Below are 459,138 nucleotides of genomic sequence, written 5' to 3' on the forward strand. Positions count from 1 at the left end.
TGAGATGCAGTAAGCTAGCCTTGGATCTGAAGTGCATTTAGCTTCCTAAAAGAGTAAGTGATAAGAATTGTTACGGTTTGAAAATGGATCTTGGGAAATTTTTACAGTGGCAGTGTAATCAATCAGAGAGCATCTGTGTACAGCATTGCTTTGCAGGGTTATGCATGGTTATGCATTCATAGTTATAAATGTAAAAGAAAACAAGAAGAACTCTCCTATAACATTGGGTATGTGTATATCTGTCTATCTCTCTATCTAATCTCTGTCTAAATCCACACATTCGTACATATGCATATATGAAGATACATAAAATCATATAATCACCTTTATTTTACTGACTACTGATTGATACTGTTGTCCCACTAAAAACTCATTATTACTATAGCTCAGCTTTTAAGACAGAAGATGCATGTTTTGTATACATCCTGTCAGTTGCTTTCATCCAACTGAATACTTTATTAAATAGCTGAAGGCTTACAAGTAGTCCTATGAAGAGCCCAAACAGACTGTCCCAGCGTTCAGTGGATGAGTTATGACATTCAGTCCTATGCCTGAAACTAAGCCATGAGGAGAAAAGTGCATTTAATTTCTGCAAAGTGAAGTCAGTTGTTAAGTATCTGCTGAAAAAATTTAATTTAAAGCTTATACAAAGATAAAAGTAGTATTGTCAGGAAAGACTGATAAAGTATCATGAATTTATTCTTTCTCATTCCTTCCTCTCATTTTTTTCTCTTGCCCCTTCTGTTTCAGTTTTTCTTCATTTTCCAGCACCCCAGGATCTGTGCATGGAGCTTGATGTAGTTAGAACAATTGGACTGTAAATCAACAGTCACTTGTTCCTTCATTGTTTGTATGTTACATCTAATAAAAAAAGGAAAAAAAGAAAAATTGAATTATAAAAACTTCACATTGGTACATGGTGATTTAAGTTCATTGCCATAGTGACTACTGCTTATTTCTCAAGCTTAGTCTTTCTACAATAACAAAGCTATCACCCACACATCTCTCTGCTTATTCTTCCTCAAATAAACACTCTAATACACATAGTACCAGAGAATAAGTACAGTAGATACTGTACTTTGGTATTTTTGTGAAAAATCGCAGGAAAGAATGTGACCTCTGTGTGTGGTGAGAACTAATGTGGAAAAATGTACAAAGATAGGAGTTAATTTACTGACAAGAGAAATACCAGTTGCAAGGGATTAATGAATTTCTCCAGTATTCATCTTATGTTTTTAAAAAGTGAAGATATATGACTTCTGTTCTGTTTTTTCTGAAGTCATACTGATCTTAGGCAATTTGCAAACTTACTTTTTAAAGCAAGAAGCATTATTACAGTTTCTAAAATGAATCTGGTCTACAAGTTATGTTCCCAAGCTTCCCTACTATTTTTCCTTTGCAGTGCCTCCAGTTATGCAGTTTTTCACTTGTGTTACTACCTCTTTAGGAAGAGAAGGTAAAAAGTTGTTACATACACTCCATATCCTTTTCTAATCCTCCAGTCCCATTCTCTATAGAATTATTGTAAAGGGACCTTAGAAAATTATGGAAGAAGACAAATGGTTTTCAATTACATTAAAAGGGTTGTAATTTATTGTGAAGTCACATGGAACATCTAGGATGTTATGAGTGTGGAAGAACTGGGGAAGTTCTATCAGTGGTACTTTACCAAATACCAAAACCCCCAAAAATGTCATATATTTGGAACCATGTAATTAATAAATTTTTACTTCTTTCAGCCAACATGGGGTTTTCTTCCAGAGGGGAGGAGAGGATTTTAGATGCCTCTTAGTGCTTAATTTCATAGTCTTATCAAAATGTTACATTTTATTAGAAGAAAAAGCTGAATCTAATAATTTTGAACATTTAATGGCAGTATGTAATTTTCTTATCTCACAATAGAATTTCACAGCTAATTTTATCAAGATTATGAGAAAAAATATTTTAAAACTTTTTATAAATTTGAACAGTATACTTTTTTTTTTGCAAAGTCCAAAACTGGTGTTCACATATAACCCAAACCATGTATTTCCTTGAATTAACTTTTCTTTTTTATCTTGAAAAAAAAATAAATATGCTATTATTTCAACTCCAATTTCAGTGTTCAGTGAAGCTATCACACATTTTCCTGATCCATTCACCACACTGGAACTTTACCAAAGCATTTGCAAGCTTTGTTGCCTCCCTTAGCAATCTGGTGCCTGGAAGGGAGATAGCTGCAAATGTTGTTTCTCTCTCTAACCCACAGTCAAAAAGAACATTGGCACTAAATCAGTAACTTTGTTGCCAAAGCTACTTTTTTTATCCCCAGTTCTCTACCAGCTTCTTACTGTTTTTCACCTTCATTGACTTTTGATTTTCTTTTGCCTTCTTTTGGACAGAACTGTTGTAATGGGACTTCATTACAAGCACTTGCCCTAGCAGATTGACCTTACTTGGATATAGAAGTATTTCTTTCAGGTTCATGAAGAAAGATTTTCCAAAAGAGCAGGTTCATGAAGAAAGATTTTCAGGTTCATGAAGAAAGATTTTCTTTCAAAGGCAGACTGTCTGTGTAGATACCCTGTCCCTTGGAGAACAGTCCACAACATTCTGTCCTTTACATCACACACATATATATATATATAAGATTCTTCAAGTTAGAAAGACCTATAAGTCTCTTAAGCAGCTTTTTAATCAGCTGGAATTATTGCTTATATTTCTCAGCGGATTAAACCCTCCCAGCCTCCCAGTTCTGTCTAGGGGAAGGCAGCTGAAGATTTTTTCCAAAACCCTGAATCCAGGAATCTACAGGGCTGTGCACTAATTGTCATTGAAAAGGGGTAGCAAAATTCTGAGCAGGCTTTCTAAAATAATCAGGATACAAGAACATGCATAGCTGATATGTAGCAACTCCATGAATGTTCAATGCAGTAAAGAATGCACATATTATATTGCAATGAATGTTTTTTCCTATGGATTTCTGTAGGCTTCACAGCAGGGCCCTGATATTTAATACTGAGTCGATCAAATGTAACCTTGTATTACATTTAAAACTCCAAGCATCACAAATTAGAAATTCAAAGCTATTCTAACAAGCTGCTAAAGGGGATCAGCAGGGAAAAACCTAAGATTGTGATATGAATGGCTAGTGATGACAATCAATTTCTACTGTTAAAAAGTTATAGTATGTTGGGTTTATTTCATATACTCTATGATTCAGACACAGTTACCTTCCATGATTGTAACAAGAATCTTAGATTTTAGAAAACTGGCCATCAAATTCTTTTCATGTTTTAAGTGAGAGAGCTAGTAAGATCATCTGAAAGGCTGGGCAGAAAGAGTAATATATTTTTTAAAAAGGAACAGAGCAGAAGGAAAATCATGAAACAAAACTCCACAGAATAAAATGAGAACACCCAGGAGTATGCCAGTGTTAGCAAAATACCAATAGGCCTGGAACACAAAGGAAAATCAGCACCTCCTACTACCCTTTCCTCTGGCAAACTTCATAGTGAACCCAGAGAGGAACTCCATCCTTATGTCCCAGATTTTATATCCATATTATGAAAGCAAACTTACTGAGGAAAAGGCTGAGTTGTCAGGTCACATGTGAGGGGAGAGGCAGAGGAAACACAAACCACTCAACCCAATGTCTGCGTGGCTCAGAGAGCTTTTCTTTCCCAAGACCTCCATTATATAGGGCATTTGAAAGTCCCGGTCTGGATGCTTTCATTGGCTTGAACCCCACAGCCCTTCAGGTCCTGACCAGTGAGGTGGCTGCAGCTTTGGGAGATATTTGGTTGGCCAACACCCTTGTCAGTCACTGTAACAATTAGTCAAAATACCAGGCTATAGCCATTTCTTTTTAGAAATGTGACAGAATACACTATATCAAAGTCAAGTTATATTTTACTGTGAAAGTTTGGAAAAGTCAAGAAGTTACTGTATTCTAAAAACCTCTAGATTTTTAATTCAGTCACTTTATTCAAAGTAATCTTTCCAGTATGTCTAACAAATGGGTTTATATGCATTTATTACACATTTATATGCAAATGTTGTAATGTGGAAACCAGAAATACATTTGCTAATACATTCAGTTAAAAGATCTCCAGACTGGATATTAATATAAAGTGCACATCTATACCTTAGGGAGTCAGTTAAAACCTTGGTTAAAACAATTTCACATTTCACATCTTAGTTATTATTTCTTTCTTTCAAAAAATGCTGCTGTTCAAATTTAAATATTTGATGCAAATGCGCTTCAGTGAATGCAGTAAATAAGCTCTCTCATTTTATGAGTATCAAATATCAGTCTCTGAGCTCTTTACATGGGAGCATACAGGCTGAGTCATATATGATTTCATAAGTCAAGTTTAGCTGAATGAAGGCAATTCCTTCTAAGTTCAAACTTTGAAAGTGAATTGAAAATTAAAGTTCACAGTGATTCAACACAGTAATTGCTGGTAAAAGTGATTGATTTTAGCAAGACAGTTTGAACCTCCTGGCATGCCAGAATATGCTTGGAGAAAGCTCATGTATAAGGGCTAGTGACATTGCTTAGCCTAGTCATAGAAACATAGAATCAATGGAATCTTGACCACAGCAGTTTCTTGAATTCAGTTTTCACTCAATTGCACAAACCTTTCTTTTTTCATTGGATGCAGCCCTGCAACAATCTGTCTTCCACACATTTTCCAGGTGAAGAGAACAAAAAAAGAAACCCCACAGAAAGACCAGGTTTTGGAATCCAGAGACTCACACTGCAAATCACTGCACTTGGGTCTAGAGTTTTCTAGAAAATGCATATTCCATTATTGTTATTTTTCTTGCAAAAGAGCTAACAGCCTCTAAGCACAGTGTGCATTAAAGGTGTTTCTATATGGAAAAGCAAAAATGGTTGTCAGAATGCAAAGCTTAAATCCTAAGACAAGAGAAGGCTCCTTTAAAGGGCAAGTACTCAGGATCTAGACAAAGTCCAACCAAGCCTTTTTGTTTGGCAGAACCAGTGGCTCACAAATGGGGACCACCCAAAATAGTTGACCTCATAGCAGGTCAGAGCTAACACCGATGGATTAAGAAGTATTTTCCTTATTAAAAAGTTAGGATGCAGTTTGACTAATATATTTACATGGCCATGCCAGCCCAAGCACTGTGCATTCCCATCTTTAGACATTCACTCATTCCTCCCACCAACCTCTGCCTTCACACCAGAACAAGTGTTTGTGTAACCAGCTGACAAATGGGACAAATTCCCCCATTCAAATCCCTTCTTTATTGTTAGGTTTATTGTTCTTAAGCTGGATCTATGCCACAGCTCAGTTTACCTTTTAGTCTGACAAGTGCTGGTGATGCATAGGCGTGGGAAGAGAGAAAGGTGGGGAGAGGGATTGCTTAATGCTGTACCATACCTACAGGAGGTCTGTGTCATTGCCACTCCAGGGGTCCCAGCAGTGGCTGCTTGCAATGAGAATACAGAGGGTCAGTGTAAAGAGCTGCAAACAGAGCTCTTAAAGGAAGCAGAGATTGAGCTTCTCAAACCCAGGCTCGCTTGGAACTTGTCTTCCTGTTGTACTGGAAACAGCACTGTAGAAAAGGTGTTTTTAAATAGCATTGCATAAAGAACATGTTTATCTCAGCTTCTGTAGAATCAAAGCAGCTTCATATGATCTTGAATTCTGACTAACTATAGGGCACAGTAGCAGAATACTCTGAAGTATAATTAAGTACTCCTCTTAGCAGGGATCTGCTTCCAGAGAGCACTGAAAAATCAGCATAGCTTTCAGATTGGGTCAGTAACAGCAGAAGTCTTCAGTGAGATTTTTAAGGCATCAAAACTCTCCCTGTGCTACCCTGAACGAAAAACACAGGTTGGAGTGGTGTTTGAAGGAGAGGATATGGTTTAAGAAATCATATAAAAATATATGTTCTGAGCAGAGAGATTTTGTCTGGCTCTTTTTTTTTTTTTTGCCTAACTGTAATCATGGTCATTGTACAAACAGCACCGCATTTCTAAGAAAGCCATCCAAGAAATCAAAGGGCAGTATCTTGTGTGACAGGGTTAGCACCAATTTTTAATTAAAATGTATGATTAACACTTGTGTTTTTAATTTTAAACTAGTAACATGGCATAAATCATCATCAGAATCATTGCTTCATCTGTAGCTTTTTAAAAAAAATGTATCGTACCTAGTAAGCAAAGCATTTTAGAGCAATCAGAACTCTTTCAAATTCATCCAGCTCTTAGAGTGGCAAAAGAATAATTTGTACTATCAGCACTTCAATAACAAGTTATGTATCTAACACAGGAATCATGCTAAACTGGATTTTACTATTCAAATAATTCTGTTTTATTTAAAAAATAAAAATGCTCCAAACACAAACTTTGACAAACACATGTACTAAAGCTTAGCCTAGGAACTGATAATTGTCCTACATTTCCTACTACAGGTTATTCAAAATACCAAAATTATTAACATTCAGATTCCATGTCTCCATGGCCTCTTCTTGGCCAGCAAATTTGCCTCAACTCTCCCCTCTTATTTCCATAGAGACTAAAACTGCATTACCACAGCTCTTGGTTGTGCTCCATAACTGTTGAGCCATGCTGCACTGCCTAGCTCAGACATAAGAGCATGCTTGATGCCCTATCTATTGATAACGTGCCTGGGTGGCTGCTGCCAAATGTAGCAGGCAAGTGTGGCTCTTCCATTCTTTTCCCTACTGAGTATTGATAAAAATGCTTTTACCTGCATAGATCCCAAATCTCCCCCAAACTTGTAAGAGTACAAGTGCACCAAGCTACTGCTACATTCAGTGCTTTTCTAACAGTATAACTCGAATACAGTTTAAAAGGTCTGTCTAAAAGCTTACTACACCAAATTTGGTCAATAGAGTGAAGTAAATGGCAGTTCTTCTATATGAAAGGTTACTTGGATCTTCCTTAATGGGGTTAATAAAAGCAACACATGACAGTGTGCCAGCATTGAAACATTTGCAAAGTAAAAAGGCTTTTTCAGAGAATGGGGCTGCTGTTCAAACTTAAATATGCACTTACTGAAGTCAAGGTAGACAATATCCACTGCTCTCCCCTCATCTACCTTGCTTGTAGTTTGCTTGGTAAAATAATCATCTTCATAGAAGGCTATCAGGTTGGTTAAGTATGACTTCCCATTTAAGAACCCATGCTGACTACTCCTGATCACTTTCCTGTCCTTCATGAACCTGGAAATGGTTTTCAGGATCAATGGTTTTCAGGATCAGCATTCCTTCACAGTTCAAGAACTGTGAAGGAATGCTGCATCCAGATCCAATGGATTTATTTATGTCAAGTAATTTAAGTATTCCCTAACTTGATCCTTTACTACAAAGGGTATGCCTTCCTTGTTCTTTCTTTTCCCTCTCGTCTCCAGGTCCTGGGATTTCTGAGGGTTGGTCATACTAATGAAGACAAAGAAAAGAAAGAATTCAGTACCTCCGCCTCTTCAATGTCCTGTGACACTAGGCCCCTATCCCACTTAGTAGCTTTGCTCTTCCTAATCCTATCATTGCATCCTCAAGAATTGTTTCTATGTTCCCCTTCTGATACCTATAACTTTTCCCCCCTTCTGTATGCTTGCTTTTCATGGTCGAGTGCTCCTAGGAGCTCCTTGCTCATCCACACAGGCCTTGTGGTATCCTTGCTTAACTTCCTGCTCATTGGGATGGACTGTTCTTGAGCTTTGAAGAGATAATCCTTGAATATCAAACAGCCAGCCTGGTCCCCTCTTCCCTCCATAGCCTTATCCTATGGGAACTCTTTCAGGCAGATCCATGAAGAGGCCAAAATCTGCTCTCCTAATGTTCAGGGCTGTGATCTTGCTGTTTGCTTTGCTCTGTTCTTTTAGGAGTCTAAACTCCACTGTCACTGAAGCCAATACTGCCTTCAGTTGTCACATCCCTGATAAGCTCTTCCTTATTTGCAAGTGTGATGTACATCAGATCTTCTCACTGATTTCTCTGTCATCTCTATCAGGATTTTCATCAGTTCTTTTCAGGAACTTCCTGGATTTCTAAATGCCTGGCATTTTTATCAGGGTGGTTAAAGTCCACCACAAGGATCAGGACCTGTCTGTGAACATGAGGCTTCTTCTGGCATCATCTACTGCTTCCCTGAGCAGGCAGCCTGTAGCAGACACTCCCTACAATGTCATCCATGCTGGTTTGGTGTTTAATCCTTTGAAAGTTCTTAGCAGGCTCCTCATCCATCTTCAGAAGGGCTCCATATACTCTAACTGCTCTCTCCCAAAATGGAACTCTAAAGCAACTCCAGCTCTTTGTCTTCCTATCCTGTCCTTCCTAAAGGGCCTGTATCCCTCGACTGCATTACTGCAGTAATGGGAGCCATCCCACTACATTGCCATGATCCCAACAAGACCATAGCCCTGCAATCCCATGCATTTCTCTGCTTACTCACATTTATTCCCCATTCTGCACACATTTGTGTACAGGCACTTCAGAGACACTTGGACCTGTCATTTCCCAGAAAGGATTGGGAAATTTTTCCCAATTTGGGGTCTTGTAGGCACTTCCTTGCTTCCTGAAAATGCTTAAGGTCATTGAAGCTCTTTATTATGGTTGTGTTTGCCTTCACTCACACCATCTAGGCCCTCTGCTAGACAGCTCTGTGCCTCACTCCCTCACAGGCTGCTTCATGGTCTTCATTTCACATCCCTCCCTGTTTAAAGCCCTTCTTTGGAAGTCAGAGACCCTGCTGGCAAATTTACCTTTGTCTCACTTAGTGAGTTATGACCCATGTCTCCCATGCAGGTGCTGATCCTCAGGCAGGGTCCCAGGGGCAGAGAAACCAAAACCCTCTTGCTAGAACAAATTCCACAGTCAGCACCGCTTGGTTTGTTTATTCTACCAGCATGGTCTAAACATAAGAACTGCTAAAGGTTAAAGGTTTCATGTAAAATGATAAAATTCACTTGAAGTCAGAACTTTAATGTGCTTCTATAAATGATAGTAAACATATATATCTATATTCTACTGTGTAGAATTTAAGACTTCAGATACTAACACCTATAATGTGTATGTCCTGCTTAAAAGAACAACCTTATTTAAATAACAGGTACTCAGCTTAGCCAATACCATTTCACTCTCAGAAAGCTTCAGCAAATCTGTCAGGACTGAGAGAAAATCATCAAGGAATTCAAAAGCCAAGGTATTTAATTTCCTTATGTTACTCTAAACCTAGGCAAGATAAAATCTATGAGGTTAAAAAACAATCTGTAGCTTCAGAGACTGATCTCATCTACCTGGCTCATCCACTCCATAAACTTCTGAACAATATCAGAGATGTTTCTGCAACATTTGACTAATATGAATGAGACCAGGCTCAGGCTTTATAATTTCATGAAGTCACTTGGTTATCTGAAAGTATAAATTCCACTACAAAAATAATTAATATTTGAATTCAAGTTTCTGTATGTTGACTTAAATGTGCCCTTGTCTAATTCTGAAGATATTTGTTTATAAGCAATGTCTTGCAGTGGTTTTATTCATGACTCCTTAAGTTCCTGCTTAAGGTGCACCTCTACCAGGTAAATGCACAGCCTGTGCTACAGGCTGAGATTCCTTACTGGCTGAAGTGAATTTCAAATGTAAAATAACCTATACTGTCAGGTTGTTAGTGATCTTTTTTGGGTTTCTTTTTTTTTTTTTTTTATTAGGTGAAAAAAGCAGCAGTAGTAGTAATCATCATCATCATCATCATCATCATCAAAAAAAAAGCCCACACTTTTGCTAGTGATGAATTGCTAGTACCCTTTTCAATTTTCTGTGTAGCAAATTGGTTTAAATCAGTAAGCCAGGCAGCCCAGTGGACACATTTAACTTGTAATTGTGTCAAGAAAATACATCAGAGTAAAACTCACAGAAGAACTTAATAGGATAACCATACTATAAGAAGCAGCTGAAGATGACTTTTTAATTTGTCCCTTGGAAAAATGCAGATGTTCAGACATGCATTGCACCTTAGTATCACTTAAAAGTACTTTCACCCAAAGCTGATTTAAGTCAATGGGAGGCTTTTCATTAACCCTCCATTTTAAGGCTTTTACTTCAGCACCTGCCTAACTACAGGCATATCAGCAATGGTGACTGACATCCAGGTGACAACCACTGTGCCCAAACTGATAATAAGTCAAAGCTTAATTGAAGAGCCTTGAACTTTACAGTCATAATAATAATGGAAATAAAAATCAGAGACGGTAATCCAGTCCCATCTCTTAAATCTCTTAATTATACAACTTTTACTAGTCTTCAAGGGAAAGAAGTGAAAACTTTTCCATATATGTCTTCAAGTGTAGTACAAATAATGAGAAGCTTATAGGCAAGTGAGAGGCCGTAAGGCTAAGTAAGGATACAAAGTGTGTCACCCAGTGTCTCCTCTTGCTGAACGTCTGTGGTGGCTGATCACCAAGAGAGAGTTTCCTCTAGATGTGTAAGCTAAGCTGACATTTAGATTACATGAATTAATATTATAAAAACAGTTTTAAATGAAAAGGGCTGATTAACAGTATGCAACAACTACATTTTCAACTTCTCTATTGCCTGAAACATCTTCACATTGTCAGTCACATTTCTACAAGCTCTGTATGGCCTCTCACCCATATGTTCAAGCACACATTGAATGGGATCTTTCAAGGACACGTTTTCACAGACAGCTTTTATTAAGAAACAACATAAACAGCATAATAAAAACTTGGGAGAGTTTCATAGCTTGGGAGAGGCTGGGGCAGGGGGAAGATTACAAAGGGAAAAGTAGCAGCACAGTCTCAGTGTGGATATGAGCCAAGAGAGACAAGGAGGGCTTTGTTGATCAGGTTACTCCTCCTGCCATAAACAAACCTTCTCCATCTTGTGAAGAAGAAGCAAATGGACTCATGTGCAGTAGGTGGGTGCAATGAAAAGCTGTTATTTTTCAATTGTGCCAAACCCAATTCATTTCCTTTTTTTTTCAAAAAGCAATTTAGATTAATCCAAGCTAAAGAGTATTAAAAAAATATGTTTTCAGAGTCATTTATAAATGTCCATATTATTTTTCTGGAAGTGGGAGCAGAGAACTTGTTTGTCATATATACTTCTTTGACCACCACTTTGCTCAAAAAAAACATTTACCTGTCAGTCTGTTGGCCCCCCAAAATAAATAAATATTTGATTCTCCCTTTGCATCTTTTTGTGTCTGACAGAAGGCATCAAGACTTCATCTAGTTGTTCTGCTTTTTGTCTCTCTTTCAAACTCTATTTCCCGGTATATCTGAATGTTGCATAATTTGTAGCAAGCTAGTTAACCATGCAGAGTATCTCCTGTGCAGCACTTTCAAACATCTTTTCATCTGGGGCAAATTCTTGCAACTAAGCCTGACCTATGATAAATAACCAGATCATCAATTCAGCTGTTTGGAAAACACAAGACAGTGTGTGCTGGCAGTTTTGCTGCAATGAGCTGGATGTTCTGTATGGACATACTTTCTACATAGGCTTTGTAAATTATATACTTCTAAATTTTGAGAAACTTGCCTATTAAACACATGCCGGAAGATAATTTTAATGAAAGAAACTATTTAAAGCACTGTCCTGAATAGAACTGAATTTTATCATATACTCAGGCACTTTACAAAATCAGAGTACAAATTTCTACTTCCTCAGAAATCTTCCTCAGAAAGCAGCTAGCAAGGGGATGAAACACAAAGTGAGAGCAGAAGCTCCATGGAAGATGGAGGAAGGGAGGCAGTAGTCACCAGGCCCAGTGCTGCCCTGGAAGATGGCAGTCCTGCCACTTAGCAGCTGTATAGACAGCTGAGGGAAAGACATTTTGGTAATGCATAGTACCAGAGTAGTGTAGGGGTGAGTGCCTCAGAGACTGGGAAAGAAAGCTGAAGTTAGTCCTTGTGAATGCACTCCCGAATATTTGAAATATCGACTTCAATCAGACCATTAACACTGTTATGCATGGGCAGAAATACTGAATAGAAGTGATTTCTGACCACAGGTTAATTAAAGTGTAAGAGCCAAAGCTGATCACATTTTTTCATCTTGTATGTTATACTCAAGCATTTGAAATTCTGCAAAACCGGTATAGAAGAATTTTCTTTCACATCAACTTTAGTAATGGCTTGGCTAATTAGTAATAACTTGGGGAAGCAGGTACCACATATTAAATAACACAAGAATGAAGAAGGCATGGTAGATCTTGGAGCTGTATATATCCTTCAACTGAGAAATGACTGTCAACAAAATTTATCATTTGGTTATAATTACTATTCCTCTTCCCTTTCCACTCAACTGAATTAATTTAATCTGTTGCATACAGAGATGTTATTTAAGCTCATGTTTCCTACTGTTTTGTATGCTTTAAAGAAGAGGAAGTAGAAAATCTCCTTATTGTCTTCATTCTCTATGCACTGCTTTGGTAAGTTCTTTGATACAAAGAAGTAGGAAGGAAAGCATTAAACTGAAGCATTATGAGGCCCAGAAAAAAAAAAAAAACAGAGAAGGATCCAGAAAAAAGCAAACAAACAAACAACTATGTGTCATTCACTTATTTCTTTAAGAAGCTAATACCCAAAATCTTATTTTTAGGGAAGAGTATAAGCTTCCAGCCAGCAATGCAGTATTATTTAGTAGTAACCATTTAGGCAAATGGTCAACTTTAAGTTCTCAGTTTCATTGATCTGAGAACATTACTCTGAGGTCAAAATGAGAATTTGATATGCAGGCCTGAATTGAAACATATACTGATTTACAGTCTGGATATGAATCAGCAAAAAATTTTCCCTTTGGGATCCATTAATAATAGCTGGTACTGTAGTGCAAGACCACAGAGTCAGAATATATGAGCCCTTAGCCATTCACACCTTCATCAGTGATAAGATGCAGTCAGCGTCAGCTCAAGTCCCTTGGGGGGTTCTGTCATGTTGATTTCTTTTCCTGCTTTAAATCTTTTCTCTTTATGTGGTCATAATGACATGGTAGATTATATGCATATAGATTTTTAACTTTCCAGTCCTCTCTTAGCCTACCAAAGGCAGGTTTTATTGTCAATTAATCACTTCCTTTCTTATTATCCTTTTTTAATGTTGATGTGAAAGTTGTGAATTACTGTACATAGTAACAATGACGCAACCATTTTTGGGGGAACAAAAGCAAAATGGGAACACAGACATATTTACTAACATGGTATACAAATATGCTGGTTTATTTAGATTATGCAGAAATGTTTGTGGTCAATCAAAGTGACGTTTAAGATGCTAAAATAACTGACAAATGAAGCAAATACTGATGCTTATTAAATAGTTATATTTGTCATTTAAGGCTGGAAATTTGACATGAAATGTATGACACATAAATAATAAGATACATTATAGATCACTCACTGTTCTGTTTTTCTGTCAGTAAAACTTTTCTACAAGTCTGAAAGAATAAAAGGGATCTTCAGGCTTTTGAGACAGGAATCAACATGTGCTGAAGTGTGGGACGTTTGACATAACAGCACGTAGAAGAAATAAATATCAATCCAGAATGATTGAAAAATTATAGTGAAACATGAAACCTGTCACCTTATCCTGTAAAGAAATTTAGCATATAGAGGAGAAGCCATGCTGAAGCTCTGAAAATGAAAAAGAGGATCAGTATTGTAGCTGGCTGTTGGCAGGGGAAAGCTTTGGAGAACTCCAGCATCAAGTCATGAAACCAAAGACAAAAATACTGCTCTCAGTAGATCTGAGCTACACCCTGCAGATGTTAGGTCAGCACCTCAGAGAGATGACTTTTATCTCTGTCCTCATAACAAATTCTTCAGAAGAGCCATAATTTTGCCTCTGAAATTCTCCAAATGCATTTTCCTGCAGAACAGTCCTTACATTGTGTTCATTTCCACTGTCATTACAGGGAGTTTGCCCTGTGCTATTTGTGTGACAAAGCACTAACCTGTGTGTTCAGCAGAGGCTCAGAAAGGCTTCTTGCAGGGAAGTCAGGAAACATGAGAAGCCTGATCCCAGGACAGCAGTGCACAGGCAAAATGACTCCTGAGCTCAACAAGGATGAGCAGGAAGAATGCTCCCATTTACAGTTCACCCTGTTGATCAGGTGCTGGGGCAAAAAACACCTGACATGCATTCTCAGGAGATAGTATGGCACACTGCCAGGTGGGCTGCATGATTTAAGGCTGTACCTCATGCAGGAGAAATGTTGGCATAGGAAGAATTAGGTTGCTATCCCATTGGAGACCTCTAAATCTTAGGACACACACACATCTGGTTTGAAGCAGGTGAAGCAGAGAGCACCAGCAGGCTCCTCTAAAGTTCCTCTACACCTACTCTGTATAAGCACCTAATTCAGCTTGATCAACAATTTGCAGCAAAGTAACTGGAAAATTTCTCAACTGAGTGAATTTTCTTTTTGCACTACATTGAAAGAAAGGGCTTTAAAAAAAAAAAAAAAAAGGAGGAAAAAAGCCATAAAATTCACGGTGACTTTTTGTAATGGGAAAAACGCACTGTGACAATCTTAATAAAAAAAACCCCATGGCTGTTTTTGTACATTGTATCTCATTGGGAAAATACACATCCTTTGAAATATGAAAATTGTTGCAACGTGAGAGAGAAATAATTTCGGGAAACCCCTGTCAAGTTATTAACAACACATTCCATGGACAAGCACAAAAAAAGGGAAATCTCATAAAATACAAAAGGCCAAAGCTCTGAAAGAACCTTCTGTCTTATAATTAATTTTCTACATTCTGCCTCTGTTCTCAAGCACAGAAAACTCTTTCTAAATTAAATTATCTTCCAGTAGAGAAATACATGGAATTTTAATGCACAAGAACACATTGCTACTTTAATATTCTACACTATTTATAAGACAGCACAAGGCACGGTGTTTCACTTTTAAATACTGGCAAGCCAAATAATTTTAATTTCTTAGGCATTTATCTATGCCAAATTTAGAACATATGAAATTCACCATAACATCCTGAGATATTTTTGCTTAGAAATATATCACATCAGATTTCCATTTATGTTGCATTTACATTTATATCCATTTTAAAGACCCCCTTGTCTGCCAGAATGATTTAAATTGACCTTGCTGAAGGAAAGTAGGGTTTATATTGTATTTTTAAAAGCCGATTATTCAAAAAGACATTGATAATATAGCAAAGTACACTGTATGACACAGAACCTCAGCTGGCTGATATTATTGTAATTTCATTTACAGCAGTCCATTTATATGGTTTCCCTCAACTGGGATCTAGCCACGAATATTTTGTTTAATAAGAGGATATATATTTTAAGCAGTAACAGAGGTCTATTGTGTATATTTGGCAAATGTTTCCACACTTCAGCCAACTGTGGGAACTGTGAGTTTGGAAGCTAAACATAACAATTACACCCAACCTATATTCATACCCTTCTTTTAAATTTTGCAGGTCTTGATTAAACCATCCTTTGCCTTTGGAGATTGTCCAGGTTTATGCAATTGCACCTGAACACAAAGTATTATGAGGCTGTACATAATTTATAGAGATCAACACTAATTACTATGAAAAGATTCAGGTGGCTCAATCTTACTTTTTTAATACCAGACCTGAATTTCTCTGTCACCTGTGAGGATGGAATTGCACCTTGCCCAGACAGCAAGCAGTCCTATCTCCCTCTAGATTCTGGACGTAGGTCTCAAGGAGAATTTACATGGTTCACAGGCTCAGAACAGATGGTGCATTTCATCCCAGTAACAGTAACTCCTCTCACTGACGCCAGATAAAAATGGGGTTTGGATTTTTTAAATTAAAAAGCCTGCGTTATTAAAACCAGCTGTAATCATTTGGGACTGAATCGCCATTTATGTTTTCATTTGCTGTGCTGAAGCATCAGTTATCCCATTGTGCTCTGTGGAATTACTGTAGGGTTTTATTCTTGTAAATGAGAACAGAATTTCTTTCTTAATCCTGTCTTTGAAACTAAGTGATTACAGCCCAAATTGCCTCTTTGAATCAGACAACTGTATGCCCCCATATAAACATACTCTATAGGTTTCACATTATTCTTTTTTGCAAACCTACACTGATTTTACAGGATTTTAATGTTGATCAAAAATGAATTTTAAAAAAAAAGTCCTCTTCGAATCAAAATTCCCTAATTTTATTCTTTGGTGGATATTGTCTGTAATGACAGTGCCCCTGTGGTTCATATTGTTTCTAATGGTCTTAAATGGACACTCCTCAAAACTACTTCTTTGAAAAAAAATCAATAAGTAAACCTTTGTGCTGAAGCACAGAACTGTACAAAGAAAACAGAACAAAAACAGCTGATGAAAACCATAGGTAGTAGCAGATCTGACTATATCTTAAAATAAAATTCAGATATAACTTCTGTGAACATTAAAGCTGTAAAAGGGGCAAAATTCACAGCGCATAATTTCAAAGTGACAACAATCAAAGTTCCTTGGAAAAGAAAGAAAAACATTACTCTTTTTGTTCTTGTTATGTAATTGTGCTTGTCCTTGGACACACTTCACCTGCAATCACACTTCTTGCAGTTTGGTGTAGAATTTCTATTACTTCTTTATATTTTTTCATCGTCATCACTATTTATTTTTTTAAATGTGATGGGGCTTGCCTGCCTTAAAGAGGTTTTTGAAACATCAGTGTGCATGGTGGACATGGCTATAGTCTCATAATCCTCCTCACGGGAGTGGAAGTGACAAAAATGAAAAAAAAACTGCAGGTCCCTTTGGAAGTTCTTATTGAGAAATCCGTAGAAGATGGGATTCACACAGGTGGAGATCATGGCAGTGAGGTGGCAAATCAGGAACAACAGGTTGTGGCTGCAGGTAGCAACAGGCAGAATTTCATGATTCCAATCAAACACGATATTGAAGATGGTGAGAGGCAGCCAGCAAACTGCAAATGCGACCACTATTGATATCAGCATGATGTTGATCCTTTTGGTTTCAGAGGATCTGTACTTACTGTCTCTCATCTTGTCCATCATGTTGTTCCTTTTTTTTAACCGTATGTATATCTGCAGGAAATTCAACAAAGAGAAACACATGGGATAAATTAACCTACCACTGTCATCTTTGCAAGAATAAACAAGCATCAGGTAGAATGAAGTACATATTGCAAGAGCATTCTATCTTACCTTCAGGTAGCAAATAAATATAAAACAAAGTGGTCCAAAGTACTGAATCACCAAAAGCGTTGTTGTATAAGAAAGCCTGGCAGTGTCCCAGGGGAACAGGTCCAAGCACACATATTTGTCCTTATATTCATCAAATGTTACATTTCTGAAGGGCTCATCTGTCAATACGTGGTAGATCAGGAAAGGCAAGGAGGAAGCTGTGGCTAAAATCCATATGGCAGCAATCCCCATGTAGGCATGTCTGTTGTTGGGCCTCCAGCCACGGGGATTGATGATCAGCTGATGGCGCTCAATGGCAATGAGGACTAAAGAAAAGACCGAGACAGTGATGGAGGCACATTGTACAAAAGGGTTCAGCTTGCACATGGCCTCCCCAAAAATCCAGTGGTCCATTAAAGTGTACACAAAGGTAAAGGGAAGACACATGATGGTCACTAGGAGGTCAGAAAACGACAGGTTGACAATGAGGATGTTGGTAACATTGCGCATCTCCTTTTGTTTTAAAATAATGACAATCAAGGCCAGATTCCCAGAGACCCCCAGAATTATCACAGTCCCATAAGCCAAGGCCAAAGTGAAGACCATGGCCAAAGGCACGTGGCAATCTTCGTCCTCAAACTGCAAGATCTGTGAGTTCATCTCCGAAAAATTCAGGTGACCGGAAATATTTCCCAGTGGGGAGAGAAGCGAGGTATTCATGTTGTTTCCAACTCGCCGCCGACCTTCGCCGCCGCGTTCATCCAGAGCGCTCCGAGCTCAGGACGCGCCCGCCGGCCCCGCAGCGGAGCCTGGGCCGAGCCCGCTCCTCAGTCTCAGCGCCGCATCTCCCTCGCCGCACCTGGGGAGAAGGGAAGCAGCGGGGCCGGTCACCGCCGGGCACAGCGCCTGCCCCGGGCCGAGAGCGGCGCTCCCGTGTCCCGCGGCAGCGCAGCCGCCCGCGCCCGCCGCTCCCCGCGCTCCGCGCCCGGCTCCCTCCGCGGGGCTGCGCAGAGGCGGCGGGCAGGAGCGAGGAGCGGGACGGCCAGCGGGGACACGAGCCACGACCCTGCCCGGCCGTTCCCGCCGGCACGAGTCGCACGAGAGAGCCAGCCGGGAAGCAATTTCAGCCTTCCCACCAGCGCAGCCTCCACTTTATGTTTTACATCTCCTTTTCACAAGTTTAATCTGCAAACGTCTGCTTTCTTAAACTGCTCTAAATGAAATTATATCCAGGCGTCACATGAGGAGGAGGGGAAAGCCCATCTGACTAATGTGACGGGTGGAAAAATGACTCAATTGCTGCTTTTTTTTGCTTTTTTTTTTTTTTTCCGAAATACATATACTTGATGTTGAGTGGCCAAGTGCCCTCAGCAGCGCTGGCACTGAGTCAAAGGTAAATTAGGAACTCTGAACACCTTAATCTTAGCTAGCAGGGTTGTGCAGCAAAGAAAGAAGAATACAGGACAAAAGACAAAACTCGGCAAATTTTAAACAGAAAATTTCTTTAGCCATGCAAGGGAAATAAGCATGCTTAAATAACCACCCCTTTGCAAGGCCTTGGCTTTTAAAAATCTGAAAATCAAGCATATGTGTTCAGAAGGCAAATAAAAAATTAAATCAAATTAATTGATACACAATTAAAAATCAATTAATTGATAACCTGACACAACCTTACTTCAACTTGCCATTAGTGCCACTGACTCTGGGCATCACTAGTGACTCTGCATTCCACATTGGGTCTGGAACTTTCTCTCTGCCCACTCCTGTGAGCTAAATTTATTGCTCACTTAACCTTAGGTTATGGTAATGGAAGTAATGCCACTTAAAATTCACACAAGTGGGTTTCAAATGTGACTTCATGTGGCATTTATCAGAAAAGCTGTAAAAACATTGCCCACTAAAACGTACTTCAATAGAAGTTACCCTGAATAGGTGAGCTTTTGTTCTTAAATGATACTCGATATAAATCTCTGTGCTGTGTAAGTCTCTGGAGAAGAGCTGTCTTTGTCTCTTACTGGTGGCAGACACCCTTTTAACAGCCTCATGCTGGGCACCAGAGCTGGGGCTGCCTCCTCCCTAGGGCAGAGGGTGAGGGCTGGGCTTGCAGCTGCAGCTCCTCCTGAGGGTCAGCCAAAGGATGGCCAAGCCAATGCCTTGTCGCTGCTGTCAGGAGCTAACCCCTGCTGGCTCTTCTGGCTCTTTCAATCAGCACAAGGCTACATGAAACTGTGACAGGCAATGGAGCTTGCCTCTGAGTGGCATTTTACTGTGAGAGTTAACAGCAGTGATTTCAGACAAAAGGCTTCTCTGTCTGACTACTCTGATTTTCAAGCTATCTAGGTATGCACCTGAGTATTACCTCTCAGACATTCTGCTAACTAAATTTATCAGATCTCCTAGTCCAACAAATCTGTTTTAAGGTCTAATAAAGAAATTTCTACCCCAAGATTCCTTGAAGCATCACTTCTGTCACAGCCAGAAGTGCTTTACCCAAATGTAAAGTGTGTGGCTCATGTGGACAGCCAGGGCTCCTCAATTCCCACAGTGTAACTTTATCATAGTCTGAAAATCAACACCTGGATTTAATGATGAACCCCACCACCACTTGTATGGCACAAGGTGGGCACTCCAGCCCTGTGACTTGATAGAATGATGGTAAGAGCCATGAAGAATGAAGGCAAGGAGCCATGTCCTGCAAGGAGGGAACTGGGCAGGTTCTTTCACCAGCCAGGACCAAACTGCCCCCAGCACTAAGGTGTCCAGGGTTTCATGCTCTTGGTTTTTCTACTCCCTTAGCCAAGCTCTACTCTTGCTTATTTATTAAATATCAAACTCAAAACCAGAACATGCTACTGTTCCTTCTCCCCTCATTTTTCCCTTAGCAGAGATGCAACCTCTCTGATGTGTGCAAGAGTGTATCTAGGAGGCAGCCCACCACTGCCAAGTGATGAGGAGTCCTTCTTTCCTGTTCTTCTGCAAAATGGACCAGACAACAGAGGGACATAAAGTTCAATCTCCCAGACAGCTGCACTGTTCCTTGTCTCCTAAGTCAGGAAGGTGATCCCTCCCCACTCTGAGTGATGGCTTGGCATGGGGAAAACCCATAGCCCTGCAGACCCCTCTGGGTGATTGCAGTCACACACAAGCACACCCTCCCGACTCTCCGTGAGAGATTTTGGGCAAAAGTTTAGCACCAGCAGACAAAAAGGGTGAAATAATGTGGTGTGAGGTGAATGGAAATGTACAGCAAAACTATCGGAGCTGTTCAAAAGCAAGAGCAAAATGCTATCAGCCCAAGCTGAAGGTTCACCCAGCTGCTCAGAAGTTCTACCTGGAACCTAATCCTCCCTTGGATATTGTCACTTGCACCTAAGACAGCAAGCAAACACCAGCCTTACTGGCACACAAGCACCCAGAGTCATGGAAAAGCAACCACGGGGGAAACTCACCTTGCAACTGCTCTGCCCGTCTTTGGTCTGCTCAGGGGCTGGCCCAGGAGGCTGGATGGAGAAGGAGCAGGGAAAGGAGAAGGATCCTTTGGTATTTCTCCAGTCAGATCCTAAAGATTGGTGAGGAAGGCTGGAGACTCCCCCTTAAAGCTGAACTCCACCTTACCCCAGTATCACATGATGGTGCTCTACGGAGTAGATCCTGAAAACCACATTGCAAGCACATCACCTTTAAACTGCACATCTGGGGGTGGGTTGCCTAGTAATTCCGAAAGAAATGCAATTAAATATTGAAACAAAAGAGGGGGGCTGGGGGCAGAGCGCTGGGAAAAGCTCAGGAAGGGAGACAGTTTCAAATCGGTCTGCCTGTTTCATTTTTTCTGCAAGTTATTGCCATCTTGTGGCCAAACTAAAGATGGAAATAGAAACTCCTATTAGAAGTCCTGTTAGAAAGGAGACGAGGAAGCAATTTTCAGCATAAGGAGCAAGTTACAAAGTTTGGGTTTGGTTTTTTAAACCAGTACAGCTAACTTCTACTCTGCATTTATCATGAATAGCAATGACTGGACGAATAAGAAATGTCAAGTTCCTGAAACATCTTGCTGTCTCGCTCACAAAAAGCACTGCCCTGATCCTCTTCAATGGGCATAAAAGACACAGTAAATTGGGAAGTCTGTGAGAAGTTACCCAGACGAATGTAAGAAACACTTTGAAAATGCCTTGACAAAAACTGCAGACTGTAACAGGATTTTGTATTTATTGGAAAACAGAAGTTCCCTAATTTGTCCAAGGTCCCAGATTGAATTTTCCTGTGTAAGGAGTTGCATGCTCTCACATTCTTACCCACAGGCATGCATCTATTATATGGCAACACTGTTGTGTCATGAATAACTCTCAACTGAGAAACCAGCCTAATTATAGTTTAAAAAATTAGTTGCACAGAATCATTGATTGTTACAATTTTTTGTAGAAGAAGCCACACAGGAAGATTTCAGAACCCAGCATAAGGCTGATGTTTGCACTGTATTTACAGGCACTTGGCTCAACTGCATTGTAAGTGCAGTCCTAGATGAAAGAAAGACAACTGCAGGCACACTGCAAGGCTGCTATAAGCCAGTAGCTGTGGTGCTGCTGGCATTTTAAGAGCAGCAGCCAGAAGGAAAGTGCAGGCTGTATACAATGCCTCTCAAGAACTCCAGTCCTATGTAGGTCATTAGCATATGTGCCTTTGAGCAGAGCAAAAGTGGGTACGCTCAGGCAGGGATCCAAGCTGAAGGTCTCATAAAGAGCATATTTCTGTCTGAAGCAGTGACACTCTTGGACATGTACAACTGAGACTTCTCATTGCTTTGGATGTGGAATGATATATCCACACTGTCCTATAAAGATATTTTTAAGGGCAATAGATGTATTGCTAGGCAGAGTAAAAGCTTTGTTGTTTGGGTTTTTTTTAACGCCAGAATGTTCTCACTACTTCCTTGTAATGTTCTTACCCATATGGTCAAGGCAGCTATTTAAAAATTATAATGGGCATTATGTGATACAAAATTGTTGTGCTCTGCTAACAGGTATCCAAGGCAGAGATACCTTTTTAAGACCAGTTCAGAATAAGAGACCTGAGTTTACATGGCAAGCTGGAGAGCTGCAGGGGTGGCTTTTGTGAAAAGAGTACACCCACGTTGACCCGAATCATTTTCATCTGACTCCAAAATGCACCCACTGCTGGCCAGAGCAGAGATTCCTCCCCGCCACAGCCTGTGGTGAGAACCTTGGTGATGAAAGTTGCTCCCTGACAGCTCATGCAGGATCATGGTAGGAGCAGATATCCATGCTGTGGTCCACAGAGGAGCCACACAGGAACAGTCTGTTCCTGAAGGACTGAAACCCATGGGAAGAACCCGTGATGGAGCAGGGGAACATCATGACAAGAGAGGAGAGGCAGAGAAAAAGGGTGATGAACTGACCAGAACTCCCATTCCCTGTCCCCCTGCACCACTCAGAGAGGTGGGAATATAGAGCAGTTGGGAGACAAGAGTGATGTTGAGCTTGGGAAGACAGAGATGTAGAGAGTTTTGAATTTTGCCTTTGTTTCTCACCATCCTATTCTAGATTTAGATTTAAATGATGTACCACAGAGCCATTCATTTACTAAATGCCAATTTTTCAGAAATGTCTGAATTTTCAGATACATATGATCTTTCTTCTCCATTTTGTCGTTAGTCATGAGGATCTCCATTTCAGCAGCAAATTAAGTGATTCATAATACTTCACTTTTTAATGGTCAATACATATAGGAATTTCAAACATTGCATAAACATGGGCAAAGCAAACCTCACAATGCCTCTGTTATACCATGCAAATATAATAATTACCTACAAAAGATCAAAAATAGAGCCTACATATCACTCAGTGACCTGAACTCACAGTGATAACAACAAATATCCATGGGATTACTCACACTGCAGACAGATGGAAGGAAAGCACTGCCTTGGTCCCTGAGTCTCTCAAACACATGTTCCATACAAGTGTATTTACTTAAATACACACACACACACATATATATGTATATATATATATATATATATATGTGCACAGACACTATAACCCCAGCCTTGCTACAAGCTTTCTGCTTCATCATAACTGTTGTGTGTTCACCTCAGATAACTAAATCAGTTGGAGCTATATCAGTCTTCTCTGAAGCATTTCACATATATGTGAGCACTAATACATGTGAACAGTAAAAAATAATCACTCTAAATTAATAAACAGATGCTGATTCTTTTCAAACTTTCCATTATTCCATTGTGAATAAAATACATTTTGTGCATCGGATATGCTCCGTGGGAAAATCTGGCATTAGCAGGTCCTGGCTATTCTGTGCATCTCCAGTCTCAACACCAAGCTGATGGTCTCCATCTGGAGCCCCAAGCTCACAAAGATGTCAAATAATTCCTCACAACTCTTATTTTATTGATGATGACTCTCAGGACATGAGAACACTGGAGTAGCAAGATAACCATTGTGTTAAAGATTATCCTCTTCCAGGGAATAAATTTTTCAGTACATCAAAGGCACCCTGGATTGGATGACTTTGTTTGTATGCATGTTTGTTTGTGTGAAGGCATGACATTGCAAAAAGAGAATAAGTACAATAAACAGAACACAAGGATTTCAATTAAGGAAATAGAACAGCTCGAGTAAAAGAATACAGAAATGCTTTGAAGCAAAACCATTGAGAAGGGAATGAGATGTTTTTTAAAAAACATATAGAAAAAATAGACTAAGATTTAAATCCATTAAAATTTTTTCTCACTGCAAAACTCAGAAAACATTTCATAAAATGAGGCTGTTGTTTTTATTGTAATGTATCTTTGTGTGTTCAGCCAATGCAATCCCTCCATAAAATTTAAAATCCAGTAAGTGAAAGAACACCAGGAGGATCATTTGTCTCTTCTGTTCTGTATAAAACAAACTGAAGTCACCACTATGGAAATAAATGGAAACACTCTCTGAAGGGTTTTTTTAACTTTATTTTTTATTGGTTTTATATTTTAATAATGAACATCAGTGCCATTGAAATAATTTCATTTCACACTACTCTGTTCAAAGATAAGGGAACTCATGGTCCTTGGGGCAAAAGTCTGTCATCAGTAGACTAAATAGGCCTTTTGCTGTTGAGTGTAATTTGAATTGCAGCAAATTCTCTCTTTGGCTAAGAACATGTTTATTCTGACATAACTGCATCTGACACCAAACATAACAATACTTCATTTGACTGCTAATGTCACAAACCCAAAACAGCTGCATGAATGATTATGTGGTTCATCTCTGCTGACAGTCTTGCTGCTACAGTTCCATTTTCAACAATACAGCCAAGCTGACTAATGAAAATCTATCCTGATCACATGAAGTATTGCTTAAAGGCTGCTTGAGCTATAACCTAAATTATGCCCACCTGGCTAAAATACTTAGTCATGTTTTCTGCTATGGGCACCCCATGGTGTCTATTCAGGATTCAAACTCCTATACACTCATACAAAAGCTCTCACCTGGCTTCAGATGAAGCAGAAATAGGCCCCACATGTGAACATTCAGACAGGTCAATGTTTATAACACCAGCCAAAAAATGTGATGGCACGTTAGGAAGCAAAACTTATTAATTACAGGCTCAGTCTTGGAAGTATTTTATTAGCTAGCCCTCGGGTGTCCTGCCTTTCATTGCACAGACATCTCAACCACTGCCACCTTCTCGGAAGTCCAAGGCTTGCTGCTTTATGCAAGCTAAGAATCTGTGGAAGGGATGGACCTTACAGAAGCGAGACATTGGTGGTATTTTTCCTAGTGTTTTATTAGAATTTTTCTGGGCATGAAGTGGTTGGGTGAAGAATTTTAACCAACACAAATGCTTTATATGTATCTCACAAAATCTCTCAAATTCTGTAGCAGCTATGTCCGACCGCTTAAACTGTTTTGCCTATGGATTGGTAGCAGACTTTACAATAACATTAGACTTTGTCTCATGACAAACTTTGACTTTTATGATTGACTGCATGCTGAGGAACTGGATATTAGGTGCTTTAGACCTTTGGTTTTGAGGCATTTATCAGTTCTCACGGATTTCCATTAGGGATTTGAGTCTTCATATCTTCCACAGTTTGCCTTTAGAGGCAAAATTTTCTAGGATATTGGAATGATTCCCCCAAAAGAAAGATACACTTGGGACTGCAGTAAGAAACATGACAAAACTAATTTGAATTCATATAGACACAGAGTTTTCTCTTGTATGCTTCTGACTCAGGAATCCCAGCCTTCTCTCTCTGAGGCACCATTTTTTCCCCAGCTCCCCCAGAGGAGGTACCTTTCATCATCACCATCTCTTACTTCCTCGAGGACTCCTTTGTGGTTTCAACAATGATATGGTAGCTGGTCTCTAGGGAACCTGTACTGTGATCTGCTGTCACTCCTGACATTTGATATCTCTAATGGCCATACCTTTTCTATCTCTAGATTATTGATTTCATTATTCAGTAGTATTACTGACAAGACAGAGGTACACAAACAGTGGAAAAGGAAAAATTATAATGATCTGGATAGCAGTTGTCTCTGATGTGTGCAAGTATCAGGGATGAAATGTACAGACACAGTTGAGGAAAATGTGGTGTTATTTACAGGTCTGTGGGGAATAAAACAAATAATCTCACACCTGTACAATACATTACAGGCTGATGAATCCTTTTAAAATAAGACAATAAACAAAAAAAAAGTAGAATATTTTCTTCTTAGAGAGAATTGCTTTGAGGAGGGAATACTTGTCTTACTGACTACTCCTGCTAAGATGCATAAATTTTCTGGAGGCTCCTTGGGAAACTGTACTAGGTGACCTTAGAAATGGCTTAGCACGATGGTAGGCTGTTTGCACCTTTATGAAGGTACAATGGCATCCCACATAAATCACACTTGTGCAATATAAGAAACTTTAATTTCCCACTGGGCTCTGCCAGCAAATTTAGACTACTTGTAAAACACACTATCAGTCTGCTGTAGCCAGCAGTTTCCATAGAAAGATGTAGTGTCTTTAAAACTTCACTTTTTCCAGGAGAGACCTTTCACTTCAAGCAGTGGGGCCAGCAATGTTGGAAGCTCTCCTGGAACAAGAGAAATAGGGAACGTGTTCATGTGGCCATCATGTGTTAGAGCCATAGTGGGTTTCTATCTATAGGTCAAAAATTCGCGTGAAAGGCTTCAAAGCCATCAGTGTTAGGTGGGAAGATGGTCAAAAATGCTAAGAACAGCTACTCAGGCCTAAAAAGGATTAATTCTGTTCTCCATTGTGACGAACAGGAGGGTTGTGTTAATACCATGAGATGGATTGGCACGTCACTTCCACCTGGCAGCTCCCTGTGCTCCCCTTGCACATGCAGTGATTCACCAGCAGTGGGTGGTGAATTATGCAGAAGCAGGCAAAAGAAGATGGGATGAAATCTTCAAAAGAAGAGAGGATGAAATCTTCTTTACCATCCTGAGCTCATCTCCTGAAGATGAAGATTATTTGTTCCTGGATGGTTCAATGAGTATTTTCACAATACCCAAGTTAAATAAGGAACCTACCTGGACTTTTCAAAGGTTATTTTACAATATGATTAATCCAGTTGTTTTGTCTTTATGTGGTACAGTCTTTCACAGCCTAATTATAGGGACAGCTTTTCTGCAGTGCTGTGTTAATGTCAACTGTCAAAGTAGCACCTTAGCAAACGGGAAAGTCATTACATTTCTGTGTCAGATTCTGCCACTTGTGGTCCCAGGGACCCGCATGTCACTGAGTTCTGCTGTAGCTCTGTAATAGGACTATGATCAATGATTCTTCTTGTGCTAGAAGATAACAGCTGGTGAGAGTAGCAGAGTTTGTCTTTTCATGCTTTGTACTATGACATACCCAACAGCTTTTAGGCTTTAAAATATTGCTCACATAAGAAAATGCCCTGCTTTCTCACTGATTGTTCAGATAAAATTAAAACCACCCTTCAGATATTTTGCTCTGTAAAAACCGAACTCAGCTCAGCGAGGAAAACTGTTTGGGGGAAAACCATTGCCTTCCACCTGTTCTAAAATAAACATTAAAGGGTACTTGAGTAGCAGGGATAAAATCCTGCGGAGCCCTGCTCCAGTCGAAGCGAGGGGAGCTCTGACCAGCTCTCTGCGATTGCCTGTCTGTGCTCGCGCCTCGCTGTGTCCCGATACTCGCAGCGCGTTTCACCTCCGCAAAACGCCGTGTCCTGAGTGCCGGGTGAGGCACTGAGAGCATCCCCTCAGCACCGGCGAGCGCGAGGTGTATTTACCGTCTCGCTGCATTTCCATGGAAACTCTGATTGTCACACCGCGCGGCGCTGAAATACCGGGCTCCAGGGCTGCCTGCAGCGGCCTCCCGAAATGCACCCCCGCTGCAGCCCCAGCCCCAGCTCAGCCGAGCGGGCGGCGGGCGCGGCACGGACGGCGGCATCCCCAGCCCCGGGACCCGACCCCGTAAGATGCGCCGCCAGCCCTGGGGGCTGCGCGCCTCCCTCCGCTTCCTCGGAGCCGCGCTCCACCCGCCCGTGCCGGAGCCGTGAGCGCGGACCGGAGCCGTGAGCGCGGACCGGAGCCGTGAGTGCGGACCGGAGCCGCCGCCTCGCCGCACCCGCGCCGCCCCCGCGGCCCCTCCTCGCCGCGGGGCGCCCGCAGCGGGACACGCGCGCAGGTAACGAAGGGCGGGCGCGGAGCCGCCACGGTGGGCTCGTTCGGCTCAGCTCGCCTCGGCTCGGCTCAGGTCGGTTCTGCTCAGCTCAGCGCAGCTCAGCTCCCCTCCCCTCGCCGGGCGGCCGCGCAAGTTTGCGCGGGGCCCCGCCCTGGCACCAAGTGCGCGGGGATGAGGGAGCGCACCAGCCCTGCCGCGGGTGGCGGTGTCGCGGGGATGAGGGAGCGCACCAGCCCTGCCGCGGACGGCGGTGTCGCGGGGATGAGGGAGCGCACCAGCCCTGCCGCGGGTGGCGGTGTCGCGGGGATGAGGGAGCGCACCAGCCCTGCCGCGGGTGGCGGTGTCGCGGGGATGAGGGAGCGCACCAGCCCTGCCGCGGACGGCGGTGTCGCGGGGATGAGGGAGCGCACCAGCCCTGCCGCGGGTGGCGGTGTCGCGGCGGCCGCGGGGCGCCCGGGGATCGGGCTGAGAAGGGGCGCGCGGTTTCGGACGCGGAGCGGTGCAGAGTGATTCCCAAGGGAGGCGTGGAAGGGCAAAAATATTAGTCGTTCCCGTTTTGGGGTGGTTTGGTGATTTGCGAGCCAGGAGTTGCTGTGCTCCCTGGAAAAAAATGTAGCCAGGCGTTTCAAGTTTTCTGTTCTGGCCAGCGAATAGCCCATTATGTTCCATAGCATTTCCTTGGAGCTGGACATACAATCTTATTAGTTGGCTTTGGCGTAATTTGGGAAGTTGTATTCTTGTTTTCCGGGATAATGTTGTAGTTCTTTTGTTGATCCAGAGAAAAATGCATACCATTAATGTGTGGAAAAATCGGGGTTTTTTTTAACTTCTGAAGTAATTTCAATCTGTTGAATTCTTCCAGGTTCTCGGGCTAGTTTTTGCTGTTGCACATTATGAACTAGAACATGAGAATCAGCAGCTTTTTATCCTTAGCTTGTGTAGTGAACGCAACACTTGAGCGGTTTCAGATTTTGTCTCAGATGTTATCTCAGTCTGTATTGATGTGAGGGTATTATTTCTCAGGATGTAACAACACAGCTCAGTGCTTTCCTAAAGCTTTGGTGGTCATGCAGTAACGGCCACTCATATTAACTATTTACATCTGTGTGGATGCTTAAAAACCTTCACTGACTTCTTCTGTGCAGTCTTGATATTTCTCCAGTATTATGAGGGCAGAAAAGTTGTACTTACAAATTTACACAATGTGCTTCCTCCCTGTATGTTTTCATCATGGAGTTCAGGGGGGGTTGTTTCTGGGATTTTTTGCAGGGTTTTTTTGGTTGTTTTTTTTTTTTTCTTCTTTGAACATAGAGAAAGGTCATCCAAGACTGTAAATTGTTCACAGCTATAAAGGTTAATTGCCCTGTTGCAGGGATTAAACTGACTGGACTGTACAAGGGCCAGCCAGTCAGAGATAACTTAATAGGTATTAATATTGTGGGATATAAGCTCTTATCCATGAATAAACCTTAATATAAGTATCTCATCTAATTGAAAGAACATTTCTGGAAAAAACAATTGCCTTTAGAGGATGATGGTTGCCTGCCTAACTTTTGTGCTCTTGAAAATTTCCCTTTAAATATATAGAGAAATAGAAATATCCAGCCTATTAACTGTCCTAAATTATGATTTAGGGAATTTGTAATTTAAGCAACAGCTTTAAGTGAAAAAATGATGTTAAGTATAAGATGTTAATCATTTTAAAATAGCACAGATTATCTGGTGCCTCTAACTCAGCTAAATGCTAACTGCAATCATTTGACTCTTACAGTAAATATTCGAATCCACCTTGGATCCTGTCACAAAACTGCAGTTTCTACTTCCTTGAGCAGCCTAGCCTCCTGCCTCAAGCATTCCAGTGAAACTACAGGAGACCTGGGCAAGCCCATGCAGAGCTTCCACAGGTGTAGCTGAGCACAGTCAGGAATGTGCGATGTCCAGACCAGCATTACAGAACGGAGACCTCGTTTGCTTGACTGATAGATGCAGGAGGTGAAAGTGATCCAACATTTGGAGCTGACAGCTAGAAAACCTCCAGCAGGTACCTTCAGATTAACTAAATCTGAGTTTTGAAAACAGGTGCAAGCCACCCTGGCGCTATCGCGCATTTAGTTTAGAAATACACTTCAAATATGAGGCGAAGGTTTTGAAAAGGGGCTGTATTACTTAATTCTGTTTTCCACAATGGGATTTCCGGGAATTTCCATTTCCCTGAGAGTTACAGCCACGTGCTGCACCAGGATTGACCAACCAACATAAGGGAGGGTGAGCCAATCTCTGAGAACAGGAACAGCTGTTAAAACAAAGCAGGAAGATGAATGCCAATAAGTGCACATAGCCCTGTGAAATCGGTGGCATGCTAAGATGAGTTTGGGGACTAGGGATCAATGATACGGGAGGAAAACTTCTGTTTGCATCTTTACTGCTGCTGGCACTCAGACTGACAACAACTGGTTTCTTTTTGAGCAGGAGAAAAACCCCAGAGAGCAAGAGATCTACTTAGCATATTTTGAAATTAGGGGGGAAAGCCTGCTTTCTTTTTACACATCCAAAATTAAAATAAAATTCTCTTTGGGCATTTTGCAAAGGGAACCTGTGTCAGCACAGCAGTTGTCTGTTGAAACCAGTAGATTATACTGTTATTCCTCCCCTCTCTGTTTTGCTGTCACTCTGAAACTGTGACTACAGGAAGATGGTGTATAAGGGGTTTCTATGCTCCACAGACATTTTTGGTGCCCTAGGTGTCCAGCCAGGGTTTGAAGAGATCATGTTGTGACTTCTTCCAGTGCTCCTTCCTCATGGAAATGAAGACATGTGGTAGGGAAGAGTTTGTCTGTCACCTGAGTTAGAGGGCAGCCATAGCACAGAAGGAATAGAGCTGGTAAGCCCATGATGGACTTCCTCAGTACTGATGCATCCCAACAAAATATGTCTGCTTCAGAAAACCACCATATTTGCTTTTTGTTTTTAAAGACACAATTTGTATTAAAAACACAATGAACCCTTCTGCTAAATCCATACTGCAAGAGCTTTATGTGGAGGTGTAAAAATCCACAGAAACTGGAAACAATCTTTCACTTAAACCTTCAAGAAGAATTTAGTAAACATTAATTTATTAAACACGTTACAACATAACACTACATAAAATTTTGTTCCTTGGTCTTATTCATAGCATTATTTTACTTTATCCAGGGCAGAAAAAGTTATGTAGCAGAAATTTCAGCAGATTTGGAAAGTCACTGTGGTGCACATACCATTTTCAGTTAGTTAGTAGCAACTCAGAAATTAGCTCAGAAAAATTAAATAAAAAACTATTTACTTAATGAGCTTAGAGTTGTATAAAGAGAAATCAAAATTAAAACTTCTGATTGTATCAATGTAGAAATAGAGAGATTAGATCACTTACCAAATCTCTAGTCTGCTCCTTTCAAGTTGGTCTAGAGGCAAATGTAGACTCAGATATCACTACTTGTCTGTTATATGGTTTTCCACCATATCATTAAAGACTAGAAGAAACTGAACAGAAATAATATGCATTAATACCTCTCTGCTCATATACACAGAATTGTAATATTTTGGTTATCTAATTTCATGTATTCATTTCTTAATTCAGTTTTAGCTGTTAAAAAGCACTTTAACATTGAGGCAAATTGGGAAGGCTGACTTCTTTTCACCTCTTTCCAACATATTACCTGCAAGATCTTTTCATATATATATTTCTACTCTTACTTGGAGGACCTTCACATCACAATACAGTGAGTGAACGTTCTCAGGTTGTTTTAAGGTTTGAGCTGCCCTTTGGCTCAAACCATAATGATAGGAACACACATGATGTGAAGGAAGGAGCACATCTGCATGTGTCGAGGGAGCCAAATAATATTATTGCACTTTGAAAATGTCAGCATGGTAGAGCTCACTAAGGAATGCTACAGTCTTGAAGAGCCCTGCCTTTTTCAGGTGACAGATACAGCCTTCTGCTGTATTGACATATGCTTTGGGTTTGTAGACCTTTTTTGTTTTCTCTTATGCAAGATTTCTAAACATTAAGCAGTTTTGTACAGGACGTTGGCACTCTGGGGAATTTTGACTTTGAAACTCTGTACATGCAAGTGTTTAAGATAAATGGAGGTTTGAACTGAATTCTCATGTCTTTCTCTTTGTTCTAAAATGAAGACTAATATGTGAAGATTCAGTAGGCAGAATAACTTTGTGCTGAGCTAGGTTTAACACTAGATGATTCTGTGCTGAATAAGTAGCAGTTCACTGAATTTTCAAATGGCTGTGTGGAGTTTGCTTTCAGTTAACACTGTCCTCTCTATATTACAACCAATTACTTTAGGTGTTTTTTAATTTTCCTTTCTGCTTGAGCACAGTTAAACTATATTCAGCACTTAGTAGAAGATGTTTTCTACACACATCACATCAGGAATTCCATCTTGGATTACTGACAGTGGATTTCCTGATCCTTTTTGAAAGCTCTCACCTATTTTGTGTTAGTTGTCTACTAGCAAGGTAAGAAGTACTACTGCAGTTGTTAGCATATGCATTTTCAGGTACCTTCTTTATAATTTGCAATGATATAATGATTAGCCATCTGCCCAGATGGTGACTGTAATTTCCTTACTCATATCAATGGGCTGTTATTCACATGAGTAATCTCACCGACTCGAGGTGTATTGCTTTTGTAGCTAACTGTTCCCTCGTGGAAAGCCTGACAATATGTTCTGCAGCAGAACACAGTTAAAAGGCAGCATCATAATGCAGACCTGTAAACTGTCATTCTCCCACGTGAGCATCTAGGTAGGAGGCCTAGCAGTGCTGAACACCAAATGATAAAACCTACTTAGTTAATTCATATTGACCTGAAATTATCTGCCTCACAGTAGACTAACATCAATAGTAATTTATTTGCATTGAGGTAAAAGGTACATTTATGTATTTTTACATTCTGATTAACAGCAATATCATAATTTCTTCAGATGCTAATTAATGCCTTTCTCGTTCCAAGCAGGACTGTAAAATGGATTTAGAATTCAAAGACCGTAACAACAGCACACGTAGCAAGAACACTTCTGCTGCAACAAAGAATTTTTCTGCCTGGGAAGACTATAAGAGTAGCGTTGATGACATGCAGTACTTTCTCATTGGGCTGTACACACTTATAAGTCTGGCTGGCTTTGTGGGAAATCTACTTATACTAATGGCCCTACTAAAGTGCAAGCAGAAGACAGTAATAAACATTCTCATTGGAAACTTGGCCTTTTCTGACATCTTGGTTGTGCTGTTTTGTTCACCTTTCACACTGACATCTGTCCTGCTTGACCAATGGATGTTTGGCACTGTCATGTGCCATGTAATGCCCTTCCTCCAGTGTGCCTCAGTCCTAGTTTCAACTTTGATGTTAATATCTATTGCTGCAGTCAGGTACCGTATGATAAAGTATCCCCTCTCCAGCAATCTCACAGCAAAACAAGGCTATTTCTTAATAGTGATCATTTGGGCCTTTGGCTTCACAATTTGCTCCCCTCTGCCAGTTTTCCATAAAACCGTGGACCTCAGCAAAACTCTGAATTTAGAGGGACTGGAGAACAGGCTGCTGTGCATCGAGTCCTGGCCTTCTGATTCCTACAGGATCGCCTTCACGATAGCCTTGCTGTTCATGCAGTACATCCTGCCGCTGGCGTGCCTGACCGCCAGCCACACCAGCGTCTGCAGGAGCATAGGTGCTAGGCTGTCAAACAAGGAAAACAAGTTTGAAGAAAAGGAGATGATAAACCTAACTCTTCATCCCTCTAAGAGTGCTGGCACACAGGTTCAACCCTCCAGATATTCCAGGTGGAGCTGTGCCTTTGGCAGAAGGCACCACAGAAGATACAGTAGAAAGACTTCAAGTGTGATGCCAGCTATTTCAAGGCATCATCAGGATACTCATTCCAGAGATCTCCCAGAAACCTCTGACACAGAAAAAAGCCAGCTTTTTTCCTCCAGTAAATTCATCCCTGGGATCCCTATCTGTTTTGAAATGAAACCAGAAGAAAACACAGAGATCCAGAACATGATTACAGTATCCCAATCCATCATCAGAATTAAGACAAGATCAAGGAGGGTTTTCTGCAGACTGACAGTGCTAATACTAGTTTTTGGCTTCAGCTGGATGCCTCTTCACCTTTTCCACATTGTCACAGATTTTAATGCCACTCTCATTTCCAACAGGCACTTTAAATTAGTATATTGCATATGCCATTTGTTGGGTATGATGTCCTGCTGCTTGAATCCCATTCTCTATGGGTTTCTTAACAACAGCATAAAAGCTGATTTAATGTCCCTTATTTCATGCTGCCAAATACCATGATTTTATGTGCCCTAAGATAAAGTAAAACAAACAAGTATGGCTTTCAAGCCTAGTGGTGTGCATAGCTGTAAAAGCTCAATTAGTTTAGTTTAGTTAGTGTGAGTTGGTTGTGATTAGTAGCATTTTTTTGTGGATGGATAGTTCTATGGCTGCACATATTTCTTGCATTGGGCAGAAATATATGCATATGTTATAATATTATTTTATCTGTTACATCAAGGAAATCATGCTCAGTGTACAAAACCAGAATACCATTTTCATTACCCAAATTGTTGGCAACCTGTACTTTGGAATTATACAGAATATATAATGAGTAATAAATGTGAGACAGACTACTTAGACATATCAGTATTAACTGTCATAAAACTATAATAAAATACATAACATTTACTAAATAATTATTGTTGAGATTATTTCAGTGCCAGCTTTGACTGCTTTCTAATATAATTAAATCTCTCTGGGTGTTATTAGGAAAATATTTTTCCTTAGCTCTTTGACTCATAGTTTGCAATATCTTTGCAAGATGCTTTGCTGCTTATTCCTTGGTTGCCTTATTCCCTGGAATGGGTTTGAGGGTCATTGTTCTTGCCTTGACTGTTTCCATCTCACTGTATTTATCCAATACAACCTACCTCTGATTTCCTCAGACAATTTTCACTCTGGCTTGTCATTTTATGTCATTTTCATCCAGCCTGAATTTATCTATAGTTATGTCTTTATTCTTACAGTGATGACACCCCTGAAAATACAACACATTTCTGATCAGAGTAAGCCTTCATTATCTAAGCAAATGATAGAGGAAAGAAAAAGGAAATGGAAAGACATCGGGAATTTTTCTCTTCCTTTACCAAAATGCAAAACTCACTACACTTCATTATAACTAACCCACTTGCTTTGGAAAGGTATAACAGCTTTCAAATAAACATGTGCATGTGTGCCTTGACAGATGGACGGGGAGGGGCAGAGTGGATTACTTTTAAATTCATCAAAGGCAAGTGTAGGGTCCTGCCCCTGGGGAGAAATAACCTGTCCCTGCACCAGGACAGGCTGGGGGTGACCTGCTGAAAGCAGCTCTGCAGAGAGGGGCCTGGGAATCCTGGTGGACACCAAGCTGTCCATGAGCCAACAGTGTCCTTGTGGCCAAGAGGCCAACAGTGTCCTGGGGTGCATTAGGAAGAACATTCCAGCTGCTCCTCTGCTCAGCTCTGGTGAGGCCACATCTGGAGTGCTGTGTCCAGTTCTGGGCTCCTCAAGACAAAGAGAGATGGAGCTTGTGGAATGGATCCAGTGGAGCACAACAAAAATGATGACCAGACTGGAGCATCTCTTTTACAAGGACAGGCTGAGGGAGCTGGGACTGTTCAGTCTCAAAAAGAGACAACTGAGATAGGAACTCATCAATGTCTGTCAGTGTCTAAAAGGAGGGTGCTGCAGGGATGTTTCCAGGCTCTGCTTGGTGGTGCTGAACAATAGGACAAGAGGCAGTGGGCAGAAACTGATGCACAGAAAGTTCTACCTGAACGTGAGGAAGAACTTCTTTACTGTGTGGGTGAGCACACCCTGGAGCAGGTTGCCCAGAGAGGCTGTGGAGTCTCCCTCACTGGAGATATTCAAGAACTGTCTGGATGCAATCCTGTGCCTTGTGCTCTGGGATGGCCCTGCTTGAGCAGGGACGCTGGACCAGATGTGACCCGCTGTGGTCCCTTCCAACCTTCCCATTCTGTCATTCTATGTGTGCAAACACACAAATACACACATACACACACACGTTTTCTGCATCTCCTCTCTCTCCTTTTCACCAGACTAGTATGTTTGCTTCCAAATTTAAATCACAGGTACCTTCCTTAAGTCATATTGTATTTCACAGCACAAATGCAAAGTCTATATTTATATATAATTACCTGTCCCAGATTAATTTAATAATCCATCTCTGCCCTCAGGATTCAGTAAATATACAAAGCCTTTGCTTTGAGTTTTAAGCTGTAACACCTCTCCCCAGTTGTAGCTGCTGATTATTTCCTTTTCTCCACTAAGATTTTTCATCCAGTAGGCTTTTGTATATAGCTTCTACAGACTGAGAAACAAAGTTATTATTTTTATAAATGGGTGTTTGGAAACAGTCATTGTGCATTTTTTTCCCTCAAGATATGTCCTTTCCAGACAGTCTTTAAAGTGAAAGCAGTTCTTGTTTTGAAGAACCATCAGCTTATTTTTTACCACAGTGTTATAATTCTGAGACCTTTCCTCCCCAAGACATTATCTGCTAAGGAGTTTATTACATGCCAGTGGGTAATAGCTTCTCTCCTTAAAGAATTTTTCTAACCTCTAGTTCCCATTAACCCATTGTTCTTTGTTTTCAGTAGTGATATACTTTAATAATTTCTTCCTGGGCAGTGACTATTGCATTTTGCAGATTATTATCTTCTAAAACCCTATAATATGTCACTTAATAGAGTATAAAGGGTAAAGAATAGATACTGCTGGAACAATAGATATTAAAATACCTTTTTAAATGTTTTAAGTACTTTAAAAATTTAGGAAAAAGTTAAATCTACAGTCAGAACACAATTATGTCATCCTAAAGAAGCTACTGCAGCTTTTGCCCTCTTTCTGTCCACAAATTTTTGCATCATTGTAAGATTTAATTTTATTTATATCATGTGATATAGCCAAATAGTATAAAAGGAAAAGAAAGCAGTCACATTGTTTCAGTTTGAAATATTCCTCCTAGCTTAATTTTTTTTTCAATTTATTATCTTCCTTCCGACTTGCTGTTTATTTTCTATTCCTTCCATTCTTTCAGAATTTTAACTATATTTAACTCCTACATTGCCAATTGTTATTTATATATAAATTAAATATTTATTCAGTAATTATTCTTTCCAGAGCAAATTCTACTCACTCTGTATGGCAAACAGAATCATGCTAGGACTGTAACAAGGTCTAGTTTCTGAGTTGCACAAAGATTAGTCTGTACACTGGAGATTTTAGATTTATATCTATTTGCCTGTATGAAGTCAATAATTGTGCTCCCTGCTCTTTACACTGATCAAAGCACAACAAATTGTAATTTGGCAACAGAGAATTAAATCAAGACAGCTATTGAACTTCTTTTTTTTAAAGCAATAGTGGGAGAATGTGTGTTTTCTTTTTATTTATAAAGCAATCATTAGCATTCTATTTGGAAATTTCCAAAATATCCCTCTCTTTCCTCTGAAATATTAAATAAAATTAAAACAACTTTTCTACTTTTTCTACTTCAACAGACAGTGTAGCTTGATCCCAGTAGCAGCAAGGAATACCTATGAAGCAGACAGGAGCAGTAGCAAGTGAAACCAGGCATTAGGCAATTCCCAAAGGAGTGACTTCCATGAAAGGGATAAGAAACAACTGAACCATCCATTTAATATTTTCCCAGTCTTGAACATTAAAAAAAATATTCTAAACACAAGGATATTTACCCCTTGCTTCTTTACTAGGCCTCACCTGGCTGCAGTGAATGCTCCTGGAGCTTCACACCCAGCAGTGATGGGCACTGTGATGTTGTTTCCAATAAATGTTGGGAAAATGTTATCTCACCACAATATCCAATGACATTTTATCATTCTTATATGTAGACAGGTACATGTGCAGGTACAGATATAGATAATGCACGCTTCCTAGAAAACAAAGCACATTAAAATGGATTTTCAAGTAGCATATATAACCAAGTCCTTTGGTTAGCTAAAGTCTACTCCTTCTGTAACTAAAAATCTAAATAAATGGGAAGATAGGACTTTGTTCTGATAGCATCCACTAAATGCAATCAGGAAACAGCAGCTGCAGAGCTATGTATCCATTGGAGTTAGAAGAATGGATTCTAATGGTAGAGTAATGCCTCTCGATTAATAAAAAAAAGAAAAAAAAGGCTTTCAGACAGATGGTCTTTGTGTATGATGAATGTTAATTCTTAGGAAGACTCATATAACAAATTGGGTTTTCTAGTTCTACAAAATATCATTTACAAAGTTGACTTTTTGCAAATGTCAAAGATTAAAACTCAGCTTTGCCCCTTCTCTTTCAGCAGAGAAGAACCAGATGCCCTGGCACGTACAGGTCACTCCTGAGCCAGCCAGGGCAGTGACCATGGCTGAGAGGAGGTCTGCACGGGCTGACACTGGAGTCTATTTAGTGAGGTTGTGGTGAAGGGGTTGGAGCCCCTGTGGTTGCCCACAATGCCATGGCAACAGAGTCTGGGAGAGCTGGGCATGGCCTGCCATGGGCCTGGAGCAGCTGCAGCCCCAGCAGGCAGCATAGAATCCTTCTGGGGGCAACTCTGTCCCAGGCAGGTCAGTGGGACAGGAAAACCACAGCAGCTGGTTGTCCTGTTCCTAAAGCCTGGAAGTTCTCACGACCAAATTTTTCCTTCTCTGAATTATGAACGCCTGGGAAAAGGGGAAAAATAATCCATTGATCTGCAGGTGTGTAAGAACCAAGGAGAGGAGCATAGGCAGGAAGAAAAGTGCTCACTTCCAATCATGCTGAGTTAGGATCCAGTTCTGCTGTGAAAATAATAACAAATTAAAAAAAACCAAACTTCTGCTATCCACTATCCATAGGGGTCTGTCAGCTATTATTGCACTTTTGGAAAAAAAAACATATACATCAATAGATTTTCACAGTAGTCCCAATATCCCTCTGCAGCATAAAAGACAAACAGTATTAAACATCACAGTCTCCAGAAAGTTGGCTTTCATAAATACAGTTGGGTTCAGGAATTTAACCTTTTATTCTGCTGAAAGCTAAATTATGCCTATACTATTTGCATTTATAAGTCCTCTCCAGAAAATACATTTGTACAGTCTGGAACTGCCTTGGGGCAGTGGCAGGACTCTTGTCCTGGACATGTCACTCCCTTTTTGCCCCCACATGACTGGAATAATGGTGTAAAATCATGAACCTCATGATTTTAAAGACAATTAAGTAAATTTTTGAACTGTTTTTGACCATATGTGGTCTCTGAGGTCAGGTTTCTTGTTCTTTTATTTCATGGGGTTTTTTTCATATACAGTTTAATACAAATCTCCCATATTCTTTTTTTCCTAGAGCTTTTTACATGCAATATGTAATGAAGACTCCTGCAGTTGCTTTGTTTTGATCCAAAAATATATACACCTTTCTCGAAGGTATATTGCTTGAAGGTCGCCCTTACACTGAGAGTAGGTAGAGCTGTTAATGTTCATATTCAGCTGAAGTAACTTTTCCAGAAAGATAAACAAAAGAGAGAAAGAGAACTAAAAGCAGATCCACACTAACACTACTTACCCACATTCTGCCAATTGACAAAGGAATGCATCAAAGCCAGACCCTTCTCAAGCACCTGTCATGAACAGTTAGTGTGTGGCAGTAGCACTGAACATTACTAATCCCACAGGTGACCCAGAAGCCTATTGTAAATTCTTGAGTCTCAGGAAGTAACAACTAATAAGTGAGTATGGGTTTAAATGCCTTCAAAATTACCCCTCTCAAAATTTTCCTTTAACACAAAACCATTTTCCTCCCAACCATTTGATAAAGATAGGTTTGCTGAGATCACTCAGAGTGCATCATGCTGTGCCATTAAGACAATCTGTGTCATCATACTAGAGCATACACTTGGGCCAGTGAATCTTACCACAGCATCTATTTTTAAATCTCTCAAGCCCAGGGATACTAGAAATATGTGCTCTACCAGGTTATCATGATTTCCTGTCCCCTTATTAAACTCCATCTCAGTTAAAAGAAAAAAAAAAAAAAGAAAAAAAAAAAGCCTGATACCCTGATACAGCTTGTCCTGGGTAACAAGTCTTAAATTCTGATTTCCTCAGAAAGACTATAACTGCAGATGTGGTCACATTGTGTTTTTAAGAGCTGAGCAATGAATTAAGATCACAAGTGGCACCATTGTGATGAAACTAATAGGACTGCAAAAGTAAGACTTTTATTAAGCTTGTTTCCGTTTGAAGAGAAAATATTGTAAACATTTTTAAAGTAATAAAATTACTTCATTACATGCTAATCTTAGGAAATATCGTAAAACAAAATATTGCTACAATCCAAATTCAGCTCATTTGAACAAGTATGAATGCTTCATTTTGCCCTTGTAGTCACATTAAGATGATCCTTTTAATAATAAGACTTAAAAGTAATCCTCTGGGAAGTTTTTAGAATAGAGATTTGACATTTGAGACTAAAGTAAGTTGGTCCTGCTCTTACATCCAGTTCATCAAATACTTCCTTTGTCTTAGCAGGAAAAGGATCATATCTGTATCACTTGGAGATTAATTGGACATTTTTCGAGCAGGAAACATTTATTACTGTCCCTGTGAACAAAATTATTTTAAAGACACTTCTGGTGCAAAGTTTCCCCAGAGAAGTAACTTTGTAATACTCAAGCAGTTGTTCATCTCTTCAGACTCAGCTGGAACCACAAAGACAGAAAACCCATTTTATGACAGACCACAAGACTGTTAATTATAAGTTTAACTATAAATCTATTTTTTGTTGTTGTTGAGAGAAAAACATATAAACTAGGAGATAAATAAAATCATCCCTACTACAAGTAATTTTAGTGCCTCTTTCTACCAGATTTTCATCCAGATTTTCTTACGTTGAAGAAGGTGGTAATCATACTCTGTTTTAACTGCTAGTAATTTCCTTGGATGTATGAGGCTTTCCACCAAATTGGGGTTCATTTAGCATTCATAAGGATTTTGACTTCTTGGCCAAAGGATTAAGAAGCTGCACAAGAGGTCAGAATATAAGCTAAACGTTTACTTTCTGCTGGTTTTGTGTTGGTTTTTGTTCTGTTTTGTTTTTCCCTTTCTTTTTTGTGATGTTAGCACAACTAGGAGAAGTGCAAGTTGTTTACTGCAGAAAAATGAAACTTATTTTTATGTAACTACTGGGACCAAAACCAGGCAAAACAATTATGTATTTTTTAAGACTCCATCAGTTCCAAGGCACATCTCATAAAGGTAATTGTCTGAAGCCTCAATGATACATTCTCTCAATTAATATCCTGGAGTATGAGAACACATTTCAGACAGCATAGCCTCATCTGATCCACACTGCACATCACAACGGGTGAAATTCAGAACCTCATTCCTTCTGCAGAATTAAATTGCAATATGCTCTACTTGAGATTGCTCCTTAAAACCATTCAGGGACTGAAGCTTATTCAGGGCACAGCTTGTATCTTACTGGTTTTGTGGGGTTCTGTTCTTCAGAAAAGCTGCTGCAAGGCCCTTTATGTCAGAAAAAATTAGTTATTTCCCCAGAGCTCTCAGGAGCATGTAACACCAATCTCCCCCTCGAACATCATCACACCTGCAGTCAGCAGGGGCCCTCAAATGTTGTTCCTTTCACAGAAGAGATGGATGAAAAAAGCAGTGAATGAGACTGAAAACTCTGTGGTACTTGTTTTTCCTCTTGATCTGAAATAGTCTAAAACTGGAGACCTTCCAGAAAGTTGTGGAAGACACCTGTGTGAGACTGCTAGAGAGGGAACAAGGAATCACTTCACAGAGATGAAGTGGAATGAAAAAATCTGTCTATGCAGGACTAGATAATTACTTCAACACATCCAGGATCATGGAGTCTTACTAATTGTATGGGAAAATAATAAACAAGTAGATATTTGGATATGCAGTTTTGATTATTTTAAGATAAATTTATTGTAAGTCCTTAGAGTCTTATATTTCATACATACCTGATATGTGCTCTGACCGAAGCAACTTCACCTTGTAACACAGCTCCAGCACCAAACTACCCTTTGTTTTTAAGCTATTCACTCCATTTTTATTGTTCCCTGCAGAAGTTTAACCCCAGCCAGCAGCCAAGAGTCACACAGCTGCTGCTCACTCCCACACCAGTGAACCTGGGGAGAAAATCAGAAGGGTAAAAGGTAGGAAACTCACAGACAGAGACGAAGACCTTTTAATAGGGAAAACAAAAGCCATATACACAAGCAAAGCAAATGAAGGAATTAATTCACTGCTACCCATGGCAGGCAGGTGGTCAGCCATCTCCAGAAGAGCAGGGCCCCATCACATGTATTGGTGATTTGGAAGAACAAGCAGCATCACTCCAAATGCTCCCCCCAGTTTGTACACTGACCATGATGTCATTTGGTCTGAAATATCCCTTGGGTCAGTTGGGGTCACCTGTCCTGGCTGTGTCCCCTCCCAGCCTCCCATGCACCCCCAGTCTCCTCCCCAGCATGGCACTATGAAAAGCAGAAATGGCCTTGGCTCTGTGCAATCCCTGCTCAGCAATCTCTGTGTTATCAACTCTGTTGAGCACAAATCCAAAACACAGCCCCATACCAGCCACTGGGAAGAAAATTGACTCTACCCCAGCCAAAATCAGCACATCCCATTACATAGCACAACAAGTCTGATCCCGATTAATGATTCTGTTGAATTACTACCATGAAAATGTTTCAAGAGAACAGAAACAGAAAAAAATTCTTTACATCTGTCAAAATGAGAGGTTGATTAGATCAAGATATCCCTAAAAGCTATAGGAATATAGGAATACTGCATCTTATTGGCACTTGTTCAAATACTTGAAAGGTAAAGGTTTTTTTCCATGCTTTGGTGGTTGTTTGCTGAAATACAACTTCCAGTCTGTGGCCTTAAGAAGGGACATCGACAAAAGACAAGGTTATACTAGGAATTTAATGACCAACAAAAACAAGACACAAAAAAAGCCCCAAACAAAAACAAACAAACAAACAAACATACCAAAAAAAAACCCCAAAAAACCCAGAAATACCCCAAACAACCTAGAATGGAAAAGGCTTTCATGTAAATAACGCAAAACAAATTGATAATGGTTTATTTTCTTTGGTTATAATACTTCAAGCACTATAGCAAACTGATTTCTCCTTTCCTTGCATGGATTTCATGAGAATGCTTACAGCAAACCCATAATTTACGATGGTAAACAAGAACTAAAAAGCAGAGTTCATTCAACTATTGCTAGAAATGCAAATAACCTTGCTGTTGCTTGCTTACAACAGAAATAAAGACAGCATCTGTGTTATTCTGTTTATGCAACAGCATTCATATAAAGATTTTATACATTCATTTTTAACAAATAGGAGGTATAGTAAGAGGAGAGACAGCCAGGCTGATTCTATGTTTGTATCACTATAAATTTACTCTTCATGATACATAATGTTATTTGAAGGATGGCAAAAAACAAATAAACAATATAAAAAAAATCCTTTTTCCTCTCTGAAACATTAACTCCTGCTTTCATAACAGTGTTTAAACCCCACTAAGCATCCCAACAGGAAGGGTCCCACACATTAGTGGGATTTTCTTGGCAAAGCCAATAGTAGTGTTAATCTGCATGTTGGTGGTGCTGTACAGAAAGTTGATTTCTATAATATTTTAGTGCTGTTTAACCACAGCCATACAAAGGAAGAAATAGAGCTAAGCTGCAACAGCATCCTTATTTGTCTTTTTTTTTTTTTAATAAAAGCACAAGTATAACCCTCATTATTTATTTAAAATTAACATTTATAGTATCTGTAGCACACTGGTGGACATAACGTGATTTAAGCAGGTCTTGCATGACTTTTTCTGTAGCTTCACCTTCTGGTCTTTCTGCTCCCAAGTTCAGTAATAACAGAAGACTGTGAGAGCCCTCTTCTGGTGAACAAATTTTATCTCCCTCTAGCTGCTGCTTGCCAACCAGAGATTCTGAGACAGATGCTCCAGCTGTAAAAGATAACACTTATAATGTACACTTAAGGTTTTTATTTATTAATACTTTTCTTAAGTTAAAAAAGTCACAAAACAAAGACTTTATTTTCCAAATACCACCTTATAAAGTGAAGCAGAAAGTCAAGGAAAATACTTCTCAAAAAACTTCTATCTAACTTCTATGAAAAGAAATACTACCATCAATATACTTTCGCATCAGTACAAATTTTGCATGGCTAAGGCTGACACCCGTCTGGAATGTTTTAAATGAAACTTTAAAGATTTGTTTGTTAGTGATAGGTTTTGAGAAGGTTGTGTGCACAGAGTCACTCCCCAGACAGGGAATGAATGAGTGAGAAAAGTCTGAAGACCCGGAGGCACCTAAAGGGAGCCCTGGGATCCTCTGAGATGGGAGTGGAGAGGAAGGCTCTAGGCAAGAGCATATTTCTTTTCTCCTGTGTAATCAACCAGAGACAGCCCCTGCCGGGTGCACAAGTTATTCTTTCATGCTACCACAACTGAATCTTTTTCTAGGCATTCCCCTTCATTCCTAGCACCTGAATGAGGTAGCCTGCCCACATTATTCAGAAAAGGGAGGAGCATATATTAAACACAATATCCCTTCCGTGTCTGTAGTTGCTGGTATTAAATTTTGTACTTTCCTTAATACCTATACTCGTAACATGAATTTGGCTTGCAGTGCTCTCCCCTTTCCCTGTCACAAGCACTCAGGTTGAAACACTGTCTCTCTCACTTGCACTTCTGCTTACCTTAGTCTGATTTACTGTATCAATTTTAAGAAGGTTGTGTATCTCTATTCCCATGACTTTTGAGGCCTGAGGAGAATTTTGAGTTCAAAATATTTTAAATTCAAATCAGACTAGGTCAAGGAACTACCAGACATGCTTGGGTTCAGCTTACTGTCTAAATAGCATCTCAGTAGGCTGCAAAGGCAGTTTAAGTAATCTTGACATAATAAGAATGCATACACATACTTAAAGCAAAGCTTAGGAGCTTTGAGACCTTCAAGCTTCAGAATACACAGAGGCAACAAACACCCTTCCATTGCTGTGGCACTGAAGCATTAGACCTGTGATCACACCCCCATGCCTTGGGGAGCAGAGGACTCCACACACCATGTTCACAAGGGTTTTTCTGGGGAGCAATGATGGCCCAGACAGCCTAAAATGAGCTCACTGATTATTTGCATCAAAGTAATCTCAGCTGAAAGCCAAGCTTTATCCAGATTGAAAGCAACCCACAGAGGTTGATGGGTGCACTAGCATAAATTGTGTTGCCTTATTTGAAGAGTTTGCATAGAGATGGCAGAGGTTGGCTGTGTAGCAACTGCTAGTGGAAGAAATGTTCAGAAAACAAGGAGTTTAATATATGTACTTTGCTCTTAATGTTGACACATGGCTGGTTTAGGTGTGGTGTGTAGTCAGTGTAGTGAGTCAGAAAAGCCGTATACACTGAAACTGTTACACACTGGATAACTTTTATGATAGGCAATTTTCAATCAGTTATAAAAAAAAGCATTTGACAAGGTAAATTTTTCTGCTCGAAAAGGGGAGTTCTAATTTTTAGCTAGTACACAGTTGTTTTCCTTAGCAAGAAGGAAAACATGAGCAGTGAGTTATTATGTGGAAGAGCCTTCCATGACTTCAGAGACAAACACTCCCAGTTCAGCCTGCACTAGCCCTGCTATCTCTTGTAGATGTCAAAGAGCTGAAATACAGTAAGGCCTCCTTATTAAAAGGACATACTTTTATATACATATGTAGCTTGGGTTCCCATTTCAGATGATCTAATACAAGATCTCATCTCCTCTGTTTCTTTTAGAGCAACAAAGCACATTAACCCTGCTATTTCTAGCTTCAGCTACAAGCTAGAATCCACTGTAGCAACAAGACATAAGTGTCAACTGGGAGAAGTAATGTTTGAAGGCAGACTAGTGCTGGCCAATTTGATTCCTAGGCTGCTATGGCTGAAACGTGCTGTAAAGATTCAAACTGACAGCTAGGAAAACACTTTTGTATGAAATGACTTTAAGATTACTTTTAAGATTGCCTTTTTTTTTTTTCATTTTTCAATGCCCTTTTTAAATTTTTTTCTCTACCCTAGTCTTTTCCTTAAATAAACAAATATATTTTGGTCTCTGAAATTCTGCGTTATTAAGGGTAAGGTCAAATGACACCAGTAGGCAGAGGGCTCATTGCTTGTCTGGAACTGAATAATTACAGTGAAATGCTGTACAAAGCAAACCACCTCAGAGCATTTGTACTCTAAAATGGAAATTGGGACATGTATTGTGCAAAGCTAAAAAGATCAGTCTGAGGATTTATATCACTATGTGAGAGAACTCAAGAACTTGCTCTCAGCCATTGATCGGCTTTGCTGTATCAAAAAAGTAATAGATCACTGATAATACTGAATAATTCCCAAATTATCATAGGAGCTACGAGGACCCTAAATCAATACACCTCAGTTGGGGCAAGTTTTCAGAAGTGCTAAATGCTCTGCAGACACCCCTGTAATCAGGGGCAAAATAAGCCATAGAAAGACCTGAAAGAGCAAACATGTTTCTTGCTGGCCTCCATCAAGGAGTTGAGAAGAAACAGAAGGGCTCTGCCGGCTGCCACTTGCTTTTTTGGAGCTGCTCTTACACTCTTGACTCACATGCTTCACAAGCAGGTAAAGCAGAGTGCACATGTTAACTTCCATTTTTCCATGTTTTTGAGGCACTGGAGAAGTTGTGTCCCTCTTTCTCTCTGTTGCTGTACTACATCCAAGCAGAAATACCTGGGAGCACTTCCCAGGTATGAGCTCACCTTCTTGTCATGTCCCCACACCAGACTGCAAGAGCAAGGCATGGAAGGTGATACAGGATATCAGAGAACAAGACACAGCTCCTCAGATACCTAATGCAAAATTTCTAAGTACAGCCAAGAAACCTGGTTCCATTCCAGTTAATTTAATCTAGTAAAATTATTTTGGGTAAGCCAGTGGGAGTACCAGCTCACCTAGATAGCAAGTAAAAAAGAAAAAAAAAAAAGAGGAAGTGACTTAGTTATGAGTTTGCTGAATTAGAGAAGGAACTATCTCATTCAGTAAACTAATGAGGTGTGCTGTTTTAGAAGGGATTATATGAGATGATTATTTTTAATCATTTAGGGTGTGGCAAATATTGTGCCAAGTGGTCCTTTAAATTAATGGTATGCTTTCATCTACAGTCACATGAATCATGCCGATCATCTGCATTTATACAGAGTAGAAGAGAAAATTATCTCTAATTAATAAATACATTTCTAGCAAAAAAAGGTAAGTTGGTGAACTGCATAAAAAGACAGTGTTCCTGAAAAGTTAGTAGAAACCCCTAGTTATTCCTTTGAATGAAACTTATAGAAATGGGCTCTCACATAAACAGAAACTGCAGACTGTAAAGGGACACTATTAATACAAAGCATAATTAATCTGTAAATTTATTGTCAAAAGTATTGCAAAGGTCAAAATCTTTGTGAACTGCATCACTTAATGACAACACAAAACCACTTTTACACAAAGCCCTTTTTACACCTGCTAAGTGATAAGTACTTAATCATGAGATCACAGGCTCAGTTGTAAATTAGTTGAAAAAAACCCAATGCATGAATTAAACATTCTCTGACTGCCACTTGGAGGTTCTAAGCCACACCGGTCCCTGGTCTGATCCATTTATAAATGACTATAAAATGCCACCTGAAACAGCTGAAGTTTTAAGACAACACATGTTACAAAAATCCCCCACCAAGTCTAATACTTTCTGATACAATGTTTACCGAAGGCTAATGACAAATGATCAAAACAAAAACTGTAGTGGTGATAACAAATTATTTTTGTGTGCATTTACCAGTTCAGTTCCTCTGAACCAATTAACTGAAGATAACAATTAGGCAGATACTGTCATAAACAAACAGCTATGCTGCTCATGGTACCTGCCTAACAAGGTCTCCCAAGGATTTAAAATTTAACTCACTAAAATAATTCTTGTTCTAAAGTAAAAATAGGGCACAAAAGTATATCATTAAGAGCATCTTTTTCTTGTAGAAACTGGTATAACTGGATGCCAATGCAAGAACTGGCTAAAGAAATTTATAAAAAATTCTCATTTCTATCATCAATCTATTTCTGCATTAGATTGAGGTATTGCCTTTCTAATATAAAATATTTGAAGTTTGATGTCCAGTAATTCTATTTTAGGAAGCATTAGGCACTGCAAGCCAGGCTTTAAAATAGGGATTATACGAATAGATCTCTTGGATATTTTTGAAGAAGTTTTAGATCTATCACTAACCATTAAAAATCTTAAACTACCTAAAGATACATGGAAGTGGAGAGGAAAAAAATCTTTATCAAAGAACCTGCTAAAACATAGTTTTGAAAGTTCACACAAAAAGCAATCAAGTGTGTATGAGACAAGACAGCTCAATGTTTCTACAAAATTGCTTCATTACAGAAGAAAAATAGCACAAATGGTTTTTCAAAGAGTGAGCCTCTTGCAGGAGACGATGGTTTTTCTTTATACCAAGACCTTCACTTCCCAGTGGACAGGCATTTCTAACTGATTCTTCCAATTACTGTACCCCAGTGTAAAGCATCAAGTAACATCAGGGAGAGCTTCAGCTTGTCTCCCCATTCCCCTCAAAGAAATGCATCTTCCTGGGTAGCAATGCATCTGTCTAACTAAATTGCTCAACAGAGCATCAAGAACAAAGCTGAAGCATGCCATAGTGGGCATGGAAATGCCTTTTCATTTAAAATTTATTGTGACAGGTATTTCTTGGTGATTTAAGGAAGCCGTAAATCTCTCCTGCCTCCTTGCACTCACCCGTATGCTGCAACACCAACCTTGGCCCAAATGCCCATTCAGGTTACATATGGCAATGCTACCCCCCTCCCATGTTCCTAGTTAGGCCAGTACTCATTTTATTATGGACTTGCAGACTTCCCCTCTACCACCTCTGATTTTGGCCATATTCTAATTGTTCAAAATCTGTTTGCTATTAGTTCACAAAAATTGCAACCGTAAAATGTGGCTCATAGCATGCTTTAAAGCTTTTCTTATAAAGTGTCTACTTTTTCCCCATCCTTAGGTAACCCTTCTTAAATTTTTCTTTTGAAATAGTGGATGGTAATAGCTGTGGATAAATGGGTTATTATTTGAAGTATCATCAGATGAATGGGAAGAAAAATTTCATAATGAAAGCAGCAAATGCCCGCAAAATAGAAAACTGCTTTTCAAAACATCAGACTTTTCCAAATTAAACCAGTTCTTCTTGATAGAAATTGTCACATTTAGGAAGAGACTTTCTTTGTGAAGTCTGAAAATGAAAACATTGTGATCTATCAAAGATGATAAAACCAACACCTTCTCAAATATCCTTATTTTTGCACTATAGATTTTTGAAAGAAGATAAAATATGAAAAACCAAAAAACTATTAGACAATTATTGAACTTGCATAACATTGTGTGAAACATTAGAGAAATTCTTTTCTAAGATGGTAAAGTTATGTTTTCTCTCTATTTAGAGTAAAACACCTGCAATACTTTTATGCTCATTATTATCAGCAGAAACTCCTGAAATTATGCTGGTAAGTTGTTTCAACAGAATTTTATTTAACAGATGCAACAAAATATGACCAGCTTCCCCTGCCAAATAGGGCAAAACTTCTCTTTTAACTTATTTAGCCTCGGTTTTTAAAGAATATTCCTCTGTTATAAAAAAAAAGCTTTTGTCTATCTCCTTCTAACAGCTCTGCCTGCAGAGATGTCACCTCCCTGTTTTCTAAGAAACATGATTCTCATGATGTAAGAAAATGCTTCTCCTGACCATCTGCTAGAAAAATATAAGCATAAATACCTTTTTCAGTAATATAAATACAAAATCTAATGATCACTATGACCATGGGAGCTAAATGCAGAGAATAGCCTCCCTGAGCACTTGCTATTGGCCGTTGTGCCTCTTCAAAAGCCAGGAGCCACACGAAGTCACAAAGCCCACAAGACATTCTGCTGACATGTGTACAACAAACAGCAATGTTCATGCACTTCAGCATGAGTCCTCTGTATTGATTATGCCTACTCAGCAGCTGCTAAGTTAGGAGTAGCTGAAGGTGACAGCAGAATCAAGTTGAAAGCCTAACAAGGAGAGCTAATTCCTTGGTGAAGCCATGCTGGATGCCTCCAATCACCTCCCTGTCTTCCATGGGCATAAGCAGAGCTTCTAGAAGTATCTGTTCCATGACCCTCTCAGGCACAGAGAAGTAAAATGCATGCAATGGGATTTAACACCAAAGCCTCAGAAAGCAAAGAAATGCTCCTCTTGAAGTCACTCAAGTTCTATGGTGTTGTAATTTTTTAAAAAAACCTTTAGAAACAAGAATATCAGTTAATCTAGCTCCTAGATTTCACATGATGTCATGCAATGAAACTGTATCTTCCTGCTCTGGCATTGTTTCACTATAAACTAATTGAGACTGCAGAATGGCACATGTCATTTTGAAACTCTTCCAATTATCTCTGGGGAAAAAAAATTGAAAAAAAAATCAGATTAACTGTTTTTCTTCTTGTTTTTTGTGATACCAAATGTACAGTCTGACTAATTTATCTGGTTTGCTTTTCTGCCTATACAAATGAAATTATTTCCAGAAGCCCATTAGGAGTAATAGCTCCTAATGGAATAGTAACAGGAGGGAAGGGTCAGCCAAGGTAACTGGCCATACTAATCAGGGCAAAAAAAAAAAAAGTGAAATTCGAATTCATCTATGTATGTCTATACTTGCCCACACAACTCATTATTTAACAACAATATTTAATAATTGTTGTGACTTGAGTAGATTGTGCACTTCATCTACCTAAGCAGACACGGAACGCTGAGTCAAACTACCAGATCTGGTTGTTTTATTGAAAAATCACCAAGAAATATACAATTAATATGTTTCACAAAAAACTTTGCGTTCGGGAGACATTCAGACACACAAGGCAGATTTCACAATAAATGCTTCTTTCTCAGGAGCTCTGAATTTTATTCTGAACACAGTGTAAACTGATGCTGTGAATAATTGAAGACTACTGCCTCTGTTCTTTTGTCAGTAAAGCAAATAAAATGATGATGCCCAGCATGATGAAGTACTTCAGGATTTCTTGGGGACAAGAGTACAGCTTGAGAGTACAAGAGTACACATATACACCTCAGTCATTGAATGGAGGGCACTCCAAGACGGGTATGTTGTTCACAACCTTGGGATGAATTTCAAAGCTGACAAAGTTTCAAGCCAGACTTGTCCTACAGCTCTAACTTACATAATTGTTATGCATAACAGTCCAGCTAGATTTATGGGAGTCAAGGTTATATTTCTTTCCTATATGTGAAAAATAGAAAGTAAATATAGTTTGAAGATACGTGGTCTTCTGTTTTCTTGACACACCAGGAATCAAACAGACAATGTAGTTTCAAAAAAGTGATTTTGTAAACAAATAACAAATTTCAGCTACAAGTTCCTAGGCATGAATTTAGTTGCAAGACTCAAACATCATTTGCAGGGAGTTACAAGATTATTTGCAAATCTCCTGGCAAATTTACTGTAGGGCCTTTCTGTGGATTGTTTGTACCTGACAGCAGCAGACCCTCAAAACCTTGGGTAAATTGCCAGCACTTCCATATACTTCCAGTAAAGTCTCCCATAGTTGCCTGATGTAAGGAGACTTACAGACAATAAAGGATAGTGCCTATGGACCCTTTCCTATGGGTTATATTTCAACCTCATGAAGACACACAGTCATATCTAAAATAGATTACAGATTACCTATCACCATGGGGGACATTAAGATTTCTGAATGGGATAAACTTCACTCTTTCAGTTCCCTATAGCCCTCTATTTGTTGTGATCTTATTGCAAAAATTCCATACCTTCCCAGTGATTGCTCATGGGCAGCCCCTCACAGCACTAACTCCTTCACAGCACAGCCAACAAACTCCAGCTCTCTCCTCACCCAGCTAACCCACTCTTTTGTGGCACTCGTCTTCTTATTGGACACAGCTGTGGCCTATTAAGGGCAGGGCTGTTCCTAATCTTTGGTGATTGGTACAGCTGCAACTCCTCAGGGGTCAGACTGCCTTCTGCACTATTCTCTTACATTCTATCCCTCCACATCTATTTCCATGCATGTTGTTACTGGACAGTATTCTGTCAGCCATACAAACCAGCCCTCTGTGATCCAAACACTGGGAAACACCTATAGATGAATGGGTTTTAAATATGGTTGGGGGCAGGATTTTTGTATGGGGAGGAATAAGAGTTTTGTCAAAGGTGGCTCCAGATTCAGCACTACATAATCGCTTGTAACTTCCACTTGTAGCACACCATGATACAATGCAGCAATTGTCAGTAACATTTTTGCACAGCTCCAGAAGACATCATTCAATTGCCAAAATTCACATCAGAGTGACCCAGAAGAAAAATGAATTTTGGTGCAACTGCACAAGCACGGCAGGGTTGGAACCAGAACTGGCTTCAGTATGCAGCAATCCACCAGCACACACCAGCTTTTCTGCCCTGAAATATTGTAATGGAGGATGGAACTCAAAGTCATGGACTGAACCAAGTCAATCAACTTTTATAGGGATGGTCCATAGACTAAGGGCATGATATCTGTATATATTTCTATATATGTAGAGGATAGATAGATAGATTAGATAGATTAGATGGACAGATAGATAGATAGATATCTCAAATAACCAGAAAGATGATGGTGGTTAACTGGGATGTATTGGGAAGTGTAGGATATAGGCATGATGTAAATGGTTTGGAATAAGGAGTAGATACTGTCCTGGATTTGTCAAGGATAAGAGCTCATTTTCTTCCTAGTTGCTGGTACAGTCTGTGTTTTATATTTCCTATGAGAAGAATATTGAGGACACACTGGTGTTTTAGTTGTTGCTAAGTAATGCTTACTTTAGGTCAAGGACTTTTCAGTTTCCTGTGCTCTCCCAGTGACTGTGACATGCAAAAATGGTTCTGTACTCTAGACATATAAGTGCCTTCATATTATTTCAGTTATGGTAACTTCAGTTAATGTTGTTTTAGTTGTTTCTTAACCCCAGTTTTCATTATTTTTCCCTCTCCTCTCATTCAAAAGCAAAAGGCAAGGTAGAGAAACTAGCATCTTGAAACCATAATTATATTCCCTAAGGAAATACTGTCACCAGTAGCTGCCTTTAGTTTGTTTAAAACTCAAGACATTTTGGATTACTAGAAAATGCAGAAATTATTTAGTTATTTCTGTACAGTTTTATGCAGAGGTACTTTATTTAAAAAATAATGGTGCTTTTCATTTTGCTTTAGCCCAATCAGGAGAATTATGTTTCCCATGCATGCCATATTACATGACAAATAATAAAGACCTGAATCCTCAAGAGCTGTAACTTGAAATACTGGCTTCAATGAATGCTGTCCCTAAGGAAAAGTAATGTTAAATCTTATTTCACACACAGAAGTACCAGCTTATAAAAGCTGAAAGTCTGGCTGGAGAGCCTTTTGGAGCAGACTTTCTGTTGCAAAGTTTTGCCTTTCTCCCACCAGGGACAAACCAAGAGCTTCTGGGTTCCTAGTCTGGCCATACAGATTAGAGTTGGGATACTGTGGAATTCAATACCAACATGAATGCATCTGAGCTTGCAGCCTGGAAGGCCATTTAGCCACCAAAAATAAACAACAAGCCACCAAATACATAACCTTTTACTTACCATGGCAGGAAATAAAGCTGGAGACACAATTGCTCATGAGCACTACAACAGGGACTCTGGGACAGGGAACATGGTTTTTCCAGAGTCCCTCCAAAATAGCTTCCAAGTCTCTGCAGCAGTGAGCAAGAAGACACAGAGGCCCAATTTGTGTGACAAGTATCAGAATCTGATTTTCTAGAATGTAATGTTATTTAATATAAAGACATTCTGTGAGTTAAAATGATCTTAAATTATTTAAAATTGTTTTTATAAATAAGATCCTTTATTTTGTAAAGAATTATCTTTTCCTACTTTTTATTCCAGAAACTTTTTGTTTTGGTTTGAGATTCATAATTTCATAATTAGTTTCATTCAGGGAAGGGAAATAATGATTAATAACAACACCAAAGATCAGAGCCATAGCCTATTAGGCATATCATTCAGTACACCTGTATTGTAATACTGGGGAAGTGTTTATATTCAAATATAATTTATTTTTTTCCTGTTTTAAATACCAGAAGCTACACAACAATTTTAAGTCCACTGAGGTTTTTTTCCCAAGTTAATTCTTAATATCCAAAGAGTACGGTAGCCACCTTGCAAAAGATGTCATCACATTTGCTGTGTCAGGTCATAGCCAGTGGGAAAATTGCCTTTGCTGGATGGGTGCAGTTATACCACTTCAGAGCTACTCAGGAACAGCTCTGAACATGGAAGCAGAGTTTTACAGGACTTCATCACCATGATTCCAAGCTATTGAATTACAGAGAGGTCACTGAAGGTCTTTGCCTTGAGACAATTTCAGTTTCACACAACAGAATTTCATTACACAGCAGTCACTATGGCACACAGTGATGGCTTTTACACTAATAACATTCAGTAATGATTTATCTCTCACTAATTGTTAAGTCTGTGCTCCCAGTGTTTCTTACAATATAATCAATAATAATATGATATTTTTTTATTTTCTAAATATTATTAATAAGGAGCTACTAATCCCCCATTTACATGATTGAGGCTCCTCTGCCAAAAGAAATGTTACTATTCAGTAGGATATGATTTTTTCAAGGAATAAACACACTATTGAATATGGGTTGAGGTACTTCTCAGTCTAAGTGGTTTTAGAGATTTTTTACAGTTTGCAGGGGATGAAATGATCCAAACTCTACCAATTACATACACCAAAAGCTGAAAACAATCCAAGCTCATCTTTATTTTCCTCTTTTTCCTAAAGGTTAATTCCTTTAAATAGGCACTAATGAAATCATAGGAAGAAAAACAGAAAACATTAAAGGCACTAAGGAGATAATTGGAATTATTAGGATTGTAGAAGGTTTACAAGGAGAAGTTATATTTATTTAATGAGGAAAGCTAGGCAATCAGCCAAAAAAGTCAAACCAAATCTAAAATAATGTAGTTTCAGATACAGGTATATAGCAGTAAACTTGAACATGCTTATCTAGACTATGCCCAGATCACTCTTGCAGACTTGGTTTGAAATTCAGAAGTATGCAGAATATCTACAGAAAAAAACACAAAAACATTGTAGGAGAGGCAAAATGTGCTATGTTGCTGCAGAATTTATGGGGATTGCATGCTTTTAAACTGAATATATCAGAGAGTTGAATTCATGTACATTTGAAGTTTGCATAACACTGTGACGTTTTGCCAGCAGTAATGAGAGAGTCTATTCCGAGTTTGAAAAAAACAGGAATTAAAAATTAGTATGAACAACAAAATCAGAAATTATTTGTAGCCTCGCCTGATTATTTGTAGGCACCTGACAACACAATATGCCTGCTAGAGGAGCTGAGGAAAACCTCCTGAGACCTGATGAAATCCCAGACAAGATTGAATTTCTGGAGTCAGCTCATCTAAAATATTATACAACATGTTCATGTAATAGCCTCAACTGCTGCAGCCACAGGGCCTGAAGATTGAAAAGGACAAGAAGGAAAGAGACCACTCAAATGAGACAGATAGATTAAAAAATTATACACTGTCACTCAAATTTTAATGAAAGCATTGAGATTTCAATCTTTTCATGTTTTTCTGTTTCACACAGTACCAGGATTTTTTTTAGGCTAACTCAGTAACCATCTTTGTATTGTCAGAGAATTTCATCCTTATTTTTCCATTCTTAGTGTATGTATAATGAAAATATCCTGATATATCAAGGATGGGTCTGATGAATTTACCAGAGATTACATTCAATTCATTATTGAAGAAAAAAGTTGTAATAAAGTCTCACAAGAATAAAATCGTGAATTTTGGTTGCAACTTCACAAATGGGTATATTTGAATGGTTATAAGGAGAAATTCTTCAAATGGATGCCCAGACAGGTAAACAAAAGTCTAGGCAGGGACAGAAAAATTTATTCCCTAAGCTTGAGGCATGTTGCCCAGACACAGCCACCCCACACTGAACTTTTGATCATTTTATCTGAGCATTATCTACTGAGCAAACCACAGGCTCAAGGAAACTGTGGGTTCCAGAGAATCTGTTGAAAATTTTTGTGTATTGACACACTTGGATGCACCCTGACTGGAATAATTTGGTCCAGAAAGGTGTCTGCAAAACAGAGCATTTAATGGATCTAGTACAAAAGATTTTCTTTTCTTTGCTGAAGGTGCCATGCTACACAGTGACAGCATGTTATACTGCTACTCTGTAGGCCCATTTCTCGTTCTTTTCTCCAGAAATTCTTAAAGGTAGATACTTCTGCAGTTGATATCTTGAAGCTGGAAACTTGCAGAGTATGCTACACAGCTCCTGTGTTACCACGGACTTGCAAAAGGTGAAGCATTGTAAGAGAGCCTCTGCAAAATCAAAACAAATGAAGCAGACAGAGCTCTCATTTAAAAAGGTTAAAGAGATGGATAAAAGAGGCTCTGTCAAAAGGACTAAGTGGTCTTCTGATATTCTGATTAGCAGCAGGAATCCATTAGGAAGAGCTTAAGTGTAATTAGAATGGAGAGATTAAAAGAAATACAATAATAGAAGCATTTAGAAAAAACAGAAAGTGCAGAAATAGGCAACCTGCAACATAAGCAGAGGAGCATCTAGTAGGTGTTTTTAGTAGTTTCTTGTGCAATATAGATTAGAAATTATTGTAAACCATGTAGGAAAAAGTGAGTTATAAAAATAGGTACTTCTATCACACGTTTTCTTAGTTTGTCAGCAGAAAAATTAAGATATCAGTGCAAAATGCATCAGTATCAATAGCATAAGTAAACCCAAATCTACTGAATATAAGAAATGTAAGGAAAATTTCAGACAAATGCTAGAAAGTCGGGAGCACAGGTTTTAAAACTTGGCTTTATTTAAAGCTTTCTTGAGTAGTTTAATTTGTAATTATAGAAATATTACCTCAGCCACTCATATTCACAGTCTGTAAACTGTGGACATAAACAATGGCATTGAATTGATGGGAATTTAACATCAAAGCATAAGCCTGACTAAATTAAAAGCAAATGGCATTCTATTTATGAACTCAGGATACAGCATATATTAGGGTCTGTCTTTAAACCAATGAATGCATCCTCAGATTTGCTGAAGCTCAGGCAGTCACCTAACTGTGACAACAATGAGCTCAATTGTCAGCTGAATTATTCTCCTAAAGGCTGATTTAAAAATAACACAGGTCATGTATAATTTTCAGTACTTTATAATTCTTACCCAATTTATTTATATTTAAACAATACAGTTTCCTTCATATCATTATTACTTGAGAAGATCTGACCTCTGCATATGTAGAAAGAGACTAGAATTCCTAGGAACATATAATTAATGAGGAAGTTTGCAATAAATATACATTAAGTGAACCAGGGTTCTATATCCTGTATCCATTAAGATAATAGCACATGCAAAAATCACCTAAGAGATATTAGCTTAAAAAATACACTAAACAATTGCAAGCATAACTGCAATTTTCTATTTCTACTCTACTGCTAGGTCTTATTGCTAACATGTAATATACTCAAGAAACTCTACATATGTCTCTCCACTAAAGCCCTACTACAAATGCATTCAGACTTTGGCAGAGGGTGAGACTGACTGCCCACCATCCCCTCACTGATAGTTTTCCTTGCTCATTACTTGTTTCTAAATACAGCTGTTAATTGCTTTAACCTTTAGCTGATTCCCTTGAACTCAGGAAATTTGTATTTTATTACAACTAAGCTAAACACAATTTTAAATTCCATTCTTATTAATGCAGTTATAAAACTGTAAATGAGATTTTAAAGAATATTCAGAAATCAGTCTAAGTCCTATGCCAATTGGTCCAATTCATGACATGGAAATGTCAGAATTTCTGAAAAGCTGACACATGCTATTGTCATTATAATGGAGCCTCCTTCTTAGAATTCTATGTCTACTGTATCCTAAGTACCACACTGTAGTCACTGCTTTATAATATTTAACATAATAATATTTAGTAATAACTAGAATTTAATAGCAAATCAGTTCAGGGGTGAAAGAATTAAACTGTATTTGATAAACCTACTTTATTTTGCAACTTTATTGTTTATTACTGAACACTGTAAGAAAGACTACTCTCACAGCCAGATATCCCTTTATTTTCATTAATGCATTTGTAATAGCATCAGTAAAATTAATGCAAAAAATGCAAATTAAGATCCAGTTATTAACATGCCAAATTTGGATTCTTCTGTCTGTATCTACTCCTCCCCCACAGGATAAATACATGACTTAGGAGAACTTACACAGCAATTACTCCTCACAGCTGTCAAGACATTTTGCAAAAGATCCTTTGTAGACGGATTCAGTGAAGTACTAAAAAGCAAGAAAAAGATTTTCCAGATTACAAGCTATTTAAAGAACAATACCAGACTAGAAAGCAATGCACATTTATATGGAACACTTTTTGGTTTGTAGCTAGGTGATCAGATTAAATGCATCATCACCTAGAGGTCTCATTACAGTCAGTGGCAGAAGACCAGCTGAAAGGCCCCTCAGAGCTGCCCATTAAATTTAAGTGTCTACAGAGTCTATGTTTCTTTCTTACAGTTCCCATTAAAAACTTACTGTGGGTGTCTTTCAGCTCCAACTTCTGCCCCAACCATGTCCTGCAGCTCAGAAGTGAAGCCACTTGTACATCTGCTTCCCACCCAGCATTTCTCTGTGAAATGAAAGCTAGATGGAGACCACAGCAGTTTCTCTGTGGGATTTTGATGGGAGGGCCATGCCTATTGACATTCCCTGGCATGCATGCTCCAAAGCCTCCAAGCTGTTCATCTAAATGAAGAAAGAATCTACAAGTTACTTTTTTCATCTTCCATTTGTATTCATGAGTGGGCCCCATAGTCAAATTATTTTCACAGCCATTTTACCTTATTGCCTGACTTCCTTTGGCATCCCTCAGTTAAATATGAGCTGCTGGTCCCCAGCAGATTTGAACAGTATTAAAACAGAGCTATTCCCCAGTTTGCAACTATGATTCCTGTGCTGTTTGACAGTATAACTCTAAATCTATTTACTTGAATGGACTATTTAAAATTCCATGCTCAGTTTCCTGTCTGTGACTGCTACATCCTAAATTATCAGATTAAAATCCAAAATTGCTACTCTCACTGCCATCTGTAGCACTCCTGTAGATCTTTGAAACAGTTTTATTGCAAGTGCACAAACAGCCAATGTTCCAATATAAGCTGAATGAAGACTTTGCTTTAGATAATCCCACTTTCCTTATATATATGTATTTTAGTAAAATATTTGTGTGCTTGCTGTTTAGGACGATCTTTAAAATTAATATGCTTCTTTATATAGTATAAGATTCATCAGCATCTGAAGAGCAAGAAGTACTAAGACCTAAAGATAGTGTCTCCTTTGAGCCTGGCATGCTGGAGCTGAACAGTCACAAGTGCTTTTTTATAGGCCCCTGGTGTAGGTGCTGATCTGCTTGGAGGTGCCACAGGAGCATTGCTGCCAGAGATGAGGCTCTTTTTCTGTTTTGGTGATGTCTGTGAGTTACACTCTCTGGTAACTTTAAGTTTTGATTTTGGACATTCCAGAGGTTGTTTCTTTCCCTCACCAAGGGAGAGCCTGGTTTCCTCACACAGGATGCTCACTTTGTTCCGTTTTCTTCAGCTCAGCAAGGATCTTTCTTTGCATTGGCAAAGTTGTGGAATTCCAGTTCTGGAATTTCTCCATCATAATGATCACCAGGTTCTTGCACTACTTCTACTTTTTCTTTTATCTCAACCTCACGGGCACCAGCAGCCCCATTAATTTCAGCTACCAACAGCCGCGGAACGGCCGCCGCGCCGGCCGCGCGCCCGCCCGGAACGCTGAGGCTGCTGCACCGCGGCGCCGGAAGGAGGCTCGCTCGCCATGGTGCGTGTGCCGGGCTGGGAATGGAAATAGGGTCGGGAACAGGGACAGTGATAGGAATAGGGGTTGGGGTAGGGGTACGGCTCCCGCAGCCTGCGTTTCTGGGGACGCGGTGTTCCTGGCCCCTTCATTCCCTCCGGAAGCGGCTCCGCCGCGTCCCTGGGGAGGCGAGCCCGCTGGTGTGCTGGCCCTGTGGGCCGGTACCGGCGGTGAGCCGACCCTGCACATAAAAACTGCTGCATTGGCTCCGGGGTGGGGTTCGCGACCTTCTGAGCCGGTACCGGCGGTGAACCGACCTTGCACATAGAAACTGCTGCGTTTCCTCCCGGGGGGTTCGCGTCCTTCTGGGCCCCCCTGGCAGGCCGGGGAGAGGCGCGGTCCGCCTGTGGAGCAGGTGGGAGGTGCCGCCGCCTGAGAATTCCCGAGGTGTTCGAAGTAGCCGTGTCTTTAGCCATGTCTTTCACAACATCTTTTTTTTTTCGCAGCCCTAAGCACTGATGTTATCGCAGAGAATTGGATGTACTATAGTCTGCGTTTACTGATGCCCATTTATTGTGATGTAGGAAAGCCCCCTTGCTTTAAGGTGTTTCTTTTGGGTGCAGTTAACTAGCACATTATTTCATAAAGCCATTCGGTTCTGTTCAAACATTTTCTTACCAGAAAGTAGCATAATTTAGAGCAGTATTACCATACTCTGGAACTTTGTGAGCTGTATTCCCTCTCTGTGCAGTATGAAGGGGTACAGAAGGGAAGCCTCTGGCAGCTCCCTGGTGTGAAGCATTCCAATGATCTCTGGGGAGGAACAAGAAAATCGCTTTTATTACATTGTACAAATTACACGAGGCTCTTGTCAGAAACCCAGATAAGAGCTTGAATGGGGACATTTTTCTGCAAAGGTACAGCTAATATTAGTTTCCTAGCTGCAGAGTTCTACAAAGTAAGTATTCTGACAGTAGTCACTAGGTACGATTTCTTACAGCATTTCCTGTGCTCTAGTGGTTTTGTTACAGCATGTACTGGCTTCAAGTAATTTTGTTATTGAAGTGGGTGAAATTGATAACATGTTACTGAAAGTTAAGGGCTTTCTTAGATACCAGTGCATGACCTTTTCAGTCTTTACCATGGTGTGTACTTCTTCCCCTTTGATGTTTTACTCAGCCTTATTAGTGTGTAGTATCTTTGATGTCTTTTCAGCCAAAGTTAAGAAAACCTCAAGGAGGGAAGCAAGAGAAAAAAGTTATCCATCCCTACAGCAGAAAAGCTGCACAGCTTGCAAGGGAAGTACACAAACAGGAAAAGAAAGAAAAGTAAGTTGACTGCAAAACCTCTGTACAGATCAAAGAATAACATCACAAATGATACTTTTTATTTGTGGTAGTGGACATGGACTGTTAGGCTGATATAACCACAAGAAAAAAGAAAGGCCTGTATAACTTGCCACTGCTGCTGGGCCATGTGAAGTGACAGGTTTACATCCATTAAATCAGGTTATACCAAGTGTGTAGTTCTGCTGCTTTACTTTGAGTGCTGTCCTTACAAGTTAGATTTCTTGCCTTTGATAATCTGAATAGCATGATGCTGGTGATTTCACATGAAGGTGAGTCACCTAGTTTGGCTTTACTTCAAGTTCAGTAAGGATCCTGCTTGGGGTCTAGCTGCTTCTGCTAAAATGCTGAGTTAATAGAAAGGAAAACCCAGAAACCTTCCTGCAGAAGACAGACTTCTGAATAAAACTGTATAGTTAACTCCTCTTTGGTGGTTTTGTGCTGTTCCATGCTTTTAAGCTTTACCTCCCCCTCTCACAGAGAGAAAAGACAGCTGGTGAATGCTGGCCTTTAAATTACATTGTCTAAGCTTGCTTGTTGTTATGCATAAATATGTTTATTTAGGAAGTTACTAAGCTAGCTTAAAGCATTTTCAGTCTAAGTATAATATAGCACTACATAAACTAGATAATGCTGTATAAATTGTAGCGTCTGGATGGACCATGTGAGCTGAGCCCAAATACTCATTTGTCTGAAGCTGTTAAATTGGAACCTCCTGGTCCAGGGACTGTGCAGTTTTATTGTTGGGACTGATGTACAACCTTATCCATAGCAGTTGCACCGTTCTTTCCCTAGGAGGGGGGCCTTTGCTGCCACAGTGGGGTCATGTAGCCTCCAGCAGGGCTGCTGCAAGAATTCACAAGCAGCATGTGTTGATTGGGCAGATTCTTAATGTGAGAGAGGTTTTCCCTGCTGTTTTGTATTTTTTTCTGTGCTCTCTGACTATTGATAGTAATTTTTTATTGCAGATTATTTTTCTACTGCTAAATTGACCACTTTGTCCCTTAGCTCTCTCGCCTTGTGTCATAAAAAATGCTCACAGTTCTTAGTCACAAAAGATGACTTCATCTTACTTGATTCTTAGTGCGTGCATTCGTGACTTCACCATACAGAAAAACATGCACAAGAAAACTTAGTGAGGGAGCAATACTTACTGGTTATTCATTGTGACGTGGCACACTGAGTCTTTTAGTGACAGTCTGGTGTGGTTACGCTGATAGGGACAACAGTGTGATGTTTCTTCTTGGAGTGCTACATTTTCTTCCTCTTTCCTCTTGCAACAGCAAAACATTCAAAGGCCGTGCTGAAATTGAGATAGACAATATCCACTGCTTTCCCCTCATCCATTCAGGCTGTTGTTTCATCATAGAAGGCTATCAGGTTGGTCAAACATGACTTGCCTTTAGTAAATCCATGCTGACTACTCCTGATCACCTCCCTGTTGTGCATGTGGATAGAGATGGCCTCCAGAATGAGGTGCTCTGTCGCCTTTGCAGTGGTTTAGGTGGGGCTGACTGGCCAGTAGTTCCCTGGGTTCTCCTTCTTGCCATCTTGGAAGACCAGGGTGACATTTGTTTTCTTCCAGTCCTCAGGCTCCTCTCGTCATCTCCACAACCTTTCAAAGATAATTGTGAGTGGTTTAGCCATGGTGTCTGCCAGCTTCCTTGGCACTCATGGATGCATCCCTCAGGGCCCATGGCTTTGTGGATGTCAAGCTTTCCTGGGTGTTCTCTAGCCCAATCCTCCTTGGCCAAGGGAAAGTCTTCCCTTCTGACATTCCTAAGCCCTGGTCAGAGATTCCTGAGGGCTGCTCTTGGCAGTCAAGCCCCGTGCAAAGAAGGCGTTTGGTATTTCTGCCTCGTGTCTCCTCTGTTGCCAGGGTGCCCCTCAATTCAGTAAGAGCCCTACATTAGCTTTAGTTTTCCTTCGGTCACTGATGTGTTTGAAGAAGCCCTATCCTTGCTATTTCAATCTAGGCTGATTGTAAAAGATGTAACCTTTCATTTTGCATAGGAAAACCATTCCACCAAGAATAGTGTGTCAGTTTTGACCATCCACAGCATATTGTGATAGCAAAATGATCTTATATTTTGTATCTTTATATCTTATAAATAAGATTTCTACATCTTACACTTCTGGGGCCTGAACAGTTAACTAACATTCTGTATTTTGTAGATAGATCACTTTTGTTGTGGTTTCTACAAATCAGTTGCACTAAAAACATCCTCCAATTCTCTATGTTCTATTTTTGTATTGTCTTGGCTTGAAGAGCAATTTAATTTGAAAGACATGAAAATGATTTTTTTTCCCCCTTAGTGTTTTTAAAAGACTTATTAAGACTTCCAATTTCTTTTGAATCTCTATTTTTACTATCAGCTTGGTAAGTTCTCAGGATTTTTTTTAAATATTGGGAATTAAACACGTGTTGAACTTTTTTGTTGTAATTACTTAGCTTTCAGTTTCTGTAATATAATGGTGAGGCTTGGATTTTGCATAGCTCTGAAAAAGACAAGACAAATTTCTGATGCTGTGAATGGAGGAAAGCTTTCCACTCCTACACTCTAGGGAAAAAGAAATAGCTCACACCAGTTTTATTCTTCTGCATTGCTTCTGCAGGTCTATTAAATGTCTTTAAACAATTTTCCAAATTGCTTCTATTGAATGACAGCCCTGTTCTCTGGTGGAAGGTTAGTACATCATTTGGTGGTAAATAGAAGCTGCCTTGTAATCTCTACAGAATTTTCTTCCTTAGTCCAGTCTACAAATCTGGCATTTTTTTGACCATGCTTGTTATTGTGTAAAGTTGTCTGAAGTATGAATAGGACACAAAACTAGAAATGGAGTTCTCAATGTGATCTCACTAGATCTGAGTAAGGAGGATAATTGCTCTGTACAGGCTAGTGCACTTCTGCAGAATGGAAAAACGGGATTAGAGTATTCAGTGAATGTAGGAAGTCCATAGAGGTCATCTGTACTATTTTATTAAGCTGTGGATTTCCTTGCCAGAGGATGCTTTAATTGTGGCTGGCTAAATTTGTGCAGTAATATCTTTTCGAACATATGTACATTTTATCTGTTAATTACTATTTAACACAAAGGTGTAGGGTGTAGGAAACCCTTGAGTGGTGTGTTACTGGAGGGTGAGAATATCTTTTATAGAAGTCAATGTTTTTGGGTTTGTGTGGTTTATTTTGTTTTGCTTGTTTTGGTTTGGTTGGGTTTTGTTGGTTTTTTTTCCCTTTGGTGCTTGTCTGGAGACAGTTTAGGCTTCTATTTGCTTATTAACTTTCCTATAGGATGGAGGGAAGGAAATAACTACTGTGATTGTTCCTGTTTATTTTATAAAGAAAGGAAAATTGCATTAAGTTGTGAGATGCATATTGCAGTATCTTTTGCCGAAATGAGATAGTAAAAAGGGTAGACATTATCCACAAGGAATTTGAAAATTTAAAATGCAGCATTGGGAAAAATGAGGGAGAAATTCTGCATTAAGTTGCAGAAGTCTTTTGTGGGCTCCATTGTCCACTCTTCACTGCAAGCATTCATAAGGAAATATGACAGCAGTTATAAGCTTACTGTCCAGAAACTGTGACTGTACTACAAAAGACTATACTTAACCATAATAAGAGGAGACAAACCAATTGCTTTTAGAAAATTGGCTACAATCTTAAATCATCTTGTTCACTTCAATTACACTTTTTCCTTGCCTGCGTCCATCTCCTCTGAATTCTCTTCAAGGTCTAATGAGCAGCGACAACTGCCAGTGTATTACTACCAGTTTATTCTCTCTTAATCTACATGTGAATTCTTATTCCTTTAGGCAGCTTGTTTGCTCTGTTAAATTATTACATGGATGTTTTTATGAGACAGCAATAGCTGCTTCACTGGCAGTAGTAGAACACTAACTTTTCTACACTTTAGGAAACCTGACCATAGTGAGAAATTAATGAAACTTTGGTAGTAGTCATGTACTAACAGCAGTCAGGTATTTCTGCAGTTGCAGGAAAACATATCTGGTTTTGGTAGCTAAAGCTAATGTAGCTGCACTTTTTTTTTATTCCTGTTGTTTTCCCTCCTGAGTCAAAATGGACCCTTTCTATTGAGCATGCATGATCAATTTCTTAGTAGTCAGTGCATTTTCATTACAGATAAGCCAGTCTAATACTGACATGCTCTGAAATATGACATCTAAGGAGTTTTTACAGTGATGGGGCGTGAAGTGACCCTTTGGGAGTAAGCAATCTTAAAATGTTTTCTGGTAGAACACTGTGTGTGCTTTTTCTGAAGTTTTCCCCTAACTTCCTAATCTCTCTTGATCCACTGTGCTTCTACTTGCATTGCTTGTGGCAGTGATGCTTTGTGACATACTCTTGCAGATTCCTTATGAGGACCTGATAGACTGTTAGCGTTTAAAATTATTTATTCTGAAAAGCCTATCTTTTTTTCAGACCCATAGATGGCATTTGCACTTACGGATATTATCAGGGAAAAATACTGAGTTCATAATCTCATTTGGAAAATACTTATTCATTGTTAGTATTTAGAGAAAAACAGTTGAATAAAATATCTGAGATAAAGAGCTGCTAAAGGAACATGTAGAATTGACTTTTAAAGTACTTAGTAAACATCAAGAAAACAACTAATCATTCTTATTAATAATCATTGCCTAAGCAGAGGATTTCTGGAAGGTGGGTGAAGAAGAAAATCATCAAGAAACAACTGCCTGCCACAAGACTGCATCCCTGACCTTACCTCTCCTTCCTGAGCAAAAGCTATTACTCATTGTGTCGAGGGAGAGGAGAGGAAGTTTCTTTGACTCACCTGATTTGATTAGCCTCCTTGCTAATGCTATTGTCTTCTAGCAGCCACTGAGGTGAGGTTTTTATAAAAAGTACAGTACGCCAACATCCAAGCCGATCATTCATTATTTCTCATACTGAAATTAGTTGTGTGCACCAGGAGACTGAAGGTTTTTGATCCAGAAGAAATGGTGGTTCTGTACTTCACTGCTTTGATAAATGATTTAGTGGCCCTTAGCAGGTGCAGATGGCAGTTTCTAGTGTTTTAGAATGTAGATGTGTGAAATGATCCTGTTTAGGCAGCTTTCTTAGATGCCGTTGTTATTTGCTCCATGGCAAAGCTCTGCAGACAGACTCGTCTGGCAGCGTTGCCTTGCAGGGTTCCCAGCAGGGATTGATGGTGTGGAGTTCCACTAAGGGAAGTATGCATCCTTTTCTTGGATGCTGTTAGCATCCAAAGCTCCCTGCTGTAAGTCCTCTGAGGATAAAAGCCTGCCCAGCTTTTATTGAAGGCTTCTTCTACACATGCTGGGGTATCTATAGAAGTAGAAATTTCTTTAATGTATTAGTGTGTTGTCATCTTACTGCAAGGGTTCCATACTGTTGTCTCCTTATCACAAAAGTTCCATACCTTCTTGGTGTTTCCCTCATGGGCTGCTTCTCCAAGCACTGACTCTTTCTTCTTCACAGCACAGCCAACTGACTCCAGTTCCCTTCCCACCCAGCCACCCCACTCTTTTATAGCACTCTTCTTCTCATTGGTTACAGCTGTGGCCTGTTAAAGTCAGGCCTGTTCCTAATCTTTGATAATTGGCCCAGCTGCAACTCCTTAGGGGTGAGATTACTTCCTGCACTATCTTTATTTTCTTATATTCTATCCCACTACATTAGTGGAATTCTTAGCAGTTCATACATGCTGTGCATTTGCTTGTACATGGCTTTTAGGGAGTCTTCAAAGGATGAAATGCTTCTTGAAAAATTGAATTGTTATTTAATAATGTAGGTTTGTGGACAAGTGATGCAAGTATGTTTGTCTCTGGAAAAGTAAGGGTTTATCTTTTGATTCCAGTTTTTGTGGTAGGTGACAGACTTCTGTGCTCTCAGTTACTTCAGTTAGCTCTAAAATGCTCATTAAATTTTACAGAGTAAAAGGAATTTAATAAAGGAGCACAATAGCTTTGAACTGTGATGAATTTTAGCATTATTTATTATTTGTCAATTATAGCCTTTATGATTTACTTAATCCATTACCAATTTTTCTATTTAATAAGAAGAAGTCAATTTATCAGATATCCTTGAATATATACACTGAATATTCATGGCTGGGATATATTTTCCAGTGAAAAATTTCATACTTACCCCAATAATGTCTTGTTTTCCTTTCTGGATACAACAGAACATTGCAAGATCCTTTGATGCAGATTGAATCTGACACCTTCAGGACAAAAGAGTATGAGGCTTAGGCATTCCTGCTAGAGAACGTCTCTTTTTTGAGAACTCCTAATTAGGACGAAAATTAATCCCAAATAGAACCGTATACCCACACCTCATAGAGTACAGAAGGCTTTTGAGTATCCTGCCAGAGATTCAAGTGGACTTAAAAGTACTGTGAGACAGAGCTGGGGAGTTCCTTAATGAAGTTGTTAATTTTGGTTTCTTAACATATTAATTTACTGTTCACTAAGCACAAACTTTAATTATTACAAGCTTTAGGGTAACAGAATGGTATTTTTCACATTGCATGCTTGATTTGCAAGAATGCAGTGCAGTGAAATCTGCCAACTCATTAAACATACCACAAGAATATCAGAAATACTTAAGGAAATTGTGACAATGCAGCTCTTTGGTGTAATTCCTTTTGTTGTGCTCTGAGAAAAATAGTGCATCTTTTTTTCTTCCAAGAAACTTTTTAGCTTAATAGGTAAACTGGACAAATTTCAGCTAGTAATTTTACCAGAAAGTAGATCTTTTGGATGAAACAGAAAAAAATTTACATTATTTGGAAGTTGTCAAATATTTCTATTTGAAATTATACCTTGACTTTCATTGTGACTGAAAAAAACCCAACTTTTTGAGAATAAAATGAAGGTCATTGTTTATATGGGACTCATTCCTGGCTAACGCATCTGGTTTTTCTCTGCTAGGTTGAAGACTGACAAAGCTTTGCGTTTAAGTATTATCGGTAAGCAGAAACTTCTATTACTGAGTACAGTATTCAGTTTCTTAGTAGAGATTCTGAGTTTTATCAACTTTTTAGACATCCAGTTAGAGCTTCTTTTTCTATAATCTGATTCTGCAATCATCAATTAGACTTGGTTGAAATACTGAAATAACTGACATGTCCACTTAATATATACAGGATTTAATTTGGGGCTCAGTCAATGTATACAACAGCAGGGCAATATAGACCAAAGGAGTGTTTTGTACATCTGTACACAAATTTATTGTTTTTGGTCTCCAAGCTTTTTACAATTGCTTGTAGAAGAAGATGATATATGTAGCTTAAAAGACACATTGTGTTAGCAAATAAATTCAAAACTTGGAGACACATCCTGAAATATTTTTCTCTTCCATATGATTGATCCTGCAGCTTTTCAGTTTAATCTGTTTAAAAACAGATGTGACAACCAGAACTCTTACTCAGCCACTGTGTTGGTTTTTTCCCCCTTTCTAAGTTTCCTTCCTACGTAATTGATATAGAGATATTTTAGTTAATTTCCAGTAAAAAAAAGTCTAACTTTTTTTTTTTTTCATGTAAGGGAGGTTTAAAATAATTCTGAAATGATGTGGAAATGTTTCTATTACAGCTGCCTTCATACTTGGTACCCACAGTATCAGAGTCTCTGATACCATTCAAAATCTTGAAAAATGGCGGGGGTGGGGGGGGCTTAAAAAACTTTGAGAAACTTTAATATGTGTTGATGCTACAGTGGTGGTGTAACCATTAATGTTCAGTTTATTCTTGTAGGAGAAAAACTGCAATGGTTTCAAAGTCACCTTGATCCCAGTAAAATCGAGTACACAAAGAAGGAAGCTGGTGAACTAATTGAAAAGTAAGACTGGTGTTAAAAACAAGATTAAAAAGCTTGACTTTTCTTTAAAAATAATGTGATGATGACTCAGAGGAGGACTTTTATATATTGCTAATTATAATATTAAGTAGTTGATTTTGTTGCCAGTGACAAATATTGAGAGATGTATATAGTCATACAAGAATTACTCAAATAAGTCGTTTTGTAGTTTCTTTTTTTTTTAATTATTTAAGTATATCCCTAGTTTTGTAGTGCGTAGAGGACTTGAAATTATTTGGACAGTAGTAATCACATGCATTGGCTTGTTGGGTTATTCTGTGACACCTGAACATGCAGATTTCATACTACTTACTCCTTGAGGCTCCAATAAATAAAATAAATTAGAAAATAAATACAATTAGTAAAATAATTTATCAGAGTAATTATGTTTTGCAATTTTTTTGTATGACTGCATCTAGCTTTTATGGATTTTATTTCTTTCAGTTATATGTGTCGATTCAATGCTGAATTGGAGCAGATTGAATTACAAAACAGTATTAAAGGCAGACAAGGAAGACAGCATGGTTCACGGGAAACTGTCATCAAGCAGACAATAGAACGTGAAAGACAACTGTATGAGGGCTATGGAATAGGTATGTAAAAGTATCAGAAAGAATTCAGTCCTCACACCTGCTCACAAGGCCAGAATCTAAGCAAACTTTCTAGGCATTGTCCTTATTTTTCTCTTCAAAGAAATTCCTAAGTGCTAGGTGCTTGTGCCTTACAGAGTTATTTGGGAGGAGGGCCACGGTAAAGAAAAGGAGAAAAAAAGATGGTGGAGATCTGACTCACATATTCTACTTTTGCCTTTCTTTCTGCATATTTGTTGGTACTGTCTTTTCAGTCCAGGCATATATAGCCTATTTTTCAAACTAAAGTGAGCTTTTAATGCACCTGCCTTGAATTCTGTACAGCAGCTGGTTTGACCTTCATTTGATGGCTGGAACTAGGCTGAAGTGAAGCAGCAATAGTTTGGTGAAATAAGAAAGAAAAAGGGATCATGAAAGTGCAAGAAGAAAAGAGTTGTTTGGGGATAGTCAAGCAGTGTTTGTATTTTGCTTTAACCAATAATGTACAGGTTGAAGTTGAGTGGTAAACTTGGCTTTAATGCTAAATTATTATCCAGACATAATTGATCCTTCTAATAGTAAAATAATTTGTGGAAAACATGAAAAATCTACATTATCCTGTAGTTAGGGTTCAAAGCACAGCAAGGTTTGGGTTGTGTGTCATATTCCCTGGTCAGCTGTCCCAGCTGTGTTCCCTCCCAGCTCCTTGTGCACCCTCAGCCTCCTCACTGGTGGGCTGGGCTGAGGAGCAGAAAGAGTCTTATCTGTGCAAGCCCAGCTCAGGAATAATGAAAACATCCTGTTTTCATCAACACCATTTCCAGCTAATCTAAAATGCAGCCCTGTGCTAACTACTGTGAAGAAAATTAACTCTACCCTGGCCAAAATCAGCACACCCTGATATGTATTGTACAAATCAAGAAAATTAATGACTTTAAAATTTTGCCAGTGCAGAGGCAGAGGAATTTAAGAATATCTGTATGACCACATGCATCATCTTTGATGTCTTAGAAGGAGAGGGAAAAAGTAATAGGAAAATAGATTCTGTGATTGTCATCAAACAGCTTAATTGTAGAATGTGTTCTTTTTGTTTTTTTGCTTTTAAATTTTAGTTCTTTTTGTCCTTAGTGCTTAGTGGAAAGCTGACAAAAAAAGGCAGTAAGGCTAGAGAAAAAGATGTCAAATACACAACCACAACATAAAAATCATGAATAAGCTAGAAATATTGTAGGCAAAATTTGAGGTTATTATAGAATTAGTAAGTAAAGCATTCAGAGAGCACAGTGCAACTTCACATATTAAATACACTTTAAAATCATTCATTATTTGTTATCGCAGCTGTTGCAGGTTTTGCTCTCTGTCTAGGACAGTGTTCATTCAGAGAAAATAGTTGCTGCTAAGTACTATAGCAACTAAATACTGTAATTAGAGATTGGGCATAAATGGAAATCAGCTGGAAACAGTGCTTTTATGCCTCTAGCTCATTATTAATCCTAGAAGCTTTAGTGAGTGGAGCTATTACAACTGACTTAGATTTGTTGGGTTTTTCCCCCCCCCCATTCTTGAACCCAGTTATTTCTTGTATGCATGTGCATTTGCTATGAAGAGACTGCATAGTATGTATTCTTTTCATTTAGGGAAGTCTACTAACCTTTGATGCAGTCTGTTTATATCATAGAATCAATTAAGTTGGAAAAGACTTCCAGGATCATTAAATCCAACCTTTGACCAAACACTACCATGTCAACTAGACCATAGCACTAAGTGCCACATCCAGTCATTTCTTGGACACTTCCCGGGCTGCTGATTCCTCCATCACTTCCTTGGGCAGCTCATTCCAATGCTTAACCATCCTTTAAGTGAAAAAACATCTGTCCTAACATCCAACATGAACCTTCCCTGGGTGTAGCTTGAGGACATTTCCTCTTGTCCTGTCAAGGATATATGTAAATGAAAAACTAACCCTTTACAAAATATAAGAATTTGTTTACAAAAGTGGTAGACATCCTGAAATATAATAAATTGTAGTCTTTTTTTAAACAGTAGCTATAGAGGGAACAGTATCAGTGATGTTGTTGAGGTTTAGCAGCTCCTTGTCACTTACTCCTTAAATACATCTACAGTAGTTTTACTGCAGTTTTCTTCCTCTTCTTTTCATTTTTGTGTATTTGGGTTTTCTGTTTAATCTGGTATTACATGTTTATAGCAAAGCTATTGAAAGGCAATGCTAGATACTTATTTATTTATTTGTAATCCAGAGTTAGTATGCTTTCAGTGGAAAAGCATCATAATTATTTCATTCGAACACCATCCACTTTTGATAATTTGCTTCTAATTACCTTACATGTTCTATCATGCATAATACTTATCTTGGGGGAAAGTGGCTTTTAAAACTAAATACACTAGTTTTATTAATTAGTTCTGCAGGCTTCACATTACAGGGAAATCAATTTAATTCAGATGAAGACTGTATCATTTCCATTTATCTGCTAATGTAACTTCTGTACTATTTGTTAGCTGCTGTTTTCCGTAGTGATCATTATTGTATAACTGAATAATTTTTTGCCTAAAGAGCATCTACAGTTTCCTTCTTTTTAACAGGCTGTTTGTTCATCCTCACAAGAGAGAAAAGTAAAACTATCTGAAAGGGTCAGAAACATTAGAAAATGTTTGCTTACCATCTTTCACTGCTGTTTTGCTAAATGCATAAATTGTTGAATACTTTGTCTTAGAAATGCCAGACAATAATCTACTCCCCAAAATACTGTCTTCATTTCTTTCCTACTAATTCTTGTTCTGTATTTCTCTCTTACATTTTTTTTCTGTCTTTAGTTCAGAAAAACATGCTCCTATGACTTAACATTTTAAAGCAAATGAAGAAGTTCACAAGCAGCAGCAAAAACCATGACATTGGTGCATGCTAAGGAGATGCAGCTGAGTTAGACAAGTGTTACTAATAGAGCATAATTTAGAAAATCAGTTACTGTGCAGTATATAATTTATTTCTATATGCAGCACTATTCTTAATCTTGCAACTCAGTAGTTTTTATTGTGTAACATATTGTAAACACACATGTAACTGTAGCTTAAAAATTTTGCCACTGCCAAAGCAACAAAGATGAATTCAGTGCCAAATCTTGGTTTGTCACAGAATTTCCTCTGAGTGCCTGCTTTCTCATGATGTTGGTGAGCCCTGAATGATAGGCTAGATAAGACTGTTAGAATATTCTCTTTGGAAAAGGTCTGCATAACTTAAACCTATTATATGTTTTCCAAAAAAAAGGAAAACAAATGAAAGGACTTAATTTGAAACTCTTGTCACGTAGTCCTGGTTTCTCTGACAAGAACACTGAACGGTATGTTGAATCAGTGCTTTTATCAAAGGAAAAAATACAAATCTCAGCATGGTGCCACTTCTGCCAAACTCACTGTTTACATCACTACATGCACTACTAGGGGCAAATGGATTAGCACTGATTGCCCCTTGTAAAATACCTGGGAGAAGGGAAGAACTTCTTTCCCTTGTGGGAGCTGGGATGTTCCAGCATTTGCCACTGTGCTGCCATGACTGCAGTTCAGAAAGCACTAGGTAAATGTTTCTTTGTGTTGGCTTGCTCAGCTGTGAGCAGTATCACCTCATCTGTTTACTGAGGAACAGTCTGCAGAAATCACTGTAATTGTTATCAAAACATTTCACATATATTATTGTTCTTCAGTTGGTAACTTCATGACCAAGTATGAAAGGAAGGAGTAGTTTTCTGCACTGTCTGGCCACAAAGATAAACGGCACAGGTATCATCATCCTCTGTTTTGTAGTAGCAAAATCATCCATAGTCCTGCATTGATAGCATGATTTTATTTATTACACTAAAACTTGAGGAAATTGATCGATGAACAAAAGTAAAACTGTTTGCTCAAGGACAATATAAAAGTTGCCGAAATGTCACAATTTTAAGAGCTAAAATAAAGCGGATTTAATGTTAGAAAGGTAGAAAACATCTGTCTTGGTGAGAAGCTTGCTGGCTGTGAAATCTGTACAATTCATAGACAGTAATGAGGTGTTTTATACTGTGGGAAGATGTCAAGGCTCCTAAGGTATCAATCTCCATAAATTAGTGGTGATGTTAACAGGCTGCTTGTAACACTCCAGGACTGACCAAGAAAAGAAGGACAGAGAAGGGAGGCAAAAGAGCTTTGGCATCCTATGTAAAAATCTGCCTAAATTTATAAATTACACTTTAGTAGGAAGATTTTAGCTACTCTGGAAGGAAGAAAGCAAAATGGTCTGTTCCACAGGTCCCAATACAAAATATTTGCCTTCCTTTTTACTAGCAAAGGTAATACAGATATGTATCATTGCTTTAGTTATTTGTATTATTATTTTTATTTATTATTTGTATATATGTATGGCAGGTTTCTTTTAGAACAGTTTGGTTGCAATGGAAGGGAGGTATGTAGCCATTTTGGTTAGAGGCCATTTAGCTCACATTTCTCCCTTTGAAATGAGACTCACTTGAATAATGTAACACATCTAACAGAATTTAATTTCTTTCCCATTAGAAATCCCAGACATTATGAACAGAAAGCATCTTAAATTTTTCAGGTAGGTTTTTTATTATTACTAATAATCTGTTTATGCAAAATAGTGTTTCTGAAGTTCACCTGTTGTAAGTAATTTTTCATAAAAAAAGGAACTTACGCAAAACTGCCAAGGAATTTGTCATTTGAAAGAGCAGAGTAGGTATGGTACTGCTATTTTGGCATTTCTTAGTTGTTACAAGCTGACCACCTGTGCCAGTTATTAATTAGAACATTGGAAGTTTTAGATTCGACAGTTAGAATGCCATTTCTGTAACTTAAGTAACTTTTTTTTCTCAATATTATTTGACTCAGATAATATTTGACCAAAAATTAATAATAATAATAACTTGACCAATACTTAATAATAATATTGACTCAGATAATATTTGACCAAAAATTTTGACTTCAGCTGTTCACAGTAGTGTTGGTATGTGTGTATAAACTAGTTAAAAATCTTAAATGAATTTACAACTTGCATCCAGTTAAAAGATCTGGGAGCTGTGAAACTTGCTGCTGGCTCATCTGGGCCAGCATGTTGGTATGTCCTGATAGTAGATGGAGCGAGCATTTTTGCTGACAGCTCTATCAAGTGAAATACTTTAAAGGAAGAAAAAAAAAAAACTTAGGAATGCTTATGTTGCAAGGAATGCTATATCACTGACTCGCAGAGATGTTATGTAGCCAGAAGTCATATTTACAGGATGTTGGAATAAAGCCAGAAATTCCAAAGAGAAACTGCTGTATTTATAAATATGCAATTGACTTCTTAAACAGGGACATCAGATAGAAGTATTGTTGTATTGCCTTAGTAAAGGAAAAACATATCATATAATTGGCAAATACTGTCTCTGCCCTTGAGAAAAATTATCCATGAAGTGCACTTACTATAATCAAGAAAGCATTCTATTAAGTGAGTACTGGGTTTGACTTATATTTAAAGCAACCCATTCTCCTTCATGCAGCCTTTTGCAATAATACACTCACCATATGATTTAATGTTACTAACCTTTTGTGTTCTCTTGAAGTCAGTCATAAAACAAGTTAACATTTACCATAAATCACCAGGGACTTATGTACATGTGATGTCACATATGCAAATCAAGCCTCCAGATGAAGAAACTCTTCTGACCTGTTTTTCTGTTGCTTACCAGACTGCAAATTGAATGAGACAAACCTAAAAGCAGGTGGCCAAAAGTGACTGAGGGTAGAGTTAATCTTTGGGAATAAAGTGAATCATATATTTTTGTTTCAGAATATCACATCTGAAAGTACTTATTTCTTCATAGAGAAATTACAGCTTCTGTAGTGTACAAAATCAGGTGAAATCTTTGTTGCTCATTCATACCACAGTGGGACAGAAGATAACTTAGAAAAGCAGCCTCACTTGAGTTAGCATCTTCTGAGGAAATGTGAATTAACTCTGCCATTCCTTCCTTTCTGTTGGCAACTGGTTTTCATTACCTATTTTTTCTCTTTAAGAGAATGGGATGGTGATCTGAGGAAACTGCCAAACATCAAAATGAAAAAGCTTTCTGCTAGGGATGCTGCCTGCAGTCACCCCGAGGTGACAGACGCAGAAGCAAAAGAAGACTTGAATGAAGAAGAAGAGGTGGGCCCTGATGAGCACCAGCTGATCCAAGAGCTGAAATAGTGAAGGGAATTATAAGAAATATATTTTAATTTTCACTGCAAACAAAAATAAAATTTAACTATATTTCTAAAGGCTTTGTTAGTTGCTTTTTTTTATCTGTTTACCTACAGTAAAGAGTATACAATGTTACTGGGTAAAGCTTTATATTACTGGATACAATTTTTTGACTATAAATAAATACTTATAGCCTTAATCATGTAAGTTTATGTTTTGAAATCCCCCAACTAGCCAAGTACCTTTTCTGTCTAGGTTCAGACTGTAATATTTTGTGGTCAGAATCCTTACCTTTTTGTGGTAATTGCAATAATCTGTTAAACATGAGGAACTCTTCTCTTTGTACCTTTTCTTTGAGAATCTCTGTCAGGATCATAGAGATCTGGAAATGCTTCAATAAGATACTGAGTATTTTATGTTTTGTCAAGAGAATTTTAAAGAGTTACTGTCCTCAGCAATCTGTATTGCAGAATTCAGATAAAGCCAAAGTCCCTGAAGTCTGTATTTAAATATATCTTAGTCCACATTTTTTCTCTAACCCTTTTGTTGAGAGTTGAATTGAAGCCACTCAGGACTTTTCAACAGTAGGCTTGCTTTATGAAGCAACTCTTTAGATGCTTTTAAATGTGTCTTTCAGGAATGTTCTTAGCAGATTATCACTTTAAAAGCTGTAAAATGAATAAAAGAAGGCAAAAGGGCAAGGGCAGAACTCGGGATAATATCACAGCAGGCATTAAGTAGGAGATCTCAGTGCATGTTAGGTTGTCTGGGCACAGAAGTCACAGTTCAGCTGAACTGTTTGTACACATGGTAGTAGGCACAGCTCAAAGGCCTGTTGATTATGTGGAAATAATTATTCCCGGTGGATGATTTTTCTAGTACATGATCCCTAGTACTCTTCTGTGTGCTAAACAATCAAGTCTTTGTCATAGTAAATAGTTATGTGAATTTCCTAGAGTTCTTTTAAAGACATCCAGGTGTGTATTTTCATAGCTGTGCAGCAAGAGTTACTGATGAGTGTTAAATCTGTTAATGTGTACATTAAGTTCTGCCCTCTTTACAAATAGTCTTGTGCTATCCTTTCATGTTATAGGAAACCAATCTGTTTATGTTATATAGAACTAACAGCTGTCCTCCTTAAATGATTCTAAAGAAGAAATTTGACTAACTTTTAACAGACTTGGAGCATGGGTGGGTAATGTAATTCATCTTCAGGTGAACTGCAAGTCTTAAACCTGCCTAGAGGTCTTGGACTCTGACACCAGCCACATCTCCAGGCCATCACATCACTGCTTTGTGTTTGAGAGATCAGTGTGCTGAAATTCATGGCAGGCCTTTGGTATTTTTATATCTTTGTTAAATTGAGCTGTGTGGTGGAATTTATCTTGTTTTGATTTATAAAACTGTGGTAGAAGCTGAGCCAGAGTAATTGGATTGAACTAAACTTGTCTATGTGGTTGTTTCAGTACTTTGACAGATTTTGCCTTTTGGAAATTAATTGTGAATTTTTGCTTGTATACAAAGTCTGAGGTTTGAAAGTTGCAAGTAGAAACATTGAGTCACTTTCCCATGACACTGTAAAATATGGAAGGAAAATGAGCAGGTAACTCGATAACTGGGAGGTGTCATAGTAATTACAGTATATTAGTCTGCCATCCTGGTGAGTGCTTCAAAAAGACTTTCATGCAGTTATGAAGAATGAGATGTTCTATATTCCTGGAAACAATTCAGTAATAAGACATTATAAAAATCTGGTTAATGTGTGAAATTAAGTCTTTTTTTAAACACTTTTCATTTAGACTACAACATGATTGTAGATCAGATCTTACTGACTTTTTGAATTTTCTTCCTTGAACTCCATATAGTAATTGCTTGTTTAGCTGGCTTTTAAACTGTCTTGTTAAACTACTGCACAAGTAATGAAAAAAGAACAGTGTCTGCATGTGAACTTTTTACATTGAATTATCAGAAAAAATCATACGTAGCTGTCAGGTATTCATATTTAAATTTAAAATAATCCAGGCCTAAACTGATGATGTACAAGACCAATTCATCAGATGAGTTGTTGCATAATATTAACATGGCAGGGGGAACAAAAACCCCCAAAGCCATGTATTTATTTATTTATAATTTTTGTGCTGAGAGTTTTTTGTCCTGACAGGCCTGGAGTGGGGGCAGGGGGGATGTAGAGAGAGTTTTTTGCCTCACATGTGTTACTGAGACAATCTGGAATCTCTTCAGTTAATTTCATAATCCAATCATGCATTATAACCAGCTATTAGAGTGTTGTATGTTAATGAGTTTCCTACAGGTGAGAAAAAGACTAATGCTCTCAGAAGTTCTAAATTGTTATTCTTTTTCTTTAAAATTTAGAAAGTAGATGCTGGTAACACTGATGTTCTCTGTTCTTACAAACTTGCTGTGGAGAATACCTTGAAATTGTTCTTTTGTAGCCAAGGACTTCAGATTTTAATGCTAAATCATCTGTTCATATTCTCTGTAATTTACAGGGCATTTTTCCGGTAAAGGATTAATTTTAAGGAAGATTTCTTTCATTCTAATTTGTTGAGTACTGTTTTGCAATGTTCCTGTGTTTTTTTAGTTTTCAACTCAAAGCTGTAATAGTTAAAATTATTATTTCATTAAGTATCATGGCTCAAAGATACAACATTTCAAACAAAAAAGTAATATTTTTACACATAAAGCCACTTTCATATAAGAACTTTGGGGTTTTTTAGTGTACTTTCCAGTTTGTTGCAATGTTCTTACTACGTTATACTTTTACTTCATCCAGCATTGGAGAGCTAAGGTTTCTCTGAGGAAGTGGCTGAATTACATTCAGACTGTGAGTAGCAGCTGACTTGTTAGTTGTGAAACATACCCTATTGATGGTCTCAGCTGGAAAGAACCAGCTGATTTTACGTCCAGTAGAAATGATTTTTTTTCTTTTCATGTTAACAAAGCAAATGTTATTTTAAAAAAAGAAAAATCAAAACCAAACAGAAGATAGTGACATTCTCAAAGCTGCTTGTATACAGTAAATGTAAATTAATTTACAATTCCTTAGTATTGGAAACAAATTAAGCCATTTGTAAGGGGATATACTTATAGAGTATAATGATTCTTTGTTTGTTAGTTTGCCTTTCAATGCAATAACATATTTACTCATCTCTGTGATGACGCTGCCACATGTGAGGACAAAGTCTGGGACCAAAAATGTGTATATTGGAGTTTAACATTTTTTAAAACTAGGGTTTGCTAGACACCTGGCAGATATGAAAGGGTAGCACAAAAACCCCTTTCTTTTTCTTAGCAGAAAAAGTTCTGTGCTTAAGGAACCTTCTAGGTTAGTTTTCTAATGAAGGGCAATAAAATGCTTGCAGTGCAGAATTACATCAAATTGGCTTGTTTGGTCAGTCTCAGCATGATACAATGCATAAATTATCTATCTTCTAGCTCTTTCAAGAGCAAAATTCATTATAGCTGATTTCCAGACTTCCCCAAAAGAAGTTTCATGAAGGTCAGAGACTTTGCTAATGAGGTGTTGTGATTTATGCTCTGCAGTTTAAGCTGCTGTCTTAAAATCACCTGCCATGGTCCTGTGCAGAGTTCCTCTAATGAAACTGAAAATAAGCTGATGGTGAGACACCATAATGGTGCTGTAATCAAGTTCCCTAAGCCTTGACTGTCCACTTTTATTAAAATGGAGGGTTTAATATGTAACTAGTTACCTGTTACAAAGGAAAAATAAAACGAATCAAGTTATTAGACTAAAATGACAGCATTACTTTAAAAACAGAATTGCTAAATAATAAATTTAGTGATAACAATATTGCTAAATAAAAAAGGAAGGATCCTACTAATATCAGCTCTTATTCAAGTTAACACAATTAACCAAGACAGTACCATGCTGATTTGGAAACTGATAAAGGGATGATGCCCATTGCTAAGATACGAAGTGCTCAAAAAAATCTCATCCACACTTTTTAATGAAATATTCTTTTTCCCCAGCTCTCAAAATTTGGTAGCAAACCTAGAGGTAAGTGGCACTTGAAGATTCATTAAAGCCTTTGCCTTAACTTCCAGACTGATTTGTTCTTTTGGCTGTATCTTCTGAGCTCCTCTAAGTAGCAGTCTTTCTTCTGTGAGCCATTAACACTGGGGTTTGTCCTTATCTGATTTAAGACCCCATCTTAATCCTGCTACTTCACTTTTCACTTCTATGCTGTTTGTGAGCCATTTTTAAAATATTTTGACTGTGTCATTCACCATGTTCCCAGGCATTTACACACACATGTAATGGTCCATGTTTCATTATAGAAGTATCTCCTCAAATTATTAGTGATTTACTTAACACACTTAAAAATTACTGTGACCTATCTTCTTTATTTCAAATAGTGCTGATTACTTTATTTTCATATATATTATCTTCTATGTGTTAAAAAAAAGTCCTGTAATTCAATTACTACCAGTTAAAGGTATTTGCAAGTAGCAAAAGTGCATGTTTGTCCTAGGGTCCACATTCTCCAGCAGTCTGGAATCATTCTGCTATCAGTCAAGGTTCTTTTCTGAGCTCTGTGTCATAGGTACTGGAAATGTGTACATCAATGTTTTTGCCAAGTTCTTTGATAATTTCTTTGACTTTTAGGAAAGCTCATGCAGAACAGCCTTAATATTTTATTGGGTGGGAAGTGTGTATATAGACATCAAACTAAACAGAACCCTGCTTCATGTTCTGATGGTGCCTTTCATCAAGAGATTCAAACTCTTGTGTGCAAAGCAAAAAGGTTAGGGACCTATACCTCTACTCTCTTAATTATGAAACCAAAATTGGTTCCACTTTTCCATATGCTAATAAATGAAAATTAATATATCTTTACTACAGTAACTTCTTTTTTTATGCTGTTTCTTCTGTATCTTGCAGGGATTTGTGAAATCCATTTGGATTTACATAGTGAGCTAGTTAGAGCAGCTTTAAGAAAGTGAACAAGTGGCTAGCCTTGGATGTACAGAATGAAATTTGTAGAACATTACTTCTGTGTTTTGAACATATATTCTTCCCAATCATCAGCCCTGTGATTCCAGCTAGAATTGTGGTATTTTGAAACTTAGCTCACTCTCTCCACAGCTGACCATCTACAAGAAAGATATGGAGTAGGTAGAACTGTAGAAAACTAAATTTGGACCTTGGTTGGAACATTCTGTTTTAATCAAGGTAATATTTTTTTTTTGTTTGGTTTTATACTTCACAAAATGCACAGGCTTTTTTTATAATGTAAACATGCAATATTCCTTTTCATTAAGAAAATGTCTTTAGGGTTTTCAAAAAGGAGAAAACCCCACCAAATCAAAGTATAAAATAATACAAAAAAGGAACAGGATCCATGCTGATAATCTGAGCTGGGATTAGCTTTAAAGTATTTAACTGTCCAGTCCATATTTAAAGCTTTCATGTGTTGGACATTACAAAATCAGTGTAACAGTTTGTACCAAGACATTGCTTTCTTTAGGCAAGTTTTGTCCTTTTACCTCCCTGGAGTTGAAACCCAGTACTAGTTGTCCATTACTCTATGGATGCAAAACCAGTTGCTTTCTAGGCTTCTTTATAGGGCTAAAGCCTGCAAGTTAAGCAACTATAAGTCTTTTCAAGTGTTTTTGCACTATGAAGTATTTTCCTGAGCATTCTGCCAAGGTGGGGTACCCAGAAGTAGCCCCTTGCATCTTAGCAGGTTTATCAGTACTAAGTAAGCAACTGAGTTATATTTTTCACCTTTCTTGCAAGAGTGTGGTCTTGCCAATCCATGTTCAGCATTGCCAATCCATGTTCAGCATGTGATGCTCTAGGTAACAAGGTGACAAATGTAGAATACTGCAGTACTTTGAGTAATTTGTTTAATACAAATACATTTTTTCACAACATTAAGCAGATACATTACTTTTGTTTCCCTTACCTTCTGTCTTCCAGTACACATTCACCCACAAAAACATACACTTTTTCTTTTGCAAAAGAGAGGGAGTTAAACAAATAACACAAACTTGTAGTTCCGAATATTATACACAGTAAAATACTTTCATCAGAGTAAGTTTCATTGCATTATTGGAAATTATAAACTGTTTGTTCTGGAGATGGACAATTATTTTTTCTACACAACAAAAATAAACACTACCTTCAGATAGAGCAGTGTGTGAATGGCACAACTGGACTAGTCAAGAATCTTTGTAATGCTACTGATAGTCAAAAGTGGTATGTTTATGCCAGTTTGAAATAAACATTATAATGCTTGTAACTTAAATACAGGAAAAGAAATGTGCATGTTCACAGGAGTGAATACAGGATTATCTTGATCAAACTTCCAGATCTGACCTGACACCAAATTACTTCTACCTACCTTTATTAAAACTTAGGTTGAACAAGCTGTTCTTGCTAATGGCAGCTCAGAGCCAGGTTCTACCCTTGTGGGTTTAGCCAGGCCAAATTCTATTGTCAGCATATTTGCCAGAGCTGCACTGTGGCGGCTACACAGGAGTTTGATATGGTTCTTTATTTGAGATGGTATCTTCATTAAAAAGTCTTTAGACTTCATCTTAAAACCTTCAGTATACTGTTCTGTTTAGTTGTGTGGTTTTGGTGAGTTTTTTTTCCAGGATAGAATATTGTGGTTAATAAATTAATACAGAAAATTGTACTTTGTTTGGGAATGAAAAAGCATTGGTTGATAAGGATCTGTCTAGTTTCTCTGTCCATGTACTTTCCTTATTACCAAAGACCAGAATCCAAGGCATGGTGGTGTGAATAGCTCCTTGCCCTCTTGAAGAGGTTGCACCCTGCTTCAGAAACTAATTCCAATCCTGCATGAAATTCCTGAAAGCTCTAGAAAATCCAGTGCATCTAAGAAGAGAAAGGGATGCACAGGTTAACACAGTAATGCTTTAAAAGGTTAAAGGCTGCTTCAAGCCAGCTGAAATCTCTCTTGCTGGTGACTTGTCTCATTGTCCATCTCAGCAGACAGTGTCCCATTTTATTCCTTTTCCTGCTGTCCACATTCAGTATTTCCAAGGGAGAGGAGGAATTTCAACTGAAGTCTTTCTGCTTTCTTTTATTTAATTTACTGTAAACTCAGTTGCATATATGGTTGAGTGCCAGAACAGTGTTGAAGTTGAAGGCATTGGTATAAAAGTTTTCACATTGTCTTTTCTGTTGCTGACTCTTCAGTGTGTTTTTAAAAATGTAAAATCTTGTTGGATGCTACAGTTCTGCTTTCAGAATCTTCAGGTATTCTCTTCTTCTAGGTGAATTTTATACTTCTTCAAGGAAAAAAACCCAATGCAAATTATTCCCCAGTAAGCTGACAAAATAGAGGATAAAGTACTTTCAATGGGTCATGATGCAACCGCAGTCAAAGAACAAGCTGGCTAAAGAAGCAGGGTTACTTTCACTTAGTAAGAAACTATTATTTCAGAAAGCTCTTAATTATCTTTCATAATAATGTTCCTTGTCAGTAAATGTTGCTGAGGTTTATTGTAAACATCCTTCCAAACATTCAGATGCAGTTGGTAATTTTATGTGTCTGACATCAGAAATCATGAGAGTTACCTTTTAACGAGTAGCTTTTGAAAACCATGCCATTGCAGACTATCTTAAGCATGTGCAGTTACTAGACATTCCTTAGTCATGTCATCATGCTCTGAAGACCTTCTGAAATCTCCTCCACAATTTTAAATGGAGAAATGATTTGGTTCTCTTGTATGTCGTTTCAAATAAGAAGCTGCTACAATTGGAAGTTGCAGTTGTATAGTTGGGAAATTATTTTATATAAAAAGTGTGTGTCACATTACATGAAAAAACTTCAACATTAATCCAACTCACCTGGAGTAACTGACAGCAAATATTGACATATATTAAGGACCCATTAAAGCACCAAGGTTTTGTATCCTGTCTAGCCAGATAACCATCACTTAGTCACAGCCAAATTACAAGAGCAATTCCAGTACAAAATAATATAATGATCTGATTAAAGACACATTTCTTGCTAACACTGCTAGTATTCCCTGAGCCTTAAGCCAGTAAACATTCACAAAGGAATACCTAGTATATAAATTCCAATACATCTTAGGCCCTAAAGCCTGGGTATTTGTAAGAATGGCATGAGTCTGTTATTTCACTGTAAATATTTGAGTGTACAAAGAGAAAATTTACCAGTAGAAACTTCAAGGCTTCTGTAGAACTCCAGTTCACTTGTAATTGTGGCAGATACCCCTCCTTTAAGTGAATCTCTACTCTCCTGTCCTCATTACTCTGGTTCTTTATTTCCTTTTTTGCTTTTCCTCCTTTACTAAATACAAGATTAAAAAAAGAACTTTCAACTTCTTTTTAAAATACACATTATGTTCAGGCCCCAGACTTGTGCACACCAGTACATAACTACTCTGAGTCAATACTTGCTCTTATGTCCTTATAGTAAACACCACAGTTTTGCAAAGTGAATCACAAAATTGGTTCCTTATACATAATTCATCCTGTTGGACACAGGATTATATCTACATTCATTTATCTATTGCACCTTTTAATGCTATTCACACTTCATTTTTATATGCCAGTGCTCAAAACATGAAATTAACAACTTAACTGTCGAATCTCTAACACTTTAAGTTTACCTGTACAGAAGGAAACCATTGATCTGTTTTTTTTTCAGTCAGGAAGATAAAAACTAGCTTTTTAGAACAAGGAGATAAAAACTAATCTTCTCCTAAGATATGTAGGTAGGTATGGTCTATTACATCTACCTTTCTGTACCATGAATCTTAAAAAATAAAACCAAAAGTAGCTTCCATCTTCAGAATGTCATCCTTTTTCAGACCTTTGATAACAGACAATTTACTTCTGTGTAATTCTGCATTAAACTGCTTTTTTTTCACTTACAATTCTGCCTCAATACCTTGTGTATCCAATTTATGCCTAATTCACTCCTATAAAGTAAAATAAACAGCGGAGCTGCTCTTCTAAATGCATATCTACATATTATCTCCTTCCTTACTTCCTTGACATTTAAAAAAAACTATCTGCAGCTTATGGAGATGTGAGTTTATATTGGTTAGAACTGCTTACTTTTCAAAAATCCAGCCATAGTTAAAAACAACTGGTTCAAATATCCATAGTTGACACAGCTGCCCAAACATTCAGGCTCCACTACAGTCACATGAAGGTGTTACTGTACGAGGCTTAGAGAGGGAGTGCTGCAATACAGCTCTCTGTACTTTGATTCTCTTAATGCATATTACTTGGATTGGTACCCTTTGAAGTGTAACTTTGAAAAGATACAACTTCTAGTAGTAAACAGATGAAAGGTTTTGTGTCTTCTGTAAACAAAATCATTGTATCACTTCTGTTTCCTACTTTCCCAGCCAGCCCAGTTAGGAAAAAAACCAAAAGTACATTTGTTACATAAGTTTGGCATTGTCTGTTAAACCTGTTCTCTATTGCACTTTCTACACTTCCACTTTCACTACACTTGCTGACTAGTTGCGAAATTACATCACGAACGGTCACATTCCTTACAGTATACAAGTTGCTTTGCTGGATCCATTTTTCTTGTATGGTTTTGGTTTTTGTATGGGGTATTTTTTTTTGTCGTTCGGTTGGGGTCTTCTTCAACTGAAAAAATGCAGTAATTTCTACTTTCTTATAGCATTTGTAGTGTAGCAGACACTACGGCTCACTCTGCGAGGAAGAAGCAGTGCTGTCCGTGTCAAACTGGCATGACCTCCGACGTCGCCTCTTCCGCCGCCGGCTGAGAGTTTGTACCTGTCTGTGCTACTGGCACCACCACCGCGTCCTTTAGCTCCGAGGGCTGAGTGCATGGAGAGCTTTTCTCCTCCAGTTTTTTGATGGTGTCTGGGCAGTTCTGAACAAAGATCACTCTGTTGTAGGCTTTCAACCTGCGCCACAGCTGGACGTAAACCTTACACTGCACATACATGAAGACCAGGCCTCCTGTGAATCCAATGGCCACCACAACGAGTTTTGTCCAGAAGGGCCATTCGAGGACACCTTTGAAATAGAAAGTTTATGTTATACATTTAATATCAAACATTGTTTCAGTAATGTATACTGAAAAGAAGCCACTGGCTAAGAATGCCCAGGTATGTGCATGCTATTGCAGCAGTTGTGGCACTGGAAAATAGATGCGCTGGCCAAAAAACTGCCCATGGAATAGGAAACTGCTTCCTACTTTTAACTGATTGGACCACCATTTGGTTAAATAAATCAATGCCATTCTTAAAATCTTTTTTCAGGATTTTTTTCACCTTTTAACATTAAATATAGGCTGCTGCTGCTTCTGCAGTAATACAGGGAGCATCTTTTTTTATTAACTGGTAGGGGACAAAGAGTATATAATTTTGTATATCATTTTTTTCCAAGATTGCCATGTTTTCAGACCTGAGCTTTACTAGTAGAAACATCCGCTGAATCTAGACCTGTTTATTCAAGCAGAATAAATTTATGTGCAATTTGATTCCCTACCACTGGTGCCATATAAATTTTACAATATTTTAAATATATTTTAAATTCGCTTTTCTATAAACCAGTGTCAGGTTTAGCAATTAAAGGGTTTGCATCATATACTTTGCTAAAGAGAAGAAAACTCCCAACCTCTTAAATAATTTGAGACATCCATATTTTAAATAGGATTTTTAAAATAGAATATTAACAAACAATACTAGTATTATTCAGGGTTTCAATTTTTCTCCATCTCAAAATATGTTTATAAAGTGTTTTTTCTCCAGTGCTTACTTGTCTTTGTCTTGGCAGTTCCCATTTAACGAGAGAAAATGGGGAAGAAAGCAAACTACATATATGTCCTTCTTATTCCCCACAAATACATGTTCGCTTTTGTAAAAGTACTCTCCCCTGCAACAAGCAAATTTTGGAGCAAAAGCATCCTCTTCACACCTCTTCGTGTTTTAAGTAGCTCCAGGGCATATCTTTGTCCATTTTTTTAGTGTAAAGAATCAACCATTACATTTGGCTAATACTGAATGCTATACAAATTGTAAATACTTTTTAAGCCTACCAGGAATAATTAACACGATTCTTATGCATTGTGTGTAACAACAAAAATCCCTGTTAGCTGTTTTGTTATGTAAATTCACCTAATCTACAGAAATAGCTTCCCCCTTGTAATGAGTAGGGTGATGTAGTTGTATTCATAAACAGAAATTCAAAGCCATCCCTAGTCCTGTCCTCTGGGCCAGGTTTTTTGAGATAAAAAGCAAGGTTACCCATTTCAAAAGAAAGCAAAACAAGACTTTGTAGTGTGTATTCATCTGTGACTTACTGAGGCTTGTTCCTTATTTTCCTCTAAGGAAAGAAAGGCAAGCATCAGGAATATCATCAAATATTTATCTAACTAGCAAGGCATAATGCTCCACCTGTTTTGTTTTCCATGTTAACTTTGGAATATAACAAAAAGCTGGAGACCTTTGTTCCTCTAGGGTGCTTAAATTCAATTCAGATCAAAACTCAAAAGCTTTTTATCATTATGATCACATTTAAGACTGAATTTAAGAGCAAACTTAGATTTGTAATGGAAAACAGTAGTTAAATTTAGGATATATTTTCCATATATGCTAAGTATGGATCCTACTGACATTAAGCATGCATTTTGTTACACATGTCCAGTTGGATTTTCAGTATCTCAGTAGAGGGAGACTCCATGACTTCTCTGTTCCAGTGCATAACCAATAAATACAGCTGGAACATGGACATTGACAGTGAAATTTGAAAGGATACAGGAATGGCTTTCCATGCTACTAAAATCCCACATGAAGGACTAACACAACTGGAAAACAGTCTCTTGGAAGTTCGTATTAGGAAGGTTGTTAATGAAGAAGCTCTATCATACTTTACTTCCTATCAAGGTTCAAGGGATTAATATAAATAAATTGCTATTTAAGGACATGAACTTGCACTGAGCTGTTTGAACTTGACTCATCTTTTTGCCTGAGCTTTAGAATTACCTAGATAATGGGAGATTAACCCAGGAGATTAACTGGCAGGCCAGTTAAGCTGTTGTAATGATTACACGACGTAGAGTTCTCTCTGCTGGGGCATAAGGTAAGATTTTCATACTGATGCATTCAGAACTTCTGCATTAAAGCCTCTGGTGTAGGCATGTGAGCTCTTATTTAAGAACAGAATGTGACTGGTTACAGAGCTGCCTTTCAAAGGCAGGCACTGCATTATCAGCAGCACTGAAGAAGATAAAAGATACTTACCATTGTCATTGCCTTGTTTAATTTCTTCAGCAGTTCTGTCAATTAAAACATACAATGACCAAACAACACAGGTAATTGCAATTATATGGAATGTGACTGAACACACAATTTTTCTCCTCTCACTTGTTGTCATCTGTAATTTCTCCCACTGAAATTAAAAAAAAAAGTAATTAAAACAATCTGACTAGTAAAATTTTACATCAAACTGATTAGGCCATTGTGGCTCTTTCTAACAAAACCACAAGCAGTAATAAAATTAACAAATCCTTTAGTTTTGGTAATATGCATTACAGGAGCGTGTGCATTGTCCCTGTTAAATTCACAATGATCTCATTTTCATAGATTCAGAGGAATGAAGAATACTGTTTTGTTTCTGTCTGCTTGTGAATGTTATCTTAAGTAATTTCATTACAGTACAGCCATAACATGTTAATAGACAGGTAAAAAGATTAATATTTACTTTAAATTTGCATTTCTGGTGGTGAGAGAAGAAAAAGCCCAAACATCTGTTTGTAATATGTATTAAAATTATAGGAATGCAACTATGTAACAGTCTTGCTATAAAATAAAAGCACAGGAAATTCAACTGCATTGAGGATTAAGTTCAATAAACTTGAAAAGAGGATTACATGGAAATGACCATATACATTAGCAGCCAAATAACCTCAGTAATGCAAGGGGAATCTTTCAGGCACGTGTTTCTGAATTATGGTGCTAAATCCTGGCTTAAGTTAAGGCTATTTTAAGATGAGATAGGCTATTCTCTGCAATTGAACAATGCAGCTCTTGAGGTGATTTTTTTATCTCACTTGTGACATGGGCTTTTTTCACAGCACGTCCTCAAAACAAAACCCTTCTCCCCTAAAATATTTGCCTTTGACAACAGATGAAAGAATAGAGCACTTAAAAGCAAAATGCCTCAATTCTGATGGATAATCTTGGAGCCAGTACAGGCAGCTGGGGAAGGAAAGCAGTACAAAGCATGAGACGCGAGTGCCACCTCCCTGTGGCTCTGTGAACACCGGAGCGAGCTGCACTCAGCTCGGTGCCACAGCACTGCTGCCACCTGCTCCGGCTAGGACAGCAACCACAGCCTCTGCAGAGCACTGCCATGCTGCATATTTACTGCCAAGCTCTGAGTTTGTCTTGGTTTTCCTTGTTTAGGTTTTTGGATTGTTTTGGTTTTATTAGCTGTTTTCACTATTCGGGATTTTTAAAAATTTTGTTTCCAGGCAATTAAATTTTTTTCTAAATTCCTTAAGGCTGGACATGCCATCCAAGCTAGATGTTTAGCCTTTAACCTGAACCAACATAGCCATTCAACTGTGAATGCTCTCTGCAGTCACATTACATTTTGAAGGATCACAACAGCATTAAAACCTCACGAGGGTCAGTGCTGTGTCACCAAGGGGAATAACTCTCAGAAATACTTCTTCCTGCTTGTAGAGCAGGACATACCAGGCCAAACAAGCTTCAGTCTTTAATGGCAGTTAAGTCTTGCATGTTTCAGAGCTGTTGCTTCAGAACACAATCTCTAGACCATTTTCTAGCCCTTGCTAACAATTCTATGAATCATAGAATATTTTGAGTTGGAAGGAACCGTAAGGCTCATCCTGTCCAACCCCCCTGCAATGAGCAGGCACATCTGCAATTAGACCAGCCTGCTCAGAGCCCTATCCAGCCTGACCATAATGTTTCCCAGGATGGGGCACCTACCACTTCCCTGGGCAATCTGTTCCACTGTTTCACCATTCTCATCATGAGCAGTTTCTTCTAAATGTAGTCTAGAGACACCCTTTTTTTTGTTTAAAATCATTACCCCTTGTACTACTGTTAAGAAGCCCTGCTAAAAAGTTTGCTCCATCTTTCTTACAGGCCCCATTTAGGTACTGCAAGGCCACAACAAGGTCTCAAGGCCTTCTTTTCTCCAGGCTGAACAACCTCAACTGTTAGCTATTCCTCATAGGAGAGGTGCTCCAGCCCTCTGATCATTTTGTGTGGCCTCTTCTGGGCTCTCTCCAACATGACCTCAGTGGGCACCCCAGAGCTGGATGCAGCAGTCCCGGTGGGGTCTCTCAAGAATCACTTCTCCCATGCTTCATGAACACAAAGCATAAATAATTGTTTAGAAAGATGTAAACATTTCCTGAGTAATATACAAAGAGTCAGAGCCATCGGCTTATTTATTAGCTGAGACCTCGTTTCAGTTTCTGATATATGTACTTTTGAGTGAAAGCAAAGCTTACTGGGTTTTGTATGGCAAAAAGGGGAGATTTAAAAAAAGATTTGTTTTGGTTTTCTTTTAAATAACAATCCCCCAAACTTTATACTCATTATAGTTCGTGTAGCTAATACTCAGTGGTCAGACCGGACAGTATGTGGCATTATCAGACTCTTATATCATTACAGCCACCAGGTTACACAGCCTTTGACCTGGAGATTTTCATTTTTGTGCAGTGAAAATTCAAGTCTTCTAACAGACTTTCTTTCCAAAGAAAGAACCCTTGTCTTTGTCCAGATGGAAGAAAGGGTTTTACCTTAACCCTTCACTTACCTGTGGACGCTTTGTGAGAGATAACATAGAACACAACGAAGAACGATTTGTTCTTAAACAGATTTTGTCTGTTATCTCAACTTTGATGCTACACTATTTGGTCTGTTGGAGAGAAGACTCTCTGCAAAGTTTTCATTGTCATTGACTATATACATGCAGTCTCTTCATAGCCATTTTACTCTCTAACACACTCAAAATGCTTTGTGTTCATCTGAATGCCCAGCCAAAGACAAATGCTGGTCCCATTAGTCTAAATTTAAACATTTTGTAGGTGGGAAAAACCCAGCCAAAATCAACCAACCAACAGGCAGGATAGGTAAATAAAGGTTCCAGCTCACAGAGTTCTGCTGAGATTTACAAGAAAAGTAGAGAGGAAGCCAGCAGAAATTGGCTGAAGTAGGCCTTTTTGGTAACATCTCATCAAATCCAGCCAGAAGGCAAGCCAAGGCCTATTGGACTCTGCTTCCTCCAGCTGCCCCCTTTTCTTCTCCCACAAGACTGCCTGCCTTGCCTGTCTGTCTATTCTATCCACACACATTACCCCACCAGACAGAAGGTGGCTGCCAAGACACTGGAGAGGTCACCAGGGCATAGGTGATTAAGGGACTAGGAGACTGCAGAATATCTGCAGTTTGGGATACAGGAAAGGAATAAGATCCAAGGAGAGACTCTGTCTGTCATGGACAGATACCTGGGAACATTTTACAGCTCTTAGTGTGCTCCAAAGCTGCTCTTTTGTTTTGCCCTGCCCTTGCTGGAGTCATAATTCTCTCAACTATGGTGATGATAAGCTGAACTCAAAAGAAAAAAAGCCATTAAACTTTGTGCTGTACTTCTGGTGATCCCAGTGGCAGCTGATGTAACTTCCCCATCCTACTCACGTATTTTAGGTTGGCTGAACAGAGAGTACTTTGTGACTAGATGAGTCATGCTCTACTAGATGAGTGATGTTAGTAGCCAGCAATTTATGTTGTCCTGGAGCAGAAAAGTGCAATTCCCAATTTTAGGATTTTTGCAATAGGCTTCTATCAAAAAATTAACTGTTAGCTTTAGCATAGACTTGCTTGGACAAAAGCACAGTTATGTGAAATAAAAATTGCTTGAAAATCTGTAACAAAGGACGAGACAACAATGTAATGAGCAATGAAAGCATCAGCCCCTTTTACTTGTGCTTTATAGTCCAGGACTTGATACAGCCTAAAGTCATGTGGGGAATTTGGCAGGCGCTACCTTTCATGTCACACAGAGCATTAATGTCTCCTTAACCTCTGATAAATTCATCCCTGCTGTGTTTTGAAGCTCCTGCAGTTTTCATGGCTTTCCACATTCATAATAGAAAGATAAAAATAAATTGTGTCATGTTTTATTATCTTCATCAGTGATCTCCAAGAAAATACAGCAATCAGGTTGATGACACTGCAACATGCAATGGATAGAATATCAGATGCTACCAAGAACAGAAAAACAGCACAAAATCAAGTACACAGATGCAATTTTCTTTGGAAATTTAGATCTTAATGCTCCTAAGGTGCTTTAGATTCTGTAATGACAGAAATAAATGGTAACAACTAGAGGAGACATTTATAATGGCTTGCAAATTATTGTGTCACTAAATTAATAGAAAAACTGTAGCTTTTGCCCAGCCCCACACAAAACAACCCTTCACCGTTGTACAGCCAATTGTCACACCCACAGGTTCTGTAATCCTGGCAGCAATACAAACACAGAGTGGAAATCATCACAAATGCAGATGGTTTAATGTCCTGCAAATGCAAGCAACCACAGGAATAGCATAATGCTTCACAGAACAGGTGTGCTAGAACACTTTGTAACATCTAACCGGAACCAAAAGCTCTTTTAAACAAGTCACCAAATAAATCCAAAGTGTACCAAAAATCCAAATGTGTCCCCAGCAGAAAGCTTGGAATATCCCCAGCCCCCTTTTTATTCTCTGAATAAACTTTCCGAGCGTGTCCTTGCACTGTGCTCTGAAAACCACTGGAGGGTGGTAAGAGACTGCCTGACTCACAGAATCCCACCAAGAACGGGAAGAAGCTGGGCTGTGAATGTGATCAGAAACACTCGTCCCACCCCAGCTACTACTTACAGCTGCTTCTTAGACACAACGTTCATCTCAGTTGGAATTCCTATACTTTACTGCCTGAGAAGTTTGGAATAATCTTTAAAGTGGCAGCTGTAAAACTGTACCCTGTTCTAGGCTTCTACCTCATGTATTGCTTTTGTTTCCTAAAGAAAATTTCACTCAGAAACTTCAAGAGAGTGGTTACTGATTTCAAATCCCACTCTTGTAATTACAAAATGTAGTCATGAGTCTTCTGGGGAAATAAAAAAAAAAGAATTTAAAAAACCCACCAAACCCTAAAACATACAGGGAACTTTAAATCATGTGTAGCCAACCACTTCCCTTTCCTGTAAAGTAGTTTGAGAAAATCTCTCATATTTATTTTAAAGGACAAAAAAAATCTGCCTCCCTGCATGCCACTTCTAATAAAAGCTTGATTAATCAATATTGCAACAAGCAATTACAGATATTTTCTTTAGTATCTTCTGAAAACACTCCTTGTGGGTGTGGGAATGCTGCTTCATGTCCTACATACCAACACAGCCTCTCAGCTAAAGAGAAGCAAATCTGCAATGCTAATTCCCTCCCATACATTACGATTTTTGCAAAGCGGTTTCATGATGGCCAATGCAGAACCGAAAGCTCCACACTGCTCACACAAAAGCTGTCTCCACAGCTCTCAATGGCACTTAGCAAACTCTGCTGCCTGTGTTTCCTTTCCCCACCTCTGCATTGTAGATTTGCTGCCCGCCTGCTCCCACCCACTACTCTGTGCCCACGTGTTGCCTCCTGTCCAGGGTAATATTCTGTCACACTGGCTACAGATTTTTGTCTACACCGATGTCCTGAGGCAACTGCAGCTCTGCTGCAGGTTTGCAGACTCACACCTCTACAGCTGAAGGTCTCTCTGCTGCAGGGGCTCAGCACCGAGGATGCCAAATATTGAAGGTGAAGTTAATGGGCTGCTTCGCAACATATGATGAATGCCTGGACTTTTTAACCCCCGGGTATTTTCAAGAACCCTGTTTTAAAAATTGCATGTAAGGAGGTCTGACAGGGGAAGCTGGTATGGGGGGAATATTGCTAATATTAAACATTTTTGTGACATTTTTCTCCCTATCCATTATTTAGCGGAAAAAAATGCCTATGTATAATGTAAGCAACAACCACAGCTGGAAGGATTTCTGCTCTCACCTAGAGCTAAAGTCATGATGCAATATTTTCTGAATTCTTTCTACAGTCTAAAAAAGTACTTTCAGTCAACCTTTATCTTAAAGTAATTTTGCCTGCAAAATAGAGGCTAAAATTACTTACTAGAGCTGTTGTAGAAACTGCACTCTGCACACAGACTAAAAAACCTACAGAAAAAGGTCTTTCTTATCTGAAAATCAACCCAAAGGATTTAGCCAGCACTTTTGAAAAAGAACTGGTGTGGTGTATGCTGAAGTGAGCCGAGCAGTGAAGATATGTCAACAGTGTGAACGTGTAGCTCCGAGTTATTTATGTTAGGGAGAGTTTTCTGGTCACTTGTTGCAGTACTAAGTGGCTCAGGCTCCACAGTGAGCTGCTCACTGCTATCAACCTACCAGCTGGAGGAAAGCAGCTGCCATGGTAGTTTGTGGAATGGAATTTGTGCAGTGGGTGGAAGAGGAAGAAATAATAGTAATAAAGGACAACAGGGCTCCACTCATGTTGGGAGAACAAAATAGCCCTGGAGAAATTGGAAGTGTTCGTAAGAGATGAGACTTCAAACCTTGTTATTTGAATAAAAGCATTCTGGGCCTCTCTGTGCCATCCAAACAACATGTGGTTGCAGCCTGTACCGTGGGGATGGTGTCTTAAAGGACAAGGCATGTGTCCTCACATCCTGCTCCAACATGAGAAGTGCCCCTCAGACAGTCCAAGAGAATGAGCCAGGTCTGATGGCTGACAAGAGAAAGGTTCGGACCAGGAAAACACCTACACTGTGTTCTTTTCCCCAAATACATCCAGAGAGTAGGAAGAACTGAGCAGGATCACAGAAAATACAGAAAACATATTTGTCATTGCCTTTTTTCAAAAGATGTATCCCAGAGAAGAAACTCTTGTAAAGATAAAGACTAGAAGACCATAATTAGACCCCTGCTATGTTAATTGCTGAACAGGGAAATGAAATGAATTTTTAAAATCCCATGTCACCTGGTGGATCATATGTCCCTGTCTATGCACAACTTTACCTCCATCTCGTTATCTCATTAGGTGTTCCAGCAGAGATTATTGTCTGGCAAATCTGTCTGAAGTTTGCTCAAAATCTATTTCTGTCCCTAAGAGATACTAAACAAACCTGTCTGGAATTCAAAAGAATGTCTGTAGTATATTTAAAACACCTATTAAAAATTTTAAACTGAACCAGAAATGGGTACATTTCTAAAAACAAACATACTTACTTCATTTTTGTATGATATGCATACCTAGAGTAATAAAAGAAATACCTAATGAAAAACCTCACTTTGATGAACACCTTAAGACTATTATCTGCAAAGAACTAATAATTCAGTTTTATCATAACCAAGATGGCACCTTATTTCTTTTTTGTGACAATTAGAACAGACTTAAGTGATATAATCAGTATGCACTCTTCACAAGCTTATGCAATGTTTTGCTGTGTATGACATCAATTAGCAAACCCTTAAAAAATGTAAAAGAGAAGCGTAGAAATTAAGCAATTCAAGAATATAATTTCTAAAATGAAGTAGCTGTTTTTGCAATGTGAAAGTGGTATTGAGAATACTTTTCATTTACCAGCTAAAAGAACTTCAGTACCTGCATCCTAAACATCCCAACACAGACTAACAAAAAACACCCAATAAAAACATAAAAACACCAAACCAAACCAAACAAAAAAACCCAAAAAACAACAACAACAACAAAAAACAAAACAAACCCAAAAAAACCACAAAACAAAACACAACACCTATGCTTTGGAAATACAGGACCTCATGTCCCTCTCATCCAGTGCTCTGTCTCGGATAGAGGCCAACACCAGACGCTTTGGAGAGATGTGCAAGAAATCCCATGGGAAGTAATTACAGAATAATCTCTCCATATTGGGAGCCTCTTTCTAGCTCCCATCTGCTGGAATTTGCTTTACATCAATATATAGAACACAGAAGTACGTGACCAAGTGTTTACTTTCCAAGCATCTTCTTTGAAGGCTGAAAAGACATTAACCCATCTTGTGTTCAATACAGCCTTCAGTGCTATCATGAACTCCTCATTCACAATTACTTTTTCTTTTCTTGCTTTGTAAGAGCTGTAATAAAAAGATCACTATCTCCATGCACAGTACACTTCAGCTACCTTATCTAAAAAATAATCCTGGAAGAGAAACTGCAGGTAAAACATTAAACCACTGATCAGGAGTGAACTACCACCCTACTGTAAAACTATGGGGAGTATCTGGTACTACAAACAAGAGGCACACATCTACAACTCTAGAAAATATTTACTTCAGGTATCTGGGCTTTAACATGACTTTATTACTCAAAAAAACAAAAAAGAAGCTATATGTTGGTAACCCATAAAGGAACAGGGATAAAAGGGGTAGAATCTATGTCTCCATTAACTTTTATCACAGTTAGTCAAGAACAGAAACAGATGCTACTGTTGTCTGCTCTCCCTATGGTATTTCCATGATCATTCTATCAAAAGGATCTCGTCTGCCACTTTTGTTCTCTTTGCAGTTGTCAACTCCTGCCTCTGCCTACTCTGTATTTCCAAAAGAGCAGCATATCTAATTGAAGGCATGATATTTGCTCCAGTCACTAAGTAGCAAATACCTTTAAATCACAGTCCAGCCCTCAAACAACTTAGACACATACACATACAAAAAAAAAACATAAAAAAAATCAGTCAAACTGCCACACTACAAGAGCACAGACCATAATTTTCCTGCAACACCAGTTACGCTGAAATTTCCCTTTCTGACCAAAGCAGGTAGGGCTGCTGCATTTTGCGGTGTGTATTCTAGGGGCAGTATAAAAGCAGCCATGACATAGGCTCAGTGGTGGATTTGAGATGGATTCTGTTGGGGTCAAAGCAGCCACAAGTCCTTTCTCCACTACAGGAGCCACAACAAACCATCTCCCAGCAGACTGTGCCTGAGTCTCTGTCTTTGAATATCAAGTAGGATTTTTTTGCACATCTGAGTGCTTATAGTGGGATGGACATGGACAGAAGGCTCTAATAGCATGGTAGAAATTGGAAAAGGAGAAAAATTAGAAAAACTGATATAGCAACATGCTGGAGACCAACATCCTATTACATGGTTTTGTAACCCTCTCTACTTCCTTTAGTTCTTCAGTCATGTCCAATTGCAGGAAATTTCTCTAAAGATCTGTTGCTTTAGGAACCTAAAACAAGTTGTAGAATATGATTACAGTTTTGCGAGTCTTTACTTCAATTGCATTCTCTCCAGTATTCATCAGTGCTTAATTTCCTCTATTTCAAATTGCACAGCCTGCTGAGAATCAGTTACAATTGTTCAAACTTCAGACAAACCCAAAGATGTGGTTTGGTTTAAATTTCTTCACTTGCCAAAACCCTGGTATTTTTAAATACATTGTTGTTTAAACATACCTGGACATATCCTTTTTTTGCGGGTGTCTACACATATGTCTGAATTTCCACATAACAAAGATTAAAAAAAGGAGCTGATGCTTTTAATTATCAATAAATACGGCTTTAGGAAGAATACTGACTTTCCAATGAATAGCTACAGTTGCCTTCTCTGTCCTTTAATTTTCCCACAAGAGAGATTCTTTTGATCCAATTAAATAAAAATAAAATAGAGGAAAGTTGTGCTGATGAAAGCTATAGTAATTAAAATAAAACTACAGCATAGTGCTCTAGTAAAGAGCTGAGGGGAGCTATTAATTCTGAAAAAAACACGAAACTCTATTTTTTCCCCAATAATTTTAATAAAATGCTACAGGAATAAAATTAAATTAACAAAATCCACCAAACCTGAGTAAAGTAAAAGTTATCCCATTTGGTCATAATTTAGATCCACTACTGGAATTTCTGTGTTCTAAAGAACATCAAATCATAATTTTTCAAAAGAAAACCCATTTTTAGTATGCATTCCACCAACAAGCAAGCATCAACCTGTGAACAGATCATTCTCACATCAATAGGTCCCAGGAAAAACAAATTTGAGGCAGGCAACAACTGTAAAATTGTACGTGTTAATTATGTGACAGATAACCTGCATTAATCAGATCATGAATAGCAACCCTCTCCCATGGGAGCTGGTAAAGTGCCTAACTTAAAAATTAAACAGTAAAAATAGCATTTTCAAAAAACTCAGTGAAAGACAATGACTGGTTTAGGTCAACGCTTGGGTTGACTATGCTCTTTAATTTCATATTACTAGCTATACATTTACATTCCATTTACACTTTCTTTATTTGTAAAGCAAGAGATTCTCTTAATTATTTTCAATGCTTCAACCTCCCAGTCCTTCCTTGGTTATAACTATTGATGAGGTTAAGCTGTAAAACAAAACACTGAAAGGCCTGAAATAAAAAAAAATAAAAGAAGGCCCCAAGTTCTTAAAAAATACGAGAGAGACTGATGAACTGCAGGATTGAGTAGGGCTCTCTAAATAAAATGGGAATTGAATCTTTTGATGCAAGTTGCATCTGTAAAACAACTCAGATCAAACTGTTTATTTCAGCCTCAGAAAGCACAGAAGATTTGTACCTCCCAGAGCTCATGTTCATGGGTCTGTGCAATAGTGGATAACACTACTAATACCCAGAGCTGAACAACCTCCAAAATTCCCTTTGCTTTTGCAAATGCTGCTGAGCAGCAAAGTAGCCAATTTGGTTACTGGCATTTAATTAGCAGAGGACTACGTTTTCATTTAATTTTCTATTACAATATTTTCCATTTGCTTCTTAAAAGAATGCAAGTTCAAAGCAATAACTGTACAAACATCTTGCTCTACCTCCAGGAAGGATGCTGCACATGGGGGTGTCCCAGCAAAGTATCACAGCAAGATGGCTTTTAGCAAGTCTAGGGGTATGTTATGATGGTTTCAAGGCAAGATGCACAAAAATCTTCTGTGAGAAGTCTGTGGGAACTGGGATAGCTCTGTGAATAAAGCTGTGTTCTGAATGGAAGAGAAAGACATATGGGAATGGCAGGCTAGCACAAATTCTACCACCATAAGAAAGCTAAGCTCTAGTTTGTTCTTGTGGCAGAAAATGCAAGACAGCATTATTCTATGAAGCCCAGCATGCTGTCTATATACAGATAAATTAGCAGTAATGCTCTATTATCCTCAAAAATTAGGAATACAACTGTCTGAATAAAGCAGTCCCTTGCATCCCCAAGGCATCACAATAGGATATAAATGCTATAGAATCATTTTTACTTTACAAAGCTTTAATATACACATTGTCCCTTGAGCCCAAAGTTATTTGCTATAATGACATGATAGCCAACAAGAAAGTAATAGCTTTGTGCCTTTGTGCATACTGGTGAAGTGTCTGACCCTACATATTGCAGGCAATTATTTGAGGCTACTGATGGTTTGAGACAGTTCACTGGAAGAAAGATAACAGTGGAGCAGGTTGCCTTGACGACACTATGTAGCTGCAGCAGAAATCAAAGAAAAACGCAGGAGCTCCTTTGTGTTGAGGACTGCAAAATATTCATCCAATTGGGTGAAAAGGGAACTAGTCCCACAGCAAGTCCTGTGCAATTTGATACCATTTCTTATCACGAGCATTATTAGAAAACCACCGACAAAGGCAAGTGGTTCATACCTCACAGCACAGGGCAGTAAGAATTGAACAGCAAGCAGTGTGGCAATGACTGCCCAAAAGTTTGGGGCTTTTTCTTGTGAGGCTCTTCTGGTCATATCTGGACCTGAGAGTTTACTCTGGCAAAAGTAGTTTCTAACAGCCAGAACTTTTGATTTCAGAGCAGAATATCACAGAAATTTCACTGCAGGTTCTATGACTTTTGGCAGCGATCACCATACTCTTAAAAAAGAAATGTAAATATGAATTCCCAGGCTACTATTGAATCAAAAGTAAAAAACACCCTTAACATATTTTGCCATCAGTAAATGTTTTAGGCATGCTATGAGTTTTTTTTATATCAGCATATAAGCAAATTCAGAATACAAGAGAGATAAACACTTAGAAGATATATGTGCACATTCAAAATAAATAAGATCAAGTTTATTTCATGATCAGCATTTACTTTGCTTCTGTTTAATTTAATAGAAACATATCACTCTGTACTAAAAGAACATTCTGAGTGCTCTATTTTTAAAAAGGCATAAATTCAGATACTCTTTCTATCAGAAAGAAAATTAACCTCAGCTGCTACATAAAGCTTCTGTAAACAAAAAAATTGACTTGCGCTTCCCTAATGACCAAGAGCAACCACACAGTAACAATGAGAAATATTGCTCATGCCTCACATAAATAAGACTTTATTTGTAAATCATTTCAAAAATACAACTGGGAGAGAAAATAGACATCTCTGACAATACACAATAACCTGTTGAGATGATGCATCAAATAAGACATCTCATCAGATACTAGACATCTTAAATAGATAGCAAAATTTAAATATGAAAAGTATTCTGAAGTATAGCAAGGCACTGTTGAGAATCTCCATTTAAAGACATTTTTGTGTTTAAAGCTCCTTTTAATTTGACCCTTTAATCCATTTCATTCTCACTGTATTTTCATTCAATTCCTGTTTCTACTAGTCTTCAAACACTAAATTCAAGAGATATGAAATGCAGGTGTTAATATCTAGGATTGCATCTTTTTTAAAGAAGAAGTGTTGATCTCCAGTTTAACCTATTACCTGATAGAACTCAATAAGGAACTCATGAAAGCTTCTTACCACTCCCTAATTCCCTCTGTGATAAAGTCACCTTTTAAATTCTGCATCATGGATTGCAGATGCTGAGAGGCATCTACAAATGTAACTGTATTATTTATAATGACAGACAGATGTAACAGAGACCATGAGAAATAAACCAGAAACACTAAGCAATGCTTAATATTTAATCTCTATATTTATCTTGAGCTGAAGTAATTAGACCTGTCCAAATATATGGAACACTTGCAATGTCTGTTGATCAATGCTTAAAAGGATTACCTCAATGCAAAGACTCACTAAAATGATTAAACTGAGTTTTATTTGATGTCTGATGCTTTCAGGGATTCTCTAATTAAATAACTGTCACACATTGGCATAAACTTTTTGATTTAATACTGACTATGTTAATTTATGTTAACTTTGTATATTCTACATTGTCACTAATGGGTGCTAACAGATATGGCATGATATTCCAAAATGATTGTGCTATAAAACCTTAGACTTTGACAAAAAAATCTGTTATGAAACATTGAAGGTGCATGAAGGGCTGAGGTATAAATAAAGATGGTAATTAATTTTTGAATTAAATAGTTTGTTTTATATTTAAATCATGCTTTTGTGATTCTGCAAAATGCAAAACTATAGATTGCTGTAATTAAGTTTGATAGTCTGTAATTTTTTTCCCCTTCAGGAGGCCAGCAGTAGGAATTTTACAAAGACATTATGACAAAATTCATCATAATGAAACAATGCACAGACAGGAACCAAATTTTAAAATGTTGTATAATAAGTGATGAGAGAGATTAAAAAACAAAAAGTCAGAACTGGTAAGAAGATGTGACCCTTCCACTTGTAGAACGTCACTTCAAATCCAGGTTTAATGGCCATGGAAATTGCATCATCTGAAGCTGGACAGAAACTCACTTTAGGAAAAATAATTTCCTTTTTTTTTTTAAGAAATTAGTCTCTTATGGAATTAAATAGGCACTCCTTTTTGAAACAAAATATATGCTCTTCTGTCTAGGAAGCATGGAAAAGTAATCTGTTTTCAGAATTCCTCAAAGCTTATTAGCAAAATTAATAACTTTTTTGGGGTGAATTTTGCTGTTCCAGTCGGCATCCAACAAAGTTGACAAGAATTGTGTTGTTTTCAGATACATAATGTCCCTGTCATCATGCCAAGAGGATTCCAGAAATTCGGAAATTTTGATTCACTGCTGACAGGCCAGACTTAGGGGACTGAAGGTTCTTGAGGTCTAGTACAGAACCAAGCTTTAGCAAAACCCAAAGCTTTCAAGGTCTGGAAATCCCAGAGCCAATAGTGTTTTTCAGATCCTGCATCAAGGAGACAGGATTGTGCCGAGCTTTAGTGTTAGGAGCTGCCTGTCCCACAGTACTTTGGTCACCACTCTCTGTGCCAGTCTTTTGAAAACATGGGCTCCCCAAGGAACACCCCAAAACTGAGATTCTGGGCATCATAAAAGCTGCCAAGAAATTTGACAGTCTTTAATTGGGACTTTCCACTTCTGCAAAATATATAAGTTCTGACAAAAACAATCCTAAACAAAACAGTTTCAGTGATTTTTATAAAGGACGTTTGGGTGGAAATTTGCAAGTCAGCTCTACTCATATGGCAGGTCTCATGATCACTTTTTCCTCCCTTACCTTGGCTTTGCTACAGCTGTCAAAACACTTGGTTTCCAAAACAGGTTCTCATAAACTGTTAAGTGTTTCATAAATTTGTGAACAATGGTGATGATAGTGCTCACACTTAGTAAGGATCACATGTTTAATTAAATGTAACACATAAAGGGTGTCACAGTTGAATGCTATAAGTGCCAAAGGACAACTAATTTTAACTTTGAAATCTTTGGGAGCTTTGGTTTCTGAAAAGGATTAATAGTTAGAAGCTGGGTCCATTCTACACAAACAAATATTTGTTAGCATTGCATTTGAAGGCAGGAACGTTGCCAGCACAGACTGCCAGGCAGATAAACTACTTTTGAGTAGTGCTTTGAGCAGAAACAAAAATATCCTGCCTGAAAGAAGAGGTGAATCTTTTCTATGCAGAAATCTAAACCATACCTGAGAACCAATGATAAGCTGAATAAGGTGACAATCATTCAATTAAGAAATTGCAGACTTGTAGGAATTACATTACCACTCTAAAAGGGGGAGGAGATGTGGCGCTGACCACACAGAGTTAAAAGTGCCTACATCTGATATCAAGTTATGCACATTTTTCACTCCTTTTCTCCTTGGTTGCGACAAATTTTGTTTCCCTTTTATAAAAGATGCTGTATTATCTAACAAAACCAGGAAAATACTTTTGTTAAAAATACCAATATCTGTATATTCTCTCTAGAAAAGTAACTGTTGTGAGAGTACTTGTTAGATATTAAAACAATTTGGTTTGAAAATAGAAACATATAAACTGAAAAAAACCCCAAAGATATGCAACAGGCAGGGGGTTTATACACAATTATCTCATCCTGTCACATTAGTTAAAATCTACATGTGATTACTAAAACTGGAGTCAATATAATTGAGTTTTTAGCCATCTTTTTTTTTGTTTCAATTTCTAGTGTACATGGCCAGATCTACTTGGCATTTGAGAACTGTCTTTCCCTATTACAAGCTTTGCTTTCCAAATTACCCCGAATTCTCTCTTCAGAAGTGGTTTATCACCAGGGACTTAATAGAAAATTCCTCTGAATGGGAAGTGTGAAGTAATTCCATTGATTCTCCTTTCTCTGAACTACTGCTACCTGTGTAAGGCCAACAAAAACAAAATGTCGTTTGCCTTTAGAACACTACTATATAGGCATATGCTACTCCAAAGCACTAGTTGGTACATGTTTTTCATGTAGAAATTTATTTTAAATCAAAACTTGCCCAGCTCCAGATTGACTCAAACTTCAAAGATTCAACAAGACTCCAGAAGGATAAGAACATTTTAAAATACAAATTCAAAGAGAAACTATCCACTCCAAAGAAAACAAAACCCACATATGTTTAATAAATTCTTCACCTTCCCTATACTGACAATCTGTGTAGCATTTTATTGATTTATCTTAGAAAACAGATGAGTGCAGATAACACACATTTGACATTCAGGATGCAAAGTCACCCTGTCTTTTCAATTCCATTAACTAATTTTAAAGCAGAAGTGATTAATTTGCCCATGAGTGTCACAGCTACAACAGATGCAGCTAAATTGACTGTGTTACTTCATAACTGCTGTCTCCACATGGGTATAAGCATCATTCTCAACCAGAAGTTATGGGCTTCATGTAAAAATTGCTGGGTGAACTGGACTGTGTTAATCAGGAGCAAAATATGAAAATATTTCTTTCTGGCTTAAAAATACGCAGATGAATTCATTACAAAAAGCTGACGATAGAAAATCTAAACCAAAAGACTATTATTTGTGCATTTATATGTATGTGTGAAGAAAGCGAGTCTTTAGTCAAATTCCCTGCTGCTGAAAATTAACCAGTTTATATGTAAGAATAAAATCACCGTGACTGATTTCCAGCAGCAAATACAAAGCCATTCTGGACAGATGTTTCTTTAACTGTGCTGGCAATTTGCACAGCTATCCTGGAGCTCTGACCCCTGAGGATAATCAAACTCCAGAGCAGCCTACCTTGCGGAGGGGCTTGAGCTTGGTCTCCATGATGAAGTCGTACTTGCAGAGCTCGCAGCAGCGCGTGTCCGAGCTCTTGATCCACTGGTGCAGGCAGGCCTGGTGAACAAAGCGCAGGGTGCCCGTGCAGCGGCACGGCGTGATGAGGGGGCTTTCATCATCTCCCTCACAGTGACAGATCCTGACAGGAAGGACAGCAAGAGAGAGTCAGCCAACCTGCCAACCAGCAGTGCAAAGGCACTGGCTTATTTACACTGCTTTCTCATCTTCAGGCTTGACATTCAAAAGGTGCTAGGTATATGACCTTTCAGATGAAGGCCCAGGAACATACTCCTTGTTTCTTTCTGCCATTTAGCAGCTTCTCGTCACTTAGTTATTATTTCTCTTTGAATTTGCTATGTGGTCTGAGGGTGAATCAATAGAAATAACAGCTTTTCCCTTTTATGCATGGCAAAACCTTTAAGACAAATACCAGAGCAGAATAGTTCTCGGTCTGTAAGCAATGCCAATAAATCCCTCAAAGGTAGAGAAATCTAACCCAAGCTGAAAATATCCAGCATGTGAAGTACAAAAAGTTTATGGGATATTTCTCTGAAGTTACACAGTTAAAGAATCAGAGAACTGTTTTGAGTACTCTGGAGTCATGCATATGGCACAGCGTGTACACACACGCACACTTTTTAGGAGACAGGTTTGAAAAGTCACGGTAATTTTTTTTATTCCTCACTGTCTCTCTTAGGCAGACAGCTGCATTATCTGAGAAAACAAAAACTACTCTGTAAGCAGACCCTAAGATAGAGGTTGGCCCAGAACTGTTTTACCTTATGATGGGATACAGAGCTTTTCATGTTACGGTTTTGCATCAAGTGATCAGTGTTCTAACATCATCATCTAAAGGGCTTCTTCTGTGACACATGTCCAGATGTCCTGCTGATTTTCCCCTCTTCTAAACAATCTCATGATCACATCAGGAAAATATTCACCCATCAAAAACAATGTCAGATTTATTGGCAAGCATCTCTTTGAAGGCAGAGAAAGCTTTACAAAGAGCAGAAGGCTTAACCAAACACCTGAAGTTAAGGAGGTTCACCTCAATGAAGAGTAATTCCCTCCCATCCCCCAGCCTAGAAAAACACAACAAAGCACCCAAGGTCTAATGAGTGCATTTAATGTCAAGCTGTCATGCAAGTGAAAAAGAAAAAAAAAGTTAAAAATAAAAATCTGAAGCCTGAGAAATGCTATTTCAAAATAAAGAAGTAGCAGTTGCAGCACAGATCCTGTTGTCACACAAATAAAACTTATTACTTAGGAACGGCACCCTCAGATGGTGCAGATGCAGAAGTGTCTGAACACATCTGCGGAATAACTCACCCTTTTACAGAGAAATCTGTGACTGCACAACACCTCTGGGGTAGGAGAGCTTCAGGATAAGGTTGTCTTCCTACTGGGAAGAGCAGGAGTTCCTGAGGTATGTCAGGAGGCAACCTGACAAAGATATCCCAGGAAAGAATGGCTACTGCACAGCTCTGAGGCTACCAAGACTATAAGGAGGGGAGCAGGGAATTCCAGTGTCTCTACATGAAAGATCTACAGATCAAATCTGGCAACTCCACTATTCTTCTACAGTGCAGCCCAGAGCCATGAGAAAAATCTATCTATGATAATGGGAAATCTGAACAAAGCGGCTTTGCTGGACATACAGAAATAAAGAGACCAAAAAACTCCAACAGATAAATGAAGCTCCAAATACCTGGTCCACAAAAGCCACGTTTCAATTTCTGCAGTGGTGCTTGCACAGGACTGCATGCCCCACAGCAGTGGAGAACCAATTACCCACAACTTCCTTCTTGCACATGTTCATTTTTTGAGACACATTTTACAGGAACTCAATTTACAGTCTTGTCTTTAGTAATCCAGCTGAGTTAGGTGCATCAGTATCTTAGTTCTTAGATGGGAATTGCCTATATGGTGAGCCTCTTAGCTTAAACAGAACTATATTTTCAAAACACTGAATAGTTATTTTTCTAACAAATGCATTCCCAACTGAGAGTTACATAAAAAACATAATTCTCTTTTTAAATTAAAACTATTCCCAAAAGGAAGACCAACATTCTTTGTTCATTTAAATTCCAGCCATACATAATTTATTTTACGGCCTTAGCATTTAAACTATTTAGAAATTAGACAACTAAGCTATGGACCCAATAGCTTTTTTTCTACTACTGCCAAGATTGTTTAAAATTATTTTCAGAGCTAAAATACAAACCTAAAATTCCACTGGGATCTTCAAATAAAGTGACACTGCAAATTTGAAATGAATACAAATAATCCTTAGTAGAAATACTTCTATAGAAAAACTTGATATGCATTATACATTCTATTTGGGCTTTCCTTTTGTACATAAATCACAAGCCAATTGTACAAACAACAGGGTGACACTAAGAACTCACAGTAGGAATAAGCTCAAACTAAATATTCTAATGGCCTCTTCTAGTTTTATAACTATGAAATACGTAATGAGAATTAAAACAAACTTCACTAGGAATTAAAGTCCAGAGAAAATGACCAAAGGCATGGCTTTCATTAGCTTGAATGCTCTTTGGTCTCTTCAGTGCAATTTAACTCTTTGTTATTTGTTTACCCAGAAGAAATTAGCTTAAAAGATGACTGTGTACCTAAACTCATAGTGACAGTCTAAAGATTTTTGGTGCCCAACACCTGTGGTAACAGACTGTTGGCTAAATGCTGAAACATCTTTTAAAGACTTGGAGCAGGTAACTTGCTCTGTCTTCCTCAGCCATTAGAGTTAAACCACAATTTTGTGCCTCTTTTCTCTTTGATGTGTTCATCTCTAATGTACATCATAATTATCACAAAACAGAGAAAGTTAACTGCTAATGATGGCTTTGAGAAGCTTGTTGTGCAAACAGAATGGAAGCAGGGATACAAAGCACAGACATATCTGAACCATGTCTGAACCAAGCTGGAGGTGGAGAACTTTCATTCTAGTTTCCTGTTGTCAATGATCACAACTGTTTGAAACATTCATGCATCAAATTGATTATTTAGCTCACTGAACTTGTTCTGAGAATAAAATTTGTGCACATACTTTAGAAATTAACTCAATGGAAAAAAATCCAAAACTACTCTCTATGATAAAGATAAATATATATAATTTGCTAAATCTATACTGATTTATTTACATTTTGTAGCGCAGCACTGATCATTGTTAATAGCTTCAGTTTTAGCTGGTCAGACACACCTACAGAATTTACATACTCTTCTCAAATTTTTAGTCCTTTAGTAGATAAATTGCCTTTATTATAGAGAAATACCTTTGACTATTTTTTTTCTGACAGCTTAATGCTTTAAGGATTCTTGTCTATGAACAGGACCTTTCTTTTCCAGGGAAAAAATGAGCACAAGAGTCTAGAGGAGCTTTTGCTCTATGAATCATGTGTATACCAGAGATACCTAAGCCATTAGATGATCTTCTGATTGTGATACACAAAATTTTGTGTGTGTATTTGTATGCACCCACAAACATATCTCTACACACTGAGATCCGAGAATATCTATATTTCTTTCAATAAAACTCACTGTGAATCCTTATGAAACAATACTCTGACAGTGCTGTCATCCTTATGCATAAGTTTTTGGTTTATATTATTTTAATTACCCAGCATATATTTTTCTAGCACAAAATTTTTTCTATAACCTTCAGCAAACAGATGTACCACACACAGAAATTAATGCTAACACTGTGCATACATGAGAGGAAAAATGAAAAGCAAAAAAATTCTTTGAAGGATGTCTTTAAACAGCAGGTTCATGTATATAATGCAACAAATTAAGGAAAGTATGTTTCAGAAAAAAATAATAATGTTAAAACTGAAAAAAATCAATATTTGTGAAAGATTTTTCATAATTCATATAAAAACTGTTGCAGAGCTCTTGTATGTTCCTTACAAAACGTATTGCCACCATGTATATATATAAACAAAAGGAATTTCTTATTGGATCAAAATGATGAGATGCAGCTAAAGAAAGCACTCAGAAGTGAGGCATCCTCAGAATTTAGTGTCGTCATACTGTCTTCAATCCCATGACTATTAATTGCTTTCCCATGTTTTCCATGGTCCTATTCATTGCAAAAGATAAAATGCAGAAAGGGAAGTATGAAACCAGTCTACAACTTGCAGGCATTCCTAAGGTCATTGGATTTTGGCTGATTTTCAGAAAATCAGATAGAGTTATCTTGGATGCCTGACCATCATTTGTCATCAAATTAAGACTTGTTGTCTTCCATATAGACAAACATTTCCATTTTCCCTACAGACAAACATAATCTCAGTTTAAAGGGTCTAAAATCAGTATAGAACAAGGAAATCACCTGGAAAGCTTTCAGGTTTTCCCAACAGTTATTTATTCTGGCAAAATGACAGCAATTGAAATTGCAATCTAGATGGTTAGCATCTAAGCTGCTTATTGCAGGAGATACAGGCAGATTCCAACAGATTTGTAGCTTTTTCTTCATGTGCAATTAACAGTTACTCTCATGAAAGAGAATAGCTGCTAATCTCCATCCTCACTGGAAACCCATCAGTTTCCCTAACCTATCATCCACTAATCCACCTGACTCTTTGGAAATTAAGCAAATAGGCTGATCCCTGTGTCTTTGTAGTGAAGTGGAAAACACACTTATTCTGCAGGAGTCCTGTGGGATTTAGTGCTCCACTCCTACCCTGCCAGCAAGTGCTCCTCTGGGACAGCACAGCATCTACCCAGCTGATTCCCATGGATGACTACTGCCAAAGGAAAGTGATGAAGAGTAAGAATCATTCAGCAAGTCCCTTCTTCTGCTGCAAGCCACATTGAGAACCTTGTCACCAGGAGCAGTGCTGGAGGGAAAGTGTTTACAGTAATTCTGCATCACCAGAACTCTCTGTGGATCCCATATTTGCAATTGCCCTCCCTACCTCAGTACCTGGTAAAACTGTTAACGTTGTTTTTGGCCATTGAACATAGACCAAGGGTTTAGCTACAGAAGCTTTTACAGACTTCCTTGAAAATACACAAGGTCAAATTTTACCCTCATTAACAAATGTAAAATGTAGGGGAACGCCTCTGAGCTTTAAAAAATAGAAATATATATGGGGGCATGGGCATACTGATAATGATGTGCAATAATGTTTAAGGGCTATAAATTATGTAATTATGTAAAACTTGTATTGTTCCATAATTTTCTGGGAGCTGTACAGCTATGTCCAGCAAGCATTACAGTGAAATTGTAACAAATCTCTTTTAAAAAAGTAGCTAGTGCTAAAACCTGGGGTATCTACACCAGACTCATCCTGGTGGTGCTCCTTTCATTTGAAACTGATTTTAGACTGGACCGGGAATACACTCTGAGACAAATTCTCAGTGTGGTCCAAGCCATGGCAAAAGTAAGGTTGATCAGATGTGCCTCAAAAGCAGGCTCCTTATCTGAACTAATGGAGGCCCCTTCACTCACCAAATTAGGAGGAGCTACAGCCTGGTGACTGTGGCATGTTTACACCAGCTGTGATGCAATTTATAGGCAAACTGAACTAAACACAGATGCCTAATAACCACACTGTCATTTTTTTTGAAGATGGAAGAACACCGGTACAAAAGAAATAATTTGGAACTTTTAACACATTTCCTTAATAAAAGAGAGAAATATTTTCTCCATATAAATATGCTCAAGAAAGATAATACCTATTCCAGAAATATTTTTTTTGTGAGATATTATTGAAAATCTTGCCCTTCACTGGAAAGCACATATGAACTCATAATGGTTAGGCAAAGAAAAATTTTTACTCTGTTTGATGGGTACATCTCATCACTGTATCTCACTGTTGCTAAAGAGAGCTTGGTCAGGAAGAAACAGCAGAGCTGAAAAATGTTGGAGCAAGTGAATCCCTGGATTTGATTTTTGGCTGTGGGGATTATTAGCTGCCAGCATGAAATGCCATGAGCTCCTAGGTTATCTTAATTGGACCAAAAGGATCCAATTTCCAAGAATTGCAAAAGGATGCACAAAATTGCTGTCACTACTGTTTAATTTTTTCTTAGGAAAACTATTCTGTCCAAAAAAGGTCATTTTCTCTTTTGCCAATTTATAAATTCCTTATAGTACTTTTAGACAGTTAGAATCTAAAATAAAACAGCTTTATGAAGAACTCACAGCAAGTAATTTTCATTCATAAAATCCACAAAAATATGGAACTCTGCTTATGCATGGTTCATCACTTGGGAAAAAAAAAAAAAGGTTAAATTCACGGAATATGTTCACCTTGCAATAAGCTATAGAGTGCCATGTTTCTCTTGCTTTCATTTTACAGGCTTTTCTTTTTTTAAATCTCATTTCCATTCTTTCCACTTTTAAATCACAAAGTAATCTAAATGACAAATTAGTCTTCCTCTCCATTTAAACATGGTGCGAATGAGGCACATTAATTCTCCACAACAAATGTAATCCATTTGTAGGTCTTCTCCCTGTCACTCCTGCCCTTCCATTATGCTATACAGTCAGCTGTCTTTACCTGACTAGAGGAAAAACCATTTTTAAAATGTTGCACCACACTAGTGGAATTTCTTAAGGGCCTAGCTCATAAAGCTTTCTTTTCATTTCTGCAAAAGTGATGAGAATTTGTAAGAGCCCCAAGAGCAAACAACATTAGTGAAAGCACATAAATATTTTATTTTGTGGACATTTCTTGTCTTTCTATTAATCTTTCTTTATAGGTGATAAATAGGATATCTAAAGAGTTACAAGTAATTGCTGCCTCAGATGCATGGTTAGTGCAAGATACATGTCTGACAAGATTTACTGCACTGAACAAGTTCAAAGAACTAGGGACTGCATCTCAAAACAGGATATAGATTTCCTCCCACCCACCTAGTGAAAATCAAGGCTTTAAGGAACTGAACTCCATACAAAAAATATGCAAGCTTTAAGTATTTAATAATGGGACCTTTAAAACCAAGGATAACTTTCTAACAGGAGGCTGTGCCATTTCATTTATTTCCATTAAAAATAATAAGTTCTGAAAGAAACAAGCAGAAAGAAGGACTCAGTTCTCCCCCAGACAAATGAGCCTAATCACAACAAAGACATACTTGCCTTACTTTGGCTCTCCTTGCATCCTTGTGAAGCATGGAGAGCTTCCAAAAGAGACTGCAGAACCAGATGGCTGAAGAGGTGACAGATGGGGATTTGAACCATCAGGCAGATAATAGAATTAACCAGAATTTCATATTGCTCCAAAGACTGATGAACCACCAGACCATCAAGCAGAGGAGGAGATTCCTCAAAAAGCAGGAGATCCCTATCAAAAAGTCACTTTGCAAAAAATAAAGCTCTGAACAGGAAAGTAAGCAGCAGTCACAGGTTTGTGGGTTTGAGAAAGGGGTGAGGAATCTACATGCAGGACAAGATTCAGAGACTTAGCTCCTAACATGCTGAGATCACAAGGTACACACTAATATCCCAGGGAGAAACAGGCTAAAAACTCTCCAGTCAAACACCACAGTCTGGAAGTAGAGCACCTTCCATTTTATGGTGATTTTAGAAGGCTCTGGATGGTACTTCAAGTCTACATGTTCTGCATTACAGTTTCTTAACTGGATCCAACATCAAGGTTTCAGCATAAGTATTTAGAATGAGTGTTAAAATTCAGTGGTAGAATTTGAACCTATATATCTATCTTCAACTTTCTGTTTTTTCTTGCTCAAGGACTTATTTCCTATCAACCCCCTTTCTGTCTTCTGATCTCATGAGCACTCTTCTACCTGAATATTTCAGAATGTAAGTAATTTCATGAAAAACACATTTTTTTTACATGTCCTACAAAATAATACTAAGAAAAGAAAAACCCTGCTGAAACACTTGATTTCACAAGAGAAAACTACATAATCATATTGCCTCTTGTCAGGTGCAGTATATACTATTTCTTCCCATCTATAATTGTGCTAACACAGAAAAATGCCCATATTAGTATTTTCCTAAGTTTTTAATGGCCTTTTAATTAACGCACCAGATTTTAAAAACTGTTTTTTAAAAATTATGCTTGAAATATACTCTGCAGATATCATGAGTCAACCTCATAATCATCTTTACTTCTCCCCTTCCCTACTGTTGTGCCCTACTGCTCAAATGAGAGCCTGCCATTTGAATGACTTTCTGCAGTCAGGTATGAGTTCATTCAACAAAATCAAAATTTGACTTCCAGTAAGCCTCTTTTTTTCAAAGTAAGAAACTCCACTTTATTTAAGTGCATGTGTTTTTGCTGAAATGACTGAATCAGCAGTACAAAAAGATTGTACACCAAAACCCTAACTAGTTAAACAGAAAATATCTTTCAACTATATCATCAATAATAAAAATACCACAAGATATATTCATAATCAATACACAAAGCACTTATGATCCACTATGGTAATATCAACTACTCAATTTTCTTTTCTTAGTGATTTCCATGTGAAAATCCATGGGACCAACTTCTCACAATCCATTCACTTTGTCATACCCCATACACAGCTGTTCCCTTTGGGGAGATTATCCACATGCAGACCAAAGAAAGCTATTTCTGAGGCTGTGCCTCAAGCCATGGCAAATTCCTCGATAAGGTATATATGAAGAAAATCCCAGGAACAGAGCAACTTAGGAAAAGGAGTCTAACTGTATGATTTAGAAAGCCTAACCTGTCAATCTTTAAAAAAAGAAAAAATTAAATTAGGTGCCAAAACAACGCAGCACAGCCAGAACTTTTGTTGTATCTCAGAAGAAGAAACCTTGCCTCCTAATGGACTTCAGGAGAAAACAGTTGTCCAGGGAAGAGACTGTAAAGGTCAGGATTGATGCCATGACATTTTTTCAGCAGTTTGGAAAGAATCAGTGACACTAGAAGGGCAAATAATTCCCTGAAATGACCAAGAGGTTCCCCTTAGACTAGCTGAAGAACATATTGCACAATGGTACTGTACTTTATCTAAAATGTGCTTATACTGGAATTGAGTGTGCACTGTCACATTCCAGCTCATGCTGATAAACGCAGAGTGAAGAAATTGTCAGCAATCCATGAGGAAATGAAGGAAAAAAGTTGCCTACTCAGAAACTGAAAGACAAAATAACTGTTGCCAAGAGACGTTTATGATGCCCGTTCCTCTGCTATTTCCACACAACACCATTTAGGTGAGGACCATTCCTCTCAGCCAGTGCTGTTATATCAACTAAAATATATGAATAGCTAGGATGAAAAGCTTGAAGAAACCCCCCAGGAAAAAAAAATTTCCACATCACAACCAGTGACTATGCTAACCTAGTCTTGGCATAAACAAAACCGCCCTCTTTTTTCTATATCTCATGCAGAAAAATGGGGAGTATATGTGCACATCTACACTGACATACAATTATTTATTTGGGTTTTGTTTCAGATTGGAGGTTGTGAATTTTAAAAAGAAAAAATACCACAGATCACAAATCAATGACGTGCATGGACATGTCCCAAGAAATAGAAACTGCAGAGTGTGCTGAATTGGTAGTAAAAACATACCTTCCTTTTTCTTCAGCTGTCTACAAACTGATTAAGTAAGACAACTTATCAGCTATAAAAAATTAACAGGCTTTTGATTTTGCTGTTTTTCCTAGATGTATTACAGTCATTATGATACATCTGATAATGACAACAACAAAAAAATAGTATTATCCCTGACATAGAAAAATGCGTTTCTGACTGGCTTGAGAAATTTTGCAGAACAGGTCTCATCATCAATCATATTAAGTTTAATGCTGGTTGTTCAAAGAACATCTCCACTGATACTGAGCCTAAGGGCGCAACCTATCAAAATTTTTCAACTTTCCTCAACTAAATAAGAGCCTGGCTGAAAAGTCTGCATGCACATCCAAAACGTCCATCCTTGAACCAAACTCCAAGTCTTGCAAAAAGTGCCTGAAAAATTATAATAAAATTCAGTGGTTTGAGAAGGCAAATAAAAGACTGGGATTCACTTTTCATCTGAAAGCAAATTCTAAGTTTGGCGACTTGGGCAACACATAATCTACATAATGCATTTATAGAACTTTATATAGATACATATACATATATATATAGAGAGAGAGAGAGAGAGATATACACACACATATATATATACACATAGACATATATATATAGAGAGAGATACATATATATATATGATACATATATATATATATATAGTGTGTACGTGTATATCTATATACTCACACACACCTTAATTTATTTATTTGTGTAATTTTTACTACAGTATGATGAAGTCCATTGTGAAGACCCATGCTGAAGTGGCTTTTCTCAGGTTTTGGGTAACTCATACTCTTAACAATTATCAAATGACCTGTTAGGTATGTACTGCGTGTACTACACTGGATCTTCAATATGAGTAGTTCAGAAATAGAAAACAACACTGAAGCTGTTGTAGTTACCTGTGTGCACCTCTGCATCATGCCCTGTAGATAAATTTCAATAACATGGTTTATCACTGTTGCTGTTTCTTTGCATTTCCATATGGCAGAGAGAACCCAACCCTGGTCCTAATACATAAACTCATGCACAAACACAGCTGGACTTTGAAGAACTTTAAATTACTAAGACAGACAATGGATAGACAGTGGAAAAGTGTGGTTTTGCTTGGTAAGTATAAAAAGGAGTGCATAGCCCTAGCTGTGTTAGTCATGGCTTATATCTTCTGCTGCAAAAAAAACCCCACAAAATACCTGCATATTACCTTTTTTCTTTTCAGAAATAAGATCTTTGCAATGTTTCACTAAGTTAAAGCATACTGTGAGACTGTATGATGTGGCATCATGAACTTCCTCATGCTCTGTTTACATTTCCACACAAATTCTTCCCAGCAAAGAAAAGTGAGAAGTTTTGGGTTACCATATGAAGAAACTAAGCTTGATTTCCACTTTGTAGATGAGAGCCAGTGCTGGCTCACAAGCTTGGTGAGGGAGAAAAAAGGAAATACTTGTTTCAGTTCTGTTAGGCTTACGGGATGGTGCATTTTTATTTACCACTGAAGTAAGTAACTCAAGTGTTCCCAGCTGTGTACTCCAGATTTGGATGTTAGCCCAGAAGTGGCTAGCTTCATCTCATTTCCAGGGTAAAACGCTCACCTTCTGGTTGCATGCTTCACACCAGGGCATCAGATTGCCAGAGGCCTGAACTTCTGAACTAAAGAGAACTCTTGGCGTTGCCTTTTCTTTCCCAAAACTTATTTTACTGCTTATTCTGCCCAATCACTCTTTTGTATCATTCCAATCCTTAAGAGTGGTGACTGAACAAACAGCCCATACACATTCACAGTGTGGAAGTGTTTGGCAGTGCAAAATCACAGACAAATCATGCCCCGCTACAGACAATGTTCTCCAGGCACCATCCACTGGCTTCCTGAGGTAATGGCAACTCTAAGACCATAAATTAATTTCTTATAAGTTATTGAAAGATTATATAGGGAGACCAAAGCTGGATTTGAACTGATCACTTAAGGAGGAATAGTTCCATATCCCACTGTATTGAGCTATCTGGCATCCTGCTCCATTCTCCTGCCTCTGGCTGGAGATTTAAAAAACCCAATACTCTGCCAGAGGACAGAGTGGGTCCATCTTCATGGAGCAAAGACAAACATTTGATTCCTTTGTAAGATTACTCTTTTTAAATAAGGGAAGTATCTCTTCACATTGAGATATGCTAACTTCTCTGTAGCAAAGGCTCTGTTATTTCCTGTGGCCCGCCTAGCCTAGTTTATTACTGAGAAATGGTGACAGAAAGCAGTCAAGGGAAAGGCACTCAGACCGTGGCAGGGAGAAACTCCTCTTAAGAATGCTAAATCCTTCTTATTAGGGACTAACCTGCATACTTCTAAATCATCAGACCAGTCATCATACAACACTGGAAGCTTCTGAGCAGCATGAGGCACAGTGGGCCCTGCCCCAGCAGGTGCTCCATGATCTGGGGCTGCCAAAGCATCGCTGCCAGAGCCTGCCTCTGCAAAGGAGTCCTTCGTGTGTCTAAGGAAAGGCGCAGGCTGCCGGTCTCTGTGGGAGCTTTTCCCTTTGCTTTTCCCACATTTTCTTGAGGAAATCTTTGCTTCCTGAGATGATGCTGAAGACTGTGATTCCTTAAGCCTTGAAATCCTTCGGCGGTGATTTAAAGTAGGATTCTCATGGTCAGACACCTCTTGTTTCTCTTTTCCCATTGTCCCCAAGGTGACAAGTTCAACAGCATTACTGTTTGAGGACCCATCCTGGTTACTGCATGATCTATTATTTCTTCTCCCTCTCCTGGCCATCCTGGCCTTTTCTCTTGCTCTCCTCCTAGCTTGAGCCCACTGACTCTCATCCGAAGATGATGATGAATCAGATGCATTCCAGCTGGATCTCGGAGGCTCAGGATGCAATCTACAGTTTCTCCCCTTTCCTTGCTTTTCTGTGTGCTCACCATTGTCTCCAGTCTCTTTTTTCCGCCTAAACCTTCGTTTTATGAGCTTCTTACTACCCGGCTCCCTATTAGGAGGGGCCAGCACCATGACAGGGGTTGCATGCTCAAGCTCATCTTCTGACAAATCATGCAAGGTAGTAGATCTAGACAAAGCAGTAAGCAAAGGAAAGGGATGGAAATGGGAAGGGTGGGTGGAAAGAGAAATCACACAGACAAAAAAAAAGAATGAGAATGAGAACATGAATTTTAATACAAAAACATGAGACTAAAACACAAAAACAAAACCAAAACAGAGCTCAAAAGAAAATTAAAGTCTATGTCAATTATGAATAAAGTTAAGCAGAAGCAAGAGCTACATAGCTACATAATATCTAATAAAAGCAACTAACAAGTATCAGCCAGATGAGAGTATATTTTTCTCAGCACATACCTACAAATGTCCTGAGTGGAGGGGCAGACAGATAACCGAGATTGACTCCTGGGAGCTGTTCCCGTTGTAGGACTGCTTGCCTGTTGAAATAAGTTAGACAGTTTGGAATCTTTGTCCATGAAATACATTGCAGATATTTTACTGCTTTGCCACATGATCACAATATTAAAACAACTATTTCTGCTGTTCATAGTGTGCTGTTGAACACATAGAAGCTGGCAAAATACAGGAAGCTTGAACAAAAGTGAAACCAATTTGTGGAACTAAGTACGACTGAAGTGTCTGAGCTCTTATTCGCTCATGACTACTTTTTGTCACTGTTTGAGGAAGCAGCTTTTAGCATTTGAATTTTCATTTGGCTCTACTGTAAATGTCTGAAGGGAAAATGTCTGGTTTTCTTTTGTGCAGTCAACCAACTATGATAATGCCTTTCCAAATCACGTGAAGTGCATCTGCGATACATTGAGTGAAGAAGAACCCAAAGCTAACTTAGGTTGAGTGGACTGATGAAACAGCAGGAAGAACAGAGTGTGTTTTAAAAGGTTTTGAAGGCAATCAGATCTTCTAGAAGAGCTGAAAATGTTAAAATGAGATGAGCCAGAAAAATTCAAAGTGCAGGCTGCATCTCTACAGAGCTGATCACATTCTCAAACAGCAGAAGAGATATAAAAATGTTTAGCATGTGACATTTTGCTCATAAGGTTGTTGCTACAAATTGCAGATTCAGTTACCCAATACTTTCACTGAAAACATACTATGATGGTGTTAACAGCAAACCATTTCAATATGCCTTGCTATCTACTGACAGCAGAACTGTATGGAATCCAAATGTAAATCCAAGGCATTGTGATTCTTCAGGATCCCTCACAAGACACAGTATTGTGGGAAGTGGGTTCAATACACATCACTCTTAAGGCTGTGACCTTCCTGCAGCTGATCAGGGGTATTGGCTTTTACTGTGCAACCCCATCCAGCCCATTGTGATCACCACTTCCAAATGCAGACAAAATACTACAAGCCTCACAATTCCACAAGATCAAGGACCAGATGCAAGGGAAGGATGACTATTAAGAAAGAGCACAAAGCACAAATCAAATAAAGATGTAAAGCCTGTTATCCAAATGTTTTGTACTAGCAAACCAAACTCAGTCAGATAATTGAAATTATTTCTAGCTCGACTTCCACAGACATTTTTGTGGTGTTAAAAAGGTGTTGGAAAATTAGTAGTACAAGCAAAATAATTATAAACAGCAAGTACCTGCCAACACTTCACTTTTAGCCGAGGTTGTCAATATCCATTCTATTTAATGCATACATCTTTTGGAAACATCAGTCACCCCTATGTGGATTTTTGCTTTCATATGGGTACCAGCTGAGACTTAGGAATAGTGCTTTTGCATGAAAACATTCTTCTAGCTCCTGGAATTCAAGTAACCATTTTTACCTGTTGATTAATATTGCAAAAGTACACCAAAACCACCAACAATATTACTAATTCTTTACTTCTAGTTCCATGAATGAAAATCAGATATACAACAACTAAGCCAAAATGAGCAATTAAATTGATAAATTGACACAATCCTTGTGTTGTAGGTTTTTGCCATGTCTGGATTCACCATCAAAGGAGGAACATTAATGTGTATACATGCAGTGTCATGCTGGAAGAAAAGGACAAGTATCTGTGAGAAAAATTGTATTCCATATCTCCTTTTCTACAAAAGCAGTATTTCAATTATATGCATTGGGACAGAGTATGAGTGTTTCTTACATACATATTGGAAACATATGTTAGATGCATGGTTGGGTATATAATCTCCTTCCATCTCAGCCTCTGCGATTAGCATTAGGTAATTAGGCATGTCTTAAGCTACTTAATGAGGAAAGATGCAGACATCAGCACCAATAACTAATGTTATTGGGTTACATGCTGCTGCTGCATGAAGAAACATCCCTCCAGACTAAGCCCCAGTGGAAAGACTGGTGAAGAAACCCAGCCCCAGAGTTGAGTGAGGAATCCTGGATTCATGCCTCATGATGCGCTCATTTCTTTTTTCCCCCTCACAGCTCCAGGACTGTTAACATTGCTTCTTTTGGGATCTCTGTACTACAGGGGTTTGGCCTGGTCTTAAATGGTGGTCAGGTCAACTCCATGCAGTAAAAGGAATTTTTACATCACCTTGCCACAAGCAATACCCTTTGAAGGGATATGACTAAGCTGGCCCAGCAACCATACAGTAGGTCTGCACAAGTTCAAGAAACTTTCAGCAGCTATTAAAGCAGGAAGCCAGCTAGACAGTTCTTAAGTGAGCTGAAATAAAGCCAAAATGAAACAAGCTCCTTGAAAAGCTTTTACACTTATGATTTGGAACTGCAGACCAGCAGAAATCTAATTATTTTAAAATAAGTTTACATTATCAGCTTGACTACTTAAATCTTACATTTCACTTTCAACTGTCAAGAGGTCTGGACTGTTTCAGCCCTGCTCAGTCAAATTTACTTTCTAGTTACCCTGTGCAGGCATGATGCTATGTTTAGTTGTACATAACTCATAGGAAAGTTTATTTCCTTCAAAACCAATTTACATAAATATCTTTTACAAAGTGAATGCTTTTTGCTTATTTATCTAAGCCCTATTGGAGCAAACATGACAACTGGCAGGCAAAAAGCCAATGCACCATTTAAGTCTTCAAAAACAAAGCATGACATTCAGATTCTTACCTGTGATCAAATATAATTAATTTAATTTCTACAACTTTGTAACACATTTTTTAATCTATATTATTTAAATTGATATGCATTTATCTACCTTTAATTAGCTTTTCATGGTAAAATCATAGATTCATAGAATTCCAGGTTGGATGGAACCTCAAAGATCACCCATTCTAACCTTTCTTGGCAAAAGCACAGTGTGGACAACATGTCCCATCCAGCTGAATCTTAGAAGTGTTTTCATGGAAAAAAAAAATGAACTGATGGAGCAAATTCTAAAACCAAAAAGGTTAATGCTTCTGATGTTAATTTTCTGTTGATTTGTGTCCCTCACAGGAAATGGAGACCCTTATTTTGTAAATAGGTCCAGTCTTTGTAAATTAAATAGGAGTGGAAGGACCTGCTAATGTCAGGTTTGTCCTTGCTACCACATGTTAAATGAATTTAAGAATTCACAGCTAGATGAGCTGTTTTTAAGAACCTGTAAATTTCAACTCAGTTGGATGCCTAGTCCAGACATCTACCCCCAAACCCCTTCACTTTTTCATCCTACCCTGTTCTGACAGCAGTAACTGTATCTGCTTTCTGCTACCAGCACTGCCTCTAGGTTTACCCCAATTCTTTTGGCAATATTCCCTCTTTGCCATCTCTTTTACAAGCCATACATCCCAAACTAATTTTAAAAATTTAAATAATAATATCTCTTAAATTCAGTCTGAGAGCAAAGATATCTAAAGGTGCTTATAGGGTAGTGTGTTTACAGAGAAAATTGTGTATTTTCAAGGCATATCTGACAAACCAGAACATGATAATTTGAATATATTCTGCTCATGTCTTATCAGTCCAGCTCTTTTGGGAATGCATATGCAGCAGATGTTCGAAACAGTCTCAAGCAGACAGATCTTATTGCTGTAATTGCCATCCCATTGCTATTTTGCTATACAGCACACCGAATATTCTGAGATATTGTATTTAGTGAATAGAGGGATCAAAGTGATGCTGAGGACTCCAATTCCACCCAGGAGGCTGAATAACAATTTTTTTTTAATAGTATTCCTTGAATGAATGTCTTCTTCAGACAGGTATATTGTACAGCTCACTGGAATGGGAAAACTAAACAAGCACTGTACTAATTTTATCATAACAAATTACATCAGTAGCAGAATTAAATGTCGTAATTCAAAATAAAGCTGTCTCTCAATTAATTTATAAGCAAGGCAGCTCATTTCTCTATGCCATCAGTACAAGGAAGAGGTCTAAGGGATAATGCCAACTCCAGCTGATCAGGTTTGGCATTTCAAAAAGATTGTTAGGAGAGAGAGATTCCCCAGTCACCACCTTCTGCTGTCTCGGCCAGTTTAGATGAACTCTCTTGTCAAGGATTTGCAATTCAATTAACAGACATGACAGGGCACTCATCCATAATTATTTTTGGTATGTTGGCAGTGTGCTTTTCAAGCAGAATACTGATAAATACAGAGTTTTCAGGATAAGTGAGATGATAATCACCCAACAAAAAGGGACTTCAGTGTCACACACATGTGTCTGTGTTAGAAAACCAGCAAAGACAGAAATGGGGTACAGAAATAAGTACAACTGGTGAAAACAGTAAGAATTTCAAATCAAGGCTACCTTTACTTAAGTGTTCAGGATCTGGTAGAAGTTTCCATAAAATAAAATAAAATAAAAATAAAATTAAAATAAAATTAAAATTAAGGTTAAAATAAAATAAAATGGGGGGAAAAAGGTCCTTAGAGGCCATCTATTGCTTAACCTGCATGTTGAAACTACTGCAAGAACATGAGTCAAGTTGTGCTCTTCCTAAGAACACAGAAGGGATCTGCTTCAGCTTAACAGAAAAGCTGAGTAAAAGCAGATTCCAGAAGTGCAAAGAATCACATACTAAGGGAGTGAAGCTTTAAATTGAAAAACCAGATGATGTAATGGACAGATTATATAAAATGGCCTCACAGCTATCACCAGGAAGGCTAATGAATCCTCTCCTGTCTCTCTTCTGAAGAGAAGCATTTCCAAAAGCTGGTCAACTTACAACAATGCTGAAGAAGAAAGCTGCAGGCAATTGATGGGTGATAGGGCAGACAGGGAACATGTCTAATGCTTTTATTCCCCTGCTGAGTTTTCTCTAGTATCAGTGATGCATCACAGAGTACTCCAGATCCCACCAGCCATTATAGTTAAAAAGCTGAAACTCTATCCTATTTGAAAAACAGCACACAAAGAATGGTTCCTTCAGAAGATCAGAGCAGTTTGTCTGGCTATAAGCTCAGCAGGAGACCCAGTCTGTGTATTTTAATCTGAAAATTTCTGCTTTGTAAACAACATAACATTCTGCAGAAAACATCCACCTTTATGAACTTTTATGTGGACATCTCCTCAGGTCTAAAAAGTTCCAAAACATGATGAAGATGACCCAAGGTGGGTGTTATTTTACAAGCTCAGTCTTGATGGCATCTAAAATGTGTGCATGGGTTTGGGAGAGGGGGTTTCTGCGTTTTGGTTTGTTTGGCTGTTATGTTTTTCTTTTCTTTATTTGTTTCTTCATGATAGAGTTCTTGCTTTGTGCTCAGATTTCAAAGTTGTTTTAATCTGATTGATGTCTTTACAGCAACTGTTACATTAATTGGTAACTGAATTTCTGTTAAATTATCTTTCACAGATTTTCTTTTTCAGTAACTCCTTGCATACCTTTTCTTTCTCTCCTTTCCTCCTTCCCCTCCTTTCACCTGCCTCTGAAGAGAAGGAATTAAGGGAAAAGTAACACACAAGGAAGGAGCAGAAAAATCCTTGGATTCTGCCAAATAACACCATTCAGCACCTCTAAAAGTCAGTATGATTATGTTATAAAGTGGTTTGAAATCTAAAATCAAAATTGTAAATGGCAAATCCGTACTATCATTTAAAAAATGAAGCAAACGAGTAATTACAGCTTTAACTTGTAAATTCAATCATCTTTTTTAAGTTGTTTTATCCTGCCTTACTAATCTATGTTAATCTTGAGTTTCATGGTACAGGTTCAACTAAAAAACCCACTTTTTCTATAGGCATAGAAGCATGGCTAACTAAGCTTTGAATTATCAAATGGATTATAGTATGCAAAAGCCTTTGTATCATAGCCACACAGTATTTTTCATTCATGAGTCTCTTTAAGGATGCATCTTTAAAGTCACTATCACTTTCTTAATAAAAATATTTCATATTTCTTTAAAAAAATATAGGTAATTGGAAGAAAGGATGTGCCAGGTTTTATTCAAAAGGTGCAGAGCCATGAGATCAGCAGCTTTTGACTGTCTAGAGGGAGCTAAATGGAAATTTAGCCTATAGGAAAGGTGAAGCACAAAACCTGCATTTTCTTTGTTACTGGATTTTGCGGCACTTTATTTCTAAAGGTAGGCAGTACTCAGAGAGCCACTTAGAATTTCTATATAGAATTCCCTCTCCAAAGAGGGCATCTGCTTTCACACATCCCTCTATCTGCAAGACTGAAACCCTCAAAACATTCCTATAACCTAAACAGCTTTCACTCAGATGACATTCCTGCCATGCTCGCACAAGTGCATGTGAGTGCACACACCCACCATGTTCCTCCTTGGGTCTGGTGGACTGTGCAGGAGACAGACTGGATAAAATCCCATCTGTGAGGATACCATTCTTATGTTTGAACAACCACATTCTGGTGTGTATTTGATGTCTGTTTATTCCAGCCCTAAGGGAGGAGAGAAGCCTAAATATGCCCAAGCAAAAGAGTTGTAGTAAGAATATTGAAATGACTAAACAAAAGAAGTGAAACCCTGAGAATGCATCATTGTGAAAAACAAGAGATATTGTATTTTTATGAAGAGCAATAAACATAAAACTGCATGACTCCCCTAGTTTTTTACCAGTGTAGAAACAAAGTTTGCTTAACTGAATTTGTTTATGGGACAAATAGGCGAAATGTGCTTCTGAATGCCATGGTGAAAAAACAAATGCCATGCAAAGACTTCCAGAGTATATGTGTACCAGGTATGTTATGAATCATAATTCTATTTATAATTATGGAAATAATTAATTATATATAATAAGCATATGCAGTAACTTGTATACTCCATTTACTAAAAACAAATCAAAGCTGCTTCTGTATGATATTGGCTATCACAGGATAGGATTGAATTCTGTGATAACAGAAATTAAAATTATATATGGGCATTACACACTGAGTGAGCTTTTATAAAAACATAAAAATTGTGGCACAACACATTCCACACATATATGCAGTTTTATCTGGATGTGTCAAGATATGAACTATTTTCTGTTGGTTGTCCCCGTGTATTTAATACTATCATATAAGCATGCAATTTCATTCAGTTCAATTTTCAGGCAGACTTAGGTAAATTCTGCTGCCATGCCTTTTGTTAAGCTTATTGTAAACAAAGAATAAATTGTATGGACAAACCACAAAGTATTCCCTATACATAGAAATCAAACATTCATAGCTACGAGTTTTAAAAAGTGCAGAAACAGCTACTATGCAATGGATCTCCTTCTAGTCTTTGGTTTTCTGCCTCTTTTTTTGTGTTCAAAATGAATTCTGTTCTGATGAAGAAAATCTTTTCACTAACTTGTTTACTTTGCACTGTTGTTTTCAACAAATGAGATCTAAGTGCTAGGTTAGTCTTCAGCTTTCATGAAAATGATTCTGTTTATGAGCAAGAAGAATGATTTGATGACTAATGTAACATTTATACTCATATTTTAATGCCAGTTTTGTATACATCATATTATGTACTGTAAAAGCACTTATGAAGGCTGACATTTTATGCTTTACAAGAGCGAGGACTTTTTTTTTCTTGATTTGTTTTCTTTTCTGAAAGCCCTAAGTTTTCCCTCAGTTACTCACTACAATAATCTAGAACCTACACTTGGAAGGGATGGAGCTTCGTGGTTCCTTGAAAAAAAGCAGCCACCAATCTGGAAGAGAATTTTCACTTGTGATTAGCATGAAATTGGCCAAGAACAGTAAGAACTATGGATCAACTTGGAGCGTTGTAGCTGCCTGTAGCAAAACATAAGGGGTCACGCAACTGGTCTTTAGGATTCAGTCATGAAACAGATTATCTTGGAATGCTGCAATCCTAGTTCTGGCAAACAAAGTCCATGGTAAGAACTTCTTTAAAAAGAACATTGAAATTCCTTTATGTTTTTTTCACCATGAAACTTACCAGGAGATACTATGTGCTCTCTGTTGGTGTCACCGCCTTAGACATGGTGATGTTTGGACATTACAAACACTTACTGTGTGTAATAGTGAGTTCTGCTTCAAGCTGGGCAAACCATCCAAATTGCAACATAGGTCTGTTCATACAATCACCTCATACACAGAGAGGATGAAATAGCTGATAATATCAAAACCCATTTAAAAGATTATTCAATTTTAATGGAAGAGATTAAATGGTAATTTATAACTATTATAAATATTGTATTACTTACTACATTATACTATTACTATTATTATTAGAAATATTATAAATAGTACAGAATTTGATGCCCAGTCTGTGAAATTTCTTTCAAAGTCACAAACTGAGTGATTCAAATCAACAATCAATACATTAGAAACAATAAATTTTTCATCTAGATTGGCATCCTGGTGCCTTTTGGTTTCCATTTGTATCTTATTGGGAGGAACCCCACCTGACAAAAGAAATCAGAAATTGCTAACATAGAGTAAAAACAATTATTTCCTTCTTTCTTTCCCCTATTGCTATTCATATACTAAATTAGACGTGAATATTATCACACAGAATATTCCAAAACAAGCACCTTACTTCCTGATGTAACTCAACACAGTTTTATTAGATGGAAGCTTCAGAGACTTGTAAATAAAAAGTGTTCTAACACCTGCTCCAGGCTTTTGAGAAGTAATTGAGGCAAATCAAAATTCAGGCAATTTGCTCCAAGCCTGATTTTCTCTGCACTGAAAAATAAGCCCAAGGTTCCCATCAGAGAATTTTAGATCTTGCTGCTGAGATAGTATCCTTCTCTAATGAGCTCTTGAATCATAATTAACATACAGAAAGATAATTACAGTGTTTTAGAAACATTTCCTCCAGAAAGCATTTTAACATAACCAAGCTGCCTCAGAAATACGTATAGAGCATAAAGTCTACAGACTGTAACTCAGACACAAAATTTGTTCCACAGGTTCCCCACAACAGAAAACAATGAATCCACCAGATCCTTCCCTGACTACCCTTCCTCTTAAATTATACATCTATTTAGGAAGACATAAGAATTTTAATCAAAGAAGTTACATTGCACAGAAAACTAAGCAATGGCAAATAGGTAATGATCAAGGTCAAGTTTTTAATTTACTTAGATTTTAAACACATGCAGATAGGATAATAGCAACTCTGAAATCCAGAACATTGCACAATACTATCTCCTACAAAGAATAATTAAGTTCCTTCTGCTGCCAGCAACAGAAGAAATAGGTGGGAAAAAAAGCCTAATGCTTAAAAATATAGTAATAATTTAAAATCTTGACAGCTGGTTCATAACTCACATTTCCAAGTGTTTCCTATTTTTCTTTATGTGTATAGGTTTCTTTATGTAGATAGGTTTTGAAAGCCATAACTACTAAGTAGGGCAACACTTTGTCAATACAAGATAATGTGAAATACTGATGAGTCCAAAATATGAGTTAATAATCTAGTTATTAAATTACTAATCATATCTAATTAAGTGCTAGCAGGGCAGAACACAAAAAGATTATTTATTTATTGATTGCACAGGAAAAATCTAGGTTATTACCAGAAGTGCAGCAAAAATTAGGCACTGATACATTTTCCTAATTGTCTCTGATTGGGAAACTATCAGATACAGTTGCTTTTGGAGTTTCAAGGCAGTTTTCTTGACATAAATAAATAAAAAGCTGAGGTGAATGAACAAATTCTTAGGTTGCTGTTCACTGAAGAGAGCCACAGCTGTCAGTCAAATATTTCAAGTTCTGTTCTTCCATTTGCCTTAAATAGTCTGTCACTGAAATCCTTGACAGAAAATTACATGCAATAAGAAAAGTCCTTTCAAAATGCTAAACTTCTACACTCTCAACAGACTGCAAAAGTGATTGATAAAATTTAGGTGTTGATTTCCACATACACACACATCCACCTGTCTTGGGAATGTTTGATTGTAAAATCTCTTGACTGAATAGATATATACTAACCAGTATCTGTAAAATACCAAATCAAAACCATTTCTTCTCATTATAACTAGATAAGACATCTTCAGTGTTCAACAATTCAGTTTAATCTGTAATACCACAAAATTCAGACTTAAAATTCATGTACCTAGCATGCAAAATTGCCCAAGCATACACTGCAAACCTCAGGTGTCCTCTCCAAATAAACAATTTAAGAGCATTATGAAATATGAATCTGCATTTACAGAATCTATGCTGTATTTCATTTCACAAAGAGGTTAGTACAAAATCCAGTGGTATCTGTTCTGGGGCAGGAGCTCTACATCCAGCTAAGGGTGGAATACACAAATTAAAATGTAATTCCATTTGATCCTTTTTAACTTACATATACAGGCAAACGAGAACAGTCAAAGACAGTGTCTTGATGACACTAATTTATAGCTTTACATAAAGACTATCTAATTTTTCTGCCCATTGAAATTTTTGTTGTGTGCAAGATCTGACATTGCACAGAACTCAGATCTTGCCTTTGGCATGCAGTTTATCTGGCTTAGAAGCTTTCAATCTTGTTCTGAGGTATAGTATTTTTTACTATCACTTTCTGCCATGCAATATTAACCTGCAAAGTCAGATGTTTGCTTTTCTATGTATACACACATATATAAAAACCTGTTTTAGAAAAAAGCATTCTAAGTGATACAACAAACAAAACTGGAATTCCAATCAAATGTCTTTCAGCATTTGAATAACTTCACTGGCAGGCAGCTTCAGAAAAAAAATTGATTCAAAACAATGCATGATGCTATACATCAGAAAAAGATAAAGTGCATGACTGAAAAATTGGGATATTAGCTTGCAACTAAAACCAGTGCAAATATCCCTCTCTAATAAGCAACTATACTGATTTCTGCAGAAATCACTTCAAAACAAATGTTAGTAACCAGCACGTTTCTCATGTCAGTGAAAGTATTTATGCTTTGTCACAGTGCAACCCAGGCAGCTGTCTTCAAAAAAAGCAGAGAAAGTAATATCAATTCATAATAGATTTACAGTAACTATTGCTAGATACATGCATTTAAAAATAGTAATTAAAATAATTAATACAATTCCTGGTGATCAAGTTTGTAAGCATATAGCTATATGATTTCTAAGGATAGGCAGTAAGCCTGGAAGAGTTTCAGCCATATCCTACAGCAGTCTGGATATATTCTACATCTTTTTCCCTTCTAAACATAAACAGAGAAGAACCTAACATGGAACTAGTATTTTAACTTAAAATCGCATTTGGGGTTTATTGTCTTTTTTTGTTTTATGCTCTGAGAAGAAAAAAATTTTACAGTGGGTACCCCAAAGACAAAAATATTTTGTGAAGAGGTTTAAGGATACAGTGCTTGCCCTAAATGCAAAATATTTAAAACCAAACATAATACATGGCAGATGTTTAGGCCTGGATTAAAAAAAAAAAAAAAAAAGTGTTTTATCTTTTGCCTCCTGTACATCCCGGCTTTTTGGCATAAATTTCAGCCACATCTGAACCAAAAAATACAGAAAAAGGGGGCTAAAACCAAAGAACTTCGGTAAAAATCACATTTTGCCTTTTCTAAAGTTTCCCATCTCTTTCCTAAAAAGCAGAAATTATGTAGATGCAAAGCCCTGGCTTCAGTGAACCATATATCTCTGTGAAAGGAATTCAGAATTCAGCCTGAAATGAATACAGATTTATACCTTTGCATATTACACCTGTCATTATTTGGGTAGGGCAGGAGGAGAAAAAGAAAATAGTAATTTTATCTTAAGCTGAAGTGCTAAGGTAACATTAAACACCTGGGGAAAAGAGGTGAAAAAAGTGCATGAATTTATTTTCTTAGTATTGTTATTACATATTTTACAGTAATGACTAATAGTATGATGGAGTTTACAGGGTAACCATAATGTTCAGCAGCAAAACTTAAAATCTGATTTTTATGAATAAATAAAATACTACATAATGAATATAATGGATTAAAGTACTGTTTTATATTTAATTACCTCGTTTTCTTTAAATTCCAGAAAAAGAAAATAGATTTCACATACCTTTGAAATATTACTTGATCGACTTGCGGAACGCCCTGGGGATTTGTCATTCTGGAAAACAAAATTAAAAGATGAAAAAAAGTTATGTAATTTGGATTTTACCTAATCTTTTCTGTGATTGTGAATGCACAGAGGTTCTCTTCCTCTCTTTTTCTTCAGTTTGGCTACTGACTGCACAATGGAAGACAGTTCAAGAAATAAACCATCACAACAGTTTTACAAATTACATGAATAGAAGTTTTTAAAAAGTTCTGTAAGAAATTATTGCTAGCATTTAATTATTGTTGGTTTATTTTGCAGTTTTTCAGAAAAAACATTTTGAGTCAAAGCTTAAGGAAACATCAGAGCTTCTCATGAAAACTGGTACTTCTGTATGAAAACAAATGTTCAATGACAAAAATTTCCCACTTACACTGAACATATGCCTGCTTGAAAAAAAAGTAGAATTTATTCTTTAGGCAAATTAGCAGTACTAGATGACTTCCTGGACAGATATGTTCTGAGAAAAACAAATTGTGACCATGCAAAGATACAGTTCAGTTTAACATCTACTCCTCCATCCCCTTTCACTCCTGCAAACAACACACACACACAAACAACACCACAGGCTCAAGTGCATGAATAAAGTGGATGGCAAAGAGCTACATTTCTACAGCACATGGTTGTTGTGGGGGTTTTTTTAGCAACTCAAAGGAGGGAGTGGAGAAGGGGTTAAAAAATTTCTTCAGTATTTACACTTCCCTGGCAATTGATTCAGCTTCACACTGAAAAGGTAAGATATTTCAGAAACATGGCTCATCCCCTTAGTAAATCCATGTATCTTAAGAGAATCATGAAAATATTTTCTCAGCACTTGAGGGTGTAGGTTCAAACACTCAAGTGAAACATTCACATCATTCATCAAGCCTGATTTTTACCCAGAAGGAGCTGAACTAGGTATCATGTGCGTAAGTCTGTCAGATAATCTGCTTGGAGGATCAGGGTGACAAAACCCAAAGCAGAGCTTTTGCTTCTGCAGCTTTATTTGCAATTCATGCATCATGCAAACACATACATGCACACAAGAGGCTTTCAACTTGACTATGACCCATCTCTCCTCAACATGTGTTCAATTAAACTACAGAAAAATACAAAAGGTGCCAGCTACCAAAGACTAAATTTCCTCCTCAATTAATGCGTGTCTAGTCTAGAAATTAGTACTTCCCCAATACTTTGTGGCACAGAACAGTTTTGTATAGGCAAAAATGACCAAAAAGAAACATCAGGCAACTCATCAGCAAACATCTAGAACAAAAAACTCCACTTTTATTTGTCATTTTTGTAGTAAAAAAATCACTTTGCTCTCAATCCCAGTAAGCACATCCATATGAAAAAATAGTTTTAAAACTATGTGCTTCATATACCTATGTATCTTTCTTCCTCCAGACTTTAGATGGCTTATGTTTTTATTCCATCCCTCAGCACCATCACATTTTTTTGGACTGCAAACATAAATATCCTGAATTATTTCTCTTTCTACTTTATCTTCACTACCACTAAGTAGCACAAATGACATTTGTCATCAAAAGCTATGCTGAGTTCCCTGACCACACAGCACTCTACATTTTATTCTATCATAGAAACTAAATCTCAGGACTTAACAACCTTCAGGTTTGTTTGTTACTCTTTTTATTTTATTTTAAGAACAATTTAGAAAAAATAAATTCTTCAAGTTATGCATTCATTTCTTACATTTTGTCCTTGAGGCTGGGCTCACTTTGACCAAGGATGCAGAGTAGATGATCCTTCCTGACCTGAAGTATCCTGTGATTCAAATATTACTTCTGTGGTATATTATCCACTGTAGCTTTGGTAATAAATTCATAATTGCTTATCCTTTCTCAATGACCTTAAATATATACAGTTCTGAATGTCTGCATTTATGTCCATAGAAAATACACTTTGGATATTCTGGTTACATCATTTAGAGTAGCTCTGCTTTGACCTCAAAAAAATAGAAGTTATGGACCCATGAAATTAGTTCCCATTTTGTGGTTAGAAATTATGAACAGGGATCACAGCTGAGAAACTCTCTACTAAAAGCATGCAGCCATTATTGTCCATCCCTTGGACTAAAAAATACATTGTATTTTCTGACAGCACAGAGAACCCTGGAACTCTAACTTCTTTTCTTTCAACAATCCATCATTCAAGATTGATTTTCAAAATCTGTTTCTTGACTACAACTCTCCAGGCTTTTTACATGATTCATCCTTCTCTCTGGCACATTATCTCCTTCACTTGGGATACAACAAGATTCTGACTCTCCAACTGAAAATTCACAGCATCCACAGTCGGCAAAGTACTGCTCATATACTGAATTTTGGAACAAAAAAGAAATAAATTTAATCATCACTGCTAGGTTCAGGCATTTCAAGGTGATTTATCATGAAAACCACAATATAAATAGAACAAAAAGTGTTGCACTAAATTACAGCACATAAATCAAATACAGAATTCCTCATTGAAGTTCCTATTCAACTTGCACGACTATTCATACAACAAAAGAACAGAATAGGAAAGTTATGGCAAAATCACTTTTGAAATGTGTCATTAAAGAGTGTCTGTGTGCTTCTGTTTTAATGATTTATGTTTACAAAGAACTCACATTTTTAAGAATAATTGATTTCTGTTATAACTTGGTGAAGAGGAAATGCAGAATGCTTTCCCTACAAGCTTGTTAAACAGTAAGATTTTTTTTTTTTTTTGCAGGGATTCAATACTAATTTACATTTTAAGAGTTAACAACGAAACATAGAATATGCTGAGTTGGAAGGGACCCACAAGGATCATCAAGCCCAAGTCCTGGACCTGCACAGGACATCCCAAGAGTCACACCATGAACGTGACAGCATTGTCTAAATGCTTCTTGAACTCTGTCAGGCTGGTGCTGTGACCACTTCCCTGGGGAGCTGTTGCAGTGTCTGATCACCCTCTGGGTGAGGAATCTTTTCCTGATATTGAACCCAAATGTCTCCTGACACAGCATCAGACCATTCCCTCGGGTCCTGTCACCAGTCACCACAGAGGAGAGATCAATGCCTGCCCCTCCTCTTCTTCTCACAAGGAAGCTGTAACTGCAGTGAGGTCTCCCCTCAGTCTCCTCCAGGCTGAACAGATCAAGTGACCTCAGCCACTCCTCATATGGCTTCTCCTCAAGGCCCTTCACCATCCTTGAGGCTCTCCTTTGGACACTCTCTAATGCCTTACTATCTTTTTTATATTGGAGTCCCCAAAACTGCACACAGGACTCTAGGTGAGGCCACAGCACTGCACAGCAGAGGCAAGACATAACCAAAGGTTTTAACCAAAGACATATATATATTCAAATATTTATACATATTTTTGTGCATCAAGGAAATCAGATTCAATTTCCTTAATCTTTGAATCAGATTATTTCAAAGAAAATAGCATTCACCTTTTAGAATTACACATCTCAGCAGGAATTATTTAATGTCTGTAAAGAGAATTTTTCATTTCTGGGACTGAGTTTTCTAAATTCACACACACACACAGTCCTGGCCCTTGAGCAAAGTGAAAACAAGATATTCAGAGATATCTCTCAATAAAATTCTTAAACTGTGTTTTCATCCAGTCAACAAAATAGCAAAACAGCTCCTCCTAAGACTCCTCCTGGACAGGCACCAGCTTTTTGGGTTGTCTTATATATGAATACCACACTGAAATGCCTCTCCTTATTACTAGATGTCCTGTACCACCAATAGCTCATCTCTTCTATCCAAGGCTACAGCCTGCAAACACTTATCAGGTATCTTTTCTAAAATGTTTTGGCATAAAAATAAGGTCCTTGAACTATTCTACTTGGATATCAAGAAAAATCAGTTTGTGTTTGTAAATTTCCTAAGAATTAGGTTTTACCAAGATCACTTCTAAGGAAATAATTGAAAATGTAATTCAGCCTTCAATGTAAATTCTGGCAGGAAGACAAAGGGGAACTAATACCACAAAAGTTCAGATTATGACATGTTCAGGAAAGTGCTTTGGGAGGAATTTTCCATATACCTGTCCCACCATATAAAAACAAAAAAAATCTGTATGCAAATAGTAATTAAAATAATTAAAAATAAGTGCAAAATCTGTTTTTTTACAATAGTAAACTACCTCCCAAAACTTCATTTCAGCCCAAAACTGGGTTTTTGAAGTGACATTATTTTCAGGGACCATCTTAAATCTAAACCCATTAAACTTTCTAATACTTAGATACGGCTTCTTTTTCTTTTTTTTTATTTGCAAATGTGACTTGCGCTGCTTACAAACACATTTTTGTTTTTAAAGTAAGAGAATAAAACCCTGACTGGGCAGAGGAAGAGGTTAGTAATAACAAATTTCTAAAATACTGCTGTGAACAGTTCAGGCTCTCATTATAAAGAGGAAAGTAGGAAATTAGCTAGCTGCTTTCTGGCTCACATATAAATATTCATAGGCATGGTTAACGATTTTAAGTCTTGCTGGGCAGCACAGCACATTTTAAACTAATCCATTTGTCTGCTTTCTCTCCTTAGCTGCCCCTTGTTTTGCTCTGCCTATGAGGATCACTGGGGCTGACCCAAGCACCTTGTCAATGAATTGCACTTCATCTCCCTGAAGTGAGCACAAAAGCATCAAGAATTAAGCAGAATATCTCAGTTCACAAGAGAATCTCAAGCAACTGCTTTTCTCACACAAATAAAACCAACCCACCTCCCAGAAAACTCCTTTTACAAAATATTTTGTCTTAGTTTTATTTTTGTGGACTCTAATCTTTGCATGCCAGCGGTGCCAAGTGCTGCTTCGCATTATCTGTACACAGCCCTTAGCCTTGGAGTTCCACGCATGACTGCAATGACAGATATCCATCATGCCACAACTTGTTACAAAAATAAATGCCTCCTAAATGTAAGTACAACACAGGCCAAACAGTTTTGCTTGCCTGAAGTGCCTTTCCACATGGTAGCCCCTCACTGGATCTGCACAGGAGCCTCTTCTCAGCACCTTTTCACTTCTAGAATTCTGAATAGAAATTGCTTTCCCTTTATGACCTGAGCTATCACATATGTAGATGATCTTAAGTAGGAACATCAGTTGCTGAAAGAGCAGAAGCTGACATTATTAAAACTAATGTACAGACTGGATACAATTATTTCAGTATCTCAACATGAAAATGAAAAGAAAAAATCACAAACCAGGCAACATTTGCTTTAACTGTTAAACAAAAACACAATGCCCATAATTATCTAAGACATAAACACACTGTAATTACTGGGCATCATGCATAATTTTACTGGAACCCAGAATTTTTTCAATATGACAGAACTGCTAGATTCAAAGTGCCAAGCGACAGGAAAAAAAGCTCACTGTGAATATTAAAGACTGTGCCACAGAGGCAACCTTTAATTAAAATAACAAAGTACAGACAACAGTAACTATTAATTAAAATATCAACAAAATACACAGAATATTACCATTTGTATTATTCATATATACTGCATCACATATATATAAATAAAACATCTAAAAAGAAATAACTATCTCTTGATCTATTTGTATAAATTAATGTGTAAATGCAGTTACTGTCTACTAGTTCTCTGCTACTGCAAACAGCCAGAGCCAGGATAACACTGTCTCCTATGGGGTGGCTATTGCTACATTACTAAAAAACTACTTCAGTTTCTCCTGTTGGGGGTCTATGTTTTTAAACCAAATACAAGCATAATACTGTTCCTTTAAAATTATTTATGCCAAGAAGGTAATGGCAATGTTACTACTGACAGAGCATATACCCTGATTCTTGGTCAGCATGGACTTGGACAGCCTTTCTCCATAGGAAGGAGAGGGAGGGAAATCAGCTGCTGGTGATAACATCCTAACAATTTCAGAGTAACTGGCAATTCCTATCCAGGTTTGATGTGGGGAATTTATGTTCTGAAAGGAAGTCAAAGCAGATTTTAGCTCTTAAATAATACTGAGAAAAAAGCCTATCATCAGCTGACAGTTACCTTTTATTTTTAATGCAATTATTCTCTGTGCTGCTACATATTTTAGCTATTTTTTCATATTTTCAAATATTCAACAGTCAGACATATAATTCCTCTTATAAATTAATCCTATCACTAAATCGCCAAGTATAAAATTATTGGTAGTCAAATCTATATTTGAAAATGTAAGAAAATCTATCTCCCTTCTTTGTAAACAAATTACTAGCTTATTCTAAGACATTTTAACTTCACTGAGAAGTTCAACATTAATGTCAAATCACCTACAAAGTCACTAGGGGAAAGGCAGAAGGAGAAAATGAATCTAAACAGACTGAAGGTCTCTGTTGCAAAGCACAACTGTGCAAAACCAGCTAATTATCACAAAAAGGGTTCTGAGGATGCTGAAGCATTTCAAAATTCCACTCTGACTGTCATCTGTGGAAAGAGACTACGTATTCCAGTGTGACATAAAAAAATTAGTTTAATTACCTTAGAAGTTGTATATTGGCCACATTTATATATGGGTAGGAGAGTACATAGCAATGATCAAGGAACCCATCTCTTCATGGCCTACTAGGTAACTTTACTTCAGAATAATGTACAGGTGCTTTACCTCTCTTAGGCCCTGTGCAACTAAGAAAACCCTGCTGCCAGATTTGCAGCACATAAGACCATAAAATGTTTACACTGGTACTTCCACTGTAATAAGGTTTGGAGTGAAACCTTTTAGGAAGTTATCCTCTTTTTCAGCATTTTATCCTCTAAACAAAAATCTACAATGCCACCAACTGCATGGCACAGACATATTGCTGTGTTACTTATGGCTGCTTCTTACTCTGGTATCTCTAGTGTGCTAGATTCCTATCTCCATATCAGTCTCAGTGTGTCAGGGTTTTTTTCAGGGAAAGCTGCTAATGAGCATGATAAATACATCAGAATCTGATCCACCATCTTTTTGAGTTGAAAATGCTAATCACACTTTAATGAGGCTCAGGGCACTTTCCATCACAGGCCAAGTTGAGTCAATACCTGACCTGTTAAGGCTTTCACAGTGATGCTTTTACCTGCAATTACACACAGATCTTCCATGTTTCAGCATTCAGTTACTTTCTCTATGTTGCACAGATATCCAAGGTCAAAGCTGTTTTCAAATGGGAACAAATGCACCATTACAAAAAAAAAGGAAAAACTCAGCATTGAATCAGCCTTGAAACAAAGCACGGGCATGCACAGAATGCAGTCAGAAAACACTATGCTAAACACTCAGCTGATGACAGTGAAATCCCTTTCTCAGATCACAAAAACGGCCAGATTTTAATTTGTTCTGCCACATGTAGCAAAAATGAAAAGTTCCTAGAAATCCTCGCCAAAATTAGAAATTAAATAACCATGAAGCTGGGAATTTGTTCAACACAAATCAGTTAACAGACAATGTGTGTCATGTAGCTGCCCTTGACTGATCATGAGGTAAGAATCTAGTCAGAGGCTTTTATTGGAAAATCATTTTTGGCAAGTCCTACTACAAATGAGAATGAGGTTAGTGCTCATTTTGGCTAGGAAAATTTTCTTCACACTAGCTGGTATGGGACTGTGGTTTGGACTGTGCTGGAAACAGTGTTGATAATTCAAATAGGTTTTGGTGTTCACAGAAACAAGTGCCAACAAGAAGTACCAGTATTTGCACTATTCAATACAGTGCAGCCCAATCTGACTAATGTCTCCACTTAGCTCTACCAGGTGGTGAAACCCTGTGTTGCTAAGGACAGACTTGGGCAATAAGCAGGCAATAGATGGGCACAGTGGATCTTTCTGCTTCCTTGGCCCAGGGCAAGACATCAGACTGAACCCACTGACAGAGAAGTTTGTGGCACTCCTTACTCCAAAACAAACCCGTCTCATACCACCCAGCTTAAATGACACAATCTATCAGAGACTATGGACAACAATATCCTAACCACTTTCTAGGTTAACATACTCTAAAGCCCCCCTAGTTCCACACGATTGTTTTCATTCTCTAAATAGATATTCACTCACTGAATCCATCACTGACTGACAATACTTTAACCTTAAGAAAAATCACAAGTATATAACCCAAGGTTGTTCTCTATGATAAGGCATTCTAAAATACTTAGTATGTAAAAAGACACATCTAAAATAGTATCTGCTCTTGTTGACTCAGGAACCGTGTGGTGAACATCATGCATTAAGCACAGCACTGCATGAAACATCTAGTAAAATTAGCTGCCTGTGCTCTTGAGATTATACCCTAGCTGCCTGTTTTATCCAAAGCTGACCACATAGCTAAAAATTAAAATCTGCAAAGACAGATACTGGACAAGTGAAGCTTACCCTTTTTTTTTATTAACATGTCACAGAGAAAAAGCAACGAAGACTAAAAAAAAAAAAAAATCAATAAACTGCTAGTCAGCGCTCTAATGATGTACCCTGGCATTACCAAGATGTATGGAATACTATTCACAAAGGGTACTATATAAAAAATGCAGAGGGATAATATTAATTACAACTGAAGAAAATATGAAAATAAATAAATTTAGGGAAAAAAAGAAAAAGGCAAATATAAGGGAAAAGAAAGAGAAGGAATGAAAAAATAAACATGGAAAAATGTTTCCCCTGTTTTGTCAAAATATGGAACCCTATAAAGAGTTTTCTCCACTTCTCTTATAAATGTTTTATCTATGCATATAGGCATTTTAAAAAGCTTGCTCTTAAACACAAAAGAGAAACCTACAGGGAGGGTGAGCAATTGCATGAATTCATCACTGTGAAGTTTTTCACCAGAGAACTGTGCACTTACTGACACTCAATACAAGGCTCCAACTTCTCTGACACATAGTGCTTGTAGATTTACTTGTCACATTTAGAAACACAGCTTGGCCTCCAAACTTCTTATGAATGTTTTTCTTTCCCCCTGCTATTTGCCAAGTTACTTCTCTGCAGAAAAAACACAGCACTTTTAATTATTATTGTGTCAATGTCTAACTACATCCTGTTTAATTTCTACCATCTCACTATGTTAATCAGAGCACTTTAGCTAAAACAGGTAAGCCATAGAATTTGAGATAGATTTCTACATGTCAAAACCACCTTCTACTACTTGTTTGCTCATTTTTAAATTACCTGGCAACAACCTGCATGATTGCACAAACACTTGATTTACATTTATATAATACTGGAAACATGCTATGGGGGTTTCATGGTTGGGTGTGGTTAATAAAGATATCTTACCTTGAAAAACTGAAAATGTTTTATATTTCTTTTTCTTGACATTTCTCAGCTATAGAAAATGAAGAGAAACACCATGCCCTCTTTTTTTTTCTCCTGCTAAAACACAAATGCAATTAACAGCCTGCAGGCTTTAATTTGTCAATCCGTTTTTCTTATGTAAGACTAGCAGTCCAGCTTAAGTTTTATTACTTCTGGACAGGTGTGAAGGGTCACTGCATGTCAACCAAGATATGTCACTGTACATATCTTGGTTTCAGACAAGAAATAAATCAACTCCCTAATTTCCTTAATTATCACTTATTTTCACACCATATTACTCTTTTTAAATGGATTTGACATATAGAAGAAAGTGAAATAGAATCCTCCTCACTTTGACATCAAGCTATCATTTTGTCTCTCTCTAGGATGAACAGAAATGCAACACAATAAATTCCACTGTAGCACTCTTAAATCAAATGGGTGTATTATTTACACATTACTAACATTTACAGATGATGTATTTAGGCATTTCCATCCTTAATCAATAAAGATCTGTCTTTTCATATTCTGTCTTTTCAGTGTACTTCAGTACATTGTAATCCCCAATCTGCTCAGTGGATTTAGTAGGAAGTGGTTGGATTTACTGTGGGAATTTTGCAGGAAAAACAACAGCATTCTCAGGAGGTTCAGAACAACTTTTTCTTGCAAACTTTAGACCACTCTGATGGAATAAGACACTTTCCATCTGGTTGTTTTGAGCCAATCAACTGTTCCTCTGGTCTCCTTCAATACACTAGGCACTGTATTTATTTTCCTAACCGCCCAGTACAAGATGCAACTTTGCTCCTCCATAAGATCAGCAAATCTGAAGAGAAGGCTATTCATTGCCATGCTGAACTGATAATATTTGTTCCATTATCAGTGTGAATGCTCCCAAAAATCTAGTCTCTGCAGTTCTCTAGTGTAAGAACACTCCTGGTGGTCATTATAAGTTTCAGCCAAGAGTTTTTAAGTTCTTTACAAGAAAGTAGATGCGGTGCATGGACCATGTAATTTGATTTTATTTCAGAGGAAGGTATGCATTCCAATTTATCTTTGTTAAGCATGAAAATATGCTGATTTTTAAACTGAAAAGACCAACTAATGCATTTCAGAAGCTGGAATTCAGGGATCACTTTGCAGTCTGTGTTTTTGTGACCTCCTGGATTCCAGTCAATTAGAACCAGTGATGAAAGTCTCCGGATGGTCAAGTAGTTTTCTAACAGCCAAGTGTTTATTAAAGGATAAAAGTTTAATTAAATACACAAAGTCAAAGTGCCTCAATTACAACAGAGCTATAAAACATTACTTGATTATGTTCTGTATTTTCAATATCACCCCTTTCATATCTGCTATCTAATTAAAGTTTTATGTCTTTATGTTGCACATTGGTGGCCAGGACTTCCACTTCTGAATGTGGACAAAAAAATCATAAATGTCACCAGCTGAGTAATTTATTTTGTACCAGCAGGCCCTGTAAATCTTGGTGCTATGGGCTTAACATGTCTGAAACCTTACAATCACAACCTGAAAATAAAAAATGTAAGAACATGAGGAAATTTTATGCCAGTTTAATCCAAGATGTACGTAGATTCCATAGATATAATCATTAGCAACTTTCCTATTTCTTCTGGAAATCCCTAAATTCATCTTAATGTGATATCATGTTAATAAATAATTAAGCAGAATTTGGCTTATCATTTAATATAATCAAATTAGTTATTGTGTAGTTTGTAATTTTCAACATAAATGTGAAGATTGCAATTCATGTCTCTTTAACCATCAAAGCAAAATATCAACTTTAGGGCCTGAATAACAAAATTTCTATACAATTATTTTCAACAAAGCTCTACATGAAAGCTCCCAGAGTTATATATATATATTCACAGTAAAAGGTGTAGAAAATTGGAAGAAAGACAGCTTCAAGTTAAAATGAGTCTCTACAGCCACTTCTCTGTTTTAGAACTAACACTGAAGTTAACTCAAATTTTCTATGTACTTCAACCCATCCTTCATAAAACACAGAATCATAGATTTGTTTGAAAAGACCTCTAAATTCACCAAGTTAACCCAGCACTGCCAGATCTACCACTAAATCACATCCACAAGCACCACACCCACGGTACCTTTTAAATAACTCCAGGGATGGCGATTCAAACACTTCCCTGGACAGACTGTCCCAATGCTTGATCCTTGTTATAGCTACCTCTACAATATTTTAGGACAGCATTTTTTTTGCCCCTCTGCTTTCCAAAATATTTATTATATTCATCAATGAAAGGATGCTGTGGAAATTACAACTAAATTGAGTTTATTCTTAGAACTCACAAGCCCTAACTAATACTATATATTTATTTATTCAGTCAGGGGCTGGAAGGAAACTTATACAAAAGATTTTTGCCTCTTTTCCTTTATAGCTACCTTAATGTTTAATTAAAAGGCTGAAAGTTGGTTCTATTTTCCACATAAAATAATGCAAGTAAAAAAAAGTGAGGAACACAGAATACACCTGTTGTTAGCAAACTTGCCAAGTAAGTTATACATATTCATGAGAGAAGGTTTCTACAGACAGACGTGACCTACATTTAGACTCAAAGATGTGTTGAGGGGTGGGCATGTACAGCACAGCATTTACTGACTGCTTCTTAGCAGACTTTGTGTTATAAACAGAAATCTTTTAGATCTAAAGAGGAACACCAAAGGGATACGGAGGAGGAAGGTTTTGAAAACCGGTAATAATGACACTGTCCTGGTGTAGACAAAATGTTACACTAGCAAGAGAAGATTTTAATGTTGAGAGCACAATTTCTGATTTTAGATGTGACAAATGAACAGGGAGAAAAATAACACCAAAATACAAGAAGCAGCTCTGCTTCTAAGATACCTGATTAACTGTAATGCTGAGACTTTGCAGGCAGTTATTAATTCCTCCCAGTCAGATCTTCATGCCTAATAAAAAAGTCCCTGGCACAATTAGGACAGACAATAATTCAAACTTTCCCAGGGTGGCTATAAATAACTACTTACCAGAATATGGAATAGACTACATTTATTTTATTAATATCTGTTAATTACCACACAGAATTTAGACTAATGTGTTGGGAGTAACATCCTGACACTGTAATTGACTTGAGTATTTGCCCACAATATTCCATGCATTTATGTGTGTTTGTCTTCAGGGCTGTAGCTCCTAAAAACGCCACTGAAATTACCCAGTCTCTTATTCATGAAACATTTTAATTACTACCTTATGCTCTTCATTTTTTCCATTACTGCAAGCAATAATGAAACATGCGTGATTTCATTCTATTCTCTTCTGTGCTTTCTCACCAAAGAATCCTGCCTTGCTTAGTCACTACTAAGTGAAATAACATTACAGCCAAATCTCTAGCGTCATTTTCTAAATATAATAATAATAATAATAAATACCATACTTCCTCACATTTCAATAGATCTCACTGTAATAAATGCTCTAAATTTTCAATCTTCAGTACATTTCCAGATTTCCAGCAGTCTATATTCAAGCACAGTTATACCATTTTAAGAAAATACACAGTATTCTGCCACTTCTATCTGAAGCAGGTATTTAACTGCTGACTTACTCAGGGTCAAGCGGAGACTTCTCCACTGAAGATTTGGCTCATTCATCTCAGGTATTGGTCCACAATTTGCAATCTGATGCTCATACAACAACCTCAGCACCATGTAACCTTTCAGATTTTTGGAAACCTCACCTCCCAGTGCTGGCAAACATCGGCTTATACAAATATGAAAATGTAGATGGTATTCAGGTAATTTTCTTTTAGGTTTAAAAAACCATCTTTAGCTCCAAATGAACTTTCTTCCATTGTACAGAAAGAATAATCTTGTCAATTATTACTACAAACAAGCAAAACAAAGCTTTCACAATGTGAGATTCTAGAGAAGAAAGTATTATAGAGAAGAGCCTCAGAGGAAGGATTAAGGATTCAGTTTTACGTCCTGATATTTTTATTAAGCACTTAACTGATTAGAAATGATCAACCAGAAAACAAAGTAAAGGGATTAAATCTATATCTTTTTTCCTTTACTTGCTTCCAGAATTCAGTTTCTTTAAAAATAGCAACAAAACCTAATTCCAAAAAACATGTTTCTGTTTTATCTTAAAAGGGCCATGGAAAACTACAATAATGAGCTGGAAAAGAGGACAGGTTACAGAAAATATCAATAGACAATCAGACAGTTTCAGTATCTTCTTTGCTGTTCCTATTTCATAATAAAGACAAAGCATGAAGATGTACTTTCAATATTCTGTTTTCAGTTTACCTTAGTCCTTTCCAAGCTCAGCTGTGTGCTCCACCACTTCAGTAATAAACCTCTCCTTTTGTCTAATTCAGGACAGTGATAATGTTTCTGGATACCAGTGATCCACTACTCCAATGTGACTCCCAGTAGTATTTAAAACATGCAGCTTCTTGAGTATGCTTCAAATATGTGTCCTAGTTGGAAGGTTAATTAAACTATGATTCTATCTGTTTTTCCAGTTGTAAAGGTCAGTATCCAGATTGAACCTACGTTGAAATGAAATTAACCTTTTGCATTCAAAGAAAATAGATGTGCTAAAACCACTGAACTGTGATACATGCAAGCACTACAGCACATAACTCAGCTTACCCATCTATATTAGAGACAAACTGAGGAGGAAAGATAAGGACAAACTGACAGAACTTCTGAAAATGGTGCCAATTAGCAGGCTGATGAATATAACTTCATACTGTGATTACATGGAGAAACTTCACTAGTGATAAAAGATGAAAATATAATCCCCAATACCAGCTCTGATATAATTTTTCTTTTAAAAGTAATGCACACATGATTTAGTTGGCCAGGACAGTGGAGGCCCCTTCCCATTATTTGCAAAAAGAGAGTCACAAGGACAGTCCCCGTGAATATGAACGTCTCAGCCATTAAATTCTCTCAGCCTGCACTACTCACAGCCAGCATGAAGTGAGATCACCTCCTTCCCTGCATTATGCTTCAGGGAAATTGGATTAAAATGTGCTCAGAAGGCTCAGATAAAAGCAGAAGATTAAGTGTTACACAGGTAAAATATGTTAAGCCTCTGTGATGTAAAGGATCTATAAGGCAAAGAATAACAGCTCTTTGTGTAAGGAGATCCATGTGGGAGAGAAGTTGTGTAAATGTCCCAGCTCTTCTCATACAACAGATAACACCATCCCCCTGGGGTCACTCTCTGACTGTGATATATTCACATGGTTCAACTGCCTCTGCAAGTAACCGGAAAGAAGAAATAGCACAGCTAGATCTTCTTCCCTTCTCAAGGCTGTATTTGAGCTGCTCAGTAAGAATCTCCACAGTGTAAGGAGAGAGCAAGCGAGTTTGGCTCCTACCTGCAGAAATGTTAGGGAATACTTCCAGTAAAAAAAACACTTAACATGGCCTTGCTGTCAGAACCTCAGTGGTGTCACAGCAAAAATTAGCACCAGGAGCCTGAATCAGCTAGAGGATGTGTAAGATCCAAGGAAGAAACCCCCATCCTGCCTGTGAGATGCTCAGTCAGTACCAAGAATCTACTGTTCCACTTTAAACATAAAAAGAACAGATACTTTTATACCACTCCAGATCATTTCTGCAATTCATTCCTGCTCTCTGAGCGCCCTTGTGGATGCAGCTTTGAGTTCATATTTACATCAGCTTCTCAGTTCAGTTTTTACTGTGCACTTCTCCAAGGGCTACAGCTGGTACAAGTTCTTTTGTGGTGCTAAGAATCTGTGACATGGAATCGGAGCAGTGAAGGCAAAGCTGTGTTTTTACAAGTGCTTACTTGAATTTGAGAATAGATAGTGGGATATTAGTAACTTCACCTGCATCCTAAAATAAATGTGTTCCAATACCTGTAACTTATTTACTTATTTAATAGAGTCAAACATTTATTTACCTGATAATCCACTGAGGTGCTCCCTTTACTGGCACTGAATCAGGCTGAGCTGTGCACTGATCTCCATGACAACAAGCTTGTATATTTGGCAACTAAAAAAACTCAAGTAAATTAAGGTCAATTCACCCTCCTCTTTTACTCCTAGGTACTTTAAAAAGCATAAAGAGTAAATAATGACAAATACAAGAAATGGCTCGTGATATTTTTAGCGATGAAAATAACACAAAACAGAACCGCCATTAAAATCTTTTTCAGTTAATTCAATGAATTAATTATAACAAGATTCATATTTATTAAATATACACTTAAAATGTACTGTAGTCTGACAGCTCTGCTGTAACAACTGCTGTACAGAAATTCCACAATACAACATACTTTTTACTTAGAAAAAAAAAACAAGGCAAAAAAAAGGCAAAACAGGTGCTTTCCTCTCAAAGGTTCTCTGCCTTTCCCTTAGTCTTACCTTTGCAAATTCACCTTGGCCACTACGAAAAAACTATTTTCCTGCTTACCATTAACCACCCATTGCCTTTTCCTCTATTATGTTCTAAGCTTCCTGTGAAATAGTTTATCAATTAAGCTAATCAAGAAATCTTAGTTTCATCCTATTCTGAAGAGATTTTTTGTTGTTGTTGTATGAGGTGAGCAAGTTTTTTTTCATCATGGTATGCTTTGAAAAACTTTGCTGAACACCCCAATATAGTTCTGAACTAACATGAATTTAGAGATCACTTCTACATGAGATTAAGGAGAATCATCATCAGAACCTATATCCACTCACTAAGTACCTTGCTAATGGGCAGGATAATCAAGAATAGTAGTTTTCCTTCTCATTCTAATTTAATAGGCCATAGAGAAAACTATTGTGTAGCATACTAGTAAATCCTTCCTTTTTTAATGTCCTTAACTCATCTAACAAAAGTTTCAGAAAAGTTTATTTAAATACTTCAGCTTCTTTTTTAAAAAGCTCTTTGGTGAATTTAGTAAAGATTCCAGATACACTTGATAAATGAAGCCAGATGCTAAATAGCAATGTGGGAATAAAATTTCATATGATGCCAGCGAAGAGGGATGGAGGGGAAAGGGAGAAGAGTTATGATATCCATGCTTCATGTTGTGACTCTGGAGAATAATTATACTGAAAACCCTGCTGAGTGGATTAGTGCTATAAAATTTCATTAGACACTGCACTCAGTATTGTACAGAAAACTAGGAGGAACTGAATGAAAAAGCAAGAAATAAGAACACGATAAAATACAAATAAAAGAAAAAGCTGATCTTTATTAGTCCTAAATACCTCTAATGGTCCTAGAAATTTAATTCATAGCCCCACAAGCCCTTAAGATGAAAAGAGATTTCAGAGGAAACATTTAAGGAAGGACATACAGACTCAGGGACTTTAGGAAAAGAAAGGGAACTATCAACAACATGGACAAATACTAACTGTCTTTGCAGCCTCTTGCCCTCAAGTTTAACTTTGTTTGTGGGAAAGAAAGAGAAGATTAACTCCACATAAAGCATGGAAAGTCCTTCACATTTTGGTACTGACAAAATGATCATTCAGCCCAACCATTAAATTAAATCATGCATTCTATAAAGTACCTCACAACTTGTTCTTCTAGGAACTGAATTATAGCTCATTAGTCAGCTTTCCCTTTCTGGAACCCTAAGTTTTTCCATCCTTACCCCTGATGAGTAGCAACTTGACATTGTTAATCAGATCATAACAGAAAATCCTGCATTATGAGAAAGTTATAATACTTCTAAACCAGTTTGCTATGACATCCAGTATGTGCATGGTCTTTCCTCACTGCTCAGCAATCTATCCTTATCTTTCATTGAGCTGAATGCTATTTCAAATTTTGCTACTTTTTCTTTTTTTTTCTCCCCCCAGGCCTTGAAGATTAGGCTCAAGATTAGGCTCAAACCTCAAAATATAAACTAAATCTTTTTGAGTTGAAATTTCTGAAATCTAGACAAATGTATAGTGTTCCAGAATTTTTGTCCAGGCCTTAATATTGATTTACATAGTCTCATTCCTGTGATTTACTCTCATATTTATCAGTTCTCACATTTATAGTTTCTAAGAATATAGATTTTAATCCTGCAGAAGATTCTCCTGAGGAATGCATAACAGCACACCGACCAACTTTCTGAAAGTGTTTATTTTGGATGCTATAAAACCTATTTTAAATTGCCATCTCTAACTTTCAGTATTTGCAGTGGTAAAACAAAATAAAGAAACAAACAAAAACCTAACTAGCTTTGTAATAGTTTGTTTTTTTTTTTAACTTTTTGTATCACGTAAAGTTTTTTATATCATGTAAAGCTCATGGGAGCTCCTTCCTGAACTTTCAGCTTCACTATCTTCAAAAGCAACTAATTTCTAATTGAAAACTTAAGTTCTTTACTCCCCTGAACAATTCCTTATTTCCAAGAAGAACTCAATTTGCAGCAAGAAACACACATTTTTTAACCCTAGGTATTTTGTAAGAGCATTCTTCAGGAACATGATGCAAAATTACATACTGTATTCAAGATAGAAATCTAGTACTAAATTAAACCTGAGATTAATAGTTATTTCTTTTATAATTTATGATTTCCTGTCCACTGAATAATCCTTTAGGATCAACAGAACTTACCACTTTTTTTAGTTAGCCAGTTTCAAAACAATTAACAAACACATAATCCCTGACTCTGTATCTCCTCAGTGTTTTCAAAACTGCTCAAGAACCTTAATAGCCACAGAAAGGATTTGGGTTTCTCTAATCTGGCATTTCCCCTTGTCCATCCACAGGTTATTCCCATTCATTGTTACCTTTCGTTCTCAAACACATTTCTGACTTTTCATTCTGCCTTTCACACTCTAAACCCTCCAACAAAACTCTATTTGTGAATATCCACTCAAATGAACATTGAGAGTTTAGGTACTTTTTAGCTAAATATTTGTTGCCTTGTACAGAAATTTCCTGTTAAATTTTAAAAGTGATCACTAGTATTTGTAACAAATAGGCATTTTGTCAATTTTTCTTTAGAATAATTGCCAACAAAACTATTCTTATACATATAAACATTTTTATTCAAAATATTCTCTATGCCAACCAATCATTATCCCCAGCTATGACACAACCTTGCAAGATGTTTCCATTAAAATTTTATAACTCTATGAATGCTTGTTTCCCTCTTCTTTTGAAAGTGACAGTTAATTCAATTATTTAAATCTTACTCTCAGAAGCTATTATTAAAAGGTATAAAAGTAAACTAAATTCTGGACTGCTCTTTTTTAAATACCACTATTTGAGTCAATATAGCCAACCAGACTGACTCCCAATGTTTTGTAATGAATTTTACATCTTGCTATTACTTTAATACTTTGAAGGAGCACAAGTTTCAATTCAACCTATAGGAAAAAAATTAGGCAGAAAAACCTCTGTAAAGGAGACTTCACTAGAGCACATTCATTCATTAATAAAAAAGATGTATTTTGTTTATGGGGAAAAGTTTCTTCTTCCCCTGCAGCATTTCTGTACTTCACAGATGATTCCCCAACTGTCAGCCATTTGACATGAAATTATAAACACAAACTGTTCCAGAGTCTGTACCACTTCACAAACAAATTTAATAAACAATGCAAACACCAAAATACATTGGCTTTGATTTTGTAACACCATGTATTTCACTAGTATATTGATAGAAAACATACTAAGTTGCAAGCTATACCATAAACCCTGTGCCTTAAGATACTGGTGAACGTCTAAACTCTCACCTCTGTTTATTCTGTTCAGCTCTGGTAATAGGATATAATATTGGATTTCCTCATTTGATTTGGGTTCAATGTTGAGCACTCAATTAAAAAAATTGAAATCTGCCACGCTGTTAGAACTCTGATTACCCCCAACCTAAACCAGAAATGAAACAAGAAACTCACTTAACTTGTGACACCGGTGCAATGTTATAAGCATCAAAGTTAATTTTACTTTCCAAATCAAACCATGTTTCACAGCACTCCTTTAACCCAGCAGAATTCCAAAATTACAGTCTCTGACAAATAATGAAGTTCACCCAATGACATGTGTTTCAATACTTGCAGCTGATGTGAGACTGCAATGACTCTGCAGTACATGATGAGGTAAGAAATTTAAAAGAAAAACCCAACCATTTTATTCTTCCCTAAATGAAGGGGATCCAGAAAGGCTGATATTTTTCCCTTTTTAAGAGAATCTTGGTTACACACCTGCAGCTCTGGAACTGACTCTGCTGATACACACTGCCTTGCAATGGTGCAGATTGCAATGCAGGACACGTGAAGATTTGTCCATTAGTGCATTATCTCCTCTCTATGCATGGCATTCTGCTTATCTTATCAACCAAGTGCAATGGTGCCACCACTGATTCACTCAGGCTTGATTTATAATACAGAAAATAAGATCTAAAATTTCCTTTCAGTTTGGTAACAACATCAAAGGCTTTAATGCAAATCTACATGTGGAGTGTAAAGCTTCAGTTTGAATGATGTGAATTGCTTATCGTTGGTTTCTTTTATTTCTCTAGTAAACTGAACCCCCACATGGCTAGACAGACACAAAATTGCTGTGAAGCCATTGGAATACTGGAAAGACACATTAGAATAATGTGAATAATAATTAGAATAATAGAAAGTGCCTGATGATACACTCATGCCCCTGGTGAATGCTGCTACCAGTGCTCATAGTGAGTCCTGCACCAGCCCACTGTCAGAAGGCAGGAACACAACCTGAAAACTCTGAGATATATTTTAAAGTCCATTTCTGTTTAAGAAAAAAAAAAAAAATTACTGACTCTGGACATATCCTAATCCCTACCCTAACAGTGCAAGCATGCTTAGAGCTATTAAAGTAAAAATACTAATTTTAAAAGTTAATTTTTATCTTTATATTTTCCTAGCTTTTTTTTTCTTTTGTAAAAGGTTTTGTTTACCTTCATGCAAAACCATAAGTTTTCTTTTTCAAAACTTGCTTTTTTCAAAAATGTACTTAAATCACTCTGCCCTTGAATTCCTGTGCTGACTGAACTTTAAAAAGCATGATATAATACGGCAAAATTATTTCTTTAGCTCATGGATAAATTTGGGAATTTGGGATAGATAATCTTGCTGGTGACATGGGAGAATTGAAAATTTAGCACTACATGTAAGCAATGTAAAATTTGCATCTTAGCTTGTTTTCAACTAATTGAGTAGTGGAAAAGAAAAGCAAAGTATACCCAAGTAGTTTATTTAGGGTGTTATTTTTAAACCACTGAAGTATTACATTAACTTCAAGTATTTGATCATATGGCTGGATGTAGCACTACTTGTAATTCAGTGCTGACATTTTAACATACACAAACAACACAGCATATGTTCATATTTAGCAATCTATCAAGAACTTAGTGTCTTTTTTTTTTAGCTCACTAAATTACTGGAATTAATAGGTTTTTGATAATCTCTTAGCGCATACCTGAAAGAAGTAGTATTATGCTTAACAAGAACCTTGACATCTTAACTTGGAAGTTACGAAACCTGGCACACTTTGCCATAGTAAACATACAACAAAACGATAAAATATAAAAGAATTTATCACAGAAGTATAACATTATTGAAAATCAACTTTTTTTAATTAAGTACTTGCATTTATACATCCTAGTGCCTGTGGGACAGAGAAGAGCAGAAAGCACATTTAATATTCCTCCTAACCTATCAAGACCCAAGCTATTCCAAAAACAGGTTGAACGTTTCAGAAGTGCTTAACACAAAACCCGAACATGTCATTGCTATTATACCACTTAAAACCCTTCGTTTTAAAATATTCTGAGGCTGCTGTTAAAAGATACCAAAATAATATTCACATAATTTATGAAAGGCATAAATAAAAAATATGCTTTTAAGTGCAAGTACTAATTAATGGACTCCACAAGTAAGAAGAGGCAGAAAAAAACAAGATAAAACATGGAATCATTGAAAAACTCTTCCCTGTGATATTATATTAATTGCCTATGCAAGTTTAGCTAACAAGAAAAAAAAATCATGCCTCTAAGTAGGGAATAATTTAGTTTAAAAGTATGTAAACTGAAGAGGTCACCTGCAGCCCTGGATTCAGAAGGAGTCTGACAATACTCTGCTGCTTTCACATAGAGCCTGCATTCAGTCCTTTCTCCCTGCACAGCTGCACATCATGATCACCACCCTTTCAGCTTTTCATCACATTAAAATCACATCAAAAATGTTAATTATTGTTTTCCAGTGAGAGCTTTCAATGACAACACGTGACTCCAGTAAAGCTGTTGAATATAAAGCCTTTTCCATGTTTGCATGGTAAATCACCTGTTTGCCTAAATCATGAAGAAAATTGAAAGACTACTTTCCATATAAATATGTAAGGTATAAAAATAACTACTTTGAAATCAAACTAAGATTTAGATCAGACTTTGGAAAGTTAAACTCCCAGCAACTGTTACAGTGCATGAGTATTGCAGAGAGTCTGTATAAATTATTCTGTCCCATACCAAAATAAAAATTTGACTTCTAGCTAAGTGTTCCAGGCAATGCCAAAGAATCTAGTACTCTGTAAGCAATACACAATGCTGAGGCATCTCAAAATCAGGTTATGTGAGACACATCAATTACTTTTGAAACACATAAGACTATTCTGACTTGCTGAATTTACAGATACAAGATGACAGGATGAGTCTTTAGTGATGCTTTTTGTACACACATATCATAGAAGATCTGTCTTCAAATAGAATCATGAACCTTTTAGTTTCACCTTTGATTATGCCTGATGTGAGAGACTCTACTGCCTGAGTACCAAGAACTAGCCTGGGAACAAAATTATTAATTTAACTTCTTCCTGCATGTGGTTCAGAGAAAGGTTTACAAGAAGTGATAATCAAGGACAAAGACTCCTCCAGAGATTCTAACTCCAAGAACCTTTCTGCCTAAACATTTTCAAAAACCAAAAATTCTTGGTTAAATTTTAATCCAAAATCATTCCCCAAACTCATTCAGTACTTTGATACTAAAAAAAAAAAATAAAGGGAGGGGAAAAAAAAGTCAGCAGTTTTTATTTACACTGAACTTCCACCTCCTTCCTCAAATCCCTCAACCATCAAGTCAGCAGCCCAGGAAAAGCTGCTGTTCTCTTCCCCCTTGGAAAGAATGGTGGAAGTGACACAAGCCCAACCTCTGTGAAGGCCAAACACACACATCTGGGTGGGAATCCCAGATGAGCAATCTGATTATTCATTAATATCCTGGCCTCTCATTCCTGAAGTGACCAGGCACGGCACCAAGGCTGCAGCCAACAGTGGGATCTGCTGAAGGGGAGCAGTTCATGTCACCTCCTACTCTTTCATTCATATGGAATTTCAGCACCAATGAATTTGCTGACAGATTTCCTCCTGCTCTGGTTATTTGGGAATCTGCTGCAGGGAAACATGAAATTAGGAGCAGCATTCTGCTTGAAATTGTTTTGAAGGTATTTCACATTTTTTCCAAAAAAAAAAAACCCAGGTATTTCAAAGACTCTGAGTTTAATTTCTTTAATTTTGACTGTCAAAGGGGTGGAATGCAAAATTTGGAGATAGTATCAGTAAATGACAATGATTTTTTCCTTTGAAAAAATTACACAGCAGTCTCAAAATTGTACAGAAACAGCAAAGACTTGCCAAGCCTCAGGGACTCTTGCAATTTTTTTAATATGGCCTATGAAAGAGGCATAAAGGGCACTCTTTCTAAATCCATGAAAAATTTGATAATTTATTTCAATATGCATCTCAGTAGGAGCCCAGGGATTTCATTAACAATAACAAGCAGCAGTTCTTCACACAATCCAGTAATTAAATCTGGAATTCTGCCAGAGAAATTGGTCAATTTTAAAATTTAATGTTCTATAGATATTAAAGGCATGCAACTGATGAAATTAATGGAAGTAAATACTTTTATCACGGGCTGTTAAATGCCCTGTGTTATCCCCTCTTAAGTTTTGGGAAGCACGTCACAGAAATGTTGACATTTGTATTCTTCTAAAGACATCAGTTGCTTTTGAAGGAGACATGACTATTTTTATGTCCATCTTTTTTGGATGGAGCAAGATCTAAGTGCCCACATTTGAATTTCATTATTGCTTTCTCACTGTTCAACACTTGGACAAAACAGAACAATACACAACAATTCCAATAGCAGCACAATATTTCACTTTTAGGAGCACAGTGAATAATATCAACTTCTGCCATATTGAAGCATCTTTTAATACCAAAATACAATGTATGCCTTATTTTGTATCATACTCAGCCTCATATGAAAATATTATGCTTGTAGCTATAGCAAGAAGTAAACTTAATATGAATTACAAACATATTTGTATGCTACTTCATATTTTATACTCTGATGTGTTTATTTGAAAGCTCCATTAACTACTCAGTATAACAAGAGGTAATGTCATTGCTGTTCAGGAATTGAGTGATAAATGGTGAAGTCTCATGATTTGCATTTTCAAAACAAGGCACCTGAAAAAGATAAATTAAAAACTACACAAGAATAAAATTTCCTGGGGAAAAAAGAAAATAAATTTGAACAACAGAGGAGCAATCTGTTTTGCAGACCTACACTTTTTCTCCTTGCAGATCTCTAAAATACTGATTAGGCCCACGTTGGCTTATCCCACAAGATCTGACAAGATCACAGCTCACAGCAGTATGAAAAGTTAATTTCCTTTGTTAATGTGCTCATTGCTACTGCATGGAGTGAGACAAATGGAATAGAGAAAAGGAATTAAAAAAAAAAAATAAGATTAAAGTACTTCCAGGAAGTCCAAGTATATTTAGCTTTTCTCATCCCTCAGTTCACATGCAGCTTTATATTTTAGAGACACACTTTAAATAACACATGGCAAAGGAGTATTGTTACGAACATGTCTACATACCTTATCCATTGAAAAAGGTGCCCTTCTACAGCACTAAAATGAACATTTGGTTAGATTTCTCATCTCAGCTCACCAAGTATTAATATGATTACCATCTTGTAACCAAGAGGAATACTCAGGTAGAAAGAGTTGGGTGCTCTATCAAAATCAGTCATGCATCTTTCATTACTGAACCTTCTACAGTGGATTTTCAGGCATGAAACTGGTTTTGCCCAAATCTATTCTAATCTGAAAATTAGACAAGATTTTTTAAATCAGAACAAAAATATTTCTAATGTTGAGTATTTAAGCTTTGACTTTAAATTTATTGAAAAATTATACACAGTCGATAAAATGAAAGGTAAAATAGTAGAAAATGGTGTTCAAAACCTTCCCCTCTTCCCACAAAGATATCTGTGCTGTCCTTTGCTGAGGCTTTGAAATTTGAAAACCAAATGCTACAATAATTCCCTCCTAATAGAAAAGACCTTTAGATCTGGAGAAGACAGATGTGCACAGCTGAGCCTGGGTGGGAAATGATGGGATGGGGAACAATGGGAAATCAGGAAGGGCAATGCAGAATATTCTGAATGTGATTTTCAAGTTTGAAGTGTTTGAAAGGTTTTATTTTTTACTATTTCAAAGAAGAGCTTAGAACACAATTCTGAAATCTTAAACCTCGACTTCAACTAAATTTTTTAAAAACTTACCTAAGCAAAGGAACTCAACAATGACTCAACTTCCATTAACAATAAATTTACTTCTTACAACACAAAGCAAAAGCCATGGTTTTGTTCAAAAGGTGAGCTTTACAGAACTCAATACAAAAATATATGTTTCCAAGAAAAAAAGCATTTGCATGAATGTCAAAAACAGCTTCACGATTGTGGAAAGTTTCATCACAGATCTCTGTTGATGGCATAGGTTCTAGTGAGGATTATAAAGCAGTTTCAACTACACTGTTTCCATTAATATAACAATCTCAGGACATCCAAATCCAGAGGCAGTGACTGAAAGGCTATTAGAGAAAACTAATAAGCTTTCTTGAGCAGACATGTTATTCACAGACATCCTGCTGAATCTAATTTTTTAATATTGTTTTAAAGATAACCTACAGGTCAAATGCATGGGAATACATTAAATTTTCACTCTCCGCTTTCTAAATAATGTATTTAAAAGCAGTCATTTCTTAGTCTTGAGTCTTGGGCTTCATTTAATATTGGGTCTGAAGGGGAAAGGAGTGAACATGTAAACCCCCTGGTTTTCAGTATCACATATATAATTCTCCTCGCACAACCCATTTGGAAAAAAACGAGGAAAATGTATTTTCTCTCCTCATTCTTTCTCATGGCACAGAAAACTTAGCAGTAATTTCATTCTCATGTCTGATATGGAAATATTCATCCTTTCCCAAAGTATTTATAAATTTTATATTATTGAAAAAATACTGCAAATATTCTGATTTCTTGTTTTGTGTAAATAATTACAATAGCAATAACAACAGTAATACTAGCAGTAGTAATGTCCTTGAAGCAGCCTGAGGTGGCTAATGCAATAATGTAAACTCAGCCAATAAATCTTAAAGCAATTACCTTTCTTGGTGTCTGCAATCAGTTCAAGGCAAATGGGAGGTTTAGGAAATAACTAAAACAGAAACTGCAAAAATTTACATCATTCATGTGTGCCACAAGTTACTGATTCTTGATTTTCTTGTGTCAAGTTTTTGTTTATATAATTTTTCAGATTTCAAGGGGTCTAAACACTAAACCTGAGATTGTGGTAGTTTGCAGAAAGCCCTAAAGAAGTGCTCAGCTTGTCTGAACAGAGTTGTCTACACCACCACTGAGAATTCTGTGGTAACACAGATGTTATTTTGTAGGTAATGTGTTTGAGTTATTTGGAAAAAAAAAATAAAATACTGTGAATCAAAGTAGACACTCTACCACCTGCAGTGAAAACCAGAAGCTACTAAGCTGCATTGGAGAACTGTCTTGCTTTGTTTTTAGCAATAATGACTTAAAATAAATATATTTTGCTTATTATTATACACACAGCCACAGTAGAGTTTATCCCATGGAGTCTACTCCATTTATCTTTGCCTTTAAACTGCATCTAATAAAATAATGTATAAAAATACTCAAAAGTGCATTGCCTCATTTAATTCAAGTAAATACATTAGGTTTTTAAGAGAAGTTCTAACAGTTTAAGTTAAAAATTATATTTACTTTACCAGAGAGTTATTGCTGCAAGTCTGCAAACATTTCAGAATGCTTTTTACCTCATTTCTCTGCAGGTGGCAATCTGTATTAAAGCAAAATAAAAACTTGTAATCAGAAAAATTCAACCTCTCAATATAGAACATACAGGTCAGGTCTCATCCAACCCACTACACCATTTCAAATGTGAAAAAGTGGACTTGGTCTGATCCCCTATGAGCTAACAGAAAACAAAATTCTCAGATATTCGTCCACCTTTATATATATTTTGATAAAGGAAGAGTTTACCTGCACCATGTAATTAAAAAAAAAAGTAAAATAGAACACAAAACCTCCAGACAATAGCTCCTAGAAACAAAATTCCTAATGCTATGATCTCTAGATGACAAAAAATAAAATATTCAAAAAATGAAAGAGGCTCTTTCCTTGCAGTGATTTTTTTTTACTGTTGTTTAATTCAAGCACATGCTGGACTCCACACCACATTTTAATGCAGACAATTTGCTGGTCACTCTGGAATGCAAGAATGCACAGGTATGCACAGACCCCATTCTGACTGGCCTGTATGTGGTTAATTGCCTCCCAAAAATAAATACAGATAGCCAAACCTTGTAGAATTTTCTCATGTAACAAAACTAAGTTGCTTTCAGTTATTTATTTTTACCTGCAAGAAACCAGTTGCTTTACCAACCACTTTGAATTGAAAATAAATATGCAAAACTGCTACAGAAATTGCACACCTTATGCATCTGATGAGCAGTGCATTTTCCATGTCAGGCACTGACTGACCAAAGCATTAACTTGTGTTACTGCATCCCATACTGTCAAAAGCCTATCTCTTTGCAAATGGTTCTTCAAACTCTGAACACTGAGTTGAAAAATCTTTCATACCTGACCTCACTAAGAAAACTCATGTAAAAAGATGAATTTTTTTTTTCTTTTAAAGAAGAAGAGACCATGCTTTCATGGATGATACTGTAGTTAAAATTTCTTGATTCAACCCTATAAATGAAGATGTATTACTTGAAAACTTGTTGTCTATGTTAAACAAAAAACTTTTAGGCCACTTACAGCATTTAAAGAAAGTTTTAATGTTCCACTTTGCAGAATTCTTTTATTTATTAGTAATTTAATCACTTTTTGCATCCATGGGAAAAAGATTTCCAAAATGCACATTTACTTTAATTATGTCATCCTGTATGTTCTCTAAGTCTCTTTTGAGAAAGAAACATGATCAACATACAAGATTCACGCAGGAAAAATGAATGTTACAATGACTAAAGTAGAGCAAGATCACTGTTTGCGATTCCTGTCAATGATGGTGCATATAAAAACTTTGGTTTGCTTAGAACAGACCTTCAAAAACAACGGATTAGTGATAAATTTCTCAAAAAAACTTTTACACTGTATTTTAAACATACTTGCATGCCAAAAGTGTAGGCACCCATAGAACACGAAAACTGCATTTAGCTGGAAGTGTCGACACAGTGAATATTCAGCTAATTGATATTGCTTACTACAGGAGCCAAGGTGAACTATGAATAGGGTGAGATAAAGCATTGGGAAGAAAACAAACTTTCTAAAAAGAACAAATGAAGTCAGAATTGTATAAGATACTTATCAAAGTGGAGTTGACATCTGTCAGTATTTAAAATACAGTATTCACAATACAGTATTCGCTTTTTTCCCTTTTTTTCCTCTATTATCTTCTTCATTCCATTTTCTCTCTCCTTTAAATAATAATGTTTTTTTTAAATCCTATCTGATTCACCCTCCCATTATTAAAAAAAAAAATTCACTGTAGGACCTTCATATCAGTAACATCAACTCTGAGATGTTCACACATTCTAAACATATAACTTCTACTGGTTCCCTGAAAGGACAACCATTTTTACTGAAATCCCAAAATAATGACTTAAACCCAAAATTTATCTTTACCCATTTGAAAACACCCCTTTTGATTACAGACCAGGATTTTCAGATAGGGAGCACCATTAGGCATTTATGGTTCTGGGACATTAGCATTTCTTTAAAAATCACATGAGTGTCTTGAACTGGCTATTCACAAGATGAGACCTTCAGCATTTCATAATCCCAGTTCTAAACAAAATGGCCTTAACCCACAACAACAAAACTGAAGGGAAATCATACTTAGTCTACATAAAATACTCAACCTATCCCATACTACTTTAGTTCAATGCACATAACTCATGTTTTGACAATTTAGTAATTATTCATGCAATTATAATTTAAATTGATTAATTGAATAGCTCATTTTTCTGCATTTTGTTTTTATCAGTTCTTATTAACATTTCATAAGCACTAGTATTTACAGATTACAAAGATTACATGAAGCAATTAACACATTCTGGAATATTATTACCCAGAGAAAACAAACATCAAACACAATTCAATAAACACAAGTTTCCATAATACAAAAATTAATTCCATTATTTCAGCATCAAATAGGTAAAATATAATATATATAATATAGATACAGTTTTGATGCACCCCACTACTGACAGAGCACCCTGGGAGCTCTCAGAAGCACCTGCACTGCTGTTGCTGTCTTCCTCTACTGTGAGTTTGTAATTAGATGGAGCAGCATCAATGCACCTCTGCTCAATGACCTCATTACCATAAATTTCACTACACCTAAGTTTATTCTGCCTGCCTTCAAATTTACTAAAGCCAGAGCCTGTACTCAAGAGGTTCTCTATGAACTACAAAAGGTAACAAGCCTGCAGATATGTTGGTTTTGGGGGTTTTTGGGGGTTTTGTTTGCTTGTTTGGGAGGTTCTTTCTCCAAGAAGAACACAAGTTCAAATTCATGGCCTGTACAGCAAATGAGCTTTATCTACAACAACTTTTTATCCCACAATATAGCTTTCCTCTTTATTTACATATTTCTGTTACATATTTACTCCAATGGCTATACTAAAAATGCCAATTATGGACTGACAGTAGAGATAGCCCTACAACAGATTCTTCTCTGAGACTTAAGACAATGTGAGGAGCCAAATAATATCCAGGAAGAGTAAAATGGGATTGCATGGAATTAATACAATCTTCTATGTCTTTCAATTTTATTTTTTCTCCCACTATTTTTCCCTTCACATTTTTTATTTTTTTCCTTTCTTTAACACAGGAAAGAAAGGGAGGCAAAATTTCTACAAGCTACCAAATTTCTGTGGAAGGAACAGAAGTTCATAGAAAAATGACATAATCTGTCATTTTCAATTCAAATATTTTATAGCCAACTACCTTTTCAAAAAAGACATTTTAATGTGTTTTTTTCATACACAGTTTAGAATCCTAATCTTAAAACAAACAAAACAAAGTCTTTTCAGGACTCCTGTTTAGTATCCTAGCAAATATTTCCTTTAGAAAGAGGAAAATATTTCCTTTAGAAAAGGAACCTACATGGACAGAAAATCAGAGACAGAAAAAAAGAAAAAAAAAATCATAGCAAATATTTCCATTTCCATTCCATTCCAAATTTCAAGTACCACAGACATGGGATTTATGTAACCCCCAACATAAAATCACACAGCAGCCTAAGTAATGTTATTGCCAAGATTATAGTCTTCACCTTCAGTTTAAATTTCCCCTTCTTAACCTTATCCTATTACTCCCATCTCATACTTTATGCAAGGGCCAGGGGGAGGGAATAACAGATTAACCCCAGAGGTAATTAGCCTAACAAGGTCACAAGCAGTTTTTTCTCAGTCAGCAGAGTCAACGCAAGTGATTATGGTCAGCATTCACATACAGCCATTTCTGACCACATACCCATGTTAATGAAATTGATAGGACTGGCATTTCTAAGACAAATATTTGAACACCTCTGAAATTGCAGCAGGGTGCCTGGTTCATCCAGTAATCTCCATCTCCTGTGGATCAAACACTAAACTGCAGCCTGTCTGTTGATTCATCCTGAGGAAAAAACTAGGTCCTTGCTATATTTTCTCCTCCTTCCTTGTATTAATTATCCAAAGTTATTAAATCCTTCTACTATCAACCAGGATAAGTCTAACCCCTTTGTCTCTAGAGGATTGAAGCACCTTACTATTTTAAGTTAAATTGCATCTCAAGTGTTCATTAGTTCATATTAATGAGGCTGAAATAATATAGTAGAAATTACTTTCACAAAGTTACATGGAAGTTACACATAAGCTAGTGCTTTAACCTACACAATAATCATGATTCCTTTCCTCTCCTGCACTTTCTGTTGCCATTTTTTGTTTAAAGGGAATACCACAATTCCAGCTGCAGTGGCAAGTGTTCAGTGACACTGACAGTACAAAACAGGGACATTCGATTTCAGAGACTTCCCAGACCATATTTTTGGAAGAATCTGCTTATAAAGGTTATATTTAATTTGAAGGTATGATATCTCCCCAGACCCTATTCCACCTCATTTCTCCATCAAAGTCACAAAGAAAGGGAAATCGCACATGTTGCAGATTTCAAGAGGCCCTACTTTATCTTCTATGCTACAGACGCCTCTATGCGATAAAAGGAAGAAGGACGGAGAGCTGCCGTGAGGACTCAGGCTGTGCCTAGCCAGGCTAGGTGCTCACATGACAGCCCTGACATGTGCAGGCTCATGATCTGCAGGAAAGCCAGCCCCCAGCCTGGCTGGAGCACAGTGCTGCTGAATGTGTGCTGACATGGATCCACGAGGCTCTAGCACAGCAGTGCAGTGGGAGCACAGCTGCAGAGATGTGCTGCACTGTGCAGCCTCTAGGACACAAAACCAACACCCAACCAATTCAGTGTTGGGAAGACTTTTACTGAGGAGAGCAAAGCAGAAGAATACATCAGGGATGCATATATGGAGATGCACAGCTCCCTGTAGCTGTGCAACTTTCTTCTTTCACCCCTGTCTGTAACAACACTTACGTACTGGTATGAATGCAGGAAATGGCTTCTAGGTGTGCACGTACAATCCTATTTTCCTCTTAAGAATATATTTTGCAGCAATCATTACTTTGCAAACCACTTCAGAGTGAGAATGAATCCTGTTGCAGAAACTTAAATGATTAGGTAAAATTTAAACTAGTAGGGTTGAAATACACACACACATATATTTACACACTACACAAACTTACACGCACATATTCACATATTTGCAAGCCTGCAAATGGTATCAGTATAGACTATTTAAACAAATTATGCATACATATTTCTGTTTACAGCATTGAGTTACACAAACTGCAGTAGTCAGCACAGTAGAGAGATTATCCTTAAGCTGTTGCTGGATCTTGTAATTCAAGTGGTATGGGACAGCAAAATGTCATAAAAATACTAGGGAACCTGAGGAATGGGAGTATAAATAAACTTGCACTTAAATTAAAGTGTTACCCTGAGATTTTTAACAAGATAAAGTGCATTATCATCTTCCACCACCACCTTTTTTCCTTTTTTTTCCTAACATGATATGCTTTCATAGCTTTCCTGGCTGGTATTACTCTGGCAATAATGGCAATAACTCTGATGCTTCCTATCATCTTGACTTCCCCACTACGGTGTGTGTTCACTTAATGATGGGACTGAAGGCTTCACTGAGCTAGAATGAGAATAACTCAATTTCACCTTATAAAAAACTTAGGTTAATTACTTGGCCCTGTCTGATTTTCTCATTTTCAAGAACTCATTTGCCAGACAGAAACTAAATGATGATCTGGCAATTCCCTCTTGTTTCAGTATCTGTAATACTACACCACATAACCTGAAGTTTTACATACTTGAAATATAAGATTTTTATGAACATATGAAAAACTTCTAGATAAATAATTTATTGGACTTTCAGTCAAAAGTTATGGGAAACAGTCTAATGTAGTCAGACATAGCTCTCATCTTCAAAGCTAAAAAATTAATAGGTGTTAAATTCTACATTAAAATGATGCTCCTTTTCCCTAAGTGAAATATTAATGACAGCTTCAATTATACAAAAAGGAAACAAATTATAAATAATTTACATGAAATAGATTTGAAGCAATTTTGTGAGCACATGTTGCTGTGAGACACTAGATGCATGAAATATTCTGGGGAAAATAAAGAGCTGAATACAACCTATTCAAACAGTTACACAGACATTTAACACATTTTATGTCAATGTCTTTTTATAGTAATTTTATCTAGAGAAAAATATTCTATTGCTAATTTCACTGATGATAAATGCAGAAACCTAATAGCTAAAAAACCTGAAATATAATTTCAGTTATAAAGCCAAATAAAATATAGCAGTATAATAACAATAATATTAATAATGATAATGACAATATTACAACCTTACTGCCTTATTGAATCCAGCATTCAGATAAGCTTTTCTTTTTTCCTCCAATACTAAAGTTATTTTTGTGCATACAAATTCAAAATACTATTAATTTTCTATGTAGCCTCTGGTTTTGGTTAGAGAAGGCAAAATGAAAATTCTTGAAGTAAGGATTGTCATTTTAAGCCTGCCATAGGGGAAGTCTAACTGAAATCACTGGTCAAATACGTAAAAACTTGACCATATCTTTGTCAGTCATAAATAATGAAGTGACAATGGTGGAGACTTACCCAAAAGCTTCTGCCTACATCCACCCTGCTCTAATTGTTTATGAAAGCATAGAAAAGGAGCACAAATGAGCTCTTAACAAATTAACATCCTCACTACCACATTCATGGTGAGAACGTAGAAGGTGATGGTAACCAAGGTTACAACTGCTAATTGGCTTTAAATATAAGGAAAATCAACAAGATTGGCCTGGGGTGGCATGGCTCCTGAGGCCACTGCCAGCTTAGGCTGATCCTGGAAATTGTAAAGCAGTACATTGTTAAAATAAATTGTTAAAACAATTGCCCTGCTGGGCAGCATGCTGCACTGTGCAGAAGGATGTGGAACACCCACAGTACAAGGAGCAGTTTTCTTAACTTTACCATGAACAGATATTTAGGGAAATCATATAATTTATTATACTGGTGAACAATTCTACACCTTTTAAAATTAGATTTCTCTGCATAATCTCTCTTCCCTAGTTTTACTCACATGTACACATTGTTGGGCTATTATATTAATGTTACTACTATATTTTTTAAAATCAGTTTATAGAGACGTTTTTAGGTATGGTATTGTGGATTTCCTAGCTGGTTCTGGAGTCTTAGTCCTAAAATCTACTTAATAGTTATAGAAATAAGATGATAATTCAGAAGAACACAACTCCATATTCTTAGATAATTACTCTTTTCTCACATCTAGTTATTGAGTTTTAAATTACGTGGTTTTCTTATAACAAATTAAAATACAGATCTTAAACATCCCATCACTCCCTGTCAGATTAACAGTTCAAGGCTTGCAGTATAAAAGGAAACTTAGATGTACCCTATTTCAAAGATTTTCAAGGAATTACATTATCTTGATGAAAATCAGGCAGCCAAACACTTCAAACTCAGATGAAGAACTCTTTCTTATTCTAAAATTAAGTTTGGGTGTTTAGATAAAGATCCCAGATATAAAGAATGGTTAGGGTTAGATGGGACCTTTAAAGAACATCTAGTGATAAATCATTCTTACACTATTAGAACTCTCACATAGTTAGCAAAACTTACAGTTAAATCCCAGATACTCACTTTATTATCACTGGAGGAAAACCTGTACTGGTTCTGGCTGGAATAGAGTTAAATTTCATCATCACAGCTCACATGGGGCTATGTTCTCAGTTTTTGCAGGAAACAGTGTTAGTAACTCAGGGTTGTTTCAGTTTTTGCTAAGCAAGGCTTACATCCAAGAACATTCCTGCTCCTTACACCACCCCACCAGCGAGGAGACTGGGGTTGCACAAGGAGTTGGGAGGGGACATAGCCAGGTGGGCTGATCCAAACTGACCAAAGGGATAAATCATGTTCTGTGGTGTCATGATCAGCATATAAATCTGAAAGGAGGAGGAGGAGGAGGAAGCAGAAACATTCAGAGGGGCATTTTTCTTCCCAAGTAACCATTACACATGATGGAGCCTGACTTTCCTGGAGATGGCTGAACATCTGACTGCCCATGGGAAGCAGGGATAGATAAATTCCTTACTTTGCTTTCATGTGTGGCTTTTGCCTTGCCTATTAAACTGTCTTTATCTCAACCCTCTTATCTTTCTCACCTTTCCCCTCTGCTTCTCTTCCCCATCCCATTGATCAAGTGAGAAAGCAGCTGTGGGGGGCTGAGCTGTCTGTCAGGGTGAACAGCAAAAATCCCCCAAAGCCACCCACTTTTCCTTGTCTGTTTAATTATATTTCAGAATGACTATTGTCTACTATTAGCTTGCTTAGTCAAAATCATATGTGGCAACATGGGATCTTCCTATATCAAACAGATCATTCATAATCACATTTTACTTTCTCTTGGAGAAGCAGATGGCATCATTTGCTCGCATAAAAAGAAATCCTGCCTAAGGGTTAAATCAGATGCTTGATTATTTTTCATGACTTCTAAATTTCATTTGCCTATAGAAAAACAAATTACCTAGTTACTCAGCTGACTATAGTTCCACATATATTCACCTATAATTCTGGTTGGGAATACAACAGGGAAAAGCAGTTTATACTAATGGCTACAATTCAGCACTAAGTACATGCTCCTGTGCCATTAAATCCATGTGTTTCACACGATGCACTGAATTAAGGACCAGCCCATGCCCTGTGCAGAAGAGGCTGCAAATAACAAGTGAGAACATAAATTATAATAATGCTCAGATTTTGAACTAGGACCCAGAGAAACACTAGACACTCTGCAAAAACAGTTGGACACAGAACTGCTTCTAGGCCAACTGCTTAATCAATGTTAATACATATTTACACATTCACATCAAAATCATTTGATCCCACCACATATACATATGCTTACAGAATCACAGTATAAATAGATACTGTCAGCACAGAGTGATTAATGAAGAAATAATTTTAAATTTCTTATTATCAATTATATCCATTATCTTTTCAGAAGACAAAAAATACTATTGCACAAAATTATGAGTTTTCAAGATCTAGATTCTTTTCAAATAAAGGAAAAAACATTACTATTCTTTCCCCAATTCTAGAAACATCAGAGAAAGGGAAAAATGAAAAAGGGATGAGTTTGCATATTGCCTGGTGAATAGAAAGGATAGAATAACATTAATAATTTTAATTTATTCAGTTTTCATGTATTATAATTCAACATAGTCTAGAGGTTTCATCTCAAAACTAAAATAATAGCTACAAAAAAGTATCAATAAAGTGATGCTAAATCTATGCAGTATGATAAATGTGCTACTGGACAGGCAATAATGTTACAATTGTTAGGAACAGAAAGCTTAATCTGGAATACTGTGCATAACTGGTCATTCCTGCTCAAACTGGAGCAGGAATAGGCAAGAACTTTTAAGACACTTATGGGGACATGGAAAGTATGACAAAAAGGGAATGTTGTATTACAGGTCTCTCAAAATATGATGAGCATTACAAAGGATGGGTCTTCAAAGTTTAGAAACAATGTATACAGAAACAAACTGATAATAAATTCAGCTTGATAAAGAGATGATCTCTAGCTATCAGAGAAGCAAAGTCAATTCCAAGTTTATATTCTACTACAGCAAGTTAAATGACTATATGAAATTGTTTTAAGTATAAAAAAAAGATTTACTCACTGTGAATCTGAAACTATCAATACAACGCACCAAATCCAATACCTACAATATTAAACAGTATTTTTTGAGAACTTATGCCTCCTTTGATGACAGAATGATTCAAAATTTTCAAGGTGTGCTCAGAACCAAGAAGCTAGAGTGTCATCTAAAACTGAATGCAAGGTTTTAATCTTCAAATAAAGTAGACTAAGGCGATAAAGCTTGGGAGTATTATTATAATTAAGTTGACAACAGTAACAGAAAAATGTTTCCAAGATGCCTTAGTTGAATTCTGCTAAAATATTTCAGAATTTATTTTATTTGGATGAAGCTATAACATCAAATAAAATGAAATGGTGCAACTTCTTTTATTAAACTCTTTAAATACATTCCAGTGTTTTCATAAGCTTAATTCTTCTGTATTTTTTCTCCACTGCTGTGCAGTGTTCCATTTACTTGCTTCATGAAAAAAGCAATTTCTTAATGATCATAACCTGCTTCCCGCTCTGCAAGCTCCCTTCTGTTTTTCACAGAGAGAAAAATATTTCTTTCCATAAAAGTGGACTGGGAAGCCTGCCACACAAGGAAAGGCTGAGAGAACTGGGTTTGTTCAGCCTTGAGAAAGGAAAGCTTAGGAGAGATATACATTATCATCACATTCCAGGATTTCAAGGGTGGCTACAAAGAAGCTGAAGACTCCCTTTTAGAAGGAGTTAGAAGCAAAATACAAGTAATGAGTACAAGTTGGGCAAACTCCGGGCACACTCTGATTAGACACAAGAGGAAAATGTTCTGCAATGAGAATAATAAGCCATTGAAATAATCCCCAAAGGAAAGGTGCTGGATCCCCCAACACAGGATATTTTTAAGACTGAGCAGGACAGGGTGCTGTGCCATCTTGTCTATATGGTGCTTATGCAAGGAAGGCTGGACCAGATGATCCTTGAGATTCCTTCCATCCTGGTATTATAGGATGCTGTGAAAAAATTAATGAGAGTTGCTTGCCATTTTCAGATCATTTTCCTTTGGAAAAGCAGCATTGTGAAATGCCCAGTTTGGGGTTTAGTTTTAAATGGAAAGTACTTTTCAATGCCTTAGCTGAAATTCTGAAATAAAGAAGACATTCTGCTGCATCAGAAGTGTACACAAAAGCATATGGCAGAGGTCAAAAAAAGATGCAGTCTACATTCCACTTTGCTTCCTTCCAAACCCAGACTTGTCACCTACAGAATAAGGAAGCAAAGAGCTGTGTCTTCATAACACAGACTCACATGGGCACAAAACTCACCAAATAAACCCATACTGAGGGAATCAGGTCTACAGAGGAGCTGCAATGCACTGAAAAATGAAGTTTAATTCAGAAAGAATGAGCTTGAATAGCTCATTGGAAGTGGCTTTGTACACTTAGAACGATTTGCTATATTCTTTATTTTCTGCTGTTTCATTATTTTTCAGTTTCTAGTGCTAAACTCTGTATCTTCACTCAAGACAAGCCAGAAAATTTTTCAATATTGAAAAGGTAATGACTACTAAGCAAAATCAAAATTGATTTCAAACAAAATTTCAGATTAAAAATGTTCACAAGTGAAAAAAGGATTTCAGTCAATATCCTGCAAGTTGGAAAGACATTGCCAGCAAAAACTTATACTGAATATGATTTTCTTCATACGTGAGGGATAGAAAAAGTCATGGTTAAGAGAGTGGGAAGCAAAGAAAATGAAAAGGAAAGCTTGGCAGGCCTCAAGAGACATCACTGTTTTATTTCCTGTTGTGAAGATTATTCTTCTACAGCCAATCATGATATTAAAAGACACACAGTATTGTCCCCAGTAATTTATTTTTCTGGTTTTCTCACACACTTCAGTCTACATGCAAGCTTATTTTTGAACAAGTTTTAATATTAATAGGGTTAAAAGATGCTAAGTCTATGGATTCACCAGTTCTGAACTGTATATCCAGTTCATCATTTCTAAATCCCATCTGGTAGATTGGAATGCTTATCTCATGAATATCAAAACAAATTAAGTGTTGAATAGCAGTCAAGCAGAAATCAAAATATGCAAATTTCCACATATCCCAATTCCATAATAGCTAACTCCACTTACTATTAATAGCTAAATAGTAAAAGCAATTAAATAAAATTTAAAAATAAAATAGAAATAGTAATTAAATGTGGGGATAATATACTTGGCATCTTTTTTCATAGAATCATTGATTTTTAATTTCCTTTTATTTCTCTGAAAGTAAAATATTCTAGAGGAAAGTGAGCTATAACAATATTCTACAATATATATATAAAAACTATAAATTTTGCAGCTTTTACTGCTGTCTTTTTGCGTTCTCTTCTATAGCGGAAACTTACATTCTATATCATTTACCACTGAACATGATAATTTTGCCACATTAATTAGGGGTTTTATTTCACCAAAACTTCAACAGCTTTCAAGCAGACCACTGTCTCTTCATTTGGAGTACCACATTTCTTCAGTGGTTAGGAACAATTATTCACCTTTTAGCTTAGATGTCACCCTGTCCATGTTTCAAGAACTGCAGGGCAGTATTTCCTGATCACTCCTGTTTCTTAGGATAGGGAAATATAGTGCCTATTTACCACTCATTAATGAAATTGGAGCAGGCATATTGAACTGGATATGTTTCAAATATTCAGTCTTGCTGTAGCCTGAAAATGTCAGTTGAATTAAAACAAGCAGACAAGTAGACAATTTTTGCTCTTAGAGACAGGGCAGTTAGAAGCCTTTACATACAAATACCAGTTCTTACTCACCTGGCCAGGTCTACTGATGTAAGTGGCTTTATTTCAATGAACAAAAACTGCAGGATTAAAATTCTTATCAATGAGTAACTTTATTCAGTTTCACATGATACATTTGAACTCCACCATGTAAACTGTCAACTTTACATTGCCTGAACATCTACTATCAATAGCTTTACATGCAGAAATTCAACCATCTCTTGGAACAGCCTGTTTAATATATAAAGATAATTTTAAAATCCAGCTGTCTGACACAAGTTTAGACACATGATACTTTGTTCCTGTTACAGGCAGGAACAAGGAGTAAATGAGGTGCCTTTAGATAACGTCCAGATGTTTTCATCAGAGACCAAATGCCATTGCACTGATTAGGATCACAAAGAATATAAGTGACCCATACTCGGTCATCTCCTGCTTAAAGACTTCACCATTCACAAAACATCAACACTGGTTTATAGACACAGCATGCAAGCCAGAATGAACCATGCATTACATAAGAGACAAAAAGAAAGCAAACTGAAAGAGCAAACAGATGTTATATCAAAGGGTTTCGCACACGGAGGAAATGCAAGCAATGGCAAACAGTACAATTTTAAAAATAAATTTAACACCTCTCAAGTTCTGAGCATGCCACTGTCACGAAATGCAACTTTTCACTCACCAAAGTAGAGTTATGTGAAGCATCACCTGAGACCTCGGGTGTTCTTGTGCTGTTTGGAAGTCTGTGAGGGTTACGAGCTATCGCTTGGCACCAGCCCAACATTTTCTCCTTCCACTTATCCCTTCTCAATTTCTGAAATTCTGAAAATAATTTAGATTCCCTGAAACATTGACACTTTGAATTCATTGTGTGCATGTCTCTGGATGCATGCCTTTAAAAACAGCTTTTTAAGTTCTATCTGAACAAGCTAATAAAACATATTTTTAAAAGACCATGTTTTTCTAAATTATTCCCAAGTGCTAAACAATAAAGGTTAGAAAAGAGTCATGCATTTTCAGTGCACCTTACATGCATTAATACTATTTTAGTGTTAGCAATTACAGTGCCTTCTCTCCATGTTAAATCTTCCTCAAGTTGTAACTTTAATTTTAAAAGTTTTATTTTAAAGGGATTTTATTACAGAATACCTCTGAGACTAGCACCATCCCAAAAACTACATAGCATTTGGATACAAACCCCCACATTCAATGAAATAAGGAGAAATAGCCCTAAATCAGCAGCAGATACTAGATACAAATTAGCATTGTGAAAACGCACAAACCTGTATGTACCCATGCCCAGACACTCCAGAATACCTGGCTCATCTTGAAGTGCTATGCTAGGATGTGTTGTAAATAGCAAAAACTAATGCAGGCACACCAGAAATAAATGCTCTGTGCCAACTACACATTGCCTCTGAATTTACTTCTAGTTTGAAACAATAACAAAATACCTTGTAAGTAACACGACCACATTCTGGAAATGCAGCACTAGTGCAGCATGCTATTAAGTGTAAGAAACCTTCATAAGTATGTTCAAAATCTCACAATCTGTTTCTTCCCAAGTGAAGTTGGCAATGGAGGTAATCAGTGCAAAACTTGGCTAATTAATTACAAAAAACAACTTAGAACAATTTCATTCTAAACATCTGAAGCAATTTCTAATCTGGTTGTTTATAACATATTGTAATTTAAAATGTGTTATTCTGTTATTTCTGAATCATGAAACATAATAAACAGGAAGATCAACCTACAAGACTGAATGCCTAATACTCCAAATAAGGGTAGCACTAGACTGAATAAAACTGGAAAATAATGGAAAAAAAATACAATAATGCTGAAGACCTCCCATGGCACTATGCAGTGTCACTGAATATTATGCACTTGTAACTTAAGTTTATTTTTTCTGCAATACATCTCCATGCAGGACACAAATTATGCATGTATTTACAGCAGATTTTATCTTTCCAGGTTCTGAGTCTGACAAAATGCAACCCCTTTCTGAATAATGACAGCTCTACCATTTCCACACTTAACCATTAATAGATAGTTTTCAAAGTATGAAATGCACAAAGCTGAATTCCCCACATAACCTTGTGGAACTGAAAGGAATAAATGGAAATTAGCCTTAGCTTTATTGCACTGGAGATGATTAGGTGAGTGAGACTACAGATTAACTAATTCTTTTTCAATGTTTTGGTCCCTTGGAATCTTAATGTGAGATACAAAATCATGCTCAGTAAGAGATCAATCAATCCTTTCTATACTGCCTGTATCCATGAACACAAGAAATCATTTGAATACAGGTACACTCCTATTCTGGTCTCCTTGGTGTGCAGAACCCTTTGGAAGATTTCCAATTCTTTTTTTGGCCTGAGCAATCCAAATGACTGCCACTGTCCATATCATAACTGAAAGGATTTTGCTTTTGCTCATACACCTGAAGAACCACCACAAATAAATTTCCTGAAAACAATCTTAATTCATCATCTCTAGATTTCTTTAAAAAACAGAAGAATTACTTTATTCATATTTTTAAGGTGAGAAAATTTTTACTTTTAAATTAGCCAAGCAAAGGGACACACAATTATTGTCCATCTTGTACAATATCAATGCTAAAAAAAAAGGGAGGTTAAGGATGAGGTATTAAAAATCAGCCACTTGTTTGAAATAAAAGCATAATATTGCTAAAAAAAATCACAAATATAGCAAGACAAAAGAAATTACATGCTTAATTCAGGAGCATAGTCAGATTCAGGTAACAAAGTTATGATTTTTAGTCCTTACCAGAATCTAACTGCTATCACAGAACAGCAGGAAATTGAACACAAAACACACTGTTCTTTATCTAAGCTAAGTTTTGTTCTCTGTGTTCAAAGATTCCCAACAGTAATCAAAGTGATGGTATTTGTCCAGCTGCATGATTTGGCAGACCATCAAAATATTCCAGGAGCAGAGCTACAGGAATACTGAAATACAAACAGCCTTGACTGCTGAGCTCTGCTAAGATAAATACAGTCACTGTTATTCATTATGTATCTCATGTCTGAGTCTTACCAAGCTGTGACTTCTAATCAATTATTCTAATTTGGATAAAACCATTAATTGAAGGGCTGGATGCAATAGAAATCTCTGACAGTTTCTGTGTCACAAGTAAGCCATTGGCTGTTCTTAACCAGCCAGTTATTATCTTATGACTGCTGTGTTTCACAGAGACAATTCATAACATAACATAGCATATGTTAGCCATAGCATAACAACATAATGACACTAAAACTTTCTACAAATAAGCTCAACCTCAGGTTTTAAAATTACTTCTATATTAAAAAAATTAAATAGATTCTTATTAGAATATATGTGATTGTGTCAACAGCTGCAAAAGTACCGTTTTTCATTTCAGTGCTTTGGTGTAATAACTCAGTGCTGTGGTGATTCACCAGTGGTTCTTTTAATTCAGGGGGAAAAAATTACTTTCCACATTCATATGTGATCATTAGCTGTAAAAATTTATATAATCATAAGTGCTGAGGGACTGCCTCCCCCAAACAGAGGACTAATTTTTTGAGTCCAGCATGGAATTAAAATAGCATGAAAGGCCATCAAGCTAGAGAAGTCTTATTTTCCTGACTGCTACCTGCAGCAACCAACTAACTAAAGTACCTGTATAATACCTAATAAAATACTTAATGTTCTAGCCTCATTAAAAGCAATGCAGAGACCAACAGAAAACAAGCACACATGCACAAGAATCATTAAGTTGACACCTAGAATGATGGCACCAATCAAGACTATAATGGTACCAGCTTTCTTGTATAGCTACTGGATATACAAAATCAGAGACCCCTGCATTAAGTGCATGCAAGATTCTAAATTCAAACATGTCATCTTTATTAATGACTGTTTTCAGAAGTGCTTCTAGGGCACTACTGGAACAGTAAACTCAATTATGCACATCTAAATCCCTTTCCCTACCTGTAAAGACAAAATAGAGCTGTCATTTAACTTAGCTATGCAACTCTTTAAAAACATCACTGCAGAATCAGGACCCCTCTCTAGAGTATTCAACCTTATATTATAACCAAGTTTTCCAGAATAGTTTAAGTTTGCAAACTGCCAAATACAGCATATTCTTAAATTAATACCTATATTATCTAAGCAATTTTCTTTAAAGAAATTACTTTGATGGTCCTGTACCATAATTAACCATATAATTATTTCTAACTAAATCCAGCCTTTGTGGATTTGTTCTTTTCTCTTATACTGCTAATATGTATTTTAAGTTGTCCTTAGTCCTTTAAGACTTTGATTCTTTTTTGTCACAACTAAGGATGCATATTTCACTTATTGATTCCAACAATTCAATCACTGAAAATAAATAAATTTAAGATGACTGGTACAAAAATTATTGCAGCTAATATTGCTTTGTTTAACCACCCCATAACTACTATGTCCAAAGCATGACAAGAAAGCTCTAAATGTTTTCAAAGAACATAGTCTTTTGGGCTACTAATTTAATTTAAAATTTTAATTTACAATTTAAAATTTGTGAGTATGTTTGCCTTCATAGTCCAACTCCTTTTTTTCCCCTACAAGGAAGAGCATCTCTTTTGTAAAGCAGAAAGCAATTTTAAATCACTCAAGGCTCTTTAGAAAAACACCAGTAGGGTTTTTTCCCCATGGTAAATTTTTTTGCATTGTAATTATGCCATTTTGCATTTGTGAAGACTTCAAGAAGAAAATGTTGAGAACTGTATATTTATGGCAACTGATTTAATGTTTAAGAAACCCCCACCTTTTATACATTTAGATACTGCATAAACATCTGGATTTGCTGATGCAGTTTTTGAACTACTTTCATAAGCAACCTCTATTCCATCCTCAAATATGACTTTGCTGTCAATATCACAGCTACTCTTCAAGTGAATGCTTTGCTCATCCAAGGTTAAACATCTCTGTTGAATTTTCCTCAGACCTCCAAAAAGCAATGGAATTGTATTTGCTACTGCTACAGGTGAGCAGTGAAAGGGTGCCTAACCCCTCCCTGAGGACCTCTCCATGTAAATTTCAGATGCATCAGACTCCCAAGCAGGAAGGACAACAGCCTGGATACGAACATGGAGTTGAGAACAAGAACAAAGTACATGTTTTTGCTTTGTGAGTTTGCATATATTTAGCCATACATGACTGCCAAGCAGCTTAAATCAAAGCTTCAAGCAACAATAAAGACATGACTGGTAAATACACCTGATAAACCATATCCAGCACTTGGCAGATGAAAACTCTTCAGGGAAGATACAGAAATAGCAGAAAATGTTAAAATGCAAAAATCCACATGAAGCTAAAGCATTAACCACCTCATGAAGTTATGCATGCAATTATCCAAATGAACAGGCATAAGAAGTTACAGTAAGTCTTTAATGGACTTTATTCTGCTTATGAAAAATTAAAAGTTATTTCTTAAGGTTTCTTCCCATCCTTATGTGATTTATTTACAGAAGAAGAAGGGTATATTTATGCCGTAAAATCAAATCCACTTTGCATCAGGCAGAACTAATGAAGCACAATAAGAAGACAGAGAAGTAACATTTTTTTTAAAATCGCAATAAAGGTTAAATACCTGAAAGACAAAATTTAACCATGAAACACCACTGTATCAAAGGATAGATCATTGAAAGTGAATTTAAGTTAACTTTTAAGAAAAAAGAGAAAATCAGATTTCATTGCAATACCAGATGTATACACACCAAAATGCGCTTAAGACCATGCTTGGTCCACCAGAACTATCTCCCCTTTGTCAGAGTAGCATTTTTAACAGAACTTTTTCTTCAAATACAAAGTTCTGGGCAGCTATAAACAATCTTCTGTGACAGCCCTAAACACAGAAAGCTCTTGCTTGTGAGCAGTCCAGATAGTGCTCCTGTGAGAGGTCAGTCATACAGAACCCACACTAGACAGTGGTAATCACTGCTGGGAAGAAGGGCTTATCCTCTTCCTTAGGTATCATTGCTCTTTGTAACACAATCTGTAACAACTCCAGGGCAGAACAGGCCACTGCACCTTTATCTTGGCTGGTCTCGCCAATTTTTCTTACCTCACTTCATATTGTTTTCAGCACCTCTTTTAGGGTAACTTCAGCCATCATTAGCATTAGACATTTGCTCTCATATTCTACGATATAGTTTTATAAAACCTAATCGTTGAATTGGTTTCTGGTTGCCATTGTTAATAATCAGTGTTTGCAAGAAATTTACTTCTGGTAAGGGTGACAGTCTTCCTGTACCTGAAAGACTACAGGAAAAATGGAGAGGACTTTTTTACAAGTACATGTAGTTACAGGACAAGGGGGAATAGCTTCAAACTGAAGGAGAGGAGGTTTAAATTAGATATTAAGAGGAACTCTTTATTGTGAGGGTGGTGAGGCACTGGAACAGGTTTCCCAGATAAAGTGCAGATACCCCATCCCTGGAAGTGCTGAAGGCCAGGTTGGATGGGGCTCTGAACAACCTAGTCTAGTAAAGGTGTCCCTGCCCATGGGAGTTGGGTTGGATCTTTAAGGGCCCTTCCAACACAAACCATTCTGTGATTAGTGAGAATTGCAGTCATATCCACCAATATGAACCTGGAAGTATTCTCTGACTTACCAATATCATGAAATAGTTAATCTGAATGCTAGTTGGTAGAAAATTCAGGGTCACCTCTGGATACTGAAGTGCAACTATTTTCTTCTAAAAACTAAAGACCTGAATTATAATTAGTAGGAAGGTAAAAATTGATATTCTGTTGGAAGGTATTTAGAACACTTACTGAAGTTGCATGCATTATAATCAAGAATATTCTGCTAAATATTTTGAAGACTTTTGTTGTCATCAAGGGTATACCACTTAACAAGCTGACAGAAGAGCCAAATGTGTCAGGAAAATTTGTGACAGATTTACCAAAGGAGAAGATTTGGAATCCTTTTTAATAAAGATTAAATAAGCCCATTAAATAGCTGTTCACCCCAAAACTAACTGAAATATGCAACTCCCTTCTAGTCGATACTGTGATCATGACTTATGATCTGACCTCTGCTAGTAGAAAGCCATGACAGATGGCCTATTCAGGGTTTCTTCAGGATAAATGGATTTAAGTTATAAATAATTACTGGCCTACTGGCCTAATACTGCAGTTACTGGTAACAGCTTAAATAACTAGTCCCTTACATAAGTAAAGATTACATTAACCTAAAAGCTAATAATTATATGAATAAATATTTGAATAATATTACTTTGATAGTTTTTAACCAAAATTTCCAGAAAACAAATTACAAAAGTAGGACTTAGAAGTGAATGCATGAGACTAAAAGTATGACTCAAATAGCTGAAATGTTTTTTTAAAATGGGGCTCTCATTAGACAATAATAACGGTGGCATAATTATTGTAAACAATTATTCCTGTTGCTCTGGTTGCTGTCAAAAAATAACCTTGACAAATTGAGTAAGGAAAAAAAAAGTTCAAGGATTATCTAGTCCTTCTAGTTTTTATGTTTGTAGTTGGGAAATAAACAGAAAAGTTTTGCTGAATAGATAATAAATCTAGAAAGGTGCAAGAAGATTGGATGAACACCAGCATGGCCCTCTAAACTTAAATTAGTGGGATTCTCAAAAGTGTCTTCCAATAGTTTCAAATTAAGCCTGGACCTAATTTATTACAATTCCAGACCATAATGGTTTACTAATTTTTTTCCATAGAGAAAATTCGGGGGTGCTTCTTTGTGAGATAAAAGCAATGCAGAACGTGCAGTTAAAAGCACAACTCACACAGCTGTCAGTGAGGTAAGATTCACACAGCCCATATGCACATCACAGTTATAATATGCCAGTCCTCACAAACCATTTTTAAAATATTAAAGATGTGGTATTTGTTGTGCTTGCTAATTAAAGTGTAAAACTAGACACAACATTAGTTTCACTCTTCTACTTTTTTATAATATTAAGCACACTTTAGGTATCCAACCTCTTGCAAGTCTTTCCAAAGAACCTTGAAGGAAGATGACATTGGCAAGATTACTGAAATCTTGAAGTGTACAGCAGAAAACAAACACAATGCTTGATTGCAGAGCATTGCTCCCTGGCTCCCTTTAGTGACTGGGTAAACACTAAGATTTCTAACTCTGGGGTCGCTGTGGTGCAGCAGCTCAGGCAACTGAGTCTCATCCTGAAGGTTTGATCTCTACCCCTGACAGCCCTCCCCTGACTTTGCTATCACTCACACTGCTTTCTACTAGGCTACACTGAACCCTGGTGCTGACACTGAGACAGGAGTATGCAGCACAGCACGGCACAGAGATGCCCATGCAGGGGTGCAGTGTGGCCTGGCACAGCTGTGCAGCAGCTGTTCATGCAGTCCCATGCAAAGGTCCTGCTCCAAAACCTGCTCAGCTGCTGCACTGAAGAGCAGCTCCATAGCTAAGCCACGAGCCTTGCCCTCATGACAGCTTCCAATTATTTGTCCCTTCTACAGCAGGGGTAGAACAGAGACAAGTCTCAGCTTTCCTAAGATACCTTACAGCAGTGATAACAATGCAATTGCAACACATAGCTCAGACATGGACACTGGGATTGAGGGCAACCTCAGCAAGTTTGACAACACCACCAAGGTGTGTAGTTGTGTCAACACACAGGAGGGAAGGGATGCCATCCAGAGGGACCTTGTCAGGCTTGAGGTGGGCCCGTGTGAACCTCACATTCAACAAGGTCAAGTGCAAGGTCCTGCACCTTGCACTTGGGAGTGTTGGGACAACCCCAAGCAAAAACAAAGGCTGAGCAGAGAATGGATTGAGAGAAGCCCTAGAGAAAAGGACTTGGGGATGCTGGTGGAGAAAAAGCTCGACACGACCTGGTAAAATGCACTGGCAGTCCAGAAAGCAACCACATCTTGGGCTGTATCTGGATCAGTGTGACCAGCAGGCCAAGGGAGGGGATTCTGCCCCTCTGCCCTGCCCTTGTGAGACCCACCTGGAAGGCTGCGCCCAGCTTGGGAGCCTCCAACACAGGAAAGATGTGAGTCTGTTAGAACAGGCTCAGGTGATCATATGGCTGGAGCACCTCTCCCATGCAGACAGGCTCAGAGAGTTGGGGCAGCTCAGCCTGGAGAAGCCTCAAAGGAGATCTTGGGGCAACCTTCCAGTACCTAATGGGAGCCTATAAGAGAGCTGGAAAGGAACTTTTAAAAAGAGTGTGTACTGATACAATAAACAGTAATGGCCTTAAACTGAAGGAGGGTAAGTTAGATTAGATATTGGAAAAAAAATTCACTGCTGTGGGGATGGTGAGGCACTGGAACCAGATGTCCAGAGAGGTTGTGATGTCCTATACCTGGGAGTGTTGAAGGTCAGCCTGGATGAGGCTGAGTAATCTGGTCCAGAGGAAGATTTTCTGCCTGTGGCAGGGAGGCTGGAAGCAGGTGATCTTTAAGGTCCCTTCCAACCCAAAGCATTCTGGGATTCTGTGACCTGTACTAAATGCCTCCTCAAGGGTAACCATGTTTTTGAATCAACAAGATCTGGAATCAAGGCCTTCCATGGCCTTGATGTAATTCACTGACAGAATTTGCCTTGTGCATAAGTATTTGCCCTGGCTGGCTGTTTTTTCAGCTTCCTCCCCCCGCAGCAGTGCATGATTATTGTCCCTGTTTTCTGAAAATTTCTCTTTTTTCATTTACCAACTCTGGCTTCTTCTGCCTTTGGCACTAATCAATGTGTACTTTTTGTTTAAATCACTTGAATATATAGCACTTCCCCAATATAAAATAGCTTCTTGAGCTGGTACACAGGTTATACCTTCTTTCTTTGGCTTCTCAATTCTTTGAATTCAAAGTTTATTCATTTAGAAATTTAGATGTTTTACATTGAATTCTTATTCAATTACATTTTTATTTCTTTAAGGTCCCATTAAGGTTTGTATTATTTTGACACTTAGCTCTCTGTTATACCATTCATTTTCATATATATGTGTGTCTCTAATCACAGTCTTTTTGCATAAATCTTTCTCATTTTAAGTAAACAAGCAAGTAACCTTCCATTCTAGTGCTTATTTTTTATCCTCTTCAGAAAAATAAATAAACTAGAAATATTTTTTGAAAGAGTTAATAAATAAAAGTTCCACCAATACAATTCTGGCAAGATAGTAGAACCAACACACTTATAAAATTAATTTAGCATTTAGAAAAGCACATCTACAAAATCATACATCTTGAAAGATAATTTTCACTACATTATACAGGGCTTGTTTACAACTTTGAAATAGATGCCATGCAACAAAGCTCAACAAGCTAGCTGGACTTCCCAAAGCCATTCCATTCTCTTGAGATTGAGAACACACACTTAGCAAGCACTAACTCAATGGCTAAGATTTTATTAAGGATTATATATAGCTCCACAGAAAATAAGCATGCTCCAGGAAACACAAAATAATGGAAAACAGAGATGAATGCAAAAGCACATGTAGGTAGTTGGCCTACATTCAACCTTAACACTTAATTAGAAAGCTAAGCAGAGAAAAACTAACTTTTAAAGTAAAAAGTGTATTTAACCGCAGGCCAGCCACCCACAAACCAGGGAGCATTTCAAGAAGTTCTTAAGGGGAAAAGAAATGTACTGGTGAAAATTATTACATACAGACTATTATTGTTGCTACTGAAGTACTCATTTTAAGAGTCTCCAAGCACAAAAGGAAGAGCCCAACCTCCCTCTCAGCTTAGGCAATATCTGGGATATAAGAAATCCAGGTCAGACCCCTGATAATTGGGTAGAAGTTGGTGGGAAGAAGCAAAAGATAAATAGGAAAGTGCAAACAAGATACTCAAACAGTGGGGTCAGACACACTCATCTGTGATGTGAAAACTGGAAACATGAAACATGCGCTGAGCATGCAATAAGGCACCTCAAGAATCTTAGAGCCCAACACGCAATCGGTGAAGGACAGTCTTGTTCATCTCATGTCTGTGCTGAAGCTATGTCACATTTTGAAGCATCAAGATGTCCCCAGACCATCAGAGGAGAGGCACTGGCATGTTTACAACGACAATCCATTTATCTGTGCCAACACAAAGCCACACTACGATATGGTGTGGTCAGGGTGGGGCAGGCTATTCTCAGACACAAAATACATTAATTCCCTGCACAAGCATTTAGTTAAGTCTTTACTGGCAACCCATGGGAGTCCAGTTTGCATAGAGAATTATCAGTTGTTGTTAATACAAATATTATTCATTTTTAATGTCTTAAGTTTCCTCACTGTAACAAAAAATATATTTTCACAAAAAATATACCTCCAGCTGATGTCTAAGATCATAATATCAAGTAAAACATATAGTTTCAATTTTTTGCTTCTCTTTAAAAATGACATTTAAAGATAAGCTCTATCATAAGACAGAAAGAAACACATATTTCTGTTATCATTTATGTAAAATTTCATCCCAAAAAGTTCTTTTTCCCAGCAAGTAAAAGCCCATGACTGCAGTATAGAATGAAGGTGCCAGATCAAAATTGGTTTTCAGCAGAGTTGAAGTTTTACTACAGAAGGATTTCCATACAGTTTTACAGAAAGAAACCTACAGTCCTTAAATTTACAACAGTAACAAAGAAGTCCTGGAACAGAAACAATACTGGGAATTAAAATACATTTTGCTTCATATAAGCTCAGTACAGCTATGAAGAGGCATCAAAAGTGTGAAAATTACACTCTCTTTTTTCATTTGCCACTGCAGTGCTCCCATGCTGGAGTACCAGACTGCACACTTTTCATATTTAGAGATTGGTAAAACCAAACCAAGATTGCCTGCTAGGTGACAAGCAAGATACTAGACCCTTATTCCCAGCAACTGTGCCCCACTTTTTTGCCATTTCTCCATTCTTCTAGTTTGTGACTGTTTAGCTAAAAATAGTAGTTCTTGGAGAGAAATCAATTAGGATCTTTTAGACATTTCTGAGTTACTTACAGCAGTAATACATTGTTATCACTAAAAACCTGTCCAGTAGATATTGCACTGATCATATCACAGAATCACAGATTATACTGAGTTGGAAGGGACCCATAAGGATCATTGAGTCCATCTCCAGCCCCGCACAGGAACTACCCCAACTCACACGATGTGCCTGAGAGTTTTGTCCAAACACTTCTGACACTTCATATCAAGAATTGCTGTTGGAACGTAATTCCAACAAAATAATTATGATAAAAATATTGCATAATGAGTCAACACAGACCTATTGCTGTCACAGATCTATATTTCAGACATATCTGAAGATACAGTATATCTAAATATTTATGTTGCAAAATCTAGTTTTTCACAGGTTTATTGATATTAAGGTACCAATAAACTCTGCTTACTGTCTGTTTTATAATGGGGAATCTCAGATTAACAGAAGATTGGTTTCACTTTGAATATTTGAAATAGTTTTGCTTGACAGTACTGATTACTAATAGCGAGGCATAACTATATTCACAATGAACAGAAGCTACAAGTAAATTTTAATTTATTCTGGCCTATTGCATCATAGGGTTTTGATCAGCTAGAACTCACACAGAGATGAAAGCTGGCCTTGACTCTTTGGCTTCACACAAGAAGTGAAGGTTGCCTAAGCAATTCGTGCTGTCACTACCTTTAGAAAAAACAGCATTGATGGTCTTCAGAATAATTAAGCCAGGCACCTTCTGAATGAGCTAAATCTAAAATGAAACAGATAACCATAAGGTAATAGGGATGTATGGGCAGAATACTAATAAGGTAAATCCTGCTTCTTTGATCCTTTCCAGTTCTTGGTGGAAAGTCAACAGTATAATGAACAAGGAATAGAAATTGGACTCTCAAAGAACTTTAGGTCATACCTTCCTGAAAAAGATATTTAAGTAAGTAATCATAGGCATTATGCAAAGTTCTGTGTCAGACAAAAACGTGTGTCTGTTGAGCAACAATACGTTGAAACAGGAATATAGGAGCTATTTCTGTTGTGAAGAGATGTTCAAGGTTTTACAGTAGGGTTTTCCTGTTTTAAGCATTAGGAATTCTTGCTTGAGGAAAGTTGCTGAGGCTGACAAAGCAAATAATAAGCAGAGAAAAACACCGAAATTATAACAGATTATTATACATGCACCATAATTTCATTGTTATCATATGCTGCTTTTCCTTGCATTACTTCATACTCAAAGTGGAAAATAATCACAGAGAGCAGAAGAAAACCCCATTACATGAAACCATGTTTACTACATTGTCCAGGTCCTTCTTCAAAAGATGAATTTTGATTTCCTCCTTCAGGTTTTAGTATGGCATCAATTAACACTCAGAAGAAAGTCTCCTTTACCCACATGTCCCTCACCATACAGGTTTACAAGTTACTTGTACCTCTGACACAGTCACAGACAGACCCAGCCTGGCTCCAAACACCTACTTTGCTGATGTGTCATGGGACTGCAGACATAGGTCTAAGGCCTGGAAGCAGTTTAGGTGTGAAATGGTTATTAACTAACACCACCCACAAGCTGGCTTCTGAAGAGCCACACGAGCACTGCCCTGTGGTAGTGGTAACTCAGGAGTTACCACACTGTGAAGGAGTTACCACATGTGAAGGCTTGTTAGAAAAACCACAGCAAGAAGATGTGAAGACAGCTGGGGCCACACTGCACCTGAGCAAGACATATCTGAAATTTGAGGCACCAGAAGATTTTGTGAAAGGATGCCCAAGCATTCCTGTATCTGTGTTTTGATTCCAATGAAAAACTGATTGCTTCCTGTCTAAGTTAGCATACCTTAGTTTTAAAACTTCCCAGAAATCATTTAGGTGACAGCTTAGAATTAAGCTTCTCTTATTGTTCTGATTCTTAGGAAATACAGGTGCCTACCTGTACACCTTTTAAGGGAAAATGCTCCTAATAATTACTTTTCAGGATTTATGCTATAAGCAACCTTTACTGGGACTGGATGGAATGAGAATTAGGAAGGAAAATTTCCTCCCTGAAGTATTCTCCCTCTTTGGCTCTTTTACTGGAAAAAAATATACTGACATTTATTCTTTTATGACTTTTTCATTAATGTTAAGCACTCATTTTAAACTTGTGACATCCATAAACTTAATTTGTGAGGTCTTTCATAGATATGTGGCTTTGTTTTTCACCTCTGCAACACATGGTATTTTATATTACAAAGAAGGAGAATAAAAACTGCCTCACAATAACATTCATATCCTTTCCAAGCCTACCATAACCAGTGGCTAAGGCAGTGCTATACATAATTTACAGACCTTAAGAGGGCTGATAGACCTGGAGTTCTATGTGCCAACAGTTTTGCCTTTGCCAATGTACAATGTGCCATTAGAAGATGTGACCCAAGTTGTCAGGAATCCTTCATTCACCAGTATAAATCTAAGGTTTTGTGGCTTTCAAATCCTGTTAGCCCCTCACTCTAGGTGGAAAACTTGGTGACAACCCTTGGTGATAACATTATGCACCTTCCTCAGCTATCTAGTTGCACTAGATCCCTGAATTTTTAACTGTCTTTGTTCTATCTTAACAGTGTTGCACAGAGTAAGGAACATATGGGCTTAATTATTTAAGGATTTCTAAGAGTTTGGAAAAAACAGACATGTCATATTTCACAATTATATTTCACCTAATTAAGCAAAAATAAATTATTTGTTTCAAGAACTGACTCAGTGAAATCTGTCATTCCCTAAATTTCAAGGATTGCATGAGTAGGGCAATTGACTGATAAACCCATGGGAACACAGCTGGTGATTTTACAGCAACTTTTGAAGGAAATGAAAAGTGTAAACTTCATCACCTTTACCACATCCTGCAATTTATGTCTCACATAGAAGACAAACATCTGCTCCAGAAATTAAAAAAGAAAGGAAAAAATCCCCCTACAGTAAAGTTTATCAAGATTTTTCTCAGTTTAGCAGGAGAAATGAAGAAAGTAACAAATCTGAATAATCTTTAGCATCAATAATTTTTAAGACAAGCAATAGGCAATAATTTTTAAGAAAGTTTACTGTTCTGTACTGAAATTTAAAAAAAAATCCCACAGAAGACTTGAAGAAACACTAGTTTCCAGGACAATATATCCATGGTTTAATTTTTTTTTGGTAGTGATCAAATAATAGCATATATTATAATCTTCTGAGAACATCACTTTTTCACAAGCAGACTAATACACCCATATAAATGCACCTTCTCCTGTCATAACACTCAATTTCAGCTCATTTAAAAAAATATGTTTTCAATCACAATCTTTTTAAGGGGAAAGGATTGCATTCATAATTTTGTGTGAATTGGCATTTCTACTAGTGTTTTAGCCATTAATGGGTCAGCTTGATAGCCTCTCATTGGCACACCTTCTTTATTTCAAACGTCAAAAATAGATAATGCTGATTTTTAAAAGTCACTTGGCCTCTCTACCATAATGGCAATTGAGAGTACTTCTATGAGATTTGAAGAATCACAAATTTTAACAAAAAAATAATTGCATTTGTATAATGTATGTTAAAGAATTTGAAGGAACTTGTATCACAAGGGGTCACTAAACTTCTTGCCTGATCACAGTTTTGAGCAAGCAATTTGATATTCTATCTGCTATAACCACAGGACTCAGCAAGTCCAGTTTGCCTGATGCAGGGTAAACCTCTCTTTTAAAAGGACTGGAAGCAAACACGCAGTAGAAGGCATAGCATTCTAAGTATTAGAAGAACCATCAGTCTTACAAGTTGTGATGTTGATTGATAGTCACAGAATCATAAAATCATTTAAGTTGGAAAACCCTCAGAGATCATAAAATCCAACCATTAACCCAGCACTGTCAAGTTTGCCACTAAATCAGGTGCCCAAGCACCACATCTACATGTCCCCTGCTTTAAATACCTCCAGGGAGGGTGACTCGCCCCTTTGCTGGGCAGCCTCTTCCAGTGTTTGATCAGCACTGGAAAGATGTTTTTTTCCTAATATCCAATGTAAACCTCCCCTGGTGCAACTTGAGGCAATTTCCACTGGTTCTGTCGTGCAATACTTGGGAGAGGAGATCAAACTTCACCTCATTGCAGCTTCTTCCCAGGCTCTCCCCAAGCCTCCTTTTCTCCAGACTACACACCCCCTGCTCCCTCAGTTGCTCCTCCCAAAATTTGTGCTCAGACCCTTCACCAGCCCTGTCACCCTTCTCTGGTCATGCTCCAGCCTCTCAATCTCCTTCCTGTAGTGAGGGCCCCAGAACTGGACACAGGATTTGAGGTGTGGCCTCACCAGTGCCAAGCACAGGGGGACAGTCACTGCCGTGGTCCTGCTGGCCACACTATTGCTGACACAGAAATCAACAAACAACCTAAAATATGACACTTGTTGTGGGATAATTCAGACAATATAATAACAAAATTATTAGCTAAAGCTGTGATTCAGAGAGCATTTAATTGTAAACGTCTCTCTTTTTTAAGGTAGTGTTGGTTTTTTGAAACATGAAGCTTTTGAGCTGATACTCAATACCTACCCATCATTCTCTTGAAATCCTTAAACTTAAGTTTTAAACCCCTAAAGTAATGAAATACAGCTCCTTGAGGTACATTTTTTTATAAGTTCAAAACCAGTGGAGCGAGGGTGAGATTCTGCAAGAAAGCACATCTTTGGTGAGGACAAACTTAGATTAGAAATGAAAAACAAGTTGAAATCTGGCCTGTAAAATAAATACTTAGCCAACAGGCCTAGCTGTAAAAGAATGAGGAACCATCAGGAATAATATATATGTAATCAGACCTATTTCTCCCTTTTGCATGAGCTATGTCCTTCCTTACAGTCATGACTATGTCCACATGTATGTTAGGAAGGAAGAAACCAAGTCTTCTGGGTGGGCACAGCACAATGACAAAGGGAAAAAAATGTAACATTTCTGTTGGTGCACAGTGACAGGTAGGAGTTTGAAGTAAGAAAAAAATAACCAGGGCTAAAGAGAACCCTGTTTCCCAGGCACATTTAGCAATAGGATACTCACTTCTGGGAGGCAAATTTTTATAAATACTTGAATTACAAATCCAATTTAGTACTTCAGGGATTTTCAGATGGATAAAATGTTACCAAATATTTTGTAAGGAATGAAGTAATATTAAACTGAGGAGGGAAGCGACAAAACTTGTCCGAAAATGTAGAGGTGTGTGCTTTTCCACTTAGTGTTCAATTTAGTGGATGCCTTCCATGGTGTTCCTCTATCCCTCTCTGCACAGGATTTATTTCATATTTTCTCAGCACTAGATGAAGATTGCTGAAAATAGGATCTGTAACACACTCAAAACTTTCAATCTGGTTTCAAATTTGGCATGCTGACAGCAGCAAGCCAATCCCATAGCGAAAGTGACTTTTCAAAAATCTCATACTTGAGATAGTTCACTATTGAATCCTCCCCTTGAGATAGTTCACTACTGAAAGCATTCAGATGGCAAGTTCCTAGTTACATATCACTAAATAAACACAGCACAAAGTTCAGTTATACTGCAATTTGTTTCTGATTAGAGGAAATAAAAATGGTGCTGCAGGTTCAGCACTTCTTTTTCAGTGTTTGCTATGAAGTATTGAATACTACATAAATTTTCCAAATGCAGATGTTAACAAATCAGCCTAGGCTTTGAAGAGAAATTCCTATCATTTAATGTCTAATCCAAAAATACACAGCATATTACAGAATGCTCTCTCTTCATATCTTTGCAATTCTACTCTTCTCCCCACAGATAAAAGTGTTTGGAATTTAATAAAGAAATATTAATTGCACACTAAAACCAGAATCCAGCCTACTCATTTGTACCATCTCCTGTTTTTTTCTGTGCAATTGAAAGTAATTAGACATGAATAAAAATTAAGTAACTTGGGTCTAAGTGCAAAACTCAGTCCAATTAAAGAACACTTGGAGCTGAAATGAGAGATCTGTGAAATAACAATAAATGATCGTGTGATAGATGATTGCATTATGGGTAATAGGTAGGGGTGAAGTCAAGTACAGACTGGAAAACCTACCAATGCAGTCATCCCTATACATGTAGGAACAACTGCAGGTGAGCTGTGCAGCTGACCTGTGCACCTGTAAAGCTGCTCCTATCCATACTGGCCTCATAGGGAAAGCTAAGCAATTGTCTGAGAGGCACAGCAAGTACTGCAAACTGTTGTACTTGAGTACTATAGCACTTTATTTAGAGTAAAATTTTCACATATTTGTGGAGGTTGTTTTGTATGTTCTCTATTTACAACAGGATAATTCTACATTGCTTCCACACAGTGATGAATGTCAATGGGGGGAATTAAAGATGACAAATATACAGAGATAAAATTATCACCATCACAACTGCTATATAGCTTATTCATCCAAACAAAAAAGCAAAACTTATAGCTGCAAATAAATTCTTCAAAAAGTTATTCAAAATTTTTTTGGATCATATTAGCCTTTCACATAATATTTTCCCCCTCTTCTGAAAATCCAGTTCTCCAGAAATTGTATGGTAAAAGTCTAAGAGATTTGGGATTGTTCAGCCTGGCAAAAAGAAGGCTTCAGGGTGACCTAATTGCAGCCTTCCAGAACCTGAAGGGGGTCTACTGAAGAGATGGAGAGAGATTATTCACTGTGACAAGAGAAAGGGGATTGAAAAAGAGTGGGTTTAGATTAGGTATTAGGAAGAAATTCTTTCCTGTGAGGAGGGTGAAACACTGGGGCACAGGTAACCCAGAGAAGTTGTGGACTCCTCATCCCTGGAGGTGTTCAAGCCCAGGCTGGATGGGTCTCTGAACAACCTGGTCTAGTGGGTGATGTCCCTGCCCATGGCAGGGGGTTGCAACAAGATGATCTCTACAGTCCCTTCCAACCCAGGCCATTCTGTGCTTCTATGCTTATTCTCATTATCTTACTATTATTGAAAACTACCAAAAGTACTGCTTAAATTGCCTAACATATTTTTAACTCCATCCTGCCTTTTATAAAACTCCAAACCTTCAAAAACAGATGCATTGGTGAATGATTTATTTCCTTAAGATCACATCCTATACTGTTTCTGATTTTTTTTTTAACATGTTTTAAAAACAAAGCAAATACTGAAACCAAGGGAAGCAATGCTCACATAAAATCTTAGCATCAGTGCACCAAATGTTTCATTTGGAAGGTCCTCTGAGAGCTGCAACCATACACACAAAAACACAATTGTATTCTGAAGCATTGAATGCAATAGCTCCAAACACAGAAAACTTGATCCACTAATACCTGGATATCTGGTTTGAAAAAAAAAGAAGTGTTATTTTATAAAGCCACAACTTGGAATTCAATACAACATCCAGGGGTCTGTCAAACAAAAGGTCCCACAGACCTTCGACTGAAATTAGACAAACTGAGAAAATATGCAATCCCCTTTGAGGATGATTTTTGTTGACTCACATCATCTTTGGTTAACTCTGGTAGAGCTCTGTGCATGTAAAGAGGACAGACTTTTTGGCAAAGTTAGTGACGTGAAACAATTCTCCTGTAATTTCTAGTACCACCAACAGCTGTTGCTATCACTAGGATATGTCTATAGTATGACCTATCAGGGAAGTTCAGAAAGGCAAGATGGTTTTAGAAGTTCAGTCCAACTCTGCAAGAATTTGCCTACTTCCTAAATAAGCACACACAATCTGTAACAAATGCAAAGCTCAAGATTATCATGGTAAAATCAAGATCTTGGATTTCAGCACTGCTCCCCAGAAGGACCCATGAAGTTTTAAATGCAAAAGTTGCAAAGGCATTAATATTAATGATTTACCTTGTGCCAATCCAGACTGCTCAAAATAACTTCAGCTCACACAGAGCTCAGGAGGGGAGAAAACCTTCTCTAAGAAGAGTAAGTACCTACTGTACCCAACACAAAGGCTGCATGTCCAATAATTGCTTTTCAAATAGATGCCCAAAGCTGGAGTGGAAATAGTGCAAAATGTGTCAACAGAAATTTAGTGCAAATTTAGTGCAAAATGTGTCAACAGAAAACATAGCTTTTTTTTTTTTTTGTTAATGCTTGTTTATTTTTGTTGTTGTGGATTTTGTTGTTGCTGCTTTTTAAATCAAAACTGATTTTATTAGTCAGCCCTCATCAGATCAACACGATTCATCCTAATAGCCTCTTTATCACTATTTTGGCCATTGGCCATATCAGTAAGTGTATACCTTACAGGAAAATATTCAATCTCAAATGCATACAAGAAACAAAGAAATTCTAAACCTGAATGCCAATGTTGGGTATTGGTTTTTATAGTTTTATTTTATACAAGAAATTTAATTCATGATTTGAACATGAAAATAAACCAAAACCCAAGGGAAAAATAACCAAACAAACAAACCAAAACACCTCCTGAAACAGAAGCTTCTAAATAGGTTATATCCTAGCAAGAAAGCTGAAACAAAGGGAGACAGCACTTGCAAAGCCCTTGTGTTTGTCAGATCACTAAAACTGACAGTGTTGAACCACAGAGAAATAAAAATAGAAGAAAAATCTTCCACTGAGCCACTGAAAGATATTTCAAGAAGTTCACACATTTCTGACAGTGTTTCTCCATGCACAGGGGCATGGACAAAATGTTTTCCTTTTTAAAACAACTAGTAAGAGCTGCACTCACAGGATTTAAGGAGGGGTTTCTTGAATCCTAAAACTTAATGGGCTCTTTTATTAATATGTTTACAACAATAACAATATTTATGCTGTTACAATGGTAACATCATACAGAAATTTTGCAATTTGCATGGAACTTTACACATTCAGTACCACTCTCAGGTATATCAGGTTTTGCACAGCATTTCCCCTTCTTTCACAAGCAGAAAAAAAGCATAGAAAATAAGGAATTTCCTCCTCCTACTGCTGATTTCTACCATCAAATCAACCAGGTATCATCCATTGCACAACCCCCTTCCAAGGAAGGGAGAAACACTCAGCTGTTCACAATCACCTTTTTCTTTCCTCTAGAACAAACACACACCCAAGGCCAAGCTTGCTGGAAAATGACAAATGCCCATAATGAGCTATATCCAAAAGAGGACAAGAAAGAAAACCGTATCTCCAGGAACAGTGATATCTCTTGTGTGCCTTAGAGAAAGAGTAGCAAATCTACATATCTCCTATGGTTTACCAGTAGCCTTACTGTGAGATGGTATTAAAACATATATTATGTAAGTACACTAATGGGGATAAGAGGGTTGCCTAACCTCCCAAGATAATTATCTCTAATCTAGTTTCTTGGAAATATACTACCACAGACCAATTAGAGTAGATTTTTGCTGGTTTTCCTGCTTATAAAAAAATCCCTTCAATATACAATCCACATCCTTAACTACTTCTTCAACAAAGAGGCAAATATATTTCAGAGTAACATAGAAATGGAGAACTTAATATCCTTTTAAGCATTACTCTTTCCTTAATTATTCACTCTGTTTACACTTCCTGGTTGTTAAATTCTAGCAAATAGGAAGATAAGTATATCTTGAGCTCTGTTAGACTTGGAGAACTTATCTGCTGAATTCACTTCATTACTTTCTAAAAAGGGAAAGAAAACACAACTACTAAGTCATGCTTTCACATAATAATAGAAGCCTCTCCAAATAATTATCACTATGCCAAACCCACAGATTTTGAAAGGGATTTAGTACCTAAATGCATATCATAGAACTTAAAGGTGTTTTGGCACCACATTAAAATATTTGGCTCATTTGAGCTTAACCCTCATCAGTTCCTGAAAATTAGGTGCAGTGACTTAACTGAGCAATGGACATTGAAATTACACCCTTTCATCTTCACTGCTGCAGGTCCTATTTACTCCTCTTATTTTTGTGTTATTATATTACCTTAACCTGGTTCTAGATTTTGGCATCACATCACATCCTGCATATAAGATGGCAAAATAACTGTCACAACTCTGGCCCAAACTTCAGATTTTCCAAGTCTGGACTTTGGTGATTCTGGTGAGGCCAAAGAAGTTGCATTCTGTACAGGATGGGCAAGCATTTTTCTCCTCTTTTACTTCATTCCATGTGGACTCCATGTTCACACCATCATAAACAGCCATACACTTCATTTTGAGCAGAAAAAATGAGCTGCTTTCACGGGTACATTAGAAGCAACAATGAATAATGAGTACAGTCCCATGAAGGATGAAACATGGGTAAAAGTGCACTTTATAGGCAGGAATGCTCAAGGCACAATAACAAAGCTGTTAAAAATCTGTCATACTTGCTATATTTAATGTAACAGTAACATAGCAATTACTATGTTTTAATCAGTATTTACTGAAGATGAGATATTAATGAGAAAAGAAATTACTGTGTATTAAAACTACTAACTCAAAATGAAAACGAACTAAACCCAAACAGCAGCAACAAAAAAAAAATTAAGAAATGTTTTTTTTCTGATTTCTGCTGATTGCTTACACTGATACTTCAGGAATTACTGAAGATTCCATTCATCTGCTTCACTAAAATGAAATTCCCCTGCTGATCAATAGGGAATGAAGGCATTCCTGCCGCCACTGCTTCCTGAAGATATTGATCAATAAACTTACTCCTTTATGTGTAGGGGAAAAGAAAGGAATCTTGCAAATTGTTTTAGGATTCACCACTTTTCAAAAGAGCTAATTATGATACTGCTTTTATCACAATTACTTCATAACAGGACTTTAACCTTTTGTGAAGAAACATAATATTCTTGAACTTGAAACCATTGCTTTTCTCAGCTGAAACATTATTTTAACAAACAGTGAACTTGTATGATTTTAATCCTTTTAATTAATACAGTAAGTAAGTAACTGAATGTTTTAGCAGCAACATGGCTTGACTTCAACCTTGATGTATAAGAGCATTTGAATTTTTAATAGAAAATAAAACTCCTTATAAAGAACAGGTACAAGAAACAAACTCACTAAGCGTCTATTTAGTAGAAAGACTTTGGATTGTCTTCATATAAATACACATTTACATGTAAGACAAAATAACAGATCTTTCTAAAAGGAAGATATGCAAAATTGCAAAATCGTCCTGCAATAATGGATCCAACTCTCCCTAAATTATTTCTTTATTGTTGTTGCACTGTTTTTTCCCTAATTCTTCATTAATTTCCTCTAAGTTTCTCAGCAAGACCCGTTTATATTTATCTTTGTGTCACTGTAGTTATGAAAAGTGATTATGAAAAAAGGAATACAGAGGAAATGTTTGTAGGATCAGCATTATCATAAGTGCTACTTGAAAAGGACTCAAGGGATCTCAGAAATCATACTCTTTGTGCAGATGAGCAGAAAGTTTATTACGGTCTAGTTTAAAGACTTAAAGCTTTCTAGAGAACTATCAGTTTTGTATTTTTTCAAATAATATTCAAAGGCACTCAAAACTACCCAAACTGTATTCTGTCTTCATTTATTGCAATTCTGATTCATGGTAAGGAACAGCTGTAAGGATTACAGTATTACATTCCTAGTGCGTGACAATAAAAATCTCTATCAGCCTCTCAAATGTGTTGCAGTTTAATAGGGCTGTAAATTTTGCTGGTTTACCTGTCCAACTATAGTTTTATTGTTCACTCTTAAATGGCATCATGGTCTTTTGCATTTTGGAAGCAGATGATGTTGAAAGTCTTCAAATAACAAACTGTGGAGAGCAAGACAGAAGTCTTGCTCAAATTTAAACTCACACAGTATTTCCAAATGACTACTCAAGAATATAAAATACTGTACACTTTTGGGTAAAACAACAGGGTGTCTGCTGAAGCAAAAACAAAACCTGTGCAATGATCTGCACACTCGGAATTTTAATGGACTGGATTTACTACATATTCATCTGATTTTACTAAGGAAAAAAAAAATAAAATGTGTATAACACCAAATGTTAGCTGGCTTTTAGCCTTCTGCTACAGCCTCTTCTAAAAGGAGAAAGGAGACAAAGGATGGGGGAATTAGATACAATTTATGCTAATTCAATATCTTTTATATCTCCCAGATGATAGATGTTTGAAGTACCAACCCTCAAAATTCAATTAAACTAATGCTCTTGTGTTATTTGGTCAGAAAAATTCTAAAACTACTCTGTTTTAGAAACCAGAATTAAACTGTATTATTAGACAAAACAGAAAATGAAGGGCCTCACTGCAGAAACAAAAGCTGTCAAACTACAGTCGGCTATAAGAGCACTTCAAAGGAGAGACCTATGCCAGCAAAGTTACACAAATAATATCTCTCCATAAACCAATTGCAGGTAGATGGGTGTTGCTTTATTAACCACTAATGTATACTTCACACAGTAAATATCAACATTTTGACTTAGCAGCACTACCTGCACTATCAGAATAGCCAATACAGTGAAATTAATTCCAGAACAGCCAATACACTGAAATTAAACCAAGAACTGAACAGATGAACTTTTAGAGACCAAATTTTGGTATGTGACTTATTTCAATTGAATGGGAGGGAAGTGATAGCACATAAATCACTCAACAGTTTGTAGCTCATACAACAATTTAAACAACAGTATTATCTTAACAGCTGTAAGTCACCACATGTCAAACACAACTTATTTCAATGTTAAATTATGGCAAAAAGACAACTACCAAATTTGAATGTTTGATAAAAGAATCAAAAAGACAAATAATGTCAGATGTTGCAGGAATCATACTGGAAAAAAATAAAAGTAAAGAAAATACACCTTGAGTTGTTTACTATGCAAATTCATCTTGCATATTTCCTATTCAGGAAACTTCAAAACACAAGAAAAATCACATTATAATCAACTTCAAAATTAATTTTTTACCACTGTATGATGAAACTAAAAAAAAGTAGAAGTTAAGCCATAATTAGAGTGCATTCTTAAGGTATTCTGAAAGGCAGGGTTTTTTGAAATTAATACTTGCAGAAGGGAAACCAGTAACTTCTTTTTTTCATTGCAGCAATTTTTTGTTGTTATTTTAGCAGGTTTACGTAGCAAATACTATCAACAAAAGGTAAGCAAAGACTAGAAACTTCAATTATGTTTTCATTTTAAATCTTTATCATGATCAAAGTAAGTAATTTTCCTAGTTTTATTCATGGACATTCCTGTTCCATCTCTTCTGAACCTTTTCAACTGAGAGCACAGAGCATTTGGGCCAAAGAGACAAAGTTTAGCAAGACTTTTAGCACAAAAAACACCTCCACAATGAAGTGTTGAACAACATAAACTGAATACTGCCAATTTGTTACCTTAGCAAGCTTCCTGAAGAAACACTTGTACATACATACATATATGAGTGTGTCATGGGGTGAAGCTTACTTGAAGGCGTCATTCAGATAAAAAAGTGTCTGAGCCATAGGTTTGCCCACTAATTAGATGAAAATTCGAAAAAATAAATATAGTTGTCCCTGATGACACATGTAAATGGCATGGGGAAGGCTGAACCAAATCTCTTCCAAATGAGAGGGTCTATCTTGTTTCCCAGCTATGTGAAGAAAGAAAATAAGGCAGACATACAACTTTATGTTGTTTTAATGTCTTTATGGTGAGAGGCCAAAGAGTCATAGAAACCCAGGAAACAACCGCGAATTGCCCTCAGATGCACGGGAAAAACTCAAAGAGATTAGTTGGGGCCATACAACAACGAAACAATTGGCATCTTAATGTGATCACCCACATAAGGAACTAATAAAAATGGAGAAAGGTGCCTGTCAATGAGATGCCCTGTATGGGTGCCACAAACCATGCAGAAGGCTGAGTCTGATGTGGAACAGCTGGCCACTCAAGCCAGCTGCAAGCTAGGACTGAGCACATGGGCCCTTTGGAGCAACTACCCTCTGCCCCCAACCTCTGGTGCCACTCAGCTGGGCCAGAGGGGCAGGAGACTTGGTCAGAGTGTGCATCCTTACAGTACCTGCCAATTTCATAGAAAACAAATCTTAAACAGAAATTGCTGTCAACCCACTACACCATTCTGGTTTGCAATTTAGTATACATTTTTTTACCAAATACTTATATGCCATGCTACACTCTTGTTCTTGCAGGTACCAACCTATATTCCCCTGGGAAAACACTCTTTTTTCCCCTCTAGAAGCTTCTATTTTATGTGCAGAACTTTCTTACTTTAAATCCACAATAATACCACTAAGAAATAACAATTGAATTTGCACTCTGGGGGACCTCAAAATGCAATAACATGTACTTCAAAAATCATTCAGGTTAAATACATTTTGCCATCACCAAATTTTAAATATATTACTGAGAGGTGGGACCTACTGGATCATCAAATAATGTTTTAATTTATTAAATTAAAATAATATGTTTCGTATTTAAAGTTGAGCGAATTAAAACATATCTGACACTGATTAGGTGGCATTTAGTATTAACTGAAAATTCTGCAAACACCTCATGCTGTAATACAGCTCTGCATTTAACAACTACTCCAAAATTTGAAAGCTAAGAAAACAATATGCATCACTAGGCTTCATTTCTAAATGTCATATAAGAAAATAGGTATTGACTTTATGCGATCACGAACAATACTTAAGGAGAATGCACAAAGATTAATTATTGATGCTCAGAAATATTTGAAAACAATTTCCCACTCATCAAATCCACATACACTAGGTAAAAATAATACAGATATTATAAATGCTTGATCATGAACGTCAATATTTTTTTCTGTTTGAAATGGGAGTTTTCAATCCATCTTTAATTATTTAACGAGTTATCGCTTCTTCTTTTATGCATAATTTCAGTCTTTCTTCAATAAAGTTCCCTATTAAAACAAACAATACCCCAAAAAAGTTCAAATGTAATTACAGAAATAGCTTCAGATGCCCTTTACGCCGGGGAAAAGTAATTATGTCAGAGTACTACTATATCCTCTGAGGCATGCCAGGCTCCTGCACACAGAAGTCAGACTAGAGACTTGCAGGCACATACACCTGGCATCTTCCAGTTGCTGACTGCTGCTCTCAGTCATGAAAATTGTACAAATTCATAGTAATAACAGGAGCAGTGTGGCTAGCTTTGTCAAGAGGTACCTTCTACCAGCTGCTCAGCTCTGAGAAGTGGAGATTTTTTGATACCTTCTTTTCCTTTAAACCTGTAGTTCTTACACAGAAAAAAAAAAAAATCCACAAAACTACAGTTGGTATTTGTGCTGCACAGGTCTTTACAGTCCATGTATTTATTTCCTTTTGTGTATATAAATTTTATGGAGCATCTACTCAGTGCACAAAGTGTTTAGAATTGATTTTCCTAGTGACACGCTCTGCAGTTTTTATATCCACAATTTTACATGCATGACAAATAATTGCTATTCAGACATGTATTTTCAGGTGCAGAAGTGAAGACCAATGTTTTATAACTTGGTTTTTGGTGGCCCTAACATCATACCAAATGTAACTGACTTTATGAGGATGCCAGCTAAACGTTCCCTGTTGCTTTGTGCATAAAATAGATGTGTTCTTTACCCTGAAACTACCACACTTCCTCCACCTTTTTCAAAACCAGCCCTTTTCATTAAAAAAGGAGTAAATTTGGGCAAGTCTTTGCCCAAGGTTCAAGTTTTTCAAAACTTGATTCTATGTCAATCACAAGTAAATACTTTTCATGATTATCTTAACAGTACTTTCAGCCCATATCTGATGGCTTCAATTTGTTACAATTTTAGAGAAATTATATCATAGGTAGCTGCATGAGGCATAAAAACCCTCTTTGGAACTGCCATGAAAAACAACACCCTACAAATTGCTGGAAGAGACAGGAAAACAATCCATACACTGGCATAGAACAGATTTACCATTCCTTATAGAACCAATTTTTAAACCAAAATGACTCCTACATACAGTACTCAATAAGCAGAAATAAACAAGCCCATTAGATAAAGCAAAGCTACCAATGATGCAAAACAGCCAAAGCCCATCATGTGAAAAAGAAAAAAAAACTAAAACCAAACCAACCAAAACATACAAACAAAAACCTCCAAACACCACATGACCCCAAAAAATCTTTGTTTAAAAAATGGCTAATTATTGAGATAATATATTGAACATAGCTTCAGCAGCCAACTTAGACCATACAAGACAGCACAATTAACAACTGAGAAGACCCCTGCACATAGACCAACATGTAAAGCAAATAATGAAAGAAAACACACAGATGAATAGTAATAAAAGTTGGTTTCTTCTTCATCATGGGAAGGAGAGCAAGTGAATCTGCTTCTACAAACTACATCTGAAGTGATAGTTCAACATTAAATATTTTAGCAGCAATTCAGGCAGAGTAAAGACCAAAGAAATATCATTGGGTTTTTCTCTCATTAAACTGAAGTAGCATAAAATTAGGAACAGTTATTTGCACTGCAGACGTGAGAACTCAGACATGCTATTATGGCTTAGAATGCCACTTAAACTTAGGTGACACATAATATTACATTATTATTTTCAGTAAAATTTTCATTATCAGTAATGTAAGAAGACATAAAACCTATTTTGCAGTCAAAATTTTTGATTTCAAGGCTTAGTCTACTTTGACTACTAAATAAATAGTATTTATTACTATCAAGTATGTTATTTATTTGTTCTATTTTGAGCAGAGTAATAGTCCACTAGTAGCAGAGGTACAGCATTTGTACCTTTAACATTCTACCCTTCTGATTCTACTCAGTGCCAAACACTATTCTGCCAGAAAGTGAATGCCAAACAGAATATGCTCCTGCACACCAGAGAGTATCAAGTCTTAATGTAGGGTTTCCAAAGGAAAAAAAAAAACAAACAACAACAAAGCAGATGTCACATTGAAGAGCTTAGTTTAACATCAGTCAGACACACTTCACCTGCACTCATCCTATCTGTATGTTACGTTACCACACAGAGACATCTATATTAACTGGGGTAATCATTTCAGCAAAAAACATTATATGAATCAACAACCCAATGATCAGATGTTTAAATTTTTTCCCTAATTCACAATAAATTGTGTTTAGCAAAATGCTGCAGGTTTACCATTTTTCAGAACAGACACAAAAGTGATACCTCAAAGTTTTAAAGAGCAGGTCAGTCACTTGTGTCACAGCAGTGTTGTGAAGTGTGACAGCAGAGTAGCTGTTCCCAGTCATGCCATAATCTATTTGTTTAAGCTTAGCTGTTTGACAATAAAGGTTACATTAGCTTCAGAGAGAAAACTGATTCTGTCATATTTCTCCTAAAACAGCTGGACAGCAGCAATTCAAAAGTAGAGAGTTCTATATTAAGATCTTAAATGAACTCAAAATCTTCTGTCCAGGTTAGCTGGTGGCAGATGCAGAAACCATGAAATCTCTGGAAGTAAAAAAAGAGCAATGCGTTCTTAGAGTTGTATTATTAAGCAAGAATGCCAAATCTCTCTTACAAACCATTGCCTTGCATTTAAGATTGCAGAGAAAAAGTTTGATACTACAGTCTGTGAAAATATGCAAAAGGTATTCTGAACGGTTTGGCTTTTCCTTGCATTTGAAATGTTTTGAAGAAGGCAATTCTGAATGATGATGTTCCAGTTCACCATCTTTTTAAAAGGTTTCTTTTTAACTCCTTGCACATTTGGTATCACCTTTTAACCTTCTCAACTTTATCTACTATTAGTCTTCCAATGTTTTATAATTTATGATTTTTGTTCTTGTGCGTTAATATTCAGAAATTTTAAATGGACAGTGAAACAAGTAGTCCAAATTCTCAACCACACTCAAGACATGCACAAGAGATAAGTGACTAACATTTGTTTTTCAAACAAAGCTTAAAATGGCAAAAACATGGAGTCTCCACATAAGAAATAGGTAGATCCAAACTGTGTCGTATGCACAGAACTTCCATGATTATGTGAGAACAGTAAAAGTGTAAGGGCTTATTGTTTCCATGGAAACTTTTTACCTGCAGGATCCACCCACAGGAAACTACACAACACATCCACATCCCTGAGAAAACGGACTTCACTGGGGGATTTCATAATGTTCTATGAAAGCAGAAGGAGCAGTGCCACACTTCAGAGGAGAAAAATGAAAGCACAGAAAATTACATCTGGAATTAGAACCAAAGTCAGAGCACTGCAAGGTGTCCATCAAATGTAGTCCATCAAATTGTCAAAGAACAGCATTCATAGATAATAAAGGGAGCAGGAAGAAATACAGCAGAAAAACTTCCATCAAAAATTACGCTATTTTCTGCATTAAATGGTTGCCCATGGATCCTGTGAAGAGGACTGTCAGCAAACCAGCATTCAGTGGCTCAGGAGGGCCAAACCTGCACACTACCTGCAGACAGGGGCTACAGCGGCCATTCCTCACTAATGAGACTTGAAACAGATTTCAGGCACAGCATGTGGATAGGCTGAGCTCGCAGCAGCACTGCCCTGTGCATGCTGTGACCTCCTTTCCTCACTGGAGGAGACTGCAGCAGCATTAGAGGGTCTTAACAGGCATTCCTGTCACTGCCCATCTATAACAGTGAGACAGCACTGTCAATTCAGGAAAACCAATTCACATTCCCACCTGTGTCTGAGCTCTTGTATTCAGAGCAGAAGTCTGGAAGTGCTCAGAAAATTGCAGATTCAGTGTCATTCCATGCACACAGTGTTCACAGTTACCCAACTGACTCCTCTCTGGGCCATGTACACTGCCAAACCACAGCACTCTCCAGCTGCACCCAGCATGTGATACAGCATACTCAGACATCCTGGTGCCTACTCACCAGCACTGCAGGGTTCACTGCCAAAAAGCAAACATGTATTTCACCAACACAGGTGAAATTTCACCTACTTTCACAAGGTTTGACCAATTAACCCTTTGCCCTGTGCTAATGTCTTGCCTACCACTGGAAAAGTCAAGTGATTCGAAGGATTTTGTTTCCCTCTCAAAGAAAAAGTGTCTGAAGTAAAAGGGAAGGAATAGCTAAAACTTACAGATACTAACATGGCATTGCTGTGAGACTCTTACCCTCACTTCATTTTGTTCTTGCACTGAATACTTGACATTTGTGTCCTATACTGACATTAAGGTTCCTGATTTCTTGCCCAGAAGCACAGGGAGTACTAAGAGGGGAAGTGTTTGCTGCATCTTTATCCCTCTCACGACAACAAAGCCATTGCAACAGGCTACTGCAGTAATGGTAGAGTACAGGATGGAAAAGCCTCCCTTTAAGCATCTGCAAGCATGATTATTTTAAGAGAAATTACAGTGTGGGGGATTTCTATTTGGGCTGCCACAAGACAACAAATCTCTCTAATAAGACAAGCATTTCTTTAAAATCAGTAAGACATGTCTGTAACTACTTTGAACTTTTCCAGCATGATGGTACTGTAAAATACAGCTATAATCTCAAATATATTTAGTGAGTAAACTAAAAGGGTTTCCTTAGGATCACATGTCAGGGGGTTAAGACATACACCTAATCACTCCAGGAGACAGTTTCCTTATTATTGACACTAAAATAATTCAACCTCCTATATTCACAAAATCCTGTGACTGCATAGCTGAACACACTTGGCTAATAACTGAGATCAGTGAAGGTACAGACATGCTAACTACTGAAAAATTTCATTCCACAACATGGATAGTCCTAAGAAACCTAATCTGAACAAGGAAGTGCTTCCACTGTCTACACATACTGCTCCTGCTGCCACAATTTTAAAAGGCAGCACTGATACAGAAATGAAGTCCTGAATCTCACATATTCAAAGTCCAGGAGAAGAGTTGAAAGATCTACTGATACTTCAAAGTAGGCTGAGAGCCAACCTCCATCTTCTTATCAAAGTCAAATTATTCCACTCTGAAATGTAAACCAGCTGATGTTTGTACTCCCATTAAAAGTAAGGTGACACTGTCAAATTACACTCTCCAATACAAAATCTTGCCTTTTTATTGAAAACAAAACCAAACAAAACAAAAGAGGGGAAAAAAGACAAAGAAGAAAACCTCAAAATCATAAAGTTACAAACGTACATATAAATAGGAGGTAAGAGATGTGTGTATTTTATGAAAATTGTTTCTAGACATAAGAAAAGCCTTTGCAGCAGAGAGAAGGCCAGGGGCTGTGACAAACCCTGGGTGATCTCTGCTGTGGCAGAACAATGCCTTCATCTCTAAGTACAGAATTCAGCAGATCTGCAATAAGCACCTCATTTTAAAGAACAAGAATCAACAAGCCTCCTGCAATTTGAGTAGTTTACACATGTGCACATTTCAACTGTATTTCTAATATGCTTATGATTCTGAAGCCAGGAAGCTTCCAGAGCTGGTGATATGAGCTGAAAGTGTCTCAACTAGACAGAAAATAATCTTTCCCTTTCATGGTAAGATTGATGAACATTCGCAGTGTCTTTGAGAAAGACCCTCAAGTTAGGCAAGTGTTCTCTGCCTTAGAAAAAAAAATCATACCAAACTCAGCATTATTTTGTTCATGGTTATGAAGAAGAACTAAATATTACTGTCAATAAAAGCGATTTTAGTATTACTAGTAATAATTTTATAGAATTCTATATGCCTGAATACACAGGATTTTAAAATTTCTTGTTCAGATAGCTAGATGCAGATGAAACTGGAGGAACCTATTAGGCTAGCATCAGTTTTGCAATGCTGGCAGTTTATTCAAGCAATTTGAGCCTCTATTGTATTGTTTCTTAACTAATCAAATAGTTGCCAACAACCAGATTTCAATGCCTGAGAGTCATCTTTAAACAGAACAAAATATGCTGGGGTGTATGTGACCATGGAAGCTATTTTTAAAAATGCTGACTAAATTCAAAAATACTTCTCTAAAATGAGTCTTGGGACACAGACTCTGCTGACGCCTTCAATAACTTGTACTTGAACTTTATTTGTAACACACCAACCCCCCAGAAGAAAAGCATCTCCACCAGGGCAAACAGCTCACAGAACTGTTCATATTGTGAAAGGTATCTAGAGAAAATAATCTGTTTTTCAGCTTCCTGAACTGTATCCAGTTCCTGGTACCCTATTCAACTACCAGGTTTAGACACTACAACACATTCTGCAAACTGTCTCAGTTACAGACATTGCTTCAAGATAAATCAGGACCCAAGGAAGTCATTAAACTAAAGTATAGAAGCTTACAGCTGAAGACAAAACAACCATCAATTAAAGATGGAAAACTTTTGTGTTCATGGTTTTGGATTCTTGGGGTTTTGCATTTATTTTTAAAAAACACCATTTAGCAGGAAAATTCTACAATTAATTTTAATATGGAAAGTCTTCCTCTGTAAAACGTCAGATTAACTTTAGAGAGAAATCCAAATTAAATAAAATCTGAAGCCTAATATTTTATTCTCAGAGACGTTTTAGACTGGGGGGGGGGGGGGGAACTACACACACAAGCCCAATTCAATTTATTTGAACTGGGAGTTCCAGAGATATAAGGAATTATAAAAGCTTTCTTCATAAAACTTGTAGTCAGACTTCAGCAGCAACAAAAGACACATTCCAGCAGATTGTAAGCACTGGCTACAAACATAAAGAGGCAGAAGGCTACTCCAATATGGAATCTTGAGCTTCAAATCCTTCATCAGTGAAAAGATCAATTTTTAAATCAATATTAATATTGAATGCTTAGTCAATACACAGCAAATTGGAGAAATAGGCTTTTACGGACTTTTCAAAACAAACTTGATCAAAAAAAAAATGACCATGCAGCCAGTAGCCTTTGCGTGATCTTATCAGGAAAAGCAACCTATAAAGAATTGCATTATCCCAAAGCATGCTAATAAAAGCACAGCAAGGAATCTCTTATTTTCTTACTGGTAGCACAGTAATGTTTTTATTCACAGAAATATAAAAAAGAAATAATGTCTCAAAATTATTATAACAAACCCAGCATGTTAACTTTTCCCATTTCTTTCACTGTCATTAAATTGCTTGTCATAAGCCCCACATGGCAGACCAAAAGAGTAACAATTCCCAAACAAGGACGATAAGACTTACTGATAAACAATTTTCTAAAGCATCCTAAAGATAACTAAGCATGCCACAGGCTGATTTATGGGTGTACTTTGGGAGCACTTCAACCATTGATCACAGAAGCAATCTATCACCACAAAAATACAGACAAATTTCACTAGGAAGTCTCTTCAACTGCAGATGCAGTTGGATTTCCATGCAAACATAGCACTGAAGTACAAACAATGGTCATGTCAAGAAAAGAAGAAATACCATATAATATTGATGATAAACAGTATTAGCAATTTTGTCATAAATTGTGTATGACATCATGTTCAACATGAGCTTTACATTAAGAAAAACTATGAAAGGAAAGCAATACATGTCAGAACACATCAGTAATCTGATTCATATGCCAGAGCTTCCCCTCCCCATTCTCCCACCCCCACATTTCTTGCTGAGTTAAAAATCATACCTCCTAACAAGACTGGAATTACATGACTCTTCCCAGTCAGCTGTCATTGAAAAGAAACATCCCTACCCTTCCTGTAGAAAAAAAATCCCAGTGTATTTTAGGTAATGAATGACCATCTCTATCTGTTAAGTTAGAAATTTACCTAAGAAATTTTTAGAATGTGAGATAATCAGCCACCATCTATCTGGCTTATGAATTATTTCACCAATATCTTGCAATTCTAAGACTTTTATTCCTTGCATTATATGCCTTAAGCTATTTTATTAGCACTGGTATAAATGAAATTGTCACATATTAGGAGTTGCCCTATTCTCAACCTTTGATAAAGTGACCAAAGCCACCAACAAATTTAAGTACACTAAAGATTACACTTCCCTATGTAAAGGCAAAATCCCAAAAACAAAACAACCAGACAAAAAAACCCACAACAAAACCCAATACATCACTTGACTTAAGGCTGTAAGACAATAAAACAACATCAATATGTAAGGCCTTTGCCTTTTTTCCTTAATTACAGATGTTTCAAGTATCAATTATCTCAGTATGTACTTCACAACTGCCATGAAAATCTTTTAAAAGAAATGTAAAAGCACTTTCTTTATAGCATGTAAGGAAGTCTAAGCCTTGAAACATATTTTGTCTATCATTACATCTATTTAAAATTAAGTAGGTAATAAGTGAGATAACACAGATAAATGTAAAACAATTAATTCCCATCAATAACATTTAGTTACTGCTTCCTCCTTTAAAAAACCTGTCAATTTCTCCTAAACTACTTACAAGCTTTAAGGCAAACATTAGCAGTTACTCTAGTCTAGTGCTTAAAATAAACATTAGCAGTTACTCACAAGTGCCATTCACAAGACCCCTTAGGTTTCAGTCTCAATTCTGACTTGAAGATCTCCTGACCAAAAAATGCATGCTCTACACAATAAATGAGTGTACATAATTTCAAGCAACATATTCTTTTTTTTTTCCTTTAAGGTACAAACTGTACAGAAAAACCAAGTTCAAATTCAATTTACTATACTCCTTCATAAATGCCAAGTATTTCCCAGGTAGCATTTAAAGCTTCCAAGGTAACAGGTCTTGTTCTGTCTTATTGCTTCTGAGAAGGCAGAATATGAAAACTCTGCTGAAGAACAGAGAGGTCCCAAGTTTCCTTCAAAGCACAGAACTGTGCAGGGTGCAGAACTAAATTTCATGCCAAAGTACAATACACAGTGGAGTGAGGATTCCTCCCTGCAATTTATTGCATTTTGTGAACTTCTGTGAAGGAAACTAATAGTCATCATCACCTCTGCCAGAATATTAAGATCAGAGAAACACAGTAGGCATAAGAAAACCATTTACCAGTTATGAGCAAAAAATCAAAACTAAAAATAAATCAACAATAACATGGCTAATTTGTTACTTGTTAACTACAGACTATCAAACTTTGTAACTTCTTTAGGATATTGGGTTAGGTTTTGGGGCAACAGAGTAAGACTCATCTCTATAACAAGCAAGTTATACTAGCATCTGAATGTGTCCAAAAACCATATTACAAAGGTTATTTGGTTGGGGCTCTTTTATTTAAATCAAAGTTTTGAAAGTAACCGAATCAAGATTGACTGACACCTGCCACTGCATTCTTCATTTAGGTTATTTTCTACTCTGAAATTTTTACCTGCAGGTAACTCATAAATTTTCAGTACCATGTATTGAAAACTGCTCAGGCTGAAGAGGTGCAGTATGTACACATTTAGTTTGGCATCAAGAAATGTCTTCTCTACCACAACATTTTTGACTTTTACATACTTGCTCCTACCACTCTAAGTGTACAACATTCAAGTCTGGCTTTCCACAGTAGTCATGGCAGTTTATCCAATGACCCTTGCAAACTCTTCGTTAGTGTGAGTGTTTTCACTCACTTGGCCTGTCCAGTTTTCTCACTGGATGAAATTTTCTTTCTGTATTTAACTTACTTTAGAATAATTCATGCCTGTACAAAAGCCAATGTAAACTGAGACTACTTTATGAACTTCACAGTGTATATTCACAACAAAATAATAAAATTATGAGCCAGAGTAGGCATTTCCTCAACCATGTTCTTTAGGAAACATATACATTTCTTTTACCTTTTTTATTACAGCAGAGAAAATCAACCAGATGTTCAAAGTAACTGTTGAAATATTACATACATATAAAATGGGGGTCATATGTCACCATGACATTGGTCCCAGGGCACTGAAACCTATGTATTAAAAAAACTAACTAATTTTGGAGTCCTGATGACATAATTTGATCTTTAGGTTACTGATTTAATTCACTTTGAACAACAGTTCTCTTAGTAAACTCTTCTGAAAACAGACACCCAAGGGTTTTTCTCTATCACAGAAACCCAATTCCACACTTCATTATAAACTTAAGATATTTCTCAAATATCGAAGAAAGCTGAATTAACTATTTAATTAAAAAAAAAAAAGCCCACATCATGTTGTGAATGCACTTTATACTTTAGTCTTCATTTCTGCAACAAACTTTTCCAACTGCATTAGTAAAAGAGTAAGAAAGACAGTTTGTACACTTAAATGTTTGGGGCAAAGCCAGTGGCAATAATGACTGGTGAACTTTCCTAAAATCAGAGAAACAAACTAGCAGAAGATTATACCTGTGCATGGAAATATAGTGTACAGCTGCTGCAACAGGTTATTCAACATCTAAGCATCTTCACTGCTTCATTATGGAAAAAAACCTACTTCATCTTTAGGCTACATTTAAAGAGGCTCTATAGCTAAATTTGATGCAAATTCCATTGTTAGCTACAACTTCTGCTAATTATTATTGAGGCAAATCACTGAAGGATTGCAGGAATGGCCTGCACTAAAGTTTTTACTTCCACAAAGGACACCGCAGAGAAAGTCTGCCTGCAAACACTCCCTGTAGGCATTGTTATCACACCTCTACTCCCAATATTGGCCAGAAGTCCACTGTGGGCACTTGGGGCTCTGAAGTGATACTGCACTCAACATCCTTACTGATAGATCAGTGTTAGGCAATCATCTGTAAGTGTGTGCAGACACATATTAAAACTTTCAGATAAAGCATGTGTATGAGCATCCAACAATCACAGAAAAGCATTATAGAATGAGTTTCATCATTAAGAACCTCAGTTGTGCATGACTAAGGCAGATTTACGAATTCACCATGAACTTTGAAACAGTCCACTGCATCCAGCTCTGCAATTAGACAGAAGATGAATTCTTCTTCATAAATTTTAATGCTGTTGTATGAACATAACATAAAATTCTTCAGCAATAACAGGATCTGGCATACAATCCTAACAGTAGTTAACCCTAGCAACTGGAAGACCTTTTGGACATTTCTTTTTTCCATGTCTTCCTGAACCAGCTTGATGCTCTCAGCTAGAAGCCCATTTAACTACTTTACTTAGCTTCCACCTCAAAAAGCCTGCTGATGGAAAGACAGAGGAAGCAGGTACTTGCAGAAACAATATCAGAATACCATGAACCCAGAAGACCCTCATGAATACAAACACTGAGGACCAGCTAGGGGAGTTTCCCTTTGTGAGAACCATACCATGCACGGGTAGACCACCATCTACATACGTTTGAGCAATCTCTGTCTAGACAATAAAAAAGCTGGTTCACTACTCTCAAATTACACCCACAAAACAAACCTGAACATCATCACAATTTACATAAGTACATATTTTAGGGAAAGCAGTTTTCAGTGCTTGGACTACTATCTCCATCAATAGCACTAGGGAGTTTTTACACTGTATGAATTCCAGCCATAAGCCTTATAGGATAAGCAGCAGTTTGAGCAGAATGATTAGGCTCTGACCAGCAGAGAGCAGTTTGGCAAATACATTTCAGTGAGTACAGAGATGTACTTTAAGTTTGGTTTGGAGTTTTGTAGGGTTGGTGTTTGGTACTTTTTCTATTAAGTTTAGAAGAGAACTTTAATGAACTTAGTTATACATGTCATTTTACTCTTTTCTGATACATAACTTCCACAACATTCAAGAAGAAACTGTTTTCTGAGATACTGGAGTCTTGCTGAAATGACCCAGCCCAGCCCTCACAGGGAAAAAAAAAAACAGCAAAGTGCATGAGATGATTCTCACAACTCAGATTCTCTACAATTCCCCCTCCCCACTAAGTCTCACATTTATCTGACTCCTGTATGAATATTGCATGTATTCTTCAGTTAACTGAAGGATCAAATTAAAACAAGAATTCAAGAGGACAATTTAAGCCAGGTAACATGATATATTTTTGCTTTTCACACCCTGAGCCTTAATACACAGAATGGTTTTCACCGAACCTTCACATTGAACCAATTTATGGAAGAAAAAACCAAACCAAAATTTTCCATTTCAGGACAGAAATCCCAAAATATTATGACTCTTATGACTGTGCTACCAGTTAACAACTGGAGACTACTTCCAAGGAAGGATGCTACTTATACCAAAGTGCTTAAACAAAAAAACAGAATAATCATTTTCAGTGAACTTGTCATAGCCAAATATTAAGAAAAAATATTATCTTTAATTTAAAAAATAAAAAATAAAAAAAACCCCAAACAATGCTTGTCCACAGTCTCACAGACCTCTTATGAATATCAACCACCTGTTGAACTTAACAATTTCTGGAAAACTATGCCACACAATCCACCAGAAGAAAGACTTCTTTCAGGGACACAGTTTGTCACAGTCTCTCAGACAATACTTAAAAGACATCGTGTTTGTTTTCCCAATAGTTCCTTGGTTTTCATACAGCAATAGGAAAAGAAAAGCACAGAGATGAGAAACATGTCTGTAAAAAGCAGATGTCTATGTTACATACATTTACTGCTATATCTATCAACAGACTACTTATGTTTTGGGTTTGTAAGGAATGCTTTTTTTTTTGGGCTTGCACAAAGCATACTTAACCTATACAGGGCAAAAGAGATTCCTACAGGTAAAAACACCATTAAAATTGCACAGATTTTCTGTATTTCTTTTTGTACTAACCATTAACGTAATATGAACCTACAGTTTCTTTTTAACTGGGAGATAACAGGATACAGTTTTTACTGATGAAACAACACTTGTGTATGTTTACAAATCAAAGAAAGTCAAGAGATAAAAACAAAACACTGCTGCCTTTTAAATGGTAAAAAGACTAAGCTTATGCCTAATGTGAGTGTCCTTATACCAGGACGCTCACATTAGAAAAACAGGCTTTAGTACGGTATTTTTGTTGGTTTTAAACAAAGACAGGAATTTTACTAAAACTACTTTTCCATCCAACCTATTGTAAAGAAACTGCTACTTGACAGCTTACAGGGAACAATAACTGCCAGTACAAGCAGGCTGCACTCATTTAAATGAAAGCGTTAAAACCCCCAATGCAGTTTGTAACTTCCTTCAGCAATTTATCTGACTTTTGAAGCAGGCTCCCTGTCCCTGTAAGGCTGAGGCGCTGCTCTCACAGCATCCCCTGCAGTGTGCTACAGCTGCACCCCTGAGCGCTCTGCAGCGCTCCAGCCACGCCGCATCCTGCATCCCACATCCAAACCCACTGCCTACCACAGGCACATCACCCTGTCCCAGCAAACTGAAACCTTCCTCTTACCTCCACCTCCTTGCTCTTCTCTTTGTTTGTGCCCATTGAACTTCTCCCATTGCTGGCAGTCTCCCGCGCTGGCACTACAGAAATCTGCTGGAGTGGCATTCTTACAGAGCTGCACGTTGCCAGTACCTGTTTGGATGCCTTATATCTTCACTCCCCCCGAGTAGCCCACCTGTATAATTGTTCATATCCTCTCTTTGCCAAGCTCAGCTCTAAATAAAAAGGGGAAAATATTATTTGAGAAACGGTGAAGCCAGGGTCTTCCATCAAAAGAAAAAAAAAAAATCAACAAAGCAGAGCAAATTGCAAACACAGGCGAGACACAGCAAACAAAGAAGTGAGGCACAACAATCCAGGGAGTTTCACATGCTTAGAGTGATGAGTTGCTGCAAGTCTGTGTCCCTGGAGCACCCCGCCATACCACTATCCCCCAAGAGCACTGTGGGAGACAATTCAATTTCTGTGTTACCTAATAACTGTCATGGAAACCAAGGAAACCCAGGTCTCACAGGCCCTGGTTAGCGATCGCTTCCCGCTAACGGCACCGGCTCCCACATTTGCAGCAGCTGCCACTTCTGCTTTTGTCTCCCATCCGATTCCACAGGAGCCCACTGAGCACCCCCAGACACTGCCTCGTGCCCGCTAGGTGCAGCAGCAGAAGGCTGAAAAGCTTAGTGTCCTATTTTGGAGGCAAAATCTCCTCCTTTAAAAGCACAGGAGAGCTTGCTGTGTCCTTCATGCGTCTACAATAATCTGCTTAGGTCAAGGGATCTGCCTTGAAGTGAGGAGTAGCAGTGAGCAATCGAGGTGTAAAAAGGAAGACAAGACTGGGAAGGATTGCAAATGTGCCTTCCTGAGGTTGATAGTAAAAAGTTAACCCTTTGCTGCGCTCCTCTTTTCCCGAGACTTGCCCAGAAGCCAGCTCTGCAGGATGAGCAGAGGCAGACACACACGTGCCTTTACAGTAGTCACACACACCCTGAGAATGTCACTTATGTGAGCTTCTCCCTCCCAACAGCTTCACTGCTCTCAGTCGCTGTGGAGCAAAACACTCAGGAAAAATGTTTCAGCATTTCCCCTCCCCTTAAAATGCAAAACAGCAGAACAAAGTCACAGGTGTTGTATTACAAAAATGGATTTGAAGAAAGGAAACTCCTGTTGTTTCTACTTCTTAAAATAATTATTATTCTTCATAAGTATTAGGAATGCCAGGAAAACTGGTTTTGATTAAAAACAGTAAAGAAATTATTAGATCAGAAGCCAAGTTCTTAGCTGTATAAATTATTCTGCATAAATAATGCAGGAATAAGAAAAAAAAATCCCCCAACAGGCACCAACAGTGTTTTAATATGCTGTCAATTAAAGAAAAAAAAATATTACCTAAGCCCTGAAATACATCATCTTTATTTCCAGCTGTACAGAACAGCACTTAGAATTCTGACAAGAAATAATAGCATTATAAACAGCCTGGATTCTCTTACAAAGCCAGTGGGGAGGATTTAAAATACTGTTGATTCACTACTCCACTACTTTAGTTACTATTTCTCCGTCTAAGTTAATAGAGCTTACAAGGGACTAGCCTGAGATAAATTGAGATCTGGTTCAGGTTGACATCCTGGTTTTACATCACTGATTTAAACTAAGGTATATTGACAGGCTGTAAGAGAAGAGTTCATCGATGCATTAACAAAGAAATATAATCTGTGCTAGGAGTTTAGAGATGCTGCAAGATTTGAGTATATGTGCACATCTTTATAACATATATATTCTATATATCTATAGTCATGGAACAGATTTACAAAGAGTAAAATTAAGTCTATTGACATTTACACGTTTCCTTTTACACATTTTTTGTTATATTTTACATGGTAATTCCATTTTTAATTTCCAATATTCCAAAATCAGTTTGAATGTAAGTTTAAATAACTTTCCATATACACAGGGAGATTCTGAATATAAAGGAAAAAAAAGACAAGCTCCAGCTCCACCAAGACATTGGTAAACCAAAAATTCATTCCAGAAATATTCAAAGACAAGAAATGTTATATACCAGGCTAGTAAAGTTTTACTTCAATTTTAACTTGATGATAATGCAAAGGAAATTCCTTTTTAGTTCAATAGAATGTTTTAAAGCTACAGAAAAACTCTTCTCCTTCCTCTGAGGCACAACCAGATTAAGAACTCCTAAACCTGACTCTGCTTTGTCATGATAATCACTTACCTCTTTGATAAAAATATTGATAGAAAAGTAGAAGGTTTGTGGTATTAAAATGGAACCTTCCTGTAAATGTGCTTTCATGTCTAGTAAAGCTTAAAAAAGTCAACCTACCTTTTGATACTGTGCCAATAATTCTGCATTTGAAATCATATATACTTGAGATTTAAATCAGAGATTTCTGGGTTAACCAGTAATCTCTTTAATCCCATCTGTTTTAGCCAGAATAAAGACCTTACAGGGCGTGATGTACTCAGTTCTTTCTAAAATGATGCATGGCCCCTTTCTTCCCCCACAGTGAACCTATGACATCAATATGTATATAACAAAACTCCCTAGTTCCAAACAAGGGCTATATTTTAACATTAGGTAGCTCCATGCTTGCATTCTGCTTAACTATTTCACTAATTACATTTCTTAACCATGGGGAGACTTCAAATTCACGTGCAATTGCCTTCCCTGTACATATGCTGAACATGGCTCTTCCCAGCCTAAGTGGCAGAACAACCAAGCCTCATGCTGCTATACCCAGAAATACAGAGATCACCACTGCTCCATAGTAAGGAACCTGTTAGAAAATACAGGACATATCCAGATGCATATTGTAAAAGTCAGTGGTAGAGGTGTGGCTGGGATCATTTTTCATTAGCATTAAGTTCAGTTTTCTGTCTTTGCTTTTTCAAGTTTACTCTGATAGAATTATAAAATATAAAACTTTTGCACAGGTATTAATACACCTATGATCTCAGAACACCAGAGCACATCTTAAACAAAACTATTGATTTCAATTTACAATTGTTTTTAGCTCCCAGAGTCCCTAAGTTATAAACAAAGTAATTTAATATATACACACACAACCCTTCTTGTTAGAAAATGTATCTACTCCCACTCATCCTCCATGGTGAACAGGCTGTGGTGTCCTATTTAAAGAACACTAATTTTGGCAAATGTACCACCCAAAGAGTCGTAATTTCAGAGCCATGCCTCACCTGAAGGACAGTGCGCCAGCTGCTCAGTGAAGTATGAAGCTGCTGTGCAAAGCAGCATGATAGGGTTTCAACCTCAGGAGGGCAACAATAACAAAAGAGAACTGCTCACCTGGAGCAGGCGAAAGTGACATTGGCAGAGAAAAGGAGTATGTGTTGGGTGTCCGTTAGTAATTGATTTTCATTAATATAATTCACAGGTCTTGAAGCAAGTAACTACAGAAAAGAGAACTACCATTCCTCTCTCCTCTTGCTTATTGCTCAAAACCCTACTAATCCCAATTCAGAAAAGCCAAGGAATCCAAATCTTTATTTTCAGTCGCCCAAAACATTCCCCTTGGTACTCAGGACCCATACATTCCCTGCACAAAACATGCCTAGAGCCACTTCCATAACAATCTAACAGCAAAAAGGGATCAGAATTATAACCCCACATACACACACACTATGTTTTTAGTTTAATTTCATAAGGAGCACATCATCTTCTCAGCATACCCATTTACACAAGACCACTGCTTTGAACTATGAAGACAATCCGATCAGCTATGGTTACTGGTTCAGCCATGGTGATGCAAGTGCCAATGAGAGAATGAAAGACAGCAATACAATTATTTTGTAATACAATTGCAAGGAAACAATGTACTAGTGTACCAGAAGCTCACTGGCAGCTTGTATACAATAGCTCTGCTTATATATAATAGCCCTGCCATTGCTTACAGAAAAATTTGTACAAGACTCTTGAATTGAAAAAAACCCTAAGTTTACCTGCATAAATAACACTATCAGAAACAGATAATTCTAGCTCTTTTTTACTCACACAAAATCATGTTTGGATAAGATGTACTTCAGCTTTTATATGATCTTTCAGCAAAAAGCTGTATTGAAGTAATATCGTGGACATAAAATACTTAGAAGGTGGTTGTTTGGACTTCACATTATTTGTAAAAAAGACACACTAACTATGAATACACAATATACGAAAAGGTATAGACAAATAGTCTATAGTCTTGAGATTTAGGAATGGCTTTCACTTTCCCCAAAAATTAAACAGAGTTAGAAACACTGTGCATGGTATGCTCCTTTTACCAACAGGTATTGCTTCTCTCATAATCACATCTTAGGTACAGAGACAAAAGTCTGAACTCTACAGCAGCTCTGGAAGCAGATGGATACTAGGAGGTAATCAACTGGCATGAGTACAGTCACTTCATCCAGCAGAAGCTTCTAACACCTAAATTAAAAGTGCAATGAGCAGTAGTCTAATGCACACCAAATAGGACTGCTGTAAACCAATCCCTTGGGCTTCCAAAGCATCCTGAAGCTGACACTAGAACCAAATAAAGTTTTCAGATAAATGAAAAATTCCTTTAGATTTTCTCTCAAGCCTTAAGCCTACAGGAGTACAAAGTTAGTCATGGAATTAGGGAAATCATGAAACACATCTTTGGCCAAGCACAAATATTCCAAAGCAGCAGATTCCAGACGGGAATGGGAAAACCTGTTGTTCTCTGCTATCTGAATAAGTATGTCTTAAATACTGTTCTGCACTGTGTGCTGGCTTCACATGGAGGAGCATCAGGAATGCAAGTTTTCAGCAGAAGTCATGTTCAAGTAAGTCCTCAGCAGAAGCAAATTTTAAAAGTTATTTTAAAAACTTGAATAGAATTTGCATTCTTCACAAATAAGAATGAATGGCTGTGAGATACCGTATTAGAATTTGCCTTTTAAATGCCCCATGAAGTTGGTACAGACTGGAATGCAGCCATCATGTTACTAGATCCTTAGGGAGGTTTTGGCAGCTTTTTGCCTTGCCTCCTTCAGCTTTGCAATTGACTGAACTGCTGAGAAGTACCACACGATGTAATACGGTGCATTAGAGCAATAGAGGTGTATTAAAGGTATTAAGGAGGCAATCAACTGAAAATTTCAAACTAATATCTTTGGATATTTTTCCTACGTTGCCATTCACAGGATATTGGACGTTATTACACATCATTTCATCAAGAGCATCACTAAGCACAGGTAATCTTCCCCTCCACTGAGAGACTAACAGAAGTCAGTGCAAACACAGAGGAATCTATTTGCCACTTGTATATTCTGTGCAGATATATTACCTAAGTAGAACATCTTAGAATGTTTCTAAAACATCTGAAAATCCAAGGTCATGGAATGGTAAAAGTCAAAAATCGAGTTAAAGATCAAAAAGTAATAGCTGAGACTGAATTAAAATATGACTGGTACCTCAAATAAAAGTTTACCCAGCCAAAACTTAAATTGATCAGTGAGATATGAAACGACAGAATGGTGATAAAACAGATAAAATGTTGCCCCCAGCTATTAAAATCAATTAGCTATGCTATGTCCAAGCAAAGAGAAGTAAAACCAACTGATTTTCACCGCCAAACACAAAGACCTTCACAGATACCTTCAGTGTAATGTTTGCATTAAGCTTACTTTATTTAAATTAAACCAAGCATACTATTCCCTCATCACACTAGAGTGTCCCCATGAAATAGAGAACAAGGGAAGACTTGTAAAGTTCTAAAAACTGCCAGTAACTTGAACAGCTCATTTACAATTTTTGTTTAAATGTAACTAAACTTATAAAAATGATCAGAAAAAGTAAATTACCAACTTTTAGGCAGAATGGGCAGACTATGTATTTAACCAATTTACACAAAAAAGAACTGAAATTATGTTGTTAAAATGTCCACTGAAGAAATTATTTATACTACAGTGACACTTAGCTATTCACTACACAGACAAGACTTCTATTATGTTTATTCTAATTTGCAATACCCAATTTGTGTGAATGCCCACATGTACTAGGAGGTCCTATTACCTCTGTAGTTCAGATGTGAGGAAAATCTACCTTCACAATGAACTTTCAGGCACCCCTCTGCTTACAAATGTTTCTGACTTTTAGCAATGTAAAGACAGTATAATTTCATAACAATATATATTGATATATGTATTTATAATACATAAAATTATGTTCCTGCATTTGTAGTAGAGGAAGTAATCTGCACACCATGCTGCCTAGCTGCTCATTTCCACCAGCACACAAAATTTAAATGGTATTGTCCATGTGCCTCTTCAGAGTAAAAGGTAAATAAAGACACTGCCACACAAAATATTATTTCCCAGTTCTAAAGGACATACACAAAAAAGGGATTTGAATAGCTCTCTAACATAAAGTGGTTCACAGTCTTTATGACAGAAGCATCAAAATTTAGCAAGCAGTGTTCAATTTTGGGTTAAATGCTGCAAACCCGAATCCATTAATCTTAAAGAGTTCCAGCACTACTTAGTAAGAACGGACTCAAGGTCTTGGCCAGCTTCCAAAGCCAGCTGTCTCGGTCCCTCTGCGAGCCTCTCAGGAGCCCTGGGCCAGTCCCGAGTTGGCAGACACCGGGGGGCAGCCCCGACAAGGCCGACAGCGGGGAGACACTGTCTGTGCCCCGAGGGTACTGAGGGCACCTGGGCTGGGGGGAGACACTCTCTGTGTGTGCCCCGAGGGTGCTGAGGGCACCTGGGCTGGCAGGGAGACACTCTCTGTGCCCCGAGGGTGCTGAGGGCACCTGGGCTGGCAGGGAGACACTCTCTGTGTGTGCCCCGAGGGTGCTGAGGGCACCTGGGCTGGCAGCAGGGAGACACTCTCTGTGTGTGCCCCGAGGGTACTGAGGGCACCTGGGCTGGCAGGGAGACACTCTCTGTGCCCTGAGGGTGCTGAGAGCACCTGGGCTGGCAGGGAGACACTCTCTGTGCCCCGAGGGTGCTGAGGGCACCTGGGCTGGGCCCCTGTGCAGCACAAGAGACACCAGAGACATCGGTAGAAGAGAAAGGGCCGACTCTCAGCAGGGGTTAATCCAAGGTTTTATTAGGATCCCAAGGGAGCTCCTGCACCTCAGGGGCCTCCTGCTGAGAGCCCCGGGAGATGTGCCAAGGTCACATTTAAAGGGAGGTGGAAACCAAAAGTAGATAACATTTTACCAACCAATAAGTGACCCTAAGGGATGGATGCTGGGGGTTAGACATATAGGACAGCGTATGGGGCAAGGCTTGGGGGGCTGATTCCCAGCCTCTGGCTAATCACTCGACGACCTGGACCGAAACTTCTGGATGGAGGGGATGGGATGCTGAGTGATTGACAGAGAGCCAGGGTGGGGGTTTGGGGATGATCTCATCCCGGGAGAGGGATAACACAGGTAAAGGGAGGGGGGTACAGTCTGGGATAAACCATTTGGGAAAAATATGGGGATACAAAACAAAACTACTTCAAAGTATTACAAAGTATAAAAACAGCTGTCAGTCAGCACAGGAGGATGGGGGCACAATCCTGGAAGACTTAGACAACCTTCTAGATGAGAGCATGAGAAACAGAATGAAGTTCCACAGTACAAGCAACCCAGTTACAGCACTGGTAGAACAGGAAAAAGAAATTGGGCAGCAGCCAGGAGCACAGACTGATTTAAGGATCAGTCTGGATCAGCATATTCCTTTATGAAAGGATAACTGGAAAATGATAGTTATCATCAGCAAAAACATAAACATCGTCCCAGGGAGCACCAACTAAGTTATTTCCAATTCTTCTTAGTCTTGTACCAAGTACACCAGTAATTTTCCTCAAAAACTAGACCTTTTTTTTTTCATAGTCTGATTACCAACGTCAAAGAGATCCTGAATTTGAACACAGTGGGAAACTGTTCAAAAAAACCTGCATAAAAGAAAATTATTTCCTAACCCACCTGCTCCTGTTACTAGTCACATATAATTATACTGGAAGACCAGGATTGTTTATTTTTAATGCAGATATTCAGGCACACAGTATTATGCGACAAACTCTGTTCTCAACTGTTATTTGACGAAGAAAAAAAGACAGATTAACAATTTGTGATCAAAAAATTAAAAATCCATTTGTGTGAATATTGAAAGTGTACAGACTTTCAATTTAGAGATTTGCCATGCTTGATAAGCCATGCTCAATTATTTGTTCTGTGAATCTCAGCTGCTAGAATGTTTAATATAAAAAAATGTAAGACATAATTTAAACACACAAATATTCAAACCACTTTTTTAAAAATATTTCTTCTCAACTTCCTACAGGTGTCTATTCTTGATTATACTCTATTTTTCCCTTTATTTCACATGGCTATCTGATCTCCTTATAAACATTGCTATATCTCTCCTAATCTCATCTGCTGTGACCCCTTTCTCCTTCTCCAAGCAAAATTTTATCTTTGTCTAAATACTCATATTTCAAAAACTGTAATTTCTGATTTTTGAGTATTTTATTCTGTAACCTGCTTTATTGACAATAACTTAACTTTAAAAAACTTCTATATCGAACAATTATTCAACCTTATGTCCAATTTGCATCTTGTCTGTCTTCAAAACTTCTCTCACTGCTTCAGAGAGAGGAGGTCTCAATGCCAGGATGATAAGGATGTCATTAAATTACAGCAGCATGAAATTAGAAAGTATCTGTAGAAACTAACATTACAGAGGTGGAAAACTCATTTTAAATTTGCTGGTGGTTTTGACCCAGAATTTCCCCTGGCTTCTTAATTTTAAGATGACTATAAAATGTGAGATTATGCTTCTCTATATGGTATGAAATAGCTTAAATGAATTTTGATATCCAGATTCATTTTAAGTCGCAGTTCATCTACAGGATTAACCCACTTTAAAACCACAGATTTCACCTTCTTGGATCATTTTCTTCACAGTATCATAGAATGGAAAGGTTGGAAGGGACCACAGTGGGTCATCTGGTCCAACCTCCATGCTCAGGCAGGCTCATCAACATGAGCCCAGACAGTTCTTGAGTATCTTCAGTGAGGGAGACTCTGCACCTTCTCTGGGCAACCTGTTCTAGTCACTCACACAGTAAAGAAGTTCTTCACTGTGTTCAGTGCATCAGTTTCTGCCCATTGCCTCTTGTCCTGTGGTTCAGCACCACTGAGCAGAGCTTGGCTCCACTCTCTTGGCAACCTCTCTTCAGATACTGACGGACATTGATAAGGTCCACTCTCAACTGTCTTTTGTTGAGGCTTTACAGGTCCAGCTCCCTCAGCTTTTTCTTATAAGACAGATGCTCCAGTCCCTTCACCATCTTTGTTGATTTACCTCTAGTGAATCCACGCTGACTACTCCTGACACCTCCTTTTCCTCCATGTGGGTGGAGATGGCCCCAGGATGAGTGTTCCATCATGTTATCAGGGAATGAGGTGGGGCTGATCGGCCAGTAGTTCCTTGGGTCCTCCTTCTTGCCCTCTAGGAAGACTGGGATGACATGTGTTTTTTTCTAATCCTCAGGCTCCTCTCCTCATCACCAAGACCTTTCAAAGACGATCAAGAGCAGTCTACCTATGCCATCCAGCTCTCTCAGCACTCACAGATGCAACCATCAGGGCCCACGGACTTGTGGATGTCAAGTCTTCACCACTAGGTGTTCTCTATCCCAATCCTCCTTGACTAAGGGAAAATCCTTCTTACAACATGCCTTTATCCCGGTCTCCTGAGTCAGACATTCCAGAGGGCTGGTCTTGCCAGTGAAGGCCCATGGAAAGCTGGAATTCTGTAACTCAGCCTCCTCTGTGTCCTCTGTTACCAGCGCCCCCCATCCATTTAGTAACAGGCCCACATTACCCTTATTTTTTCCTTTTATTATTGATGTATTTGAAGAAGCCCTTTTTGCTTTCCCTGACATCCTTGGCCAGATTTAATTTCAGATGGGCCTTGTCTTTCCTTGTCTCATTTCTACTTCGATAACCTCTCTATATTCATTCAAGCAGCCTGACCCTGTTTCCATGGCTTCTGTGTTCCCTGCTTAGGCTCGGGCCTAAGCTCAAGGAGTTGAATAACAGGAGGTTTTCATCCATACATATCTCTTGCTGCCTATGCCCAACTTTGCTCATTGGGATGCATCATTCTTGAGCCTAGAGGAAGTGATCTTTGAATATCAGCCAAATCTGTCAGACTCCTCTTTCCTGCAGGGCCTGTTCCCATGGGGTTCTTCCAAGAATATCCCTTAAGAGGCCAAAATTTGCTCTCCTGAAGCCCATGTTTGTGATCTTACTTTCTACCCTACTTCCTCCATGCTAATACTAAACTCAACAATTTCATGGTCAAGGTCTAAATATTTTGTTTAATATAACAAAATTTTTCCTAAGTTTAAAAATAAGCACTATTCTAAGTGGGTGACACTGCTAAATTACTGCCATCCACCTATTGTGTGATTTTGACTTAGAAGGAAGTAATTTGGTCGTATTTGCTTACTTTGTTACCCAGTAGCTCTTTATCTATTTTGCTAACGAATTGAACGTCCTGTGCATTTAAATGCTTTGGTTTCATTCTGTAAGGAAATTATTGATGTTTTTCAATTAAAGTGTAAGCCCAGAAGGAACTGATGCCTGACTGATACCTGGGGTCAGCAGCCTTGTTTTCCTGAGTAAACAGCTATGAAGAACAGAACCTCAATGTAAATGAGCCACCAGAGGGAGCTCATCCAGCCTGCTGAGTATAATAGAACTATATTGACATTGGCAAAAGTTAATTAAACATTTTTACAGAGGTCACTGAGTTCAAAACAAAGCACATTCCCTGGCTGAAACTCTACATACCTGAGAAGCTAATGAAATCAGAAAAAGTTATTTCTTTAACAAACATGGAATGTATTTCAGATTAAATAAAGATAATTAAGTTTAGAAATCTGTGATACAGCATTCTTCTAAACAAGCACAAGACTTTTATTCATCCATCTTTGTTTTATCCAGACAAGAACGTCAAAGTCTTATTAAACTAAAGACCAAAAAAAAAAAAAGGACTAACTTTGCAATTGAATCTTAAAATTGTGAAAGTATACCAAAGGCAGAGTCACATAACTAGTTCAAAGATATTAATTTCCAATCAAATACAGTTCGGCATTACGATGCTTACCTACTTCTGTAATCAGTTATTATACTTGGATGGATATTGCCATACTAACTTAGAGTTTATTATCACAATACAGTTTTCTCATTTTAAATTGTAGCAGTTCAGAAAACAAATCCCTCAACTTCCTGTTCTGAAGGATCCAATGCTTACTTTCAAACTTGAGAACATTTTTTGAAAAGCAATACTGAAATAAACTTATTCAGATTTTTGCTTATTGACCAAGGAATCAGGAGAGCAGGAGGTAATTTTGTCTGTTACTTTTCCATGAATCTCAACATCTAAGAGTGGTTAATTAAGCAGGGCACATGCAGGAGAAAAAAGTCAATAAAATTATTTCCTAAAGGAAAAGCACCCTCCAACATAAACTCCCAGGCTTATCATTGCAACTCTCCCTATGTATTTCTGAAGATTATTATAATAATATTCCTTATAAATTAACACACCTCTTCCACAGATTTAATTCTATATTTGTGTTGCTCCCACTACCAGCTTTCTAAACATTGCAAGATTAATTTGATCGTACTTTTATCTTACCTCTGCCTGCATGCCTTGCTTTGGAAGATAAGATTAAATGTAATGTGCTATTTGATTTATCTCTTCTTTCAGGCTTCAATAAAAACCTGAATTTTTACCAATACCACATAAAAGTAGTACTTTTTGGAGTTAAGTCCCAAGAAACGTGAGGATACCATGAAAAGCACTTGTTCTGTAATCACACTCCTACTTAACCACTGGAAGAAAATCCAGCCTAAGAAGATCCAATACCAGTTATAGTTCTTTTAAGTTCCACTAAGCACTTGAGAGTGCCCACCTCCTCCACATAGCTATTTCACCTTTGGTGAGCGTGATTTTTCATCATTTGCCCATAGCAATCAAAAACAATCAGGGAAAAAAGTTACAATTGCTCTCTAGTACACTTTCTGAAGTCATCTTTTCCAGGAATATTTTCAGATATAAGTAACTTTTTTCTTGTTTTTCTCACTGAAAAACTGCATTTTTTAAGAGAGTCAGAAGTAGTTATTAAGAGCCTAAATTAACAAAGGGTCAGATTTGTCAATTTCCTGATGAAAAACATCTAATAAATTCATTTTCAGGATTGAAATAAGATTTACTACCCATCCCCCTTGCACTATAAATAAATGTAGTTTCTTCACATCACATACTGATTAAAAGTTTACTTTGTACTGCTGAGCATCTTACTGATTACCATTACATTATCAATTGTCAGACACATTTTTATAGTGCAACAGTTTAAGACTCCCTGGGAGTGACTTCCAAACACTAGCAACAGCTCCCATGCCATTTATACTCGGCAAAGGAAAACCCAATTTCATAAAGCTCAGCTTCATGAAAGTAAGAGTCTTCATCTCCCATCCTCTAAGCAGCAAAGATATCCCAGATCTGAAAGTCAGGATTATACTGTAACACCTCCAAGATGTGAAACCACTCCCACCTATCTGCTTCTGGGATTTAAAAGCAACCATTAAACACAGGAGCAAAATCACTGCCAGAAAATCTACTATGATCTTATTAAAAAACTATCCTTTTCACTCTAGTGATGAATTTAATCTACACTGAATATCTTTGAAAATTTTCTTGATTTGTCCTTTGTTTCTTCAGAGAGAATTACCAGAAAAAAGATACACTGGATATCAAACATGCTTCATGACATTAACAAATTGGTTTAGATTAAAATAAGAGAAATCTAGAAACAGAAAATATTTTTGAAGCAGAAACTTAGTATTTTCTGAAGTTAGCAGAATCTCCATTTTAGCCAAACATTTTTGGAGGGAGATTTTAAAAATTCCTTTAGGGAATCTTGCAAAGGTACCATTTCCATGGTTCCCAGAAGGATGAGTCTCAAAGCACCTTGAACAAAGTCTGTACCTTAAAATATTCATAAAAATTATTGAGGCCCTTTTTTCTAACATTGTGTATTGATAAACACTTTGTAGATACTAGTATTTTAAGAATAATTTACCTTAGAATAATATTCTATCTCATAAACAGATTGTAGAATTTCCTCCTTCTTGGCTTTTGCTCCCTCCCTCCTATATTCTTCAGCTGCCTGACAAGGTATTTTATCACCTAAATCTCATCCCACTGGACTTTTCCAGCTTAAGCAGTAAACTTAAACCAACTTAATCGAAAACGCAGAGCTTTCTTATCTCAGTGAAATTCTCATTTCAGATAGAAAACGCAGTTAAAAATGACCCCTTGCTAGATGATTTTCCTTTGCTGGCAGTAAGGAAAACTGAAGTGACACAAAACAGAATAAGACCTATAATTACAATACTGTAACGTTCATTTACCAGAAAGACTAAAAAGCTGCTGTCTGTAAGACACAAAGCAATGAATGAAGCAGTTTTGTTCTCTCCTATTACTCAGCTAAGAATGAAATACTTCCCACAGCCCTGAGCTGTTGCAGTCCCACTAGCTTAAAAAAGCTACAAGACTGTGTCAACTAAGCCACAGCTATTAGTGGCACTGGGTCAAGAGTTTCATTGCATTTGTGACGCAAAGGAAAAATTTTCCCTTACTGCTGCACACTGTGCAGCCCACCCTGGATCCAATTAATAGCAGGTACAAATCCCTTTTTAGATCAAGTGCCCTACAGTTGCAATTTTTGGAACTGTTTGCTTTAGAAAAGCGTTGAAATTTCCCATTGTTGCCTGAGCATGAGTCCCTGGTAGCACATGAGTAACAAAAAGCTGAGAGCTGCCCTTCTCTGAATTGCAGAGCCCAGTTTACTCAAGGCAGAGGATGACTACGGGCATGACGCAGGCAGGAGCATCTGCTTTCTATGCTGTCTGCTCAGCTACGGGTGCAATTTCTCCATTTCACCAACACTCCTCTTTTGTTTGTTTTTGTTTGTTTGTTTTAAGTGACTTTCCTTGTCAGCTTCTTGACAGGCAACTTTCAACCAGAAAATAGGGGATAAAGGACAGAACTACTCAGCTGTGTTTAAAGAAAAAAGCTACTACTGTAAAACTCTATTTTCAACCCACATGTTCTTTGTATATTTAGATGTCAGGCACTCCTACAGGAAAAAATATTTCTTTATATGTGTGCCATGTCTAGAAAATTAGAAACCCAGTCTAAATAAAATTAAAACTTTCAGGCTGTATTAACATAAAATTACATTTGTTAAAAACAATAGAAAGGATAAAAATTCTCTTATTTCAAAGAATGATTGCAATCCTTTCCACCTCACACTCCTTGCAATATTACCAGTGCTCAACCTAGGTCTGTAAATACCACCTCTTCTTCCATTCAGGGATAACAATTCTGAAAATATCTAAGCATGGGTATTGGGGTATTTTTCCTGCAACAAACAAAGGAGACTATTGCTATGGCTTATTCTAACATCAAGTAAGAATATATATATACACACACACATATCTACACACATTTATACACTTACATAGGTGCAGCCTAACAATGCTGCAAGGTCATGAACATTCACTATGAGACTCCCACCCAGCAGGTTCACTTAAGCAGTATGAAATCTACAAAATTTCCACCTGCAAAAATATTGATGAAAAAGACAGATCAGCCAGCTGGAGGAGATGAAGGATGAAGAAGAAAAGTGAATAAAGTAATAAAAGATGCACAGAAGAAGTAGGTCAGAAACAGGAAGCAAGACCCTATTAAATGAAATTGTAAGGAATACATTTCATGAATTGTAAAAGGCTGGCATTCTCATAGCCTAAAATCAACCTAAATAATTCAGTTACAGGCTTTAGTTAAAGTCATAATTACATTAAGAATCAGAAGATGCTTAGACACTTTGTTGATGAAATTGTTTATCGTATACATTAGCAAAATACAAATTTAGGTCTCAGATGAGACTTATAAGAGCTAATAAGATAATTTTTAGTTTTTACTGGTTAAGAATACATCTCTCTAGATGAGTTGACATCTGTCTGCTTCAAAGTGTTCAACACACCATCGTTCACTTAATAATAACAATACTAGTAGGAGTAGCATAGCTGTACTTAAATGCATTTCTCAAATAGAACACAATTCTTATTCATGGTGGCATCTTTGAAAACTTATTTATGTGCACAATTAAAAACATTGCGCATCAGAGAAGTCTTCCAGGAAAAAAATAATAATAGCTTCCTTTTATATATTTTTGTCTCATAATTCTGCTTATGCATAGGTCTTCTCTATTTTGTATATTTAGCTCCATTAAAATACAGTATGATTTACTTAGGGGGAAAAAAGAAAAAAAAGGCAACATAATTTAAAAGACACTCAATCTCTTCCAAAACAAAAAAAATCTCAGTCTATGGTCAGAAAAGAATTGCTGTGATTTTGCTTTGCCAAGAGCTGAACATCAGCTTTCAATCTCCCTTTGTGAGCAATGCAGTTAGATTTTGTCAGCTCTCAGGAAATGTCTTCATTATATCACCTCACACAAAGACAGCTCCAGTCTGACACACCAGCACTGCCACTGCCAAGTCAGTACACGTGAGGGCAGAGCCCTCCTCAGCCCCAGCCTTCCAGTGCTACAGCTGGGCTCCTCCACCACAGGAGAAGGCTCAGCTGTTCGTGTGTGAGTAGATGGCAGCCAGCCTGTTACTGAGCTGGAGGAACCAGGAGACACTCCTGATGGGAGCACCCAGGGAACCCAGGCTGTAAGGGTCACTCCAGGATCTTCCTGCCCACTGTCAACTGAGCCAAAGTGAGTCATTATAGATAATTAATCTACTTCATTAACATGCACACTGCTCTCACCTCTTCAAGGGATCATTTCAATATGAAAGCCAAGTTTATTTCAAAATGGAAGTTGTTGCTATCCTGTTTCTTTGATGGATATACACTGGAGAAATAGTGTATATACACAATCTAACCCTTAGCCATATAAAGTGTGTACAGTCTACTTTCCAAAGCAACAACTCTCCTCTGCAAAGCTAGATGTCTGGACAAATTTCATGCTCTGAAATCAACAGAGAAAATTAGTGCTGTCAGTGCTAACAGCCTCAGGAATTAACTTTCTGGACACTTAACACAAATGAGTTTATCAAAGGAAGTTTTCACTTTAGCAGGAATGACTTCTGCAAAACATTCCAGGAATGGTATTTTCCAAATGAATATAACATTAATACTCATCATTCCTCTCTGACTTTTGCAGTGCCAGATGGCTCAGCAGGAAATCCCCACACACATGAGGAATCACACACACCTCTAAGTCCAGCCATGTCTCCAACCTCTAACAAGATGACCAAGACATGTTGCAGGGTGTACCTGCTAAGAAATTATAGCCTTAACTACAGTTGCAACTGTGAGTTTTAGCTATTTATACACAAAAAATACCACCTATCAGGACTATTTTTCCAATTGTATCACTAATAACAAGACAATTGAACATGGAAAGGCCAAGGATTGCAGCAACACCTATGCAATAGTAATGAGAGGTGGCAATAGTGCACAAAACCTTGTTTTCTCAAGATCTTCTAGCCAGCTCTGTATGATGCAAATTATGTACACTGCTGGGCTATTCAACCAAAAAAACCCACAAGCTGCTGATGCCCCCCCAGCTCCTAGACAATAGAAAGCTGCAGATAGCAACACAAGCAGACAAGTTTTGCTTGTTTATTTACTTTTAGAATATAGGCTTTTTCACTGATTGATCACAAAAGCAGAAACACATCAGTATTCCTACTGCCTCCCTGTCTGTTTGACAGTAATTTCTAATGTCACTCTTCAGGTTGTCTTCTGTTAAACAAACCCTCTGCTAATAGTCACAGCCACAAACCAAGAGCTGTACAAAGAGGGTATCTTGAAGACTGGGGGGTACAAAAATCATATAAAATCTAAAACATACAAACAAGCTATCAGAGATTACTGCACAGCTGGAAGTCAATGCTCTCACAATGCACACATGATTTAAAAAAGGAAACAAAAACAGCTCAATCTTGCAGCTACACAGACCTGACATTAATGCTAAACTAGTTAATTGAGGAGCAAAAGCACCTCTTGACATTCTAACTATTTTCTAGCTAGCAATTTCTTATGATTCATGCAGTGTAGGTTTACCTGAAATAGACTACAACAAGAAACTGCAATCAAAGTAATTACAGAAGTATGAATTTGCCTCTCCCATTCAAGTTTAGAGGCAAGAGCTTACACATTTTTTTCCAGGAAACAGTGAATCCTTAACCCATTCTCACATGAATCAGCCCATAAAAACAGAGCTGTCTTTGGTCCATTACATTAATCAATAATTATCCTCTAGCTCCGTGGAAGGCACAAGAAGGCCACAATCATGACAGTCCTTCCAACACTATCAGTGGTCTAAAACAAGAGTAATCCTGCAGAATGACACTTCCTGAGACAATCACCTAAAACCTTGCCTTCAGAGGAGGAAGACACAACACTCAGTGTTGTTGTCATCAATTTTTAGGCAACATGAAGGAAATAAATGGAAGTTGCTTCTCTACCAATGTGAGGTTTCTCAGGAGTGCTCTGCTTTCAGTGGGTCCAAAGGAGCTCCCCAGAAAGAAGTGTGCTTCTATGGGCACTCTGGAGGTCCTGACGCCCCCCTTGCACCTCTGTGACAACACAACTCTTCCACACTGTAAATTATTGGTACTGGAGTTGAGCCTTTTGTCTGCTGGGAAGCTGAATAAAGTTTTCTACTTGAAGCCAGATAATATGAGATGTAGACATACAACATAATACCACATCTCACCTAAAACTGGTGTATTTGTTAAATTTGTTAAAATAAAGAATTTTCTTTGTACTTTTTCTGGTATCATTAAGAATCTCATTCTAAAGTGCATTATTCTTTGCAGGACAATTACTTGCAGACTCAGAAAAAAAAATTTCATGGGCTCTCATTCCCAGGTAACCTTTCCTGTCAAAGGACTAAGTGTGGAGTAATATTCAATGAGTGTAACAAGCAGGCTAAAAATGACAGGCTACACATCAAAGCTCATTCCTTTCCTCCCAAGCTACTTCTGCAGCATGGTCAAGACAGTCAAGAGGAATAGATGCAAATTCAGTCTTGAGAGAGGCTGAGAAGCCAAATCTTATTGCACTATTTGGAAGCATATACTGTACCCACACTGTGCCAAATGAGGGAATCAAAACTTTTATAACTTTACCCATACATTCTCTAAACCTACACATAATTACCCAGAAACTTACTAATGATAAAATATATAGAATTAATATTTATTTGCACAACACTGAAAATAAACTAATAAGTTTCTTCTACTGAATTTGAAAAACTTTAAACCAATCAAAAATAACAACTATTGTTCAGAGGTACTCGCATCTTGTATCATTTTCTTTCTTTCCTCCCCCTGGACCTCAATTTTTTTATTCATTGAAACAGACTATCTTATCTTCCCTTCCTGAGAATTCTTTCCAATATTTTTTTTCTTTTGTTTGTGTTTTTTTCCCCATCAGCTCTTTTTCAACTTTAGCACTGCTTAGGTCATGAGGACCCACCAAACTCTTAATTTTTAAGGCATCTCAGAGAACTCTCCAGCTTTCCTTAAGTTCAGCAGCTAACGAAGCCATGCCTGGTGGACTCCGAATGCTGTCTGTGCACCTGTGTTGATATCTACAGCACCATCTTGCTGTCTACACATGCATTGTGACCTGAGATTTAGGAAGTTTATGCCTAGAGAAAATATTAACTGTATATTGACTGTAAAGAATAAAATATTATGGTTTAGTTTAATCAATGCTCTTTACTGTGTCAACATATTTAACTTACAGGACGCTTTTCCCTGACCACTACTTTCAGTGAATATTAGGTACCACATACTTTTTAAAACAAAGAAACTTCATGGAGCCTGTCCCCTTGTTTCACCTTCAGCAAATCATAGTTAATAGGTCTGATTTTAACAAAGCATGAAATTACACCTCAGCACAGCAAATTAACAAGCAACAACAGGGACAGCTGTCGTATTTCTTGTTGTCATCATTTCAGATATATCTATTTATATTCCTCAGTATACCCCTTATTAAAAAAATCTACATAATAAGTAATGAAGCAAAACATGAAAGACCTTTGCAATAATTCTATTCTCCTTACTCTGCAATTTAGGTTTGTACACACTTATGATCGGGAAGATGCTTATAGTATGCAGAAATGCTACAATTAAAACTTGTATTTCCCTGAATGTAATGACAGAAGCTGACATGAACACATATGCCAGCTAACACCTGATATTAAATTTCAAATCTAAGTTCAGTTCAGAATGACAAGAGGTAGGCATAGGGAGAGCAGGGAAGATTCACTCCCTGGTGATCAGTGAAACCTTAATTAGAGCTGTGCATGACACTCCTTGAAAATTAATGTGCTCTTAAGGTACTGGAATTTTCTACAGCAAAAAAAGCCTGTGTTAGTGTTCACCGGTTTCCATAGACAGTACTTCAATTCTTACTACTGATTTTGGTAGTGTCTTTTGGGGTTTTTTTTAGTCTTTTCTTTTGCTGCACTTTCACTGGACTCTCACCAGGATCTCCATACAATTGACCCAACCTTGTAGCTGTGAATGAAGAGAAGGTATTCCATATGTATTTTTTCCCCCAGAGGGCATGAGAAGAATAGGAGAAAAAGCTAAGTTCTCAAAGATTCCCTTCTCAAAGGGAATTACTCAAAGAAAATGAGGAACACTTGATGCTGTGCATCAACAAACATGCCTTTCCTAAATGGGAATAATTTATTGTGCAAACAGAATATTTCTACTCTTACATTTCTGTCAAGGTGAATGGCTATCATATTAAGAACTTCTGGTTCATATTTAGAACTTCCAGTTCTTCTATAAACATACAGCAGTTGACTTTGTGCTACTCCTTATTTTACACAGAACATATGATGGGTATAATTTTGATCTTTAGGCACGGGACTGAAATATTACTTTGATTGTGACTAGCTGAACATAGAAGAATCCAATTGCGGGGGGAAGGTAGAAAAAGATTCTTATTTATTTGTGGCTTTTCAGTACTTAAAGGGAGCTTATAAAAGAGAGGAAGAGTAACTTTTTACACAAGTGGGAAATAAGACAAGTGGGAAGAGTTTTAAACTAAAAGAGGGGAGATTTTGATTGGATGTTAGGAAGAAATTCTTTCTTCAGAGCTAGGAAGGCACTGGAACAGGTTGCACAGAGAAGCTGTGGCTGCCCCATCCCTGGAGGTGTTCAAGCCCAGGTTGGATGGGGCTCTGAGAAACCTGGTCCAGTGGAAGCTGTCTCTGGCAGGGGAACTGGAATGGGATGATCTTTATGGTCTCTTCCAACCCAAACCATTTTATGATGCTATGATTTGTCAGCCAGCTAATATTAATAGAAATAATACATGGAAACTCCTTTTGAAATTAAAATATAACAATTACAAAACTGTTCATAATTAATTGCTGTCACAATCTACAAATCTCAATGAGTTATGTTGTTGCTTGTCTGTACATCATGACAGCCAATCTTACAACACTAGTTAATTAATTCAGAATACTGGCAGGTTCATTAAATGTATAACAGAGAAGCTTCTAATCCATATAAAAATTAGAAGTATGGAATTATTTCTAGCAAAAAGACAAATAAGTTAGAACTATGTAATGGTTAAAAATGCTAGATTTCTCTGTCTTGTAGCAACCTGTACTCATAAAATAATTATAATAACAACAACAACATCCCTTTCCTCCCTATGTTGTTTTTTTCTGTTTACACCAATACAATGGTTGAGTATATGAATTACAAAATCAATTGCAGTCTACAGTAAGAAATATTATTGGATATTGCCAGCTCTTTAACCAGACTTCAGAATTCTCTATATACAGTAATAGACAATGTTTCAAATATTTTAGATCAGGAAAAAATACATTTTTCTGCTATTTTGTCCTCAAATGCAGTCACACTATTAAAACCAGCATGTTTGCAGCATTTCAAACAATGCATTTTTTGTCTGGGAAGCTGTAAATGTACTTTATTGCTCAGTGTGCAATACAACACTTAGCATTTGCATCCTGTCAGGGACTTTTCTCCATGTTCTCACCTATGATTTTTCAAAGTCACTTCCAAGCACTTTTGTCCCAACTGTTGTCTTATCTTCACTGAATATAAATATCTCTAATGGATACACATCCACCCACATGCACACATATAAAAATAAAATACTAGGATCTCTCAGGGAGATATGAAGAAAATAACAAGAGCAATTAATTGAAAGAGAAGACAAAACTGAAATAATTTAGCCTATTCTACCTCAATCTTATCTCTTATCATTTGTGTTCTTTTAAGGCTACTGTTATGATACTGCAAATCCACCTGACTAATGCTAAGTAATTAAACCTCTCAAATAATACTGAAAATCTGACTAATTCAGTTATTAAGACAGCATTATCAGAGGAGCACTTTTTCTTCTCTCTTCCTTGACTAATTGTAGAAGTCTCCTTGAATTATCCTGAAATAGCCCATCTGGATTCTTCAACAAACCTAAATAAATGCTCCAATGTTGGAGTAATTTTAATGAACTTAGGATAACACAGGTCAATTGCTGAAGCTGCACCAGTACTTTGTGAATATTTACATAATAAAGACATTCTGTTTCTACTTTACAACCCAAAGTGCAGAATTCAGATTTTAATTTCTAACAGATTTGCTTATATTGGTACTTATTTTATGGTTGTCTCAAGTTACATCAGAGTGGTAAAGAGACAAAGAAGCACATTTTGAAGAAAATCAAATAAATATGAGCAGGTTTTCTGAAGCTTCATAAGGAGCTTGAAACGTGGAGGGCTAGTGGTTGCAAGCTTTTATTAGGTTGAAGATTTTATGTCAAACTAAATTACCTATGCTGCCCTTGTACAGGCGTTGCTGCTACTTTAAAATAGAGTGCTAGATAACAAAAATAATCTGAAATTATTACTTTTAAAGGATTAAACCCCTACTTATCAGTTTTGAAACGTTTTTCAGTAGTGCTTTCCCCCTTATAATTTTCAAGAACTTGCTATCTAGGTGATGCATAGTTCAACTATGATAATTACATACAAAAGGGAAAAAATTAACACATTGCTGAAATTGTAGCTTGCAAACTCCCAATCTCCTTCAGGCTATACTTTTTTGGCATATTTACATATTTTCAAATTATATCTTTTGACAGGGACTAAGAACTTCTGTATTCTGTTCTAAGCTCTGACACAACCCACATGAATCTGTCAAAAATCAAGCTTAATGGTTTTGGTTCCTTGTGTAAAATGGATCTTTTAATATTTTTCTTGCAATTTTGCTAGGAGAGCAAGTTCACATCTCCCAATTTAAATATTTTGATGTAGATAATTAGACTCAGGATGAAAGCCACAGTTTAAATTCATAGGTGGAGTTTGTTGTGAAATACATACAAAATTAAATGAGTTCATTTTAGCTTGAAGAAAATTCTTTGCTACAAGTGACACAATTGTAAAGGGCACTATCATATAACTTAATAACTCTGAATCCCAAACATGTCTCAGTCACAGCAGGCACCTGCATATGAAATCTTTGCAAAGAGCTTTTAGCGGTAGTTTCACACTCTCATACAAGTTTGAATAATTTTTACCCTTTACTTTTAAAATAATTTCTGAAAAACAAGTAATTGCAGTTTAGAATGCATCCCAGTGGATGCAAAATCTGTAATGAAACAGCGCGAAAATCTTGCTTGTTGGACTCTAAACCTTAACAGGTTTTACAGAAAATGGGAGATTTAGTTATTTACTTAGAGGAAAATGTTTGTTTGGGCTTTACTAAAATAGAGAAAGTGAATAATAGCACATGTTACCACATAATGCACTTGGAAAGGTTTTCTTCACAATTAAGCTGCAAGTCAAAATGCTAAAATAAAGTCTTTTTTTCCCACCACAGTATAACATTTAACAACAGAAAAGAAGAACTTACAGGTAAAGCAATCTTTTAGAAAGTTTCTGCTATGACAGAGCTTCACATGACCTTTCACATTACTTCCTGGGTTCATTTCCTAGAAGAAATAGAAACAAGACACACATGAAACCAGTTGCAATGTTAAAATAGTGTTTATTTCATTGCCTTAAAACAGGTTACGAAGCAAGGTTTGGGAGAACTTTGTAGGCTGGTGTCTTCCAAAAGGCATAACCTAAAGTAAAAATTCTGGACTTGAAAGGTAATCTTAAATAATTTTCATCAAATCCTGTACCAAATACTGATATCCATTATCTTTCTGTAGACTTTCAGACTGATTTGAGATCACTCCTTGACCTTCCTGAGCACAGGGAAACCACACATGATCTTTCCTCTATTCATCACACTGGTACAAAAAGCCTTTGCATCGCCAGCTAACCCATATGGCATTGGTAGGATAACATTCAAAAATAAACAAAGCTTAATAAAACAAAACAAAAAAAAGCCAAAATGTGTGATTAGTTCTCCAGCAATGTTTTTATACATATTTGTTCACAAAACAAAGAGTAAAATACATAAAACACTTAACTGAAATAGTTTCTCATAAGAATAGCAAATACAAGCGCTGTCCTGCAAGGGACGTTAGCCAGCAAAAGAATGGAGGTGCAGAGACACCTCTGGTGGGCATTTGCAGCAGGAAGCTCCCTGCTGAGGGGAGGTGAATCCCACAGCTGCTGCTTGGGGAGGTTTGCAGCCTGCTGGAGACTCAGGTCAGGACATTGCAAAGGGCTGCTGCAGACTATGATCCTGTGCTGCTCCTCCATACGAGCACCAAAAATTACACCAGAGGCAATGAAGAAAGCACTGAGCATTGATTATGCTGCTGATTATGTGGGGGGGTTGGGGTCAAGTGCATGGAGACTCCAGGCAGTTTTCCCCTCAATCTTTCCAGAAAGGCAGAAGGGTGAAAAAGGAAGTAACAGATCCCATAAGAATTTGTTGCGCAGCTGGTGTGGGCTATGGGGCTTTAGATTTTAAACAATCACGGGATATTCTACAAGGACAGAGGATGGTTGTCCACATAAGTGGAGAAAAACATTTTGACAACAGGCTGGCCAATCCAGTAATGAGAATTCAAACTAGGAATAGCAGGAGTAGGAAAGCATGAGCAGCAATCAAGAGAGGAAGTAAAGTGGCAGGCTGGCAAGCAAAGCGTATGGGGTAATGTCAACAGGAAGAAATTTGTAAGCAAAAAACCAGGGCTGTAGGGGTCCCACCCCAACTGTGTACATGTAGATAGGGAAATGCCTTCCAGGCAGAATTATGGTAAAGGTATTCTATCTTTTCTGGGGAAAAATCATGCTTTTGTGCCTCTTCAAATAGCCTGTTTGCTAATGCACACAGCAGAGCAAACAGGACAAATTAAGAGGTCTGCATGCAGTAGGAGAATTTGAACTTTACTGGGATCACAGACATGGGTAGTTTCAGCTGGTGCTGTGCAGCATAAGGAAGGCTGTGGGCAATGGTCTCCCTGTCACAAGATATAATGAAAAGATATCTCCTGATGGAGACTGTCACAAAAGCTATGAAGAAGGCCAATACACTAAATGCCCTGTTCATCTCACTCTTTACTGATAAAACCATCCCTCAGCTATCTCAGGTCCCTGAAAACCATAGGAAAGCCTAGAGCAAGGCAGATTTCCTCTCAGTGGAGGAGAGACAGGTTAGGAAGCATTTAAACCAAATGGACACGCACAGATCCACGGGCCAAAATGAGACGCACCACACATATTGAGGGTTGGCTGATGTCATTGTGCGAGCACTCAAACACTGAAAGATCAAAAAGGATAACAGAGATCAAGGTGAGGGGAAGAAACTCTGAGAACTGGAAGAGAATAAATATCACCTCCACTTTCAAGAACTTAGTCCCAGCCTCACTTCAACTCCTAGGAAAGGAATGGAGAAAATAAACCTGAAAGCCATTGCAAAACAGAGGAGGGATAAGAATGTATTTGGACATGGTAAGCATGAATACATGGAGGGGAAATTGTGCCTGATCAACCTGATAGCCTTTCACAATGAGAAAGCTGACCCAGTGGACAAGGACAGAACACTGAACATTGCTTATCTTGACTTTAATAATGTTTCTGTCACAGCCTTGCATTGTCTTCTCCCTGAAAAACTGATGAAACACAAAACAGATGAATGGAGAGTAAGGCAAACAGAAAAGTGACTAAATTGCTGGCCAAGAAAGGTTGTGGATCAGCACCACCAAGTTCACTGGAGGACAGTCATCAAAGGCACACACCAAGTGTCAATACAAAAGCCAATACTGCTCAGCAACTCATCAATAACTCACAAGTTGAGACAGAATTCATGGATAATACAAAACTAAGAGTAGCTGATACATGGCAGGTTGTCCTGGCATTCAGAAAAACCTTGACAGGCTGAGGAATGGGCCAACAGTGACCTCATGAACTTCAGTACAGGGAAAAGGTGAAGTGCTGCACTTGGCAGGAATAATCCCATGGATGCTGGCAGAAAAGGACCTGAGGGACAACAAGCTGGCTGTGAGCCAGCAGTGTGCTCTTGCAGCAAAGAAGCTCCACAGCAACCCTCACTGCACGAGGAAGAGCATCACCAGCACACTGAGGGAGAACATCCCTCCCCTCTGCTCAGCACTGCTCAGCCATCCTGAATGCTGCAGTGGCCAGCCCAGAACTGGGCCCAAGAGAGACAAAGAGTTACTGCAGCAAGGCCAGCTAAAGGAGGTAAGTAAAGGATTGGAGCACTTTTTGTATGAGGAGAGGCTGTGAGAGGTGGGGGCCTTGAGAAGAGAAGGCTCAACAGGATCTGTCCTACACTTACAGACACCTATCAGTGGCAGAATAAGGAAGGCAGAACTTTTCTCAGTGGTATCAAGTGAAAGGACAAGAGACAGCAGGCACAAATTAAACACAAGATATCCCATTTAAACATAATGATTTTTTTTTTCTATGGGGGTGGTCAACCAATGGCACAGGATGCCCAAGATGCACCTCCATCCTTGCAGATATTCAAAAGCCCACTGGGCACAGTCCTGGGCAATGTGTGCTAGGTGACCCCGTGACCCTGCTCTGACCAAAGGACTAGCCAGTCTTCAGAGATCTCCCAACCACAACATTTCTATGATTCTGGAAAGCAATTTATTTAACTGGACTCACTTAAAATAAATTGAAAAGAGGTTAAATTAATCACCCATGAAATCTCTTCTCCACAATGCATGGGGGAATAAAAAGCACAATCAGCTAGTGTAAATACACTAGCTGTAGTACAATACTAGTACAATACAGCTAGCATAAAAGGCTTTAAAAGGTTATAGCTGAAAGCTAGAAATACACAGGAACCCTGACGCTAATGAATGTCAACATGTCTTTTGGACTCCTGGATATCGATGGCAAGAGTTTAAAACCATAGATTAAAAGCAACAGGAGAAATTCAGATGCTCTGATCCAATTAATTGTCTCTCTGTCTGCAGATATTCAAAGCCCAGCTGGATGTGTTTCTGTGTAAGCTGCTCTAGCTGACTCTGCCTTGGCACAGGGGTTGGACCAGATGATCTCCAGAGGTCGCTTTCAACCCTAACAATTCTGTGATTCTGTCATTGTGAAAGATAAAATTTTTCCCCAATAATTCCTGCTGCTAACACTCCTAGTTTCCCATGAGAAAGAAGAACATAAATAAACATAGAACTTCAGGTAAGTATTCACATCCAATATTTAAAATTGATTAACAACAAATGCATCAAATATATTTCCTCTCCTAATGGAAAGATATACTGAAAAGTAAACAAACTTTGCTCTGACCACTCAAAATAGTTGGCTAACATGCACTCTAAAAATGTGAATTGCCTGCATGGTGTTCACTGGAATAGAATTTCATGGCATATTATACTAAATGCAAACACCAACACCTACATAAGCATTAATAGATTTATGACAGCATCTCCCAAAGAATTGTTCCACTCATGTGGAGACATCAACCTGTGGAATAAGTTTTATAAGTCATGAAGAACAGAAGCACAAATAGTCTGTAGAAAATCTAAAGAAATACTCTATAATCAACATATTACTCAGAGGGGAAAAAAAACCCTTTGATCAATCATACATCTTCAAGGGATCAGATAAAGCTTTTATTTTTCCATAAGTTTTTTCCTTATGCAAGTTTGAATTTGAGTTGTTGAAAAGATATGATTACTATTTATATTTCAAGTTTTCTAATGACCTATCTATTATTGTTATATATTGGTCGCCAGGCAAAACAAAGAATACAAGTTAAACAGAAATACAGTGTATTTCTGCACACAGGTACTCATAAAAAGGCATGCTATATGTAGACAGTCACATGGGCATCTTTGTGTTCATGTTGCTATGGAAACAAACTTGTGTGTAACCAAACATGATTACAAAGACATTCCAGCTCTTAAACAGAGTATGAGTCTTATATTTTTTATTTCTTAAATCAAGGATAAAAGCTGGTTTATAAGGTTATAGAAGAGCTGCCAGTAGCTTCATGTGAAGCCAACAAAATTATAACATCTTAAATACAAAGATTTTTTCATTTCATAGTGTTTGTGTACTTAAATGCAACTTCAGAGACTAGCCCAAAACAGCAGTAGATTATGGCATAAAGTAAGGACACCACGGATTTCCCATTATACAGAAGATGAGGCAGATAAACCTGGCATTTTCTCTGATTTCTTGGAAACAAAATTTATAGGAAACTTTCATTGTGGAACTACTCATATCAAACAGCATACACATTTAAAAAAGGGCAAATCAAAGAACTATGTTATATAGATTTAAGTTCCTGTTTTCCTATTTTTTCACAGAGCATTAAACAATCTCTATTCAATACCTGTATCTGTTTTATTTATCTTGGTCCATCTGCTATCCAAATGTTCTTGCAAAGCAGTTTCCCATGGCAACACCAAATATCACACAGTCTCAGTCTTCTGTCAAAGCCCTTCTAACTGATCCACTCCTGAATTCAAACAGCATATTTTTCTGCAGTATTTAAGTAAACAATAAATGGAGTACTTCTTCAAGCAAAAAAAAACCCACATGAATGAAATAAGCACCCATGAATAAGCTCCTCTCTTCAGGCATTTATTTTTTATTTTGTTGTTTTAATAATTTCATTTTTCAAGAGCATTACATTTAAATCATCTAAAGCAAGGTGGGAGATACAGGTCATTTAAAAACCCTGTCAATATGATGGTAGTCTTTACTTAATTAAAATTTCAAAATCATTACTTTGCATGTAGCAAAACAAATTGTGCAAAAATTTTAAAAAATAAGGAAATAATATGTTGAAATGTGATTTTGGAATCAAAAAACCACAATGGCTGCTTACTGTGGGACAACTTCTGATAGACATCATCACCTAGAATATATTACTAGCCAGCCCCCTCTAATTTTTACATCCTTATATTTATAATGACCAAAGAAATGTAAATAAAGAGAAAAATTTCTCAATACATTTTCATTCAAGATAAACTAGTAACATCGATTCCATGAAAGTAACTCATATTTTACCTGGGATTCTATCTTGAGAACCTGTTCTCCCTGAATTAAGACATGGAAGAAACATATATTTTTAAGTGATGTTCTTCTGAAAAACTCTCTTAAAGTAACCATCAAAAAATCCCAAACTCTTCAGTAAATATCACCTTAGTCCTGAGCACACTGATTCTGTGTGAAATTGCAACAAAAGTGTTGTTCAAGGTGCACATTAAAGAAGAAATGTTCAGATTAGGAAAACTAGCCTACTGAATTTCTCAGTCTGATATCTTTTATTTTAGATTTGTCTGACCAAAACCAAGATCAGCTAGGTACAAGCCCTGTGGAGATCTGAAAAATAATCAGACATTCTGGATCATTCCTACACCACAACACTTTAGTTTATGGTAGTTTATAGCCTACAGCTACTTCAAGAACTACTACAATTGAGCAATCTCAGATCCACAGTAAAAAAAGGATTAAATTCCCACAATAATTTCCCATCAGCATCCCCTCCTGTCCTGGCTATGGCTGGGATCAAGTTAACAGTGTCCCTAGTAGCTGGCACAGTGCTGTATTCTGGATTCAGTGCAGGGATAATGCTTCTGACACGCTCCTGGTTTTGGTTGCTGCCCAGCAGTGCTCACCCCAAATCAAGGACTTCTCACTGCCTCAGGCTCTGCCAGTGAGGAGGTGGCACATGAAGCTGTGAGGGAGCACAGCTGGGACAGCTGACCCCAAATGGCCAAAGGGATATTCCGTACCCCAGAATGTCACACCCAGCATATAAACTGGGGGAAGCTGGCTGGAAGGGGCTGATCACTGCTTTCAGAAGGGCTGGGCATCCATGAGCAGGGGGTGAGAAGCTGCAGTGCGCATCACTTGTCTCTCTTGGGTTTTCATCATAGAATCAGTCCTCTCCCTCTTTTTCATTACTATCAGTATAATTAGGATTATTTATATATTATTTTGTTTCAATTATTAAACTCACAAACCCTTAATCCATAAACCCTACTTTTTTTTCCTGATTCTCCTCCCCACTGGAGGGTAGTGGCAGGGAGTGGGTGAGTGGCTGCCTGCCACTCAGTTGCCAGCTGGAATGAAATCACTCTACCTTTCCCTATAATTTCCTTGGGTTATTCTTGGGTTTTCCAGGCACACTCATCTGCTCACCTTGGAATTTGGCCCAAACATGTTTTGCAGATTAGCCTAGATTTCTGGTCTCTATGGTGAAATTCTGTACAATGATTCTGCTATTTTTAGTTAGAAAGGCTTCTTTACGTGTTTTAGACACAAATGACACCATGGACTAAGGAAGCAAAATGGCATTTCTACAGAGCACAGGGCAGATCTACAACAGGAGTAGAATTCAGCTGGTCTGTTGCGTATGCACCAAGTCAGTCCACTTCATGAATATATGCAAATATTGCTGGAGGGATAAACCAAAATACAAATAACAAGAGCCCTCTGTCTGCAAATAAGAGCAGATAAATATGCCTTTACAAAACCACCTGTATGCTCAGCTGCTACCTTTCCTGTGGTTTACTATCCAACAGCCAAAGTACATTGCCCACAATTATCCCTGTACTGACATGAACAATAAATGCATTTTATCATTCCACTCTAAAAACTTTTATTCTGCATTTTAACTAGGCCATTGAAATAAGCCTGTGGATTTATGAGTGACACGTTTTTGATTCTCATGCATTTTATTTTCCAAGCAAAGACAGGTAGTAGAACTGATTCCATCAGTCACTAGGGTCATCCTAAAAACTGCTAATTCAATCCTTAATTGTATAAGCCTAACATGAATGTGAAAACACATGAATGTGTTTTATTATTCTTTACTCTACACAAAGTGCTTCTCTTAAATATGTAGGTTGGTTTCCCTGGTTGGTAAGAAAATCAAAGTTAAAAATATTTCAGCCAAACTTACAGTGAAAGCTACAAAAAAAACATTAAGTTTTCATCAAACCACACATATTTGTGTTTACCTGTCCATAGGAGGATTCGATTTTGACTCATTTTAAAATACCACAGTAAAAACATCAGTGATGAAATGACCAGTAATAGTAAATTTCATCACATGCTACAGCCTGTGGTACATGTCTGATGAACTGGCTACAAGCAAAGCATGTTTTGCAAAATATTTTTCAAATATGCTACTTCAAAAGTTATTATTTAGTCTAAAAATAAAGTAAAAATTCTTAGAGGACTAACATCCTGCTTTTTCTGAAAATCTGAAAGGCTATAATAAAGACTTTAAGTTATTACAATCTATTCTGCAAATGGCTAAGCAGCCAGGACCATGTTCATTTATGCTTTGTCCTTTTACGCTTTCAGGGTGCTGTGTAGCCATAGTAACTATGCTTTTTCTCTGCAAAATCCATTAGCTGGTTTCAATCTGGGATTCAATACTACCATAATCAAAGCCAAAGATGAAAAAAAAAATCGTGATTAAGAAAAAGATTGTTGGTGACAAGCATTTCTTTTAAAAGCAATTTCTGCATATCTATGCTTTATACACAACAGCAAAAGAAACCAAAAGATTAAAAGGACATCAAAAGATAAATTCAAAATTAATTTTAAAATTAGGTTACCATCAGGAATTACAAACTATTTCCTCAAACCAGATAGTTCAGAAGACTAGGATAAGCTCTATCCTGCATCCTATTTGTATGTTGTTTTTAGTCACAACAGCACTAAACACCTTCAAATGCCAGCTCAGTCCTGGCACTGGTTACAGATAAACTAAACTAATGTCAATGTCACTGCTTGCTTGAATCCTAATTACAAGAAGGTACACTTGGTAACCAAGAGGAGGCACATTTTCTGCAAGCAATTGGTATATACTCCACAGCTGGATTTTGAAAGTGTTGGAACCTATTCCACTAACCATTAATTTAAAAATAAATTCCTTGAGTCTTTGCACTGGATACCATATTCCTTAACTGAAAATTTTCATTGCCTCCTCAGCTATTTTACTGTTAGTTCATCCTCTGCTGATTGCTCAAATTCCATTTGCTTCTGCATTACATTAGAATCAAACATGATTCAAAGATAAAAATCTGCCATGGCAAGAGTGCATATTTGGGCTGGGGAAGGGGAGGATATCCCCTAATAAGAGAAAATTATCCATAATGGCATTTTATTTCTGCATTCTAGCTTCATATCCTGCCATAGCCCTTCTTGTAACAAGCATCAAGAAAGAATGGCAAGGCTGTGGTTGTATAGGGTAAAGAAAGACTGCAGGATTACTTTTAAGAGATCACAAAAATTGCAAAATGAACTCATACTTGCATTCAATAGAATTTTAAAAAATAAACTTCATGAGTTATGTGAATCTAAACTTTCTGCTTTTTCCCTATATTACACAACTTGTAAAGCCCTGACTTCACTGAAGTTAACAGCACAACTGCCATTTCACTAGAGCAAAGATTTCACCCCATGTATATTTAATGACAAGGACGACACAAGAGAGGATTAAAGGTCATGCTTTCCCTGTCGCTACAGCAGAGGACAAAGTCACATCATCATGGTTCCTACACCTAGCTTGTCCAAGGATTCTGTGATCATCAGCCTAGCCCTGGTCTACATCAGAATGACAGCACTTTCTAGAAGTCACAGCGTAAACAACACTAACAGTTTCCAGGAGTTCAACTCTCAAAGAAAGATGCATAGAATACTTCTTTCCAAGTATTCTTGGTTCTGCCTTTCAAAGAAGAACTGACAGAGGCTCACCTTTACTTCAAAACACTATGAGCATACCGAGAAAGACAGAACATTTTGACAAGAGACTCTTTGTCATTAGCAGTGACTGCACAATTTCATCCAATCAGCTACAGAACAAAGTACTTCTGTGTATATTGGTAGAATACTCTATGAACTGCAATCTTTGGAGAAGATATGCAGGTCCTTTCCTTTTTCCACCCAGTCTTCCTGATGCAAAAACTCATAACAGGAAGCAGCACTGATGGTAAAAATCACAGGAAATCAAATTCAGCCCTGAACAGTATTCAGAAAAATAAAATTACCAAAAGAGCCCCAAAACAAAACCAAAAACCAACCAACCAAAAGCTGCAACCACAATAAATCAGAAAAGCTGGAGATTGCATAGAGCGTAAAGACGTGTAGGTGCTCCCAGCAGACTTGCAAGTGTTGCAGAATCCAATGAAAGCTTTTGCAAGTAACACAGCTTAGAATGCCTTGAAAAACACCAATAATTTTCTGTTCCCACAGGCTTTAAATCAAAATACTGCACAGCATTGTCTGTCTATGTGCCTGTTTAGGTAACTTTAACATTCACCTACAATTACTCCATAAAATTTTTTGTCAAAATTCAAAAGCCATTTTTCCTTCCTTTTCTCATTAAATTAAGAGAGACACCAAAATTTTAGGGTGCATATTTTGATAGCTTTGGTTTTTCCTGGATTTCAAGACCTAAAAATAATCCAGAAGTTTTAAGTTATGAGGAAATACAAGCCAAACCTATCTTTAAAACCTGAAGTACCTATTAAAATAAACTTGGAAGAGAACTGGTCATTGGAAGTTTTATTTTGTTTGGCATTAGAAAACAAAGGAACTTCACACCATAAAAATGCCCATATGTCACCTCCATCTGAGGAGGCTCTCTAAAGATGTTTTCTATGTCCAAGGATATCACTTCTTTCACATAAACCTCCCCGCTTACTCTCCATTCCAGCATCTGTAGTTGCCATAGTTACCATTTTGCATGACCACACTGTGAGTGGTGACCTCACATTCAATAAATCCCCAAAGGCTCAAAGTTTGCAAAATATTTCAAGGTTTGTGCAGAAATTTTGCCATGAATTTTCACTAAAACACTGGCAAGTGCCAAGGCACTTTCAAACAAATCTCTCTTTTTGAAGACTGTATATTGTATTTGCAAACTTTCAGCCACAATGAGAATATAGGAAGTGAATGAAGGTATAGGAACCAGAATCACAGAAAAAGTCATTAAATATATTCTAAGAATTTCAATGTGCAATTTTCATTATGATTCAAAAAGTTTTAAATAAGGAAGGTGACCCAAGTGGAATCAGGTATCCTCTTTCCAAATTCCAAAAATGACAAAGAAAAATCCTTTAAAATTCCTAAACCAGAAGTTAGTAAACAGGACCCGAGTTAAAGCATTTATGGATAAACCTTCCATAGATACTTTCATCACAGCTACCACGAACACAAAAGACACAATCAGAAACCTTTCTCTTGAGCTTGACAGATGGCAAAAACAAACCATGTCATGACCTTAACAGATAAGTCACTTAACTAGTCTCATCATAAACAAAAGCAGATATATTGGATTTCTGCATGAGGTTCCACAGCCCTTAAGGAATAGGAATATAAAGAACTCTTCTTAGAGGAATTCTGTGCTGTGTTTGAAATCTTTAACATGATACAGATTACTGTTGACTGATATATAAAATTCAGGTACAAATTACATCTCTCCAAGAAGCAGACCTTGGACCCTGCTAGAAGCTTCCAAAGAAAAACCTCTTCTCCCCACTTTTCCTGCAGATGAAAAGCACACACATGATTATGGAAACTGTCCTACCTTCCAAATATGGGATTGCCACAATAAATATAAGGTAAAGATTGAATAACTTGCAATACTTTCTTTTAATAAATTATAATAAACTACATCCCATTCAGTTTGTTCTATTCTGTTAGATCAGATGCCTTACATGCCACTCAACTTTTGTGTTTCCTACACCCCAAATCAAAAGAGAACATGATGAGATGAAAAGAACCCATACGGATTACATGAATATGATACTAACAGGGAAAGGGACCTAATGGAATTATGAAAACATCATACCCATCCACTTATTAGCATACATAAAACTTTTAAATCAGAAATTTTTGTCACAGAGCATCTCTAGCTCAACAGTTAACACTAAGGATCAAATGTGAGAGAAGGTTATTTTCATATTCATCCTGTGATCTTTCATATGCAAAGCAGCATCACCCTGTTCCTTATCTCTCAAAACTCCACTCTTCTATGAACACACTTGAAGATTCTGCACTGGCTTTAACCTTAGAATAACAATGACTAAAAGCCATCTGTGACAGCCCAGCACTTTGCCATAGATGCATTTATTTCCCTGCTTGGCATCTTTGGCATCTTTCTCACTTATAATGTCACCAGATTTTTTTAAATTACTCTTCTGCTGACACTAACCCCGCTGATCTCAGGTTTCCCCATGAGCAACTAGAAGAAGGGTTCTTGTCTTTCCACTATGTCCTGACATGAAAACGAGAGGACACTGGAAAATCGGTGGATTATCTTGAGCTGGATGAAGTAGATGTTAATGCTTCCCATGAACCTCAGAAATCAGGAAAACAGATTTCTGTACTTGTTGATTGACTTTTTAGATTAATTATTGGTGTCTGTGCACAGACTACTGCATTTCCATGTATATTTAAAAATCCTTGCTCACACCAACAGCTATTAATCAAATTTTCCATCTAAAATCAAGAGTGATCAACAATGAAAACTGTCCACAGTGTACAGCTCAGAGCACTGTGGATCAGAAGCACCAAGTCCAGCTGTAGGCCAGTCATCAAAGACACACCCCAGGAGTCAACAGGAGAGCCAATATTGTTCAATACCTCCATCAGTAAGTTGCAAGGTGAGACAGAGTGCCCCTTCAGCAAGTTCACAGACAGTGCAAAACCAGAAGCAGTCAATACCTCAGAGGGTTGTGCTGCTATTAAGAGGAACCTTGACAGGCTGAGAAAAGAGCAAAAGACATGAAATGCAACCAAGAGGAAGTGCAAAGTCCTGTTCTTGTGGAGGAACACCAGGCACCAGTATGGGCTGGGGGCCAAATCACAGGGAAGCAGCTTTGCCAAGTGGGACCTGACAGTCCTGGTACACAAGCTGACCATGAGCCAGCAGTGTGCCCTAACATCAAAGATGGCTCAGAGCAACTTGGCCTCTCCAGGAGGTCAAAACTGGTGCTTCTTTCCCTCTGTTCAGTACCAGTGACAAACATCTGGAAGGCTCGCTCCAGCCTCAAGCTCCCTAGTAAAAAAGAGCACAGTGAAGGAAATTCAGTGAAGGGCAACAAAGATGATTAAGGGACAAAATCATCTTTTTTTATGAGAAGCTGACAGAGATAAAGGCACTCAGCATGGTGAAGAGATGTCTCAGGGATGGGACACACAAAAGAAAGAGAGAGACTTGGGTTTGCCAGTGGTGACCAGTCAGTCACAGGACAGAGGGAACAGGACACAAACAAATACAGGAAATTGCAGTGAAACATCAAGAAAGCCTTTCTTATTGTCACATTGGGCAAAGACTGCAAAAATGTCACCAAGGTGGATTGCGGAGTCTTCATTTTTGTATAAACTCAAAATTTGACTTGATACAGCCCTGCAGTCTCTTCCAAACTCAACTATTCTGTGAGTCTCTTAAGAACGAACATTTCTGGTTTTAAAATAGGGGACCCAGGTGAGGCTTCTCACCCACACTGAGAGTTAAGAGTGTCTACACAGTGTTCTGTTATGATCCACACTATGTTCTTGCATAGAGTCAACTGCATGCAGAACTGAACCACTACATTCTCATTATGTCTGTCTGTTGCTTTGAAAGTAATTATTCTCATATTGATCAGCAACATTAGTGCTCAATTATTTGAAAAAATTTAAAAAAAAATCTTAAACTAGGAAAAAGTATTTACAGGAATGAGTGTTCTGTGATTTTTTTTCAATTGCCTTACAGTATTATTTTTTCATAATGTGAACACTTGGATTTCATTGTGCAGATTTTTCAAAGTACCATCTGTTTTTCAAGTCCTCATAGATTTTGCCATTAATAAATCTAAATCCTTGCCATCCTCATTCACCATACAAAATAGGCATTGCATATCAGTCAAAATATGAAAAAAAATTCTCCAAGTTTGAAATTCTCTATGAAGTGAGCTGTATCTCTCATTTTGCATTTCATACTTATCAGACAACTGTTTTACAATTTAAATGTTATGTCAACTCATCCATAACCTTCTTTTATGTTCTATTTCAACACTTTGTGAATAGAATATTAATCTATCATTTAAATTAGTACTTAATTGAAGAAAACAAAGTTCTCTCAGTTCATGAATTTGAGAATTTATAGTACCTAGTTGTCAAGTGATATTCAGCAAGCTGTCATGAGGAAGAAGTACTACACATACCTACCTTCCTGTCCCCAAATGCTGGCTTCTATTACAGACCTTCATTCCTAACACATCTACAGGGAGTCATTTTACCTTGCCCTGAAACAATCTTTCCCACCTACATATCCAGCTAGAATTTTTTCCTAAATTAAAATCATCACTAGCTTATTTTTTTTATGCGGAGTTCATTTAAACCTAAACATCTCCCAAGCTTAGTTAACAGAAGGCTGCTAAGATGACCCTTTTCCTAAAACCAAGGAAGGAAGTAAAAGCAGAAGAAAAAAAAAAGAAGGATTTTTGAGATATTACTGAGTTGCAACTGTTTATGAATCTACATCTGCAGAAACCAAAAGAAAGTATAACACAGGGTGAAAGGTACGCAACCAGTTACAGGGTGCATAAACTTCACTAGGTCACAGAGAATCTGGTACTTGCTTCCTCGTGACAATAAAATATTCTGAGGATGACTTAGAAGTAAGAGAGATGTCATAACACAGCCTTTTGCTTCTGTACTATGATTTCTTTAAAGAGGAAATAAGATTTGCTATCCCAGATGGTGCCACCCTGAAGCAGCATTTAGGACACTGCCTCTCATAGTGTGCCCCTTTGCTAAATTAACAAAGTCTTACTTAACAAGCTAGAGGAAGTACAACCACAGCTCCTGCATATCTAAGATGCAATACAATGAAAATGCTGTCCTGAACTTGGAGCAAAACATTTAAGTTCATGCCTCAGGCAATGCAATTTCTGGAACAGGAGAAACACTCAAGGCACCGTCTGACCGGTACCAGCCTCACTCACTTAACATTTTCAGCCCACAATTCTGGATACTATATTCACAAAATCTCCACTGCATTACCTCTCTTCTCCGCTAGGGAGAGTGCAGTATTATACCCTGACATTAATTAAACCAAACCACAATACTAAAATTGGTCTAGAAAAATTGTGCAAGATACTTTTCCAGACAACATGTATACCCTAAATTCCTAGAGTGAATGGCTAGTGTTAAGAAAAATCTTAATTTAAAAACTGCCACAGGACCAAAAGCATTTTTAGATACAATTGAAAAAGGGTGCTAAGATCTTAAGGAGGGGGATAAAAAAAGATAAGAAAGGCAAGTTCTGTAATTTAAACAGCAGCTGGAATTTGCTTCTGCTTCTTCTGTGAGTTGCTGCACACTGCAACGGTCACTCAAATTTACCAAATCCCAAATGCATTCAGTGGATTTATCTGCACTACTACTTTAGTCATCAACTTAATTCATCAATTACAGTAAATTCTGATAAATTGATGCAGCACCTTTTTCTTGCAAATAAATTTGAATGCAAAATGAAATCTTGGAGTAAGGAATTTGGTTCTAAAGGGTAACCAGAATGAAGTTTTGCACATAGTCATCTCTCCCATCCCTGCACTGCAAGTTTCTGGGTACTAGTCTCAAATCAAGCCTGAAATTCCAGCAGAGTCTGGTTTGTAACAAACTCCAGGCAGTTCTTTTTCAATCCTCCAGAATCTTTCTAACCATCTTTAAAAACCGAACTCGCAGAAGCCAGACTGCTCCTCCAAAGCCCATCTTACTGCCTTTTTTTAGCCTTTCTAGCAGCTGAGTGAGTCTCTGACTCCCTGCTCCACCCAGCCTAACAAAGCCATTCTCCAGGCAAAAATAGGGAGCTGCTTGCTGGCAAGGAACAGTCACCCCTTCATCGCCAAGATTTCTTCAAAAAACATTTCTTAGCATCTGAAGGATGGCAGCCCTCTTCTACCATGCTCCAGCTATGTCCCTTTCAGGAGAAGCAGATACAGAGCAGGTAACAAACTGCAAACAAACTGCACAGAGCAACCATCACACATCTGTGCAGATTCTTAAGTGATCAGGTAGATAACAACTCAACAGATGTACAAATTTGGAATGATTTGAGGTAAAGTTCATATGAGAAACATACTTATGTAGATTCCTTTTTGCCATCAAAACAGCATTTGTTCTCTGCTGCTTATGCATGTTTTTCCAATACATTCTGCCTCATTGAAGCACTACATGCTGGCTAAAATACACTTAAGGATCCCATTTTTTTGTCATTAATTACTTCAGACATCAAGTTCTGCAACTCGAAGCTCATCATCTCAAAACTCAATCACTGTACTGCACTTAGGGAAATATCCCCAAGATACATCATCAAGCATATTTTCCACGTCATCTGTAAAGGCTGAAAACGGTCCTTCTATTACAGTTCACTTAAAATGGAACCAAATTGAGAAAGAAAACTATCATCATCTTCCAGGTCCCTGCTGTGATGTAAAGCCTCAGAGAAAAAACAAATTAGATCCTTCAGAAAAGGAAAAGAAAACCAACAACCAAACCCAGCAAACAAACAAAAAAAAACCTAAAAAACACCCAAAAAACCAAAAAAAAAAAAAAAAAAAACAAAAAAACCACAACATCCTACCTACTAACATAGCTAGCACTAAAGCAAAGCTACCCAGAGTGCCAATCAGAAAGGCCTCTGCAGTCTGTGTACAAAAACATGCTTCTGCCCTCCAAGAGAGAGTCCAATCAACAAGAGCAGGCATGAGCAAGCATGGCAGGGAATCATGTCCTCATGGATGTCTTTTTCATGATCCTTTGGCTGCATCTTACCTAACACCATATATTGGTAGATCTTGTCAAATTAAGAAAATACCTCTAATTCTCAGAGCTGCCACTAGGTGTCTTTTAGTTAACCCTAAATACTTTTCCTCACAGTACCCAACTCTGAAGTCTCTCTCCAACTATTATGAGGAAAATCCTTATTTCACCCAAATTCTTTTCATGTAATCCAGAAAAAGAATGACAGCATGTAACTATTAAACTGCTTTGAATTTGGCAAAGAGTTTAATATAACCACAACTGATGTTCTGGTGGGCCCTTCACAAAACTGCCAATAGCCCCTCACATAAATCACTGCTCAATCAGGAAAGGGAAACCAGAAGATGTAAACCAGGGAAAAAGGTAATAAATACCTTCACATTTGAAAGCCCCAGGTGACCTTCTGACATAAATTCCTACTGCTCTGCTTTCTACTGATTTATTAGTAATTTATATATACATATACAGAATAGAAAACCACTCATAGGCAAGATTCATAGGTGGATTATGGCTATTTACACTAAGGTAAATGATGTCTATAAGGATGAACATTTTGTCTCTTCTGCTCTGCCAGAATACTACTGAGTGCCAGGTTTCAGTCCACAGCTTTAGGCAACCAGTGAGTGGTCTAGCCTAAAGAGAGCTACAAGGCTGTAAAAGAGGCTGGAATAAAAGAACAGAACTACTCCACTCCATAAGTGAAGTAGAACTGCCTCCCCCATGGGATATATTTACTTGTGCAAAACCAAAGTTTTCTAGTTGCAAAAGCCTCTAGCTTCTGACCTACCTAGGCTCATCAGAACTCTCTCAAAGGCATTTAATGAACTTAAACCTTTCCACATAACTGTAGTGCAAAACCAAAACCCAAGTCTTTTCTATCAAGGACAAGAAAAAAAATCCATGCACAAACCTCTTCCTTAAGGAAAGAAAAGGCAATAATTAAACCCCAGACAGATGCTATCCACAGGCAGACTAACATCCCCAGCTACTATAGCGAGGTGCTCACAGAATACAACACACCATCCAATTGCCAACGCAGCTGGAATAGCAAGCACAGGGCTCGAAATCTTGGGAGTCAGAAATGGATGGTGAATGAAAAATTAACCGATTAAAAAAACAAATGGAAGAAATAACAAGTCTGGGTAATGTTGAATCTAACTACTGTTTCTAGGTATTTGCACTACAAATCATTTAAAGCACAAAGGAACACTAATGACAAATTCGTAACACATTTGTCAATGAGAAACAAGACAAATCCAAGGACATGAATTGATATAGACAATATTTATCTTCTTTTAATCTAGACAACAGACTGACTGACCTGCCACAACAAAACCAAAATCTCTGATATAAGACCTGTTGTACCTTGAGAAACCCCTCCCCCAGCAAAAAATTAAATTTGATGCACACTAGTGCAGCAGGTAGCTTGGATTTTATGGCACGGTCCAAGAGTTTATGTCCTTCTACTGCTTCTATTTGCTCCCAAGTTCCTCTCTTTGTGATGAATAGACTTCTTCACAGCAGTATTTTTTTTATTCATTTTTTTATTTCTATTCATTCAGATCCATGTTTTAATTATCACAGAAGCAAGAGCTCCAGTATTGCAATTCTTGCTCCTTTGTGAATAAAAAAATAAAGATAGTATCTATAATTGTTTTTTTCACTGCCTGGTTGATTAGATTCATAAACATACTGTGTGGGGAGCCAAATTCTCCCAGGACTAGTCTAATTAACAAGCCATCAGCCATGCTGATTACAGGCACTCCTCGAGAACTTTAAAATCAATAGTTCTCAAAGTAACTGCAAATCTCATGTGCTGTTTCAGGGAACAGTTATGCTTTTTGGTTTTAATAGAGGGTTACAATGTTCACAGAAGAGTAAAATACTTACACAGAGATTTTTTTTAATTGCTTTCCAAAAGAATGGTGACCTATTACTTTACTCACATATTTACCATTGCACTTATCAACTAAAGAAAAAAAATTTATGCTATGAAATAGTCTCAGTTTGGGGATGTAGATTTTGACTTTACATTTCAGAATAAAAGAAAGTGAAGCTATATGGTTATGTGATCCAATGATTTTGTAACAATCATGTCAAATTGGTTGGAGAGCAACCTGCTGAGGGAGCTTGTTGCTCAGGTTATTAAAGTGCTGAGGGTTGTTTAAAACAAAGGTTCACGGTAAAGGGCTAATTCAGAAAAATAAAATCTGCTTTCTTGCCATAAATAGATAGTTCATGATCCAAGGTTCCTTTAGCCCTACCATTCAGACTTGTACAAAGCACCTAGGCTAGAGGAGACCTCAGCTGTTTTTCAAGTCGTGAAAAAATTTCCCAGAAGACATACAATTATGAAAAAATTCAAGCTTTGCCAGTGAAAAATTCTGCTCTTCCACAAATGCTATTGCACCAGCATCCAAAACCATTGCATGCATGTGATTAGCCCAATGATTCAGGGACAGATTATTACTACTGGAAGTCCACAATCTCAAATTTTTTTTTTTTAACTGTAGTATATTCACGAAGAGAAAATCCTCCTTAAATAGGATACACCTTCCAAAAGCCTTCTATTTCACAACCACAACTTGAAATGCAAGCAGGGTGAATCCAGCACCAAATAACCAACACGTCCAACGTGAGCCCCCAAAAGCAATGATGGTATTTCACTACAGGACCCACATAGTACGTATCTTTAGCTTCTCAGAGTTTCACTAATTAATAAATGAAGCAAGAACTTAGTTCTTTAGTCATCAGAAAACGATAAAAGGAAGTAGCCCAAAAAATCCCCTATCTTAAAGAAGAAAGAGAAATTATTATAGAAGAAAATTATTATTTCCTTCTATACAAAGAAACATGGTGTGTTATTCAGGACATAACAATTATTAGAAATAATAGTCAGAGGTTAGAACAAAGAATAAATGGGATGCCAAAGAAAGCTTTTGTATGTTGATATTTATTAGGCTATAAAAAAACCTGCTAAAAAGTATGTAGCTGAAACAGCGAGGAATTTACAGTGTAACAAACTAGATAAATATACAAGGTACTTTTTTGCCATACTCATGAAAGTGCAAATTACAGCTTACTAAGTGTATTTTATACCTTTGATATCTATTTTTCCATCATTTTTTACTGAAGTAAATATTTGAAAAGAAAATAACCAAAATATTTCCTCATTCCACTAAACAATAAATCAGTATTTAACTCATCAGTATTCAGAAAGTTATGAATAACACCCCTGCCCTGGGAAAATGCAGGAACACTTATCATACTCAAATGCATACTACTTGGGCAGAGTTTTAGCATTTGAAACAGTCCAATAACAGAATGTGATATCCTTTTGAAAATAAAACCATGTAATTATTATAAAAGTAACTATAAAGATTTAAAATACAAAAAATAGAAGTTCCAGCTTTAGTTTTAGCTCTAGAAATTTTTCTTCTGTCTGTACAAGTTTCAGGCGCATCAAACAGATATTCCATAATAGCAGCAGTACCTAACTATACCAGCAGCAAGCCATAACTATAATAGGAGAAATTAGTTGTTCATCATTCTATGACAAGTTTAAACTGTCCAAGTTTCACCATATATCCTTAGATCTTTAACAAATTTTCCCACTCCATGATTATTTGTAATGCCAAAACTTCAGTTTGTTATAACATTTCTGTGAAAACAAGCCTGACTTGCAAGCAATGTCACTGTTCCACACAGAACTTACTGCTGCTTTGTTGCATTCCTTATTCCTAGAATTCTCTTAATCTACTAGGAATAATATACTTTAGAGCTATGAAGTCAAAATTCAGTTATGCAACTACATGGAATAAAAATGTAAATAAAGAAATATATTTAATATTACACAGACTACTGACAAAATTCTGAAATTTCCCTTCCTCCCTCTGTCCCACCTGGTTCTTCTCACTCTAACAAGGGTATTTCCATCTGTGGTTTGCCTACAGTTGGATTATGTTATTATAATCACTTAATAGCTAAATCTCCTTGTTATCAAAACTACTGATAAAGGACCACATAAAAGCCAAGTATTACTGTTTTCATTTATCATATAACAAAGACTCAAAGATCTTATACATAAAATCAGTGTTCCTCTGTCTTATTTTAAGGTTACTTTTCCCCCATGGAAGACAGCAAAACAATTCTACCATTCAATGTGACAACTTATCAGCACAATAAGTAGAATTAGCTGTCTAATTCCAAGTAATATTAATTCAACAGACTTCTTCCTGAATTACGTATTTACTAACCAGCACTTCATAAAACTCATCTACAAATCTAGATGGGAAAAATATTTTTATGATTAAACCTTGTGAATTCCACCAAGGGGAAAAAATATGCCAAAGAGCTGATTTTAATTATAGGTAAAATTCTACCTACATATGAAAGAGGGAAGTTTCTTAGCAAAATAGATTATTTGAATTTCTTTTGCTGTTGCTATAAATACTATCACTTTAAACTGAGGCTAAACAACAAAAGCTATGAAAAGTACCAGGCTCCCAAAAAAAAGTGTTCTATTCCATTACAAAAACCCTATATTGAGAGTCAGTAGCTGACAGCAGAATAATAGCATCATATTCTTAGAACTGTGTAATTTTTTTTATTCAAATAGCTACAATGTAGTACGTATAATCCAGGGGAGAGGTGGTGAAAAATCACCATTGATTATCTGTTCCACAATAAGCAGTTGGACCCAGGAGCTGAATAGTGCAGATTGGCATTAAAATACCAGTCAATTATTACTAACCGTACTACAGCAATCTGAATGGACAACACTCTGAACAAATACATGCAGAGTTAACCAGAGCATGGAGGCCAACAGATGGCTGAATAAAAAGAGCCAGGGATTCCTGTTAATTTCAATTAGTGATGCAATTCACTCTTACCTTGTACACCCTTTGGATATCTGTACTATTCCAGCATCATGATAAAAACCAACAAACACATGATTATAGTAGAGAAGAGCTCTGGAGATGCCCACAGCATGTACATTTTTCCCCACCAAAGCATGAGCTCATATTCAGATAAAGGAATAATCAAGAAGGAATAAGGACACACTTGAAGTATTCTGCAATTATGTCCTGTTCCTGTGAAATGCCAGATCTTGTGGACCAGTTATAAAAGGCTTGGAGCTTGATACATTTGTCTCTCAATGGAAGGACAAAAGGGTATTAGGTAGAATGAAGTGTTCTAAGTAGAAAATCTCAGCACTCAGCTGTCCTCAGTGAGAGTCCAGGGGAGTAGTCTGCCTTTGACCAATTTTTTTATAAGAAAGAGCATTTCAGTGTTCCTGGATTCAAGTTTAAGAGCTCAAGGCAGCTTTGTATTAGCAACTGCCTTCATGGACTGACAGCACTGACCACCAATGATGCACTAAGAGAAATCAGAGAGGCAATGAGGGAAGGAAACACAATTGTAATGGCAGATACCCAGGAGTATCAGGCAAGCACCATACTGGGACACAAGGCAAAGATGAAACTTTCAGCACTACAATAATCATTTCATGGAGAGCTGGTTAGGGAAACCATTAGAGACACAGTCCCAGAGTGTGTGCAGGATCTTGTTCAATTTTTTTCTATTGAAAGGCACACTAATAATGCATTCAGACTCAATACCCCTACAGGTGTTAAAAAAGCCAAAAAATCCACCACAGCTGTACGTGACTTACAAAAGGAAAAGGACATAGAAATGAGGTAGCCTATTAAAAAGAAGATAGAACTGCTAAAAGAATTAAATCCCAGAGACAATCATGTCCCTCACTGAAAGAGACCACACTGAAAACAGTGCCAGCAGACATCACTCCTTAAGAAATAATTTATTAAAAGGTAAAAGGAAACTGAGGTAGAGAAACAGGCTGAGAGCAGCTTTCAGAAACAACAAAACAACAAAAACTTGATTCATTGAAAAGCTAAAGTTAATCCCAGATTAAGGTAGAAAGAATCATACACCTTGGTGGATTAAAAAAATAAAAACAGGTAAAGAAAAAAGTCTGAGTAGTAACTCAGAAATCAAAGGTACACACTAAATACAACCCCATCCAGAGCTTTTTCTTTTAGAAACATATTGCTTGCTCTTTTATCACATTCCTAAATGTTACCTATCAAGACATACAGTAGCATCTGGTGGTTTTACTCTTGAAAACATTTGTCAGCAAAAATTCAGATAGTACCTTGTTTTGCTGAAACACAGAATGTGGAAAAGAAAGAATGGCTGGCAAAGATCTTAGTTCTAAAATCTAATTAAGAAATACGGCAAGCTGTAAAACTGCTTTTATGCAGAAGGTAGAAACAGAGACAAACTGTCTCCATGAAATTTCTGTTTGTTTCAAGGAAAAGCAAATGCAAAATTGGCTGCATTGGTGTATTCCTTCAAAGACTATTGTGCTTGAAAAATGAACGTTTATGTCAGCCTCATGTGGCTGCCAGCTTTCGAGTAATTTTGTCATGGCTTTCTGTTCCTGTTGCAACAAAAACTGGAAAAATTTGACATCTAAGGGCCTAAATTAAATCACACACCTATCTTACCCTTACAGTCAGGTGATATATACTGTCAGATAACAATGTCTCCTGTAGGCAGCTATGTCTTTATTATTTTCCTAGTTACATTCTTCTAATTTGCATTTTTATATAAAAATAACAGTGTTGACCTACACAAAACTGAGGGTTTACTGAATAAATGCTGTAAATGCATTGGTTATGACAACAATACTATGATGTCATCAACTGTGTTCTATTTTTCAATGGCTAACATCTGAATTACCTCTCTCCTATCAGAACTGAGATATGTCAGCAAGGACAGTATCTCAAGAAACCCTGACATAGATGCAATCCTGGTGCTCATAACATGTCTGTCACAAAAAGGTTGCTGATTTCTAAGTGTACAATGAAGTATGTTTTCTGTGCACTTCCTTTATTTGGCTCAGGTTTCCCCCAGTGACAGAGTCAAAAATGGTGAAAAAATAATGAAGAAACAAATGTAGGTTATTACCACATGTACACATAGAAGTGTCTCCCATTGCTATACTGGTTTTGTGTCTGGATATGAGTAACAAAAAGAAATAACTATCAGAGAGGACAAAACACAACAACAAGAAAAAAACCCCAAAAATTACCGACCAAAACTCTCAAAATGAGCACTTCATATAACCAAACAAATTACTTGGGGCCCCAGAAGAAAACAAAACCAAAACAAAGTAAATCAACCAACAAACAAAAAACTCAAACAAAAAAAACCTCAACAAACAAACAAAAAACCACCTCACCAATATCAAGAGCAGTACTAACACTCAAATCTCTGTGTTGGGATATTTTAACAATGTCACAGGTTTTCACCTCCATGCAGGCATTAGGGCCCAGACAACATATTCTGTGCTCATTCTTCCCTAGAAATAGAAACATGATGAGGATTTTTCCAGCTTCACTGATTCAGCTTGTTCAGGACAAGCACACTACAAAAATCTCAGAAAGATTTTCAGGCAGTTTTTTAAGTAAAGCCTAGCATTACTTTCACTCCCCAGAAGAGCTGTTTCTCTGCCAGCACTGCTCTTTACCAGTCCTTTTGCTCAGCTCCCACAGCAACTCAAAAGAAATACTGTGCATTTACAGGCAATTTGTTTTGTTTTGCTCTAAGATCTACTAAAAGAGTTTTTCCAATTATCTCAAACCTTAAATTTATTATATACTCTAACTACTACAATTTCTGATCAAAAAATTAAAAAAAACCAATAAGTACACATGAAAGACATGACAAAAAGATTTGGATCACAGCAGAAAAGCCAGCTGATCCAACACAAGAGCCTGAGGCATGAGAGACAAGTCTCATGAGCACTGGTCCTTCAGTGCTCCAAAGTGAAGTGGAGAGAGAAGATGGGCAGGAGGCTGGTTAGAGTGAAGAGGTAGTTTAGCATGTAGCTCCTTAACTATCTTTTAATCCATTAGTCATCAAATTTCCATTTGTGTTTAGTGTTCACAAAAGCATAAAGCCAGGCGTAACCATACACGTGAGCTTAATGATGCTGACAGAGTAAGTGTGCAAGAAAACTTGGAATTTCTAGGAATGAGTTCAAGGTTAAAAGCTTTGTTACATACCTCCTATTTTGTCTCTCTCATTTATCCATCAATATAGTAAAATATTACACAGTGTGTACTCACAGAAGAAAACTCACATTCTCAAAAGCTACGCTGCAGCTTGAGAGAGGAAATTAAGATAAACATCTCACAACACTTTCTGGGAAACAACATGGGAAGATACACGTTGTCTGAGAACAGGCTTATAAATCAATTCTTTCAGAGTAAAAATAGTCTTCTCACAGGTGATTTTCAGGTCAGGACTTAAGGGAAAGCAGATAATAAGAGCAAGTCCTACACACAGTACGGTTTTTTGGTTTTAAATAAAGTGCATTAAGTAGGAAAAATTATGCCATTATTGTAACTGAACAGCTTCGGTACCAAGTTCACAAAAGAATTTGGGAAGGAAAAGGAACAGCAACAACAGAAGTTTATTGATCTCCCCTATGAAACAATTTTGTCTAACTTAGGAAACACATTTAAGTATTATACTTCAGTGGAAGGGTTTACTCTAACTTAAGGTGGATGTAGTAGAACACTTACTATATTTCTTTATTTATTTCAACCCAAGTCATGTGCCAAATAGCACTGGCAGCATAAATGATAGTAGAGCAGCATGGTTAGCTACACATGTTATCTCAATTTCTTCCCTGTGCTTAAAATGGCTCTTAAAACCAGTCACTCCATAAACATGTAGCATCCTAAACCTGAAAAAAATTTCAGAAAAAACACACTGACAGCTTTGCACATATAAGCTCATAATTACTTACATCACTTCATGAAAGTCAGTGGAATTCAGAAACAAACTCCTAACAGCTAATGAAAAGCTTCTCAGCAAAGAGCTGAAATAAAACATAATTAAATGCAAAAAAGAAAATCAATTTTAAAGTCTAATTACTAGGTGTCTGTCAAAATACATTTCATCTAATTAACTGCACACACTCAAAACTTTCATCTGCTCACTGTCTGCTGTGGCACTACAACAATTTATACTATAATGCCACTGAAGCACTACCATAGAAAAACAAATAAAATGTTTTATAAAGAAGAAAAGTTTGAAGAGACCATTTTTGTTAAGCCAGCTGGTAGCAAGTGAGCCTGCAGAGAAACTTCTGGCCCTGCATCAGAAGAAGAGAACAAATGACAGTGCTTCACTAGAAGAAAAGTGCAGTTAATTTGCAAACATTTAAAGTTACACAGGAACAGAAAATAATAATTCAAGTTTCTGAGGAAGGTAACAATCTATGTAGCTTACACTAGAATTTCAATCGTTTATAACAAAAGTACTTCAATTGGCATCTACTCTGAAGGCATCGCCTTTGTCAAGAAAAGATGTGAAACGCAGGCTTGTTTCACAAGTACTCTGGCAATCAAAAGTTGTACCTCTGGTACACAACTAGCGACTAATTCCCCCCCACTGAGAGCTAAATGCTTCAATGATAGCCAACAGAAAAAGTTCTTTCATTTCAACAATTACAGTGCAAATACATATTGGTTACTTAATTATCCTATTCTGACCATCATAGAATAGCCTCCACTCAGAAATAGGGCTGAAATGTTGAAAAGTTGTATAGATAACTACTTCTTTTCTTGAGTTTTCACAGGTTTAAAATTTAAGCTTGAAAACAAGATTCTCACCTGCATGGTAACTGCTAAATTACCATTACATTGTCAGCTGTAAGTTTTAACACATTTTAATGGAAGAGAACATGAGAACATAATGCTAACTCAAGGGCACCTGACCAAGTTTGAAAAGATTTAACAGACTTCCTATTTCTGAAATGATAAAATAACTTCAACATAATTCTTAATTCATTTACCTCACTCTATTTAAAATATCAAGAGGGGCAGGAGTGCAGTTTTACATCTTAACATCTACAAATAGAGGCCCATTCCTCAAGAGTGCAGCAAGTTGCTTTATGCACCCATGAATCCATACTGTTGAATAGGGGCAACCACTCCCATTTTTAAAACTACTAGAAGACTGAAGACCCTCATTTCATATAACAACTTGGAAGCACAATTTGTCTGACTTGCAAGCGAACACTGAACTGCCTCCTGAACTTGAGAAGACAAGCCCATGTTAATCACATCCTTCATTGTCCTAGTGGACTGTGTTACTCATCAAGCTTCTGGAAATGGTAAGAGTTAAAAAAACATAGGGAAATTGAGGCAGAATAGCAAGAACATGGCTATCTAGACTGGGTAGAGCATAAATCAGAGAAAACAGGACTTAGGGGTGGCTCCGAAGATTAGTGAGCTCTTTGGGACAGATCTCACCAAGGAATACTTTCCCAAGACTTAGTTTGTGTTTCTCTGAAACACAATAAACCATATCAGAACCTATTAATAGGAAACAGGATCTTTAGCATCTTCCCTACAATAAACATTTTCTTAAGCAGACCCAGGCTAATTTTTGAAAAGTTCAGTGTCTGGAAAAAAGTAGTAGCAGCTATTCTCCTGTACACTCAGAAGGCAATCTCAATAGGTCTCATCAAAGTCACACTATATTAATGCTGAAGTTATCTTTTTGCTCTTGCGGGTCTCTTACATCCTTTAAAATCATTGTATAACACTATACACAGATCTGTAAAGGATCTGTAAGACTGTATCCTTAGCAAACCTGTGGATGACACCGAAGCAGAAGAAATGGCTGACATCAGCAGCAGAACTCCAACTGAGAGAAACCTCAGCAAACTTGAGAACTGGGCATCATGTACCTCATGAAATTTAACACAGACAGTACTCAGTTTTACACCTTCAGCACTCTGCAGTGCAGACCAGCAGTCAAGGCCTCAGCACTTACAGAGGACACTGAGGTGAATGACTGAGGAATGGCCAGCAGTACCCTCTTGTCATGAATGAGGCAAACTGCACCCTGAGCATCATTAAACAGGGCCCAAGGAACAATTTATTGCCATCCTGCACTTTGCAGTGATGAGACTGACATCCTACAGAGCTGGTTTATGCAGCCTCACAAGAGCAGTGTGGAGAGGGCCAGCAGAGGATTGTCACAATGGTCAGGGGACCATGACATGAGGAGAGGTTGAGGATGCTGGCCTTATTCAGTGTGGTGATTGGCAGGCTAGAGGGGCAAGCTGATGGGAGGGGGAACCATAAAGACAAGGAAGCCAAATTCTCAGCAGTGGCAGACAGCTGAGAATTTAGCTGAGAATTAAGCAAGGGGAAACAGCCACAAACTGACATTTGAGAGCTTCAGGCTGAATATTACTGAGTCAACATTTCCCTAGAAAAGTAGTGCTGCTCTTGATTTGTTGTTCATGGAGGCTATGGAGTCTCCACATACTTGGAAGCGTCCAAGACCAGAGCCCTGAGAGATCTGACCCAGGGATGGCCATAGCCCCACTCTTTCAGGGGTTTAGGCCACCCCAAGGTTTAGGCTGGATAACCCGAAATCCTTTCCAACAGACTTTGATTTGCTATGATTCAGTAAATGCTCAGCTGAGAACCACTTTCATGCATGCTTCACTCTCAGTTCAGGCTTCTTCCTCCTCATTGTCACAGTCTGTATGATCACACTGATGTCTTTTTACCTTGATCCATATTCTCCAAAAAACAAGTGAAATTAGAAGAAAGAGGCATTAGAATGATTTGAGCACAAGTGAACCATGAATGATATGACCTTAGGAGGAAAACCAAAAGGTTTGAAGACACAGTCCTTCCCCTGGGAGATATTTTTTCCTATAAGCACCAGATCTCTCTTGTGTAAATGCAAAACAGATTTCATTTAATGCTACATGCTTTACTGAGCAAATAAAACCACACTAAGAATAAGAGAATGTAAAAGGTTGCAACGAATACCTGAACCAATTTTTGACCCCTCTTTATATCAATATTTTCATCCTGTCTTTGTTCATTCTTACCTGTCTGTATTTATCAGTTCATCTTTCATTTAGTTTGCAAAGTTTACAGACAGAAAACTTTCTCTGTTCCTGGCTTTATTTTTGTTGTTGCTACTACTGCTCTGGGTTGGTTTCCTATACCTTTTTTTTAAGGTCCTGGCATCATGAAGGCAGAGAAGCCTCAGAAGAAATTCAATTCAAAACCACAAAATGAAATGCCTATGACAAAAAAAAAAATCATATTTGGGTTAAAAAGGCAGGATGTAGACAAGGAAAAATCCTCAGTAAATTGGCTTGCCATTTATGCAGTCTTTAGTCCTTTATTCTAGACCAAAGGCTGTTCCCTAATATTGAGAATTTATCAAGAAATATGCTCATAGCAAGGCAGTCACATGATAAAGCTGTAGAAGGACATAAAAGACTGTCTATTCTGCAGGAAAAGCTGTCATTAAATAAGCAAAGAAAAATAGCACAAAGAATTATAACTTTCCTTGTACCAATTTCTTCAGAATCTTTTATAATCCATTACACTGAAAGACATTATTAAGGCGGTAGTTACATCTCCTTGTTTGGGAAAAATGCTTACAGCAGGAAAAACTTGCAAAGCAATGAAGCGATAAATAATTGGACTTACAAAAAAGGCAGAATATCTGAACAGAACAACCTGTATAAATTTAATTATTGCAAGCTAATAAAAAAAAGATTGGCAACAAAAATCTGAGTTTCCTTTTGGCAAAGAAAATCAGAGTTTCACTTTGTTAAAGAAGGAGAGACTTGATAATTAAGTGAATTACTGAGCAAGAAAATGGCTCCAACATCATACTGCCCAAATGCTTCACTGCAGTACAAAAGGCATGCATTGCACCCCATTATGTGGCTCACCTCTGCTAATCTAAAATTAATTTTAGCTATCTCAGTAAAGATCTCACTCCTTGTGTCCATTCACTTTGCTATCTGGTAGAAGCAACATTTATTATAGCAAAGAACAGAATGAAGCATTTTTGAGAGAATAAACATTCTATAAACAGAAAAAGACCAGTAATGTTAATTGCGAGGTAAGCTGAAAATGCAGACATACTTGTGGATTGTAAAGGGAAGGACAACAACAATACTGAATCCCTACCAAAAGTATTCTCTGGGACTGTATTCTGAAAAGCACATATTAAGAAGAAAGATTAAAAACAATCAAGAAAATGATTAAACCTGAATTTAAAGTTTAGTCTTTAGAACAAAGAAAAGAGTTTTCTGAGAAACAGTTTAGCAGTAGCTTCCCTTTCTGTCTGTCAAATAATTAAAAAAATGCTACTATTAAAAAAACCCCAAACTTGACAACTGTTCTCCCCTACTGCTGATGCCCCCGTGTACAATGTTACCATCACACTGTACATTTCTCAAGAGTCCTATCTGATCTCCCACCTTCACAAGGTAATGACAAAGCAGGGTGACAAAGCAGCATTGCCCTCCAGGATGAGCAGAGCTCACATACGGATCTGCTTGAACTACTCCACATCATGAAAAAAACTCCAAATAAATTAATAACCTTATCAACAACATCACAGATTTTGCTCTATGAAGATTAAAGACCACAACATTTCACATAATTTAGTCATTCACCCACCAACTTTAGGACAATACACAGAACTGCATGAATATCAGCAACAACTCTGAAGGTGCCAACAACTATGGAAAATAATTAACATACAATTTTAAGAATGAATTTGCATAAATCAGACTTAAGTTTTGTCCATACAAAACTCCTGAAGTTCCCCCTGTTCCCCATATATAGAAGAAAAAGTAAATTTGTCAGTGGCTCAAATAATCACTGTTTCAAACTCAGTTACTTTTATTTTTTTTTAATAATTTGAAATTCCCTGATTATCTTCTAGTAACAGTATTGAGAACAAAGCATTTACAAATCACACTAAAAATTAAGTTTTGAGATTTGAAAGTCCTAGTCTGGACTGTATCCCATTGTAATAAAACAAAAACATGGGGTGACACTGAATGTATGTGCTACACAGACACACTTTTTCATAGCTGTCTACTGAATAACTGGACTCAGGATATTTTTGCATTTCCAAAAACACAATATTATTTTTCTTCTGTCAGGAAAGTAATGCATACTGTTCCTATCCCCTTAAAAAAACCCCTAAGCTACATGCAATTTTGAGTATGTGAGTATCTCTTGTGTTCTAATCATAGAATAGATTGGGCATACAAATTAAAATTGATAATTACAAATAGCAGAGACGTCTCCTAGGATTGTCATCCCTTATCAAGTACATTTCTGGATAGAAAGAAGCTCTCCCTTTTGCTGGGGAACTGTCAGTTGACCAAGAGCCACAAGAGATTCAGACCTTACACTTCTGCAATAGAAGAATTTGCTGACCAGCACAAGTCCTCCTGTTTCAAGAAAGAAGAGAAAATCCAAAATGACAGAATTCAGCCTCCCAGAGATTACATGAATTTGGCCAGTAGGTTCAACTAGAAGTTTTTATGAAATTGGAATTGCTGTTATAGCTCAGTATTTGCAAAAGTGTTATGAAGTTCCTCCCAGGAAAGGAAGGTTGTTTGATTTAACTACTGTGTATTCACAACTTTAGCACTTAATCTGCTCAGAGACAAGCTATCACCCAAGTGCATGAGGCAAAATACAAGATTATGGTAAATAAAACCAGCTGGAACTCCATAACTTAATTAAAAGAACTTCATTTCACTCTTGAATAAACACCTTTGCCGTCTTTCTATAAATGTTCTATCCCTTATTTACTTGTCTCATAGAACCAAATACCTTTTGAAAACTCCTTATAATGTTATCCATGAAAGTCAGGCTGATGTATGCCTCCCTAAAGTTAAAAAAAAAAAAAAAGAAAATAAACCACATAAGACTAATGTTATAATGTTCATACTCCAAAGCATTTTTAAAGGAGTAAGTCAAAACATTACTCTAAATCTGTTGCATGATAATAAGAGCAAAAAATTACATGCATTACCATAAAAACATAATCTTATCACAATTGTGTTTTATAATGGAGTCCAATTTTCTACAAATTGAGATGCTCTGCTGACTAAATTGAAGTTTAAATCAGATGACAGATTATTTCTGATACACATGCACAATAAGAGAGAGTATGCCACCCACTAGCAATTTTCATGTTTGAAACATAACAAACAGCTTGTGAATATGAATCAAGAAACATTCTTCACAAAAAAAAATAGAAAATGTTATTAGAGAGACGATAATGTCCTATTCCTGCTAGCCATGGATTGCCACCTTCTCAGAACTGAGGGCTGATATAATTATATTACACAGAACTAATCAGAAACACTAGAAGCACCAAGACTTCTCAACATGTTAAAAACTGAAGTAGAAGATGAACAATCTACTGATAATCCAGCATACATTTTTATGGGGAAAGATGAAACTCCTCCTTCCAAAACACATAATTCTGTCAGAAAACTGTGCAAGTCACAGGACCACAGAATGGGTAATGCTGGAAGCAAGCACAGGGCATCACTTTGTTTGAATGCCCTGCTCATGCAGGGTCATCCCACAGCACAAGGCACAGGATTGCATCCAGACAGTTCTTGAATATCTCCAGTGAGGGAGACTCCACAGCCTATTTAGACAACCTGTTCCAGTGCTTGGTCACTCCACAGTAAAGAAGTTCTTCCTCATGTTCAGGAGGAATTTCCTGGGCATCAGTTTCTGCCCATTGCTTCTTTTCCTATTGCTCAGCACCACTGAGCAGAGCCTGGAAATATCCCCTTGTCAACCTCACTTCAGATACTGACAGACATAAGCTTATCAAATACTGAAAAACCTCTTAAGAGTATTCCTATTGTTGTATATACTCTAAGTAGGAACATCAATCAAAAAAACTAACAACATGCACACTTAAAAATAGAAAATATTAGGAAAATGTTCTGAGTCAGATTTGATAAAAAATTAGTTTAAATAACCTCAAGTTATTTTTTTTAGTTATCAGTTTCATATGGAAAGGAAATTTACCATTTTAAAAAGGTTTTATATGTAGGCAATTCATGGCAGAATGGGACTTTTCATCTCCATTATTTTTAAACATATTTCTTGTTGACCTCTTGTTCAAAGGTCATATTTACACGTAAATCAAATTGGAATGCTTGAGTAATGGTCAAGATTTAAATGTTTTATCCAGCTTTCTAGCTTTTACAGCATTCCATACACTGGTACAGCTATGAGGGACTTTAGGAAAGTCCCCTCTTAGATAAAGACTGCATGGCCCCAAAATCTGCTTTTCTTCTTTGTTCAGGTCCTGTTTCATCCTGCACATAGCCTGGGAACCACACAGAGATAAAAATTACAGCGAGCGGGTGGTCAGAAGCTTTAATTCACAGCCCTGCTGTGACTGCTATGGCTGTCAGTTCTCCTGGGACCAAATGACAAATGGAGGCAGTGTCACTAAGGCACACACTCCAGCAAGAGTGGATGGATGTTTCCTCTGGTTTTTCACTCTTTGGAGACAGCTGCTCTAAACCCAAGCATTGGAAGAGCAGAAATTTCTGTTTCATGGGGTGGAATATTAATTACAGTAGAAAAGTTTAATTCCCTTTACGTGATTATACTCAACACTTTTGCCTTCAGCCATCTCAAATAAAAGAACCTCACTAATCATTACAGAAACTCTACAAAACGTCTACTTGTTACTGCAAGAAGCTAAACCTCTACTACACATCTCTGTGATGTCAAATAAACTGAATAAAGGCAGTAGGGCAGATGCAATTCAATTCCAGATGTGTTAACTCACCTAACATCCAATCTTTTGGGAAGACATATTTTGCAAGTTGGGAGATGCCTCTATAATCGAGAATTTTTATATTATTGTACAAATAAAGCGAGTACACAGGCTTCATATACAGTGTACTTCAATCCAAAATTCAGAACTGCAATAAAGGATGAAGAAAACATGATTTTGTAAGAAAATAACAAAATTAGAGGACCTAAATCAATAACACACCAGTATTCGTAATGTCTCCTACTTTCAGCTCCTTGGTAAGAATTTAAAATCTGTCCACTCTTGCTGGTTGAGCAACACAAGCTATGAACATGTGGAGAATATGCCTACAATGCCACCATGAAAATCAGCTGCTTTCACAAAGTACCCAAGTGAGTCATTAATGGAGACTCACTTACTTCATGAGCACATTATGATTCAGTGGAATGAAGTCAAGCAATACCTTAAGTAGACTATTGTTGATGCTAAAATAGACCATTTCTTGGGCAGAGTAAGTTTTTGATTCATCCTTTTTGTTTCCTTCTCAATTTCCAACTTGACAAAACTTAATTTTGATTCTAGACTGATGAAAACCTTTGACAGTTAGATAACATACTCACATTTAATATTGCCATGCAAAAACTAGCCTTTGCTACCTACTTTATCCCATTTTCTTCCTCCAAGTCATCTGTTTCCTCAAATACCAAGTCACAGATTTTTACATATTTTAACTGCACTTAAAACAATTAATTACATAAGTGATACTATGAATATTAAAACAGAATTTGTCACAGCATTACATGTATTCCATTTAAAATATACATACTTGCCCACATTTGAAAGAGCCACTATATCCCAGTTTGCCATGACTTTTTCATCACATGCCAGAAGCAGAAACCCTTTTCCTGGTAGTATTCCCTCACACCTGTTAGCCATATCTACAATACAGTAGGTATGTAGTCATCCTACTTTGAAGGTACATCATCAATTCCCCAGAAGAAATTATCCATGAGGAATAAATGGTCAAATATTTTGAAGCCCTTCACAATTCACTCACAGCACCCCAACCATCCTGAAACCACACTATAGATGTTCTTTGTCATGACTTTTCAAAATCATTTTTCTTCAAAGCTTCTGTATTACAGGAACACAAATCATAAGGCAGAAATAATTCCCACCCTAAGCCCAGAGCAGAGGTTCACTCAACCAACAACATTTGGCAAAATTTACCGAGGTTTGAATTGTGCCAGCAACATTGCCACCAAACCCAGCGCTACCACGGTATGTGTTCCACTGTGCTATGCCCTCATCTCTTAATAGCAAAGATTTGTATGTGTCCTTTGAGTTAAAAAAAAAAAGTGAACACATACTCTCTGTACTGGGGGAGGAGGGGCTGGGAATGTGTGCAACACAAAGTATAGATAAAAGTTACTGGGTTTAGAGGCATGACAGCAACAGTAAACACAAAATTTACTCTCGTAAATTTTCATTACTAACTGTCTCTTAATACTTGAGAAACAGGAAAATTTTTCAGACACATTTTGTTTAAGCTCTTAAACAACCCATTATTTTACCTGGCTAGCATTGTCCCTTGGAAAAAGGAACAATGCCAAACAAATACCAAACACTCTTTTAAAACATAGGTTATCTTGAAGATGTTTATCATGGCAACACACACACAAGCAGGTTTTAAGTTACTCTGAAAAGAATGACTGTAAAAAGTAAAAACTCTATCACAACAACATTGTTCAATGACTAAAATATTTTCTTTCATACAGTGTTTTTCCCTCCAGAGGCTAAAAAATATCAGTTTTGTTAGTCAGTGAAATCAAAATACAATCCTATATGCCAAGATAATTTCTTGTGTCTTCTAAATACCTTACCTACAAATGAAATAGAACCGTTATGGACCAGCAATTGAATTAATTTCCTTCAGTGAAAAAACTAAACAATTTGAGCTGGAGAATCAAAATTGAAAGTGATGGTGTTGCTGTAAACATTTATACTCCTGCTATTTGCCTTCTGTGAGTGTATACAGCATCTCATTATAATACTAACATGAATGAGACCACACACTAACTTCATTACCTTCAAAACACCTGAATAATTCAGCTCTAGTCTTCAGTGCAAATTTAGGAGATGGCATATATCAAGGCTCACTGTGATTTGTTTTCATTATGGTAATCTTGAAATGAGTTGACTGGCCCTCCAAATGAAACACAACAAAGCTCAATAATGAAAAAGCAGCCAAACATATATTTCAGTTAATCTACAACTACACCAGTATGCAGTCTCCCATCAATTTTAGAAACATTGTAATTTATTCTCAAAGAAGTCATAAATAGTATCCTTATCAGAATGGCCATTTACAACACTCAGAAGTCTTTAATGTTTTATGGGCACAGACACACAAAAGGAAGATGGAACAGGAATTTACCTCCATAAAGTACTAACTATATTAAATGTCAGGTTTTCCTAGGAAGCCAAGTGATTAGTAGAACATGCTTGGAAAAATTTCCCACCTCAGTTCAACTAGCTGAAAATTGATGAGCTTTGAATATACTTCTCCAAATTCATTTATAGACATATACAGAATGTGCCTCATAGTAACCAATATTCAACTCACACGGGAATGTCTTTAAAAGACAAAGCACTTCGTTTTTTGAAACAAGCATCTCACTACTAGATCTGATGAAGCATCTCTGCCAAGTGAAACTTGTCATTAAAGTGATGGTTTGATACATAGATGAAAACAAAATCCAAATTGTAACCGTCTTGAAAAAGTCATCTGTTTGAACCTTATGCCAAAGGCTATCTGGATTTGCATATGCAATTATCATTATTTTAGAATGGCAGTCTTGGTAATCATAGTTTATGCAGAATTCATAGGTATTTAATATTCTCACAGGAAAAATTCATTTCTTTTTTATGCATAATGGCCCTCTGGATGCAATTCAGAAAAATCAAACATTCCTCAAATACACCACTTTCTACAGTATATAAATTCATCACTTTCACTATTAAAAAAATTACATGATGTAACATTCTTCCAGCTTATTTTGCTTTGTTTTGCCCCTACAACAGATTTTTAGATATGCTTTCTCAAATACACTACAGCCTTCTATTTGTATCAGTATCTTCTTTCACCATCACTCCTCTTATCAAAAAGTCTCTATCACTTGAATCCTTTAGATTAAAATGTCCTGTAAATATCCATTTTTTTTCCTTACAGAACAGAATCACAAAATATGCTGGGTTGGAAGGGATCCATCAGGATGATAGAGTCCCACTCCGGGCCCTACAGAGGACACCCCAAGGATCACACCGTGAGCCTGAGGGCATTATCAAGATTAACTAGCTAGAACAAAAGCAAGATTTTGATTCCTGTCTTTAAGAGGCACTCATAAATATTTCACAAAGCAGAAACTTTAAGAATGTAAGTTGCCTAATTTGTAAAGAAACAGCCTCAATTTCAAGTGATCTCTGCTCTTAGGATAGACTTACAAATACATTTTTTCAATACATACTTAATGTTCACCTCAGGAGCTAGACAATCAGCAATTAACAGCCCACACTTCCAATTTGCAACTTCAATCATTCCCTTGGCATTATTACTTGATGCAAAATTTACTAATATTAATCTACTCTATTTGAATTAGACTGATATTACAACTGAACTCTAGATCATTTTGAATTACATATGTCATGGAAATTAAAAATCGCTATTATGCACATTCCTACTTTCCTAATCTTTATTAGACCTTCCAACTTCGCAATGTTTTAAATACAATCATCATTATATGAGGTTATATAGAAAATATACAAATGGAATTTATCAGGTACCAAAAATTCAAAAAGCACATTTTGCAGAACTTGAAAATGGCAGACGCTGGCCAGTTGCAGGACCTTAAAAAGATAACAAAATTCATGACTGGGATGCAGGCTCACTTCTTCTCCCTGTTTCTATTGATGAAAATAACTGATTAACTTGCAGTATGCATGCTCAGATTCAGTTGCTATTAGTTAAGCATATTTTCACAAGAACTTCTATCAAAAACTTTTGCATAACAGTGTAGAGATTTTTCAAAAATCAAAATATCTGAAACAAATTGCAAGCCGCTGCCCTAAAAAAATATTGTGTGCATTATAAATTTTACACATCAGTTCATCATATCCAACTATCTCTTTGTTTAAAAACTATCATACTTAAATTTAGAAGGCTATAAATTTTTTTCCTGAAAACTATCATTTTTCATTTCATAACAAAAAACCCCAATTTTCCTGAATTAATTTTTTGTTGCTTCATTTACTTCTCATTTTTCTTCCATAGAACATCCAGACAGGTATGCAAATTGCTCAGTTGTCCATAGCTGTTTTTTAAAGAGATGACCAAGTCTAGGCTTAGAATTTTAAAGCTTGTGGTGAGAAAGTATCTAGTTTATAAATACTAATAAAACTTACAAGTGCTAACTGGGTTTTATGTATAGTTTCAATAATAGAGAGAACAAAATTGACCTTGTGCAAGGTGATAAACACATATTGGTATCTTACTGTACACCTCCACTGAATTCTATACAGAACAACATAGAGCTAAGAGTCAGGCACGACAATCAAGTGAAACCAGACAAAAAGAAAGAATATTTACAAGGAGGGGGAATATCTGTGGATGTAAGGAACTGTTAGGCAAAATAGGACCAGACAGCCTGGCAACTTCAAGTCACTCTACTGCTTCCAGTGGTATAAACAAACAATATTTATCCTGGATCTGATGTCATTACTGTTTTGATTCTAGCTACTGAACTGTATAGCAACAGAGTTAATATTTTTAGCACATGCAGTTAAAATGGCAGAAGAATCAGTTCCCCCACTGACTGAATGCTCTGAAAAACAGGTTATCTGTGCTCAGTTATAGGTCAGAAGCTTGAAAGTTTACCAGCATCTTTCTGCAGCACAGTTCATCAAGAGAATGCTCAGCATGAACTTTTTAGCAGTTTTCCCCAGAGGCAGTAGTGCCAAAAATAAAAATCAGGGATTTCTGTCAGCTGCCTAAGCATGTAATATTTATTTGAAATCTTAAATATTTCCATCTACACATTCTCTGGAGGCAACTCCGCCATCTTCCATGACAGCACTACCCAATTCCTCAGGCTGTCTCATCTTTCATCACCTTTCTTTCTTCCTCTGCAAACACTCTCACTAAACTCTACTGCTTGTAAGTCTATCCTCCTTTATCATTCTTTCTGCTAAAATACTCATCCCTCTCTGTCAGCCCATCCTGAAAAAGACATTTTCCACCTGGCTTGCTTTCTGTGTTTCATCCAAAACTCCTCCCTTCAGCTGCTTCCCCAGCTATAGTTTTTAGAAGTTTTTCATTAGCTTGCCTTGCCTGCCATCCACTTTCCACACTCAGTCCAAGGAGATAACAAATGGATTTCTGTGGTATAATCCTGTCACATTTTTCTCTCTGCACAACTTCCCTCAAGTACTTTAAAATGAGGCTCCAAAGGCTTCTAGTTGCTCCTACCTCCATAGGGAAGACCAGGGTGTCAGCCAACTTACTGATTTGATTTGGATGTGTCAAAATCAATGTCTCTAAAGCCATATTCCTCAGAATCCTCTTCTCACATGATGAAAAATAAAATCACATTAATTTGGAATAAAATACTACTAAATTACTGGAACATTTTCAGTCCAAAAACAGTTCTTTCAGTTTTCAATTCTTTTTAGATACTGTTTGTTTGGGTTTTTTTTAACACTTTTTGAACACTCCAATTTTAATGGCAAACCGGATTATTACAAAAAACAATGCATTATGGTTACTTTGGGATGTTTCCAAGTAACAAAATAATTCTAAAGAAAAAGTCATTACACTAAAGAATTCATGGCTTACAGCTGTAAGTCTTCTCAATGAGTCTAAGCATGTCCTAACACTGCTCTGTGGCACTCACAAATTGCAGTACATACGGCTGAAACGCTGCTAGGTTAATACTGGTGCTACCTGCCCCTGCCTGCCAAGAACAAACAAACACAAAGGATGCCATTTACAGTCCCTAGGAATATTGTCTAAAACTGACTATCAACCTGAAGCCTCTAAAAAGTCACTGGAATTTTCCATAAATACTTTTATTTTTCCCTAGTGACTGCAATAGGGGATTTGTGACATTCTGAGGCAACAACAGTGCCCATGAAGAACAGCAGGAGACAGGACAGAAAAGAGTTCCCGCAGCTGAATATGGAGCTAGCTACAGAATCCATCTCAACATGTCCAGAGATGAATAATAGGGCTGATGGAGTAATCAAGGCTACAAGCACCTATTTCACAGGACCTTTGTTGGCTCAGAAAGAACCAATTCTTTGAATAAAGTTTATCAGTGGAGAAGAAAGGAAATTGAATCCTTAGACATGTTTGATACTACTGAAAAGAGAGACAGACCCCTAGCATTTGTTTTTTCTATTAAAAAAAAAAAAAATCCAAACCTTTCCATTGTTAATGGCTGCCCAAATAGGAAGATGGAGAAATGGACTTTTTTCATTTACCAGCATCTTACACATAGCCATCCAGAAAGTAAAATTTCCAAGTGTCTTCCCAATCCTTTCCCACAATATTTTTATTCTTAAGAGAATATCTGCTTACCTATAAAGGGATTCCTAGAGAACTGCAACTTCTAAGTCTGCATATATTTGTTTAATAGCTAAACCAGACAGTTCCTACCAGTAAGTAAGCCAAAACAGGCCAGCCAATCCCTGTGAACACTTTAGCCAGCTGATTACAGTGCTCTAATAAACCACTTTTTTAATACAAACCACTCCACAGAGGCTGTGAGAATTACATTGAGAGCTGACTATCACAAATGACAAATTCCAAGAAACCAGAAAAAAAAACCCAAACCAAAAAACCCTGTAATATGTAGATAGATATCGATATGTAGATAATATAGATATCTATATATATAGAATTCCTGATCTCTATATATCTAGATGTGTAGATATATATAGATCAGGAATTCTAACAATTTTTGCTGCTGTTACCATTAAGCAGCAACCTGAAACACTTGGTATTTTCTGTTCCAGAGAATTTACTGTACCTTTCAAGTACAGTTTCAACAGGAGGCAGACACTGATGTTTCTCAAATAGGCATAAAAATTGGGCAACTCAGCTTAAAAGATGTGAATTCAAAGAAGCATCATGCTGGTTTATCAAAGCCACTAACCCATGTAGATTTATTGAGCCCTTGAAGTGCTCCATTATGGGCTGACACGTTGTTGTACCAAGTTTTATCTATGTTCACAACTGTGCAGTAGCTGATTTGTGCAGTCACATGTGCCTGACTTTCGCTGCTTTATTACTGAACACAGCAAGAACACTCTTCTACCAGTACACACAACAGCTGTGAAGGGCTCTATAACTTTATTTAGACAAACATTTCACACTGGTCACGTAACAGAGGCTCCTGACAGCAAGTTCTAACTTATGTTATTTATCACACCAAGAAATCAGGAGTAATCCACACCTAGTTGACTGAATTTCATACCTGAGTGTATGTGAATTGTGTAAAGCAGAATAAGGCAACTGTATGGAGACTGGAATCTTACCAGTCATCCCCAACTACTGGAAATAACTTGGAATAGGACAAGCACCGCCAGTCTAGGCTAGGCATGGCAACCAAAAAGCACAGAAGACTAGAAATATAACAAAAGCAAAGCAGCAGGACAGCTACTTTATTGTGTCATGGGGAACCTCTATGATAAAGTTACTCTTCCATGTAATTACCTGGTCTTGTTCTAGGAAATGCAACAGTTAACAGAATGAAAACACAACTTCTTCTAAACAGCCCTTCAAGGCTAAACACAGTGGAGCAAATCACACTGTTCTTTGTTTTTGTTGCAAATCTGATGATTAGTAGCAGTTAACCTCCTCCTTGCCAGACAGCTGAGAGTTCACAGAACTCTCTCAGGGAGGCTTCATAACTCCATCCAAAGAGGACACACAAAACTCGCCTGGAAGAGCACCTTCTCTGGCCTCTCATGTTCGACATGAGGCTGCCCTTGGGCCCCCCAGAAGTACCTGCCCCTCTCGGTGTGTCTGTGATTCATCGGCTGTGAGCACTGCCCCAGGCAGAGTCTGCTGCCCACCTAATTACCAATACCCACAGAGTTCAGTGGTGCTTTCGCCTCTTCCCTACCCCTTCCTCCACTTGAGGGAATCAGACGCCTGATTTTCCTCCCAGTGATGCAGAAGAGACTCAGAAACAACCCATCTACATATGAAGAGTTGAAAGACAGGCTCTTCCCAAACCTTAGGTTTAAAGATAAGTGCTTGTTCTGAACTAATTTTTGAATGAGACTGCCCATTAACATAAAAAGTCTGCAGAAAGACAAATTCTAAATTAAATACCAAAGCTAGATATATGGTTTCTGCTAACCCACTAATACTCAAAAGTTCTGAAAAATATTACTACTTTATCTCCTGAAAACTATACACCAGCTTGAAACCAACTTGAAATCTAATTTATACATACATCAGAAAGCCTCTAATTTTAGTATTTAAAAATGTTTAGAAATCAATTGGTAAGAATTTCTTTCGCCTACAACAGCATTTCAAAAATACAAAGCTACAGACACAACAAGAAAAAAGGAATCAAACTGAGATGTATCAAACACTTGGATACTGAAAAACTGCTTGGCTACACAGGGCATGAGGATTTTTTAACTCACACAGTAGGTTTTTTCAGCAGCTTCTGGAGCTTCACATGTTCTCTATAAACTATTCCTTCCTTCAACAAGGAGACAACTTCTTTGTGGAAAGCAGCGTGGCCAAACAAAATAAATTGGAACAGGATTGAATAGAAAAAAAAAATGCTGAACATAGATTTGGTGGTGGCAAACAACAACTAGTCAACACAATTATACCCTAAAAAAGCATATTGTCCCTGACAGTTCACTGACCTCTAAAAATTTCCCATTTTGAATTAACTGGTGGATAACAATAAGTCATCATACCAAGAGAATTTTCCTCTGTTCTGAACTATCACGTACTGGTAACAAGTACAGCAGGTTTTCCATCCAAAAACACAAGGTAAATTAGAAGAATAAGCTCTTCATGTCTCTGTGTTCTCCTTCTGTAGCATTAGGTAATCAGACAGCAATTTATTCTTCCACAGCTCCATGCACTGATTATATGAACACAATATATTGCCTGCAGAGAGCTTCTTGTTAGATTATATTAAAGGGCAAGAGTGCATTATTTCATCTCCTTGGTTTGCTCTATCCACAGAACAGTTTTAAAGAGTTTCTCTAAACTCTAAGGGAATCACTGTCTGTAACAGAAAATACAAAATAACTCTTTGGCAGAAAGCACTGCCATCTTCCTCAACTCTAAGCCTCCTTTCAGTAGCAAAGCAACCAAGGAGATTAGTGGGGTTTTTGGGTTAAACATGACTAAAAATCAGGCAAGGTACCTCCATGCACATAATGCACAGAACTACTCCCACATATTATTGGAGTGTTGAGACTATGAAAGTGTATTTTTCAAGACAGTTGAAATAGACAAACACACCTCAGGTCAAGTTTCTAGCAAACTTTGGGCAAGGAAAGACAGCTTGCTACTATTGATGAACTCTTGCGCAGGATCTTACTCTCCACTCCATCACCCACCCAAATTTTACCAACTTTATGTTCTTCATGTTTCAACACTGACAAGGAAGATGTGAGGGGGAGGGAAAAGAAAGAAAAAAGGCAAATAAAAGAAATTTTAAATGTTCACAAAATTAATAAATTGATTTATTGCAGCATAAAAAGAAAGAATATTAAAGAGGTTTCGACCTTTTCCTTGGACAGTATACAGAGGATCAAGTATAACTGCATTATTTTACAACAGATTGTTACAGAAGAGATGTTCGTATGGGACAGGGCTGAAGCACTCTACAGCCATTCATGCACTTTGTTCCCATAAGGTAAAATCAATATACTATTTACCAGAAAGCTTTACAGAAATACAGGTGAAAGAGGGAGAGTCATGCAGCATGGTAGAGTGTCAAATATATTATATAATATAATATAATACTTGATCTTCCCCAGAATGCAGCTTTTGGTGGTTTTTTTTTGGTCTGCTTAGAACACACCATTAAGTACATGAAGGCAGAGGACTTCCATTTAATTCTCACTGTATTAACATTGCCAAGAAGCTTGAATGTCTTAGAGTATAAAAAAAGATCAGTTTTCCAATGGTATTTTGGAATTGAATGAAGAAGTCAAACCTCATGAATACTGTGACCAAAAAGAAACCCTACAGAAGCCATTGAATAAGGATGGGAATTGGATACAGCCTAATTTGCCTGTTACATACTTTACAAGTGGTCATTCCAAACTGGAATTTTAAGCAACTTTTAACCAAAGCCAAAAAGCAGACTGTTATCTAACCAGAAACTACATTACAATATTAAAAATACAAGCCACTCATAGAACAAACAAATACACAATGGAAAAAAAAAAGGATGTTTGAAATAACAACACACACAATTTAAAGAAAAAATAAAAGAGCTGGATGGACCAATTTTTATTCTTCTTTTTTCCCGCCTTTGAAGTAAATAAACTAGCTCCACAAAGACCAGATTATACTTTTTTCTATTTCACAGAGCTTCAACTGTAACTTAACAAAAAGTGCAATCCTTTTGCTCAAATTCTTACTTGAATTTATTTACATACCGGAGATCTCAAGCACACTCCAGGCTGAACTGAAGAAAAGTCAGTGCATCAGTGCATGCAGTAGCAGAGCATCTTCTCAAAAGTCCTACCTTATGTTTACACATTACACCTTCATATCCTCCCATCACCCAAATTAAGGGTCATGGCCCCTTTCTTCTGTAACTCTCAGAGTCACATACTGTAGAGTTTGTTCAGGATTATCTTAAGACCTGACAGGACTGGTTTAAAACCCACTCATTTTGGGAGAGGCTGAAAGAGCTGTTATTGTTCAGCCTGGTGAAAAGAAGGCTCAGGGGATTCAATCCATCTACAAATGTGATGCTGGGAACTAAAGAAGACAGAAGCAGGCTCTTGTCAGTTGTGACCAGTCCCAAGTTCAACAGACAAACTGAAATACAGCAAAATCCAGGCTGGTTGTGGAGTCTCCATCCTTGGGGATGCTCAAAACATAATGGGACACATGGCTTATAAAAGTTTTCTACTTGAGCTTGCACTCTACAGGTTATCTATGATTAAAAACAAATTCAAAATTACCCCAAAGTGTACTTTTAATTGGGAGAAAAGTATTCATATTTCATTTTACTCAGGAAGGTATTCCTAAATTCACCTAAACTAAACCTTATTTTTTTCTGGTTATATCAAAAAGCATTGTGAATGCTACTAATCAGAGCAACAACAGTAACTTTCCCCTAGATATATCTTGGAGACAAAAATCCCATCCCCTCCCGGTAGAGTTCCCTGCCTCTAGGTAATCCACCTAAAATATACCTTGTCACCCCTAAAGCAGCAGTGAATATTCATCTTCAGAGGGGAAGGAGAGCTGCTACATATCTGGAGAAATTAATTAAGTGTTTCTGAGGGAACGGACTACGATTTCTTAACTGGTAAAAATGCATTTCAGTTTTCTAATAAAGCAAATGGCTTACATAATTATGTGAAACTCAGGTATTATATCAGTATTTTCTAGCAGTATATATGAATAAGTTCAGGAGCTTGCAGTTGGGAAGGTAAATAGGCATCTTCCATTGACATGAACATCAGCCTTCAAATTCTTTTGCAATCCCAGAGATAGATAACTTTCTTCAAAGCCCTGCCCTTTTCCCAAATCTGGTGGAATCATTCTGGTGAATACTGGAGTATACTTATTTCATTTTGCTTTGCATGATTTTATGCTTCACACTGCCTAATGTTGTGAAAAACACATGCAAAACATGTCCAGGTATTCAAACTGCAACATTGAGATTTTGGGAAACTGTACTTGATAAAGTTACCTAGGAGGCAGAGGCAAAAAAAAAAAATAAAACAATACAAGTCAGACAACTGTGTTATGAGTTTTACAAACAGGAAATCCAAACTATTCCAAAATCAAGGTTGCTGCAAATTAACAATACTGCAGAGTTGGATATACAGTGTTAGATGCATATGAAAATTAAGTCTGTCTGAATGCCAAGACACAACAGAAATGTTGCAAGCAAAGATTAGTCATATGTTTGACAACTCTATATTCAAATAGTGCTCTTCACAGAAATTACAGCAGGCTTTGGCACAAGTGCTCGGAAAGCTAGGAAGTGTGAAGGGAGTCATTGAAATGTTTCCCAACAGACAAAGAACAAACAAGAAAGAATTTTCTTTGCAGAAAATCCTACAATATATTAAGCATAAAGAAAAAAAAAAAATTCCACACAGGAAAAACATTTGATACATTTACTGAACAAAAGATGTATGGTTTCATAACTAAAGGCACCAAATAACTTTGAATAAATAAAGTAACTCCATCCTGAGGAAAAAACACAGAAGAAAGTGGAATAAAGCCTAACGGTACCAATGAAAAGCCAATAAAATGTTGGGGAATGGAAATTACACAGTGAGGAAACAAGCTTGTACTCTATAACTTAACAAACTGCAAGGTAGAGGGTCAAGACAGAAGGGAAAGAAAAATCTAAAGTGCAATAGTTTTCACTTCTGAAAGCATGTAAGAAAAGAAATAAGTACAGAACAAAGACAAGAAAAAAACCTAACTAGACCTGGAAAGGTTTTTGCAGGTTTTCTTTGTCATGAGGTTGTGGGGGTTTTTCCCTTCCCCTCCCAATTTAGGTGTTTAATGAAAAGATAGTGGCAATACAGGGAAACACCTAAAGATTGTGACAAGCTTTCAGAAAATAAAGTTTACATCAAATTTACAAGATTTTGGAAAAGCTGGTAGTTTTTTGAGTCAAAAATCGGTAGCTGGTAGTTTTTTGAGTCAAAAATGTTGTACATACGTAAACAAAAATACATGATATCATTATTTTTTACACGCGCTTCTGCTAAATTCTGAATTCTCAGACTCAGCAGTCATTTAGCAAACAGATGGACCAGAAAGATATTTACTCAATAATTTAGGATGCATATGCAAGGGAGGCATGAAAGTTTCTGATCATTCACCAAGCATTTGAAGCATGATTACAGTATTCACTGACCAACCATTCAAAAACCAAATGATACCAAAAATGAATTGCGTGCAGCAACTTAATGCTATTGCTACAATGTGGTAATTTGTAGCTTTAAGAAGACATTTCTAGTTTAAAAATAAGGTGGGGAGAAAAAAGTTCTCAATCTTTCAATGAAGTGTCACAGCAATCAACAGCCTTAAGAGCAGATGTTCCTCAAGCTTGTGCTCGAGCGGGGTGACGTCAAAGCCAACGTGTGCTCTTCCCATTTGTTCCATGACAGCAATGAAAGAACACATCAGGCCAATTATGACTTAGTGTTGAGATTCTAAACCATTTCTAAGGAAAGCAAAATATCCCCACGAACAGTAAACCTTACATTTCACAGCTATGTAACTCAAAATTAAAATGAGTGTTTTATCTCAGAGTGCAAAATATCCTTAAGTTAACTAAAAATAGCAACACTGTATTCAACAGATTCCCATGAAGGTATTTCACAGCAAGTAATGAAATATTGAGACATTTACAGATAACATTTTGGCTGAAAATCTTTCCACTACTTCCTACTTAGTTAAGCTTCTGCTACAAAAATCTTGTAGACTCTACAAAATATCTACCAGTATTAATTCTTCCCAAGAATTCCACTCATTATATAGCACTTATGCTAACCAAGTCTTTGTGGAATTTTCAGCCATATAATAGAAACAGAAGTCAAGCGAGCATCAAAATTATCTTGATTTAGGAAAATGCCCATCAATTTTAAACTGCCTCTGTGTCACAGTTGAGAGGACCACAATACACAGATTATCACCTTACAATTTCAGAAGGCTTTAAACATTCACCCAAACAGAGTAACACCATACCTCATCTGAAGGCTTCTAGCATCTGCCCATACACAGTAACACCATTCCACTCCAAAAGGCTGCAAGTGTCTGCCCTTCTTGTTCTTCAGCCCAACCTTTTATACCCTCACATTGATGCATTGCACCTGTGTGCCCTCTGCTCCCTTTGGTGGTTGGTCAGTGCCCCTGGGCACTCCATGGCCCATTGCTGTCAATGCTGCTCACCTGCTGCTCACAGCTGCAGCCCCCTGGGGATGAGGCTCAGCCACAGCCCCACTCCCAATGACCACAAACTGTGTGACTACACCTCTGTGCTTCTATTCAGCTTTGGTACTTCTGAAAAAAAATCTCTCTCGATGCCTTCAGTAAGGTTCTCCAAGAGGCTGAGAGAAGAGAAAATCTACTGAAAAACTGCTTGAACTACTAAGAGAAAAAGCCAGTCTGCTTTAGGAACTGAAATTACAAAAAGGGAATGAGATGAATAAACATGAACTACAAATGACAAAGTGTTGAAATATACAATAACCAATTTTCAGAATAAAGAAATACCACCTCTCTACTGATCAATTTTTTTGTTATACTTGTTATTTCAAAGACCAGCTAAGTCATTAAATACATCCAATATTACTGCTTAAATGATAGAACTTACAGAAGGAAAAATACTTATATATAACTTAATAAAAACATTGAAGAAATTTCAAACAATGTTTTCTGTACTGGTATATAAAGGTAAGCAAAAAGGAAAAAAAAAACAGCATGAAAAACAGAAAGTAGCACTTAAAAGAGCATCCCCAAAGCTTAGTTGATTTTGCCATTGATTAGCTCAAAATGAATGTAACATTTAGGAAATTAAATCTTGCAAGTATTTTACTGTAGCCATCTTATCTATTGTTTTATCCTATTTGGAATCAGCAAAACAAGTGCTATCTCTTGTTATCTTATCCAGGTATACATTGAATCCATTCAGGTAAAGCCTAGGTATTTTGCAGAAATGCTTTTACTTCTGTGGAAGCTGGAAAAAATGAATAAAAGAAATGCACCAGAATTATTCTAAACACTGAGATTTGCCAGTGCTTGGGTTACAAATGAGAAATATATCCAAAAACCTAAAATATTCCCTTGTCCCAGGGAAATGTTACATTGTTGTCAGGTTTTCACAGCCTCCTTTTTCCTCCTACTAGTATTATTATATTTCCTCCACATAACTATCATTAAGCCCTTTCCCCATTGTTCAATATCTACCAAAAGAGTAAGTACTGACAGCTTAGAAATTCTAACCATAGAATTACAAATGAAACCCAAGTGACATTTGAAACTTTAAGTCACCATTTGCTTTGTAACAGACTGAATTCTAGCAGCAACACAAATTACAGTCTGCAGGCCTCAACCATCAACTTCCCCACAATCTCTTCAATTTGTTGACCCTATGAGCACAAGATGAAAACCATCCTTCAAAATCATCTCCTTTCGGGTGAGCAGTGACAGGACACGAAGAAATGGAATGAAGCAGCATCAGGGTAACTTCAGACTGGACATTAGGAAAAGGTTCTTCACTGAGAGGGTGATCAATCACTGTAACAGGCTCTCCAGGGACCCAAGTCTGGCAGAGCTCAAGAAGCATATAAAGATGTCATAGTCATATGGTTTAGTTTTAGACAATCCTGTGAGGAGCTGGGAGTTGAACATGATAGTTCTTATGAGTCTCTTCCAATTTGAGATATTCTGTGATTACATAATTCTCTATTTAACACCTTCATAATGGGTGATGATGGGATGGACAGATAGATGATGGGATGAACGCATCTCATCAAGTTCACTGGTGATTGAGGGGAGGGGTTCACACACCAGGGTAAATGGCTGTGCTTCAGGGAGATCGCAACTGACCTGAGAAATAGGCTGCCAAACCTTGAGAAAAAACAGCAAAAACCAATGCACAATACTGTAACTGTGATAGAAAAGCCCCATACAACAGTCCAGCATGGGAGCTAACAGCAGAAACCAGCCCTGCACAAGAGGACATGCAGGGTCTGATGGACAATTTGAATGTAAGTCAAAAATGCACCCTTGCAGAAACTGAATGCTAAGGGCACACTAGGCTGCACTCACTACAGAAGAACCAGCAAGTAAAGGGAAATTATTATTATTCTAATCCACACCTGCCAGCCTACATCTTGAATACTGTATTTCACTTTATGCTCCCTGGTATATGACATACTGGTTCACATCTTTTATGGAAAGCCAACAAGATGGTTTGGGGCTGGAGTATGAGCTGTACAAGGAGGACCTGAGAGAACTGTGTCTCTTCAACCTCTACAGGAAAATCTAAGGGGAGATCATGGCACTATACCCTACTATTTAAAAACAGAGCCAGAGTTGCTGGAAATTGCACAGCAAAAAGGTAAGAAGCAACGAATATAAACTGAAGCAAGGGAAATTCAGATTAGATAAAAGGAAAAAAAATAAATTCATAGTAAAGATGATCAAAACCTGAAACAGGCTGCCCAGAAAAACTGAGGAATATTCACTCCTGAAAAAATCCAGAACAAGCAGGCAAGGCCCAGAGTAACCCACATACCTTCAAAGCCATCCCTATTCCAAGCAGGCAGGAAGACAGACCAATTCCAGATGATACAGAAATGGTATGGAATAAGGGATTGCATTGGGTCTGGTTGAGATGGAATTAGTTTTTTTCAGGGCAGCCCTTAGGATGTTCTGGTTTTTATTTGTGGCTGAAATGGTGTTGGTAACACACCAGTGTTCTCCCTATTGCTGAGCTGTGCCAGCACAGTCAGTCTGCCAAGGGTAAGCTAGAGGCTGAGAGGACACGAGCAGGACAGCTGTCACACGCAGACCATACCGTATGGAGTCATGCTCAGATATAAAAGCTCAGGGGAAGCCAGAAAGAGGGGGAATAGTCATGGTTATGGCACTCACAAAGCATGCAGAGACCCTGCTTCCCAAGAAGCAGTTGGACACCTGCCTGCCTACACAAATTAGTCAATTATTGTTTTTATTTTGCTTTGCTTAAGCGTCATGCTTTTGCTTTTCCTGTTAAACTGTCATTATCTCAACCCATCTATTTCCTCCCACAGAAGATGGGGGTGAGCAAGATGCTGGGGTGGAGTTTGGCTGTTGGATGCCCTTCCACTTGAATGATTCTGTGATATTTCTTCATATATGTTTCTCATATATAGTACAGGTGTCAAAAAGCACTTCATAATGCTATGAGAAAAAAGTTGTTAAAATTTTGGACTGTCCCAAATTTTCTCAAGATTTGTTTGGGTTCTTTTGTATTTTTTATGTGAAAACTATGACAAATTCAGTACTGGCTAATATCCCAGGAGAGCCACAGATCAACTGCTACAAGTCAAGAATCATTTATCTTCCTATCTCTCCCATCAATATTCACTCAAAAGTGAAAGGAGAGAGAAAAAATCCTTAGGAAGATGGAGCGAAACTGAGAAGAATGATTAGATGACACACCATACTCCAAGTTTCTACGTGGGTATGTGTGAATTCTGACATATTTAAAAAATTTAAAGCATTTTTACTGTTGTGGGAGTTCATGGAAGATATCTGAGCAACTGTTGTAAAATAAAAACTGAAGTAAAAAAAGTTGTCAGATGCACTGGATTTGTTATCCTCCCAAGGAAGAAAAAAAACCTCAAGGCAAGTAATTGAAGAATAAGCCATTAAGATAAATCACAAGGTTTGATGGTTAAGATTAAGGGGGTTGGGGTTTTTTTTGGTTTAGACTGGAAGAATTGTGGTGACTCTTTTCCCCTGTTAGTTATTTATAGCCAACGACCTATTTTATCTCATGCAGGGGTGAAAACAAGGGTGTACAGTGTCTCATTGGTTCTGAAAAGCCTAATGAGCTGCTACAAATGCCTCAGACTGTTTTCTCAGACCTAGAATAGGATGTGTGAAAACTAAAAAAAACTTTAACAAGCATGTTTATTTTACAGAGTTTGACAGACATGCTGCGTTCACATTTGTGTGCTGCAGAAGGTTTGAAAGTATAGGCAGCAGTGGACAACACAGGTACATTTACTTAATTTACAACATTCTCCAGACAGGCTTTTGGGGGCTCTTGGATTATAAAACTTCTTTCCAACAGATCACCATACGCTACCAACATTATGATCTAATTTTATAGCAGGAAAATGCTGCTTATCAATACCTGACAGCCTTGCTCACAGACATCTGTAGAAAATCAAATGCTTGCAGATTTACATTGCCACATGTGGCTTTTAAGACAAATCACAAATACAAATTCAGAAAAAGAAATTTACCTGCATCAATAAAGTGGGCTTTTTTTTCATAACTGTTGATATTACTATTATTAGATTTGCTCTTCTGGACAAAACCAACCTAAGCTTTGTCTGCTTGATACAGAAAAATGAAACATGAATTAAGAATCCTAAATTCCATTAATGATCATATCTACCAAGACCCCATTAACAGATGCCAAGGTATGTTAGTCAGAGTGGATGTGACAAATGAGTTACATTACAATGGATTACATATGGTATTCAGCTTTTCAAACTAAAAAGTCAACTGTGACACCATCAGGCTATTTTTATAGAGGGCAGTGGGAGTAGGTTATATTCCTGACTATGAAATCTAAAATAAGCAAAGAAAGAATGGGTCATCTTAGGAATTAACATGTTTAAAGAGAAATATAATGCATGAAAAGAAAAATACTGTGCTCTAGATACTAGCATGCTCTAGATTGTGATAGCAATCCATGTTCTCCCTTACTTTAACATTTTGATCTGGTTTTTTTGAGTTTATGCATTGATCTAAACGTAATGCAATAGCTCTCTCTTAATTTTGAATTTGTCATAATGCCAAAGGGCAAAACTTCTAATAAGCTCTTAAGGTTTATTTTCTTTTCTTACAGGGAGCTGTACTTGGTTGGGTTGTGTTCTGTTTGAGGGGTGGGGGTTGTGGGGTTTTTCAGGTTTTTTTTGTTTGCTTGTTGATGGGCTTTTCTGGTTGTTCTTTTTATTGACTCAGCAAGACCAGGAAAAGGTGGAACAGGAAAGGAAAAGGAGGAACTAAAATTCAGTGAACCAACAGGTGAGAGCCTGTACATCACTTGTCACAGTGAAATGGTCACCTCATGCCAATGAAAGACTCGTGCCTCAGAAAAAGACACACGAGTAGAGATGGATGCAAGACTAAGTAGTAATCTGTGTTGGACAGGTTTAGTGATGTGACTTTGTCCTCCTACATAGCTCAGAACTTGAGTTCACTCACACCTTTTGTCAAGTCTTTCAAAACAGCTCAAATTTGCTGCCTTACTTAAAAATTAGAAAAAAAAAACAAACCTAAACCCTACCACACCTGTCCTGGCAACAAATCATTTTTGAAAAAGACAATTATAGACTTTATTTCATTAGTAGGTGGTTCTACCAATGCTCACAGAGATCAAATTAAATTCTCAACTACTATGTGACTTGAGTCTCTCAAAATCCTTAACTCCTTCAGCAACTATTGAGATTTGGTTAAACAATATGGTGGTCTATTAATGAACATCACAGATGAGCAGGCATTCTCTGCCATTTCTACTATCCAGATGTGCTTAAATAGTACACAATAAAAAATTCATAAAAGCTTTAATTAAGGGGGGGGGAAAGCAACAGGGGGTGCTTTTTTCCTGGAAAAAAAAAAAAAAGAAAAAATAGGAGACACCTTTTTCCTAAAAAAACCCTTTAATTTTTACTTTTTCAGTGCTTTCAATTTCACATATGTGCTTTGTGACAATACTCTATTAAGACTGAAGAGTTCTTCCTTCTTAGACTGATCTTTCTAGTTGTACAAAGACCAGAATATACCAACCATTTGTTGATGAAGGGCTGAAATTCCTGCATAAGTCAGATATAATAACAGAGTCTAGAGATTCACTACCTTTTCTCTCATTAATGAGCAAACTCTCACAAAGCCAAAACCACAGAAAAGCAAGATAACGTAATAGGCATTTCACTTATTCAGGCAGCTACACAGGGTCATTTTCCATGAAAGATTTCAGGAACCATAACTTAGTTTTAACATTAAATTAGGTACATATTAAAAGTCATGCTCTCTTCTCTTTTACTATCATTCCTTTTGAAAGATAATGGGAAATATGACAGAAAGAAGAAAAAAAAAGGAAACAAAATATTTCCAACTTTCACCTTGTCTTGCCTTCTTTTGTGCTTCTCTTGGGAGACTCCCTGCAGCCATCAAAGATTTTTCAAAACATACCTCTTTCTTCTCTGGACTGAGCATGCCATCCAGATGTATGACTTAGAACAGACTCACTGCATGGAAGGACTCACTGGGATGCACAAACATTCCTAAGCAAAGAGTTTTGATGTTTTTAGAGAGCAAGCCTGTTTTAGTCTTCAAATTAGTTTTTATGTCAAATCTGGGAGTAAGGGAGAGGATGGGGTGTCATTGCGTCAAAACATAAACCTCCAGATTTCAGCCCATTCAGCCCAACCAATTAATTAAAATACCAGTAAAAGAGGCACAACAAAATGGAAGAGCTACTCTCTGAAGGTGAAAAAGAGGCTGTTAAGTTCCACACTTCAGTTTCATTTCTAAATACTTCATGTGAAAATGTGAGCAGTCAGAAAAACTTTACTTAAGTGGAACTAAACAAAGATGACATTGTCTTCTCTTGTAACAAGGAAAAGGTGCAAGCAGAAGCATTTCTAGGCTAACTCTTAAAATAAGGAAGCACACCAGGGTCCTAGTGGCAGCCCAAATCAGTGGGAGGGGGCACGGCCAAGACACTGTGTTGTTCAATGCCATGTTATGTTATGGCCAGGGGCAAGGGAAAGGGAAGAAAGGTTTCCAGCTGGGAGCAAGCATGGGGCGTGCTGCCACTGGCTGTGGATACAGCACATCTTGTCAGGCTTTGGTGAGCATTTCTGCATATAAATCTCCCTCTCTTTGCACGCTTTTGCTAATTGTATTGTTGCTGCTGCTATTTATTTTCCCATCTTGTTATTTTCAGTAAATTGTTCGTATTTCAACCCATAATCTTTACCTTTTTGTGTCTTCAATTCTCAACTCCAACTCTAGAGCTGCAAGATGGCCCAAAAGGTTTTAGCTGCCAGTCAGGTGAGCCTCTGGTCACATGCAAACATTTCAGCAAAACCTGACCTGACATGACATGGCAGCACCCCACCCCAACCACTCCACCCACCACACTTGCTCCCAACCACAATCCATGCCTTTCCTTCTCTTTCCCCACCCCTCACCACAATGTAGGATGGTATCGAATAACACAACGTCTCGGCCATGCCCCCTCCCAGTGATCTGGATGACAACTACGACAAAAACATACAAATATCACAACAGGGGCAAAAGATGGCAAGAGTTTCCATGATGAGAGAACCTCATATCCCACTTTGCAGCTAAAAGCTCTCTCCCTTCTAACTGGAATTTGCATGTCAAAAATGTCTCCATGAAAAACCAAAATCACAGAAAATCAGACACTTTCATTGTCAAGTATTTATGAGCATCATTACAGGATGATTCTTAAGACAGTAACTAAGCAATGTAGGGAAGGTACTTTTATTTGCATGAGATCTTCAGGAACAAGGAAGGAAAAGAACTACACAGCACTTTGGGAAAGAATTAGAAGAGGAAAGGTCTTGTTACCGATCCTTTACAGGTGGCTGTAATAAAGGCATCATAATCAAGGTTTCTATACTAATTTTAAATTAATGTAGAAAATATCTAGATTGTCCAATCTCCTACAAGCATTCAACCTGCTTCTTTGGAAGTAAGGAATTTGACACCATAGAAAAACCAACCAGATCATTTCTTCATCAGGCCCTCAATAGCCCCAACACAGTGCTTGAAAGCTACAGATTCATTATATTTATGTGAACACTAAGTCATATAGAAGTAACCTTTCAAAAAAGACTCTTTACACTGCAGTATAAAGAACCTTTGGAATCTATCAAAAAGGAGAAAGGAAGCCAATTCACATGATAGATTTGAGAGTGGGAGAGTAGGCAAGTGCCAGTGAACAAAATCTCATTGCAGATAGTGCTTTCTTCATTCATTCAAGTACAATTCAACACTTACAGGAACACAATTATAGGAATTTTCTCACTTTGTATTAGAAACACACAGATGTAAGAGCAAACATTTTTATGCATGATGCTTTCCTGCATCATGCACCAAAAAAAAAAAAGAGAAACCTGTAGGATCTGAAGACTCCTTTATTCTTTGATCCTAAAAGAAGTTTTTTTGAAACCATCAAAGAAATACTATATAATTATAAGTGCAGGACAATAAAATGAGAAAAAACAAAGAATCCATAGATATTCCCTATCTTGATTGCAACAAATAACATTTCCTTAGACCATCTGTTCCTCTTTAGGTATAAAAGCTTCTAAAACAGATGAGGATATTAAACAACCATCCTGCAGAAAAGTTTCCTGTTGCTAAGAAACAGGAAGTAAAATCATACAGCCAAGGTCAGCTATTACTGAATTGATTCAGGCTGATAACATTTTTGACCCAAACTGACATATTTCCTAAGGAATCAAATATACTGTTTGTTTAGGCTGGACTGTTTCCATATTCTGCTTTTAGATTTTTTATATTTGCATGGAGATGAGTAAAAGTATAATGGTGTTCAGTGAACAGTGACAGCAAAGCTGCTTTGGGGCTGGGCAAATCAGTAGGGAATTAGAGTACATGTTCTTGAGCAGTTAAAAAACTCATCACATTTTGTATAACCTTTCATTTCTCACAGCTTTGTCATTACACAGACTTTAGTTCTAGGTTCAAGTCAAAGGTCAAGGCTTCTAACACACCACTTCTTTCAACAGGCAAATTAAAGACAAGAGTTTCACTTCTATCAGCATGAAATAAGGCATTATTCTCTTGCTACTCCCAGCTCATTGATTCAGTTGCCCTCCCCCTTAGAAATTAAGAGATCCAAACCATCTCTATACCAATTAAATCCAAAAATGTATTATTATAGTGAAATTACTGCATGGACTCCAGTTGTGCAATTTCAAAAAGAGCAAACAGAGCAAGCCACAGGTTTGCTACATCAACATGTAGGAAAAGACATCTTAAAAAAACACTGAGAAACCAAGTATCATTATCCATGAAGTTTAATGAATTATGATTTTTTTCCCAAAAAACAAAATGCCATCATTACTTTAAAGACTTCCAAGAGAACAAGATAAGGGAAGTTTGGAGGTTTGTTTTAATAGTATTGTTCTTCCCTAGCAAAGCAGTAGGGACACATGGAAGCAATCAGGTACTTTGCTGTTTCTCCTTTTGCTCTCCAAACAGGTGTGCATAGCTCTTACCAAGTAACACATCCAAGAATTTCCCTCCCCACCTTCACTCTCGGGAGTTAATTACACTACAGACAAGGCCTTGGAAAACAACATGGTTCCAGGCACAAAAAGTACCATTTTTACAGTCTACTGAACATCAAAAAAAGATCTAAACAGAACATGTAAACTGCACTACATCCCACAAACAACCCAAACAGAACTGCTAGGCAGTCTGTCTGTCCCCTATGCAGTGTTTCCCACTGGTGTGCTGCGCTCACTCCGACACACACCGAATGTAACATGTGCTCAAGCACTGAACTACAAATGCTCATCTTGATGCCTACATTTCTCAGTCTGAAAAGGCAGTTCCCAAAATTACAGCACATACCACACAGATAATCTTCTGGCTCTGGCAAAATACCTCTTGCTTACAAGCTTGTACCTGACGTAACTGCCTGAACTCTTTATATAAAAATAGTTTCCTCTTGCTGCCTCCTATTTGTTCTCTGCATTTTCTACTTATTATCTCCCCTGAAGGTAACAGCAGTGATAACACATCTTTTAAGAAAAAAGGGAACCCGACAGTGATAATGCCACACATCAGTGCTGAAATAGCCAAGGATAAAAAAAGGTCAAACTGCCGCCTGCACTCCCCAGGTTTCTTAATGACATCAAAAGATGCTGGTACCTTTAAAGATCCTGTACACCCATTCAAAAATGCTTGTATTAAAATTAATTTTTCTTAATTTACTATTATTGATAATGTTGAGATATATGTACGTGAAAAAATAAAAATATTTATATTAAAAAGAAATTGTCTAAGTAATATGTGAAGTTTAGTAATAAACACTGTCCAGTCTTTTTCCTTCCCTTCTGACCCATTCTTCATTTATGGTTTAAATTTTAGCACTCTGGTGATACGGAAGATTTTTCTAAACTGTAAATTAGTTCAACATGTTTCTTCCTTTGACACCTTCTAACACTACCAACAGTTCTCACGTTGACAATGAAATTGAAGGCTGTTCCAGTCTATAACTGGACAGTGGTTTCATGTCAGCATGAAACTGGTAATAGGGGAAGTTACTGCAGCAAAAATCTACATCAGATCTTGAAAATATCCCACTCATGCTCATCCTTCCAGAAATTTCATTCATTCCCAATCCCAAACTCACCTACACACAAGTGACACATCTGTCCAAGTGGTCTTGCCAGGATCACCTGCATGTGACAAAAAGGACAAGGGGCACCAGCTACCAAGTCCTCACTATTGGAGGACTGCCTTTCTTCTATTGCAGTTTCTAGGTTTCTTCTCAAATGGCAACAATAAACTACAGACCTACATAGATTCTAGGAGCCATTGTGGTCCTCCACACCAGAACCTTACTTATCTCAGTCTCCATAAACCTTAAGCCAGGCTGTTTTCCTTAATTTGTTGGGCATGTAAGAGAAGTATTAGCACATAATAAGTTTTCACTGACAAATCATCAGCTCTTTCAGACAGCAGGCATCCTGGTCTTGACATAAGCACTCCTCAGTCTTACTCCTGACAATGGTGTCCCCTGAGCTGCATTCTTGAAGAGCTGATCTTCATTATCACCGGCCTTTTTTTTAACCCTTTGCTGTTTCTGTTGTTAAAGACATTATTTCTACTTCATTCATACCAACCCTAATATTGCTTTTACAGCTCTCCAGAAAATATTAACAAAGTTAAGCCAAGTCATCACAAACAGCCACAATTGTTGTTCCTGGCAATCACAGCAATGAAGCCAAAAGCTGATGAGTATCAAAAGTATCTGGACAATGCTCTCAGGTACATGATGTGATTCCTGGGGGTGTCCTGTGCAGGTTTGTTTAAATTCTGTTTTCTAAATGTCCATCAGCAAAGACCATTCCCCATTATCCAGTAAATCATAGATTTTAGTCTTTCATAATGACAAGGTACCATATGGGAAGGTTCCAAAGGATAATTAAATACCAACATACAGTATCTTTATGGATAATAGCTTACATTTTTCTTCATAAAGGAAAATTTTTCCTCATAATACTTTTACTTCCTGCCTTTAGAGCATTTGTCTCCTCTGTCTTGATTTTGGCCATGGACCAGAGAGTACACCATGTGCTCAGAACTTTCCACAATATCAAGACAGATATGCAGGTACTGAATCCTCCTCTTCAGTAAAGAAAATGGTTTTGGCATCTGTGCAACAACTGTTTATCAACTGCACATACTTCCTACAGCTAAGAGGCTTAATGCTTTCCACTGAGAACTCAAGTTCTCAACAAATACAATTCTCTACTATACAGTACATAACTAAGAAAATTAGGAAAGAGGACTTACTATGAAGGAAGATGTTTTCCAAAGTAATTGGAGAAAGATGAAATAGAAAATGAAGGCACAAGTAGGTAAGTCTCAATGAACATCAAATTGATTCCAAAATCCTCTCATAAGAAAATAAACGTTGATGTGCAGAAAGCGGATTAGACCACTTCTAGTTAGGCCTTTCAAAAAAGTTTTAAGTTAACCATTTCTATTTACTTCCTTTACAAGGTATGGTGTCAATCAAAATATTTCCAACCTAAGCATAAAACTATTCAAGGCATTCTTTTTGTTACAGAACATTCCCTAGTGGGAATCAAGCAATATTTCCAGGCAGAAATGCTCACAATTGTCACGTTTTGCATCCTGAAATGGCCTCTGTCATTTTCAAGTACTTGCAGTACCCGGCGGTTCTGCAATCCTTATAACATTTGTCACAGGACAAACCACAAAGCTTCAGCTTAAAATGTGGACTGAAAGCCAGAGAAAATGGCTTGATTTCTAACAGTCTGAATATTATGCCAAAAATAATCAGTCACTTAGCTCAACTTTAACACTGTCAAAACCAAATCCTGCTTAACATTGTAATAATGAGAGCTGTGGCGGAATATTCACTTTCTATCACTACAAAGTTTGAGACGGGAAACATTCAAATCATGTCCTGAGGTGCTTGTGTGTGTTTATTCCAGACTCAAAGCTGAGGTAGGTGTTTGTCTGGTGAGGATGCTACATTTCTCTACCAAGAGAAAGTAACCACTTATAGCACTGACTGAGACTTGTACACTCCTGTGGAGTATCACACCCTTGCCCCATTTGTTACCTACCATCCTATAATTTCTGTTATATGTGGTACTGACACAGTAGCTGTATGACAGAAGGTATAATTGTCACCTAAACGAAAAAAAAAGAAAACATGTTCTTTGTTGTTTCAGCATTAAAAATATATTATCTACCATGAAGTTATTTTACGTTTCCTGCCTATGAGAAAGACCAACCCTCCCAGGTCTAGTTGAGAACAATTACTTTCATTTTGTCAGGGGAAAAAAAAATGTTCATTTCACAACCAAAATGGCTAGTACAAGTGAAGGTAATTTGTATGTTTGTTTGTAATCCCGCACCTACTACTTAACAGTAGATTTGTCAATGGTGTATATCTGGATATTTAATTCTTTGAATTCATTATACTTATATGACTATTCAGATTTTGAGGCTCCTTTGCAATCTTCTCCTCACTGGTTGTCTGTCTGAGCAGGTGAACTTACAAAGAAACAGGTATGTGTTTTAGGAAAGCTGTGGAGACAGCATTGACTTGTAACTCCCTGTATCTCATCTCATTCTAGATAGAAGCACAGAGGATAGGCTATGCCCCTGTCACAGACTGAACAAACTTGATAACCATTTAAAATGCAAAAATGGAAGTGTAGCAACTGTGTTTGACAAGGAACCCTCACCCCTGCAAGGCAAAATGTTGCATTTAATTGCTATCTGATTTTATACTTGAAACATGCATATTTTTCACTCAGATAAAGTCCTTGCTGGAACAGATATAGTCACAAATATTTTGATATGCCTGTCTACTCCTAGATTTCTGCAGCTGGGAGAAAAATTCCAGCAGTTAAACCAGTGATATTTCTGATCACAGCAATGGCTGAGGTTTACTTCACTTTAGCACATGCCTCTCCATTACGCAAAAGACATCTGCATAGACAAGTACACCCAAACTGCTCCAGAACCAGCACTAGCTGTGTTTCATCTCATCAGGCCTGTGAAAAAGAACCAACAATTAAGTCATGCTTAAAGTAACAGAGCATTATATAGCTTCTGGACTTAAGGCAGAGCACAGACAGCTCTGAACATGGGGAGGAGGGAAATGTGTTAAACTAGCCAGGTATTAAAATAAGGCAGAGACCTGAAAGATTTGACCTTGTTAAGAGAATGCACTCTTGGATGTTAAAACTCTAAATCTTCACCAGGTTCTCTTCCTCTTTCTTCTCCTCCCTACCTCCATTCTTCTTTTTTCTCTGCAAGCCTTATGATTCATCAAGTTTTTCTGAGGATTGCTTGTTGTTTGGTTGAGGGTTTTTAAGTCTTAGAAGAATTAATGGGATGAGAAAACAGCTTTCTGGGAGCTCTACCCAGGATGCTTCCTTGGCCATGAATAACTAACTGGTTTTGAAAACAGCATTGCTCTATTTCAGTTGCTGAGCAGGTGGTCCCTTAAATCTTAAAAGTTATGTCTCTTAGTTAAGTGTTCATGTAAATATTTCATTAAGCTTCCTGGCTTATAATAAGCATCGCTTAACACTATTTTATGCAACACACGCTGCAGAAATCATCCTACCAAGGGGAGAAAAAAGATGCATGAGATGTGAATAATTGCAATTGGGAAGGGGAAGAGGGGTTGGCAATATCAAAGGGAAAAAAGAACATGAATTCTAAATTAAATGCGCCTGATTAGGGAAGATGCATCTTGTTTCATCTTGTAGCCTAGGCAAATAAGCTCACATTATCCCTATATTCTCTTTCCCATAATCTTATCCAATTATTTTCAAAAATTTCCCTTAAATTACTTTACAAGTAGCTTGAGAAAGTCCAGGATATGCTTTTCCACAACAACTTACTATAAATTAATTTATTTCTATAACATACTTTGTCATCACAAAAAAATATGAATCTCTTTGTGTTGCAAAGCAATAAAGATAAAAGGTCTTAACTATGAGCAACTTTTAGGTGTTGAGATGTTAACAGTGACTCCATTTGAATTTCTGTGAAGATGAGGGATCCTGTCAGGTTTACTGCTGCTCTCCCAGAATACTACCACTTAAACACTACCAGAAGTTGCCTACTTTGTCTGTCAATTTTGCAAGCCATCATCTGTTTTATTTCCTGGCATTCCCCCCTTGGCAAGTGATTTAAATTATCCCAAGATCCACATAACACACAGGATAATAATTACACTTTGAACAGCATTTCTATTCCCATTTTTATTTTTTTTAGCATTGAGAAAGGAAACCTTTCCCTCAGAATTTTAATGATCATGTTCTCAGATGTCTCTTATTTTGTTTGTTCCTTCATGAAACAGAGAAACTATCCTATTATTAGCATAAAAAGCAACATGGCCTGTCACAATTCTTACAAGGTTGTCAGCACAGAAGAGTGGCCTTGCAGTAATGAAGTTTTCTACACTACAACAATACTATTGTAGAGATGGTGGGGCAAAAAGCTGTAATTTAGAGATCCAAAACAGGCTTCAATTCTTATTTAACTAAAAGTGAAATGGAAAAGCAATATCTGGAAAAGAACAAAGAAACTGTTTTTTGTTTTTCCGTTTCCAGTAAAGCGCCTGCGTTCCCTCTGCACGTTGGAATTAATGCAGCAAGAACTGTGACACTTGCACAAGGAACTGCAGCTACTGTAAAGCATGAAGCACCATGATGGAACTGCACAGCCAACACAGCAGCAAAGCATGGACCAACTTCCAGCTCTGGAATGACTGCTCCAAGGGAATAACAGCAGAACTCGTACAGCTGCAGTCCTGCACAGAGCACAACAGCACAGAGTGAAGCAGAAAGGGAGCTGGAGTAAGCTTTGCACTACTCCCCAGCAATATTTAAGTAGGAAGATGGATCTGGGGCTAAATTATTACAGGTGAGAGCATAATTCTCTTTTTGAACCTGCTAAACCAAAAGGTACTTATTGTAATATAACATTATTTCCTGAATAATACTGAATGTTACTAAACATAGACAGGACACCTGGCTCAGAAATATCCCCAGACACTAGCAGGTAGAGCTGGTATAGTCTCGACAGCAAGCAAGCACTAAAAGGCCTTTGGCTTCAGAAGCAATCATCCAGTTCTTCTACAGATTAGTTCCTGATTTCCAGATTGGGCAGAAAAGGAGAGAATGACACCACAAAAATATACATCTTCAAATAAATAAATAAATAAATAAATAAAATCTAGAAAAATAGAAAATATTGATAAAAAGAAATAAGATCTTATAAAAAACTAGCTCCAGCTTCAAACATGATCGATGTGGGTAAAGAAGCCATAAGCCATGTAAGCCATATCTCCAGGGTAACATTTAGCTGCCTAACAAACACACAAAACACACCCTACAAAACAAACCCTACAAAAAACACTTTCCCCCATTGTGCATTCAGCATGCACGTTAGAGCTCTACAGATAAAAATGTCATACATCTCTGATTTATCCCCAGCACATTAGAATTCTGAGCAATGGTTCTATGGAAAGAGGACAGAAAAGTAGAGAAAAAGGTATTATATGCAGCTGTAATACATACATACACCAAAGAAACTGCAGAGTAAATGGGGTCTGCTGTAATAGCCATATTGGGGAACAGTGCCAAGGTGTTACTACCCCTGTGATCGAGAACTCAAATCAAATGGACATTTTGTCTACACTGTTGTCACACTAGCACCTCAGCCTGGCTTCAGCTGGGCACACCTGCCTGTCTGCCTTCACATCTCAAATCACAGAGGAGGTGCTGTTCTTCTTAACCAGCTCCTTGTCCTCCTCTCTCATTAGTATCCTCATCTGACTCACATCCTGCCAGATTATTTCTTATTTTATTTCTTAGCACCACACTTTTCTAGCCTAGACTGTGAATATCACCTCCCCATTGTACAACCTGACTTCTCAGGTTTCAAGCATTCATCTCTTTGGGTTTGTTCCCTTCCATATCATCTTCTCCTCCTTGTTTTGCTTCCTCAGGACTTTTACTTCCAAGCAGCTTTCTCCCCCAGAGCTCCTGAGGAGCAGGCAGTATCAGTTTGGCTGCTCACACCCTCATCTCCCACAGCCTGAACGACTCACATTTGTGATTTCAGAGTAATCCTCTTTTGGTCCAGCCATTAAATGTTACAGAAGCTTCAGCCAATAATGTCTAAGTCTTCCTAGCACAAGAACAGGTGTTTTTGAGGTCTACTATTTTCCACAAGCAAATAAATCTTCTGAGGAAGGGGAGAAAATCATTCCTTGGACAAGAATCAATCTATTTTATTTCAAGGCCCCTACACTGAAGCATCAGAGTCTGTGAGTTTGCAAAAGCATTTGACAGTTATCTTCCGCCGGCCAGCTCAGCTCTCTAACCTTGCTAAAACCTTCAAAAATTTCTACTCAAAAGGCTGACAGACATCACAGAGGGAGTTTAAAGCCCAGCAAAGTGTAAGTAACAATGACCAATGTCATCATATATCAAGACAAACTTACTTTAAATAGATGATTAGTAAAAGAGTAAAAGAAGGGTATTCATAATTTAGCACACCACACTCTTCAACTATCATTTCAACTATCTATTTCAGAACTTTTACCCAAGAAAACGCCTTTCTAGCTTTTTTAGCAATTTAAAATTTCTACGTGTTGAAATCACCTGCATAGGGAAAATGCCACTATGTCCCAATTGTTTTCACTTTGTTGTAGTTGTTGAAACTGGTTGCTTCTGTTTGAAAAACCTTTCTCCATACCACCATGGAGAGAGACACACACCTGCTGTCAAATATACTTTCATGATATTGGTGCATTCACTTTTTTTTAACATTGTTTTAGGAAAACAACTATAGAAAGTAGTGCCCATGCTCCATGAATTTAGTTTCTTGCTCTGACAGGCATCTTATTATCTTTATGGAACCTTCCTCAGAAATCTCCTAGACGTTATTTTAATGCAGTAAGATACGGCTTGATATATTGAATTCCTTCAATTGGGAGGTTATACTATTGATTAGAAACCCTACTCCAATTTCTAGAATTTATACACATGCTTATTTGCTCTCCTATCAGTATTATTATACTGATAGGATAGCAAATTCCAGGTAATACTTTCCTTGTGATTATCTCTACACATTTACAGAGTACTTACTCTAAAAAATTCATCTTGCCAAAGAAGTCAAGCTTCAAAATAATGGTGCAAGACAAAAAAGGTTGACAGTGTATTTTGTTTCTTAAAAATAAAATTTATCTTATTTAGAGTTTAGAGATGAAAACAGCTATATAAGCACAGCTGAGGCAAAGGCACCTTTGATCTGTCACATTTCCTTATAGTACCACTCTCCTTGGTAAACTCCTAATGCCTTTTTCTAATATTCTTTTACCATTATGCACAGAAATATCCCTTCCTACAAAAGCAGTTTAAGAACTTGATTAACACTGACGTCAAAACCGTAATCCTGCAGTTCCTTGGATTAGTTTTTGCCCCTTTAAAGAAAAAAAGCACAATTCCCTGTTAATGCCTAATTAGTTAGACACCTCACTTCACAGCCAATCTGCACTCAAGCTCCATGTTAATTTCCATATATCTATTCCTTTTCCTGTAGGCAAGAGGAATCACTTGGTGCAAAACATGGCACTCAATTAAGGTTTTAGACAAACCTAGACTTTTAGTGTTTCCCATTCCCACTCTGGGAAACACCTCTGATGAACTTTGTGCTCCTGTCCCCAATATTCTTCACAGGGTTTAACTCAGCTTGACAGTTCCTCTGTGCCTGTCTTCAGTCCTAAGGCACTGAAAAATCCTGTTGCAATGAGGAACACAATCATTCTTTCATGAACTCAAGTGTATCTTAATGGCAGCTTTTCAGAACACACATATGTTTAATCATGGTTCAAAAAGAAGTAATTATAGTATAGACTTTAGAAGTCATCTAAGCTCTGAAAGGCATATTCAGGAATGCTGGTGGCAATTCTGGGGAAAAAAATTAGTTCTATTCCATTAGGTGCAACATCACCACAGGCAATCAAAAGCACTTCCTCAGATTTGTTTTGTAACAATTACCTTTACCTGGATTCCTCACAGATGTTTAAGTAGTGTTGTAACCCGTGCTGTAGCTCACAGCTACTGACTAGTCCCTTTAGCTAAACAATATACCCTTTCAAGTTTTAAAACAAACATTTAACTTGACTAGATTTCACAGGTCATGCATTATATTTAGCATTCTACAGCATAAAGCCAAACAAGGAGGCAAGAAGCATGTGCTTTATAACATTACATTTTTTTTCATTCCTATATGTTATTTAACAAAGCATTTTCATCCCAATTTTACCCTTTAAAATTTCCATAGCAAATGAAGATGGTTTTATATGGTTAAGACTATATGATAAAAGCTCATTTACACCCAACAACAGAGCACAGTGAGACAGTGGCAAGTGGGGAAGCACAAATTACACTTTGCCCATCTTCTTCCAGGCCCACCACAAGAGCAATCAGCCCATTAAGGGGCTCTCTCAATGAGGCCAGAGGACCACAGGGCTGCAGAATGGCACAAATTAGGGGACAAAAAAGCATGGAAAAAAGGCAGGGACACAAATTAAGGGACTTGAATGAAAGGGGGGAGGCCCCATCCAGACTCTTCTCAGGGCAGCTTCAAGGAGGACCTCAGTCACACTGTTCAGCTTTGAAACCCATCATGAGTGATCACAGATGTGGGACATACTACAGGATGTAAGGGAGGGGCATTTGGGGATTGCACAGGATTTGCTATGAAATGTTTATAGGGGAAACCAAAGGCAGGAATGGATTTAAAGGATTTGGGAAAGAGCAAGCATGAGGTAACAGAGGAGTAAGTGGATAAAAAGGGCCAGTTGCATGCAAACATTCTGGTTGCTGGTTCAACTGCCTGGTTGTGCACTGCCCTGATCAGCTTAGTCTGTCCTGTATGCTTATTAAACCCTTTCCAGCTCTTTTCTGGCTCTGCTCACTCTGCATATGTGCACAGGGGTGTGAGTGCAGCAACTTCTGACTGCCACCCAGCAGAGAGACTGGGGTGAGTGGCTGAAGGTGCCAGGCTGAGCTGGGCCATGGGAACAGCTGTGTGCAGGGCAGCACATGGAGCAGGCGTGGGAGCCCATCCCCTGTGCCTGTGTACTGGGAGGGTGTGCCCTGCCTGGCTGCTGGCTGGAACTGGGGCACGGACCTGTGGCAGTCTCACCTCCCTCAGCCTGCAGAACCAGCCTGACATTTTCCCTTAGCAGAAGGGAAGAAAAGTGTTTTGAAAATTTCAACACAGCACATATTTAAAACAAAATTTTCTTTTCCTGTTCCACACACAATGATTGTCATCCTTCATTCCATATTTCCATTTTATTCCTTTTTCCACTCTGGTCATTTCACCCACTTACATCCATCTTCTCTTCTTATAAATATTTTCTCTCCTCCTTTTCACTTCTACCCCATACCATCACAGATTTTAGCAGTTGGTTTTCCTTTAGCTTGCTTAGATCTTTCTCCATTTCCAAAAACCTTACCTCTATCTTCCCCTCCACATTTTTTTACCCTTCCTCTTTAAATTCCTCAACCACCCTTTCAGTAGGGATAAAATCTGCCCCTTGCACATTCTGCCACTTCTTTTCAGCATTCTTTCTGCTTGCCAAACTCCTTCTGTGTTACATTGCCTTCCACTCTCTTTCAAAGCAAAACACATGCATTTGAAGTCCTCTTGTTCATAGTTAAATTAAACACAGCTATTTTCAAACACTTACAGACTGAACAGGGTTTGCATTAGGACTTTTTCACAGGAGGACAGAATAGAATAAGCAGACTATTACTATGAATGCTGCTCAAAGGCACAAAAAAACAAAAGGAAAAAAAGTTACTCACAAAGTGCAAGGGACTGTTCATGTAAGAAACTTAGCAAGAAAGCACTCAGTTTATCTAGATCCTGTTTCCTCCTCCCCTCTGTGAGGTTCCAGAAGAACAGAAAAATGACAGAATTTAATTTCTCAGGCTTTGCTCTACCTTAAGTTGCCCACCTTACCAACTTCAGCATATCCTTATAAAATTTCAGGGTTGAATTCAGTTCTTCACTCTAGCAGGACTTTATCAAAAAGCTTTTATCTTTTTGATGCATTTTGCCTCCAGTGGACAGTCAGTCCCTCCCAGCTCCACAGAATACTGCATCCCACCAGCTGTGAAGAACAGCATTTGAGAAACTTTTGAAGGTGGAATTAATTTGGCCTTTTTGCAGGTATGCCATCTTCCAGCCAACACCTCATATCATCTTTTAGGGACTTCCACTAACCTAAGGGACTGATGTTACTGTTTGATTTCTAAGGAAGTACTACACAAACAAGGAAATTTCACAGTAAACATTTTCAATCCTCTTGAGTTATGTTTCTCAGCTTTATGGAAAAGCATCTGTCTCCACAAAAACCCATACCCATCAGCTGGCTCTTTAATGGCCATTTACCCACACAGAGAGCCAGCATAGACAAGGACAATTTGATACTGTCATACATAAATAAATTTTCTACAGGACACTGAAATTATTAGTACTCACCAGAGGAACAACTCGGTAGCATCAGCTGACCTGTGCTTGGCTGCGCTTGGCAGAGAGACCTTAAATAGGTCACACCACTGCGAGGAGACAGTGGACACCTTTTGAAGTCAGCACTCAGAAGCTGTGCTTTAGGTTTCTCTCCAAAGAAGCAGCACAGACCCTCTGAGCCTAAAGCAGCCATGAGGTAAAGTAGCACATTTGTCACCAGAGGCCAGGAGAGCAGTGTGCCTGCATTCATAGATTACACAGCAAGAACTGATGCCAGTTTCACGTACTAGAAATGTTGAAGTAGAGGGTCTTCCCTTGGGAAGCATAATAATTTCTTCCTGATGGTGACCCAACACCAGGGAAGCATGATTAGATTTCATCCTGTTACACACTGCTTTGTGCTAGCATGCAGAATTCCACTCTTCAGCCTGCCTCTGAGCAAGGGCTTTTCCTCCTTTACTCCAGTCAATAGCTGCCTCTGTACTCAGCCAACCCCAAAAATCAGAGATCTGGAGCTCAGCCCACCCTTGTGCTACAGAAAAAGGTACCAACTCACAGTTTCCAACAAAACACCAGGATTAAAGCTGCATTCCATGTTATTCTTCCAGTCTCCTTTCATCACACTTAAGTAAGTCCTACAATGTCTTACACCAAACAAAACTTTGGCCACATAGAATCATAGAATATCCTGAACTGGGAGGGACCCATCAGGATGATGGAATCCAACTTCTGTCTCTGCACAGGACACCCCAAGAGTCACACTGTGTGTCTAAAAGCCCTGGCAGGCTTGGGGCTGTGAGAGCTTTCCTGGGAAGCCTATTCCAGTGTCCAACCACCATCTGGGTGAAAACATCTTCTCCTAATACACTGTCATCTTACTGCAAGGGTTCCATACTGTTGACTCCTATCACAAAAGTTCCATACCTTCTTGCTGCTTCTCGTGGGCAGCCCCTCAGAGCACTGACTCTTTCTTCTTCACAAAGCAGCCAACTGACACCAGTTCCCTTCCCAACCAGCCACCCCACTCTTTTATAGCACTCTTCTTCTCATTGGTTACAGCTGTGGCCTGGTAAAGTCAGGCCTGATCCTAATCTTTGCTAATTGACCCAGCTGCAACTCCTTAGGGGTGAGATTACTTTCTACACTATCTTTACTTTCTTATATTCTATCCCACTACACTAATATCCAACCTAAACCTCCTCTGACACAGCTGTAAGCCATTCCTCCAGGTCTCTGTCATCCAAAGAGAAGAGACCAATGCCTGACCCTCACTCTGCTTCCTATAATGAGGAAGTTTTAGAAAGCATGTAACACATGCACACCCCTGTCCTGGCAGAAAATAGCTCCAAAAGTTCACTTCCCTACTGGTTAGAAATCTTAAGATAGTCCCTATTTTATTACTACCTTATCTCATGCCAAAATTTTATCCCTTAGGTTAGGTATGTGTTTAACTTGGGTCATATTAGATCAGTTTAACTTCTGAAGCAAGTTATTAATAATTGGCTTCTGCTTCAAACTTTTCCTCCATGCTAAACAAGTCCCTTTGTTCCTTAACATCATTAGTAGTTTTTTTTTCCACCTGGAAAAGACTTCAGAGAAGACAACCCTGGGAAAAGGAGAGAGAAACCTATCTTCTATGAGACCTGCAGTCAACAAGCCATCACAGTGTCAGCTCCACTCCATGGAGGCCAAGGAAGCTGCTCCCATAATAGCAAAGATGGCCTGGTTCTCCCTCACTGTGCTTTTGTTTGGAATGTCTTCTCTGCTTTAGAGAGCCAACAGGCAGAAACTGGAAAACTGGGATTAGTGAGCTACTGACGTCAAAAGCACTTTCACTCAATGACCCAGCGTAACCAAAAGAACTCTGACAGGCACAGAAGCTGCCCCCTGCGTTTCCTCTGAGGCAGATCTAACCATAGAATGCCACAAGGATTACATTTCTACAAGTTCCTGCAGAACTTGGTGCCATTTCCCTTCTGCAGTGGGTCCCCCCCAAGAGCTGTGTAACACAGCGTGAAGTAAAAAAAATAACGTAATACAAGGGAGCAGATAATTGTAACACTTCTAAAGATGTAAAAAAAATAGAGAAACTGTTCCTATAAGAAAACCAGAAAGCCTTAAAGGAAATCAGTCAGTGACCACTACCTTGTTTAAAGAACTTCATTTAGCAATGAAGATAAACAGGCAAGGACAAATGTTGTTCCAAATGGCAAATGAAACAAGCCTCTGGTTTTCAGACTGGGAAACTCTCCTGCTGAATAGGTTAGAAGTAATTAAACTTCTCAGCGTTCCAAAGTAGTTTTTGAAGTACACTGCCCACTATTTTGATACAATCAAATTGAACATAACATTTTTGCAGAAACCACGTTTGACATTTAATTTTGTCTACCTGAAAGTCGACTTGGAGGTACAAATGGACCAAACTTGGATTTCAGTTGCTGGTGGGCAACTGAAGAAACATTCCCAGTACGTCAAACCCTTCCTGACCTTCCAGACTTAAGTTATGTATTTTATTCTACTGAAATCTGAGTGTTTGGACTACCATTCTTTGTCAACAAAGCACAACCATGCTGCTACCAATGAAACAAAGTCAATCTTGATATCATGCAGTTTGCCTTTGCAAAAATGCACTCAGATGTGACTAAGATGAAGTTCTACCTCACCCCAAAGCATAAAGGGTTCACCCAAGCCAGTACAGGGTAGCAGCTGACAAGCTGAGGTTTCCCACTGTGCTGTACCTCCCACCACTGCCCCAAAGCAGGCAGGCTCACACACCAGAGGGACAGGTATAGATGGGTCAGTTCCGGAAGTCATTCTTGTGAAGAAATCTCGTAATGGACAAGCAAACTTAATGGGACAAAATCCAGGCAGGAACATTAGAAGTCTTCCTAAAAACGAGGACACGAGGTACTAGAAAGCTTTCAACGCCTTGAAAACCACACACCCCATGAAAAAACATTCATTTTATAAGATTATAACAGAGCCATAAATATATTATCATCTTCACTGCAAAATTAGAAACTTTGTTTTTCAATAGTCACGTAGTCTGAAATTAACTTTACAGCCATCCACAGCTCAGCACTGTGAAAGCCTCACAATACAGAACAAGACGTGTCTTGTACACCTGTCCCAAAACCAAGAGGAGAGCACTGTGGCAGTACAATCACCCCAAGCACCTTTAGTGCCTCTGCATCCCAAAAATCATTCCATATAAGAAAAGTTATAAGCTGTATGGAAATACCCAAAGGAGCAATGAAATTACACTGAATAATTCAATATTATCAAACTCCCCACTATTTCTAAATTATGAAACTCTGTGAGATTTAAGTTTCAGTGTATGCCTGGCTGCCAATGAATTTTTTGGGGGGAAAGGCATTGAACCATCAAAATGGCACAGAAAATAACCTAAAGTTAGCTTACTACTCATTATTGCTTTAACTGTATCATTAAGTCTACTTTTTAAATAGGTGTTTATCCCTCTTTTCTGAAGAGTCTGATATAAATTGCTGTAATATCACACACTTGCCTGGAACAAAAATCTCCTTTTCAATTACCAATGAATTGGAAAAATACTACCCAGCAGACGAGAGATCTTTTTTTCTGGCCTGTGATCACTCCGTTCACTTCAAAGAAATGCACCTCATTAACCCTGATAATTAACAAGGTTATTCTCATCACATTAAAGGTTTAAGTTCCTCTATTAAGTCCTTATTTGAATTTGCACTGCTATTAAGATGATGAGACTGTTCTGGATTTAATTTCATATAACAAGATGTTTCTCTTTACAGATCCTAACTTTTTTTTCAAGTCAAAGCATATAATTTCATTGTCTTGTATGCTACACTGAATCACAGAATGAGCTAGGTTGGAATGATATGCATCCTCTAGTTCCAACCCCATGCCATGGGCAGGAACACAACCAGCACAACATCTACTGGACTAAGAAATGTATTACATACATACAAAAAAACTCCAAACAAAATCAAAACTGAAAAACTAGAAAGGGTAAGGGCAGCAATGCAAACAGGCAGCAAAAACAGCAAACGAGCATCTGGCAGCAGCATGGCTGTGGCAGCAGAAACCAAAGAGAACTGAAAAGGGAGAAGAGAACCAAAATTACAAGGAGTGCATATGGCTTGGGAAAAGACTACCAGCAGATGAATCTACTCCTAGCTGTAAGACTACACAGACTAAAGGACACTTCCAATTCCCATGATGTCCATCACCATGGCAGAGGGTTTTAAACTACATGAAACATAAGATCCCTTCCAACCCAAATCCCTCCATGATTCCATACTTCCATGTAACAACACATGTTTGGGGCATTTTGTTCTTAGGTTGTATAGATAGCTGTCTAGTCAGTGAAGTCTTCTAAAAATTTATGAAATGCTTTAAATTTTGCAAATAGGTATTCCTAGTAAGGAAACTTGCTTCGCCCACAAGAGAAAAGCCAATTGTCTAAGTCAGACAGTTATTCTGAGAACATTAAAAACTGCAGCAGCCACATATCAACATCCCACATCAAATATAAAAACACAGATGATGGTTCACCTCATTATCCATGCTGGCATCATATTAGTTCATGTGCTCTGTCGTTAACAAACATATGGAAAATCATAATATGGAAAATTTGGTCGCAATTACCTAGAGATTTGACTACAAGGTTCCAATGGCAGCATACCTGACAAGGCAGTCAAGTATCTTGAATGCAAATATCTAGTGATGGCAAATTAACACCAAAGATTTTGCAAACAATCTTTCGTGTTAATTTTTTTGAGTTTTTTTGCACAGAATTCAGTCCCTATGGAATAATAATAACAGCAATATCCTTTAAATGTCAGAGGAGAGAAGAAAACTTCCTGTCATAACACAAGTATTATCACAGTGCTGACTCGGCCAAATACCAAAAGCAAACAAGTTCATAGAGTTAAAGTCAAGGTCAGCTGTCAGTCTACAGGAGAGTTCTGAGCACTCAAGTTTGCCCCATCCATGCACCTTAAAAGGGTGTCATTCATTTAGCTTTGCATTTTCCAGAACTTCATTTTTTGTACTTTAAAGCACCCATTACTAAATCTTGTCACAAGTGCTTAGCAGTGTACAACAAATATTAAACTCTTCCCTTAAAGAGGGTGTCAAGAATGCTGTGAAATATTCAGAATAAAGACACTGGAAGTCTTATCAGCATAACAACTCCCTCAGGAATTACTAATTTGCAAATCTCTCAAGCCCCTAACAGGGTTTTAAAATGTTGTCTAAAATATAGCAGGGTACTCATGTATGAGCCATAGATTGACCCTTTTTTTTTTTTAAGTCAAAGGCTAGTAACTGTTCTTCAGCAGAATGAAGTCTGAAGTATACACATGAGATTAACAGAGGACATAATGGAGAATGATATTTAACCACCATGACAGCTTTATGTAAGTTTGGATGAGACTTTTGGTCACTAACATTTGACAGCAGCAGAGCTGTCACCATCACAGGAATCACCAAACAGAGCCCTATACATGGCTGGAGCACTGAGAAATCCACCTGAGTACTCACACGTTATCCACATCTTTAGTTAACACATTCGAGCTTCCTTCTCAAATTGTGATTTTCCCATTGAAACCAACGACCCTGAACAACAAACATGTGAGTTTCATTGCCATTAGTTAGTTTATTTCCTCGCTCTAATACAAGATAAACATAATCAGCTCATCCCCCACACCCTACAGAATCAGGAACAGAACCCCAAACAGAAGTGTTTGTTTTTCAACATGAAGTACAAAGAGCTTAAAATTACTCATTTTCCCTTTTTTTTTAAAACAAACACTGAAAATAACCAGACTGGCTTTGGCATTGCTTTAATCAGTTTAAACTTAAAGACGGGAACTCTAATTAAAATCGGGAACTCTAGCTGTAAGAAACAGCTAATTAGCTCCCAACTTTTTAATGAAGTGCTGTGGCAGAGTACATATTAGCTGATCAGTATTAAAAAGGAAATGCTTTGCAAGATAAGCTCATACTCTCAGGTAGTACATCGGTTTGTCTACTTACTTCAGTCCATGCACAGTCAGAGGGATTTAAGAAAACACACAACAATCAGATTTACACATCTCCATACACACTAAGATAAATGAACTTTGCAGGATTTAAAACTGAGAAGGAGAAACACGAAGCAGTTCATTACCTTTCTGCTAGGTAATGAAGACAATTTAAATTGCATTAAAGAGTAAGATTGCATTTCCTTCTTCTCAATTCGTTCCTGGCCACAACTTGCAAATACAAGAAAGAATAAGACGGGGAAGAAGTGAGAGAAGGCATTTGACGCTTGTGCTCTCAAGAAGTCTGGACAAAATGCATGGGATAGAGGAAAAGTGAGAACTGCCAGATGAAGAGGAACCTCGTCCAGATAGTCTCAGCAAGATATGCCAACAGCGGTGGGAACCTGAACTCCCTACACATTTCCACAGCTTTTACTGTCTCGTTTTGCAAGGACTGGTACTTCTATCCACCTTCACACACACCGAGCATCACCTAAACAAGAAATTACTTAAAACACGATTACAAACAAAGACCAAGTTGGCATGCGCTCCCACGCCAGGGTTTTCTAACCTGGGTTCCCTCTTGTCGCGACATGCCACACTTACTCGGAAATCCCTGATCCTTAAAGCGGCATTTAGGGTGGTGCCAAGTGAAGGAGGGTGTGAAATCGCCCCTGAGAGACCGGGCTAGCCGGGGCCGCTGCTGTCCAAGCGCCAGCCCCACGGAGCAGCCGGGAACCTTTACCCGGTGCCCGCAGCCGGCACCAGCCGAGGGGACGGCGGCAGCAGCGCCGTCTCCCGCGATGCGCTTCTCCCGCGAAAAACCCCGAAACAACAAGAACAACACAAAAAAAAAAAATCAACAAACCAAACAAACGAACAACCAAAGAAAATCCACCAAAAAAAAAAAAAAAAGAAATTATTTTAAAAAAAGAAAATTAAAAAGAAAAAAAGGGCAGCGCCCGTCCCCGCCGGGACCCCGCAGGTGCCGAGCCGGCCGGAGCCGAGAGGAGCCGCCCCCGCTCTCACCGGTGTCGGGGCGAGCCCGGGTGCCGCAGGGAGCCAGCCGGCTGCCGGCCCGGCGGGTCCGGCCGCGCCCCCCGCCCCATCCCGCGCCCGCCCGGCGCGGCACCGCCGCCGCGACACGCCCCCGATACGCCCCATGACGTCACCCAGAGGCCACGCCCCCCGTGCGGACAGCGGCGGCGCCGCGCCCCCGGTACCGCTCCGGACCCGCTCGGGCCGCGGCGGAACCGCAGCAGAACCGCAGCGTGCGGGGCAGCCGCGCCATCGGAGCGTGCCACGGCGGAGCATCCGCCCCCTCCCCTCCTCGACTCTCTCCCGCTTTCTGCTTTTCCTTAAATATCAGTTTGTTGCGAGTATAGAAACGGTGCCTCCCCTCGCCCGGTGGAATCCCCGGGCGAGGGGAGGCAAAGGGCTTATTTGCTTGTTTATTTCTCTCCGCATTAAAAAGCGGAGTGGTCTCCCCTTCCCCTGGGAGAGCTGTGCAGAAATGGCATCTTTCAGCCTTTGGTTCAGCGCGGAGAATCGGGCGGGGGACGGGAGGGGGCACAGGACAACATTGCTTAGAATCCACGCTGTGCCCCGATTCTCACTTCACGTTTGAAAAGAAGTCTGAGTTTGAACCTATTAGACAGCTTAACAAACTAAGGTGCTGAGGCAGCGGTCCAGAGTGGGGTTGTCAAAATAAAACAAAATGAAACAATCAGTACAGACCAAATTTCCACAATACATCTGGCTATTTACATATCTTGATACAGGCGTCATCATTAAATCAACCATTCCAGGTTGATTATAATAATGCTTCAATGTCTTAGGAGACAGAAAGAGCAGAAATAGGACACAAAGACTTTTTTTTTTTTAAACTAGATGTACTCAATTGACACATCTTGAAATTAAAGAAAATCTCAGCCTGAGCTGCAGTGTGGAGGGAGTGGTAGTACAAACCTCAGGCTTCTCCAGACAGGTCCACTATAAAGATTGAAGACCATCAAGTCCTTCTGTAATGGCAGGTGTGTAAACAAGCATCACCTTCATCATTATCAAAACATTAAGCAGATACCTCTGTGTTATGGAGCTCTCTCAGGCAGATTAAACTACTTTTTCTCTTTTTCTGGGTGATGATTTATGACCTGCAGATCAAAATGTGAGAGGTTTTCTAAAGTTATGTCTGCTTATTATGTATTTCTTCTTTTCTGATAAATAATTAAAAGGAAAAAAAACTGCTCAAAATTCTCTCACCTTCTGGCACTAGTTTAAAAATTCTCTTAATTCTCAGCCATACACAGGTACATTCGCTCGTTGTAATTTTTATCTTGCCTTGTTCATTTTTTTTTTCCTTACTGAGATTTCACCTATTCAGGCTTCTAACATCAATTTCTTTATTCTGAAAATAAAATTGAAAATGGAGTTAGAGCAGCCTCAATTACTGCTGTTTTGCCTCACCATCTTAACACACTTTCATGCCTGCTTACCACATCAAAATTTCATCCCTTCCTCCCTTCCAAAGAAAGTATTTGGGTGTTGTTTCTTGTTACCTGCAGAATGATTTTTGATAAAACTGCATCACAGTAAGAACACATATGCAGGAATGTAGACTCTCCTTCCACAAAAGGCTTCCACCCACCTAGGACCCCGAAGTCCCAGGCAGGGGCAGTAGTTTGAAACCTTTGCTCATTGCTCTGCCTAAGTACATTGGTCAGGTAGTAAAGGCTAGTCTAGTAAAGGCTACTGATCTCACGAGTCCAGTGGAACACAAAATTTAAAAGACAAAAAACACCTCAAACTTATACAGATAATTGATACTGAGTGAATAATGAGGCTGCTACCAACTGAAAACCAAGGGGCAGGCTGACATTTGAACAGTAATGTTTAACTGGAAAGAAGATGTGCACCAAAGAGAAGATGCATAGTAGGCAATTAATTCAGAGAAGTTAATATAAAAAGATGAGCTCAGTTTGCCATTGCAGAGCAGTTTCTTCAGAGTGAATGCCTCAGGAGAGCAGAGCATCAGTCTGTCAGTTGGAGTTGCAATTGCTGCTCCTGTATCACTTAACAGCAGTAGAAATACTTGTTTACAGGGTGCTGCAGCTTTCTCTAGCAAAATTTTTAGGCTCCTTCAAATCTTAAGTGCATTAGCAACTCTGTAACTACAGCTGCTGTGATTCCATATGGCTAAAACAACCAAGAACCACACACCAGAGTAATTGATTATGACCAAACATGTCTGACTTCTTTGGTTACCATACCTAGAATTTTCTCCTTGGACATCAATATGCTGTCTATTTGAAGCCAGTGTATATAGAGTTTTAAAGAGATATTAAAGTTGAGGAATAATTTGTGCAGAAGAAGGTCCTGAAAGCAGTTCTATGAGTTCAGAACCATAGAGTTTAAATACAAGAGTAAACTTTTCTGGTTTAATCCTTTCAAATGTTAAAATTAATACTGTATTTACAAACATTGCCTATGTTTCTATGAGGACATGGTAAGCAAAAGAGAAGAAAGAATAAATCATGGTGTGCACATTATTTAAGGTAAAATATAAAATTATGGAATTGAAGTAGGAAAAGTTACAATGAGCAGTTAATTACAATTTTTGCAATAGAATTCAAATTTACATAACAATATGCCATTAGCTTTCCCAAAGATAGTAATAAATTTGAGTCAGATCTCAAAAGGCTTGATTCATGAAATGAAAGACAGCAAGAAAAACATTCTTCTTTTAAAAAATAACAAACTCCATGGTGTGAAAATAACAAACACCATGGTGAGAGCTGTTGCCATACTCGCAGAATATGGTACGCTGCCTGTTCACAGCTCAGTAAGATGTGCTCACCAAAAGTGACTCTTCTTTCAGGTATTCCCAAGCCTCCCAGCATTAATAAATATATGACTGATGTGGTGAGCAAGATCAGTTTAGTTATTAGAGTGCCAACAAATCTGGATGTTCAATAAATTTTTATGTATACCCCCTTCTCCAGCTGTCACCAATCACTGCTGTCCTCACAAGAGTAGCAGGGGCTGAGCTCAGTCTGGAGGAGAGAAAATGAGGGAGAAACCCTCTAGCAGAGATATGGCAACACTAACTCAAGCCAGCTCCAAAATACAGAGAGTGAAGCAGTTACCCCACACGCAAAGATTTAGAGTCCTCTTGATTTCCATTTATTCTTGTTTCACTGAGTTGAAAACAGCTGTCTTTGTAACCAGGTCTACTTTCCAGGAGAACATCTCAAAATGGGAAGGAGTAAGCTAATGCTTTCTCAGAGCTGACCACACCCTGGTAGAGTTAGGCTAAAATGAGAAACACAGCTTTTAATCCCTTCAGGCAGAAAAAGGAATTGAAATTTAACGTTTAGATTGGACAAGCATGTTAGTCACAGAGATAACAGATAAAAAGACAGAAAAAGTCATCCTGATGTTTAGTGAACATACAACAACTCTGCAACATCATCATTTTCATTACTTTGTAATTTTTAGAAAAATTTAGAAATTTGCTTTTAGAAAAATAAAGTCTCATTTCCATTGTAATTACTTTTGCATTGAAGATTTTCTTCAAGATTAAATAAAAAAATTGTCATTTGTTCACGTTGAAGGTCTCACTGGACTTGGGATAAAAGCTAAACACAGTGAAACAGTGCTAGAAATCCGTATCCCCGAGACCAGGAAAAAGGTGTTTGTTAAACTAAAAACTCTCAACCTAGAAGCCAGCCACTTATTCCAGCTTTACTGGATTGCTCACCTAGCCTGCTGTTTGCCATGCTGAGGGTCTTTAAAGCATGAGTTTACATGTATTCAGAAGAAGAAGGAGGTACAAGAGGAGGCAGAAAGGTAGAGCTGTTGCACATCCAAATTCATGTCATGTTTCCTGCTACACATTCACCAACAGAAAAGCATATTGCCCATTGCCTGAGCTCACCATGTTAACAGGCAATGTCCAATTACCTGGATGATAATATTAAGGCATAACTCTGGTTTCTCACTTTGACCTTGATTACTGATCATTAATGAGCGAGTTTTACTTTGACAAATTATGCAAGTGCTGTCCTCATGTGTGTGATCACCATCATAGCCCTATGCCTGTGAGGGATTGATGGGTTTCTTCACAACTCTTCTTGGAATAGAGACATCTCTACACAATGTGGTTTTAATACAAAGAATTAATTAATCATCTTTTTCATAAATAAATTTTCTAAATGTTATGTCCAGTTATGTGGGTTTTTTTCTGTTTCATCCTAACACTAACTCCTTCCTTTTCCCTCTTCTTGAAACAATATAAACCGGTGCTCATGTTGCTACATGGAATAGTGATACAGTGAGCTCTTAATAGCATCTGGTTTTATTAACTTTGTATAACCCAGACATTTGTTTTCCCTCATTCTACAAATGTCTGCTGAGAGCCTAAGGGCCAAAATGCAAAAAACCATTGCTTTGTTGAGAAATAAGTCACTTCAAACTGAGGACTAGAGGATATCTGGCTGTAAGGAAATATTTGACGTGTAGTAATTCAAGGTCTGCTCTGAAGAGGACTGAGTCATCTTTGTTGTGCTAATATAAAACCTGTACCTCATGTAGTTCTATAGGTGAAGGTGTTACCTGCTGAAGTGTCCTTATAAGCAATTTGAAAAGCATTTCAATAAGAGGATACAGTATGAATATTAGCTTACTACTGGAACACATCACACATAAATCCACATATGTAAGGATTTTCTAACAGGAAAACTGTCTTGGTAATGTAGAATCATGAGCGTGAAATATCACGTCTCCTGCTAGCTGCCCTCCTCTTTTATCCTTGAAATACTGTGCCTACAAGCACTGCACTTCAAATTGCCTCTCATATGACTTTAACTCAGACCTACATATCTTCATGTTCTACACGTGATGTGAAGATGTTGCACTGGCTCCCCACTAACCAGTGTGTGGAATATCTGTTGCTCCCATTTAAGAAGGCATGAGACCTCCTTAGCCCTCTGCTGCCAGTTTGTTCTCTGCTCTCCTTCCAGAATTCTCATTACAAATATTACACCAAGTGTTTTCTTCTCTGAGCTTTTACTGCCAGATTGCAAATATAATGGTGTTTTGGTAGCTCACTCTATGAAAACACTGAACATTTCAGCAAAAAGGTATAAAAAAGCTGCCTCCCACCAAAAACAAGTACTAAAATTTATTTTATAAAAAGAGACTGAGCAAAACATTGCTATGAGGTAAGCACACTTTGGTGTGCTGTTTTCCATCTTGTGAACTTTCACTCTATAATACACATCCTAATGTTTCTTTTCTTCACAAAGAAAATAAACAGCAAATAAAAATGAACAGATTTTACAAAACTGAAAAAAAAATAGCTATCATGACAATCCAGGATGAATGTTCTGTTCCTGAGCAACACTTATGATCTAATAGAAAGGATAAATGAGGTATTATCAAAGCTACTGGTGTTTTCATATCTTGGTTTCTTGGTAAGGTAGATATCAAATATCCTGTACTGATTTTTGCCCATGGTGTTGTTTCTCCTCTACATCATATTTAGCAGAGTTGAACTATGATTCAGAAGAGTGGCCTCAATTAATGCAACAGATTGAGGGGTATTGTCTAGTCCGTCATTTTATTTTTTGTATAAGTAGAAAGTTTTAATTATCAGGATTTCTGAATGCACTGATTTGAAACAGAGTTAATGAAGTTCAGTAATAAATGTGGCAGTGGTTGAACAAGATTCAACAGCAAGCTGGATTATTTACTGCATAGAGGACAGGGTCAGACAAAGCTGAGACCCTTCTGTTGGGTCATGAGGTTCAGAAGGGACCCCTTTGAGTTCCAAATGCCTTTATGGAGTCTAGGTGCAGATGGATCCACTGCTAATCCCAGACTTGGTCAGCGATTTATGACTAAAGGATTGTATATGCACAATTTATCCTTTTTATCACTTAGCTAAGATTTCTAAGAAGTTTAGCACACTAATAATCACTTACCAAGACTCTGTTGCAGCAAGGAATCCCTCAGCCTCAAGGAGCACCTTGGGAGTCATTTGTGCTCAAGGGGAGTTCCTGTTCTACAGCACACCACCATGCAGAGCAGCTCAGGAGGCCATGGGCTCCACTATTCAGGGAGTAAAAGAGAATGATTTACAATCATATATGCATACCAACAAGACATCTAGGTCATCATTCCAGACAGCCCTTGGCCACCACGTTGCCATCCATGCATGGGGAAGGAGGCATTGTCCCACACCCGAACTATCAAGGATGTGGCAGCTTGTGTATTCTCTAATGCTGAACTGTAGACTACCACAGCAGCTCTATTGGTTTCATTCTTCATATTAAATCAGAGCAAGTATTTCCAGTCCCTATAAAAAGTGTGTTTTACAACCACATCTTATTCTAGAATTCATCAACAGCAGTTCTTTTGTTGAGACAATAAATTAATGCTCTACAGGACCTTCATAAGTCGTTATAGGCTGTCACTATGCTGGAGCTGCTAAACGCTTACATGCCCAAATTTCATCTGCAAATGTCATATCTACCTTGCTCTCTCAGGCACTTTCATTATCAGGATTAAGTCTCTATTTGGATACTCCAGTTTCCCACTCATTCAGATGTGGAAGACCAATTCCACGGTATAATTCTGGCCACTGAACTTTATTTAATTTGGAATTACTGTCCTGTGAATAGATGGGCTACACACCTCTGGAGTAGTTCACTTCGTTGGTTTCTAGTTTTCACATTTGTACTTGAGCTGAAGATGCATAAATATCCCATAAAGTAGGTAGGTTTAACTACCCTGGCAGTGGGCTGTTCTTATTTAAACTGTTGAATGCTGCTGCATTCACAGATTGTGATGTTTTCCTTTCTCTTAACTTGAATACTATTAGATCTACAGGAGCCAAATTGTCTCTTTGACTGCATTTCATTATGATTCAATACTAGAAATTGCTGGATTCTCGTTAGATTTGATTTCCTTAGTTAAAAGGATCTTTTTGGCAACAGAAACCCCTTCAGTCTTTCATGTATATCAGATAACTTGAGTAATATTTTCCTTTATACCTTGTTTTCATTTCATTTTAAGAAAGGTAATAATTGAAGCCTAATAACTTATATAACTTATTGAAGCCTAGTAGCCTAATCACCCAGAATTCATAGGTCTGACTTGCTCACAACTCCAGAACTGAAAGATATATCAGGAATCACTTTTTGTTTCATGTTACTATGACTATTTTAGATATAATTATTACAATATTGTATGTCCTGGGCCAGGAGCTGGACTCGATGATCTTTAGGATCCCTTCCAATTCAGGATATTCTATGGATGGGGGTCTTGGAAAATCAATTCATCAATTTCTTCCAAATTGATTAAATATAATTGAGGTTCAAGTCTTAATTTTAAAAGTATGGCATCCATCTTTACATGGGGGTGAAAATGTAACCAAGCTTGACAACACAATACTACATGAAAAAGCACTCCCTACCAAAGTTATCTGTTTTGATACAGAAAAGAAAGGAAAGGTCAGTCAATAACTCATTTAAATATGCTCAGATGTGTATTTTCATTGAGGTCTGCCTGTAGTGAGCATTAATGTGTAAAGATCAGTTTTCTTCCCACACTTGACAAGACTCATCCACTGTTTAGGCAGTGGAAGACAATAATTTTCAAACCACAATGAAACCTATAAAAAAATCTATAATAACAATTTATCTGAAGAGTGAACCTGCCACACATTCATTGCTTTGATTGCTGCAATATCACTCACACAAGTAACTCTATGAAACTACATACTCTCATGCTAAAGAACAAATGCTATAGGATCACCCTATAAATCAAAACAAAAGCTGTAATTGAGTTGTGCTGGTTATTAAGACTGATGAAATGTAGCTTTATTTTACACAGAATGCACTGACAGAGGAGTTATTTCACAAAGTCTAAATACGGCATCTGTGGCTTTGGATATCCACAAACCAACATTCATATATCAGGCTTTGCTTATAGGGACAAGCATGTACTAGCATTACCTAGTTAAAAACTGGTTAGCTTTCAAAACAATTTTGCTGTAGCTGTCACTTCTGATGTTCTTAATGACTCTATAATTGCTATTATCATTACCTTAGTGCTTTATTCCTTAGAGGAATAAGTTAGTAACAGTTTGTTTTCATGAAAAATAGATAACATAGATCCCCAATCTTTTGCATTCTTCCTTTTCTCCAAAGTCCTGAAAACAAAGTTCAAGCTTGGAAGGTGTTTGTACCCAGGAGAAACCTTTGTTCACTAAGTCCCCAAGAGATCTAGTGCCTTATTAAGAGTTAGGTACATGGCTGACAAAAAAAATTATCTTCCTCGTTTTAGGTTCAATTTTGTGCAGACACACAGCATCTTCTGGGTAATGCAAATATCACATAACAAGAATCCAGGTTTTAGAAAAGAAGCTGTGTGAATGTTCTTTCTCACAGTCCCACTGTTAGCCACTACAAATACGTATTATTTCAATACACACTGACAGTTAAATCAAAGAGGAAGTCAAAACCCTCAGGAAAATTACTGCCCAGTAGTTTCCAGCTTTGCCAACTTATACAACTCAGTAAAAACAAACAAACCAACCAAAACCCTCTTCTCAAGTAGAACACATCAATCCTCACTCCATTTCCATGCCCACATGGAAACAGATAACCTCAGCAGCTGAGAGAAAGATTATTCAATGGCACATGGTGTTCCAGCAGTGATGAAAGTCCTTAGGGTTTGAGGGGCAAGCAAAAGTTTTTGGTAGAAAAAGGTGAACAGACCCATTTGGGCAGTGGCTATTGTATTTTACTCTTTCAAAGGTGTTTTTTGTCCCTGTAGATCAAAGACTGGGAGACTAATAGTTCTGGACATAGAAAGCATTGCTCAAACAGAATGGAATAAAGATTATGTGAGCAGCATCTTCATGCTTCAATTGCTTGGTCTACCACACCTGAATTTTTTGAAGACCACTGGGAGGATGTTGAATTTTTCACATATTTGAATTGGTTTACATTCAAGTCTTTAAAAGCTAGAGCAACAATCCTCAAATAAATATTTCACTGTTCAATTTTGTAGCTTCTTTAATAAGGCATTGTTATTGTGGCAACGTTGTAGGTATTTCCTAGAAGTATCATTATAGTTAATAATTCATGCAGAGAACACAAAACATATCCTCACTGTCTACAAGTCCATTTCCCTCTTCATTCCAATCATTAGAAATTACTAAAGGATGTGAGTTACTGCTTTTGAGGAAACATTTTCTTCAACCTTTCCTTTCCTCCCCAAGTCAAAAACCTGTTGGAGTACACTGAGATCTTTTAACTTATTTACTCACCACAGGAAGGCTCCTTAGAAGAGAACCTGCTCCAGAATCCAGGTCCCAAAAAGTTGTTGAGATTAATGATGTGGAAGGCATTGTGAACAGCAGGTTACAAAAAAGGTGATGTAAGAGCAGAGCTATTACCCATCCTGCAGAATTGTGGGAAAGAGCAGTAACTCTTACATTTTCTAGGAAATAGGGCTCAGACAGAAAGATATGGTTTTTAATGGGATCCAAAGTTAGACTCAGTTTAAAGTTCTACAGTTTTTTCTTAATGTACTAATGATAATTCAAAAAGTCATCAAAAGATACATTCTATAAAGAAACAGTCAACTCAAAAGATGCAGATACATAATTTGTGCTTCTTAGAACCACAACTATTCTTTTTCTTCAGTTGATTCAAAGGGAACTAGAATTCATGTGTATCAGTTAAAAACATGTATCACTGCATCCATACTTTCCCATAAGTATTTTCTCTTTTGTTTTTTTGTTTTTTCTTTTGTTTAATATGACAGCATATTGGATCCAGTTCATCCATCATGGTTCTATGTTCCACACTACGAGGTTAAAACTTTTTAAAACTGCATGGAGTGTTTACTTGTTAATGCTCATTGCATTTCTGTTCACAATTTCACTGTGGTGGGGTGTTTACATATAATTACTCTTGGGCATGCAAAACTAAGCCTATGCCCAACAGAACTCTAATTTAAAAGACATGCCAATCCATCACCTATGTGTGTAGGGGAAATTTTGAATCTTCTTTCCACCAAATATATTACTAATGACCAGAAATATAGCTGCTCTCTCACAGTAAGCAACTTCCATGCGTACCATTCTCACCAAAAAGATCTAATTTGAGAAATTTAATTTAATTATATTTAATATAATGTTCAATTAATATATTTAATCTAATTTAAGTATATTTAATTTTATTATTGCCTGAAGCATATACAACAAAGGGAAGCTTCATCTTGGAGAATTACTGAAAGTATATGGAGAAAAAAAACTGATATGCCAATAACATTATGACAAAAAGTATAAAGAGCAAATGACAGAAGGATTAATAAAATCAGTTTTTCTCTGAAAAGGGCTGTGTAGAAACAAACCTGAAAGAGTTAGCCATGGCATGAATTAAAGCATTTTTCTTTCTCTGGACTAGTAGACCTTTTAAAGCTTGTTTTCTATTACATAGCACATGCTGTTTTGAATGTTTTGTAGCCAGTTTTCTTCCTGTCCTCGTGCTTCATACATATTGAGAAACAAACACTAATTAGTTAATTGCTTGTTGATTTTGTCAGAGTACGATAGTACTAGTTTGCATGGCAACTGATATGCACAGATACTGATTTTCAGAAACTGTCTCATGTTCCCAGGAGTATTTCCTTTGTTTTGATGGGGGAAATCAGTTGTCTAACAGACCCCAAAATTAATGTAACGAGCATTTTATAAGGAGTGGGAGCTTCTACAGTCATTAAAAAAAACCAAAACAGTGTTAAACTCTGTGGGAACTTTTCAGATAAACTATATTCCAATGTTAAAGCATTTTCTCAAATCTGTATTTACCCTGAGTAATATTTAATACCACAGTCCTTTAGCAGAAAACACTCTACAAAATCAAAACAAGGCACACAAATAAAAAGGAAAATAAGAATTATGCATGCAGTACTGTACTTTTAGTCAATCTCATTTGCTTTCTATAAGATGCAAAAGTAAAACTGCTCTCCATGCGTCCAGTAAAGGCTGGTAAGAATGCATTTCCATGCTTAACACATGTAGTATATAATAGCCCAAGAAGATGAGAGCTTCTTGTTCAGATAATGAGCAGAGGGAGAACTTCATTTTCACAGGCAAAGATGAAACACATGCCTTTTTTTGCATGCTCCAAAATAAATTCCTGAGGACAGAGCTCATTCTGTCTTGGAAAACCACTGGATGAGGAATCCAGCATGAGAGCTATGGTTTAAATCCAAACAGAAGTAGGTGGGTTGTTGTGCAGCCTGGCCAGAGCATAGCTTCTTCACACAAAATTCCTACATCTCCTGTCTGCAGAGGAAGTTTTATTGTTGATGTTAAACTGGCCTATAATGAAACTGAAACTTGGATGAAAAATTTAAAACCAAAACTCAACAGATCTACAATTAAACTGAAACAACAGAGATTTAGAAATAAAACAAATGCTGACATGAATCATCTGATTACCAAACTGCTGTAAACCACAGAATCTTGATGCCAGGCTCAAGCACACATTTTATTCACGTGTCTGATACATAGAACAGCTCTAGAGGCAGAAGTCACAGTCTGGGATTTCACTGTCCCCCAACGAGAGACTAGAGAATTGCTGTACTGCAAATCCAGTGCTAAGAAGTGTCTCAGCCCAAAGTTGCCTCTGACCATGTTGAAAAGCAAGTTTGAATTGCTGTATCTGGGGGCAAGACTTGAACCCCAGGCCCTCCTTTCCACTTAAAATAATTCCCTACTCATAGCATTTGTGTTGAAAAGGATGACCTGTATCAACACTCAAGTAAGAGGGTCACTTACTATCGCGATCTTTGCTGGAGGTAAGGCAAACTGTTTTCAGTGGGGTGATATTCGTTTTAGCCTGTGATCTTAAAAGTAGAAAAAAAAGGCAAGCATTTAAAGTATCAGAATTTAAGGGGCATGAGAAGGAGAGAAGAGTTTTGATTTACAGTTCTAGACTTTATTCTGTATGTTTGTCTTTGTTCTTTATGCTGAACTTTGCTTCAAGCACGTCCATGCTGCTCCATTCTATGAGGTACATGATAAGGAAAAAAAAAAAAATTAATGTCAGAAGTGCCAGTTAACTTCACGTTTCATTTGGAAAATGTATAGCTGATCTCTTGGCATGCAAGCAATGTACAGCACTTTATTTCCAGCCTCCACTTCATATGCTGTCTTACAAGCCTCACAGAAACTCTCTCTTGCCCCCTTATGGAAAACAATATCAAAATAAATGCCTTGTCATTAATCTATATCTAAAATCAAGAGCTGTTTTTTCACTTACAACACTTCTTAAGTTTTAAAAATTCAGGAATGATAGTACAGCTACCACAAAACTTCAGAGCACAGTCCAGCTGGGGACCAGTACCACAATCTTGTTAGGAAGAACTTATGACTCTTGGTAAGGCTCTTATTTAACTGATTGTATTTTGACCCAGGAGTTTTATTGAGTTTCCTCTTCCTTCTTCCTCCCCACCCACTGCTGGGATTGGGGAAGTGAACAGCTGTGTGGATGCCCAGCTGCTGGCTGGGATCAACTCACAACAGTTCTTTTTAGCTGAAATTGGCCATTTTTATGTCAAAACCCTGTGTCAATTCCAAAGTCTGCTCAAAAAGAAAGTAAGAAAAAACCAAATTCCTATGTTTGTATATTAACTATGAATAAGGGATATAATAGTGTGGAGAAAAAAGCTCTTATCGTCCTCCAACCAATTTATATTTAAATAAAACTACTTTAAGATATACGAGTTACAACCACCCCCTGAAATTACTAATTGCTAAGATAAATTAGTTCTTTCATGAATAAAGTGATAAAGTGATAAGTTTTCCCTGTTTATTGCCATCTATTTCCAGTATCAGCTTGAACACTAGCTTCAAAGCAAATAAATGATTTTCATTAGAACATCTTCCCTTTAATGTACTATAAATTCAATTAATAATATGGAAGATTTTCTACATTTCATCACAGAAAATCTTTTTCCCTTTTGTGTAAAACTGGTGAATAGAAAACAGTTGTTTTTTTAAAAAGTATAAGAACAGGTTCAATCATGATTCAAACCCAAGATGAACATTTTTTTGTTTTGAAAAGTTAACGTTAGCTGTATTTTTTGCTTTGCCGATTTATTTCCCTACCTTCCAACTAAATTGTTACTAACTTACAATGTTATTATCCATTTGCACCACCTACGTTTTGTCAAGAACAGCGCTAAGATACCATAATATAACAACATGAGCACTAATATTAAAAAGAAAGACCAGATGTTTAACAAACCCTTCATTACAAAATATCACGGGTATTTTCAGGCTGTGGACTGTCTGAGATGATTGAATCTGTTCTCTGAATCTTAAACTAATTTAATTTCTGGCTACACTACCCATATTTGTCAATCAGGTTCCTTCATTTACAAGAAAGGATCCTTTTTGAACCTCCAAATACTGGATTGTTGGGGTTTTTTTCTCTTTTTTCTGTTTTTTTAAACAAAGACTGGGGTTTTTTTTGACTAATTAGACTGATTAAATGTTCTTTACATTAGGCATAAGCAGTTTTCCTAATGCTTTGCATTTCACATTTCATATCAAAATTTCTGAATAACTGAAGCCATAAACCCTGGGGAAAAGACATTTAGCTGATGGGAAACATCAGCCTTCCCACTGTGCAGGGTGGGCCACAGCAGTTTATGTAGCCCAGTAGTCCCTCTGTTACAACAGACACTCTAAAGTGCACCCAGGGGACTTGCTGCATTAAGGCTGCTAAATTCTGCCAGAAAATAAACCCCTGAGCATTCCAGCTGTGCTCAGACATGAGAAGGGCTGCATGTGGCTTGGCTTCATTTCTATTTTTGGTCAATTCTACTTTATCAGCCTGGATGAGTTCAGTAAGAAGTTGCACAAGTGCTGATTAACAAACAGTGTGGTGTTGTGGCTCAGTCCCAGCAGGCAAGCAAGCACCACACAGCCACTTGCTCACTCCCTCACCAGTGGGATGAGAGAGAGACCTGGAAAGTAGGAAAACCTGTGGGTTGAGATAAAGGCAATTTAAGGTCAAGCAAAAGCTGGGCATGTAAGCAAAACAAGCAATTCATTCTCCATTTCCCATTGTGTAATGATTACTGGAGAGGACAAAAACTATCATTTTGAACCTCTCCCTCTTCCATCCTTCTTTTCCTGTGTTTATAGCCTGAGCATGATGCCATATGGTATGGAATATCCCTTTGGTCAGATGGGGTCAGCTGTCCCAAATGTGTTCTCTCCCATCATCTTGTGCACACCAACCCCCTACTGGTGGACAGTACAAGAAGCAGAAAGGGCCTTGGATCTGTACAAGCCCTGCTCAGTATAACCAAAAACATGTGTATACTATCAACAGTGTTTCCAGAACAAACCCAAAACACAGCCCCTAACCAGCTACTGTGAAGAAAACCCAGCCAAACCTGCACATGCATTTAACCCTACCCCAGCCAAAACCTGCACATGCATTTTACAATCTGGCACTGGTCTGGCTAAGTTCAGTAAGAACTTACACCCTCTAGATTCATAAAAAGGAATGGTTTATTGAAGAAACAGGAAAGCAGATTCAGGATTGCTAGTGATAAATGTGCTAATTAGCGGGGGGGGAAAGAATCCAATTGTTGTCATCTTATTGCAGGGGTTCCATACTGTTATCTCCTATCGCAAAAGTTTCACACCTTCTTGCTGTTTCTCGTGGGCACCTCCTTAGAGCACTGCCTTTTTCTTCTTCACAAAGCAGCCAACTGACTCCAGTCCCCTTCCCACCCAGCCACCCCACTCTTTTATAGCACTCTTCTTCTCATTGGTTACAGCTGTGGCCTGTTAAAGTCAGGCCTGATCCTAATCTTTGATAATTGGCCCAGCTGCAACTCCTTAGGGGTGAGATTACTTTCTACACTATCTTCATTTTCTTATATTCTATTGCACTACATTTTATAGAGTGCTAATATGTATTGTAGTGGGAGGTATAGTAACAGTCATCTATTGTGCTATATATGTATAAATGAATATTCCCAGGTCTACTCCAATGCCATTGATATGCAAAGCTCACCTAAAGGTGTTCCTACAGTGGAGGAGGACAGACACAGTCCTGAGTCCTACTGATCCTGAGAAAACAGACATTTCCTCATCTCGCTTTTTTGCCCTGCAACCTCCCTTCTTTTTCTACTACAGATTTTTTTGGCCCTTCCCAACTGGATGGAACAACCGCATGGTATAGGTGGGGTTTGATGACTTTGGTCAAACATGTTTTACATGTCTCATTTTATTCCTTGTTTGCACTGGGAAGGGTGTGAAATTCAATATGCAGATAGGCCTTAGTGATGGTCTTGGTTACTTTAAGTCTGAATTTATAGCTGATATAAGAGGTAAAATAAACACTTTGGTCCTCCTCCACTCACTGAGACATCTGTAAAGGCTGCCTCACCAGAGTCTTTGTGCACATCCCTGTCTTCTTAAAGGATCAGATTTGGAACAAGTCTTGCTTTTCAGGATGAAGGAAGGGCGAGGCCAGTGGCTGGTACAGAGCCATGGGTGCTCCACTGTGCCTCACTGAACCAACACTGGGCTGTGAGACCTCCATTTCCCTCTAGACAGCATCCCATTGTCCAGCCTTTCTTGAGCCAGATGCAAGATAACTGAGGGGTCCAGCTCATGGTTTTCTCAATCAGCCTGATCAATTCACCACCAGCTAAAGGCAGCTCTGTAGCAAGTCTGAAAATTTACCACAGGAGGTCCAGAAAACTACTGTACTTACCCCATCTGAGAGATACCTTACGTGCTCCACACGTTTCTCACCTTGCCAAATGCTACCTAAATGTGCCTGAATAAACCAGGATTATCACAAGTGGTAAATATAAAAAGCTGGACTGCAAACCTAAATCAAGAAATCTCCTTGGATTCCAAATGGCCATACCATGTATTGATTAAAAAGGCCAGGGGGTTATACAAATAAGTGAATGCACAGCATGAAATTTCTATCTTGTAAACATTTAGGTCAATCATTTATTAAATATGGATATTATGCTATTTCTCTTCTAGTGAAGAAGCCTAAGGAAAAAATCTGATAATATGCTACTCTAACTGGACACTTTTCTATATTTTTTGAGTGGAACACATAATCTATTAAATGAGCTAAGAAATTATTGATGCTGAAAAGTAGCACTGCCTCATAAAAGACATCTTTTTGAAAGGAACTAGCATGTAATTATATGCGAATAAGATTCTTTGTAAAAATATTTGCACTTTTGTTTGTTTGAAACTTTTTTGTAGCATTATTTCTTGTAAATATAAACAATCAAATCTATAGAAAGCAACTACTTGTTGCTTTCAGTATATTGCACAAAGAGATTACACCATAGGGAACGATTCAAGTTAGTATATTTCTGAATCAAAATGTGCATAACTCAAGGCCACATTTTGAAAAACATGCGCTTCCTTTTTGCAGATCTAAAAAGAAAACAGTTGAAAGCATGAAAACTGACAACTACTATATTGGTTCAATTACAGAGGCAGCAACTGTCTTTTTACTTATCCATGTAATTGCCATACCATGGTTGTTTTCTAGGAAGTGATTTCAAATGTCTCATGTTAAATTAAAGCAAAACTGCCACCTCCTGAAGATCTGAATTAAATCTTATCAATAAGGAAAGCATCATCTATGGTCAGAGAAACATAATGCTTTGCCTGTGAAGGAAAACTTCCTTGACCCTTTCAATCCTCTCTAGCAATGTGTCTTCATATTGTAGAACACAGTAGTGACAAAAGCCAATTAATTCCCTTTGTAAAACTGCATTTTGCAGGGTCTCTGTTCTGAGAAGCTCTTGCTTAGTGTGCTTTCAGTGCATTATTTGTAATGCAAATACTTGCAACTTAAGAGCAGTGGAAAACTGTACAAATCTTCCAACATGCGAGAAATTAGCAAGTGTTACATTGCTGTTTGATATGCAGCACATAGTCAAATTTAAATTCCTAAGTTTTACTTTGAAATAAAAAGCCTGCTCATGATCTTTGAAAATAAGAAAGTAAAACATTTAGAGAGAGAACCAGAGGCACCTCACATTCTTTTTGAGCTACATTTTACATTAAATTCTTTTCTGAAGATTAGAAGTGGGGCAATTTGTATGATTTATTCTATTTGGATGCTATGTCTATAAGTGAACTGGTATGTGAGCTTTGTAGGAGCTCAGTTTTCAATGGTGTTAAATGTAAATGCCTTTAATTATAAACAAAAATTGGCAAATTTGTAACAAGGCTGTATAATGGTCTGCATATAATACTATAAGTATCATTTGCCAAAGAGGATTGTATACTTACAGAAGAAAATAACATATCTAGGAAAATTGGGAAGACAGCTCAGAGAATGAGAATACAACCAGGAGTATTGCAGCATAGTCTCGAAAAGTAGGGTGAATTCCTGAAAAGTAGCATTGTCTTGGCACAGGAAATAGTCTTAAGTGTCTGTTACTCCACATATATATATATATAATATTTTGATTATATTTCCATTTTTTGTAAGGTAGTACTACATTAATGATAAACACAGGAGAAGTGGGAGCTGAGGCAAAAAAGAGAGCTAAAATCTGTGGTAAAAAGGGGGCTGAGAAAAGACAAAGAAAATCTTCAGCATGGTCTGAAGCCATTGCACACAGAGAATTAAAGAGGTTGATACTTGGTGTTGAATTCTGCCTGTGCTCTCAGTTGGCCTGGCATCAGGAACACAAGTGCAGGTGCCTGGCTGTTAAAAGGCTCCAGAGCATCAATCTCACTGTGGGAAGCTTAGTAATAAGAGCAGCATCTTGAGGTTTGGGAAGTTAAGCAGTACAGCACAACTAATTCTGACACCAGTTTCAAGTGTGGTATATTCTTTGCATGATGCAGATGGCAATATTTCAACAGTATGTAGTGGGAATCACTCCCATCATATAGAATGGAAAATGTACTGTTTTACAGAACATTTCACACCTGTTAAAACACTATTAAATATTCATTAATTGTTTGACAGGCATAGGTAGGTAAGCAACTGCATTCTACAGTCAACATTAACCCATGCACAGGCCTGCCAAATATGACCCATCTCACCAAGAAAACAGACATTATCCAGAATTACAGTATCTAACTACCAGTATTAAGTGTTAGCTTCTGAATAGAAAACAGCAAAATAAGTAAGAAAACCTCCTGTCGATGGGAAGTGAAATCTTCACCTGTAAAACAAAATCCTGAGGTGTGCATGTGTGTTTGTTTAAAGACAAATGGTACCTTTGGCTTTAATCTTACAGGCACTTTCAGCAAAATCAAATGATGTGGTGAAAACTCATCTGGAACAAAATGTTATACCTATGCTGGCTAGAAAGTTAAGTTCAGAAGGTTAAAATGAGCATCATCAGAAAAAAAATCTCTAACAGAATAGTCAAAACACATATGAATGAATAACGTTTATAAGCCTGTATGTTGGCAGTGAGAGACAGACCCCATATTAAAAGAAGCAGAAGGCTGTTACACTCTATGCTATTTCTATAAAAACTTGGGGGTTTCTGTGTTGCTATTCACAATTTTTCCAGTGAAACTCAGTCAAAGAGGTGAACTGCAGTGAAGTAAAGAGAGCAACTTTTCATCCATTGTGAGAGAAAATATCAGAGCAATGCTGTTTTGATCTGCCACCAGAATGATCTTCACTCTGTGGATGCAAAGATGAATTTAAAGCACTTTGTGATACCTCTTCGTATCCATGGGGGTTCTTCAGAGTTGGCCAAATAAAGAGATGAAATGGTTATATCACTGTTTCAGAGGAAAATACATGAAACAAAATGGAAATTATAGTTGACAGTTATACTCAAGTCATGGTGAAATATTTCTGACATGATTAGCTATCAGAAAAATGCTGTACCCAGACATGACTAATCATCATGATTATCTTTCTCATATTTGATAGAATATACTGTGAGGCATGTGTGCAAAACTCTTACTCCCTTATTTAAGTATTTCAGCACTATGTCACTGACAATTTCAGTAAACCTAAGCAAAGATTATTTAAAGATTAGATTTTTCAGAGAGATAATAACATTTAATTATGCTTGCAAAATTAAGGTGAATTTTAAGGGCAAAAAGTACACTAGGGATGCACTGGGTGGAAACTGCTGTTCTCCAGAGTTTTTACTCTGATATTTGGATTTCAGAGCGGAACTCAATATTTAAAGCCTTTAAATTTTTTGCCTGGTTTTCTTTCACAATTTTCCCTAGAATGAAGGGAATTGCTAGTCCAGGTTTTCTTTTTCCAAAGCACTGGAAAGAAAAAAAACTAGGGAAAGGGGATTTCAGAATGGTTATTTCCTGTTCAAAATTACTTTTAACAAATGGTAGTGGACATTGTCACATACTTAGGAGTTGGGGGGAGAGAGTGCCCATTCAGAGTCCAAAAGACTCTGAGCCAGAGTTCATTCTAGGACCTGTACAGCTCCTCTCAGGTGACTGATCAGTCAGGGGATCCCGCTCAGCTCAGCCATAATGACACCACATCTGGAGTGCTGTGTGCACTTCTGGGCTCCTCAGTAAGAGAGGGATATGGAGCTTCTGGAGCAGGTCCAGGGAGGGCAATGAGGGTGGTTACGGAACTGGAGCATCTCTCTTATGAGGAAAGCCTGAGAGAACTGGGCCTGTTCAGCCTCAAAAAGAGACAGCTGAAGGGAGACCTCACTGATGCCTATCAGTGTCTGAAGAGAGGCTGGCAAGAGGATGGCACATGCCCTGCTCAGTGGTGCTGAGCAATGGAACAAGAGGCAATGGGCAGAAATTGATGCACAGGAAGTTCCATCTGAACATGAGGAAGAACTTCTTTACTATGGGGGTGAGTGAGCACTGGAACAAATTGCCCAGAAATGTTGTGGAGTCTCCCTCACTGGAGATATTCAAGAACCAGCTGGATGCAGTGCTGTGCCTTCTGCTCTGGGATGACCCTGCTACATGACCCTACATGACCCACTGTGGTCCCTTCCAATTCAGAAAAGGAATGTTCCAAAGCTCTCAGGGGATGACTTCCACCATTCCTCCTCTCCTGTCCCATTTTGTCCAAGCAGCACGTACTGCTGTCCTGCTACTGTCAGTGCTGCTGGCACCTCAGCCTTGCAGGAGCTCCCCATATGATCAACACCACCAAACTCTTGCACAAGGCCTGATAACAGGTTATTGAAACTGGGGAGGAAGAGCAGAGCAGCCCAGAGGTAGAGAAGGGGGAAGCAGGGAGGATCATGCACCCCACGGTAGTTTGCTGAAGGGGAATCATCCATTTCCTTTCCAATGAAGGTGTGCACAGTGCTCACAGACAGTGAGCATCTCACTTGTGAATGTTTTCTCAGTGAGTTGTAATACCATTAACTGTGCATCAAGAATAGCGACTTTTATAATGCCACTCACATTTCTCGATGTAAGTTTGTCTCTGATAGTTTCATATCAACATGTCAATTACGTGAATGCCCATTATATTTAAGGCCATAACCTGGACATGTAGAATTCCAGCCAGCCACAATTTTCTGTACGTTTCAGTCAGAAGATAATATACTATTGGAAAAAAACCAAAATACAACGTCGTAAAGATAAGAGGTTTTTTTCTTTCATTACTCCACAGAGAAAAAGGATTTTTTTTTTTCTTTAACAAGTAAGCGTAAGGCTGAAAGGTGGCCATTAGACTAACAAAGCACTGATATGACTCCTGGAAGAGTTCCCAATGCTTCCTTATTGGCTACTACAGTATATAAAAATCTAATGAACCACAAAATGGTGATGGATAAATCCAGTCTGCCCAGACTGGCTTCTGGACACTGGAATATTATAAGTGCTCATCACAGTCATTATGGAGAGCATAATAGGTGGAAAATAGCATGATTATGAGATTATTAATTTCCACTTTTCTTTATTGTTTCTAAATTCAACAAAAGCTTTTTTTTTTTTGCATGTTGCATTTTCAGATGTTTTCCTTTATTACAGATTTTAAGCAATGTATTTCTTCTAGATATAAAAATAATTATGAATATAAATACATTATTGTTAAATATGTATAAATATCAGTATATAGATGTATTAATAGATTTTTATCTAGTAATATAATAAAATCAATTATAAATACTGTTATATTTCTGGGATTTCTATTACAGAGTATCTGGATTGCTAATGCTACAGGCACTTTATTTTTGCTCATTACATCAAACGCTGATATCATCATACCATCTTGAACTCAATTTGCTGGATTTTTATCTTTTTTTTTAGTGTTATAGACATCTTTTACACTGCCAAATATTTGTACCAATGCAAATAATATTTTATTTCACTACAGATCAGAATGTTGGACTGCAAGGTTTTGCTATATGCAAAGTTTTATACCTCAGCTATTGCAGAGATTACTTTTCCAACACTGTGGCTCTCTACCCAACATTCTGAAGGAGTGTGGGATGGGAGATATGAATGTTAAAATAGTCTTTTGAGTTTTTTCCTTGGCTGCTTCTACCCAGATGAAAATATGTCAAGAGTTAGAACATTTTTGCCTCTGTCTTCCACACTGTGCTTCAGTTCCACGGTGCAATGACTGCCATCATAACAATGCAGTCCCCTTGGTACCTAAACCATGTGTACGCACACTAACATGAATTTTCAGCCTCAACATTGATTTGTAGCTAATCTGTATCACAGCATAACACAGACAGTGGCAAGAGAAAAGGATTAAAGACCAGCAGAAATGTTATCATGATCTCCAGCTGTATCCTTGAACACCTGAGTACCCTGTAGGTGTTCAACCAAAGCTACAGTTCACCTTCTCCCTCAGAAAAAGTCACTTCATATTTTTACATGGCATCCATTTGGCAATTAGCACATTTTTAGTTATACTTCTTAACCTAATTTTTAGACATTGATTAAAGTTTTCTAGACACAGAATGAGGTTGTGATATTTCTCATATTCAAAAAGTATTTATGTTTTGGAGAGACTGAAGTGAATCAGATCCTCCTGTAAACAGCCAGAATATTTTCCCAGTCATCAAAAGATCTCAGTTACATTTTTAGCAGCTGAACCAGATGTGAATAAATTTAGTCTCTTGTATTAAATTGCCTAATTAGGATAGTAGCATTCTGCAGGGAAACTGGGGATGATTTATCACATTATAAAATAATTTAGAATACATCAGACTTCTGATTAGTCTTTAGCACTCCTCTGGAGTATATTACAGCCTATGACATCCAGAGTTTGCATCTACCTACCTATCTACTAGATACTTTTTCATGAAAGTACTCCAAGTATCACAGAGGGAACTTTTCAAGGTGTTACTTTAGAAACAATATTCTATATGCTCCATTTCCCTTACTTACTATTATATGTAGGAGATCACTGTATAGAGGGTTATAGAGGGCCCTATGTCAAACTAGTCTGTTTTCTTTAGTCATTCTCTTTAGATAACAGATTTTCTAACTCAGAGTTCCCTACAGAAAATTTGATAGTTTTTTTTTTTTCCTTCTTGGACTATACAGTCTAGGACTGATAGTTACTGCCACATGGACAGAAATATCTCTGCTTCCAGATACATCTTAAACAGAGATATTTTAAGGACTGCCATTGCCTATGCAGAGCTTTAAGAGCACCTTTTACATTCAGTAATGTGAAAAGCAGCCATTACTTTCCAATTCTTATCAGTGATCAGTACCGCTGCCATTATATTATATCACTGCCATCACTTATATTCATTAATGCTCTACTTGGCTTGTGCTGGCTACTGTCATGGGCACTCATATTCTGTTTAAAACACAATTCCTTGTTATATTCAAATCTCTGCAACATATGACACCAAACTAAATATGTGTTCTATTATTGGACTAATCATGACTTTATGAAACTCCACAAGTACAGGAGGACACCTGCAAAATGTTCTTGTTTGAAAGCTTGTCCTGTGATAATACCCCAAAATATTTTCCACCACAAGATAATCTCTGAGATTGGAACAGGGCAAGATTAAACCTTTTAAAAATACTTATTTTAATGGCATTTTTCAGGGGGAAAAAAAAAACAGGAAGAAATTTCACAGTACCATTCCACAGACCCATGGCTTCATCTTTTTGTATGCATATATATATATATATATATATATAAAACATACATAAAAATGCAATGAATGACATTGAGCCTGTGGGGGAGGGGGAAGGGGAATGCAATGCGGAGGGAAAGAGGGAGAGGATTCCCCAAGGCTGCAAATAACCACAACGGCCCCAACACCAAAAAAAAGCCCCAGTCAGTCCAGCCAGTGTAAACATCTGGCAATACAAAAACAAACAAACAAACAAAAAACCACCAAAAACCCAAGACCACATTAAATGTGTTAAAATGCGCAGCCATCTTTTCTTTTTTTAAAGGAGGAACACACATGCATACAGGTACCTACTGCTGATAGTTAACTCAGAAGATTACTCTACATTAAGTAAATATTATCCCCATCTGGGCAAATGACTTCATATCATCTTGTTTACTTTTACTAGCAAGAGTTGAATGAGACAAATACATGGGCTGTGAGAAAAAAATTCCTACAAAAAATATTGACTACTCCAATGAATTTACTATTTTCATTTCAACCAACTGAAATCCTAGCAGAGTATTTGCTCCCTTTCTTTGACATATTGGAAGCCAGATATTTGTGCTTCTTTTTATCATTTTTGCCTGCTAAAGTGAGAAATTTTGTCACAATTTAGAAGGCTCAAAACAAGTACTATCTGTGATAGTTAATTCAAATTTCTGTAACTCAAAACAGCCTGGCTCTCAGATGATGCAGATGGTATGGAGGAGTAGAAGGATCGTTTTGGCTACAGAATCACATTTAATCCTTTTTTTCCCCCTCTAGCATAATCACATAATCAAGTGATGGCACAAGACTCTTGTGGCTACCGCTCTGTCCTTGTTCTTCCCTTTTTTAGCCCACTATAGTGTGGGTGTGAGTGTGCAAGGGTTTTCCCTTGGGAATGACTCTAGCAGAGAGGATGAACAAAGGGCTGTCATTCAGAGAGAATGCAGAGGGTCACAGAATGACAGACAGACACTCCATCAGTCTCCACAGAGAGGCCATCATTACTGGATTTCTTGCTGAAGTACAGCCAGCTTTATCCCCAAAGCACAGGCATACAAGGTTAGCATCCAGTGCTTTTGATACTGCCAGAACTAGGATTTCAGGCAGTAATGAAAAGAATAAAGAGGATATCAAGGTAACTAGAAAAATCCTAAACCAACCCATCAGATTGTCAGCCATGTGACAGTCATTCAGCTGTATTTCATGTCAAACACAACCCCACCACTCCTCAACGTGCTTCTCTGTTCTCCCTGTCATAATGTTACCCAAGCTTTGAAAACTCAGTGGACACCATGGCAAAAGTTTTGTACTACCTTCTTTTCCCTTGAAACTGGTGAGATTTTGTTTTCATTTAAAAGTCTTGAATCTAATAAAAGTGATAAATACCTAAGAGAATTATTAATTGCTTGACGGTTAACCCACAGATCAGTTTAAAACCACAGAGTGACACCACTACTGCAGTAGCCAATAAAAGTAGGCAAAACATTGTATTTTCATCAAATCTATTAATCATAATAATTATTCGCAAACTGCATCGCCATGGAGACAATCCTCCTAAAATCACCTGAATTAATGAGGTTGGTAATTAACTTTATTTATCTCATTTCAAACTGGTCCTTAGGTTTTGACATTTACTGATTGGATTCTGCAACCCTTATATTATTTACTTTTAAGTAATTTGTAACCAACTTCGCGCGACCCTCTGACAATTTTGCTGAGCAACCACAGATGACAGAAAATCTTTTTCTTGCAAGGCATTCTTGAGAGAAATAGATACATAGGTGCATATACTCATACAGCCAGCTTACTCAGGATATGCATCACTACTGACATTTTATCAGAGTTAAAAAAAAAAAGCCACCAACATAACAAACCTCACCAGAATTATGATCAATGCTGACAGCTGGTTTTCTGATGGTACAGACCATCTTGGGAAATACAAACTATCTTTAAGTACCCCTTCTGAAAAAACAATACATGGCATACACAACTAGAAAACACAGTTGTTGAATGCTCTTATCCAAGGCAAAGGAAGGCAGATGCTGCATGTGTTAAATGCAATGGTCTAACTCACATAAAGTTGCCAGGATTTTATAGCCACCACCATGTATCTTTATGAGGAAAAAAATTCTTCAACCCAATGCATATTGCAGCTGGTGGAAGAGAAGCTGTTTAGGAACTTTTCCATGGGTTCTCTTTATGCAAGTTGACAGAAAATTTGCAGCCAGAACACTGACAGTAGTGATACTGAGTGGCAAATTATTAATATACACCCAAGAAAAGAAGAGTACTATTATGACTTTCTAACCCACAGACACAGATTATTTCTGTCCTCCAACAACCTCAGACCTTCAGCTCTTGACCTATATGTTAAATCCTCTAAAAGCCAACTTTTGTACCTTGTACTTTATTTGATGTCTCATGAACCCATGGTGGGCTGGAACCTAAGTTCAATCTTGAGCTTGATGGTTATATCAAGTGAGATATCTTCAAAACACTTTGCCAGTTGAGCTGTTTACAAGCTAAGCAATAACTTTGGTTTTCAAGCACTTTTATAACTCCATACTATTAGTGTAGAAGACTTTAAAAATGCTACATGTAAAACCAAATGCTACACATGAAACCAAATGCTACATGCGAAACCAAATTAAACTTTGTTGCAGCAGCTGTTCTACCCGACCTCAAAATAAAAATCACTCCTGCATGAATATCACATAATTTTAAAGCAATAACATAACAAATTTATACAAAATAACTATTGTTTCTGTGGTTCGTTTCTCTTGAAACATGTCAGAAATTTGAATTTTGTATTCTTTTGATAAGTAGGGAAAAACTTTCTATTTCAGCTGTATGAAAAATTCAAGGAATAGGGAATGTTGGAAGGTACTCCTTGTCTCCTATGGTCACTCTTAAAGAATTAATAAAATGTATATTTTAATAAATGGGTTTTTTTAATAGGAGTCTGCATATAACCCAAGAGTGTTTATTTCGCGTCAACTTCAAACTTAATCTTCGGTGACTGCAATATTAAATTGGAATGCTACCATGCATGGCTGTAAAACCAAATGTGCATTTGGTTATAAATTTTACATCTTCTAGTAAAAAGCAAAAAACAGCCTTCCCATTCCCCAAATCATAGGGACTTTTTGATCTATTGTTTGCTTAGAATTCCTCATTTTTGCCAGACTGTTTTTGACAAATATTTGGTCAAGGATGAAATTCCCACCATGAGTATCTGCAGCAGAGCTGAGAATGCATCAGCTTCCATCTGCCAAAGTTGAACGTATTTCCAGATAGATTTGGCCAAAATGGTAGTGCAGATCTAAGCAGTAGAATGTGGTAGTTGATAGCAGCACTGGTAATAACACCCTTCCCTCTCTTCTGCCCAAGCCACGTAGACTAATATCTTAGCCCCCAATCCAATATGTAGGAATAACTTCATGGAAGTTGAGACAAAAACGCTGTATAATGAGGTGGTTACAAATTGGCTCATTGCAGCCAAAATTGTTTCATAGTGATGCAGATACTACCAGTCATTTGCACACAAAGAAGGGATGCCTGGATGGAACACTCTGGCCCACTACCTTCCAAAGGTGTTAAATACGCTGGAGGATGTGTATTTAAATATTAACTACTTGTAAGCACTTTGCCAGAAGGGACTTCTAGGTAAAATTGCTCATAATATGAGAAAACTCATAGCCCAAGACTACTGAAGGATCTGGAAATTAACTTGATAACATCACATTCTGGAAATCTTGTCCATCTCCAGATCAATATCTAAGAGATGTTTATCTCCCTGTTAACAACAAAATTAATAACAAAAACATTTATAATAAATCCATCCTACTCCAAAGTCTCTGGTAATACCATTTTAAGCCAGGAATGAAAACTGATCAAAGGTTTTTGAAGTGAACAACAGGTTTATCTGAATGAAATCCACTTGTGTCATACATAGACTGCTCCTAAGGGCACTATCTGATTTCTAGCCTGGTTTCTAGGCTGGGTGGCACACACAGACATCCTGTATCTCTAGCCAGTAAAGAGCTCTAAACTGTTTGGCAAGCCAAGTTATGCCTTCTCACATACATCTGCCAGTTCCCACATAGTAAGCATCATCTGCACTAAGCCAAGATGGCAAATCAAAATAATTCCCTTGCAAGATTCTGGAACATCCTTTAGGACAGCTGCCATCCAGTAAATTCTAAAATACAGGAATCAGTTGTATTAAAGCCCTGGCAAGCCTTTCATTACTGACACAAGTTATGATGGTAGGTTCATAGCTGATAAAATCTCTCTGCCAAATAGCTAACTAAAATCAAAGTAGGACCATTTGGCAAGTAAAAAAAAAAAATTACCTAAGCACTAGCTGAAAATTGTTCACCCATGCTACATGGAACTTGGAGCGTAGATGCCAACAGTCTAACTGTGGTTGTTCTAAAAAACATTAACCTAAAAGAACAATGAACAGTCAAAGACATTAAATATAGTAGGTGCTTTCAAAAAAAAAAAAAAGAAAAAGACCACTAGCCATGTAAGATATCATTTATATGTTTTCCTTACCATAAATCTACGCATCAAGGGAATGCACTTCATGATCTGTTACCTGTATGAATTTTAAAATTCTAATAGAAAGAGGTATTTTTGTCAGTGCCCTATGTCCATTAATATCCAAATAAATAAAGATAAATATTTTAATTTCTTCTTAAAGACAAGTGAAATATAACCCTGCTTTTCAGCAGGCTGAAGAACCAAGTGAAGTTTTACTGTGAGGGTTTTAGTGTTGTACAGCTCTAGCTTTAATTGCTGAAATTTCTTTCTGGCTTTGTTACTAAATGACACTTGCTATAGTTTGTTGCTCTGATCTCTGCCTATGATTTTCCTACTAAATATGGGTTGAGAAGGACTTGATTCAACAGATGAAAGCACACTTGTTATCCATAATGGCCTCACACAGGGGTCTTCAGATAACTGAATCAGCACGGGGATAGATAATCCCTTAAAAATGAGACCATGAAAATGAAGATTGAACTATGTTACATCTGTGTAAGAAAAAAATTTACTTAACTGATGGTAATGTGTATGCCAAGGGTGTCATAAACCTAGTGTGACAAACAACAAATGGGAACAGAATCAAAACCATTGCATTAGACTCTAAAGCTTTTGTTAGCAGACCAGATACAAAGATGTCCAGACATTATCTTAGATTAGTTTAAAAAATTATTCCAGTTCATCTTGTGCATTCAGTGCATGTGGATATCTACAGCACTTATTTTTTGTACAGACATTCAGATCACATCTCCCAAGCAGGAAATATACAGGAGATGGAATTCCTCACAGAAGAGTGTCTTATCCGTGAGAACAGAAAAACACAGGAAATGCCAGGTTTTGCCATGTCTTGCATTCCCAAGACACCAGGGCATTTAAGATAGAAGCCTGAATGCTGGCTCTCAGACAGCCTGACTCCTGTCAAGAAGGAATGCTTCCCGGCTTGTAAGCTTCTTCTCCCTCCTTTGTTTCTATCTCATCCATTACATCGGAGAAAAAAAAAAAATCTCATTCCTTTTTAGGATCCCTCAGAGTTGTCTCAATCAGTTCAACAGGATCCAGGGAATCCAGGTGTGTTTTGGTATGCTTTTGGTACGAACTTTTCATAAAGGTTGTTTTGAAAATTGTCTTGTTTTTAATATTCCTTACAAGCATTCTTTCTTACTGTGATGAACTGCTTTGCTAGTTTAAATAAACTTGACTTTTTATGTTATATGGTAATCTGGAAGCTGTTTTTAAAAGTACATATAGGACACCAGATATTTGTCAAAAAAGAACATTTTTTTCTTGTTTATGAAAAAATAATATTTTTGTCTTGTAGAAAAAGAACATGAGAATGTAAATATTTGCTTGATTTTTGCTCTGCTTTGGGCCAGAAAGAAATGGCTTGATCTTATTCCTGTTACAATACTTACTGAGTTATACAGCCTTAGTATTACTGGATAAAATATACAGCATAATTATCATATATCCTAGATCGTTGCTGGAAGCTGTCACTTGTCTTTCATCCATGTAGACTAATTGAAGTTTGTTCAGTAATACTTCTTTAAAGAATTTAAAGGCAAAGATTGTAGCAGAGCCTGAGACTTTACAAGAATATTCTTCCCTCCAAACTGAAGGGGAATCTATGTAAAAATATAAGACAGAAATGCATACACAAAGTTTTGCTTCCAAAATTCCTACACAGTGCCAACAGTGGTAATAAATATGTCCAGTTGTTAATATCTCTATAAAAGTCAAGTTGCAAAACCTGTAAACTCACTCACTGTAAGTGAAGGGGAGAAAAAAACTGCTTTGAATAAATCTGAATGTGATAGCCACACGGGGCAAAAAAGAAACAGCACAAAGAATTAGCATAAGTTCTGTCAAAGATAAACCTTCAGTAATTGCATTAGAACCTGTGAAATCAACCTAATATGAGCTATCTTCAAATACCTTTGTAACGTCCATGCCTTTTTAATGCAACAAATGCATAAAGTATTTGCATAAGTGAAGCACAAAATTTTTATAGATGTAGTATCATTTGTCTAGAAATCTTTAGGATCTGAAACAAGAGAGGACACTATCATGAGGATCTTACTTTTTTCAAGTATTCATATCACAAGTAAGACCTAGGACCTTCAGCCTGCAAAACTGATATTTCCACATTAGTACATTACTTAAAAACATTCTAGTTTTAGAATCTGTTTCTTTTGGTGCGGTTTAGGGCAAAATAATACAGATCAGCAAGGTATGCTGATCCACAAAGTGCAGCAGGAGCTGCACATTTTTGAATAAAATAATTCACATGATCACCCAAATTTAGAGTCCTCCAGATTCTGTGCTTGCATTCAGTGCTTTCCAATCTGTGCAATACCCCACTCACATTTTCCTTACAAGTATTTATGCACTGTTTTGGAATCAATATTTATTTCCTCAACAAGTGGTTGAGTGAGACTTTGGGAATCACCTCAAAATCCCAGAGAGTTTGTTTTTTAGGATATCGAGATTGAAATCAAACTTCTTTGGAGAAAACATCTTGCCCAACACAAACACCAGTTTTTTAGTTCTCCAAATAAAGAACTTCTCTTTCATACTACAGATGTAGTAACTAAAATTGCCTTACCTCATGAATATTACACTATATTCAGGCACTTCCAAAGGACTTGTGAAAATTGCGGACAGCTCTACGAAAGAAGGAAGCACAGCAATCATCATGTGTGGATTGCAGTAATAAGGCCACTAATCTTACTGCAATATCTATTCAGAATATATCCATGCAGAACAAAGAAAGAGAATTATCAGATGTTCTGCACTCCACTGAATGGCATGGCACACTGGGCATGAATTATTGCAATTTCCTCAGAAGTCACGGGCAAGGGACAAAGATTAAAATCTGATGTAACTGCTTAATGCACAGAGTTCTATGTGAAGCTGGAAGTTTGTACAGTGTTTTAAGATGCTTTTCAATTGTAGCAAATTATTTTCTTCCTGTACCACAAAAAGAAGATGTTGCCACACAAAGGGAGTTAGCAACAAGTTACAGCTATGAAAATAGACAGCAAAGTGAAAGAAATGAAACTTTATAGTGGTTCTCCTTTAGCAAACAAGCAGTCAGAATTATTTACACAAGTATAGAATTTCTTTTGCAGGAATTTTTAAGTCCTTCTGCCTTCACATTCTTAAAAGCAAAGATTTCTACAATCTTGTACTCCTTAAAATCTGGCTCTAAAAGTTATCAAGTAATCGTAACACTGATATAACCTATTTCAAATGAGGATCCAGGGAGAAAATAAAAGAAAAACAAACAAACAAACAAAAAAACCATAAAATAACAAAAAACCTGTTTTGTCAGCATTATGAAATCTTTGGAGAGGAAGGTTCATAGATCCTTTCTCTGGAGGATCCTTTCCATATTTGATACATACACCTAATATATATAATCAAATTCACAGCAAAATCTTACTAATGATTAACAGAATTTTTTACACAAATAAGAGGGGTGATCTCCACATTTTAGTAGATTAATGAAATTGGATTTATATAATTTTAATATCAATATTGTTCAGAAAAGTTTACAAATTGAAAAAATAGGGTGCCTCATAAAATTAATTTCAGTATTTCTGTGAAGTAATTCTTTTTATGAAATAATAAACAAAAAATAGCTGTTGTTATTTCATGAGATATCATGAAAACAGTCATTGATCCATGGGAAAGTAATGTTTGAAGCTAGACATTAAAAAAATCCTTCTTCTGAACACCACATTAATTTTGGTTCGGTAAGTTTTTTTTTCAGCAGCAACTTTCATATGCTTCCCTCACTTCATTTCAGCACATCCTTTAGATGACCCAGAACTGCAGCTTTGTAACTGGAATATACCCCAGTGAATAATTTCTGAGAACACAGCTCTTGCTCAGCTAACAGTAACTGCCAAAAGTGCTCTAACAAATTAGGAAAATCAGAAATATGCAATTATTTTATCTCCAGCTACTGAGTAATTGTACCACAGCCACAACTAGAATTTGGATTAATGAACAGTAACATTCTACTACCATAGAAAGGAATCTAAATAGTGAAAATGAAAGCTCTAAACAAGTAAGAAAATGCAGTTGTGACTTAACTCTTATGCTGTCCTTTGCTTTGAAAGAAAACTGATGATGTTTTCTTTTCCTCACAAGATAGATCTCTATTTTGTTTTCTGGATGAATCTGATCTTTTGAAATAATCATGGCAAACTTGGGCTAGAAACAGGAGGTAGAGTGTATTGCTGTTTCTCTTGGCATACAATTTTCAGAGATGAGATTTGTGTTCTCTCTTCATATGTCAAGATGCAGAAAGTCTAGAAAGATAAAAATATATATTCATGGAAATTGCACATGTGATGGGGTGAAGGGAGGGTTTATTTGTGTCTGTACTGTGGGGCACAATCCAAAGATTATCACTTTCCATGATAAGCCTGCCTCAGCCACTAACCACGTGAGGTTTGTGATTCAGTCAATAGTAATCAAAACACACAGCTGGAAATGTACTCTAAATACACTTAGTGCAGTCTCAGTGGGGAGCTTTGCATGGCATATTTGCTGAAGCTAAAACAATCCATTGTACCCTTTTGCTCCCAAGAAAGAGGTAGCACAGATAACTATGTTTGGGGAAGGACTGAGAGTTGTCCCTGATGACAGCTGACCAGAGGCAATTCAGACCTACCCCATCTCTGTTCCTGTGTTTAATCACACACCCTGCCAGCACATCTTGTGTGCCTGGTCCCAAGTCTATGTTTTGATCACAGCACAGTGAATAATCATGGTACACTTTGTAGCTGCAGATTCCTTGGAATTTTAATACAAGGGTGATGTAAATGAAGATTGTCTCTGTGCTCTTAACCACTAATATTTTCCCCAAAGAACACAGTTTAAGACAAACAACTTTTCATTATACATAACATTAAAAAATGCTTACAAACCAAAACCTGAAGTTATCCCTGTACCTCTACCTCACAAAGTCTAGAGAATTTGTCCTTATAATGCCGACAAGGTGAGCCATTATTCAACATCTTTGTTTCACAGATAAAAAGCTTAAGCACAAAGCCCTGCCAGGGTAACATGAACACTTGCATTTATCTTGGTGGTATTAAAACAAGTCCTGGATTCAAAAGCAGCACTCAGGCACACAGATAATATATGAAATAGAAAACAAACAGAAAAACAAAAGCCCAAACAAAAAAACCCCAAGCTTACCTACATCTCCTGAATCCCAAGGCAAAAAAAAGAGCATCAAGGTATAACTTTTCAGTTTCCATTGTAATCTGTATCACACTATCCTGATATCTACTAACAATACATGCTATTTATGTTACACATGAAACACTAAATATTCTTTCTACACATTTAAGCATGCGAAGTGCAGAAAAATGCTAACTTTCTTGAAAGAATAAATCCAGAAATGCAAAATATTTTCTAAGCCCCAAGAGAGTCCCAGGTGTGTTACAATAAGCAGGCAGTATTCCTGCACAGAGAGGTCACTTTGATATTACATACAGCACAACTCTGAACTGAGTGTCATGTATTAAACCCAATTCAAAACACACTTAAACCACAACAAAAACATAACCATTTTATACAGAAACAAACTGCACTGTACCCCTCAGATCAAGCTAAGAAAAAGCTTTGCCTTAGATATTCCATTTTTCTACAGGAAACCACTCTCTTTTTCCTTATCAAATATTTTTTCCTATGTTCATGATCTAGAAAACATGGATAACACTTAACACTGGAAAAAACATTTTTGTTTATAATAAATTGCATGTGACAATCTATTTCCAAGTCATTATTAACATCAAACAAAAAAATAACTATGGTCCATATTCCAAGTAACACCTCTGAGCAGTGGAACACAGGAAGGCTCTGTCAAGTGTAGTTACATTTTCCTGTCAGCCTCTTGGTTGTAGAGACATATATTGATTTAGTGTGTACACAGACAGAAGGTGTTGCCACTAACACTAGAACTGAAAGGGTGGGAGGAACATGGTGCAGGAATACCAAAGCCCACATGCAAAACAAGGATATACTGGTGGATCCAGTGCAAGCTGATACATGGAGATTTACAAACTGATATTTACAAACTGAGATTTACAAACTCTGGTAGCATGAGAGTCTCAAGCACCAAGCAGAAGAGCCTTGCTATGCAGCCTATCACTACAGTGAAAGACACTAGGTACTGACAATTTCAAGCTGTTCACATTATTCATATTTACTTCAAGGTCAGGCTGGATGGAGCTCTGAGTAACCTGTTCCAGTTGAAGATGTTCCTGCTCATTGTAGGGACATTGGACAAGAGATGGCCTTTAAAGGTCCCTTCCAACCCAAGATTCTGTTTACATTGCGTGCAGTGATATGTGGATTTTTAAATATTTATTCTACTTACTAGCATATCTCACAGAAGGTAATTCAGATCACCTTGGATTTCCTTAGCCATTGTCACAAGAAGAATGAGTGTCATTTTTGCCCTCTGCAGTCTGAGTAAATATGCCAGTTAAACCTACCCTGCTTTTACATATGTATACATAGTAATAACAAACTCTGAATCAGAGCCTTGCCCTCCCTTATTTTTGCCTCTCCATATTGCTCTCTGTTTTCTGGGATAACCAACCCATCCACAACAGTGTTTAAAATACTGAAAAAGTATACTGGAAAATACCAGGGCCTGGCAAAGATCAGAAATAGGCTCAGCCACACAGATAGTTAAAATTCAGTCATAGCTCTTTTTCCTTTTTCTTTTTCAACCTGCTTTCATGCCACCAGCAATGTTGAGAGAGCTGAGTTAGTTGATGAAAGAGACAAATGCTCTGTGTCTCTCTTATATTTCATAAGCATGACAGTGACGTAATGTGAACCTATTGCAGTGTTTGCACCTCAGAAGACATTAGGTTGTTTTTCATTTCTGCCTTGATAACTTCACTACAAGGACATAAAGAGCCAGTAGACATGGCTCACTGCACAATTTTGGCAGCTTGTGTTGTAGTTTCTTACCTTACACAACTATGAAGACTGTGAGAGTCAGTCAAAGAATTAATTGCCAGTAAACATTTCTTCTCCTCACACAAGACAGAAAAGGGAAGAATAGAAATTACGACTATTTCACAGTAAAAATAATGTTTTCTATTAGATAGCTGAATATAGATTATTATTGACATCAGCTATATTGGTTAAAAATGTTTTCATTATTAGTGTTCATATCCTGTCATTTATTTGCTTGCCCAGAGACAGTCTTTATCACGAGCTGACAGACCAGGCTTACAAATTTACCTGCCTCTGTCAGTGAGGGAGGACTGCAGATAACAGTTCTGCACCATGCCTTCACCTGAGCCAGGAGAAATGAGAATAATATAAAATACTTGAGAATTCAGGTACTTATCCTATCCCTGCAGAGTGACCGGAGAAAGCCCAGCAGCACCGATAGTGACGCTGATGGGAGAGAGCATCACTGCTTTGAAGTGGTGTGGTCTGCACTGCTGCACTGGCAGCTGTCAAAGCAGATTTGCTTCTTTTGTTCAGAGAATCTCTCTCTCCTTCTTGCCTCTCTATGGGCAGCATTCAAAGAGCAGACAATTCTGTCAGGGAATTTTCCTCCCACTGCTGAAAACTACATTCTGTATCAGCAAGAAAGTATGGCTGTGTTTGCTAATGACTAACCTTGAATTTCTTCTAATAAATCAACAGTGATAAATAGCAATGAGAAGAAGATTCAGTGCATGCAGTTAGATAATGCAGGGGGTACCAAATAGTGACTATGAGAAGAGGAAAATAAAATAAAACAACATATTCAGAATTTCATCCAATATTAATGTGAAATTTTCACTTGAACTAGGGGAAAAAAACAGAAAAGCTTTCTTTTCCACGAGAGCAGGTATTAGCTCTTAAAATTTTCTTAGAGCTGACACCAGTATGAAAAACTGAGAAACATTCATGAGCATGCACACACGCACTCAGACATGCAGAGAAATAAGGAAACACCTGAATATAACTGCATGAGCAGACTCAGGTTACAGAAAATTCTAGAGCTTCTTGATATCACTCTGATGATGCAAGGATAGGATATTTTGGTTCATGGTGTGAACATCAAGATATGGGTTCTAATTTGATGGTGCTTTAAAGGTAGTAAAGCTTAAAATAAGTTTTTCTAAGACTGTACCTAGTATCACTGATGCCTTCTTTTTCTTTCCTATCCCTTCTCCTTCAACAGAAAAATATTTAGGTTTTATTAGTTTTAATATATATAGCATAATATTAGTTTTTGTCTTTATGAATTATATATATTATATATTTAGTCTTTATAAAAAATTAGTCTTAGAGGAAAACTGCAAAATGAAAGAGAATTACAGGTTTTTATTGGTTTATAATATACTCCTCAATAGGTTTAGAATTTGACAGGTACATGCCTAAGGGAAAGTGGCAATTTTAAGCACAGACTTTAAAAACTTTCATAATCAGTAGCACTCTGTTCAAGTATTTGCCTTTGAGTCAGTCTCTTAAGTTTCCATGCATTGTTATCTGGCAAAAGGAAAAAGAGTTGCACTACTTCTACAGCTGCCTTCTGCACTTACTTCCTTTTGTTAGCGCATTTTTAAGACAAGGTGATACATTCTGTATCACCATTCATACACAGAATGATCTTTGATGCTACTAGTTCTGGATGTATATAAAATTCATTTTATACTTTCTAGTGTTACTCCAATAAACAGAGGAAAGTTGTTATTGCCATTTAACTGTTGGTTCTCCCTTATACTGATTTCAGTTTTATTTATGTTTCAAAATTTATGTTTAAAATTCCAAGAGTGATCTAACATCTTGAAATCAATTCTTAGCTACAAAACCAAATCCGATTACCATGCAATGTAGTTTCAGATCTTTCATAAGACAGGAACACTACCAAAAAGATGCAATAAAAAACACCAAATTGCTTCCTCAAAGAACACTTCTTCTGCATTTTTGGCCTCCCACAAATGCCTCCCCATTAAACTGCTTTTGAAGTACAGCTTGAAGGTCAAGGACTTACAGGGAGCATACCTAAACCACAGGTTTGGGCATCAGAAGCAGGAAGTCTGTGGCAGATTACATCTCCATACAAGCTAATTTACTATGCAATGCTTGTGCTCTCAAATATACAGTGAACTAGCTCACACAAGCCACGGCTAATTTGTTACTGAGAATACTTGTGGTAGCCAACCTATCTTCTTTTTACAGATAACTCAATATATCACCGGTGCTGCAGGTTGCCAGATCTTGAACAATTTCAGAACAGGAGCCACCCCGGTTCAGGAACACATCCTTACTTCAAAAGGGAATTCTCCAATAAAATCCATGAAAGGTCAGTGCATAAATCAATGCTTTCTCAAATATCTCAACTTAAGGATCATTATACACTTATTTTCCTCAGTTTTCACCACAGAATAACCACCCAGTTACTCATTAATTATACAAATGTCAGTATACAGAACCCTGTGCATGGGGTTCCAGGCCAAGTAAGATTTTTTAGGATCAAAAATATTACTCTTAGCTTCACTGGAAACTTTGCAATGAGGCAGACAAGGAGTCCTGAGCAAGGAGAGAAAGTGGTGAGAAAGCCCACTAAAAATAAGGAGCTTATCTGATGGATTTGAAATTATATGCATATGAAACACAATGATTTCCTCTTGCTTTGGTGGAAACAAGTGGAACATGAGGTAGAGCACTGAGAATATTGCACAACACAGCCCAAAGGAAACACAAAGGGCTGTAACTGAAAAGCAAAACACGAGTGCAGAGCAAAGCTTTTAAAGACCTGGAAAAGATAAACCTCTTCCCTTTGGTTTTAAATTACCTTGACATTTTTCTTTCATGTGGCTTTTCCTTTCCTCTTGGAGCTGGATATTCAAACCTTGCAAGTAAATAAGGAAAACAGCAGTTTTAAAGATGGACACAATTTGTTTAACAAAGAGCAAGTTGTCAAAATTATGCACAGAAGCCCTAAGGCAGAAAAGAAAGAGTTTTCAATCACAGTGGTAAATAAAATCTTTGACACAGTCTGACTAAAGGGTCCAGCTAGCAAATTCAAGATCTATGTTCTTCATTGTGACAGAAAAATCAAGGAAGACATACATAATTATTTTTTATCAAAACCAAAGTGACAAAAGCCTTAAACCTGCTGGGGTTTAACTCTATGTAAAATAGTTTATTCAGCATAGCCTCTCCAATGTATTACCATGCTTTACATCAAAATGTCTCATTCGCATGCAATAAAAAGCAAAGCCAGGTTAGGTCAAAAAGGAATACGTAAATAATTTTGATGCTAAGAAAATGTGACTTGCATTACCACAATACACACTCAAGTATATTGCAGCTTCCTGCAACAAAAACTCAAAATAAAAGCAGTATAATTATAGCTACTGTGGTCACAGGAGCTGTTACAGTCCAAATTTGAAGCAAACATGCCATGTTGGTGGTCCTGTAGGACAATCCTGTCAGGCCCTTATATGCAGGTGGGACATGTGGAGGATGGATTTGACTTTTATCACATGCAAAGCCACAGACCCTGCATGCATATGCTTTTTTATTAGCACAAAGCTTTCTATACAGAATTTCTAATTCAGGAGGTATGGAGCTATCCCACAAGCTGGTACTTAGTCCATAAAATGCTTGGATAGTAATTCCATTGTATTATCCGCCAGTAATTCCTATGTGGGAGTCTTCTATGCTATTGTAAAGACAAATATCAGCTAAAAGAATTACTTGTCAACTTCCTGTGCATGCCAATTCATGGTGTTTTTCAGATTCAAGGAGAACTTGGTATCCCTACTTGGTATGCACATGAGCACACACAAACAGATTAGTTTGTTTATGACTTAGAATCCCATTTCAAGTTTGCTTTTTTTTGGGCTGATTTATTTTTAACAGATGCTGACTGGTGAAGGAGCACAATCAGCAGAAGCTTTCTGCATGCCTCCCTGGCCATTTTCCTCTCCTATATATCCTGGAAGGTTTTACGATCAACATCACTGTCACACAGAGCATCTAAGGAGCAGCCAAAGCAAGTGAATTCACATTACATAAGCTCTAACAAACAAGGAAACACAGCCTGATATCCACCCCAGACATCTTTAGCCCTCAAAATCCTGCTTCACAAAACAAAAACTGACTTTTTATTTCTGCTGACAACTGCGATCTTACATTTCCAAATCATCGCTCCATGCAACTATCACTTGAATGCACGAGTGGGGAACGCACCTTTCTGAAGGCAAAACATCAAAATTTCCATGGAAGTAAAATAGAAACATAAATGAGATATTACATAAGTATAGAAAAATTATCTGACGTTAAAAGCTTTGTTGGATATTTACTTCAGATGCAAGATGAAAAATTCTGAAAGTTCCATTTTTTTACCTCTAACTAAAGGGGTTTCCACCGTTAAATATTTTCAATTGTTTTCTATTTCTTGATTACAGTAGAAAACATTGAAGATTGTTAGGAAAATAAAAAACGAATCAGAAACTAAGAATTTCAAACAGTGGTTGTTGTCTAGCTCATAAAAGGGAACAAGCAAAATTTTCAGGCAGATTAGGCATAAATCACTGTATTTGATTTGGGGTTTTATTTTTTAAGCAATAAAGTAATTAAATATTCCTGCTAAATATAAATTACTTTTGGATGATAAAGGTTGTTGTGTGTTAAAGATTATTTAACCCTAGGAAAATAAAAGATTAAAAATGTCTCAAAAATAACAATCCTATCTCAAGGACTGGAGATTATTAAACAAAATTCAGCTGGAGCAGTATTAAACAAAATACAGAAGTGTTTTGCTGATTACCTCCTGCACAAAGCAGAAAACCCTAGAAATAGAATGTAAAAGAAATGGATTATCAGAACAAATACATTCAGAAAATTTCTGGTCCCTTGTTCACACTACATTTACAACAGTAGGAGAAATAAAACTCTTTCTGTTCATTCACTTCATGGCTCCTTTTTTAATGACAGCTCTAGTAATCAGGAATAAGGCAGATTTTATGCAGGTTGGCTGCATGCATCAATGGTAATGTAATTTTCTTTTCATATGGCAGGGGTTCATAAGGATGAATAAGGGCTTCACATTACAGAAGTCGTGGACAATACTGAATGGTGACTGCCAGTAAGTAACATCCTGAGACAGTTTCACAAGGAGTCATACGCAGACAAGTGGGTTGAGAAAATTATAAGTTGGATTCCTTTTTCAATTGCTTGACAGATTGAATGCAGATTCAGTTAATAACAGAGTCTGACTTAACAAATACCAGAATATACATTGCTGGAAAAAGAGTGTTAAAGCTAGATTTATAAGATTAAAAATACATTATGTCCCTATATTTATATGATTGACTGTGTTTAAATACTAATACTAGAAACTTAATTTTGAAACATGAAATGAAATCTTCATGTATTTAGCAAACGCATACAAATGTCCTGTATAAATTCATTCAGCTCTCACAATTTTTAGAGCTACTGGTCCAGTGCAAAGGGGTTGCCATGGCTACTGCTCTAGAGAAGGTCCATTGAATCACCCTTTACAATAAACTGTTGCTTTTCAGGTGCTACAAGCCTACACACTGGAAAACAGTATTTCCGCTTTCCTCCTCCCAACACAGCAAGCTTCCCCCACAAACTGAATGTTAGTGCATACGTGTGTGAAGAACCATGCCTGCTCTTTCATCAGCTCTTCAGCTGTGACCATTTCACATTTATTGTTAGCATAAACAAGAGGCAGGACCATAGAATCACAGAATGGCTCAGGTTGGAAGGGACCACAGTCTGTCATCTGGTCCAGCCTCCCTACTCAAGCAGGGTCATCCAGAGCACATGGCACAGGATTACATACAGACAGTTCTTGATTATCTCCAGTGAGGGAGACTCCACAGCCTCTCTGGGCAACCTGTTCCAGTGCTCGGTCACCCACATAATAAAGAAGTTCTTCCTTATGTCCAGGTGGAACTTTCTATGCATCAGTTTCTGCCAACTGCCTCTTGTCCTATTGCTTGGCCCTACCAAGTAGAGCCTGGTCCATCGTCTTGGCAGCCCCCTTCAGACCCTGACAGACATTGATGAGGTCTCCTCTCAGTTGTCTCTTTTTGAGGCTGAACAGGCCCAGCTTTCTCAGCCTGTCCTCATAAGAGAGATGCTCCAATCCCCTAATCATCTTAATTGGCAAAGATATCTTACTTGATCCCAAACATTTTGCTTGGAAACATCTCAGAAATGTTTTTTATAAAAATCCACAAACCTGTTAAATCCACTGACCAATCACATTCAAATTTCATCAGGTCCAGAGGTCCTACCAATTCTGGTTTCCCACAAATTTCATAAAGTTCACTGTTAGTGCTTCAACTGCAAAAGATTGAAATTTGGGCACTTGCCATCAGGGCGTGGCACAGCCTGGGGAGGCACTGCCTGAGCCCTGAGATTGCCGTCACTGGCTGGCCTGATGGCCACTAGCCAGAGAACAGCTTTCATCAGCCCAGCTCTGCCCAGTAACAGCACAGGGAACATGGAAGCAGGGGACTCCCAGCATCTCAGGTGTGGGCTGAAAGGGAAAAGAGGAGTGCTGGAAACATCTGAGTCAAGGTGCACTGAAAGGCCTCCAGGGTGCACAGGGGCAGCTCAGGCATTGGGTATTTTTCAGTGAGGAGTTACAGTCAAAGTACAGAACCTTTTCCTTAAGTCCAGCTGAGCCGATTTATAATTTGTTCCACACCAAAACAAGAGTGCCCTTCCAAAACCCCTTCATTAGGAAAAAAGCCAACAGGACAATATGATAACCACACTTACCTGAAAAATGGGAAATTTATTCTTAAAATGTTTATTCAGAGTACCTTAACTCTGGTAATCCCTGTGTAGGCATCCTAGCAGTTATTTTTTCCCTCTGAGGTCCTTGTTCTGCTTTTAACTAAAAAGCAAATCCTGATAAATCCTCCATTTAAACACCCACAGATATTTTCTGTTTGCATTTCGTAACAAGAAAAAAATGTGAAGATGTCTTTTTGACAGGTTCTTTTACAAAGACTTTTGGATTTTAGCAGTTAAATTGAGACTTCAGCTAGGCTAGTTTCAGCTAGAAACTAGCCAGCCTAGTTTCTTTCTATCACATGGAGTCATCAAGAAGCAATATAACTTTTCAGTAAAGCAAATCTTACAACTTATAAGGACTTAAAAGGATCACAAATAAACAAGAAATTAAAATCTTTAATTAACTCAAAGTTAAAAGAGTGCTTTCATGAACTATGGGCTTTAGGAGTGGAAGAGTTGAGAAGTACCATGTTTTTAGTGTTATAGAAAATATTTCAAACAATGACCCTTCTTCAAGTGCCCCGCAGTATTCTTGTCCTCCTGAATGACCCTCCTCTTTACAGTTTTCAGCTATATTGTTCAGGAATTTTAGTGATTAAAATCTCACACTCTCCTTCATAATAATGACAACATTTACTGAACAAACCTCATATACTGCCTCAAGAATATGCAAAATTCTCCTCCCCTAATGCTTTCCAAATACAAACTTTAAAAATGGCCTACAGTTTTCTTCAAGTTGTTAATAATCATATAGCTCTGTATCAAGATTTGCATGCATTCAGGAAGTTTTAGGAGCAAAAATGTAGGGATTTGAGAGACTTAAATTTCCCCTTCCAGTGTCATAACAACAGCATGTCCAATGTTTTCAGGGTTCTTTGAAAGTATTTCTTCAGTGTCATTCTAAACTGGCTTTAATCAGAACACTTCGTGTTCACTAATGTGAATACACAGTTTTGGAAAAATCTTTCCTGATTATATATTTGCAAAAAATCTAGTGTTCATGACATTGCAAGCATCAAATCCTTTCCCAGTCAATGTTAACATTGACAGACCAACTCCAGTATTTGTCAGGATTGACAGAGTGATTTAAAAGCATTCTGTTCTGGTCAGTACTAAAAGAGAGAACAGGGAGGAGAGGAAAAATTGATTATGTACCCTAGGGGAGATTTGCTGCTTTATATCCCTCAAGCCCTGCACATTTTTCAGATTCCTATTTCTGTGCATCACAGTGGAGGGCACAACTGTAGGACAACCATTTTTGCCTTGTACTGTCCCAACAGGTTGGCCACTGACTAAGGCCTAATGTGATTTTGAGATTTCAGAGCACAGTCACCAGCTGTCACAGGACAGAGCTGTTGCTCTAAATGAACAAGGGACTCCAGCAGAAATTCTCATAATGTGGCATACTCTTTTAGCCACAAGCTGCATCACATTCTGATTTTCCAAATGTTCAGGAGCATAGGACTGTCCATTAGAAACACCATTTTACCACAGGTGGAGCCACTCACTAAATAAAACACTTGGATGGCTAAATAGCATCCTGCATTTTTGATTTCATTTTAACTAAAACATAACCAATTGCTGGCAAAGTATTAGGTGTTTTCTTGGGATTAATTTTTTGAGAGAATTAAACAATAAACAAATGAATGAGATAGAGTTAAAAAAACACCATGGTTGATGACTAATCCCTGGGTCATCCTATTTCCTTCACTACTCTGCTGCCATCCCATAATACACAGTAAAAATGCCGTAAACCCCAAGTACTAGACAGTAATCCATGGAGCATGGGCATTTACATGCTGGATACCAAATCCTTTTCCAGTACATCTTCTGATTGCTATGTGAAGTACTGGCAAAAGCCATCACACCTATGCCTTAGTAACTGTGTCTGCCATAGTAATGTGTATATGCATATGTCATCAGCCATGCTATCTCTGAAATTGTCTATCACATGCCTAGCAGTAGGAAAATATTTTTAACCCACCATTTCATGTCCAAAAATTTTTTAAGCAATTCTCTAAGTAACTTTTTTGATTGAGTAAAATGCAAAACAAATGCCAAGTTATCAATTTCTCTGAATAATATTATGTGAACGTCTCTGCATATCTCTATAAATATTAAAATAAAGTCTTGTAAATCAATAAGCACATATGGTTTCTTAACCACTCTTTGAAAAATTAATGCACATCTAACTGAAGGAGAAACATAGAAGTGGAGTCTATGGTGACCTTACATTTTATTAATGATCCAGCCAGTTTAGACATTCAAGTCACAAAAATAGCTGGTCTTCCTAGCATGTTACAGCTATCTAGGAAAGAAGAAAATATTAACATTTCTGGTGATTACACTAAACAACTACTGAGTAGTAATATTTTTTATTCATGTGGTTTTGTGAAAGGGGACTGGGTGGTCTGAGATTGTCAAAGAATTACATGAGACTACTGGAATTCCAAAAGTAAGAAAAACATATATATCCCGCACACCCATCATACCTATATAATGTATGGCATGTTCTTGCTAAGTCCAATCTGAATTTCTGAGTAAGGCACTCCCTAGAAACTTAGAAATCAAGGGAGGTTAAATAACTACAAGTTCCTGTTTTGGGTGTTTAAAATATGTATAGTGGAATCAGTAAAGAGTGAATAAAATTCTGAGCACAAGTAGCTTGGAAAACTTCCAGGACTCTTATACTATCTTCTGCCCATACATACAAGAAAACTATGTGTACATTAATTGTTTTAGCTAACACTCTGGAGTAAACCTCTGAGTGCTTGGGTTATAGCATGCCTATATAGGGCCCTTGATGATTCTCTAAATCAACTAAACTATTTCCTGAAGAAACAGATAAGTCTGACTACTGTATGCATAACCCTATCTGGGTAATTTCTCTATTATATCTGAGTTATAATATGCAGGTGATACATACATCCATCTACCATCACAAAAAGTAAAACTTACTGGGGTAAGTTCCATGTTATCATAACTCATGGTAACTTCAGTTAGTTTGTTCTACCATCTAGAAACACACAAGACCATGGAATATTTTGATTAGCCCTTTACTCATTCAAGAATGCACAAAAACTCAATTTCCATTGTCCATAAGGGACGGGCACAGAAGATCTTTACATCTTTTAAATCCAGTCTCTCCCATTCATTTAATGAAAAGAAGAAGGTGGGCATGCTGTGAGCATACACTGTAACTGGCCAGTTGGTTTGTAGCTGTTGAATTTATCATTTAGGCAGATATGCGCACTCTAGTCTATCTAGAGGTAAGCTTAAATCATCCGTACATCAAAATTCCATGCTTTGGTCTTAAACTGGTCCTCACAGATCCCAAAAGTGACACACAAACTCTACTAGGTTGCTCAGGATTTCAGTTCCCCAAACAAAGCAAAATTAAACATGAATGTGGAACCTGAATTCATCTTCTTAACTTTTATTTAGTGCAAGAAAAAAAAATTCAACACTACATATTTATGATAACTTTCAGGTGGTGTACTGGGTCTGTTCTTTGCAACTCTGGTGACAGAACAATACTGATTCAACAGGAACACTAAAAGCAAACTATTCCTGTGAAACCAGGGAAATTGGGTGGGGCTTTTTTCCCATCAGGAGCCCAAATATTAACCTATGTAATGCTTTGCTCACAGAGTTGGGAGAAACCTTTTACTTTGTGAGAAGTGTCTCTTTTTTGCTGCCAGAACAAAACACTCAGCTAAAAACATCCTTAATAGTTGAGCAGAAATTTTGGTGACAGAAGGTCCATAGTAGCTAAACCAGCATTGGGGAGGGCTGCAACTTAAATCCTGCAGAAAACACAAAAGCTTACAGCCTTAACTCTTTATCACAGTAAATATATTCTTAAAGTGTTTAGAATAGGTGATGCTATTTAAAGGTGCTTTTCACTTGGCAGAAAACCAATCAGGTTTTCATACTTTCCTTCAAATCTGTCACCTTGGGAGGTGACTTGTAGGTACCTTTGGATTGCTTTAGTCATATTGCATTATGGCTCATTGTGATATGACAACACACGACAGATTAAGCTAACAGCACTTGGCACGCCAGATCATCTCTATCCTGTTGCATTTCAGAAATTTTATTTTAGCTTTTACTCCTACACAGTGCATAGGATCATGAATCAATCCTAGGCTTGCAAGGTTGGAAGGATCCTCAGGACCTCTCTAGTCCAACCTTCTGCTCACAAAGGGTGAACTACATGGTCAGACAGCTTTGCTCAGGGCTTTCTTTACACATTCAGGTCTTGAAATCTTCTGAGAGCAGAGACTGCACAACCTCTGTGCCAACTGATTCCAATGCTTGACTTTTCACCATGAGGGGATAGGTTTTCTATCTATTCTACCCAAGTTCAATTTACAGTCTGATCTCACATCCTCCCACCTTGCCCAGCTGTGAGGGGCCTGGCTCCATCGTGATGGCCTCCTTGTTGTACAGGCAATTGCTATTAGGTGTTATTCCTCCCCCCAAAGCCTCCTCTTCTCCAGGCTGAACAAAACAGATTCCCCCCCAACCTCTCTGCATTCCCCAGACCTTTACAGTCACTCTTGGTAAGCCTGAGCTCTCCCCAGGCACTATCATTGGTGCCCACATGGACACAGAGGAGAATGAAGTCCGAGTGCTGCAAACCTTGGCAGCACTGTTCAGAGTGCTGGGTCTGAGCCCCTGCCCAGAAAAATACCTCTGAGGATGACATGGTCAGGGCTACAGAGGACCATAGGTCCCCTGCAGGTCCAGGTCCCAGCCCCACAACCAGGAGTGAGGGTTCCCTGTGTTGGTGCACAGCTCCAATCTCGACATGCCTTTCCAGCACCCCTGGCCCTTGGCTGTCCCCAAGCCCACCCTGCAGCCCCAGGTCTGTGGGCAGACAGGCAGCTGCCCCTGTTCCATCACAAGTCACAGGCCTCCAGCTTTCCCTCCACACACCCTGTCTCCCACCGACCCTCCAGCTATGCCAGACAGCCTCTCCAATCCACAAATACTCCCTTGGAGATCCCCATGTTCTCTGGCAGCTGCTCCCTGCCTGGGCAGCTCCATGGGCATGCTGTCCAACTCACCTTTGCCCCATAATGGCAGTGGGAGGCCTTGACTGTGCTGTGTTTCATCCTGGAAGTTTAAAACCTGCTTTTCATTATCTAGAAGTTTGCAAAAATTAAGTGGAGGATCATTGATAAATGGTGGTCAGTAAGTAAGATGGTTGATCATTCAGAGGAGCAACAGAAACGATAAATATTACACTATGCGTACATTTGGACAATTGAAGGCTTTGTAAATAATCACTGAAGATCTTATATTGTAAATAATCGCTGCAACTTCACAAGGTTTTTTTGTACACTTTTTTCAGCCATTACTAGTAAACCTAAGAAACCCATGACAGAAAGAAAAGCACAACTTCCAATCAAAGGGCAAATTATTCTGAAGGATTAAAAGCTTCAATCAAAATATAAAAGTTAATTTGCTTTGATCTTGCAGTACATTTCTCAGTAGTCCTACAGAAGGTCAGTCAATAATGTCATAGAATTTCCCCAAAGTAATACATCTCAAAAATTCAGAAAGCAATCTATTCCCTGCAACAGGTCACTGTTCTAGTCTGTGGCGATTTTTTTTTCACAGCATGCATGCCACTGATGCAGACATAGGTGAATAATGTGGACAAGATAGCAATATAATCAAGATTTCACCTAGGCTGTGAAAGAATCTGTGTACTCTTTCAAGTTCAGGCAATATTTCCTGGCTGCCAATCCTTCATTTAGAAAAGAATAAAGCTGGTAATCTAGAAAATATCTTATATAAAAAATAAATCTTTCTGTTCCTGACCATGTTTTTACTGGATTTTTGTACTTACCTCACACTTCAGTTAATACAGAACTGCAAATATTTGTATTCAGGCTTCAAATGCCTTTCAGAGGGGATGGTACTGGTCTGCATCCATTTATAACTGGACTATCATGCAATTTAATTCAATTAACTAACTTAATTTGATGATTAGACAGTTTCTAAGATTCCATTTTCAAACTAATACATTGCTACAGAGAATTTAGAATGCAGGGATTGTTTTAAACATAACATATCACTTACAGATTTTGTTTCCCTTCCTGCACTTACCTTCTTCTATTCACTTCTACACTTTCTCTGACCTGAAGAATTTGAAAAAGCATTTTTACTTGAAGAACATAAAATTAAATACTGGTGTCTGCCCATTAAATCCAATGTTGAAAATACTGCAGATATACAGAATACTTCAGTGGTCAATGTTTTTATTCAACTGAATAGGGAAAAGTTTCATTTTTCTCATACAAGACCAGAATTAAAGTAATGATTCTGGAAGTCCTATAGCACTCCTTAGAAAACTGCTTAGTGTTCTGGAAGAACAGAAATATGGCCATGAGGGTAACACTGAGCATTTTAGTCTCCTATAAAACATCTCCTTCATGAATTTTTTAAACTAAGCCTTGTACTTCTGATTTCCAAAGGATCAGCAGCTCTGCCTACCTTAGTCAGTAATACAGGCCAGTAGGAAGAGAGCAGTGGAGCTGAAGAGCTGAGGTCTGTTCTCTCTGCACACCAGAGCTGCTTTATCTTGGACATCATGCAATGAATTGCATGCCCACTTGTAGCTGGAGTGCTTGCATGCGCTCACAGATCACAACTTCCAGTTTAATTTTATCCCAAAGAGGTTCACTGCATGTGGTCCAAGATTGCTGTGAGATGTGAGCCAAGGCTGAACGGGGGAGAATGAGCAAGAGATGCGTATCAAAAGCACACTCCTGATCCAAGCCCAGACATTAATACTAAAAATTCCCTGGTGTGTCTCCATTATCTTTATTTCAGTGGCAAATGATTAAGTAATTTCATTACATTATTTGTAAGTTGTTTGGACCTAGGGGAGGTAAAAGATTCCTAGTGTCAACATGCAGAGTAATAATAGTACTCAGTGTTAATACTTTTCTGGGCACTTGTAGAACAGAACAAATTTTATAGATCTAAAGCATTTGAATTTTCTCTCCCATGATGGTGTCAAGTATATTATATATATATATTATTCATGGGGAAAAAAAAAAGCAAGCAGTTACTGAAGTAATGAAGACAAAGTTATTTTTTAATAATTTTAATCTTTTTACCCACTACTATGCATCTGGAAAATACACATTCTTCTGATTTTTATTTTATATTCCTACTACACCTGAAAATATACAAACATTGTTCCCTGGCTCTTATACTGACATCCTGTTTTGCCATTAAGCCATGGAGAAAGAGAGAGAAAACGCTTCATTTCAAGAACGTACGTAGTCAAAGAGAACTTTGCACTATATTGAAAAGATGTATGGGATCATCAACACTAGTAAAGAGTGAAAAAAATTACCAGTTAAACATCTCCATTTGCAAAGTATAAATTTTAAAAACCAAAAATTGTTTAAATGAAGACTGAAAATCTCAACAAACAGACAGTGAAATGTATTGTAAAGGAAAAAAGAACACTAAAAAAAGTAAAAAGGGGTGTGACATGAAGGCTGAACATGAAAAGTGAAAGTAACTATAGAAAAAGCTCAATTGGACTGTGTGAGAAATGCCAAAAGAAAATGGTCAATTTACTAAAGAAAATAATAAAAAAAGAACTGGGGCATTTTTCAGTAAAGACAGCCTAGAACCTGAAGTTAATTGAGGTTTTTGATTTGGATTGAAATGAAAACGTCACATCAGTTTTTCATAGGGATGATGGTGTCCAATGAAGTGTCAAAGGTGTAAGGGCAAATAGTTTAATGACGCTGAAAACAAAATTATAATACAGTAAAATCAAACTGAAGAGGATTTTATGTCTCCTGACTACACCATAGACTCTCCATTTCAAGACAATAAATGAATCCACTGTAATTTGAAATCATCTATTAAGGCTAACAATAAATCTACCAAATCAGGAACTAGGTATAGAGCTAATGAACAACAATCATAGACATTATAGCTGAAAAAGGAAATGTGATCCAGACAGCTGCATGTCTTGGAATGTGACCTTAGTAGTAGTCAAATCTCAGATATATTGTGTGCAGTAGCATTAATTTTAGATATAAAAGTAAATAGGAAAAAAGGATTAAATATTGCATCACTTTTTCATTACTATATTATGGCAGACTAATCAAGCATCTTTGTTTGATAAACCAATCACCTAAACCAAGAAAGTTCAGAAACATCCTGACTGTTCTTAGGTGTTGGTTGTGATGTGGTGTGGGAATTTCTAGCTGCATGCAGGAAGGTGGAATTGCTAGAAGAATAGAAACAGAGGTCATGCCTGGGATAGAATTGGCATTAATTTGGTGGAAAAGGCAAGTAAGGGGAAAAGTGTGCATATGGAAGAAGAAAAGCATGAGAGATCAAAAAGAGATTACTTGCAAGTAATTGGTTGTAAGTAAAGCCACCATTGCATCTGGTTTATGCTATAAAATTAAGACATTTATAAATTAAAACATCAGGACTACCTCATGTTGCTTTGAGCAAACCTGTATTAATTACCTCTGTCAGCCAGAGCCTCTTTTGGGACACAGTAAAATATGCCATTTGAAATGCAGCCTGAGTTTTACTAGAAGTATTAAAATCTATTTATGTTTCAATTATAAGATATTTATAAGGCCAGGTAGGTTTTTTTTTCAGGGACTATTTCACATCATTCTTCAAGCAATAACTTGCTTGTAAAGATCTATCTTTGGCTTCATCTCACTATAACTTATGTTGGAGTAATGTGTGCAGAGTGCAGTTTAGTAAATATGAAAAAATTATTTAATCATCCAAATTTTATATGCTTTTTCTTGGACTGTGTCTGAAATTCAAAAAGCTGCCTTATTAACCATATTTATAAAAATTAATTTTGGACAATTCTGTAGCCTACCTACTAACATCCTACTCCCCAAATCATAAAGTTGCAACCAAGCAGATATTGCTTCCTGAAATGCATCATTTGGTGAAAAGCAACTGCCTCAGGGAAAATGCATTTTGTTGATGTATTGAAGAAAGACCTCATCGGGGCAAAACTATTCAAGACTAATTCTCAAGGCAGCTATTCCATATGGCCTTTTTCTTACTGCTGCTTAACATTCTCATTTTCCAGAAGAGAGGTAGATGGAAAAATACAGAAAGCACATTTGTCTAGCTGAAAAACTGTCCTCCCTTCAAGACCATTTTGGCATTTAGCTTTTTTAAGCATTTCCTATAAAATTGTGCTTCATATAACAAAATATGTATTTTTGGCAATGAAAGCAAGCAGGTGTTGAAGAAGACATAAAAATTAAAATGCTGCATTTTAATCGCAGCAACTGAGTGATTTTTGGGGGTGTGTGCAGAGGAAAAACAAACAAAATATTTATTGAAAGAAGTTCTACACAACCATAGGATCGTTTAGGTTTTAGAAGACCTTGGAAATCAAGTACAACCATAAACAATACTGCCAAGACCACCACTATACTGTCCCTAAGCACCAGCTCTACACAACTTTTAAATACCTCCAGAGATGGTGACAGATCTACATTAGTAGTTAAGACAACTGTAGTAAAGCTAAAAAAACTTTTATTCTCTTGGTCAATGACTTTTCTCTATTTCTTTTTAGTTCATGCTAAATAGCTGCTACACAAGAGGATTTGCTCCTAGACAAGAGATGTTTATTTGCTTGGAAAAGACAGTAGGAAAACTTGCAAAATGTAGGGAAATATCTCCCTTCACTTTTTCAGATAAAACAGTTTAATCAAAAAAGTCACAGTTCTTATTTGTGAGTTAACTGTATTAACTACCTCAATGCCAACACAAGCTATAAACAGTACATTTTAATCAAAAGTTAGTCCTAGTTATTTTTACCTCCCAAAATGTATTGTTCTAGTCACCTTTACTGGGACAGGAAAAGGGCAGGAGTAGGTACAGTGGGGAACAATAATTTTATTCATAGCATATTGCGATGCACAAGGGGATTAACCAATTCTTTCCTAGAAACTTATCTTGGTGCAGATTATTGTCATCAAAATTATGATTATCCAAGGCACATATCCCTATTCTAAGGCATTAAAATTCTAAGGCATGCTTATATTCTAAGGCACTGTGGTCCAAACTGTTTCCTGACCCTCTGGCAAAATATCACAATGCTATAAGTCTAGGGAAAAAGTAGGTAGGATTTTTTACCTCTTCTTTTGGTGCATGGATTAGCTTGCCATTAGCAGTCAGTCTCCAAAACTGCTTTATACCTGCTAAAAATGTGTATTATTTATAGAATCCTGAAACCACCTGCTAAAAAAATATTAGAGCCTTGCAGGGAAAATACATTTCCCAGTTCATTATTCCTGAGAACTTGCAAAAATTTATCACTCAAGTCAGGACAAAATACTCTGTATAAGCTTCCTGCAAAAATATAAACTGCTTTAGATAGGACATATATATAGTAAGTGCATTCTGTGTTCTTTCAGTAAGGATACAATGCTTTTCACCTCAGTAAATCTTCTTGGGTAGCAACAAGATATAAGAGATATAGTTATTCTGTGAGACATAAAAATGGTGTGAGAACTGAAAATCTATGCCTTCTGCAATTTATGATTGCTGCCTAGCAGCAGCATGGATACTTCAAGAAGATATTCTGTCTCAAAGTACTTTGGAACTTTAGAAAGTTCCCTTGAACTTCATAAAATCCCTCAGAAAAAAGTAGTTTCTTTAGGGTATTTGCATGTTCTCATCCTTGGGAATTTCGTCCTCTTGTTTAACAGCTAGTTAGCAGAAGATCTATAGAAAACTGCTCATACATAATGTTTTTGCTGGGATTTCATAGCAAATGGAGGAGGAAAATAAGCCTTGGGTATGTTATTTAAATTGGCTTTTTTTTCTTCTTGGTGAGTTTTTTAAAGCTTGCGTGGGATCTTGTGAGATATGGGAAAAAAATTGCAAAGCAACATAATGATTCATCATGGAAAGCAGAGTTCATCCTGCATAGATGAAAAACACAGTAGATGACTTTTCACACACATATTTCCTAATTAGTGTTACTTAAGCCAACCATCCTAATTCTTAATCACTCTAAATAGGTACAAACAAAAGTATTGCTCCCAGGATATCTAGTTTTTGGTTCTTTGTGTGTTCAAAGAGAATAGAGCAGTGACATTTGTACATTTACTGAGGTGCCAATAATAACTTCAACTTCAGCTGACAATAAGTCAGAAAAATATGAAAACAGTTCTGTCTCCTATCTCAAGCAGAGCAGAATGGTAGGAAGAAGTCATTGAGTTCAAAATGATTGCCTTTAATGCTGTGTGTTATCTAGTGCATAGCAGAAGGCACTTGAAAAACACGAGGGCAGGATTGCAAAAGAAGGTGAAAATGTGAGGTGATGAGTTTTTACTGACAAGGAACTGACTGACATCACAACCTTGTTCCACAGGGAGCATGGGAACTCATACAGGCATCTGGGTAAAACAAGAAATATGGTGCATAAAACAGCCCTTTTGTGCAAAGCAGATGCTAACCCAGAAAATCCCAGGCTAAGATTTTTTCCTTCAGGTTCATTTCTCACAGGATGCACCTACACACATGCATGCATATATTCACACACATAAGAACCACTTCTGAGCTCACAGGAAACTCCTTATGGTTTTAAATCTCTATATTGAACCTCAGGGCGTTTTGTATCTTTACAACAGATGAAAGGAGAAATAGATGTAGTCCTCCATTTCAGAGCAGGGAAAGCAGAGAAACATTTTGTGACAGTTTAATTTTGCTGCATGAGTGTGAAAACAGTGTGAAAAAGATCTGACTCAAGTATTTTTTTGAAAAAGCCCATCTTGTAAAAATTAAAACAATGACACTCAAACTTACACTAGTTATCTACAGAAGTATTCTCATGGAGCTTTGTTGGACTGGAGGCAAAAAAAGACACAAGATACTTAAAGGGAAAGAAGAATGACCCTGTGCACTCCGCAAGTTCCTCACTGTCTTGGGCCAAGCAGGATTGCATACCTACAGGAAAAGGATTACACACCTACTCAAGTAAAGGCAGGCTAGAATCAAGACTAGACCTTGGGAAACAAAATACTAATTCCAAAAAATAATTTTTTTTGTTCACAAGCTACCCTTACACTAAAGGCCCAAATGTGTTCCAGTAAATTCCATAAATCTTTTCTCCACTCTGATTCTTCCATAGGTAGCTGAGATACTGGGAACCTGCCATGTCACTAATTTCATTCATGTAAAATGACATTCTTATCTCTCTTGAGAAAGAGCATGAAGGCAAATCAACAAGTCTTCAAAATCTCAAAAATGCTTCATATATCAGAAAATTTCGTTTTAATACACCTCTGTAGAGAGCTTGCACAAGTTACATTCCCATTATAATAGAAAGAAGTTTAAGAGAAAATTTTTTGTTGAATAATTTTGGCACAGTAAATATTTCAACTTTTCTAAGTGAAGGCCACAGACAAGCTTAGAAGTGTATTTCAAAATAAGGAGTGTGGATTAAATTGTCTTACTGAAGCCAACAATTTCTGTTGCTGTTCAGGAGAACTATCATTTCAATATCCTGTCTATTATCTTTTTCCAGGTTAGATTCTTTGGCTTGCTTATACCTTTAGCACTGTAGTTGGGATGATGGAAGAAATCCAATCAGGATGCTTAAAGTACTGTATAATTACTTTCTAATTACCTCTATAAATCAGTATTAGAATGCACCTAAAAAACCTCACAGGATTTAGAGCATTTTGGACCACCTCCATCCTGGCTCCCTGGGATATGTGGCATTTCCAAGATTCTGCATGTATGCCATATATCCCCTGAGATACAGCATTCCTGAGATTCTATTTGGACATTTCTAAATGGACAGCTAAAATGGGCAGTGCAAGAAGAGATGACCTGCACCAGATGACAACATGTGGGAATGCTGTTCTGCCATTCCACTCAACATTTAGCTTACTGTTAAATTTGAGCAGAAATCTGCAGCCCTGATGTTGCATTACCTCTTCACATCCTGATCAGTCTTTTTCTTATGGGTGCACGTTGGAGAAAAGTAACTGCATCCAGCAAGTGTGGAGGAGAGGAAATGTGGAGCGGGCTTTGCAGCCCATGCCAGCAAGTGGATGTGGAATTCATCCAGGCACATCCTTCCACAGCACAAACTCCTCTCCTTATTACTTCATCTCATGTTAAAATGCAAAATGACCCAAGTTAGCCTGTATTCTTTGCACAGGCTGACATAAAGATCTCTTCCTAACTATGTAGTTACAGTTTGAAAGTTGTTATTATCATTTCCCATGGCCTGTTTAATTAGGTTTCCTAGCATAGACAACTTTTGTAATCAAATGGACATGGGAAAGAAGAAAACCAGGGGTAGATGATAAAACTGTTTGAGCATATGTTCCAAGAATGCAGGAACCTCTTAGTCTCTGTGAACATATAAAATGAGTCAGAATGTCTAGCTTAGGGTGAGTTTTTTAAATAGAAGGAAAGAAAATGTAGTTACAACAAATATTTAGCAAACTCCTGCAATGTATTTATCATTCTCTGAATGCTCAGTTTTAATGCACACAAAGAACCCCTGCAACCAGCTGGATACAGGCCTAATCAATTCCAAAACACTAAAGATATTTTTTCCTTCTCATTTTCAGATTCTTACAGAAACAAGGCTCTGAAACAAGGCTGGGCAGACTCTCCCATGCACAGCATCCTTCAAACTTCGTGTTAATCACAAGATTTGCATCAGTTGTGAGGCTTTGTTCTCAGCACTTTCAGCTCCATTAAAGTGAAAAATGATGTAAGTATGCACAGTTCCTGACACTGATAATGTTTTACAGTTATCACACATCATAATACATACCAGGCACAATTGTGTGTAAGAACTACTGAATTATTTTCTAGATAAGGTAGAGTGACAGGTAGTACAAATAGCTCATTATTTACATACCTGTCTGACATTGTGATGTTGATTTAGAGAGTTAAAATTTCATTACAGATAGGTTTTTCCCCCCACAATGCATTATTCCAATATTTTAGCAGAACAATAGATTGCACACTTCAAAGGAATTAGTAGTAAAAGGCTACATACACTGAAATGGAAATTACTGTATTACAGAGCAGACCAGGTCTGCAACATAACTGTGCTGATAAAAACTGCCCTTTATTTCAATGATGTTTTCTACTAAAGAATGAAGATAACAGGGAAAAGAGGAAAATGAGCAGCATGGTTATTGGTAGAGAATGGTAGGGCAACAGGGAATAAAAACAAAAAGGGTTGATAGAGGAGGTAAAAGGAAGATAGCAGGCAGAAACTTGATGAAGAAGTTAGACAAGCAATAAAGACACAATACAAAAAACAGAGAATGAAAAATCAGAGTGAGGAAGAAAGTAAAAAGTCCAGGAAGAAAAGGAAATGAGAAAACTGAGAGGCAACAGAAAAGAGCAGTTGGAAATAGAGTGGGCAGCATAGGTTGGTGATACCAGGAAGGCAGGGAAAGATTGGTGTAAAAAAGAAACAGGAAGGAATGAGGGGAGTGGACAGGGAAATAGGCTATGAGTATGAATGAGAGAAGAGCAATGACCAAGATGGGTAGAGGAGGCAGGATAGAGATGCAGAGACTGTGGAAGGGTAATAGATACCTAAGGGAGCAGTCAAGTTAAAAAAGAGAGAGAGAGGAAGAGTGTGTAGGGGACTAATAAAAATGCTAGTGGTAACAGATAGAGCAGGATGGTCCTCAGCTCGATTTCAGATTTTGCTTTAGACTTCTGTACCTTCTCTGTTGCTTTCTTTTCTTTTTGTTGTCACCTTTTTTCTGTCTAGCAGGATAGATGCAGACTAAACTAATGTGTTTATATCTGAGTGGATATAAGGGATTTCACACAAGAGATAACAGGAGGGCTACTTCAATCAAATGCACAGCGAATGATCCCTTTTTCTGTAACAGTGTGCCAAGATTTATGTTTCAAGTTTTGTAAGAACAGACTATTCTCTGCATTCAAAAGAAGAGGAAATAGACAAGGCAGATTCTCCTCTGCTTACCAAACCATGCTTCTGTTAAATACTCTATTAATGTCTCCTGGGGTTGTTCAGGTAATGTATTCAGTATTTAAACCAAACTCACCTTCTATGACTTTTACATAAATTATATTCACTACCACAGATGTGCACATTAAAGTCTGTATGTGTCAAATTTGAATGGTACTTGGGAAAATGATAATCAAAATGAAGGAATAATACAACTCCAAATGAATGGCCACATACATCTTCATCTATTAAATGTAATGAGCATAAACATACTGTGTTCCTCTGGTGACATTATGGGTTGTCAAAACAATTAGTTATGATTATACAGGTCAAACCCTAAGTCTATTCATTTCTCAAGATAACCAAGTGTTCTTTTTAATTAATTAAACATTGTCCCTGAAATTGACTTAAATAGTGTTGTATTATTGATAGGATTTGTAATAAGTAATCTCTTTTCATTTGTATTCTAAGATATGCCCGGTCAACTTCTAATTCTTCATTGCTCTGGCATTATAGCTAACATTTTTGTATGCAAAACTGTGGTGTTTTCAGCATTATATAATCCATTAAATACACTGTAACGGTTTGTAGGTCTTATGTTATTCATCAACTAAGTATAATGTGAAAACAAGCTATGCACTGACATAAGAGCAATCCACCACAGGTGCCCTTTTGGATAATCTTGGCTTCTCTACATTGCTTTACTTTGCTGCCATATTGAAGAGCAACATTTATTTTCTTGTCCTTAACGCCTCAGTTGAAGTGCTTCAATTTGTTTGACCTTTGTTGGGCTGTCTTCCACCTGTGTATTTTTAAGCAAACTGCTGCTGAGGTGTGTGTTGAACTTAACAGACTTAAGTGTTGGGCTTGCAGAGTAAAAGCTCTACTGACTATGGATCAGTGTATGCTTACACTTAGAATTAACCTACTCATGAAAGCTGCTCTTCATTACAAGCTAATTTTTACAGATTTTGATGGCAATTTATTGCAGGATATGTTAAATATAAAAGGTAGGATCATGTTACACATAACAAGATTATTCTATCCTAGTTTATATGGTAAAAACATATTTCTGTTTTAACTTTAGGGATGAAGATATAGTTCATTACAGTAATACAGTAAAAAATAAAGGACATCAACTCTTCAAATTTGATTTGATTCTGGTCACAGAATATGCTGAGTTAGAAGGGACCCACATCAAGTCCCACTCTTGGCCCTGCACGGGACACCTCAAGAGTCACACATGTTACTGAAAGCATTTTCCAAATATTTCTGGTCTTCCATTTTAAAAATGGGAATTAAATCTCAAATATTAGATATACTTGTATAAACATGTATTTAAGACTGAGGAGAAATTAACCCAATTCTTTCAGAAAGCTAGTTATAGAGAAATAATTACTCAGAATTCAACTACTTGTCATGGTGCAGAGCCCTGCAAAATTCCCAGCTGCATAAATCTGTGTATAAATCAATTTCAGAATAATTAAACAGCTTTGTTATTTTAGCCAGAGTCCTCTGGGACAAGTTTGAGCCAACAGCAATATTTGTTTTTTCAGTAAGTTTCTCTCAGCCTTTTTCTAAGGAAAGTTTTAACTGATGCTTTACTACTCTGTTGCTAGTTGTTGCTTTTTCACGTTAGGGATTCTCTCTCTCAAAAAAAGCATATAAAAATCATTTTCCTTACCAAGGTGATTTCAAGTCACTCTGTGAACTAAATGTCTCACTATTCAGTCATTAATATGATTCTGACACTAAAATCCATTAAGATATGAGACTTAATTTTTTCAAAGTAATTCTTACTTTAACACAGACATATCTGCCTCCTTCTCAGGCTCAGAAATACACTGCTACAGTGAAATGTTGTTCCCAGCTTCCCAAGGAAAGGAAGCAGGATGCAAAGCTAGGCTGTAATGCCATTAGTTAGACAATCTGACCCCATGGAGATAACTGATTCAGAAAGATCCACCAAAGCAATAACACAAGCATGTCCTCTCCACTGTTATCATCTTATTGCAGGGGTTCCATACTGTTGCCTCCTACCACAAAAGTTCCATACCTTCTTGGTGTCTCTCGTGGGCTGCTCCTCCAAGCACTGGCTCTTTCTTCTTCACAAAGCAGCCAACTGACTCCAGTTCCCTTCCCACCCAGCCACCCCACTCTTTTATAGCACTCTTCTTCTCATTGGTTACAGCTGTGGCCTGTTAAAGTCAGGCCTGATCCTAATCTTTGCTAATTGGCCCAGCTGCAACTCCTTAGGGGTGATATTATTTTCTACACTATCTTTATTTTCTTATATTCTATCCCCCTACACTCCACATATCTTCTATGAAAAGTTTTTCTCAGGGCTATGTCTCAGCTCAGTGAGGAACAGGATTAGGACTCTGAGTGAATAATAGTTATTATTTTTTTCTATAAGATGGTTTGAATTCAAACTAGTGCGATGAATGTTTCTGTTCAGCTAGCTCTGTGAATCCAAATGTTGCACTCCAGAATTTAATCTGAAGATTAGATTATGCAGAAAACTAGCAGTGACTATTTAAAGTGTGTGCTATCCAGCTTGCCAAAAAGAATATTTACCATGAGATTTTTATATCCCATCTGGATCAATTGTGTAAAACAGTCTGATCATCTTTAAAATTCCTCATCAGAATCTTAAAAAACCTTCTGGAAAAGACCTTGAGATAGATAAAACATGCTCAAAAGAGATGGATTTATACAAAGTTCCAAACAGGAAGTCAGTGTGCAGCAATGTGCAGCAGAGAAAAAGATGTCTCTAAATCCCACTGCTGGTTGCTCAAATGTATTTAATATTAGCCAACCTGCTGCAATTTAATTCAGACAATTCATACATCAGCTTTTCTTATTCAACCATCTTCCAGGCTTATTATGTTCCTAGAGATCAATAAATAATACCTTGTTTTGAAAACTCTACCCAAAGTCCCTGTTATTTCAAAGTCATTACAACTCCCTGAAAGAGAGCCTGCAGTGGAAACTGAAACAGTTTTATCTGTCAGGTTCATCCCATAGAAAATCCCTGTGTCTGCACCTTGATAGGTCCAAGTCATCTGTATAGATAATCATCCCTTTCTGTTTCCATGCTCTGCATTTGGAAAATCTGCCACAGAACAAAATAAAACAAGGGCAGAGGAGTTCTAATCTGACTCCAGAAATTTTAACCCTGAATGTGTTTTCATGGGTATTGTAAACAACCAAAGTCATTAAATGAATATTTTGACCAGTTACTTTTTATTTTGTCTCTTATTTATGATTTCACACTACATCAAACTTTTACTTAATACTTGGCCATATATGTATATACTTATCTTTTTTTTTTCATTTTTATATGTATACACACACTTATGAAGTGGCTGGGTTCGTATACCTATATTTCATCTCTTCATATGATGGATAAATAGAAAAAAAATTGAGTGTTAATATACTAGAAAGTTTAAGAAATTTACACTTCCCTTCTGCAATCCCGCCAAAATTCTATTTATACTGAAAAACTATTAAACTTGGGAGATTCCTTCTATGAGATTTTTCTATTACTTTTCACCATTTTATTTTAGCTGAGACACTAAACCTCTCTTTCTCTGTGAAAGTCACCACATACATTTCCCTCAAAGTTTTGCAGAGCATTAGGAATTTTCATCTTCTCCGAATATATTGCACCACAAAATCGTGATCTTTCAAATGCACTGTGGGTCCTGAGGAGATGATGGCAGGTGTAGATGGATGATCCTGGCTGAGAGGCAATGCCCCTGCTCACAGCATGACTACCGAGGTACCTGTGGCTCCTGGATTTGTTCAGCGGCAGCATCCCTGCAGCTTGCAGGAGGACTGTGTGGCAGCCTCCTGTTCTGTGCTGATGCTGTACTCTCTGAAGAGAAAAGCACTGTTTATTTATTGGAGTAGCAGTATCTGCTGCAAATTGCAAGCTGTGAGCACCATTATACTAGCACGACCACATAAAGTTCTGTTCTATTCAGCTCTGCAGCTTATGTATCATATGGTCCCGTTCAAACTTGTATTTAAAAACAGGTTTTTTTCAGAAAAGCTCTGTGGGATCTGGGGAATCTTTATGCCATATAGGTTCAAGATAGTACTAATATGGGTTTTAAAGCCATACGCAGATCTTACTCTTGATGACGCTGAAGTTGTCAAGATTTTGCCATGCTTTGATGGGACGAGAATAGGGCTCATGCTAAGCAGAGGAAAGTTATTTTAAATGGTTTAAGCCCTTAATAGGCCACAGCTGTGTCCAATAAGAAGATGAGTGCTATAAAAGAGTGGGTTAGCTGGGTGAAAAGGGAGTTTGTTACCTGTACTGTGAAGAAAAAGGCGTCAGTGCTGTGAAGAGCTGCCCATGAGAGCTCACCAAGGAGGTATGGAACTTTTGCAGTAAGATGATAGCATACCTTTTCTGCAATAAATGTGTGATTTAGTGCACATTTTCTTTTCACAAAGGCAGCTATGAATTGTAATCAGACGCAATCTTCCTACCAGTAAAGGAGGGAAGGATACTTGAGGAGAAGCTATGTAATTGTAATTAAAGTGGGAGAGGAAAATAAACATTCATGCTGGGTTCCGCATTTCAAAGCTTTCCAGTGTTTGACTTTGCAGTCTTGATGTGTTCTTTAAAAGAAGTTTGTCCTCAGTCATGTATGTTGCAAAGCACTATACTGAAAGTTCAGATTCTTTCGAGTATCACATTGACATCTATATGTTTCTATGTTTCATTACTACTACTTTGTAGCTTTTAAAACACTGCACAGACCTTTCCTACTTAATCAAACAACTTGTAATAGTAGTCAATTTTATTGGTTTTACAGTAGTTGACTATTTACTATAAACCAGTCATAAAAAGGAGATGGGGAACTACTTCTTTATATAATAAAATACTCTCTTGGAGCAAATAAATGACAACTGAAAATTCAGGGTACATACTATGGATTTTGGATGTGAATACTGAATGCAGTAATGAGCCTTTCTACTGCTTTTAGCACAGATTCTGGCCTTTCTGAACATGTTTTCCTTTGCTGATTCCTTACTCCAGTCTCAGCACCTCTCCTTTCCATCTCTGAATCTGGACATCTAGCCTCTGCCCTTCCTGCTTCCAAAACTAAGCATCTCATGCGCCTCTCTTCCTAGCTCAGGCTACTTACAGGACCTGTTTTGCACTAAACCATTAACATACCATGGTGTTTTTATCAAGCAAAACTTTCTTTCTCACCTGTTTTGCTCTTTTCTTCCTTTTGGCAGCATGATAAGAGGGCCTTCTCTCTAGTGAAACTTAAGGAGATGAGTAAAGGGGAAAAAAAAGGGAATACACCTCCCTGTTTTCAAGTGTTCAATACCAGGATTTGCCACAGCTATCAGAAGAAACAACTTTGATAGAAATCTTGCTCAGCACCTACATTCTTGAACAAGAGCTTGTTCACTATTGCAATCATTCTTCTAACATTCAACACATCTTTGATGAATATGTTTCAAAAAGGTTATTTTTAGACTGAAAGGCTATTTTTGAAAGACTTAACATTAGAAGGAAGAAAGTAATTTGCAGAATAATCCCTTAAATGTCAGGCTTATGAAATACAGCAGAGCAGTAGTTTTACAGATTCGTGCAAAGAAATGATCTTTCACCAAAAATATGCACAAACAGATGGAAGCTAGGTGGATTAAAATGAAAACAAGTTGTCCAATCCATTATCTACTTAAATCTTTGAAAGAAAGGAGCCATAATCAAGTATAAATCAAGAGACTTCTCAAAGAGTTTATAGTTGATTTCCAATTCACTCTGACCTCTATTTTTCAGCCATCTAATTGACTATATACAAACAAAAGTATTTTCTTTTACCCACAGGGAGACTATCCCTGTAGGGACACTATCTCTCAAGATTAGCAGAAATAGGTCACAACACCTCAGAAGCTGGAATTTATATATATAAGGAATATTTGCCAATTTTCAGGACAAAGAGTCTGTCATTATTTTTACAAAGTTCAAATATTTGCCTGTACTATACTTCAAGCTTATAAAATAACTTTGACAGCCCATGTCTAAACATGAGGGTAGAACCTGGATAATGCAAAAATCACATGACACTGTGCTATTAAATATCCAGAGGGGTTTTTTTCTTACCTGAAGAGCATCTACTGGAAGCAAAATATTCTTCTTACTTCCCAGGTGTGATGATTTGCCTTTGATTACTTAAGACATGGCATAGGAAGATTCAAATGGGATTTTGCTGTTTTTTTCACACCTCCAGCTAACTTCATGGCAGGTGTATTTAATAAGGCCAAATTTCATAGTCTCCAAGAAATTGCACCTCTAGAGAGATGAACGTGATTGCAGAACCACCACAATTAACAGAAAGAGTTTCAGGCTGAAAACACCTTCCACAGTCACGTTTTCCAGAATGCTGTGGTAACACCAATAATTCACCTAGATTAAGCCTCATTATAACAAACTTTGAATAAAAATGGCTCTGATATCACAGCTTTCATATTGTTGGAACAGAGGACAGGAGCACTTCTGGCTGTGACAATCTACATATCAGAAACAGATTGACAGCACTCATCGGAAAAATATAAATACACCTAAAAAAAGAGCAAAGAGTTAAAATGTGGTTTCCACTTGTATATATATAGTGAGGTGCCCTCATGAGTAACAGCTGTAAAGAATTCACCTAGGAAAATGTAGGGAATTCAATTCTGCTGTGTCAGTAAGGAAGTTTAATGCTTTCTATGAAGAAATGACCAATACCAGTCTTTTGTCACAAGGTCCAAAGGAACTCATGGCTGCAGAAACAAAGTGTTTCAAAATGTTCAAAAATGGATTTTGGAAGTCATGCTCTGAACCTGAAAAAATGTGGGAATTTAAAAAAAATATACAGAATCACATAATGGTTTGGTTTTAAGGTGACTTAAATGTTCTCTAGTTCCAACCCTGCCATGGGCAGGGACACCTTTTACTAGACTGGATTGCTCAGATGCTCATCCAGCTTGGCCCCAAACATCTCCAGGGATGGGGAGTCCACAGCATCTCTGGGCAACCTCTCTGGCAAAATAGGAGATACAAATTCTAGAAGTTGAATTCTTATATAGTGAGCAACAAAGCTGTATTGATAATGAACCCTTCAAAATTAACTTTTGCATGTATGTATATATATAAATATATATAGGTTGGTTCAGCAGAGGGTAGAGGACAAAAAAAGCAGGGAAATTACAGTGACAGTCTAAAATTTACAATATCAGAAGCTAAGCATTTGTAGTAAAAGATATAAATCAGTTGGGAAAGCAGATGTGACAGGTGTGTTTCCCCTTACATGCAAGAAAATAAAAAGGTACTTCCTTGGTTTAGTGAAATAAATACAGATGCATAATGATTTTAGTAAATATTTTTATGAACTTCTCACTCCCTGAAAAAAACTTCTACCACCCTCTACATCATACTTGATTGTTGCTTGGAGGTTTTGTTTAGATTTTGTTTCTATTTTTCCCTTCTGGATCCTACTATCATATCATGTTTGGATGGATTTATCAGGTATTATTTCCTCACTCTTCCAAATAAATCTGAGTAAAACAAGGAGCCTGTCAAATGCAGCTGTAACACAGAATTTTTCTTCTGACTGCATCCCTTTCTTATAAACAGAAACAGTAATTTGTCACAGAAAGAGTTTATCTTCCTAACACATGGAACAAATCTGACCATGAATTCTCTTGAGAAATCGGAAAGTAATTTCCTTGGGCTTATTTCCTTTATGGTGCCGCTCATATTAAAAAGGTATTGTAGAATTATTCTGTCCATTTTTGTGATCACATTCTGTTAGTTTATCTTCCACGCTGCAGCCATCTTTTGTATCAGCTTGAACCTCTCTAGCAAAATGGAGCTGGTTCCTTAGATTTGCCTTCTACTTGTTTTTGCAATATAAACAGTGAACAGAAAAAACATGTGGTGTTTCATTCTTACTCTTCCCTTTCTAGGCAGGTTTTTTTCTTTATCCCTGTTCTGATACTCTCATATCTAAAAAGATACTAATTTATATTCAATTCACCAATTTTATTTTTTTCCCACTCAAACGTCACTGTTTGCATCATTGCCACGTGCAAGCACAGTAAGAAAAATGTCAGCCAAACAGGTTTTTTGCCAACACAGCACAATTTATTCTAAACATTTTATTAACCTATGAAGTATCTTACACATTATTTTAGAGTCTGCAAGAGGTTCTGGCAACATAAAAATAGTCTAGTTTACCCACTTTTTGATCATCGTAAAACTATATATTTTTATTTTTTTCTCCCAACTGGAACAGCAAAAACTTTGAATTATTGAGATCCCCCTGGAAAGAGAATATTTAGTGCATAATGTGTGGAAGCCATTTTCCATCACTGAGAGGAGAAACAGCCTCTAGGTACCAGGAATATCCCCTGATCTTTTCTGTTGAACAAACTGTTTCTGAGCTAGAACACTGTTCCTGAAGAAAAAATTATGCTAGTTAAATAGTGTTCTCTGTTTTCTTCTAACTCTAAGTCTCACTTTCATTAATCTAGTGTTGATGTCAGAGGATTTCTCCTTGTTTATGTTGATATTAAAAACTTGCATTGTCTCAATTAAACAGTAGGTGTTCTTTAACGAAATAAAAAGAAATATTAATCTTACTCCGTCTGAATTTGCTGTAGTATGTAGGGGGATAGAATAGAAATAAATAAAGGTAGTATAGAAAGTAATCTTACCCCCTAAAGAGTTGCAGCTGGGCCAATTATTAAAGATTAGGAGCAGGCCTGACTTTAAAGGCCACAGCTGTAACCAATAAGAAGAAGAGTGTTACAAAAGGGTGGACTGGTTGGTTGAGGGGAACTGGAGTCAGTTGGCTGCTGTGAGAAGAAAGAAGAGTCTGGGCCTAGAGGAGCTGCCCATAAGAAACGTCAAGGAGGTATGAAACTCTAGCACTAAGGAGACAACAATATGGAACCTTTGCGATGTAATGACAACAGTAGTATTGATAAATTTATATATTGATAAATATGTAGTTATAAAAACTGAAAATAAAGTATTTGGGCATAGTACAATGAATGTGTTATATTTCCCTATTTGCAGAAAATAGAACAATTTAGGAGGAAAATAACCAGGCATATTCCACTTTGTTTTTACTTACTCTTACAGAATTAAAAATATTTTAAAATAATTCATAATGAAAGTAGAGAAATCAAGTCCAAGTGACAATATTCAGATTAAATTATTGAGAAAGAAAATTTGATAGTCCTGACTTGCTACCTGCACTATGGACATTACTGTCCATACTGATACATCTCCTTATGAAAACAAGGCAGCATAACTGCATTTTAGTTGCATGGTCGATAATCAGTTCTTCTTCAAAGGCAGACACAACAGGGTACATACCTGAATGCTTGGTGCCACATTTTTTGTGCCTTTCTTATTTTAGAAGATAATTTCAATGACTGATTTATAATGTTTACAATAGCCTCCATGGTCTGGTGAAGGACATAGAAAGTAGCACTTTTTCAAATAACACACTATCATACTCTACATTCAAGTCTCTGTCACCTTAAAAAAAAAAAAAAAAAAAAATTGTGAAAATGGTATTGCCAAATAATGTTTTAGCTTTAATATAGCTCATAATTTCTTCTACACACTCCCATGAAACTCATTTCTGTATTGTTTGACAATTCTAGTAAATTCTGCTCAAGTATTAAAAAAAAATCCCCCAGGATAACACTATATGTGAAATGACTTATTCTTTGAGTTGGTATGTGATAATTGAGATTGGTCTTGTTCATCCTTTACTCTTTGTTAAAGTATGGTGCAGTAACAGCTTGCTCGCCTACTATTTAAGCCAGAAAACATTAATCTGCCAAAATGTGGCTGAGCTCTCCAGAAGCAGACATTGAACCAAATCATAAGAAACTAGAGGCAAATTCATGAAACTCATCCCTCAAGGTGTCCAGAACACAGCTTGTCTGTGTGCTGCCACAGGATGTCACTGATGTTCCACTTACACATCCCAAACAATTAAAAGTGGTCTCAGAACAGAATCTCCCAGAGGTGATGAGACAATGTTAATAAAATCCAGCTTAATGAGAAACCTAACAGCTAAAGAGGTATCAGCTGGCTAGCTTAAAACCAAAAGAGTTCTATGGGGTTTATGTGGCATGAGTTTGGTAGCAGGGGGGCTACAGGGGTGGCTTCTGTGAGAAACTGCCGGAAGGTTCCCCTTGGAATGGCAGCCAGTTCCAAGATGGACCCACTGCTGGCCAAGGCTGGGCCCATCAACGATGGGATAACAGATCTAAGGAGGGGGAAGCAAGCAGCACAAATGGCACTTTGAGCCAGTGAAGAGAGGAATGAAACAGCCCTGCAGGCGCTGATGTCGGTGAATAAGGAGAGGCAGGAGGAGTTCCAGGTGCCAGAGCAGAGATTCCTCTGCAGCTCCTGGTGAGGCAGCTGTGCCCTTGCAGCCCGTGGGGTTACATGCTGGAGCAGCCTGTTCCTGGAAGAGACCAATGCTGAAGCAATCTGTGGAGAATCCTGTGGGAAGGACTTGTGTTTGAGAGGTTTGTAGGGGACTGTCTCCTGTGGGAGAGACCTCATGCTGGAACAGGGTAGGAGTGTGAGGACTGCTTGAGGAGGAAGGAGCAGGGGAGACAGTGTGTGATGAACTGACTGCAGCCCCTATTCGCTATCCCCCTGCACCACTGATGAGGAGGAGAGGGAGAAATTGTGAGTGAAGTCTTGGAAGAAGACAAGGCTGAGGGGAAGGTGTTTGTTTGCCAGATTTGGTTTCGTTTCTCATTACCCTACTCTGATTTGGTTGGTAATAAATTAACCTTATTTCCTCAAGTCAAGTCTGCTTTGCTCATAACAATCATTGGTGAGTGCCCTTATCTCAACTTGAGCCTTTCATTGTATTTTTATTCCCTTGTCCAACTAGGAAGGGGAGAACCAGAACAGATTTGGTGAACATCCTGGCATCTAGCTGTGTTCCAACCCAACACAAGTGTCAACTCAGATGGAGAATAATTTAGAGGTTGAATCTGCAGCTGGGGGAAATCTCATTTTACACTGTACCATTACCATGTTAGCAGCATGTTGTGATATGAAATCCTGACCTGCTCAGGTCACTGAATTCCTGTTTCTAAAAGCTGCCCATTGGTAAAAGTTAGCTGCTTTTCTGAACCTTACTATCCGAGGCTAGGGGAGAAATCGTCAAAAAATAGCTATAATATCACATGCAGAGTAAAAACTGGTCTGTTAGAGCCAAAATAAATATTTTAAATAAATAATTCTCTTCATAAATGTGTCAAGGAGTTTATAACAGTCCTATTTTATGGGCTCTGAGCAGTTTCTGATTTTTCTTGACATTTTTATAACTTCTATGAGAAAGAAAGAACATTTTATCTTTAAGGGAAAGTTTTGACATCTTCATTATCTTACAAACAAGAAATGAGAAGCTAAGACAGCAGTATGAGAGTCTGTCTTTATTTAAAATTCAAACTTCTTTTCTTCTACTTTATTCAATTTCCTCTTTCCAATATTGCTTTCCTCAGAGATTTTTTTACTGATAAATTTTGAATTAACCGTTCAAGATAGCAAAGTCATACTAAAACATAAATTATGGCACACCATAATGACCTCCTAGCACTAACCTCACTCAGGGTTTAATGAAGAAATTCAGATGTGCCTACCTTGGATTCCTACCCTGAAAACCATCACTAATCTTAATAAAATATTTTCACCTCTCAGGACCAGGTGCTTATATTAACCATAGTGTCTGTGTGGCTTGGGTCATGTTTGCCTGTACATGTGCACAACACAATCTAAAACTATTTTGTTACAACATATGTATTTACCTCTCCTCAGATATCTCAACCCCAACACCCCACACATCTGTTTTGTTTAGCATTTCAGTATTGACAAGAACCCAAGAAGGATTCTGGTGGTGTCTATATGGTACAGTAACAACATCTTCACTGCTCCTTTAATCTGACCTCAGATTACATAATCCAGGCTACCATCAGGAATTAGGAGTTCCGTGGAAGACAGGACCATATGTCCTCAGAAGCAAAGGGCCACTACTTACAACAACTGACTTTGCAAGAGATAATTTTTCAGTTTGAAAAAAACTCCCTGAAACCTGTTACAGCACCTGAGACAAAGGGGGGAAATCAGATATCAGTTATTGCAGCATCACACAGCGTTGCTGTTTGGTTTTACTGGCTGCTTTATCTAACTATCGTGTTGGGATGGTAGTTGCACTGCTAAAACTGCTGATATTCTCAGTCAATGGTTTTATGTGCTTCCATGGTAACAACGAGCATCCAGGTGCATTAGAGTTAGAAATGTTTCCAAAGTTGACCTCTTACATCCTAGGATTGTCCCAAACCTTTAGAGGCAGATGGGAAAAGTAAATCAAGGAAAAGAATCAGCACAATACAAGATTTAAAGTATCTTTTCTTCTGAAAGGTGTTTCATGTGGTTTTTTTCTGTTTCTTTGAATGATTTGACACAAACAGCAAAGAAAATGCTGAAAGGGGAAGGTTGTGCATACCCCCTCCCTTATGTTAGGTAGAAAGAGAATATAATACTGAAAGTTTCTCTCTTACAGAGATTTTCTTTTTTTTCCTTTTTTAAATGGTTGGAAGGAATCTGGACTATGTTCTGTATTTGTCTCTCAGAAGCCCTTTGTCATCTATCGAAAAGCATTATTTTCTGCTATGATTCCTGTTAAGGAAGAGATAACTCCTCTTCAATTGCCAAAAGTGCTACATTTGTCCTTGTACATTTAAAAGAGTGGCTAAGATATTATCTCAGTTAAGGAATTAAATACTTTAACCATTCATTTGGCCTTAACCTACCTAATCTATGTACCTTCCTTTCTAGGTAATCACAGGATATGGAATAATTGAATTTACAGTTTTCTAAATGTTTTTTTCAAATCTCACACCGGTATCTACAGAATCCATCTTGTTGTGCAATAATTCAATTGATTTCTGTGTAGTACCCAATATATTAACAGGGTTACTCAACAAGACAACCAAACAAAAAGTACACACAACTTGGAGACACTTCTGGCATGTGGAGCAGAGACGAATGGGTACCTGCAACAAGAGCTGGGCCTGGGATCCTCCTGACAGGAAATAGGCTTAATTTTGGCAGGGAAAAGACTCACAAACCAAAATAAGTGCAAAGAAGCTCTCTGTAACACCTATGGAGCATTGTGTGAGGGTTGTGCAGCTCATGAAGCCACTGAAAAGCTGCTGGACTGAGGACAAGTACCAACTTGCAAGGACTCAGTGGGCAGGGAGATTTATCCTCAATCATTTTTTGTTTAATGTCTTACTCAACAGATCTTTATTCCTTTTTTCCCCCTTACTATTTATTTTTAAAACAGTGTTTTGGAAACCGGAGACATTTGAGCATACTCACTAGAAGGAGAAGTTCTGAGTTGCTACAGTCACGATTTGGGGAGAATCAAATGAAAGAAATTATGTTCTGTTCTATTGTGTGCATTTCTTTTGCTATCTAAGCCTAGGTATGCAATGTATTTCTGTTCCACTAGTAGATGGTGGGTACAGTCAGATGCTCATGCCATTTTGGGGGAGATTTAGAGACTCATATATAATTTAGAGACTCATATTTTAGTGCCAGAGGAGAGTTTTAAGATCATCTCTTAAAGTTCTATTTACCATGGGGTATAAGAATCACCTGGCAATGTGCACCCTGCCATTTAGACCTGACATGGTAACATACATTTATCATTGGAGATTAGTGTAAAAGCTTAGGTACCACTTCTTAAGACTCATTTTTGTAATCCTCCCCAAATATAAAATTTTTTAAAAGTTAAAAATTATACAGTAAACGTCATTTTGACTTCCCATTTTTCAAGAAACAAAAAGACTTTTCTATAGGCCTGCCTCATGTTGAGCTGAAATGGCAGCCATTATCTTTATTGTGATAAAGATTGTCTGCTTTCCTATAGTTGGAATCTACAGTGAAAATACAACTGAACATGGTGGCATGAAAAATTTTAAATTTACTTTTCTGTTTACAGAGTTAAGAGTTTCATCCTCAACTACTAGAATTCCCCTTTTGTAATTAATCAGATAATTGGAGCTACATTAGTATGGGATGTGAATGGTATTGCAGTGGTAGAGGCCATAAAATCAAATAGAACTAAGCATCCAAAGAGTTTAAGAGATTGAAATCGCTCTCTGGTGCCTAAGGTGCTTGTAATCCTTCAATTAAATTAATCAGTGTTAGAGAAGTTTCATGTCTTTGTGTAATAGTAAAAATTAGGAAGGTTGAAAAATCTGTATTAGTAAAATCAAGAACAAATTTAAGAAAAGTAAAAAATTTATTTAATCTGAATTGTTTTACCAGCTACCATATGCAACCAAATGATAGAATTTTGTGGCATGGCCCTCTGATTTACATAGGAATACTGAGACACTATTCAGGCTCCTCTGTTGGAGTTGATGGGCTCATAAAACTGGAAACAATTTTCCAAAAATAAACTGAAATGTGTGGCTTATATGTATGTATTTTGGAAGAGTTTTAATCAACAGCTTTTGGGACAAATCTAACTTACTCCATCATTTTAGGTAAATACACAACATGGAATTCACAAATGAAATCAAATGGAAAAGATGGCCTACAGTGTTGCTAATTCTGCCTTTTTCTGACGAGTACTTTGTAAGCCTTTTCAAGCCACCTCATTTAAAATTTGAACTACTTCTTTATCCAAAGAAAAATTAAGTTTTCTAAAGGAATGCTTTTCACAGTATGACTTTGAACTAGCTTACAAAAAGATAGCTGAATTGATACTTGCTTGCAAAAAAGCAACTCCTACTTGATCTTCCCAGAAGTCATTCTTTTGGAAAATAATTTTGTGCAGAGCACAAATAAGAAGCAAGTTTACAAGAGATATACTGGCTGGATCTGAAGTTGATAAAAAGAACATTTTATCCAGTGTGACAGTGGCTAGGGAATGAGTTACCATCCCTGTCTTCAGAAAACAGAAACCTGAGAGAAAAATGTTTCATGTTTAACTATAATAACAATAGTTAGACCTTTCCATCCTTCTGCTACTATTAATCTTTGTATTTTATTTCTGTGATGTTCCTTTTGTTTGGTCATGGCTCTTCAGCTGAACATCTATATTATACTTCTGTCATCTCCCACACATGCAGAATTCCTTCACAGAGGCACAGATATAAAGAAGAAATATAAAATATTTCTGTTAGGAACCTCACCACTTTTCATTCTCTTTTTTCTTGTGCACATAAGATAGCATAGTATGGTTTCATTACTCCAGCAATTGCAGCAAATTAAAAATTTGTACCCTTCATGAAAAATATTGGTAACTTTTAAGAACACAGTGTAGACTAATGTCACTGTCATATTTTCTGAAAAAATCCCTTTGCCAGGATTTCTTCTCCTAGGAAGCTGAGAAGCCTCAGAGAAAAATGAAAACAATAATTATCTGATTGCTTCTTGTGTTTTGCTGCTTTGGAATGTGGTTGGACATTGTTTATCCAACATGTGAATTTTTTACTTAATGACCAATCACAGCCAGCTGTGTCAAGGCTCTGGAGAGTCACGGGGTTTTAATTAGTATCTTGTTAAGCCTTCTGTAGGTATCCTTTCTCTATTCTTTAGTATAGTTTTAGTATAGCATTCTTTAATATAATAGAAGTACATAAAATAATAAATTAGCCTTCTAAGAACATGGAGTCAGAGTCATCATAGAGTCATCATTTCCTTCCTGCCACAGGGGACCCTGAAAATACCACGGACCTCTGTTCCTTTAAATACCATCATGTCATGTGGGAGTAAAGAGATAAGCAGAGAGCTTAGGCAGCTTAGAAGTTATCAGCTCAACCTCTTGATTCCTCCTGCTCAAGTTTACATTTCTCTAGTGGAGAAAGAAGCTGAGTCAGAGGCACAGATTGTGTGAGTCCTCCTGTCCTTCTGCATGGTTCCCATCAAATCCTGTGAGCCAAGGCAAACAGCTCTCCTCTGTCACAGTGCATAGCCCAGCTTCTGACATCATGAGCTCGATTTGAGCACACAGAGCCAGTTTCCCTCATATATATTTTTCAATCATAAACTTCCAGACAAGAAGGCCACAGGGCCATTGAGCCAAACGGAGGATGGCTGAGACCCACTTCCTCAATGAGTCCCCCCCAGTCACTGCTTTGCTTGGTGACAGAGCTGCTCCCAGTTGCCTGGTGCTGAGGAAAGGAGGACTTGTCCCTGCTCCATTCAGCCTGTGCTATGAACAAACCATGTCTGATGGATATGGCCCTCCAGTGGAGTTAGGGCAGTCTGTCCCTCTTGGTAAGAAGACATAAAATACAGCTAAAAGCCAGCCTGTGCTCTACTGAATCTGCTGGTGCAGTTTAATCCAGCAGGGAGTCAATCACCACACAGCTGCTCGCTCACTCACTCCCCACAGTGCAAGGCAGGAAAGAATTGGAAAAAAAAAAAGATAAAACTCGTGTATTGAGAGAAAGGCAACGTAGCGGAACAGAAAAGGATATGAAAATAATACGAGTGATGAAAGAATATGCAAAATTAGTGATGCACAACACAATTCTTCACCACCTGCTGACCAATGAGCAGGCAGCCCCCAACCCCTGGCCAATTCCCCCCAGTTTTATCATTCAGAACAATGACATGATCTAGAATATGCCTTTAGTCACTGGGGGTCTTGGCTGTGCCCCCTCCCGGCTTCTTGTGTCCCCCACCCACTCTGCTGGCAGGGCAGTGTGAAAAGCTGAAAAATCCTTGACTTAGAGTAAGCACTGCTCAGTGCCAACTAGAACAGCAGTGTGTTATCAACATTATTCTCATCCTATATCCAAAACACAGCACTGTGCCAGCTACTAGAAGGAAAATCAGCTTTATCCCATCTGAAACCAGGGAAGTAGACACTTAGGTAATGTTTGGGTTCCAAAGCATGCAAATCTTCGGTGGAAAAGTCATGCACATTATAAAATCCATGCCTGAGAAAGGGAGGGAAGAAGCAAAAGATTTACCAGTAGCACATGCCTAGTCCATATCTGTCTCTGTCTCTGCTCTATATCTTTGTAATAAATTTGTCATTGAGGAGAATTCAAAAAAATTAGCTGAAAGAATTTTAATTTTGCTATTCAACCTCAAACAATCACCTCAAAGAATCAGATTCTACATCCAAACAGTGCTACCTTAAAAAAACTGGTGGGGAAATGTGCATGTTTTCTGGAAAAGAAGGAAAAAATACAAAATTGCACACAAGAAGCTTAGCTAAAATTGTCTATTATTTAATATTTACTTGGCTTCAGCTTTTCCTTGAAAATATCAAAACAATTCTTTTTCTCAAAATGTTTTTTTATCCCTAAGCGAAGTCACCTGTAATTTCTTTTCTTTTCAATTCAATGAATTGTAGTCTTTAACTCTCCTAGAATAAAAATGATCCTTTCAGAAAGACAAAAGTGAATTAATCATGACACCTGAACAGGGGTTAACCGCATGATCTCCCATAAATAGCAAAAGAAATTCTATCACTAAATCTCATTGCCTCAAAATGAATATTTAATACTAAAGTCAACACTAAACTTGCTTGTATTGTGTGAAAGTGTGAAAAGAAAAATGAAGTTGCTATGTCATCAATGTTTTAAAACTAAATTTTCTACTGTATATACAGGGTAACACTTCAATTTATTTAAATTTATATTGTAGGTTGTAGCCATATTAACATCATCATTTCCTCAAACAGAGAAAAAAGCAGCATAATGTCTTCTCAGGAGTTGCTGCAATGCATCAGTTTCAGACTGTGCCAGTGTGCTCCATTATCAATTATTTTTGCACCAACATTTTGTTCCATTCACCATTACAGTGATTTTGAAATGTGTCTAGGTAAGAAAATAATTTCATCAGATACCCTAAATGAAATGTTATTGAAAACAAACAGATAAACAATGACAACCACCAAAACTCTGGACTTATGGAGAATATTTCCTTTTTTTTCCCTGTCATTCTGTTCATTTTTACACAGACAGTGCATTAAAATATTCAAAAAGATAAAGCACTCTTTCCTTTAGGAATCTCACCTTAAGTTCCTGAAGAAAAATAGCGTTTCTTCAATGGTGAGGAAATATTACTGACAGACAGAGAGGAGACACAGAATTGTTACTAATTTAGCCTGGGTTCGACCTGAAATCTTTAGTATAAGACCTCTTTTATTAAAGTGGTTAGATACACATGTTTAGGAAACATGCATATTAAAACTATCTATCTTTTTCTATTTTCAGGTTATTCTCCAGTCAACATCATATAGAATTTCACCATGATAGCACCATAACACTGTAAGACCTAAAATTTTTTCACTCAAAGCCAAACAATTGAACTTAAACCAGACTAGATACTTTGCCTACAAAGCATTGCCTAAAATAGGAAAAAAATTAATTAATTTTTTTTTTAAGAAATGTAATTAAGAATGTATTAATACCTTAAACTGACAGATTAGATGCCCATTGATAGTTTGCAAGTGACAACAGAGGAATATTGAATTTTCACAAGAATAAAAGTAACAGTCTTTAAAATAAATCAGTGATAATAGCTCTAGCTTCATGTCCCTTGCTATCCAAAAATAGAAAATGTAGCAATTTCAAAATCACAATTCAAATTCATATGCTATTTATATGCTCAACCATAATTTCCTGGCTTTTTTCATATGTAAAAATCAGTTTGTATATAACCTGTCTTAGAAGGTTCTCTTCTAGTGATATTTTCATTACAAGTGCACAGAACCCACATTTCTCTTGGAAAGTAATTCATGCAGCTCTGCAAAATCAGGTAGCGAATTTTTGGAGTTAACAAGGGCTCCCTCTTGTGATATTGTACTGAAGTTGGATTCATTCTGAGACATTAGACTGGACCATTACTTTATGAGTGCAAATGCTTCAATAAGCAGTTAGGGAATCTCAGTGGATTGTGTCCTGGAAGTTGGAGATGTGTACAATCCTCCTAACTATTCAAAAAATGCAGAGAACATGGAAGCTAGGAAGAAAAACACATGCAATGACATGACTGTTCACATAAATATGGATTTTTACAAGAATTTATGAGAGTCCTCTACCTTTATTAAATAATTATCTAATATAAATAAAAATCTGATCATTAAAGTCAGAAGGCTGTAAAGTAAAACAGCCTGCTATCAATAACATTAATATTTTAATAAATATGTAAAATTGTAGTTATGAAGGTTTATTAATGACAATATCTTTGTTTGGAATTTTTCCAAAGTGTCTATGTATGGACAGAGGTCTTAAACAACTGCTTCTATTTAAATTCAATTATCTTTTCGTGCACTTACCCAAATGATTTCTACTAAGTTTTCAATAAATACATCCTTTCATTAATACCAAATTGTCTCTTTCCCCTTTAAAAATAATTAAAATACCATTTTCTGATTTCAGCAAATGGAAAAATATTGCTATATTGGTTTAAGTTAATTTAATTCTCTAAGTAAATATAATGGAAAACAAAATCAGTAATGTCTGTGAGCATGAGGAAACTTGAGACTCCTAAATAAACATTTCTTCTAGTATTACATACTTTCTCCTCTCAGAGGTCAAAACCAAGAAACAAAACTAGATCTCTAGTAGACATCTGCAAAACCAAATTTCACCCGCTGCCTGAAATGTAAACTAATTGAAAATGGAAATTACATACTGCAGGCAGAAGGTTACTTGAATACACGCTGCTCTTTCAGCTGATTAGGGCCTGTCAATACTGCAGGAATACAAAGTTTATTATCCCTTTCAATTTTGACTTGGTCATTTGCAATTATAGGTACTGCATGTGATGTAAACTCTAAGGTATTAGTATGAAAGCCAAACTGAAAAGATGCATACAGGCAGCTCAGAGTAACTTGAATGAATTAGTCAGTGTCAAGAAGCTTTGCATACCATAGTGTGTTTTTAAAATAATATCTAAATTTAATAGCTGGCTGCGTGAAATGTAAGTGTCCTTACATTGTGTCATTATTGATTTGCCTCCCTCAAATGAGCTAACATTGGGACTACGCTGTCTTCAAGGAAAAGAACAGCTTTCATCGGATCCAGATAGTTATTTCTCACAACAGAAATATGAAGGTGTTTATTCCTCCAACATATATATCCTACTACCACTCCTTCTTGAGGCTTATTTGGTATCACTTTCTATAGCTATAGCTACAAATTTATGACTGCACCAAGAATTATCCATAAAGTGGGTCAAATGGAAACAGATTTTTCTAAAAAATGCCTTGGAAGTGTACTTGGCTGTAGTAATTTTTCCATAAAACATCAACAGCTATGTATTTTTGTACAAGGTATGTAGGATCTGTAGGATCTGCTCAGATGCAAAAGAGGGCAAACACCTCCAAACAAATTTGCCATCTGAGATTCCACAGCAGAGCTAAAAGAGGAGCCAATCTGAAGCCCAACTATCTCAATCATGTTTCTTATGGCAGCAAAGTTTCACTCCAGGAAGACCTTGGACAAGCATTTTGGTCACAACAGGCTATATGCAATATAAAGAGGTAAGAAAGGGAAACTGGAATATGAAAATAATTAGTGCTGCTTCTATTTTTACTTCACTGATTTCAATGTGCATATTAACCTTAGGATGCCTAGCTTAGCAAGGAGTCCAAAGTGATAGGCTGTCCCAAACTCCTTAAAAACAAATACCATGTATTTGTATTAAAGTGCCATTGACTGATATGGGAGGGAACTTTTAGCTGGGGGAAATGGCAGACTGACTTCTTTCTGAGGTACCAAAATATAGATAAAACACAAGACTGAGTTATACCAGGAATTACAGACTTTAACATTCTGAGAAAACTATAAAGTACATGTTTATGTCAAATATTACTTTATCTATTGTTCCTAGGATAATGGCAATAAATGAAGGAGAATTTATAATCCAGCATGTTAATTCATATCCTTGTATATTTTAAGCACCCAGAGAAGCAGATAAATTACAATGTCCCCTTCATATTCATTTACCAGCAAAACACCACCATTAAAATAGTCAGAAAGGTGAAATCTACAGAATCCAGATGGTACAAGGCATAAAACAAGTTTCCAAATTTTTTCCTTTAAACTTTTACAGAACTGGAGCTAGTTATAAGGTATCAAAGTGTTGACAGGTATAACAATGTTTTTATAAAGGAGGGATTCAACTGAAGAAATCATTGTGGGACTGTAATATTAAAACAGTATGAATATCCCATTATTGGTTATTCAAATAATGGAATTAGATATGTTATTTCCAATGCATTTTGACAGCATAGAAGGTTTCATTACTGGCCATATCCAGCTACTTTACATCTTCTCCACACCCCTGAGATAAGCAGATGAGTCAAACTGAACCTGAGCCTCTAATTCTAAAGAAAAATCACCTTCAAGGCTTTTTTTTTTTCTGCTTCATTATTTTAGTGATACAATGAGCTTGAAAGCTGACACACATCATCTTACTAACTCATTTATTGTTTTTATGTACTACACACCCATCACTTGCTTTGCATTTGGATATGCTTGTGAATATGCACATGGATCCATAAATGTGTATTCCAAGTGGTTAAATACTTGCAGAGCTCTTCATGCTGTGAAGTGTTCTCAGTTCCAAATCTTAGTGAGACAAAATCCAATTTTAAACAACTGTGAGAAAACAGAAATGGTAAAAAATGAACCCAAGTGCAACTTGCTGTTACCAAGTCCTAACTTCATTTTAGCTGTGGCTTTAAACAGGAAACCACTGAACAGACAAGATGTACTGCACAAATAAGTAATCTGGCCATGGAAAATTAAACATAATCTTTCTAGTCATGTCAGTAGAGAGGCAATCACCTGGTTTGGCAAAGATTATCTGTTGATAGTACGGGCCATAAAACTTCATATCCAGATGAGTTACGTTGAAAAAAAAATGTTTACTGGAAAGTGAGTCATGCTTCCCATAAAATGATGAACACCAGCTCTTATTACAGATTCACAGAATCACTGTGGTTGAAAAAGACCTCCAAGGCCATTGGGTCCATCCTTTACCAAACAGCACCACGGCCACTAAACCATATAATCGAGTGCTACGTCTACTCATAGTTTTGAGCACTTCCAAAGATGGTCATTCCGCCAGTTCCCTGGAGAGCTGGTTTCAATATTTAATCACTCTTCCAGTGAAAACATTTTCCCTAATAACTAACTTGAACTTCCCCTGGTGCAATTTGAGGCCATTTCCCCTTGGCCTATTGCTACTTGCCGGGGAGACAAAGCCAACTGCCCACCCCACCACAACTTCATTTCATACAACTTAAGCTGGAAGTGCCCTATACTGAGAAATGAGGTAATAATTCTGTCTTCTTTAACTTTTATATTGAAAGGATTGAGTAATTAGCAGTGACATGGAATGGAAAATTTTGTAGTTCCCCTTTATGGCTGCTAATATCTCACAAGATAGGATATGCATACTTTCTGATATGGCCTCAGTTCACTCTCTCTATTAAAAAAGAAAATATAAACCTAAAATCCCAACAAAAAGGATCTTGAAGGGAATTCAGAAAGCTGTCCTTATGCAGTTGCAAATTTTTCAGTTCAGTCACTCTACTGAAGTCCAAGAGATCGTGTGTACTACACTAGAGCATATAAATTTTTGCCCAAGGAACAAGCTAGAATCACGTATTTAATACAAATTTTCTAAAGAGAAATGTGCAAAAACATGTCTACGGAGAAAAGGGACAAACTGAAGCCCTACCCAGGCTCTGCTGCACATGCAATTCACCTCTAATCAAGGGAGGGGCAGAGGGTGAGCTGCAGTCCTGCTGTTCAGTGGAAAGCACATGACTAATGTACTGGGCTAAGGATGATACATACACCCTAAAAAAAGCTAGACCAAGGAAATGGACACTGGAGAGAGGATGCTTCAACAATATCACAATGGGCAAATTGCTGAGTTTCAGTTGTTGGTATATCCTGCATCTCACAATTCAGCTTATCAAAAATCTTCTTTAGAAAAGCTGTCTGAGTCACTAAGAACCTCCACTGAAGTAGAGCCATCCAGATGCTTAGACATATGGGCAGTTTTTCTAGTCATTGCTAAAAGGGAAAAAGAAACAACATAAAACCAAGAGATTTTGAAAACATTTTTAGCCACTTTTTTTCAAGTTAAGATTCTGAGTGAAGGCAAAATATTGTGTTTTAATAGCATTTTGATTAACATTTTTAGTCCATTCTTTCCTGATAGTTCATTTAATCTAAAGTTATTATTTTGCCAAATAATAACATATTTATATATCCTTGTTGCTAGTGCCAATTAAAAAAAAAAAGGGAAAAGTCTGACAATTAACCCTAATTAAGTTTGAAAGATAAAGTTTCCCTGAAAGAGATGTCTTCTATCTGCTATTTTGTTCATAGTATTTTAAAGGAAATAATATTTGGTATACATACTTTTGGAAATACCACTCCCTACAAATTCAATATAACAGCACACAAAGTAACAGTCCCACTGTTCACTTTGGTTAAAACATATACTATTACAATATTACAATTTTATTTGTTACAGAGGGCAAAGAAACCCTTCCCTTCCCCCTGCACACATATTTGTTGCAGAGCTTGGCAGACTGACTCTTCCTGGAGTAAAACCAGCAGAACATCCCAGGCTATGATGACAGTCTCAGTTTGGCACCGGTTTACCACAAGGTGCTCTGGAAAGAAATGCACAGGGATGGGCTGCACCCTCCTGGCCTCTGGAGCTGAGATGCCCTGAGCTGTTCTATCCTCTGCATGTACAAGCTCCTCCCAAATTTTTATGTAATATGTGACTGTCAATGGGATATAGAAAACTCCATTTTGACAAATCTTTTCTTTCAAATGGCTTAAACCCCAACAATTTCAAGCCTATGCTGGTTAAAGGGAAGCCCTGCCCCCACTCCAGAAGTTTTGCCACATGTTCAGTTTCACACTGAACATGTCTTTCCTTTGTGATAGAATATGTATCAATTATTCATTGTTATATTCTTGCACAGAAAATATCTTCAAGCATTATGAAAGAAATTATAAAGATGTGCTTAGCACTACATGTACAGCTGTCACATGAGACAGAACAAAAGTAACCAAATTTTACATTGAACTCATCTGCATTCTGACCTATGAGGATTTCAAGTTGTTATTAACAAAAAATAATAAAAATAATCACTCATATTTAGAATTGTTCCTGTAAATCAGCAGCTTAGGTTCAGTTTTACAAACAAAATTTCATTCCACTGCTGTGACGAAGTCATCAATATCACAGAAACAAATACAAAATACAGCAGGATCTTTCACTTTTTAAACTGTGCTAGTTCCTTAGGCAGGCAAAAACATGGAACACGTGGACAGCAAAGTCACACAGGTTCATTTAATATTAAAGACATTGGCCACAACATCCAGAGAACAAAAAACCCAAACCAATCAACCGACCTAAACAACAACAACAAAAAAACACCAAACCAAAAGAAAACCAATAAACCAACCCAACAAAAAATCCACAAAAGGGTAGCTAGAAAAACTACTGTCACTGGCAATTTCTACAAATAGAAAATGCCCCTGAACTGAACACAGTCTAGCTGCAAACATAGCTAAGAAAAAGGCAGACTTAGAGAAACATCAACATTATTTCTGTAATAGCATTATGACTATACAACTGCCTTTATCATTATTTTTTTATTATTATTATTTACCAAGAGCTTTTTTATGTTCCTTGCTGATCCACTAACAATGTTGGCTCACTTCTTTACTGAGATAACAAAGAAGGATGTATGCTCTCAGTGGAGCTTTCCCAAATCATTAACCATAGGAGGAGCAAGGCCTGGGGAGAAAGCCAAATTTATCTCTATAATACCATTTATACATAATTTTTAATAAAGATAGATCCTATGAAGTGAATAAATGTCTTACTTCACATGGCACTGGCTATTTTTCAGTATACCATATTAAAGTTATACCTTATTGCATTCCTCACAGCTAACATAACTGACTTAAGTTGTGCCTTGATAAGATTAAAACACAAGGAAACAAAATGAGCAGAGTCAACAAATGAGAATCTAGACGATACCCATTATGAACTTAGGATATACTGAGAAAACTAGGAAGCTACAGATATGTAAGTCCAAAGGCTGTGTTCTCTTTGACATACACACTCTAAACATGTTGTAATTTATTCATTTGGCAACTTTTTTCTACTGGTACTTCTCTGGCTGTTTCTTCCACATCCCTTCTCTCACTTTTCTCACACCATCTAATTTATTTTTTTTTTCTGTTTCAGTTCACTCTGGAGCTAATGAGCAGGCACATACCTATGCTGCACAAATAGCTAAGAAGTTTTAAATAAAATATCTCCTTTATTTCTACAGCATATGACTGATCGGGTTATAATTCCCTGAAGAAGCAGCTCCTCAGGTCCTCCAGCAGTTTTAAGTAAGCAAATTACGCTAATTTATAACAGCCAGGATGGGTGATCCCAGCTGACCAAAGGGGCTATCCCATGCCATATGACATCATACTTAGTATATAAAAGGGGGGGAAGGAGAGGATATTTGGAGTGGTGGCGCCTGTCTCCCCAGGTCACCATTACCTGTGGTGGGGCCCTGCTCTCCTGGACATGGCTGAACACCAGCCTGCCCTGGGAAGCAGTGAATTCATTCCTTGTTTTGCTTTGCTTATGTGTGCTGCTCTTGCTTTTCCTGTTAAACTGTCTTAATCTCAGTGAATTTTCTACCTTTTATCCTTCTGGCTCTATTCCCAATCCCACTGATGGTAAAGTGAGGAAGCAACTGCTTGGGGCTTGGCTGCTGGCTGGGATTAACCCACAACAGACTGATATTTAACTATTTAATGACGTACAGGTAAAATATTCATTTATGTAAATGAATGTATTACACATATCCCCAGCAATACAAAATACATCAGTTTTGCTTAAAGAAATTGCAAGCTATTATATAAAAAAACCTCTCATCAACTGTAGCATGATTTCAGGAAACAGGCCCCTTCTTTAACTGCACATAAATTTATCTCTATCCGTTAAGCAGAGCGTGAAAGATTCAGCAGCTTTATTGAGATAAGGGAAGTGGAAGAATTTGACTCTCTTTATGGGAAAAGCTGTAAATTTTGAATTCACATCTAATTTCAGGCAGATATATAAATATCTGTTACAAAGAGCAAGAAAGTATAAATACAGTCAATCAAAGATTTTTCAATGTGGTGTAAGTTTCAAGATGTAAGTTTTCCTCTGGCTGAAACAGCTAATCCTTAGTTTATTTAATAAAATGGGACAACCATCATGTAGATAAAGAAGCTGAGTATGTGCAACTACTATTTCACTACTAGAAATAATAAAGAGAGATTTTATAATAATCAATGCTAATGAAATATTTGTTGCAAGGTGATCCAGCAAAAGACACATTGGATGTGACAATGTTCAAATCATGTCCACAATTTAAGAGTGGTTCTATTTTATATGTTCTATTCTTATGTATTGACATGGGTTTTCATAAGCATCATTCCTTTTCCTGCAATGGAAATATTCCTGCTTAGATCACTATACAAAAGATCAGAAAGAGCAATGTCAAAATATTTTATATTTTTAAATAGAATAATCAGAATATTAAAAAATACAGTTTAGAGATCCCTTTTAATTTACATGTAGCTAATGCAATCCAAGGTGGCTTATGCTTTATAGTTTAGTTTGTATAAACAGTGTTTGTGTTTTTCAAACCAAGGCTCAAAAGGGAAAAACCTCACAGATTGATCAGAAAGGTCCTTCAAAGGGATTTTTTCATATAAATTGAACCTATGCGGGTTTGGGTTTTGCTGACATAGTGATATCATTCTAATAATTATTGCTTATATCAATAGAGACCTGAATTTCAAAGCTGATACATTTTCTGAGCTGGGTTTCTTTCTTATACTTGTTAGTCTTGTTTACAATCATGTTAATATTTCACTAGGGCTTAAAATGCAACACGATTTACAAGGTGCAATCTTCAGTCTTGCCTGCCCCAAAGGCATTGCTACAATTTCTGTGCTTTCACTTTGCTTTCACATGCCAGCATCCTGGAGGCAGGTACAGGAGAAACAAGTGTCCTGTGGAGCTGTGCCTCTCCTGCCACTTTCACAGCCCTCTGGTCTGAAGTGGGCTGTACCTGCGGAGAGCAAGGCAGCGGCTGGAAAGCATCAGGGAATCACGTTACGTTTTAGGTCCTCCCAGCTTCGGGTGATTAACTCGGTCCCTTTCATAGAACTGGGACGCTTTTGACGAGAACCCAATGGAATATGTACGCAAATCGCTGGCAGTCAGTAAGTGCCAGCTTCTCTTTACTTACTGCTCAAGTCGTTGTCTTTTTTTTCTCTTTTTTTTATTTCCCCCTCCCCCACAAAATTCTGTAAAACTGTATCGGACTCCTTGGTTTTAAGATTTCTGGGAGAGTGTTTTTAGAGCTAAATCATATGGGCAACTGAGCACTTTAAACTTCCACTGACTTCAGAATTCCTGGACTATTGACTGGAATTTGATTAGCAATTTGGTGGTAATGTTCGGACTTCCTCTCATACATTTTAAACTTTCCACTACACAGAAGGCAAGGGGGGGAGGTATATTCCGGCAGTTTTTCTATTAAGAAAAATCTATGCTTTCCTACACATCATTATAGATAATTTTTGTTTTAATAAATGGGGTTTAATATTCTTTCAGAGTCCAGGTATGTTTCTGTTATTAAATACCTTGCACACAAAAACATATAAAAATAAATATAGCATATAGATGTATTTGCACATACAGTTAAGTGCAGCTGCTCAAAGTGTCCCCTAGAGCAACAGCGCATTCTGAATCCTCGGCAAAAGGTTTGGGCTTACATTCTTGTATGAGCCAGCAGCATTGTTTCCCTTTTACCCAGCGAAGTGACTTAACCAGTTTGACCAGGATCTAGTATCCTCCTGAGTAAAGACTTAACTGCTCCATTGAGAGCAGTCATTCCCACAGCCAGTCAGATGAGTAAACGCTTTTACACTCTTTTCCTAGGCGAAGCAGTAGCAGTTCATGGAGCTGCCCTTCACAAACCTTGAAGTAGCTTTCATCTTGCTGGCTTTTGTCATTTTCACCTTGTTTACCCTGGCTTCTATCTACAGTGACTCCCATGACAACAAAGAAGGTAATGATCTAAAATCAATGTAGTACTTAACAGGTTTTACTAACTAATACTCTAACTACATGTTTTGTGGTTTATCTTGCTGATAGACTTACAGTACCCGACACCAGCTTTAGAAATACCATTCGAAGGGGCAGAGAGTAATTGCTTAAGGCATCAGTAAAAGTCACTAGCATAGAAATTGTGTAAGGTCTGAGAAGGAGACTCTTTAGAGCCGGGTCTGCCCACTTGGCCGGAGCTGTGCCACACAGCCGAGATCAGCGCTGTGAGCAACTTCTGCTCTCAGCAGGGGAGGATTTTCTCCTGGCAGCAGTTCTGCTTCATGGTCTGAGGAGTTATAAAGTGCTTAGGCTGGCAAAACTAAGGATGTTCTTGTAATCAAGGTAAATGTTTGTTTTCATGAGGCTGAAGCCAAGAATTTGCTGCCTTTTAGGAGAGTGAAAATGCCGTTAAAACAACGGGTGGGGGTGTCTTTCTCCCTTTCAAAAGATTTTGAAATCTGAATAAAACCCCAACCACATCCCCTGCTAGTTCTATAAAGAAGATTTAACATAGCCTTACACCATCGGCAGAGAATTCCCGTGTCACAGTAGTGCTGTCACAGCCACCTTCATGCCATCTAATCTCTTCATGGCAGGAGTATCAGCGAGGCTGCTGGAGTGGAGTGGGAGCAGGGAGCTCTGGCCATCCCTACCAGTAAAGGAGTTCCTCTTTTCTTCCCAGCCTCCCATTGGATCACCCTACCCCTGCCAAGCTTCCTCAAACTGGAGAAGGGGGGAAGGAAAGGAGGTAGGGAGAAAGAGACTGCAATAAACTTCTGAGGCACACAGAAATATAGCTGTTGGTTTCTGCCATATCTGACAGAAACTAATCCTGTGTTACCTTGATTTCTGCCGAAAATAAGATATTTATTTTATGGACATTTTTTGAGCAACCCTAATGGAGTGCTCTTAATGTATGTCTCATATTGTAAAACTCCGGCCTGCCTAGTAACCTGTGAAACAATAGCTAACAGCATGAAAGGTAAGGAAGTATCACAGCGCTTGCCGCCTGCATGTCAATTAGGTTTCTTTCTTGCTCTTCTGCTCCCTCAGATCTTACATCATTACTACACAGAAGGGGAAAGTGCCTGAAAACAATGCACATTTCTGTGGATAAAGTGTGGTTGCCATGAGAACTGACCTCATTCAGACAGAGTGGACACAAGCAGTTTTTCCTGGGAGAAGTCTGTTGTACTGACATGGCAAGAGGAGGATGGGGGAAGCATGTGCTGCAAGGCATGCAGTCCTTGTGGCAACCAACAAATTCTGCAGAGGCAGGAGCTTGGAAATGAGACCCTGTTTCACCAGTCTATAGCTGAGATATGTCTTATGAGATCAAAAAAGAAAGTTAACAGAAGCATATTGATTTTTAACTTATGCCTGCTATTGAGCAAAGACAAGTTAGGTCCCCTTTCTTGTCCTCAGCTTTCACAATAACTCACAACAGAGTTGTAGAGTAACTGCTTGTGACAGCACCTCCTTAGTGTCAAAACCACATGCAAACTCCTCACTTGACCTGTTTATATCACCACAACCACACTTCCAAAGAGAAAGCTGAATCTTCTGCTGAGCACTGTATAAGAGCAGAATCTTGATTTAAGAGCTCATAGACGCCAAATATCTCAAAAACCTTGATGTTCCCTCAGCAGGCCTAGTTCTCACTTTCCTAAATAGAGCTATATTCAAAGAACTTTGTATGCAATGATTTTGGACAGAACTGTCGTGAGAACAATTCATGCTTACTATTGTAGTTAAATAACCCCCTGAATTCAGGCTAAGTCCTTCTGCAATACCAGAGCTTTGTAACCATGTTTATGCCTTTCTCCTACGATGTTTTTCAAAATCTCCATTTAGAGGAAAGACCAGCAAGCAGGGAATATACAAAAAGCCTTTTGCCTAAGTTACAGTGGCAGCAGGAGAATGAAAACCCTACACCCTCTTTGCACTGACAGATTCCTGGTTAGAAGAGCTAAGTGAAATGTGTTTCAATGGGGTGCTGTCCTTCCTCAGCCTTTTAGCACACTCATACAGCACTGGGCCAGTACATTCTACTCACAGCTGGAAGAAGTATCCTTTGATTTCCCTCTTGCATGTTATCTGAACAGAAAAGGAGGGCTACAGGAGGATTCTAATTTATATTCCAGTTCAGTTATTTAAGAGGAGATAGTTGTACTTTTTTGGGGGAATATGGCTGTGCTTGTTTTATTTTCTTCTGTGGCCAGAACTTTGCACATCATTTGCTTTTCCCACAACACCAAACATAGTGTGTATTTTTCAGATATTTATTTAGGTTAGGGAAATGAGAAATTGAAATATTATCCTGTATTTCTCAAGCTTCTAAGGCAAGCTCTGAGGGAAATTGTTCTAAAAAACCAATCTCACCACATATTACAGTATTTTATCATGGAACTCTATAGCGGGGAATACAGTGCAAATCAGCTATTCCTGTTCTAGCTCAAAGCCAGTGCTCAGATTTGCCACTTCAGTGGAGAAAAGGGACTGGGAGAGAGGAGTGTGCATGGCTAAGTGTGGCAAACTAGACATATCAAATAGAGTAATTAGGAAGTGAGAAGTATGCTTACCTTCTATTAGAAGATAAGTGTTTTTTTCCTCCCTCAGAAAAATGAGGGTATGTTCTATAAGATTATTCTACCTTTGAGCAAATGCAGTAATTCATGCAAATGTAAAGAATGTCATCCTTCAAGAGTCTGTATCTACCTGAAGAAGAGAAGGAGAATATTTGGAACAATGTTCTTTGTTCAGGGAAGAAAAATAAGAAATCTGAGAGCATTTATTCATTAACTGGGGTGGAAGTAAGAGAAAGTCCTCATAACATGACAACTGAGATGCTTGAGGAAGGGCACAGAACAAGTAGAAGAACATTCTGGGAAAATGCAGGAATGTTTCACTAGGTTTGTTATAAGGAAACTTAACTCAGAAAACTAAATTTAAAATAAGGCATGCATCATTATGCATAACAGTAGCTACTGGAAGTAGTACAGAAGCTTACAGAAAGCCTAAATGTAAAATCAAGAATATACCCATTGCCTGTGTTCTAAAGCTTTTTTTGCTGGCATTACACGTTGTTCTTTACAGTTAGATGCCAACAGGCTGGCATCTGGCACAATCTGCAGGACATGGATTGGAGTAAAATTTGGAAATCTGTAGTGGCGTGATGTTCTGATGGAGGCTGCAGCACGTGTTTCCTGCTGCCCTTTTAGAAGAGCCTAAAGCCACTGTCACAACTTCCATGGAACATAATTTTCATGGCCCAGTGCCTTTTATATAAGGAATAGCTGTGAGAAAGCAGTCCTCTGATTTTCTAGGATCCTTTCTTCTGTGTAGGAGGTAAGCCTTGACTTTAATTCTTTTCCCTATTTGACCAGTATCCCTGTCAGGAACCAAACAACAGCTCCTTGAGGCAAAGTGCAATGTGCTTCACAGAGTTTTGTTCTAAGGAATATAAAAGATGACAGATTTATTGTGAAAAGGTAAAAGAGAGCGAGATTTTAAGAATTTGCGATGCATTTGCTGCCAAGAACAGACAGTCATGAGAAGAACAGTTCCAAGCAGAGTCTATGCAATAAATCTCCCACTGGAGGGAGATGTCTAGTCACTGTGAGCCACTAGCTCTGCTACTTGGAGGAGAATTATCTTGCAAAGACCAGAAACAATTCATGAATCCCTGGAAGCTTTGCTTTCAGCAGTGTCTGCTAGAATTGAAATCTCAAGTCTGAAGATTAAAATGCCTGTTTTGCCATTCATATCTCCATTGTATGACAAGCTATTCCAAACACAGGTGCAGCAAGGGAGTTCTTCTATTTACTTAGCAGATTTTTGCCTCAGGGAAATTCAACTTCATATGCACTAATTGAATTTCAGTGGAAGAAATTTACTGTTTTTCTCCACTTACACAGCATAATCCAAATGGTAAGACAGCAAGGAAGATACCCAAAAAATTTATTTCTCCTTATCTATATTCTTTTTTAAAGGAAAAATCAACCAACCAACCAACCAAAAAAAAAAAAAAAACCACACAAAGAAACCTATATACATATAATGGAAATAAAGGAAGTATTGCCTACACTAAACCACTATTTTAAAAATTTACTTATATTAAAATTTTCCATGTTTAAGAATAGTGACCCTAAAAGTGTCAGACTGAGGTGTCTGACCTGACTTTGAAGACTACACTTATAATGATTTGAGTGCTGACATACTAAGCAGTGAGAAGTACAAACAGTAAATGCACACACGAAATGCATCCTCTGATGTTCAACTTCTAATATTTTTGGTATGTTGTGTATTAGAAAAGTTTAATATTTCCATGATTTCTCTATAGATAATTTCTTTTGTTTACACACTGCTGGTGAGCCTTGTGAGGCCATGGATTCATACAGAATGCTTCAAGCACACAAATTTGTAGACAAAGCCCCTTCTGTTTCTTTTTCTTATAAAAATAAAGGCTCTATTTTCTTATAAAAATAAAGGCTCACTAAGCAAACTTAGTGATCATACATTTACAAATAACAGGTTATGTCTAGGAAAATTACATCAGCTAAAACCTTCAAAATCACACCAAGGGGAAAAATAAATGTTGTACATCAGCCACTATTTCACAGAATGAAATGAGTATGGGCAAGTCCTGAGAACTGCAAGAAAGAGAGTAACATTGTTTCCTACTAGTCAATAAATCTGATTACACTGGAGAATAAAATATCATAGAAAAGGAAATATCTAATCACGTAACACATTTTTTTTGTAACTGATTACTAGGAATTCCTGAATAATTTTGAATAAAAAAAAACTGTGCATGACATGATAAAGTTTTCTACACTTTTTCATTCCCAGCTGAATCAAACTTCACCTGTATGTTACCTATAAAGCACAATTTCAGGAATAAAGAGCCTTGGCCATGCATCCATTCTTATTAGGGAAAATTAAAGCACATAACAACAGTGTTAGATCTGCAGGAGGAAACCTGGAGAATTAACATTTAACCTTCCATTAGTCACAAAGAGATACCTTTCACCATCCTTGGGACAGTCCTTAGTGGCCTGCATTGATTTGATAACTTAGTACCAGTTTCATTCCATGCACATTCCAAAAGCACAATTCACCTGCTTGATGCATTCTGCTCTAGAGGTCAATATTTTCAAATTCTAAACCAGTAAAATAGTCAGATTTAGGCTCTTTAGCTTGGGGCTTTTTGTTCACCCCATTGGCATAATTAATAACATTAAAGACTGTGAGATTACACAGTCACTTAAAGATTTTTTTTCTCTGCTGCCTAACTGTTCTCAGGTTAATTTCACATCTTATTAAAGATTAATAAGATGCTTAGAATAATGTAATTAGTATTTTTCAAGCTTTGCTACAATCAGCACTTTCCTTTAACACCTATGTTCCTTCTGTCATTAGTGTTTGATCTTGCCCTGTGAAAACTCTTTGAAATATTTTGAGTATCTCTTTAATAAGAGGTCAAAAGTTTATTTCTATTATAAATTATTCAGAAGTATTCTACCTACTTAAGTGAGATTACAGTAAAATTTCAGTTCATTTGATGAAAGAGAATTTGGAATTTATATTCCTGGGTTTAAAATCAGCCATAAATGTGAGCTCCTTACCACCCTGTTTGATACTGTACTAAAAAAAGAAAGGTATTTTTCAGTAACTGCTTTAAACTCTGCTGCTTTTTACACTGCATTATGGACTTCAGAAGTACTACTTGGGTGTCACAGCAGATATTTTAATCAAGGTTTTTAAATTGAATGAAATCACCACAACACTTAAGATCCCTTAGTATGTACCATATGTTCCTTTTACTGCTTGCAGTACTTAGAAATGACGTTCACAGTGGGAAAGACTCACTTGGGCTTCAGAATCAGAATCTCTTCAGAACCATGTTTATGTGTGACCACAATCACAACATGTGTCACCTAAAAATATTATCAGAGCATCAAGGAAGTAGCAATGGCATCCTTAGATACATGAGAAGATGGAGGCACATTCCAGCTTTCCCTCATTTCTTGCTTTATAATTTAAAGGTTCCTTATGAATTTCCATTTGAAGTAGTTTTTAAAAAGCCTGGGATACATTTTACAATTTCTCAAGTTGAGAGACAGCTTGTGTTGATCTGAATATCCCTTTCACAAATCAGTAATATTTGTGTGTGATTTAGGCTCAAAGAAACAACTTTTAGCCCTAAAGCCAAAATAGCAACCATGTATTAAGGCTATTGTTACACCTAATAGAAGATCAATGCAAGAGGAGAACATTCTAAAAATATAAGTAACCCAAATATTCAGCTCTTCTTCAGCTCAGAAGACACTGAAAGTGGGAGATGATATAATTCTGTTCCAAATTTTATTTAAAGTGAAGTATTTTAAAATTGTAGAGAATTAAATCCTGTGGGAGGATTTTTATATTTAATATTCTTCTCTGTATCATATATGAATTTCTTTTAAGAATCATGGAGGTTTGGGGGAAAGAATATAGCTTACAGCAGAATTTTCAGATGTACTACTAAAACCAGACTATCACTGTGTAATGAAAATATAGGGCCTTGTACTCTGATAAAAAAAATCTGTATAGGGCCACCTATGGTGTACAGATTTAATGACAGTAGCACCTTGGCTGGATGGAACTACAGGAAATGCTGAAGCACAACCATCTGTATGGCAACACAGGCATGGTCCTAGAGGTGAAAATTTGCAGGTAATTGCTGAATAATTAAATAAAAGAATGTATTTAATCTGAAATAATTATAGCGACTCCTTTGAAGGTATTTTATAAACAGTTTTAGTTGCTAGGAGTGTGAAAGTACTTAATAGTCTACAGGCCAGAAGAGGAAGAGGTGGATGAAAGTGAAAATTCTATAATTTGGCTGGCAAGAAGAACACCCTATAGCAACAAGTGCTTTTCCTCCCTGCCTCCCATTCACTCAGTGTAAGGACCAGGGAGATGTTTTCATTCATAAACATCATCTGCTAGTGCTCCTTCAAGTGCAGATTGAATTCATGATTTCAACTCAAAAAAGCCATGATAAGTGGACCATGAGATGCCATGTGCTGATCAAAACAAAACTGAGGTATTTAAAGACAGTAGTATCAACATCAAACACCAAATCCAAGGGGTCGAGGTCTTTATGAGCAAGATAGTTTTATTGTCTTGTTTTTTGTTGGTTTGGGTTTTTTGTTGTTTTTTTTTCTTTGAGAAAACTTTTTGAGAAACCTAATAGGCCTACGGCAAGTCTTCCCACATACAAAAATATTGCCAGGGTGCTTTCCTGTCAGTCCTTTGCCTCCCAGCATATAAAGTTTAAAGTTCAATAACTCCCTTCAGTGGCAAAACTCAGGGAAAATAAGTCACCTTTGAAAAGCCCTACAGGGGAGGATAAAAAAGAAAGAAAAAACCAGCTCTGTTTTCAATCTAATAATGTGGGAGTAAGAGTGAAGACTAAGACTTTCCCAGGAATCCCTAAGGAACTGGTATATATTATTTTAGGACTAAATTCAGTCCATATTGCTGTCATAGGATTGCTTTTGAAATGTTGAGTAACACTCATGGATTGGATGACATTCTTACTAAACTCAGAAGTATACAACAGTTTTTCTTTCCCTTGGAGGTAAACATTGTTGATATATATATATATATAATATCTATAACAAAGTAAGTGCCAGAGAGGTTAAGTAGTCCTTCTCAGATTAAAAAAATAACAGTTTGGGTTCAAAGAAGGCAATAAATAAGATTACTCCACCAGCTCCTGTTCTCTGTCTACTAATTCTATTTTCCCCTTAAAAATATGATACTCTTGCACCCCATATATGTAAGTGGTCTCTAGAAAAGACTTTTTGAGGACTATGTTTTACAAGTAGTTCTCTGCCTGTGGGAGCATTCATATCTAAAAGAATATAGAAAGGAAGGGCTCACCAATCTCAGGGAGTTCTGCTGGCTTTGTGCCCTAGAACATTCTTCAAACATGGCAAAGCCACAAGTGTGAGCATGCACTCAGACTCATCTTGGAGCTAGAAACATTTGAAATGTGAGTGAAATTTGAAATTAGTTGATGCGTCTGCTTAGCTTCCATGTTCTATTCTCTATTTTTCTGAACTCTGCCCTTGTCTCCACTGACCCCACACAGCTCTCTCAGGCCAGTGCTTAACTGCACCTGTGAAGGAGAGACAATTGTAGAAACACAGATAAGTGACCTTAGGCAGGCTTTTGCCAGACCCAGCTGGAATCTTGCTAACATATCTCAAAATAAAATTTGTTGTCTTTAGTCTCCTGTATTCTTCACTCTACAGCCTTCAATTTGAGAGACATTTTGTTTGTGGGTGATGGAATGTGAAGAAAAGGTGGGGGCAGATTTTTGCAAAAAAGTGATGGATCTGTCCTCAGACTGGTTTATTACAAAGATAAGCTTTGTTGCATTGCTTAAAAATAAAATCTCTCTCCTTCTAGATAATTATGCTACTAAGACTGATACCTAAGGTTAAGTAGAAAAAAATTACTTATAAAGCATGTTTTTAAAATATGAAAATATTTTAAATAAAAAGCAATATATTTCTTCATTATGGTTGAATTTCGTGCAACTTGCACTGAAATAGAGGGAGGAATCCACTAACCTCTAAGTTAAAGATTTCTGTGCTCTCTGCTCCATGTAAAAGGATGCTCCTGACTTCCAGAACCTCAAGAAAACTTTTCAACCTGGGGGAAGCTGACAAAGTTGTAAAAAAACCCAAATCAACAACAACACTAAGAGATTGCTATTGTGATTTCAATGGAAGATAACCTAAGGATCAGGAGGTGAAACAGAAAGAGAAAATACTAGCCCTCAGTGAGGCAGAATTAAAAGTAATAAGGCATAAACAGGCAAACTTAAGGTGAAAGCATAGCTGTTTTTCAGTGACCTCTTCATATCAAAAATATTTTATAAAAAATGGAAACATTGTGAGACAATTAATAACAGAGGCATTGGAAGTTAGCAGTGATCAGGCAACCCCAAGCAGTCCCTTTGTACACGAGCAGGTAGGATGGCTCATCTGGAGCTTGTTTTGCTCAAATAAATCGGCAGTGTTTGATTCAGGCCACAGTATAAACAAGACAAATGAGACTTGTGAGCCATCCAGACAGAATAACTCTAAAAGGGTGTGCTACCAAGGCCAGAGCAAAGGCCTCCATCTAGTAACAGTTCAAATATAGGAGGACATAATTAAAGAACAGGTTAGACAAATACTTTGAGTGTTGAATAACTGTTCTTTGGAAGGCTGCAAAAACAAAAGTGCATCCTTTAAAGGCAAGAACACAGATGCCTAAGGACTTCAGGACAAATCAGTCATGGAGAAAGTACAGAGAAGTAGATGGAGAGGAGAGAATAACAAAAAAAAAAAAAAAAAAAAAGAAAAGAAAGAAATTCAAACTAGATGTCACAGTATCTAAAGGCACCAGCAGTCTTCTCAGGAAATATAATATTTTTCCTTGCTGCAAATTTATGCAACAGGTCAAATATATATGTTTGCCTTGTTTTCTTTGATGGCAGATTGTATAGATCAGATATCAAAGAATGTTAAGCCTATGCAATGACTGCAATTTTAAAACCACTAGAGGTGGTCCAATAGAAAAGAGCTGGAAATTGAGTAACTCCCTAATGATAAATTTCAGGGTTTGAATGCTATCAAATGCTATCAAAATGCTATCAAACTATATTCTTTTTTCTTCAACTAGTAAAGGTCAAACATCTGAAAACATGGCTGAGATGCATATGAAACAGTAAAGTGAAGCAGAGTAGTAGAGCTTCCCATAGGAAAAGTGGAAACCAAAGAAATAAGTTAACACTGGAGATTGAAGAAGTGAGACCTCTGCACAAAAATCATTTATGTGTACATTTAAGAACCTCTCATTTCCTTATGTTATTAAAGAAAATTCAAAAGGCCCACAACAGGCTGAAGTTTAAATATTGCAGTGTGAAAACAGTCATCAAGATCCTTACCTATAGATAAAATGCAGGAGAAAAAAAAGTCAATTTTCAGGCAGTAAAAATACAAAAGTATGGTGAGACTAAAGACCAGAGATGCTGTTGAATAAGCCACCAGCTTTCATCTCTGTTTAATGCCCTCTGGCACACGGACACTTTGGAGAAAACTGCAGACTTAAAAATTAATGAGCTTAGCATGCCATGGCTGAACCAGGATTAGTTTGATCCCAACTTGTAATAAATAATGAAAAAGTGGAGCTGTAAAATAATTAAATAAGTATACAGAGCCCAGAGTGAATTAGGGACTTTATACTGTAGAGTGGAACCAGACTGTTTTACAAAACAGGAAGGTTCTTTTAATAAAAGTCACAAGACATACTGAAATAGAGGTAAGAGAGGCTGGTTTTATTTTGTTAGGCATATTATATTTTTTTAGGATTGTAACTAAAAGCATTAAAAATCTGCTCAGGTAATACACCCCAAAAAAGTGAATAATACTGTGGTAACACTTATAAATTACATTGACAGCAAGTGCATTTATCAATAACTGAAGTGAACTTTTAACAAGTTAACAGAAGTGGGAAATTGGATACTCAGTTTATCTGTGATATTTCTTCCTATTTTAAAATACAGGAAACACTTTAAAAGAAATATAAATGCTGAAAGTATTTTGAAAAATCAGTATCAGACAGTACTGATAGACATAGCCTAGGATGGTGGCATTCTGAGGAGGAAAAAATCGTTAACAAAAATCGAATGTACTCAAAAAAAAACCACTTACAGATATTTAATATTGGCAAGTTCTAGAAAGTTATTACTGTGCTATAAATTGTGAAGTGGATTTGTAAGAATTATTTTCAAAACTTTAGCTACATGTATAAACAATGTTTATACATGTAGCTAATTGATACATTTAAAAGTAATATATGAAGTGCTTCAACTCTTTCACATGCTTAAAGTTTATTGATTTTTTTGGCACAGTTTATCAGGGTTATAAATTAAAGATGGTTTGAATACTTATGACAATATTAACAGCCAAGAAAGTACAACCTTATGAAATGTTAGACTTTGATTTTGTAAACTCAGAAAATCTGTTCAGATTTACAGATCTTTTTTCTTGATTTCAGAAAATTTCCTTCTACCAATCATGCTAATGAAATTATCCCTTAAAACCACATCACTATTTATTTACTTATTTTAAGTTCTTAAACTGCACTGAAATCCAAATTGTGATCTCCTATAATAATGAAAGATTATTCTTTCTGTTACCATGACATGAGGTTTTGGTTATGCTTTGGAATTAGACTTGCCAAAAAATTTCCAAGTTCTGAAAATTTTTGGCTATTTATAGTGGGGAAAACAGATAGTTCTATGTACAAATGAAATATATTCACTGCTAAAGAAATGCTATTTGACATTGGTCTGAAAGCATTAATTACTTTAGTTTATTTCATTAACTCAATTAACTGATTTTCCTTCCTCTTGCAAACAATCATGACACAATTTTCAGTCACAAATAGCCTGAAATAAAGGGAGGAACATTCTTTACTTATTTCACATCTTTTCTTCTTCCTTAGAGTTAATGTTCTGCTTTTGGCTCAGAGCTAATTCTAATAAAAAACCCAGAACTTGGGAAATACACAGATGGCCCCACACTATAAATTATGTGGTTGTCTTACGTGGGCGGTATGTAAAACATTGCTTCTTCACTCCCTTACAGCAAGCCTGAAATCAGAAGGCACATGGTGCTTGATAAGGCTTTTTTACATTCTCCATTTTCAATGTGTGTAAAAACTTAGTGACCTTCAGAAAAAGTCTTGTCAATTAGGAAAACCTTTCTGTAACATAATGCCTCAACATCTAAAATGCTTTTCATTAATGGTGGCTTTATTCTTGCCAGAGGAAACCTACACACAGGAAGAAAACAAGAAAAGGAGAAAATCCAACAAGAAAAAGAAGCATTCAAATATGACTGAAGTAGTTTAGAAAATGACCCAACTCCACTGTTGGAAACACTTGTGAAAGAGGTATCTGTGGATGCCGGTCACCTGAAGACAGTGAGAAAGCGGATGTGAGAAAGGAAGGACCTGGTCATCCATCAGATGGGATCCAGACGTGACAATTAGAGTTAATGAACCACAACCCATGAAGCTGCTTCAGCGCCTTTTTACAGCCCCACTTCATGGCCTTCATAAAAGTACCAGGGCTTATTTTACAGAGCACATCTGCTCTAAATTCCCAAAGGAGAAACTTGCATTCAGAAGTTATTTTTTGTTTCTTCACCACTTTTCAGTCATTTATAAAGAATATTTAACAGCAGTGTATTTACTTTTCTACCTATTCAGTCAACAGAATATCAGAATTCAAAGATAATTTTTTACAATAAAACAATATTATTATAATAGTTATTTAGCTTGCATTAGCATTAGAAGCTGCTCAGGCTGACTAAAAAGTACCAGGCAAATGTGTTTTTTTTAATTTCTCCAGTACCATGGCATCTACATCCAAGTATTGCCTTTGGTTTTAAATACTTAGAAATAGAGTGCCTTACAAAAATCAGGTTGATTTACTGCTTTTGCAGAGTGCCTCAGTCAGCCTTGGTACTGAAGTCCTCAGTTTCTTCACAGAGCAGATATAACTAATGAAGCAATACCTCTTCCTCCCTGAAGTCCAGAAGATCTGCTGAACTTCTAAGGCGGAGGTTGGAACTGATCCTTCTTGCCTTATGGACAAAGCATTTCTGCAGTTTTTGGATCCTATTCATTCCCTTAGGTCTCAACCAGTGCTACACCCACACTGCTTCTTCCATCCGCATGCAAAAAGAAGCAAAGGGAAGGACAAAGTAGCTCATGGACTAATTGTTAGAAAACTCCCTTTTGCATACTAGGAGATGACTGGAAGAGCTCTGGGCTGGGCTACAAGGTGTAATATGCAGAGGAAAGAAGTAATTATTTTCCTCACCACAGTGACATGAATAAAAATATCATAAAATTGACCCTGTTGACCCTAAATATCACAAATTTGACCCTGACCCAAAGCTTCAGATGGCAATAGCTGAGCAGCCTAATTATGGCGCTTTCAGATTGTCAGTGTTCTTCAGGAAAGTAAAGAGAATACCTTCTTCTGATGTTAACCACTAATTTAAAAAATAATCAATCTGCTCAATAATCCATGACCAAGTAAATGCTAGAGCCACTTTCTGGAAGAATACATGTATTTTCTTAAGACATCATTGGTCAGCCAAAGTCTGATGTGTATACTAGAACAAAAATTCTTTTGCAAAACAAATCAATTCGCTAACAAAACTGATATCTATGTTACAATTGCTTTTTGGCAATAGTAGACACTCCCAGGAATCCTTGTCGAGCATAGCCCTTGTCAAAGCCTCCCATAGTAAAAAACATTATTCCCCTGGTTTTATATCAAGCAAAGACATCTCAGCAGCTGGTGCCTCTTTAAATCTGAACTGGAAGAAAGCCACCATTCAGAAATAAGACTCCATTTTGCACTTGCACATGGAAATGTCTGTGGTATTTGCAGGACCTCATTGGGAGTCATTGTCTTTCAAGGGAAGTTGCTCATAGAATTATTGTATTATAATACTTTTTCCATAGCCTAAATAGCAGTTGAAATACTAAACTGCTTTATTATAGCTAAGTTTTCTCAATTAAAAAAAAAAAAAAAAGTGCTTTACACTGTGTTAAATGTCTTGGTAACAACAATCCCTGAAACTGTCTCTGCTAGCATACACACCATTGTTAAGACAAGTTCAGGTTTGTCTTCATTATTTCATTGGCTTGTTTTTTTGATTTAACTTTTCTAGAGCTCATTAAATGCCACTGGTATTGAAAACATGGTCAAACTAGTGAAAAAATAAAACATAAAGTTTTATATAAAGTAGCAAAATTTTTAAATTATTGAAATAGTGTTTGCTGCAAATACCATCTGCCTTGTGTAAACACCAAATTATTTTTGCAAATATGTAATCAAAAAACCTAAACAACATACTGAATAAACCACCCACAGACCAGGCAAATAATGTTTTAAAGGCCCGCTCTTTTAATAATTTCCTCCAACCCAAAACTACTTCAGTAAGTCTGGACATAAAACATAACAAAAGAAATAATTGTTTTTCTCTTCATTAAGATGTCATATAAACATACTTAATGGGAGATCTCTATGTAAACAAAACTTTCTAAGAGAAACTGCTCTAATAGACCTTTGGCATGAGTTGATTTCAAGTCATTCTAGGATGAATGAACCTAACACATACATATTCTAATTCTTTTTATTTAAGAACTACAGTAAAGTGTATTTATCTGTAAACCTAGTTTATTTGGGGTTTAATTAATTTTTAATTACTGTTTTGATGACATTTAATCTACAAATTAGTTATTTTGATTAAAAAGAAACCACTGTTTCTCATCCAATGTTCTCATTCAAAACAACTCATGTTTTTAGGGAGATACATCGGGAAAGAAAACTTCAGTGTTGACACAAAGATAAGAGGGCACTTAGAATCATGACTTGGAAGCATGAATGTACAGTCCTTCTTGAGAATTACAGTGCAAGCTTTTGCATACATTCTGGGAAAAACTAAAGAGAATTTTCTTTTAACTAATAAAAGCTGTACGGGACCAACCACCCAGTACAGTAAATGTATTAGAAAATGTCATGTGTACTAATGAAATTATAGTATTAAATTATTCTTTTAAAATCTCAATCCATGTTTTCAGTGGCCTGTGTTCCTGTTTTACATGCTAAGTGAGTCATGGCTTTAAGAACATGTAAAATTCCACTTTAAAAGGGGACAGCATAATGGGACATGAATTCAATGAAAAGAGTTTTAAGTGTGAAAAAATACTATGCCCTTCTTGTCACTAAACGGCTATTGCAAACAGAAGCCGACATTATGGAGATGACGGAGATGATTTTCAGCTTCATCTTGGAGACTCTCTTAAGACAAAAATTAGGATTAAATACTACAAAGAAACTTCTCTCCAGATGAAGAGATCCTCTGAACAGATCATCATACACTTAGTTAAGAGTCTGATTGCAAATCCATTTAAGATGAACAGTACAGAAACCACTTTGAAATAAGAATGTCGACACAGGAGCTGTATCACTTGAAAAACTTTTCATTGTAAACCAACTCAGCCTTCTTATACAGGCAAAGATGAGTCTTTCATGGACACATTGGCAAATCCCAAATATGGAGATAAAATCACTTCTTATATTAATGTCCAGTCATAACAAACCTAATTTTAATGATTTGTAGGTATAAACATTGGAACATCGAATGTACCATAGAATCCTCACCTAATTACTTGTCTAATATTAAGAAACAGGAAGCAGCTATGCATACACAGTAAAGAGGCAGATGTTTTATTAGGAACATGCAGTTGCACTTTGCCTGATTAAAATTCTGTGCTGTCTTCTGTTACTATGCACAATTTGAAGATGCTGTTCTAAATATGCTGCTGTAAAAGGCATTTTGCTCTGTAAGAGGACAAAATATGTCATCTACCACACTGAAGCTGTAAACTTCCCTGCAGGCAATTTCTGCTCTTCCCAAATATCCTCCTTCTCCTGCCATATTAAAACCATTACTTGTGTGACACATGGCAAAGTTTTCCAGCTGTAGTGGACCCAAGTAAAGATCCTGGTTTAAGGTAAGTCTTTCATTAATGAGAATCTGATTTTGTTGAAGTCAGAAAATGTTTACAGCTGAATTCAGTTAGGGAACAACTTGGATTTACTAGCCCATTCCTGTTCATGGCACTACTTAGAGAAGAGGACCTGTAATTTTGGAAGTGACTTGTTCAGCTTAATGGCCACATCCTCAGGGCTGAAGTAAATTAGTATTTTATCAAAAATTCCCATAAGAGTGAAGATTCCCATTCTCCACAGGGCAAGAAATCCTTTCCAAGAGACACCATAGAGGTGCAGTAATTTTTTTCTTGTTTTGAAATTTAGTGGTTACTGCTCCTTAGTGTACTATTTCTGCACTGACAGAGAAATCTAGTTCCTCCTGACTGTTGTCCTCCTTATTGAGTTTTAGTTGGTTTTTAACAGTAAGAAGCAAAAAAAAAAAAGAGTACCGTTAGTTTAAAAAGTTAATTTTGGAAAGCAATGGAAAGTACGTCACCAAAAGTGCAGATCTAAGCCATGAGCTTAAAGGTAATAAAAATAAGGTAATGGGGTAATAAAAAAACACTAAGAATAAGAAAAAAGTTGTGTGAGCAATTGTTTTACATGAAATTTGGTATAATTTATCATACCAGATTATCACTGCAGCAGTATAGAATTTATAGGACTAAAACCAATGGCTTAATTTAAGATTTAAAGGTAATACCTCTTGCACCAAAAAATTTTTAGTCAGCAATCCCCACCCATTTACATGACAGACTACTGTTGACTGTCTTCCACTTCACTGGAAATGGCTCAGAAGCCTGGTCCCCAAGTACTAAGTACCCATGTCATATGAATTGATATTTGACCAAGTCTGACATTCATCTTCCTATTTTCTGAACAAGTGGCAAACAAGGAAAACAAACAGGAAGATCCTGTTTGGAAATCCCTTACTTTGAAGGACTGACAAAAGCTACCTCACTACAGCCCTTGCAAGGACATTTTCCATGACTGGCTGCACCAAGCAGCACACGGTATTCCTAGGGGATCCCTTTGATCCCAGGAGTATCATTTACCTGTGTTACGGGTCATTTAATTATTTGTCTTCTCAGCCAATATCCTTTGATGTAACAAATTCAGGATGCCACTGCTCTGGTATATGGCAAAGTAATTAATTCCAGCAATAACATCTTCAAAGATGACGTTGTAATTGAACACAGAAGGAAAAGCCACAAAAGAAGAAAGCAGATAGACATAAATAGTATCTCTAATTCAGCTAAGAACCAAACTTTGTATGTTGGTCTGAGTGAGAAGATTTGGAAGATTTAGCTACACACTGTAGTCTTTTTCTCCATTTTATATGTTACATCTAAATCTTGTATTTATTAAAAGATAATTGACAGATGTAAATTCATGGGGCTATATGGTTATATAGTCAAAAAAAGGTCATATAAAAGTGCTAAAATAGCATTCACTTATTTTTTTTAATTAAGAAATTCAAGATGTATTCTCATTGCTTTCCTAGTAACACTCAAAGTACTCAAAGTGATATTGAAGCCATGCAATATATGCACATATGGGCCAAACTTTAGCTCAAACTTTACAACCTGTACAATTTTTTGAGATTGTTCAAGACAGACCAATCACAAAATGAGTACTGTATTAAATATATATATATATATATATATATATATATATATATATATATATATATATATATATATATATATATATATCCTGTCTTGGATTTTCTTATCTCATTCTACAATGTACTTGGGCCCCTTGTTATTCTCTAATTTTCTTTGAGGCTCACTCATGAGCTGCCATGGACTGTAAGGGAGTATGCCCACTTTATCTTTAAATCCCAACAGCCAGGCTGACTGCAAAAAGACCAAGTTCTAACTCAGAAGGCTGAAGTTATCTCTGCATAAGCAAGTAGTGCAGTCCCACAGGAGAAAGCTTGTAGAGCAAACGTTTGTACCAAGAATGCAACATCCAAACTCTGTATTTCAGGTGTGTTTACTCAGACTAGTTGATAATCAGCTTCTGCGGATTGAACACCCTTTAACAATTGGACTGCATCTATTGTACTCATCTTCAATTCACAATTAGATCAAAAAGAATCCAGTTAGCAATTTCTGATACCTCTTCATGACACTAAGTACACTAATTCAGAATGACTGGGATATCCACTTTAAAAGTGCACTCCTGATAAAAATCCCAAATTGAGCAAGTGCTTGGAGAGGGTACAATTTTATGAATGTACAAACTAGTGCTGTGGCACAAAAACTTGAAGTTTAATATTCTTACTTGTTTTGTTAGAATTCAGGAAAGTACTCAGCCCTAAAATTTGACATTTTACTCTGCTTCACATGTTCTGACTCCAAAGCATTGAATTCAAATTAGTCCTGGAAGCAGTCATGCTGGAAGCTTAAAACTCTATTTGCATATTCCATTTGGGCTACTACTGTGAATTTAGACTTTAAGATTACTCTTTGATGTATATTTCCTATGTTTTTAATCTACCCATAACCTTCTTCATAAAAGTTTTCTACAAAGACATAATATATCAGATTCCAAGGTATGATCTCTTCAACTGAGTGAAACAGATGTAAAATGTGACATTTTTTCTGGATGGCAGAGTTTGTTGATAAGAAATTTCCTTTATTACTACCCACGTTGCTCGTATCAGTAATGGGATGATGACTGTGATAAAGGTCATATTGGCTCAATATAGCATAAAAACATATAGAAAATTTTGTACTGTACATCAAAGAAATGAAGTTATAAATTTAATAATTTTATCTTTGATTTATTAGATGTAACATTTAACTATCTGTTCTGTGAAAACTGCATAAAATGTTAGCAATTTACACCTGGATGCAAGCCCAAAATAATAACTGGAATTATAATTGATAAAAATATAGCTCTTCAAATGTTAGCTGCATGTCCCTGTGTCTTTCTTTTCTCAAGCAAAAGATTTGGAGTGAAATATTGCTTCAGAACAATATAATGCTTCAGAAGAGCTGCACAGACCTCAGTGAGAGAGGAATGAATAACTTCTTACAGAGATGGAAGATTTTAATCTTTTCTGCTTTCTCCAAATACCCTCGGGAAGCAGGAGAATAATGGATAAGTACCACACAGCTCTCACGTGGCCTCTGCCAGCCCTTCCTATCAGCACCTGTCAAAGCTTCATCTGCAGGTTGATTTAACATGTGGTCACTCAGAAAGGGTGCTTTCCTAGCAAACCCCCTTATCTACCTGCTCTGGTCCTGACAGATGGAGATGGAGGAGGTCATGGCCTTGGGAGGGGTTATTTGCAGATCTTCCCTCTCTCTTTTTCATTGAGTTTTTTATTTGAAAGGGAATCTGAGTGGTGCTATTTACAGCCCTGCTGAGGAAGATTAGCAGACCTGAGGGACAGTGATACAGATATAAATTCTGTGATGTTGTTGCTCTGGGCCCACAGAGATGAAAGTGCAGCGCTAATGGCACAGCACAGCATGTTGGGGGCTGCTTGCAAGGAACACGAAGGTAACAAAAACATATTTACAAAGGTATTAAGGGTCATGATGTGGGTCAGTACTTTTGGGCACCCCGTAATTCGTCCCCTCTTCCTTCCCCCTCTTCTTCCTCTTCCTTTCCACTTTTTGCTCCTCCTCCCCTTCCAATCAACAAGGATGTATCTTATTTATCATTAACTAAAATTTTCACTATTCCCAGGGCTGATTTGAAAGACTGCAGTGTTTTTTTGATTTGTTATATATTTAATATAAAAGATTTACTTTGCCAAAATGACACTTTTATATAATTTTATCAGCCTTTAATTACTACTCCAGTCTTGCGAATGTATTTTTTTAGAGCTCTTAAGTAAAATGCATGGATTTTCTTGCCATTCCCTGAATTATTGTATGCAAGATTTATAATTTCTAGTGTTAGATTTTTGGTATTTGAAACAAAGCTTTCTTTACAGCAAATACTCATATTTTTTTCTGCACTACACATTTACCATCCCAGAACATCTAGCTCCTTTCAAAATTGCCCATTACCACCTGTTTAAGAACAGCTCTATTGACATTGTAATGTGCTGAACCACTTATGCATGCACATGCAGAAATTCCTTTTCAGACTTGATGTCTTCAGTCAGATACATTTGTAGTTGTAGATGTCAAAGCTACCCATCTCAATCCCCCTCAGAGGCTCTGTGACCACCTATGAATCTCTAACTTTCTACAGGAAAATACTTCCCTCTTTTAACAGCATCTTTTTTTTCTACCCCTGCCTCGGAAAAGCATTCAGATCCCTGAGTTAACAGTAGTTGCATAGTTTAAATGATAGTAAAGGGTAACACAACCTTATGCTTTTAAGATCCAAAATGGTAGTGAAAGCAAATTAATTTCTGTATTTTTTGTATAAGAAAAAAAATCATAAGTTTTAGAGTTGTTACAACTACCGTATTTATTAAGATGTTTCAAATTGTAATAAATTACATCTGATTAATTTATGGTTTAGAAGAAAATTAGTAGAAATTTATGTAACTAGCTTTCAGTCAGCATTTATTTGATTTAAACTATTTTTTGTGTTTGAGCACTTTTTGGTTGTAAACTTGAAAGCAAAAAGTCAAAGATTACTTGAGTTCAAAACAAAAACTCCAAAGCTGGCTCTTCCTGAGCATTCTTTAAGCTCCCCTCCTCCCTGATAGATCCAACACTGCTTATCTCTGAATGATAACACTTGAACTTAAAAAATGAACACCAAATGAAGAACAAACCTCTGCCCAGCCACATGCCCAAAACTGACACAAAGTTACAGATTTGGGTTTACTTCTCCTTTTAAGACCTGAAGCTGAATTACTGGAGATGACATAAGCTGGTATCCCTGTAGTCTCTGTCGCCTTGGCACACTGGAACCAGTCACAGAAAATGGTAAGAAGACAAGGGCCTGACTAAAAGAATGGGATCTGGAAGGAGGGTTAGAGTTAGGGACACAAAACGAGGAAAACAGAGGAAGAGTAAGAGTAAGAGAAAAATATAGAAAGAATCATAGATAGAGAGATTAGTAAAGGAAGAAAAATACACAATGAAGAAAAAAGCAGAAAAGCAAGAAAGAAATAGATTTTGATCAGGTTTTACTCAATTGTATCCCTTTAATCAGTTACTCCTGATCTTGTACTATAAAAGGAGCTATTATATTGAAGCTCTTTTAATTGCTTAGTAAAAGAACTACCTTTCTTTCAAATTTTGTCACTTAAATGACTCTTGATATGACTCCTTAAGACTTTTTCTTCCCAACTTGGCTCATAGTCTGTATCCCTAAGTTCTTGGAATTCTTTTTTAGTTAAAGGCCTCAGTGAAATATTTTGTACTACCATCCTTGGCTAAACAGTTGCCCTTAAATACATGTAGAGGAAAAATTTTGTGCCACTTTGGTGTGCTTTTCATAAGTGAATTTCAGCCAGGCATAACATTTCCTTGCTGACACTGCCAGAAGGCACAACCAGCAAGTACAATAGCTTCTTTTTTTGTCACATGAACAAAACCAAACAAGTCCAAGAATACACACTCAGCAATACTAGAAAACATGGAGGAAGAAGTTCTAGCAGAAGAAAAAAATCTCTATAAAAAGAAAGAAAAATTGAGGCAGAAGAAGATACAATATCCCTCCCAAAAAGCAATTTATGGACACATTGTACATGGTCAGGAAAACCTGGTGTAGACATCAGCATCCACTGCTGCTCATTAATAGCATAGGAAGCTCAGTGCTTGAAGAAAGTAAATCATCCCTTCATTCTTTAGCAGTCACCAAAATCTCTAATTTTTTTTATTATTTATTTTCCCCTTATTTTGGCAAAAAAAAACACCTATGTAGTTACCTCATTTCATCAATTTTTTTGTCTTTTGCATTCAAAATATTACACTTCTCTTCCTCTTCCCAAGTATCTTTTACTGATTTTGTTAGTAGGAAAGGACATAAAAAGTGCAAGGGGAATATGAATGGAACTCTCAACCAGTTTTCTTACATTATGTGCCTTTATCAATGACCCTGTTGTACAGAAAGTAGTTGTCCATGGCTCCCACTGTGAGCAATTCATATTTGTGTGTGGTTTGCTTTTAAAGTACTTGGTTTTGTTCAGGTGACTATCTAAAAAGCAGTACTATTTCAGGAAGGTAGCTTTTGGTGTTTTGGTGACAGGTGGTCCCAAAACATTAAAGCATTATTACTTATTTGCTTAGCTGGCTGTAGATAACAAACACACTGAACAGTCCCTTCTTTGCTCAGAAAGGAGTTAAGGCTCATGCAGTCTGTGACACAACTTTCCCAATTTAAGCTCCTCTGTCACTGTTTCTTTTCACAGAACTCTGCTCCCTTACTTGAAAGGATTACTAACCAGGAGAGTGACCACCTGAATGGTGCACAGACCTTAAGAGGTCTTCCACAAGAACCTGCATCACCTGCTTGACTTTGACAAGTTCATACAACACCTCCTTAACTTTGAGGGAATTAGGACTGGCCAAAACCTTGCAAAGGAAGCCAGGTCAGTAAATGCAAACCCAGACTGAAAGGCCTCATACAAGATAGGTGTTAAGAAAGTGCTTAAGCTGATTTCTTTTCAGCAACCAGCCCTTGAATATATGCCATAGGTGCCTTACTGAGCAAGGACAGCTCACTGAAAGGAAGCTGAGAGCAACCATAGCTGGACATTTCTTATGGCAATGACAATATTGCACCTCCATAACTGAAAGTGTGCTGATTTCCAGAAGTCTTAGATTTTCAGTGGTTAACTTTCTTGGTTGAAATTGTTTTCCTACCTTTAGACTCTTTTTGAAGTGTCATTGACTTTCATCTACTATTGTTCTTTAGTCTGAACTGGTTGTCTATGTTGAACATTTAAAAAATCCCTAAAAACCAACAACAAGCAAAATCAACCACAAAAAGTTTGGTAGGATGTAAAATAGAGAATATGTAATTACATTTTAAAAAATTTAATGCAGTGACTTTTACCAAAAAGTGATGCTTATAGACTGTCTGCAGGGACAAAATATAGTTCAGTGTCTGAGTGATTCAGCACTTACTGAGGTACTTCTGAAAATGTATGCATTTTACTTTTAGCCAAGTTCTACTTCTCTTTGCTACAAACAGGTTATTTTATACCTCTTCCATTTGCAAACATTCAGTTCAAAGAATCATTGATTTGTGAACCTAATGAGTTTTTAAGGGTTGCCTTAAAGACATTGAATTTTTAAACATGCTGAACTGCAACTTCTAGTTGTAACAGACCAAGAATTTCAGGATAAAGACATTGTCTCCATGCATATTCACAAAGTATATATATGCATTGCTTATGGGAATTATTAACAATATTTTAAAAAGGAATCTAAGACAATCACAGTGCTCCAGAAACAGAAAAAAAAAAATAGGTCATAGTGTTTTGCTTCAATGCCTTCCATCACCTCAATGATGAGAATGTAACAATTCATGATGAAACAGTAACCAAAAAATGGGATTAACTAGAATTCTGCCCTTGATTCTCTGGCTTATTCTGGTGTGCTGGTGTACATAGACTTGGAATTGTAGACTTCCAGACCTTAGGGTGACTTTATTTTCTCACTAGCTCAGGTTTCTTTTGGGTTTTTTTTTCATGGCTGGGGATCATTAAGTGACTATCTGGGGCAAGTCCTCAAAGGATCCTAATACAGTTTATCAACTGGTTCTGTCCTTTGTTTTACAACAAAACAGTATTTCCAACATCTTGTCATTTGTTTGCATACCACAAGCTGAAAAAGCCTCTCTTTTCTGTGTTAAAGACCACAACTGCTGGACTGTAAGAGTTATGTCCAGTTATTCCTGAACAAATGATCACAGATTATTCTGAAATAAGTTTTACTTCTGCTCTGCCCTTCTGGCTGTGCATTTTAACATTTTTCATCTCCTTAAAATATCCAGTCATTATACTAATGTATAATGTTTTACATTACAAATGGGTTTTTTTCTCATGTATCACTATTTCTTTGACTACTCAAGCATATATTAAATATATTGAAAACCACTTGGTGGTAGAAATTTAGTTTTTATATTCGTTTGCATGACAACAAGCTCCCATCCCAATTTTGTGTTTACTAATAGACTCATGTATCTCTATATTAAACTGTGTTCTCCAATACATACCAGTTGTGTGGAGTAGGAATAAAAGCATCCAAAACATTTCAGGCCTGTGTCCAGTCAGATAAAATATAGAGAAGACAGCATGCAGAACTATTGTATTCTATTCTGGTTAACTAAAAGTCTAAAAACCTGTAAATACAATTTGTTCTCACAATTCTTTTTTTTTTCTTCTTATCTGCCAGCCACCACCAAAAAAAATGCTTAGACTGAAAATTCAAAGTTTAAAACATCCAATCAGACACATATAGAAAAGTTCACAACACAGCCACAAATTCCCACCATACTTGAAAAAAAATTTCAGAGAATGCATTTCACATATTGGCATGGATGATGGCAATATTGGCAAGGCTGCTTTATACAGCAGTTTCCCCCCCAATTTTTAATATCTCAGGTACTTAGAAACCACTTTGTAGGAGCTGTTTAGAGGGCTGTTCAGCAGATACTGCTAAAATTTACCAATGCCTACATTTTACTGTTATCTTACTGTTGTCTGGAGCAGTTCAGAAAGAGCAAGCAAAAAAGGACAACGAAGGAGGCAGCAAAGAGTACTTTGCGAAAAATCTGTAACAGGAGAGACTTGAATTAGAGATAGTGAGGACAGATTAGGCAGAGGCCTTATCTATTCAAGAGAGAATGTGCTCGTCTGGAAGCCAGGGAAGTTTGAACTCCCTTACCTCTTTCCCGGAGGGCACTTCAGCCCGGTGGCTGGAGGTGTAAGCAGCCCCAGGTGAGCTGTATGAAGGACCGACCCAAGCAGCTGCACCAGCCTCTCTAATATCATTTACTTATAGAGCAGCACTGCATCTACCTAGAGAGGTTAGGAGCCACATTTCAATATCCAGTAATAAAATATTAAGCTGAAGAGGTATTAGGCTGCTAATATCAGAAATTTTGACCTTGATGGGAGCTCTTGCTCTGAGTGAGGTTTTGTCACAGTATAAAAACCTCCTCAGCTGTCTTTGTCCCAGCTTGCATAACTGCTACACCAGAGTAAGTATGATGCTCACTGAATATTTTCAGGCACTCTCCTTTTTATACACACAAAACTTTTACATTGATCACTTGTTTCCTACTTATTCATCTTCCAGATTCAGGATAAACTTCTGATGAACTTAGGACTAGATGGACCACTGCAGTCAAGAGGTAGAGTTCTTACAGAATTTGTTGCACCTTCTAAAAATGAGAGCTTTTTGGGTTTGTGCAGCCAAGGACCAACAAAAAAACCATCAAAGTATAATTTAATGCAAAACACATGGAATTGCATTAGAAAAATTAGTAGCTAATTGGTATTAAGATGTTATGAGAAAACATTAAATCATCTGTTATTGTTATAAAAAGCAGTGACAATTTACAGCAGAATCTAAATGAATTAAATTGGCACAATTCCTGCATATAAACAAGGATCACAGATGAACATATTCTCTAGCTCTGTGTGAGTAATTCAAGCCAATTGAAGCAGTACTATAGCAAACTGATTTTTAAAAGCCGATAGAGAAAAAGGAATCAAAGGTGTCTTTTTTCCAATTAATCTTCACCTTTAATACATAATTAGAATTTGACTACTTAATTAGGTTTGGAGTATTTTCTTCTCAATAGAAGACCTGTATTTAATGTTTTTGTTTCTTTCTAACTTTCCATTTACACAGGACATCAAATATTCACTTATGTTTACTTTTTTGTAGGTAGCTGACCTCTAGCAGTTTTTTGATGATTTAGTAAAGAATACTGGACAAATCTTTTACTATGTTTTTCAGTGTGTATATGTTCAGAGGGAAATTGAACATATTAATGTCAAATCTCTTTTAATATAAAAATAAATATATACATTTTGAATTGAAAACAGTTGTCTTTAATTAACTGGGAAACTCTCCTCAATATGCTATGCTAGGATCTCCCAGTTTTGTTAAAGATAATTCTGGACAAAAGAAAAAGAAGACTGTGAAATACTAAAACAAATGGATACCCCAGTTCTTTCAGTTTTCCAGAAAAATAGAGGGGAAAAAATACATTGTCATTTGTACAAATTTTGTCTCCTCAGTGAATGTTTGTTAAGTTGATCTAAATTTATCTGAATAAAATCAAAATTAAAATATTATAGCTAGTTTTGGGAAGAACAGTTCCAAAATACTAGGGATCAAAACTACCTAAAAAAATTATCAAGAAATGGATACTTTCTAAGAACTTTCTAAAAGTTTCTTACTTAAGAACTTTCTAAAAAGTTCTTAAATATTTTAGAAGGGATATAATTGTCTCATATCTACTATGCCCATAATCTTCGATAAATATGATAACAGATATGAACACAGACGAGGCCTTTCAAAGCTCTGTTGAAGATATTATGCTTTCCTGTATAGGTTACCCTATTAGTGTTTTCCTCTCCATTTATTTTCTCTGAAATACCACCTTTTTGGTTATTTTTTCTATTTTTTTTAATACAGGACAATACAGCTGTCAGCTTGCACTGACTTTGAAAATGAAGATGTTTGCTGTACATGCAATTAGTCCATTAACTCTAAAGCTATGCTATTTTACCAAGGGGTGGCCAAGAGGTTAGAGAGAGAGAACAACCTCAGCTCTCCCTCAGCTTTGACAAACCCATTGTGAAAGAGACACCCTTCATCTCATTTATAAGACACATGGTCCCATAAAGCCAAGATTTATAAGGCTGTATAAATTATGCGTACATGTCAACGAGACAAAAGCAGTCTCTGTCAGCATCATGGTGTGCTTTTCATCACTACAGAAAAAAGAAAGGAACATGCAATTTTCAAAAGGTCTCCTTTCATCACCTGGAAACATCTACAGGATAAACAAGAAGCAAACTTGTTATCCTATCTGAATATACCCACTGGGCATATGGATAGACAACGAGAGCACCAAGGAGAGTGGGGGAAATCAAGAAAAGAATTGGAGCTTTGCTGTTTGTTTGAAATCCGTAACAAGCTGGTTCTTAAATGCCAAGATAATGGGTGCACAACTATGCTATCTTACAGAAATAAGATACTTTGCAATTTTCAAGTGTAAAGTAGAATATGTATTTATTGGTAAAATCACAATACCACATATTACTTCAGGTAAAGGGACAGTCTTAATGCAGTCAATAACTATAAGGTCTATCTCACATTTGATTGATTTTCTATTTCTGCTGGCTTTTCTACTTGAAGGAGGGAGATAAAACCAACTAAAAAAAATATAAGCATTACCTATTAAAACCCCTGAGGAAATTATTATGAGGATTTAGCTTCATCTTCATCCTTCAAGTCTCCACTGCTCATGGTTGCTATTTAGTATAGGATTATATCTATGTATTGATTCAGGGAGAAATTAGTTATGAATAAAGGTTACTGAGATTTTCATTTAAATTATATTGTTGGAAAAAAATCACTTTTAAGTCAATGGAAATTTTCTTAAATTTGGTTTAAAAAAACAATAATATTAAAAAAAACCCTCAAAACATTTTCTGGATCTTCATGACGAAACAAAATCTCAGTTGGAATAAGATCTATGAAAAAAGGGACTCAAAGAGTACCCTACATTTGAGACAATTTTTTTCCTGTCACCAAAAAGACACCACCTCAAGAAAACCACCACCACCACCAGAAAAACACCCCAAACCAAACTCAAAACCCAACAAAAACTGAACCACATTCTCAAAATCATTACAGTTCAAGATGTGTATCTTCAGGAAAGTAGGTTTTTTATAGCTAATACCATAGGTAGATCACTACAATAAAACTGATAGTGTTAACACAGCTCTGACCTCTCTGAAGGCAAGGTCCCTTCTGAGTAATGATTATATTTTCAGTAAGTGGGATCCCGAACAAACTGAAAATCAGGCCACTACTTTAACCAGCCTCAGTGAGTCAAGACTAATCTTTTCTATCTTCACACAAATAAAATACCCAGTGTTGTGTACAAGTGCTAAACACAGGCTGGCTCTGCATGCTTCTGTCAGAGCTAATCGCTCTGTGAGATACTAGAAGTGGAAAAAAGTTTGGGGAGCCACATGTGAAGAATGGTTGGTTGATAAGGCTACCTTTCAGGGGCAGTAAAAGCAAAGAAAGGATTTCCTGTTTGATAACAGAAGAGATAATGAAACTCTGAATTAACTGATACTATGACAGCAAAAATTCAAGAAAATACTTCTCCTTTTCTGTGTTTTTAGCAGTTTTTTTTGTTGTCTCTACAACAGTCAGAGAGGCATCTCATACAAATGTCCAAATACAAATTACATTTTCATTTCTCTTAGGTTTGCTCTATCTTAAGAATTGGTCACCAGCTTTCCACTGCAAACTGCAAAGACTGAGATATTCTCTGCTTACAATGAAATACTTCAGACAATGTTGTCCTATAGAATACCTAAGTATTTTATAGGAAAAATAAATGAAGATGCTTCCTTTTTTATGCATTTGTACTTATGTCAGTTAGCAAACACTGCAATACGGTCAATCCATCAATCCAAATGATACCAAAACAATAAGAGATGATGTGAAAGGAACATAAACTAATCCCTCTGAAATACTGGGCTGAATAGCTGCCTTTCAATAAAGCCTGACATCATAAGAAATATGCCTATTAGCCTAAACTACTACAGTTGTGCTTTCATCGTGTCAGCTACAATGATAGCTTCCAGGTAAGGATAAAGCAAGAGTACATTAAATGTATTTATGCTTAAATGAGCTGCAATCAGATAGAAAATAACACTCTCATAAAGGAAATCTATTGCTGCTCACATGCACTGATGAGATGCAACGTAGCATTCAGGAAAAGGATGTTTTTCAAGTTTTTCAGCTTGTTGTACTGAAACTTTCCCAACAAATATTTATTCCAAGATACATTGACCCTGCAAAGAACTCATTCCTGAACATACTTCCAAGTATATGAGCACCCTCAGTGAAGCTGACAGATCTACTTATTGGGTTGTTGGCTTAAATATCCACTTCCACACCAGCACACTGCTGGATCAGAGCCTATGAGCTGCAAAGAATGCTTACTAGCTACAGTATTAATTGAGACACAGAGGACTTGTAACCTCTCAGCACCTCTCCATATGTTATGACCTCATTTAGGGCTTCTGATCAGCTGCCAAACATTTACTTAGCTGTTAGCACACTGTAAGTTAATGTGTAACAACTGCAACAAACCCTGAAAATAATGTATTTCAAGAAGACAGCTGTAAATCTCTGAGATCTATTTAAAATCCCTACAAAAATTCTATATAAAAGGTGTAGTCACAGTTCTATAAATATGACACCATAAGTCATTTAAATGTAATTTAGAGTTTAATAAACCTTGAATTTTTATTTGGGTTCTTCTCAGGTCTTCTCATACAAACCAAACAGGAAAGAATATATCTGCATTAGAAAGGTTACCTTACCTTACCATTACCTAAGATTAGTACTGACACACACTGAGAAAATTATACAGTATTTTCTTTATCTATAAAACTGTGAACCAATTTTGTTGCTGTTGAGATTCAAATAAAAGATTGGATTGGTTTAGGCTGGGGTAGAGTTCATTTTCTTCAAACGAGCTGGTGTGGGGCTGTGTTTTGGATTTGTACTGAACAGAGTGTTGATAATTCAGAGATGTTTTTGTTACTTCTGAGCAGAGCTTGCACAGATCCAAGGCCGTTTCTGCACCTCATCCCACCCCACCAGCAAGGAGGCTGAGGGTGCTCAAGGAGCTGGGAGGGGACACAGCTGGGACAGCTGACCCCCAGTGACCAAAGGGGTATTCCAGACCATAAGCCATCATGCTCAGCATATACAGCTCAAGGAAGAAGGACAGTGGGACACTTGGAGTGATGATATTTGTATTCCCAAGTAACCATTATGTGTGATGGAGCTCAGCTTTCCTGGGAATTACTGAATACCTGCCTGTCCATGGGAAGTAGTGAATGAATTCCTAGCTTTGCTTTGCTTGCATGCCCAGCTTTTGCTTTACCTATTAAACTGTCTTTATCTCAACCTATAAATTCTCTCACTTTTACTCTTTAGATCCTCTCCCACATCCAGCCATGGGAGCGTGAGGGAGCTGTGTGTGGGCTTAGTGGCCATCTGGGATTATACTATGATAAAGATCCAAGTAAATACATATTAATCCTTTGAAAAACAGGACAAGGAATAGCAAATTTGTTGGTGCCTTACAAAGGTGACTGCAGTCAATTTCTGTTTGAATTCTGAAACAGTTTCCATATGCCTAGTACTGTATTGTAAGTATTTAGAACCAGAAAACCCTGCTGTTGCTATAGAGAAATGTGAAGTATCATACAAGGGTAGATCACGGTCTATTTATTTTGCTACATGCCAGTGATGGACAACAGATGTAAGCTGCTGATCTTCAAGTGAATGCACTTATACCTTAATGTAGATACTCTTCACGCTATTTATTTTTTATTTCTCTAAGTAGATAGTATTTAATTTTGGGGTTTCAGGCTGAAATTAGTACCAGTTGAATGACAGCCTTAAATCAGTTAGCTCAGGAAGGCTACCCCTGTCACCATGGCAGCACCATGGCCCTAGGAACAGTTGTAAACTCATCAGAGGACGTGAGCAAACACTCAGGAGCATGGTTATTTCACTGTTACACTGCTATGGTTACCTGGATTAGCACATTGAGACCTGCCATGGGTAAACCCCTGCTGTGATAAGAGCCTTGTGAAGAAGCTCATTCTATAAAACCATTCTTCACTGGGATTTCCAGTTGAAATGCTATCTGCAAGTTATCCAAGGAACAGCCCACATGACATTTTCTGTCTGCCAGAACAAGCTGTGGAGCTTGTAGCCTGTTCTCAGCTTCTCCCAGTCTTCAGGCCACAATACCCTTTCCACACTCTGTGAGAGCTGTACAACCACACACAACAGATGGAAAACCAAAGGGCCTCTCAAGAAAGCAGAAGCAAGACACTGCGGACACAAAACTAATTCATTCAGCTGGTATTCTCCATCCTGATCCTTCCAAGAGTGAAGACAGCTAGGAAAAGGCTGCATGAGATGCCTGGACAGTGGTGGCACACATTTGTGGCCACTTTTGCTAAAGCAGCCCCACACAGCTCTGACAGACAGGACACTGCACAGCTACCACATGCTGCTTGCTGGGAAGGGCTATGGACTGGCCAAAGGAAACTTTCCTTTATATTTTGTGAAAATTAAAAACTGTGATTTACTACCTATCAGCATCACAATATATGCTTGAAGCATGACATTCACACTGTGATTTTTCTATCCATGTATCATGCCAGAAAACCATTAAGACAATTTATTCAACTACAAGGTACAAATCACTTTGGCTCCAAGTATATCTGGTGCTAGTAATCTACTACTCACCTTGGTGGCCCATTAAAAACAAAAAGAAAAAAGTAAAAAAACCCAACCAACCAAAAAAAAGACCCAAAAAAATCCACCACAAAGACAAACAAACAAGCAAAACAACAATGACAAAAACCAACAACAAAATCCTACAAACAAACAAACAAAACCTCCATCAAACCATACTAAAAAAGGGGGGAAATTAGCAATTATTACATAATGGAAGGACTGTTCAAAATGAACAAAATTTTGCAGATCTGATACATTAGCATCTTCACCTCTGCATCTTTGTGCTTTTAACAGATTGAAATGCTGCAATGAGAAAAAAGTTGAATAGAGACAGAACAACATATTTTGTTAAATAGCACATTTCAAAAGGAATGTTCATCAGGGTCTCTGGTAACAGACACTTATTACTATTTTGTATACATTTGCAAGCTGAAAATATTTACTAGCCTTGAAAGCAAATAAAAACACTGCCAATTTCAACTGAGGGTTTCTAAGTCAATGATGCAACACATCTCATGAACTGCACTTCCTGACAACAGCTAAGTTATGCACATAACCTAACATAACCTCTCTTCCATGAAGCATGTATTTTGTCTGAGGGTTGATGGTTTGGGCTGCTGTTTTGTTTCCTGGATTCAGCTATTTTTAAGGGAGCACGGTATCTATTACAAAACTTTGATGAGTCTGTAGTCTCAAGATCTTCTTTGAGGGTTTAACACAATAATTCTTGTGGTAAACATTGAGATCAACAAAATTAACTTTTGAGCTTTGTGCCCTTTATTCATGCTAGACATTATTATTATTTAATATATATACATTACAGAAGCAAGACCAATGCTTTGCTGCTTCAGCTTCTAAAGGATATTTTTTTGCCATATCCTGTACCTACTGTCAGGTTTTGCACGTATTTCCATTACATCATCCCTGCTAATTTAGTCTTTGGTCTTTCCATTGATAAAGAACTTTTCTACCAAAAAAAAAAAGAAAACAGCCAGGACCTTTTTTGGTATAGCTATAAGTGCTGTACAGCCAGTAATCACCTTACTGGATTAGTACAGGGGGTGACAGATTACAGTGCTCTGTCTTGTAGTAGGCTTTTTTCCTCAAAATTTCCCACCTTTCCTATCAGTGCAGCTTCAACAGGGGGAGAAAAGGTAAGATCATTAGTGTGTGAGATCCAGAGTGAGCACTGATCACAGCAGGCACCCAGCAAGTGCAGCAGGTTAAAGCACTGAGATCTTCTCCAAGGCAATCTCTTCAGTTTGGCAGACTTGTTACCACAGCACATTACACAGTCAGTGAGCCTATGTAATCAAAAAAAAAGGTGCTGGCATAGAAAGATCTCACAAGTCTACATTGTAAAGCTTATACTTTGAAAAATCTGTTATTAGTTAGAAGCATGCAACATCTAGAACACCCAGCAAAAAGGCTAGTTATTACATAGGTGCTGTTATCCTAACTAAGAGTAAACACCACAAAACTTTTCAAATAAGCAAAACTATATATAATGCAATCAGAAAACATTAGTCTTTCCCACACAAACAACATAGGAATTCAATGAAAGTCCACATTTCCCTAAATATAAGCTTGACTTTCTTGCCTCCATTATTTTTCTTGTGTTCATATATTTTATTTGAACATAAGCTTGCAATTCCTTCTTTTCAGATTGATGGTCAGAAAAGCAGAGAAATCATAGATACCTTCTCTTCTTTTGCACCTCTCACCAGCTGTGTTGGCCACAGCAAGGCTGACCTTCCTGATCACAGCAGATAAAGAAATAATTCAGATAGGAAACATTGAAAAGGCAGTGTTACAGCCCAGACACTGATAAAGAGCAAGGCAGATCTGCAATCTTTTTGCCAGGAGGCAAAGTTCAGAGGACTGTACTAAACAGGTCCAAACCCTAGTAAGAAAACCCTTACATAAAGCACACATTTCACCTGGTTTCAAGTTGGTGACCAGGCTTGCAGGGGGTTAACATTAATGGTGACAACTGTGGGATATTAAAACATTACATCACACTAGACTCCCTGATGGGAACTTGTCCTCACTCTTGCTAGAGCTGCTTCGTGAGACACCATATCCCTAATGCTAACATGCAAGCAACATAGAAAAAGGATCTGCTAAAGCTGCAACCTAAATTTACTACCTGAAGTAAAAAGTATAAATATGCAAAAAGCTGGAGATTAATTTGAAATTCCCTTTCAAGTAATCACTCAACCAATCTTTACAGAAATTTGCCAAGCCTGTCCTAACACCTCCTGCATTAAAATTTTACTGTGGCTAGTGGCTGCCCAAATCCAAAACAGAAGATCAGTTATGTAGCAAATTATCTCCAGGAAGTTAACTCTTTCTGTCTGAAAAGCTTACAGAAATTTGTACAACTAAATGGATAGCTTTAGGTAAGACTAATAATTTCCTGACTGTATGCGAAGCTCTAAAACCTGGAGTTTAGGACAAAAATATGTCTGTATTTCCTTCCTGAAATTTCCCTAGTAAATATAAACAGTAACTTCAATGTTAAATACTACAGTAAGCATCTCTTTTTCCTACATGTGTGTGTTCTAGCTGCAGCAGAAAGGTACAAATATATTTGCTTTATTTACGTGATAACTTCTCAGAGTTTTCTTAATAACATGAAAAACATACTTTTAAAAATACTTTCCCTGCTGAAACCTAGGGCATGAAGGGTCTGGATATGGAAGGGGGTTAGATATTTGAAAGTCAACCAGCAAATAAAAATTTATTGTAGAATCTTGTGCTTTGCAAGAATTGTGGGGTTTTTCTTGAACATCATTTATTCAAGACAATATAAATGACTCTTTAAATTAAAAAGCTCTGAAATTATGGCCAGTGCCAGAGAAGAATCTGATCCCAAATGGGCTGCCTGAAATGGAACATGCGGTCACACTGGTGGGGATCACAGGCACTGCTGCTCCAGAGCTGACCTCTTTGTTTTCCTATTAGGAAGAAATATGCGTATGTATTTCCTAGATGAATCTTAGAATCAAATTTACTTCTAAGAGATGGAAGGAAACAGAAAAATAAGTGTGCCTTGAAGCTCATAAAAATGTATTTTCCTTAAGTAAAAAAGAAAATTCATCAATACAGTTCAGTAGGTAACTGATGAAATTGTCTTTTGAAAAATGAAAAAATTGTCTCTGATGAAATTGTCCCTCTAGGAGGGACTTCATAATTCATGATTATTTAGGAGCAGGGCTGGTATTTCATTGTATTTTAAAAAATCAGCCGTACAGATTGTAGGGTCACAGAAGTAAGACAGACTAAGGCTACCAGAGCATGTTTTACTTCTATCATTATTCTAATAATTGTAATTATGACTTATATTGCAGTAAGAACCTAGAAATGATGGCAGGAACACAGCATACTTTCTTCCCAGATTAAAATTAAAGAAAATGTACTTTCTAGGTAGTGCATCTCTGCAACACACATAGAAAACATTAAAAAAAAAGTTATGCAAGGTTCAGCCTGGTCTGAGCCATCCCCATTTCCTTTCCTTGAGCACATCTGTCTCCAGTGTCAGATTACTAGTGCACATTCCTTCTGCTTGCTGACTACCATTTTCTTCCAGAGCACTGTCTCCCCTCCGGCAGGAAAGGCAGTGAGCACTAATAGGGAGGGAAGTGGATTTTTTTTTCCTCCAGAAAAAACCATAAAAAGGTAAACAGGAGGAATAGAGTTTTGTTTCTGGGTAGATTTTCATTTCCAAGAGCAGATAAAATTCAGGACAGAGTGCATCATTTTCTCCTGAAATCATAATTTTTGAGCTAATGAGTTTTGCCTAGAAAAAGTAGTCTTCATGATTACAGTCAACAAAGAAGGCAAACATGGTATTTGGCATCTGGTGCTGTACCCTGGGCTGAAGAAAAAACATCCTTTATATTCATGGTAGGCACATAGACCCTATAAAACCATGAGATAATAATCCCAGTGAAATTTGTGGTTAAAAAAAAAAAATCACAGACACCTAAACAACATTTCAAAATTTATCCCTGTGAGCATTTCTTGGCCAACTTTTTTCTTTCAAGTGGTTACTCACATGATCTTTTTGCATTTTTAAAATTTTGGTTTTTGCATAGCCCACTTACCATCTTGCAATGTAATAGAAAGGAGCAAGGAAAACCTGAGAACTTTCCCTCGTGACACTTGCAATTTGACTTGAAGATATGCTTCACAAAATTCTTTTGACCCATAAATGTGTTTATCCCAGATCTTGTCTGGTTAGTGAAATAATTCCCCTGGATCAGCAGGATGGATTAATTTGGGGAAAACCAAGTTAAAAAATCTGACTAAAAACTCTGGTGTTATATCTTATCTGACAGCTTCAAGTCAAAATAAACAAGAATTTTCACTTATTATCAGTGACTATCACTGCTGAACATTCAGCATGGTTTCTTATGAAACACTGGAGACCCACAATGATCTACGTATTTTTACAGGCTTCTAAGAGGGGAAGAGTTATTATCCAAGGGTTATCTGAGATACCAGGATTGAAACCAGTATTGACATATATAGCAATTAATTTCTGTACTTTAGAATCATCACTTAACATTTTATACTGATAGTATTTGAAAACTGTTTTTAAATATTAACGATAAATGCTAGAATTGATAATTATGTGTTGGCCTTCAAACCAAAGGTAGTATTCAATTTCTGAACAGCAGAGCAATAGGGAAAGCTAATTAATCTCTTACTTCATACTAGGAGGTGCCCAAGTATCTTTCTGTTCTGTTGTAATCATCCAAGCTTATTCTATTTCTTAATACTGTGCATTTTACTGCTTCCTCACATTTATTTCATCTTTTGTTCTTCCAGTGACTTGCTCTTTCATTATTGAGGTATTTTTTACTCTTCTATATGTCACAAAATGATCTGATATTCCCTCAGCCACTTTTCCCTTATTTCTTCCAATATTATTATTAGAAATGGCACCATGTTTTCAAAATCTTTTCCCCAAATAAGACTGTAGCAGCAACTGTACTGAAAGTGTCACCCAGAACAATTAATAACCAGTGAAGTGATACAGTACTTACTGAAATGTGTTAAGCAAAAGATAATATTTTGTGTTACTTACAGGTAATGTTTGATATTCAGGAAAGGCACTTCCTATTCAACACTTTCAAAATGGTTTCTGTAATATGCTAACTATTTTTTTCACTTTCTGGATGTAAACAGATAATCTGACTATTTGATCCTATCAAGGAGGAAATAGGGAAGAAAATGTCTGTTGGAGAAGTAGCAATGATATAGATAATAAATGCTGAAATCATCATTCCTTTATTATGTTCCTTCCAGATTATAAGAGAAGGAAAGCTTTTGATTCCAATAACCAATTCTTCTAGCTCATAAAGTGTTATCTACAGACTTGCAGCTTTCCTACGCACTTTACATTCTCTCTCCTCTCAAGCCAGCACAAACCCCACCAGCAAACACTGTGAAAAAGGCAGAACTATTACATCACTAAATTCTACCGAGTTGTTATTTGCCTAATTTCAAGTAGCACATGAAAGTAAGTACCTGAAGGAAAACTGCTTGCAAAAGAACTACAAACTCTAGAGTGGGGCGGTATTACATTTTAGAAATTTTTTCAGTGGGGAAGCATAGAATTATTACTTGTATCTTACATGAAAATTATCATAACACTGTCATGCTCATGTTATAGTGACTTGGATTTTATTAGTCAAATAAACATTTGTAAACTTTGTCACAGAGCTAGCAGTGGAATTAAAAGATTATAGTATACAAAACTGGGAAAAAACAAAACAATAAATATTGCACTTAATGATTGCATCTATCTCAAGTCCCCTAAATTTAATGTGACCTCAGAACGTCTGTAAACTTCACCACATTCAGGTGCAGAAGAGGCCTGGGTAGCCCGAGGGACTGGCAATAGTCTATGCATTCTCTCTGCCTTTTAGCTTTCTGCAGAGTCCCTATCACTTTGAAGTCCATACTACTTTCCACCTTAAGGTTATGAGCCTGAACCTCACCTGCTGAATGAAATGTCATTTGCAGGGCTGTATGAATGAGGTGGCCAGTGTGTTCTCATTCATGGTGGGCAAGAGAATACACCCTTAAACCTGTCCTAGTGGAGACAGAATGACATTTAGGATACTGAGGATGTAACCCTGGCTGTGTTACAAATTTGTTGGGTAATCTGGGCACAGCACTCCTCTCCTACTCCACCACATTTGTACTTGAATTTATAACCCCCTTAAGAAAATTCTGTCACTGCCACCACAGGACCCTGATTTCAGCTGAGCTAGTAGCAATAATATTAAAAAAAAGTTCACTTTAAAGGCCAGAAATCACAAAGAGAAAACTTAATGACCACCAAGCTCTAAAGAACAGGGGGATGTGTCTCCTCTAACAGATAAATCTGATCAACCAGCAGAGGATTTTCCTTTTGTTTTCCTGTTTTGTCTGAGACACCTTCCTCAGTAGTCTTGGTATAATTTTAAAACAATATTTAATAACCATTTCCTCCATGTATTCAAGCTGAAATTTGTCTTTTAATTGATAGGGGCATACTTTACCTAGACAAATCAAGTAATGATGTATAACTCTACCAGGAGGGAGTAGCATGCACTATTGAGTTAAACAGGTTTTTAAACAAAATGGGAAAGCCCTTGATAAGGGAAAGCAATACACGGGTGACTGAATTAAAACAAAACAAATCAACAAAACAAAGCAAAACAACAAAAAAACTCCCAAAAAAGTCAAAAAAACCCTCCCCAACAAACCAACTATATATTCCACTCTTTTAGGAAATAGGCAAATAACAACTTTATCCAACTTTGAATAACAATTACCTAGTAATAATAGTAGTGCTTTGCTTAGCTTATATAAAAATGTACTCTTTCCTGCATGTTTTAGAACAGAAATTTTTCCCAGAAAGGAACAAATTTTAATGGTTTGCTTTTCCAAATAACTAGGTGCTACTTCATCACAAGAAATCAGCAGGTTGGAAAAAAGAAAAGGACCAGTCGAATTTCAACTGATGCCAGTAATTCATTAGATTTCAAAGCCATCAGTGCTGCTCCCAAATTCCACAGGTTTCGCCTTTTTTCTCTTCAGGCATGGGTATCTGCACCAGTTGGTTTCAGTGGTTTGCTAAAGCGAGCTCTCATCACAATCAAGTATAAATATAATGCAATGTACAGGTGGGCTATGCAAATGGATGTCCCATTCAAAACTGCTGGTCTCAAACTGGCACTGCTAGAACAGATATATCTATTTTACCCTACACGGTAAAAAAAAAAAAAAAAATCACAAATTAATTTCTGAATATTCTGATCCTTTAAAAATAGTTGACGGTACAAAAGACACCCATTAGCCTTAAGTACTGCCAGTTTCACTTTGAATGGCCACAACTTCGCAGGTATTTTGGAGAAGAGAGAGAGCATTTGAGCTGGGACAAGGGCCATGCTTGGGGGGCTTCCCTGCCCCCGCTTTCGGGGAGGGGGAACAAAGGTCGGGGGGGCATTTCCTGCCCCTGCCATTGGTGTCTGCATGTGGGACCAATATGGGCAATGCAAAGTTTAAACAGTTGCAAATGGGGGAGGGAACATCGGGGCTTGTTTTACATATGTTTTTTTCCTGGCCGGGCTGAATTTAAAGTGGAGTGGCCGCATTGTTCGAGAGGCTCCTCGCCCCTACGCATTGACAGGAGCTGCTGTTTACACGGGCTTTTCATTCCTGCGCTATTTGCTTATGGAAAATAAGGGGGAGTGACAGAAAAAGGGAGAAAGGGAGAAGGGAAGGGAGGGAGGCCCGGAGCGCAGCGCAGCCCGGGAGCCTCGTCGCTGCCTGATCATTAACCCCGCCAGGGCTGGGCCTGGCTGCCCGGCCTGTCACGGGCATGTGAGCGCTGGGGCTGCGGGCGCTGCCGGCCCCTCACGGCCCCGCGGGCGGCTCTGCGGGCATTTCCTCGCCAGCACTCACACGCACACACATACACACACACACCTCCGCCTTGACTGCAGACATGAGGCTCCAGCTGCTGCTTTGGATCGTGGCGGTGCTCCTGGCGAGCCTCCTCCCAGCCAGCGGACAGCGGCCAGGTAGGCCATGCCTCAGCGTGATGCTTGTGCCGGGCAGGGAGCCGGGGGTTCGTGCCTGCCACGGGCACCTCCGGCGTGTTCGTCCGGCCGCGTCCCACACGCGGTTTGTGACCTCCGGGACGGGTTTGGACCTGGCGCATCCATCTCTGCGCTTCATCCCTACTTCTAGCGGCAGCGGGAGAGGATGCTTCGCCTATCCCAGGAGTCTGGCAACTTTAGCGGAGGTGGGATGGTGCGGAGGAGGAACAGGGATAAATAGGGACCCAAGGTGGGCAAGTGTTGCAGACTTGCTACCGGCGAAACACCGGCGGCACGGGAGGGCACGGCCACGGGCACCGGGAAGCACCGGGGAGCGCCGGGGCCGGCCCGTCCCGGGGAGAGGCACTGCCGACGGCCCCTCTCACGCCTCGCTTCCCTCTCTCCCTCCCGTCCCTCTCTGTGTCCGCAGCCAACCTGGCGCTGCGCAGGAAGCTGCACCGGCACGGCTGCTCCCACCGGCGCTGCATGCCGCTCCACTCCAGGGTGCCCTTCCCCTGAGCCCCGCCGGAGCGCGGCCAGGTAAACCCGCGCGTGTGGGGCCGCAGGGAGGGAGCCCCTCTGGGAATGCGCTCCTGCTTTGGAGCAGTGCGCGAGGCATGGCTGTACGCGGGCTCCCCTCGCTTGGTTTGCAAACGGGGCTTTGGAGTTGGCAAAGTTGCGGTCGCTGTCCCGGGGCTGGGGCGCGGGTCCCGCCGATCGCTGCCGCTTTGTCCCCCTTCCAGGCCACCCCCCCTGCCAAATGCCTTCTTGAGGCAGTGAAAAACATCTGATCCCGCTAATCGGGCCGAACGCTGCCCTCCGAGGCTGTTGGCAAAGTTGCGGGACAGAGTGTCACTGGTGCAAAGGCGGGGTAAAGCGGCTCTAGCAGAGGATGCTCCGGGCTGCAAGCGCTGACACTTCCCCCGTGCTGGATGCAGGGCAAAGCCACCTCACTCTGCCCGTCAGTAACATGAAGGTAGCAGCACTCAACCCACTTCAAAGGGGACTGTAATTCTTAATCATTGTCAGCAAAAGACTTTCAGCTCCTTGGATGAAAGGCTATACAAGTGCAAAACATTAATGCTTTATAGCCGATGAGGGCAGATACATTCAAATACTAAGTGACTGCAGAAGCACACAGGTAGCATATGCTAATAGGGTAGGCATCAAAAGGAAACCGGGCTCTCTTTGCAATTTAAGAATGAATAAAACATGCAGTCATTGCATCTTTGAAACTCATTATATATTAAAATAATGTTGTAGCCCCAGGCATGTCAGCATCCCAAATAAACGGTGGCAGAATCTGCACACTGGAGCCAAGCTGTTTTGATTTACTAAGAGGTTAACAGTGAAAAGGAGGCTGAAGTAAAACTCTTAACAGCCCTATACCAAACAGCTTGTCAATGCATAAACTGCCCTGGTGAAAAGAACCTACACCACTCCCAAAACTGCCATGCAAAAAGGGTACCATTCCACTCTATAGGGCTGGCCCATAAACACATGGAATGTGCATATGGGATGGTAAACTGGCAAGTTTGTAAGGTTAAAAAAAAAGATTGCTGTATCTTAAAGTGAATCTCAGATGGGCTGCATAAAGAGTGGCAGAATTGAGATGCAAGTAGAAAGGACATGCCAGAAGGATGCTTTACTACTGAGTGCCATGTCTCACTGCTACATTTAAACAAGAGACAGATTAAATGATACTACATCATCAGTTTAAGCTTGAACCTAAAAAGATAAGCATTGTATCGATTCACTCAGCAGGCAGAGACTGAATGGACAGAGGGACAGAGGAATTTAGGCCCAGTTGCTTCGAGAATCAATTCAGAATTATTTGCTTCAGTTCCTAAGAAGAGTACATTTCCTCCCATTCAACATCCATGTCTGGAAATTGTGTAGAAAGCACCTACACTTTCTGTAATGTGCTCTGAAGCCTCATATAATGAATGCATTTTGCTTGAGACTGCAGTAGCTGCATACACCCCCCATATTCTGTGGGGAATTCCTTTCCTCACAGAATATGAAGATAAAAGGTATTTTCAATGTTATCTCCTTTTCTTTGGGGAGCTGATTTCTTGTAACAAAAGTCAATGACCAAACAAAACAGTGTACTTACTAATTCTCAATAAATTTTGTAGACATGTAGCTGAAGATCCTTCCACTTTATAAAGCTGTTTAGAACTCAGTAAACCTCTACCTGGGAGTTAGGGGAGACAGGCACCTGAACCAACTCTCTAAACTTCAGTCATTGTGGGTGCTATCCTTTATCTTAAGTAGATTTACCACCTATGTTTACATTCCCTTCCAGTTTTAGTCCAAATTCAGCAAATATTGACATGCCTGGGTTGCTTGACTCACATGAGTAATCTTATTGATCTCAGTGGAGTTGTACATATGGATAGAGCCATTTGCAGATGCAAACAGGATGCAGCCTTAAGCCTGAATTTCAACTAGTGGTTGGAAACTAAATGAACACAGCAGCCTCTTGCAGCATTTGAAATTAGTAGATTGAATTTGATTTTTCATCAGTTCCAAACACAAAGCACGGGACAAAAAAAGGAAGAAAATTTTATATTAGCAGCCTTCTTGCTTTTGTCTTTTTTTTTCTTCAACTTTCTAGCTGAAATTTCCAAATTAAGAAGTATTATTCCACATTTCATCCATTTGTTTCACAAATAATGTATTCTGTTTTGTACAAAACTTATTTAGACTACTAAATCTCTCATTAATATTTAATCTCCTTTTTTCTTTTTCCCCCCAGCAACTTCATACTGGACTTTTCAGTGTTTTAAAGGAGCAACAGTTAAACCAATAAGAGAAGTTTGCCAAAAGTGCAGATCATCAACAGCTGACCTGACAGCCACCACAGTGCCATCTTCAGCAGTCCTGTCTGTCACATTCCACTGGACCTGGACTAAAGGCGCCTGTCTCACACCTAAAAAGTGGCAGAGGGGGGGAAGTGGGTGATGGGGGACGTACATGAACTTACCTGGTGGAATCATTCCCTGCAAATGATTTGGCTTTCACAATCACTAGTGAAAGTTAAAGATCAAATCAAATATCAGGTAGATTTTGATCTGAGCTAGATTTCCAGTGGCAGTAAGAAGGAAGGATCTGTCCAAGTGATACATAATATTCAGACTGAGTGAAATTGAAAGTGCTGTTGACTACTCAGTTCAGGCTGTGTTTAGGATGAAATAGTATCAGACTCCAGTATGGAATTCTGAAAGTCCATTTTTTGTTTATAATTTTATATTTAATAATATATACATTTATGTTTTAACATCTAACATTACATTTTTATGGAATTACCTTTATAATAACATAGAATGCTTTACTGTAATAGCACCAAAGCCAGCATCACACCAGTGGTCCTACTGGCTTCATGTATAGAAAGCATAGTAAGAGTTTACAATATAAGAAAGCAAAGAGAGTGTTATCCCTCATTCTAGAGAGAGAATTGAAGCACACCGAGATAAGAGATTAGCCAAGGGTCATGCAAAACTGATAACTCAGATCTCTCAAGCCAGGCCTTAAGGTCAAGCCCATCCTCCTGTCTAATGAGCTGTTACTGCAAAGCCCATCATTTGTTTTCTTAAAGTGGGCTGCCAAACCAGACAGTTTAAACATGCTTGAAAATTCAGTACTACAGAGCTATTTGCTTAATAGTAGTTTTCCTAAAATACCAGCTACAGTATTATAAATAGAGCATAAAAATAGACCATTGAAAAGCATCCTTTGTTTGGTCAGCCCTAGTGTTGCATAGCACTCTATTCCTGTAATTTAAATGAATGGGATATTTGAACATAGCACTACAATGAATGAAGACTTCAAACAGAAAACAGGCTGTTCTTTTCAGCACTGGAGGTCAAGAACACATTGCGCTTTTAGTCTGAGTTTTGGTCTTAAAAATACATGCTTCACATATGCCTTCTATATCAGCAGAAGGATATAAAGGATATAAAGGATAAGGTGGTAGCCCTTTCATTAGCATAACTAAAACAACCTGAAAATAAAACATACCCATATTTTTAAGTCATTGCATTAGACTTGAAATGCCAACATTTTTTACAAAATACATGAAGATGATCAAAGATCAGAAGTGCTGTGGTTTAAATCTGGTATTACTATTTTTTTCTTACAACACATAGTTTCTAATAATTGAAAGAACAGCAATCAAAAAAACTGGATAGCTGAAACTTTCTAATCAGTGTGTGTATATGTAACCCCTTATCTCTAAGAACCTGAAACTTTACTTGAATTAATACTGGCAGAGTTTACCAGGAGTTACAAATTTCTCTCCATGAAAAAAAAAAAAAATAAAATGTAACTTCAGACCCAGTTCTGGAGTTGTGTAAAACCATCATACAAAGGTGGTCAAACTTATCTAAAACAACAAGCAGTCCTGCAGATAAACCTTTGAAATCTTGAAAAAAAAAAAAAGCAGTTTCCCAAATAGGTATTCTACCACTTATATATTTTTTTAAATTATTTTTTTAACTTGGTTTTGATATATATCCTTGGCTAACTCTGTTTAGAACTACAGGTAAAGAGTATGGGAAAGCAAGAAAGGTGAAGAGTAGCTATTTTACAGTCTTATGAATGAGTATATGGATCTATTGTGGCACTGGATCTTTTATATAACCACAATTATTCAATTAACTTCGCTAAAATGGTAAAAAATACATGATTTATCTATGAAAAAGCTATAAATACATGTTCCTTTACAGAAGTAAAAACAAAACAGCACCCTAGGATGCCCGCTGTCAGTCTACAAAATTATTCTAAGTATCTGTAGTATCTGTTCTTTAAAGGCATTCTGATACCATCAAATCTGCTTTGAAAAATGCATTAATTGTGAGCTTCAATAGATATGTTTATCAACTAGCTGGTTGATTGTATATTTTGTAAAAAGATAGTATGCATTTCATATAATATCTTATTTGAAATAAATTTTGTACACTCCTCAAAGTCTGTATTCTTCAGCTGTCAAAGGCAGTGCATCTAAAGAAAATTGAGATCTTGCCTATTTTCCCTGAATCAGTGTTTGAAAATTTTTCACTCAATTTCTGACACAAATAAATGATAACTAATAATGGAAAAATTTTCTGTGACATCTTCTGTCTTTCTAAAAATGCAAAATTCTGGTTCAAGTTAGATTTGCATTTGACTTTGTTGAGACTATCTGTTTCCATTTGATGTGCAAAACATAAGGCTTGTGGGAAGAATGGCTTTGCATGATAACAGTGTGATCACATCTTTAAATTTGAATAATTTGGACACAGTGCTGCAACCGCCAAACTGACTGATCTCTCCCTGTGCATATACCAGTGTACATTTGAAGGCAGCTTGCACCGGTACAAATTGCTCTCTATTCAAAGTCAGAACTGATGTTTGCATGGATGTAATCTAGCAAGACTTGATCCCAAGATAGAGTAAGACCTCAAATTCTGGAAGGCAAAACGTGAGTTTCTAAAACATTGAATTAACTCCTTGTCTTGTAGATAGTTGTAATATGGGAAAAATGAAAACTTAATTTGAAAGTACATTTCATTAAGTCTGGTAATAGCAGGTCAGCAGGAAACGGAGGTAAATGCAAGGCTTCGGTGAGAAACAACAGTTTAGCATGTTCCCAAAGGATAATAAACAATTCACCTCTTCCCTTTCCAGTATGGAAAAAAGGAAATTATAGGAGAATAAAGACTGGAAATATTTCCCTTACGCCACACACGCATGCTATAAATATCTCAGTGTCTACACAAAGCCAAATTTTGCCAAGGGTCACAAAATATTTAAATTGACATCTATCAGGAGAAACATTGGTATGGCAAACAAGTTTCAAATGTTGGCTATCAGAGTACAATTAGCCCATTGACCTCTCACTACTTGCTCTTCTACTGGCCTTTCTCTTTCTTGCTAGTGATCAGCTGCAAAATATTTGTGTGAAGCAGGAAACACTCCAACAGCACAAACGGCAACATGGCTTTTACAAAGAAAGCCTAACTCATTCCAAGGCTGAAGCTGCTTTTCCATGTCTTGAGTTACCTGTTCAGATTGCTGTCTGCCCAAGTCTCTGGTCCTTGCTGCAACCTTGTTTTTTAGATTAAGGACTTCCCGTAGATCAAGCCTGCTTAACTCCATGTTAGTTACTTACATGTTAGTGTAGAACTTTATAGCAGAAAAACCCTGTTAAAATCTTTTACAATCAGTGATTTCCCTCAAGGAGTGAAATACTGAAGTGTTTATATAGAATATCCACAATGAGCAATTCAGAAAGACAAAATAGAAATACCGATTGAGAGTTTTCCCTCATGCAAGATATGCATCACAAGAGATCATCACATCTTTTCTTTCCTGTGAACAGAATATTTAGCACAGTTCAGCATTTCATCTAAAAATTATTAAAACCTCACAATGGGAACATTTTTCAGGCAACCCAATATATTCCTTAGGTGGCACAAAATACTTCTTTTCTCAGACCTAAAAACCATATGTATTTGTTTTCTACAGAAATAAAAAGCTACTGGAGTAGCACTGAATAATATAAAGGAGGATAAAATTATGATACATTATTTTAATTTTTATTTTAAGGTACAGTTTTAGCATAGATTAGGAAACATTCCTTCACATTTGTTATCTTCCTGCTGCCTCAGTTGTAATCAGGTAGCTCTTACCAAGACCTGCAAATACCAATGGATTTCAGCAGTTGCAGTTACATAAAGAGTATCACTTCAGCTGCTCAGAGTAACAGCTTTGTGGCTTTGCCACACCTCACCAGAGCAGGGCTGTGTTGGTGGTTAGCAAAGCACTGCTTTGCAGCAGAGCACGTGCAAACCCCTGTGCTCACAAAGCAGCACCTTTTTGCCCCCCTGAAACTTGGGCCCAATGCTCCAGTGCTTGTTGCATGCACAGCATACCGTGGATTTCACTTCAGACAGTACAATCCAGCCCAGGAGCAGGTGCTGGCACTGCAGGGACAGGCACCCAGGCTGCCACACTGGGCATGGACAGCACTGGCCAGCCCAGCACCCAGCCTTGCAGCAGCAGAGAGGTGTCTGCTACACAGGATAGAGCAGATCCAGCACAATTAGGAGTTCAATTTAGCACTGTGGAATGTCAGACACAACAAGGTCACAGCTGAGCTTCATCTCCCTGGCACAGCAGCAGCTATTCACCCCTTCCATGTGGCCTGTCAAGCAGCCAATGGCACACAGGCCCCCTGAGCACCTTCTGCAGAGCAGTGAGCTTGGCCACTGTGGTGGCCAGGAGGCAGGTGCCCACAGAACCAGAACACAGGTTCTGATGCCCAGGCCCACAGAACCCAGCAACACCACACCATGTACTGGGGCAGGCAGCACAGGGGAACCTGGGGGCTGGGGAGTATTTCTGCCTCCAAACAAGGCTGGCCTTGGCCCATCTACTGCAGACAAGGGACTTGGGGCTGCCACACACAGCAGCAGCTCCTACTTGACAATTCACTGTAGCTCTGCCATGGCCAGAGGTTCAAGTGTGCAGGGTGAGTAGTAAAGATTACCAGCTTCTGGTTGGAGCCCATACAAATGTCAAAAGCCTCCACCCTGCGCAAAGAAAAAGCTTAAAGATACTAAGAAAATAAGATAGAGTTGGGAGTATGATAAAGATATAAAACTGGGGCAAGGGGTGGGTGGTTGTTATCATTTGTTATCACTTGTGTACTTAGGAAAGGTAATATTTAAAGGGCAGAAGATGTACATGTGTGTGCACAGCAAGCCATACTTGCCTTTTTTTCCAGCTACCATGTTCCACAGAAAGCAACACTACTGGTTAATCCAAGGTTTACCTTGAGCAGTCAGAGAGAAGAGGAAGGTTTGAGTAATGAAGGACAAAGGAAAGCTGTTCTGACTATGCAGCATCCTTCTCAACATTGGAAAGAAACACGAGTGGCAGAGGAAGTCTGAAGCATGATGGAAAGAAACATTACTCAGAAAGGGGAATAAAACTAAACTTAAAGTTCCAAAACAAGTGTACAGCTATCCTTGTATGGCTAGTTTTACGTGCCAACACTGCTGTGAGAACTTCAGCATAACAGAAAAGTCTGCACAGATTGCCTGTTGGAACCAGATGTACAAGAGCTTGGAAATAACAGAATTCACACTCTTCCTTGGTTGCATTTATTGTGCATGAATTTCACAGTCACATTTTACTGCTTTTCATAGAAATGATATAAATTGACATACAGAGTCACATCAAAACCTGAGTTCTAAAAACAAATAACTTTATTCCATACATGTATACTATAAAATTCTGGCTGCATTTTCAAGAAACAACAGCTAAGAAGAACAGTCTAATGTTGGATAGCAGCAAAGCCTCCAATGTTTGTTTTCCTTTGAATGAGACAACCCCCATATTTGTTGCACACTAAACTGTCTAGGTACTTTTAAAGTTGTGCCCTAACACCAAAGTAGGATGAATTAATTTTCCTTTCTTATATTAAACTACAAGACCACTCCTCTTAAGAGTCTTCTTCCCAGTTTTGATTAGTGATTATCCTATCCCCAGAGAGGTATTGGCTTCTAAAATAATTCTTTGTCTACATTGGTAGACAAAATAGTACCCAGAAAAAAAAGTTTCTTTCACCAGCCTTAATTCACCATAAATTAAAACCAAGAATTCTTGTTTCTTCAACTTCTAAAAGACCTTTCTGTCTTCTGCTGCTTTCCACTTCCCCACATACACCACTTCAACTTTTGAATCAAAATGCTGACTTCCTTGAAGGGCCAAAGTGAAGAGCAAGTATGTAACAAGCATTTTTGACGGCATCTTTAAAAGCATTCAACACAAGTTAGTTACCAGATCAATGGAAAAGCTCGTGCTCAAGTATTTTTGCTTTGTTAGTTCAGTTGGCAGAGTAGGAGTCTTGTTACTAACACAAACTCGTGGTAATGGGATAGTCATCAGCCCTGAGGATCCCTCTTAAGAGCTTTAAAGCCAGAATTCTGAACAATTGCTTATCACGGCATGGTTTTTGTACCATGAACTTGTATGTGACATTTACAGTTTTAGGGCACCCACCACGTTTTTATAATCCCAAGTTAGATACCAAATTTCTCCACTTACCTGACAAATGAGAAAAGAAGACATCTAGAAAACAAGTACCTGTATTGGAAGTAATCCACCTCTATCCCTGGAAGTAAAGGGAATCAGTGACAGAACACATCTAGTCTCAGCTTCAGCAATAGAAACTGCATATACATCCCTTGGAAAGTCAGATTTTTCTAGAGAACAAATTTGTATTCCAGAAATATAAAATACTTTGGTAGCCTGAAGCTTAATGGTTACATAGCAGTACAAAATAATAGCAACAACTGGGCAAAGTTAAACCATTAACTCAGGTCCAACTTTAACTTATGAGGAATTTTAAAATCTTTGAAGCTGCAGAACTTTTTTCCAGAACTGATGATTTGAAGAGACAGAGTGTCCAGTCGTAATAGGTTTATAATGTATGCAGAGCTTATCCTTCCAGCTTAACTTGTACTTCAAAATGTGAAAGATGATTGAAGAGTCACATCTGTACAAACCAGTCTGGACATTACATTACTTCACATTCCCCTCCAGAGCTCCAGCAGGAGTTTCCCAAATGCTGTTAAGTTTTGATTTGCTGAGATGTTAACGCCAACAGTCTCTTGCTGAGCAGTGCATTGTGTCGCTGAAGATACTCTATTACATCTCCTTGCTTCTCAACTATCTCTTCTAAACTGGAATTTTCCCTTGAAGGAACAAAAGTAAATATGGGTTTCAGTAAATGACAGCAGCCTTCTAATATGTGAAATATCAGAGCTAATCAACACATACTTGTTGTTTCCTTTAGTTTCACTTTTACTGGGATCAACTAATTTTTGAGGGAAGAGGCAATCTACAACACCAATATGTCTAACGCTATTTTGCATGAGAAGGTAGGAAGTGAAAGTCTGGCTGAACTTCATGCCATGTATACACAACTGAGTTACATATTTCCTGCTAGACAGTTACAGAGTGAGGATCTTACTGTTTAAGGAACCAAGACAGACAATATGCTAGAATTGTAGTAAGGAATATGGGACCTTTCCCACACACATTAGGAAGCTTGTTTTGAGCAGGCATAATGTTGTTGTTCAGCTGTGGGAGATCCTAAGCTGTTTAAGATAGAAATTGATTAACCTGGAGTAGCATACATTTTATGCTACTATATACAGCAATATATACAATATGACAGCATCAGTACCAAAAAGTTGTGCTACTTCAGATCCACAACCTCGTGTACAACTACTGTCCTCCCTTAAAATATATCCAGTTTTCAGATATCTCTCATTTTGACTCAAATAGAAACACTGAAACATTTAAATAAAGCTCCCTTAATTGAGGGGGAAAAAGTAGAGAATTTTGTCAAATCTAATTAGGAATTTTTAAGATACAGCAAGATGAAGTACCAATGCCTGAGTGTAGCCTACTCTTTCCTTACATATTTTTTCTCAGCTGACTTGAGAATCTGCCCTCCTAGTACACTTGTGAGCCTCTTAGTGCTGAGAAAGTTGTTCCTCAGCCTTACAGCGTTTTGTAGAGGAACACTGCCCATTTCATAGTTCTTAGAAAGTGTTGAGAAGGATATTGAGTGGAAGAAAGCTTAGGTCCAATTAAAAACCTACTGTAGATAAACTGGGCAAAGTAAAGCACACAAGTTTTGTAAACAGAAAACTTGCAACATTAACCAGTAACATGCACTGCCAACTGAAGGCTCCTGATCAGTAGCTTAGGTTGCAGAGGTCATGATATTCAAAAAACATTCTTATAACAAGGTCAACTGAAGGGCTGACAGGATTCACTTTTCAATAGATGTTAACTCCCAAGGGAAAGAGAGTCAGAGTTGTATAGAGCTAAATTAAAATAACGGTTTTGCAATCAGTTCTCACAGGAAGTTTGCACTCTTTAATCAAAAATGAGCACAGTCTTTTCCTCAGCTGGTCATTGTTGCAGACACATTCCCTGGGCATTTCAGAATTTCTCAGGGGAGAAGATGAATGAGAAAGAAATGAGGTCCACCATGCAATCACCATGGTTTTTATATCAAAATGGAAGCCAGACATGGTATCAAAATTCAAGACAATTCTAAATCCTTCCTGTATCCTGGACACCTACTTCCAACTTCCATAAAAGCATGTGCATGCTGCATTTGTGATACCAGGGAAAGTCCCAAAGTATTAGTCATCTCTCATTAGTCAACCTTTCAGGAAGGCAGCACATATAGAAGCAAGTCATAGTATATTAGAAAATCTCCAATTCTTTTACAGAAATCCATGATAATTTTCAATTACTAGTTTTTAAGCCATACCAGGCTGATTTCAGCAACTGGAAAATGATTGAGCAGGTGGCAGGTACACAAAGAACAAATGAAAAATAAGTCTCAGTGCCTGGGACAGTCTCAGTTACTGTTGGATAGCTTCTACTCTCACTGAGACCTTCTTTACTCCTTAAGTGCCCTCCACACCTTAAAAGTTCCTTCCGAAACTCAAAATGCATTTCAAATCCATTGCTAAAACATCATGTCCAACTTCTGGCACAGAACAGAGCTGCTCAGTTTTCTTCTTTGTCTATCAGCTGCCCACAATATATCTCCTTCCCTGAAAAAACTAGCTGAAGCAGCTAGGCTTCTGTAGGCCTGCTTTAAGTAACAGTGTAAGACAACAGTATCTTTCCTTAAACCCCATATAAAATTAACTAAACTAGATTAAGCACAGCTATTTATATTAAAGATTAATGTAACCAGCCATAAATGGTCAAATCACCTCCATCCTTATGTTTGAGGATTTCTGTACCATAGTAAATTGTCATTTACTATGGAGGAAGTACAAGACTGCTGCATCTCATCTGTGCATCTAAAATGGGAGGCTTATGCATAGTTCCTTCAGAACTGTTATTCCCACATCTGGTTTAACTGACAAGTTTAAGATTGCATGGAAGTCTACAGGAAATCATGCAATTCCATTCATGTTACCTATATACCACGGCTGAACATAGCACAACATGAATACAGAATTCTTACCTGAATCCAACTTCTGAGGTAATTTGACTAGGGTAGGCATACATCTTTTCTTCTTCAATTATGTCAGGTCTTGGCTTGGCACGATTGAAGTTGCTTACTTTCACTGCAAGAAAGCTTTATAAATTAGTTGGAAAGTGGGAAAAAAAAAGAAGCTTTAACACCAGAGTCCAAGTTATAACAATCTGTAACAGATGATCCTAAGATTATTGTAAGATAGGAGATGGAAAGACAAAAAGACAATAATGGAATTTGAGAAATGGGAAAGCAAAAGCAGACCTGAATGGGGAAGCTTGAGCATACTGCCTAACATCTGCAAAGTTTAATCTGCCACCTAAGAGAGAGTGAAACCTTAGTTGCCTTTTACAGGGTACCAAGATTCAGTCTCCAAGTTCAGGAGAGAACATAGAGAGAACTAAGTAACATGCCATAAAAAATTGTAAGAAGTTTTGTACTGGTAGCTGGTTCAGAACTTACAGCTTAAGCTCTTCAATAAATACCACTTTAACTAGAGTAGCTGCAGTGAAGCAGCAGCTTGTTTGCCTGCTCAGACGAGGGCAGACTTGCTACAGAAAGCCACTGTGAACCAAGCAGCCTTGGCTATCAAACCCAGAAGTCATTCCTGGGCACCTGTGAATAAAGTTTAAGGCTAAATTTAACAGATGTATGGGTAGGAAAAGTTGTAGGCACCCTCTGCATTATTTCGAAAAGGAAGCTGAAAATATTTAAAGCCATTCAATGTCAGATACTGATTCAGAGAAAATATCAAAATATCCAGAGTATGCATTTGGGACTGTGCAGTTAGGGCTGCTTGTGAAACAATGCATCTAATGCCACAAAAACCATTACAGTGCAGCTCTGTGAGAAATCCATACCACGGTAACAGAGGAGTGTCCTTACAAGTCAGTACTGTGATGGGGTTTATTACAGGCCACCCTGCTAAAACAATGCTAAGACCCTCCAGAGGTTAACTACGAGTTAGGCTCAAAGGTTCGTTATTTCTGTGATGGTATTTCTCTACAAATAAAACCACAAAGGAATGGACGTGGAATTCTCAACATGTTATTTGTGGGAATGTTGGTCTTTTATTCAAGTGATATTAGAAGTATGTGAGAAAGTAATTAAATACATATATTTAGTAAGTCATTTAAAGCTTTACTCCCTATCCTAGCAGTAAAAAACTTAGAATAGTAAGCTGACATTTAGAGCTGTCTGTATCGTACTTCATTCCATGCACTTTTACCTCACTTGAACGATTTATATATGTCAAGTCTATTATAGGTCAATCACAGCAATTCCTTGTAGATTTCTGAATCTCTCTGCATCCTACAGCTATATATACACACTGCTGCATGGAGATAATTTTAAGGAAGGCAGTAGTCCTTCACAGGACATTGTCTATCATACAATTCATAAACAGGTCCAACAAGCAAGAGAAGTACCTAGAATTACAGTCAGGCATTCCTGATTTATGAGACAGAATTATTTAACAGAAAATAAGTCAGGTACATGAACCTTCTACAGATAAGCATTTATGTCTCATTCTCATAATTAAATAAGTACCTCACTATGAAGAAACAATATGTAAAACCGTGCTGTCTTCTCTCCAAAATTATACAAAACTAATACAAAAAAGGATGGGCCAGTAGTTTTTAGTGTAAATTTAGTCTCCCCATTGTTGCTCAGCTGATACTATCTTAGGAGTATCTGCTAAATGCTTGCCTTGAAGAGGGGAATTCTAAACCTCAGCAGACGGCTGCCCTTAAAACTATCCCATTAAAGAAGCTTCATGCTTCCACCCGTCACATATTCTGCTCTAAGAGAAAAAACCCATCTGAATATCATTATTACTACAGATTCTCAGGGTATTTTCAAAATTGTCCAGATACATTTGTTTTGCCTCAGTACAGCCTTAACTTGATATTAAAATGTTGAAATTTTAAAAGTTGAAATTTTAAATGTTGTTTAAATGTTACCTTAAAACCCACCAGTACAGATAAGACAGACATGCAAGCAGTCTCTCAGCTTACTTCAACAAGCATTGGTATGGAAAACAAGAAAACAAACTACACTACCCACTGGAAAAAGCAACTTAGGGTGACTGGAAGTCTTCCTCATCTTGCAACATGTGTAAAGTCACATAAAAATTAACCCTAGCTTTGTACAGCAAGCTTTAGAGAATGAATTTTACGTTGATTTTGGGCTGCTCAAGAGATAACGCAGCTGTTGGTAGAACACACTGCCTTACTCCTTCCTAGCAATGCAACTCTTCCCCTTAGTTACAGGATTCACTGAACCCTTCTCCAAGCCTCTTTGAGCTGCAAAGCACAACACTGCACCTCACAACTTCCTTGTATATGCATCTATTTATCAACATATTAGATAGTTTTGCAAAGTTTAAAGGCAAGTGTTTTATCAAATCGTTGTAAGTTACGCCAAACCTAAAGCAGACAACCTTACAAACCAACAGTGATAGCACAAACATGGTTAATGAATTTGAAGGTCACAGGAACTGGCATAAGTACAAGTCAGGAAACAATACCCTTTTGGTGACAAATAAGCAGAAAAATAGTTTGAGAGTTTTTAGAGAAGCACAAGCTCAGACCTTACCACTATGCAGGTCATCTTTCTTGCACCTATCCTTTTTGGTCAAGGTGAGAGTCACACAATGCAGTTCTTTGAGCTCCAGGAGGCCTCAGGGCTAGAAACAGCATTTCTCTGGAATTCCTGACATTCTATTAAAGTTTTACAATTTATCTCTTATTTCCCGAGTTTCCCAGGAAAGTATGCGTATGCAAAGAAGGGATGATCTCCATCATTCTTGGAATAGTTTTCCAGCACTGCCATGATTGCTTTCCCTCATCACTGCCTTTATTCTTCCAGAGGACAGTCAGTCTATTTGAGCCATGCTGGGCCATTGAGGGGAAAGCCTGACAAGCCTGCAGCATTCAGGCTTCTGACACTTGGAAGACAAAGACATAGTTCAGGGCTGGGACTGGATTACTTGGCACATTTTTGATGCTTTTGCAGGAGAGTCAGAATAGGTTTTATTTCCCAGATGAACAAGCTACTTGGCAGTATTTCTCTGTGTGCCATTGCATTACTATGAACACACCAAAGTTTTTTTTTTTTTAAGCAGTAATTTATCAGCATTTTAGATAGTTTTGAGAAGTTTAAAGGCAAGTGTTTTATCAAGTCTTCCTAAGTTATACCAAACCTGAAGCAGACAACAGTGACAGCACAAAGCAAAGCCTCACAGTTTTATAAAGAACTACAGTGTTTAGATATGATCACAGCTTCCAAAACCCATGCATTCTTTTAAATATTCATTAGAAGGAATTCAATTTTAGTGTCAAAGAGAAACTGAAGCCTTTGGGGTGGGACCAGGGAAAGAGGAAGAGGCTGGAAAAGGCACAATCACACAATCAGATATGCAAACCCCACATGTAAATCTCAGACACAGTTCTGACAAAGCCAGCTAGCTCTTACTGCTTCACAGCTTGTGGTGCATGCATTTGAGAAACACTGATAAACAGACAAACCTGTTCACGGGACACTTTTTGAATTAATTAGGCATTTATCACCACTTCACTGGATTAACAGCTTTGAGATAACATGGAGCTTTTATTTAGCAGCCCTTGGAACCAAATCAAGCCTGACAACCTTTCCCAATTTGTTTTGGATTTGCCTTAGTTCTCCTTCTACAAGCACAGAATCGTTTTGTATTTATAATGGTAGTTAAATGCCTCAGGGTACCACAAGTGAACTACTGGTGAGGGCAAACAAACAGTTGAGTACCAGCTATAATGAATGTCACATAAGAAGGCTAAGCTTGCCTCTCTCACCTGTGTAAATCACTAAGCATGTCAGGGAACTAATCATCTCCAGGCTCAGGACTCCCAGGATAAGATACAGGTACACTCTGCTGTGATCAGGAAAGGAATGCTGCACCGACAGAATCAAGAGCAAGGCTGTATTACCTAGAAAACAAATGTTATATTTTAAAGATTTACTAATTTTATTAGCTATTGAAAATTAATTAATGCTTTCTCATGCCCAGTATCTGCATTAGGCTGCAACACTTCAGTAATGCTTTTCCATTTCATACCATGCTTGCCCCTTCAGCTAATTTCCTTAACATGCAAGCTTATACCTGCTGGTAGCAAAATGAGGTTTCATTTCAGAACGTGCTTGTAATGGTAGACAATTAGGGTTTTCTTATAGATTGTTCTGATTTAAAAAACAAGAGTGGAAGAAACACACTAGAAATACCTAAAATAAGTACATGGGCCTAAAGTGTTTCTGAATTTGATGCTATTCATCTTACTCATTCTTTCAATTCCTAAGAGATCATGTAAGTCAGCTGAAAATTAGGGAGTATTTTCCTTCAAGAAGTGGATTTAAAATATATTTAAATTAGGCTAACAGCGCAAAAAAACCCAAAAACCTTAATACCTTCTTTTCAAAGCCAACTTGCATAGGCTTCCACTTGCTATTATCTTAATACTTGAACATAACTGAAAGTTTAATTGAAATTAGTACAATTAGTCAAGGAGAAAAAATACTGAGTTACAGGTCTAAAAATCTTTTCTGATACTGAGTGTGAAGTGTTTTCTTCCTTCCTGTAAAAATGTGTCAGACCAGTGTCTGGATAAAGAACTAAATTTATAAAGACCATTAATGTAACTGGGGAACTGTGCAGTTCTCTTTCCTGCTGCGTCAGTCAAGTGAAGGAAGTGGTATCAGCAGTCATTACCATGGCAGGAAGCTTGCAATAATGGAAGAACTACCTTCTGAACAACAGATGATCAAAATTCTACAGCACACACCTGATTGCATCTGAACATTCATAAATGCCCAGAGTTTGTCTAGTAGGGGAGAAGTGGGCTCCATCTAAGACTGAAAGCAGGGCAAAGCATTGCCAATTATGCTGCAACAGGCAGAAATAATCCTTTTACATCATTAAGCCTCCTGTAGCCTGCTTTTGTCACTGCACTCCAAACACTTCTGCATCTTCAGAGCTCTATCTAGCGGCCAGAACCTGAAGTGTTGCACATTTATCAAGCTGACTACCTCTTTTAGAGACTGTGAGGAAAGAAAGCTAGATTCCTGTATAGAACATATTCACTTATTAATGAGTGAAAAAGATCTACTCCAGGAGGGAGGTGGGATTATATGAGGCAAAAATACTGTAGAAGGCATTGCTCTGCCCTTTTCCACTGCTATTTGTAGGGGAAATCCCCTTAAGTTAGATGGATTTCAGATTTGCAAGTGATTTGTAGAAAAGCTTCACCAGTTAGGTGCACCAACACTTTACAGCTAAACTTGCCAGAGATGTAACTTAAAAATATAGTTAAATCACTTCTATACACAACCTTTTGTCCATAGAGAGTAGAGAAAGGTAGTCAGATACAAAGCTGAATGTTACACATCTGGTGTGAAGGTCAGAAAATTGGTTATTTCACTGAATTCAGAGAGCTGTTGGGCAACAAGCAAATCATCTGTTTCTATGTGGATTGCTGAGCTTGAAAAGAGAAGAGTAGCACACTTCCTGAAAGGACTAGAAGGCTTACTACATATCCAACCAGACAAATGAATATGCAAATCAAATCACTAGCAGTCAAACACAGACCTTGCTGGCTGAACACTCCATGGCTGAAGACTAAACGCTAATGACTAAATGTTTTACTCAACAGTTTTACTCAACTCACAGTCGTGAGCATTTTTGCACTACAACCTGCACCTGGCAGACCAGAAAGATCAGCACAGAGGATCATGGGACTAAAGGATAATTTCTAAGTGCTCATAGGCAGGTTCATAAAAGTTCATAATATAGAATACGCAATTATATATAACCTGCTCAGTCTTTTATTGTGTCAACAGCTTAAAGCTTTAGATGGAAAAAAACCCAAGTTCACTTCACCTGTGGCATGTATCAGCAGTGGAAGCCTTTTCAGATGCCTTGTTGATCGATATATGGAGAAGTAACCTCTTCTTCTGACTCTGCTGTGGTGGTGCTGCACGTATCGTTCAAAACAGGCATGCAGAACCCACAGAACTACTTTTGCAATTATTATGACAGTCTGCACTTTAAGTGGGTGAGTGTAGTTTCCAGGGCACTTATCTTGGTTTGGATTGGGGTAAGAACAAAACATAGCTGCTAAAAATGCTAGAACAACAAAAGCAACCTGGAAGAGAAAGGAAGAGAGAAAAATCTTTAAAGTCAACATTTAGCTATATATATATGAAAAAAACCCTGAAACACAAAACCAGGATTATGTAGTTAATTCATTATGCATTACTTTCTGAATTGATTTTATTAGAGTTGAGGTAACATATAAAACATTAGACACTTGCTACAACCACTACATGTCACTCTGGGAACATACAGATGACTGAAATTGCTAAGTAGTAAGATTGAATTCCAGCAGGGCAAGCAGCCTCCAGCAGAACAGAGCTGGTAATTGTCACCCATCCAAGAATTTTTACTGAATCAATTTCACTGTTCCTTGAGTCTTCGTAGTGAATTTATTTTATTTCTGGACCCTCCTTACTATGCCTTTTTACTTTAAAGAAAATTTGATTTATGCTCCTAGAAAAGAGAAATCACATCTTTTTAGACTCATTCAATTACACTGAAGAGCCTGTCCCACAGAGCAGTATTATCTTATCGGTACACTCTATATTTCCTGAAACTGACATTTCTGGAAATTGACATTTCCTAAGTGAAAATCAACACTTTCCTACAGCCACTGAAGATCATCTCCACATTGACTTTAGAAAAGTAAATCATCAGAGTAACTTAAAGTGAATTATTAGCACTGGGTAGGCATTTTTGCCAACTGGTAATCATTCCTTAGTGTATTTACCATCATATTTTTCCATTTTACCTTTTTACTTATGTCAGAAAAAACAGACAGATTGTCAGAGTGCATATATAGCCAGACTGTGTATATACTTATCCTTTCAGACTACTGCCATTATGCCATAACTTTTCCTGACTTCTAGATTCCTTTCCAAATTTTCAGCATCAGCAGTGAACATTAGCAATATTTTGCCCAATTAGAAAGCAAAGCTGAGGATGCATATTACCTGTAGTGTATGTATACACACAGGGCTTTCTTAATATTTATACAGCTCTTGCCACAGAAAATATTTTCTCTACTGTGATCATTCAATGAACAAGAACAATATTACACTTTCTCATCCTGGTTCATTCTACAGAACAGAAATATTTTTAAAACAGAACTGTAAAGAAGAACAACTCCCACCAATACAGAAATAAATGGAGAGCTACTAATATACAAAACACAAAATCAATTTATCTCAAGTCTACAAATGATTTCTAATACACTTAGCTTAAAAAAAAGTGTCAGATGTTCTGCATGCCATAACAGACAGAAGCAGCACATCAGAACTGAAGACAGATGAAAGCACCCAATTTTCCTTTGCTGCCTTGGTCTCCCTACTTAGTTCTATGAGTATTTAAGATCCCACTACCCCCTTTTAACCCTCTTGAACTTATAATTCCTATTTTTGTACTTTCCTCAAGCAACACTCTTCACAGAAATTAACTTTTCAGAACCATTTAATTACTCTTGAGACAAGCTGCCCGTAGCTGGCTCAGGCTGTGACCTGAGTTAGGTAATTGGGAAGGGAGCAAGAAAGGGGAATAATTTCCACACAATTGTCAATACCTAAAAAAGACTTTACAGAGGACAGATAGAATAGAAGGTGGAAGGAAAGAAACTCAAACCAAAATAGGAGTGTACCCTACATTATCCATAAGACCATTACTTCAAATACAAATTAAATACCATATTATCTTGAGATAGGTTAAGTTGCTGGATTAAGAAGTTAAATTAAGAGGCAGGTTTATCATTTGTTTAATCTATTATTTTACCATCTTCTTTTCTTACAAAGTTAAGAATAATTCAGCTATTTTATTTGATCTGTTTGCTGTTTGGTTTGCCATTTTACAATAGTGATACAATTAGTTCTGCTCCTTCCAGGTGTTAAGAATAAATTTCAGTAAAGAAAATGGCTCTGTTAAACTGATGCAAGCAGGAATGACTTGGCATTGCATCTCTACTAAACTACTACAGCAGTGTATACAAGAGGAAACAGGAAGCAGGCAATTAGAGTGGTATTTATTAAATATGTTTTGCTTGCATTGTTGGGCAGTTTAATAATAGGTGTTTCACCCCATACATATTTTTACATACAAAAAGTTATTCTTATAAAGAGTAGTATTTAAGTTCAATTTTGTGTATGTGCACACACAGAGAAGATAAAGGAAAGAAAGGATTAATATAATTAAATTATTTCTAGCCTGTACACTTCACATTGCTTTCCAGTCTCTTGATGGGAAGCCTTCAGAAAAGCAAGGCTTGGCAAAAGGAAAGGCACTCAAAAACCCAGTCCTACCACAGTCCAGCACATCCTATCCACTTTCCAGAATTGTATCTAACTAGGCATCTGCATCACAGCAGCTATTTTGCTACCTAACTCCATTTCTTGGCACAGGAAGATGGGAAAGAAATACTCCAAGTTATATAAAAATTGCTTTAGAGATGCATTACAGCTCTCCCACATAATACCATGATGGCTTAACTTCTCCAGGACATTTACCCCTTTGGCAGGCTGTGCATCAGAACCCTGGCGTCTCTCCACATTCCACAAGATTAATGCACATTTACAGAAGCACAGGGGAAGGATATCCAATAAGCTTGTTTTGCCCATCCATCTTTTCAGTGAGAGAGACAGTGCCACTCAAGGTAGCAATTACAATGCTGTTTTGCCAACAGAAAAGGATACTTCTCCATTTTGCTCCAAGGACCAACTGGTCACTGAAGCAGGTTCAGCAGCAAGACTGAACCTGTGAAAATACATGTGGACAGATGCCACAGAAGTTTTCCCATTTCACCTAACCACCTTCTCTCCATTTACAGGAGAGAGGGAAAAGTAGGAGGATAATAAGCAGCAGTTTCCTAGGATCTGGGTGACTGACATTTGGCTGCATTAGTTATGGTAGTAGGAGGAGCATTTCTTGGTACTACTACAAGGCCCACAAAACAGCTACTCTTAAAATTAGAAGGCTAAAGCACATTGAACAACTGCTCAAAGAGAGACCTTAGAGGCTGGTATGTGCTTTCAAAGTCCTGGCAGAGATCATGTTTTCAAGAGCACTGGGCATTGCATTTTGTGTTTGAGATCTAATGAAGCTGTAAAACAGCTTGTGTCACTGGTACTATAGAATTATAGAATCTAGATTGGAAAAAACACTTAAGATCACCAAGTCCACCCTTTACTTAAAACTACCATATCCACCACTAACCCATGTCCCTAAAACACATGAAAGTGACATTTCAGCCAGATCTTAGGCTCAGAGCTCTTCAGCCTTCCTTCTCCATATCTGGTCACCACATACTCACAAGGAACAAGCCTCTTCAGCTTATCAAGGAAAAACTCATTACTAGGCAGGACTCTGCTTCTGTCTACCAGCCTCCATAAATGCCTAGATACTGATCAGTATCTATTTATGCTTTTTGCTCTTAACCTCCAGAAGTGAGAGCAGGAAGTAACATTCGGATTACTTTCTTTCTCCATCCACTACTATCCAACACCCCCTAACCAAGTCCAGCTTTAATTGTTTAGTTACCTTCTCTCTGAAATTAGGTTTGCTCTCAGAAGGCACAGCATGAAAATTATCTCAGCCCTCTATAACTAGCATAGCACTTCAATATATTATTTTTAAATAACATTATTTTTAAATTACAATAATATTGTAATTTAATATTATTGTTAAATTACAAACAGCAATAATATAATTTTTAAATTACATTTCCAACAGCATAGAAGAGCTACTATTTAAAATGCCCTTCCTCCTAACAAGACGTATCACAGCACCAACAACAAGGCAGTAACAACAACAAGAAGGCAGAATGTATTTAATAGCATATACACCATCAAAATTGATTGGCAAAGTGGACCTCATTGGTTTGGAAGAACAGCCAGTGTATGCAATTCACTGTTATATCATCAGAATTCTGTCACATGAACAGTGGATTCTGAAGGATTCAGAAGAGAGATAGCAAGTATCTTAGGGAAATCATGCTTCTTAAACTTACATGTATTAACAACAGGAAATTGGCAAGGAGAACTGCTGGGATAGCATGAAATCTTGGCCTCAACTGGGAATGCAATGTATGAGATGAAATGAGTGGTGCATCCAGTAGAGGATCATCTTCCAAACTCTGTGTTATTTCCAAGGAGCCCTGGAACAGAAGGGGAAGGCAAACAATAGCAACAGGTAAGCTCTAAAAGTAAAGTACAAAGGTTCAGGAATTTCCTCTTAGCAAATCAAGCCTTGAGGGGGAAAAACCCCACTAGGTTAATATCTCCAAAAAGCTCTTACACTCCAGGTAAACTCTCATCCCATCTTTATGTGAGAACTCACATCCCTGAGGAATTCAACACTAATCCACTTTCTAGTATCACACTTAGCCTTCAGGAATTTCAGTTTTTAAAATGTATTACAAGTACCTGAGCTTCAACCCTGAGATGTCAGAAGCATCAGTATACTGATGGGGAAAAGGTGACAAAGTCTCTCTCACGTGCTTTATACAGGTACTGCAAAACTCTTTGTTGTCCTTACTTTTGTCTGACTACAGTTGGAGGCAACAACAAAGTTGCAGTGTAACAGTAACAGTTTTGAGTATTCAGCCTCTGATCCTACTGACATGCCAAAACACCTGCACCAGTAACAGAGCTGAACTCAGGCAGGAAAGAAGCAGCAGCTCACAGAGGGAAGAAGGTGCTACCAAGTGCTGAGCAAGACATTCTCACCTACACTAGAGAGAATGCAGCCTGCCTGTGCCACGTTAGAGCCAAGCATTAGTTCTTTGACTTCACAATCAGCTCAAATATAGTGTCTTTTACTAAGTAGAAGGTAAAACTAAGCATGAGTGGAGGGATAAACTTTGGACAAAGAACTTGCCCCACAGCTAATCATCCCTCCTCCTTTCAGGCCAGGACAAGGTCATTCAATACATATTAAGTGGAACATACACGAGGTACTATGATGGCCAAAACTGATAGAGTTTCTCCCTAAGCATCCTGTTACATCCCTTGCCTCAGAAGATAAAACAGCTCAAGATTTCCACTCAAGTTTTGACTGCTGTTCTTCATAATACCAACCGCAGCCCAGACTATCCCACTCCAGACTTCTGATGTGCCATGTTTGACCAGGCCATTTACTGATTTATAAACTGAGGACTTTTCTATAAACTGAGGACCCTCTGCCATGAGAAAAAGCAGCATAAGCCTCAATACAAATGAAACATGCCATCCTTCTAGACACTAGCATGGGAAGAGAGGGATTACACCTAGGTTTATACCTCATGTCAATGAGGACAATGTGATTGTCTCCTCAGAGTTATTTCACCTGCAGACAACTGCCTACAGTGAAGGAAATCGTCATCAAGAGTTATTTCAGTCAACAATCAGTTTTATTTTAGAACTGTGAACACTACACCTGCCCTGCCACAGAGGAGTGTGAACAGACCAGCCTCAGCTATTTAACACCTTTTAATTAGCCCAGTCTTTGACTGAAAATGACCCCTACTGAAATACCTGCCTGGTAAAATGACTGCACACCTAAATGTTTACAAATGGCACTCCTCTTATGGCACAGATATAAAATCCAGAAGCATGAGAGCAAAGATGCCTTCTAGCCCTCCTTTGCCTATTTTCACAGGCCAGGTGTAACTTTAAGCTCTGAGAGCAAAGACCAACACTCCAGCAGCCAAGGCATCTCAACTAATTCTTTAGATCTCACATCAGTAAAAAAATCAATTACTATGAGGGTGGAGAGACACTGGAACAGTTGCCTACTGAAGCTAAGATGGCCCATTCCTAGAAGTGTTCAAGGCCAAGCGGGGGCTTTGAACAAGCTGGTCTAGTGGAAAGTGTCCCTGCCCATGGCAGGGGGGGGGGGTGGAAATAGATCTTTAAAGAACCTTGAACCCAAACCATTTTATGATCACAGAATCAATAGTGGGGTTAACAGCTCGCATCTCCCACAAACCCAGCAATTCTTAGGACAACAACCTTTGTCTCATGGGAACAAACGATTCACCATTTCTGCATTTCACCATTCCCTCATTTCCATGACGGATCAGGGCACTCCTTCACAGACAAAGCTTTATCAGAGCTTTGACCATGCTACTTTCTCACAAGACTGGCTACAGTGCATCTTTGTATCCTAAAATACAGCTAGCATTAGGAAGCACTAGATTACATAATCTATTAAAAAAGATTTTATTACAGACAACATGGAGAGGAGGGGAATTAAACCATGGAACATGATGATCCCATGCAGTCAATATGACAAAGAAAATCCAGTAAATGTCCTTCCTTACTGGAGGAAACACTGGTTTTATTTCCTTAAGATGAGCCAAAGCCACAGTTATCAAAAGCCAAAAAGCCTTAAATCTAGACTTGCTTGGCACGGCTGCTGAGTACAGGTTAAAGCTTTGGCCTCCTGGCTCCCTGATCCACTTCCAGCATGTGACCGCTTCCACAGCAGCCCAGCGCCAGCAGGAGGAGGAGGGCAGGCAGGAACAAGCCACAGCCAGCAAGCCTTGCCCACGCAGGCTTCCAGCTGGGGCGGGGACAAATATTCAAACAAACACAGAAACGCCGTGGTCATGCCAGTCAACAACACATAATCCAGAGATGGCACAGACAGGATCCGCCTGTGGAAAAATAACCCAGAAAACCTGAAGGAACCACACGAGCAGCCCCGATTAGAGGCTAAAAATCTCGATTAAAAACAAGCTCAGGCCCAAATGCCTCGGGGATATTTCAAGCCCGGCTGGGGAGGCGCAACGCGGGGAGCGAGGGGCCGCGGCGGCCTCCGCCCTCCGGACACGGCTCCTGGGGACACGCCTGGGCCGGCGGGTGGCCCCGGAAGAAACAGATAAAGCCTCGGGCTCCCGGACGGAAAACAGCCAGGAGGAGGCGGAAGGAAGAGACGGCACGGAACACAAGGCGCTCGCCCGGCGGTGCCCACCCTCAGCGGCAGCCCGGCCGCTCACCCGGGCGGGGTACCCGCGGCCGCGGCCCCACTCCCGCCCGCCGCGCTCACGTTGTCCAGGTCCTCCCGCCGCCTCCCCGCCGTCAGCGCCATGGCCGCCTCCCACCACAGCCGCCCCGGCGGTGTTTAATGGGCGCCCCCGGTGCGGCCCTGCCGCCACGGGCCGGCCACGGGCAGCGCCGCCGCCCCGCCCCGCCCCGCCCCGCCAGCAGCGCCCCCGGCCGCCATTGGGCCCGCGCCGCGCCAGCACCGCCCCAGGGCGCGGCCCGGCCGGCGGAGGGGCTGGGTCTGGGGCCGGGGCCGTGTCTGGGTCTGGGTCTGGGTCTGGGTCTGGGTCTGGGTCTGGGTCTCGGTCTCGGTCTCGGTCTCGGTCTCGGTCTCGGTCTCGGTCTCGGTCTCGGTCTGGGTCTCGGTCTGGGTCTCGGTCTGGGTCTCGGTCTCGGTCTCGGTCTGGGTCTCGGTCTGGGTCTCGGTCTGGGTCTCGGTCTGGGTCTCGGTCTGGGTCTCGGTCTCGGTCTGGGTCTCGGTCTCGGTCTCGGTCTCGGTCTCGGTCTCGGTCTCGGTCTCGGGCTGAGCTCTCGGCCCGCCGCTCCGGTACAGGTCCGTGCCCCCAGCCCGCTCTGGGGTGCGGCGCTGCCCCGTGGCCGTGCTCGGTGCAGTTCTCTCTCAGCCCGCACCTGAATTCCAAACGGCGACCACTTAGAGCAGGCTCCGGGCTGGTGTCCCTGCGGAGCCGCGGCTCGGGAGGCAGCGCTGGGAGGGGAAAGTGCCCCAGTAGCAGGTGGTTGGCCGAAGTGTGGGGTAAAGGCAGCGTAGTGCTGGTGCCAGCTTGCAGTGAAGAGTGTTTTCTCACCTCCGATTGGTCTTGCGGGAAAGCATGGCGCTTGTGCAGCTAGTTACTGTTTCCAGTGGATCTGGTTGCCGCTTCGGATCACGAAAAGTTTTAGCATTCATGAGGCACTTTATACATTTTCTAAGTTATTTTTGGCCCTGTTGTATATTTTGAGAAGAAACACATTTTCTTTAAAACGTGTGCTTGGTAATTTCATTTTCTAACCCTTTGTGATCACACTGAGACAGACTGTGGCCACTGACAGTGTCCAGGCTACTCCCTTATGGATCTCTGTCTTATTGGCATTGACAGCCTTGTGTATTCTGCATACTCCTCAACCACTTAGTTACGCTTCAGTTATTATTTGGTAATTTTTGCTAGCCTCTCTGAAATGAGAAGGATTAGAATGACACACTGTTCAAGCATGTGCAAAGTATGAACTTCCAAAGTATCGTATTTGTTATCTATGTGCTCTCTTCCTCTGCTAATGTTTCTTAACCTTCTGTTTGTTCTTTATGAGCCTCCCTTAAGCTTCAGTTAATGCTAGTGAGGACTCTGAACAGTATCAAAGCTGTTAGAGGGGACTGAAAGACAAGTAAGATTGTATCCTCTCCAGGTTATAATTGTTCTATGTGTACGATTCAAGAGAAGCCAGGACTGTCACCCTGAACAGCTGCAGTGGCTCTATCTCTCTTGAAAGCATGTTGAAGTGCCAAGGGGTGAAAACTGCTCTTGAGGTATGAGCTTCTTCAGAGAAGAAGTTCCAAGTTTTTTATCTCAGTTTCTGTGACTTTTCCTGGCTTTTTCTAGAAAAAAATTCTCAACTGAAACCTCCCACCTGGAGCATTTACATTCATCACTTGCATTCATTTGTTCTTGTTTAATACAGATACACACATTTAATGAACTGGACAACTATCTTAAATTAAAAAGAAGCTTTAAACTTGCTGGTTTGACTCAGATAAAGTCCAGCTCCTGTGATAAGAGCATGCTCTGTTCCGGTTTATCAGCCTAAATGTTCCTTTTCCCTCCTCCTTATTGTGCTTCCTCTTTTTTTTTCATTCCTGACAAGAACCCAGATCCTACTGATCAGCAAGCAAAAGTTTTCAGTGACAGTGAAGTGAGGCCACAATTTGCATACATATATGTAGTGTATGTAAGACATGCCGTTAGACAAGTGTTTAAGATAAAATCAAAAGAACTAATTCTTCTATTCTTCTAGCTGTAATTTTAAAATCCTAATGTCGCAGTAAGTTTACATTTATTATCACTCATTTGAATAGCTATAACTTTATATATAATTGCAAACATTGTTTATACTGAATGGGAAATGAAGAGTTCTCAATGGACTATTGAAGAGTGCAGTTAGGGAAAAAATTGCAAGTTTAAATATTTGAAGTGCATAAATACTTACTGCATACAACACCAGTTAACATATTCAGAAGTATGTGATTGCCAGTTTCAACTGGTTTATGTAAAACATGTATGTAATCTCTATAGTAGTAGTCTGCTCTTGTTCTTACTAGATCACTCAATCTTTGTTTTGGTTTTGATCTATCATTTTAATTACTAGATTCACAGTATTTTTTATAGTGAGAGGTTTTAGTGATGAAGATAGGTTTTAATAAAGTAACATTCTCTTCTGCTCCATTCCTGTTCCATTTTCCATTAAATTTTGCAGACATTGTAATTTAAGTGTACACAAACTTGCAAGTCTGGCTCCTGAAGCATGATCTAATGCTGGGTAGTCTAAAACAGACAATGATATGGCCTGGTCCTAAATTATTTCCACTGCAACTCCATCAGTAATGATGAAAGTATCTGCTAAGGGTAAGATAAAAAGATATAGTATGGCCCAACAATGCTCTGCTGCCCTTAGAGAAAGCTCTACTTAGGCATTAGATGCACAGGAGTAAATGCTCTTCTTTGGCATTACCTTTGCCATATCAGTAATAATTACAATATTTGGGGACTGGCTGTCACAATTGTATCCTCACAAAGAGACGTAATATCTACTTTTCTTCCTCTCAGTTCCATGTAAAATTTGGCATGAATGGAAACAGGATTGAGCTCACAAACTTCTTCACATTCAGCTATAAGATATAATTATCATTACTGTTTCTTTTTTCATACTACAATTAGTACTTAAACTGTATTCAGTTCTATGTAAAGAATACAGTCTCTGCTCTGAGAATATGGGGTTGTGACAGATCCCAACATTACTTAAAATACAAATGGGAAGTGAAAAGGTAAAAATAATAGTAGAAAATTTTATTTGCATGAATTGGCTGTAATAATCCTGAAAGCCATACTGTAGTATGTGCAGTCTATGTTCTAGCCTCATATTGCAGACACTTCAGAAGTACTGACTTTATTTCAAGCTCCTGTAAATTTTTTGGGTCCTGTGGAGGTTAAAAAAACAGTTCACTGCTGAATATGTTAATACAAAGGAACCTTTCACTCCATGTGTAGCTTCAAATTTTCACATCATGTAAGTGTCAACTTTTTGTGTTGAGCAGCACGGGGCTATTTATGCATGGTAATCATGTAATCAAAAACTGCCACTTGCTATGCAGATTTTGCTTCCTAAGTAAAATGTCCATTAAAAATTCTGTGGCCTCTAAATGCAAGCTATTGAGAAGAGAAGAGCGTTTCACTGGTATTGATAAAAACTCTTTCAGTCTTTCACAGATTAATATACAAATTTGAATGCTGGAGGCTTAGTGTGGCCAGGGGTTACTTCAGCTAATCTATTAGTACAAATGATTTTGCAAAATGATCTTGCAAAATGTCCATAATGAATTCCAGAGTTAGGACTGATGAAAAAGGGTAGATAATATGGCTGTAGAGAGAAATAATTTGGACTGCTTTATGCAGATGAGACAAAGAGCGAAATAATAGCAAAGAGAAAAAGTGTGAAAACTAGAATGGGCACTCTTGATTACTTAAAAAAAAATTACTGATTTCCTAGATATGTTAAAAAGCAAATAAATTGGGGTAAAAGAAAGGACACAACTTTTCAATTTCATATCTACTTCTAGAAATACACACTAGAAGTATAAAAGTTCAGAATTAACTATCACAATGTATCTTACTTTGTGCTAAAG

General features: G+C 37.6%; 7 protein-coding genes across 16 annotated transcripts; 4 read left to right on the plus strand and 3 right to left on the minus strand.

Moving 5' to 3' along the window:
* Positions 1-13,191: 13,191 nt before the first annotated feature.
* On the minus strand, positions 13,192-17,881 carry NPY1R (neuropeptide Y receptor Y1). Its single transcript, XM_066548231.1, has 2 exons — positions 17,166-17,881; positions 13,192-17,045 (listed from the first exon to the last, which is right to left on the minus strand). Exons 1-2 carry the CDS (start codon positions 17,862-17,864, stop codon positions 16,587-16,589), a joined length of 1,158 nt encoding a protein of 385 aa, XP_066404328.1. The 5' UTR covers positions 17,865-17,881; the 3' UTR covers positions 13,192-16,586.
* A 9,597-nt stretch (positions 17,882-27,478) lies between these two features.
* NPY5R (neuropeptide Y receptor Y5) lies at positions 27,479-34,574 on the plus strand. Of its 7 annotated transcripts, none has more exons than XM_066548236.1 (4): positions 27,788-27,896; positions 29,596-29,865; positions 30,611-30,705; positions 32,833-34,574. In XM_066548236.1, exon 4 carries the CDS (start codon positions 32,845-32,847, stop codon positions 34,174-34,176), a length of 1,332 nt encoding a protein of 443 aa, XP_066404333.1. In that variant the 5' UTR covers positions 27,788-27,896; positions 29,596-29,865; positions 30,611-30,705; positions 32,833-32,844; the 3' UTR covers positions 34,177-34,574. The 7 variants fall into 7 exon arrangements, with proteins under 7 accessions (XP_066404332.1, XP_066404331.1, XP_066404333.1 ...); XM_066548233.1 differs by having other exon boundaries at positions 32,836-34,574; XM_066548235.1 differs by lacking the exons at positions 27,788-27,896; positions 30,611-30,705 and adding an exon at positions 27,479-27,613 and having other exon boundaries at positions 32,836-34,574.
* Positions 34,575-59,977: 25,403 nt separating this feature from the next.
* TMA16 (translation machinery associated 16 homolog) lies at positions 59,978-76,096 on the plus strand. Of its 3 annotated transcripts, none has more exons than XM_066548242.1 (7): positions 59,978-60,032; positions 61,224-61,336; positions 68,298-68,335; positions 69,122-69,206; positions 69,669-69,817; positions 74,354-74,396; positions 75,854-76,096. In XM_066548242.1, exons 1-7 carry the CDS (start codon positions 60,030-60,032, stop codon positions 76,023-76,025), a joined length of 603 nt encoding a protein of 200 aa, XP_066404339.1. In that variant the 5' UTR covers positions 59,978-60,029; the 3' UTR covers positions 76,026-76,096. The 3 variants fall into 3 exon arrangements, with proteins under 3 accessions (XP_066404339.1, XP_066404337.1, XP_066404338.1); XM_066548240.1 differs by having other exon boundaries at positions 60,015-60,032; positions 61,204-61,336; XM_066548241.1 differs by lacking the exon at positions 59,978-60,032 and having other exon boundaries at positions 61,204-61,336.
* A 5,798-nt stretch (positions 76,097-81,894) lies between these two features.
* On the minus strand, positions 81,895-306,196 carry MARCHF1 (membrane associated ring-CH-type finger 1). 2 transcript variants are annotated; one of them, XM_066548244.1, is made up of 8 exons: positions 306,100-306,196; positions 231,164-231,242; positions 168,813-168,952; positions 129,385-129,435; positions 117,405-117,484; positions 104,472-104,652; positions 88,296-88,443; positions 81,895-86,067 (listed from the first exon to the last, which is right to left on the minus strand). In XM_066548244.1, the coding sequence occupies exons 3-8, from the start codon at positions 168,912-168,914 to the stop codon at positions 85,766-85,768; spliced, it is 864 nt and encodes a 287-aa protein (XP_066404341.1). In that variant the 5' UTR covers positions 168,915-168,952; positions 231,164-231,242; positions 306,100-306,196; the 3' UTR covers positions 81,895-85,765. The 2 variants fall into 2 exon arrangements, with proteins under 2 accessions (XP_066404341.1, XP_066404340.1); XM_066548243.1 differs by lacking the exons at positions 231,164-231,242; positions 306,100-306,196 and adding exons at positions 116,386-117,117; positions 208,137-208,239.
* An 83,737-nt stretch (positions 306,197-389,933) lies between these two features.
* On the plus strand, positions 389,934-400,279 carry SMIM31 (small integral membrane protein 31). The gene is given in 3 exon segments (XM_066549141.1): positions 389,934-389,965; positions 390,687-390,816; positions 400,209-400,279. Coding segments are annotated over 2 exon segments (183 nt in total). The 5' UTR covers positions 389,934-389,965; positions 390,687-390,704.
* A 29,448-nt stretch (positions 400,280-429,727) lies between these two features.
* On the plus strand, positions 429,728-435,151 carry APELA (apelin receptor early endogenous ligand). The gene is made up of 3 exons (XM_066549050.1): positions 429,728-430,030; positions 430,479-430,588; positions 432,810-435,151. Exons 1-2 carry the CDS (start codon positions 429,955-429,957, stop codon positions 430,565-430,567), a joined length of 165 nt encoding a protein of 54 aa, XP_066405147.1. The 5' UTR covers positions 429,728-429,954; the 3' UTR covers positions 430,568-430,588; positions 432,810-435,151.
* Positions 435,152-438,175: 3,024 nt separating this feature from the next.
* On the minus strand, positions 438,176-455,365 carry TMEM192 (transmembrane protein 192). Its single transcript, XM_066549051.1, has 6 exons — positions 455,251-455,365; positions 452,231-452,377; positions 448,024-448,288; positions 445,946-446,080; positions 442,104-442,206; positions 438,176-439,794 (listed from the first exon to the last, which is right to left on the minus strand). Exons 1-6 carry the CDS (start codon positions 455,290-455,292, stop codon positions 439,671-439,673), a joined length of 816 nt encoding a protein of 271 aa, XP_066405148.1. The 5' UTR covers positions 455,293-455,365; the 3' UTR covers positions 438,176-439,670.
* Positions 455,366-459,138: the final 3,773 nt, after the last annotated feature.

Source organism: Molothrus aeneus, chromosome 4, assembly GCF_037042795.1.
Source record: "Molothrus aeneus isolate 106 chromosome 4, BPBGC_Maene_1.0, whole genome shotgun sequence".
In the NCBI taxonomy this organism is placed as follows: domain Eukaryota; kingdom Metazoa; phylum Chordata; class Aves; order Passeriformes; family Icteridae; genus Molothrus; species Molothrus aeneus.

Bases quoted from the DNA above. Each gene is read 5' to 3' on its own strand.
- NPY1R (XM_066548231.1), bottom strand. From the start codon at position 17,864: ATGAATACCTCGCTTCTCTCCCCACTGGGAAATATTTCCGGTCACCTG. The intron at 17,046-17,165 runs GTAAGATAGAAT...AATTTCCTGCAG, and splicing joins TATTTATTTGCTACCTGAAG to ATATACATACGGTTAAAAAA.
- NPY5R (XM_066548235.1), top strand. From the start codon at position 32,845: ATGGATTTAGAATTCAAAGACCGTAACAACAGCACACGTAGCAAGAAC.
- TMA16 (XM_066548240.1), top strand. From the start codon at position 61,212: ATGTCTTTTCAGCCAAAGTTAAGAAAACCTCAAGGAGGGAAGCAAGAG. The intron at 68,336-69,121 runs GTAAGCAGAAAC...TTATTCTTGTAG, and splicing joins TTTGCGTTTAAGTATTATCG to GAGAAAAACTGCAATGGTTT. The intron at 74,397-75,853 runs GTAGGTTTTTTA...TTTCTCTTTAAG, and splicing joins AAGCATCTTAAATTTTTCAG to AGAATGGGATGGTGATCTGA.
- MARCHF1 (XM_066548243.1), bottom strand. From the start codon at position 168,914: ATGTTGGGCTGGTGCCAAGCGATAGCTCGTAACCCTCACAGACTTCCA. The intron at 117,118-117,404 runs GTATGTGCTGAG...TGCTTTGTCTAG, and splicing joins TCCACTCAGGACATTTGTAG to ATCTACTACCTTGCATGATT. The intron at 88,444-104,471 runs GTAGGCTGCTCT...TTTTAATTTCAG, and splicing joins AGCTCAAGCCCCTCCGCAAG to TGGGAGAAATTACAGATGAC.
- APELA (XM_066549050.1), top strand. From the start codon at position 429,955: ATGAGGCTCCAGCTGCTGCTTTGGATCGTGGCGGTGCTCCTGGCGAGC. The intron at 430,031-430,478 runs GTAGGCCATGCC...CTGTGTCCGCAG, and splicing joins AGCCAGCGGACAGCGGCCAG to CCAACCTGGCGCTGCGCAGG.
- TMEM192 (XM_066549051.1), bottom strand. From the start codon at position 455,292: ATGGCGCTGACGGCGGGGAGGCGGCGGGAGGACCTGGACAAC. The intron at 452,378-455,250 runs GTGAGCGCGGCG...CTTCTGTTCCAG, and splicing joins GGCGGGAGGACCTGGACAAC to GGCTCCTTGGAAATAACACA. The intron at 442,207-445,945 runs GTGAGAGAGGCA...GCTTTCTTGCAG, and splicing joins ATGCTTAGTGATTTACACAG to TGAAAGTAAGCAACTTCAAT.